Below are 505,436 nucleotides of genomic sequence, written 5' to 3' on the forward strand. Positions count from 1 at the left end.
AATGTAGATTCAACTAGCCCTGACTGTAAGATTAAATGGTGTAGAGTCTCATGATCTCAGCCCAAGCTGTGGAATCATAGATTCTTGCAATGAAGACCAGTCAGCCTACATTGAAAAGGGTGGCAAATTTATTGTCTTAACCAGCTTTTTCCATATAACTTTTAAAATTTCCTTTGGGCTCTTATTCCACCATTTTGTAGTCGATGCCAAAGCCTTTATTTTGGGTGAATGAAGGAAAAATTTTCTTTCCTTCCTTTCTTTTTGGTTCTTAAGAAAGAATCTGCTGGATTGATAATTCATGCAAAAACTGAAGCATCTATTTTCCTCCACTGTCGATGTATTATGCCTGCAAGGTGATAGCTATAGTTTGGACGGCACTTTGTAACTCCTCTGGCAGCACTTCCTAAATCCACAACCAAGATTCTCGGGAAGGACAAGAACCGAAAGGGATTTGGAACATTATTACCTACAATTATCTTTACTAATTCTCAAAGTGCCCTGATGCAGGATTTCAATCCAAAACATTAACAATTCCTCCCCCATCCACAAATCATGCTAGACCTGCTGAGTCCCTCCAGCAAACTTGTTGATGTTATGGATTCCAGCATCCACAGTCTCCCATATCTCCCATTACGAAATAATGATTCTAACCTGGCTTTTTCCTGGATCTCTGATCCTACTTCTTCATTTTACTCCTTTCACCGGAAGCTAATGATGGGTCGTTCTATTGAATTGCAGTAGCTCACTGGCTCTGATTCATGGTGTTCTACAGCACGGTAACGTCTATCATTCCATTGGCCAGCATGTGGTGCCTAGCCTTCTATACCTTTCTAATACATATGCCTGTCCAAGTGTCTTTTAAAATTGGTAGTGAACCTGCCCCAACCAATTCCTCTGGCAGCTCATTCCACATACATAACCACCTGTTGCGTAAAAAAAAAATAACTTGCCACTCATGTTTCCATTAAATCTGCCCTCTCGCCTTAAACCTAAGCACTCTAGTTCTTTATTCCCTAACCCTTGGGAAAAAGCAGTGTTCATTCACTGTATCATTGTTCTCTCTATAATATCACTACTGGTTCTCCTGCAGTCAAAAGAATAAAGCCCTGGCCTATCAATTCTCTCCTTATAACACAGTCCCAAATCCTGACAACATCCATGTAAATATTTTCTGCACTCTTTCTAGTTTAGTAACATGCTTCTGTAGCAGCGTAATCAAAACTGAATGCTCCATGTGTGGCCTCACCAATATTCTGTACAATCATACCATGATCTCCCACCTTTTATAATTAGTGCCCTAACTTATGAAGGGCAGTATACCAAGTCTTCTTCCCCAGCCTTCCTAACTGTGACTATACTTTCATTGAGCCATGTGTATGTATTTCAAGGTCCTTCTGTTGTGTTACACTCCCCGGGGCATTGCTTTTCACTGTGAAAGTCTAGTTGGATTGTAACACCTTGCACTTATCCAAATTAAACTGCTGGCTTCTCCATCATCAAGAGATGACCAGTTAACCTTTCCAAAGGAAAGATATAATTTTTGGAGCTGCAAGGTCTTTAAAGCTCGGATTCTGAAGCAGACGTTGCATGTGCAAGCAATAAAGTCTCTCTGCTTGTGCTGTGTTGTATGATTGGTTGAGGAATTCAGGAAAAAAACAACAGGCAGAGAATGAAATGTTGAACATCCTGGTGTTTAAAGGTAGCTTCATTTGTAGCTTCCAATGATGATTGTTCCTGTGGTTGCTCTTCAATAGCACTATGTTAGCTCCAATGGCACCACCTTTTATTAAAAGCACTCAGCCTGGTGTCTTACATCATTAGCCAACTGAAGTCAAATCCTGCAATAATCGGTTGCAAAGTTATATATTGACATTGGACTTCAGACATCAACATCACTGTTTTATCCCCCCTTGTTCAATCCCTTCCCACCTGTGTTCGTGGCACTTCTCACACTCTGAATTTTTTCGATGATTTTAAGTTCCCTGGCCCCCACTGCCTTATTTTCATCATGGGTGTCCAGTCCCTATATTCTGTACCACCACCCCCCACCAGGGAGGTCTCAAAGCTCTCCACTTCTTCTTGAATTCCAGACCTAACCAGTTCCCCCCTACCACCACTCTGCTCCGTCTAGCGGAATTAGTCCTTACTCTTAATAATTTCTCCTTTGGCTCCTCCCACTTCCTGCAAACTAAAGGTGTAGCCATGGGCACCCGTATGGGTCCCAGCTATGCCTGCCTTTTTGTTGGCTTTGTGGAACAGTCCATGTTCCAAGCCTACTGGTATCCGTCCCCCACTTTTCCTTCGCGACATCGATGACTGCATTGGCGCTGCTTCCTGCACACATGCTAAGCTCGTTGACTTCATTAACTTTGCCTCCAACTTTCACCCTGCCCTCAAATTTACCTGGTCCATTGCCGACACCTCCCTCCCTTTTCTTGATCTTCCTGTCTCTATCTCTGAAGACAGCTTATCTACTGATGTCTACGGTAAGCCTACGGACTCTCACAGTTACCTGGACTATTCCTCTTCCCACCCTGTCTCTCGCAAAAATGCTATCCCCTTCTCGCAATTCCTCCGTCTCCGCCGCATCTGCTCTCAGGATGAGGCTTTTCACTCCAGGACGAAGGAGATGTCTTCTTTTTTTAAAGAAAGGAGCTTCCCTTCCTCCACCATCAACTCTGCTCTCAAATGCATCTCCCCCATTTCACACACATCTGCTCTCACTCCATCCTCCCGCCACCCCACTAGGAATAGGTTTCCCCTGGTCCTCACCTGCCACCCCACCAGCCTCCAGGTCCAATATGTAATTCTCCGTAACTTCTGCCACATCCAACGGGATCCCACCACTAAGCACATCTTTCCCTCCCCTCTTTCTGCTTTCCGCACGGATCGCTCCCTACGCGACTCCCTTGTCCATTCGTCCCCCCCATCCCTCCCCACTGATCTCCCTCCCGGCACTTATCCCTGTAAGCGGAACAAGTGCTACACATGCCCTTACACTTCCTCCCTCACCACCATTCAGGGCCCCAGACAGTCCTTCCAGGTGAGGCGACACTCCCGATGTGGCCTTTTATATATTGGCGAGACCTGACGCAGACTGGGAGACGCTTTCACTGAACACCTACGCTCTGTCCACCAGAGAAAGCAGGATCTCCCAGTGGCCACACATTTTAATTCCACATCCCATTCCCATTCTGACATGTCTATCCACGGCCTCCTCTACTGTCAAGACGAAACTACACTCAGGTTGGAGGAACAACATCTTATATTCCGTCTGGGTAGCCTCCAACATGATGGCATGAACACTGATGTCTCTAACTGCCGTTATTCCCCTTCTTACCCTATCCCTTATTTATTTACTTATTATTCTCTCCCCTCCCCCCCCCCTTTTCTCTCTCTGTCCCTCTCACAATCACTCCTTGCTTGCTCTCCATCTTCCTCTGGGCTCCCCTCCCCCTTTCCTTCTCCCTAGGCCTCCCGTCCCATGATCCTCCCCCTTCTCCAACTCTGTATCCCTTTTACCAATCAACTTTCCAGCTCTTAGTTTCATCCCTCCCCCTTCTGTCTTCTCCTAACATTTTGGATCTTCCCCTCCCCCTCCCACTTTCAAATCTCTTACTATCTCTTCTTTCAGTTAGTCCTGACGAAGGGTCTCAGCCTGAAACGTCGACTGTACCTCTTCCTAGAGATGCTGCCTGGCCTCTTACGTTCACCAGCAACTTTGTGTGTATCACCAAGTCCAGTTTCTTCCCGGTCTTCAAGAGTTTTGTTAATTTTGTTCCAGCCAATGCCCTCAAAATATTAGACTACACACAAATGGCAGGGTAAGGAGGTTTTGAAGGGCAGGGTGATAGGGGTGTCTCCAGCTGAAGAAAGAAGATAGCGCCCAAGGTGTTCTTGTGAGAGTAACAGCAGTATTCATTCGGGGGAACATAACTGATTTTAGAGTCTTCCAGTTAGCCTTTGCTATGGAATGGAGACAATGTGAGCATCATGTAGCCTACTATTTAAATCATTCTCACATTCCTCCTGTTACGACACACACCCAACCGCGCCCGCCTCTGGGGTTTGGATGTGCTAACTCCCCAGAGTATGGATAGCTGCACGGCTCCTTTAAAGATTCAGACCCGTCCGTGGTCTCCTCTACTGCCATGATGAGGCCAAACTCAGGTTGGAGGATCAACACCTCATATACAGTCTGGGTAGTCTCCAGCCCCTTGGTATGAACATAGAATTCTCCAACTTCCAGTAATTCCCTCCCCCTCCCTTCCCCCATCCCAGTTTCACTCTGCCCCCTCCTCCAGCTGCCTATCACCTCCCTCATGGTTCCACCTCCTTCTACTACCCATTGTACTTTCCCCTATTCCTTCTTCACCTTTCCTGCCTCTCTCCTCCCCCACCCCTTGATCTTTCCCCTTACTGGTTTTTCACCTGGAACCTACCTGCCTTCTCCTTCCCACCCTCCCCCTACCTTCTTTATAGGGCCCCTGCCCCCTCCCTCTTCAGTCCTGACGAAGGGTCTCGGCCCGAAATGTTGACTGTTCGTTTCCATGGATGCTGCCCAACCTGCTGAGTTCCTCCAGCGTTTTGTGCAAGTCGTATTGTATTTCGATTTTAGTCTTGCATACTCCTGCACTAACCATTCTCAGCTGGGTCTCTCGTTATACCTCCAATAGGGACAAGAATCTTGTCTGAAGCCAAAATAATTGGACCCAAATATCCACTGAATTTCCAATTAGTGAATATTCCACATGATTTATATACTGTATGTACCATCATTGGTGAGAGTCAAGCAAAACTCACCCATAAAAGAATGCCTAAAAATGGACAGCATATTTGTATTACAAAATGAAGTGCTGAGTTCTGAAAAGCACAAGTTAGAATCCCAGGGAAATAGAAAAATAGAATTGACTTCATTGTATATATTATTAGTTCTGATTTAGCAATAATATATACAGAAAAAAGCAATTCACTTTCTGTTGGTAGCAACATCATGGGTTATCTTTGAATCGTTTTAATGTTCTGTTTTTTATTGGTACTTGCACTAAGATTTTTACATTGAGAACATTTATTATCGAACAAAATATGTCTGCCAGTCACGTCAGGGATCAAGGTATTAAGGGTAACTGGTTTAAAAAAAAACGGTTTTCACAGAGGTAGAGGTAGTGAGAAGGAATTCTAATGTTTAGGTCCTTGACAGCTAAAATGTTCAGTTGTTAATTTCTAGTACACTTAGGAGGCTGAAAATGGAGAATTACGGTATCAATATTTCAGGGCTGAGAATAGAGAAATCAGTGAGATATTTGATGATAGGATCAGAATTTTAAGGTTGAGATGATAATTAACCTGAAACTAACTGATGCCTTCAAGCACAATAGGTGAGCATTTTCGTCAGTAATGGCTCCGTCTGTCTAAGTAGACAATGGATGCGCTGGGTTTAGTTCCGGGGCGCAACCTGGGCAATGAATATGTAGATCCTGGGCTGCCCAGACATCAAGATTCCCCTCTCGGCCTCACGGTTATGGTCCAAAGGAATGCAAAGCAGTACATTTGGCATCAGTTTGGCTGCAGGGGCTGCCGGGAGGTGACGTGATACGTCATCCAACTGCCTTAGGGGCTCCACTCCAGATTTGTGTAGGGTTTACTCTTTAGCCTTCTCTTCTCTCGAGGATACCCACAAGGCAGTGGGATCGATAACCCTGGATAGGAGCCCATACCGGGTACTGTCAGCCGGAGCCAGCTGAGCCCGGGACTTGTGTAGGGCAGGGTCGTCACGCCCTATAGTAGTGACATATGGAGCCACTACCCACAGCCCACATTCATATCAATATAGTCAGTATATTGATATGAATGACACCAAAATAGCACACCCACCACTTACTAACCCTAAGCCATACATCTTTAGAATTTTGGAGGAAACCCATGGAGTGATGGGGAGAACATACAAACTCCTTACAGGAATTTATGCTCTGACTGTATAACAAAAAAATGGGTGCCATCCATTTAAGTGTGGAGTCTTGCCGTTAGTGTGGTGGGTGCACGAGGAGTGTAGCATGAGAGAAACAACATCAAATACTGCGGAGCAAGAGAATAGATTCTTGAAAGAAACCAGGAGTGATACCAGTGAGCCTCCCCGTTCTAGGACTCCTACTCTGTGATTTTTATAAATGACGTGGAGCTGAAAGAGATGGGGTAGATCTTAAATGATTTTTTTGCATCTGTATTTACACAGGAGATGGACACACAGTCTATAGAACTGAGACAAAACAGTAGTGAAGTCATGGACTGTATCCAGGTTACAGAAGAGGAGGTTTTTGCTGTCTGGAAGAAAATTAAGTTGGATAGGTCCCCAGGGCCTGATAAAATGTCCCCTCGGACCTTGCGGGAGGCTATTGCGGAAACTGCAGTTGATCTAGCAGAGGTACTTAACATGTCCTTATCCACAGATGGAGGACTGGAGGATAGCTTTAGTCACATAGCATTCAGAATGAAGTAGTAAACTGGATTTAACATTGGCTTAGTGGGAGAAGCCAGAGAGTGATAGTAGATGGTTGCCCCTCTAACTGGATTCCTATGACTAGTGGTGTGCCACAGGGACTGGTAATGGGTCTGTTGTTATTTATCATCTGTATAATTGATTTGGATGATAATATGGTAAACTGGATCAGCAAATATGTGGATGACCCCAAGACTGAGGGCATAGTGGACAACAAGAAAAGTCATCAAAACTTACAGGAGGAACCGCACCAGCTGGAAAAATGAGCTGAAAAATTCAGGTAGAATTTAATGCAGACAAGTGTGAGGCATTGCATTGGGGAGGACAAGGCAGGGCAGTACTTACACAGTGAAAGGTTATGCACTGAGGAGTGTGGTGGAACAGAGAGATCTGGGAATGCAGGTCCATAATTCCTTGAAAGTAGTGCCACAGAAAGATAGAATCGTAAAGAGAACTCTTGGAACTTAGGCCTTCATTAATCAGTGTATTAAGTACAGGACACAGGATGTTATAGTTGAACAAGACATTGGAGAGGCCTAATTTGGAGTATTGTGTGCAGTTTTGGTCACCTACCTACGGGAAAGATATCAATTGGATTGAAGGAGTGCAGTGTGAGTTATAGGGATAGGTTTAATAACCTAGGACTTTATTCCCTGAAATGTGGGAGAATGAGAGGAGATGTGATAGAGATATACAAAACTCTGAGAGGCATAGATAGGGTAAATGCAAGCAGGCTTTTTCCTGTTTGCATTGCTTGGGTAAGACTAGAACATAGGTTGAAGGTGAAAGGTGAAATATTTATGGAGAACTTGAGGGGAACTTTTTCACTCAGTGGGTGGTATGGAACCAGCTGCCAGCAGAAGTGGTGGATGTGGGTTGGGTTCAAAAGGCCGGTTTCTCTGCTATGGTGCTCTATGACTTCATGACCAAAGGACATCCATTTAAGGTAATAGAATAGAAGAGTACAGCACAGGAACAGGCCTCTCGTGACAGCAAATACCTTCCGAACCAAACAGCATCCTGGTAAATCTCCTCTGCACCGTCTCCAAAGCCTCAACATCCTTCCTGTAGTGGGGTGACCAGAACTGTATCCAATACTCCAGATATGGCCTAACCAGAGTTTTATAAAATAGCAACATAACCTGTAGGCTTTTGAGCTCAATCCCTCAATCAATAAACACAAGCATTTCATAAGCCTTCTTGATCACCTATTGACTTTCAAGAAGCTATGAACTTGGATCCCAAAATCTCTCTGCTCAGCAACACTGTTAAGGATGTTGCACTGCCTTTGTGTCCTGTCACCAGTACACTGTCTCCTTGCATTTGTCCCACTGAGGAGCAACATCTCACATTTATGTGGGTTAAGCTCCATCTGCCATATCTGCAAATGATCTACATTGTGCTGTATTCTTTGCCAGTTTTCTACATTATCTACAACTCCACCAATCTTGATGTTATCCACATATTTTCATTCAGGTCATTGATATATATTATGAACAGCAGAGATCCCTGCAGAACTCCACTAATTACACTCCTCCAGCTTTAATAAGTCACTTCAACCATTAACCATTACCATCTGTCTTCCACGCGCAATCCAGTTCTGAACAAACAGCCAATTTGCTACGGATCCCATGCATCTTAATCTTCTGGACTGGCCTCCCAAAAGGGATTTTGTCAAATGCCTTACTAAAACCCACGTAGACAACATCCACTGCTCTACCTTCGTCAGTCTCTTTGGTAAGTGGATAAAAGTTTAGTGGTGATGTCAAATGGAGCTATTTTTATAGTGAGGGGGTTATGGGTTGTGCTTAAGGGAAGGTTTAGAGTAACGTAAGTAGGTTTATCTAGGTTTTCACAAAGCTGTGAACCAGAGGACCCATATGTTCTAATAATGCAGAACTGAGAAGAAACACTATTGCTGATGATTCTCTGACCATGAACAGAGGGATAAAAATGGATCCTAGTGTAAAAGAATCCCATCCAACTGAGCGACAGAGAGGAGAGGAAAGTAATGTCAGACAAATTAAAGCCACAGACAAATTGGGAAGGACAAGGAATATTTATTACTCTCTTAGGTTTTCCATAAGAAATGTTTTGATACGTAAACAAAAGAATGGCAGAGGCTGAAAACCTGATTTTTTTTTAATTAAATGCTGGAAACACTCAGAAAAATCTAGAAAGTGAAACCGAGTTAATGTTCAAATTTGAAGATACTTCATCATTAAAAGAAAGTGAGATATATTTTGCTGTTGTTTGTTGTTTGAGATATATTTCCTTAGCTATGGCTTCCTGTCTACCATAGCTAACAGAGACCTCGACCTCATCTCATCTATCTACCAAATTTAACAGAGCCATGACAGAGATCTGCTGACTCAGTTCGCAAATTCTTTTTCTGTCTGCAGTGGCAACGCTAACCTTACTGTCACTTTAGTTCTCCATCCCATTTGCAATTTGACCAGTCTCTGTGGTTTCCTGCAACATGACCGGACATAAATTGGAGGAGCATTTCATCTTCCACCTAGGCATGTTGCAGCTTTCTGGACTCAATATAAAAATTCAACACGTGGGTAATTTGCCTTTCTTTGAATCACAACAGGTCAGTTCTGTTGTGGGTTATCATCTTGTAATGTTAAATCAGATATTCTCCCTTCATTGATGCTCTCTGATCTACTGGCTATACCTCACATTTCCGACCTGCTTTTCAAACCTTCTATATATCTATTCAGTTTTTGTTTTCAGTCTAGTTGTCCTTATTAATCTGCCAAAAAAAAATGGCTTCCTCAAGATGGCTTTATCAACGTTAAAACTTAACTTCACCCTATCAGAGAGATTCCCTTTGTAACCATCCCTCCCCACCCTCTCTGCAATTTAAAACTAATCTGTTTTCTTTCTTTCCCAGTTCTGATGAGACATCTTCAACTGAACTGTCAGCACTTCAGATTCTTCCTGATCTACGGAGCATTCCCAGAACCAATTTTTAAATTGTATAGGATAATAGACTGAGCAGATTGCCATTCCAAGGTCTTGCTTTAACGAAACATTTTTGGATAAGACACCAATCTAACAGAAGACATGGGTTTAGCATCCATTCAGAAATCTGATGGTGGGGGAAGAAACTGTTCTGAAGTTATTGAATATGTCCTTAGGCTCCTGTAGCTCTTCCCTGATGGTAGCAATGAGAAGAGGGCATGCCCTAGATGGTGAGGATCTTTAACAATGTTTGCCACCTTCTTGAGGTATCTCCTATTGAAGATGTCCTTGATGGTGGCTAGAGCCCATGATGGAGCTGGCTGAGTTTAAAACCCTCAGCAGCTTTTTCTGATCCTGTGCAATGGCGCTTCCGTACCAGACGGTGATAAAACCAGTCAGAATACTCTTTTCGTCTAACCTTTCCCTAATAGTACATGCCCTCTAATCTAGGCACCTTCCTGGTAAGCCCCTCTAAAGCCTCAACATCCTTCCTACGATGGGGAAACCAGAACTGAATGCAATGCTCCAGATGTGGCCTAACTAGAGTTTTATAAAGCCGCAACAAGCAGTTACTTCCCGACTCTTGACAAGCTTCCTGTATACCTCTTCTCCACCCAATCAACCTGTGAGTTGCTTTCAGGGAGCTATGGATTTGGACATCAAAATTCCTCTGCACGTCAATACTGTGAGGGTCTTGCCATTAATTGTGTACTGCCTTTTTTACATTTGATTTCCTGAATTACAACCCTTCACAATTGGCCGGGTTAAACGCCATCTGCTATTTCTCCACCCACATCTGCAGATGATCTCTATCTTGCTGTATCTCATTCCTACATGTCAGTCCAGAGACTCCTCTACAGCTGCGTAGAGGCCACACTCAGGTTGAAGGAGCAACACATTACATTCCACACGAGTAGCCTCCAACCTGATGGCATGAACATAAACTTCTTGAATTTCTGGTAATTGCCCCCCTCCTTCACCATTCCCACATTCCCATTTCCCTCTTTCACCTTAGCTCCTTACCTGCTCATTGCCTCCCTCTTACGCTTCTCCTCCTTCCCTTTCTTCCATGGTTTTCTACCCTCTCCTATCAGATTCCCCCTTCTCCAGCCCTTTATCTCTTTCACCAATGAACTTCCCAGCTCTTTACTTCACCCCAATCACTCTCCCAGTTTCATCTATGACCTACCACCTTGTACTTCTAGTTCTGACTTCTCATGTTTTTTTTTCAGTCCTGATGAAAGATCTCAGCCTGAAACATCAGCTGTTTGCTCTTTTCCATGGATGCTCCTTGGCCTGCTGAGTTCCTCCAGCTTTTCTGTGTGCTGCTATATCCTGCTGTATCCTTTGCCAGTGACAGAAATTATCATATAGTTGTAAGAGTTGTTTCTGTAAGAGAGATTGGCCCAGATGCTATACATTCCTGTTCCCTTCTTGCCACATTATGGGGCCCCAATGTATGATCTTGCTCAATTGCAACCAAGTTTCAAATGTAAGTTCCCAATGTATCATAGCCCGAAAACCGCAAGCCCAATCAAACACAAGGATTAGGTATTACCCTGCGGCATTGGAGTAAATGTTCACTTCAAGTTGAAACACATTATTGGACCAGAATATTGGAAGATTTATTTCATGGGTAAACCTGAATTAGAAGTGCTTTACTCATACTGTCAAAAATAGAAAAGCTTGCCGTTCCCTGTAACCAACATCCTGTACCTTCAGCATAATGAAGGCTTTCTCCCCACAGTGTTACACAAGTAAAAATAGCATTTTTGTACCCAGGAAGAAACCCTAACAGTACATTACTAACAGATGTAATGGCAAAAATAACACATCCAGCAAGCAACAGCACAATCAAGGGCATAAGGGGTTGAAATTTGCCTTGAAGCTGGTATGACACCTCGAAGAGAACCACGGCCTTGTCATGGTTTAGAGGCTTGCATGCCTAAATGGCCTGGAGAACAATGTTGGCTGGAGTCAGGGATTTATGCTTTGGCTGTTGGTAGGGTCACCTATGCCAAACAGGTCAAAGGGTAGAGTTCAGACTCAGAGTGGTCTGCTGGTCCTCCAGGTTCAACTCAGGGCTAACAACTCTGACTGGTAAAACAAAATTGGTATGGAAGCAGCAATGAAGAATCCTTCTACATCTGAGTGCGAAGCTATTCCGGAATCTCCACCCGGGATTTGCATGACTGACAGTAGTGAAAACCAAAAGGAAGCTACTGACACGATGATGGAAGTGCTGAATACCAGCAGAGATGGAGGACCTTCATTGCTGCCCTAAACACCAGCAATGTAACAGGCAGTAAGTGATACTACCCCAATGGCAGCATGTAATTGAAAGGCTAGTTCCAACAATGTAAAAGTTGCAAAAACACAAGACTGGAAGTTGAATGCTGTGATACCATACTTTCTTTCACACTTGAACCAAATGAATACCTGCCTCTATGAACAGAATTTCCATTGTTGGGAAGACCACAATTGATGGTGTTTATCGCACGGCGATTGTACACGTTAGCGATCAACAGGCACAAGCAGTGCCTTAAAAAGTGAAAGGTAACCATCCATGGGTGGGTTTCTGCCGTAGTTTCAATAATACTTAACTAGGCAATTTATCATTTAAAGTTTTGTCTCCAAGAATAACATGCTTGCTGATATTATCTGTGTCTCTGAACAAAGCCAAATAAATGTGAGTGTGCCCCATTTAATTTACTCTCAACTTTTGCCAAGCCTCGTAAATAAAACTGCCAGGTCAAGGCATCTGGAAGCTAAGTTTCATTTTTTTTTCAAATAACTTTTGAATAGAGATGTGGACTTACAGTTCAAAGAAACTTATAAGATGATTATTGAATGATGGCAGTGACATATTTTAGCTGTATATATGAGGCTTTCACATCTGGAAGCTGTTACAAGGATGATAGCAGTACTGTTCAAGGCATGATCTTACATTTTCTAGGAGAATCAGTATTGAACTTGTTGTAATAAATAGTCTTTTGATGTAATTCAACTACCATAAGTCACTTTACAGCAACCACATCAAAATGCAGTTGTAAATCACTGTTAACATTAGAGAAAACCTAAAGTGTTTTCACATTATAATGACATTCATTTGGAGCCAATTGAAGTTGAAATCACTAAGGAACTAATTACTAGAATGGCACAAAGCCTATACAAATAGAAAGTTGCCTTCTAACTGATTTGACAAACTGCCTGTGTCTATTTTAATTAAGATAACATATTTATTGGAGTTTTTAGACCAATATAATAGGATTAGTATGTTTTGATAATATACTACTTTTTCTTTATATCATACAGTACATTTTCCTGAATTGGAAAGCAAAGGCTTGAGGAATATTTCTCTTTAAATGGTTCCGTCTGCCTAATGTGCTTGGCTGAAAAGGATCCAATTGCCTCAGGGCTGTCTCCCTTGTGCTATCTGATCATGTAGACTGCAACTAAAATCATTTACAAAATGCTAACTATCAGCTGTCCTTCAGCTTTCAGTTTATACCTTCTTTTCTCTTTTTGTAGTTTTCTTTTTTTTTGTAGTTTAATTCTAATTCCACTGATCCAAAAATTTACTTGCATTCTTTAAGAATTAATGAAAATAACTAAATACAGAAAAAAAATGCTGGACTCCCAACTACTTTATTCTCCAGTTAAAGCTAAATGGGGAAAATATTCAGAACATTTATTTGTTTTCATATATTTCCCAATATTTTCTAGGAATTGAACTTGAGTGAATTGTATTGCAATTTTGCAAATGTTTTGGACCAATAGAAAACCATGAAAATTGCAAATGATTGATGATATTCAACCTATTTAAACCTAATTCTTTAGTGTGTCGGATAAAATTATGCAAATGCTTTCATTGCCTATACTGAAATGGTTGCATGCTTTTGGGCATGAGGATTTGAGTAAATGATCCATCATATGTGAACTCCACATTGCATGACGACCTGCTTGGACAAGGACTGTGTGGAGAGGAATCCAAAAGACCAGCAATTATTTAGTAAATAATTGCAGTCTTATCCTGAAAAAAAAGGAAGAAACTTTGAGTTACCAGACGCCTAAATATTCATCAGTTCATACGCAGACATGCACACATTCAGATTCATTTGCACTACATGGAAAGTAGTCCAGATGAAGAGAGGAAAAGAATGCTGCTCTTTCAACCAAAGTGCACTTCAAAAGAAGCTAATAGTTGAACAAACCAAACTGCAGGTTACTGGGAGGATAAGTGTTCCCTCCCTCTCACCTTCTTTAACCTATCACCTTTCAGTTTGTGCTGCTTCCATTCCCCCACATCCTTATCCTGGCTCCTTCCCCCTTCCTTTCTAATCCTAATAAAGCATCTCAGCCTGAAATATTGACTGTTTACTACCCTCCATAGATGCTACCTGAGCTGCTGAGTTCCTCCAGCATTTTGTGTGCTTTGCTCTGGAATTCCAGCATCTGCAGAATCTTTTGTGTTCATGAATGTTGCCACCGACTGGACACACAACACTTGTTGTGGATTCAGATAAAAAACAGCTTAAGACGTCAACAAAGTTTGGACATTAGCCATCCTAATAGTGTTTACGCAAGTATGTGCTTGTAACCTGTTAATTCTCTGATTTCCTGATTCTGGTTCCTGATTTTATGAACAAGGAAACATTTAGTTTCAGGACAAGAAGCTTCATCAAAGATCTAAATGTTGCAGTGAAAAGCTGTTACAATTCCTGTTAAGTATCTTCCTTACCCTCATCTTTTTCCTTTTGTCCCTACATAATATGTAGAGGTAAGGGTCATTCCCTCTGACAGTAGCATACCACCAGTAACCCTGATACTTGCAGCCATAAAGGTGTCACTTGAGGACTGTAATAGTCAACTCTAAGTCATGACAGATTGTTTCCTGTGGTGTAAGAGCTTTCTGTGTCTGCGTGATGATTCTATAAGCCACTTTCTCACTGCACAACCCATGTTACCTAGTAGTTAGATGTTATCAAATGTCATTCCAAACAAAGTCAAGGTAAATTTATTATCAAAATACTTATACATATTTGAATTAAATTGAATTGATCTTATAACTTACATATACATGAGGAGTAAAATGTTTGTGTTATGCGTCCATCTAAATGTGCAATGTGCAATTTGTAGTAATTTATAATAAATAGTATGTACAACAGGACAGGAAAAAGAAGGTTAAATATGGACAGTCAATATAACATAGAAATTCAGTTGTGTCAGCATGAATTAATCAGTCTGATGACCTGGTGGAAGAAGCTGTCCTGGAGCCTGTTAGTCCTGGCTTTTATGCTGTGTTACTGTTTCCTGGATGGTAGGAGGTGGAACAGTTTGTGGTTGGGGTGACTCAGGTCCCCAATGATCCTTCAGGCCCTTTCTACACACCTGTCTTTGTAAATGTCCTGAGTACTGGGCAGTTCACATCTACAGATGCGCTGGGCTGTCCGCACCACTCTCTGAAGAATTCTGCGATTGAAGGAAGTACAGTTCCCATACCAGGCAGTGATGCAGCCAGTCAGGATGCTCTCAATTGTGCCCCTGTAGAAAGTTCTTAGGATTTTGGGGCCCATACCAAACTTCTTCAACCTACCTTGATTAACTTGAGATTTATTTTCTTGCAGGCATTTACAGGAAAATAAAGAAATATAATAGAAAATTTTAAAAACTACATAATAAAGACTAATGTGCTAAAGAAGACAAATTGATTCAGATCTGACAGAGCTACATAGAAGATTATATTAGAGGGAAATCATTGATGGAAGTTGTTTGCATAACCAGTCATAGGTATTGGACTTACAATACTGAATACTTGGTTATTCTTACCAGGATTGTTTCCATAGTCTTGGTTCACTTGGCTCACCGTCTTTTGGATGAACATCTTGGTTACACAAATATTTCTGCTGTAACATCTTTGTAACCAGGCACCTGTTCTGTCTGGTTTTAATTATGTCTTGGTTCGTGGCTCCTCAACATTCTCCTCAAATTGAAAAGCTTTCATCAGATTATTATTTCAGCTAGCAGAGTAGAAATTTAAAATACCTAGAAGCTGGCCTGGATTTCATAGTTGAAACATTGATGAAATTATGAGCATTCATATTACTTAAGACTATGGAACTGGCAATGTATGTGGCATTTCCATTTGCAAGTAGTTTGAAATGGGAATCCCCAAGTCAATAATAATTGTGCCCCACTCCAAATGTTGTAGCCTTGGAGACGTCAAGTGAAGTTTCATATCAGCAACTTTGGAGCTCCTCACCATTGCAGTATCAAGTATTGAAACAATCTGATCCATTCCTTATGATATAACATAATGCCACGAGTGCTGGATAGAGCAAAGGTTAAAAGGCAAGTCAAAAACAGGGAAGTGTTAAACCTAAGAGATTCTACAAATGCTGGAAATCCAGAGCAACATACCCAAAATGCTGGAGGAACTCAGCAAGCCAGGCAGCTGACCAACTTGAGGGAATGAACGGGTCTGTTGCTGAATGTTAAATTCATTATATTTTTAAATAGTGTCAATTCCTTCAATGTCTGCTACTATCATGCAGATAATGAGTTCAGTTCTAAGTATTTCCAGTTTTTGCCAAGTACAGGAGAAACAGGCCAAAACATAATTCTTTAGTTTTAGAACAAATTTATACTAACTGAGAGTAGTTTTGTTAAACACAAGGGATTCTGCAGATGCTGGAAATCCAGAGCAGCACACACAGAATGCTGGAGGAACTCAGCGGGTCAGGCAGCATCTATGGAGGAGAATAAACAGTCAAAATTTTGGACTGATGCCCTTCCTCGGGACTGGAAAGGTAGGAGGAAAAAGCCAGAATGGAAAATGCTGTTAGGATTGTACAGGCAACACTTGAACTGTTGTGTACAGTCTTGGTCCCTTAATTTAAGAAAGGACTTACTAGCATTAGTTGCAATCCAAAAGAAATTAACAAGGAATAAGTGTGTCATCCAACTTGATCTCCATCTGGGAGTGTTGCAAACTGAATATTGGATTCTACAATTTCAGAGAACTTGCTTTCTCTGCCTTTATCAGAACTGGCCATCAGAGATATTAGCTTACTTTCTCTCTTTAGCATAGTTTAACCTGCTGGGCATTTCCTAAGCTCTGTATTTTTGTAAATTTTATGTTCCCTTGTTTGTGCCCTAACTTTCCCATTAACCTCATAGCTTTTATGCTCCTTGGTAACGGGGAGATGGCAAGAGAATTGAGTTGAGAAGGATATTAGATCAGCCACAATGGTGCAGCAGACGATGTGCCTAAATGGCACAAATCTCCTCATTTGTCTTATGGTCTTTATAGCCTGACTCTATTAGATCTGTGATGGGGATGATCTATAAATGAGATCATAATAGTGAGAGACCTTAGGAAGGTTACAGTGCAGAGTTCTCTTGGTCCATTGTACACAGTGAGTTTTCCATTTAATTGTATTCATCTGCATTGTTATACTTACAAATATAGAATCCTTCTATTTCCAAAGAAGAATTCTAATAGAAGTACTTTCTATTTCCAAAGTTATATCATTTGGATAGTTTTGAAGACAAACTAATTGCACTAAAACTGTGCATAGCCTTGATAGCTTTCCTAAAGGCATATAAAATTGGATGTAAAATTCTGACTGAAGCTTGGTGGATCATTTGTGTCAGTTTACCTTTACTGCTTTGCTTTTTTTTCTTTAACCACAAAGATCTTGTAAGCTTAACCCACTTACTTCCTCAGTGTTCACTTTGAATGTTTGCAGTATAGTTCAGGTAGCTTCCTTTGCAAAATGTGCTATTTTGCATTTCCCTGACTTCACCCTATGTCTTTCTGAACGCTGCTGACAATCCAAGTCAAACTCTAATTTTTCAGGATAATAGATTTTGATATTGTAATCTCTGACGAGTTGTGAATGAGAACTTCATCAATGACACCTTGGACATTAGGCAATCCTAACAGGCACAATATAAATCCCAGGGCACTCTCCCATTTATTATTGCCTATAGGAAAAGTAGTAGCTCTGTTTGCTGTGGTTAAATCAATTTTATTTGTCATGTTTACGTCAAAACATATAGTGAAATATTACATTTTGCATCAACAACCAACACAGTCCAAGGATGTGCTGGGGGCAGCCTGCAAGTGTCACATGCTTCTAGCGCCAATACAACATACCCACAACTTACAAACCCTAAATCAAACATCTTTGGAACATGGGAGGAAACCACACCACATTGAGAAACCGACACGGTCACAGGGAGAATGTATAAGCTCCTTACAGACAGTGGGGGGAATTAAATCCTGATCTCTGGTGCTGTAAAGCATTATGCTAAATGCTACACTACCATACCAGCCTTTTTTTATGGGTTAAAAAAAATACAAAAATAGCCTTTTTAATAAGTGATGCAAGGTGGACACTTTTTTGTTACCAACACTCTTGGTGCATTAAACTTGAGATTTTTAGGCCTTTGACTGCAAATGCCAATTGACACTGTCTCCAACATCAGGTATATGAGGCAGCTGGAGACCCAAGTGCAGATCCACACATACTTCTGGTGATGCAGAATGTTTTGGACTACTAAAAACTTGCTAATTTTCATAATTTCTATTTTCAAGGACAGCTTTTACCCCACTGTTACATGACTACTAAATGGTCCCCTAGCACTACAAGATGGATTCTTCAACGCATAATCTGTCTCATTACAATCTTGCATTGTTTACTTGCACTGCGCTTCGCTTTATCTGTAGCTGTTACATTTTATTCTGCATTGTTATTGTTTTACCTTGTCCTACCTCGATGCACTGTGTAAAAGTCTGATCTGTATAACAAGCTTTTCGCTGTTACTCATATATTTGACTATCATCATCATTAGTGATCACTCATAGTCGAGTATGATTCTTCTCCTGATGGTTGATCTGGTCACTTGTGGGTCTTGAGATGACTGAAGAGGCCAATTCATGATCCACAAGTCTTATTGCAGTGCTGGCAAGTGTAGGTCATGGAGGTGGTGGTGGATGTAACTGTTGGGCCTTTCCCAGTGTTATGTACCCCGAAACTGGGTTGCCAAACCAGCAGAAATGGACCACTTAGTTGGAGTCTGGATTACTGGAACTAAGAAAGTTTTATTAAAGAAATAAGCAACACAATACTCTAATAGTAAGGATATAAATGCAACAGGTTAGCAATGAATAAACACACATGTACACAGAACTATGATAACAGGATCAATCAAGCTCTATCGCAGTCTAGGGGTAAATGATCAGTTTCAAGTGACGCAAAGTTCAGTTCGCAGTAATCGCTGTTGTGCCGTTGGGGCGGGGAGGAGAGAGAGGGAGAAAACGAATGAATATGCAAATCGGCTTCCAAACAGACCTTCGATATTCCTCGCAGTTAGCTTTCGGGCGAGCCCTTTGTAATGTCTTCTAAGGTCACCGACTGTGACCCCTCCGTTCCAGATACGATCATTCTTCTGCGGTGAACCCGGCACCCAAGCAAGGGCGGACACACACACCAGGTTCCCGCCCGACCGTATCTTTCTACCCTGTGCGTCTATGGCTGGTCCCGCGACCAGACCTCAAAAACTCCCACCAACTTGTGGGGGTACACCGCTTCCAGTGTCTCGTTACCTCGTGGAGTCCTGTGTCTCTTGCCTTAGCGAACCTGTCCCTTTTTATCCCCCTGCTGGGGTATCGCCTGTCCATCACACTTCAAACAGTTCAGGGTTCAAAGCCACCGGTCTCTGACAATACTCGGAACCGTGTCCCCTTTCGGTAATCTCTCTCGTCTCTCTCTTATTAGCACCTTGCATGTTCCCCCATTGTCCTCTTATCGGCATCAATCTTCTGATAACTGGTTCTTTTGTCGCACCAGTCTCTCCTTACATTGAAGCTGCTAAGTCTCAGTGGCATGGTGGAGGTATTCTTCGATCTGTGCAGTGCCTTCATAGACAGTCCGTCTTCAGCTTTCCCTATCTTTTGCCAATTTCTCCCATCCATTCAAGTTGATATCGCACTTCCTCAGGTGTGTCTTAATATTGTTCCTCAACTGCTTTTTCTGACCTCCAGGAGTGTGCTTTGCATCCTTGGGTTGGCCAAACAGGAGTTGCTTAGGAAGGCGGGAGTCAGGCATATGGATGATGTGGCCGACCCATCGCAATTGGTGTTGAGTCACGATTGTGGCAATGGAGCTAACGTTAGCTTCCTCCAGGATGCTGGAGCTAATACGATTGTTTTTCTAGCTAACTCTCACAGTCTTTCGGCGGCGTCTTTGATGGTAAGTTTCTAGGGACTTTATGTGCCTGCTGTATGTTGTCCATGTCTCTGCTCCGTATAGCAAAGAGGGAAAAATTATAGCTTTATAAACCAGAAGTTTGGTGTTGGTCTTGATATCCTGATCTTCAAAAATTCTTTTTCTCGGCTTGGCAGAAGTTCCACTCGTACAGCATATTCTGCAATTTATTTCAAGGTGAATGTTGACCCTTGAAGAAAGGAGGCTGCCGAGATATGGGAAATGATCAGTGTTCTCCATGGGGTGTTGTCAACCTGGATGGTTGGAGGTTTAGGAGCTTGATCTGGAGCAGGTGGGTGCAGGACTTGGGTTTTCTTGATGTTTAGATCTAGTCCCAGGAGCCTGTATGCTCCAGCAAAAGCACCCATGATGCACTGTAGATCCTCCTCAGAGTGAGCTACAAAGACATTGTCATCTGCGTGATGGAGCTTCCATGATGGAAATACTGTAGTTGACGCCTTTCTCTTAGCCTTGAACCTATTAAGGTTAAAGAACCCTTTATCTGTCCGATAGAGAATCTGGACTCCTTGTGGAAGGTTTTAGCCTGTGAGGTGAAGAATAGTTGCAATGAAAACAACAGAGTTGGGGCAATGATGCACCCTTGTTTGACCCCAGTCTCAACCTTAAATAATAGACTAATCTCAATACTCATTTAAAATCTGGAGAATTCCAAAGCTTGCTCACAAACCCAGTGCTGCAGAAATATCACTAAGGTAAAGGCCACCAGCTCACTTATCTTGGATTACAATTGCACATCCTCCCCAGTACATAGCCTAGATCCATCCTCTTCCTCTTTAGGCTTACCAGTTCTGCTCTCAAAGCTGTAAAAAATATCTTTATTGATGGTAGATTAGCAGGGAGCCATCCCAATGAGAAATATTGCATGCCACAGACATCTCAAACTTCAGACAACTTCCATCTGCACTTCCCTCTTCCCTCCCTCTATTTCATGCTCCACCTTCCTATAGACTTCATCAACTTAATCCCTTTGTCACTTCCACCTATCACGATGACCCTGAGGCCAAGCATCCTTCAGGAGGGTGAACCTATGGAAAACATTTGGCCCAATCATGGGGTAAGTACTAAAGACCTGTGCTAAGCACCCCCATTTCAGCGGTGTGTGGTACCCAGTTGTTTCAAGTAGGCTTCATTTATACAGGTGCCAAGAAGAATAGGGTGACTTGCCTCAATGACTATCGCCCAGTAACACTTACATCCACAGTAGTGAAGTTTTTTGAGAGGTTGCTGACTAAACATATCAGCTCTTGCCTGAGAAGTATCTTAGATCTGCTCCAATCTCCCAACTGAAGTAACAGGTCCACAGCAGATGACATTTCATTGGCTCTTCATTCAACCCTGGAACATCAGGACAGCAAAGATGCATATCAGCTCAGCTCAGCATTTAATGCCATCGTTCTCTCAAAACAAATCAATAAGCTCCCAAGACCTTGGTCTCAATTCTTCCTTGTGCAATTGAATGCTCAATTTCCCCACTTGCAGACCCCAGTCAATTCAGATAGGAAACATCATCTCCTCCATAATCTCCATCATCACAGGTGCACCACAAGGCTGTGTGCTTAGCCCCCTGCTGTACTCACTTTATACTTATGTACTTACGCACAGCCCCAATGCCATATTTAATTTTGATGATGACACCTCTGCCGGTGGCTGATTCAAAGGCGGTGACAAATCAGCATCTAGGAAGGAGATTACAAATCTGACTGAGTGGTGCCACAACAACAATCTCTCACTCAATATCAGCAAGACCAAGGAGCTGATTATTGACTTCAGGAGGAGAAAACTGGAGGTCCATGAGCCAGTCCTGATCAGGGGCGTCAGAGGTGGAAAAGATCAGCAACTTAAAATTCCTCAGTGTTATAATTTCTGAGGATCTTCCTGGGTAAGTGCATTATGAAGAAAACAGGGCAATGCCTCTACTTTCTTGGAAGTTTGCAAAGACTTGGCATGCCATCTAAAACCTTGACAAACTTCGATAGATGTGTGGTGGAGAGAATATTGACTGATTGTTTCATGGCCTGGTATGGAAACACCAATGCCCTTAAACGGAAGAGCTGACAAAAAGTAGTGAATATGGCCCAGTCCACCACAGGTAAAGCCCTCCCCACTACTGAGCACATCTACAAGCGCACTGTTGCAGGATAGAGGCATCCATCATCAAAGACCCACATCCAGACCATACTCTTTTCTCACTGCTGCCATCATGAAGAAGGTACAGGAGCCTCATGACCCACATAATCAGCTTCAGGAACAGTTATTACCCCTTAACCATTAGGATCTTGAACCAGAGGGGATAACTTCCAGCATGTGCAGATGTTCTCATGTTTGTGTAACTTCACTCAACTTCTCTTGCCCGATCACTGAACTGTTCCCAGAAACTATGGATTCACTTTCAAGGACTCTTCATCTCATGTTCCCGATTTTTATTGCTTATTTATTTATTATTATTGTTGCTTCCATTTTTTCTTTTTGTATGAAATCCCTTTTTATTGGGCTTCTATGGAAATGCAGCTTGTTAGCCCCTCACTAACAGCCACTGGACTCCACTGCGGGAAACCCACCTTTCTCAGGCTTCGTACATCTAGGCTCCACCAAATCCGTGAGGTCCACCCAGACCCCGGTTTGTCTGCCTGTTGTGTGATTTACTGACCTGACAATTGCCCATTGGCTAGAAATAACAGATCGCACACTGCATACAGTTATAAAGAAGTACATTTAAGAATATTAACTTAAGCAAACAGTTAAAGGAAAGAAAGAAAAAAATGAAAAGGGCCTTTTATTCTTAAACATCCAAATGTGCACTTAAGTTGGAGCCCATCTTTGAATTTGTCTGTCACTCACGTGCTGGACCCTCGGTCTGCGAGAAAGCACACACCACCTTCCGAATGTCCCTCGAAATCCATCTCGAACAAATGGATCTCCCATGGGAGTATAGGTCCTCCTTGAAGCCATTCATCTGCACAATGCACCTTGTGCAACAGGGACGGCATCCTCAGCCATCTTCCCTCGTGTCTTCTCCCAACTACCGCGCCCCGCCCCCCAAAAAAGACCTCAACTCAGCATTCTCCAGAATCTTCTCCCAATTCCACCATTCTGATTGGGTGGCAGCACATCCCTAAGTTGAACAACAAAGCCTCTTATCTCAGCTCAAACCCCAACATGCTGAAAGCAGGACAGACTGCTCTTACAGAACTGCTAAAGTGAAATACCTACAGCACAGCAATAAGTATCTTAACCAGGGCATGACATGTATTTGCACAGTTTGTTGTCTTCTGCACTTTGGTTGTATGTCTGTCCTGTTGGGTGTGGTCTTTCATTGATTCTAATATGTTTCTTGCATTTACTGTGAATTTCCGCAAGAAAATGAATCTCAGGTTGTATATGGTGACATATAAATAGTATGTACTTTAATAATAAACTTACTTTGATCTTTCAACATTGCAGCTTCTACTGCTACTCCCAGTCTCGCCTCCACAAGCTCAGCTGGATCTACCTATAACCTCCCATTCTTGCTCTAACCCTTCTCTTCACCTTTTCATTCAGTCAAGGCATTAATTGTGTGGATAGTCAGAGGCTTTTTCCCAGGGCTGAAATAGCTAACATGAGAGGGCACAGTTTTAGGGTGCTTGGAAGTAGGTACAGATGAGATGTCAGGGGTAAGTTTTTTATGTAGAGAGTGGTGAGTGCGTGGAATAGGCTACGAGCAACGGTGGTGAAGGCAGATACAATAGGATCTTTTAAAAGACTCTTGGATAGCTTAGAAAAATAGAGGGCTATGGGTAACCCTAGGTAATTTCAGAAGTAAGTACATGTTCGGCACAGCATTGTGGGCCGAAGGGCCTGTATTGTGCAGTAGGTTTTCTATGTTTCTATGAATTATTACAGGGAAGGAACAGTCAGAGCAGAATATTTGAATTCCCATGTGCTACGTTCAGTGTACCGAGTCTGTCATCTCAAAGCAAACCCACCATACTAGTCGCTACCCAAACCATCAATCAGCTTCGGAACTGTTTAGTGTTTGAGAAATCCATATTATAACCAACATTAATAATCTATTTTCTTGCTGTTACCACTGCTTTTTCTCCTGATGTGCTGGTGCTGTGTCAAATCATTCTCCAGCCTAAAACTCATCAGACGAGGTTTCCACATGCCAATCCAAAATAAGGAGAGTTATTACTGTACAATGACTTCCACAGTCGGTTACAATGTTCACTTAATGAATCCCAGCCATGGTGTTTACAAATAACCTTTATGGTCGTAATATTGTATTGCTTTCATCTGGCAAAATGCAAAAACCTAATGTTCGTGGTATTAGTGAAAGGGTTAGCAGACATAAACTGAATAAACACTGGAATCAGTTCTTTTTTATTGAACACTCAAGCCATTCCCAAAGCCCATACTTCACAGCTGCACATTCCACTGCAGCCATGTGCTTGAGTAAAATTACATGCCTTTAACACATCATAAAAAATAAATATCAATGGTGAGGATCAGTACCAAATTAAGTCTATAGTTACAGTTGACAGACACTAAGTTGTACCCTACAATGTGAAATCCAATGCTGAGTTTAGTGATATGCTATATATAGTCTTATTTTTAAACCCCCCCCCCACTGTTTGAATGAGCAGATGTTATATTGGTATTTTTGTATTATTTTTAAGAAGGCTCTCTCAGAATAACACCTGCAGACAGTTCACAAAACTACTTCTTTTACTTCTTCTGTTTTCAAGTATGGTTCTACTACTAAGCTGTGTGTGATTGGAACCTGGGATTTACATTCTGATGGTGTGCTTTTAGGCTGATGAGCGATCTGGCTCTTTGCTGTCTCCGAGGGAGTTTGGTGAGGTTGGGAGTGCAGAGTGCGGCCTGAAGGCCTGGACGCAAGGCACGAGGCCATTGCTCCCTCCCGACTGAGGTGTAGAGCAAGGTTGAAGTCGATGAAGATGAGAGCGGAGGATGGGTGGGTGTTCGGCGCCATCTTCCTGCATTTGACTAGTCCTACGCCCCCTCTCACTAGCTGCTGTCGGGGGAAAGGGCAGGAGTCTTGGGATCCACTTTGCAAGGATTGATCAGCAAGGCTGTTGGCTGGAGAATATTTTTGGGGGACTTTGAGGTTCATGTTGCATATGTTACTGGATTCTGGTTATTCTTTTGATCGGCTTCATTCTATGTTCCAGTTTCACTAGCTCTATTCATTTATTTGTTTGTTTGTTTATTTACACACAGTTTACCTTATTTTGCCCATTGGCTGTTTGTTGTTCTTAGTTTTGTGTGTAGTTTTTCATTGATTTGTTCTACTGTGAATGCCTGCAAGAAAATGAATCTCAAGATAGTATATGGTGACACACACTTCGATAATAAATTTACTTTGAACTTCTGCTGCAGTAATGTTGTGAGCACCTTGAAATAGAAAGTACTTTGATGTTCCAGTCTGAAGCGCACCTCTCAAAAGACTGGTTATCATCATGGCTTGGGAAAGTAGGAAAGTACCTGCAAGAGCAGTCCTGAAGAGGGGTCTAGGCCCAAAATGTCGACTGTCTGTTTATTTCCATGGATGCTGCTTAATCTGCTGAGTTCATCCAGCATTTTGTGTGTGTTGCTTGGATTTCCAGCATCCTCAGAACTTCTTGAGTTCATGATTTGCAACTTATTCAGTTATCACTGTGTGCTAGATACAGATGTTGCGTCAACTCTTGGAACTTAGCAAGTTCCATGTAAGTGTTTTACAGTGGCAGCTGTAAAATTGATCTGGGTTCAATTCCTCACGCTGTCTGTAATGAGCTTGTGCATTCTTCCAAGCCTGACCACATGTTTCCTCCAGGTGCTCTGCAGGAATATCTGGGGAAAATATTTTATCCCCTAAGAATATTTGCACTTTCCCCCAGCTTTTATTTAGTGTAAGTTCAATTGAAATTCTGAGAAATTGAACTTTTACAAATGTCATTGGGAAATCAGGATGCTGTTACTCATATATCCTGTTGATATTGAACGAATGGATGCCCCAATTGTTCCTTTCATTGGTTGAGTACTAGCAAATTTGACTTTGATAGGTTTTGATTTGCTGTAAAAGAGAAACTTTTCTTTTCCTAATTTCTACCTCTGGGCATAAATTGATTACCAATTAAACCTTCTTAATATCACCACCCACTGATTTTATGTCTGTATACATTCTCTTAATTCCTTATTTTTGAATCACAGGATGTGGTTGCACTCCATTATAACTAATCAACCTTCTTCAAATCCTTGCTAATCTCTGTCTTAAATTCTAACTTCACATGTTTCATGGGGGGGGGGGGCATGCTTAAACAGCTATTATAGTTGTTAATACAGTTATTACTCTTCAACCATCAGGCTCCTGAACCAGGGTGGATAAATTAGCTCAACTAAACACTACATTGTGTTGGCGCGTGGCAAAGTGGTTAAGGCATCGGTGTAGTGATCTGAAGGTTCGAGCCGCAGCTGAGGCAGCGTGTTGTGTCCTTGAGCAAGGCACTTAAACCACACATTGCTCTGAAACGACACCAGTGCCAAGCTGTATCGGCCCTAGTGCCCTTCCCTTGGACAACATCAGTGGCGCGGAGAGGGGAGACTTGCAGCATGGGCAACTGCCGGTCTTCCATAGAACTTTGCCCAGGCCTGTGCCCTGGAAACCTTCCAAGGCGCAAATCCATGTTCTCACAAGACTAATGGATGCCTATATAAAAAAATAAACATTGCATAACCTATGGATTCCACAACCTATGGATTCACTTTCAAGGACTCTACAGCTCATGTTCACAGATCCATTTATCTACGTATTATTATTATTTTGATTTTGTTCTCAGCTCAAGCTGGTAAAACCTGAGGTACGGGTATAGCCAAGTACACTCATTTCTCAATTGCTAGGAACTATCATACTATTCTAGTGATGTTTAGTATTGTGGCTTTCTAGAAACTTACATAGATATTGCTGTGTAGGCCTAATTGTTTAATGCTATTGTGTAGTGACTTTGGGATGATACCGGTTGTAGATATTACTGTTGGAACCCTGTTCATGTTCCATAGTCTTTCAATTTCTTCTTTTAAATTGGCAGACTTCTAGTATTTTACACTTATTGTTTCTGTATGTTGGGTGTCTTTGGAATGGCTATATCCATGAAGTACGTTGTTTATCCTGCAATATTATGTAAGATGGTTATTATGGATTGTCCTATCTGTAATAATGTATCAGTCATAATACAATTTGTAGGACTTGATACTAAAACTGCATCAGGCTTGTATTTATACTAAGGCATGGTGTCTTCTTTGAGATGTATCTTAAAGAAGATTTTGATAAATGATGTTTACTATTTGATTGTGCCTGTGTCAGACTGAGTTAAACTGCTGCAGGATCCTGTAATGTGGTTAGATTGTTTCTGGTTTCTCTTGGCATTTTCTCCATTTGACATCTTGAATTTGTTAGTCCTTTATTACTTATTTTTGATATTTTTTATGTTAACCATTGGTCCTATATTGCCAGAAGGCAGCCCTCTGTTTCTGGGAAGAGGTCTCCAACTCTGAGCCAGGCACTTGATACTCATTTGTCATCATCTAGTTTGCGCAGATCATGGAGATGTCTTCTATGGAAGGACATGCTCTTCAATTGGTTAACTTTTTCCTTCTATGCAATAATTTTTTCATTTTTTTCTTGGTTGTGCTCTCATTTAAGTTTAGTGGTGTGTATTTCTTTTCAGAATTGTGGCTGCTCACATAGAGTGCTGAATCCTGTTTTCATTGATGACAGTATATTCTGAGAAGTTCAATCTGACTGTTGTATAAATTTTTTTTATGTCTGTTATTCCTCTTTCTCCTTCTGTCCTAGATAGTGTTAATCTAAGTGCGTTCAAGTGTACATAGTGTTTTCTAAAATATGTCATTTCAGTTCTTATTTTTCTATCTACATTTTCCAGATCAGTTTTGGACCAAGATATTATGGCAGAAGAAAACGTTAATATGGGTATAGCAAAACTGTTCATTGCCTTTGTTATGTTTTTACTATTGAATCTGTCTGGCAGATTTTCTTAAGCCTTGAAGCAAATTTTGTTGAACGTTTTCCCTTTTTGAACTATGATTTATTTTCTTTGTTTGTTGATATTCCAGATATTATATGTTTCCTATTCATCCTCAGTTATATTGTACCCCACTGCTCTGTTTTATATTCTACTAGTTCTATTGCACCTTTATTATTAGCAGTAGTAGTAGTAGTGGTGGTAAAAGTAGTATATTGTATTTGAACAGATAGTCTTCTTTTGCATATTAGTTGTTTTTTTTTGTTTTCTGTGAGTAGTTTTTCATTGATTCTATTGTCTTCCTTTGTTCTCCTGTGAATGCCGCAAGAAAATTAATCTCAGGGTAGTATATGGTGACATATATGTACTTTGTAATAAACCTATGTTATACTTTGTACTTATTTTGAAACTGTGAGTCATGGCTCTAGCCAAGGGAAACAGCACTGTGCTTACACTATCAAGCCTTGTGAATTTGTCTGTGCTTCAATAACATCGCCTCTGAGCAACCCCTCAAGTGTAGGCCAGTCTACTTAATATGGCACTTTGTCGTGATGGTGAGGTCTGTGACTTCATGAGAGCCAGAGAGCGATGCCATCTAGGTCTTAGCTCCAGGTAGGTTCACCCCATGGCAGTAAGGTTAAGGGAGAGACTCCAGACAAAGAATGACTCAACCAAGACCATGAGCGGTGGAGTTGGCAGAAGATTATGACACATCATGATGGCAGCGAAGGCGGAAGAAGGCTGCAGCAGTGAGGGGTCCCTTGCATTCCGTGCCAATGGACCCTGTCCCTGATCTGTCATGGATCATGTGGTGGCTGCCCATACATCCGCCTCCCCACTTTAAACAAGGTCATACCCAGATGTTCCCCATTAAGGGAAAACATTCTAACTTCTCAGATTAAGTCCGGTGGCGATCAGCGAGTGGCAAAGGGAGCAGGATTATGAGGTCTGGAAGCTCCTCAGAATATGTGGATCCTAGATTGCCCTCTGCAGCTACCTAAATTCCCACCAACAGACAACTCCTTAAGAGAACATCATACTCAACTCGAGCAATTGCCCTACTACCTCATATAACAAGCATCTCTTCCAGGAATCGTCTTGGTGATCCTTTGCTGCCTGCCCTTTGTTACAAATGTATTGTATATAATTGAATCATCATCTATTGTCTTTACTTAAACCCTCAGACTAATGGCCACATATTATTTCCCTTCCAAATTTCCTTTGTGAACAGGAAAACATTTAGTTTCAGCACAAGAGCTTCATTATAGATCTAAATGTTACAGAGAAAGGCTGGACCACTGATAGTTATTTTATCACATTGATTGTTACAATTCCAGTTAGGTATCTTTCTCACCCTCCTCTTTTCCCTCTTGTCCCAGCATAATATAGATCATAAGACTATAAGATTATAGGAACAGAATTAGGCCATTTGGCCTAACGCGTCTGTTCTGCTAGTTCATCATGGTTGATCCAATTTTCCTCTCAGGCCCAATCTTTTGCCTTTTCACCGTATCCCTTCATACCCTGACTAATCAAGAATCTATCAACCTCTGCCTTAAGTATACATAAAGACTTGACCTCCATACTCATTCCCACTCTTTGACTCCTGCCTATCAGCCACTGCTTTATCCATGCTAGAATCTTACCATGAGCTTGTAACTTGTTAAGCAGTCTTATGTGTGGCACCTTGTCAAAGGCCTTCTGAAAATCCAAGTACACAACATCAGCTGATTCTTCTTTGTCTATCCTGCTTGTTATTTCTTCAAAGATTCCAGAAGATTTGTCCGGCAAGATTTTCCCTTGAGGAAAACATGCTGACTAAAGCCTATTTATCATATGCCTCCAGTAACCCTGAAACTACATCCACTCTTTAAGAAAGGAGGAAGGCAGCAGAAAGGAAATTATAGACCAGTTAGCCTGACCTCAGTGGTTAGGAAGATGTTGGACTCAATTGTTAAGGATGAGGTTATGGAGTACTTGGTGACACAGGACAGGATAGGACAAAATCAGCATGGTTTCCTTAAGGGAAAATCTTGTCTGACAAACCTGTTGGAATTCTTTGAGGAGATCACGTGTACGATTCTGTCTGGGTAGCCACCAACCTGACGGCATGAACATTGACTTCTCAAACTTCCAGTAATGCACCATGCCTCACCATTCCCAATTTCCCTTTCCCTCTTTCACCTTATCTCCTTGCCCACCCATCACCTGCCTCTGATGCTCCCTCCCCCTTTTCTGTCTTCCATGGGCTTCTGTCCTCTCCTGTCAGACTCCACCATCTCCACCCTGTATCTATTTCGCCAATCAATTTCCCATCTCTTTACTTCATCCCTCCTCCTTCAGGTTTCACCTATCATCTTGAGTTTCTCCCTTCCCTCCCCCCACCTTTCAAACCTACTCCTCAGCTTTTTTTCTCCAGTCCTGCCGAAGGGTTGCAGCCCGAAACGTTGGCTGTACTCTTTCCCAAAGATGCTGCCTGGCCTGCTGAGTTCGTCCAGCATTTTGTGTGTGGAGGTCAGTGTTGTGAATGGTCAGAAGGCTGTCATAGGTTACAGCGGGATATTGATGAGATGCAGGCCAGGACAGGTCCCCATGGACTTGCTCTCTTCATCCAGAGCCATCTGGAAGCTTTCTCTGCCACCTCAGTGACGTTCCCGATGGCTCTCTGCCTCCTTGTACCAGCGATGCACAATGTGCTGAGACCTTTGTGGAGAGACAGTCCAGCGAAGCCCTGGCAGCCCACTTCAATGGACATGCACTTTGCCTTCCATCACTACCTCTGGCAGTCACTGACCAGTTCCTGGTCTTTAGCAAGTTTCCTCTCCAGAAGCTCCTCTCATGGCACTGTCAGCTCCAGCAAGATGATGTGTTTTGCACCCTCTGAGATCAGGAGGATGTCTGGCCTTGACGATGTGCTGTGGGAACCTTTGTTGTATCTCTGGGTCATTCATGACCTGGCAGTCATGGGCAGGTGCCAGTATTTTGTTCAGTTCTGGTCACCTCATTATAGGAAGTTTGTGAAAGCTTTAGAGAGGGTGAGAGGATATTTGCCAGGATGCTGTGGATTAGAAAACAAGTCAGATGAGGAAATATTGAGCTTGGACTTTTCTCTTTGGAGTGAAGGAGAATGAGAAGTGACTTGATAGAGGTGTATAAAATGATAAGAGACAGCCAGCATCTTTTCCCAAGGGGCAAAGTGTCTAATACAAGAGGGCATAATTTTAAGGCAGAAAGTATGGGGTTGGAGGGAATGTCAGAGGTAGACTTTTTTCTGCACAGAGAATAGTGGGTGCACAGAAAATGCAGCAGAGTGGTGTTAAAGGCAGATACAATAGGGACATTTAGGTAGATACATAAAAAATGAGGGCTATATGGCAGGGACGTGTTAGATTGATCTCGGTGTAGGTTAAAATGTTGCCACAACATTGTGAACCAAAGCACCTGTACTGTGCTGTACTATTCTATGTTCTTCTGAATTTCAAAGAGTATAGATCCAATTTACACAGTAATTCTTCACAAGACAACCCCTTTGTCCCAGGAATCAGCCTGGTGAAACTTCTCTGTGCTGCCTTCAGAGCAACTTGGACTTCTTTGTACACTTAGCAGCCACTATATTAGGTGCAGCTGTACACCTGCTCATTAATGCAAATATCTAGTCAGACTACAATGTGGCAGCAACTCGATACATAAAACCATGCAACCACAGTCAAGGGGTTTAGTAGTTGTTCAGCCCAAACACCAGAATAGGGAAGAAATGACTTTGATCGTGGAATAAATGTTGGTGCCAGATAGGGTTGTTCGAGTATCTCAGAAACTGCTGACCTCCTGGGAGTTCCATGCACAACAGTCTCTGGAGTTTACAGAGGATGATGTGATAAACAAAAAACATCAATGAGTAGCAGTTTAGTCAGTGAAAATGCCTTGTTAATAAGAGAGGTCAGAGGAGAATGGCCAGACTGGTTCAAGCTGATAGGAAGAAGACAATAATTCAAATAACCACGCATGACAACAGTGGTGCAATCAAGAATATCTCTGAATGCGCAACGTGTCAAATCTTGAATTGGACTGGCCACAAGAAGGCCACATACTGATACTCAGTGGCCATTTTATTAGGTACAGGAGGTACCTATAAAGTGGTCACTGTGTATTTAAGACCAAAATTGTATGCAGTACTCCAGATGTGCTCTCGCCTACTCCCTGGGACTTTGGTTAACCACTCTTGAATTACTGCTTCCAAGACTTCCCTACTTTTGCATTCAATTTAACTTCCAATAATTCAATATGCTTCATAAAAACATACTGTAGCCATACGCTAACTTTGTTTCTTGTACCAGGACACCCAGCTTGCTTTAAACACCAGCATTCAATATTCTCACACCATTAAATATGTTATGCTTTTCTATGCTTCCTACCAAAGTGGTTAACCTCACATTTCCCCCTCCATCTCCAGCAGTCTGCACTGATCTGTACAAGCTTTTAAGTTAACAAAAATACTCTTCAGCATCAGCCAGACCTCATCCAGCAAAGTTGACAAACTTTGGCCAAGTACAGGAAAGTTCCAAAAGTACATTAAGTTGCACCAACTGTAATAACAATTATTTTATGACCTCTTAAAGTAGTGCTGGTGAGTGGGGGAGACTTTAAGCTATTAATGTTAAACATCAAACACTGCAGATGTGAGGAATTGATGGTATTTGACATGCAATGTTGATTCCGTTTCTTTCTCCATGGCTACTGCTGTACCTGCTGAATATTTTCAGCTCTCTCTCCTTTTGTGCTCTTTAGCTTCTTAGGGGAGTAGAGTGAAAAGTGTAGATGGAATCTACTGATAGTTTCCGTGATGTGCTGAGCTCCATCCACAACTCTGCAGTGTCTTGCAGTCACATTCACAGAAGCTGTGGTGCTTCCAGATAGGATGTTTTCTGTGTTCATCACCATTACATTGCATGTTGTATGACCATAATTGCTCAGCGGCCATCACTGAGACCTGGCTAAAGGATGCATGTCTCTGGGAGCTGAACATCCAAGGATACACAATGTATCGGAAGGATAGGAAGGTAGGCAGAGGGGGAGGCATGGCTTTATTGGTAAGAAATGATATTAAATCATTAGAAAGAGGTGATATAGGATCGGAAGGTGCAGAATCTTTATGGGTTGAGCTAAGAAATAGCAGAGGTAAAAGGACCCTGATGGCAGTTATTTATAGGCCTCCAAACAGCTGCAGGGATGTGGACTACAAATTACAACTGGAAATAGAAAAGGCTTGTCAGAAGGGCAGTGTTATGATAATTGTGGGGGATTTTAACATGCGAGTAGATTGGGAAAATCAGGTCAGCACTGGATCTCAAGAGAGAGAATTTGTAGAATGTCTGCGAGATGGCTTTTTAGAACAGCTTGTCGTTGAGCCCACTAGGGGATCGGCTGTACTGGATTGGATATTGTGTAATGAACCGGAGGTGATTAGAGAGATTGAGGTGAAGGAACCCTTAGGAGGCAGTGATCATAACATGATTGAGTTCACTGTGAAATTAGAAAAAGAGAAGCCGAAATCTGATGCGTCGGTATTTCAGTGGAGTAAAGGAAATTACAGTGGCATGGGAGAGGAACTGGCCAAAGTTGACTGGAAAGGGACACTGGCGGGAAAGACAGCAGAGCAGCAGTGGCTGGAGTTTATGCGAGAAATGAGGAATGTGCAAGACAGGTATATTCCAAAAAAGAAGAAATTTTCGAGTGGAAAAAGGATGCAACCATAGTTGACAAGAGAAGTCAAAGCCAAAGTTAAAGCAAAGGAGAGGGCATACAAGGAAGCAAAAATTAGTGGGAAGACAGAGGATTGGGAAGTTTTTAAAACCTTACAAAAGGAAACCAAGAAGGTCATTAAGAGAGAAAAGATTAACTATGAAAGGAAGCTAGCAAATAATATCAAAGAGGATACTAAAAGCTTTTTCAAGTATATAAGAGTAAAAGACAGGTGAGAGTAGATATAGGACCGATAGAAAATGATGCTGGAGAAATTGTAATGGGAGATAAGGAGATGGCAGAGGAACTGAATGAGTATTTTGCATCAGTCTTCACTGAGGAAGACATCAGCAGTATACCGGACACTCAAGGGTGGCAGGGAAGAGAAGTCTGCGCAGTCACAATTACGACAGAGAAAGTACTCAGGAAGCTGTATAGGCTAAAGGTAGATAAATCTCCTGGACCAGATGGAATGCACCCTCGTGTTCTGAAGGAAGTAGCTGTGGAGATTGCGGAGGCATTAGCGATGGTCTTTCAAAAGTCGATAGATTCTGGCATGGTTCCAGAGGACTAGAAGATTGCAAATGTCATTCCGCTATTTATGAAGGGGGCAAGGAAGCAAAAAGGAAATTATAGACCTGTTAGCTTGACATTGGTGGTTGGGAAGTTGTTGGAGTCGATTGTCAAGGATGAGGTTACAAAGTACCTGGAGGCATATGACAAGATAGGCAGAACTCAGCATGGATTCCTTAAAGGAAAATCCTGCCTGACAAACCTATTACAATTTTTTCAGGAAATTACCAGTAGGCTAGACAAGGGAGATGCAGTGGATGTTGTATATTTGGATTTTCAGAAGGCCTTTGACAAGGTACCACACATGAGGCTACTTAACAAGATAAGAGCCCATGGAATTACGGGAAAGTTACATAGGTGGATAGAGCGTTGGCTGATTGGCAGGAAACAGAGAGTGGGAATAAAGGGATTCTATTCTGGTTGGCTGCCACAGGGATCAGTGTTGGGGCCGCTTCTTTTTACATTGTACATCAACGATTTGGATTATGGAATAGATGGCTTTGTGGCTAAGTTTGCTGATGATACGAAGATAGGTGGAGGGGCCGGTAGTGCTGAGGAAATGGAGAGTCTGCAGACAGACTTGGATAGATTGGAAGAATGGGCAGAGAAGTGGCAAATGAAGTACAATGTTGGAAAGTGTATGGTTATGCACTTTGGCAGAAAAAATAAACGGGCAGACTATTATTTAAATGGGGAAAATATTCAAAGTTCTGAGAAGCAACGGGACTTGGGAGTCCTTGTACAGGATACCCTTAAAGTTAACCTCCAGGTTGAGTCAGTAGTGAAGAAGGCGAATGCAATGTTGGCATTCATTTCTAGAGGAATAGAGTATAGGAGCAGGGATGTGATGTTGAGGCTCTATAAGGCGCTGGTGAGACCTCACTTGGCATACTGTGGGCAGTTTTGATCTCCTTATTTAAGAAAGGATGTGCTGACGTTGGAGAGGGTACAGAGAAGATTCACTAGAATGATTCCGGGAATGAGAGGGTTAACATATGAGGAACGTTTGTCTGCTCTTGGACTGTATTCCTTGGAGTTTAAAAGAATGAGGGGAGACCTCATAGAAACATTTCGAATGTTAAAAAGCATGGACAGAGTGGATGTGGCAAAGTTGTTTCCCATGATGGTGGAGTCTAGTACGAGAGGGCATGACTTAAGGATTGAAGGGCGTCCTTTCAGAACAGAAATGCGGAGAAATTTTTTTAGTCAGAGGGTGGTGAATCTATGGAATTTGTTGCCACGGGCAGTAGTGGAGGCCAACTCATTGGGTGTATTTAAGGCAGAGATTGATAGGTATCTGAGTAGCCAGGGTATCAAAGGTTATGGTGAGAAGGCGGGGGAGTGGGACTAAATAGGGGAATGGATCAGCTCTTGATAAAATGGCGGAGCAGACTCGATGGGCCAAATGGCCTACTTCTGCTCCTTTGTCTTATGGTCTTATGGTCTTATGGTCTCTTGGCAAATTTTTCTGTAGAAGAGGTTTGCTATTGTCTTCTTCTGGGCAGTGTCTTTACAAGACAAGTGACCCCAACCATTATCAATACTCTTCAGAGGTTGTCTGCCTGGCATCAGTGGTCGCATGAAGAAGAAAGCCCATAACTCCGAGTGGAGTCATCGGGACACTGTCGTGATGGCATTTTTGTTAGCAGGCTTTCTTATTTTTTATGAGGCCGAGTTGCTAGCTCGACGCTCAACCCAGCAAGGATGGAAAGCCTGCGAGGGAGGGGGCCGGCTGGGTTCGAACTCGGGAGCCTTCACTCCGAAGTCCGGCGCTGATGCCACTGCGCCACCAGCCAGCATCAGTGGTCACATAACACATAACCAGGATGATATGCACCGGCTGCTCGTATGACCGTTCATCACCGGCTCTCATGGTTTTTGGGGGGGGGGGGGGGGGGTGCGGTGTGGTTAAGCAGGTCCTACACCTTGCCCAAAGATGACTGCAGGCAAGCGGAGGGAAGGAGTGCTTTACGCCTCCTTTGGTAGAGACGTATCTCCAACACGCCACACAAACTTTCTATGGTAGATCGATTAAAAAATGGAAAAGTCAACAGGGCCATGCTGAAGGAAATGTGGAGTAGGATGTAGCTGTTTCTGACAGCTTGCCCAAGCATGACTGGTCTGTCTCTGTGCTGTGTGAATCAGCGAGCTGTCACACTAATGCAGCAGGAGTTGATTATCAGATATAAACAGAAACTATTGGAAATACTCAGCAGTTCAGAGAACTACTACTACTACTACGTCGACTCAGGCCTAGGGGGCCAGCGTCAGACACAATGACGGATTCTCCACTTCTCCCTCTCCTTCATCAGTGTGTTCAGTTCATCTACATTAGCCGTGCCGCTGTTTTCTAGGAGCGTGTTGACCATAGCCTTGGGAGGGCACCCAGGGTTCATCCTTCCGTGCTTGGGCTCCCATATGATGACTAGACTGGCAGGTAGCTCAGGGTGGGGTAGACAGTGCCCCGCTAGTTGCAGCCTTCTCGCCGCGATTTTGGTGGTGAGCATCGGTAGGTCGTTACAGAGCTCGACGTTCGTCATGTACTGTTGCCAACTCACGTCAAGAGCTATCCAGAGCATGAATACATAGAAGCCGAGATTGCATTTCAGGCCAATGATCTGCGTAGCGCCTACTGATTATTGAAAGGCTTGGAAAGAGTAGATGTGTAGAGATTGTTTCCAATGGTGGAAGAGTCTGCGGCCAAAGGATACAACCTCAGAAATTCACGTTCAAGTTCAAGTTTATTGTCATTCAACCTTTCACGTGTACAGAACTAAACAAAACGATATTCCTCTGGGACCAAGGTGCAAAACATAGCATCACATACAGAACATAAAATAATATCAACACAATAATATTAACATCCAATAAAACAACTTTGTAGATGTACAGGTTGATTTAAAGTGCATGTATGACATATAGTTAAATATACAACAGTATAATGCTGCAGGCATTGTAATAGATAATGTGTACTGGGTGATAACGGGGTGTTCAGAACCTGGGGGAAGAAGCTGTTACCCAGCCTAAAGGTCCTTGTGCTTTTACTGCAGTACCTTCTGGAGATCAAAGAGACCATGTGACAGAGCTACACAGGGTACAGAGTAGGCCTAGTTGTAGGCCTAGTACAGAGTAGGCCTATGTATTGATACTTGTTCCGTGTGTTGCCAATAATGGGTTAAACACGAGTGCAAACCACTTCATGTAGATTTACTACAGCTTAATTCTGAACAGCTTGAGATAACAGGACTTTATAACACTGTTTTTGACCATCAGGAAGTGGCTTGGAGCGTAAGACATGGTCCCCGTGAAGCCTAGTTTTGCTCCTGTTTACTGTCAGCAAAATTATAAGGCACTAATATAAGTGAAAGGAAATTTGTTTCAATAGTAGTATAACACCCTGGAAAAGGTTTCACTGCAAATGTAATGGTCTTTCTGTAGAAGCACTGCTAATGTAATGGTTTTTCTGTAGCAGCAGTGTTTGGGTTATGGTTAGAGATAACGTGGGCTTTGGAATGTGCACCGTCCAATGAAGAGAATGTTTTTTCTTGTTGTGTGCCTGAGAACGAGGTGATCTGAGTCTTTTGTTCAGCGGAAGATGCAGAGTGAAGATGTGAGAACGGAGAGGTCATAGACACCAGAAAGGAGTGGACTTGGAGTGGGGCCAGGAGTCGAAAAAGTCCGAGGAAATTCATGGAATTGAAGAATAATGTGAGTTGCCTTATTGACTATCGCCCGGTAGCACTCACATCTACAGTGATGAAATGCTTTGAGAGGTTGGTCATGACTAGACTGAACTCCTGTCTCAGCAAGGACCTGGACCCATTGCAATTTGCCTATCATCACAATAGGTCAATGGCAGAAGCAAAGTCAATTGCTCTTTACATGGCTTTAGATCACCTGGACAACACAAACACCCATGTCAGGATGTTGTTCATCAGCTATAGCTCAGCATTTAATACCATAATTCCCACAATCCTGATTGAGAAGTTGCAGAACCTGAGCCTCTGTACCTCCCTCTGCAACTGGATCTTCAACTTCCTAACCGGAAGACCACAACCTGCAAAGATTGGTGATAATGTGGGAGGAGAAGATGGCAGCATGCGCAGCTTTCCAGTGAAATGATATCGTATCTGTAAGTAGGACGCCGTGCACAATTCTGATTTGATGAAGACAGACGTGAGAAGCAGAGGAACATCTGGAGAAATTTCTGAAATGTCCAGTTCGCTGCCGCTGCTACTGTGCGATCGAGAATCTCCGAGGGAAGGCCCCAAAATCCCCGGCTTTGCCTGCTGCTGGCCACCAAGGATGAGGTCGAAGCATTCGGATAGAGATGGTGCTCGGTACTTGGTGTCGGAGGGCTAATCAGAGCTCGAAGTTTTCGGACGACTCAGAGTCGGACCGTGGTCGGGCATGGCAGGGAGAGTTTTCTTCCTTCTCCTGTCTGCGTGAGATGTGGGACTTTCGAGAGACTTTGAACTTTTTTACTGTGCCATGGCCTGTTCTTCATCAAGTTATGGTATTGCTGCACTGTTGTAACTATATGTTATAATTATGTGGTTTTTGTTAGTTTTTCAATCTTGGTCTGTCCTGTGTTTCTGTGATATCACACTGGAGGAACATTGTATCATTTCTTAATGCATACATTACTAAATGACAGTAAAAGAGGACTGCGTGTCCTCATAATCTAATCTAATCTAATGTCTCCTCCTTCCTGACGATCAACACTGGCGCACCTCAGGGGTGTTTGCTTTAGCCCACTGCTCTACTCCCTCTATACACATGACTGAGTGGCTAGGTATAGCTCAAATACCATCTATAAATTTGCTGACGATACAACCATTGTTGGTAGAATCTCAGATGGAAATGAAAGGTGCACAGGAGTGAGATATACCAGCTAGTTGAAAGGTGACGCAGCAACATCCTGACACTGAATGTCAGTAAGATGAAAGAGCTGATTGTGGACTTCAGGAAGGTAAGATGAAGGAACACATACCAATCCTCATAGAGGGATCAGAAGTGGAGAGAGTAAGCAGTTTCAAATCCCTGGATGTCAAGATCTCTGAGGATCTAACCTGGTCCCAACATATCAATGCCATTATAAAGACAGTGGCTATACTTCATTAGGAGTTTGATGAGATTTGGTATGTCAACAAATACACTCAAAAACTTCTATAGATGTACGGTGGAAAGCATTCTGACAGGCTGCGTCACTGTCTGGTATGTAGGGGCTACTGAACAGGACCGAAAGAAGTTGCAGAGGATTGTAAATATATTTGGCTCCATCTTGGGCACTAGCCTACAAAGTACCCAGTTTATCTTCAGGGAGCAGTGTCTCAGAAAGGCAGCATCCATTATTAAGGACCTCCAGCACCCAGGGCATGCCCTTTTCTCACTGTTACCATCAGGTAGGAGGTACAGAAGCCTGAAGGCACACACTCAGTGATTCAGGAACAGCTTCTTCCCCTCTGCCATCCGATTCCTAAATGGACATTGAAACTTTGGACACTACCTCACTTTTTTTAGTATACAGTATTTCTGTTTTGTGCACAATTTTTAATCTATTCAACATATGTATACTGTAATTGATTCAGTTATTTATTTATTATTATTATTTTATTTTGGGGTTTTTTTTCTTCTATACTATATATTGCATTGTACTGCTGCTGCTAAGTTAACAAATTTGACATCACAAGCTGGTGATAATAAACCTGTTTCTGATTCTGAGTACCAGTGGAACTGAAGCTGCGAGTTCCAACTTGTACACATTAGACTGCTGCATTAAAATGGGCCCTTTTCTTTTTGTTTTACTTTACTAACTCTTTAGTCAAATTAAGGATTACGAAGCTAAATCGTTTAATTGCATATGGTGTACTGCCTCTTACTTCATGGTACTGATTTGTAACATCATGCAGCGTCCACACAAACAGGAGGTTTTGCACCTCAGTCTCATAAGTTTGGTGGGGCCAGAGAGTGTCTTCCCTAGACTTATGCAGCCGACAGAACCTGAGGGTTACAGTAGTATAACCTAAAGCGGTCGGCCATAAGTTTAAGATCAGAGCTTCAGAGGAAGAACTTCTTCAGTCTGAGAGTGATTGGAACCTGAGCCACAACGTGTGACTGGTTGGTAGAAGTATTGAATATGGAACATAGAACATTGGAGCATAGTATGGGCCCCTCAGCCCACAATGTTGTGTCAACCCTTTAACCTACTCTAAGATCAATTTAAACCTTCCTGCCCACATAGTCTTCCACTTTTCTATAAATCCATGTGCTACTGAGAGCTACGTAGGCTACAGAAGAGGCCTAGTTGATTGGGACATTAGGACTTAAATGTACCTAATGTATGTACCCCTACCACCACCCCTGACAACACCTTCCATGCATCCACCACTGTCAGGGTTAAAAGCTTTCCTCCGACATCTCCCCATACTTTCCTCCAATCACCTTAAAATCATGCTCATTCATATTAGCCACTTCTGCCCTGGGAAAAAGTTGCTGGCTGCTCACTCAATCTATGCCTGAAATATCTGAACTTGTATCAATAAGGCTGCGGACAAGTGCTGGGAAACGGGTTTTAATACATTGGGATGCTTGGTGATTGTTCTGGTGTGGTGGGACAAAGCATCAAGTTCTGTGCTCTGAATATGTTTTTAATGATTATGAGAAATGAAAAGTTCCAGCTATTGGAACAGATGTGAATAGCTGGGGCCGTTTCCCCTAATTTGGTGGAGGGTGAGGGGAAATTTGATCAAAGGTTATAAAATTATGTGAGGCATAAATACAGTAGCCAGCCAGTATCTTTTTACCAGGATAGAAGTATCTAGTACTGTACATGAGTCCACACTGGACTAAGAACAGTACAAGGGTCCAATCCTCCCCCTCACCTGGTCTCACCTATCACCTTCCAGCTTCAACTTCTTCCCCTCCCCTCACCTTCTTACTCTGGCTTCTTCCTCTTTTCTTTCCAGTCTTAATGAAGGATCTTGGCCCGAAACATCTTCTGTTCGTTTCTCTCCATTGCTGTCTCCTGATCTTCTGAGTTCCTCTAGCAATTTGTGTGTGTTTCCAGCATCTGTAGAATCTCTTGCATTTAGTCTGGGTGTGTTTCAGGTGAGGAGGAAGGCATAAAGGTGATATGTAATTCCAGATTTTGTTTTTATACAGAGAGGAGGAGGGGTCTGGGGTGGTCGTGGTGGCAGATATTACTTTAGAAACTTCTCTGTACATGAATATGCAGAGAAGGGAGAGATTGAATTAATTAGGTGCCATTAGTTTACCTAGTTCAATACACACTGTTGTCTGGAGCGTGTGACCTGTGCCATACTGTGTTGTGTTCTATTAAGACTTTGCAGAATTTAATCTTTCTCCATGCACATGGTCAGCGGCATTGACTTCAAGACTCCACTGTGAATATTCATTTCTTTTTCCTTAGCCTCTAAGCAGTATTTAGAAACTATAAACTCAGCCAAATGAACTGAGAAGGGCACAAAAAGAATCCATTTTGAACCCTTCACCTCCTCTGCCTGCCATGAACGAATTCCTTCATCAGACTACTAAACCAGCAAACTATTTTGCCTATTAACATAACTGTTTTCATATACTGGATCCACGATCTGAACTCCAGACTACTGAGCAACCCTCACAAAATGCTGGAGGAACTCAGCAGGCCTGGCAGCATCTATGGAAAACAGTAACCAGTTGACAGTTTGGGCCGAGACCCTTCATCATTTGTGTGTGTTACTTGGATTTCTAGCATCTGCAGATTTTCTCTTGTTTGTGTTCAGACTACTGAGTATTGTTTCTTTGTACAAGCAAGTAACTTCAGGGAGTTAGAATTGTACTGGAGTTTTACAGTAATCTTATAGCTCATTCTTCACCCTTAAATATCTGTATCCAGGCATGATGTGGAAGATGATATTTTCTTACAGCTTAGAATCTCACAGTTTCAATTTTGTAGAAAAAGATTGCGTGAGAGCCACAGTGTCAGTAGCAGAAGGAGCAACTCATTTTGTGATACATTCACAGTTTAAGAACATGCTTTCCTGTGGAGTCTCTCACAGACTGGTGTCATTCAAAGAGACTACACAGCCAATGAGATGTACTGTAATCACTTAGGAGAGACAGCTTGAAAGAATGTATTTGAGATTCAGATTCAGATTTATTAATTTATCACATGTAAATTGAAACATACCATGAAATGTGTCGTCTTGCATTTCAACCAACATAGCCTGAGGATGTGCTGGGGGCAGCCAACAAGTGTTGCTACAAATTCTGCAGCCTACATAGCATGCCCGCAGTGTTCAGTAGCAACAACAGCCACAGTAAACAAGTCCCTTTCCCACACACATACGCAAGCAGGCCTCTAACCCCAGGGTAGGCCTCCATTCCACAGCTCCAGACTCACAGACATCGGACCTCTAACTTCCAGAGCCTGGCCCAGACTCATGAACTTGCAAGCATTAGGCTAGTTAGCTCCAGAAAAACTGTCTCCGGGGCTTCGATCTTTGTGCCTCGACCTCTGTACTCCCCAACTTCAACCTTCAGCCTTTGGCTTTGACCTCCAGACTCATGGACTTTGACCTCTGAGGTTCAACATCCAGTCTTGTATGGACTTCCAATGTATGGGATTCTGTATCTAATCAATTTCTGCACAAAGTTTTGTAAAATAAAACAGACAAAAGCAGACTGCTTCCACCTCAATACAGAACTAACCAAAGTCAACCAAGCACAACATTAGTAATGGGAGTATCTGATATATTTGTTGTCAAGTTGTTGGTGCTAAACTAAAACAGTATTCTTTTTGATAGCTTACGAATTATGTAAATCATACCATGTTAAGCAAGAGATTTACCCTCACTCGGCTAAAAGAATGGTTGGATTACACGTTTTCAGCATCTTTGGCAGGGGTTCCATTGGTGAATGTTAAATTCTTTATATTTTTAAAGTAGAGTCATTTCCTCCAGTGTCTCCTCTAATGCATGCTACTATCGTGCAGATGATGAAATGAGTTCTAAGTATTTCCAGTTTCTGCCAACTCCAGGAGGAACAGGCCAAAAGATAAGTCTTTAGGATTTATAACAAATCTAAACCCAACTGGAAGTAGTTTTATTAAACACAAGAGAGTCTGTAGATGCTGAAAATCTAGAGTAGCATACACAAAATGGGGGAGGGACTCAGTAGGTCAGTCAGTATCTAAAGAGAGGAATAAACGGTCAACGTTTCAGTCCGATACTCTTCATCAGGATGGGAAAGCAAGGGGGCAGAAGCCAGAATAAGATGCTGGGAAAAAGGGAAGGAGTACAAGCTGGAAGGTGATAGGTGAAACCAAGTGAGGGGGAAGGTAGGTGGGTGAAGAAGTGGGATGAAGTGAGAAGCTCTGGGGAGGAGTGATAGGTGGAAAAGGTTTTATTAAAGTTCTGTGAATTTACTTGAGAGTAGAGAATTTTAAAATAATTTACATTTCTTGTACAATTATTCAGCATGTTTCCTGTAACATAATAAGTTTTTTCCAAGCTTCATGCATCACTAATTGGAATTTCATGTTTGTCCAATTTTTCTTGCGAAATTTTGTGCCTCAGCAGAAACCAGCCTATCAGAGCACACTTAACAACAACTACGACCTTGACCTCTATGAGGTAGGCTGAAAGCTGCCTAACCTGCTGTGTTCAGAGGGCAATGGGCAAAGTGGATTTCTCAGAACCCTGAGACAATGGTCTGTTAGACTGAAAGGCATAATGGCCAGTTTTGAAGCTGGATCTTGATAGACCTATAAAAGTTAAAGCACAGCTGTCCAGAGATAAATCTACAGACAGGGTGTCTCTGGGCTCAAAGGTCCAAAGTGACTGGGAAAGTATACGTACAAAATATTATCGTTAAGTGAAGGGCTGTATCTCAACTAATGACCTATTTGAATAAAAGAGAATGGCAGACATTAAAAGTAAGAACATCGAGCATTTCAGCACAGCACAGACACTTTGGTCCACGATGTTGTGCTAACCGTTTAACCCACTCTAAGAATAATGGCAGAGCAGACTCAATGGGCCGAATGGCCTACTTCCGCTCCTAAATCCTTATAGTCTTATGGTCTAATAATCTAAACTCTTCCTTCCATTTTTCTATCATCCATGTGCCTAAGTAAGAGTATCTGCCTCTACCATCACGCCTGGCAGTCTGTTCCATGCACCCGCTATTCTTTGTGTAAAAAAAGCCGACCTCTGGCATACCTCCTATAAGACTATAAGATATAGGAGCAGAAGTAGGCCATTTGACCCATCAAATCTACTCCACCATTTAATCATGGGCTGATCTAATTCTTCCAGTCATCCCCACTCCCCTGCCTTTTCCCCATACCCTTTGATGCCCTGGCTAATCAAGAATCTATCTATCTCTGCCTTAAGTGCATCCAATGACTTGGCCTCCACAGCCGCTCGTGGCAACAAATTCCACATGTTTACCACCTTCTGACTGGAGTCATTTCTCCACATCTCTGTTCTAAATGGACGTCCTTCAATCCTGAAGTCGTGCCCTCTTGTCCTAGACTCCCCTACCATAGGAAATAACTTTGCCATATCTAATCTGTTCAGACCTTTTAACATTCAGAATGTTTCTATGAGATCCCCCCTCATTCTCCTGAACTCCAGGGAATACAGCCCAAGAGCTGCCAGACGTTCCTCATACAGTAACCCTTTCAGTCCTGGAATCATTCTCGTGAATCTTTTCTGAACCCTCTCCAATGTCAGTATATCCTTTCTAAAATAAGGAGCCCAAAACTGCATACAATACTCTAAGTGTGGTCTCACGATTGCCTTACAGAGCCTCAACATCACATCCCTGCTCTTATATTCTATACCTCTAGAAATGAATGCCAACATTGCATTTGCCTTCTTCACCACCGACTCAACCTGGAGGTTAACCTTTAGGGTATCCTGCACAAGATATCCCAGTTCCTTTGCATCTCTGCATTTTGAGTTCTCTCCCCATCTAGACAATAGTCTGCCCATTTATTTCTTCCACCAAAGTGCATGACCATACATTTCTCGACATTGTATTTCATTTGCCATTTATACTTCCCTCCAATCACCTTAAAAATCTGACCCCCCTTCATTTAGTAATTTCCGCCCGGGGAACAAGTTTCTAGCTATCCACTTGATCCATGCCTCTTACCATCTTTTACACCTCAGGAAAGACAAAATCTGAGATAAGAGTTTAATGGGGAAATGTAATTAAGCTGAATTGTTTCTAATAATATACATAATATTTCTCATCATGATAAACTAAGAAGCATAAAAATCAATGAACTTGAAGTGTGACACGCAGTGCCCTCTGAAGTGAAGTGAGAATGTCATAGTCATAGGGCACAGAGAGAGATCACTTTGCCCACCTAGATTATGCTGCTCTTATTAGAACAATCCAGAAAGTCCACCCCCTTTGCAGTTTTCCACCAAAATCCTGTAACTTATTTTCTCTCAAGTACCTATCCAATTTCCTTCAAGTCTGCCCTGCCATTCAATACAATAATAGTTGATTATCTCAATGCTCTATCAGTAATCCTACTCTTGGCCAAAGATATATCTCTACCCAAGGAGGTGTAAGGCACTCCTTCCCTCCACTAGCCTGCAGATCACCCTTGGGCAAGGTGTAGCACCTGCTTAGACTCTCCAATCAGGGTCACATGAATCCATGGGGGCAGGTAGTGGATGGTTGTATGAGCAGTGGGTGCATATCACAAGTCCTGGTTATGTGACCACCGACGCTAGGCAGACAATCTCTGAAGAGTATTATTAATGGCTGAGGTCACCCTTTCTTATAAAGACACTGCCCAGAAGAAGGCAATGGCAAACCACTTCTGCAGAAAATTCGCCAAAACAATTATGATCGTGGAGACCATAATTGCCCATGATGGCACATAATGATGATGATGATAAACACAAGAGATGCTGCAGTTGCTGGAAATCCCTAGCAACACATACAAAATGCTGGAGGAACTCAGCAGGCCATGCAGCATTGATGGAAATGAATAAGCAGTCAACATTTCAGGCCAAGACATTTCATCGGGACTGGAACAGAAAGGATACCTAGTTATTCTGGCTTCTTCCCCTTTCTTTTCCAGTCCTGGAGGGTCTCAGCCTGAATGTTGACTGCTTATTCCTCTCCATAGATGTTGCCTGACTTGCTGAGTTCCTTCAGCATTTTGTGCGTGTTACTCTTTGATACGTTTGCATTTAGAAATTTTATCTACCTTCTTCAGCATATTCAGCAATTTGACCTTGTTAGCCCTTCATGGTAGTAATTGTGACAGGGTTCACCAACCTTCTGAGTGAAGAACTTTCACCTCGATCCTAAATCCCTTGCCTTGAATGTGAGCCCTCATTGTTGAGGTTGCTCTCATATCCAGTCTTCCTGACCCTGTCAGAATTTTGTTCCTTTCAGTTAATTTTTTTTTTGTAATTGATTTTTTATTGAATTTCATCATCAAACATTTCCATAAGATGTATTTCAGATACTGTACATATATATCATATAATCATATTTGTCACAAATCTCCACATGATATTTATCTGAGGCATACACTTATAGAAAGGAAAGAAAGAACAATCGAAAGAAGAAAACTATGTACAGAGTAGGGAGTGATCTTTTTTTTACAACATATTCATTGACTTGTGAGAATAAAGTCAAGGCCTATGAGGTGTTATGTAGTTAAATCATTTTTTCCAATATGGATAAAATTGCTCCAACTTATGATTAACAGATGCTGTTATCTTCTCCATTTTGTAAATGTCCATTGTAATTTCCATCCATGCATTTAAAGTTGGGCTCTCCTGTGATAACCATTTCCTGGTAAGGGTCTTTTTACCAGCTACCAGCAGAACATTCATTAATTATTTATCTCTTTTCAACCATTCTTGGGGTATATACCCAAAACATATGGTCTTACTCTCCAAGGGTATTTCACATTTAAAGATGCCTTGTAGGGCATTATGTATCCCACTCCAATAGTCTTTGACAACGGGGCATTCCCAGAAAATATGATAATTGTTTGCATTTTGATTTCCACAATTTCTCCAGCAAACAGTGGGGTTACTATCATAATGGGATTTCTGAGAGGGTGTAATAAAATATCTTATCAAGTTTTTCCAGCCGAACTCCCTCCATTTCTGTGAACTGGTACACTTCCATTGATACCTCCATATTATTGTCCAGTCTTCCTCAGATATTATTATCCCTCCTTCCTTCTCCCACTTTGTTTTAATGTATGAAGTCGAATGTGTTTTAAGATTTGACAAACCCTTATATACGCTTGAAATTATTCTACTACTGTTGTCTGAATTATATGCTTTTCTAAATAGCTCCATCAGACATGTACTTGCCTTGGTTACATTTTTAACCGTCCTATTAACATACTGTCGCATCTGTAAATACCGGTAAAGGTCTTGTTTTTCTAATAAGTGTTTCTCTTTTAGCATTTCAAAACTGAACAGTGTTCCTTCTTCCATTATATTGCAAATAGCTGTTATTCCTTTAGCTGTCCAGTCCTTAAATCTAGCATCCAGTTTATTCAGCGTAAAATCCGAGTCATATGCACACCATTTAAGAATTGCAACGTGTCTCTCTAGTTTATATTCTTTTATAATAGTTTTCCATATTTTAAGAGTCCATTTCACCCACACGTTGTCAATATTATTTATGTAACTTTGTAGGTTGTTATCAGCCAAAATTGCCTGTATGGGGATGGAAAGTATCCTCTCCTCAATGTTTTTCCATTGAGCACCATATGATGGGTTGCACCAGCATATCACAGCTTTCAACTACGCTGCAAAATAATAACCTCTAAGAGAAGGTAGACCCCACCCCCCTTTTCCTTGGCTAATTACGGTTTTGAGATGAACCCTAGGCCTTTTACCTTGCCATATATATATCTTGATAGCATCTTGTTCCATTCATTGAATTGATTTTGGTTAATCTCTATTGGTAGGGTCTCAAAGAGATATAGTAATCTGGGCAGTATATTCATTTTAATAGATTCAATCCCTGAACTGAGACCAAGAAAAGGAATTAGGTTCCATCTTGTTATATTTTCCTTAATGTTTTTATATATAGGCTGATAATTGCATTCTGATAACTTTGCCAAATCTTTTGGCATAATGATGCCTAAATATTTGACAGACTCTGTTTGCCATGCCCAAGGATATCTACTTTCAATTTCTCTTGGTGGGCTATAGTTATATGAAAGTAGTTGGGTTTTATCTATGTTGATCTTGTATCCTGATACTTGGCCATATTGGTCAAAGGACTGCATCAATTTAGGTAAAGAGTATGTTGGTTGCCCTAGATAGATCAAAATGTCATCCACATAACAGGCTAATCCTTTAATAGTAATTCCCCTGATACCTTCATTTTGTCTGATGTATTGAGCTAATGGTTCCAGATATAATGCAAAGAGTAGTGGTGATCATACACAACCCTGTCTCGTGCACCTTTCTGGGGTACAACTATTAGATAAATATCCATTAATTTTAATCCTGGCAGTAGGATTGTCGTATAGTGCCTGTATTATTTTAATAATTGTGTCATGTAGACCAAATCTATGTAAAACTCTGTAAAGAAAATTCCAATTAACCGAATCAAATGCCTTTTCAGCATCCACGCTTATCACTATTGTTTCAATTTCAATTTTTTTTTATGATCCATAATGTGAAGTGTCCTTCGTATATTGCCTTGTGTTTGGCATTGTTGTATAAAACCTGTCTGATCATTATGTATCAGTGTGGATAGGAAATCTTCTAATCGTTTGGCCATGATGGAGGTAAATATTCTTTAATCCACATTAAGAAGATATTGGTCTAAATGACCCACATTCCATTTTATCCTTGCCTTCTTTCAGTATAGCTGAGATTATCGCCTCCTTCCAGCTGGATGGCATTTGCACCTTTCTTAGGGCCCAGTTCAGTGTGGGGAGCAAAACAGGAATTAACTCACCTCTAAACTCTTTATACCACTCTGCCGTATATCCATCTGATCCTGGTGACTTGCTTAATTTAAGCCTCCTAATTGCAGTTTTTAGTTCAGCTTCAGTTATGTCAGCAGTCATTGTTCTATTTTGTTCTTTGCTTAAAGTGGGTAACTCTAAAGAATACGGGAAGGTGTCAATTTGGGTTATGCTTCCCCCGGAACTTTGGAATATAGAGTTTTGTAGAACATTTCAAAAGCTTCTTGAATTACACTTAGCTTATTTTTTTATCACTTTTGTTCTTGGATCCCTAATTCTATGAATTGTATTTTCTGCTATCTTTTTTTTTCCAGTTTCCACACCAGTATTTTCATAGATTTAGATCCACTTTCATAGTGTCTCTGTTTCAGAAATATTAATTGTTTTCTAATTTCTTGTGTAGCCAAACTATTAATTTCATTCCTAATTTTTTAAAAAATTTCCTTAGTGTATCCTGTGCCAAACTCAATTTGTTTCTTTTTCTAGTTCCTTCAGCTTATTTTGTAATTCCTCTAATGTTTTATTCCTTATTTTTGCTTATATGAAGATATCGCTATAATTTTCCCTCTTGAGACAGCCTTCAGAGTATCCCATAGAATGGGAGGTGAAACCTCTCCACTATCATTGAATTCTAAGTAAAGACCAGTTTCTTTTTTAATTTGTTCCTTAAAATAGGGATCATTGAGTAGACTTGAATTTAGTTTCCAAATAGTATTCTTTGGTTTTAGGTCAAAATCAACAGAAAAATATACACGTGCATGGTCACTTACATCTATTGTCCCAATTTCACAAGTGATTGTTTTGTCTCTATCTTTTCCAAATGTTATGAAATAGCCTATTCTCGTATATACAGAATGGGGGGCAGAATAATGAGTGTAATCCCTTCTGTCGGGGAAAAGGTCCCTCCATATATCAATTAGACCAACATCCTCAGAAGGCGTGTTAACTATCTTATATTAAAGAGTATTATTATATTATATTATATAATTATATTATATTAAAGAGTGTAAGGACTTTGTTTCACAAGTTTTTTCTATTGGAAGAGTCTAACTGTGGTTGTAATTGTAAATTTAAGTCTCCCCCACATATCAAGAGACCTTCTGTTTCCATTACCATAATATTAATAATTTCCTGAAAGAAACTAATATCACTTTCTGGGGTGCATATACAGAATATTCAATAAAGTAACTGGATTTCCATCTATATTCCCCCTTGCCAGAATATATCTTCCCTCCTTATCTCTCATTTCGAATGCTTTTTCAAAATTTAGCTTGCTTGAGATGAGAATAGCAACTCCTCTTCTACGTCCCGATTTATATGAGAAGAAACACAAATTAGTGAAGCCAATTCTCTTTAATTTTCCATGCTCATTATCACTTAAGTGAGTTTCCTGTAAATATATACATGGGCTTGTTCTTTTTTCATTTTTGAAAGAATTTTACTGCGCTTGACTGGATTCAACAGCCCACTAACATTAAAAGAAATGAATTTTACTTTCTCCTTAGCCATGTGTATTCATCTGTTAGTCTATCATTGAAATTTGGAGAATATAACTTAATGGATCTACTCCCTGAACAAATAAGAGCCAAGAAACGCGAATAATAAAAAAAAAGGTAACGAAGGTGTGCTTCCAAGGCTGGGGTCTCTAGATGACCTTGGGTTGGGCTAGAAGAAACGCCCCTCCTACCTGTGGGTTGAGGGCCCCCGCTGCAGTATCTATAAAAGTAAGTAAAAACATCTATGTCCATTACACAGAAATGATTTCCCTGTGTATTCCTCCCATGTATATATTCTCATTTAGGTGGGGGAAAAGGAATGAATGAATGAATGAATGAATTTTAAAAACTTGAATAATATAAAATCCACATTATAATACGTATTTCTTGAGATAGGTATGTCACCGTCTATTTTTGCTTCCGTTTAGTTTATCAGCATTTTAAAAGTTAGCCAAACCTTATGGCTCTTCTGAAGGAGGTGAGGGCTGCCCTCGGAGAACTCACAGTCTCTTCCTACTATCCTTCTCTCGTCCTGTTCCCGTCCCCTGCTTTCTCGGTTCTCTTACTATTTCCCAAGCAGCTCGGGATAACTGCTCAGCCAGAGTTTCCCTTGGTTTGACCACGCTAATGGACAGTCCTCTGTTGTTCATGTCTGTAGTCGCCTCCTACACTGTCTGGTACAGTCGCATCCCTTCTTGGTAAAATACCCTCAGTTTAGCAGGGTACGGGGTTTGGAATTTAATCTTTTCTTGCTTTAATATTCGTTTCGCTTCGGAATATTCCTTCCATTTCTGCAGGACTGCCGGGGGGGTGGGGGGTAATCATGATCGAAGTATATTAACTTCCCGTTCCAAAAAACCCTCTTCTTAACCCCGGGCCCTTCGTAGAATCTCCACCTGGCTCTGGAATCGAAGGAATCTAAGTATTATGGAGCGTGGTTTATCTTCTCTGTCTCCGGGAGGCCGCTGGACGAGCGAACGATGCGCCCTCTCATTATCAATCTCCAGTCTGGAGAATCTCTAGCGCTTCCAACAGCAGAGCGTGTCTACAAAGTCTATCATCGACAATCCCTCCGCTCCTTCGGGAACATTATAAATCCTGATATTTTTCCGTCGCGATCTTCCCTCCTGGTCAAGCAATTTACTTTCCTTGTTGATTTAACATTTTTATCGTCTTACTTAGTATCTGTTCCAACGCGATCTTCCACCTTCTCAATTCGAGTCTCTGCCACCGCTATTTTCTGATTGATGTTGGCGAGCTCTGACTTCATATCATTGAGTTGCTGTTTTAGAACAGAGTTGAGGAAAAACTTTTTCACCCAGAGAGTGGTGGATATACGGAATGCTCTGCCCCAGAAAGCTGTGGAGGCCAAGTCTCTGGATGCTTTCAAGAAAGAGATAGATCGAGCTCTTAAAGATAGTGGAATCAAAGGTTATGGGGATAAGGCAGGAACTGAATACTGATTGTGGATGATCAGCCATGATCACAGTGAATGGTGGTGCTGGCTCGAAGGGCCGAATGGCCTACTCCTGCACCTATTGTCTATTGTCTATATCTTTTTGGACTTCCCCCATCTCTTCCAGAATCCTTATCAGATTTCCCGCCTCGCTTGCACGTGTTGGAGAGCAGCGCGCTGCACCTCTCTCTTCCACAGGCTCCGCAGTGATGCCTTTTTTAACCTCCATTCTTTCTTGCCATTCTTGCCCCCCTTATCAATTCAGATATTTTCGAAAGATCTTATATTTGATGGACTAACATGCGTTTTTCCGGAGGAGCCGTTGATTTAAGCTGCCATTCTGAACGATGACATCACCGGAACCCGTTCCTTTCAGTTAAATTCCCCCACTTTCTTCTAAACTCCGGTGAATAGAAACCAAGTCAACGTTAAGCTGCCCTTGTACAGTACTCCCATCATCCCGAGAGTTAGTCTGGCGAACCTTCAGTACCCTCCCTCTTCAGTACTTTTGCCCTAGCTGCACCCAGTGTCTTTAACCATTTCTAGTTGTAATGTGGAGTGAATCAAATTGATCAAAGGCTGGCTCCTCTGAATGATAGTGATCACTAGAGAAAACCAAGATGCATCACCTAGAACTTTGGAACACTAGTGGACTATTTACTCAAGCCTATTTTGCCACCAATCCAATCATCTGTTTATTTATTTATTGAGATACAACGCAAAGTAGGCCCTTCTGGCCCTTCGAGCCATGCTGCTCAGCACTCCCCAAGAAGATCAACTTACAATGGTCAATTAACCTACCAACTAGTACATCTTTGGACTGTGGGAGGAAACTGGAACACCCAGAGGAAACCCACACGGTCACGGGGAGAATGTACAAACTCCCTACAGCAGCGGAAAGAATTGAACCCAGGTGCACTGTAAAGCATTGTGCTAACCACAATTCTACTGTGATATGTTAACTCCATCTGCTTACAGTGGTTCCATATCCTTCGCGACATCCTGATACAATCTCATTATTAACACCACCACTTTTGCCTCAAACTTTGAAGAATTCCATACCCTTTTAAGAGAGTCAATCTATTCTGGAGGCAAATGTACTGAGAGAGCATTGTCCAGCGGTGGCACAGAGATCAATAAAGGATTCAACCTGTTCATCATGTCTATGTATTATGGCTGTAAATGTCTCTGCCATTCCTCTGGATTCATCAGCTGCATGCGGAGGGAAACCTGCTGCATAGGCAACCGCACCTTGCACATTGACCCTGACCAACAGAGAACCTCAGTCAGCAACATCACTGAGGGTTAAACCAGTCTTGACTAGGAAGCCCAGTGATAATATCCTGCCCGTTGCTGCAAGGCGGAATAGCCTACGGACACACACGCACACTCACGCTTAGTACTCACTTGGAGGTTTTCTAACACAAGTGGAACTAATTAAGGATATCTTACAAACAATTGTATCATCAAGAGTAGAAATTAGATGTGGCGGAAATGTTGGCGTTTGGGTGGGAGGGAAGGTTGTAAGAGGAATAACATTTGATTTTATAGATCTACATGAAAGCAAACTAGTCACAATCAGACAGCCTCATCTGCTGATGGGGAAAATAAGATGAAAGAGGAGCACTTATACTTAATATAACCTTTGCGATTTAATCCTTTGCAAACCACATCTAAATAACGATTGCTGGATCGGTTACAAATGCAGCAAATTAGCACAATAAGGATGCTATTTCTCCAGACATAGATTGAAGAATAAGATTTGCACACAATCTATTCCTTACTGGCGGATGTAAAGGACTGGAAAATCCCAGTGCCTTAGTCTACACCTGTTTGCAATTTTTAATTAAGGTGACCTGCTTTTTTAAGAACAAACTGATAGAAGTGTCAATAGGTTGCAAGAATTTGCAATTCAGCACAATAAACAGGACGTGTCCTTTATCCATATCTGGTGTTTCCACATGGAGTTGAATTCAGCATTTAATGCCTTCCATTAGCCTTCTGCAGACGCGGCATTAATTGAATTCCATCACCATGAATCCAGCAGGAGAGAGCAACGAGCACCAGGACACCTTCAAAAGCCGACATCCATCATTAAAGATCCCTTCCTATCACCCGGGACATGCCCTCTTCTCGTTGCTACCATCAAGGGGGAGGTACAGGATCCTGAAGACACACACTCGATGTTTCAGGAACAGCTTCTTTTCCTCTGCAGTCAGATTTCTGAATGGACAATGAACCCATGAACACGACCTCAGTATTTTTTGCTTTCTTTTTGTACTACTTTTATTGTAATTTAAAGCTTGTTTATTATTATGTATTACAGAACATAGAATAGTACATCACAGTACAGGCCCTTTGGCCCACAATGTTGTGCCGACCCTCAAACCCTGCCTCCCATATAAGCCCCCACCTTAAATTCCTCCATATACCTGTCTAGTAGTCTCTTAAATTTCACTAGTGTATCTGCCTCTACCACTGACTCAGGCAGTGCATTCCAAGCACCAACCACTCTCAGAGTAAAACAACCTTCCTCTAATATCCCCCTTGAACTTCCCACCCCTTACCTTAAAGCCATGTCCTCTTGTATTGAGCAGTAGTGCCCTGGGGAAGGGGTGCTAGCTATCCACTCTATCTATTCCTCTTATTATCTTGTACACCTCTATCATGTCTCCTCTCATCCTCCTCTCCAAAGAGTAAAGCCCTAGCTCCCTTAATCTCTGATCATAATGCATACTTCCTAAACCAGGCAGCATCGTGGTAAATCGACTCCGTACCCTTTCCAATGCTTCCACATCTTTCCTATAGTGAGGTGACCAGAACTGGACACAATACTCCAAGTGTGGCCTAACCAGAGTTTTATAGAGCTACATCATTACCCCACGACTCTTAAACTCTATCCCTCGACTTATGAAAGCTAACACCCCATAAGCTTTCTTAACTACCCTATCCACCTGTGAGGCAACTTTCAGAGATCTGTGGACATGTACCTCCAGATCCCTCTGCTCCTCCACACTACCAAGTATCCTGCCACTGTACTACTGCTGCAAAGCAATGAATTTCCCAACAGGAGAAACAATGATATTAAACCTGATTCTGGTTCTGTGTTAATTGTTATTAACAGCGGCATTGGACAGCCACTGTAACAACAGCAAAGGTTTGTCATTCTAGGTTCTGCCCCATTTCAGTTCTGCCAGCTATACATTTTCTCCCCAATCTTCACTGAAGATCTCAGCTTTATAACTTTCCTTGGATTCTTTCCATCAGTAATCAACAGAAACTTTAATCTTCTTGTTCCTTCTCTTGTCATCAACTAACATTTTTATTTCTTTTATAAATTACAAAAACTTATGGTGGCCGTTGATTAATATTGGTGAAGCCTTGTAAATAGAGCCAAACTCTTCAAAACTGACAGGAAAAAAAAGCTTTAGTTCATAAATCTCACAAGGTAAAATAGATCTGCCATTAAATATTAGTGATTACAACCTCTGGAACTCATCTATTATATCCAATGCTCCCGATGCAGCCTCCCCTGCATCTGTGAGACCTGACATAAATTGGCAATCTGTTTTGTTGAAAACCTGTGCTCCATCCGCCACTGGGAGCGGGGGATAGGGTTTTCCGGTGACCACTGATTTCAAATCAACTTCCCATTCCCATTCTGGCATGTTAGTCTATCGCCTCCTCTATTGTCATGATTAGGCTACACTCAGTTTGAAGGAGCAATATCTCGTATTTGGTCTGGTTAGCTTCCAACCTGATGGCATGAACATCAATTTCTATGACTTCTGAAAAATCCTCTTCCCTCCCCCCACTTCTCACACTTTCCATTCCTCATTATTATCCCCTCTCCTTACCTGCCTATCACCACCCCACCACCCCCGGCTCCCTCCTCCTTCCTTTTCTCCCATGGTCCACCCTCCTCTCCTAAGAGATTTCTTCTTCTTCTTCCACCTATCACCTCTCAGCTTCTTATCTTATTCCCCTCCCCCACCAACTCACCTGCCCCCACCAGGATCGAAAGTGGAGGAGACTCGATGGGACAAATAGCCTAATTCTGATCCTATGTCTTATTCGTTTTATGGACTAATATAAAAGCAAGGCTTTATAAAGTCCAGAGTTCATTTATTATCAAAGTATGTACACCATATAGAACCTTGAGATTCATCTTCATGCAGGCAGCCATAGAACAGAGAAACATGAGAGAACCGCTAAAAAAAAACGCACGTAGCAAAGACCATCAAACACCCAAGGTGTGAAAATAAGAACAAATCATGCAAACAATAAAAAGTAAACAAATAACATACAGAGCATGAACTGCAGAGTCCCTGAATGTGAGTCCACAGCCACTGAGCCAGTCCAGTGTCCTAGCTGGTCCAGGCCACAGCTGCAGAGACAGTTCAGTGCTGAGGTGAGTAAAGCCTCTCAGAGTAGTGAGCTGAACACTTCTACCCAAGCTGAAGTTTTGATCTGGCCCCAAGTCTGCTCCCACAATGGTTGCTGCAGCCGTTCCTGCATTCTCAAGAGTCCAGTTTGCCAAATCTTTCTGGGTACCACAAAAATGCCAGCTTGTACAGATGGTTCAAGAGTACAGCTCCCACAGGGAAATTACAGGCTGCAGGTTGCAGTGATTGTAGTCCAGGAAGAAGTATGATTAATAGAATAGATAGTAGTTTTGTTTACTGCCTGCAAAATGCAACCTTGCCTTGCCAGCATCACCCTTGTGGCAAAATGTGACAATGGTCAAACCACATTTGAAGTAAAGTGAGCAGATCTGGGTCCCCTTTCCAAGGAAGGATGTGCTGCTGTTCAGAGGGTCCTGATGAGTTTTATGAGAATAATCCTGGGGATGAAGAAGTTAACGTATAAGGAATATTTTATGGCCTCGGCCCTGTACTTACTGGAGTTTAACAGGATGAGGGAGGATCCATCAAATGTTGAAAGGCCTAGACAGAGTAAAAGTGGAGAGGATGTTTCCAATTGTGAGAGAGTCTAGGAACAGAGGGCACAGATTCAGGATAGCAGGAAGTCCTTTTAGAATAGAGATGAGGAAGAATTTCTTAGCCAAAGTGTGGTGAACCTGGAATTCATTGCACAGATGCCTGTGGAGGCCAAATTGTTGAGTATACCCAAGTCACTGGATATATTTAAAGCGGATTGACAGGGTCTTGATTGGTAATAGTGGGAGAACAGGGTTGAGAGGGAAAATTTGAATGGCCTAATTCTGCTCCTTAGTCTGATGATCTTACTGTGTGCAGCTCTGATTGCTGTTCTAGAGGAAAGATGTGATTAATCTTGAGAGGATGCAAGGAAGAGTCACACAAGGTTGCTTGCAGTAACTTGATAAGAGGGACATGAAATTATTTGAGAACTCCATCAGGTAGATAGACAGATTCTGTCTTCATGGTAAGGGAGGAGGGTATAGCTATAAGGTGGGAGGGAAGAGTTTAAAGGTGATCTAACAGGTAACCTTTGCCAGACAGTGTAGCTGGTGTTTGGAATGAGCTGCCAGAGGAGGTGATGGAGGCAGGAATATCTGAGTGCCAAATGCACAGGAGTCAGAATAATAATCACTGATGAAATGTGCTGTTTGAACATAGAACATGTACAGCACAGTACAGGCCCTTTGGCCCACAATGTTGTGCCGACCCTCAAACCCTGCCTCCCATATAACCCCCCACCTTAAATTCCTCCATATACCTGACTAGTAGTCTCCTAAACTTCACTAGTGTATCTGCTTCCACCACTGACTCAGGCAGTGCATTCCACGCACCAACCACTTTCTGAGTAAAAAAACCTTCCTCTAATATCCCCCTTGAACTTCCCACCCCTTACCTTTGGCAGCAGCAGTACTATAAATTACTATTTGGTATATAAAACAAAGTGAATCAATAGTAGGCAGAGGGGAAAAAGCTGTTCCTAAAACATTGTGAATGTGTCTTCAGCTCCCTGATGCTCATAATGAGAAGAGGACATGTCCCAAATGGTGATGGATGCTGCTTTCTTGCGGCACTGCCTTTTGAAGATGATCTCAAAGATGGGGAAGGTTGCGCCTGTGATGGAGCTCACAAGGAGAAGTGACACTGTGCAGATCGTATCCAGCAGCTTAGCTCTCGGAATGTGGCTGCCTGACTGGAACCAGCTTCAACGCCTCAACAGAGTTCTCAAGAGAGGAATGACGCCGTCTTTGACAATCACTTCCAACCACACTGCTCACAATACTTACTGTACACCCCATAACTTCTCGCCAACTCCCTACAATCACTTATCTCCTTCCCTTCATCCTGTTCCTCCTCTTTACTTCACCTCATCTCTACCTATCTCGCTGTTGACCCATTGTCAAGTTCAAAGTAAAATTTATTATTAGAGTACATACATGTCACCACTTTCAATGCTGAGGCTTTTTTTTTCCTAGTCATAGTCATACTTTATTGATCCTGGGGGAAATTGGTTTTCGTTACTGTTGCACCATAAATAATAAATAGTAATAAAACTATAAATAGTTAAATAGTAATATGTAAATTATGCCAGGAAATAAGTCTAGGACCAGCCTATCGGCTCAGGGTGTCTGACCCTCCAAGGGAGTAGTTGTAAAGTTTGATGGCCACAGGCAGGAATGTTGCATCTCGGTGGAATGAGTCTCTGGCTGAATGTACTCCTGTGCCCACCCAGTACATTATGTAGTGGATGGGAGACATTGTCCAGGACAGCATCCTCTTTTCAGACACCACCGTGAGAGAATCCAGTTCCATCCCCACAACATCACTGGCCTTATGAATGAGTTTGTTGATTCTGTTGTTGTCTGCTACCCTCAGCCTGCTGCCCCAGCACACAACAGCAAACATGATCGCACTGGCCACCACAGACTCGTAGAGCATCCTCAGCATCGTCCGGCAGATGTTAAAGTAATTTCCCAAACTGCTTCACCCACTTACAACACCAAAATAGGGGATATTCTGTTGATGAAATAATTGGTCCTTCTTTTCTCTGCTCCAGTCAGGGTGTCTTCCTTGCTAGAGTTAGGCTCTGGAGTTCTTGCTGCTCTACCTCTTAAACTCAACATTGTTATTCTTTTTCCTTATCTATACAATTATACTATTGGTTATGATTTATCATAGGAGGGGAAGATGGTGATGCGTCGCAGCGCGCACGGCCTCTCCGGTGATGAATATCTGTAATCTGTCAAGTAGGATGCCGTGCACAATTCTGATTTGATGGAGACAGATGTGAGAGCACGGAGGAACATCTGGTGAAACTTCTGAAATGCCTGCTTCACTGCTGCTGCTACTGTGTGATCCAGAATCTCCGGAGGGGAAGGCACCGAGTCCTCGGCTTTGCCTGTTGCTTGGCGGCTGAGGCCGGGGTCAAAGCGCTCGGCAGAGATGGTGCTCGGTGTCAGAGGGCTAGTCGGAGGCTCGAAGTTTTCGGACGGACTCAGAGCCGGACTGTGGTCGGGTGCTTCCAGGATGCTACATCGGCAAGTTTGTGGTGCTGGAAGCTCATAGCAGGGAGAGTTTCTCCCTTCTACCATCTGCGTGAGATGTTGGGGCTATCAGGACTTTAAGACTTTTTTATACCGTGCCCATGGTCTGCTCTTATCAAATTACGGTATTGCTTTGCACTGTTGTAACTGTATGTTATAATTACATGGTTTTTGTCAGATTTAGTCTTGGTCTGTCTTGTGTTTCTGTGATATCATACCGGAGGAACATTGTATCATTTCTTAATGCATGCATCTCTAAATAGCAATAAACGAGGACTGAGTGTCCTCATAATCTAATCATCAGGCTAGCCTGTATCCCTTTTTCATTGACTTTAGCCCAAAACTACAGGTAGAATTACCTCAACAGTCTTCTTCCAAATGAGGAAATGCCTCTGATGTCAGTTCTTTGGTATTTTTCCCCTGAATCAGACCATTTCAAACCAGTTACATCCAATTTAAGTCTGACTCCTGGTTCAGGCTATACTCCATTAGGAGTTTAAGGAGATTTGGTATGCCACCAAATACTAGCAAATTTCTACAGATGAACCAGGGAGCGCATTCTGGGCTGCATCACCATCTAGTATGGGGGCTCCCATGCACAGGATCGGAAGAAGCAGTAGAGGCTTGAAAACTCAGCCAGCTCCATCATTCAGGACATCTTCAATAGGTACAAGAGGGTAGCATCCATTATGAAGGACCTTCACCATCCAGGATATGCCCTCTTCTTAATTACTACCATCATGGAGGAGGTACAGGAGCCTGAAGACACACACTCAACATTTTAGGAGCAGCTTCTTCCCGACTGCCGTCAGATTTCTGAGTGGTCCATGAAACCTACTCTGCCTTGGTTTTTGCTAACCTTTTGCACTACTTCTTATTTTTATATTGCTTAATCAGTTATAGCAATTTTTACATATTGCTCGATTGCTGCCACAAAACCACATATATCACAACATATTTCAATGATAATAAATCTGACTGAGCTTAACTGTAAATGTTCTCTGATTTAGCAGACTATTGGTATGTCCTTTGATATGACTATTTTTGACCCATTCAATCCAGAAAGAGTTAATTCTGAAAACCACTTCACAAAATGGTGGTCACGAGAATAGTCTCAAAAAACGACAGCCTTCACTTCTTTCACCACGTGGCAAAAACAAAGACGTTTATTGTGTCTGCTTGTCCGCTGTCCTTGGCCCATTCCAGATAGTTGTTTGGCAGGTTTTTAATTCCTTCTGGCCAACATAACATGCTGCATACCAAATGGTCAAATGAGATAAAAACTCTCATGGAACGCACTCTCAGGTCAGTAAAACCCTGTCTTGTTTCTTGAAGAATCCATTTTCCCACCAATAGAGTCCTGGGTCTTACTCACCAAGAGAGATCCCACAGGGCAATGCCACAGTCATACCTGTTGGGGGTCGCTACATACTAGACATAGGATTGTTGAAATACCACAGGAGGTGGTCAAGCACATCAGAAGAACTTAGCATTGCAGATCCACTGGAAAAATCCAGAGTCATACTTGTTAGAGGCGGTTGAGGTCACCTACCCATGAGAGGAGGTCAGGGTCATGGCCAACATGGAAAAACACCTTACCAGCTCAAACAGTGGAGGAGCTATGGCCATGGTGAATGGCAATGCTGGAAAAAATATCACACAGGGTTCTTTCATACACCTTCTCTTTCCCTTAATACTTCCATCCCACATTACCAAGTGGCAGCTCTCCACAACGCTTTTGTCCGCACTCTATTGGGTAAAGTAAGCCTCCATTTGCACCATCTCTCCTAAGAAGAAGCACAGAGCCTGATACCATGCAAGCCTTGGGAGCAAAGATGAGGATAGGTGCTCAGATCATGGAGCTATGGTGAAAGAGGTGAGATAACACAATGGTTCTGCTGCAGAGAACATCTCCATGGTATTTGAAGACAATAAGTCCAATGGCTTCAAAGGCAAAGTAAATTTATTATCAAAGTATGTAAATGTCACCATATACTGTACAACCCTGGGATTCTTTCTCTTGCAGGCATTCACAGAACAAATAAATACAATATAATCAATGAAAAATTATACACTAACAAAAACTAACAATCCATGTGCAAAAGTTAAGCTGTGCCAATACAAAATATAAATGAATAATACTGAGATCATGAATCATTAAGTCCATGAAAGTGAGTCTGTAGATCCTGATATCATTTCAATGTTGGCTGAGTGAAGTTATCCATGCTTTTCAGAAGCCTCATGGTTGAAGGATAATAACTGTTCCTGAACCTAAGGACCTTTTACTTCCTCTCTAATGCCAGCAGGGAAAAGAGAGCATGGCCTGGATGGTGGGGTCCTTGATGATGGATGCTGCTTTCTTGTGGCAGCACTCCATGTAGATGTGCTCCGTTGTTGGGAGGGCTTTTCCTGAGATGGACTGGGCTATATCCATCACTTTTTGTAGGCTTTTCCATTCATAGGCATAGAGAGGAGACAGGAGAGATAGATAGATAGCAGTGGCCAAAGAGAGATAGAGAAAGAGATGGAGGGGGAAGAGAGGGAGACAGGAGAGAGATAGAGGGAGATAGAGGTAGTGAGAGAGATAGAGCAAGAGAGACAGATCTGGTGAGAGAGGGACAGAGGGAGCTAGGAGAGACAGAGGGAGAGAGTGAGAGAGAGGGACAGAGAGAGATGGAGAGGAAGAGAGATGCAGAGGGAGGGAGATAGATGGAGAGAGAGAGATAAGGAGATAGGAGGGAGGGATAGAGTGGGAGAGAGAGGGAGACAGAGAGAAATAGAGAGAGATAGAGAAATAGAGTTCAGCATGGACTAGAAGGGCCGAGATGACCTGTTTCCATGCTGTAATTGTTATATGGTTATATGGAGAGACAGAGGGAGAAAGATAGAGTGAGAGAGAGGGACAGAGAGAGATAAAGGGGGAGAGAGAGAGAGAGAGAGAGAGAGAGAGAGAGAGATGGAGAGGAAGAGAGATACAGAGGGAGATAGGAGAGAGTGAGATAGGAGAGAGAGAGAAAGGAGAGAGAGAGAGAAAGGAGAGAGAGAGAAAGGAGAGAGAGAGAAAGGAGAGAGAGAGAAAGGAGAGAGAGAGAAAGGAGAGAGAGAGAAAGGAGAGAGAGAGAAAGGAGAGAGAGAAAGATAGAGGGATGGGGGGAGAGAGAGAAATGTGAGCAGCATCAGCTGCTTTGAAAACCACAGTAAATCTTCAAAGGTAATATAGTAGCAAGAGGAACAGCGTCAATTTGCAATGTAATTAATGTTGCTGGTGCAGGATGTAAACATACAGGAGGTATAAAAGCTGCCTCTGCACCAGCGGGCTTCATAGGCAGCAGGAAGATGGGATTGGCATGTGAATTGATCGCACACAAAATACTGGGGGAGCTCAGCAGGTCAGGCAGCATCCGCAAAGGGAATAAACAGCCAATGTTTCAGGGCGAGACCCTTTATCAGGTCCTGTCATACCTGTAGCCTAAGTAAAGTCTTGTACAGCTGGAGGCTGTGCATTTCATCGGTCGGTAGATGTCCAAAGGACAAGGTTGTTATCTGGAAAGCCAAGCATCCATAAAAGTTACAGAATTCCCTTCATCTCTGGAGCTACTATTCCAGACACTGGTTGCACTAACTTCTTACGAAGAAGTATGAGAAATGGAATTGGGCTGTAATGTATGATAACTGTTGGAGAATACGAACACTTCCTGCACAGTCTAAAGTCCAACCAGAATTACATTAAGGCAGAGACCAATTGCAAGATGAAAGGAAGGAAGGATGATAGTTCTCTCCCGGATTGCTATCCTTTTCGCTGTAGATTACAGACCTGTATTTGACTGTATGAGGCAGAAGTCCAAAGGTCAGAGATATACAAAACTCAAATGCAAAAAAAAATTAGAAAAGTGACAACTGACGCAGAAGACAGAATGAAGATAATTCAACATTTATGAGAAACAGGTATGATGGTACATTTTAATGAAAAATGCAATTGAAATAAATTAAACTATGCATTTCAGAATCAGAATAAGAATCAGGTTAGATATCACTGACATATGCTCATTGAGCATTTTATGAGGTACTTCCTGTACCTAATGAAGTGGCCACTGAGTGTACGTTTGTGGTCTTCTGCTGCTGTAGCCCATCCACTTCAAGGTTCAAAATGTTGTGCATTCAGAGATGCTCTTCTGCACACCACAGTTGTAATGCATGGCTACTTGTGTTACTGTCACCTTCCTGTCAACTTCAACGAGTCTGGCCATTCTCCTCCAACCCCTTTCATTAACAAGGTGACTTTGCCCACAGAACTGCTGCTTACTGGATTTTTTTTTTTGTTTTTCACACCATTCTCTGCAAACTCTAGAGACTGTTGTGTGTGAAAATCTTAGGAGATCAGCAGTTTCTGAGATTCTCAAATCACTCCTTTTGGCACCAACATTCATCCCATGATCAAAGTCACTTAGATCACATTTCTTCCCCATTCTGATGTTTTGTCTGTACAACAACTGAACCCGTTGATCATGTCTGCATGCTTTTATGCAATGAGTTGCTATTACGGTATTGAGTTGCTATTAGGTACTTGCATTAATGAGCAGGCGTGTCTAATAAAGTGGCTTCAGAGTGTAGTACGGCACAGGCCCTTCGGCCCACAATGTTGTGCGAGCGTCATAACTTGAAGATGACAGATTGAAGACAATTCAGCATCTAACACAGAGAGATATGAATGGTATATTTCAGTATTTCTTAAGCTGTTTTAGTCTAGCGCACCCCCTAAAGCACTTTCATACTTGCCAATGCCCTCCTAAAGCACCTTCATATTTGCCAAAGCCCCTCTTATTCAACATATACTTTCTGGTGCCTCCATTGTAAAAACATGTCTACTTTAATTTTTATTTCTCTTTAAATCTTGCTTATACAGCACCCATGTGCTGTACAGCAACTTTGATATCAAAGTGATCCTTGAGCTTGATTATTTTTTTAGCAAGAGTTGAAATATCTAGTTCAAACTGTGACAGCAAAAGCTGTAAGTCCCCAGGTATAACAATGTCCAAGTGGTTTCTGTTTTCGTGAATATGTGATTCACTGCACTGAAGCCTGTTACAACAAGGTAGGGGGATGGAAATACAATAAAGAGCAGTTTGGCTCTCAAAAAGGCGGGGGGAGAGACAGCAGCACGCCGCGCATGTGCAGCCCTCCGGTGAAAAATGATATCGTATCCGTTAAATAGGGGCCGTGGACAATTCTGATTTGATGGAGGGGGATGTGAAAGCACAGAGGAACATCTGGAGAAATTTCTGAAACGCTCGTTCGCTGCTGTCGTTACTATGCGGTCGGGAATCTTTCGGAGGGAAGCCTCAAAATCCCCGGCTTTGCCTGCTGTTGGCGACCGAGAAGGAGGTCGAATCGTTCAGACAGAGATGGCGCTCAGTACTTGGTGTCGGAGAGCTGATCAGAGCTCGAAGTTTTCGGATGACTCAGAGTCGGACTGTGGTCGGGTATGGCAGGGAGAGTTTTTCTTCCTTCTCCCGTCTGCGTGAGATGTTGGACATTTGAGAGACTTTGAACTTTTACTGTGCTCATGAACTTCTTCATCAAGTTATGGTATTGTTGCACTGTTGTAACCATACGTTATAATTATGTGGTTCTGTTAGTTTTTTTCAATCTTGGTCCGTCCTGTGTTTTGTGATATCACACTGGAGGAAATATTGTATCATTCTTAATGCATACATTACTAAATGATAATAAAAGAGGACTGCATGCCTTCATAATCCAAATCTAAAAGGCCAGGAGAATTCGTATGACAGCGTAGCCATATACCACACAAAAACTGACTTTTTGAAAAGCATCTTAATTTCTTCATCATTCTGAATTTTGGTAATTTCTTCTTGCAAGCTCTCATCCTGTTATTTCACCATGCAAAGAAATGGGTTAATGATCCAGTCCCGATTTCCAGATCATTCAAATCCTTGAATCGATTCTGAAAATCCTTCTTCAATGACTGCAGGTGTAAACAGTACTCTTGCAGATCACCTTCTGTGAAAGAGAGTGCCATACTTTTAATGCAGGACAACTGTAAGAACATTCTGCTCCCAATGTTTTGCTTATGTAAGGGGGTCTCGTCTTTTATGTTACTGCGTAGGCTAATTAAAATCGCTTCTTTGTTATGTTATACTTGGGAATGCTTCTTTGTTATGTTAAACGCTGAGAAAGTTCTTGCGCTAGCAGCTTGCTTTGGGTTAGAATGTGATAAGAATATGTTACAAACCAATTGGGATAGTTATGTTTTTGGTGTATTTGAAGATATTGTATGCACGGGATTTTGAGAGAGAAGGCAGGAGAGAGAGAGACAGAGGATGGACCAGGTGCTGTGATATCCGCTAATGGGGTCGGACCCCAAGCAGGGCGTTCAGCGAGGAGAGGAGACGGAGACGGAGATGGACTCACGTGGAGTGTCTGGTCGACCGCCATTGTTGGTCCCAGGAGGCCGGTCGAGGTGGTCCGAGGGGTCGCAGGGTGAAGAAGGGTGCTGAGCTCCAACTGTTTGTGCATGAAGAGATTGAACTTTGATAAGTGTGGCGCCTTTTATTTTCCTTTTATATTTTATGCTCTATTAATTATATAGTTCCAGTAATATCTATAAACTGTAAATCACTTAATCGTATCTGGTGTATTGTCTGTTATTTGGGTGGGTTGGGGTACATCACACAGCATCCACACAAACTAATTACCCAGTATGGTGGGGCCGAGGGCTGTTTCCCTAGACGACAGTGAGCCGAGTGACCCTGAGGCTGGCCAGGGAGGCTATACTTATATATTTCCAAATTTCCGAGAAAAATTGACACTGCACCTTTTGCTTGGATTAAATTCTCACCACGCAGTTTCATATTGCAAATATTGATTTTGCAATACAGATCAGTTAGGAATGCCACATCTCAACATACAAGTTCAATCTTGTTCCCCAAGCTCTTGTTGACTTTGTGAAAAAATTTAAAGACATTGTCAAAAAGATAAAGAAACACATTAAAAACCACATCCTTTTGACAGCCAATGCACTTCAGTACCAAGAAGCGAGCATTCAAACTTTTCATCATTATCTTGGCATAATTGGCAAAATATTCTTCTATTTAATGGAGGAGCTTTAATTTTGTTGCTAACAGATATTACAAGAGTCCTGCTTGGAAAAAAAAAAAAAAAAAAAAAAAAAAAAAATCACTGACATGTTTTTGGCTGTGAGATGTTGACAATGAATCACACAATGGATTACAAACAGACTTGAAATTTCTTTTTTCATAAATGCCACCAAACCAGCATGGCGAACTATCATATATGGTGCTCCCGTCTATTACACAAGAAATCATGTTCCTAATCGGAATAGTTTTATCATTCCGAGCTCATCGTAGATTGATTCTCCATTGATATTTGTCTTTAACTCTTTATGAAACAAAATCTCTTTTCCGTTTTTGACAAACCATACATATTCCATTAGCAATGCCTCGTTGTCTCGCACAGTGGATTCAACCAGTTGTATCCCAAATTCTGTTTTTATAGCTCTGTACAAAAATTAATACTCTATGTCTTTACTAATTTCATCAAATTGATGAGCTACAGAGTTATTACACAGTGCTGAGCATTTCTGGTATAGCAGGCATCATTAATCTTTCATCAATTGTATGAGACTTTACACACTTTGCTATCATTTTGGAAATGTTAAAAGCAGCACTATCAAGGTCAATTTTTAGCTTTCTTGGCAAATTACTCAAGTTGGCAACACTTTTCAAATGCTTCTTTTATCCTTTGGAACCAAGAAGCCTTTTTAGGGTGTCTTTTACAGAAGTAGCCTGCAACCTTGATGGTTTCATAGCTCTAATAGACAATACAGTATTACAAATAATACACATAGGGCGTTGCTGATCTGATGGGAAAGGAATCAAACCATATTCCAGGTATTGACACACTTCCTGTAGTTTCTGTTTCTTAGCAGGATTAGAATTCAAGGCTTCACCACCTTCAGATTCATAATGATCATGCTGTATGTGTTTATTCATCATTAACGGGGCTAAATAAAAATTAAAAATTAACACAAACTGGGAATGCTTATCAGATATTGATGATAGCAGTGAGCTGACACACCAAGGGATGTGAAGTGAAAATGAAGACAATCAGTACAGCAAAAACTATGTTGACCAGGATTCAGATTGGAATCTGAATGTTAGTCGGGATAGAGCTGGTGTTCGGCAAGCTACTTTATACTATTCCAGTTAGCAAAATTGACCAATCACTTAAGGTTTCATTAGCCCCACAGATGGTTCTTGACAAGCCGAGGTTGATTTGAACACCTCAGGAGGAATTCTCAGGGTTGGCAGGTTCATTGATTGGCTCTATTTCTGTTTGGTTCTGGTCAGTGCTGTATTGTTGCATGACCTGTTTTCCGTAGATCTGGAGAGAAAGCTGAGAGGGTGTAATTGATTTACCAATTGTTCAATTGCATAAACTCGTTCTGTGCCATGAGTCAGGGGGAGCTGCTGTGCACCCTGGCTGCTGATTTATCCCCAATAATGTCTGTTGGGTTGGTAAGGATGGATGAGATTGCCGAGTTTCAGATGCGTTATGACAATGAGTGCTCACTGCTTGCAGAGCTGTGGTTCTTCCTGTGTTCCAGTGTCTCATCCTTTTTTTTGGAAGTGCCTACTTTACTAACGGTCAGTCAGTAAGCCTCAAATAAGTGCTTACTGCCCCCCCTCCAGGAATCTTGAACAATTCCCCCAACAACTTCTATTCTCCTAACTTCGGACAAGTAAACACCCCCACTGGGAATCACTGGTGTATTTGAATGAGAAAGAAATTAAAATAAAATATGCAATTCAAAAGGAGTTTCACTGTTCCCTCTGAGCTGCGTGAGATGCTCCTACACACATGGCTTTTCTTACTGCACGGCTGGATTTACTTTTATGTAATGTTATTATAATTTTGAAATATATGTTACTATAATTATGAAATACTCTGTAATTCTTTATGTGTTAATGGATATAATCCATAAATTTTCTAAATAATATTTCACAATCTTTACTTTCAAACATTTTAGAGCTTCAACGTATTCACATTGTCAGTGTTTCAAGTTAAAACACTGTTACAAATTGTAACAATAAACACAGAATGGAAGTTGGAAGTTCATTGTTAATAAACCACCAGCCTGCTGAACGCTGACACTGTCTAAGTTTAATAGTTAATGAAACATGAATTAATAAATAAACCCAGGTGTATGTGATTTTTCAATTTTCATTCGAAGTATTCATAGTATGCATATTATATAAAAATGTTTAAAGTGCCACATGGTTTTCAGGCCATGTAAAAATTTCCTACTCAGAACAATGATAGGTCGGTGCAGCTGTAAAAGAAAATTTGATGGAAGGTTGCCAGGGATGAGGAACTCTAATTATATAAACAACTGAAAATATTCTCTCCTCGAAGCAGAGGAGCTGAAGAATTTTTTTAAAAATCCTTATAAACACCTGTGAATATCTTTGCTGTATTAAATAAGTTGGACTGTTCCTAGTTATTTTTGAAAAAAGTCAGAAACCAGATGACATGAATTTCAGAGGAATGGCAGAATAAAGAAACATGAGCTTTATTTAATGGAACAACTTGTTATAATTTGGAGCAGTCTGCTTGGATGAGGGGTGGAGTGTAACTCCTCTAAAGAAAATTGGATAAATACTTAGTTAGAAGTACAGATCAATGGAGAAAGAGCAAAGGACAACTAATTGACAGATTTTTCAAAGACCAGTGTGGATAACTACACTCACCTCTCCACTGAGCTGATTCCACAGCCTCTGGACTCACTTTCAAGGATTCTACAACTCATGTTCTCAGTATTCACTATTTACCTATTTATCTAGCTATTTGTTTGTTTATTCATTCATTATTTATTTATTTATCTGTCTCTTTATCTATTGATTAATTTATTAAGTAGCTTTTTCATCTACATAGTTTGTTTCCTTTTGCACATTAGTTGTTTGTCAGCCTTCGTCAGTGCATGGATTTTCATTGCTTCTATTGTATTTCCTTGTTCTACTGTGAATGTCAGCAAGAAATTTAATCTCAGAGCAGTATATGGTGACATATGCGTACTTTGATAATAAATTTACTTTGAACTTTGAAGTCCGATGAAGGGTCTTAGTCCGAAACATCATCTGGTTGTTGCTCTCCATAGATTCTGCCTAACCTGCTGAGTTCTTCCAGCGTTTTGTGTGCGTTGCTCTGGATTTCCTGCATCTGCAGAATCTCTTATATTTCCACGTCTGTCTTATTCCATGATTCTCAGATCATTCTCATTAAAAGTCAAAAGGAACTATAGCATGATTGTTTAACCATTTCAGTAAGTCTCTCAGCCACTAAGTTTCTGCTAGTTATCATATAAATTGGCCCTGCCATATGGACTGGATACCCACTGAGCAACCTGATTCCAAATTGTAGATGATGGTCTTCCACTGCGACATAAGCACACAACTGCTGATACTGGATCGATTAGGTGGCCAACCAAAACATGCATAACATTTCCTGTAGTTTCCAGGATTCTGCATGGAGAAGGTATAATGCTGAGGCAGAGTGCACAATGCCACTGCAAAGTCTTTGCTTTTGTCTCAGAACAACCGTGTGGGCTACAGCAAACACCGTTCAGGCTTTTTCGGAATCTTTCATCGATAGCAAAATATTTTTATTCACCATTTTTATTGACTGTAAAAAAGCATCCTATCTGGATACATAATGGCTTAGTACGGCAACTGCTCTGCATGTCACTGCAAGAAACTGCAGAGAGTTGTGGAGAGAGCTCAGCACATACAGGAACCAGCTTCCCTCCATGCACTCTGCCTATCCTTCTCACTGCCTCAGTAAAGCAGTCAGGATAATCAAATACTCGCCCCCAACCCTAAATATTTTCTCTTCTCCCCTCTTCCATTCGGCAGAAAATACAAAAGCCTGAAAGCACATACCACCAGGCTCAAGGACAGCTTCTACCCCACTGATACAAGACAACCAAATAGTTCTCTAGCACAATAAGATGGACTCTTGACCTCAAACTACCCAATTCTGATCTTGCACTTTATTGTTTACCTGCACTGCACTTCCTGTGTAGTTGTAAAACTTTATTCTGCATTGTTGCTTTCCCTTGTTCTACCCCACTCTGTAATGATCTGATCTGTATGAATGGGATGTAAGACAATCTTTTCACTGTATCTCAACAATGTGCCAGTAATAGACCAATACCAATTCCAGTTCGAGAGGGGAAAGAATAATGCAAATCTAAAAGAAAAACTGAAAATGCTGAAAATGCTCAGCAGGTCAAGCAGCAGCTGTGGGAAGAGAAACAGTGTCAATGTTTCAATATTTCAACAGAACTGATAAGCAGTTAAAAAAGGGAAGCTTGATAAGCTGTAGGGAGGATAGAGAGGGGGGGGGGGGGTTGTTCCTGACAGAATAAAACCAGGGTGACTAATGGGACAAGCTGTAAACAAGGGTATCTTGTCAATGAGTGAAGAGAAATGGCATTAGTCTGTTGAATGGACGATTAGAAGTGTATAGTGTGTAAAGTACCATACGGAGCCACTGACGAGCCTGATTATTGCTTGGCAATAAAGGTGAGTAATGTAGCTGTTCATTATGTTCCTCTTAAGTGTTACACATGCTGTGGAGAAGTACACTGCATCCCTGTGGAAGTTTTATTTGGCCCGTCTGTTATATGTCATCACTGAATGCTCTTTTGTCTTTAACAGATTTTTTTATATATATAAAACTTGTTAATTTCAAAGTATAATATTTACCAGTTTACAAATAAACATGGTTTCAAACTTGTTCCCATTTATAAAAGTGAGTGTTTCATTGCCAATGTTGAACCCAGATTTCAATTGGTTGGGATCAGAATTTAATAGAACGGAAATGCTTTCCACCTCAGTGTAAACTGGGCTTGCTGGCTATTTCTCTGTGGGATAATGGGACATGTTGAGAGTAGAATTAAAGCAGTGCAATTTTGACCAGAGGGTGAAACAAACTGTCTTCAGGGCACACCAAAACAATATGGGGATCCCCCTCTCTTTCAGAGAAAATGATCCATTCTGCACCTATTTCCTCAATAACTTGTCATAACGTGGGCACAGTTCCTGATGAAGGATCTTAAACTGAAACTACGCCTGCTTATTCCTCGCTACAGATGCTGCCTGGCCTGCAGAGTTACTCCAGAATTTTGTCTGTGCGTTGCTCTGGATTTCCAGCATCTCCAGAATGTCCAAAAGACCATGAGATATAGGAGCAGAATTAAGCCATTCAGCCCATCATGTCTGCCCTGCCATTAGAGGTTAAAGTATGAATATAGATTAAAACATGCATAAATACTAGCATTAGTTATAATGTAAACAGCATTATAAAAAGTAGTTTAAACTGTTTACACGGAAGTGCAGTGACTGGGGTAATAGATAGAGGGGGTGGGGAGGGGCTGACTAGAATGGTAGATCAGATTAACTACCTGAAGGAAGAAACTCTTCAAATGGTGTGAAGTTTCTGTTTTAATAATTCTACAGTGCTTTTCTGAAGGGAGTTTTGGAAGACAGTTTACTGGGTGTGTATACTGGGAATGGTTGGGGGGTGGGAATCAAATTAAAGAGGCTAGGTGTGAGGAGGTTAGTTCACTACAGGGGGATGGGAACCAGTGCAGACAGGCAGAGGGGTGTAAAGTGAGGGTAGAAACAAAAAGTACTATGGAGAAAAGTAAAAGTGGCAGGCCGACAAATCCAGGGCAAGCATTAAAAAGGGCCACTTTTCAGCATAATTGTATAAGGGCTAAGAGAGTTGTAAAAGAGTGCCTGAAGGCTTTGTGTGTCAATGCAAGGAGCATTCGTAATAAAGTGGATGAATTGAAAGTGCAGATTGTTATTAATGATTATGATATAGTTGGGATCACAGAGACATGGCTCCAGGGTGACCAGGGATGGTTCAGGAATATTCAATATTCAGGAGGGATAGACATGAAGGAAGGGGAGATGGGGTGGCGTTGCTGGTTAAAGAAGAGATTAACGCAATAGAAAGGAAGGACATAAGCCGGGAAGATGTGGAATCGATATGGGTAGAGCTGCGTAACACTAAGGGGCAGAAAACGCTGGCGGGAGTTGTGTACAGGCCACCTAACAGTAGTAGTGAGGTCGGAGATGGTACTAAACAGGAAATTAGAAATGTGTGCAATAAAGGAACAGCAGTTATAATGGGTGACTTCAATCTGCATGTAGATTGGGTGAACCAAATTGGTAAAGGTGCTGAGGAAGAGGATTTCTTGGAATGTATGCGGGATGGTTTTTTGAACCAACATGTCGAGGAACCGACTAGAGAGCAGGCTATTCTAGACTGGGTATTGAGCAATGAGGAAGGGTTAATTAGCAATCTTGTCGTGAGAGGCCCCTTGGGTAAGAGTGACCATAATATGGTGGAATTCTTCATTAAGATGGAGAGTGACATAGTTAATTCAGAAACAAAGGTTCGGAACTTAAAGAGGGGTAACTTTGAAGGTATGAGACGTGAATTAGCTAAGATAGACTGGCAAATGACACTTAAAGGATTGACGGTGGATATGCAATGGCAAGCATTTAAAGGTTGCATGGATGAACTGCAACAAATGTTCATCCCAGTTTGGCAAAAGAATAAATCAAGGAAGGTAGTGCACCCGTGGCTGACAAGAGAAATTAGGGATAGTATCAATTCCAAAGAAGCAGCATACAAATTAGCCAGAGAAAGTGGCTCACCTGAGGACTGGGAGAAATTCAGAGTTCAGCAGAGGAGGACAAAGGGCTTAATTAGGAAGGGGAAAAAGGATTATGAGAGAAAACTGGCAGGCAACATAAAAACGGACTGTAAAAGCTTTTATAGATATGTAAAAAGGAAAAGACTGGTAAAGACAAATGTAGGTCCCCTGCAGACAGAAACAGGTGAGTTGATTATGGGGAGCAAGGACATGGCAGACCAATTGAATAATTACTTTGGTTCTGTCTTCACTAAGGAGGACATAAATAATCTTCCAGAAATAGTAGGGGACGGAGGGTCCAGTGAGATGGAGGAACTGAGAGAAATACATGTTAGTAGGGAAGTGGTGTTAAGTAAATTGAAGGGATTGAAGGCAGATAAATCCCCAGGGCCAGATGGTCTGCATCCTAGGGTGCTTAAGGAAGTAGCCCAAGAAATAGTGGATGCATTAGTGATAATTTTTCAAAACTCGTTAGATTCTGGACTAGTTCCTGAGGATTGGAGGGTGGCTAATGTAACTCCACTTTTTAAAAAAGTAGGGAGAGAGAAACCGGGGAATTATAGACCGGTTAGCCTAACGTCGGTGGTGGGGAAACTGCTAGAGTCAGTTATCAAGGATGTGATAACAGCACATTTGGAAAGCGGTGAAATGATCGGACAAAGTCAGCATGGATTTGTGAAAGGAAAATCATGTCTGACGAATCTCATAGAATTTTTTGAGGATGTAACTAGTAGAGTGGATAGGGGAGAACCAGTGGATGTGGTATATTTGGATTTTCAGAAGGCTTTTGACAAGGTCCCACACAGGAGATTAGTGTGCAAACTTAAAGCACACGGTATTGGGGGTAAGGTATTGGTGTGGGTGGAGAGTTGGTTAGCAGACAGGAAGCAAAGAGTGGGAATAAACGGGACCTTTTCAGAATGGCAGGTGGTGACTAGTGGGGTACCGCAAGGCTCAGTGCTGGGACCCCAGTTGTTTACAATATATATTAATGACTTGGATGAGGGAATTAAATGCAGCATCTCCAAGTTTGCGGATGACACGAAGCTGGGTGGCAGTGTTAGCTGTGAGGAGGATGCTAAGAGGATGCAGGGTGACTTGGATAGGTTGGGTGAGTGGGCAAATTCATGGCAGATGCAATTTAATGTGGATAAATGTGAAGTTATCCACTTTGGTGGCAAAAATAGGAAAACAGATTATTATCTGAATGGTGGCCGATTAGGAAAAGGGGAGGTGCAACGAGACCTGGGTGTCATTATACACCAGTCATTGAAAGTGGGCATGCAGGTACAGCAGGCAGTGAAAAAGGCGAATGGTATGCTGGCATTTATAGCGAGAGGATTTGAGTACAGGAGCAGGGAGGTACTACTGCAGTTGTACAAGGCCTTGGTGAGACCACACCTGGAGTATTGTGTGCAGTTTTGGTCCCCTAATCGGGGGAAAGACATCCTTGCCATAGAGGGAGTACAGAGAAGGTTCACCAGATTGATTCCTGGGATGGCAGGACTTTCATATGAAGAAAGAATGGATGAACTGGGCTTGTACTCGTTGGAATTTAGAAGATTGAGGGGGGATCTGATTGAAACATATAAGATCCTAAAGGGATTGGACAGGCTAGATGCAGGAAGATTGTTCCCGATGTTGGGAAAGTCCAGAACGAGGGGCACAGTTTGAGGATAGAGGGGAAGCCTTTTAGGACCGAGATTAGGAAAAACTTCTTCACACAGAGAGTGGTGAATCTGTGGAATTCTCTGCCACAGGAAACAGTTGAGGCCAGTTCATTGGCTATATTTAAGAGGGAGTTAGATATGGCCCTTGTGGCTACGGGGGTCAGGGGGTATGGAGGGAAGGCTGGGGCGGTGTTCTGAGTTGGATGATCAGCCATGATCATAATAAATGGCGGTGCAGGCTCGAAGGGCTGAATGGTCTACTCCTGCACCTATTTTCTATGTTTCTATGTTTCTATATAGAATAGTACAACACAGGAACAGACCCTTTGGCCCACAATGTATGCAGAACCAAACAAATTAGTAATCAAATGGCCAGCTAAACTAATCTCACAATAGGGATGTGTCTGCAATGATTTTTCCTGCTCACTTCTTTGTCGTGCAGTGCTGGTAGACTGCAGCCAGCAACTGCAGTCTCGTTTGTTCCCCACTTCGTGTGGTAGGTTTCTTCCTGTTAGAGATGGGGTACGCTGATATGAAATTCTTGTTTCCTATAGTGTACAATAAGTAGAACTTATCAAAACTAAAACATTATCTGAGGATTGCCATATTCCAATTCATGGAAAGTATAAAAAAAAGTTAGCCCTATACACTTAAGAACAGAATTTTTATTTACCTTTTAGAATAGCCTTTAACCTTTGCTTTTGTGAGTGCTACGCTTACCTTTACTTTAAGAACAATAGCTTTACCATTGCTCTTACCATATGGGCTCCGCAAATGCTGTGTCTTGTGAGGAAAAGCATCAAAGAATAGCAGGCAGTGGGCCTGAAGCTTTCAAACTTGTTCACTCTTCACAGGAGGCCTGTGGACTTCGACAGAGGAAAGAAAATGGCATCTCAAGCTCAGACGGGATTCAGAGTTAGCCTGGGGTGCACCAATTGTTCCTACACTGTCAGAAGAGAGTTATTCTTGAAGGCAGTGGAGAAGAATGCTGTCTGTCTGTATCTTGTTTTACGGCGGTTGGCATCCAGCTTAATGGTGCATTACCGCCACCCTCTGCTCCAGAATGTGCACTAGACATACATTCTAAATCCAAGAGAAGAATGCTGAAACTGTCCAGGCTTTGAATGTGCTGCAGGGAGGGAACAGGAGGAATCAATATTCGTTAAGATAATCAGTTCCTAAGTGAGCTATGCACTCACTCAATTAGCAGCTCTGCAGAAAGATGCCCTTCAATCCAAAACTATTTCAGATAACAGAGAACTGGATATTCAGCAATCAAAGTAAAAATGATTATATTATTGTGCTCAAAGACTTGTCAAGATATTGTAACTTTAGAGCCTTCCAAGATAGTACACTGATTGACAGGCATGAAATGAAAAGATCTGAGCAAAGTTGTTACACGCAAAAGTCATATATTTGATTTGACTTGTAGTATCACTTAAAGAGAGGGATTCAGCAAGTAGTAAATCTGAGATCAGAGACTGAGAGAATAAATCAGCCCAGGCAAGTGCGTACATGAAGCGATACAACCATTCGGTAGCCGCAGGTCTGAGTCATCAAGGAGTCAATAGTCAGCAATGGATTAATAGAACACTTCATAGAAACATAGAAACATAATAACATAATAATAAAGGCCCTTCGGCCCACAAAGCTGTGCCGAACATATCCTTACTATAGAAGTTACCTAGGGATACCCATAGTGCTCTATTTTTCTAAGCTCCATGTACCTATCCAGGAGTCTCTTCAAAGATCCTATCGTATCCATCTCCACCACCATTGTCAGCAGCCCATTCCACGCGCTCACCACTCTCTGCGTAAAAGACTTTCCCCTGGCATCTCCTCTGTACCTACTTCCAAGCACCTCAAAGCTGTGCCCTCTCATGTTAGCCATTTCAGCCCTGGGAAAAAAACCTCTGACTATCCACATGATCATTGCCTCTCATGCTCAAGGCACAAGAATATGAAGGTATTGTACAGGGTTGACAGTAGAATTCTGAGCAGTCTGGAGGGACAGAGGGATCTTGGTGTCCATTCATAAGGCCAGTGATGTTGTAGGGATGGAACTGGACTCTTTCATGGTGGTGTCTGAAAAGAGAATGCTGTCTAAGTTGCATGCCATTTTGGTCAATGTCTCCCATCCACTACATAATGTACTGGGTGGGCACAGGAGTACATTCAGCCAGAGACTCATTCCTCCGAGATGCAACACAGAGCATCATAGGAAGTCATTCCTGCCTGTGGCCATCAAATTTTACAACTCCTCCCTTGGAGGGTCAGACACCCTGAGCAAATAGGCTGGTCCTGGACTTATTTCATAATTTACTGGCATAAATTACCTATTACTATTTAACTATTTATGGTTCTATTACTATTTATTATTTATGGAGCAACTGTAATGAAAACCAATTTATCCCGGTATCAATAAAGTATGACTATGACTATGACTATGAACATATGCATAGGTCCATGAATGTTGGTGTGCAAATTGATAGGATGGTTAAGAATGGTGTGCTGGCCTTCATTCATCGGGGAACTGAGTTCAAGAGTGGCGGGATAATGTTGCAGAGCTATAAAGCCCTAGTTAGAGCACTCTTAGAGTAGTGCATTCAGTTCTGGTCACATCATTATAGGAAGGATGTGGAAGCTTTAGAGAGGATGCAGAGGAGATTTGCCAGGATTAGAGAGCACGTCTTAAGAGGGTAGATTGAGTGAGCCAGGGCTTTTCTCTTTGGAATAAATGGCGATGAGAGGTGACTTGCTAGAGGTGTGTGAGATGATAAGAGGCATTGATAGCATGGACAAGCCAGAGACTTCTTTTCCCAAGGCAGAAATGGCTAATACAAGGGGCATAATTTTAATGTGATTGGAGGGAAGTATAGGGGGAATGTCAGAGGTAAGTTTTTTTACACAGAGAGTGGTGGGTGCATGGAACGTGCTGTCAGGTATGGTGGTAGAGGCAGATACATTGGAGACATTTAAGAGAATCTTAGATAGGTTAATAGATAACAGAAAAATGGAGGTCTATGTGGGAGGGAAGGGTTGGAGTGATTATGGAGTAGGTTAAAAAGTCAGCACAGCATTGTGGGCTGAAGGGCCGGTACTGTGCTGTACTATTTTATGTTTTGTGCATGGCTTCTCTCCCCAGTACTCTGAGCTATGATACTCAGGAACTGCGTTGGCTGATACAACATTCCTAAGCTAATCGAATGACTCAATATCTTAACTGAAAACAAAATACTGCAGAAAAAAAAAACCAACCTCACAACTGTAATGATACAATAAAACATGCTCTTAACCAGGATAACAAGACTGGTGAAGCTACCCAATTCCACAGTCCAAGGAAGTACAGTGGATTCCATCGGTTAATTGGGACAGCTGCTTATTTGGGACAACTCTGAAAGAACAAAAACTAATCGAGAAATAGCGGGGGTTCTCTTCCTTTATTTGGCACAATATGCTGCTTAATTGGGACAGAAGAACGTTGCCGCATAGTTTCTAACTAGCGTCAGTCATGTGCACTTGTCTGGCCATTAGATAGTACACTATGCTTAGAGCAAACAGTTTTTAAATAGCATCAATTGCATGTGTTTGTGTTCAAAAAGCAATGATTTTTGTCACTGATAGTTGGTGAGAAATAAGCAGTAAGACATTTCAGAATTGTTTTACTCATTGCGGTTTCAAGCATTCAGGCTTGGAGATATTAGAAACAGTCAGGAGTGAAAATGAAATGATTTCACTACTTCCAACAAATTAGGAACTACAATGAAATCGAAGATTTGGAAAGCTTTGTATAAAGGCCATCCATTATCTGGACTAGGTGTCTGTGCTAATTTTGTTCACCCGAAGTCAATCAAAAGAACACAGCAGCATGTCGGTTGTCCATTATGTCTGACGATGACAATGAAACCTGCGCAGGAGAGTTTTTAAAGGGGAAAAGGTGTTGCACTGGAATAGTTCCACTCTCTCGATCTTGGAAGTCCAGGTCCAGTGGTACAAGTACTCTACACAAGCTAGGGTTTTCTTTGGTTGCAGTGGATGACCATGTTGTTTTGTGGCTGCCTGTAAGGAGACAAATCTCAAGGTTGTATGTAGTATACATACTTTAATAATAAATGTACTTTGAACTTTGACAGAACTTTGTTCTGGATTCTGGTGTTGGGCTTGTGAATGACATGGATAACAAGTGTAATTAGAACCTCAATGCTGAAAGTTTTGCCCTGGAATACATTGATCTGGATTCATTACAGTTCAGCATTCAACACCACAGTTCCATCCAGGCTCAACAGGAAGCTCAGAGACATCGGCCCTGACCTTGCTTTGTGCAGCTGGATCCTGGACTTCCTATCAGATCACTGGCAAGTGGCAAGAGTGGGCTCATTCACCTCCGCTCCTCTGACGCTCCACACAGGAGCTCCTCAGGGCTGTGTACTAAGTCCCCTCCTTTATGCCCTGTATACCCATGACTGTGTCGCCACCCACAGCCCTAATCTGCTAATTAAATTTGCTGACGACACTGCATTGATTGGCCTAATCTCAAACAATAGCGAGCTGGCCTACAGGGAAGAAGTTATCTCTCTGACGCAGTGGTGTCAAGAAAACAATCTCTCCCTCAATGTCGCAAAAACGAAGGAGCTGGGTGTGGATTACAGAAGGAATGGAGATGGGCTAACCCCTAATAGCATCAATGGGGTTGAGAGGGTAAACAGCCTTAAGTTCCTTGGCATCCACATCACCGAGGACCTCACGTGGTCTGTACATGCAAGCTGTGTGGTGAAAAAGGCACAACAGTGCCTCTTTCACCTCAGACAGTTGAGGAAGTTTGGTATGGGCCCCCAAATCCTAAGAACTTCTACAAGGCACAATTGAGAGCATCCTGACTGGCTGCATCACTGCCTGGTATGGGAACTGTATCTCCCTCAATCGCAGGACTCTGTAGAGAGTGGTGCAGACAGCCCAGTGCATCTGTAGATATGAACTTCCCATGATTCAGGACATTTACAAAAACAGGTGTGAAAAAGGACCTGAAGGATCATTGGGGACCCGAGTCACCCCAACCACAATCTGTTCCAGCTGCTACCATCTGGGAAGCAGTACCGCAGCATAAAAGTCAGGACCAACAGGCTCCGGGACAGCTTCTTCCACCAGGCCATCAGACTGATTAACTCATGCTGACTTGAGTGTATTTCTATGCTACATTAACTGTCCTATTTATTATAAATTACTATTATTGCACATTGCACATTTAGACGGAGAGATAACCTAAAGATTTTTATTCCTCATGTATGTGAAGGATGTAGGAAATAAAGTCAATTCAATTCAACTTATCCTTCCGAAGGTTTTCAACAGTTCTTGGGCTTTAACAATTTTTACTATATTTTTGTGACACTGTTCAAATCACTGTGCATTGGCTGATGATAAAGATGGGCACGATAGTTGTAGCAGGTGCTGTGGACAATGGGATGTGAGCCACGAGTTCAAGGCCTGGGGTTCAAAGTTGTGACCGGTGAGTTATGGGGTCAATACCAAAGATCAAAAGAGCTGGCTGGTGGTGTGTGGCATCCACACCGGGCCTCTTGGTGAGTGGTCCCAGGTTTGAGTCCGGCAAGCTCTTCGCATGCTGTACATCTGTGCTGGGTTGATCATCGAGCTAGCAACTCGGCCTCGTAAAAAAACAGACAAGTGCTAGAGAGACGGCAGGGTTGCCTCCCATGGCGTCACGTGGTGCAGAATGGAAGAACAAATAATGATCGAAGCCTGAAGGTCGAAGACCAAAGTTAGGGTGTCTGGAAGTCATGGCCCAATGGGCAAAGCCCCTACGCCAGTGTGCCCAGGAGTCAGAAGCCTGATATCTGCAAATCCACTGGAACCCAGAACCCCAAGGTTGGGGTTGGAGGCCAGTCTATTTGTGTTTGAGTGGGTGGGTGGGCGAGAGAGTGGAAAGAGGCTTGTTTTGCTGTTGTTGTACTGTTGTTGTGGCTTGTGTTGTTCTGCTGAACATCGTGGGCATGCTATGTTGGTGCCAGAATGTGTGATGACACATCTTTGCACCCCATCCCCTGCCTGCCACACACATTCTTAGGATGTGTTGGTTGTTAACATAATCAACACATTTCACGGTAAGTTTTGATGTACGTGTGATAATACAGTAAATGAATCTGAATCAATTGGTTAAGGGAATGGACAAAAAAAATGCGGAGTATAATGTCAAGAAGTGCGGAGTTATCAGCTTTGCAGTGAGAAAAAGAAAACTAGAATATTGGTTACAGTGTGAGAGATTATGGGATGGTGCTGCTTTGAGGGTCCATTTGTGCATGAAGCACAGGTTAGTATGCAGTTACAACAAGGAGACAGGAGGCAAATGTAATGTAGGCAAAGGGCTGGAGTATAAAAGTAGGAAAGACTTGCTGTAACTGTTGGCAAGACCATACCTGGAGCCCATACTACTGAGCAAGTCCTGCTGAAGGGTCTTGACCCAAAATATTGACTCTTTCTTCCTTTCCATAGATGCTGCCTGACCTGCTGAGTTCCTCCAGCATTGTGTGTGTGTTACTTCACAAGTGATACTTTGTATTGGAAGCAGTTCAGTTCAGATCCATTCGTTTGGTTCCTGGAGTGAAAGCACTGATTGGATTAGTACTAAACTCACTGGAACTTAGAAGATTGGAAGGTATTCTTAATGAAACACGCAAGACTTGGATGTGGTTGATGAGCTAGATAATGTTTCACCTCATAGGAAAATCCAGAACTAAAGGACATAATTTTAGATTAAGGTATTACCCGCTTAAGACAAAAATGAGGAATTTCTCCTCAAGGGTATTGAGGCTTTGGATTTCTCCCAGTACCTGTGACGGATGAGTTATTCAAGACTAAAATAGACAATTTTTTGGTCTATAATGGAGATAAGGGTCAAAGAGATGTACAGCACAGAAACAGGTCTTTTGGCCCAACTCATACGCGCCAACTGCGATATCTATCTACACTAATCCCATTTACCCTCATTAGGCTTATATCTAATCCTTTCCTGTCCAAGTAGCTGTTAAAAGCCTTTATTGTACCTACTTCTGCTACTTCTTTGGCAGATTGTTTCACATAGCCACCACCATGTGAAAAACTTGCTCTCAGATCTTTAAATGCTTCCTTCTTACCTCAGAATCAGAATCAGGTTTAATATTGCTGGCACACAGTATGTCATGAAAAAGGTCAATTTGCAACAGCAGTACATTGAAATAGGTAATAATTCAAACACTATTCATTACAATTAGGAGGTAGTGACCATAATATGATAAGTTTTTATCTGCAAGTTGAGAGGGATAAGGGCAGATCAGAAGTGTCAATATTGCAGTTGAACAAAGGAGACTATGGAGCCATGAGGGAGGAGCTGGCCAAAGTTGACTGGTCGGATATCCTAGCAGAAAAGACAGTGGAACAGCAATGGCAGGTATTCTTGGGAATAATGCACAAGGTGCAAAATCAGTTCATCCCCCGGAGAAGGAAGGATTCAAAGGGGGGAAAGTGGCCACAGTGGATGACAAAGGAAGTCAGAGATAGCATAGCATTAAAAAAGAAGAAGTATAACAGAGCTAAGGTGAGTGGGAAGACGGATGATTGGGAAATTTTTAAGGAGCAACAGAACTTAACTAAAAAGGCAATACAGGGAGAAAAAATGAGGTATGAACGCAAGCTAGCTAGGAATATAAAGGAGGATAGCAAAAGTTTTTTTAGGTATGTGAAGAGAAGGAAGATAGTTAAGAACAATGTTGGGCCCTTGAAGAATGAATTGGGAGAAATTTTTATGGGAAACAGAGAAATGGCAGATGAATTTAATAAGTACTTTGGCTCTGTCTTCACTAAGGAAGACACAAGCAATCTCCCAGATGTGTGGATGGGCCAAGGACATAGGGTAACAGAGGAACTGAAACAGATTGACATTAGGAAGGAAACGGTGATGGGTGGACTGATGGGACTGAAGGCTAACAAATCCCCAGGTCCAGATGGTCTGCATCCTAGGGTACTAAAGGAGGTGGCTCTGGAAATTGCGGATGCATTGGTGATCATTTTCCAATGCTTCTTAGATTCAGGATCAGTTCCTGAGGACTGGCAAATGGCTAATGTTATCCCACTTTTTAAGAAAGGAGGGGGGGAGAAAACAGAGAACTATCGCCCTGCTAGCTTAACATCAGTAGTGGGGAAGATGCTAGAGTCCATTATTAAAGATGAAATAGCAGCATATCTTGATAGCAGTGATAGGATTGGGCCGAGCCAGCATGGATTTACCAAGGGCAAGTCATGCTTGACTAATCTATTGGAGTTTTTCGAGGATGTAACCAGGAAGATAGATGCAGGAGATCCAGTGGATGTGGTGTATCTTGACTTTCAGAAGGCATTTGATAAGGTACCACATAGGAGATTGGTGGGTAAAATCAGAGCTCATGGCATTGGGGGGAGGATATGGACATGGATAGAAAACTGGTTGGCAGATAGAAAGCAAAGGGTAGCAGTGAATGGGTGTTTCTTGGAATGGCAGGTGGCAACTAGTGGGGTGCCACAGGGTTCGGTATTGGGACCTCAGCTGCTTACGATTTACATCAATGATTTAGAGGAAGACATTGTGAATAACATCAGCAAGTTTGCTGTTGATACTAAGCTGGATGGCAGTATGACATGTGATGAGGATGTTAGGAGAATTCAAGGTGACTTGGATAGGCTGGGTGAGTGGGCAGAAACTTGGCAGATGGCGTTTAATGTGAATAAGTGTGAGGTTATTCACTTTGGGAGCAAGAACAGGAAGGCAGATTATTATCTGAACAGTGTGGAGTTAGGTAATGGAGAAATACAAAGAGATCTAGGAGTACTTGTTCATCAGTCTCTGAAGGTGAATGAGCAAGTGCAGCAGGCAGTGAAGAAGGCTAATGGAATGTTGGCCTTTATTACAAAAGGAATTGAGTACAAGAGCAAGGAAATCCTTTTGCATTTGTACAGGGCCCTGGTGAGACCACACCTGGAGTATTGTGTGCAGTTTTGGTCTCCAGGGTTAAGGAAGGACATCCTGGCTGTGGAGGAGGTGCAGCGTAGGTTCACTAGGTTAATTCCTGGGATGTCCGGACTGTCTTACGCAGAGAAGTTAGAGAGACTGGGCTTGTACACGCTGGAATTAAGGAGACTGAGGGGGGATCTGATTGAGACATATAAGATTATTAAGGGATTGGACAAGATAGAGGCAGGAAATATGTTCCAGATGCTGGGAGAGTCCAGTACCAGAGGGCATGGTTTAAGAATAAGGGGTAGGTCATTTAGGACAGAGTTGAGGAGGAACTTCTTCTCCCAGAGAGTTGTGGAAGTGTGGAATGCGCTGCCTCAGAAGGCAGTGGAGGCCAATTCTCTGGATGCTTTCAAGAAGGAGCTAGATAGGTATCTTATGGATAGGGGAATCAAGGGTTATGGGGACAAGGCAGAAACCGGGTATTGATAGTAGATGATCAGCCATGATCTCAGAATGGCGGTGCAGGCTTGAAGGGCCGAATGGTCTACTTCTGCACCTATTGTCTATTGTCTATAATAAGTATATATATATATATATATATATAATTAAATTAAATCAGTAGTGCAAAAAGAGATGAAAATAAATAGTGAGCAGTGTTCATAGATTCATTGACTATTCTGAAACCTGAGGCAGACCCTGCAATTCAGAAACAGCTTCTTCTCCTCCATCATCCGATTCCTGAATGGACATTGAATCTTTGGACACTACCTCACTTTTTTAAAAATATTCAGTATTTCTGTTTTCGCACATTTTTAAAAAATCTATTCGATGTACGTAATTGATTTACTTGTTTATTTATTTTTTTTTATTTTGTTTTTTTTTCTCTGCTAGATTATGTATTGCATTGAACTGCTGCTGCTCAGTTAACAAATTTCACGTCACTTGCCGGTGATAATAAACTTGATTCTGATTCTGAAGAAGCTGTTCCTAAAATGTTCAATGTGCATCTTCAGGCTCTTGTGCTTCCTTCTTGATGGTAGCAGTGAGAAGAGGGTATAATTTGGGTGAATGATGGATGCTGCCTTTTTGAAGCACAGCTGTTTGAAGATGTTCTCGATGCTGGGGAGGCTAGTACCCACGATGGACCTGCCTGAGTTAAAATCTTCCTGCAGCTTTTCCCGATCCTGCCCCACCCCAATACCAGACGATGATGCAACCAGTTAGAATGTTCTCCATGGTTCATCTGTAGAAACTTGCGAGGGTCTTTGGTGACATACCAAGTCTCCTCATACTTCTGATGAAATATAGCTGCTGTCCTGTCGTGCCTTCTTCATAATTGCATCACTATGTTGGGCCCAGGATAGATCTTCAGTGATGTTGGCACCCAGGAACTTGAGACTGCTCACGTTTCCACTAATGATCTCTTGATGAGGGTTGGTGCGTGTTCCCTCGACTCCCCCTTCCTGAAGTCCACAATCAATCAATTCCTTGGTCTTAATGATGTGGAGTGCTAAGTTGTAATTAAACCTCTGCCCTCAATTCTAGATTCACCCTAGCAAAAAAACATGTGTCCACCTATCCTAATTATGCCCCACAATTTTGTTAAGCTTATCAGGGGTGATGGAGAAGCAGGGAAATGGAATTGAGGTTTAGCTCTAATTAGCCACTATAATATGACTGAGCTGATGCTGGAAGTCTGAAAGAAATTAGAAAGTCTAATTATCTGAACATTTGAAGCATTCTGACCAAATGAAAGGAATTCTTTAACAAGGCAACGGAGACATTTATTCAAAATTGAGATTACCTACATTTAGATGAGCACTTGAATCACCATGGTGTGAGAGGGTGCAACCGAATGCTTGAAAACCGAATGTGAGGACACACACAAAATGCTGGAGGAAATCTTCAAGTCAGGCAGCATCTATGGAAGGGAATAAACAGTTGACAATTTGGGCCAAGGTATTTAATCAGGACTGGAATGGAAGAGAGTAAACTCTCTTATGTTAATGAATATTCAGAGGTATTTGATGGGCACCATGGACATGATGGGCCGAAAGGCCTATTCCTGCACTGTGTTACTGTTCACTGATTGATCACTTTTCTCTACTTAGTATTGCAATGTGAGTATTGATTAGCAAGCTCAGTATTTATATCTCAGTAGTTACTCTACTTAGTCAATAATCTACTTCTCAACAAGGCAATGGAAGTGCCTTCATGTAGACCGCAGTGGCTCCGAAAGATGGCAGGTCACTGCCTTTCGGAAGGGTGGCCAATAAATCCTGGCTCATTAGCAACACATCCCATGGGAGAATTAAAAAGCAATACTGTCTTAATCACAATCGTATTGGACTTTATTTATTATTGTTATATGTACAATGAAAAGCTCGTCTTGCATTCTGTTTGTACCATTCAAATATGGAGTATAATGTCAGGGACTGTGGGGTTATCAGCTTTGGAGTAATGAAGGGAAAAGTAGAATATTGGTTAAAGGGAGAGAGATTATAAGATGCTGCTGCTTCAAGGTCCATGCAGTTATACTGGCAGGGGTTTCCAACTTGGGGTCCACGGACCCTCGGTTAATGGTAGGAATCCATGGCACGGAAAAGGTCAGGAACCCCCTTAGTTACAGCAAGGTAACGGGAAGTCAGATAGAATGTAGGCAAGGGGGGTGGAGTAGAAAAGAAGGAATGTCTTGCTGTAACTGCATTGGCTATCGGCAAGGCCGTAGCCAGAGCCCAGCCTGCAGGCTAGGTCTCCTTACGTAACAAGTCCTGGTGAAGGGTCTCAGCCCAAAATGTTGAACAGATCATTGCACTCCACATGGAGCTAAAATAACTTCCCATGCAGGGATACACAGTTTCCCTGCATGGGAAATATGGCACGCGCTTTCACAGACGGTGATTTGCTTACACCTGCAATCACTGAAGAAGGATTTTCAGAATCGATTCAAGGATTTGAACGATCTGGAAATTTTGGACTGAGTAATTAACCCTTTTTTTACAAGGGGGAAGAACAGGAAGAGAGCTTGCAAGAATAAATTATCGAAATTCAGAATGATGAAGAAGCTAAAATGCTTTCCAAAAATGTCGGCTTTTGTGGTATGTGGCAACACTGTCATATGAAGCTTCCTGGTCTGTGGAGAGCCAAGTTGCTCTACATTGCATTTTCATCCTCCCACCTTTTTGAAAGAGGTTTCAGTGCAGTGAACCACATACTCACAAAAATCTGAAACTTCTTGGACACTGTTACATGTGGGGACTTCTGCTGTCACAACTTGAAGCAGATACTTCAAGTCTTGCTAAAAACCATCAAGCTCAAGGATCACCTTGATATTGAAGCTGCTGTACAACACACAGGTACTGTGTAAGCGAGGTTTAAAGACAAATAAAAAATTAGAGTAGAATCATTTTCCTCATGTTAGCATATAGTAAACGTGTTTTTACACTATGGGGGCGCCAGAAAGCATATTGTGCCCAAGAGGGGATCGGCAAGTATGAAGATGCTTTAGGGGAGCATTGGCAGATATTAAAGTGCTTTAGGAGGATGTTGGGTTAAAAATGATTTGGAAGCACTAAGCTAGGATTTTTCTATTTGGAGCGAAGGAGAATGAGAGGTAACTTGATCTAGGTGACAAGGTGCTAAGGGGTATAGATTAAGTGGACTTTCTCCTTGGGCGGAAATGGCTAATACAAGTGAGCAGAATTTTAAGGTGATTGGAAGAAAGTATAGGGGAGATGTCCTAGGAAGGTTTGCTCTTACAGAGTGTGTGGGTGCGTGAAACGCTCTGCCGGGGATGGTGGTAGCAGCAGTGATATTAGGGGCATTTAAGAGACTCTTAGATAAGCACATAGATGATAGAAATATAGAGGGCTAAGGGAAAGGGAAGGACTGATGTGAGAGCAGGTTAAATGGTTGGCACAACATCATGGGCCAAAGGGCCAGTACAATGCTGTACTGTTCGATGTATTATGATCCGCATGGAGTGAATTTCATTGATGAAGACTGTCAGGAGGCCGATATCGACCACTGTGTGCTGTTTGCTGAATATAGCTGGAAACTCTTCTGTTGAAAGAAAGCCTGTCCTGTTCGTCACTGAGAACAGAGATTTCCCCCTCCTCGGAGCTACTTGTTCACTCCCTCCACAGTGAGATGTGTGAGAACTGCAGCAGATTATCTGATCCAGTGCTTGAGGAATTGCTTAACTCTGTCTGTATATAGTTTAGCATGTACAGTATGTAGCATCCTGTTATCCCATACTAGAACGACAGCTGCTTCCAATATGCCTTGCGATAGCCATCGTTGAAGCAGCTTAGTTCCCTAAGCTTGAGGTTCATTCTGCATTTGACAAAGTATCTCAAAAAAGTGCTGAAAGAGTTTGAAACCCACAGAATTAATAAAAGTGCAGTGGTACAGTTTCAGAATTGGCAGGATGCAAAGAGTTGTGATTGGCAGAGATTCTCCACCTGGGAGATGTTTTCAAGGATTAATTTTAGGCCCATTAATCTTAGTTCTTGATGAACAACTGATATTTTATCCACTGCCAATCCACAATTGCTACTGCATGTACCATTTACAAAATTCATTGCAGTTACTCTCCCAGACCACGCAGTCAGTATCTCCCAGCTCTACAACCTGAACCACCAAGGAGGTCAAGGTCTGCAGGTGTACAGGGATATCCTCACATGGAAGTCTATCCTTCGTCATTCATCACTTGGGCTTAATTATTAGAACACGCCTTCAACAGAATGACAGCAACAGTTCAAGACCGTGGCTCACCATTTTCTCCAGGACAAGGAGCTGGTGGTAGACCTGAGGAGAGCTAAGGTACCGGTGACCCCTGTTTCCATCCAGGGGGGTCAGTGTGGACATGGTGGAGGATTACAAATACCTAGGGATACGAGTTGACAATAAACTGGACTGGTCAAAGAACACTGAGGCTGTCTACAAGAAGGGTCAGAGCCGTCTCTATTTCCTGAGGAGACTGAGGTCCTTTAACATCTGCCGGACGATGCTGAGGATGTTCTACGAGTCTGTGGTGGCCAGTGCTATCATGTTTGCTGTTGTGTGCTGGGGCAGCAGGCTGAGGGTGGCAGACACCAACAGAATCAACAAACTCATTCGTAAGGCCAGTGATGTTGTGGGGATGGAACTGGACTCTCTGACGGTGGTGTCTGAAAAGAGGATGCTGTCCAAGTTGCATGCCATCTTGGACAATGTCTCCCATCCACTACATAATGTGCTGGTTGGGCACAGGAGTACATTCAGCCAGAGACTCATTCCACCGAGATGCAACACAGAGCGTCATAGGAAGTCATTCCTGTCTGTAGCCATCAAACTTTACAGCTCCTCCCTTGGAGGGTCAGACATCCTGAGCCAATAGGCTGGTCCTGGACTTATTTCCTGGCATAATTTACATATTACTATTTAACTATTTATGGTTTTATTACTATTTATTATTTATGGTGCGACTGTAACAAAAACCAATTTCCCCCGGGATCAATAAAGTTTGACTACACAAGGACAATGAATGAGTACATAGAACATTACAACACAGTCCAGGCTCCTCAGCCTATACTGTGGTACCAACTTCTTAACTTGCTCTAAGATCAATCTAACCCTTCCCTCCTACATAGCCCTCTATTCTTCCTTCATCTATGTGCCTTTCTGAAAGTTTCTTAAATGCCTCCAATGTATCTGCCTCTACCACCACCCCCAGCAGGGCTTCCCACACACCTGCCACTCTCTGTGTTAAAACAAAACTACCTCTGACCTCTTCCTTATACTGTCCTCCAAAACTTTAAAATTATGCCCTCTTGTATCACCTATTTCCACCCTGGATGTCCACTCTGTGCCTTGTTATTACTTTATGCACTTCTTTCTAGTCAATAGTTTTGCTAGTTCGATAATTCTCTTCAATATCAAAGAAATGTATTAAAAAAATCCTGAAATTCGAGTTCTCTGCAGACACCCACGAAAACGGAAGTGTCCCAAAGAAAGTGACAGTAAAAACGTTAAACCCCAAATACCCCTCTACTCCCCCCACTCCCACGCACAAGTAGCAGCAAAGCAACGACCTTTCCCCTCTCCCACTTACTTCAGCGAGAAAAGCATCAGCACCCATCACCCACCAAGCAAGCAATAGCAAAGCCCCCAAGAAAGACCAGGATCTGCAGTGCAACAAAAACTAATTGTTAACCCTGACAATTCGAAATGCCACAGACTATCTCTCTCCTCAATAAAGGGACAGAGAGATGTCGCCTTTTCACAGTGAGAGGGGAGACATAACAAAATAAGTTGGTGATTTTCAACGATGAAGTCTGCCACATCGCTTTTTTTCCAAGTTCTCCAACTCGAGAATCGGAAACAAACTCTCCTCTGCTAGTGAGAGAGAAAGTGATTTGCCGAGTGCAGAGACCCCAACTGATGTTCCGTTTTCTCCCGGGACACCTCAGTCGGCAGTCCCGGCATAGAGTCAGTTCTTCTACAGGGCCACAAAACCTCAGAGCCCCAAAGGCACATTCGTCTTCTAGACCGCGTCCTTATGATTTCCAAAAACAGCCTGTCGTTAGCCCCCAGAAGCATGTCCCACCACCACAAAGAACTGGTTTGAGTGTACTTCCAGGTCAGAGTCTCCGACAGAACCCCATCCACCCTGAAAAGGGAAAAAAGGGATATCAAAGGTAAAAATTAAGGTGTTTCTGCAGATGAGCTCGAAGGAGTCGTTGTTAAGCGCCATTGTAGCTCCTCCACTTTCCCCCTTTGTAGCCCCACCCCTTTCATCTTCTCATCCTACTTCACTCCAAAGCAAAAAGCCCTAGCTCACTTAACCTTTCCTCATAAAACATGCTCTCTAATGCTAGCAGCATCCTGGTAAATCTCCCTATACCCTTTCTAAAGCTTCCACATCTTTCCTTTAATAAGGTGTCCAGAAATGAACATAATGGTCCAACTTCAGTGAAACTATTTCAGATGCAGAATTAATTGCTCTCATACACACATCCACACACACAGGCTAAATATACAACCAAGTACAAATTTCTACCGCCAGATATCTGTCAGAACTCCCAGATGTGAGCTTGAACAGAGAATTGGCAGGCAAATGACTAGAGATTCTGCTGGAAATGTAGAGTAACACAGACAAAATGCAGGAGGAACTCAGCAGATTAGGCAACATCTTTGGAAAGGAATAAAGGGTCGACATTTCGAGCAGTTCAAGATCTTGGTTTACCATTTTCTCCAAGACAAATATGGACGGACAGTAAATGGGTACATAGGACATCATAGCACAATACTGGCCCTTCAGCCTATAATGTTCTGTCGACTTTTAACCTACTCTAAAATCAATCTAATCCTTTCCTCTCATATGGCCCTCCATTTTTCTTTCATCCATGTATCTATCTAAGGGTTTATTAAGTGCCCCTAATGTATCTGCCTCTACCACACCCTTGGCAGCGAGTTCCACACGCTCACCACTCTCTGTGTAAAAGAAAAACTATTGCTCACATCTCCCTATACTTTCCTCCAATCACCTTCGAATTATGCCCCTGGGAAGAAGTCTCTGGCTGTCCACTCAACTTATGCCATTTATCATCTTGTACACCTCTATCAAATCAAGTCTTATCCCCTTCTCTCCAAAGAGAAAAGCCCTATCTAGCCCAACCTATCCTCATTAGACATTCAAGAGGATAGTTTCAATCAATTGACCTCTAGGCTAAGGGCTTGACATCTTTCTGCTGTGTCATTCTGCAGACAAAATTGTCACAACAGACACGGTGGACCAAAGGGATTGCTTCTGTGATCTTTGACTATGATTCTAATTGTTTCCTGTACCAGTGACAAGAATCCAGATGAAAGAAGAATAAATATGAACTCAGATAGGTTTTATAACATGAGGCAACATAGAATACACTTCAGAATAACAGGTAGGATCAGTAAGTGGCAAAGTTGTAAAGTGAGGCACTTTTAATGCTCCTGCTTCAATCATCCAAGTGAGACAAATGATCTCCGTGCCAATGCACAGCAAGTTAAAATATGATTAAAACAAAATTTAGCTCTGTTGTGTTAACTAATAGAGCCGTTAAACAAAAGGAAAACTTGCTCTAGAACTTTGTCCAATTACAGGTTGGGCCTCAGTGGTTGTACTCTGCACAACACTGAACACTGTGCTCAAGCAAGGAAGCGAAGACGTATTGATCTTAGAGTGGGTTAAACCATTGGCACATACCGTGGGCCAAGGGTCTGTACTGTGGTGCAGTGTTCTATGTACTATGTTCTAAGGTCTAAAGGTACAGAGGAGATTACCAGGAGCAAGGGTCTTCAAGGAGAAATTGGAAGAAGTCATTTGCACATTGGATGTTTACTAGTCTTTGTGCGGACTTTTTTCATTGATTCTATCAATGAGAGTGGGAACTGATAATTTGGCTGAGTGATGTCATCACAATAACCTCTTACTCAACGTCTCATGTTCTCATTATTTATTACTATTTATTTATATTTGCATTTGCATAGATTGTTATCTTCTGCACTCTGGTTGATCTTTCATTGATCCTGTTATAGTTACTATTCTGTAGATTTGCTGAGTATGCCTGTCTGCAGGAAAATGGAGTTCAGGATTGTAAATGGTGACATATATATATATACTCTGATAATAAATTTACTTTGAACTTTTGAACTCTGTTATTGTACTTCTTTGTTCTACTATGAATTGATCTCAGGATAGTATATGGTGACGTACTGTAAGTCCGGTTCACTGGTTCATTGGAAAGACCAGCGGCGGGGGAGCAGTGTGGCCTCAGTTGTAGCGTGGAGCAGGCACTACTGCCGTGGGGTTGGCTGCTGCAGCTGAGAAGGGAAGGATGATGGAGTCGTTATGGGAGAAAGCAGATGCACTGCAGGCATACTGGAGTCCATGCTGGGCTGGGGGATTGCTCCTCCCATCGGTGCTGCCCTCTAGTGTTCGTCAGGTGGAAGACAAGCTGGATTGCATTCTTCTACTGCTACATTAGTACATGGTGATTGGATTGTGATGGGCTTGTTCTTGCTGACATCAATCTACAGGAGATGACACTCAGGGATATGGCATAGGTTATATTTTTTTGTGTGACCTTATGTTTACTGCTATCTTATATGTGCTCTCTGAGCCTTGAGCAATGGTCTGGGTCCAGGTCCATGGGAGTACACAGTTTAAATGGTTCAGCAAGGCCTAGATGGACTGAGGGCCTATTTCTGTGCTACATTTTTCTCTGTCTCTAAATAATTTAGAAAGTGAAGACAGAACATGGTCAAAATATTTGGGATTTAGCAGCAGTGGCCTGATGGAATGAATAGCTTCCTTCTGTCCTGTAAATGGCAATGAAGTGCCAAACACCAGATGAAATCACGAAAACATCTCTGTAGCAAATGAAGTCTTTATCAGCCCTCCAACTCCTCTTGGAAAACTGTTCCAAGAATACATTCAGCACATTTTCTTAATTAAAATTTGATATGGTCTGTTAAAAAAAAAGCAATGGGAATTGTAATTATGTACTTACCAGATGCCAGCTATTTGTTCATTTTCTTCCATTCTCCAATATATAAACCAAAAATTGTATGAGGCTCCTCTTTTAAGATACACAGGCTGTTTCCTGCATTGAGTGGTTTGTGTGTGTGTGTGTATCTGGGGGGTGGGGTGAAGATAGTGGTGGCAGGGAAAGAGGGGCAGGAGCTGCTTGTGGTCAAAGGTGTTTCCCAAAGGTCAAGATGGACATGCTGGTGATGACTGATTCCCAGTTTTGAAATTTGTCGCTGCATACTGCCAGATTTGGCGTCTGTTATTTGGTGGGAATTTGGCACCAGCTGGGCATTCCAATTATTGGGCAGGTCTAACCAGTTTCCTCACTGGGCAAGATGCCAAGCATATCTGCTTCTCCCGACCCCATACAGTTTAGGAAAAGCACTTAACTCTTAGCCCACTGCTCTACTCTCTATATACACATGACTGTGTGGCTAGGCATAGCTCAAGTACCAGCTACAAATTTGCTGACAATACAACCACTGTTGGTAGAATCTCAGGTGGTGACGAGAGGGCGGACAGGAGTGAGATATGCCAACTAGTGGAGTGGTGCCGTAGCAACAACCTGGCACTCAACGTCAGTAAGACGAAAGAGCTGATTGTGGACTTCAGGAAGAGTAAGACGAAGGAACACATACCAATCCTCATAGAGGGATCAGAAGTAGAGAGAGTGAGCAGCTTCAAGTTCCTTGGTGTCAGGATCTCTGAGGATCTAACCTGTCCCAACACATTGATGTAGTTATAAAAAAGGCAAGACAGTGGCTATACTTCATTAGGAGTTTGAAGAGATTTGGCATGTCAACAAATAAACTCAAAAACTTCTATAGTTGTACTGTGGAGAGCATTTTGACAGGCTGCATCACTGTGTGGTATGGAGGGGTTACTGCACAGAACCGGAAAAAGGCTGCAGAAGGTTGTAAATCTAGTCAGCTCCATCTTGGGCACTAGTCTACAAAGTACCCAGGACATCTGTAAGTTGTCATAAGCAGGTTACCATCTGTATGTCATTTTATTAAAATTAGTTCAACACTTGTCTTTTTATAGTTACTTCTCTGCTCTGTTTTACTCCTCTGTTCATTGCCCGCTGATACATAGTGAAATATCAAGCTAAAGGAGCATCTATAACCTGGTCTGGACAAAAATTTTAAGATATAATTTACTAATTCTGCAAACCATGTCATCCCATATAGAATATAAAGGAATCACACCTCTATTGTGAATGATGAATTCTCAATCTGAAAATTTAATACTGACAATAAATGTATACAAAAGTTTATTTTGTTGTTGGAGGTTAACACATGATAGAAGATGGAAAATAATTTATTTGCGGGAAAGATAAAGTAATTCTGAAATGAATTCAATATGAATGAATTATAGCTTAGCGTGGTCGACTGAAGATTCAGGGTTTGGATTATATATGTACAGTATTTATTTTGTATGATGGTACTTTACTAATAATCTATATATACTTGTATATGCAAGGACTGGGCCTCAAGCCACATTGACACCTGGCGGGTGTTGGGGCCGATGCGCTCCACTAGGGGCAGTGTGGCTTGGTGTCAGTGCTGCCCTCTTGGTGGGCAGTGGGCTCTATCATGGTTGACTGTGGATTGATGACGTGAGTTTGGAACTTTTTTATTGCATGATTGTGATACCATCTTGTGTGTGACTGTTGATTCCAGGGATGAGGGGTTTAACCTATGAGGAAGGATTGAGTCGCCTGGGACCATACTCTCTGGAGTTCAGAAGAATAAGAGGGGATCTTATAGAAACATACAAAATTTTGAAAGGGATAGATAAGATAGAAGTAGGAAAGTTGTTTTCATTGGTAGGTGAAACTAGAACTAGGGGACATTGCCTCAAGATTCAGGGGAGAAGATTTAGGACGGGAATGAGGAGAAACTGTTTTTCCCAGAGAGTGATGAATCTGTGGAATTCTCTTCCCAGGGAAGCAGTTGAGGCTTCTTCACTAAATATACAGTTAGATAGGTTTTTACATAGTAAGGGAATTAAGGTTTATGGAGAAAAAGCAGGTAGATGGAGCTGAGTTTATGGACACATCAGCCATGATCTTATTGAATGGTGGGGCAGGCTCGATGGGCCGGATGGCCTACTCCTGCTCCTATTTCTTATGTTCTTGTTCTTATCTTTAGCGACTGGTGTCTCAGAAAGGCAGCATCCATTATTAAGGACCTCCAGCACCCAGGGCATGCCCTTTTCTCACGGTTACTATCAGGCAGGAGATACAGAAGCCTGAAGGCACACACTCAGCGATTCAAGAACATCTTCTTTCCCTCTGCCATCCGATTCCTAAATGGACATTGAAGCTTTGGACACTACCTCATTTTTAAAAAAAATATACAGTATTTCTGTTTTTGCACATTTTTAAAAATCTGTTCAATATATGTAAAATATATTCAAAAATGATTATGTATTGCATTGAACTGCTGCTGCTAAGTTAACAAATTTCACATCACATGCCGGTGATAATAAACCTGATTCTGATTTCCTGGGAACAAGTTGGTCACCCACTGTTACTGCTGAATCCAGAAGTGAACAGGTTCAAATAGGATTGGGTTTGCATTTGAGATTAACTACTTTTGACTCACCAGCCTTTCAAGCCCACCGGCCTTTGAAGGTTAGAACTACACCATGTCTAACTTTGCCTTACCATTGCATTCATTTCCCAGTACATTGAATATATTATCATTGTCCCATGAATGATCCAGACCAGAACATCAAAGTCCAGAAATCTATAGATTTTGCTTCAAATTCTTGCTACATCTGTAGGGTGGCATGGCAGTATAGTGTTTAGCAAAACACCATTGCAGCACCAGTGACCCAGACTCACTACCACGGAGGGTTTACGTTCTCTCCAGAACTGCAGAGGTTTCCTCCGGGTGCTGTAGTTTCTTCCTACATGCTAAAGATGTGTGGATTAGTAGTTAATTGGTCACATGACTGTAATTGGACAGGGTGGGCTTATTGGGCCGGAAGGTATATCCCTAAATAAATAAACTTGTACACAGGTCAATGAGTTCAACTTTTATTGCAGAGGTTTCCGAAAATTTGTCAGAAATAAAAAAAATGTTTTTTTAATCCTTTTGTTTGATCATACCATACTGGACAACTTTACACTCATTGTTTCCCTTGCCTAAATCCCATGTGTTTTCCCAACTGTGCTGTGGGCTGAAGATTGTTAGTAACAGGAGAATGTCTTTGGCTTCATTGAAAATGTGCATAAAAATCAACAAATGCCTTTGAAAAACTCTAGCCAGATCTTTTTTTTTGTAATTTATTTTTATGGAGTTTCATCATCAAACAAATATTTCCATAAGATGTATTTCAGATACTGTACATATATAAATCATATAATCATATTTGCACAAATCTCCAGATAATATTTATCTGAGGTATACACTTACAGAAAGGAGAGGAAAGAAAGAACAATTGAAAGAAAGAAAACTATGTACAGAGTAGGGAGTGATTTTTTTACAACATATTCATTGATTGTGAGAATAAAATCAGGCCTGTGAGGTGTTATGTAGTTAAACCATTTTTTCCAGTATGAATAAAATTGTTCCAATTTATGATTAACAGATGTTATCTTCTCCATTTTGTGAAGGTCCACTGTAATTTCCATCCATACATTTAAAGTTGGGCTCTCCTGAGATAACTATTTCCTGGTAAGGGTCTTTTAACCAGCCACCAGCAGTACATTCATTAAATATTTATATTTATCTCTTTTCAACCATTCTTGAGGTATATACCCAAAATATATGGTCTTACTCTCTAAGTGTATTTATCTGTTAGAATATCATTGAAATTTGCAGATTATAATTTAATCGATCTGCTCCCTGAACAAATAGGAATCAAGAAAAGTGAATAATAATTTTTAAAAAAGGTAACGAAGGTGTGATTCCAAGGCTGGGGTCTCTAGATGACCCTGGATTGGGCTAGAAGAAAAGTCTAGCTGTGGGGGATAACCTGCGGTTTGAGGGCCCCCGCTGCAGTACCTATAAAAGTAAGTTTAAAAAAAACTATATCCATTACACAGAAATGATTTCCCTGTGTATTCCTCCCATGTATATATTCTCATTTAGGTGGGGGAAAAGGAATGAATAAATGAATTTTTAAAAAATTGAGTAATATAAAATCCACATTATAACAGGTATTTCTCAAGATAGGTATATCTATTTTTGCTTCCGTTCAGTTTATCAGCACTTTTAAAGTTAGCCAAACCTTATGGCTCTTCTGGAGGAGGTGAGGGCTGCCCTTGGAGAACTGACAATCTCTTCCTAAAATCCTTCTCTCGTCCTGTTCCCGTCCCCTGCTTTCTCGGTTCTCTTACTATTTCCCAAGCAGATCGGGACAACTGCTCAGCCAGAGTTTTCCTTCGTTTGACCACGCTAATGGACAGTCCTCTGTTGTTCATGTAGGTAGTCGCCTCCTACACTGTCTGGTACAGTCGCATCCCTTCTTGGTAAAATACCCTCAGTTTAGCAGTGTACGGGGTTTGGAATTTAATCTTTTCTTGCTTTAATATTCATTTCGCTTCGGAATATTCCTTCCGTTTCTGTAGGACCGCCGGGGGTAATCATGATCGAAATATATTAACTTCCCGTCCCAAAACACCCTCTTCTTACCTCAGGCCCTTCGCAGAATCTCCACCTGGCTCTGGAATCGAAGGAATCTAAGTATTATGGAGCGTGGTTTATCTTCTCTGTCTCCGGGAGGCCGCTGGACAAGCGAACGATGCGCCCTCTCATTATCAATCTCCAGTCTGGAGAATCTCCAGCGCTTCCCACAGCAGAGCGTGTCTACAAAGTCTACCATCGACAATCCCTCCGCTCCTTCGGGAACATTATAAATCCTGATATTTTTCCGTCGCGATCTTCCCTCCTGGTCAAGCAATTTACTTTCCTTGTTGATTTAACATTTTTATCGTCTTACTTAGTATCTGTTCCAACGCGATCTTCCACCTTCTCAATTCGAGTCTCTGCCACCGCTATTTTCTGATTGATGTTGGCGAGCTCTGACTTCATATCATTGAGTTGCTGTTTTAGAACAGAGTTGAGGAAAAACTTTTTCACCCAGAGAGTGGTGGATATACGGAATGCTCTGCCCCAGAAAGCTGTGGAGGCCAAGTCTCTGGATGCTTTCAAGAAAGAGCTAGATCGAGCTCTTAAAGTTAGTGGAATCAAAAGTTATGCGGATAATGCAGGAACTGGATACTGATTGTGGATGATCAGCCATGATCACAGTGAATGGTGGTGCTGGCTCGAAGGGCCGAATGGCCTACTCCTGCACCTATTGTCTATTGTCTATATCTTTTTGGACTTCCCCTATCTATTCCAGAATCCTTATCAGATTTCCCGCCTCGCTTGCACGTGTTGGAGAGCAGCGCGCTGCACCTCTCTCTTCCACAGGCTCCGCAGTGATGCCTTTTTTAACCTCCATTCTTTCTTGCCATTCTTGCCCCCCTTATCAATTCAGATATTTTCGAAAGATCTTATATTTGATGGATTAACGGGGCAAAATATGCGTTTTTCCGGAGGAGCCGTTGATTTAAGCTGCCATTCTGAACGATGACGTCACCAGAACCCCACTCTAGCCAGACCTTAAAGTGAATGTGTAAGAACAACTCCATAACAAAGTTCAGTAATAGGCCAGGTCTTCCTGATGCTAATAGACATGAATCACATTTTATCTTCCTATCATATGCTTTGTCTGCAGTCCAAATCCTAAACTAGAAAGTCGGCCTGGGAATTTTGCGTGCGTTACTCAGGTTTAACTGACACCTTGCCCTGTATTACAGGAGAAATTTGTTCGTTGTTTGGAAATGATTAGCCATCTGATTGTATGAGGGAAAGTCATTCTCATGCCCAAATGATAATTAATTCCCAAGACGTTGAGTTAGGGTTAGTATTTTGTGGGCATAGTATGTTGGCAGTGGAAGCATGACGACTTATTGCAGCCTGCCTCCAGCGCATCCCAACACAAATGAAGCATTTCACTGTATTTTTTGATGTATATATGACAAGCAAAGCTAATCTTTAATCTCTAAATGCTTTCCATTTACCTTTAGAAAGGTATTAATACTGCACAACAACGTTCCCTCTCATTTTGTTTTCTAGCTGTGCGGACGAACCATTACTCTGAGCAGGACATTTTTACACAGCCTGAAAACTGCATGACGCTTCAATAAAACAGTACATAAAAGAAAATTCTTGCTGCGCTAACAAAGTCTGTGCCCGGGAGCATTTCAATTACTGCGCGGCCAGCATCCATACAGTTTAGCGGGAACAGTGCTGCACAGATGCAAATAATCCGGACTGGGAGTGGAATAAGGAATAGATACAGAGCGTGGTGTGTCAGTGGAACGAGCTGTCAAAGGAAGTAGCAGAGGTGACAATTACAACATGTGAAAATATTTCAGCAGGTACATGGGGAGTTTACGGGAATAATTCCAGAATCTATAGACTCATTTTCATGGATTCTACAACTCATGTTCTCAGTATTATTTATTATTGTCACAGTTTGTCCTCTTTTACACAATGGAGGTTTGTCAGTCTTTGTTATCTATAGTTTTTTTCATAAACTTTATTGTATTTCCTTATTTTCCTGCAAATTCCTTGAAAAAAATGAATTTCAAGGTAACATATAGTGGCACATGCATTCTTTGATAAGTTTTTTGACCCGCACTACCAGGTTCACAGACAGTTATTAACCCTCATCCATCAGGCTCTTGAACCACAGGGAATAACTTCACTCAATTTCCCTTGTCTCAACACTGAACTGTTCCCACAACCTATAGACTCACTTTCAAGGACTCTTCATCTCATGTTCTCAATATTTATTGATGATGATGATTATTATTATTATTATTTTCCTTTGTATTTGCCCAGTTTATTATTTTTTGCACATCGGTTGTTTGTCCGTCCTGTTGGGAGTGGTCTTTCATTGATTCTATTGTGTTTCTTGGATTTACTGTGTATACCTGCAAGAAAACAAATCTCAGGGTTCTGTATGATGGATATGTGCACTTTGATAATAAATTTTACTTTGGTCTTTGAAATAAGACTAGCTCAGCAATAAGACCATAAGACGCAGGAGCATAATTAGGCCATTTGCCCATCGAGTCAGCTGATTTATTACCTTTCTCAATCCCCCCTTCTCCCTGTAACCTTTGATGCCCTGACTAATCAAGCACCCGTGTGCAATTTGGCTGCCCACAGATGAATTGGGCTGAAAAGGCCATTTCTGTGCTGTGTCACTGTGTGATTCTATCCACGGATGTACCTGAGGACCTGACACACTGCGGGCTGCAAACGTTCCTTTTATTTCTACTATAATCATTATCAACACCAATATATACTTAAGACAGTGTATCCGCATTTGAATGCACTGCTTACACTCCAGTCCGTGCAAGGAAAAGGTGCTGAAAAGAGATGAAGATACAGCAGACTTCAACATCAATCTCTCTGCTTAAGCTGTTACATTTCATATTCGCCCATCAATTCCGATCCAAATCCCAAACACTTCAATCATGAGGGAGGCAAAATAATTTGTGAGAAGAAAATGACATATAGAACCCAAGGTGATCAACAAGCTCTCTGCGCTCTGTGAGAGACAGTTTCCAGGCTATTTAAAGACCTGAGGGGCAGGCGTGTAGTTTGTTCTCAGTACAGAAATAATATGGGTATAAGATTAGAAATCCAAGAAGGTTTAAGGTGGGAAACTGAGGAAGATTTAAGGTCATCCTCCACTTGTTTATAAGAGACACTAGGATGCTGAGAAACATTATGAATATTGGATGCTTAAAGCCCTTAGTTAACCTCTCTTCCTATTGCTGCCGTCAACGAGGAGGTACAGGAGCCTAACGTCACATATACAATGTTTTAGGAACAGTTTTATTTTACTCAGTGATACAGCGCAGAATAGAGCCTTCCGGCCCTTCGAGCCACGCCACCCCACAACCCCTGACAACCCCGATTTAACCCGAACCTAATCACGAGACAATTTACAATAACCAATTAACGCAATTACAGCCCGGGGATTTGCGGCTCAGTTCCAGCAACATCTATACGTCCTCCCAGTGGAATGCGTAGATTTTCCTCGGGTCCTCCGGGCTGTGGGTGGAAACTGGAGGACCCAAGGAAAATATTTACATTCCATGGAGAGGAGGACGTATAGATGATGCCGGAACTGAGCTCCGACGTCCCGAGCTGTAATAATGTTGCGCTATCCACTATGTTTCTTCCCCTCCGCCATCAAATTTCTGAACTCAATGAACCAACCCACGAATACCACATCACTATTTTTGTTTCCTTTTTTTTGTCACTACTTATTTAATTAAATGTTTTATTATTTATTTTGTGTATAATAATCATTTACATAATATACTGTATATATACTGTATACACACACACTATATATATTGTAATTTATAGGGTTTTTATGTATTGCTCTGTACTGCTGCTGCAAAATAATAAATTTTACAACATCTGTCAGTGACATAACCATATAACAACTACAGCACGGAAACAGGCCATCTCGGCCCTTCTAGTCCATGCCAAACTCCTACCCTCACCTAGTCCCACCGACCTGCACTTGGTCCATAACCCTCCATTCCCTTACTGTCCAGATATTAAACCTGACTCTGATTCTAACCAGGGCAATTGAATGGAAGGTTGAAAGGAACGATCTGTAAACATCTTCCAACCCACTACACCTAACAATAGAAAAGAAATGCTCAATGCGGACCTCTGGATTCTGCCTCCTCTACATTGGTGAAACTCATCGTAAATTGGGGGGGCTGCTTCATCAAGCACCTGCGCTCCATCCACCAAAAGCGGAACTTCCCGGTGGCCAAATGTTTTAATTACAATTTCCCAATCCTGTTCCAACATGTTGGTCCATGGCCTCCTCTTGTGCCACGATGAGGCCACCCTCAGGGTGGAGGAGCAACACCTTATATTCCGTCTGGGTAGCCTCCAACCTAATGGCATGAATATCATTTTCTCTTTCTGATTAAAAAATATTCTTCTCCTTCCCCCTTCTTCTTTTCCCCTTGCTGGCCTCTTACCTCTTCTCACCTGCCTTTCACCTCCTCCTGGTGCCCAGCCTCCTTTTCTCCCATCTCCAATCTCCTCTCCTATCACATGCCTTCTTCTCCACTCCTTTGCCTTTCCCACCCACCTGGCTTCACCTATCACCCTCTAGCTCTCCTCCTTCCCCTCCCCTCACCTTTTTATTCAGGCATCTTCCCCCTTCCTTTCCAGTCCTGAAAAAGGGTCTCTGTCTGAAACACCACTTCTATGGATGCTGCCTGATCTGCTGAGCTCCTCCAGCATGTTGGATTTTCAGCACTTAAGTGCACGCAGCATTAGAAATAAAGTGGGTGACCTTGTTGTGCAGCTACAGGTTAAAAGACATGACATTGTGGCCATCACCGAGTCATGGCTAAATGATGGATGTGATTGGGAGCTGAATGTCCAAGGATACACAGCGTATAGGAAAGATAGGAAAGTAGGTAAAGGGGGTGGCGTGGCCCTGATGGTAAGTAACGATATCAAATCACTAGGAAGAAAGGGCATAGGATCAGAAGAGGTAGAATCCTTATGGGTTGAGTTAAGAAATGGCAAGGGTAAAAAGACACTAATAGCAGTTATATACAGGCCTCCAAACAGCAGCTGGGATGTGGACTACAAGTTACAGCTGGAAATAGAAAAAGAATGTCAGAAGGAAAATGTCAAGATTATTATGGGGGATTTTAATATGAAAGTGGATTGGGAAAGTCAGGAAGGTACTGGATCTCAGGAGAGGGAGTTTGTAGAATGCCTACGGGATGGCTTTTTGGAGCAGCTTGTCCATAAGCCCACCAGGGGATCAGCTGTTTTGGATTGGGTGCTGTGTAACGAACCTGAGGCGATTAGGGAGCTGGAGGTAATGGAACCCCTTGGAAGTAGTGATCATAATATGATTGAGTTCAGTTTCAAATTTAAAAAGGAGAAGCTGGTATCAGGTGTATCGATATTTCAGTGGAACAAAGGAAACTACAGTGGTTTGAGAGAGGAACTGGCCCAAGTCGATTGGAGAAGTAAGCTAGATGGAGGGACAGGAGAGCAGAATTGGATGAAATTCCTACAAGAAATAAGGAAAGTACAGGAAAAATATATTCCAAGAAAAAAGAAAATCATGAATGGAAAAATGGCACAAATGTGGCTAACGAGAGAGGTTAAGGCTAAAATAAAAGTAAAAGAGACGGTGTACAAGGAAGCAAAAATTAGTGGGGAAACTGAGGACTGGACGACTTTTAAAAACTTACAGAAAGAAACTAAGAAAGTCATTAGGAAATAAAAGATGAATTATGAAGGGAAGTTGGCAATTAATATAAAAAAGGATAATAAGTTTTTTAAAAAATATATGAAGAGTAAAAAAGTGACACGGGTAGATATAGGAAGGATTGAAAATGATGCTGGTGAAATTATAATGGGTAACAAAGAGCTGGCAGAGGAACTAAATGAATATTTTGCAACAGTCTTCACAGTGGAAAACATTAGCAACATACCTGATAGCCAGAGGTCTCAGGGAATAGAATTAGGTACAGTTAAGTTTACTAGAGAGAAAGTGCTTGGGAAGCTAAATGGACTAAGAATAGATAAGTCTCCCGGACTGGATGAGGTGCACCCACGGGTTCTGAAGGAGGTGGCTTTGGAGACTGTGGAGGCATTGGAAATGGTCTTCCAGGAATCAATAGACTCTGGCATAGTTCCAGAGGACTGGAAGGTCGCAAATGTAGTTCCGCTGTTTAAGAAAGGAGGGAGGCAGCAAAAAGAAAATTACAGACCTATTAGTCTGACATCGGAAGTTGGAAAGTTATTGGAGTCGATCCTCAAAGACGAGGTTATGAAATACCCCGAGGTGCATGACAGGATAGGCCCAAGCCAGCATGGTTTCATGAAGGGAAGATCCTGCTTCACCAACCTATTGGAATTTTCTGAGGTAATCTCAAATAAGATTGACAAGGGAGAGGCTGTGGATGTTGTGTATTTGGATTTTCAAAAGACCTTCAATAAAGTGCCGCATTAGAGGCTGCTTAATAAGATGAGAGCCCATGGAATTACAGGAAAGATATTGGAATGGGTGGAGCATTGGCTGATAGGCCGAAAGCAAAGGGTGGGAATAAAGGGATCCTATTCTGATTGGTTACCAGTTACTAGTGGTGTTCCGCAGGGGTCGCTGTTGGGGCCGCTTCATTTTACAATGTATATCGATGATTTAGATTATGGATTAAATGGTTTTGTGGCTAAATTTGTGGATGACACCAAGATACGTGGAGGAGCAGGAAGTGTTGAAGAAACAGAAAGGTTGCAGAGAGACTTGGTCAGTTTAGGAGAGTGGGCAAAGAAATGGCAGATGAGATACAATGTTGAGAAGTGTATGGTTGTACATTTTGGAAGAAAAAATAATTGGGCAGATTATTATTTAGATGGGGAGAAAATTCAAAAATTGGAAGTGCAAAGGGACTTGGGGGTCTTCGTGCTAGATACCCTGAAGGTTAACCACCAAGCTGGATCGGCAGTAAGGAAAGCGAATGCTATGTTGGCGTTCATTTCAAAAGGAATAGTGTATAAGAGGAAGGAGGTGTTGATGAGGCTCTATGGGGCACTGGTGAGACCTCATTTGGAATACTGTGTACAGTTTGGGCCCCCTATCTTAGAAGGGATGTACTGATGTTGGAGAGAGTTCAGAGAAGATTTACGAAGATGATTCCTGGAATGCAGGGGCTAACATATGAGGAGCGTTTGTCGGCTCTTGGACTGTATTCATTAGAGTATAGAAAAATGAGAGGGGATCTCATAGAAACATTTCGAATGTTGAAAGGGTTGGACAGAGTAGATGTGGGAAGGCTGTTTCCCTTGGTGGGTGAGCCCAGGACAAGAAGCCACAGTCTTAGAATTAGAGGGTAACCATTTAAAACAGAGATGAGGAGAAATTTTTTTAGCCAGAGGGTCGTGAACTTATGGAATTCGTTGCCACATACAGCTGTGGAGGCCCGATCATTGAGGGTGTTTAAGGAGGAGATTGATAGGTATATAATTACTCAGGGTATCAAGGGATATGGGGAAAAAGCAGGAAATTGGAACTAGATGGGAGAATAGTTTAGCTCATGGTGGAGTGGCGGAGCAGACTCGATGGACTGAATGGCCTACTTCTGTTCCTTTGTCTTCTGATCTGCAAAATTTCTTGTGTCCATGCATCTCTACCTACCCAAACCCTGCATAGATAACACAGAACAACTTTTCTAACTTTGCTTTATTAAAATTTATTAACTTCTTTCAAAATGCTGAAGCAAACAACTGAATTAAGTATGAATGTCAGACAAAGCAAGAGAAATAAATCAAAAAAGTACTGAATGATTCATTCCTGAAATAGAGGGTTCAAACGTTCAATGAGCGGTTTCAAATGAATACACACATTTTATAGATCAATTTCCTCTTTCCACTAATGCAGTTGTCTCTGTCACGTTGCTTTAAATAAATCAAATAGCTTGTATCTGCAAACTTGTGATTTCAACTACAACTGCTGTTCAGAGAGATGCTGGTTAAAGCATCAAGCTTTAAATGTTAACAGCAAAAAAAATACCGAGCTATATTGTTAAATCAGCAAAGAGAAATTATTAAGATGGCGAATCATCTGGTACCAATACACATTATAATGAACCAGCTCTAGTTAAATACACAAGGAAAGATTCAGAGTCTGACCTGACCCAATGACCTGATACATGGTGGTAAAGAAACTATGGATGATAAGTGAACTCTTTATCTTTACCCGTTCAATCGTATCTTAAATTCTTCCAGAAAGTCCCTTCTCAATGGCATGGGAAAAGCAAATCAGCCTGACCATCATAAGGTAAACTGTAATCCACAGTAAAGAATGAAATAAGTTATAGATAAATTGTAGGCAGGCAAAAGGATGTGTAATAGACACAGTGTGCTGGAGGAACTCAGCAGGATGTGTAATCAGTGCACTAAATAGACTTGGGGTACAGTAAATGATTAACTGTGGTAGAAAGATTGTATCTGGCTCTTTCAAAACAGCAGAATAATGAAGGCCAACCACATTTATTCTGTGAACATTTTGTCCAATATAATTCAATATTACATTACTGTATTTCAAAAACATTGTTGCCTAATATATTAGAAAATGGCTTAGTCAGGGAAGTAAGGAAACAATTGCCACATTTACCAATCATTCCTGCCTACAATGGGTATCACTTATGCATTGACCTACTCCCAGATATTTCAGTGGTGCAGTACAGTGGCGTAATAACCCAATCAAATGTAACCCTTTATAGTAATTTCTTTAAATGTTAATTTGCAAGGTGACTTAACATTTTGCATCAAGTTCCACATTCCTTATCTACCTGTGGTAAACAGAAGACCAGAGCCTAAAGTACACAAAGATCAAAAACTTGATGTGCAACATGAAAAGTCTACCCAGTCATGTACAAATTAAAATGATAGCCCTGCAGTTTAAAAACAGTTGTTCCTATACCACACCGAACATGTGGGGTGTGTCTCAATGTAATTATACTTGACGTACCATGCCAAGCAAAGGGGCTGTATTCAACGTGGGAACAATCATCTCTCAAGAGGCAGACTGATTCCTAACTAGATCTTTGCTTAATAATTACACAGAAGTCACTGCTTTAATATACCAAGGTCACCACCACTTACCAAACTCACAGCAGAACACAAGATCAATGAAACTTTTTCACATTCTGAAGCACACACGTCAGTTGTCACCTTCCTTTTCCAGCAGTGGAGAAAAGTTTGCATCAGAAATAGTGGCCAATATCGAGGGAAGCTTGAAGTAAATGTCCTCTTGGTTTGCCATCTTTTTACCTTCAGAATTGGAATGAATGTAAAATGCATCCACTGAAACAACACTTCAAAGTACGAAACCACACAGGTGATGACAGAATGAAAGAAAAACATCACCCAAGGGTTAGCAGATCACAAGTCATAGAGTCATAGAACACTATGGTACAGGAATAGGCCATTCAACCCATCTATTTGATGCTGAACTATTATTCTGCCTAGTCCTATTGGCCTGTACCCGAATCATAGCCCTTCATATCCTCTCATCCATGTACTTAACAAAACTTCTCTTAAATATTGAATCCGTTTCCACCTCTTTCACTGACAGCAGGTTCCTGAGTAAAGGTTCACTCTCACGTTCCCCTTAAGTATTCCACCTTTCACCTGTAAAGACCTGATTAAGATTTTACTGCTGGTGTTGTAGGGTATTTCATGTAATGGTTTTCTGTAGAAGCAGTGTTTTCTGCTGGCGGTGTTTGCTTTACTGTTAAAGATAAGGGGTTGTGGCATTCATGCTTAGGAATGCAGCGTCATCCAATCAGGATGGTAGAATTGGGAGAAAGTTCTAGAGAACGTTGGGTGGAGAGGTTTTTATGATGTACACTGGGGGGGTGGGGGTCAAGGTCTTTCGGCGGGAGATGGAAAGAGAGGGAGCTTGAGAGAACCGGCCGTACGATTCGATCCAGCAGGAATGTGCGATTCGATGGAGTCCAAGAGGTGAAATCCTACTGGTAATCGGTGAATAGGAGTTGGTGCTGTGAGTACATCAGACACATCAGCTTTTGGAAGATTTGAGCTCCAAACTTGGGCACATTTGACTGTTTTAATTATGATGGGCCCTGTTATTTTTTTCTTTCTTCTTTAATAATGGTTTGGTTAAGTTAACGTTCATAAATATACTTCCTTTATAATTGTATGCAGGGTGCAGTCTGTTATTTCTCACTGACAGGCGATTGCCTGGGGGCAATAGTTACGCAGCATTCACACAGATCGGGGTTCGGGTGGGCAAGACATCACAACTTCCCGGGTTTGGTGGGACGCAAGACCCAAGTCATATTGTGGGGGCTCAGTCAGGATTAGATTCACTGAATGCTGTGTAATTGCTCTAAGAACTGATTAAGTGGTTTGTGTGTTTAATCCTGTGTTAAACTAATGTCCAGGAAAGTGGTTATGGATGCCACAGGGATTAAGCATTGGTGTGGATTTAAAGGGATTACTAGTAACTAACGCTTGTGTTCTGAGCGGGGTGGATATCTGCAGCTCAGATAAAATGCTGATTAGAGTTTTAAATCTGGTTCCAGTATTCGACAAAGTTATGATCAAGGAAAGGCAGTTTGACAAAACAGTGGGCAAAGGTGTCGTTTTAGTTCAGACGAGCACTGACGTGACAGGAGTGGATCTGCCTGTAATGATTCGGGCACCTGGAAAGGTGGGGCCATACTTTCAGAGAAAAGGGGAGTGCAGGAGAGGGTGTCAAGTTGTAAGATGTGTCTCCCGTAGCTGGGGGCAGAGACTTTAAAGATAGGTTGCTCTCGTTTCTGCAGAGTGAGGGGACGGAGTTGTCTAATGAGTCTAATGATCTTTCAGCGAGGGGTCAAAATTCTGAGTTGACGTGGGTGAGGAGGAATATGAGACTTGGGCGGAGCAGACTTCTCAGATGCCGGATGAGAGGCAGTGCTGTGATAATGTGAAAATGTAGCAACTGGTAGAGAGTCTAAATGATCCGGCTGTTGAGGTGGTGAGGTCCTTAAAGGCAGGGAACACCTTTGCTACTTTTGCAGGCTACATGCAAGCGTTAGAAAGCGTTTTGGCACAACAGGCAGCCCAGTGGAGCTTATGACGGGGTTTAGGCGCATGATTCAGGAGAAAGGGGAGAAATTTTTCTGCCTACATTTTTCAGCTAGCTGCTTTGTTTGTAGCGTAGAGGGGCCGTTCCACAAGCTGATATGAATCAATTAAGGATGGACCAGGTGGTGAAGGGCGCACAGTCACATGAGGTGATCGCTTTAAGCCCATAGGTCGCCCCCCACCCGCCACCCCCACCGTTTGTACAGCTGATCAGAGAAGTAAGAGGAGGAAAATGCGATGGAGGAGCGGGAGGCCTCCATCAACAGGGCACAGTCCTCAGTAGTAGCCCCTATTGCTGAAGCGACCCCTGATGGCACACAGGTGGGATTTTTACAGAATTTCATGAAAGATTTTAGAGCTGAGGTACCTCAGTTGATATTGGCTGGTGCTGCCAACAAGCACGACGAGATCGATAGGGAGCCAAACCCAGTGGAGGGACATACTAAGCAGAAGGCCGATACTGAATGTGCCCCCGTGAAAAGGGGAGCGACCTGTACCATCTGTTATGCCTGTGGTGAGGAAGGACATTTTAAGCACGATTGTGAAGGACGGGAAAACCTTCAGAAAGTGAACCAACTTCTGTTTAAGTAACAGAAAGGGAAGTCAGGAAACCTCAGAGAGACCCAGTAAGGGCAGGGCCAGGCAGCTCGGTAGGGGGGGGGGGGGGGGGGGGGGCGGGGGAATACATTCCAAACCATGTATCAAGGGACACTCCACACAGCGAAACCGTTTTCCTGAAGGCTTAATGGGGCCAAGCTCCACTGTATCCCTATGGTCGAGGGTCATTGATCTTGTGTTCTGCTGTGAGAGCCATACTTGACACAGGGTCAAGTATGGCTAGAGCCATACCTGACACAGGGTCACAGTTTACTTGGCTGTACAGATCCTTCTACAACCGGTATTTAATGCATTTGCCTTTGACACCACTCAGCTTTGGGGCATTAGTATGCTGACTACCCACAATGTGATCACTTGTCATTGAAGCTGAAGTTTTCCAAGGCAGATGTTGGCGTAGCTGAGGCCCTTGATACGCTAGTGCTGGTCTGTCCAGACCCGGTTGAGAAGGGTGAAGCTTCAACTCTTATGGGAACAAATACTCCTATTGTGAAGAAGCTAGTGGGATCCTGCAAGGAGAGAACTGGAAAGAGTTTTCTGAAAACCTTGTGCACTTACCTGGTGTTCTAGCCTGTCCAATCCCTTTAGAAACGTATAAAATTCTAAAGGGATTGGACAGGCTAGATGTAGGAAGATTGTTCCGGATGTTGGGGAAGTCCAGAACGAGGGGTCAAAGTTTGAGGATAAAGGGGAAGCCTTTTAGGACCGAGATGAGGAAAAACTTCTTCACACAGCGAGTGGTGAATCTGTGGAATTCTCTGCCACAGGAAACAGTTGAGGCCAGTTCATTGGCTATATTTAAGAGGGAGTTAGATATGGCCCTTGTGGCTAAAGGGATCAGGGGGTATGGAGAGAAGGCAGGTGCAGGGCTCTGAGTTGGATGATCAGCCATGATCATACCGAATGGCGGTGCAAGCTCGAAGGGCTGAATGGCCTACTCCTGCACCTATTTTCTATGTTTCTATGTTTCTATGTTTAGAGCTGTTTTTGAGAAAGTGCAAGCCCATCCTAAACTGGATGATGAGCACTAGGAAGGAAATGTGTGGTACACCAGTCCAAATAAATCATGTTATGCCCTGGGGAAGTAGTTAGAGTGATGGGAAACCACAGATCTCCCGGAATGCCTGATGCCGAGGCCCTCCTGGTGGATGCACCAGAAGACCATGAAGAGGAGTCACGCTAACCTGCTGGAGTGCTGGTGAGGTTTGAACTGCAGAAACCGTCGGCTGTACATGTAAACAGGGTGACAGCCTAAACAGGACACCTCGGAGAGAGAGGTCGCCCTGAGGCGGGGGATGCCTATGGCACATCTTTTCCCAGTGATCATAATGTCTAGTTTTCCTGTGAGAAAACCAGGATGGAGACAATCTTCTGGATCAGGAAAATTGACAGCCAGGTCGTTCAACTTTGGTGACTCCCTGGTACCTGGAGGTTGGAAAAGGAGACTGATGGAGAAGATGTTTAAGCTCAATGGATGTTTTTTTTCTGCTGTTGAGTTTGGTGTGGGTTGTTCCAAGAGTACTTGCCACACCATCCGAGTGACAGAGGACACCCCTTTCTGAGAAAGGTCATGCCTGCAGAGGTGGAGAATGTTTGGCAGCATCTGCTGAAACTGAAGGAAGCTGGGATTATCACTGAGTCAGAGTCCCTCTGCGTCACCCATAGTGGTAGTGAGGAAGAAGAATGGGAAGGTACAAATATGTGTTGATTACCAGACACTGAACTGACATACAGTCCCCGACCATAGAACATAGAAAACCTACAGCACAATACAGGCCCTTCGGCCCACAATGTGCTGCCGAACATGCACTTACTTTAGAAATTACTAGGGTGACCCATAGCCCTCTGTTTTTTCTAAGCTCCATGTACCTATCCAGGAGTCTCTTAAAAGACCCTATTGTATCCGTCTCCACCACCATTGCCAGCAGCCCATTCCACGCACTCACCACTCTCTGCGTAAAAAAGTTACTCCTGACATCTCCCCTATACCTACTTCCAAGCTCCTTAAAACTGTGTCCTCTCATGCTAGCTATTTCAGCCCCAGAAAAAGCCCCTGACTATGCACACGATCAATGCCTCTCATCATCTTATACATCTCTATCAGGTCACCTCTCATCCTCCGTTGCTCCAAGGAGAAAAGGCCGAGTATACTGTTCCGTGGATTTGAGGATGTGCTAGCCTGCCTGAGTGGGGCGAAATGGTTCAGTGTGCTGAACCTAAGGAGTGGGTGTTATCAGATACCCATGACTGAAGCTGACAAAGACAAGACGGTATTCATATGTCTACTTGGATTCCCATCAGTTTGAAAGGATGCCCCAGGACACATCAGGAGCACTGGCTACTTTCCAACATGTCACGGAGAAGATTATTGGGGACATGAACTTGATTGAGGTACTGATGTACCTGGATGATCTCATGGTTTTCATGTCAACCCTGGAAGAGCACGAGATGAGGCTACTGAAGGTGTCAGACTGCCTGAAGGCTGAAGGGTTTAAACTGTCACTGGAGAAGTGTCAGTTCTGCAATACATCTGTCTACTATGTTGGGCACACAGTCTCACAGAATGGAGTAGCTATGGATCCGTCGAAGGTACAGGCAGTGATCACATGGCTGAGGCCCAAGAACGTGCGTGCCCTCTGCTCATTCCTTAGATTCTGTGGGTGAAGGACTATTCCAAAGTAAGTCACCCTTTGAATCAGATCCTGTGATGTAACCCTCCCTTGGAAAAGAAAGGGAGGACCAAAGGAGAAGATGGTAAAGTTTCTCTTAGACCTTTGGAGCCTTTTGGTGCAAGATGGAATGCAAGATGTGAAGAGGCCTTCCAGTTGTCGAAGGAGCTGCTGACTAAAGCTACTGTGTTACCCTTTGCAAACTCCCAATTGCTTTATGTATTGCATACAGACGCCAGCCGAGAGGATTTAGTTCTATATCAGGATCAGGGCACAGGATTGAAACCTGTTGTTTTTGTCAGCAGGAGTCTGTCACCCTCTGAGCGAAACTACCCCATGCACAAATTGGAGTTTCTAGCATTGAAATGGGCTGTGATGGGTAAGTTGAGTGATTATATGGTGCCAAGTTTGAGGTGAGGACTGACAACAAACCATTGACTTATATCCTGACCTCGGCGAAATTGGATGGCACAGGCCATCGTGGGTTGGCAGCATTGTCTGTCTATGATTTCAGCCTGAAGTACCGGTCGGGGAGCTGGAACATTGATGTGGATGCATTATCCCGACATGTGCATGAAGGGCTGGAAATAAAGGGTGTTCCTGGCCCTGGAGTTAAAGCAATGTGTCAGTTGTCCATCACAGGAAAATCAGAGGCAAGGCCAGGGCAGGATAGAGCTGTGGATCACTCGGGGGCTTCTGGTTGCAACGTTCCACAAGCTTACTGTAAATTGACCGCTCTGACTACAAAACAGTTGCCTGAATTGAGTCCTGGGGAACTGGCCGCTGCACAGCAAGATGACCATTGTATTGGGACCATTTGGCCAGCTGTTGTGGAAGGGGATATGGCCCAAGTTGAAAAGACAAAACACCCTGCCATACCTCTACTGCTGAAAGAATGGAACAAACTGGAGTTGAGGAACCAGGTTCGATACAGGGTCACGTCTCCTCCAGACAGGCCTCGGCGTTCCCTGTTGGAATGAGACCTGCAGATTGGTCCGAGATTGGCTCTACTGGCCCCAAATGAAGCCAGAGGTCGAAGGGTACAGTAAATCGTGTATTTTATGTATTCGGCAGAAAACACTGCCTTCAAAGGTCACTCCCTTATCCCATTTGCAGAGTGTGGGGCCACCTGTTCTGGTATGTATGGATTTCCTCTCCATGGAGTCTGATTCCAGCAACACTGTGAATGTCTTGGTTATTACTGATCACTACACCAGATATGCTCAAGCCTTCTCTACAACGGATCAGAGGCTGTCCACCATGGCCAAGGTGTTATGGGTAAAGTACTTAGTTCATTATGGCCTTCCCAGATGGATACATAATGATCAGGGAAGGGATTTTGAGAGTAGGCTCATGCATGAGTCGTTGGGCATGCTTGGAGTCGTGAAGACGAGGGCTACACCTATCACCTTCAGGGAGATCACCCAGCCTGAGAGGTCCAGCCAGACATTGCTAGATATGCTCAGAACCCTGGACATGAGCAAAAAGAACAAATAGAGTCAGCATATTGGGCATCTGGTCCTCTGCTACAACTGTACACAGAATGAAGCTACCGGATTCTCGCCATATTATTTGATGTTTGGACACGAAGCAAGATTGCCTGTAGACTTCTGTTTTGGTACTGGAGGGGAAGAACTTGCCACAGAAGTTCTATCTTAAGTATGTGTCTGACATGAGGAGGTAATTGCAAAAGGCTTATAAACGAGTAGAGGTCTCTGCTACCAAGCAGAATCAAAGAAATAAGAGGAGATATGATCAAGATTAGGTTCTCCCAACTGATGCCTGGAGGCAAGTTCTCATAAGGACTTTGGGGCTACCAGGGAAGCATAAGTTGGCTGACTGCTAGGTGGCTACACCTTAAGTAGTGGAGAGTCAGATGCCAAATGTGTCAGTTTTCTTGGTGAAGCCAAAAGTCTCCATTGGAACCAACTTTTACCTCCAGGACAGGAGGTACATGTTGACCTGACGTGGACCCTACACCTAGTAGGAGGACTCTACGGGTGAAGTGGGAGAACAGAAAGTCAATCAGTGGAGAGACCTGAAAGAGATCTAACTGCTTTATGCTGTTTGGACTCAGAGGATGAGGAAATTGGGATGTGGTATATGTTACCTTATGCAAACTCCCCAATAATTGGTGAAGATATTCCCGAATTTTGCCCCACGCTGACTCAGGGGTGGGGGGGGGGGGGACAAGCAATGGACAGGCAGACTTACAGCTGGACAATGGAGGGAAGCTGGGCTCCAAAGTGTTTGGGGATGAGGCTGAGCTTAGTCAAGTGGCAGGGGGACCTGAGATGCCAGAGGGAAAGATCCCAAGGAGTCTCTGAGACTGAAGAAGCAGAAGGTGGGATAAGGAGGTCTCAAAGAGTCAGGAAACCCCCAGGTAGGCTGGCCTATGATGCACAAGGGGAATAGGGTGTTGTGTCTATCCCCCTAGTGAGCTATGTCAGCACCATTTACAAATGGATTGGAGGTCATGATGTCACAAAATTCCTTGAAAACTGTTATTAATGATGAGTTGGTAAATTTCAAAGTCATGAGGACATGCCTACTTTTGGTGGGGGAAAGAGTGTAATTCTCTGGTTAAGGTTTTACTGCTAATGTTGTAGGGTATTTCATGTAATGGGTTTCTGTAGAAGCAGTGTGTTCTGCTGGTAGCTTTTGCTTTACCGTTAAAGATAAGCGGTTGGGATGTTCATACTTAGGGATGTAGCGTCCTCCAATTGGGATGGTGGAATTGTGAGAAAATTCTAGAGGATGCTGGGCGGAGAGGTTTTTGTGATGGACACGGGGCGGGGGGGAGAGTCGAGGTCTTTCAGTGGGAAATGGAGAGAGAAGGAGCTCGAGAGAACAGGCCGTAGGATTCGATCCAGTGGGAGTGTGCAATTCGATGGAGTCCAAGAGGGAAAGTTGTGCCGGTGATCAGTGAATTAGAGTTGGGACTGTGAATACTTCAAGCACATCAGCTTTTGGAAGATTTGCGCTCCAACCTCATGCACATTAGGCTTTTTTAATTTTGATGGGCCCTTTTAGAAAACATAGAAAACCTACAGCACAATACAGGCCCTTCGGCCCACAATGCTGTGCCGAACATGTACTTACTTTAGAAATTACCTAGGATTACCCATAGCCCTCTATTTTTCTAAGCTCCATCTACCTACCCAGGAGTCTCTTAAAAGACCCTATTGTATCCACCTCTATCATCGTTGCCAGCAGCCCATTCCACGCTCTCACCACTCTCTGCATAAAAAAACTTACCCCTGACAGCTCCTCTATACCTACTTCCAAGCACCGTAAAACTGTACTCTCTCGTGTTAGCTATTTCAGCCCTGGGGAAAAGCCTCTGACTATCCACACGATCAATGCCTCTCATCATCTTCTACACCTCTATCAGGTCAGCTTTCATCCTCCACCGCTCCAAGGAGAAAAGGCCAAGTTCACTCAACCTATTCTCATAAGGCATGCTCCCCAATCCAGGCAACATCCTTGTAAATCTCCTCTGCACCCTTTCTATAGTTTCCACATCTTTCCTGTAGTGAGGCAACCAGAATTGAGCATAGTACTCCAAGTGGGGTTTGACCAGAGTCCTATACAGCTGTAACATTACCTTTCAGCCCTTAAACTCAATCCCACGGTTGATAAAGGCCAATGAACCATATGCCTTCTTAACCACACAGTCAACCTGCACGGCAGCTTTGTGTGTCCTATGGACTCAGATCCCAAGATCCCTCTGATCCTCCACACTGCCAAGAGTCTTACCATAAATATGATATTTTGCCATCATATTTGACCTACCAAATTGAACCACCTCACACTTACGTGGGTTGAACTCCATCTGCCACTTTTCAGCCCAGTTTTGCATCCTGTCGATGTCCCACTGTAACCTCTGACAGTCCTCCACACTACCCACAACACTCCAACCTTTGTGTCATCAGCAAATTTACTAACCCATCCCTCCACTTCCTCATCCAGGTCATTTATAAAAATCACAAAGAGTAGGGGTCCCAGAACAGATCCCCGAGGCACACCACTGGTCACCGATCTCCATGCAGAGTGTGACCCATCTACAACCATTCTTTGCCTTCTGTGGGCAAGCCAATTCTGGATCCTCAAAGATCCACATGGATTCTTGGATCCCATGCCTCCTTACTTTTTCAATAAGCCTTGCATGGGGTACCTTATCAAATGCCTTGCTGAAATCCATATACACTACATCTACTGCTCTACCTTCATCAATGTGTTTAGTCACATCCTCAAAAAATTCGATCAGGTTTTGTTTTCAATTCAATTTAGTTTTTTTCTTTCTTCTTTAATAATGATTAAGTTAACATTCATAAGTATACTTGTATGCAATGTACGGTCTGTTGTTTCTTGCATGTGGGGGGCAGTGGTTACATGGTATACACGCAGATTACGGTTCATGTGGGGGAGACATTCCAACTCCCGGGTTTGGTGGGACCAAAGACCCAAGCCATATCAACCCTAGACATGTGGAGTCTGTGAAAGCTGGTTTTCCAACCATTGAGTCCGGTGGCCAGTAGTGAGGGACTAACGGTAAAAAAGGGGTTTCACACCCTTAACCTATGACCTCTACTTCAAGTCAATTTCATTAATTTAAGACATCAGAGCAGATTCTTTCCTTTGAAACTTCATTGCACCTTTGAACTAATAAAATACATTTATAATCAAAAATGTCCAGAAATTACTTAAGTTATCGGTGCTTACATATTTAACTGTTGATTTTGTTGTTTAAATATCCTTCCCTCTACCAAAACCAACTCAAAAGATTTAGGAAAAGAAATCAAGAAATACTGAAAATGTTCTGCATTTTATGACATAGATCTGGAGCATCAACTATTTCTGTCTTCTGAGCTGATAGGTATCTCCGGCATCTGTGCTCTGGTTTCAGGTCTCTAGACTCTGAAGGATTTATAGTTCTTTTACAGGGTTTAAGTGCCCTACCCCAGAGGCTGTCTTTTGTGAGCAGCCTGAAACAGCCTGAGAAATTAAGGAATGTTACAACCAAGGCCAGTCCTGTTCGCTGGTGGTCTGCTCAAACCAACCTTCCAGCAAACAGTCTAGAAACACAGAGACTTGTCCTTCTTTTGCTTACAGCCCAAACAAAAAATCTATACGACCTTCCAGATATCAGCTTATTCAGCAGAGATCTTCTGTAAGACACCACCAGACTAATCATCAGGGTTAGAGGTGGATAGTAATCGTAAGTGCTCATTATCACTTAGGCTCCAACAAGGTCACAAATGATGCAATTGAAGACTGAGCATCAGCTTCAATATACTTGCTGAAACAAATGCATTGACAGCTTCTTTCTCTAGCCAGGAGCTCACCACAGCAGAATTAGGCCATTTTGTCCATTGAGGCTCCTCCATTATTCCATTAAGGTTGATTTAGAACCATAGAACCATAGAAACTACAGCACAGAAACAGGCCCTTTGGCCCTTCTTGGCTGTGCCGAACCATTTTCTGCCTAGTCCCACTGACCTGCACACGGACCATATCCCTCCATACACCTCCCATCCATGTATCTGTCCAATTTATTCTTAAGTATTAAAAAAGAACCCACATTTACCACCTTGTCTGGCAGCTCATTCCATACTCCCACCACTTTCTGTGTGAAGAAGCCTCCCCCTAATGTTCCCTTTAAACTTTTCCCGCCCACCCTTAACCCATGTCCTCTGGTTTTTTTCTCCCCTTGCCTCAGTGGAAAAAGCCTGCTTGCATTCACTCTATCTATACCCATCATAATTTTATATACCTCTACCAAATCTCCCCTCATTCTTCTACGCTCCAGGGAATAAAGTCCTAACCTATTCAACCTTTCTCTGTAACTGAGTTTCTCAAGTCCCGGCAACATCCTTGTAAACCTTCTCTGCACTCTTTCAACCTTATTTATATCCTTCCTGTAATTTGGTGACCAAAACTGAACACAATACTCCAGATTCGGCCTCACCAATGCCTTATACAACCTCATCATAACATTCCAGCTCTTATACTCAATACTTCGATTAATAAAGGCCGAATAATCGAATAAATTTATTCGATTAATAAATTGGATAGGCACTTACGATTTATTGTCCCTTTCTACCCCATTCTACCTGCCTTCTCCCCATAACCTTTGACACTCTTACTAGTCAAAAACTTATCAACCTCCACGTTAAATACAACCAATGACTTGGCCTGCAGAGACATCTGTGGCAAAGAATTCCACAGATTCACCACCCCTGGCTAATTAAATTTTTCGTCTCTGTTCTAAAGGAACTCTTTTCTGTTCTCAGGTTGTGCCTTCTGGCCCTAGGCTCCCCCACTATAGGAAACATCTTCTCTGTGTCCACTCTATCCAAGCCTTTCAATATTTGATTGGTTTCAATAAGATTCCCTCTCCCCTTTCCACCACCCCCACCCCATTCTTCTAAACCAGGGGCCCCCAACCTTTTTTGCACTGCAAACCGGTTTATTATTGACAATATTCTTGTGGACCGGCCGACCGGGGGTGGGGGGTGTAGCGTTGCCAACGAACAAGAGTAGCAGTCAAATACGTTGTGTTTACCCCAAGAAAGACTACAATGACCATGAAGCCTTGCGCGGGCACCAGTGTGCATGCGTGTACGTGCCAATTTTTTTCTACAAATTGTTTTTGGCAATTCTGTTCGGGTGGAGGAGGGGTGTTAATCATGACCGGAATATAGGTGATAAGTGGCTAATACACTCAATTTCATTTCTGAAAGGGTTTATCTAACGAATTTAATATTAAACACAGCGCATATTTTCCTCGCATGAATATAGTGATAAGTCAATTATCAGGGGAGGACAGGGGAGCTTGAAGTAAGTATTGAATGAACTTCCAGTGGAAGTGGTAGAGGCAGGTTCGATATTATCATTTAAAGAAAAATTGGATAGGTATATGGGCAGAAAAGGAATGGAGGGTTATGGGCTGCGTGCAGGTTGGTGGGACTAGGTGACAGTAGCGTTCGGCACGGACTAGAAGGGCCGAGATGGCCTCTTTCCATGCTGTAATTGTTATATAATTATATAAGTCACTTATAAGTCAATAGCATCATAACATTTTAAGTAACGTTTGGATATTAAATACACAGCACATATTTTCCCTGTATGAACATATAAAATCATTGCAACACACCAATATCGCTGAATCAGTGGGAGCCCTGGGCTTGTTTTCCTGCAACAAGACGGTCCTATCGAAGGGTGATGCGAGACAGCGATACTCGAAGGGAGTTTCTTATGTCCAGTCTATTCCGCAATTTAGTTTTCATTGCATTCATTGCAGGGATATGTTGGAAATGGAAAGAACGTTTTCAGTAATTTCGTGGCTATCTCAGGATACTTAGCCCTGACTTTGATCCAGAATGCCGGCAGAGATGTTATGTCAAACACACTTTTCAGCCCGCCGTCATTTGCAAGCTCGAGGAGTTGATCTCCTTCCCGCGCTGATATGGACGACACACGGGTAATGACCTTGCGTGCGTTGAAGCTCAATAGTGGGCGTGACAGGGAATGAGAAAAGGTTTCCTCGTGGCCCAGTAGCACATGCTTTGCGGCCCGGTACCGGTCCGCAGCCTGGTGGTTGGGGACCGCTGTTCTAAACTCCATTGAATTCAAGCCCAGACCTGCTCCTCATATGTTAACCCTTTCATTCCCAGGATCATTCACATGAACCTCCTCTGGACCCTCTCCAATGCCAACACATACTTTCTTAGATAAGGGGCCCAAAATTGTTCACCCAGTGGACATCATTAGAGCTTCCAGCCCAACCCATCCCACCAACCACCTTCAAAGAGAAGTACCAAGGACTCAAGAAAATGAGTGGTTGTCCCACCCTATCAATGACGAAGCAGATGCATTTCCCTCAGGTCATCACTTTTTCTTCAGGGGAGGAGTTTTAATTATTAAAATTCTCTTTAGTGCCTTGGTTATGGGAATATTCCTGCAGCTAACAATGGCCCTGTCTCAAGACTGAGCACTTGTGTGTTGGTTAAGGCAAATTTACCACAAACATTTCTGAACTATTCTATTCACAAGTTTCCTCTGCTAAACAGAAAGGCCCCAAAACAAAAGGAGACTTTTTTTTTTGTGGTCCACCATTTCATCCCTCAAAGCAGATTTTTATCCCTTGATTAATTTTAAAATTGCTGGAACTAACACCAGTAAATTTGCATAAATCAATCAATGACAAGGGGACAAAGGAATTAGTGAGATCTATCTAATAACAGCAAGTCAACAAGTTTTGTTGTGCAAGGGGAGGGTGTTTGTGGGCTGATGTTTTGATATTCTGTTATTTTTTTAATGCAGAGGGGTTGTTTTTTCGTCAGAGGACAATGTTCCTGTTCTGTTTTATGTAGCGGGGAGGGAGATTTTGGGGGTTGATGACTGGCATGTTGTTCTTTTTTGTGCAGGGGGTGGGGGTGGGTTTGACATTTCTCTCTGAATGACTTTCATGTTCTTCCTTTGTTTCCCGGCTATCTGCAGAAAGCAAATTTCAGAATTGTGTATGGATAATAACTGAAGCTTTGAATCTCTGAAGTCAGGTGATGGAAACTGGTTGTCATACACTTAAGGAATAGGAGCCTTCTTCTAACTTGTCAACAATGTTCATTGCTTAAAAGGGCTTAATATTTTTTAAAATAACCTTCACAGCATGGCCTCTATCAATGAGGAATAAAAATATCTTTCATGACATCGACACAAAATAACTGATCTCCATAATGGCAGACTTCAAGAAAATTATACGTGGTGTTCATATTAAAGCCACACAACTCACTGTGTCTCAGCCTTACTGTCCTCTTCAGTGTAACTGGCAGTTTGTCTTTTTAGAGTTAGGCTCTGTTCATCCTCTGTATGTTTATCAGTTTTTTAATTAGGTATTACATTCCCTACTGCTGGGTTACCAAAAGATCAATATGATGACAACATTCTCAGGGAGTTGCAAGCTTCCCATGTCCTGAACAGGAAGGTCGGTAGCCAAGCAGAGACGCACGGGGAAAAAAAAATCTCAAGCCATTGAATTGTCTTAAAATAAATACTCATTTTCCCAACATGGCACTAAAAGGGCAATTTAAACAGCAATCAATGGAATGTTAAATTAGCAAAGAAGCAACACATACACAGTTCTTCAACCAGTTATGCCAGCTGCCCAATAATTTAATTGCAATTTAATTTACAAATTAACTAAGATTTACAAGACTGTTTTCTTACAGATATCTGTAATGTGCACAGCTGGAGCATTTTCTTTAAAAAAAAAAGCCATCAATCTCTGCATATGAAGGAAACTCTATAAAGAACAGCTGTTTTTAATTAGTTTTTGGCTTCATCCTTTCTTGGCGAAATTTTATTCTCAGTCGGCGTGTTAGCCAGAGTGTCAAAACTGGGGAATGAAGACTTTCCAACCTCTGTCTCTTATAACAGAATCAAAAACACTCAGGTTTAACACCTATCAGCAACTTTAAATTCCTCGGCGTTATCATTTCGGAAGACCTGTCCTGGGCCCAGCACAGAAGTGCAATTACAATAAAAACATGGCAGTGCCTCTACTTCTTTCGAAGTTTGCAAAGATTTGGCACGACATCTAAAACTTTGACAAACTTCTATAGCTGTGAGGTGGAGAGTATATTGACTGGTTGCATCTCAGACTGATATGGAAACACCAATGCCCTTGAATGGAAAATCCTACAAAAAGTAATGGATACAGTCCAGTCCATTTCGGGTAAAGGCCTCCCCACCATCAAGTGCATCTACATGAGGCAGCTGTTGCAGGAAAGCAGCAACCATCATCAGGGACCCTCGCCAGCCTGGTCATGCTGTCTTCTCACTGCTGCCATCAGGAAAAAGGTACAGCAGCCTCAAGACTCACATCATCAGGTTCAGGAACAGTTATTACCCCTCAACCACCAGGCTCCGAACCAGAAGGGATAACTTCACTTCACTTGCCCCATCCCTGACCTGTTCCCACAACCTATGGACTCATTTTCAAGGACTCTTCATTTCATGTTCTCGACATTTATTGCCTGTATTTTATTCCTATTTCTTTTCTTTCTCTTTTGTATTTGCACAGTTAGTTGTCTTTTGTGCAATGTTTGTTCCCTCTGTTGGGTGTGGTCTTTACTGAGTATGCCCGCAAGAAAACGAATCTCAGGGTTTTATATATACGCACTTTCATAATAAATTTACTTTATTGCTTATTAATTTATTACTATTTCTTTATTTTTGTATTTGCACAGTGTGTTGTCTTTTGCACACTGTCTGGTGTAGTCTTTCACAGATTCAATTATGGTTATTATTCTGTTATGGATTTATTGAGTATGTCTGCAGGAAAATGAATCTTAGGGTTGTATATGGTGACATATTTGTACTTTGATAATAAATTTACATTGAACTTTGTTAGAATCATTCCTTTTGATCTTCCCCAATCATATAAATCATCCCAATTGGTAAAGAATATATATTCAGTTTGATCAGTCCATCTATTTCCAGTAACTTTGCGTCTCCTTACTATTGCCAGATGCTGGCAGATGAGGAGTCGATTGTTATGCACATTTGGACTGAGGATTCCTCCTCCCTCTGTTTGGGAGCTTTGCATTGTCTAATGATTTATGGCACTCAGCTTCCTAACACAAAATCAAAGGCCGATAAGGAGAATGTCCAACTGCCAACTTATTTCAATGGAATGCAATCAATGTGTATTTTCTTAAAAATAAAATTACTTAAAAAATACTAATTAAACAAAGTAAATAATTAGATAAAAATTCATTATCCACCATAATGTGATGGATAGGATTATAGGACACATCCAGATATGTGCTGAGATGATGGCTTCTGTGCTGATTTGCTGGACATTGTTCATCTTCACTGGGTCCCAACTGGGGTCCAACCATTCTTTCGAGCACAGTCAGCCGGGCCAGGAGTAGGTTCCAAACCCAGGGTATCAAATGTCACAGTGTCCCAGCTCACATGATGGGCAATAAATCACAGTAAGCCTTTGATATCATAGGACAAGAATTACTGCCTGACGCACTCTGAATAAGAGCACGGCTTTCTTTAGAATAATTCCTCCCAATCTACCCTGCAGCATGTACAAATTACTTTCACTGATAACACTACCAAAGTAAGCTGTCCTTCACCAGTCATAAAAATCAGAATGTATGCATTTTTAAATACATGGTTGAAACACCTTTTCTTATATTTACTCTGTTTAGACTGATGGTCAAGCAAAATCTTCCCAAAACTAGACCCCACATTTTGCAGGGTTTTTATGTAAATACATTGCACATTTAATAAAGTTTGCATGAATTGCCAGTAGTACTTTAACACTTGATAAAATACACAGCTGATCTCACACAAACAGGAATTAATTATTCAAGAAGGCGACAGATCATACAATAAAATGTAGCATCAGAATGCATTGAAGAGAAAGATATTCAACATTTAGCTCAAGGACAATACCACTCAAAGCAGTCAATAACTACATTTCCTCGGATGTTGGCGGGATGGAACAATTCCTGGACACAATCCATTTGGATGATCTGGAGGATCTTTGGTGTTCCAGATGAAATCTTGATAAGCTCAAGGCAGTTCACAAAAATAATCGTTCCAGTTCTGATCCAGCAGCTTCCCTGAAACCAACCATGCTTTCCTTTCATGATGTCTGAAAAACAAATTATACAGTGGATTCTAGTTAATCGGGGCAGCCACTTACTTGGGTCATCTCTTAAAGAATGAAAATTAATTGAGAAAATAGCTGAGATCCCCTTTGTTTATTTGGGATATTATGCCATTTAACTGGAGCAGGCCACTACTACCAAACAATTTCTAATTAGCATCAAACATGTGCACTTGTGTGGCAGTTAGACACTACACTATAATTAGAGCAAACAGTTTTCAAATAGCATCAGTTGCGTATGCTTGTGTTCAAAAAGCAAGTCGTCACTTTTTATTGTCTTTTCAACCATAACTGCTGGTGCAGTACACAGTAAAAACGAGACAACGTTTTTCAGGACCTTGGTGCTACATGAAACAATACAAAAACTACACTGAACTACATAAAAACTACACTAGACTACAGACCTACCCAGCACTGCATAAAGTGCACAAAACAGTACAGGCTTTACAATAAGTACGATGAAGTATATCTATCTAACTATCTATAAATAATAAACAAGACAATAGGCACAGTAGAGGGCAGTAGATTGGTATCAGTCCAGGCTGTGGCTATTGAGGAGTCTGATGGCTTGGGGGAAGATACTGTTACATAGTCTGGTCGTGAAAGCCCGAATGCTTTGGTGCCTTTTGCCAGATGGCAGGAGGGAGAAGAGTTTGTATGAGGGGTGCGTGGGGTCCTTCATAATGCTGTTTGCTTTACGGATGCAGCGTGTGGTGTAAATGTCTGTAATGGCAGGAAGAAAGACCCCGATGATCTTCTCAGCTGACCTTGCTATCCGCTGCAGGGTCTTGCGATCCGAGAAGGTGCAACTTCCGAACCAGGTAGTGATGCAGCTGCTCAGGATGTTCTCAATACAACCTCTGTAGAATGTGGTGAGGATGGGGGTGGGAGATGGACTTTTCTCAGCCTTTGCAGAAATTAGACGCTTCTGGGCTTTCTTTGCTATGGAGCTGGTGTTGAGGGACCAGGTGAGATTCTCCGCCAGCTGTTGACCAATAAATTTGGTGCTCTTAACGATCCCTACGGAGGAGTCATCGATGATCAGCGGAGAGTGGTTGTTTCATGTCCTCCTGAAGTCAACAACCATCTCTTTTGTTTTGTTCACATTCAGAGACAGGTTGTTGGCTCTGCACCAGTCTGTTAGCCGCTGCACCTCCTCTCTGTATGCTGACTCATCGTTCTTGCTGATGAGACCCACCAGCAAGACTTTTGTCACTGATAGTTGGTGATGAATAAGCAGCAAGACAATTCAGAACTGCTTTGCTCACTGTGGTTTCAGGCACTCAGCCTTGGAGATGCCAGAAACAGCCGGGATTGAAAATGAAACAATTTCATACTTCAACAAGTTAGGAATTTCAAAGAACTTGAAAGTATCGACAATCACCTTGAATGTTACAATGAAAATGAAGTTTTGGAGAATGCAGTCATCGATAGCATTGTATGAAGGCAGTCCATCATCTACACTACGTGTCTGCACTGATTTTGTTCATTTCCCATCAATCAAAAGAACACGGTAGTGATTCTTCCATTGACAACTATTAATTATCTTTTTTATACCTTTTTAACTATTTCCATGAAACTTTGGCTAATTGGGGCAGTCACTTAATTGTGCCAAAATGTACTGGTTCCAATGTGTCTCAATTAACCAGAATCCAATATATTTGAAAGCTAAAACATTATACAGTCAAAAGAACATGACAATCATGTGACCTCACAATCTATGGCCTTGCACGTTACTGTTCACCAGCTCTTTCTCTATAACATTTTATTCTGCACCCTGGAATTGTGTTTCCCTTGCAGAGGAGTCACAGATCACTACAGCACAGAAGCAGGCTCTTTGACCCACATAGTCCATGCCAAACTATTACTCTGCCTAGTCCCATCAACCTGCATCTAGACCATAGATGTCCACACCCCTCTCATCCATGAACTTCCCTTAAATGTTTCAATCAAACCCGCATCCACCACTTTCACCAGCAGCTCGTTCCACACTCACACCACCCTACAAGTGAAGACGTTCCCCCCTCAAATTCCTTTTAAATATTTCACCTTAGACCCTCAACCTTTGACCTCTAGTTCTAGTCTCATTGGAAAGTGGAACTATCTCAATGCACTAATGTGATTGGCATGCAAGACGTTTTTTCACAGTACTTCAACACGTATGCAATAATAAACCGATTTAGAAAAATTGGAGCTGGTGAAGGTCATGTGTCTCTTGCACAATTCAATGAGATCATGGTTGATTCAATCTCATCCTTGGGCTACCTCTGCTTGTCTACATATCCCACAATTACCATACAGTCCAAAAATCTGCCTATGTTTGCCTTGAATACCTTCTAGGACAGCTCTTATGTGGTAAAGAATCCCAAATCTATGGACCTTAGGTAAGAAATTCCTCATCATGGTCTCCCTCTGTAATCTACAACACCCAGTTCTAGATTCCCACATAAGACTTAAACAAAAATGTTCAATGAACACAAAACAGCAGAGGAACTCAGCAACTCAGACAGCATCTATGAAGGGGAATAAACAGTCAACACTTCAGGCCAAGACCCCTCATCAGCTTTAATAGAATTGGATAGGTAAGAGCCCATCTTCCCATATTTCTTAATCTGATGACACCTCTTGGTGAAGTGCATGTTCGGATAGAGTAGAAGCAGATAAAAATAATGGGACTGATTGCTTTTATTCCTGAAACCCAGGAGCAGCACGTTCCTGTGAGGGTGAAGGTTAACAAACCAAATTCAGGGAACTCTGGCTAATGAGAGATGGAGTTTCTGGTGAGGAAAAAGAAGGAAATGTACATCACGCTTAGAAAGCTGAGTACGGACGAATCCCTAGAAAAACATTAAATGTTAATGACCAGGATGGTGAAAAGGGGGAATGAGATGGATTTGGCAGGCAGTGTTAAAGATGATTCCAAGTGGTTCTTCAGCTATATTAACAGTAAAAAAATGACTAGGTCCTCTTAAAGGAGCTGAATGAGATGGCTGTGATTTTGAATGTCTATATCTCCTCAGTGTTTACTAAGGAGGATACCATAAATGCCAAAGAAATTAGAGCAATAAGTAGAGAGGCCTTAGATCATTTACATATGACAATGAAAGATGTATTTGAGGACTTAAAGTGCATTAAGGTGGGCAAATCCCCAGAGCCTGACCAAGTGCACCTAAGTGATCCCTGGAAGAATTCACAGAGGCCCTCGAAGAGAGATTCATTTTGTTGCTAGTCACTGACAAAGTTCCAGAAGCCTGAGCTGTGTCTACCTAAGGACATAATAACTAGGAGCAGGAGTAGGCCATTTGGCTTGTTGAGCCTGCTCCACCATTCAATAAGATCGTGTCTGATCTGGCCATGGACTCATCTCCACCTACCTGCCTTTTCCCCATAACCCTTAATTCCCCTACTATGCACAAATCTATCCAACCTTGTCTTAAATATATTTACTGAGGTAGCCTCCACGGCTTCATTGGGCAGAGAATTCCACAGATTCACCACTCTCTGGGAAAAGCAGTTCCTCCTCATCTCCATCCTAAATCTACTCCCCTGAATCTTGAGGCTATGTTCCCTAGTTCTAGTCTCACCTACCAGTGGAAACAACTTTCCTGCTGTGTCAATCCTTTGTTCAATAAGGGTATCAAGGACCAGCCAGGGAACTACAGGCCAGTGAGCCTGACTTCAACTGTAGGGACATTACTGGAGGGAATTCTGAGGGACAGTATCTAATGTTACTTGGATAGTCAAGGCCTGATCAAGAAAAAGTTAGCATGGTTTGGTGCATAGGAGGCACGTCCGGTGGATCTTTTTAAGTTATTTGAAAGGTAACTAAGGGGATAGATGTAGGTAGAGCAATAGATATTGTCTATATGGACTTTTGTAAGGACCTTAACAAGGTCCCACATGGCAGGCTGATCTGAAAACTTAGGTCGCATGGGATTCAGGGTGAATTGGCTCGATGATAGGAGGCAGAAGGTTGAAGGTCAATACTCCGACTGGAGGCCGGTGACGAGTGGGATGCCCCAGGGGTCAGTGAGGGGATTCCTGTTATTCATTATTTATGCACATGATTTGGACATGAATGTACATGGTACAATTATCGATGAGTGAGTGAATGGATAGGCTGCCAATGAAGTGAGTGACTATGCCCTGTATGTTGTGTAGATCCTTGAGTGTTGTTGAAGCTGCACTTGCCCTGATTCTCACCAAAGCATTGTAAGGCATTTCAAACATCAAAAACATTCATTGATATTCAGTAATGCTGATAGCTGATTAAACCTCTCGAGAGTTAGAGCCTTTCAGTGAGCCCACTGGGCTATTCCAGTTGGCTGTACCACCCCCCACACCCCTCTGTCACCTGGCTTCCACAGAGAGAGTCAGAGAGATGCATGATGGGAACAGGCCTTGCAGCCCTCCAACCTGCTGCTAACCATTTACTGCAATCCTGCAGTCACCTCATTTCTGCCACACTAATAGGCCACAAGGCAAGAAACAGCATGTCTGGGAGGTGGCTTGCCAGGGACTATAGACCCAGGGTAATGCTGCACAGAAACAGCTCCCTCAGCCCAACTGATTGACGCTGACCACTGTATATTCCCATCTGCCCATATCTGACCCATAACCCTCCCTCCTGTACCCTCCTCAACCACTTCCGTTGACAGCTCAATCCTGGTGCTCAGCACCCTCCGCATAAAGAAGTTTCCCCTTAGGTCTCTGAATATCTCCCCTCTTACCTTAGATCTGCGATCTCTAACATTGGATGCCCCAGTGCTGGGATGAGACCGACGGTCCACCTTATCCGTGTGCCTCATGATTTTACAAATTTCTGAGGTCACCCCTCATTCTCCTGCGCTCAAGGGAATAAAGATCCAACATGGGCAACCTCTCCCTGAAACTCAGGTTGTCCAGTCCTGACATCATCCTCGTAAATCTCTTCCACACCATCTCCAGCCTGACAATGTATTTCCCAGGACAGGGTGACCTAAGCTGTACCCAATACTCCAAGTGAAGTCTGAGCATCGACTTTTATATAACTGCAACATAGTGTCCCTATTCCCAAACTTACAACGGCAGCATTTTTATAAACTATCTACAGCAGTGCTTCCTAGACTTTTTAGTCCAACGCTCCCCTAAAGATCTTTCATACCTGCCCCTCTTAGGCACAATATAATTTCTGGTAACCCTATAGTGTAGAAACATGTCGATATATGCTATCTTGAGAAAAATGATTCTGCTTTAAATTGTTATTTGTCTTTAAACCTAGCTTACACAATACCTGTGCATTGTACAGCAGCTTCAATTTCAATGTGACCCTTGAGCTTGATGGTTTTTAGCAAGAATTGAAATATCTGGTTCAAGTTGTGACGGCAAAAGCCCTAAAGTCCCCATGCATAACAACGTCCAAGCGGTTTCTGTTTTTTGTGGGTATGTGCTTCACTGCACTGAAATTCTTTCAACAAGGTTGGAGGATGGAAATGGAATGAAGAGCAGTTGACAGACGGAGCTAAATATTCAATCCACCACCGACACCGAGGTAAGCGTGGGGAGGGAGTCGTCAGGGCCAGAGATACTCCCACCACAGTTACACACAACAAGTGTTTAATATTTCTTTCCAAAATGGTCAAATGTGACAGAATCCTGGTCCTGGGTCGAGTATCCATATGGGCAATGAGTACCAGGCATGGCCGGGAGTCATGAGGGCAGGGGACCCACAATTCCCACCCCCCAGCCCCGCGCCCCGGCTGGTTTTGTTGCTGGTGCTGTTCTGTTGAACGCACTGGGGATGGATTCTACTACAGTTGTGCTGGAATGTGTGGTGACACTTGCCCTTTTGGTATGTTGGTTGTTAATGCAAATAATCCATTTCACTCTACGTTCCGATGTATATGTGACGATAAATCTGAGTCACGATCCAGCCAGCTCATGTTAATACAGGCAGAGCTGAAATCCTTGGGGCTATTGCCCCGACGGAGCAGGAGCCCTGCGTCAGCAGCACCCTCAGGGCCCAATGGAACACAGCAGGATGGAAGGGAAAAGGGAATTCCTTTAAATTGCATGGCAGTGGACCAAAGTAAAGAAACCCAGCTATATTTCTGCTGTGATTAAAGCAAGTCATAGCATAAGCTTTCTTTGCCTTGAAGCTACATTACAGCATGTGCAAAGCCAGGCTCCAATGTAATTTTAAGAGTTCAGTTAATCACAAGTGGGTAACAGTTCTACTTTTGTGTCTTACAGTGTCCAAGATATTTCACTAAATTAACTCTGCTCAGTTCAGTCTCTTTTGTTAATGGCATAATTTACAAACAAGAACTTGCTCAAAGTCTGAGTTTGCCATTAATGTCTGCAGACTCTCCTTCCCTGCACATCCTCGACAACATTTCCCTCTACAAATCAGAGAGCGATCACGTCAGAGCGGACGGGGAGAACTGGGAAACAAAATAACCAACTTCAGACAGGCCAACAGTCATTAAAGCCAGATGCAAATGCCGAACTTTCCATGCTGGCTCGAAATTGATATTAGTATGTGCTATTCTTGGCTCAGTGCGAGAACTTGCCTGAGTGAATGCGGCTCCATTCTGGCAATTTGAGTACCTAATCACAGGAGTACTGCAGTGTGGTGCTGAGGGTGCGTTGCACTGTTTAAGGTGCCATCTATCTAACATGCTGCTAGACCAAAGTTGGGCTCTATAGATAGAACAGTTACAGTGCAGTTTGGTTCCATAACCTATGGACTCACTTAATAAGGACTCTACAACTCATGTTCTCAACATTATTTATTTATTATTTGGGTTTGTTTTGCATTTGCACAGCTGGTCTTCTTTTGCATGTTGGTTGTTTGTCAGCTTTTATTTGTGCATAGTTTTTCATTGATTCTATTGTATTTTTTGTTCTACTGTGAATGCCTGCAAGAAAATGAATCTCAGCGCAGTATATGGTGACGAGGATAATAAATCTACTTTGAAACTTTGACAATCACCCAGCATCATTAAGAAAGATCCTGTGACTGCAAATTGCACCGTTTTCTGTGCACTCTCATTCTCTGCACATGCAAACCTGTTGAAGCTTTATTATGTTTCAGAAGGATTTTTTTTTGGTATTTTGTAGTGCCTGAGATTATAAACGTCCCTACAAAAATGGAAGTGTTTTGTTTTTCATTTTGGTTACAGTGGAGGAGTGGTGGGAGAAGGTATGAAGCCAGTATGTGCACATTCCACCCCCCGTCCCCACTCCAAAGTTCCGTCTTTCACCCTTCCCAAATACAGGAGTTTGTATGTTCCTTCCATGACTGTGTGGGTTTCCTTCGGGTGCTTTAGTTCCCTCCCACATTCCAAAGAAGTACGGGTTAGTAAGCTGGTGAATTCTGGGCAGGCTAGTGGGGCACCAGGTGCGTGCTGCCTCCAGCAGAATCCTGGGAATCACTGATGCAAAGTGAGGCATTTCACTGTATGCTTCTATGTCTCGATCTAAGTGCAACAAATAAAGCTAATCTTTCTTTCACGTATACATTGGGAATACTGTAACTGTTATCTCTGCCTCCAAGGTTTCTTGCTTCCTCGTGACTGGGTTAATAAGTCGTGTTCTGGACGTGCGGCATCACTTGCAATCGTCGCTGATTTGAACTGGCAAAAACAATGCATTTCACTGTATGTGATAAATAGGGCGAATCTTTATCTTTAAAACCTCAGCCCTGGCAACCTCTTGTGCTTCATTCAAGTGACCATTTTGAGAAGAAAACAGTTTCTGACTGTTCATGAAGACACAAGAGCGGCAGGTGCTGAATCTGAGGCAACATACAAGTTGCTCAAAGCACCGAACCACATCTGTGGAAGGAAAGCAATTGATGATAGTTCATAAAAATTATTAAATCAAACCTTATTCAATTCTGGCTCTGAATTTTAGCTTCAAAATGGAAGAGAAAGATTTTTTAAGTAGTTTTTGGCTACTTATAACCTTCAGAACACTAGAGTTAAGCATGAGGGTGCCTGAATTATTTTGACAGACGGCTGATCAATGGAAATTACTTTTTCTTTCCAAAATAATTAGAAGGAACTACGAACCTTCTGTTGATTAATTCAGTTTTTTTAAAAATTGGCAATACCAATGAGAAATTAACTAGGAAATAACATAACACTCAAAGCAAGCAACCTAAATTACTAAAGACAAGCAAGCATTGAATAATGCATTGTAATTCATAGTTCAAGATTAATTGTCATTCAACCATACATGAATACCCATGAATACAAATGAAACAGTGTCACTCTGCAGCCAAGGTGCAGAACACAGTGCCAACAGTCACACACACAGCACAAAGCACATATTAGATGTCAATAAAACACAGACACATGAAAAAATAGTCCAAGACCCTGAGTCCAACAATATTGCAGAAATCTACAAGTGGAACACAACACAGCTTGTCTTCTGCAGAGCAAACACTGGGGGGCAGTACCACCTCCACCTTGGATGCTGGGCCACATTGCCTGGGGCAAAGTGCACCAACACTGACTGCATCTTTCCATTTTTATGACTACTGCAGTAAATAACACAATCTTTGTCCTGGAGAGAAAAGAATTCCAGTTTTGTTGCTAACATCATAGGGCACCACAACAGTGTGTGACGCTACTACAACTCCGGGCGTCAGAGTTTGGAGTTCAACCCCGGCATCCTCCGCAAGGAGTCTGTACATCCTCCCCATGGGAGGCATGGATTTTCGAAATTCAAAGTAAATTACTTATCAAAGTCACCATATACAACCCTGAGATTCATTTTCCTGCAGGCATTCTCAATAAATCCATAATAGAATAATAACCATAATAGAATCAATGAAAGACCGCACCAACTGGGCGTTCAACCAGTGTCCAAAAGACAACAAACTGTGCAAAGACAGAAATAAGTAAATAATAATAATAAATAAGCAATAGACATTGAAAGCGTGAGATGAAGAGTCCTTGAAAGTGAGTCCTTTAATTGCGGGAACATTTCAGTGATGGGGAAAGTGAAGCTGAGTGAGGTTATTCCCTTTGGTTCTTCGGTTTCCTCTCACAGTCAAAAGACGTACCAGTTAGTAGGTTAATTGATCAATGTAAATTGTGCCAGCGTGACTCGAAGGGCAGGAAAGAGCTGTTCCGCGCTCTGTCTCAGTAAATAAATAAGAGCATTGCAGCTATGGTTCTATAAGGTCTGAGCACCCCAGCCAGCAATCTAATCGGCATTTTCTACTGAAAATTTTCTGCTTCCTGCATACAAAATGGTTTTCATTTCAGTCAGTCGATGTTCCATCAGTCCTTTGACCCATCCATGTTTATTAGCGTACACAAATTAGCTTAGTGCATAGAAAGGGCAGGGCTCCACTAATGATCCTTCCTACTGATCTTAAACCAGAGGTCATCCAACAAATTTATATAGCACCCTAAAATTACTCCTGAAATTTAAAAAAACTTAAAATTATTTTCCCTTAAAAGCAAAATCAAATAAAACTGTAGAATATATTGGTTCAATTTTTCTACATCAAAGAGGAGGAGCAACTTATATTTGCATAGCATGTTTCATGATGTTCCAATATCCAATTTTAGAGGTACTTAAGGATAATCCTATAATTTAAAGTCATAGAGCACTATAGCCCAGAAACAGGTCCTTCCGCTCATCTAGTCTGTGCTGAACTACTATTATGCCTAGTCCTATCTTCCTGCACCCAGACCATAGCTGCCCCCCCGTACCACTCCCATCTATGTACCTATCCAAATTTATCTTAAACTTTGAAATCAGATCCACATTGTTCCACTCATACCACCCTCTGAGTGAAGTTTTTCCAAACTTAGTGGAAAAGTCTTGCTTGCATTTGCCCTATCTATACCCCCCTCATCATTTTGCAAAACTCTATCAAGTCTCCCCTCACTCTCGTACACTATAGGGAGTAAAGTCCTAACCTATTCAACCATTCCCTATAACTCAGGTCTTCAAGTTTTACAACATCTTTATAAATTTAAGGAACTATAAAAGGTTAGTTACTAGGGATATTGCATTCATTTTCAACCTCTGAGCAGCGTGACGTGACGGATCATTTAGAGAGCCCTAAATTATCGAGCACATTGGATGGTCTGGGTCCATTACAATCAACAATGGCAGCTTTCTTGGAAATTAATAGACCAATCGGCAACATTCTGGCTGTTTCTTGATCACTATTACTGATACCATTTTTTATTCCAGATTTTATTATTTGCATTTAATTCTCCAGTTACTGCGGTGATTTTCAAATGAATCTCTTTGGTTTAGTGATCAATGCACAGGATGGTAAATCACCATCCAGATAATCCTTCCAATGGAGTGTAAATGCTGTCCAGGACAGTCACTAATGCTAGGGTCAACTTCTGTGTTGTCTGATTCCAACAGGAAACAGAGTGAAAGAAGAAACAAAAGAAATGGTTTGAACAAGATTGGTAGAGTTATGGATTGTATAGAAAGTTGCTGTAGGTCCAACGGGACATAGGATGCCGGGCTAAACTGAGAAGCGGCAGATGCTGTTCAATTTGGTAAAGCAGGAAGTGACCCACTTTGGAAGATTGAACGTGAATTCAGAGTACAAGGTCCACGGCAGAATTCTTATCAGTGTGGAGTCTTGGGGTAAGGTGAGTGGAGGAAAGTTTAGGGGGGGGAAGTCAGATGTAGATTTTTGTTTACACAGAGAGTGGCAAATGTATGGAATTCACTGCCAAGAGAGGTAGTAAAGGATGATATTTAAGAAACTCTTCAATCAGTATATGGATGAAAAACAAATGGAGAATTATAGGCTATGTAGGAGGGAAGGGTTAGAGTGATTGTGGAGTAGTTTAAAAGGTTGGCACAACATTGTGGGCCAAAGGGTCTGTTCTAGTAACCATACCCTCATTATAATGAAGAGAGCACAACATTAACGAGATGGTTAAACAGCTGACTCCTTTCCAGGTAGAACAGAGACACCATTACAGCGACGGGTGACAGAACAGCAGCCTGGGTGATCTCTGACACGCTGGGGTGAAGAGCATGTAGGTAATACTCCCACATCTGATCACTTGTCAACAGCAATCCATTGAATTAAATACAGCAATGCACACGAGCCTTTTACTCCCATTTGATCATAAAGTATATGTTTTACACCAAACAAGATATATTCAAGCAAAACAAATCAATGTGGGAAATTGTTCAATATTATACAGTCTTTCAAAGCTGCCACTTCCTCTATCTGCGTCCCTCACAAATATAGGGACTTTGTCCTCACTTTTTGTCATTTAGGAGAATGAAAACTCTGATTTCAAACACCTGTTGTCTTGCAGCTACACCCACTCACGGGGAAGGGTTTGGGAGTAAATCTCGAGGGAAAAATCCAGAGCTGGAGGTCTTATGTTGAGTTCAACACTGACTGGCAACTCCCGCAACGCTGCTGGTGCCAAACTGTATCTGTCACTGCCTTTCCTTTGGATTCATCAGCAGTGTGAGGAGTGGGAGCCTGTTACATGGGCAAAGCTCGCTCTCCATATCAATCTGCCCCAGATTACGTACCACATAGACAGCTAGGACACAACAAACATCGTCAACTCTGACCAATAAGATAGCCTTAAACCGTCTACCCAAGACTATCCCCAGTTTGGAAGAACAAATTATTTGAGGAAGAATCTATATGGCAATAATTATCTCCATATTCCAAAGTCATAGATGTTAGGGTTAGTAAGTTATGGGCATGCTACATTGGTGCTGGAAGCATAGGGACACTTGCTCACAGCACATTCTCACCCTGTGTTGGTCACTGACACATTGCACTGTATGTTTCAAAGTCCTTCTTTCCTTCCTTGCGCCCTAAACTCCTGGTGGAGTCGTCTGGGTGCCATCATGACAAGCTTTGCACCAGTCCGTTCCATCTGTCACGGTTGTGTGCCGGAGCCTGGGTCACCGCAAATGTCTTCCCTGTCCATTCTTTAATGTTGTCCATCCATCTTTTCCTCTGTCTACCTTTCCTTCATTTCCCCTCCACAGTTCCTTGTAGAACGGTCCTTTGCAAGGCCACTGGATCTTGTTACGTGGCCATACCATCTCAACTGTCTTTTCTTCACCGTTGTGAGAAGGTCTTCATGGGGGTCAATGTGGTGCTGAATGGTCTTGCGAACCTGCTCATTTGTGATGTGCTCCAAGTATGAGATGCCCAAGATGTTGCGATAGCATCTCATTTCCAATGCCTGTACCTTCCTCTGTAGCTCTGCTATGAGGGTCCATGTCTCACATGCGTACAGGAAGATGGAGAATACCAATGCACGCAGGAGTCTGATCTTGTACTTCATGGTGATGTTGCTGTCCCTCCATATTGTCTTGAGTTTGGATAGTGTAGTCATTGTCTGTGCGGTTCTTGCCAGGACTTCTGGTCCTGATCCTTTATCACTGATGATTGCCCCCAGGTATTTGAACTGCTGCACTGTCTCAAGTTTCTGACCATGGACTGAGATGACTGTTGTGATGGCACCGTTGGCATTTTCCATGAACTTGGCTTTCTCAGCACTTACTTCCATTCCAAACATTGTGGAGGCTCTGTCAAGATGGCTAACCAGGTTGGCGAGTTCGTCCTCTTTTCCTGCAAGTCCATCAATGTCGTCAGCAAATCTTAGGTTTCTGATGTTCCTCCCTCTGATGCTGACTGTGCCCATATTATCTTCAAGGGCAAAACTCATGATTCGTTCCAGGAAGACATTGAAGAGAGTGGGGGAGAGGAGGCAGCCCTGACGGACTCCTACAGAGGTACGGAACCACTCCTTGATGGAGCCCTGAGCGAGTACTGCACTGGTTGCCTTGGCGTAAAGCTGATGGATTGTATGAATCAGCTTCTGCCCCATGTTGAATTTCTTCATGGTGGTCCATAAGGCATCATGCCAGACTCTGTCAAACGCCTTCTTGAAGTTTATGAAGATGTGGTAGAACTCTCTCTGGTGCTGAAGGTGTTCCTCACAAAGGGTGCGGAGGTTGAAAATCTGCTCAGTGTTTCAAAGTACATGTGACAAATAAAGCTGGTCTTTACTCTTTACTTATCACTTGTGTCAACAGTGTGGTGGGTCATCATGCACTTACTTTCAAAGAAAGGACATAATATGTCTTGCAACGTTCCTTCTCATTTATTTTTACAGCTGTGCGGATCAATCATACTCTGAGCAGGAAATTCTTACACAGCCTGAACACTGCATGGCACTTTAAATGTCTTTTTTTGTTAAATACATACTATGAATATTTAGAATGAAAACTAAAAAGTAACACGTTTTTGATTTTATTTATTAATTGCAGGGTATAATGAAATTGAGCACAACAAAGAGAATCTTTCACATTTCGTAAACTTTCCCTAGCTGTGTCCAATTCCAGCTGCACGACAACAAAGGCTACGTGCACAGGAGCATTTGTGTTACTGCTCAGCCGCGTACCTGTGCAAACAGTAATACCTCATAAATGTTGAGCAGAGTACATTAACCACTTAAAATAGACATCATACTGGAAGTTCGTAAGATAAAATTAGCAAAGGAACCATCTGCTTCATGCTTGCATTCCCAAAAGAAAACAAATGCTGTCTGTGCAAGGAATATGGCATCTAAAATTTTATAAGGCACAAACCTTCAGGAGAGGTGCAATTTTCATTAGCAGTAGGAATATATAATTCAAAGCCTTAAAATTTGCTTCTAGCAAGATCCTTACGTCAATTTTGATCAAAGACTTGGAATCACTCTGATAGCAAGTCAGAAACTGAAATGTCTTCTTTACCTTATGGCATTATCAATATAATTATCATCTTCACTTACCTCATCTTTCGCAGTAATTTTGCGGGCCACAGGAGGAGTCAGCGGTGGAGAAGCATTTGCACTAGAAGGAGGAATGAAAACATGATCAGGTTTCTGTGAAATCACACACTTAATGTGGCTGAACAGTCACTTATTCACCTCTCTTTGTAGCACATTCCTGTGTGTAATCAAGTCTGAAGATTTATCCTGGGCCCAATATACTTGATGAAGACAGTAACTATTAGGAGTTTGAGGAGATTTGGTACATCGCTGAAGACTCTAGCAAATGTCCACGGATGCACCATGGAGTGCATTCTGACTGGTTGCATCACTGTCTGGCTTGGAGACACCAACGCACAGATCAGTAGAACGCTGCAGAAGGATGCAAACTGGGCCAGCTCCACCATGGCTAGCAGCCTCCCCAGCATCGAGGGCACCGTCAATAGGAGATGTCTCAGGAGGGCAGCATCCGTCGTTAGATGCCTTCACCATCCGGGGCATGCCTTCTTCTCATTACGTATCAGAGAGGAGGGAGGGAGCCTAAAGACGCACGCTCAGTATTTCAGGAACACGCTTCTTCCTCTCGCTTCTCCTTATCAGGTTCCTTTCTCCCGAGTTCTTTACCTTTCCCACCCACCAGGCCTCACCAATCACCTCCTAGCTATCCTCCTTTCCTCTCCCCCCAGTTTTTCTCTCTGGTTTCTTCCTCCCTTCCTTTCCAGTGCTGAAGAAGGGTCTCAGCCCAAAACGCTGACTGTTTGATTATCTCCATGAGTAGTCCTTCCCCTCTGCCATCAGATTTCTGAACGGACAATGAACTTCACCATTTTGCCCTCCTTTTGCACCACATTTATTATATACACATAGGCAGTATCAGAAACTTATAGTATATTTTATGTACTGCACCAAAACAACCAATTTCACAACATAGGTCAGTGACTCAGATTCTGCTACATTATGAGAAACTCTGAGTCGCACGGCAGGGAAACTGTTCCTTCATCACACCTTGCCAATGTTGCCCGAACTCCAACACTTTACTCCTAACATTAATCCCATTTACTCCCCTCATGTTTCCAATTAATTCCCTCCAGATCCTATCACTCATCAACATCCTAATTCACAGTGGCCCACTAACCTACCAACCTACTCGGAGGAGGAAACAGGACAATCTGGGGGAAACCCATGTAGTCACAGGGAGAATGGGCAAAACTCCACATGGTCAGGAACCGTCACTGGTGGCGGGAATTGTAAAGCAGCAGCTCTATTGACCACACTGCCTTTCATAATCAGATCTTCTTGCTGAATTTTAAGTAACACCATCTCTGTTTTTCCACAGACAGTCACTCCTGACTAATGAGGGGTGATCTCATTGAAACCTATCGTTCTTGAAAGACCTGGACAGAGAGAGTGGATATGGAGGGGATGTTTTCTATAATGGGGGAGTCTAGGTTCAGAGGGTACAGCCTCAGAATAGAGGCACATCTATCTAGAACAGAGATAAGGAGAAATTTCTCTAGCCAGAGGGTGGTGAATCTGTGGAATTCATTGCCACGGTCAGCTAAATGACTGAGTACATCCAAAGCAGAGTTTGATAGGTTCTTGATTAGTCAGCCCATCAAAGGTTACAGGGAGAAGGCAGGAGAATGGAGTTGAGAGGGATATAAATCTGTCATGATGGAATCGTACAGTAGACTCAAATGGCTGAATAGCCTAATCCTGCTCCTGTTCCGTAGTATAACTTGGTCTTATAGCTTGTGTAAGCGATTCTTACTTGAGTAAGCTCCGTGCATGGCAACATTATCACAAAATCAATATAATGATCAGGACATGGACTGATCTCCTCTTCTCACATGGCTATCACCTCCGTCTGGGTCTCCTCCTCCTTCCCTTTCTCCTACGGTCCTCTCTCCTATTAGATTCCTTCTTTTCCAGCCCTTCATCTTTCCCATCCACTTGGCTTCACCTATCCCCTTCTTGCTATCCTCCTTCCCCTCCCCCCACTCGTCTTCCCTCTTCCTTTCCAGTCCCAAAGAAAGGTCTTGGCTTGAGACATCGACTGTTTATTCATTTCTACGGATGCTGCCTAATCTTCTGAGCTCCCCCAGCATTTTGTGTATGTTGCTATAGGAACACAAAATGTCCCCTCTTCATTGCTCAGGGTTGAAACTAACTGAGGTGCACTCTCTGCAGTTAGCCCGTCAACTGGACCAACGTAGCACAAAAAACACATATCCACTTGAAAATTGATAATAGATTATCTATTAGAAAATAGATTATGTATATCCACTTGAAAATACATATCTACTTGAAAATAGATAATTGTATGAAATTACATCTTCAAACCAAAGTGACTGTTCAGTAATACTTAATGGAGGGCACCCCTTTAAAAGCACAATGAGACAAAATTGCTTCACCCAAAGTGTGGTGAATCTGTGGAATTTGCTGCCACGGGTGGCTGTGGAGGCCAAGTCACTGGCAGAGGTGTATAGGTTTTTGACTGGTTAAGTGTGTTAAAAGTGACAGGGCAAAAACAGAAGAATGGGGTAAAGAGGAAAAAAAAGCCATGGTTTGAACAGCAGAGGGGTCTTGATTGACCAAACGGCCTAGTCCTGCTCCTACATCTTTACATTTTGTTCATTTTTTCTGTTCTTATAATAAATTCTACTGATTTTATATCTTCAGTTAACATCGCTTCATCCTGTTTGACTTTCCACCAAAACAAGGAGGTTAAAAAAAAACTCAAGAAAGGTGGAATAACTCCCTAAACCAGAGATTCTGAACCATTTTTATGCAATGGAGTAATACCACTAAGCAGGGGGTTCTGTGTAGCCCTGGTTAGGAACCCCTGCTCTAGAATAAAGACAGAGAGGACCTGAAGGAAGTCTGGGTAGAGAAAAAGCAATATTCCATTTATGACCGGACAAATATTAATTGCTAACAAGGTCAAAAGGGAATTCAGGAGAAACTCAGTGTGGCTGGAGCTGGAACCTCACTACCACACAATGTCCATGATATTAAGAGGAAGCCAGCAAGAGGATCAGCCATTTGGCCTCTTGAAGTATGCTGTCGTTGAACAAAAATACCTGATTTGTGACCCAATACCATATAGACCTGGCTTTTAGCCCAATTCTACTAATATCAGTGTTAGTGCAAGATTAGCGTTATCCAGCATCAATTAAAGTTCAATGTTCAAAGTAAATTTGTTTTCAAAGTACATATGTGTCACCATATACTAGCTTAAGATTCATTTTCTTGCAGGTATTCACTGAAAAACAAAGAAATACAATAGAATCAATGAAAAACTTATTATAGGCATCCGCTAGTCTCGTGAGACCATGGATTTGTGCCTTGGAAGGTTTCCAGGGCGCAGGCCTGGGCAAGGTTGTATGGAAGACCAGTAGTTGCCCTTGCTGCAAGTCTCCCCTCTCCACGCCACTGATGCTGTCCAAGGGAAGGGCATTAGGACCCATACAGCTTGGCACCGGTGTCGTCACAGAGCAATGTGTGGTTAAGTGCCTTGCTCAAGGACACACGCGCTGCCTCAGCCAAGGCTCAAGCTAGCGACCTTCAGATCACTAGGTGAATGCCTTAACCACTTGGCCACACGCCAGTGAAAAACTACACACAGAGATTAAGAAACAACCAATGTTCTTCATCAAATTATGGTATTGCTTTGCACTGTTGTAACTGTATGTTATAATTATGTGGTTTTGTCAGCGTTAGTCTTTGGTTTGTCCTGTTTTCTGTGATATCACTCTGGAGAAACATTGTATCATTTCTTAATGCATGTATGCATTTCTAAATGACAATAAAAAGAGGACTGAGTGTTCTCATAATCTAATGTGCAAGAGAAGACAATCTCTAGAAATACAAAAATAATAAATAAATAAAGAGACAGGCAGGCAGATAAATCAATCAATCAATCAATCAATCAATCGATCAATCTCTCTCAGGGCATGAGTTGTAGAGTCCTTGAAAGTGAACCTGTATGTTGTGGAAACAATTCAGTGTTTAGGTGAGTAAAGTTACCTATGCTGTTAATAACTGGTCCTGAACCTGGTGGTGTTGAAACTGTGGCTCCTCTCTCTCCTGATAGGAGCAGCTGAAGGGAGCATGGCCGGGATGATGGGGGTCTCTGATGATGAATGCTGCTTTCTTGAGGCAGTGCTCCTTGGGAATATGCTCAGTGGTGGGGTTGGGTGTTCAAGTGTACATTACCATTTGCAAATAAGTTCTCCACCCTTTGGGTAGGTCACAATCCCTTATTTCACTCTTAGACATAAAAATTAGGACCCACAAAACCAGGTCCAGGAACAATGACTACCTCTCAGCCATCGGGCTCTTGAACCAGAGGGGGGGAACTTCCAGATGTTCTCACAAGCTCTGCACTCACTTTCAAGGACTCTATGTCTCATTTTCTTGATATTTATTGCTTATTTAGTTATTATTATCATTATTTTTCTTTCTTTTTGTAGTTTCACAGTGCGTTGTCTGCCCTGTTGGGCATGATCTTTCATTGGTTCTGTTGTGTTTCTTGTATTTATTTTGAATGCTAGCAAAAAGAAACGTCACAAATATGATGACATATATGTACTTTGGTAATAAATTCACTTTGAACTTGAACCTTGAACCCTGTGCTCCCTGATCAGTAGAGATATTTTCTCTGAATTTACTTTGTCAGTTCCCCTTAATATCTTGAAAACTTAGTGCAAATCACCGCATAACCTCTTAAATTCGGTTACTAATTTCACATTTCAGCCATTTACTATATAATCAAAGCCCGAGTCACATTGCCCTAGATGTATGGAGGACAGCATTCTGAGTGGTTGCATCACCATCTCGTGTGGAGGGCCCAAGGCTGCAGAGACTCAACCAGTTCCATCATGGGCGCATATCTCTCCACCAACAAGACACCTTCAGATGGAGGTGAACACACAAGGAAGGGGGAAGATGCCAGAATGAAAATGTGTCTGTGCATGGGGGCGGGGGGGGTGTCAAGAAGGATAACTTGAAGGTGATAGAAGAAGCCAGGTGGGTGGGAAAGGTAAAGGGCCCCAACAGGAAGGAATCTAATAGGAGGAGAGGGGACCATAGAAGAAAGGGAAGGAGAGACACCGGGGGGAGGTGATAGGCAGGTGAGAAGAGTTTGGAGTGGAGAATAGAAGAGGAGGTGACAGGGAGGGAAAAAAATTACTGGAAGGAGAAATTGATATCCATGCCATCAGGTTGGAGGCTACCCGGACAGAATATAAGGTGTTGTTCCTCCACCCTGAGGGTGACCTCATCATGGAACAAGAGGAGGCCACACCAACAGGAATGGGAATCAAAATTAAAACGTCAGCCCATAACTTATAGTAATGTTTATGTCTCGCTCCGCAGTGCTGACGCAAAGCAACAAATTTCACAGTATACGTCAGTGATAATAAACCTGATCTAATTCTAAGTTCCAGAAAATACAAATTAGCTTATATAGTTTCCCCCTCATCATTTAACGCTTAAGAACAGACAAACGTACAATTTGTACACTTCAATATGAAGGCGAAATACACAAGTCCTGTTGTGGTATAAAAGGGCTTTGTACAGATGTAGTGTTTCTGGTCCCTCTTGTACTTTCCTCCAACATTTCTACAAGTATGAGCTTCTCCGATTATTTTATGTGTTCTTCTGGATGACCTGTGGGCTCCCAAGTCTCTGAGGACTTGCAGTGCTACTAGATTTTCATTCTTTGAGACAAACTGTATTCACCTAAAGTGGGTGAACTCACATTTGTCGATAACTTCCTAATCAGGGCAACAAGTAGAATGAGTTCCAATCTTTGCCTACGAGAGCAGATTCCTGAAAGTCCACAATAATACCAGCCAAAAGGCATCCTCTAAACCCACAACCTTAGTCACCCCTTCCATTTTGTGAGGATTTATCTACCATTTGCAAAATCATAAAAGTTCTTTCACATTAACTGTAAGTTACAGTACGTCCAAACTTCATAAAGACATCATAGTTCATCAGGTCAGTTCTTCCCCTTCTGCTTCAGAGCCACGGAGCCGTCCAGTAATGCAAGCTGGAAACAAGCCCCTCAGCCCAGCGCATCCATGCTAACCACAGGACCCACCAAGCTAGTCTCACTGGTCTTCATTCTAAACCCTTCCTAATCATGTACATCACCCAAATGTCTTTCGAGCCTTGTCATTGTATCTACCTCAACCACTTTCTCTGGGAGCTCATTTCTACATCTGCACCACCATGTGTGAAGTTGCCCCTCAAGTCCCTTTAAAGTTTTTCTTCTGTCACCTTAAACCTGAGCCCTCCAGCTTTTAAGTTTCCCTTCCACGTTGACAAAATAAAAAAGTGTGCTCACCCTATTACTTTTTCAATGTACAGTCCTACTGAAAAGTCTTAAGCACATATGTATAGCCAGACAACCCAACCTGCAAAAACTCATTTCGGGGAGGTAGCACCCCTGCCCCCCGCAACCCCATATCCCCTCTCCCCCACCGGTCGACTCCAAGGGTGTATGTAATACTTTGTTTAGTGGTTTTGTCTAATCTGTAAACCAAGTTGGGTATATGCAGAAAATGTGACATTAAAATATGTACTTATATTATATTATCATGTTTATTCTATTACAACTTTAAGCAAGTCTACAGGGAGTTTGGCCTCATCACGTAGGACATCAATAGAGTAGCTCCTCAGCAGCTAGCCAGCTAGTTTAAATAACGTTAGCTATGCTAATGAACGAATGACACCTGTTAAACTCACCTCAACAGGTCTTTTACATTTTAACCCGCCATGGGCAATAGAAAAGTCACTGTTGCAAACAGTGCAGCGAGCAACACTGTCATTATTTTTGAGGTCAACGCCCACAGAGAAAACTGATAGGTCTACTTAGCACAAAGAGAGACCAATCAGGATGCTCGTTCTTGCTCTCCCCCTGTCCCTCTCAAAAAAATCGATTTCCGGGATATTGTATATACTTCTGGGCATCAGGGAGCCGCTATCAAATATGTGGGAGACTCCCAGAACTTCCGGGAGAGGTGGGGTGTCTGGTATAGCTAGGGTGCCTAAGACATTTGTGCAGTTCTGCAGTGATTTTATGTATTGCACTGTACCGCTGTTGTAGCAAAAGAAAAAAAAACCATGACATATTTGAGTGATGATAAACCTGATTCTGATATGGGTCTCCATTGTGGCCTGAGAGTTGGAAGGAGGTAGGAAGAGGGGAATCGTGGTTGGGAAAAGGGGAGGGTAGAGGAGAGGGAGTGGGAAGCACCAGAGACATTTTGCAATGATCAATAAAACAATTGTTTGGAATCAAATGACCTTGCCTGGTGCGTCTGCACCTGTGCCTCCCCCAACCTCTGGCACTCCTTCTCCACCACCTGTCCCACATCTCTCCAGCGACATTCCACCCTCAGCATTCCCAACACCCCTTGTCCCCGCCAGATTTACAAACTTGCAGCTTGCTCCATGTTGACAAAAACAGTACTGTGCAAAAGTCTTAGGCACCCTAGCTACGTATATGCCTAAGAGGTTTGAACAATACTGTACATACGACAAATAAAAGAATCTAAATATCATGATTCCAACAGGCCATATGACCCAGAAAGATTAAAAAGGCAAGGTGTCGGTCGGGACGAGAGTTAATTCCGCTTGTTCTCTGTGATGGTCATGTCCATGGCGCTGAGGCTATGAAGACTGCTCCAGCTGCTGTGCTCCATGCCCACTTTTATAACGACAGACATCCCACCCTGCAAAAACTCATTTCAGGGAGGTAGCACCCCACCCCTCCCCCGCAACCCCATTCCCGCGCGTTCCCCCCCCCCCCCACCCCGGTCGACCTCCAAAGGGTGTATGTAATACTTCGTTTAGTGATTTTGTCTAATCTGTAAAGCAAGTTGGGTATATGCAGAAAATGTGACATTAAAATATGTACTTATATTATATTGTCATGTTTATTCTATGACAACCTTAAGCAAGTCTACAGGGAGTTTGGCCTCATCACATAGGACATCAATAGAGTAGCTCCTTAACAGCTAGCCAGCTAGTTTAAATAATGTTAGCTATGCTAATGAACGAATGACACCTGTTAAACTCACCTCAACATGTCTTTTACATTTTAACCCAGCATGGGCAATAGTAAAGTCACTGTTGCAAACACTGCCATTATTTTTGAGGTCAACTATAAAGCCCGCCCACAGAGAAAACTACTTAGCACAAAGAGAGACCAGTCAGGATGCTGCCTCTCGCTCTCCCTCTCAAAAAAATCAATTTCCGGGATATTGTATAGAATTTCTGGGCGTCATGGAGCTGCTATCGATATGCAGGAGACTCCTGGAACTCCCGGGAGAGGTGTGATGTCTGTAATGAACTGATAAGTGAGGCTTTGGGCCTACTCCGGGCTGTGGATCTCAGGACTCAATTTTGGCTCAGAATGCTGTTGTTCGCTTCAATTGTTGGCATGATTTGTATTTTTTTCTTTCGCTTGTGCAGTGAGTGTTGGTCGTTTTCTTTATTTTTATTCTTTATTTTACTTAAATTGGGTTATTTTGGGTCTCTTGCTTTGTGGTTACCTGTGAGCAAGCAAAACCCAAGGATGTATAATTTACACATTCTTTGATAATAAATCTACTTAATTCTTGAATCTCTACATGCTCCTGTTCAGGGTAGCCTCAGGTTTTTTCCTGATATTCTTCTGGCATGATTTTGATTATCCACAAATCTGTAATATTCGCAACATAGCCATAAAAAGCTGTGATACTGTACCCAGTGTCTTTTGAAATGCTAATAGGTAGGACGCTGTAAAATCAAAAAATCGCTGGATCATAGGTAGAGCACTCCAGCTAACCAAAAACAGACAGCTGCTGTACTGGAAGCCTGTTGTGTCTGAAGTACTTGCTTCTTTACCCATGTCATTTCAGCTCAGTATGCAGTTAGCTTGTTTCAATTGAAACTGCCTTTCCACTGACACCCCAACTACCAAGATTACACTTGACCACCCAGAACACTACTCCAATTTTGTGACTTTGTCATGTGATGGGAAATGAAGGCAGGGGCAGTCGCAATATCTCTGCAGTATCCAGAAGAGCAAATGAACCACCAGGCATGGAAGTGATGAAAACGGTACCAGTACTGATGTGCACTTGAGAGCAGGCAGAGATGTGACGGACTGAATGGCCTGTTTCGTGCTATACCAAAGAAGTGATTGTGGACTTCAGGATGGAGAAGTCAAGGACACACACACACACACACACACCAGTCCTCATCAAAGGATCAGGGAAAGGATGAGCAATTTCAAGTTCCTGCGTGTCAACATCTCTGAAAATCTGTCTTGGGCCCAGCATATCGATGCAGCTACAAAGAGGGCACAGCAGCGGCTATATTCCATTAGGAGTTTGAGGAGATTTGGTATGTCACCAAAGACACTTGCAAATTTCAACAGATATACTGTGGAGAGCATTCTAACTGGCTGCAAACCATTTGGCATGGGGTTGGAGGGGGAGGAGGTTACAGCACAGGATCGAAATAAGCTGCAGGAAGTTGTGAACTTAGTCAGCTCCATCGGGAGCACTAGCCTCTCCAGCATCTAGGACATCTTTAAGGAGCGATGCCTCAAAAAGGCGGCATCCATCATTAAGGACCCCTATCACCCAGGACATGCCCTCTTCTCGTTGCTACCATGAGGGAGGAAGTGCAGAAGCCCGAAGGCACACACTCAACGATCCAGGAACAGCTTCTTCCCCACTGCCATCAGATTTCTGAATAGTCCATGAACCCATGCACACTCTTTGTTGCAATATTTATTTTTTATATATTTCTTATTGTACTTTACAATAATTTGTTTATTGCACTGAACAGCTACGGCAAAACAACAAATTTAAGAACATACGTTACTGATAATAAATGGAACAGTGCCTTTGCAGATTAGTTGCCTGAATCCAGTTTGCTGGTAGTGTGTATTACCTCTGCTGCCTTGCCGCTGTACCCACTCATAAACCTCGAGGAAAAGTCCAGACAAGGAGGCCCTAGGACAGTCCTATGTTGAGTTCAATGTTGACAGGCAACTCCTACGACTCACTGCTGCCAAACTGTATTGGTCTCTGCCATTCCTTTCGATTCATTAGCTGCGTGGAGAGTGGGAGCCCACTACATGGGCAATAACTTACTCTCCATATCGTACTGCCATGGCACGTGTACCACATAGACAGCTGGGACGCAATATTTATGCTCGACCCCAACCAACAGAAGGCCTCGGGTACTGTGCACAGGAGATGGAGATACTCTTAAGGAAACTCAACAGAGCCCTCCATTGTGTACCCTTCCACGGCAGTACACGAGGGGAGCTGCTGTGCACACAAGCTGCAGTGGCAGAAGCACAAGATATACTGGATCTTCCTCAACAAGCTTGAGAGTCTTATTTTTCCCAGTAAGTGATGAGGATTCACACTCCTCACTACAGCCTTGAGGAGACTCTTTCGGTGATCAGAAGGCAAGGCTCAACAGGTATAGAGCCTAAAATATCCTCTTGCGTTAACTGTTCGTGCAGCTGACTGGGCGGTGGTGAACTCCAGGATGCTGAGTGTGGGTTGAAGATTAATGGCATGCAGTTTTTAATTCTTGGAGATATAACTCAAAAGATCAGCACATTTACTTTGCTCTATGTATCTATTTGTTTCTCTATAATTTGAATACAAACAATATTCAGATATATTGAATGGAAGTGATGGAACCTATGTTTGGCAGCACGGTAGTGTAGCGGTTAGCCGAACGCCTTACAGCGACAGCAATCACCGATCAGGATTCAATTCCCACTGCTGTCTGTAAGGAATTTGTACATTCTCCTGTGACTGTGTGCGTTTCCTCCGGGTGCTCCAATCTCCTCCCACATTCCAAAGAGCTAAGGTCAGTAAGCTGTGGGCATGATATGTTGGTACCGGAAGCTCTTCCGGCACAATCCTCAGACTGTGTTGACGCAAATAATGCATTTCACTGTATATTTCCACGTACATCTGACAAATAAGAGTTAAATCTTTCCTTAATCTAACTTCAGTTCAGGCTAAGAATGTTTAACAGGGGCACCCTCCTTGTTGCTCCCCTTGCCCAGCAACCACTTAAGGCCTGGTTTTATCCATCTCACAGTTCCCTCCAAGGGACCCAGAGGAGTACAGATTTGTCCACTGAAGGAGTTAGCAAGAGCTGGTATTAAGGACATGCTTTCTTCTGATTACTACTGTCAAGAACGAGGTACAGGAGCTTGAAGACATACACTCAGGAATAGCTACTTTCCCTCCACTATCAGATTTCTAAATGGACAATGTACCCACCAATCAACACTACCTTAGTATTTTTTCTTTTTTTTGCTCTCCCTTTGCACTTCTTATTTAATTTTATATACCGTATTTATTACAGCTTATAGATTTTAATGTATTGCATACTGTAACCACAAAACAAACAAATTTCACAACGTACTGTGATAATAAGCTTGACTCTGATTCTAAGTAGGATGTTTTCTTCATTTAATAAATGAATCCTTGTGATTTGGAGTAAATGTGACTACCATCACTGAAGAATGAAGCCACCTTCAGTCGATACATCCTGGAGGCATTCTGCAAAGTTAGGAGTCAGAATCCAGATCCCACGGTACCACAAAGCATAAAAATTAAAGAGTAGGCAGTACAATCCACCAAACATCCTCCACTACTCAACAAAGTCATGTGGATTTGATTATTGGCTCCATTTTTCTTTCCAGCATCATCTGCAGAACCATTAATTCTTTGTAGTCCAGAGACCTTTGAGTCTTTAGTAAATGTGGTGACTACATAAACTGCTCTCCGAATATTAATAGCCTTCAGAGGAGATTCCTTCTCATCAGACTCTGCACTGAGAGGCCCTTGTGCAGAGACCTTGCCCTCTAATTCCCGCTTTAGGAGGAAACAGCCCCTCAGCATTCAGATAAAACAGATTTCTTTCTCTGAGAGACACTGGTGAGCTAGATAGCTTTTTACAAAAAATCTGTTTCATTGCTACCACTACTGAGCCTAATGTTAATTCCAGACTTATTTAATTACTTCAGTTTAAATTCTTCGCATGCTTTGGTGAGATCGGAACACGCATTTCTGGATCAACGGTCCAGAAGCCTGATGCTGTTCCAGTAGCTTAATCATGAAGCCACCACAAGCCTTCGCTGCACTACTTTGAAGGCGAGTATACCTCTCCTTAATGAAGGACCTCACCATATGTACCACGTCAGTGTAGTCTCACCAAAGTCTTGAGTAAATGCTGCATGAATTCCTTTATTTCTTCCTCAATGCAAATATTTAGACTACCTGTTTGTAAACTTCCTTGTTAACTCATCAGCCTTCTCTGTCCATCAAATACGGCCTTGCACCAGTAATAGTGTCATGGAGTCACAGAACAGTGCAGCACAGAAACAGGCCTTTTGGCCCATTTAGTGCACACTGACCTGTAATTCTGCCTAGTCCCACCTGGACCATAGCGCTCCTCTACTCCCCATAAAGGTTGCAATCGAACCCGCATCTACAACTTCTGCTGACAGCTTGTTCCACACTTGTACCGCCCCCGAGAGAAGAAGCTCCCCCTCAGTTTTCCCCTAAATATTTCACCTTTCACCCTTAACCTGTGACCTCTAGTTCTGGTCTCACACAATATCAGTTTTAAAAAAAAGCCTCCTTGCATTTACCCTATCTATAACAGTTATAATTTTGTATACCTCTATCAAATCTCCCCTCATTCTCCTACGCTCCAGGGAATCAAGTCCTAACCAATTCAGCCTTTCCCAGTTACTCGGTCCTCAAGTTCTGGCAACATCCTTTTAAATTTCCTCCGCACTCTGTCAACCTTATTGATATCTTTCCTGGAGGTAGGTGATGAGAACCATACACCATACTACAAAATTTGGTGTCACCATGGTCTTATATAAATACTTTTCTATAAAAGTAGAAATACTGTTATAGTATTTGCTATAAATACTACTCAAGTAGATAACGTCTGTTCCCCAAATCATATTCCATCTGTCAGTTTTTTGCCTTCACACTTAACCTGTTTAAATCATTTGGTTATATCCCTTTAGAGAGTTCCAGTTTCACAAGCTAATTTCCCACCTATCTCTATATCACCAAATGAAAGGACTGTGTGTAGTCTATCCAAGTCATTAATATAGACCATAAATAACTGAGGCTCTAACGCTGAAGCAACCAATGAAGTTTCAACTTGCCAACTTAAAATGACCCTTCTCCTCCTCCTCTTTGTTGTGTCTCTAACTAACTCACTACCCACGCTTGCTCTTAACCCCATGGCCCCTTATCCTGTGAAAAACTTCTAATGTGGCAAATTTTCAAACATCTTTTTGGACATTTGAATATATCAGACCCCTTTATTCACTCAGTTAGTTTTATCTGCAGACTTTAATCTATTTTTGAGATGTTATTTCCCTTTATGAAACCATGCAGAATCTGCCAAATCATGCTGTGCTTCACTAAGTACTCCACTTACTCTTGGTATGGATTCCAGCAGTTTCCTAATGACAGCCATGAACTCTTCAACGTTACTTCACAATTTTGCTCTTTTTTTTGCACCAATTATCTTTTTTTTTTCATATTTTTGCCAAGACACTTCCACAAGAAAGCAACATCCATAATCAAAGACTCTGACCAGTCAAGGTCACATTCACTTCTCACTGCTGCCATTGGGAAGAAGGTACAGGAGGCCTAGATCCCACACCACCAGGCTCAGGAACAGCTATTATCCTCCGATCGTCAGGCTCCTGAACCTGCGTGGATAACTTCACTCACCTCAACTCTGAACTGATTCCACAACCTTACAACTCTATAACTACGTTCTTAGTATCATTTGTTAAAGTATTAATTAATTGTCATTATTTATCTTTATTTTGTATTTGCTCAGTTTGATTGATTCTATTGTAGTTCTTTGTTCTACTTTGAATGCCTGCAAGGAAATGAATCACAGGGTAGTATATGGTGACATATACGTGCTTTGATAATAAATTTAGTTTCAACTTTGAACTTTTCTTTTTGTAATTGTTTGTGCATTGCACTATACTGTTGCCTCAAAGCAACCAATTTCATGACACATATTAGTGACAATACACTTGATTCTCATAAGTTAGACTGGATGGTCTGCAGCTTTCCCTCTGTACTGTCCCCTCCTTTTACTGAACATTTCCATTACTCTGTGATTAATGGCGCAGAAGACAAGATGATGCTTGTGGCAGATCAGATATAATCTTTTCAAGCCAATTTCTACAGATGTATTGTGGATGCACAGATGTGTTTCTAGCGGTGATGAGACAGCCTGCAGAGGAGGGGTTAACACCCTGACACAGTGGTGCCAGGATAACAATCTCTCCCCCCCATGTCTAAAAAACGAAACAGCCGATTGTGGATTACAGGAGGAACGGAGACAGGCTCACCCTGAGCAACATCAGTGGGTCTGCAGTTGAGGGGGTGAGCAGTTCTCTGTATACGATTCACGGATGACATCACCTGGGCTGCACACACTGGCTGTGACAAAAAAAAAAGCACAACAGCATCTCTTCCACCTCAAGCGACTGAAGGAGTTTGGCATGAGCCCCCAAATCCTCAAGACCTTCTACAGGGGCACCATTGAGAGCATCATGACTGGCTGTCTCACTGTCTGGTACAGGAACCACACCAACCTCAATCGCTGGGCAATACAGAGAGTGGTATGGACAGCCCAGTGCATCTGTGGAGGTGAACTTCCCTCCATTAAGGGCATTTATAGCAGCAGGTGCAGAAGGTAGGCCTGGAAGATCATCAGGAACACCAATCACCCCAACCATAAACTGTTTCAGCTGCTTCCTGGCAAACGCTACCACAGCATAAAATCCAGGACCAACAGGCTAGGGAGCAGCTTCTTTCTACTAGAAATTAGACTTATAAATTCACATGTCTGTACATTGCAATGGAGTCATAACACCAAGATTTTTACTCCCTCACGTGGTGGGATGGATGTAAGATTTAAATAAATAAATAGATAGAGAGCTTTCTGACAGGCTGCACCACCGTCTGGTGTGAAGAGGCTAGTGCACAGGATTGGAAAAACCTACAGAAGTTTGTAGTGTCAGCCAGCTCTATTATTGGCAGCAGCCGCCCCACCATTAAGGGCATCTTCAAAAGGTGATGCCTTAAAAAGGTGGCATCCAACATTAAGGACCCCCATCACCCAGGATACGCCTTTTTCTTGTTACTACCGTCAGGGAGGAGGTACCAGGAACCTGAAGATGTACACTCGCCATTGTAGGAACAGCTTCTTCCCGTCCACCTTAGATTTATGAATAGACCGTGAAACCCAAGAAAACACACACACACTATATATTGTATACACATACATACATACACAGCATGCATATTGCTGAGGGTAATTTATATCATTTTTCTGTATTACACTGTGCTGCTGCTGCAAAACAACAAATTCCATGACATATGTCGGTGATAATAAACCTGAAGCTGACTGAACAGCAGAAGCGGCTTGAGGGCTATAGTGGTCTACTCCCACTCCCCTTATGTTCATAAGTACTGCTTCCTAATCCGCTGGGATTGTTCCAGAATCTAGGAAATTTTGGAAGACGGCAACCAACAAACCCACCATCTCTAAAGCCATTTCTTTTCACAACTTGACAAGGCAAATTTTGTTTTAGTCAGCTGTGCTCCAAAGTGGTTTAATTCCTTCCGGGGAGTGATCAGTGTTCCACATTCTCATTGATCCTTGGTCACCTGCTATAATTGTAGCCTCTTACACAGTGAACATGGATGTTGTAAAAGAAATAATAAGTAGATCTGCAACCTGATGGCATGAACATCAATTTCTTGAATTTCTGGTAACTGCCCCCCCACTTCACCATTCCCATTCCTGTTTCCCCCTCTCACTTGCCCACCACCCCCCAGTACTCCTCCCCCTTCCCTTTCTTCCATTATCTTCTACCCTCTCCTATCAGATTCCCTCTTCTCTAGCCTTTTATCTCTTTCACCAATCGACTTCCAAAGCTTTTAACTTCACCCCTCATCTTCTCCCAGTTTCACCTGTCACCTACCACCTTGTATTTCTTCCTCCCCTCCTCCCATCTTCTTACTCTGACTTCTCATCATTTTCCCCCCAGCCCTGATGAAGGGTGACGGTCCAAAACATTAATTGTACATTCCTGAGTTCTTCTGGCATTTTGTGTGCGTTGCCTAGGATTTCCAGCATCTACAGTTTTCCTCATGTTTGCAGACCTGCAGCGTTCAGCTTGCACAGGTTGCCATGCTAAGGTTCCATCTTCAAAGGGCTGCATCATCATCAAAGATATGCAGCATCCAGGCCATGCCATCTTCTTGCTGCCACCGTTGGGCAGGAGGTACAGAAGTCTGAAGTACCACACCACCTGTGTTCTGCACTTTGGGCAATTAGTTTATGTTTGTTACTATGTGATTAAGCACATTCAACTTTTATTCTGCAATGAGCAGTTTCAGATCTGTATTAGGTCACTTCCTGTGCAGTCAGGAAGTAGTAAGTAGGAAAGTACATTGGCTGGCAAAAGGCCAGAGGTTTATGTTAGGAGCGAAGTAAGTTTCTATCTAAATCCATCCTGTTGTTTCCCCAGCAGAAGCATCGCTTATGAGTCGATGCTATATTGTTTAGAAGTTAATCTAAAGGTGGCAATAAATTTCGCAGAAATGGAATGTTATTTTTCAGTTTATTAGACACTAACTTAGATGGTAATGGTTTACTATTTACCTGGAGTATTTATGTGTCGGAATATTTACTTACAAGAAGTTTAACTAAGTTCCTACTTATCTGTGTATTATTTGCTTGTGTGAATAGAACAACGTGGTAATCACACCTGTATTGTGTTGTTTTTCAGATTCACTGTGTCATGCTATTGAGTCTGTAATAAAAACAAGGAACTAGGAAGCTATACTCTGACTCCCATGTCATTTTTGAATGGGGTTTGGCTGACTGTCTAGTTGATGTCATAACACTCAGTGAGGGCAGTACAACCTGTTACCCTTCAACCATTCAGTTCTTGAACAAATTGGAATGACCCTAATCACCACTTCAGTATAGCAACACTGTCACCACACTAACCACTTTGCACTAAAATAGATTTTTTATTGTTCCAATAGTATTCTTCCTGTAAACAATTTATGTTTAATTTGTTTTTCTAGTGAATGATGCTTATCTAATGTTGATGCAATAGTGCTACTGGTGAGTTCGTCATTGCCTCACAGATATATAGCCAGAGTGCCTTAGACGTTTGCACAGTACTGTATTTGTCAACGTGGAACAGAGAGTGAGTTTGTAAATCTGGCAGGAGTTTGTAAGTATGGCGAGGGTGGGACAGGTGGCAGACAAGGAGTGTCAGGAGCGGTGGGTGGTGCGAGTGCTGACACACCCAGCCCTGAGACACCAGGCAAGGTGATTTGAATCCAAACAATTGGTTTATTATTCATTATAGAATGTCTCTCTGGTGCTTCCCACTCCCTTCCCTCTCCCTTCCTCCTTTCCCAACCATGATTCCTCTCTCTCTGCCCCCTTCCCACTCTCAGTCCACAATAGGGACCCATATCAGAATCAGGTTTATCATCACTCACATATGTAATGAAACTTGTTTTTCGTCGGGCAGCAGTTCAGTGCAATACATAAAATCACTACAGTACTGTATGAAAGTCTTAGGCACCCTAGCTGTATATACAGTATGTGCCTAGGGCCTTTGCACAGTACAGTACATGTATATTGTGATCAGCAGTTTACTTGTCACCTGAACCTGCACCACAACATTTCTTCCATTGTGGCCACAACTGCAATGTTCCTGGAAAATCCATTTCTAATTATTAGTATGCACCCAGGCACCACCCCCCAAGAGGACCACAACCTTGTTGTGGTTTGGAGGCTTGCGCACCTCAATGACCTGGCAAGAGTCAGGGCTTTGTGGTTTGCCTCTTTGAAGGGTCAAGCATGCCAACCAGGTCAAAGGGTAGAAACCAGACTATCAGTGGTCCAGTGGTCCTCCAGGTTCGGGGGTTCAGCTCAGGGCTAACAACCGAGTGGTAAAACAAAATTGTTACAGGAACAGCAATGAAGAATCCTTCTACATCTCAGCGTAATTGAACTCCTCAGTGTCCACCCGGAACTTGCATGACTGACAGTAGTGAAAACCAAGCTACTGACACGATGAAGGAGTCCCTGGACACCAGCAGAGATGGAGGAGCTTCGTTGCTGCCCTAAATGCCAGCGGCATACCGGGCAGTAGAGAAATCCAGGCACCGTCCAAAAACTTGAAACGCATACCACCAGGACAACTTCTATCCCCTTGTTATCAGACTCTTAAATGGACTTCCAGTACGACCAGAAGAGCTCTTGACCTCACAGTCTACCTCATTACGATCTTGCACTTTGTTTTTCACTGCATTGTGTGTTCTCTGTAGCTTTTATCCCGTATTCTGCATTGCTACTGTTTTACGCTGTTCTTTCTCTGCACTGTGCAATGATTTGATCTGTATAAACAATCTGTAAGACAATCTTTTCACTGTACATGAGACTACAGTAAAACCAATCTCTACCCGATTTACTTCCTGACAGGTCTACTCTCAGCAGTAAGTGAGGAAGCAGCCACAGAACATCTTAACTCTTTTTCAAAGCACCTATGTCTTATGAACATACAAAAATGCATGAAAATTAATAAATAATAAAAAATATAAAATTAAACTGATTAGCATATTAAAATTTTAAAAAATAGACAATTGCATTTTTCCACTACAACCTTTGCCTGTGACAGCTGCTTCTTCCCCCTAGTTTCAAAAGGCCACACACACCTATCCCAGGTCTATACTGGCACAGGCTCAGCTGGCATCTTCCCAATCAGGGAGCTGGTCAGTAATGTCTTAAACTCCAAGAGGAATCCTCAAAATGGAAGGTCCCCTCTATCAGCCTTAGCCACTCCAGAGCTGTGGGAAAGGCTTTACAAGGGGGATAATGTTGGTTTATTCCATTAGAAGTACTGGTATATGTGCAGAATATTAGCCTCCATATACACTCAGAGGCCACCTTATTAAGTACACCTGCTCGTTAATGCAAATATCTAATCAGAAATCATGTGACAGCAGCTCAATGCATAAAAGCATGCAGACGTGGTCGTGAGGTTCAGTCGTTGTTCTGACCAAACATCAGAAGGGGGAAGAAATACGATCTAAGCGATTTTGAAATGATTGTTGGTGCCAGATGGGGTGGTTTGAGTATCTCAGAAACTGCTGATCTCCTGGGATTTTCATGCACAACAGTCTCAGGAGTTTACAGAGGATGCAAAAAAATTTTTAAAAAACATCCAGTAAGTAGCAGTTGTATTGGTGAAAATGCCTTGTTAATGAGAGAGTTCAGAGGAGAATGGCCAACTTGGTTCAAGCTGAAAGGAAGGCGACAGTAATTCAAATAATCACACGTTAGAACAGGGTTGTGTGGTGTGCAGAAGAGCATCTCTGAATGCAAAATACGTCCAACATTGAAGTGAACGGGCTGCAGCAGCAGAACACCTCAAACATACACTCAGTAGCAACTTTATTAAGTACAGTAGTGAGCACTGAGTGTAGTTGCATTTCAGTTTGAGACTAGCTTCAGATTTCAATTTGTCATACTTAAATAGAATGTAATAATAAAATTATAAACGTTTTAACTCCAGAAGGTCTGTCAATGAGATCATTAATTAATTGTACATGTCACATTAAGATAGTCAGTTCCTTGTAAGGTCCACAGTATATTCTACTATAATTGATCTCAAATACATTTCTCAGACTCGTCTCCCACTGTAACTTTTTCCCCCATTTGACTTGCATTTTCTCTAAAATGAAGAACCCATGATAATTGTATTGACTGTATCACATGCTCCAGTAATTTCTCAATTGATAGTCTACCCAACAATGTAGCTACCAACTGTGACCTGGTCTTCCACAGCTCCCCAAACTAACTCCCGAGCTACAGTCTCTCTCATGACTGTCATGAGCGGCAGTTCTGTGGGGAAAAGGCCTTGTCAATGAGAGAGGTCAGAGGAGAATGGCCAGACTGGTTCAAGCTGACAGGAAGGTGACAATAACTCAAATAACCATGTGTTACAACAGGTGGTACATAATAAAGTGGCCACTTAGTGTACAATACACAGAGAGGTCTATTGTGTGCATGCCAGCCAGAAAAGACCTACTTTTCAGTTTCTGAGTCTGTATCTTTGAAAATCATGGCAAAGTTTGTGCCCATCAAGGAGTTTTTTTTTTAAATGGGATGGCTTTAATCACTTCTACCCTCTGGGCTCCAACCCTGATGAAATTTCTCAAATTGTGCTGCATGCCTTTGATTATTAAGAATGAGCATTCAAGACTACCTGCTCAGCATTGCAGCCACACATGAACATGCTTCACTTAAAGGTTGACCAAAGTGGAAGGATGTTTCTAAGTAGGGGTCCTGCAGCTCTGGGAATAGAACAGGTAGATTAGAGGAGAAGAGCAGATGAGAAGTTACTATGATCAATGTTAATTAAAGTCATGAAGCAAAGAATACTACAGCACAGAAACAGGCCCTTTGGCCCATCTAGTCCATACTGAACTATTGTACTGCCTACTCCCATTGTCCTGCACTCAGACCATAGCCTTCCAATTCATGTCCACATCCAAATATCCCATAAATATTGAAGTGAGGAAGTGTCCCTTCATGTTCTCCTTAAGCATTTCACCCTTTACCCTTAATCCATGACCTCTAATTCAGAACTCATCCAACCTCAGTGATAAAAGCCTGCTTACATTTACTCCAACAACACACATAAAAGTTGCTGGTGAACGCAGCAGGCCAGGCAGCATCTCTAGGAAGAGGTGCAGTCGACGTTTCAGGCCGAGACCCTTCGTCAGGACTAACTGAAGGAAGAGTGAGTAAGGGATATGAAAGTTGGAGGGGTAAGGGAAGATCCAAAATGATAGGAGAAGACAGGAGGGGGAGGGATGGAGCCAAGAGCTGGACAGGTGATTGGCAAAAGGGATATGAGAGGATTATGGGACAGGAGGTCCGGGAAGAAAGACGGGGGGGGCAGAGGATGGGCAAGGGGTATATTCAGAGGGACAGAAGGAGAAAAAGGAGAGTGAGAGAAAGAATGTATGTATAAAAATAAGTAACAGATGGGGTACGAGTGGGAGGTGGGGCATTAGCGGAAGTTAGAGAAGTTGATGTTCATGCCATCAGGTTGGAGGCTACCCAGACGGAATATAAGGTGTTGTTCCTCCAACCTGAGTGTGGCTTCATCTTTACAGTAGAAGAGGCCGTGGATAGACATGCCAGAATGGGAATGGGATGTGGAATTAAAATGTGTGGCCACTGGGAGTTCCTGCTTTCCCTGGCGGACAGAGAGTAGATGTTCAGCAAAGCGGTCTCCCAGTCTGCGTCAGGTCTCGCCAATATATAAAAGGCCACATCGGGAGCACCGGATGCAGTATATCGCCCCAGCCGACTCACAGGTGAAGTGTTGCCTCAATTCAGCAAAGCGGTCTCCCAGTCTGCGTCGGGTCTCGCCAATATATAAAATATATTACATTTACTCCATCTATATCCCTTATTATTTTGTATACCTCTAGCAAATCTCCCCTTAGCCTCCTGCTCTGCTTGCTTTACACTATGGTTGTGAAGCTGAGCACAGCTCCAATGCCATATTTTAAGTCTGCTGACGACATCACTGTTGTAGGCCAAATCAAAGGTGATGACAAATCAGCAGAAAAGGTAGGTGATTGAAAATCTGGCGGAGTGGTGTCACAACAATGTCAGCAAGACCAAGGAGCTGATTATTGACTTCAGGAGGAGGAACCTGGAGGTCCCTGAGCCAGTTCTCAACGGGGGATCAGAGATGGAGAGCATCAGCAACTTTAAATTCATAAGTGTTATCATTTCAAAGGATTTGCCCCGGGCTCACCACATTCCTGCAATCATGAAGAATGACAGCGCATCTACTTCCTCAGAAACTTGCAAACATTCAATACAACATTTAACATTTTCACAAACTTCTACAGATGTGTGGTGGAGAGTATGTGGACTAGCTGCATCACAGCCTGGTATGGAAACACCAATGTCCTTAAACAGAAAATCCTACAAAAAGTAGTGGATATGGCCCAGCCCATCAAGGATAAAGCCCTCCCACCACTGAGCATATCTACATGAGGTGGCTGTCACAGGAAAGCAGCATCCATCATCAGGGACTCCCACCAACTAGACCATGCCCTCTTCTCATTGTTGCCATCAGTTAGAAGGTACAGGAGCCTCAGGACCCACAACAGCAGGTTTAGCAACAGTTATCACCCCTCAAACATCAGGCTCTTGAACCAGGGGGATAACTTCACTCGCCCCATCAATGAAATGTTCACACAACCTGTGGGCTCACTTTCAAGGACTCTTCATTTCATGTTCTCGCTTATTTATTTGTTATTATTATTTCTCTTATTTTCTTCTTTTGTATTTACACAATTTGTTGTCTTTTGCACATTGGTTGTTTGCCTGTCCCGTTGGGTGCGGTCTTTCATTGATTCTATTGTGTTTCTTGGATTTACTGAGTATGCCTGCAAGAAAATGATCTCAGGGTTGTATATGGTGACATATATGTACTTCAGTAATATATTAACTTTGAACTCGTTCTCCTACGCTCTAAGGAATAAAGTCCTAGACTTCAACGTTCTCTGTAACTTGGGGTCTCAAGTCCTGGCAACATCCTTGTAAATTTTCTCTGCATTCTTTCAATCTTATTGATATCAGCTTCAACTTTCCAACAATCTCACTCCCCAACATGCACAGGTAAAACCACGGCAAATTTAGCTTCCTCAGAATCCTTGTCCTATCCCTACGACTAATGTTTCCAACCTACGTTACCCTTTACTGTTTACTGTACATGGAGCATTTGAAAGGAGAGAAACCGAGGTCAGCAGCTCATCCAAAAGTACTTCTAACAGCTCCATTATATCGATTGCCAAAGGTTAATCACAAGGGTTCTCCTAACTATTCGTCACTTTTCCTGTGGAAGATTGGAGGGATAATCCTGTATTGCATTTTCCATCCATTTTCTGCCAAAGCTACAGTGAGCAATCAGAACAACTTCCGAAGTTTCGCGGCAGTTTCCCACCCCCACCAACAGGTAGCACCCACTCTCAGTGCATCCCAAAGTGATGCAGCCAAGACGTAACAGCAAAGTGAGAACAAAGCCTTCAGTTCCCTCTCCGCTGCCCGCCAAAAAATGCCGCAACACTTGGCTCAAATGATGAAGCAATTTCCCGAACCTTCTGTAATTCTATGCAGTTACTCATAAATGAAGTGCGCAGAACACTGGCAAACTTGTTCAGCATCAGGAATTATACAGTGGAACACTCGATTTCAGCACAAGTCATGGCAAGAAATCATCTTCACTTCAAAAATCCAACGGATTAAGCCTTCCTCACAGAATTTACCCTCCCATAAGCACTCATAGTGTATAAAACAAATTCCTGGGTACTGCAGAGGATGTTTTAGAAACAAAATAATGGAGAATCAATAGTAATCATTCTCTCTTACCTGCCTGATACTCTAGCAGCCTTTTCAAAAAACTTGGCTCTGGAAGCAACCCTGTAAATTAAAACAGTACAGTCTAAGTATTCCCTTGGAAGAGGTTAATCATTATAAAACCAAAAGGAAAGATTATGGCTTTATATTCCAGTGGATGAATACCTAGAACGGCTGCAGAATTCTTCTCAATCAGGAGTACACGTGCAAACCAAACATCTGTGGATTGGATGCTCGCACATGGCAGTCTCAGGACTGACCACATGCCAAAATGGAGCGACTCCTCTTTGTCCCAATTCTCTATGACACAGAGCTGCAGGGCAGAGCCTCCCGATGAACCTGGCTTGCCTGCTGACCCTGGGGCCAGGGTACTGTCATTCAAAAAGTACTTTTGAAGAGAGAATGTGGGCCAAAGGGAAAAATAAAGAACAGCTTGCAATTTCCTTCAAAGGAGTGTTCTTAATTTTGTTGACCCATTTGGACTGAAATTCAAAACCCAAAACAAATAGAGAGGGAGAAAAAAAATCACAAGGATCTATGTGATATACTCAGAGATAAGTTGGGCCTGGAAAGTCCCCGAAAAAGCAATTCAATGCGATTCTCACCACACCCCTAACTCCTACTCAAAAAGGGACAAAAAACTGTTCAGGGAGCTCTTCAATTTAACGCAGAGGCCAAACACTAGAAAGTACGTGAGCCAGAAGTGGGAGATGAGGGTGGGGCAGAGGGGACGGAGAGTGGAAGGACATGCAGTGCCATGAGGGGCAATGGAACAGAGGCTTCAGAAAGAGCGCATGAAATCAAAAACAAAAATCGCAGAATACGGTGAGGGCAAGACAAAATCCAGCCATGGTTTCTTCTGTCCATCTTCTCATGTGCGGAGAGCAGCTCTGGAAGGATCTTAGTGCCACTTGTCATAGCTGCGTCTCCATCTTACAGTTTCAGCTATAAGACTGCAGGGCAGTCACTGCCTTCAGAAGATTGAAAGTGAGCAGGGAGCAAGATAGAGGAAAGATGGAGAAAGAGGAAAACAGAACCAGAAGTATCTGACTCAGCTGTCATGGTGGGGGTTTCAATGGCATCTGGTCATTCATCTGGTAAAGACCTCTTTCAGGCTGCGAGGGTTCTGTACAAAACAAGCTGGTCCAATTTCAAGCTCCTTCCTATATTTATGAACTTAACACAAAGGCACATTGTGGAAACAGAAGAAGGAACTACAAGTCACAGGGGGTAGAGAGGAAAGGACAAACGAATGGTTAAAACAGCCTTGTAAAAGCTGTGGAACCACCTTTGTAATCTATGATGGGCTTCCTCCAAGTTCAAGGAAGCTGCAATAAACAAGTTCCGGATCTTGGTCATTAACTTCTAGCAATGTTAATCACTGGATCAGGGGATCACTTGGATCTGGAAGGTTAAGAGTAAATTAATTGTCACCTTCCAAGAGCCATTTGACTCATTAAAATGGAAGATCAAAATGAAAAATGGAGTGGGAAGTTCCTCACGTTGAGTAGTACCGGTGAGAACTTCATAAATCTGGGGTGATGGGGTAACCTGGCATTAAATGGTGGTTTTTATAAAGGAAATTAGTAGACTAAACTTCCCTCTGGACAAGAGTAAATTTGAAGAAATACAGAGGTATTTTCATTGGAATCTGACTGCAAATGCCCTAAAATAATGTCAATAAACTATCAACATCTTACATTTTGAGCAGCTTCAAAACTTCAAGCAAAGTTCATGCAGGCGCACAACTTAAGGTATGGCTCAATGTATGGCCAGTCGCACAAAATAATAGGGCTAACTACTGGGGGTTCAAACCTGCAACTGGTACAGATCAGCACACACAAAATGCTGGAGGAACTCAGCAGGTCAGGCAGCATCAATGGAAATGAATAAACGGTCTACGTTTTGGGCCGTGACCCTTCATCAGGACCGGCACAGATTCCAAATACTGGATCTGTTTACAAAAGTAGGATGCTTATTCAGCAGGTTGGGTAAATTGTCAACTGAGTGTAAACTCCAGCATTGAACAGATGTTGTTGCATGCAAACAATCGAAATTTAAAACAAAAATCATATTTGAACAGAAGATAATAAAACTGCTCTGAAGCAAAGCAACCTATGTTCAGACAACACATACTTCAGTTCTTCAGATGCTAAATTCTCACTGTGAGTGTTGGTTCAATTCATCTAAACTGTGCTGAAGTAGGATTTAACTTCATACAGTAAAGGATGGAAATGGCCATTGGCAAACAAACCTGTACTCGAAAGGAATGAGACTATAAATGGGTTTACAACCTTGGTTCCTTTTCTGTAGAAGTCTCCGCTATTCATAGTCTTGCAGCGCTATATAACATTTTCTGACCTCTAAGGGCACAGGTTCAAACTGCTTCAGGTTCCTGGGATGGAGGCAACGCAGGATAATTTAAACTCCCATGATAGTCTTCCTCCTCCAAAAATGAAGGTAGTGAACTGTCCCGCAATAGGAAGCAAGAAATCCATTGGAAGTGCCAAATCAGAAGAGTCTTGTAGATCACACTCCCATCAACAGCTCCAGCTCACAACTCAGTCCAACTTTGCAGCCAAAAGGATTGTTTTTCTCTCTCATCTTGCACTGTTTCTAAGTGAACTGATTACACAAAGAACCCATGCATGTTTGTTAAACATTATCAGCTAAATGAGACCAAAGCAATAACTGACACAGTGGGCTGAGACTTTATGTTTTGTCAGTAATTAAAACACTTCTGAAACAAGTCCACAGATGCTATGTTGCTTGAGGGCTCAAAGAAAATTCAACTCTTAAAAAAACTTATTCTGTGATCAACTATTGTATCCTATCTGGTTTTCTAGGTGTCACAAAACTTATTTACCTCGAGTTTACATTCACTCAGGTAGCCATTTGCTTTATCTTCCTTCACAAGTCCAATGCCCACCCCTCTCACCTTTCTCTTCCCTATTTTCCCACTAAACCCCCTCCCACCCCATCTTGTTAAGTGATTTCCCCATTTCTCTCCCCAAGTTGTCTTTAGGAACATAGAGCACCACAGTACAGTACAGGCCCTTCGGCCCATAATGTTGTGCTGACCTCTTAACCTATTCCAAGATCACTCTGGCCCATCCCTCCTACGCGGCCTGCCATTTTTCCATCATCTATGTGCCAATTAATTGCCCCTAATTTTTAAAATTTTATTTAACGATACAGTTCAGAACGGGTTCTTCCAGCCCACCAAGCGCATTGCCTAGCAACCCACTGACTTAACCCTAGCCTAATCACAGGACTTTTACACAGTACTGTATACATTGCCCATAAAGTCAGCCATAATGCTCAGAGAGGGGTTTGGATCAATTAGACAAGATGTGAGTTATTCACCAGAAACCTGAGCTTACACTGAAGGCGGAGCGTCCTCCATGCTACTGGGTGGCTCTGCTTTCACAGGCGGAGGGATCTTGTCCCGACAGGGAGGGTCTGGTGGTCTCATGGGAGGGCGCTGCAGGACTGAAGGGCTTTTCTCCTGGTGGGCTCGAGATATAACATTACTATAGTCACCTGAAAAGGAGAGGGGGAGAAAAAGGTTTACTCCCTCAAGTAGGGTACTGTCACTGAGAAATGACCATCCCCACCATCAGACACATGTGAATTTCAAACAGAAAGACTTCAACTGCTTGTTGACCCCTGGGGTAAAATCATAAGTTGGATAGGTCACTGCACAAATCTTAATGAATTCAAGGTTTATATTTTATTGTATCCAGACAAATTATCTCAACCCCTTGTCAGAAGTTCTGAATGCTACTACACTGCAGTAACAATACTCACCTGAACTACCTCTGCAACTTATTGTTACTGACTGATCTGAAATAGAGGATGCCCTGTTGACCCAGTAGTTGATCCTGCTCCCTTCACCAGGTGGTGACAAGGGGGGATCTTCCATGCAGCACTGATGCCCCTCAATATTCCCTCTCGCTGTTTTACATTAATCAGGCAAAATGCTTTGTCAGTGACAAAGACATCAACCATGTTGTTAAGAAGCGAATCATCTGCATACTGATCAGAATTTCAAAGCTAAGGACTGCATCCTGGAATATTCAGAATTCCATCCACATTCGGAGAAAATTTGTGTACTTCATTGAGATGTGAAGATCTAACCCTCTACATTAGATGCGAATGCCTAGATCTGGTGGATAATACTTTATACTTTATGTTATTGTCACCAAACAATTGATACTAGAGCGTACAATCATCACAGTGATATTTGATTCTGCTTTTCATGCTCGCTGGAGTACAAATTGATAGTAAATATTAAAAATTTAAATTATAAATCATAAATAGAAAATAGAAAATGGAAAGTAAGGTAGTGCAAAAAAAACGAGAGGCAGGTCCAGATATTTGGAGGGTACGGCTGAGATCCGGATCAGGATCCGTTCAGCAGTCTTATCACAGTTGGAAAGAAGCTGTTCCCAAAACTGGCCGTACGAGTCTTCAAGCTCCTGAGCTTTCTCCCGGAGGGACGAGGGACGAAAAGTGTGTTGGCTGGGTGGGTCGTGTCCTTGATTATCCTGGCAGCACTGCTCCGACAGCGTGTGGTGTAAAGTGAGTCCAAGGACGGAAGATTGGTTTGTGTGATGTGCTGGGCTGTGTTCACGATTAGTATGCCATTGTCAGATAGCTGGTGAGAATGTGCCCACCAGGTAATAAATGAAATGGATCTCTGCAGCAGAAGCCCATGATCCTTGCACCTGAGAGACACTGCAGTCTGGTGTAAAAACACCCTCAAATGGAAAATTAAACCAGCTCTCCATTAATGTTTCATTACTGAAATTAAAGCATTTACTTCCTGCCGTGCCGTGTTGAGGGGTTACCAGAAAACATCTCGGGTCGTGATCTGAGAGCACGAGCTTCTGCACTTAATTTATTTCGCATGTCCAGCCCTTGGAGATGAAATAGGAACCGGAGGTTTTAAACCACCAGCAAACTTTATTAAATTTGTTTGAATCCAATATCTGTCCATAGGTGCTGTAAGCACCAGGAAGGATTTATTAGGGTCACTGTTCAGCTAGTATCAAAGCAAGGTGCTTGCAAGCCTTAATGGGGTCAGTTTTCAAGGAATATTGAAAAATCAAAAGCAATAAATCAGTAATAAGGACACTGAACTGCACTGTTTCGGCTTACTGCTCTCCCTTGCCTCAGTTGTATGCAATCAGCCAAGTCCTATCCCTGAGAAAAGTTTTTAGCTACAAATAAGAGAAATTCTGCATTTGCTGGAAATCAAAGCACTACACACAAAATGCTGGGGAACTCAGCAGGCCAGGCAGCATCAATGGGAAAGGTGCTGAGTTCCTCCAGCATTTTGTGCATAATGCAAAAGTTTTTAACTGCCTTGGATCGATATCAGGCAGTACAGCGGCGAAAGAACTAGTGCGATGCTTTACAGCGCAAGATCGGAGTTTGATACCCACAGGGGTTTGTAAGGAGTTTTTATATTCTCCCTGTGACCTCATGGGTGCTCCGGTTTCCTTGCACATTCCAAAGTTACACATTTAGGGTTAGTGAGCTGTGGGCTTGCAACATTGGTGCCAGAAGTGTGGAGACACCTGTGCGCTGCCCAGCACAATCTTCACTGATTTGATTTAATGCAACAACATATTTCACTGTATGTTTCAATGTACATTTGACAAATAATGCTAATCTTTTAAAAAATATATATTGTCCGATACAAGACATAAACCAGCCTCTGATGCGAATGTGACAACACTGTTTTACCCAATTTTAGCCTAACTGACCCTTCCCACCCCCCTCAACATGACCCATGTACAGTGCCTACAAAAAGTAGTCACCCCTCTTGGAAATTTTCATGTTTTATTGTTTTACAACATTGAATCCCAATGGATTTAATTTTGATACTGATAAATGGAAGAAGACTCTTTTGTGTCAAAGTGAAAACAGATCTCTACAAAGTGATCTAAATTATTATTATTGGTATCTGTTAGTCTCATGACACCATGGATTTACGCGTTGGAAGGTTTCCGGGGCGCAGGCCTGGGCAAGGTTGTATGGAAGACTGGCAGTTGCCCATGTTGCAAGTCTCTCCTCTCCACACCACCGATGTTGTCCAAGGGAAGGGCATTCGGACCCATACAGCTTGGCACTGGTGTCGTCGCAGAGCAATGTGTGATTAAGTGCCTTGCTCAAGGACACACATGTTGCCTCAGCCAAGGCTCGAACTCACGATCTTCAAACCGCTAGATGAACGCCTTAACCACCTGGCCACGCACCAACACGATCTAAATTAATTCCAAGTATAAAACGCATAATTGATTGCATAAGTGTTGATCCCTCTTTAATATGACACACCAAATCATCACTAGTGCAACCAATTGGTTTTAAAAGTCACATAATTAGTTAAATGGAGATCTGTTTTTGCAGACCTGTGCACAGTGAAGGTGTTTCAATTGACTGTAGTAAAAATACACCTGTATCTGGAAGGTCCAACTGCTGGTGAGTCAGTATCCTGGCAAAAACTACTCCATGAAGACAAAATAACACTCCAAGCAAAACCATGTAAAGGCTATTGAAAACAGATGGATACAAGAAAATTTAAAAGTCACTGAATATCCCTTGGTATACAGTTAAGTCAATCATTAAGGAATGGGAAGAATATGGCAAAGCTGTAAATCTGGCTAGAGCAGGCCAGATTTGCTGAGTGACTGTGCAAGTAGGGGACGAGTGAGGGAGGCCACCAAGAGACCTATGACACCTCTGGAGGAGTTACAAGCTTCAGTGGCTGAGATGGGAGAGACTGCACATACAACAACTTTTGCCCGGGTGCTTCACTAGTCGCAGCTTTACTGAAGAGTGGCAAAGAAAAAAAACACTGTTGAAATAAACTCATATGAAATCTCAGCTAGAGTTTGCCAGAAGGCATGTGGGAGACTCTGAAGTCAGCTGGAAGAAGGTTCCATGCTCTGATGAAACCAAAATTGAGCTTTTTGGCCATCAGACTAAATGCCATGTTTGGCATAAGCCAAACACCACACATCATCAAAAACACACAATCCCTACTGTGAAGCATGGGGTGGCTGCATCATGCTGTGGGGATGCTTCACTGCAGCAGGCCCTGGAAGGCTTGTGAGGGTAGAGGGTAAAATGAATGCAGCAAAATACAGGGAAATCCTGGAGGAAAACCTGACACAGTCTGCAAGAGAACTGCGACTTGAGAAATGATTTGTTTTCCAGCAAGACAATGATCCCAAACATAAAGCCAAAGCTACACTGGAATGACTTAAAAACAGCAAAGTTAATGTCCTGGAGTTCCCAAGTCAGAGACCTGACCTCAATCTTGCAAAGAAGAATGGGGGGAAATTACAGTGTCCAGGTGTGCAAAGTTGATAGAGACCTATCCACACAAAATCAAGGCTGTAATTGCTGCCAAAGGTGCATCTACTAAATACTGACTTAAAGGGGTAAATACTTATGCAATCAATTATTTTGTATTTTATATTTGTAATTAACTTAGATCACTTTGTAGAGATCGGTTTTCACTTTGGCACTAAAGAGGCTTTTTCGGTTGATCAGTGTCAAAAAAGCCAAATTAAATCCACTGTGATTCAATGTAGGAAAACAATAAAATATGAAATCCTCCGGGGGTGGGGGGTGAATACTTTTATAGGCATTGTGTATATTTCTAGACCTTGGCGTCAACCAGCCTAATTTCACCCAATTGCCCCTTTGTCTATTATTAACTAATCCATTCTGCACATTGCACACCACGTACCCTCAGCTCAGCTCGCGAGATGTACTCATCAGTGACTGAGCTGCCCTCTCCCGATGTCAAGCACTTATTCCAAAAGGTCAACTAGTCACCATGACAAATCCTCTCTCGTACATTCCTGGTGGCTTCCAAGGTACCAACCTGATAAGCCAATGTCACGCTTCCTGTTGGTGGGAGGCACAGTCGCGTAATGGCTATTGTAACACTGTTCCTGCCACTGTTTGTAAGGAATTTGTACGTTCCCCTGACTGTGTGGGTTTCCTCCCACGTTTCAGAGACATACGGATTAGTTAGGGTTTGTGAGTTGTGGGCATGCTCTGTCGGTGCTGGAAGTCTGCTGACACATATGGGCTGCCCCCAGCGCGTATTCGGACGGTGCCAGTCGTTGATGCAAATGACATATTTCACTCTGTTTCAATGTATTTGTGACAAATAAAGCTAATCATAATTTCGTAATTTTATAATCTTATCTAAAGCATACGTAAACTTTAAACACTCGGGTTATCCTAAATGTTTAAAGTTTGTGTGTGCTGTAACAACAAACACTCCAAGAGGTCAGAGTAGCCTGGCATGCACTGTGTACATAAATCTGGAGTTGAGCAAACCTCTCACTTCATTGATTCAGTTGGCTTCAACTGGATTCCCAATTTTCCAGGTAAGGTGGGGAAGAGGTCACTGTGATGACATCATAGCTGAGGATCATGACTCTAACTTGTCATTCACCTCCTTGTTCATATAAAGCGTCGAATGATCCCTGTATGCTGTTCTATTTACTGGAATGAGGGTGAAAGTAAGTCAATGAAATAAGTCACCCTATCAGTCACACTTCCTCCAAGGCGACCACAGCCTTGTTGTAGGATTTGGAGGCTTGCATGCCTCAATGACCCAGAGTGTTGGCTGGAGTCAGGGCCTTATGCTTTGGCTCTTGGTAGGGTCACCCATGCCAAACAGGTCAAAGGGTAGACACCAGACTAAGAGTGGTCCACATTCAGGGGTTTAGCTCAGGGCTATCAACTCTGACTGGGCAAACAAAAATTGGTAAATGAAGCAGCAATGAATAGTCCTTCTATTTGGCCAAGGACAGGCAGAGTTGCCCTAAACGTGTAAAAGGCATCTAATTAATTAATCAGTCACTCTTGACTTTAAGGTTTAATTCAGTTTAAAATGGCAAAATGAATCTGGTAGGAGTTGAAGGCATAGAATACTACAGCATAGAAAGTCCCTTTGGCCCATCTAGTCCATGCTGAACTATTACTCTGCCTAGACCCATCGACCTGCACCTGGACCATATCCCTCCATACCTTTCCCTTCTATGTGCTTACCCAAATGTCTCTTAAATATTCAAATCAAATCTGCAAACACATTCTGCTGGCAGCCCATTCCACACACCTACCCCCCTCATGTTCTGCTTAAACATTTCACCTTTTACCTTTAACCCATGACTTCTGGCTCTAGTCTCACCCAACCTCAGTGGAAAAGTCCTGCTTGCTTTTACCCTATCTACTCCCATCATTATCCTGTACAGTGTGGAATAAGAGAGTGGCTTCTTTCCATAGAAATTGCAAGGTTAATATCCCATGCCCATCCAACATTAAAGTATATCAAATGCATTTACCATCCTCAGTGTAAAACATTTTGGAAGGAAGTAGCTTTGATTGAAAGGATGGCTTTCGAGAGACATTGCCAGAGCCCTGGTCTGGCAAAAGTACCCCATTTACAGTCTTTGTTGCTGGCCTCGGGTTTCCATCTTTCAATTTTGGTGCAAGTTTCCCCATGTCCGAATCCGGGTTTTGGTTGCCCGCAGCTTGCCGAGTAGGAGGCTCCATTTCTGCCACTCGCAGAGCGCCCAGGTTTGACTTTGTTGTCCGCTGCAGTGGGATGGGGCTTGGGGGGGTGCCCAAACCGCCCAGTAGCATCTCATTGCCGCCGTTAGCATTTTGGTTTGTGTTCCCTGCACCATCTGTAAAACAACAGAAAATCAGTATTACGCGTGCAAGAGGGTAAAACGTGGTAACAGTCCCAGCAAGTGCCACTTCTGAAACAGATAAATGATCTGACAATTGCTCATGTTTATTTGTCACCAGTTGTTAAGAATATTAAATATAATCATCCCCAAAACTTCAGTTGCAAAGGAGGTAATTGAAAGAAAATGTCTTATCTGGCCTGTGGTAAAAAAAAGCGCGAAACTATTTAAACACTGAAGTGTACCAGAGTGAAATAGATTGGCTGGTTGAGTGGTGTCACAAAAACAACATTGCACTCAACGTCAATAAGACCAAGGAACTGATTGTGAACTTCAGGAAGGGGAAGTGAAGAAAACACACCAATCCACATTGCTGGGTCAGCAGTGATTGGTTTCAGGTTCTGGGGAAATCAATATAAAACAATTACAGCACGGAAACAGGCCATCTCGGCCCTTCTAGTCCGTGCGGAAATCTCAGAGGATCTGTCCTGAACCCTGCTTATTGATGCAATCAAGATGAAGGCATGCTAGTGGCTATAGTTCATTAGGAGTTTGAGGAGATTGGTGTGTCATCAAAGACTCCAGTAAGTTTCTACAGACGTACCGTAGAAAGCATTCTACACGGTTGCATCAACACCTGGTATGGAAGCTTCACAGCACAGAGTCAGAAGGGGCCACAGAGTCGTAGCCTCAGCCAGCACGGTTATGGGCACAACCCTCCCCACTATCGAGGGCATCTTCAAAAGGCGGTGCTGCCTCAGGAAGGCAGCATCCATCACTAAAGACCTTCACTAGCCAGGACATGCGCTCTTCTCCTTACTACCATCAGATAGGAGGCACAAGAGCCTGCCTAAAGATCACACTCAACATTTTTCATTGTAGCATAGGGGAATGAGGGGTGACCTTACAGAGAATCAGAATCAGGTTTACTATCACCAGCATATATTGTGAATGAGAAGAAGCTGTTCCTGAATCATTGAGTGTACATTCAGGCTTCTGTACCTCCTCCTTGATGGTGGCAATGAGGAGAGGGCATGATGTGGGTGTTGAGGCTCCTTAATGATGGATGACTCCTTTTTGAGGCGTTGCTCCTTGAAGATGTCCTGGATACTACGGAGGCTGCTGCCCAAGATGGAGCTGACTGAGTTTACAAATTTCTGCAGCGTAGTTTAATCCTGTGTGGTACCCCACCCTCCCATACCAGACGGTGATGCAGCCACTTAGAAAGCAGTACATCTGCAGAAAATTGTGAGTGTTTTTGGTGACATGCCAAATCTCCTCAAACTCCTCATGAAATGTAGCCGCTGTCATGCCTTCTTTGTAACTGAATCAATATGTTGGGGCCCAGGATAGATCCCCAGAGATGCTGACACCCAGGAACTTGAAATCGTTCACCCTTTCCACTTCTGATCCCTCGATGAGCACTGGTGTGTTTTCCCTTGTTTTACCCTTTCTGAGGGTGTATAAAGTTATGAGGGGAATAGACAGGGTGATGTGCACCATCTGTTTCCCAGGTTTGGGGAAATCAAGATCTAGAAGGCATAAGTTTAAGATGAGTGGGGGGGGGGGGAACTACAGGAGCTTTTGGGGCAACTTGTCCACCTGAAGGGTGGCCAGTGTATGCCAAGAGCTCTCAGGGGAAGTGGTCGAGGCAGGTACGAGGTACTTGGACAGATACATGGAGAGGAGAGATTCTGAGCAGCACAAGTCAAATATGGGCAAATGGGACTGGCTTAGATGGGAATTTTGGTTAGCATGCATCAGATGGGTCAAAAGGCCCGTATCCATGCTGTGTTGCACTTCGCAGGAAAGCCTGGGGGGGGGGGTGTTCAGTGATCAGTCACTCAAGGCCAATATGACACAAAGGTGGGCATGACGGAATCTAGTCTTGTTCAGGAGGAACCTACTGAGGGAGGCAGACATGTCAGGAGCCTTTTTGCAAAGTCTTGATAGAGGTGATACAAGGGGATAGATCAGGGGTTCCCAACCAGGGGTCCATGAACCCCTTGCTTAATGGTAATGGTCCATGTTATAAAGAAGATTAGGAACCCCCGGCATAGATAAAGAGGAATACAGAGGCTTCGCCCCGCCCCCCCAGGGTGGAAATAGCTAATACGAGAGGACCTAATTTTAAGGTGATAGGAGCAAAGTAAGGGGGGGGGTGCGAATGTCAGAGGTAGCTGTTTTTGTTTTTTCACACACTCAGAGTTGTGGGAGCATGAATCCTGCAGCAGAGGCAGTGGTAAAGGCAAATACATTAGAAGCATTTAAGAGAATCTTACACAGACACATGGATGAAAGTAAAATGGAGGCTACATGGGAGGGAAGCATTAGATTGATCTTGGAGTTAGGTTAAAAGGTCAGCACAACATCGTACAGGGCTTGTACTGCATTGTACTTGTCTTCGCTCTACAAAAACCTCAGCATACAATTTGGTCCCTTCAAGGGCAACAACAGAAAGATTGCTGGAACATTGGACTGGTCCAATATTTTTTAAAACCATAAACACTTGGAGATATCAGGGCATTTCTCTGCCAATGTGAGTCAACTCTGTCCCACGAGGCATCCCATATTTCCAAATAGAGTGCGGACATTTTACTGGCCAACTACCAGTCCCACAATGCTGCTGATGTTCTGTCTTTTTGTTTAGCCTCAGCATGTGTCGATTCACCTCCCTTCAAAACGTACTCCAAGGTGAAAACAAGGGATGCTCCCACAGTGATGGACAACAGCAAGGATCTCTACAAACCCGTTAATCAGGATACTTGCAGAACAGACAATGAAAGCAAATTAAATGATGCAGAGTAAACTTGCTCCTAACTTGGCCAATGCAGCAGCTTTCATTTGCACAAGAATCACAGAATAATAACTGACCTTAAAGCTATTGGGCTGATTTTATCTTTCATACCCAATTACTTCTGGCATATTTGAAATGAAACCACTTGTGAAAGCAGTGCAATTCACCCACTCTCCTTGCCACAAATAACTCAATTAATCCCTAACGGAAGGTTAAATAGGTTGGATCCTTAAAAGTCAGGAAATCAATTCATGGGATCCTCACAAAGTAAGATTAATATCAAAGTGCTTGTATTGTTTTAAGGCAAGTTTGGATAATGCCTTGGGTTATAGATGTTCTCCGATGGAAATAAAAGTTCAAGTATACCACAAAGGGAATTAAGGGTCTGGAATGACTTCCAGGTTAGCTGGATTGATGTCGTGCTAAGGGTCATTCTAAAGGGTCATGCTTAGCCAAGGAATCTGAGTTCTGGATCACAATGACTCTGAGATTTTACATTCACATTACAATTTGAGGCCAGGAGAAAGTAGCAAGGTTACACTGGATGTCCACCGCTCACCCTCACCTCACCCTCCACGTCAGGAATCGAAGAGGCTCGCAATGAAGCAGGGCCCTGTGTTGCTGAAGGAACGCCATTATCCACATTCACCTCAAATGGGGAAAGTGAAGGGAGTCTTGAAACATTACCGCAGGCCTGCTGAATAAAAATCCTTTTACCCTAGTCCTATAATTAGGATTCCAATGCAAAGTCTAGTTAAACTGCAGCACCATATAAAATTTTTTTTTTAAATGTTAAACAAGGATCTTGATCGTTTATCCAGCTAACAGCTGCAAGTAATTGATCAAACCAGACACCGCTGGTCTCACGAAAGAGACTGGCATTGGCGCCTAGCAGCTGGAGCTTCAGACACGTATAAGATCAGCGCTATAAAAATCGCCGTCCGTTCACTGCTGGCTGAATGAAGCAAAAACCCATGTGTACATATTAAAAGCAAAGGCACAACCCTGCTTAAACACAGCCAAGTACATGAATCAGGCGCCAGTATCTGATTAACCATCTTGGGTCAGATTCATCATCGGTAGGAGGCCGAAGACAGGGGAGGTAAATCATATACCTGTTCAAAGATGGAATCTCATCACCACAAATGTCTGGCCCCTTGATCCCTGCCCAAAACTACCCAACACATCAGTGGAACCAGCCACCCACCATCACGGACATATATACAAAACGGTGCCAGATAAAGGCCAACAATATCATGAAGGATCCCACTCACCCTGCTCATGGACTGTTTGTCCAACTCCCACTAGGGAGGAGGCTACGTAGCAACCACACCAAGACCACCAGACTCAAAAACAGTTACATTTCCAAAACAGTAAGATTTATCAACACCTTCACCCACTACCCACCCCTCCACAGCCCCTACCAACACAACTTTATCGTTTCCTGTCAGGGTCACCTTGTGTACTGACACTCCTGTGCAGAGCGTCACTTTAGAGACATACGGTGCAATCTGTGTGTATATAAATTATCTTATGTATTTATATTTATTATGTTTTTCAGAAAATTATTCTGTTCACGAGACAAACGCAAGAAAGTCTGCAGATGCTGGAAATCCAAAGCAATGAACACACACAATGCTGGAGGAACTCAGCAGGTCAGGCAGCATCTATGGAAAAGTGTGAACTGTCAACGTTTTGGGCCGAGACCCTTCTTCACGACTGTGGAAGGGTCTTGCCCCAAAATGTCTTTTCCATAGATGCTGCCTGATCTGCTGAGTTTCTCCAGCATTGTGTGTGTGTATGTGTATATATACGCGTGCGTTGCTTATTCCGTTCTTTATCGTACGGGGTTTTCTTGAGGCTGCATTGGATTCAGAGTAACAATTATTTCGTACTCCTTTACAATACATAATATTAGACAATCTTTCCCACTATTGCCCTTTACAAATGAGGTATCACTTCCCTTTGGTGATACCTTCATCCTTCAGGTGAAGTACACTTGGATTAAAACTAGATAGATGCAGGTAGTCATTCAAAATGAATTATTGGCAAGCCAGCCATTGAATCACACGCAGTACCCATCAGTTTTCCTCTCTTTTTTCACTTATTTAATATTATATGTGTGTGTGCGTGTGTATATACACACACACACACAATTTATTTATATATTTATAATAAGTAAATTTATATATATATTTATACATATAAACTATATATAAATTTACTTATTGTAATTTATAGTTTTTTTTGCATTGCACTATAGTGTTGCCTGCCTCAAACAAATATTAAACTGGATTCTGACACAGGTTTTTATTTTATTTAGAGATACAGCACAGTAACAGGCTCTTCCAGCCCAGTCTGCCCTTGTCAACCAATTACACCCAAAAAACCAACTAATCTGCTCACACGTACGTCTTTAGAATGTGGGAAGAAACCAGAGCACCGGGAGAAATCCCAGAGTTCACAGGGTGAACTTCAGTGTTACGATAGCCACTATGCTACCATACCATCGCTAATGTTAGATTTGCTGGCACACTCTTTTAAATAATACATTTTCTGCTTAAAGTAGCTATAACACTATCCTGCAAGGTTCACTCGATAAATATATTTTCACCCTTTGGGGTTGCCTTGTTGTGGCATGGGACTGTGCAAAGGATTGAGATCTATGATCAGAGATGGCAAATTTAGGAACACCATAGTTTGAGAATTAGTCTTACCAACTAAGCTGGGATATCCAATTGCCTGCTCAAACATATCCACTCTCAAAATACTCTGCAGATTAAAGCATTTGCCTTACGGAAAAAGAAATCATTCTTTTGCCAGCAAACCGCCAATGTTAATAATTCTACAAAAAACTCTGGTCAAATAGCCAAAGAATAAATCATTCTTTATTGAATTAAACAAAGGAACTGTGCATCATCCGCAGCTAAAAACAGCCTTAAATTAGAACATACTAATAATTAATGGTGTGCCTCAAGGCTTGATGCTGGGCCCACGGTTTGTCATCCGTACCAGCAATTGGGATAAGAATGTACAAGACATGTTGGTAAGTTTGCACATGACAGTAAAATAAGTGCTAGAGTGGTTACAAGGGCAACTTGATCAGCTGAGTAAGTGGACCGAGGGATGGCAAATGGAGTTGCATTTGGATAAGTGCGAGGTATTGCATTTTGGAAAGTCAAATCCAGGTACAACTTTCACAGTGGACAACAGGACCCCGGGAGTGTTGTCCAACAGAGGGCCCTTGGAGTACAAGTTCATGGTTTTCTGAGAGTGGAATGGCAGGTAGACAAGCAGGGCAAGAAGGATTTTGGCAAATTGTGTTTCTTAAGTTAGGACATTGAGAATATGAATTGGGGAGTGCGGTTTATGGTGCAGTTTTATGGGACACAGGTGAGCCCACACTTGGAGCCCTCCACCTTTTTGTTCTGGCACCTTTCCCCTTCCTTTCTAGTCCTGAAGAAGGGCTTTGGCCTGAAATGCCAAAGGTTTGTTCACTTCCATGGATGCTGCCTGACCTCCGGCATTGTCTGCGCTCTGCTTTGGGGCACTGTGTTTAGTTTTGGTCACCTTGCAACGGAGACATGCTCTTAAACTGGAAAGTGTGCAGAAAAGGATGTTGCCAGGACTTGAACGACTGAGGTTGGACAGGCTGCGGCTTTATTCCTTAGAGCATAGGAGACCAACAGCTGGTCCTAGAGAGGTGTATAAAATCATCAGGGCTATAGACAGGGTAAAAGCACTCAGTCTTTTTTCACAAGTGGGGTATCATAAATGAGAGGGTATAGGTTGACGGGGAAAAGTAAAAGATTTGAGGACTAGAGAGGCAGCTTTTTTTTTAATACGCACAGAGGGCGGTATCTATGTGAATGAACTACCAGGGAAAATGCTTGAGGCAGTACAAGACAACTTTTAAAAGACATTTAAACAGGTACATGGATTTCAAAGGTTTGCAAGATTATAGGCCAAACACTGGTAAATGGAACTAGGCTGGGTGTGGCATCTCGGTCAGCATGGACCAGTTGGGCTGGAAAGCCTGTTTCATGCTGTATGACTCCAAGACTAGATCTATGAAATATTCTACACATAATAGAACAGAAGTCAACAAGTCTGCACTTATTGAATCTTAATCAGTGACTAAACATGCAGAGTATTTGTTTGTTTATTTATTGAGATAGAGCGCAGAATAGGCCCTTCGAGCTGTACTACCCAACAATTCCCCGATCTAATCATAGATTAATCATGGTACAATTTATAATGATCAGTTAATCCATTAGCCGGTATGTTTTTGGACTGTGGGAGGAAACTGGAGCACCTGGAGGAAACCGGAGCACCTGGAGGAAACCCACGTCGTCACACGGAGAACATACAAACTCCTTACAGTCAGCAGCAGGAATTGAACCCGGGTCACCTGTACTGTAAAGCGTTGTGCTAACTACTAAGCTACTGTACTGCCCTAGTCTCGACAATGCCTACTCTTTTGATTTCCAACCAAGTGTGTGCTATAAAGCTGTCAGCACCAGCTCAGCTGAAATGAACATCAGGATAGGTGATGCAGTTCATATGAGACCTTAATTTAACTGAAGAAGAATGCTAAAATTGTCGAGTTCCATTCCAATTGCATAAGGAATATGTCATTCTACTTTGAGGGACTCAGCAGATCAATCTGCATCAATGGAAAGGAATAATGGTTGGTAAGTTGATGGAGAAGATCTTGAGAGGCAGAATTTATGAACATTTGGAGAGGCATTAGGAATGTTGATTAGGAATAGTCAACATGGCTTTGTCAAACGCAGGTTGTGCCTTAAAAGCCTGATTGAATTTTTTGAGGATGTGACTAAACACATTGATGAAGGTAGAGCAGTAGATGTAGTGTATATGGATTTCAGCAAGGCATTTGATAAGGTACCCCATGCAAGGCTTATTGAGAAAGTAAAGAGGCATGGGATCCAAGGGGACCTTGCTTTGTGGATCCAGAATTGGCTTGCCCACAGAAGGCAAAGGGTGGTTGTAGGTGGGTCATATTCTGCACGGAGGTTGGCGACCAGTGGTGTGCCTCAGGGATCTGTTCTGGGACCCCTTCTCTTCACGATTTTTATAAATGACCTGATGAGGAAGTGGAGAGATGGATTCGTGAATTGCTGATGCCACAAAGGTTGGGGGTATTGTGGATAGTGTGGAGGGCCGTCGGAAGTTACAGCGGGACATCAATAGAATGCAAAACTGGGCTAAGAAGTGGCAGATGGAGTTCAACCCAGATAAGTGTGAGGTGGTTCATTTTGGTAGGTCAAATATGATGACAGGATAGAGTATTAATTGTAAGACCCTTGGCAGTGTGGAGGATCAAAGGGATCTTGGGGTCCAAGTCTATAGGACACTCAAAGCTGCTGTGCAGGTTGACTGTATGGTTAAGGCGGCATACGGTGTAATGGCCTTCATCAATCGTGAGATTGAGTTTAGGAGTTGAGAGGTAACGTGGCAGCTATATCGGACCCTGGTCAGACCCCACTTGGAGTACTGTGCTCAGTTCTGGTCACCTCACAACAGGAAGGATGTAGAAACTATAGAAAGGGTGCAGAGGAGATTTACAAGGATGTTGCCTGGATTGGGGAACATGTCTTATGAGAATAGATTGAGCGTAGTTGGTCTTTTCTCCTTGGAGCAAAGGAGGATGAGATGTGACCTGATAGAGGTGTATAATGAGAGGCATTGATCGTGTGGATAGTCAGAGGCTTTTTCCCAGGGCTGAAATGGCTAACATGAGAGGGCATAGTTTTAAGGTTCTTGGAAGTAAGTACAGAGGAGATGTCAGGGTTAAGTTTTTTATGCAGAAAGTGGTGAGTGTATGGAATGGGCTGCCGTCGGCAGGGGTGGAGGCGGAAACAATAGGGTCTTTTAAGAGACTTCTGGATAGGTACATGGAGGTAAGAAAAATAGAGGGCTACGGGTAACCCTAGGTAAGTTCTTAAGTAAGTACATGTTCTGCGCAGCATTGTGGGCCAAAGAATCTGTATTGGGCTGTAGGTTTTCTATGTTTCTGTGTCTATGTTTCTAATAAACAGTTTGGGCTGAGATCCTTCACTGGAAATAAATGCCGGCTCTTTATTCCTCTCCACAGGTGCTGCCTGACCTGCTGAGTTCCTCTTGCATTTTGTGTGTATTACTCTGGATTTCCAGCAGCTGCAGAATCTCGTGTTTTTCATTTAACTTTAACCATTTTGGGAGTAACCCAAGACTCTGTAACATGGGCTTAATCAGTAATCAAAAGAGTACGTACTATAGAGAATGGAGGGAGGGGCAAGGAATGAGCATCTTGCTTATTAATTCTAGCACAACTTACAAAATCTATTACAGACATATACTTGCTGGGTCAAAGTTTTTCTGCACATTATTAACTTTTTCTTTGTTTGATATTCATGCACCACATTTAAATGAGGATACTCCAGCAAAGGAGGAACTGCAGAGCACATTTTACTGGAACGGTATCTGGATTTCAAGAATTTTTTTGCTCTCCTTAACACTACTGATTTAATTACTATATATATTTCTTATTTTAACTCAATGATGGGGTGGCGTGACAGCATGATTTACAGCACCAGCGATCATTGATTGGGGTTCAATTTCCAGTGCTGCCTGTAAGGAGCTTGTACGTTTCCCCATGCCTGCATGCTTCCTCCAGGAGCTCTGTTTTCCACCCACATTCCAAAATGCAAAGTAAATTTATTATCAAAGTACATATATGTCACCATATACAGCCTTGAATTTCAAAGATGTACAGTTAGAATAGTGAGTTGTGGGCATGCTATTCTGGTGTCTTGTGTCGGCGCTTGGCCAAGTGGTTAAGGCGTTGGTCTAGTGACCTGGGGGTCGCTAGTTCGAGCCTCAGCTGAGGCAGCGTGTAGTGTCCTTGAGCAAGATACTTAACCACACACTGCTCTGCGATGACACCGGTGCCAAGCCGTATCGGCCCTAGTGCCCTTCCCTTGGACAACATCGGTGGCGTGGAGAGGGGAGACTTTGCAGCATGGACAACTGCCGGTCTTCCATACAACCTTGCCCAGGCCTGCGCCCTGGAAACCTTCCAAGGCACAAATACATGGTCTCACGAGACTAACGGATGCCTAAAAAAAATTTTTGGTGTCTGAAGTGTGACAATACTTGCAGGCTGCTCCAGATACAATCCTCGCTGATTTGAATTTGATGCAAACAATGCATTTCATTGTATGTTTCAATGTACATGTGACAAATAGAGCAGATCTTTATTAATCTTTAATGGTTGTACAGTCTCAGATTTGGGGACATTGTCAAAAAGTAACAAAATAATTAAATCATTTAGGTAACACTTCTACACTCAAAAAATTTGCAGTTCTCCTCCGTTTGAATGGATTAATACTCAGAAATTAGTTAATTATAGGTTAGAGATTGATAGATTCTGTAACCCAAAAGGGATTAAAAGATTGGGAACTGAAATGGATGTTTAGAGCAACTGTGCCGATTTAGCAGAGAAAGAGACAAGAAGAATATGAGAGAATGAGTGCAGATGACAAACTGATGGACTAGCAGTGAGCTGACGATAGTGGGAGGATACATTAAGAATGAATCACCAGATTATGATGGCAACAGGCAAGGACACAGCATCTAGAAACATGACCTTCAGAAATATCAATTACAATATATGATGAATTAATGGATTTTCAAGCAATTAAGAACAATGGAGCACTATAGCAGAGAGATAGGCTCGTCAATCCATCTGTTATTTGGCCTAGTCCCACCAATCTACACCTGGACTATAGCCCTCCATACCCTCTTATCCACGTATCTGTTCAAAATTCTCTAAATGCTGCTTTAGATCCTGCATCTACCACTTCTGCTAGCAGCTCGTTCCACACTCAGAGTGAAGAAGTTCCCCCTCAAGTTCCCCTTAAACATTTCACCTTTCACCCTTAACCCATGACCTCTAGTTCTAGTCTCACCCAACATCAGCGGAAAAGCCTGCTTGTATTTACCCTATCTATACCCTTCATCATTTGCTGTACCTCTATCAAGTTTGCCCTCATTCGCTTATGCTCCACAGAATAAACTTCTAACCTGTTCAACTTCCCCTATAATTTCAGGTCCCCATCATCCTTGTAAAACTTCCTCTGTACTCTTTCAAGCTTATTGTTATCTTTCCTGTAGGTAGGTGACCGAATTTTCCATTTTCCTGTTCTTTGAAATGGGTTTGGACTTTGCTTCAGTTTTGAATTAGGCAGCTCTGTGTCACTGCTGGCAGAGATGCTGCCTGACAACTCCAGCAACCCGAAAGGTAGGTTAATTAGCTGCTGTAAATGAACCCTAGTATGTGTGTAGAAACTGGAGGGAAGCCAATAGGAGTACGTGGATCATACATTCAGTAGCCACTTTATTAGATACCCCCTGTACCTAATAATGGGGTCACTGAGTATACGTTCTTGGGGTTCTACTGCTGTAGCCCATTCACTCCAAGGTTCAATGTGATCTGGGTTCAGAAATGCTCTTCTGCACACCACCGTTGTAACACGTTTGAGCTAAAGCCGCCTTTCCGTCAACTTCAAACCGGTCTGGCCATTCTCCTCTCACCTCTCTCATTAAGAAGGTGTTTTCACCCACAGAATTGCCACTCACTGGATGACTCTTGTTTTTCACACCATTCTCTGTAAACTCTAGAGATTGTTGTGCATGAAAATCCTAGGAGATCAGCAGTTTCTGAGATAGTCAAAACACCCCATCTGGCACCAAAAATTATTCCACGGTCAAAGTCACTTAGATCACATTTCATCCCCATTCTGATGTTTGGGCTGAACAACAACTGAGCCTCTTGACCATGTCTGCATGCTTTTATGCATTGAGTTGCTGCCACCTGATTGTTTGAAAGAATTTTGCATTAACAAGCAGGTGTACAGGTGTACCTAATAAAGTGGCCACTGAGTGTATGTTTCAAGGTAATTAGTGGAGCATGTGATTGTCTTAAAAATTGGATGGCCCCTTTCTGTACGATACCAAACTGGGAAAATGCACTGCTCCTGTGAAGGCCTTAAGCTCACCAATCAGTTTCAAGTCAGCTGCTTGTGATAGGAGGAAGCAGAACTCCAGCAAACAACCATATGACTGATTAGAGGCCACTGCTCTGAACCATTAAAAGTTCCTCCCTCCGCAAATGCCGCCCAAGCTGTCTTTTCCAATTTTTTTTTCTTTCATACAACACCTATGCAACGGGTTAATCTTAAACGGAGAGATGGTTAGACACTTGGATACGGTACCAAAGGGCTTCCAGTCTTCACTAAGGATCAAGGATTAACTTTATTCACTATTAACGTTTACATGGATTAGGAAATTGCTGTGGTGTGTTAGCACAACACTCCAGAACAACAAAAAAAAGACAACATTCAACAATTATGAAGAATAAATAGTTATATAAAAATAAAGTTAGAGGCTGAAGGACGGATATGGAATAAAATGTGCATAAATACCAGCTTGTATTTACAATGTAAACAGTATTATAAAATGCAGTTTAAAGTGTTTACAGTGCAGTGACTGAGGTAGTAAATAGAGGGGCTGCGGGCAGCTAACTAGAATGGTTGATCAGAGGAATATGCACAAAATGCTGGAGGAACTCAGCAGATCATCCATGGAGAATAGAAAACAGTCGATGTTTTGGGCCAAGGCCTTTCTTTGGGGCTGGAAAGGAAGAATAAGAAGTTGGGGGGAGGGGAGGGAGTGCTAACTAGAAGGTGATCGGTGAACCTAGGTGAGGGGGAGAGAGGGGCTGAAATAAGAAGCAGGAAGGTGATAGGTGGAAAAATTAAAGGGCTGAAGAAGAAGGAATCTGACAGGAGAAGAGAGTGGACCATGGGAGAAAGGGAAGGAGGGGGGGCACCAGAGGGAGGTGATAGGCAGGTGAGGAGAAGATAAGAGGTGAGAGGGGAGCCAGAATGGAGAATGGAAAAACAAAGAAAGGGAACAGGGAAACATTCACGGAAGTTAGAGAAATCAAAGTTGATGCCAAAAGGTTGGAGGCTACCCAGATGGAATACAAGGTGTTGCTCCTCCAACCTGAGAGGGGCCTCATTGTGGCAGTACAGGAGGCCATGGACTGACATGTTGGAATTGGAATGAGGAGTAGAATTAAAATGGTTGGCCACCAAGAAATCCTCTCTGCCACAGACAGATGAAGGTGCTCAATAAAGCAGTTCCCCAGTCTAGGCTGGGTCTCACCAAGATGGAGGTTAATCAGATTAGCAGCCTGGGGACCAGCATTGGAGGTCATGAACTTGTATCACATGGGCTAATGCGAACAAAAGGGAAAAAGAATCAGCGCTAATTATTCTGGTGCAAGATATGGACTTGTCTACCAATTACTGCTCTCTTTGCTCCCTCATACAAACACTGAACCTTCCCTGTGTTACACAGGAAACGGCCAGTTACAACACAAGTAACAGGTGGGTGCCTCGGCATTGTTGCTTAACACCGACGGCCAGTGAGACTGATGCTGACCTTCCATATCCACTGAAGCGGACACGCTGAAACTGGGCCGGTGGCGGGCGGGCCGCTTGGAGATGGTGATTGGCTGACGTTTCCGTGGAGCAGCTCGAGGTGGGGGTATTGGAGGGGCAGCGTTGTCCTCTGGTGGGGACTGGAATATCTGGAAAAATGGGAAAAATATTATCTAGCATTCTTTTAAAAAAGGTTAACATCTGTTTTCAATTTTGCAAAAGCATCATAAAAATGGCAGGATACAATTTCTGTGACTTTGCCTAAATTAATGACAAAATTTTGGCTGAGTATCCAAAGCAATTTTTCAATGAGAGTCTGTCCAAGAAGTCTGGAGAATTTCTAGTTCGGGTGTCCGATCTGACCAAGTGGAGATCCCAGGTGTAAAAGCAGGAAAGGCAGAGTTAACACCCTCAGCAGAACACAAGCCTCAGGACTGGGTACTGACTGTAAGCTCAGTCACAACTCCACATTCCCATTGTGAGGGAAAGCCACCAACTGTGAACAGCACTGGGTTGTGTTAATCTAGCTCCCTCATGTGGCCATGCACACTATCACAGCCAGTCCCCTTCAAACAACAGAAATAGGATCCCTTTGAAAGGGGCTTAAACACAGGTGAACTTGAAGGGGTCTGAGTAGATGGGAGACAGAGGCAGGATTCATTGTAATGAGGGCTGGCACAATAACCTCCATCGAGACCTTCCACTGGTTCCTGAAGGTTGTTATAGCCGGAGATGGTATTTGGGGACAAGCTCCCACTACCTATTAAATACCCCCAATGGTATGAGTCTCAAACAGCCTCTGACAACCAGGCCCAGCTCCTGGCCTTCAGGTGTGGCTTTGTTACTAAGCCTGGCAGAACCATTTCAACTGACAGGAGAAGGGGTGAAGGAAGGCATGTTATTGGCACCTTAGAACAAATTACTTTGGGTAGATGGCCGTGGTTGGCAGCTCATCCAAAAGAAATAAAATTCTGATCTCAGACCTTCGCTGCCTTGAGGCTATACCCACTCATGGGCAAGGCTTTGGGAGTAAACCCCAAGGGAAAAATATAGAGCTGGGGTCCCTAAGGCGGTCCTACGTTGAGTTCAATGCTAACTGGCTACTCCCGCAACGCTGCTGGTACCAAACTCTGCCGCTCCTTTGAGTCCATCAAATGTGTGGAGACAGGGAGCTTGCTACGTGGGCAGCAGCTTGCTCTCCATATTGTACTGCCCAGGTTTGCCTATCAAGACAGCTAGGATTGCAACATACACGGTTGACCCAGACCAACAGAGGCCTCGGTGAGGCCCTCCACTGGTCAGGAGTGACCATAGATGTTGCATCCCAGCTGTCTACGTGTTACACAAGGAAGGGCAGTACGATATGGAGACCAAGCTGTTGCCCGTGCAGCAGACTCCCCGTCTCCATGCAGCTGATGGATCCAAAGATACGGCAGGGACCAATACAGTTTAAACTCTTACCATACTACACTATCATAATATGATATGCAGGCTGGCACTTGCTGGAGTTGCTTTGGGTACGGGGCCTGCCAAGTTCCAAACTTGTCTTTTATTCCAGGAATACAACAAACAGCTACAGGTTTGAAAAGCTGCTGGTCACACGGTCGTGGCCATTCATGACCTCCTGGCTGTAGTTCAACTGTAGCAAACTAGCCTCCCCTTCATTGACTCTCCCTCTGAAAAGCAGCCAGCAGAATCAAGGTCACTCACTCTTGCCCCCCACGCCATCCTTCCAAATTAGGCAGAAGATACAAAAGTCTGAGAACACAAACCAGCAGACTTGGGGACAGCTTCTATCACACCGTTACACCACCTTCGTATAAATCTCATTGAATAAAAGTTGAACTCTTATTTTTCCTGTCTAGATGAGAGGCTAGCACAAGAGGGCATAGTTTTAAGGTGCTTGGAAGTAGGTACAGAGAAGAGGTCAGGGGTAAGTTTTTTTACGCAGAGAGTGGTGAGTGCGTGGAATGGGCTGCCGGCAGCAGTGGTGGAGGTGGAAACAATAGGGTCTTTTAAGAGACACCTGTCTAGGTACATGGACCTTAGAAAAATAGAGGGCTATGGGTAACCCTAGGTAATTTCTAAGGTAAGGACATGTTGGCACAGCTTTGTGGGCTGAAGGGCCTGTATTGTGCTGTAGGTTTTCTATGTTTCTAACATCTCATGGTCTTTGCACTCGGTTCACCTGCACTGCACTTTCTCTGTAATTCCGATACTTCAGTTTACATTCTGCTTTCTGTTACAATACCCCAATGAACCTGCGGTTGGAATGATCCGTCCAGATGGCACGCGAGCAAAAGCTTTTCACTGTATTTGGTGACAATATTCAGAGGACAGGTTGGGTGGGTACATGGATGGTAGGGATATGCAGGGCTATGGTCCCGGTGCAGGTCGGTGGGTGTATGCAGCTTAAGTGGCTCAGCATGGACTTGATGGGCCAAAGGGCCCGTTTCTGTGCTGTACTTTTCTACGACTCTAATAATAAATCAAAGCCAATAGCTGGGTTGATATCTCCTTCGTTCCAACCCCATTACCGAGATAAGAACACAAAATGCATGCTGGCAACCCAGTGTGGTACCGTGTGAAATAGCCCACGGCACTGTTTGATAATCAGAACAGTGGCAAGGCAAGTTCAGCCCAGTACCACATTCACCAACATCTGGTATGGAAGAGCCAGTGAGCAGAACCAGAAAAAGCAGCAGAGAGTTGCAAACGCAGCCAGCTCCATCATGGGCACTGGCCTCCCCCACCATCGAGGACACCCTCAAGGAGCAGTGCCTCAAAAAGGCGGCAGCCGTCGTTAAGGACCCCCATCAACCAGGACACGCCCTCTTCTCATCTCTACCATCAGGGAGGAGGTACAGGAACTTGAAGACATACACTCAACGTTTTAGGAACAGCTTCTGTGCCTCTGCCATCAGGTTTGTGAACGGCCCATGAACAGCACCTCACTATTTATGCTTTCTTTTTTCACTCATCATCATTTTGTTCCGTCTCAGATAACGTAGGCAGTCATGTTCTCAAGACCGTAATTGTTCTTGGCAAGTTTTTTTTTACAGAAGTGGTTTACTATTGTCTTCTTCTCGGCTGTGTCTCTGGGGAGGCTCAGCAAGTGCTACACATTGCCCAAAGATGGCCTGCAGGCTGGGGAGGGAAGCAGAACGTTACACCTCCTTTGGTAGAGATGTATCTACCTCCACCCTGCCACACATCTTTTCGCACTACTCAGTTATTTATATATATATATATATAAAATTTGGAGTGCATTTTATGTCTTGCACTGTACTGCTATCACAAAGCAACACATTTCACAACATATGTCACTGGTAATAAACTTGATTCTGACTCAGTAAAAGCTGGATCTAGTTACTCTTATATCACAATCTTATACACGGCATCAAAGGTTATGGAGAGAAGGCTGGGGAATGGGGCTGACAAGGGTAAAAAAAGGATCAGCCATGATTGGATAGCAGAGCAGACTCGATGGGCCAGATAACCTAACTCTACCCCTACGTCTTAAGGTCTCTGTGGGAAAGTTGGTTTGATCAAACGCGAAACATTTTGAGATGGTAATGAAAGTCACTGCATAAACTAGATTGGGATCTGGTTGCACCACTAAGAGAGATGCAAGTCCCAGTCTCTTTATGGCTTCTCTGTAACTCATCAGCCACCAGCGCTAACATCTTTTCTCAGTGCATTTAAAGGTGAGCCATTCTGTGTGAAGAATGCTTCATAATTGGCTGTGGGGGAAGAATAAGCTGTTAACAGTTCTAAAGCAGGGTGGGTGATTACACATATCACTGCTCCTCACTCCTCTGCAGACCACAGAGCAGTAAAAGTTGTTTTCATTTCCCCTGCGGACATCGGAAACCATTAGTCGCCAAGTGCTGGACTAGCCAAATCTCAGAGACCTGAGGTGAAAAAATAGCACTAATTGTTATTAATAGTTTTCTAGCCTGGGGTCTATGGACCCCTTGCTTAATGGCATAGGTCCATGGCAAAAAGAAGAGTTGGGAACCCCTGCTGGTTTCACTCTTGTGGTATCACTACTCTGGATTACCAATGAATATCAAAAATATGTTCTTGCCTGTTGTCAGCATCCTGTACATTTCTTGCCTGGATTAGAGAGCTTGTCTTATGAAGATAGGTTCAGTGAGGTAGGACTTTCTTCTTTGGAGTGAAGATCGAGGATGAGAGCAGACTTGATATGAGGTGTACAAGATGTTAAGAGGTATTAATAGAGTGGATAGCCCGAGACATTTTCCCAGGGTGGATATGGCTGATACAAGGGGGCATAATTTTAAGGTGATTGGAAGAAAGTGGGGGGGGGATGTCTGAGGTAAGTTCTTTACACAGAGAGTGGTGGGTGTGTGGAACATATTGCGGGGGGGGTAGAGATAGATACATTAGGGGCATTTAAGAAACTCTTAGATAGGCACATGGATGAAAGAAAAATGGAGGGCTATGTGAGAGGGAAGGGTTACATTGATCTAAGAGTTGATTTAAATGTTAGCACAACATTGTGGACTGAAGAACCTATACTGTGCTGTAATGTTCCATTTCTCTAAATGTAGCTTGGAGTCAGCTCTCCAGAAGGCCCAGCCTGCATTACTTTAGCACCAGGGCAGCCATCAATTACCATACTAGCCTTCCCTTCAGCAGTGACAATGGAAAGCTGGCTTTTGCTCAGAGTCACCAGAGTGCAGTTTACCTTTTCATAATGCTCGATCAGGATTTCCACAACGATGTTCTGAAACTTGATGTTCATCATGGCGGCGACCGTATCTTCCTGAGGTCTCATTAAGGTTGGCCCAAATATCACACCCAAGTTGGAGGCAGTCATCAGGTTCTCCTTACTGTGACTACAGACACTGCACAAGAACAGAGCGGTGCCATCAGTCAACAAACCGGAACAGGGGTTAAACCAACGTGCCCCTCCTTTCAGCCTTCTGTGATTCAGGAGCGTTGTAGGGCAAAGAATAGTCAGGGCTAATAACTAGTAAATAGGAACGTGGAATCTGCTAATGTGGAAACAGGGAACTGCAGAGAAAGACAGAGACGTGGAGTGAAGCTGCAACAACATCCAAGTTTCAGGAACTTCATTAATGATGTTATAGTGTGCACCCAATATAGAAATAGAAAACTGAATTTACCATTAGAACTGTGGATAATCATTTTACTCTGTAAGTCTGTTAAGTCTTCCTCTGGTCACCATTCTGCTATCAAAATTCAGTTTTGCGGGTAATCTCATCAATTGAAAATGTAAAAGCTGTACCAAATTCATACTCGGGTGCATTGGCTTTGACTGGTCTAGTGCACACTGGTTTTTAATAAATTGCCTGTTATTTTGAACACCAGCCCTGTGTGATCTTTCAGGCTGCTGCTCCTACAGGGAGCATGTTCCAGTGGATCACCAGGAGTGTGGTCAAACTTGCTGTTGATATTGTGGTAGTCATACCCCTGGTAATCCTTTTCCTAGTAATCCAGGAAAACAATTTCAAAACTCACCACAGCCACAGACGTTATTTTTAAAGGAATTTGGGAGCACACTCATTGGCCACTTTATCTGCTTGTAAAAGCAATATCTAATCAGCCAATCATGTGACAGCAAACAAGAAAAAAACCTGCAGATGCTGGAAATCCAAGCAACACACACACAAAATGCTGGAGGAACTCAGCAGGCCAGGCAGCATCTATGGAAAAAAGTACAGTCAACGTTTCGGGTTGAGACCCTTCATGTGGCAGCAACTCAATGCATAAAAGCAGGCAGACATGGTCACGAGGTTCAGTCGTTGTTCAGACCAAACATCAGAATGGAGAAGGAATGTGATCTAAGTGACTTTGACTGTGGAATGATTGCTGGTGCCAGATGGAGAGATTGGAGTATCCCAGAAACAGCTGATCTCCCAGGATTTTCATGCAGAGCAGCCTCTAGAGTTTACAGAGAATGGTGAGAAAAACAAAACAAAATCCTGTGCGTGACAGCTGGGTGGGTGGAAACGCCTTGTTACTGAGGGAGGTCAGAGGAGAATGACCAGACTAGTTCAAGCTGACAGGAGGACGACAGCAACTCAAAGAACCACACGTTACAACAGAAGAACATTTCTGAATGTACAACATGTGGAACCTTGAAGTGAATGGACCGCAGCAGCAGGAGGCCACAAACATACATCCTATGTCTAACAAAGTGGGCACTGAACGTAATAAAAACTGTGCATTACCACATACCTGTCAGCCTGCCACACGCTAAGACTGAGAGAAGGGAAAAGCACTTAGCACTTTCAATTAGAATAATCTACCACCCAAAACAAGTTAAATGCTTTCTAACTGTGCTTTCTAATCTTGGACACCCCCATTTTTTTTTCCAATCACAGCATGAACCTCAGGTGCAAAAGTCATTCCCTCTTCCACCTACTTCCCCTGAAGGGATAAATGCGTTCATCTAAAACTTTGACAAACTTCTCTAGATGCACAGTGGAAAGTATCCTAACGGGCTGCACCATGGCCTGGTATGGAAACAGCAATGCCCAGGAATGATAAGTCTACAAAAGGTAGTGGGCACAACCCAGTCCATCACAGTCAAAGCTCTCCCCACCACTGAGCATACCTACAAGGAGCACTGCCAGAAGAATCCATCCTTAAAGACCCCCACCACCCAGGCCTTGCTCTCAGGTCTCGCTGTAGCACCAGGACGGAGGTATAGAAGCCTAAAACCCACACCATCATGTTCAGGAATAGTTATTACCCTTCAACCATCAGGGTCCTGATACAACATGGATAATGTCACCCACCTTAACTATGAACTGATCCCAAAACCTACCGGCTCACTGTCAGGACTCTACAACTCATGTTCTCAGTATTATTTATTACTCATTCTTTAAATTTTTATTTGCATAGTTTCTCTTCTTGGTTATTTGTCAGTCTTTGTGTGTCGTTTTTCATTGATTCTATTGTAATTCTTAGTTCTATTGTGAATGCCTGCAAGAAAATGAATCTCAAGGTAGTATATGGTGACCTATACATATTCTGATAATAAATTTACTTTGGACTGAGGTGGCATCAAATGACACGAGATCGGGAGAGACCTGTCAGCAGCTGGCCTCTGTCTGGAAGGGTGTACAGTGGACATGGAAGCTGGTGATAATGGCCCTGGTCTTATATTCGATCGGTCTACTATTAACAAAGCTCATTAGTCAACCCAGTTATCAAAGGGCTGGTAACATATTTGGAATAGTCCTGGAAGGATGAGTAACTGTTTTTTGTAAGAAAATAAAATACCACAGAGAAATAGAACAAGGCATTCGGACAACACAGAGAGAAGGGAAAACAGACACAGGACAGATGATGATCTGGAAGACATTGAATGTTGGGTGTCAAAAACAGACCCAAGAGGAATTTATAAAAGTGAAGTGGACATAGTTCAGGTTACCTTGGAAAAGGTGTTACCCTAACAGTTATCTGGCACTGCATCACAGGAATAAGAAAGGTAAATACAGTAAGGGTTTATTAAGTTTTGCTTGTGTTGCCAATATTAAAATTCATCAACTTCTCAACATTTCAGACATAAAGTTTGCAATGAGAACATCTGTTCTTGATGTAATTAGGAAGGAATCTGAAGCTTCAAAGAACTAAGAAACCTTTGTTCTGTGTTGCACATTCAAAACGAGCATTTTCAACAACAATTTGCATTTTCCTCATAAAATATCCCAGAGGGCTATTAACAAAGCTTGACAGAGGGAAGGACACAAATAGTCAAAGATGATCATTTTAAGCAGCATTTTAAAGAAAAGAAAACCAAAAGGCTGCACCCACCTTTGGTACAACTCAAGTCCCAGTGATACTTACTTCACTAGATGTCTAATTATGAGTTCAAGTATTTCTCGATTTTTCTCAGGTAGCTTGTACACCAAGGAGTGAATAGCTCCCAGCCGATAATCCAGGTTGTCTGACTCTGGAACACAATAACCATTGTCAAAAAGGGGCAAGCATGCAGGGAGAGACGACAATTCATCTCCAATTTCAGCATCATCCCATAACCTGATCTTGGCCTAATCCCTTCAAGGCCTGGGAAAAAATATGATCGGGTAAAGTTTCCTGACAGCTTAAATGGATAGGATTTTGGTTAACAAGGATGTGAAAGATGATGTGGAAAGGCAGGAGAATGGGGTTGAGAGGATAGTACACCAGGCAAGATGGAACGGTGGAGTGTCCCAATTCCGCTCCTCTGTCATGTGATCTTATGAATAGTTCCTGGATGATTTGCACCCAATCCAATATGCACTGAAATCTTAAATCAACTCAGTTTGAGTACTTGCTCGGTGTCCAATATACAAGTAATTAGGTAATGAAGAGTGTGGGAAGGTGGGGCTAATTGGTGAGGGGGGAGGGTTATTTCTTCAGAGTCAGCTGGAGAGTGCAAGCCGCACAAGCTGTATAATTCCACTCCCTGTTTTAGAGATTATTTGGTAAATTGCTTGAAATACTCACTGGATGGTCTATATTCCTGCAGGTTCACATCGCCGTTGCAGGATTCTCCTTCCAAGGACACAGTTAACTGGGGCAAGCGCACAAGTACTGTGATAACAAGATCTGAGCATTGGCTATTTTGCAGAGAATGTCTCAGTTCGTGATCCATGGTTCACTGATACATGTTTGCATGCTGACCACTGGTTTACGTATCTGTTAAAACTGAGGATTAGAAAACCGATCGCGTCTCTTGGACAAAGTGGACAAGTAATGAAGTCTATCACTGGCAAGTGCCCAAATACCATGAATGAGCAAAACAAAAATGATGATGGAGACATCTCGGATGCATTGGTTCAAAGTTCAAGTGCAAAAATCCTGAACATGAGCTTATGAATCATTGGTATGTTGAAGTTGTTCCATCTGAACCTGCGGCATTAAAAGGGAACACAATACTTCCAAGAGCCATCCAGCTTATTCTGACCTGCAAGAGGCAATAAATATGTAGCCAGGGACGATTTGGCAGAGCCAGTTAGTGCGTTTCACTTGGCTCCTTAGAGTCATACCACCACAGTGTGCACAATAGCACTATGGATTAAATTTCCACGCTATTGACATGGAGACAAGCTCCAATCCCAACAAAATTAGTTACAGAACTTAAGTTCAGTGAGAAAGAAATAATCTCAAAATAAGATACCAATGAAAACCTTGAAACTAACAGGCTGTCATTAAAAAAAATATTAAATTATATTGTAGGGAAAAGGATGGTGAGGACTAATAACTCGTAACTAGGACTGTGGATTGTGCTAATGAGTCATCAAAAGTAGAGACAATGAGCATTTTTCAGGAACTTCACTGATTATGTGAATTTTCTAAAGTATTGTTGCAATAGAACAAACACAAGAAAATCTGCAGACATTGGAAATCTAAAGCAACACTCATAAAGCGCTGGAAGAACTCAGCAGGTCAGGCAGCATCTATGAAAAAGAGTAAACAGTCGACGTTTCAGGCTGAGACCCTCCATCAGGACTAACAGAAAATTGGATTTGCTGTTAGACCTGTAATTAATCATTTTATTCGGTAAATAGGACCTAGTCTGTTCCTTATTTAAGCCTTCCTATTGGCACCATTCAGTTATGAAAATGTAGTTTTACTGATTATCTCTTCATCTGAGAATGTAAAAGCTGTATGACATCTCCGTTCAGGTAGGTCAGCTTTGATTGGTCTCCTGGTGCGCACCAGTTTAAAAAAAATAATTTGCCCATTATGATGACACCAGCTACATCTGGCCTTTCCATTTGCTCCTACAATTGGCGAAAGGGTATCTAACAGTCTTACCCTAACCACAAAGTGAATGACCCTAAATGCCCCGTGAAATTATTGGCAGGTCACTCTGTTCTCAAGCTGGCAACCACCAGCAGTTACTCCACGACAAGTGGGGATTCGAACTAAAAAACACTGACCTTGTCAGTTACACCTACATCCCAACAATACGGTGAAAATGTAAATCCCACTGAAAGCATAAAATGGGCATTGTAGGAGTATATTGCACAGAAACCTGGTGACCATTCTACCATTCAATATGATCATAACAAGAGATTCTACCTCGTCCACTGAAATCTCCTGGTATTTTTCTAGATCAAAAATCTATTCATGTGAAGCTCAAATCCTGAGGTGCAGAACCTCACAGAGTTTCAATCACAGGATCGCTCTGAATTGAGTGATTTTATGGGGATTCACAGCTGGATATCAGTTTAGAACTTCCTGTTACAACTGTCTTCATTTAGCATTTTTCAAAAGAGGTTACTACAGCTTCTCTTCCTCAGCATCAACCCTCCTCCTCCCCAGCAGTACACATGCCTGGTTAGGGTACATCTGACATTCTGTAGGCAGTAGTGGCACCAGTTACTGGACTTGGAGGAAGAACAGCTTGGATTTATCAGAATGGCACCTGAAAGTTAAGTAATGATTTGATTGGCTTTCAGATATTATCAGATAAATCAAAAAGATAAAGTGAATCACTGACTGTGGAAATCTAAAACACGAGGTAAAGCCTTAGATTAAAGAATAGATTCCGTAGATTTATGAAACACTTCTACATACAAAAAGTGGCAGAAATCTGGAAAATCTGCAAAGAGAAAATTGTCCACTCTTAACTATAGAATAGATTGGCAGATTTTATTAACCTATTGGATCTAAGAGAGGGGGAAGGAACGGGTGGGGTAGGGAGGCAAATATGTGGACTTCAGTCACAGATTAGGCACATCTCAGTAGATGGTAAAAACAAACTCAAGGTGATAAATAAGCTACACATTCTCCTAACGTAGTAACACTGTTAGAAGACCACCCATTTATGCACTGGTTCTCATCCTCATTCAATTCATCAGACCACATCACTGGAAGAAACTCTTGCACATACCACCAGGCTAAGGCAGCTGAGAGTGTTTGTGAGGTATCGTTAGGGTCAGAAACCATAGAGAACTAGATGTATCATACAGACCTAACTAGGCAATAAGCGCACCAGCTGACATATGCAGTCCAACAACGCCCAGGTAAAGAACAACAGTATCTGAAACTTACTGGATGCAGTGAGGAGTTCTTTATGCAGCTTGTAAGTCATCACTGGCTCTTCAAGATTCCTACGTTGGACCAAAAGTAGGTTTCATTCTTTATTCAACAGAAAACATCATAATTTGTACAAACCAGAAGGATTAACATGTACATAGATTCCATGGCCTAAAACCTGTTCAGCAGTGTGCAGACATCAATTAAGTGCACAGAATTAGGAATAAAGACTGGATCACAAAGGGAAAATGCTGATAAGGGGAGACGCGGTAGCATAACGCTATTACAACACCAGTAACCTGGGTTCAAGTCCGCCACTGTTTAGAAGGAGTTTGCAGGTTCTCCCTGTGACTGTGTGGGTTTCCTCCCCATACTCTACTTTCTTCCCACACTCCAAAGTCATACGGGGTTAGTAGGTTAATTGGTCATGTTAATGTAAGCGGGCGGCGCGGGCTTGTTAGGCCAGAAGGTCCTGTTACTGTGCTGTATCTCTAAATGAAAAAAACCCAAAACAGCACTGACGGTATTAAGCAAATAGGCTGTACTTTGCGCTTGCGTTTTCATACACGTACTCGCGCACGACACTGGCCACAGGGACTTCAAATACTGGAAGGCTGGAACACAAGTTGCTCGAAACGCAGGCAAATGTCTCAACCAATGCTACCAAGGAAGATTCAGCTCTCTGACATTGATACAGTTTAAAGTGGATAAATGTGAGGTTATCCACTTTGGTGGCAAGAACAGGAAGGCAGATTACTATCTGAATGGTGTCAAGTTAGGAAAAGGGGAAGTACAACGAGATCTAGGTGTCCTTGTTCATCAGTCACTGAAAGTAAGCATGCAGGTACAGCAGGCAGTGAAGAAAGCTAATGGCATGTTGGCCTTCATAACAAGGGGAGTTGAATATAGGAGCAAAGAGGTCCTCCCGCAGTTGTACAGGGCCCTGGTGAGACCACACCTGGAGTATTGTGTACAGTTTTGGTCTCCAAAGTTGAGGAAGGACATTCTAGCTATTGAAGGAGTGCAGTGTAGGTTCACGAGGTTAATTCCCGGGATGGCGGGACTGTCATATGTTGAAAGATTGGAGCGACTGGGGTTGTATACCCTGGAATTTAGAAGGATGAGAGGGGATCTGACTGAAACATATAAGATTATTAACGGATTGGACACGCTAGAGGCAGGAAACATGTTCCCGATGTTGGGGGAGTCCAGAACCAGAGGCCACAGTTTATGAATAAGGGGTAGGCCATTTAGAATGGAGTTGAGGAAAAACTTTTTCACACAGAGGGTTGTGGTTCTGTGGAATGCTCTGCCTCAGAAGGCAGTGGAGGCCAATTCTCTGGATTCTTTTCAGAAAGAGTTAGATAGAGCTCTTAAAGATAGTGGAGTGAAGGGATATGGGGAGAAGGTAGGAAAAGGGTACTGATTGTGGATGATCAGCCATGATCACAGTGAATGGTGGTGCTGGCTCAAAGGGCTGAATGGCCTACTCCTGCACCTATTGTCTATTGATACCAAAGGGAAATTTGTGGAGGTTATACAAAAAGTGAAAGGAGTGTTTTTGATGGACGTCACTGTGAAAGGCTGTTACTGATGATGGAGGCTAAAGGATTCCCACACTCAAGCAACAAGGACCAAAAGGGCAGGATAAAGGAACACAAGGCACAGAGCAATCTAGCACTCCTAACCTTCTGTCCCACCCCAGCATTTCCTTCACAGCTGAACACCTGCCATTCCACAGGTCCGCTCCAACACTTCCCGAACAGGCCTAGCTTCAGGCTGCAACAGTCCTTCCTACTCGATGTACCAGCTCCAAGCCACACAATACCAGCAAGCACAGTGCCCAATTTTGCCATCGGCTCTGGTACACAATCCTAACAGCCTGGAAAGTGGTGGAAGCAGATTCAACAGTAGTTTCCAAAAGGAATTCAAATAAATATTTCTAGGATGCAGAACTGCAGGGCCATGAAGAGAGACAATGCAAAAATGACTTTGGTTAGCTTGCTAGGAGCTAGCATAAGCATGATGGGCCAAATCAACCCCTACCCCCAGTCATCCAGCTTTACAAAGGTTATACAGCACAGAAACCTGTCCACATCAACATTAACACTCCAGATGAGCCTCTGCTAGTCAACATTCCCTCTAATTCTCTTTCCCCACAGCTGTGAGGACCAACCATTGTTCTGAGCAGGAAAACTGGCCGGAAAACTGCACAGCATTTTAAATTCTTTTGTAATATGCACTCTATGTATACTCAGAATGAAAACTGAAAAATCATGAAAGAAAATCTTACATGTTTCATAAATTTTCTCACCCGTCTTTACTCCAACTGCGCAGCAACAAAGGCTATGTGTGCAGGGGCATCTCAGCTGCTGCACAGTTGTGCACTCTTGCAGCTTAAAGGGAATGGTGCTGCTAGTATTTCCTCATCAAATTCTCAATGCTATCCTCTGTTGGATTAGACTGTATAATTGTCATTTTCTTCACAGTTTAACAACCTATGCCTGCTTGCATTTTAAATAATTACCTATATGTTTCCTAGTGGTCAGTATGTATATATAACTTTTCAGAGTGCCCCTAGTGGTTACAGTTGTTCTGTCTCTTATTCTCGAAGATTACCGAGTATCACATCACTTGAATTGGGGCTATCTGATTGGTTAACTCTTATCTACAAATTTGAATGGAATGGTCCTGATGAAGGGTCTCTGCCCAAAATGTCAATTGTTTACTCTTTTCTATTGATGCTGCCTGACCTGCTGAGTTCTTCCAGCATTTTGCTGTTTGAAATATCTGTTTATCTGGGGTATAAGAAGGGCACATTTTGCTTGCTATCAGCCCTTGATATGCCTGTCCAACCTCCCCATAAATACGCCCATACTGTTTACTTTACCACTTCGTATGGCATCTGTTGTACATGGGGCAACGGAGACAGGCCAGCCCCTATTGACATCAATGGGACTGTAGTTAAGAGGGTGAATAGTTTCAAGTTCCTCATCGAAGATCTCACATACCAAAAAACTTGATCAGTTTGATTACACAACGGGTAATTGGCTCATGTAGTCTAGGCAATTGGAACAGTACTTTGAAGCAAATGAAAGAGCCAGTGAGAAATGAATGCCAATTTTGCTAAGTCCATTGCGTTTAAAGGCAATCAGCTTGCTTCAAAGTTTGACTGCTTCAACTAAACCTGCAGAAATGAACTTTCCAGTTATTGTCGAAGTAATGCAGGAACACTTTGTACTGAAGCCATTGCTGATTTCGGAACACCTTAGGTTTCATAAATGGAATCTAAAAGAAGGTAAGTCCATTTCAACGTATGTGGCTGAATTGAAGAGATTATCTGAGCATTGTCAATTCGGTGATGGACTTAATGATACACTAAGAGATCGTTTAGTTTGTGGAATCTTAAAAGAAAGCATTCAAAAACAGTTCCTAACTGAAGCACAGCTTATATTCAAATGAGCAGTGGAAATCGCTGTTTCAATAGAAACTGCTGACAGAGATGCAATCGCGTTGCAGTCAGAAATGAAAGTGAGCTTGAACAAAATGTGTTATCTAAACAGAAATGAGCCTGGCTAAACAAATGGTTTAACTGTTGTAGCAGGGGTCTCAATCACCAAACAAATGCAGCTCTAAAGGTGAAACTTGCACAAAATGCAACAAAGTAAGACAAATACAAAGAGCATGTCGGTCAGACAAAAATAAATGGACTGTTCAGTTTTTACTCTGGAAAGAAAGGAGACCAAGATCACTTCATCGTTCCCTGATAAACACCACCACACATTTCTAACAGAATCTTTATACATCTTCTCTGCACCCTCTTCAGTGTCCATGCCCATCAGTGGCAAAATGTTCACCACAGGTCCATTTGTCTAGGGCTTTACTCTTTGGAGAGAAGGAGGATGAGAGGAGACATGATAGAGGTGTACAGGATAATAAGAGGAATAGATAGAGTGGAGAGCCAGCGCCTCTTCCCCAGGGCACTACTGCTCAATACAAGAGGACATGGCTTTAAGGTAAGGGGTGGGATGTTCAAAGGGGATATTAGAGGAAGGTTTTTTACTCAGAGAGTGGTTGGTGCGTGGAATGCACTGCCTGAGTCAGTGGTGGAGGCAGATACACTAGTGAAGTTTACAAGACTACTAGACAGGTATATGGAGGAATTTAAGGTGGGGACTTATATGGGAGGCAGGGTTTGAGGGTCAGCACAACATTGTGGGCCAAAGGGCCTGTACTGTGCTGTACTATTCTATGTACTCCAAAATCCCCTAGTCCTTCTGCCCTGAGACCAGTGGTGTTGATTAATCATGATTTTATACACCTCTATAAGTCACTTTCAATCTTACCCTTGAATTTTGCCTTCTTTGCCTGCTGAAATCACTAACAGTGCGGCAGACACCACACTTAAGGTTAAATAACTAGATTACTGCATTGATATATAACATCTTGAATTGGACTGCTGACATCAATGGTTGACTGCATTTATTCGGGGCTAGTTTTTGGCAGAAAAGAAAATTGTCTTTTGCAGTGGCCTAAAGACACCATCTACGAAATTTGATCTCATTTTCATGGTTGACAATGGCAGAAAGCTCAGTGTTCAAACCAGCTCACCACTTCAGTAAAGCTATTTAGATTGGAATAAAGTTGTAAAAATACAGAAGTTGGAGTGGCAGGTGGGAGAGGGGATGTGTGAGGGAGCAGCAATAGAAAAGTAGAATTATGAAAAGCAGCTGAAGACATTTCAAAGGAATGCAATCAGACAGCAGTTGACAGAGACCCAAAAGAGGCGCTGTTGGGGAAATAGATACAAAAAGAGGCCAGCCTTCGAAGGAAGAGAAGATAAGTAGGAAAAGACTATTAAGAAAGGAAATGCAACAATCATCAGACATAGCATGGGATCTTCAGTTGTCAACAATGGAGCAAAGGTGTGGCTGAGATTGGGAAGGAAATTCAGAGATTTTCCACAGACAGGTATGGAATTTTCTACATTGTGGGCTGAGGTGGTGGGCAGAGAGATACGGATGCACCCGTCAAACATGTTCAAGCAGGGCAAGGAGGATTTTACATCTGAGACGGTAAAAGAACCGAGTGCAGGTCAGTCAGTGAGCAAAGGAGTGGTAGCTGACTGGGTATTGGCTGCGATGGATTATAAGCAACTATACTTCACATGAGCCAGAAGTTATGTGCAGTGGCCGAGCGAGTTGTAGAACAGTATATTACAGTACAGGCCTTTCAGCCCATTATGTTGCACCGACCCATTAACCTATTCAAAATTAATCTAATGCTTCCCCATCCTCAAGGCACAACCCTCCATTTTTCTTTAATCCATGTCTTTTAAACACCTCTAATGTATCTGCCTCTAACACCAACCCTGTCAGGGCATTTTACACACCCACCACTCTCTGTATAAACATATTGTCTCTGCCATCCCTCCTATCTTTTCTTGCAATCACTTTAAAAATTATACCTCCCTCGTATATGGGGGGAAAGCACTGCCTGTCATTGGAAAACAACACATTTGAGAACTTTAGAAGGAAAAATAGGTTGAAGATGGGAAATGAACTCATTTCTGCATACCTCGACACGGTTTTATCACCCCTTGTTCAACCCCTTCCGACCTATGTTCGTGACACTTCTCACGCTCTTAAACTTTTCGATGATTTTAAGTTCCCTGGCCCTCACCGCTTTATTTTCACCATGGATGTCCAGTCCTTATATACTTCCATCCCCCATCAGGAAGGTCTCAAAGCTCTACGCTTCTTTTTGGATTCCAGACCTAATCAGTTCCCCTCTACCACCACTCTGCTCCGTCTAGCGGAATTAGTCCTTACTCTTAATAATTTCTCCTTTGGCTCCTCCCACTTCCTCCAAACTAAAGGTGTAGCTATGGGCACCCGTATGGGTCCTAGCTATGCCTGCCTTTTTGTTGGCTTTGTGGAACAATCTATGTTCCGTGCCTATTCTGGTATCTGTCCCCCACTTTTCCTTCGCTACATCGACGACTGCATTGGCGCTGCTTCCTGCACGCATGTAGAACTCGTTGACTTTATTAACTTTGCCTCCAACTTTCACCCTGCCCTCAAGTTTGCCTGGTCCATTTCCGACACCTCCCTCCCCTTTCTAGATCTTTCTGTCTCTGTCTCTGGAGACAGCTTATCCACTGATGTCTACTATAAGCCTACTGACTCTCACAGCTATCTAGACTATTCCTCTTCTCACCCTGTCTCTTGCAAAAACGCCATCCCCTTCTCGCAATTCCTCCGTCTCCGCCGCATCTGCTCTCAGGATGAGGCTTTTCATTCTAGGACGAGGGAGATGTCTTCATTTTTTAAAGAAAGGGGCTTCCCTTCCTCCACTATCAACTCTGCTCTTAAACGCATCTCCCCCATTTCACGTACATCTGCTCTCACTCCATCCTCCCGCCACCCCACTAGGAATAGGATTCCCCTGGTCCTCACCTACCACTCCACCAGCCTCCGGGTCCAACATATTATTCTCCATAACTTCCGCCACCTCCAACGGGATCCCACCACTAAGCACATCTTTCCCTCCCCCCCCCCTCTCTCTGCATTCCGCAGGGATCGCTCCCTACACAACTCCCTTGTCCATTCGTCCCCCCCATCCCTCCCCACTGATCTCCCTCCTGGCACTTATCCTTGTAAGTGGAACAAGCGCTACACATGCCCTTACATTTCCTCCCTTACCACCATTCAGGGCCCCAAACAGCCCTTCCAGGTGAGGCAACACTTCACCTGTGAGTCGACTGGGGTGATATACTGCATCCGGTGCTCCCGATGTGGCCTTTTATATATTGGCGAGACCCGACGCAGACTGGGAGACCGCTTTGCTGAACACCTACGCTCTGTCCGCCAGAGAAAGCAGGATCTCCCAGTGGCCACACATTTTAATTCCACATCCCATTCCCATTCTGACATGTCTATCCATGGCCTCCTCTACTGTAAAGATGAAGCCACACTCAGGTTAGAGGAACAACACCTTATATTCCGCCTGGGTAGCCTCCAACATTGATGGCATGAACATTGACTTCTCTAACTTCCGCTAATGCCCCACCTCCTCCTCGTACCCCATCTGTTACTTATTTTTATACACGCATTCTTTCTCTCACTCTCCTTTTTCTCCCCCTGTCCCTCTAAATTTACCCCTTGCCCATCCTCTGGTTCCACCCCCCCCCTTGTCTTTCTTCCCGGACCTCATGTCCCATGATTCTCTCGTATCCCTTTTGCCAATCACCTGTCCAGCTCTTGGCTCTATCCCTCCCCCTCCTGTCTTCTCCTATCATTTTGGATCTCCCCCTCCCCCTCCAACTTTCAAATCCCTTACTCACTCTTCCTTCAGTTAGTCCTGACGAAGGGTCTCGGCCTGAAACGTCGACTGCACCTCTTCCTAGAGATGCTGCCTGGCCTGCTGCGTTCACCAGTAACTTTGATGTGTGTTGCTTGAAGATGGGCTAGTGGTTTGTTTTGAGGGGGTGGTGAGGCATCACTTGAAGCAAGGGGAGGTTCACAAGGACCTGTAGCTTGGAGTCTTGGGAGAGATTGAACAGCCAGTGAACTAATAAGAATGCTGCCTCCGCAAATTCCTCCAAATCCACTGGAAGAAAAGGTGAGCCAAAACCTGTTCCTTGCACATCTTCAGGTCAAAGCCCAGAGGTCGGTGATTCAAGAGGCTGGGGACTGAGGCTTAAAGCCTCTCGGTCGGGAACCAGGGCTTTTGGAGGCACATCGTTTGTGAACTTTGGGTCACGGTCTGGAGGTTGGAGGACCGGAGGTGGTCTGTCCTGGGGTTGGAGGCACATCTACGTATGTGGGTGGGGGTGGAAGAGGGTGGGAAAGGGGTTTGTGTTGTTTGTTGTATGTTGTTCTATGAACATTGTGGGCATGCTGTATTGATGCCAGAATGTGTACTGCTACTTGCTGACTGCGCCCAGCACATCCTCAGTTGTCTTGGTTTTTAATGCAAACAGCATGTTTATCCGTAATGTTCTGATGTTCCCATGATTAATAAATAAACCTAAATCAAATCTAAATCTGCTGGGTCAACATACCTTAGTTAGGGCCTTAGGTCCCAGAGTGAGATCAGGTTGAGGAACTGAGTCACAGAAAAAGATTGAATAGGTTAGAACTTCATTCCCTGGAGTGCAGGAGAATACGGGGAGTCATATACATGATTATGAGGGGTAGGCTTTTTCCGCTGAGATTGGGCAAGACTAGAGCTAAAAGTCATAGGTTAGTTTAAGTTGAAATGTTTAAGGGGAACATGAGAGGGAATTTCTTCACTCAGAAGGTGGAGAGAGTGTGGAACCAGCTGCCAGTGCAAGTGGTGGATGCAGGTTCAACTGTAGCTTTTAAGAGAAGTTTGAATAGGTACATGGATGGGAGGGGTATGAGGGGCTATGGTCCAGGTGTGGGTCGATGGGACCAGGCAAGATAACGGTTTGGCACAGGTTAGATGGGCAGAAGGGCGTGTTCTTGTGCTGAAGTGCTCTAAGAGTCAAGGTGCTACAACTGGCCACAGTGGGCTGGATGTGCTCTTTAAATACGCAACACCAAACCTCTGAAATAAATACACTATAATGGGAAGAGATTATTAGATGACAGGGAGAAAGACTGGAGATGTGCTCAAAGTTTCCTTGAAATACAAGATCCCCACCAACTCCTGAAAACCTCCAGCTCACGAGTGCTCAAAGCCCCTGGATTGTATTGTGAACCTCGAAGGCCTTCATAAGCAGAGGAAGGAGCGAGTGCGACCACCTCAGCAATTACCTGTCTACCCTCTCTCACGTTATTAGATATACCTGCTCATTAATGCAAATATCTAAACAGCCAATCATGTGGCAGAAACTCAAGGCATAAAAGCATACAGACATGGTCAACAGCTTCAGTTAAAAGATGAGAACATCTACAGATTCTGGACATCCAAGCAACACACAGAACATGCTGGAGAAGGGTCTCAGCTCGAAATGTCAGCTGTTTAGTTTTCTCCAGAGATGCTGCCTGGCCTGCTGAGTTCTTCCAGAATTTTGTGTGTGTGTTGCAAGAGGTTCAGTTGTTGGTCAGACCAAATATCAGAGTGGAGAATATATGTGATCTAAGTGACTTTGACTGTGAAATGATTGTTGGTGCCAGACAGGGTGGTTTGAGTATCTCGGAAACAGCTGATCTCCTGGGGTTTCAAGATCCACGATTGTTAAATGTTACTTCCTATACATAAATGTAATTGTTACTCAGTATCTGATGCAGCACAAAAAAAGACATTAAAAAAAAGAAAACGTATTATAATAAAAACAGAGTAAGTATAAATACACAAGTTAGTTTAGATACATAGATTGACAGTATGTCCATAAAGTGATGCTAGGTTATATATAAGGTGACTGACAGAAATAAGAAAGTAGCGGTGGAGTTAGTGGGTGGCGGTGTTGGGGAGAGGAACTGTTTTTGAGTCTGGTGGTCCTGGCGTGGATGCTACGTAGCCTCCTCCTTGATGGGAGTGGGACAAACAGTCCGTGAGCAGGGTGCGTGGAACTCTTCATGATGTTACTGGCCCTTTTCTGGCACCTTCTTTGATTTTCACACACATCAGACACTAGAATTTATAGAGAATGATGCAATAAACAAAAAAAAATCCAGAGAACGACAGATCTGTAGGCGGAAACGCCTTGTTAACGAGAGGTCAGATGAGAATGGCCAGACTGGTTCAATCTGACAAGAAGGCGACAGTAACTCAAATAACCGCGTTATAACAGTGGTGTGCAGAAGAGCATCTCTGAACGCAGAACACATTGAACCTCAAATGGATGGGCTACAGCAGCAGAAGACCACGAACATACACTCAGTGGCCACTTTATTAGGTACATGAGGTACCTAATAACGTGGCCGCTGAGCGCAGTTCAAATTGCTGCAAATAGCTCATTAGTCATCTTCAATTACATGTGTTTCTTTAACTGCTGTAACACTAGCACTGGTCTGTTCTCAGTATCAGATGTGCCATCCAACTTTCCCCAAGCTAAGATTAAAACTTAAATGAAAACAATCGCTCTGGAGAGCTGCCATCTGCTACAGAGGAATCAGCTCAAACGTACTGGGAGAACAGAAAGCACAATCTTCTGGAACAAAAACCAACAAGTTTATAACAAGTTTCATCTTAAAAAGCGAATGATGTCTGTCCATTCAGCGGAACCTGCCAGAAATGGGTTGATTTCTGCCCAGTTCAAAGGCCCCCATTACTTCCAACTTTGTGCCAGAGTCTTCTCTTGGACTTAAACATAAAGAGCAGGTTCTCAGCCCAAATCAGTCACTCTTGATGATCCAAACAATCTGTTGCCTGAGGAACTTGCAGTCCCAGGGAGATAGCTATTGTATAAAAATGCCAGGGCTCCTCTATGCAGCGATACAATTGCAGAAAAATGGTAAATTGAGGAGATTCCTGATGGCAACAGAGGCAGCCAGTATCATTGCTAGCTCTAGAACAGGGGTTCCTAACCCGGGGTCCACAGACCCCCTCAGTTAATTGTAAGGGTCCATGAACAAAGAAGGTTGGGAACCCCTGCTCTAGGAGGTCAGCCATTGCAAGTGCAGACCTAGACATTGGAACAGAGGACAAGAATGAAAAACATTTTGCGAACAGAGGGAAACCGAACACGCTGAATGGCCCCAGGCCATCTCTGTAGCCATCGGTTGTTCAAGACACAATGTGCTCAGCTAAGGCAATGTGACAGTGGAGAAGACTGCAGCAAGAGGTAGCCCGCCCAACACAGTCTGGGCCTGTTCAAGAACAGTTTACCCACAGTCTGGGGTCTTGCAGACATCATTTCCTGAGCTTTGCATTGTACTTGCCAGTGGTGGACTGATATGTCGTCATTAAATACCATCACCTCTTCATATTATTTTAATTTTATTCAGAGATACAGCACAGTAACAGGCTCTTCCAGCCCAATAAGCTCACACTGCCAATTACACCCGGGGGATCAATTAACCCGTATGCCTTTGGAACGTGGGAGGGAACTGGACCACCCACACGGTCACGGGGAGAATGTACAAACTCCTTACAGGCAGCAGTGGCAATTGAACCTGGGTTTCTGGTGCTGCACAGCATTACGCTAACCTCTAGGCTTCTATGCCACCCCCTTATTACCATCAGGGAGGTGGGTACAGGAGCCTAAACATCCACACTCAATATTTTCTTCCTCTCTGCCGTCAGAGTTCTGAACTGTCCATGAATCCGTGGACACTACCTCATTATTCATTCTTTGTACTATTTAGTTATGCAATAGTCTAGTCCTTCCAGTTGGTGTTTAGAATTACTAAACATATCTGATGCATCTCTGATTTAGAGTCTCTAGTTGTCCATTTGACTCCATTGTGTCTCGGTTGGTGCCTTGAAATTCATATCTCTTCAAATATTCACTTCAGAGTTCAATAATTCTGGTTCCAATAACTTTCCACACAATGCATTTTTACATCATGACAACACATGGCATTTTAAAAAATATTTCTCCTTAGTTTTTTGAATATTATGTTAAATATGTGCCCCGTGGTTAGTGACCTTCCTGTATTGGCAAGTTTCTCCCATCTATTCTATCCGAGCACTCATCCACCATAGTCATCTCCTCTCCAAGGGGGAACAAGAGTAGCTTCTCCAATCACTCCACTTAACTCCCCAAACCTGATACCATTCCAGGAACTAACTACTTACTCTTGAGGGGTTGAGTATCCAGTCTTCTCAACTTAGAATGTAACCTGACCAGCTGAAGATTTGATTCCTAACCTCAGATACATTTGATGTTATCATTCAAATCCATCTACAAAGTTTGAGGTGCATCCAGGTCCATTACATCTCAATAAAAATTTCTGCCAATTGGTCACCTGCTAAAACTTGCTTACCACTCTTTTTCACCTGTTGGAAATGAGAGAAACTTACATCAACAACTTGTAAGAAAATGATACCAGTAGTTCCCTACCTGAGATAGTGCTTCAGCGCACTGGTGATTGTCTTCATGTCCCATTCATCGCTCTGCAGGTCAACATCACCGGGATGATTTGGATCTGAGAAACCAGGAACTACAGTCACTGCAAAGCTTCATCTGGAAAGATCAGTGAACCGAACCCTGAGGAATTTGCTTTTCTATGAGGACATTGCATAGGCCAGTTTTCAGAATAGAGGAAGGACAAGAGGGAATGGAAAATTTTAGTGTACCATATTCACGCAAAGGATGTCTGATATGGTTAACCTGCTTCCCAACTCCGGCCGTAGCCTCTGATCCATTTGTCCTGCTCAGGTTAAATTTCCACCATTACATGTCAAAGTTTGGTATTTGTGGTGAAGCTCATTCTCCCTTCACCAATTTTCTGCTCTCCAGTTCTGAAGCTGACAAGCACCTACTGAACTCGACAGATATTCTTCAGCACAGCCCAATAAGCAATGTCAGGAACAGATCATGGAAATGGAGTGACTTAGAATCACAATCGTTGAAAACTATTTCTTCGACCCTCCACATCCATGCCAACCAAGTAATCTTGCAGGGTGCCCCCAGGACATCCTTAGGCGTGTTGGCTGTTAATGCAAACAACGTACTTCACTGTCTGTTTCAATGTACAGTACCGTGCAAAACACTTCACCACACATATATATACTGTAGCTAGGAGGCCGAAGACTTTTGCACAGTTCTGTATTTGTCAACATGTAGCAGACAGCAAGTTTGTCAATCTGATGGGAGCAAAGGATGTTGGGAATGGTGAGGGTGAAGTGTCGCAGGAGGGCTGTGGGACAGGTGGCAGAGAAGGAGTGCCAGGGGCGGAGGCTGGTGCGGGTACAGGCACAACCAGTCTTGAGACACCAGGGAAGATCATTTGATTCCAAACAATTGATTTATTGATCATTACAGAATGTCTCTCTGCTGCTTCCTTCCCCTTTTCCCAACCATGATTCCCCTCTCCCTGCCCCCTTCCCACTTTCAGTCCACAATAGAGACCCATATCAGAATCAGATTTATCATCACTCACACTTGTCACGAAATATATTTTTTCTTGCGGCAGCAGTACAGTGCAATACATAAAATCACTACAGTACTGTGCTAAAGTCTGAGGCACTCTGGTTAAATACATGTGCGTAAGACTTTTGCACAGTACTGTATGTACATGTGATAAATAAATCTGAATCACCAAACTTACCTTACTCTTCCTAGAGTCGAAGAGTCATTCATCACAGTAGCAGAAAAGCTGGTCTGCTCTATGCCAGCCTGGGCTTCTGTTTACTCTGATCTACCTGCCCCTGAACTATATCCCTCCATACCCATCTCATCTATGTACCAATCCCAACTTCTCTTGAAAGTTACAATTGAACCCACATTCACCACTTCCACTGACAGCTCGTTCCAGACTCACACTCCCCTCTGAGTGAAGTAGTTCGTCCTCAGATTTCCCTGAAATATTCTTTGTTGCATTTCCATCCGTATGAATTCCTCCTCAGATTTCCCTGAAATTTTCCTTGTTGCATCTCCATCCGCATCTGAGTTTCTCCTCAAATTTCCCTGAAATATTCTCCCTCAACTCCTCCCTTTTTCCCCCACCCCACTGATTCTTGCACTACTCATCTACACCGGGTGTAAACTACAGAGGCCCATAAATGACCCAGCCAGAATGTGCAAGGAAACCAGAGCAATTGAGCAAAATACAGTCACAGAGAGATCATGTGAACTTCATATAACCAGCAGTGGTCAGGATTGAACCCATATCTCTGAACCTGTGAGACAGCAGCATCAACCACTGCTCCACCCTTTGTCTTTGCCAGTTGTCCGTCACGTCCAATGATGACAGGAAACCTGTGCAGAAAAGTTTTTAAAGTAGAAAAGCCATTCCACTCGGACAGTCCCACTCTCTCAACCTCGGAAATCCAGGTACAAGTAGTCTCCGTAAATGGGATCATCCTTGGTTGACCGGGGCTTCTGTGCCTCACTATGCCTCTCCATGAAGCATTGCAGAACTTCCTTCCTGTGTTCCTGGCCGCTGGATCTCACTGTTGACCTCATCCAGCCAGTCCACCAGATGCGACTTTGCATGCTGCGACAGGCACATCCCTATCTCACCGGGGAGCGAGTACCGCTAACTACCCTCACTTGATTTAGCCTGCCAGTCGAATCAGGGTGTGGCCACTGCCACATACAAACAGCTACCTGAAGCAGTAGGTGGGAGCCGAGTGTCCAGTGGGAACAAAAAAAAGTGAGTGAACCGACAAGCCCCTTCACTAGAGGAGCTACCCCTCCCTGGACTCCCCATACAACTTGTCCTTATCTCTTATTATAACCCATCTTTTGTTATCAGGATTTACCCTGTTCCCCTTTACCCCACTACACGATATTTCCTATACTGAGTGAGTCTAGACTAGAGGGCACAGCCTCAGAATAGAAGGACGTCCTAGTAGAACAGGGTTAAGTAGGGATTTCTTTAGCCAGAGGGTGGTGAATCTGTGGAATTCAGTGCCACAGATCGCTGTGGAGGCCAAGTCACTGGGTGTATTTAAAACGGAGGTTGATTGGTTCTTGATTAATAGGGGTGCCATAGGTTACGGGAGAAGGCAAGAGAATGGGGTGAGAAAAATCATAAATCAGCCATGATGGAATGGCAGAGCAAACTCAATGGGCCGGATGGCCTAATTCTGATCCTATGTTTTATGGCCTTAGGTCTTGTGGTCTAATAATTTCAAATATTCAACTATGCCCAACATAGAAGGAAGAAACTAACCTACCATGCCCTTGACTATCCCGACAACCTGGATCAGCACATTATTCTAAGCTGTACACTACATTAGGAAGTGGAGAAAAAGATGTATTTCCATGGGATAATGGATGCAATAGCACTCGGAAGATGCATAATTCGTGGGGTGGTACGGTAAGTGCAACACTTTACAGCTCGACTGAGCAGGGTTCAATTCCCACTGTTGCCTGTAAGGATTCTGTATGTTGTCCCCATGAGTGCATGTGTTTTCTCCGGGTCCTCCTGTTTCCTCCCACACTCCAAGGGTGTACGGTTTAGGGTTACTAAGTTATGGACAGGCTATCCTGGCACCAGAAGAATGCTGACACTTGTGGGCTGCCCCCAGCACATCCCTGGTCTGTGTTGCTCATTGACACAAACAATACATTTTACTGTATGCTTCAATGTGGCAAATAAAGCTAACTGTTATCATTGCAATCTTTATCTTAAGCCATACCAATGAAACAATTACAACTGTTCTGAGATTCAATAAAGGCCAGGACATTTCATCACAAATTAATTTAAGTACGTGGAGCTTAGAAAAATAGAGGGCTATGCGGTAGGGAAATTGTGGGCAGTTTCTAGAGTAGATCACATGGTTGGCACAACATCGTGGGCTGAGGGGCCTGTGATGTGCTGTAGATTTCTATGTTCTATGAATTAATGGCTATATTGCATTTTACGATGAGTCTTTGCCATTCAATTACCACACAACCTATGCTCAACTAGTAGCATTCTTGAAGTTAGCAATAAAATAGGTAGTTTATAAGCCTGAGTGTAAATGTCGTGTCGCAGCAATCAATCAGGAACTGTGATAATGCTAACTCAATGAAGCTGTCATCCTGCATTATAACCATATATACTAATGGTTGCCAGCGAAGGTGACAATTCAGAACAAGGAAGCAGTTTAGCAATCAAAATACCATATATTCAGAAATATACAACTTCCTCTGATTTGTCCCTGCAGCTGAGCTAAAGAATCCACACAACTTTTGATTGACTCATGGTGCTCTACAGCTGAATAACTTTATTACCTAATCCATTTCTCTCCAGAGACACCACTTGATGTGCTGGCCACTTCCAGCATTCTCCCATTTGCTTTCAGCCTGTGATAACCAGGTTCCTGCATTTGTTTGGCTTCAGTCTCATTAATCAGACAGCTCTATAAACACTGGAATCACCTTAACAACTGAAGCCTCACCCGATCAGCGATATTCTCTTTGTCCTAGCCATCCCAGCTCCAAATGCCCTAAGACTTAAACTTATTTCCTCTCATCCAGTTAAAATGAAAAGTCTCTGACCCAATGCTGTAACTTTTTCCCCCTCTTCTCAGATGCTGCCTGACCTGCTGAATACTTCTTCCTCTATTCTCCACCCTGACCTTTTACCTCTTCTCACCTGTTTACTACTTCTCCCCAGGTCCCCTCCTCCTTCCCTTTCTCCCATGGTCCACTCTCCTCTCCTACCAGATTCTTCTTCTCCAGCCCTTTATGTTTCCCACCCACCTAACTTTGCTTATCACCTTCCAGCTAACCTCCTTCCCCTCACCTCTCTCCACCTTTTTATTCTGGCATCTTCCCCCTTCTTTCTCAGTCCTGAAGAAGTGTCTCAGCCCAAAATATTGACTATCTGTTCATTTCCAGAGTCATTACCTGACCTGCTGTGTCCCTCCAGCTCTTTATGTGTTTTGGTTTGTGGTTTCCTGTTCTTCTTTCAGATTTCTGTCAACCACAATTTTGTTTTCAGTTTGAATTACTATGCAGTTCATAAACCACTGGAAAAAATTAGCCTTACAATGTTGATTGTGGAACTAACAGGGCATCCAGCACAAAACACAGCAACTTATCTGCCTTGGACTAAGACATCTGGAGTTCCCTCTGCACATCTCTCCTACCTCCTACATTCAAAATTGTCCAAAACTTTGCGGCCCAAAATTCACTTGGCCTGTCTAAATTGGCTGATTCACAAGTCCCAGCTATGCAACTCAAGTGACCTTAAAAGTGACATGATGCACATTCAAATCCCTCCCGCATCCAATCCCAGCCATTCTCCAATCTCCACTAATCCAACAAATACCATATAACTGTGTCATTCCAATTCTGAGTCCTGGAAGGCTTCCCATTTTAAAAAACGTCACCACTGGTGATTACACTTGCAACTGCTGTGTCCTAAGCTCCACAAGCCTTATCCATTAACTTGGACCATAAGTACACCCAGACTCTTCAAAGTTTCTCCATCCCAACAGCTTTTTCTATCCTAATCTGGTCAACGAGTCACACACACAGCATGGGTTTGTTCCAACCCCTCCTTGTGAACTCAAGTGTCCATCTGAGCTTGCCCCATTCAAAGTTCAAAGTACATATGTCACCATATTAAAATCTTGACATTCGTTTCCTCGCAGGCATACTCGGTAAATCTCATAATCGTAATAGAATCAGTGAAACGTTGCACCCAACAGAACAGACAGCCAGTGTGCAAAAGGGAACAGACTGTGCAAATACAAACAAATAAATAAATAAGCAATAAATATCAAGGACATGAGATGAAGAGTCCTTGAAAGTGAGGCCATAGGCTGTGGGAACATTTCAATGACAGGACAAGTGAAGTTGAGTGAAGTTATCCCCTCTGTCTCAAGAGTCTGATGGTTGAGGACTAATAATTGTTCCTGAACCTGGTGGTGTGAGTCCTGAGGCTCCTGTACCTTCTTCCTGATGGCAGCAGTGAGAAGAGAGCATGACCCAGGTGGTTGGGGTCCCTGATGACGGATGCTGCTTTCCTGTGACAACGTTCTGTGTAGATGTTCTCACTGGTAGGGAGGGCTTTACTCATTTGCTCAGGTTTAGCCGAATTCCTCTAAACCTTTCCCTCCTCTGAACCTGTCCAAATGCCTTTAAATTCCATTACTGTACCTGCTCCATGCACCATATATCCACCACCCACTGCATAAAGCTGCTCCTAAGATCCTTTGTAAATCTTTTCCCTCTTGTCCTGATCTTATGCCCTCATGTTTTTGAGTGCTTTTCCCTAGAGAAAGACTTGCGCGTATTCATCTTACCTATGTCCTATCATGATTTTATAAACCTCTATAAAGACCAAAGCTCCAAGAAATAAAGTCATAGCCCACCCAACTTCTCCCTATAACTCAGGTCCTCAAGCCCTGGCAACATTACCATACATTTTGGCGTTTACTGAATCTTGATAGCCGATGGTGATATTCATATCTTGGTCTATCTCTTTCTGTTGATCAGTGTAAATTTTTACTTTACAACAATGCCTTACACAGTTAAAGGTGCTACCTCAATGCACATTGTTAGTACCTTCAGTAGACCACATCATAGTGCAATACCGCCTCTCAAGCTAATGTCTCCAACTTACTTTGCAATTTTGGTGGATTGATCAAATACATAAAACAAAAAGAAAACAATGGCACTAAAATAAATTTAAACTAGATTTTTTAATATCAATCCTAAATGCAAGAGATTTAGCAGTTGCTGGAAATCTTGATCAACACACACAAAATGCTGGAGGAAGTCAGGAGGTCAGGCAGCAACTGTGGAAAGGAATAAATGATGAAGTTTTGGGCAGAGATCCTTCATCAGGACTGGAAAGGAAGGGGGAAGAAGCCAGAATAAAAAGGTGGAGGGAGAGGGATAGAGTAAAAGCTGCAAGTGATAGGTGAGACCTAGGTGAGGGGGATGGTGGGTGGATTGGGGAGAGGGAACAAAATAAGAAACCTGGAGGTATTTTATCAATTCAATCCTTGCCATGGGCCAATCTACAAACACTGATGGAGCTGAAAGAGCAAAAGGGCTTTCACAGACAGCTCTAATGTGGGAAATCTGAAATCCTCGGAATTCTTTAGAAATTGACAATGACAAGTATCAGGACATGGTACCCCTTTAGAAGCACAGACCCTGGCTCCCACTATAAACTAAATGGCAAAGGAGTTGGAGAAATGGTTGAGGTGGTCAGAGCTGGGACTTCGCAGAAATAAAACTCCTTCCATTCATACACTGCTTCCCATGTCTCCTTCAATCTAAGTCAAAAAATTCATATCCAATCATATGCTTTTGAATTGCAAAGTGTCAACATGGTAGCTAACAACATAGCAAAATCCCATCAGCACCAATACGACCCAGAGTAGATCTGCAGAGCTTTTCAACAGGAGCCTTCCTCTACTTACCACTGAATTGAGCCAGAGTACAGAAAGCACACACCACCAAGCTCAAGAACAGCTTCTACACTGCTCTTACAAGACTATTTAAACGTTCCTGGACTCCCGACCTCACAGTCTACCTCGTATTGACCTTGCACCTTACTCTTTACCAGCACTGCACTTTCTCTGTAGCTGTTACATTTCATTCTTCATTGTTATTGTGTCACCTTGTTCTATGTCAATGTACTGTGAAATGATCTGGTCAGTATGAAAAATGCATACTAAATGTTTTTCCACTGTATCTTGGTACATGTGACAATAATAAACCAATTCCAATTCTACATCTTTTCTACATTGGCTGTTTGTCAGTCTTTGTTATGTATAGTTATTCATAAATTCTATTGTATTTATTTTTCAGTGAATTGCTGCAAGAAAACAGACCTCAAGGTAGTATATGGGGACATACAGTTCTGTGCAAAAGTCTTAGGCACATCTCTATAGCTAGAGTGCCCAAGACTTTAGCACAATACTGTAGTAATTTTATGTATTGCACTGTACTGCTGCTGCAGCAAAAAAAGAACAAATTTCATGACACATGTGAGTGTTGATAAACCTGATTCTGATATGGGTCTCTATCGTGGATTGACAGTGGGAAGGGGATGAGGAGAGGGAAATCATGGTTGGGAAAAGGGGAAGGGAGAGGGGAGGGAGCAGGAAGCACCAAAGAGACATTCTGCAATGATCAATAAAGCAATTGTTTGGAATCAAATGACCTTGCCTGGTGTCTCAGGGCTGGGTATATCTGCACCCACACCACCACCCCCGCCCCACCCGGCACTCCTTCTCCACCACCTGTCCCGCTGCCCTCCCGTGGAGCTCCGTCCTCACCATTCCCAACATCCTCTGCTCGTGCGAAATTTACAAACTTGCTCTCTGCCCCATGTTGACAAATACAGTACTGTGCAAAAGTCTTAGCACCCTAGCGATATTTGTGTGACTAAGACTTTTGCACAGTGCTATACATGTACTCTGATATATAAAAAAATTACTTTAACATCCTGAAAAGCATAAATGATTCACATTTTTAATAAGCTTATTTTCTCAGTAATCATATACATTCCAAATGTATTTACTAATACAGTTTACAAAATGAAATGGTGGGATTTGAACTCGAATCTGTGTATTACTAATCCAGTGACATAACCACTGTGCTGCACTATCTCAAATGGTCTACACAGACTTAATCCAACACAGACACCCTTCCACAGCAGTACAAAAGCAAGTGTCAGCGCAGAGGTACCAGTAACATTCTCACGAGCAGTGTTCTCACCGAAATACTGAGTTAGTAGTTTCTGTACTTGGAAGCTGCCGCCAACTGTTCTGTATACACCCTCTGTGGTGATCCCTGCAACGATAAAAAAAAAAATCCAAAATCACAATTTGATTAAAAACACGACTTAACACTGCCTTAACTTCTCAGAAAAGTCTTAATTGACATTAATGAAAAGGAAGTTTGTAGCATTAACCAGCCATGCTCCACATCTTTACCCTGGGGTTTCTGCAGAGTAGGGGATGGAGGGGAATGGGGAAGATGAGTAAAGGCCACAAGGGATTACAGGATCCCAGTCTATCACCGAAAAGCCTCTCCCCACCATTGAGCACATCTACAGGGAGCACTGGCACAAGAAAGCATCCATCACCAAGGACTCCATTATCCAGGCCATGCGCTCTTCTCCCTTCTGCCATCAGGAAGGAGGTACAGGAGACTGGGTCCCACACCACCGGGTGCAGGAACAGTTGTTACCCTGCAACCATCAGGCTCCTCAGTGACACGGGAAGAAATTGTCCCACCTTTGGACTCCACAGCATTAATGCATCTCCTCACAAACTTCAAGCCAAGCTCACTCAATTGCACTGAAAGACAAACATAAAGCCAGTGAAACTCGGTCAGTCAATAACAGGTAACTTCAAAATTCTCAAAGTAAGTAAGTGAGGAGTAAACACATACTTTCTTCTGGTTTTGCATTTGGAGTGATATAGATCTGGAATTCAAAGCAGAAAAATGACCATCAGTTAACTCCAGGCAGTGTAATACCAACTCTCAATTCAATATATTTCTCCCAGTTAACTTACTCTCTTCTCTCAGAAGATGAAGAATACATCTAGAACTGAAATTTGCATTAAACACTCATGAACCGTTCTACTAACTTCATATATGGACCATAGACAGTACTGCCCTTCAGTCCACAATGTTGTGCAGGTAGTTTAGCCTAGTCCAAGATCAATCTAACCCGTCCCTCCTGTGTATCCCTCCATTTTTCTTTCATCCATATGCCTGAGAGGTTTTTAAATGTCCCTAATGTATCTGCCTCTACCAGCACCCCTGTCAGTGAGTTTCTTGCACTCACCACTCTCTATGTAGAATCCCACCCATCACATCCTCCTAAACTTCCCTCGAAACACCTTAAAGTTATGACCCTTCATATTAGCCCTTCCCACCCTGAGAAAAAGGTGCTGAATGTCCACTCTAACTATATCTCTTATGATCTGATACACCTCTATTGAGTCACTAGGTTCAGGAACAATTATTACCCCTCAACCACTGGCTCCTGAACCAGAGGGATAACTTCACTTGCCCCATCACTGAACTGTTCCCACAACCCATACACTCACTTTTAAGAACTCTTCATCTCATTTTCTCAATATTTACTGTGTATTTATTTATTATTTTTATTATTAATTGTTTTTTTTTGTATTTGCACAGCCTTTTGCACACTGGTTTTCTGGCCTGTTGGTGTGGTCTTTCATTGAATCTATTATAGTTTTTGGATTGAGTATCCCCGCAAGAAAATGAATCTTAGGGTTTTATATGGTGACACATGTGCACTTCGATAATAAATTTACTTTGAATTGTGAATCTCTCATCTTACTTCACTCCGAAGAATAAAGCACTAGCTCACTAACCTTTCCTTTTAAGATGTTCCCTAATGCAGGTAGCATCCTGGTAAATCTAGTCTACACCCTCTCTAAAGCATCCAGATCCTTCCTGTAATGAGGTGACCAGAACTGAACACCGTACTCCAGCTTCAGTCAAACCGTAGTTCAGATTCAGAATGAACTGGGGTGCCACAGTAGCGTAGAGGTGAGCACGGCGTTTTACGGTACCAGCAATCCAGGTTCAATACCCGCTCGCTTCTGTAAGGAGATTGTACGTTCTCCTCATGACCGCGTGGGTTTCCTTTGGATACTCCGGTTTCCTCCCGCATTCCAAAGACGTCCCGGTTGGTAGGTTAATTGGTCATTGTACATTGTCCAGTGATTAGATCGAGGGATTGCCAGGCGGCACAGCTCGAATGGCCAGAACGGCTTATACTGTGCTGTATCTCAATAAATATCGCAAGAGATTCAGCAGACACTGTAAATCCAAAGTAACACACACAAAATGCTGGAGGAATTCGCCCGGTCAGGCAGCATCTATGATGAGGAATAAACAGTCAACATTTTTGGCCGAGGTGCTTCATCAGGATCTATTGAGTTCGTCCAGCATTTCTTGTGTGTAATTGCTACTAAATTTGCATTTACTCCCACACACAGAAAATGCACAACCAAGGACAAACCTCTACCACCAGATATCCATCAGAACTCCCAAATGTCAGCTTGGTCAGAGATTTGGCAACCATATGACACTGCTGCTCAAATGCACACCCTCCTTCAAGGCCGACCCACTGCCAAGTCAAGAATCAGATATTTATAGGCCCTGACACTGTCCAAGCTGCTGGAAACTCTCTGCATCTCTGGCCTGCATTTCACATGTCCACTTGTTTTATTTCACATACCCCCCTCCACACCCCCACTCCATCTGTTCAGAAATATTCACAAGTTATGGAATTGTGTGAATATAGCAGATATTAATTCAAATGAGAATCAGTCTTCAGTTCTTAATGTAAACTGTAGACAAGAATCGGTTTGAAGTTAAAAGAACATCTTTGCAAACAAAGCACATAGGCGAAAGGCTGCCAAGAGAAATGGTTTGCAAAATGGCAACCTTATGTCCTCATGTGTGTCAGTCAAACATTAGTCATAAAACCAGTCAACTACAGCTTAAGTAACCAAGTTCAAGGTTAGCTTGCAGACCTGTCTGCCAACGTCACTAAGCACAACAAACACAGTCACTGGCATAGTCGGTCTATCAATAGTTGGGATATCTGTGTACTCGGAGAGTCAGTCCTCACAACACTAATCTTGGGCATTTGGGTTCTTTGCCCTCAGAAGTACTTCGACCGTCTGTATGAATTCACTTGTCCCAGCAATCTGTTTGAACCTTCAGCGGTGTCTTATCATTTACAATGTGCTTCCGTTGTAAATATGTACTTCAAAGGGATCTTCTGTCAAACAGAAAATATTGGGGTAAACAATACCGCAAACTACAGAAATTGTATTGAAACAATTACTTGTACCTTTGCTCCTGAGGGTATAAGATTGCGATGTGCTTTAAGTTTTAGGATACTCGACTAAAAGAATGTCCGACTGTCATGATGAACAAAGACTTTCATATCCACCAGCTTCTCCAGCGACACATTCACAGTCACGGGACCAACCTCCCTCATTAACATCAACCAGGTGGCTGGCTAAATAGATCACCATGGCAGCACAGGCCTTGGTAGTACTACAGCAGGTGGAGGGTGGCGGGGTGGAGATACATCTTTACCAAAGGAGGTGTAAGATGCCTGATTCCTCCACTGGCCTACAGGACACCCTCTTGGGCGAGGTGTCGCTCCCGCTTAGACAGTCAATGTTGTGTGAAGCCATGGGAGCAGGTAGAGGATGGTCATATGAGCAGATGGTGCATACTGCAAGTCCTGGTTATGAGACCAAATTGGTTTTTTTTTGTTTATGAGAGACTGCTTGAAGCTGAACACAAATGTAATTTCAGACAATGACCTGGTGAAACCTTCCACCATGTCACTGACAATGCAAAGATTTGCAAGGAAGAAGTCTAAATGGGAATGCAGAAAATGGATCTTTAGTGACATGCTGCACTTTGTGGTTTTGTATACTTAAAGCAAGTTGTCAACTGGCTGCACATAGTTTGGTGTTTTGTAGCTGCCAAGAAAATTTTTCAAAAACATCCTTGAATGCCTTCCATGCGATTTTCTCCAGTCCCATTAGAAGTTCTTCGAATTGCCTCTCATTGATGACCTGTTTGATTGGTGAACCAACAAAATGCCTCTCTTAGTCTTGGCATCAGTTATTCTGACTTGAGTTATGAACTGAAATAACAAATATAGGCTATTTAAAAATAATGGTGATCGATATGGAAATTTCACGGTGATTTTCATGATCAGCAGCCCAAAATCCATAAGGTACACCCAAGAGCATTCAGGAAGCAAAATCTTTGTTGTCCAGTATTATTGGAAAGCTATTAGTGCTTCAGTTAGACTCCAGAAACACTCTGGTGAAAATCAGTGGTCAATTGTGAAAATTTAAAGAAACCTACACGTGAAACAGACCTCACAAGTGAGTTAAATTCTCATCCGATCGCTCTTTACTGATAATGAACTGAAATTGACGCTGCAACCATTGTCATTGCAGACTTCATTTGGTGAAACCACTATGGGGATCAGAGTTGAACGAGAACATGCCATTGATTTTGGTTAACCGGGGACGAGGCAGCTCACTGAGGATGTTCAGTGGTGTGCTTTAGAAAAGGGGAGAGAGGAGCAAAGTTTAGACAAACGCTCGCAATAAAACAGTCTGTAAGCAGAACAGCATCGTTTTCCAGCCTCATTAAAACTCCCCAAAGAAATGCATAAAGCTGTTCGTGGAGCGTTACCAACTCTTCCATTAGCATCTGCGTCCCGGAGCCACAAAGCTTCACAGGCACACCATCTGCAGAAGAGCTCCTTCTGTGTAGCCCACTGTGATTACACAAAGTAGAATTTTTGAAACGGGGGTAAAAAAAATGTACCAAGTTCCTGTCGCCAACATTCCACATTAGAGGGACATTCTGGAAATGAATCGTGATGCTGTAATCGACACACTTGCATGCTCTCTCCTAGGTATTTATTTGAGTTAAATCCAGATGTGGTCCTGCCAGGATGGTGTTCTAATACTTACTTTAGGATTTTTGATGAGGTGCTAATATTGGATCAGAAACAGGCATTTTTGTTAAATGGGCTTGGCTCACCCTGGTATAGAACATAGGACATTTAATAGTACAGCACATTACAGGCCCTTCGGCCCACAATGTTGTGCCGACCTATCAACTTACTCCAAGATCAATCTAATGCTTCCCTCCCGCAAAGCCCTCCATTTTCCTATTATTCCCACCCCTCATACTAGCTACTTTCGCCATGGGGGAAAGGTTCTGGCTATCTACAGAGAATATACAGTACAGTTAGACAGGTAAGATGCAGGGACCACACCGAAGAAGATCTAGAGTTGATCACACAAGAGGTCCTCTGAGTGTACAAATGTGCAATTGCCTTCGCTGTAAACCAGACAGATAACTCTATTATTGCCATTGCTGGAAGCTCAGAAGTGAGAGACTGAGGTCAGAAGAGGATGGAAGAGGTCCAGCAACTGGGATCATGAGATACCGGGAAGATTTATGGAGGGAAGTTATCGCCAGATTTAAATGGAAGACAAGATGGTTCAGTGATTTATGGTTTAATGCTGAGATTTGGGAGACAGTGTGCAAGAAAGTGGAATTTGACACCAACAGGGGAGATCAGACCGCATCAGTGATGCGACTGATGGATTACCCATGGCATAACTGGAATGTTAAAGGCAAGAGAGTGGACTGCATCCAGTATTCATATCACCTTCTTTCCTACTTCCCCAATGTCTACTACACTACCTTGGTGTTGGTGTTAGTGTGGTGCTCTTACAGGGCATCGGAGTTCAAATTTCAACTCCAGTGTCCTCTGTAACTACGTTCTCTCCCCAGAGTTTCCTCCAAGTGCTCCGGTTTCCTCCCACAGCCTAAAAACTGACCGCACAGCAGGTTAATTGGTCACTGCAGACTGTCCTGCGATTAGGCTGGGGTTAAATCAGTGGGTTGCTGGGCAGCGCAGCTCAAAGGGCCGGAAAGCCAGTTCCATGCTGTAGCTCTAAAATAAGAAAGAAAAGAAAGTTCCCAGAGCTACACAGAGCACAAGGGCACGTTGCGGTACTGTAATGAATCCAACAGGTTGGGCGGCGTGGGCTCACTGAGCTGGTATTAATATAGTTCAGTAATGCATTTGTGTGTGGAATGATGTGTTTGGAAGGGCTGCAAAACAAGGCATTCCACGGCATCTCAGTGCACGTGGCAATAACAGACCAGTAACTAATTGTCACTAATGACTTCACATCAAAAAAAGAATGGCACAGAACCAGGCAATTTGGCTCAACTATTCCCTGTTGTCATGGATCGAGGTGAATCACGCTCGAAAGCATCTGTACCTTCTGCCCGATGGAAAGGGGGAGAAGAGAGGATGAACCTCAGGATGGGGGGGGGGGGGGGTCTTTGATTATGTTGGCTGCTTTCCCAAAACAGCAATGGAGGGGAGGTTGCTGTTCTTGATAGGCCGAGCTGCTTTTACAACTCTTTACAAAAGAGTATATTTAAGCAGGAGATTGATTTCCAGACACATAAGGCATCAAGAGTATGGAATATGAAAGCGGATGAGTCATTGGCCCTGTACTGCGCTTGCCTTGTAATCGTCCATTACAGAGTGGACAGCCAGAGGGGAAATGGCTGATACGAAGGGACTTAATTTTAAGGTGATTGAAGGTAAGTACAGGGGGAGATGCCAGAGGTAGTAATGGGCTTGTACTCTATGTTACCCTATTCTTTGCCTCACATAGGAGGTAAAACTTCAGTTCATTGGCTTTGAGGAAGCACAAAGTGCAAAGGCAAGAGAAAGTTCCAGAGCCCTTGACTGGGAAATACTGTGGTCCATGACGAGTTGGACCTCGTAGGCCAAGTCAATCTAAAAACAAACAGTAAGGCACTCACCGGCTCTTTGCCATCCATTGCTTCAATCCATAACCTCCTGTTGGCTTCCGATAGTGCCTGCAGTGTGACAGGGCCTTGCCTGTGAAAGGGAGATTTATATGAACTTTACTGTGCGGTGGGGTGGAATAAAAGAACCATTGATACGGTATATTTCAGAAACTCATCAATGTCTCTGCTTTGCAGCTCATGAAGCATGAAGTGCAGACGTTGTGATGCAGGCAATGAGATTGCTAGCCTCAGTACAGCAAGTCGTGAGAGGCCCTTTGGGTAAGACTGACCATAATATGGTGGAATTCTTCATTAAGATGGAGAGTGACATAGTTAATTCAGAAACAAAGGTTCTGAACTTAAAGAGGGGTAACTTTGAAGGTATGAGACGTGAATTAGCTAAGATAGACTGGCAAATGACACTTAAAGGATTGATGGTGGATATGCAATGGCAAGCATTTAAAGGTTGCATGGATGAACTACAACAATTGTACATCCCAGTTTGGCAAAAGAATAAATCAAGGAATGTAGTGCACCCATGGCTGACAAGAGAAATTAGGGATAGTATCAATTCCAAAGAAGCAGCATACAAATTAGCCAGAGAAAGTGGCTCACCTGAGGACTGGGAGAAATTCAGAGTTCAGCAGAGGAGGACAAAGGGCTTAATTAGGAAGGGGAAAAAAGATTATCAGAGAAAACTGGCAGGGAACATAAAAACTGACTGTAAAAGCTTTTATAGGTATGTAAAAAGGAAAAGACTGGTAAAGACAAATGTAGGTCCCCTACAGACAGGGACAGGTGAATTGATTATGGGGAGCAAGGACATGGCAGACCAATTGAATAATTACTTTGGTTCTGTCTTCACTAAGGAGGACATAAATAATCTTCCAGAAATAGTAGGGGACAGAGGGTCCAGTGAGATGGAGGAACTGAGCGAAATACATGTTAGTAGGGAAGTGGTGTTAGGTAAATCGAAGGGATTGAAGGCAGATAAATCCCCAGGGCCAGATGGTCTGCATCCTAGAGTGCTTACGGAAGTAGCCCAAGAAATAGTGGATGCATTAGTGATAATTTTTCAAAACTCGTTAGATTCTGGACTAGTTCCTGAGGATTGGAGGGTGGTTAATGTAACCCCACTTTTTAAAAAAGGAGGGAGAGAGAAACCAGGGAATTATAGACCGGTTAGCCTAACGTCGGTGGTGGGGAAACTGCTGGAGTCAGTTATCAAAGATGTGATAACAGCACATTTGGAAAGCGGTGAAATCATCGGACAAAGTCAGCATGGATTTGTGAAGGGAAAATCATGTCTGACGAATCTCATTGAATTTTTTGAGGATGTAACTAGTAGAGTGGATAGGGGAGAACCAGTGGATGTGGTATATTTGGATTTTCAGAAGGCTTTTGACAAGGTCCCACACAGGAGATTAGTGTGCAAACTTAAAGCACATGGTATTGGGGGTAAGGTATTGATGTGGATGGAGAATTGGTTAGCAGACAGGAAGCAAAGAGTGGGAATAAACAGGACCTTTTCAGAATGGCAGGCGGTGACTAGTGGGGTACCGCAAGGCTCAGTGCTGGGACCCCAGTTGTTTACAATATATATTAATGACTTGGATGAGGGAATTAAATGCAGCATCTCCAAGTTTGCGGATGACACGAAGCTGGGTGGCAGTGTTAGCTGTGAGGAGGATGCTAAGAGGATGCAGAGTGACTTGGATAGGTTGGGTGAGTGGGCAAATTCATGGCAGATGCAATTTAATGTGGATAAATGTGAAGTTATCCACTTTGGTAGCAAAAATAGGAAAACAGATTATTATCTGAATGGTGGCCGATTAGGAAAAGGGGAGGTGCAACGAGACCTGGGTGTCATTATACACCAGTCATTGAAAGTGGGCATGCAGGTACAGCAGGCAGTGAAAAAGGCGAATGGTATGCTGCCATTTATAGAGAGGATTTGAGTACAGGAGCAGGAAGGTACTACTGCAGTTGTACAAGGCTTTGGTGAGACCACACCTGGAGTATTGTGTGCAGTTTTGGTCCCCTAATCTGAGGAAAGACATCCTTGCCATAGAGGGAGTACAAAGAAGGTTCACCAGATTGATTCCTGGGATGGCAGGACTTTCATATGAAGAAAGACTGGATGAACTGGGCTTGTACTCGTTGGAATTTAGAAGATTGAGGGGGGATCTGATTGAAACGTATAAAATCCTGAAGGGATTGGACAGGCTAGATGCAGGAAGATTGTTCCCGATGTTGGGGAAGTCCAGAACAAGGGGTCACAGTTTGAGGATAAAGGGGAAGCCTTTTAGGACCGAGATTGGGAAAAACTCCTTCACTCAGAGAGTGGTGAATCTGTGGAATTCTCTGCCACAGGAAGCAGTTGAGGCCAGTACATTGGCTATATTTAAGAGGGAGTTAGATATGGCCCTTGTGGCTACGGGGATCAGCGGGGTATGGAGGGAAGGCTGGGGCGGGGTTCTGAGTTGGATGATCAGCCATGATCACATGATCATAATAAATGGCGGTGCAGGCTCGAAGGGCCGAATGGCCTACTCCTGCACCTATTTTCTATGTTTCTATGTAAGCTCTCACCAAGAGAAAAATGGCAAATGGCTTTCCAACAGGTGTTGCTTAAAGCCCTCTTGCCTGAAAAATAGATTCACGGGATCTTTTACCTCCATTTGGTGGGGGTGGAGGGGGGCGGGGGAGATCAAATTAGGTCCCAGTTTATCTCATCTGGTAGCCAGTACTTGTGACAGGGCAGCTCTGGATTAATTCCACAGACTTGCCACTCTCTGGCTAAAGAAATTCCTCCTCATCTCCGTTCTAAATATACATTCCTCTATTTAAGGCTGCATCTTATGGTCTTAGACTTCCCCAGCCTAGATCTTTTCACTCAAATCTCTGCAAGCTGAACCGCCAAGCCTTTGCCTCAGGGGAGAGCAAGACCCATTATGCTTTAGAAGGAAGATCCCTCTGTTGAAAACACACTCACTTATTACAGGAGCTGCAGCGGGACCTCCATTCCTCTTGACTGGGAGTTTGACCATATGGGAGAAAGTAGTGATAGGGGAAAACAGACTTAAAACAACTGCCCAGTTTTCCCTTTGCAGTTACGTATTTAGCCTTGGTACTTCAGGCCAAAGGAGCTAATCGCAAGAGAGATGGAATGGCTGACACCTTTCTCGCGTACAGTAACACTCACAGAGCGAGAGAGATCTTGGGGCAGGAAGGAATTAAAAGGCAGCCTGAACTCAGAGAGGAAGAGGTGTGATCAGAAGGCGGCACCAACTGGGCAATCTCCACGGTGACAGCTTTCAGCACAGCAATGGATTAATGACAGCAACACCATTATTGAAGGTTTAAAAAAAGATGACATTCAATCAAATTCCAAGTGTGATTTATCACACAGTGTTCTGGCAGCTCACATCCACGCATCTTCAGCTACTTCAGACAAAACTCTCTGGCTCCATTCGGGAACTTTGTGCTTACCTTTCAAGCAACTCGATGTCAAAGCAGAACCGCTTGTCAATGGATTCGGTTTTCCTCCGAATGCAGGACTTCAGCTTATATTCCTGGAGGAAAAACAAGCAAATCAGACGTACTCAGTGAGTATCTGGAGCAGGCCTGCTATCTTCTGAGGGGAGGTTGGACGGCCTGGGCTTGCTGAAGATTAACAGGCTGGGAGTGAATTCGACTGGAACACAAAAGGCTGAGGGGTCTTGAAAGGGTCAATGCGGAAAGGATGCTTTTTTGGGAGAATCGCAAACAAGGAGATCGCCACCTAAAAGCTGAGGTGAAATCTATTCTCAGAAGCCCAGGACCCTTTTTCTCAAAAGGTGGTGGAAGCAGAACATCCGAAGATTTTTAAGGGACTTAGTAAGCAAGGGTCTGACTTATCATTGCCAGATGGGAATGCAGAGGTGAGGTTACAAGCAGATGAACTATGACCTTATTAATATTAAATAGTGAAGCAGGCTCAAGGGGCCTACTCCTGCTCTCAGTTCATGCATTAGTATGTTCCACTGCTCAGAACAGTGTTTGAAAGATAACCATTTTGTACAATTCTCACCAAATACTTTGAATTCTTTGATGGGTTATGGACTGCTTGGCAGCCTTGGTTTTTTCATAAATTCTACTGTATCTCCACTTTCCTGTAAATGTCTGCAAGGAATTGAATTTCAAGATAGTATATGGTAACATATACAGACTCTTATAATAAATCTACTTTGATTATGAATATATGTTGCTCTTGATGGGTGGCAGAGCGGAGATACGTCTCTGCCAAAGGATGTGTAAGGTGCTCCTTCCCTCCGCTAATCTGCAGGTCACCCTTGGACAAGGTGTAGCACCTGCTTAGCCACCACCCCCGCCCAATCAGAGTCATGTGAACCCATGGGAGCAGGTAGTGGAGGGTCGTATGAGCAGCTGGTGCATATCACAAGTCCTGGTTATGCAACCACTGACGCCAGGCAGACAATCTCTGAAGAGTATTGATAATGGCTGGGGTCACCCATCACGTAAAGACACTGCCCAGGAGAAGGCAATGGCAAACCACTTCCGCAGAGAAATTTGCAAGAGCAATCATAGTCATGGAAAGAAAGTGATCATCTATGTCATACGATATGGAGCTTAATGAACATACCAACGATTGCTCTTGAACTGAGTGGTTTGGTGGCTATTTCTAAGGGCACCGATGCATCAACCAGCTTCACGTTTAAAACCACCCATTGAATAATAACTGCTGTTGGTGACCAACTGCTCGAAGGGTTGAATGATAGCTTGTGTGAAATTGTGGGGCAGCACCGTAGCGGCGTGCTACAGCGTCACTGCCTCGGCTTCAATTTGTAAGGAGTTTGCACATTCCCTGCACGACCACACAGATTTCTTCCTCCCCCACATTCCAAAGGCGTACAGGTTAAGGTCAGTAAGTTGTGGGCATGTCATACAGCCGACAGAAGCATCAGGACACTCGCGCGCTGCCCCCAGCACGTCCTTAGACTGTGTTGGTTGTTGAGGCAAACAATGCATCTCACCGTGTATGCTGCGAGTGTACGTCCAGTGTGGGGAACCAAATGTCTTTCTATCTGTCTCCATCACTGCAGTAGTTTTGTGATCACCATGACGTGGATTCCAAACACACACACACACACACACACACACACACATATATATATATATATATATATATATATATATATACATATATATACATGTATATATATTTTGTGTATATATGTGTGTGTGTATATATATGTATGTGTGTGTGTGTGTATGTATATGTGTGTATATATATATCGTGTTTTTGTGTATATATATATATGTGTGTGTATATATATATATATATATATATATATATATACACACACACACACATATATACACAAAAACACGATATATATATACACACATATACATACACACACACACGATATATATATATATATATATATATATATATATATACATACACACACACACATATACATACACACACACACATACATATACACACACAGAGATATAAATGTACTTACTATAATTTATGGATTTTATCATGTATTGCAATGCATTGCAGCTACACAATAATAAATTTCACGACATATGTTGTTGAAATTAAACCCCACTCTGATTCTGCAGGCTAAAAGAGATTTAAAAAGGACTTGATTCAAAGGCTTCCCACACACTGCTATTCTGAAACTCTATATAAATACCATTATGATCACAATTCCCACAGACACATACCTCTCATTAGTTACACAACTGAAATTGCCTGCCACAGTGCAGTCTGAGTTTGTACACCCCAATTGTAAAGCAAAATCTCCCATTTGTCCACCTACAAATTGGACTTGACAAGCTGGAATTTTAACTTTACTATGAATGCAACTCCAGAACGAAAGCTGTGGTTTGCACAGCACTCATCACTTCCCCTAAAATTAACCATTTAAATAACCAGCTCTCCATACTGTGAGAGAGTTCGGTCTGAATAACCCCCATTCACCTTCCCACTGTCTCTAACGCCACCCGAAACAATTTTTCAGGGGTGAGCATGTCCATTCACTGAATTTTATTTATTTAAAGATACAGTATGGTCACAGGCCCCTCTGGCCCCAACAAACTCACACTGCCCAATTACACCCACGTAACCAATTAACCTGCTAACCCACAAGTGTTTAAAAAGTAGGAGGAAACCCACACGGTCACGGGGAGAACCTAAAAACACCTTACAGACAGCAATGGGACCTCAACCAAATCCTTTAGTCTCAGTTTTTCCTCAAATGTTGGCAAATAGAGTTCCTTGCCTATCTCTGAACGTTACCTTGATGGTGGGAGTTAAGTGAAAACCCTTCGGGTATTTCCCAGTCTCTGAACCTCCACCCTGCAATAGGGCAACCAGAGATTCAACATATCCCATGGTCTGGGTTCCAGTCTACCAAGAGCAATGCTTGATTTTCCTGCACCCCACTGGAAATGGTTCAAGGTCTGGAGATACAATGTGGAGAATTTGTCTTAATTACATAGAACAGTAATGCTCTGGAACTCAATGTCTGCAAGGGTGGTGGAGACAATCAATGAGTTTATTTCTTTGATGCAAATTCCCTTTAAAGAGAGTACAGCATGGTAACTGGCCCTTCAGCCCATCAAGGCTACACTGACCATCAACCACCCAGTTTTACACTAATGTTACATTTGTTAGGGCGTATTCTGGATTTAGGGTGCATAGCAAATATTAATTTCAACAACAGCCAATCTTCAGAGGGGGGAAGAGAGAGGGGGGAGAGAGGGAAGAGGGGAGAGGGGGGGGAGGGGGAGAGGGGGGAGGGGAGAGGGGGGAGGGGAGAGGGGGAGAGAGGGGGGAGGGGAGAGGGGGGGAGGGGAGAGAGGGGGGGAGGGGAGAGAGGGGGGAGGGGAGAGGGGGGGGAGGGGAGAGGGGGGGGAGGGGGAGAGGGGGGGAGGGGAGAGGGGGGGAGGGGAGAGGGGGGGAGGGGAGAGGGGGGGGAGGAGAGGGGGGGAGAGAGGGGGGGGGAGAGAGGGGGGAGAGAGGGGGGAGAGAGGGGGGGAGAGAGGGGGGGGGAGAGAGGGGGAGGGGGGAGAGAGGGGAGGGAGAGAGGGGAGGGAGAGAGAGGTAGGGGAAAGGTGCGGGAGATGGGAAGGGGAGGGGGAGGGGGTGGGAGCAGAGAGGGGGGCCGAGAGAAGTGGAGAGGGGGTAGAGAGAGGGGGCAGAGAGGAGAGGGAGCACGTGGGTTTCCTCTAGACTATCCAGTTTCTTCCCGCATTTCAAAGACAAACTGTACAGGCTGGGGTTAGTGAGCTGTGGGCATGCAATATTGGTGCCAGAAGCATGGCAGCACTTCCAGGCTGACCCAACACAACCATCGGACTGTGTTGGTCATCGATGCTCACGATACACTTCTGTGAGCATGTGACAAGTAAAACTAATCTTTAAAATCTAATCTGTGCTTTGTAGCATTCCGCAAATTGTGCACATCTTCCAGTTCCAATCTTTACCATTATTCTCTAAGTTTGCCATTTGCCTGCCCGAATTCTCCATCAGATAGAGACAGCATTGGAGAGTAATAAGGAACAGAAGGCAGTCAACAACATCATATATCAAGGCAACACTCTATCAAGACAAGAGAGAGCAGAGAGTGGAAGCCCACGCGGCTTGGACAAACTAGCAAAGTAGCACAAGGAAAGGCAACAACCATCTGTTCCACCACCTGTTCCTTCAACTGCAGACAGTCTCAGGAAAACTGGATCAAAAAAGGTTCCAAATTTTAAAAATAAATCAAAGCTCAATGTGTAAATACAAAACTCAGTCAAAATTAACAATGGTTACAATAATATTGGTGTTTGCTCGCTGCTGTCCTCTGGTGGTGACTTGGTGGAAGAACAAGCTGGGCCTGGAGAACTTACTGCATTTTTTTTCTCTTTTTGACTGTATTTTTTCTGAAATCATAACCATTCATTCTGCTTGTTCTATGTGCAATGTGCAGTATAATGTTTGTAATGTGCTCTGCATCTTGGCCCCAGAGGAACGCTGTTTCATTTGCCTGTATTCATGTCTGGTTGAATGATAATTAAACTTCAACTTGAAATCCATAACATCCTATTGGACCACTGAGAAGCTCAGGTGTTTGACAAAGCGAGCCACCAACACTAGCGCTCCTTGCCATAAAAGGGAGGAAAATTCCCAATGCTGGAACTACACAGGGCACACCAACAGCCTTCTCAAAAGCAAGCCAGCCTTCTGAACAAGGGACACATAAAATGGTTTTGACAAGAACTTCCAACACTCATTCCATACCTACTGGCTAGACTCAAATTGTTTCACCATAATCAAAGCTGTGAAGTGTATTTCATTTCTCACACACTCAACCACACGCCCACTGGAGACCAATGCCACTAATCCCGGCCTCCGTGTGTACAGGATACTTACTTGCTTAACCCCAGGCCTTGGATCACAGGATATCATGGTTAGAGTTTTGGTATCTTTCACGTACTTGCAATAGTATTTCACCCAGGAAAATCCAAGAGCCCCTGCAGAGTCAAAAAAGCTCATTTGTTGAACAGGATTTTCATTTGTCTTCCCTCTATGAGGCCCAGCTGAAAGGCCTTACAGGTTTCAATCGATTCTGTCCTGACATAGAGTCATAACAGTACAGCACAGGAACAAGCCCTTCGGCCCACAATATTGAGCAGTACCAATTAAATTAGTAATCAAATGAGCAAACAAACTAATCCCCTCTGTCTCCCCAATGTCCAGTTCCTTGATTTTTCTCACATTCATGTGCCTAACTAAATATCTCTTAAAAGTTCCAAATGTATCTGCATCTAGCACAACTCTAAGTAATGCATCCCAGGAACCCACCACTCCCTGTGTAAAAAAAACTAGCTCCTCACATCTCCTTTGAAATTTACCCTCACCTTAAATGCAAGTCCTCTGGTATTAGACATTTCAACCCTGGGAAAAAGATTCTGTCTGTCTACTCTATCCATGACTCTCATAATCTTATAAAAATTTTTTTTGAATGAATGAAATTTATTTCAGTCAGTACAAACATAACAAAAAGCATCATTTTCAACGATGATTTCATAAGACAAAATTACAACAAAAAAAATTCTATTAGATCTCACCTCAGCCTCCGTCATTCCAGAGAAAACAACCCAAGTTTATCCAAACTTTCGTTATAGACATGTCCTTTAATCTAGGCAGCATCCTGGTAAACCTCTCCAAAGCTTCAAGTCATAAAGTCAGACAGCATTACAGTATAAAAATAGGTCCTTCTGCTCACCTAATCAATGCCAGATTGACCTGCACTTGGACCATAGTCCTCCATACCCCTCCCATCCCTGTACTTATCCAGACTTCTCATAAACGTTGAAATTGAATTCATACTCACCACCTGCACCAGCAGCTCGTTCCACACTCTCACCACACTGTGATCAGGTACATCACAGTAAGTTGTTGGTCAAGTACATGGAGCTTAGAAAAATAGAGGGCTATGCGGTAGGGAAATTCTAGGCAGCTTCTAGAGTAGGTTACATGATCAGCCCAACATTGTGGGCCAAAGGGCCTGTAATGTGCTGTAGATTTTCTCTGCTCTAAGTTCCCTCTGAGGTTCTCACAACATCATCTGATAGGCCTGTACTGTGCTGTACAGATCTGTATTCTATGTAAAACCCCAAACGCAGGGAAATTCCCCGTGAACACTGGGCAAAATATCTCTGCACTGCAGTGAGGTAAGGTTCTCAGGTATTAACTATAGCCATCAGCGTAGACAACAAATAAAACCACAAGGCATAAAAGTACAATGAGGACATTCAGACCATCAAATCCACTCCGTGTTCAATCATGGCTGATTTACCGTCCCTCTCAACTCCAGTCTCCTGCCGTCTCACTGTAACCTTTGCCATCCTTACTAATCAAGAACCTATCGACCTCCGCTTTAAATATGACTTGGCCAGGTCATTGAAAGGGTTAACTGGATCCAGAATAACTATGGGGGTTGTGCTGGAATCTGGGTGATAATGCCCAGTGGGTAGGTAAAATGTGTACAAGGTCAGGGAAAAACTGAGCAAACTGCTGGAGAAAGAGAACGCGTGCAGTTACAGCTGGAACTCACATGGAACAAAGTTAAGCAGAGCAATACTGAATTGTAGTTCTGTTGTTAAGCCACAAGGTGTCACTAACTGATGCAGGAATAAACACATACCTTCCACTTGTACATGCTGTTGACACATACTTTACATTTATACGTGCTGTTGACACGTACCTTGTCAGTTCTCAATCTATTTGCCATAATGGGGGCACAATTGCACTTCCTGCTGTCCTGATTAACTCTTCGCAACTCCACTGTGCCCATTTAATGCTCCTCTTGCTCGACCGTAATGCAGTAGAAATCCGGACACACTCCCCGCATCAACGTGGTCACACATTTCGCATGCACATCTTAAAAGCAGCAGGGTAACTGAGAAACAACTCTCACAAAATGCTGGAGGAACTCAGCAGGCCAGGCAGCGTCTATGGGAAAAAGATGCTGGAATCCAATTTTGGAATCCATCTATGGAATCCAACTTCCACCCTGCCCTCAAATCCATCTGGTCCATTTCCGGCACTTCTCTTGCCTTTCTCAATCTCACCGTCTCTAGCTCCAGAGACAGCTTATCCACCGATGTCTATTATAAACCAACAGCTACCTGGACTATAACTCGTCCCACCCTGCTACTTGTAAAAACACCATCCCCTTCTCTCAATACCTCCACTGCATCTGCTCTCAGGATGAGGCTTTTCATTCTTGAACAAAGGAGATGTCCTCCCTTTTCAAAGAAAGGTCTTCCCTTTCTCCACCATCAACGCTGCCCTCAACTGCATCTCTTCCACTTCACGCACATCTGCTCTTGCCCCATCCTCCCGCCACGTTACCAGGGATAGGGTTCATCTTGTCCTCACCTACCACCACACCAGCACATAATTCTCCGAAACTTTCGCCACCTCCGACTGGATCCCACTACCAAGCACATCTTTTCCTTCTCCACTTTCTGCAGGGATCACTCCCTATGAGATACCCTTATCTATTCGTCCCTCCCTACTGATCTCCCTCCTGGCAGTTGTCCTTGCAAGTGGTACACAAGTGCTACACCTGCCCCTACACCTCCTCCCTCACTACCATTCAGGGCCCCAAACAGTCCTTCCTGGTGAGGCGACGCTTCACCTGTGAGTCTGTTGGGGTCATATACTGTGTCCGGTGCTCCCGGTGTGGCCTCTTGTGTATCGGTGAGACTCCACGTAGATTGGGAGACCGCTTCGCCAAGCATCTACGCTCCGTCTGCCAGAACAAGTGGGATCTCCCAGTGGCCACCCATTTTAATTCCACGTCCCATTCCCATTCCGATATGTCAATCCATGGCCTCCTTCACTGTTGTGATGAGGCCAAACTTGGGTTGGAGGAGCAACACCTTATATTCTGTCTGAGTAGCCTCCAACCTGATGGCATGAACCTCGATTTCTCAAACTTTCAGTAATGCCTCCACCCCTCCCCCCTCACCATTTCCCATCCCTTTGTCCCTCTCTCATGTTGTCTCCTTGTCTGCCCATCACCTCCCTCTGGTGCTCCTTCCCTACCCCCCTTTTTCTTTCGTGCATGACTGTCTGTCTCTCTCACCAATCAACTTCCCAGCTCTTTGCTTCATCCCTCCCCCTTTAGGTTTCACCTATCGCCTGGCATTTCTCTCTCCCCACCCTCCACCTTTCAACTCTACCCCTCAGTTTTTTTTCCTCCAGTCCTGCCGAAGGGTCTCGGACCAAAACGCCGACTGCACGTTTTTCAACAGATGCTGCCTGGCCTGCTAAGCTCCTCCAGCGTTTTGTGTGCGTTGTTTGGACTTCCAGCATCTGCAGACTTTCTCCTGTTTGTGAAAGTAACAGAAGATACGCTCAGTGGCGGCTTTGTTAGGAACAGGAGTGAAACTCCGTGTGTTTTTCTGCTGCTGCAGCCTGTCCACTTCGAGGTTCGATGTGTTGTGCATTCAGAGATGCTCTTCAGCAAACCACTGTTGTGACATTTGGTTATTTTATTTATAGTCGTCCTCCTGCCAGACTGAACCAGTCTGGCCATTTTCCTCTCACCTCTCTCATTAACAAGGTGTTTGTGCCCACAGAACTGCCACTCAATGGATTTTTTTTGTCGCTGTTTATCGCACCATTCTCCAGCAGAGATTCCCAACCTGCATTCCACGGACCCCTTGGTTGGGGTCCATGGCATTAAAAAAAGATTAGGAATCCCACTCTAGAGACTGTTGTGTGTGAAAATCCCAGGATTCTTATATACTCAAACCACTCCATCTGGCACCAACAATCATTCCACGGGCAAAGTCACTCAGACCACATTTCTTCCCCCACTCTGATGTTTGGTCTGAACAACAACTGAACCTCGTGACCATGTCTGCATGCTCTTATGCATTGAGTTACTGCTACATGATTGGCTGGTTGGATAGTTGCATTAACAAGCAGATGCACCTAACAAAGTGACCCCTGAGTGTACACGTAGGACAAATGGAGGATTACGGGCAGTGTCGGAGGGAAGAGTTAGGTGGATCCCAGAGTAGCTTGATGTAAGTCAGCACAGTATCATGGGCTGAAGAGTCCATTCTGTGCTGTACTCTTCCATGTTTTGTGTTCTATACCAACTGATCTAATTAACAGGATGTCACTGCAATGCTGCCCTCTCCAGCAGACTCAATGGGCTGAATGGCCTACTTCTGCTCCTAAATCTTATGGTCTTATATCAATTAAATAAAAATGACTCGACAATCTGTTCAAATGGATTCCTATTGTCTCTTCCTCTCAGTTACAGGTGGCTGAATATTAATCCAAGGAGTACCAAAATGACTAAGATGACGATTAATACAGGGAGAGAGAACTGATGCTTACGTTTCTCCTGAAAGAACAGGTAGCCTTCAATGGTAGGTTGTCCTGGTAACTTGCAGGTCTGTGGAGCCTCTTTCATTCTTTTCATAAGGTCCTCCATCTCTTCTCGAGTGCCCATGAAGTGATTCCTCGTCTGGGAAAACAACCAATGCCAGTTCAGAAATACAAGATTCTGCAGATGCTGGAAAGTTGAGCAATACACACACACACACAATGCTGGAGGAACTCTGCAGGTCAGGTAGCATCTATGGAGAGGAACAAACAGTCAATGTCTCAGCATTTCAAGAATTCACCCTCTCCTATATAAATTTATTGATCATGGCCACTCATTGGAATTCTTCTGAATAGGTCAAGTTGCTGAAATAATCAAAAATTACCAACTCCTGAGTTCATATTTTGGGGTCCAAGCATTGCTGGCAAGTAGAGCATTCATTACCCATCCATTACTCTCCTTGAGAAGGTGGTGAGAAGGTCTTTCACTGACCCTCCTGGGCCTTCTACCCGCACTTGAACTTTTACTGCTCTTACTGCCGCAGGTTCCTACCACTCATCTTATTCCTCCACTACCCCCTATCCTCACCACGACTCCCAACCTTCCTTCTACCCCTCATCCCCCCTCCATTCCTCTGATCCCTCATCCTCTCCTAACCCCTGAATATCCCAACCCCCCTCTCCCTCCTGACACCTCCCATTCTTTACCCTCCTCTGACCCCAGCCCCAACCCTTGTTGCGTCTTCACCATCCCCTCTGACCTTCCCCTCTCTGAAGCAGAACGTTCTGTCCTTAGCAAGGGCCTCACTTTTGTCCCCCTCTGTCCACACCTCAGTGAGTTCCGTGCCCGCCATGATGCTGAACTCTTCTTCCGTCGCCTATGTCTCTGAGCCTACTTCTTTGGCAAGGATTCCCCTTCCCCTATTGAGGACCTCTTCTCCTGTCTTCAACCGTCCTCCTCCTCCTGGACACTCCACCCGGGCCTTCTACCTGCACTCGATCTCTTCATCTCCAACTGTCGCCGAGATATCAACCGTCTCAACTTCACCACTCCTCTCTCCTGTTCCAACCTCACTCCCTCTGAACGCACTGCCCTCCACTCTCTCCGCACTAATCCCAACCTCACCATCAAACCCGCTGACAAAGGTGGTGCCGTAGTAGTCTGGCGGACAGACCTCTACCTCACTGAGGCCAAACAACAGCTCCCTGACATCTCCTCTTACTTACCCCTGGAACAGGACCCCACCAAAAAACATCAAACCATTGTCTCCCGCACCATCACTGCGTTTATCAACTCCAGAGACCTCCCATCCTCAGCCACTAAACTCATCATTCCCACACCCCGCACCACTCGGTTTTACCTCCTCCCCAAGATCCACAAACCTGACTGTCCCGGTAGACCCATAGTTTCTGTCTGCTCTTGCCCCACCAAACTTGTATCTGCCTACCTGGACTCCATTTTGTCACCCATAGTTCAGTCCCTCCCCACCTACATCCGGGATACATCTCATGCCCTCCACCTCTTCAATAACTTCCAGTTCCCCGGTCCCGACTGCTTCATTTTCACTATGGATGTCCAATCCTTATACAGCTCCATTCCCCATCAAGACGGCCTCAAAGCCCTCCACTACTTTCTGGACAATAGACCTCACCAGTTTCCCACCACCCCTACCCTCATCCGGTTGGCGGAACTGGTTCTCACACTCAGTAACTTCTCTTTTGGCTCTTCCCACTTTCTTCAGACCAAGGGTGTAGCTATGAGCACTCACATGGGCCCCAGCTATGCCTGCCTCTTCGTTGGTTATGTGGAACAGTCTATGCTCCAAACCTATACTGGTACTGCTCCCCAACTTTTCCTTCGGTACCCTGACGACTACATTGGTGCTGCTTCCTGCACCCATGCTGAGTTCGTCAATTTCATCGACTTTGCTTCTAACTTCCACCCAGCCCTCAAATTCACTTGGTCTATCTCAGACACTTCTCTCCCCTTTCTCGATCTCTCGGTCTCCATCTCTGGAGACAGGCTGTCCATTGACATCTTCTATAAGCCCATTGACACTCATAACTAACTCGACTATACCTCTTCCCACCCTGCCACATGCAAAAATGCTATTCCCTATTCCCAGTTCCTCCGTCTCTGCCGCATCTGCTCCCAGGATGAGGCTTTCCGTTCCAGGGTATCTCAAATGTCCTCTTTCTTTAAGGATCGTGGTTTTCCTTCTGCCATCATCAATGATGCCCTCACCTGCATCTCCTCCATTTCCCGCACTTCGGCCCTCACCTCATCCTCCCGTCACCACAACAGGGACAGAGTTCCCCATGTCCTCACCTACCACCCCACCGGCCTCCGGATCCAGCACATTATCCTCCGCAACTTCCACCACCTTCAACAGGACCCCACCACTAAGCACATCTTTCCCTCTCTACTCCTGCTTTCCGCAGGGATCGTTCCCTCCGCGACTCCCTGGTCCACACGTCCCTCCCCACGGATCTCCCATCAGGCACTTATCCCCGTTAGCGCAAGTGCTACACCTGTCCCTACACGCCCTGTCTTGCCACCATTCAGAGCCCCAAACGATCCTTCCAGATGAGGTAACACTTCACTTGTGAGTCTGTTGGAGTCATCTGTTGCATCCGGTGCTCCCGGTGCTGCCTCCTCTACATCGGTGAAACCCGACGCAGATTGGGGGACCGCTTCGTCGAGCACCTCCGCTCCATCCGCCAAAACAGACAGGATCACCCGGTAGCCACCCACTTCAACTCTGCTTCACAATCTCATTTGGATATGTCCATACATGGCCTCATCTACTGCCATGATGAGGCCAAACTCAGGCTGGAGGAGCAACACCTCATATACCGTCTGGGTGGTCTCCAGCCCCTTGGTACGAACACTGAATTCTCCAACTTCCAGTAATTCCCTCTCCCTCCCTTCCCCCATCCCAGTTTCACTCTGCCCCCTCCTCCAGCTGCCTACTACCTCCCTCTTGGTTCTGCCTCCTTCTACTACCCATTGTGCTTTCCCCTATTCCTTCTTCACCTTTCCTGCCTATCACCTCCCTGCTTCCCCTCCTCCCCCTTGATCTTTTCCCTTACTGGTTTTTCACCTAAAACCTACCAGCCTTCTCCTTCCCACCCTCCCCCCACCTTCTTTATAGGGCCTCTGCCCCTTCCCTCTTCAGTCCTGACGAAGGATCCCAGCCTGAAACGTTGACTGTCTATTTCCACGGATGCTGCCCGACCTTCCGAGTTCCTCCAGTGTGTTGTGCATCTTGCAGCCCATCTGGTGAAGGTACTACAATAGAGATTCTGATACCCCACCGTTACTGGGTTACTGTCCGAATGACCCACCATTACAAAAATTAATCAGGCACACTCCAGTGGTGAAACATCTGTTCAAGATTGGCAGTGACTAATTCAATTTACACAGAAATCAATATTCAATTTAGTTAGAAATGACTGACACTCAGTGTCTTTATACATGAGTGAAACAAAGAATCAAGGGGATTTATTTCAGTGGGTACCTGTGTTCAACGAGAATTAGCTCATTTTCAAAAACTCTGCAATGAATGTCCTCAGACTGACTGATTGATGTGTGCATGCACACATAATTTGTCTTCGTTTGTACATTGGCTGTTTGTCAGCCTTTGTTTACGTACAGCTTTTCATAAATTCTATTGGATTTCTTTATTTTCCTGTAAGTGCTTACAAGAAAATTATTCTCATGGTAGTATGTAGTGAGATATACATTGATAATAAATTTACTTAACTTTGACTTTGAAACCTCCAAGTTCAAACCCCACTGCAACAGCAGCCTCACAATAATATAGACTAAATCCAACCTGAAGACAGAAAATTACGCTGGCATTTGACTTCAAAGAAGATGCTTATTGTTCCTGTCCAAGCCATTGTTTACCTATCCTGTCATCTTCACAATGCTCCTTGTGGGAGTTTGCTATCATCTTAGCTGCCATCTTCTCTTACAGCAACTCTATTGGAAAATAATCCCTCATCGGGGGTGCTAAGCAGGTGCTACAGCTTACCCACGGGTGACCTGCAGGCTAGCAGAGGGAAGGAGTGCCTTACACCTTTGGTAGAGACGTATCTCCACCCCGCCACCCAGTGAATAAAAATATATAAAATATGATTGAAGATTGTGAGTTGCCGTTGCCAACGACAGTGGGAAAATGGCGTAATGGTGATGAGAGACTTAAAGGATTAGAATGCTTAGTATTCCAATGGTTGAGGCATTCAGTCAAAGGAATGGATCAGACTAGACAGAAATAGAAATGTTAACAAATATCAGGAGACACTAAAAATAACAGGAAGAACAGCACTCCGTCTGGATCAGGATAATGAAAGATTAAGATACTGCTCTGACAACTAACTCCTTTGTAAACTAATGCTGTGCAGATGTGAAAGCTGGACTTCACAGAAGGGCAAAAGGGAGAGAATCGGCTCATTACAAAGGTGCTCTTTTCTCATTGCTGCTGTTGGGCAGGAGGTACTAGAGCCTTAGGTCCCACACCACTAGGTTCAGGAACACCTGTAACTGTACTCTCAGCAGGCTCCTGAACTGGCATGGGTAACTTCCACCACCACTGCTCTGAGCTGATTCTACAACCTACACACTCACTATTTTCTCATTACCTTTATCTTTCAACATCTCAGCTAGTGCTCGGCATCACTGTCCCTCCTGCATGAGCCACCTGCTGACACGCGCCGGGGAGGGGCAGGGTGCTGTACGATAGCGGAGACCAAACACGCACAATGAAGTGTGAGGGACCAGAACAGGAGAAAGGAAGCGAGAAAACTGTAGGAGCAGGATCGATACCATGAGTTGATCTTTCCTGTATCTTGGGGATGTAGCTAGTAATGGGCAAAGTACAAAGTAAATTTTCAAAGTACAAAATAAATGTTATTATCAGAGTACATAATGTCACTCTATACAACCCTGAGATTCATTGTCCTGTGGGCATACTCAGCAAACCTATAGAACAGTAACTATCACAGGATCAATGGCAGATCAACTAGAATGCAGAAGAAAACAAACTGTGCAAATGCAAACATAAATAAATAACAAGAACATGAAATAACAAGATAAAGAGTTCTTAAAGTGAGATCATTTGTGAGCGCAGTTAATCCTTTTGTTCAAGAGCCTGATTGTTGAGGGGTAGTAACTGTACTTGAACCTGGTGGTGCGAGTCCTGAGGCTCTTGAATCTTCTGCCTGCAGGTAGCAGTGAGAAAAGAACATGGCATCTTGGAAACCAGCAATGCCTCAGCTCACCTGGGATTAATACTCTACTGACTCAATTCAACCCAACAACGGGAAGCTGCAGATGCAATTTTTAAATAAGAGCCAAAAGTGGGTCAAATCTATGAAGGTGATATGACAGGTTAACTAAACTTTTAATGAAGATTCTAGGATCCCTAGTCTTGAAAACCAGACAGTGCACAATATCAGGAAGCTCTACCAAACTTAAAAAACACCAGTCTGCTCTCTGTTGTAGTGTTATCGCCACCTCTGTTTGGTTGACCCCAAGACTTCAGAGCAGGCTAACGAATGGATTCAGGGAGAGAGAGAAGTGCTTCAACATAGCAACTTACAGTAGGGAAGAGGCATTGTAAATTACTTAGGGTTTCGGTACTAAATGAAGAGACGTTTCCTAAAGATCTATAACCAGATGGAACTGACAAAGGAACCAGAAAGAATATTGGGAAAAAACTTTATTTCTGAGACACAAGTGATTACGATTTGAAAGCACTGGCTAATTGAATGGTGCATACAGAAGTAAAATAAAAACACACTAGAATATAGAAGATGTTTTAAGGTACGGGGATGAGTGGGACTGATTTTCCAAAGGGTTGTCTCAAGCAATGGGCTTGAGATATGTAGATGTGTAGTGGAGAGTATACTGACTAGTTGTGTTTTGTCCTGGTATGGAAACATCAACGGAGAATCCTACAAAAAGTAGTGGATACAGCCCAGGCCATCACGGGTAAAGCCCTCCCCACCATTGAGCACATCTACATGAAGCACTATTGCAGGAAAGCATCATCCATCATCAGGGATCCCACACCACCCAGGTGATGCTCTCTCCTCACTGCCGCCATCAGGAAGAAGATACAGGAGCCTCAGGGTTCACGTCACCAGGTTCAGGAACAGATATTACCTCTCAACCATCAGGTTCTTGAACCAAAGGGGGAAAACTTCACTCAGCCCCATCACTGAAATGTTCCCACAACCTATGGACTCACTTTCAAGGACTCTTTATCACATGTTCTCGATACCTATGGCTTATTTATTTATTTGTTTTTGTATTTGCACAGCTTGTTTCCTTCAGCCTCTGATTGAACACCCAAGTTGGTGCGGTCTTTCACTGATTTTGTTATGGTTATTACTCTATGGACATTGAGTATGCCGGCAAGAAAATGAATTTCAGGATTGTATATGGTGACATACACTGTATGCACTTTGATAATAAATTTACTTTGAAGTTTGAACATTCTCCTTTGAGATATCCTGTTCTATGATCATGTACATACAACAAACCATTTCTTCTGGTGAAATTCCTCTACTAAATTGGAAGTGCAGAGAAGAATTGACTTCACAAAATTCACAAATGCCATGGAACCATGGACAGAAGAACCAACAGCTCAGTGGATGCCAGTGTTGCTTAGACAGAAGCTCAAGAAGTCTGTTCCTTTTTGATTACGTATAGATGTAGCACAGCAGAAGTGAGAAAAGTGAGGAATGTTGAAAACATCATCAGGGTTTCTCTTCACCCTCCCCCAAACCCTACCCCCCGATTCAGGACATATATCAGAAGCACTGCATACACAGTCCCCCCAGCATTGTCAAAGACCCGTCCCATCCATCCTACAATCATTTGACCTCCTGCCGTCAGGCAGAAGGTATCACAGCATAAGGACGAGCACTGTCAGACTGGGTAACAGCTTCTTCCCCTGGGCTGTTAGACCTCATAACACCCTGCTGTCACCCAGCTCACACATGCACCCTGTCTGAATGCCCCGTCACCCCCTCCCCCATTCCCCAGCTCACAGTCACAATCTCATCCTGCACCGGTCACTTTTCATCTTTTATTGCTGCTGTTTCACTTTTTTTTTTACAACTGCTTGTTTTATTATAGTAGTGTCAGTGATATTATACTGTCTTACATAAACATGTGTACGGGGTCTTTCTTTTGTTACATTTAAAATGGCGATTTTTGTTATGTTAATCTGTGGAATGCGGCTTTGTTGTGTTTTAACGCTGCAGAGAGTTTGCGCTAGCAGTTTATTGTGGTTTAGAGGGTGATAAGAGGGTGCTATTAGCCAATGGGTGGTTATGTATCGTTTTGTTTTCGGATGCCATGCTGTATGATATGACTGTGGACTGAGTTTTGGCGGAGAGTCGGGAGGAGAGACGAGGAGGACGGCGGACGTGCGGAGAGGCTCCGGTCGATCACTTCGGGTGGTCCCGAGCCGTGGGTCGACGGAATTCGGGTGGTCGTCTGACGTCGAACTTGAGCTCCAACGGTAGCGCGCGAAGAACTTGGACTTTGAATAAGTGTTGGCGCCTTTTTTTTTCATTACTTTCCTCTCTGTATCACATGTATATTAATGCCCTAGAATTAGTAATATCTATAAAGTGTATGTGTTAAAATTTACTGGGTGTGCTGGCTGATGATTGATGTTTGTGATTGATTCGGGCGACGATTGACCCTGAGGGGACTGCTGAAGCAGGTGCTGGGCGGGATTTCCCCTAGACATACACGAGCCAAAATAACGGAACGTTACACATGCATTTCATAACAGTTGAGGCCAGTTCATTGGCTATATTTAAGCGGGAGTTAGATATGGCCCTTGTGGCTAAAGGGATCGGGGGTATGGAGAGAAGGTAGGTACAGGGTTCTGAGCTGGATGATCAGCCATGATCGTACTGAATGGCGGTGCAGGCTCGAAGGGCCAAATGGCCTACTCCTGCACCTATTTTCTATGTTTCTATAACGAATAAACTCTTCTCGGGCCTCCAGATGGGTACAAACATCGATTTTAACCGACATTTCGATGACAAACTCTGCCACCTTCATCAGGGATGATGCCTGGGCATGTCTAGTCCAGTGGTATTTATACCCCCATCTTCTATCCCCCCACCCCCGATTGGTTAGTCCTCATCCAGTCAAATTTCCACTGTTCTGCCTTGTTTACATTCGAATTCAGTTCCGACTCAGAGCAAGACCTGCATTTTTGTTAAAATTGTTTTCCTCTAGTTTTATTTCAATGGTTTCCTTCACCAGGCGGTCCCAAAAGCTATTGCCACGGCACAGCAGTTTTGTGCCGTTGAAGTCAGCCTTATGGCCATTGCGAATACAATATTCTGCTAGCACCGATTTCTCCGGGTAGCCCAAACAGATACACTTCCTGTGCTCCTCGATCCAGGTTTCCACCGTGTGTCCGTCAGGCTGATATTCACTGCTCCACATTCACAGGGAGTCCTGTAAATGCCAGCTGTCCTGAGACCCAGGTCATCTTTGACCCACATGAGCTGTAATTTGAGCTCCTTTAGGGGTTAGTGGATGGTATTAATCCTGCATTACATCATGCGGAGAGACATTGGAACATTGAGTTACAACTGGAAAGCTGGAAGGAAAAAGCAGAGGCAGGCAGAGAATGAAAATGATAGATGGAATAACATCATAGCTAGAAACAGGGGAGGCAACAACTACAATTAGGAGGGTCAGGGACCGTGATGGATGCAGAGAGACATGATAGCCCATGCCGAACGGCAAGGCACCTGAATGATGATTACCTCAGGACTCTGGTGACCCTTCCAGAAACCATGAAAATACAGAGATGACAGGCAGTAGCGATGGGATCCTCCTCGTTGTTAGGTTTCCTGATTTTCCTGTCAACCTTCTTACGGGCTCGATTGATTTCCTCCACCTTGTAGCCATTCTGTAGGAATGTCGTGTGTAATCGTTTTATTTCCTCAGGGAGACTCTTCAGGTCTGAAATAGTTTTCACTTGGTTAATCAAAGTAGAAAGAACCGCACTATGTTGAGAGGCGTGATGGTAGCTGTTATTCTTGAGGTACAAGTCCATGTGAGTGGGTTTCCGATAGACGGCTTGTCTGAGGCTACTGTTGTATTAGAATGAGCAGGAATGGGAGGCAACCATTCTTCTCCATTTACATTGTAAATTGAATATTTGGGTGCAAACTGTTCAGATGGTCCTGGAACTATTGGAGTACCTGGAGTCCATGAGGCCACACTACGAAGGTGTCAACAATGTAACTGAAGAAGTATTTGGGGCGCAAGGATGATGAACTCAGAGCCCTCTCCTCAAAGTCCTCCATGTAGAAATTAGCAATAACCATTGGCGATCCCACGGCCACTCTGTTTGTTTGATCATAGTAGTTCCCCTTGTAGAGGAAGTACATCAATGTAAGGGTGTGTTCAAAATGGTCAGTGGAACCCTTATCAAACTTTGACCACAGGAGACCAAGCTGTTCTTACTGGGAACTTTTATGAACAAGGATACCACATCAAAACTGATCGTTATGTCCTCTGGGGTCTGCAGGATGCTGGCTATCATTTTTATTAAGTCAGTCTCATCCGTAATGTGATGCTCACACTCCTCAACAAAAGCAGACACCGCAGACGTTAAATGCTTTGCGAGATAGTGAGTCAGAGAATCTATCCCACTGATGATAGGCCTCAGTGGGTAATGAAGGTCTCGCTCCTGGTAAGAACTGGAATTTGATTGTAAACAAGGTGGGACAGGGGAAACCTGATTGGATGAGGACTAACCAATCAGGAGGAACGGACAACGGGGTATAAATACCACTGGACTAGACTCGCCCAAGCATCATCCCTGATGAAGATGGCAGAGTTTGTCATCAAAACGTCAGTTAAAATCAATACTTATACCTGACTGGAAACCTGAGAAGAATTTATTTATCTCATACACCGGAAGAGCACTATATCCTTTTTCATGCACATCATACTTTATGTCAACCTGTTAACCTTCAGTCCATGCCACTCAGTAGCTTCTGTTAATATTATTTTGTGACTGTATACGCTATCATAACGATACATGCTGTGTGTGATTATATGTACTGTGTATTGCACCTTGGCCCCCAGAGGAACGTTTTGTTTAACTGTATATACGCGTATGCTTGAATGGCAATAAATTTAAACTCACATGTTGCAGGCTTAGCTGAAGCTGTTGTTTATAGGGCAAGAAATCCTGAGTCAGTTCAAAGGTCAAATGTTGGAAAGTGAGCAGACTATGTAGAAATGCCAGTACCTGTGAGGAGAGAAAAGCAAGCAGTATTCAATTCAGTTGATCGGCGGAGGAAAATGAATCTCAAGTTAGTACATGGTGACATTTACCAACTTTGATAATAAATTTACTTTGAGTGAACACATGGGCCAGATGTTCTTCCATGACATGTTTAATTACTAATGACCAGAGTCAAGCTTTTAGATCCTGGGTATTACTTACTGGCTCCACCACCTCGAACTTCTTTCTCTCATGAACCTCTTGAATTTTGTAAACGTACTCTAAAGATGCTTCATAGAAGTTCTGCCTCTCCTTATCAACCTGATTATCAGCCTGGATTTAAAAACAGAACATCTGTCAGATCAAAGACGGTAAGAAAAATGCACAGAATTGTCAATAGCACCTGCACATGCAGCAAGCACAAAGTCTCAGGGACATGTCTATAGCTAGGGTGCACTGTGCTGTATTTGTCAACATGGAGTGGACAGCAAGCTTGTAAACCTGGCAGGAGCAAAGAATGCGTTATTAAAAGATCGTTCTACATTTTAATATCATACTGTCATTTTCTTTCTCACATACTCACCACAGTAAATTTCTTTACATCCTTCTCCCCACTCAAAACCCTATTTAATTTTGTACATTAAGCAAACCTGGAAACATCCTGTTGAACTACGAATAGCTGGGGCCCCAAGCACAGATCACCACGGAACCCCATTAGTCACAGGCTGTGAAAAGTCCATCTATTCCCACTCCACTTTCTGTACAATGATCAATTCTCAATACACGTCTGTATGTTTCCCCAACTTTATGTGCTTTAGCTTTGAAAACGCCTCCTGTGGGGAGCATAGCACGATAAGATACAGGAGTAGAATTAAGCCAGTTGGCCCACGGAGCCTCCCCTGCCATCGATCATAACTGATTTCTTTTATCTTGCCTTCTCCCCATAGGAATAAAAAGTTTTGAGAGAATCCAATCACACCGTATCTATAGGTTCACCCAAACCCTCTCTACTCATCATGTGATACAAAGGAGAGGGCAGGAAGTTTTAATTCTTCCTCTTCTGATTTTGAATTCACTGTTGCAGGAAACAGAATTAATCAGGGCCATTCCTGAGTAAGCTTGAAAAGCTCCTGGGAGAGAATACTTGGCAATATTAGGGGCAAGGAATTGGTCATAAAGAGTCTGATAAGATAGAGGGGCCAATAGAGGCCCAACCGCCAACAGGCTTCTTTCTGTGCCTTAATGATTCTACAATTCTATACTTCCTTCCCAAAATGTGATCCAAGCAACACAAAAACAAAACTGTATTTCCAATAATCTGACATGCATTTTCCTCTTACTGCGCGAAGCTCTTCTTTTGCCATAGATGGCTGTGGTGGCCATGTCATTGGGTATATTTAAAACAAATTTATTAATCAGGGAGTCAAAGGTTACAGGGAGAAGGCAGGAGAATGAGGTTGAGAAGGAAAATAAATCACTCCTGATGGAATGGCAGAGCAGACTTGAAGGACTGAGTGGCCTAATTCTGCTCCTATGTCTCATTAATATTTCACTTTCTCAGACAGACAAAAGAAAATGAGAAGTGGCTTGCGATAGCTGAGTGGAGAAAGTCACAAGAACATTTACCTCTTGGAGATGGGATTCCTTCTTCTTTGAGGAGAGGCTAAGATGTCGGTCAAGCACAGAGTAGAACTTCTCACTTTCTTTTTCAAACTTTTTCTTTTTGTCCTGTTAAAAAAAAAGAGAAAAGATGTCATTGGTTCCTGGATTTTCACCTGAGACCCAATGGGTTGACACAGTGGCTGCTCATTTTCTCTCTCCTCCTTCTTTATACCCAATAGCATGACCCAGCTGATATTTCACCTTCAACTAAAATCATCACACTGCTAATTTTGGGAACTTATTGTGTCTGAGGCTTCTGCGCACGATATCAGAAACTTTATTTCAGAAGTATCATCTAAAGCCTATGAGGTCATGAATAAATGTAATTTCCCACCCTTTCACCCCTAACCTTTGCATGATCCATCCATCTGCACGAAGGCAGTCAAAGACCAGGCTTGTAGAAGGAATAGCTGTATAGAAATGAAACCCATCTGTTGGCACCCAGTAGCAAGGAGGCTGAAATCTGGGATCACTGCAATATGTTCTACCTCCCAAACCCACATCCCAGCACTCACACCGGACACCAGACAGACAAGAACCAAGTGGGGTGACAGAAACCTCACAGTTTATAAGCTACTTGTATTCTTTTGTTCCCCAGAAAATGGAAGACAGATTCAGGATGAATAAACAACCTAACAAAGATCAAAAGATGCTGGAGTGGAGAGAAAGAGGGAATTTGAAGTCAAGGTGGGAATAATTTAAGCTTTGGAATTAGCTGCCAGCACAAACTCAGATACTTACTGATCAAGTTTAAAAGTGGGAATTGAGAGAGATCAAAGGCATCCATTAGTCTTGTGAGACCATGGACCTGCACCTGGAAAGTCTTCACTCTCCAGGGCGCAGGCCTGGGCAAGGTTGTATGGAAGACCAGCAGTTGCCCATGCTGCAAGTCTCCCCTCTCCACGACACCAATGTTGTCCAAGGGAAGGGCATTAGGACCCATACAGCTTGGCACCAGTGTCGTCGCAGAGCAATGTGTGATTAAGTGCCTCGCTCAAGGATACAACATGTTCCCTCGGCGGGGGCTCGAACTCACAACCTTCAGGTCGCTAGTCCAATGCCTTAACCACTTGGCCACGTGCCCACACATTGCGAGAGATAAAGAATTTAAAAATAAAACAGTCCGAACATGTCATTGTTGGACTGAGTCATCCTTTGAATGCCAATTCCTTACAGAATTGGGATATAGGATTACATTAATTAGCTCTATCAACGGAGCATTTATTGTTCTAATTTCACAACAGGAACTTAAGGAACAAGTTATACACTACAAGTTATATCGTGTGGCTGTTGAATGCCTTTGTGTCAAAATTTGGAGTTTTCAGCTCCATTTCTCACTCCCCATAATGCAATGCTCCACACCACACCTGACGAAGGACCCACAAAAGGCCATAGCTTCCATACCTGCTATTAGCAGGTATTCAATACCTCTGATACCTACAAATATCATACAAAGATACACAAAACAAAATCAATCCATCATAAAAGAATAATTCAATTCCAAACAGTACCTACCCTATTATTTTTTGAAACCTTTGCAAATTTGTCCCCATTTATCCCATTCTCATTTGGAGATGAGGCATATTTAAAAATTTAAAAAATGGAGCCTGTTTCAGGTTACAAACACAAGAAACTCTGCAGATGACGGAAAGGTTGGACAACACACAGAGAATGCTGGAGGAACTCAGCAGGTCAGGGAACATCTATGAAGAAGAATAAGCTGTTGACGTTTTGGGCCAAGACCTTTTATAGGCAGCAAATTGCAAGGTATTAATAGGAAAAAGGTTCCTGACATCAGATTCAGGGCTAAACTCAGCTTGGGTTTACACAATATGATCATAAGACAAAGGAGCAGAATTAAGCCATTCAGCTCACTGAGTCTGCTCCGCCATTAAATCAAGACTGATCTATTATCCCTCTCAACCCCATTCTCCTGCCTTCTGCCTGTAACCTTTCACACCCCTATTAATCAAGAACTTATTTACTAATCATGAGGATTGTCCAATATGGGTCTTTTTGGAAGCCAACTCTGTTACGAAATTTTCTATTATTTCTCTTCTCGGATCCTCTCTTCATTTATCTTTAAATAAATTAACTGACAGTTTGGTGGTTAAACACACTTTGAGGATCTGGTTACAGTTTAGAAAACATTTTGGTTTATTGAGATTTTCTCTTTCTAGTCCTATTTTTTCTAATTTTTTTTAAACCATCTACGACCGATCTGTTTTTTAGAGAATGGGATAGATTAGGCATTAAACAATTTCAGGATCTGTTTGTTAGAGGGATCCTTTCTTCTTTTGAGCAGCTCTCAGTGAAATATAACTTATCAAATACCCACTTTTTCGATATCTACAGATTAGATATTTTTTAAGATCTAAATTACATATATTTCCTACCAGCCTGGATAAGAACATAATAGATGTAATTTTTAATTTGAAACCTTTTGATAATGGCTCAATATCTTATATTTATGGTCTGTTTGTGGACTGAGAATGGCTCCTTCAGACAAAATTTTAAAAGATTGGGAAAAGGTTTTACAAACCTCATTATCTGATGAGACCTGGAGGGATATTTTCAAAATGGTCAATTCTTCATCATTATGTGCTTGTCATTCCTTCCTACAATTTAAAGTGGTACATAGGGCTCATATGTCTAAAGACAAGCTCTCTCTTTTTTTGCAGATATATCTCCTTATTGTAACAGATGTAATAATGAAGTGGCTTCATTAATTCACATGTTTTGGTCATGTTCGAGCCTCGAAAAATATTGTAAAGATGTATTCCAAACTTTTTCTGTACTTTTTAAAGACAATTTTGAGCCCAATTCTTTGACTGCCTTATTTGGTATTGTTGAGGAAAGAGCTATAATTTTGGAGCCTTCTCATTTGCGGGTACATTACTGGCTTTTATTTCTCTTAGAGATAGGAGGGTGATCTTGCTTAAATGGAAGGAGGTTGACCCCCCCCACACACACACTTAATGTTTATGCAATGTTATGACATGTTTAAATTTAGAGAAGATTCATTGTTCGATTTCTGATTCTAATCAAGATTTTCAAACGTTATGGGGATCCTTTCTGAACTATTTTGAAAATCTTTGAATTGTTATTGTTATTAAACTATAGATCTGGGCTATTATTATAAAACACGACATGGTAAAGTACTCTTGTTTTTTCCTTTGTTTTTTTTTAAACCAACCAGCTTTGTCTTGGTAGTGGGTGTAGATTTTTTTAATAATATAATTAACCATATTATTGTATTTCATAATTCAATTTATTTTATTTGATTGATCATGAATATGGGATATCATGATTATATCAGTGTGATTTATATATAGAGTATTTTGTGCTACCTTATTTTGATTTATAATAAGTATCCTTATGAATTCTGTATTTGTGTATAAAAATATTGGAAAAAGAAAGAACTTACCAACTTTCAGTTTAAATTTACCCAATGACTTGGCTTCCTCAGCTATCTGGGGCACTGAATTCCATCAACTCACCACCCACTGGCTAAAGAAACCCCTCCTTATTTCTGTTCTAAAGGGATATCCTATTCTGAAGTTGTGCCCTCTGGTCCTAGATTCCCCCACCATAGGAAACATCCTCTTCATGTCCACTCTATCCAGGCCTTTCACCATTCCATAGCTTTCAATGAGATCTCCCCTTATTCTCCTGAACTCCAGCAAGTACAGGCCCAGAGCCATCAGACACCCCTCAATGAATTACGGCCACATGAATGCAGGCCCTAGGCAAACCCTACACAGAAAACCTTCCCAGTAGGCAGCAGCACACCCTGCAGGAGGGCAAGAGAGGAGAAAATAAACATGGAAGAAAAAACATGAGAAAACGTGATTTCCCTGCCAGATATTACGAGCAGGATTTAGACAAATGTAGTTCCCACTGCTCAGCAACACGAGGCTGTTCTGTTCTTGTATTCGACTGTAAAAGGCAGCTGCTGCCGTGGAATTAATTAGTTGCATGTTAGCTGTGCCATACAAAGGGCAGCAGATAGAACAAAGGAAGACAGATTTGCCTGAATTAATTATGTGGCATTCACTGCACAGGGAGACACACAACGGCAAACAGTGGGTTAGCTTCATTGAAATCAGCTGCCAGTTTTTGACATCTTCCTGCAGAAGGTCCAAACAATGCAAATAATCTCATCTGGGCTTCATCCGCCCTACAGCCAGGTATTTATGAGCTCTGCAAAACTCATGCACCAGCACCATTTGACCTCAAAGTCTAAGTCAAAGTAAATTTATTATCAGACTACCATATACTATCTTGACATTCATTTTCTTGAAGATATTTGCAGGAAAATAAAGAAATATAATAGAATTTTTGAAAAACTATACATAAATAAAGTCCTGTAAAGAGAATCGCCTCCTTATACACAAAACACTCAACTATGGATTTCAGATAATTCGAGAGCAAGGATAAAGGAAGAAACTTCAAACCACAGCAAGCAGTTTCACTTTGTTTAGAACACCGCCAGAGAGGCACACATCTTCAAAGTGGCACACTACTTCACACCGTCTTAAAAGTTTCCTTCCCAGGTACTTAATCTGATCAACCATTCTAGTTTGTCTCACCCCAATCTCCTCAATTTCCTCAGTCATTGCACTGAATTGTAAATGTTTTAAACCACGTCTTATAATGCTGTTGACATATACTGGCATTGATGTATTTATGCACATTTTATTCCATATCTACACTTTCACCTTTAACTGTATTTTTATATAATTCTCTGTAACTGTTGAATGTTGTTTCTCCTTGTGCATCACACCTTGACCAAAACACCATACTGAATTCCAAATGATGCTAATGTATGACAAATTTTTGATCATAACTTCAATGTTTTATTCTTATTGATCTTTGGGAAAGTCAGAACCTGGTCTCAACCTGAACGTCCAGTTGCAGAAGGACCCACAGAAGTTTTGCGAGGACTGCACAGAACTTCATTGTGTCCCTCAACGTGTACTCCTCCTATACATTGGAATGTACCAACCAGCAGCATCCTGTGCTAGAAGATCAACAGACTTCAGAGAGTCTAAAGTGCGCTTTTTACCAAGATGATCATCTTCCAATGGCAGTCAATATTTGCCTCAGCACGTGCCCCAAAGTATAGCCCACGGAGCCTTGTCTGATTGCATTGAATCTTGACAAACACTTTTCTAGACCTTCTTAGCAAACACACTGCACAAGGAGGTGGATGACTGTCTCATTGGAACTGCACCAATCTCAAGGTGGGACTGAGGATCCAAAAGCACATAAAGTGCTCTTCTCACCTCTAGTCAGGCAAGATCGCACTGACCACCTAGGAGATCTAGTGATAAAGAATTCTGTCAAGTGGTGGTCTGCCCAGTAACACCTGACAGGATCCCTTTCTTTCTCCAAGTAGCCTCCTGAACATTTCATGTGGACTTTTGTAGAACTGAATTGTTTTCAGAAGTTATTTCAAGAAAGGATAGGTGATACAATATGGTCCAGCTGAATGGAATCTTCCGGCAACAGAGAATGGCCGAATTTCATGGACGGGACAAACAGAACTTCAACAAGTGGTGACACTTCACGTGAATACAGCCAAACTCTAGACACAGTCCAATGAAGCTACACTAAAGGTGGCCATCAAGATGAGGGCCTCACTGCATATGTGTTTAGCCCCTTTTTCCGGAGGTTTCTACACTATGTCACCTCAGTCACAATCCTTTTTGGCTCTCCTGATATTCTTCAACTGCAAACGTATTCGTAGGACCAGTGAGAGTTATTAGGAAATACACAGGTTGACTCTAGGAAAACCTCAAACTTGGCCTCACTGATCCAGAATCCAGTCTGTGGAGCAGGACAAAAAAAAGAGTTCACGGTATCTATTCCAAAAGATTCTTAGAAGGAATTCTGCAATCAGCAAACTTCAGTAAGAGGCTGTATCAGTAATATCTTCACAGCCAAACATACTAAGACTTCATAGATCCTTTCAGCTGTACAGCTGGGCATGGAAGACAGCCAACAACATAGAACTTCCTCTGCTCTCTCTCTCAGAGCCATTAGACAACAGCCAAGTGGGAGAATCTCGACCAGCTATCATCCTTGGAGAAGCTGACAAGTTCTATCCATTCCTTTGAAACAAACATAATTCTCAGAAACAACAGTTTACCCAGCCAAGTTGTACTTGGCCCAGATCCACTGGAATGAACAACATGATGCTTCTAACTGGCAGCAAGTCAGGACCTGCGAAGAAGGATATTACCACTGTCATCCACAAGTAGAAGAAGCTGGGGGAGCGAGAACATCAGGAACTGGTGACGCACGTCACTACTGGATGTAGATTACAGGTGACTCCCACATTACAGGAGGATGGTATTCCCAGTAAATGGCCCATATCATCATTTTCTATTAATGCAAGACTTGTATCATTGGCAAATAATCAAGTTGGAAAATATTCTTTTTAATTTACTTTTTTTCTAAGTAAGTATAAAGAAAGGACATGTTATTAAATTTTGGGTGGTATTTTGTGAATTCTGTAAGGGTGAATCTCTGTAACTGAGCAGTCACAACCTGGTATGGAAGTTGTCCTGTCCGAGACCGGAAGAAGCTGCTGAAGATCGTGAACATGGCGCAGCCCATCACACAAACCAATCTTCCGTCCGTGGACTCACTTTACACCGCACGCTGTCGGAGCAGTGCTGCCAGGATAATCAAGGACACGACCCACCCAGCCAACACACTTTCGTCCCTCTTCCCTCCGGGAGAAGGCTCAGGAGCTTGAAGATTCGTACGGCCAGATTTGGGAACAGCTTCTTTCCAACTGTGATAAGACTGCTGAACGGATCCTGACCCGGATCTGGGCCGTACCCTCCAAATATCTGGACCTGCCTCTCGGTTTTTTTGCACTACCTTACTTCCCATTTTTCTATTTTCTATTTATGATTTATAACTTAAATTTTTAATATTTACTAATTTTAACTATTTTTAATATTTAATATTTGTAATCCAGGGAGTGTGAAGCACAGAATCAAATATCGCTGTGATGATTGTACGTTCTAGTACCAATTGTTTGGTGACAATAAAGTATAAAGTATAAAATGGGGTTCACCAATACAAGATTCTGTCTGAGGACATAAACAATGACTGCTGATACTGGAATCTGGAACAACACACAAAACGCTGGGCGATCCCATTAGCTCAGGCAGAATCCCCGGACAGAAATGGAACAGTCGACGTTTCGGGTCGAGAGACTTCATCTGAATTGAAAAATAAGGAGAAGATGGCCAATATGAAAAGAAGTGGAAGGAGGGATGACAGGTGATATGTGGATCAAGGTGTAGGGGAGAGAGGGTGATAATCTCTTCCGCAGCTCCTGATATGCCCAGGCTCAGCTGAACACTGAGCTGAACATTACTGAAAAATGCCTTTTGATTTTGTGTTTGATATTCTGTTTTTCACACTCGGTTTATTATTGCCATTTGTGCAATTTATCTTTGCCCACAGGAGTGGTGGGGGGGGGGGGTGTTTGCGTTTGATGTTTTCTTTGAACAGGCTGGATCCAGGGTTCTTCTTTGTTTTGTGGCTGTCTGTGAGGAAGACGAATTTCAGGACTGTATACTGCACACATACTTTAATAATAAATGCATTTTGAATCTTTGAACCCAGTGACTGACTCTTCTCTTGCTCCACCCATCCCATCTGCCCATGACCCATCTCCTCCCACAGTTATCTATCACTCTTCCCTTCCTCTCTCCCTTTACTCCATGCTCCATCTTCCTCTCCTACCAAATTCCACCATCTTTAGCTCTTGGTCACTTCCACCTATCACTTCCCAGCTTCAGTCACTATTCCCACACTCCTCCCACATCTGACTGATGCCTCCACCCCTTCGCTTACACTGGCCTCATCTTTCCTCTGGCCCTCTTAGCTTATACACACAGTATAAGATCTTATCTTATCAGGCCCTCTGTCTTTCAATCCAGACGAAGAGTCTTGGCCCAAAATGTCAAGTGTGCATTTCCCTCCGTAGACGCTGCCTGACCCACCTGAACAGTATAAGCTCAATTGCGAGATTGTAGCAAGTGTGTATGTAGCCATTTGGGCCTCCCAGACACAGAAGGCGCACTCTATTTCCACAGGCTTGTTAGCGTGCACGTTTTTCGTTTTGGCAGGCCCAGTTTGGTGCTCCCACGCTGCAAGTTGCCCAGTGTGTATCAGGGCTAACATGGCACAGTAAGAAAGTTTGATCCAACTACTCCGTTGCCATTTTTTACTCCGCACATACGCAACACCAGTGAATTCGTCCCAGCTTTCTGTGTGTTGTGACTTAGAAAATTCAGTCAAGTCTGCTCTGGGATAAGAGATTCACTTGGAAGAACTGACAACCTTTTACTGCTCGGGGTTAGAATGAGCAGCATAGCTCAGGTGGATGGGCAAACACCTGGTCAACTTGCATTGAGGTTTTGGGCAAATCCATCTGGAAGGACGTAAGAGGGGTGACAATCCTAGCTCGTAAGGAACTTGCGTGAATATATGTCGACATCATTGCTGTCTCCTGGTCAGACCAAGTGAGCTTTAGAAAAGCAATTGATGACTCGTGACTTACAGGGTGAAGGAGCAAAAGCTTAGAACTACTTGTATGACAAATTGGACTCGACCTCACAATATCTCATTTTGATTTTGCACTTTATTAACTGCACTGCACTTTAACTGTTGCTGTTACACTTTATTCTGCATTCTGCTATTGTTTTAGTCCATCTCTCCTCCAATCCAAGCCAACAAAATTCATACCCATTGATATGCTTTTGAATTGTAAGTAACATAGCAAAATCCCATCAGCACCGATGTGACTCGAGTAGAACTGCAGAGCTTTTCGCCAGAAGGCTCCCTTACGCATCAATGAATTGAACCAGGGGACATTTTCAGAGTACTGATAGCACTACCACCAGGCTCAACGACAGCTTCTACCCTGCTGTCATAAAACTCTTTAAAAATTCCATGGCACAACAGGTTGGGCTCTATCTCACAACCAGCCGCATTATGATCTTGCACCATATTGTCTACCTGCTGTACACTTTCTCTGTAGCTGTTACAGTTTAGTCTACATTGTTAGATTCACCAGGGCGATTTCAGAGGTGAGGGGGTTAGACTATGAGGAGAGATTGAGTTGTCTGGGACTGTACTCACTGGAATTCAGAAGGATGAGAGGAGATCTTATAGAAACATATAAAATTATGAAAGGGATAGATAAGATAGAGGCAGGATAATTGTTTCCACCGGTAGGTGAGACTATAACTAGGGGACTTAGCCTCAAGATTCGGGGGAGTAGGCTTAGGACAGAGATGAGAAGGAACTGCTTTTCCCAGAGGGTGGTGAATCTGTGGAATTCTCTACCCAATGAAGCCGTGGAGGCTACCTCAGTAAATAATTTAAGACAAGGTTGGATAGATTTTTGCACAGTAGGGGAATTAAGGGTTATGGGGAAAAGGCAGGTAGGTGAAGATAAGTCATGGCCAGATCAGCCATGATCTTATTGAATGGTGGAGCCGGCTCTAAGGGCCAGATGGCCTGCTCCTGCTCCTATTTCTTATGTTATTGTTTAACCTTGCTCTTCCTCAATGCACTGTGTACTAATTTGATCTGTATGAACAGCAAGATAAGCTTTGCGCTGTATCTTGGTACATGTGACATTAACAAACCAATACCAGAACCAAGGGCCTTGCGTCCTAAACAGATCTCAAATTTTAGTCACCATGTGTGGAGGGACTTTATAGTTTAACATTTACTGTTGGTTGAAGGGCTAGCAACCTGGAAAGCAGATTTAATCTTGCTGGAAAAAGAACCAGGGAGATCCTTGCCATGAGTTACAATGCTCTGGAATGCACTGCCTGACAAGATGGTGGAAGTCCTTGCAGCAGGTCCTCTCCAGTTTACGACTGGCTGATTTATGTATGGCTTGTACATACAAATGCTTGGGAGATTAGAACACAGAAACAGGAACCCTGCTACAACCTGAATTGTATAGTTGAATTTGTAGGGATTTTGGAAAAGAGATTAAATCTAATTAGGTGACTGGATTTCCTAGTCGTTGTATCTGAGAGGAGGATATTGCAGAAGCTACATACCCTCCTCCTTACGTATATAGTGTAAGCATATGGTTTCATTGCCCATCTCTATTTTGCACTACTACTTTTTAATGCATATTTTGTATTTTTTCATACCTCAATACTTACAAATGTTTGTATATTTTGTATTTTAAAGTATATATTTCTGACTGAACAACATTACAACAATAATTTCCTTTGGGATAAACAAACTTTCATCTTATATGATCTTATCTTTCAAGGGGCTGAATAGCTTTTTTTGAAAGCCAAATGGCACCAAATTTGAGGGGAAGATGAGTGAGAGACAGAGAGAGAGGGAGGGAGAGAGGGACACAATTTCTCTCAGAGTGGCAGGAAAAATAAAGTAAGAGGCTGAAGAGGCTTTACAGAGGTTCATAAGATTATGAGGACATATATAGAATAGAAATAAGAATCTGGATCTCAGGGCAGGAGAGTTTAGCACAAGAGGGCACAGTTTAAGGTGACAGGAGAGAAATTTAAAGATATGAAGAGTAAGTTTTTCCACACAGGGGGTGGTGAGTGTCTGGATGAACTGCCAGTGGAGATGGTAGAGGTCAACACCTTAATGTTTAAAAAGGCTTTTGGGCATGTACCTGGATACGAAAGGCTGGGGGAGATACAAGAAATGGAATTAAGAGATATACCTAATTCTCTCTTAATACTCTCTTAATTCTACTTCCCCTTGAATAAATAGCAAACTGGCATTTTGCCCATATAAAGGACCAGTTATCTTGCCTGACTAAAGAACATGGAATGACATGGAATGGTCCCAAACCACCCTCTGAATCTGCAGCAATTAGTCCAATATTGCAAAATAACTTTCTTTGGAGAAAGCCAACACTCATAGTAACTGGTTTGGTTCCATTAATTGAACAAAATAGGATCGTTAAGGTGGCAAATGACAAAAGGGTAACAAATGTCCAAAATTATTGCCACAACAGGTCCATGGTTAAACTCTTGACACAAACCAACAGAGGACAGAAACCTCTACAACAGCCAAACCCATTCAACCTCCAGAATCGGATTCAGAGCGGCATCATTTCAGGTTAACAATCTGCCCTTTGACCATGCTGACTTCATCAATGGGGCCGTTTTGAACTTGTTTGAACAAATGCACAGAACCATGCACTTACCCAGAACTTCAGGTGTGTAGATGCAACTGTAACGTCAGAAATCTAATGCACCAAATACTTACTACAGGCCACCCCAGGGTTACAAACAGGTTCTGTCTTTGCAGACAAAAGTCAATTTTGTCCCCAAGTCAGAAAATAAACTCACTAGATACAGTAACAATACTTCCACTATCTTGTAATGAATCTTGATGAGGGAATTAACAAGAATATTTATTTATTAGTTTCCCTTGCCTTATACAGCCAGAGTCACAGAACACTACAATACAGAAACAGGCCCTTTGGCCCATCTAGTCTGTGCCAAACTATTAATCTGCCAAGTCCCATCTAACTACACGCCACCCATATCCCTCCCATTCATGTACCTATCCAAATTTCTCTTAAGTGATGAAATCGACTCTGCATCCACCACTTGTGCTGGCAAATCATTCCACACTCTCACCACCCTCTCAGTGAGGAAGGTCCCCTTCATGTTCCCCTTAAACATTTCAACTTTCACACTTAACTGGAAGGCGGGAGGAGAAGATGGCGGTGCAACGCAGCACGCGCAGCTCTCCAGTGAAATTATATTTGTAAGTAGGATACCATGCATAATTCTGATTTGATGGAGACAGCTGTGAGAAGCACAGAGGAACATCTGTTGAAACTTCTGAAATGCCCGGTTCGCTGTCGCTGCTACTGTGCGATTGAGAATCTCCGGAGGGAAGGCCCCAAAATCCCCGGCTTTGCCTGCTGCTAGCGACTGAGGTTGGGGTCGAAGCATTCGGCAGAGATGGTGCTCAGTACTCGGTGTCGGAGGGCTGATCGGAGGCTCGAAGTTTTCGGATGACTCAGAGTCGGACTGTGGTTGGGGACAGCAGGGAGAGTTTTCTTCCTTCTCCCGTCTGCGTGAGATGTGGGACTTTCGAGAGACTTTGAACTTTTTTACTGTGCCCATGGCCTGTTCTTCATCAAGTTATGGTATTGTTGCACTGTTGTAACTATATGTTATAATTATGTGTTTTTTTTGTCAGTTTTTCAGTCTTGGTCTGTCTTGTGTTTCTGTGATATCACACTGGAGGAACATTGTATCATTTCTTAATGCATGCATTACTAAATGACAATAAAAGAGGACTGCGTGTCCTCATAATCTAATCTAATCTAACCCATGACCTCTAGCTCCAGTCTCCTCCAAACTCAGTGGAAAAAGCCTGTTTGTATTTACCCTATCTATACTCCTCATCATTTTGCATATCTCCATCAAATCTCCCCTCACTCTCCTACACTCCAGGGAACAAAGTGCTAACCTATTCAACCTTTCCCAGTAACTCAGGTCCTCAAGTGTCGACAACATCCAGTAAATTTTCTCTGCACTCTTTCAATCTTACCAACATCTTTGCTGTAGGTAAGTGACCAAAAGTGGACATAATACTCCAAATCAGGCCTCACCAATGTCTTATACATTTTCAGCATAACATCTCAGCTTCTGCACTCAATACACTGATTCTTATGAAGGCTAATGTTCCAAAGGTTTTCTTTACGACCCTATCTACTTGTGACACCACATCTACCGACACTGCATCCCTCTCCCAAGTAAATATCAATGCAAAAAAATTCCATTTCAGATCTCCCCGGTCTCCTTTGGCTCCATTCACAGATCACCACTCTGATCTTCCAGAGTGGAAATATTGTCCCATGCGATCCTTTTGCTCTTAATATATCTGTAGAAGCCCTTAAGGTTCTCCTTTACCTTGTCTGCTGGAGCAAACTCATGCCTTCTTTGAGCCCTCCTATTTCCCTGTTAAGTATCCTCTTGCGTTTCTTATATTCCATAAGTACCTTATTTGGCCCTGTCTGCCAATATCTGCTACACACCTCCTTCTTTTTCTTAACCAGGGCTTCAATATCTCTCGAAAACCAAGGTCCCCTGAACCTGTTATCCTTGCCTTTTATCTTGACAGGAATATACAAACTCTGTACTCTCAAATTTCACTTTTGAAGGCCTCCCACTTACCAAGTACACCTTTTCCAGGAAACAACCTGCTCCAATCCACAATTGCCAGGTCCTTTCCGATACCATCAACATCGGCTTTTCACCAATTTGGAATCTCAACCCAAGGACCAGGCCCACCCTTTTCCATAATTACGTTGAAACTAATGACATTATAATCACTAGTTACAGTGGTGCAGAATTGGAATGTCCCCAACTCAACGACAGGCTTCAATGGGTTTGTAGTAGCAGTGGATGCTGCATTATTTAGTAGGGTATTGATGTGTAAGGATCAATAGAAGTGATTGCTTGTCAATTTCCAAAGCAACTCTCTTAAGCTGCCTTCCACAGTGAAAAAGCAGCCTGCATTCTAAAGAGACAGTAGTGTCTTGCTGCTACAGGCTAGATTCAGGATTTACAGTACTGTGAAAAATTCTCAAGCACATATATATAGCTAGGGTGCCTAAGCCTTTTGCACACTACTGTAGTAACTTTATGTATTGCACTGTACTGCTGCCACAAAAAAACCATGACTATGTCAGTAATGATAAACCCGATTCTGTTATGGGTTCCTGTTGTGGACTGAGAGCAGGAAGGGGGCAGGAAGAAGGGAATCATGGTTGGGAAAAGGAGAAGGGAGAGGGAAGAGCGTGGGAAGCACCAGAGAGAGAGATATTCTGTAATGATCAATAAACTAACTGTTCAGAATCAAATGACCTTACCTGGTATCTCAGGGCCAGGTGTGCCTGCACCCATGCCACCCCCTACCCCTGGTACTCCTTCTCTGCAACCTGTCCCACACCCCTCCCGCGGCACTCCATCCTTACTACTCCAAACATCCCTTGCTCCCGCCAGATTTACAAACTCGCTCTCCGCTCCACATTGATAAATACAGTACTGTGCAAAAGTCTTAAGTGCCCGGGCTATATTTAGATGCCTAAGACTTTGGCACAGGACTGTTTGCTTGCAGAATTCCTTTCCCAAGACTAGTTCTTCTTTGAATCTACTAAGAGTTATGAGAGATCCTTCATATGCATGGATCTTCCTAGGTTGAATGTTTGTAACCCAAAGAGGGATCACAGAGAGAAGGTGTCAACACATTCAATGTCAGTACTAGGTGCAACAGAATACATCCTAGCAAAACACTGAGACAAAACAGAAAGAGTGGGGAAACCAGTCAAAGTACATGGTTGAACAAACATCACTTTTAATAAGGAAACAGCTTACCTTTGCAACTCCAATATGGTCCCTTTTAAAGATCTCCAATGGTTTAATTAGGAAGTTGCTGGAATTCTGAATCTAAAAACAAAAGCCAAGTGGTAAATGAAGGCAGAGGTCACGGTTCCAGATCTCCTAATGACTGAGATAAATGACTTGAGAGAGGAGGATCCAGGCTCCTGAACAAAATGAATAACTTCATTCAACTTCACTTGTCCCACCATAGAAACGTTCCCATAACCAATGTACTCACTTTCAAGGTCTCTTCATGTCATGTTCTCGATATTTATTGCTTTTTTATTTATACTATTGAATCTTCTTTTTCCATTTGCAGAGTTTGTTGTCTTCTGCACGCTGGTTGACTGGCTTAGTTGGGTGGCTATTCAATGAATCTATGATAGTTACTATTCTATAGACTTCTTGAGTATGCCCACAAGAAAATGGACCTCAGGGTTGTATATGTTTACATATATGTACTTTGATAAGAAAATTTAATTTACTTTACTTTCACAATCCAAACCCTGCTTTGAAAGTGATTAATTAAACCAATCCATCCGGACTGTTAAGTAATTTAAAAGTCTTCGGAGGGTTGAACAGGAAATTACACCAAAAGAAAAAAGTCAAGATTTGGAGTAACAGCCAAAGGATTGCAGTGAGACTGAATTATTCCACAGTTAAATTCTTGACAAGCACCAAATGCTTCACCTTTCTATCCCTTGCAAACTGATTCTATCCACTGTTTTTGCCACATTACAAACCTCTGGAACAAGCTGTCAGTGTATGTGGTGGATGCAATTTTGATTTCAATGTTTAAGAGAACTTTGGATAATTACATGGATAGGAGGTGTATGGAGGCCTATGGTCTGGGTGCAGGTAGATGGGATTAGGCAGTTTAAATGATTTGGCATGGACTAGATGGGCCAAAGGGCCTGTTTCTGTGCCGTAGTTTTCTATGACACTATGACTCTGCTACAGTGGTGGGGAGGGAGGAGGAGGAAGAAAGAGGGGAACCACTAGGAGGAATATGTTGGTGATGGGCAGATAGACTGGGTGGACAGCAGAAAGAAACAGGGATCTGGGGGTGTAAGATGAACTTGCTACATGAGAAGAACAAAGAAAAGAGAGGGGGGAAGCAGGTTACCCAAACTTGGAGTATTCAATATTCACGTCATTGGGTTAAAGACCATTCAGGAGGAATACGAGGTGCTCTTCCACTGGTTTGCAGATCGCCTCACCTTGGTAATGGAGGAGGCTGTAAGCAGACAGGTTGACATTTGAATGGGAAGGGGAATTCCCATTCCCATTCCAAAATGACTAGCAGTTGGAAGCTCCAAGTAGCTGTGACGGATGGAGTGAAGATATTCCACAAAGCAGTTGTCTAATTGGAGCCCATTTTCTCCGACATAGAGGAGATCACAGTGGGAGCACTGGATACAGTAAAGAAGATCAGAACATCCTGCTTCACCCTGTTTCGAGTCCTGGATGGAAGTGAGGGATGGTGTAAGGACACCTGCTATACTTCCTATGGTTATGGGGAGGGAGACAGATGAGCGTCGAGGGCCAAGCTGGCCAGGGAGTCATGGGGAGGACGATCTTTGCGGAAAGCAAGAACATGTAAGGAGGAGAATATGTGGCTGCTGGCGGGACTATGTTGCAGCTGTTGGTGGGACCACGTTGTAACTGGAAGAAGCTGTGAAGAATGATGTGCCAGAAATGTAGGCTGGTGGAATGGCAGGTGATGACCAGGAGAACTCTATTCCTGTTCTGCCTAGGGATGAGGGCATTGGAAAATGGGGGAAGATCAAAAGTGTGGGATATAGAGGAGATGTGGGTCCCAACAGTAACACTGAGGCAGAAAACCCATTTTCTGAAAAAAAAAGGACATCTCAGATGAAATGAATTAGAATCAGAATCAGGTTTAATATCACTGGCATAAAGTATATCTTGAAATATGTTGTTTTGTGGCAGCAGTGCATTGCAATGAATGATAGACTACATACAAATTACAATAAGAAATACATATACACTACATGTACAAAAAATATATAAATAAGTGTATATGTGTGTGTATGTATATATTTAAATTAAGTTAAATAAATAGTGCAAAAACAGAGTAAAACCAAGGTGGAAAAATGGTGAGGTCGTGTGCATGGCTCCATTGTCCTTTCAGAAATCTGATGGCAATGGGGAAGAAGCTGTTTCTAAAACGTTGAGCGTCTCATCTCAAGAACAGTTGCGGTAGAGACAGAAGAACTGAAAACAGAATTGCATTCTTACAGGGTGGGAGGAAGTGTAGTTGAGGTAGCTGTGGAAGTCAGTGGGTTAGTCGTAAATATTAGTGGTTAAGATGCCTCCCCAGACGAGACAAAGATATGAAGAAAGAGGAGACAGGTGTCAAAAATAGACAAAATAAAAACATACTGGCTAGGACAGGAGAGTACAAGTGCAAACAAGGATGGTGCCTGATCTGAGAAGCCAAGATACAGGAATCCGTCATCTCATGCTTGCTAAAATTTCAAACCATTTGTCAATGGAATGAAAGGACTGCAGTTGACATTTCCATTCTACAAGCTAAAATAGTGAACTGGATATTGAATCTGTTCACAGAACAGAATTACTTACTGCTTTATTGGGGGATGTACACTCAGTGACCACTTTATTAGGCACCACTTGTACATCTTCTCATTATCGCAAATATCTAATCAGCCAATCACATGACAGCAACTCGATGCATAAAAGCATGCAGACATGGTCAAGAGGTTCAGTTGTTGTTCAGACCAAATATCAGCATGAGGAAGAAATGAGATCTAATTGTCTTTGACTGTGGAATGGTTGTTGGTGCCAGACAGGATGGTTTGAGTATTACAGAAACTGGTGATCTTCTGGGATTTTCATGCACAACCGTCTCTGGAGTTTACAGAGAATTGTGCAACATATGAAAACCACTCAGTGAACAGCAGTTCTGTGGGTGAAAATGCCTTGTTAATGTGAAAGGTCAAAAGAGAATGGCCAGATTGGTTCAAGCTGACAGGAAGGCGACAGTAGCCACGCGTTACAACAGTGGTGTACAGGAGAGCATCTCTGAACGCACAACACATTGAACTTTGAAGTGGATAGGTCACAGCAGCAGAAGACAACAAACATGGATGCAATGCCCACGTTAGTAAGTGCAGGGCGTATCTAATAAAGGGGCCGCTGAGTGCACAGTAAAAAATACTTATCTGTTGTCTTGCCAGATTTGAAATGGAGTACCTAGACACATTGACTAAACTCCTCATGCATCGTGGAAGAGATGCTGAAAAAATAAAGAGCCACTCATTTGAAACACTGAGACAAAAAAATTCTTCTGACTGTGGTAAGTCTTCGAAACTCTTTTCAAAAGGTCTGTGGAAGCAGAGTGTTTTAATATTTTTAAGGCAGATTCTTGTGAGAGAGGGGTTAATTTGATTAATTTGAATGTGGAGTTGAGATATCAGTCAGATCTGCTACAATCTCTCTGAATAGTGGGAAAGCCTGGTGGGGTTAAAGGGCTAGTCCTGTGTGTATTTCTGGACAAAACTTGCTTAAGAGAGAAAAACATGAATTCATCTTAAACCTCTATGTCCTCTCCCAAAGAGGAACTGCTGGAAGAACGTGACTCATTCCAGTTGTGACTCCAATTAATCGTCTTCCCAAGTGCAGTTTCAATAGATCACTGAGTGACAGAACAACCATAAAGCAACAAACCCAGAAATTTTCCTTAATGGTTAAGTGTAAACAAGTTGAAACATTTAAAAACAAGAGAAATCTACAGATGCTGGAAATCTGAGCAACACACACAAAATGCTGGAGGAACCCAGCAGGCCAGGCAGCATCTATGGAAAAAAGTACAGTCGATGTTTCGGGCCGAAACCCTTTGGCAGGAATGGAGAAAAAAGCTGAGGAGTAGATTTAAAAGGTGGGGGCAGGGGAGAGAGAAACATAAGGTGAGAGGTGAAACCTGGAGGGGGGAAGGATGAAGTAAAGAGCTGGGAAGTTGATCGGTGAAAGAGACAGAAGGCAATGGAAGAAAGAAAACGGGGGAGGGAGCACCAGAGAGAGGCGATAGGTGGGCAGGGAGATAAAGTGAGAGACGTTAAAGGGGATGGGAAATGGTGAAAGGGAGGAGTGGGGGGCATTACCAGAAGTTTGAGAAATCAATGTTCATGCCATCAAGTTGGAGACTACCCAGACGGAATAGAAGGTGTTGTTCCTTCACCCTAAGTGTGGCCTCATCACGATGGTGGAGGAGGCCATGGATGGACATATCGGAATGGGAATGGGAAGTGGAATTAATGTGGGTGGCCACTGGGAGATCTCGCTTGTTCTGGCAGACAGAGCATAGGTGTTCGGCGAAGCGGTCTCCCAATCTACGTCAGGTCTCACCGATACACAAGTGGCCATACAGGGAGCACCAAACAGTATATGACCCCAATAGACTCACAGGTGAAGTGCCACCTCACCTGGCAGGACCGTTTAGGGCCCTGAATGGGTGTGAGGGAGGAGGTGTAAGGGCAGGTGTAGCACTTGCACAGATAAGTGCCAGGAGGGAGATTAGTGGGGAGGGGCGAATGGAGAAGGGAGTCACGTAAGGAGCAATCCCTGCAGAAAGCAGAAAGTGGGGGGGGGGAGGAAAGACGTGCTTGATGGTGGGGTCCCATTGGAGGTGGCGGAAATTTCGGAGAATTATGTGCTGGACGCAGAGGCTAGCAGCGTAGTAGGTGAGGACAAGAGGAACCCTATTCCTGGTAGGGTGGCAGGAAGATGGATTAAGAGCAAATGTGCATGAAATGGATTTCAAAACTGTGCAGCTGTTCTACTTTAAGTAATGTAGAAAACCGATAGAACAGCACCTGAGAAGATTATTTGAACCACTTCTTTTGTTGCAATTTTATTCATCAGCGAAAAGGAACTTAAAATAGAATTAGATTGCTTGGTTTCCTGCGTTGCAGCAGGGCCTTTTTAAATTATCCCTCAAGTTGCTCATGGATAAACATAGAACTGTACAGGCCCTTCAGCCCACAATGTTATGCTGACCATTTAACCTGCTCTGAAATCAATCTAACCCTTTCCTCCCACATAGCCTTCCATTTCTTCATATACAACTTGTCATCGAGATTATTTGCATCAATCACAGTTTCCTCCCCGAATGACTCTGGCTACATGCCAAACAATTAATAGGCCTTCCTGTCTAAATAATACAAACAGTATGCATTTGTTATTTATGATAAATGGAGCACTTAAGGCAATAATTAACCTGAGTATTAAAACAAAACTTAGAGCAGGTTTGAATTTTATACTTGAGCTGATCACTGCAGAGAACAAGGTCTTTCCAGTTCAAGTACAACCCTTAAACAATGTGATGTGTGATGACTGCAACTTTGGGTATTAACTGTTACATGTGAGGCTGCTCAGTCCTCTGGGGTTTTCACCTTTTAACAACCCCCATCCCGGACATGTCAAAAAAATCAAATTTCAGGACTCTCTTAATCCAGCCTCACCTTCCATAAGACAAAGGAGCAGAATTAGGCCATTCAGCCCATTGAGTCTGCTCCGTCATTCCATTATGGCTGATTTACTATCCTCTCAACCTCATTCTTCTGCCTTCTCCCCATCACCTTTGACGCCCTGGCTAATCAAGAACCTATTAACCAACCTCAGCCTTAAATATGCCCATTGACTCGGCCTCTACAGCTGTCTGTGACAAAGAATTCCATAGATTCACCACCCGCTGGCTAAAAGAGCTCCTCCTCATCTCTGTTCTAAAGAGATGTCCTTCCACTCTGAGGCTGTGCTCTCTGGTCCTAGACTCTCCCAACATTGGAAATATCTTCACCACATCCTCTCTCTCTTGACATTTCAATCTTCATTGCCAGAACAATTGAAACGATGCAACTGGAACCCAAACGTATAAAAGAGACGGCAGCCTCACCTCAACCAAGACTGAAAGATGGTGCACAAGGTTTCAGAAGCCGTGCCCTCTGGTCCCAGGCTCCCCCACTCCAGGAAACATCCCCTCCACATCTCTGTTCAATTCTCTCTGAATAGGATTTAACAGTCAATTCAACTACTTTGGGCTTCTCTCTCTTTATAACTACCCAAACTGATTAATGTTCCTGATGGATCTCTGTTAACTCGAGACACTGGATATCAACCTCTGTCACACGTGCGAGAAGTATAAAAGCACACTCAGACTGTGCTCCATTGCAGAATTCAGAATGGCAGTACATTGCCCTAGTGTCGCAATAGCTGGTCGATGAATGGATGCACTTGACAATCAATTTTTTCCACAATTCTCTCACTATGCTACTTTCAACACCTGTGTGGGCAAACCTGTGGGGGTGGGGGAGAGGGGCAGGCGCAGGTCTAGCTAAAGCCATACACTCAAGAGTCATAGAACACGGCAGGGCAGAAACAGGCCCTTCAGCTCATCTAGTCTGTGCTGAACTACATTTCTGCCCAATCCCACCGACCTGCACTCGCACCACAGCCCTCCATACCCCTCCCATCCATATTCTTATTCAAACTCCTCAAACACAAAATTGTTCCCACCACTTCCACTAGCAGCTCATTCCACACTCTCACTCCAAATGAAGACGTCCCCCCTCATAGTTCCCCTTAAACATTTCACCTTTCACCCTTAACCCATAGCCTCCAGACCCACCCAAACTCAGTGGAAAAAGCCAGCTTATACTTACCCTATCTATACCCCTCATAATTGTGTATGCCTCTGTCAAATCTCCTCTCATTCTCCCTTGCTCCAGGGAATAGAAACCAAACCAATTCAACCTTTCCCTGTAACTTATATCCTCACATCCTGGCAATATCATTGTAAATGTTCTCTGCACTCTTTTAATCTTATTGATATCTTTCCTGTAGGTAGTTGACCAAAACTTCACACCATACACCATTTTCGGCCTCACCAAAGTCTTAGACAACTTGAACATAACATTCCAGCTCCTGTACTCAATTCTCTGATTTTACTCAAAACTTAAAAGTTTTTTTCAGCTAAATAAACTGTAAAAGAGAGGCGAGAGTAGATATTGGATTGCTGAAAAATAATGCTGGAGAGATAGTAATCGGGGACAAGGAAATTGCAGACAAACTGAATAAGTCTCTTGCATCATTCTTCACTGTGGAAGACACTAGTTGCATAACGGAAGTTTGAGAGGGCCAAGGGGCAGAATTGAGTGCAGTAGCCATTACTAGGAAGATGGTGCTTGGGAAACTGAAAGGTCTGAAAGTAGACAAGTCAGCTAGACCAGATGGTCAACACCCCAGTGGTCTAAAAGAGATTGTGAAGGCATTAGTAATGATCTTTCAAGAAGTAATAGAGCCTAGCTTTAACTAGGTTAATAGAATCTAGTTTTCACATAGCGAGTGGGCACGTAGAATGCACTGCCGGCGGCGGCGGTGGAAGCAGATACAATAGGGTCTTTTAGGAGCCTCTTAGAGAGGCACATGGAGCTGAGAAAAATAGAGGGCTATGCGCTAGGGAAATTCTAGACAGTTTCTAGAGTAGGTTACAAAGTCGGTACAACTTTGTGGGCCAAAGGGCCTGTAATGTGCTGCTGATTTCTATGTTCAAACATGGTTCTGGAGGACTGGAAAATTGCAAACGTCACTCCACTCTTCAAGAAGGGAGAGAGGCAGAATAAAGGAAATTACAGGCCTGTTAGCCTGACCTCAGTGGTTTGGAAGGTGTTGGGAGTTAATTGTTGAGAATGTGGTTTCAGGTTACTTGGCAGCACATGACAAAATAGGCCAAAGTCAGCAGGGTTTCCTTAAGGGAAAATCTTGCATGAGAAATCTGTTGGAATTCTTTGAAGACATAACAAGCAGGATTGGCAAAGGAGAATCTGTGGATGTTGAGTTCCTGGATTATCAGAAGGCCTTTGATAAGGTACTGCAGATGAGGCTATTAAACAAGCTAAGAGTCCATGGTATTACAGGAAAGGTTCTAACATGGATATAGCATTGGCTGAATGGCAGGAGGTAAAGAGTGACTGGCTACTGGTGACTGGTAGTGTTCCACAGGTTGGGACTGCATCTTTTTACGATGATTGGGATGATGATGACTTTACGGCCAAGTTTGCAGACTGGATGAACTGGGCTTGTACTCGTTGGAATTTAGAAGATTGAGGGGGGATCTGATTGAAACGTATAAAATCCTAAAGAGATTGGACAGGCTAGATGCAGGAAGATTGTTCCCGATGTTGGAGAAGTCCAGAACGAGGGGTCACAGTTTGAGGATAAAGGGGAAGCCTTTTAGGACCGAGATTAGGAAAAACTTCTTCACACAGAGAGTGGTGAATCTGTGGAATTCTCTGCCACAGGAAACAGTTGAGGCCAGTTCATTGGCTATATTTAAGAGGGAGTTAGATATGGCCCTTGTGGCTACGGGGGTCAGGGGGTATGGAGGGAAGGCTGGGGCGGGGTTCTGAGTTGGATGATCAGCCATGATCATAATAAATGGCAGTGCAGGCTCGAAGGGCCGAATGCCCTACTCTGTACCTATTTTCTATGTTTCTATGTCTCTATATGAAGGTAAGTGGAGGGGCAAGTAGTGTTGAGGAAGCAGGGAGGCTGCAGAAGAGCTCAGGTAGATTAGGAGAATGGGCAAAGAGGTGGCAGATGGAACACAGTGCCGATAAGTGTAAGGTCAAGCACTTTGGTAAAATGAATAAAAACACAGACTATTTTCTAAACAGGGAGAAGATTCAAAAGTCCAGGGTGCAAAGGGATTTGGGAGTCCTCTTGCAGGATTCTCTAAAGGTTAATTTGTAGGTTGAATCAGTGCTGAGGAAAACAAATGTAATGTTAGCGTACATTTCAAGAGGACTAGAACATAAAAGCAAGGTTTAATAGTGAGGCTGCATAAGACACTGCTGAGGAGTGATACTTGGAGTACTGTGAGCAGGTTTGGGCCCCCTATTTAAGAAAGGATGTGCTGACATCGGCGAGGGTTCGGAAGAGGTTCACAAGAATGATTCCGGGAGTGAAAAGGTAAGCAGCGATTGAAGGCTCTGAGCCAGTACTTGCTGGAATTTAGAAGAATGAGGCGGCAGATCTTACTGAAACCTATTAAATGCTGTAAGAGTTGGTGTGAAGAGTATGTTTCCTTTACTGGGGGAGTCTAGGACCAGAGAGCACAGACTCAAAATAGAAAGATGTCCAAAATAAGTCAAAGTAGACATGGTTTCTGCAAAGGGAAATCTTGCCTGACCAATCTGTTAGAGTTGTTCAAGGAAGTAACAAGCAGGGTGGACAAATGACAGGCAGGATTTTCAAAAGGCATTTGATAAGACGCCACACATGAGGCTGCTTAGCAAGATAAAATCCTATAGTGGTACAGGAAGTATACTGCCATGGATAGAGGAATGGCTGACAGGCAGGAAACAGTGAGTGGGAATAAAGGAGGCCTTTTCTGATTGGCTACCAGTGACTAGTCGTGTTCCTCAGGGGTCAGTATTGGGACCACTACTTTGCACACTGTTTGTCAATGATTTCGATCAGTGGTCCCCAACCACCGGGCCGCAGACCAGTACCGGGCCACAAAGCATGTGCAACCGATCCGTGAGGAAACGATATGAGTCAGCTGCACCTTTCCTCATTCCCTGTCACGCACTGTTGAACTTGAACATCAGGTTGCCAACTGTCCCGTATTTGCCAGGACATCCTGTACATGGGGCTAAATTGGTTTGTTCCATACGGGACCGCCCTTGTCCCGTATTTCCCCCGCTAAGGTAGAGCGGTCCTATGAAACCTTTCGTGCTGAAATGGCTGAAGCAAAGAAGCAATTACCATTAATTTATATGGGAAAAACTTTTGAGCATTCCCAGACCCAAAAAATAACCTACCAAATCATACCAAATAACACATAAAACCGAAAATAAATAACATTAACATATAGTAAAAGCAGGAATGATATGATAAATACACAGCCTATATAAAGTAGAAATAATGTATGTACAGTATAGTCGGGAAGATGAAGGCAAAACCGATTTGTGGGGAAAAAATCGGCACGTACGCGCATGTGCATATCACATGCGCACACAGGAGCCCATGCAAGGCTTCATGGTCATGGTAGTCTTTCCTGGGGTAAAGTGTCCCGGGATTTGACTGCTACTTTTGCCCCTTATTTGGGAGTGAGAAAGTTGGCAACCCTAACTGTAAAAGACATGTTGAGGTGAGTTTAACCCTACTTGAACATCACCCCCCACCCCCCCCCCCACCCGGTCAGCAAGAATATTGTCAATATTAAACCGGTCCGTGGTGCAAAAAAGGTTGGGGACCCCTGATTTAGATCATGGAATTGATGGCTTTGTGGCAAAGTTTGCAGATGATATGAAGCTAGATCAAGGGGTAGGAGGTGCTGAGGAAGCAATGTGATTGCAGCAAGACCTAGACAAATTGGAAGAATGGACAAAAAAGTGACAGATGGAATACAGTGTTGGGAAATGTATGACAATGCATTTTGGTAAAAGGAACAATAATGCAAACTACTGTATTATCTAAATGGAGCGAAGGTTCAAACATCAGAGGTGCAGAGGGACTTAGGAGTCCTCGTGCACCTCCTCCCAGATGGTTAACTCGCAGGTTGAGTCTGCGGTAAAGAAGGCAAATGCAATGTTGGCATTTATTTTAAGGGCAGTAGAATATAAAAGCATCGAGATAATGCTGAGACTTTATAAGACACTAGTCAGGCCACACTTGGGTATTGTCAACAGTTCTGTGCCCTATATCTCAGGAGGGATGTGTTGTCATTGGAGAGAGTCCAAAGGAGGTTCACGAGGATGATTCCAGGAATGAATGGGTTAACATATGAGGAGTGTTTGGCAGCTTGGGGCCTGTACTCACTGGAATTTAGAAGAATGTGAGGGGTTTTCATTGAAACCTACTGAATGTTGAATGGTGAACGCAGCAGGCTAGGCAGCATCTCTAGGAAGAGGTGCAGTCGACGCTTCAGGCCGAGACCCTTCGTCAGGACTTTTAGTTAGTCCTGACCAAGGGTCTCGGCCTGAAACGTCGACTGCACCTCTTCCTAGAGATGCTGCCTGGCCTGCTGCGTTCACCAGCAACTTTTATGTGTGTTGCTTGAATTTCCAGCATCTGCAGAATTCCTGTTGAATGTTGAATGGATTGGATAAGGTGCATGTGGAGAGAATGTTTCCTATGGTTGGCGTATCCAGAAACAGAGTTCACAGCCTCAAAACTGAGGGGTGACCTTTTAGAATAGAGGTAAGGAAGAATTTCTTTAGCCAGAGTCTGTGGAATTCATTGTCACAGGTGGCTTTGGAGGCCAAGTCACTGAGTGCATTTAAGACGAATGTTGACAGGTTTTTGATTAGTCAGGGCATGAAAGGCTCCAGGGAGAAGGCAGGAGAATGGGGTTAAGAGGGAAATGGATGGCCATGATGAAATGGTGAAGCAGACTCAATAGGCCCAATGGCCTAATTCTGTTCCTATGTCTTACAGTCTTAAGGTTCTTATTTATGAAAGCCAATGCACCAGAAACTAACAAATGCAATTTTGCAGTAAAACTTGGCCCATCACTTCTCTGTGATGTACAAACAAATTAAAAAATAATTTCCTGAGGGCAAATCTAAAAATTACAAGTATTACAAGGTCTACAAAAGCAAGCATAGTGCAATTAAGCTCATATCACGGCCAACTACATTAACAGATCTCCGTAATGTGCTATTTCTGACTCTGCATTTTATTTGTGCACGAATTATGTTGTGGTTGATGTTACTGACATTGATAAAGGAAGCAATGTGCGCCCAAAGGAAACAGACACATTGCATTCCTCCTATAGCATATAAAGTGAATAACTTACCATCATTACTCTTTCCTCTTCGACCTCTTGCAACAGCCCTGCAAACTCCTTGAAGGATTCAGCTGAAAGAGACAGGAAATTTCACTGAGGACATCAAAGTCTTACCCGTTTGATGGAGGACTTCAACACAACAGTATCAGCAGGTGCAGAGACATACACATCTCTGAAAAGTGCAGGAGAAAGTTTTACTGCTCCTGACCGCCTTCTTCCTCACACCACAAAAGTCAACTATTCAGTAAAGATGCTGGATATGTTGGGGAGTATCCTAGAGTTACGCGAATATAGCAGATACTACTTCAAACAAGAACCAGTCTTCAGCTCTCAACGTAAATTGCAAGCAAAAATCGGAAGAAAGTTAAAAGGACAGCTTTGCAAATAACCAGCACTGCCTACGGAGCACAGGCTGCTGCCCCCCAGCAGGGGACTGGGTGCTCAAGAGATGTGCTTTACAAGGTGAAGCGACCAGAAGATATTCTCATCTGCATCAGCCAAACATTACACAATGGGGTTATGTTAATTGGCCTGTATCAAACCAGGCAAATTGGGCTGTTATGTTCACCATTGTGACTGAGTTCAGTCTTGTAAACCTGACTGATTTTGTCACTTAGCACATCAAACATGGCCACAGGTACAGTTAATCAATCAATACGGATAATTTGTGTACTCAGAGAATCAGCCCTGACAACATTAATTTTGGGTGCATGGGAACTATGTCTCAGAAGCTTTCAGACCATCTGTGTGAATTACTTTGTCCCAGCAAAGGTGTTTGGACTCCCAGATGTGTCTGCCACTATGGATGTTCAGTTCAAAAGAATATTGAAGTAAATGATGTCATTGTAACTACTGACATTGTATTGTATCACCTACTGTTACCTTTGATCTTAAGGGTAGAAAAAATGTAATATACTTATGAGTTTGGGAGACTCTACCATCAGAATACCTGCTTGCTTGTTGCGATAATTAAAGACCTTTATAACACCAGCCTCAGTGTTTTTCTGGTGACAGATTACAGTCACAGATGAACAGGGATCACAACGGGTGGAAGGGGATCAAGGTGTAGCTTATAGATAGAACTGTAATCATAGATTTGTGTATTTTAGCACTAGGAGGTCTAATTGATTTTACAAAACCCTGAATTGTCAAACATGCAGACATGATTCCTTCCAGCTCAAGTACAAAGTTCTTTAAGAAGCGTACGAGGAAGAGATTTTAACATTCCTAGCTGTTTAGCAGGGTCAGAGAAAGTCCTGAGATCCAGGTAGTGGAAGTGTGGAACTCATTCAAAACAAGGAAAAAAAACAGATCTTCATAGACCTGATTCAAAGCTATTACTCTCCTCTCGTCCACCCCTCCCAATCAGGAAAAAAAGTACGACTTGCTGAGATTGAAACTTGGTTGTACAACCATCTTTGCAGAGCATCTCGTGAGATGCTATGACTACAGGTAGAGATTTACTAAATGATCGCCAACACTGCACCACTAATCCACCTGTGGACGAGGGACAGAGCTAGTGGAGCAAGGGAGAAGGTGAAATAGAAGCTCTCTGATAGAAGGGTCACACCCACCAACCAATTCCTCATCAGATGACCACATTCATTAATAGTGTCATGGCCACGTGTCCAGTCACCCAAATTTTAACAACCAAATGCAACATGACTTCCATTCTCAATTCCCTGAATCTCATCAATTTCACATTGTTTGCACACATTCTTTTTTTTCCTGTATACTGTACTGTGCAAAAGTCTTAGGCACATATACGGTGCCTATAAAAAGGATTCACCCCTCTCCCCCACCCCTTGGAAGTTCTCATGTTTTTTTTGTTTTATGACATTGAATAATAGTGGATTTAATTTGGTTTTTTTGACATTAATCAACAGAAAAAGACTCTTTTCTGTCAATGTGAAAACAGATCTCTACAAAGTGTTCTAAATTAATGACAAACATAAAACACAATAATTGATTGCAGAAGTATTCATCCCCTTCAAGTCAGTATTTAGTAGATGCAACTTTGGCAGCAATTACAGCCTCGAGTCTGTGTGGATAGGCCTCTATCAGCTTTGTATACATGAACTGCAATTTTTCCCATTCTTCTTTACAAAACTGCTCAAGCTCTGTCAGATTGCGTGGGGATCGTGAGCGAACAGCCCGTTCCAAGTCCAGCCACAAACAATTGGATTGAGGTCTGGACTCTGATTTGGCCACTCCAGGACATTAAGTTTGTTGTTTTTAAGCCATTCCTGTAGAATTTTGGCTTTATGTTTGGAATCATTGTCTTGCTGAAAAACAGATTTTCTCCCAAGTCGCAGTTCCCCTGCAGACTGCATCTGGTTTTCCTCCAGGATTTTCCTGTATTTTGCTACATTCATTTTACCCTCTATCTTCACAAGCCTTCTAGGGCCTGCTGCAGTGAAGCAACCCCACAGCATGATGCGGCCCCCACCCTGCTTCACAGTAGGGATGGTGCATTTTTGATGAAGTGCAGTGTTTGGCTTATGCTTGTGTTTAGTCTGATGACCAAAAAGCTCAATTTTGGTTTCATCAGACCATGGAACCTTCTTCCAAATGACCTCAGGGTCTCCCACATGCTTTCTGGACATCTCCAGCCAAGATTTCATGTGAATTTTTTCAACAGTGTCACTCTGCCTTAAAGCTGCAACTGGTGAAGCACCCAGGCAACAGTTGTTGTATGCGCAGTCTCTCCCATCTCAGCCACTGAAGCTTGTAACTCTTCCAAGTGCTGTCAGAGGTCTCTTGGTGGCCTTCCTCACTAGTCCCCTATTTACACAGTCACTCAGTTTTTGAGGACAGCCTTCTCTAGCCAGACTTACAGCTGTGCCATATTCTTGCCATTTATTGATTATTGACTTAGCTGTACTCCAAGGGATATTCGGTGACTTGGAAATGTGTTTGTATCCGTCTCTTGACTTGTGCTTTTCAGTAACCTTTTTGTGGAGATGCTTGGAGTGTTCTTTTGTCATCATGGTGTAGTTTTTGACTGACTCACCAGCAGTTGGACCTTCCAGATACAGGTGTATTTTTACTACAATGAATTGAAGCACCTTGACTGCACACAGGTGATCTCCATTTAAATAATTGTGATTTCTAAAGCCAGTTAGCTGCCCCAGTGATGATGTGGGTGTGTCATATTAAAGGGGGAGGGCGTGAATACTTCTGCAATCAGTTATTTTGTGTTTTAAATTTGTAATTAATTTACGTCACTTTGTAGATATCTGTTTTCACTTTGACATGAAAGGATCTTTTTCTGTTGATCTGTGTCAAAAACGCTAAATTAAATCCACCGTGATTCAATGTCATAAAACAATAAAACATGAAACCTTCCGTGGGGGGGGGGGGGCTGAATACTTTATATAGACACTATATAGCTAGGATGCCTAAGACAGTACTGTATTTATCAACGTGGAGTGGAGAGCAAGTTAGTAATCTGGCAGGAGTCAAAGTAGGTTGGGAGTGTGGAGTGCTGTGGGAGGGGTGTAGGACAGATGGCAGAGAAGGAGCACCAGGGGTGGGGGTGGCACGCCCTGCCTTGAGACACTAGGCAAGGTCATTTGAGTCCAAACAATTGGTTTATTGATCATTACAGAATGCCTCTCTGGTGCTTCCCACTCCCTCCCCTCTCCCTTCCCCTTTTCCCAACCATGATTTACCACCCCCTGCCCTCCTCCCACTCTCAGTACACAATACAGACCCACATCAAAATTACGTTTATCATCACTCACATATATCATGATTTTTTTTTGTGACAGCAGCACAGTGCAATGCACAAAATTACTACAGTACTGTGCAAAAGTCTTGGGCACACTAGCAATACATATGTGCCTAAGACTTTTGCAAAGTTCTGTGTACGTGCCTAAGATTTTTGCACAGTTTCATTTATGTGCCTCAGACTTTTGCACAGTTCTGTATATGTGCTCGAGAGTTTTGTACAGTTCTGTATGCGCGTCTAAGACTTTTGCACGGGACTGTGAATCCCTTGGGTTCTATTAAAGGGACCCGAGAATAGTTTGAGTGATGGAATCCCTACACTTGTGTTTTCAGTGTCCGACAAAGCCGGTCTTTACTAAAGCTTATGGGAAACTATGAGACTGAATCCACTAACTGAACACCTCAAATCCACCTGAATATATCAAGGCAATCAGTATTCAGGATCTAGAACCTAAAGAGCAAAAAAGCAATTCTGAGTGGCTATCTTAAGAATCATGCAGGATCAAGAACCCATTTTGATGATACTGTTCGGCATATCCAACGTAAATCTGGACATCAGATCCAGCAGTTCATCCATCCAGCAGGGACACTTAATTAATATCATGGAAAACAGTGGATCATTTCAACTATAACTAGTACATGCCAATAATTGGATCAGCCTTGGCTCCTTTTTTCATCAAAGTTAGGAAACTGAGTTCAAATCTTATTCTAGGATCAAAAGTTAACTCTATTCACTAAGACATCACTGCACGGAAAAGATGTTCCTGGCTAAATATCTGCCCCTAGTCATTAAGGAACATGCGTGATAGCAGTTATACACTCGAAAATCCGGTCAGCAGTTAGCTGGTCACAACCAGGCTATTTTTGTCTACGTCGAAACATCCATTGTGAAGATCACTGTTTCAATATGGTGGTGCTTCATTCATTGTGAAGAATTTTACAAAGGGCTGTTATATATTTAAACAACTGCACAATATGTAAATCTCTCCTTTTCTGTAGAGTACAGAGTATTGATAGCTTAAAACAACAGGAATGGAAGCCTGTCAAATCAAGAAATGGTAACTGGGTGACTTAAATCCAGATATTTAAGAAACTATCAAAGAAAGAATTGCAAGGATATCTAGTTGAGCCATTTTGGAAGTCCTAGCCAGCAACATTATTTAGTTTTAGCCTCAGAACTATATCTTCTGGCCGTAATGCCAATTATCATAGCCTGTTGATATTTCTACCATTTATGCCAGAGTGCTGCTAAATGCTCACTCAGTATTCTGCACCTACACTGCATGTTGCGATCTGACCTGCAATTTGTAGCGTGCAGAGACTAGTAGACAAGTCTGATCATGGTGAAAAACAGAATAGCTTTAATGTGAAATAGAATCTAGCCAGTGACTTGTACAACCGATGTTGGGCTGGCTGGATCCTTGTTGTTATTGAAAATGGTTCAAAAAATAGATAAAAATCAGAAGTTGATTCCAAGGATGCCATTTCCTTGTTTAGGATTTTACACTGGAGCCAATCAAAACACAACAGGTTCCTTTAAATCAAACTGCTTGCTGGTATCAGATTACAGAGTGAGGAAAATGCAAAATCCTTTCCAGATCTTCAAATTCAGTGCAATAACGTCTCTCTGAAGGAGCTAGAACAATGAGTGATAGTGATCTATAGACAAGGCAGGCAAATCTTTTTCAGGTCACTGGTTTTAAAAAAGGGTCGTGTATGTGTCCAGAACAAAGAAGACAGGAAAGACAGAAACAGGCCCCTTCAGCCCATAATATCTGTGCTGACTCTGATGAAAAATTCTATTTGCCTCCACATGTTCCATGTTCCTGCATATTCATGTACAGTACCTGCCCTTAATCTTCTTAAACTCCGCTGTTGTGTCGCACCCTCTACCATACTAACATTCCAGGCACCTAGCACTAAGAAAGAAATTGTCCTACATATCTACTTTAAACTTTCTCCCTCTCAACTTAAAATTGTGCCCTCTATTATTTGACATTTTCATCCTGGGTAAAAGACACTGACCACCTGCTCTCGCTATGCCCCCCAGGCTGCTGCTCAGCCTTCAGCACTCTCGAGGAAAGACCATTGCGGACATTATCCACTGAGCAAACTGCCTTTTCTGAAAGATCCCTTCAGGCTATTAAAACAAAAAACTTCATGACATCTTAAAATGACTCCAGGCAATGCATCTGATCAACCATTCTAGTTAGTCCCTTCCCACCCCTCTCTATCACTGCACTGTAAAGACTTTAAACCACTTTTTATAATGCAGTTTACATTGTAAATATATGCTGGGATTTATATATTTATGCACATTTTGTTCCATATCTGTACTTTTAATTTTATATAATTATTTATTCTGTATAATTATTGAATGTTGTCATTTTTTGTTGCCTGTCGTGCCAAAGCACCACAGCAATTTCTTAATGTAAATCTATATGGTAAATCGAGTTGACCCTTGGTCCGCCAATTAAAGTTACTGGTTAATAGTTTTAACACATCCCAAAGTAGCATGAGTTTATATCTCCAAACAGGCATTCAGTCATTTTATGAGGAGGCTGCAGTCAAAAATGTTGCAAATGCAGGACAGCAAAGGGCAAAGGAATGTGCTTTCTACCTGTCCCCTGAGACTGGGTGGGTGAATGCATTAACAGTCGGGCTTCTCTTTATCCTGGAAGGGTAATACGGACCGGTTTAGCGAGATGTTTTTTGCATGGGGATCATCCGGAGAGGGGAAGCATGAGCAGTAGAAAGGGAAAAAGTAAGACAGGGAGGGAGGGGAAGAGAGGTGGGAGAGATGGAGGGGAAGAGAGAGGGGGAGAGATGGAGGGAAAGAGAGAGGATAAGGGAGGGGAAGAGGGGAGGCAGGGAGAGAGAGGAGGGGGGAGAGAGGGGGAGAGGGGGAGAGGGGGAGGGAGGGGGAGGGAGGGGGAGGGAAGGGGAGGGAAGGGGAGGGGGGAGAGGGGGGAAGAGGGGGGAGAGGGGGGAGAGGGGGGAGAGGAGGAGAGAGGGGGGGAGAGGGGGGGAGAGAGGGGGAGAGAGAGGGGGAGAGAGAGGGGGAGAGAGAGGGGGAGAGAGAGGGGGAGAGAGAGGGGGAGAGAGAGGGGGAGAGAGGGGGGGAGAGAGGGGGGGAGAGAGGGGGGGAGAGAGAGAGGGGGAGAGAGAGGGGTCTTGGGTGAGAAGGGCTGTGGGCAAGGGAATGTCTGCATGTGGAGAGAGGTAGACATTTCTGACATGCCTCCATGTTAAGTCTAACATACTGGCTCCTCATGCCATTTCCTCCATTACTGTTCCCTTCACCCCACTTCCAGCCTCCTCCTTCCACCACATATTTGGCACCACAGAATTGCAACGCAAGAAAAATTTCATCTTCCTTTCTCCCTATCAACAACCACACCTGCAGCTCTCCTCTTGCTCCCCTGCTAGTGCCCTGAACTCTCCATTCCCTTCACTGAATCTCAGTTCTGGGCACCATTCCAGAATCACTGCCAATAGTTCACCTCGAATGCACACATGAAGTACCATGGGCTTCTCCTGCCCTGAGTTCACAGTGCAATTGAAAGCCCCCACTCTTGTTCAGTGGCTCGTTGTTGAGAATGATACATTGGAGCACCAACACCAACTTTTTTCCTCACTGTTGCTGCCTGACACACTGAAAATTGACATTTTTATTTCAATACCTACAACTCTCTAAAGCAGCTGTGCATCTTTGCTGATAACTTCCATGAGCCATACATAAATGACAACAGCTGTACTTATGAAATCACTCAGGAATCACTTAGCTTCCAGTTCCACGTCACACACCAACTTCCAGCAATGAGGAGAATGTAAACTTGTTCTCCAACCTCACACGGATTACCACATAAAATGCAGGAACGCCACCCCAGTTGAAAGAATTGTCATCTGACGTGTGAGAGATGCAGGCTGAACCTTTAAAAAATATTTATTCAGCCTTTAACTATCCACGGATGTTGTTGAAAAGTAAACAATTTCAGAGTGTACCAAAACTACTTTCTCTGACCACTGTCACACCTTGTTTTAATCATCTTTACTGTCTCGTGATGAGGATGCCAGAACACTGTAAAATCCAGCTGCTATTAATAATGCTTAAAAAACTCAAGTGAACTTTGGATATCCTGGGTCTCCGCTGCTTCCAACAAGCAGAACAGAGCTGGGGGCCCCCCTGTTCGTACATAGTACGGATGTTCAGAAAGCCTTAAAGTTTGATTACTTCACTCGCTGAGGGAATTTACAAATCAGTGCACGTGGGGTATACCTAGCCTCTCACCTCAGTATCTTGCATCAGGGTGCTATTTTGCCAAGCCTATAACAAAACAGATTTCCGTCCGTCCCAACGATATTAACTACTTTTCTATCTGCAACTTCGTTTTTAAAGTGAATCCAAGCAAAATGGGTGCAAAGCCACAAAGAAATAAAGGAGATGGAAAGTTTTTTCTGAGTGCTCCAGTACTTTGTGAATGTTTCTTAATCTAGTTCTGTGTTTAGACAGATACCCAATGCTAGTACCCCTTTTAATTCAGCAAATTAGTATTGGCAGGGAAGTGGGGTGGGCGTCTTAAATGGAAAGGAAAGCCTAGATGGCCAGGGACTTGTTTAGATTATCTATGTCGAATGTTCTTTGGAAATAGAACTATAAGAATTATGAAAGAACCATCTATAACTTTTAAAACAGCAAGGAGTGAAAGGTGCAAATTTAGGCTGGAAAAGTCCTGAAATAATTAGATCACTCCTGAAAGTTAGCAAATCATTGATGGCCAAATGCTCATTTGGGGAAGGATCCATTGTTCTATGGAAATCATCACATTTTTTGTTCCTTTGAACTTCATATGTACAGGTTGATAACCAAGCAAAAATGCAAGATGCTGGGGTGTCTTGATAGGGTGGCTGCGGAGTGGACATTTTCTCTTGTGCGGGAATCACTATTTGCAAAATAAAGCCAGGCAGGAGGTGGCGTCTTGAAGACAGGTGAGGTGAGTTGTTTTCCCCCTTAGATTCGTGGGTCTTTGAAACTTTCCTCCTCAAAGTGTAGTGGAAACAGAAAATTCTTGGATTTTTCTTTTTTGTTAAGGCAGAGATTGACTGAGATATGACCGTAAAAAGTATTCTGTCTGGATTCCTCATGGCTTTGTGTGGCAACTGCTCTACCCGTGACCACAAGAAACTGCAGAGATGTGGACACAGCTCAGCACATCACTGAAATCAACCTTCCCTCTACGGACTCTGTCTGTACCTCTCACTGCTCAGTAAAGTAGCCACCCACCCCAGACATTCTCTCTTCTCCCCTCTCCTATCATGTAGAAGATACAAAAGCCTGAAAGCACATACCACCAGGCTCAAGGACAGTTTCTATCCCACTGTTATCAAGCTCTTCAAAGGATCACTTGTACGATAAGATGGACTTTTGCCCTCTCAATCTACTTCATTATAATCTTGCATTTAATCGTTTACCTGTGCTGCACCTTTTTGGTAGTTCTTACACTTTATTCTGCATTGTTATTGTTCTACCTCAATGCACTGTGTAAAGATCTGACCTGTATAAACAGCGAACAAGACAAGCTTTTCACTGCATCTTGGTACATGTGACACTATTAAACTAATACAATACCAAACCAAAACCAATTTGTTGTGGGAATACACAGTTAGACTAATTAACCACAATAATTTTAGAAAACCAATGGCAGATGTACAAAATTTACCGAAGTAGTACAGAGGAGGAGAACATTTTTAATGTGGCAATGTTTGTCAGTCACAGAGGGTTTAAAAAGGAATAAAAGACTATTACATGTGGTCTGGAGTGAGATAAGGGTAAAGATTAGCTTTATTTGTCACAGGTACATCAAACACACAGTGAAATGCATTGTTTTTGTTGACGACCAACACATTCTGAAGATGTAATGGGACAGCCTGCAATTGTTGCTATGCTTTTGGCACCGACACAGTATGGCCACATCTTACTAACCATAACCCATACGCCTTTGGAATGTGGGGGGGAACAGAGAACCAGGAGAAAACACAAATTCCTTACAGATAGCAGCAGGAACTGAACCCTAATTACTGGCGCTGTAAGGCGTTATGCTACGGCACTATCCTGCCATGACACCCTAATGAGTCATGGTTACAGAGAGGTCTGCCAGGATCTCATTAATATTGTAGAGCAGGTATGTGGGACTGGACTGTGTACCCACGCCCTGCTCATAATTCATATATTCGGACGTAAGTGCTCAAAGGGGAATTTTTGCATATATTATGGATGATTAATGCCATGGTTATTTCTTAGGTTATTTCTCATGGTTATTTCCCTTCTGTTCTGCTGAGTTCCAAGCACTTGAAAGCATCCCTGTCCAACATCCCTGACAGTGCCTGGAGGAGAGGAAAAAGGGTAACAACAGAGCTGTGCATTTTTCAAAGATGCGTCGCAAAAAGGTTAATTTAATGGAAACTGCAGTATTCAGGAAGTAATGGATTGTGTAGCAAAAACTTGAAACATTTCAATGGCACTTGGAACAAACCATAAGACCTAGGTGCAGAATCACGCCATTCAGCCCATCGAGTCTGCTCCGCCATTCCATCATGGCCAATTTATTATCCCTCTCAACCCCATTCTCCTGCCTTTCCCCCGTAACCTTTAATGCCCTGATTAATCAAGACCCTATCAACATCCTCCTTAAATATATCCAATGATTTGGCCTACACAACTGTCTGTGGCAATGGATTCCACAGTTCACTAGCCTCTGGCTAAAGAAATTCCTCCTCATCTCTGTTCTAGATGGACGTGCCTCTATTCTGAGACTGTACCCTCTGGTTCTAGACTCCCTCACCATAGGAAACATCCTCTCCACATCCACTCTCTCTAGACCCTTCAATAGCCGACAGAGTTCAATGGTCTTCCTTCGTTCATCTAAACTCTAGCGACTACAGGTCCAGAATTATCAAATGTTTTTCGTGTTAACCCTTTCATTCCTGGGATTATTCTCATGAACCTTCTTTGGACTCTAGCCAATACCAATGCCACCATGTTCTTTGTTAGGTGACAACAAATTTCATGTCATATAAGTCAGTGATAAAAAATCTGAATGTTAAACACACACACAATATATATAGATAGATAGATAGATAGATAGAGAGAGAGAGAGAGAGAGAGAGGGAGAAGGAGAGAGAATATCAGTATATTATCCACACTAAGTGTCTGCGCTGATTTTATTTTCTTTACAGTCAATCAAAACTACACGCCTGCATACACTGGATGAATTCATTCGTTGATAACTTCAGGAACTAAAACAGTTTTAAGTACATTAATTATTACAAAGTTAAACAGTAGTTTGCCTTTTTTATACCTTTTGACTATTTCCATGAAACTTTGGCTATCTGGGGCAGCAGCTTAATTGGGCCAAAATGTCCTGACAAGGAATTGTCCCAGTGAGTCCCAATTTACCACAATCCACCGTGTATATATATTGGCTACAAAATAATTGACGTTCATCTTTTTTTTTTGCTGGAGGAACTTCAGGTCGAGCAAACTGTGTAGGAGGAAAAGGACTGTTGACACTTTGGGTTGAAGTCTTGCATCAAAATTCAGTGTGGACAATTCCTTTCCTCCCAGTGAAGTGGCTCAGCCACTGAGCTCTTCCTGCAGATTGTCTGTCGCTGGACTAAATGAGAGTATGATTGCTAGAAGCACATCCCACCACAAAAAAGCAGCAGCCATCATCAAGGACCTCCACCAAAGGCCCATGCTCTCGTCTCACTGCCATCAGAAAGGGGGTACAGGAACCTTAGGTCCAGCATCACCAGGTTCAGGAACACTCATTACCCTTCAACCATCAGAATCCCGAACCAGCGTGGATGACCTCATCCACCACAACGCTGAACTAATTCCGCAATCTACAGATTCATTTAGATGAGAGTGCCAAAGACATTTTGTACAGAACTGTATTTGTCAACACGGAGCAGACAGCAAGTTTGTAAATCTAGAGGGTGCAAAAGATGTTGGGGATGGCGAGGATGGAGTGCTGTGGGGCAGCTGACTGAGAAGGAGTGCCAGAGGTGGGCGGGGGAGAGGTAGTATGGGTGCAGACACACCCAACCCTGAAACACCAGGCCAGGTCATTTGATTCCAAACAGTTGGCTTATTGATTATTACAGAATGTCTCTCTGGTCCTTCCTGCTCCCTCCTCTCTCCCTTCCCTTCCACTTTTCCCAACCATGATTCCCCTCTCCCTGCCCCCTTCCCACTCTCAGCACACAATAGAGACCCATATCAGAATCAGGTTTATCATCTCTCACATGTGTATTGCAGTACAGGGCAATACATAAAACTACTTCAGTACTGAGCAAGCATCTTAAGCACACTAACTAAATATATAAGCCTTTTTGCACAGTACAGTGTTGGTTTATATTTTATTAGCACAACTTATCTACTTTTCCACATTGATTGTTTGTCAATCTTTGTGTGTAGCTTTTCATTTATTCTGTTGTATTTTGTTGTTCTGCTGCGAATGCCTGCAAGATAATGAGTCTCGGGATACATTTGGTGATACATACGTACTTTGATAATAAATTTACTTTAAACTTTGAACATTAAATTACATTTTAATATTTATCATTCACTTCAGTGTTCATTCTTATTTGCTGATGCCATCACTTTGCTGTGGGAATATACTGTTAAAGTAACTAATCAAAATGATGACACGAGGAAATCTGAAGATGCTGGAAATTCAAGCAACACACACAGAAAATGCTGGTGGAACGCAGCAGGCCAAGCAGCATCTATAGGAAGAGGTACAGTCGACGTTTCAGGCCGGGACCCGAAACCTCGACTGTACCTCTTCCTATAGATGCTGCCTGGCCTGCTGCGTTCCACCAGCGTCTTTTGTGTGTGTTGCTTTAATCAAAATGATCCCAGCATTCCAGAAATCAATAGCAGATGTGCAGGATTTATCTTTTTTAAAAAATATTTGGGCAAGTGGAATGTTCACAATTAATATGATGATACTCCTCTGTGGAATATCCAATGTTCCATCTATCAGCTGAAACCTGAATTAGAGAAGCTCTCTCCATCAAAGTAAACATCTGCAATCGATCGAGGTAGCATGTAAACTAAACTATTTTTAAAGACCCCCATCTGCTCCAGACATTCTTCCTTCTTCCCTCTCCCACTGGGCAGAAAATATAAAAGCCTGAAAACACTTGCTACCAGGGTCAAGCACGGCCTCTGTCCTGCTGTTAGCAGACTCTTAAACAGACCTTTTGTACTATAAGATGGACTCTTGGCCTCACAATCTACCTCGTTATGATCTTGCACTTCATTACCCACACTGCCCTTCTTCCAGTAGCTTTTAAATGCATTATTATTATTTTACCTTAGCAGCAGAATCAGATTTAAAATCTCTGGCATTTGTTGTGAAATACATTGTTTTACTCTAGTTCAATGCACTGTGTAATGATCTGATCTGTATGAACAGTATGTAAGACAAGCTTTTCACTGAATCTTCGTCCCTGTGACGCTAATAAACCAGTACAGCTTCTGTTCCATTGCTCTAAGCACTGAAATTCCTGACTGAACAGCAACACTGAGAACCCTTTCACCCTCTACCAGGGGTCCCCAAACTTTTTTATGCCGCGGAGCTTTACCGTTAACCAAGGGTTCCATAGACCCCGGGTTGGGAACCCCTGCCACTGTTGGGATTCAAGGTGGCAGTTCACTAATCACCCTTTCCACATTTAATAATAATAATAAGAAGAAAAACATTATTTATATAGACCTTTCATACATGAAGATGCAGGCCCAAGGTGCTTTACCTAGATTGTAAAAATAATCAATATAGTCATAAAAATGAGGCAAAATTAAAAATCTTAAGTAAAGACAAACATTATATGGAATAAAATGTAATTGAGTATACCAAATTTTATAAATGTAATCAACATCAACAGGAATGAACTAATCCTATAAATAGGCCAAATTAAAAAAGCAGATTTTTAGAAGCATTCCACAGTACGAGCCTGACACATCTCAGTCAGTAGGGTATTCCAGATTTTTGGTGCATAAGAGCAAAAGGCCACATCATCAGTCCTTATATGCTTGGACCTAGGAACACTAAGCAAACCAGTATTCGCAGATCGAAGATTATGATTAGGGATGTAAGGGAATAGACTCTCCAAAATATACGGAGGAACTACGTCATTCGAGCCTTATTTATAAGAACATAAGAAATAGGAGCAGGAGTAGGCCATCTGGCCCGTCGAGTCTGCTCCGCCATTCAATAAGATCATGGCTGATCTGACCATGGACTCATCTCCACCTACCTCCCTTTTCCTCATAACCCTTAATTCCCTTACTATGCAAAAATATATCCAACCTTTTCTTAAATATGTTTTCTGAGGTAACTTCCACTGCTTCAAAGGGCCGAGAATTCCACAGATTCACCACACTCTGGGAAAAGCACTTCTTCTTCGTCTCAGTCCTAAGTTTACTCCCCTGAATTTTGAGGCTATGTCCCCTAGTTCTAGTCTCACCTACCAGTAGAAACAACTTTCCTGCCTCCATCTTATCTACCCCTTTCATAATTTTATATGTTTCTATAAGATCTCCTCTTATTCTTCTGAATTCCAACGAGTACAGTCCCAGGCAACTCAGTTTCTCCTCAGTCTAACCTCCACCTCTGGAATCAACCTGGTGAACCTCCTCTGCACTGCCTCCAAAGCCAGTATAGTAAGGAGACCAGAACTGCACGCAGTCCAGATGAGGCCTCACCAGTACCCTTCACAATTGTACCATAACCATCCTGCTCATACATTCAATTCCTCTAGCAATGAAGGCCAACATTCCATTTGCCTTCTTGATAGCCTGCTGCACCTGCAAACCAACCTTTCACGATTCATGCACAAGCACTCACGTCCTTCTCCACAGCAACATGCTGCAATCTTTTACTATTTAAATAATAATCTGATCTTTCACTTTTCCTTCCAAAGTGGATGACCTCGCATTTACCAACATTGTATTCCACCTGCCAAATCCTTGCCCACTCACTTAACCTATCTATATCTCTTTGCAGACTCTCCATACCCTCCGCACAATTTGATTTTCCACTCAACTTAGTGTCATCAGCAAACTTAGATACACTACTCTCAGTTTCCTCTTCCAGATCGTTAATGTATATCATGAACAGTTGCAGGCCCAGCACTGACCCCTGTGGCACACCGCTCACCACTGATTGCCAAAAAGAGAAACACCCATGTATCCCAACTCTCCGCATTCTATTGATTAACCAATTCTCCATCCATGCTAGTACATCACCCCCAACTCTGAGCATCATTATCTTATGGATAAGTGGCCCTCATCGAACGCCTTCTGGAAATCCAAGTAAATAACATCCATCTGTTCCACTGTGCTTATTATATCCTCAAAGAACTCCAGTAAGTTTGTCAAAACAGGACCTGCCTTAATTAAGAGTATTTTAAAATTGATCCTAAAGTACACAGGCAGCCAGTGTAATGATGTCAAAACTGGTGAAATGTGCTCAGATTTTCTTTTCTCGGTTAAGATTCTTGTTGCTGCGTCTTGAACAAGCTGCAGCCTATTTATCCCTTTCTTAGGCAGTCCTGAAAACAGCGCATTATGGTAGGCTAAACAGCTAAAAACAGAAGTGTGTATCAATTTTTCTGCATCATGAGATGCTATTAAGAAATTGAACTCTTGCAATATTCCTCAAATGACAGAGCACAGTCTTAACAATATGATAAATATGTGATTTGAAATTTAGCTCAGAGTCAGTAATAACAACTAAATTCTTTACTTCTGGCTTAACTTGTAAGACCAGATGATCAAGTTTATTACTAAGGTTCACACTTTTTTTATAATTACTACCGACACCACCATTTTTGAATTTTCCTATTTAGTTTAAGAAAATTCGAACTCTGTTCTGTAATGCTAGTTAAACACTAGACCAGAGGATTTAGAGCCTCAGGGTCCTCGTAATACACTAATACAGCTGTGTGTTGTCTGCATAACTGTGGTTCACCTTGTGCTTTGAAATAGTCTGACTTAATGGGAGCATGCAGAGTGAAGATAACAACGGGCCAAGAATTGTTCCTTGCGGCACACCAAACACAGTATCATGGATTTTGGACGCACAGTCACCATAGCCAACAAATAATTTTCTTCCTGTTATATCAGATTGAAACCAGAAAGACCTACCCATTGACAAAAGTGGTTAATGAGAATGCTGTGATCTACAGTATCAAATGCTGCACTCAAATCTAAGAGATTAAGAACTGATATGTTACCTGCATTGGCAGTAAACCATAAATTATTTACTACTTTCAACAGCACAGTTTCTGTACTGGATTAGATCTAAAACATGATTGATACTTCAAGAATAGAGTTTTTATTCAAGTAACCATTTATATGTAAAAATTACTTTTTCCAGAATTTTACTTTGAAAAGGCAGGTTGGAAACAGGTCCCAAATTGTCCAAAACAGAGCAGTCTACATTACTTTTCTTAAGCAGGGGTTTAATTACTGCAGTTTTTAAGGAATCCGGGAAAATGCCGGAAACTAGTGAGCAATTAACTATGCGGAGTACACTGTTGATCAGCTTTTCAGAAACGTCGTTTAAAAAGCCTGTGCGAATAGGATCAAGGACACAAGCGGTCAGTTTTAGCTGAGTGATAATTTCTGAAAGTTTTGGTAAACTTATTTCAGTAAAGGAGTTTAGTTCAAAGTCTTGAGCTTGTTGAGGTTCAACAAGATTTATTCTTGAGGTCTGTATTATATTACATCTTATATTATTTTTTAATTTTTTCTGTAACAAATGTAGCAAGACTCTCATTTTTAGCCTCACATGCTTTCAGCAACCATTCCATCAATGGAACTGGGTTTAATAGTCGATTAGTAGTTGAAAACAATTAATAATTTTAGAAAAGTACAACTGTCTCTCAAGATGAACTGCTTTGTTGTATTTAGTTATATGAGCCTTCAAGATTTCATAGTGAACTGTCAGTTAAGTCTTCCTCCATTCACGCTCAGCCTTACGACGTTGTCGTTTAAGTTTACAGCCTGCTTGAGTTCTCCATGGTATTATAACAGTGGATGAGTTTGTAACAAAATTTTCAGGGGCTGCTATGTCGACCACTGCCCTCACTTTGGCATTAAAATTTTCTACCTTTTTATTAACAAGGCAGGCTGTACAGCAGTAAATGCTAAATTCAGACTGACTGTTAAGAATATTAGAAAATCTAGAAGCAGCTGTGATGTCAAAGCGTCTCTTCACAAAGTGCTCCTCTTCAGGGAGAGGAGTGTGTTAGGGAGGGGCTCTGGAAGTGAGCAAGAACTTAGTTCATTCCAGACTGGAGTAAATGCCCATGCACTCTCCTGAAATCTAACCTAAAAGAGAAGCGAGCTATCACTTTCAGTGAAGGTTCCAGGAAGCCAAGACTTTTCATTAACTCAATGGTAACAAATCATATTCAGCAGTTTGAGAAATAATATTCAGAGCAGATCCTGGAAACTTATCCTTTTCCCAGAAGTACTCTATCATTGTTATTATAACAAATGCACAGATCTCAGTTCTCAAGAACAGCCATTTATGCAAAGAACAACTATTTCTACTTATACAAAAAAATCAATAAAGTGTGAGCCTAATAACCATATACAGTGAATTCCATTTAACTGGGCCATTGGGTAATCGGGACAGCCATACATTTGGGACAACTCTTAAAGAACAAAAACTAATCCAGCAAATAGCCACAATTTCCTTTGTTTATTTGAGACACTATGCTGCTTAATTGGGACAGGAAACTGCTACCGCACAGTTTCTAGCTATTGTTAGTTCTGTGCACATCATGTGGCTTTTAGACATTACACCACGGTTAGAGCAAATAGTTTTTAAATAGCATCACTTATGTGTGTTTGTATTCAAAAAGCAGTGAAGTTTGTCACTGTTAGTTGGTGAGAGGTAGGCAGTAAGACAATCCGGACTGCTTTGCTCACCACAGTTTCAAGCAATCAGGCTTGGAGATGACGGAAACAGCTGGGAGTGAAAATGAATCAATTTCACCATTTCAACGAGTTAGTAACTATAAAGAATTTGACGGTATCGACAATCATCACAAAAGTTACAATGAAAGTAAAGATTTGGAAGACACAATCGATGAAGGCATTGTATGAAGGCAGTCCGTTATCTGCACTAGGTGCCTGCACTAATTTGTTCATTTACAGTTAATGAAAAGAGGAGGGCAGAGTACACTGGATTAATTCCTCCGTCAATAGCTTTACAAACTAATACAGTTTTATAGTACTGTAATAGTTTTGATACTGTTCTAATTTGTTCTGTATTTCATTTAAAATGTAATTTGTTACTCGGTTAAACAGTAAATTGTCTTTTTTTATATACCTTTTTAACAATTTCCATGAAACTTCAGCTAATTAGGGCAACCGTTTAATTGGGCTAAAATATACTGGTCCCAGTATGTCCCAATTAACGGGAATCCACTGTATTTGACATGACCAGACAATATATCATTCTGGGAATTGTCCACTTTCTGGTTGGTCTCAAACTCTTCCAAATTGGATTCCCGGCATTTTGCCAAAAGGAAATCACTCAACCAAATTTTTAATTCTGGGTACAGCCATTAATATTGAGAATTGGTGTTCAGATCAGCACTGTATGGGATTAGCAACACTTCAGTTCCTCACCACTTGGAGTGTTATGTTTAGTTCTTGGCGTCGTATTACAGGAAGGATGTGGGAGCTTTGGAGAAGGTGCAGAGGAGATTTACCAGGATACTGCCTGGATTATGGAACATGTCTTATGAGGAGAGGTTGCCGAAGCTCAACCTTGGATCAGAGGCAAATTGATAGAGGTGAATAATATATAACATAATACGAGCTGCAGCTACAGTAGACAGTCAGAGCCTTTATCCCAGGGCAAAAATGGCTACCACAAGAGAGAGTAATTTTAAGGTGACTGGACAACTACATAAGTTGGAATGTCAGAGGTAGTTTATTTTTTTTTTTTTTTTACACACAGTAGTGCCAGGGGTGATGGTTGAGAGAGCTACATTAGGGAGATTTAACAGGCCCAATGGATGACAGTAAAATGGAGTGCTATGTGGGAGGGAAGGGTTAGATTTATGCTGAGTAGATTAAAAGGTTGGCATAATATTGTGGGCCTGTACTGTGCTCTACTGCGCTATGTTCTTACCAATGTTAATCTCATACACAAATACAGCAACACTTCAGTTCCTTACCGATGTTCATCTCATCGTCTGTTAAAGTATCGCCAATGAACTCAAACTGAAATGCATGTAGGCTCTGGGAAAACTTTGTCACAGCCGAGGAGTAATCTGCAACAACACAAAAGATGGAACATTTAAACACCAGTACATTTTTAAATGATGTGATTCAGATTTTTCCCCGTTTATCTTCTGACCAAGCAGTGGGACCTCAAATCACAGCACCCCACCGTTCCAAACGACTGTCTCTCCCAACAGACTGCACTGCGGCAGAGCAGTCCACATCCATAAAATTGAGCTTTCTTTCCCCCTTTACCCTAACACGAAGCAACAGGATTATAGAGGTACACCCACCCCTGGATATGCCCACATATCCTAATCCTTTCCCAGGCTCCTCAGCCCAGCTCAATGCTACCAAAATTGTATTTTCACTCCACAAGCAGGAAACGAAAAGGGGTTGGGGTGGGAAAAGACAGAACTTTATTGTTTACAGAGTATACGTTTACAGAGCAAACTGATAAATCTTATGAGATAACTTTATTCCTTAATTTCCCAAATTTCAAATAATCTATTAGATCTCAATAAACTCATTGATGAGCCCCCACATTCCTCTCAGACTGAGAATTCCATACATTGACTACTCTTACAGTAGACAACAAAGATTTTGCTTCCTGAATACTTTTGGGTGTATCATATGGATTTTGGGCTGCTGATCAAGAAAATCATCATTAAGTTCCCCCCCCCATGCACCATTTTTTGAAATCACCTATATTTGTTACTTAGCTTGTACTCAGACACAGAGTACAAACGAAAATCATCAACAAGACATCTTTAGCTTAGTTGAACTATTATGAAGCATTAGCCCCGTTATGCAACTAAGTGCATTATATTCAATTAAAGTTAATTTCTTGTTTCTCCAAATTCCTGCGTGATGCAAGTAGTCTGAAATTATATTTGTGTTCAGCTTCAAGCGGCCTATCATAAACAAAAAAAGAATTCTGAGGAAGCAATAGTTTCGAAAAGCTTTTTTCCTCATCTACTCAGATCATATCTCTGCTTCTTAACCATTCACCTTCAGCGTGTGCCTCGTGGTTGCACACCCTTGTGGTATCCAGAACATTTCTCTGTTTGTTCATAGTGTCATCGCAAAGATCTCTGTCAAATACTCTCTCAACATTCTGTGCTCCAATGATAGCAATGTCATTTCCTGAGTCCCTCCACCCAGCCTACGCTTATTCCCAGAATTGTTCACTCGATTTTGTTCACTTACTATACATACTTTACAGCCACCCAAAACGCTATGTCAATTACAGAATTATCTCTCGAAACTTAAAGTGCTTCCTCACACCCCCCCCCCACCCACACACACATGGAATGAAGATAGCGTAGCGGTTAGTGCAACACTATTACAGCTTGAGGAATTCTGGAGTTCAAGTCCAGTGTCGTTCTGTAAGGAGTGTCTGTATGTCCTCCCCAAGGAATGAATGGGTTATCCCCAGGTGCTCTGGATTCCCCCACAATCCAGACATACTGATTATGTTAATTGGTGATTATAAATTGTCCTATGATTAGGTTAGGGTGAATTGGGTTTGTCAGGGCCTGCTGGGGTAGCATGACTTGAAGGGACAGAAGGGACTACTCCACATTCTATCACTAAACACCACAAGGCTTTTGATAACTTTGTTAACTTAAGCACTCTGCATGGGAAAATCCTTGCATAGTCTAGTGGTTCATAAGGCATAGGAGCAGAATTATACCATTGAGTCTGCTCCACCATTTGATCATGGCTGATTTATTTTCCTTCTCACCCCATTCTCATGCCTTCACCCCGTAATCTTCAACACTCTTACTAATTAAGAACCTATCAACCTCTACTTTAAACATGCCCAATGACTTGGCCTCCACAGCCGTCTGTGGTAATGAATTCCACAGATTCACCAGCCTCTGGCAAAGGAAGTTCCTCATCATTTCTGTTCTAAAGGGATATCCTTCTATTCCAAGGCTGTGCGCTCTAGTCCTAAACTCTCCCACTACTGGAAATGTTCTCTCCTTGTCCACTCTTTCTTAGCCTTTCAAGACCTCATGCCATGATTCTCAGTTTACACTGCTGGTTTTAATGAAAATAAAACAATTTCCCTACTTCAGCAAATTAAGAACTAGGAAGAATTTGAAGGTATCGAAAATTATCTCGAACGTTACAATGAAAATGAAGATTTGGAGGATGTAATCATCAAAAGTATTGCAGGAAGGCAGTCCATCATCTACACTAGGTGTCTGCGCTGATTTTACAGTCAATCAAAAGAACACAGTAGTGTGCACTGGAATAATTCCTCAGTTGATAATTATGGGAGCTAATACACAGTTTTATAATACTTCAGTAGTTTTGGTAGTCTTCGATTTTGTTTTGTATTTCATTTAAATACACAATTCGTTATTCAGTTAAATGGTAGTTTGTCTTTTTTATACCTTCTTAAACTATTTCCATGAAACCTCGACTAACTGGGGCAGCCGCTTAATTAGGCCAAAATGTACTGATGCTGATGTGTCCCAATTAACTGTAATTCATCTCGCAACAGACAATATGACATTCTGGAAATTGTACAAATTCTACATTCTGGAAATTGGTCTCAAACTCTTTTGTTAAAAGAAAAACATTCAACTAAATTCCTAATTATGGATCATTGTGTGCCATGTCGTATGATGTAGGCACTCATGGTCCTTCAATGATCATGTTCTTGGCAAATTTTTCCACAGAAGTGGCTTGTCATTGCCTCCTTCTGGGCAGTGTTTTACAAGACGGGTGACCCCAGCCATTATCAGTACTCTTCAGAGATTGTCTGCCTGGTGTCAGTGGTCACATAACCAGGACGTGTGATATCCACCACCTGCTCCCATGGCTTCACGTGACCCTGATCGAGGTGGGAGGGGGCTAAGCAGGTGCTATATCCAAGGGTGACCTACAAGATAGCAGTGGGAAGGAGCACCCTATATCTACCTCCTTTAGTAGAGACGCATCTCTAACCCGCCACCCATAATTGTGATTACTCCCATTAATATTGAAAACTGTTGTTTTGATGAGTAGTCCTATGATTTACATAGGATTAGTAACACTTCAGTTCTTTAGTACTTGGAGTGTTGTGTTTAGCTCAGCTCTGGACAAATTGTAAGAATGATATGGAAGCTTTGGAGAAGATGCAGATGAGATTTACCAGGATGCTGCCCTGTCTTATTAGCAGAGGTTGAGTGAGCTAGGGATTTTCACTTTGGATGAAAGGTGAATTGATACAGATATATAATATATAATATAATAGCTGCAGCTGGAGTAGATAGTCAGAGCCTTTATCCCAGAGCAGAAATAGCTGATACAAGAGAGAGATAAATTTTAAGGTCACTGGAGAAATACATAGGTTAAGTTAGCCTTCAGTGGCAATGAATTCCACAGATTCACCAACCTCTGGCTAAGCAGTTCCTCTTCATCCCTGTTCTAAAGGGACACCCTTCTGTGCTGAAGCTGTGCCCTCTGTCCTAGACTCCCCCATGATAGGAAACATCCTCTCAACATCCACTCTCTCTCAGCCTCCTTTCGAGACCCCGTGTTGTGGAGCTCAGTTTACACTATCGGTTTTAATGATGCAAATTTTGGGGAAATGGATTTGCAGCATAGAAGTAAGATCAGTGGTTGACCACCTCAGCTACAGGATGCTGAAACGCAGATGTTACTGCATTCACAGAAACCTCAGGCCCAGCTTAAGCCACTGGTGTTAATGAGGCCATCCCCACCAAGGCAGGTTTGCCAGCCCCAGTTCCCATTCCACTTCCTTTCACTTGCTCATCCATCCTGCCGTTGGCTTCTGTAACCCTTTCACCTCCTGACTCCAGGTCTTTAATGTCATTCATAAAATACAATTGCTTCAACTTCTCAACCTACAACTACGGCTGTGAATTCCACATGAAAAATAATGTTAACTGCAGCAGCTTTCTGTATAATCATATGTTTCACATCTTAATTGCTTTAACATTGGGCAGTCAAAGAGAACACAGGTACTTTATTGAATGCCTGCCCAAAAAAATGAGGAAGTCGTCAAAGAGGAAGTTTAAAATTGATTCCATATAGAAAGGGTGTAGACTGCGAAGTGGAATGTAACTTCAGATGACTACATGGGTGGGCCACTCTTCCCATCAGGACTTTGCTGGCTCTCAGAGCGGTCCCACCAGTCCCCTTCTGGAACCCATTTTCTCGCATGTCCATCAACTCCTCCCAGACATCTGCCAGCAGTCTCCACCAAGGATCACTTACAGTAACCAATTAACCTGCTAACAAGTGGGAGAAAACAAATTAGCAGGGAGAAACCAACTCTGTCACAATCAGAATGGGAAACTCTACACAAAGCCGAGGTTAGAGTGGAGGCACCAATGCTATGGACTTTGTTGCCCTTGAGAATGAAGAAAGGAAGAATGATGGACACACTTACTGAGTCAACAGAAAATTGGATAAAACTGCTTAAAAGGAGCAGTAAAAGCAAACCTAAAGCCTATGAATGTACACAAAATAATCACAAGTATTTCAAACACTTACACAACATCAAATTTACACAGAAAACCTGGCCAGTTAGCAAGATAAAATTACCATAAATACCACAGCTCTGGTTAACCAGGAGAACAATTTAAGGCTATTAATTAACCTATATTGTGTTTGACGTTAGAGGAACTCAGCAGGCCAACTAGCGTCAATGTAAAAGAGTACAGTCGAAGTTTCGGCGTCCTGCTTAACGGTCACAGTTGAAATGCCAACTGTGCTCTTTCCATAGATGCTGCCTGGCCTGCTGAGTTCCTCCAGCATTTTGCATGTATTGCTTGGATTTTCAGTATCCGCAGATTTTCCCTTGTTTGGGGTTGTATCTGACATTGATTTGGAATAAGGATTCCTACCTTTCCAAATTCAAAGTAAATTTATTTATCAAAGTTGTTATATGTCACTATATACAACCAAGATTCATTTTCCAGCAGGCATTCACAGTAGACACAAAGAAACACGATAGAATCAATGGAAAACTACACGCAAAGACAAACAACCAAATGTGCCAAAGAACACAATATACACATGAGTGTAGGGTCCTTGAAAGTGAGTCCATAGGTTGTGGAGTCAGTTCAGCTTTGCGGTGGGTGAAGTTACCCATGATAAGGAGCCTGATGGATGTCGGGTAATAACTGTTCCTGAACCTGGTGTGGTGGGAGCTAAGGCTCCTGCACCTTCTTCCTGATAGCAGCAGTGAGAAGACAGCATAGCGGAGGTCCTTGATGATGGATGCTGCTTTCTTATGGTAGTGCCATCACTTTTTCTTGGCTTTTTCTGTTCATGGGCTTTGATGTTATCATATCAGGCCATGATGCAGCAAGTCAAGTTATTTTTAATACAAATTCAAAAATTAAAAGGCCCAGTTTCTTTCTTTCCTGCCCTGGAGAAAATTTAACCTGAGACATATGTACAATAATTCAGAAAGGCTGGCTGTATTGACTTCTACTCCGGCGTTGTTCCTGACAAAGGAGTTTGAACCAGTTCGTGGATGGTTGGTGATTTGGTTTGATGTTCATATATAGGATATCGCTGCATGCCTGCATTTATTCAGTGAACAAGATGAGATTCACTTTTAGGCTAGATGATAATTTCTTTCCTCAGCGAACACGAGATATTAAAACTGAGGGAAAAAAAATTAGTTTCATGATCAAGTCAGAGCGCTACAGCAGAGAAACAGGCCCTACAGCCATTCTAGTCCGTGCTGAACTATTCTGCTAGGTCCCATTGAGACTCACCAGGACCACAGCCCTCCACACCCTCCCATTCACGGACTTATCCAAATTTCCCTTGAATGCTGAAATCCACCACTTCCGCTGGCAGCTCGTTCCACACTCTCACCACCCTCCGAGGGAAGAAGCTCCCCCCCCCCCGTATTCCCCTTAAACATTTCACTTTTCACCCTTAACCCATGACCTCTAGTTCTAACCTCACCCTCCAAAGTGGAAAAAGCCTGCTTGCCTGTACCCTATCTACACCCCTGATAATTTTGTATATATACATCTATCGAATCTCCATCCGTCGCCATCGCTCTAGGGAGTAGAGTCCTAACCTGTTTAACCTTTCCCTCTGACTCAAGTCCTCACATCCCGGCAACATCCTTGTACATTTTCTCTGTCCTCTTTCAATCTCATTGATATCCTTCCTGTAGCTAAGTGACAAGAACTGCACACAATACTCCAATCACTGATCAACTTGACCGATACTGGCCTTTTAAGAACTTGGTGAGTTTCAATTCTCTTGCTCCTGTGGTAGGATTTAGACTCGCAGCTTCAGATCTGGATGGGAGTCTAATAATTTAATCACTAACCAATTGTACAAGTGTCAGAAAAGAAACATCGCAACAAGGTGAGTGTAAAATATAATTTGCCTCATGCGGCTTCTCCACTGAGCTAAAACCCAGCGTGCTCTCTTCTTGCTGGTGTCATCAGGAAGGTGGTACAGGAGCCTCAGGACTCACACCATCAGGCTCAGAAAGTTATTACCCCTCAACCATCAGGATCTTGAGGCAGTGGAAATAACTTCACTCAACTTCACTTGCCCCATCATTGAAGTGGTCCCACAACCTATGAACTCAATTTCAATAGCTCTTTAATCTCATGTTCTTGATATTTATTGCTTATTTATTTATTATTATTTCTTTCTTTTTGTATTAGTAGTTTGTAGCCTTCTGCACACAAGTTGAATACCCAAGTTGGTGCACTCTTCCACCAATTCTGTAATGGTTATTATTCCATTATGGATTTATTGAGTATACCCACTAGAAAATAAGTCTCAAGGTTTTATATGGTGAAGTATATATACTTTGATAATAAATTAACTTTGAACTTTAAAGGATATATGAAATTCTTGCTCAGATAGATCAGCTTTGACTAGCCTCCTGGTGTGCACCAGATTTTTTAATAAATCACCCATTATTTCAAACACCAGCTTCGTGTGACCTTTCAGTTTGCTCCTTCACATGTTGGGGTTGAGAGGGATAATAAATCAGGCACGGCCGAATGGCACAGCAGACTCAATGGGCCAAATGGCCTAATCCTGCTCCAGTATCTTATGCCAAAATGCATAACCACTGTGCCCTACTTTATGCTATTCAAGCTGTTTGGATTCCCTTTCCAAAAAATGGCCAGCAATCAACTGAGATGATTATCATCATGATTGTAATAATTCTAGTTATTGTAATCACGACGAGCGATCTTGCTTCCTTGAGTATTAAAACAAATGATGCTGACTGGCCTGCTGCATTCACTAGCAATTTTTATGGGTGTTGCTTGAAATTCCAGCATCTGCGATTTCCTGTTGTTTGCGTGCTCAAACTCTTTACCGTAATCGGAGAGTAAACGCTTATTCACTATCCATATAAGTTTACGTTAAACAGATGAAAACAGCACTTTATCCAGTACAGGGAATGCAGGACTGTGCCTCTCCAGAAAACAAGGTTAAAAGTAGATCTATCAAAGTATGCATACCATCTACAATCTTGAGATTCATCTTCTTGCAAGCACTCACAAAGAAACACAAAATCCACAAAAAGTCACAACTGCATCTGAACCGTGTGACATGGGACCCAGGACTCCTGGTAGTCCATGAAGTCCATGCCAGCAATGGCCGCCTCAGTGATGGCCATACCTCATTCTCAAGAGTCAAATTCGTTGAATCCCTCAGGAGACTGCAAAATTGCGAGGTTCTTTAGATATTGAAAACCAGCAAGAAGTTAAAATAGCGAACACATTATCAGAGTAGAGAATGATTGACAGGGAAAAGCTAAAAGCAAAATTGCATACATTATGAAAATAACAAACATGAGAAATTCTGCAGATGTTGGAAATCATCTGTTGAAGTCGTGAAGAAGGGTCTCAGCTCAAAACATCAACTGTTCATTTCCATGGATGCTGTCTGTCCTGCTGACTTCGTCCAGCATTTTAGGTGTGTTACTTCATAAAAATCAACAATTAAAAGCAAAAGTGAAACTCTACCCTTGTAAAATTACTTTTAAACGCAAGTAGATCATTTAGCAGTAAATAATTTTGCATCTATATCAGTAGATGATTTTCACAACCATCTAAAGCATTTGAAGTGGAAGCCACTCAGTGTAATCCTGTTCTAGTGTAGCTTACAATGAATCAAAACCACACAATTTAGACAGTGACTTCTTGCTTTTTGCATTTTGTTGCTTGTTTGCAAGTGAATGAAGTTGCTGCTGTGATTATGGGTAATTACCAGCCCAATTGGCCTTACACTAGAAGTTCTGGCCCATTACTTTTGCTTATCTATTGCATCTTTTGAGTCATTGTGAATATGTCTATACATCCAAAAATCAAAGTAGCAGCTCATTAATCAGATTAGTTTTTCTTGCCTCAAAGAGAAAATCCATCTACAGCGATGTCTTGCACTTCAGTCTGGGTAGGCCTCGGCAGTTTCTATCAATTCAGTGGCACTACTGTGCCCAGTTCTTCATACTAATTCTTGTTAGCTTCATCTACTCAGAAAGTCAAAGTATTTTACTGAAAGCAGCCTCTGACAGCAGAATAAAACAAACTGCACATGTTGTGAGTTCACAGAAATGCTGACTGCCAGAAGATACAAGGTCATTTTAAGAACTGTCTAAGAAACTACAGCAGAAACTAAAAGCTATTCAGCTCAAACTCCAATCATTTCAAGGGATTGCATCCAAGTTAGTGTACAACATAGTGTTACTCCCATCATTTTTGATCACAGTTCAGAACTTTATAAAGAGAGTATGAAACATCGCTCTGAACAGTAATGGAATTAAGTAAACTCCACTACATTAATCTAACACAATTCAACACTGATCTTTGATTCCACAAGGCACCCATTGTCAGAATGAGCTCCTTGCACTGATTCTATTGACCTCAATACATCTCCAATTATTCCTAGAAACACTGGCTCAGCTTGTTGAGAATGTGCACCACGCATCCTCGTCTCTGAGCCAAGCGGATTCATTCTGCCACATCACAGGCCAGCTCAGTTCACCCACCACCCCAGCTACAAACCAGTCCCAGCATTTTCTATATTCTACAAATGGCCATCCTCCTACAAAGTGTGATGACTGCCTTCACTTTTGCAGGTTCTAGTAAAGTCAACAGGAGCCAGCACTTTGGAACACAGCTCAGGGGCAGCGAACCTGTGGCACACGCGAAAATTTATCCCCTTGATTCCTTTAACCTCGCCCATTATAAAAAGACACTTTAATGGTGGCCTTTTCTCCTAAATGGAACAGTGAATGATTTTTTGCAACCTGAGACCAGTGAGATGCTTTCACAGGAAATGTCTCAAACCAGGTTGATGCCGGTTAGAAGGGTGCAAGAACACATTCAAAGACACATTTATAAATCCTCTCAGACCTGGTGTACACATCCGTATTTGGACAGTAAACAGTTACAATTACAGTACTATTTAGAAATGATGTTACTTTTCAATTTCCTTTTTTAAAGATGTATTATTTCTTCTATACAGGTTTTCTAAAATGATTCATTTATTTCAATCCATCTCTGTAATTTTTTTATTAATAGTAAAACAATGAAGACATGCAATCAAGCAAAAGAACTCATCCTTTTTCTTTTAAAAAGTCCATAATTATTATAAATTCATTAATTAATGATCATCCCTGCTCAAAATTACCAGGACACGAGAGAATTTGTAGACCACTAACTCGGGTACATGCTCTCAAAAAGATTCGCCATCCTTGAAGAAAAATCTTGACCTGAAATTTCAGCTGTCCAGCTCCCTACATATGTTGCCTAACCCACTGAGTTCCTCCAGCAGTTTGTTTCTGCCACACTTACAACTTATCTGCATTCCATGACGCAGTTGAATTTGTATCCAAACTGTATTAATTCTGCCTCTGATTGCCAGAGCCTTGATGATTTTATTTTAACTCTATTTGGCTTCAAAGAAATAAAATCCTTTTTGTTTCCTTTGTCTCTAATCTTTATCCCTTAACACTGAGAGCAGTGAAGATGGTGAAGACTAGATGCAATCACAGTGAAGTTATTGATCTCATCATTAACCCACAAAGTTTCATCCATCAGTACCAACAATTCCTTGTATTTCAGAAGTGACAATCATAACTTGAGAGCATTGTGTTGACAGTGACCACCAGTCAGAAGCCATGGTAGATCCAGAACCGAAGGTCCAGATCTCAGAGTCCAATGATCCCCAAGGATGGAGGCTGGGTCCGCAGGCACTGAAGACGAAGACCAGCTATTTCCATGATCAAGGACTGAGGTCGGCAGGCCCCGAGGATGAGGGTCAGTGACTCCAGAGGTTGGCAAGTCTCAGCATCAGAGGTCCTTAAGGAGCAAGTCCAGATGCTCAGGGTTAGTCGTGAGGTCCACATTTTGGACTCAGTGATCCCGAGGACAGAGGTTGAGTGGGGAGGTCCCGAGGACAAGAGCAGGTGATCGCCGACGGTGGGCGGACAGGGTAGGGGTAGGAAGGGGTTTGTTTTACTGTTGTTGTGTCTGTCTTATTGCATGTTCCTAGAACAGATGTGATTGGCTTTGTGGCTATGGACTCACTTTAGATTTGTTTTTTTTAAAATCTGCACATTGGGTGTTAGACAGTCTTCACTTTTAATGAGTTCTATTGGGTTTCTTTGTTTCAAGGCTGCCTGTTGGAGACAAATATCAAGCTTGTGTATAGTATATGTACTTCGATAATGTACTTTGAACTTTGTTGGCTGTATGCTACTCTGCTGAACGTTGGTAAACGGGGCAGAACAGTAGCGTGGCAGTCAGCACAGTGCTCCACAGTGCCAATGACCCAGGTTCAATTCCTGCCACTGTCCTGTAAGGAGCTTACACATTCTTCACCTGACTATAGGGATTTCCTCCGGGTGCTCTGGTTTCCTCCCACATTCCTAAGATGTACCAGTTGGTAGGTTAATCAGGCACATGGGCATAACTGGGTGGTATGAGTTGGTTGGGTCAGAAGGACCGGTTACTGTGCTGTATCTCTAAATAAATAACATGCTGGGCATACTACGTGGCGGCGTGGCAGAACTCGCAGGCTACCCCCAGCACATCCTCTGAAGCAAATGACGCTTTTCACTGTACATTTCAATGTACATGTGACTAATACATCTAATTTCTAATTTGTAGTGATTTTTCTCCCCACAACAGTAACTGCTAAAGCATTGCACTGCAGCAGAATATGATGTAACCTCGCATCGCGCATTTCAGGTAGTACCCAATTGGCAGGAGGTGTCAGGCTTCAGATGACACCGAACCATAGCAGGTTTTGCTGGTTCGGTGGGCATTACAAGGCCCGCAATGCAAACAGGTTAGGGAGTTACCTGGGATGTCAGCCAACATTCCTCACAAAAACATAACCTCTAAGTGCAGATTAACTGGTCATTCATCTTACTCACTGCTGCTAATATGGCTGCAATGTCTGCCTAAATAACTGAGAGCACCACAAAATAAAATCATTCCAACAGAATTATTACAGGGGACACTGAACAACCAAAGTTTTTTTTTAAATTGACAACTATTCCTCCTCCAACCAATAGGTGAGGTGGTAGGGGGAGAGGGGAATTGCAATATTTTGATTTCCCCTCCAGTTTAAAAATTGAGGAAGAATTCAGATCATTCTGCAAGATTAAGACTTCTTTCAAAGATAAATCCCTTCTCTGAAACATCTCCAACACCAGGTTCAAGCAGCTAATTTGTAGTGATTCAAGGTTCAAGATATATAACCTTCTATTAATACACAGGGAGCTGCTTCTATCCTTTTCCAACTCAATTCAGTCTTTACCATTTCACATGGCAATCCTTTCACCAAGTCAGCTAAGCTCACCTCCTCAGGTCATCTATTCTCAAGTACATTTTCTGTGTTCTGATGACAACATTAAGGTTTCCATTTACACAGGACCCATTCCCTTTCCAATCTATCTGAAATCCCTCCAGAAACATCCTTGGGAAAGAAAGCATCTCCCTACATTTTCTTGCTACTGTAGCTTACAAAGTCATCTTCCTCCGCCATCTCTTCAGTGCTGGTCCCCTCCAGTGTGACCTATGACTGCATCACCATAGCAACCAGCATTTCTTCCTTCATAAAGGTCTCCTAGTTTGATTGGAATTTTCTCAGCATTTATTTATTTATTTATTTTCTTGAATTAGGTTCCTTTGGGTTTCTTGCTTTGTGGCTACCTGTGAGGAAACAAATCTCTAGGTTGTGTAATTTATACATTCTTCGATAAAAATGTACTTCAAACTTTATTTGCAAACTCTTGTATATCAGCATGAAATGCAGCCTTTAACAGACAAGTAGATATTTCACAAAGGACCCTGAAGAAAAATCCACGACTAAATAAAGGTCACAATAGGTTTGCAGGGGAGGATGCAAACTTCCCTGCAAAAAAAAAATTACTCATCAGCTTTCGTTCAATTCATCCTGTCTCTGTCGTGCTATCTAATCTGACTTCATATCCAGCCCAAGGCTTCCCTGATTTAAATTCTTAGAGTAGAAACTAAATTGCTAATGGTTTAAAATTTCCAAGCACAAAACAACAATACTTTGGACAGGGTTCATCCTGTCAATTTAGTTTTTAATTGCCGACAGCAGTTGGCAATACAATTCTCTGTTTCATCAGATATGGGGAGGAACACAATCCAGATAACAAAATCAAAGTGCCAGAAGCAGGGTGCATTTTACATCTGAAAAAGGTTTCAGAATTAAAAAGCGTTTAACATTTAAGAGAAGTTTGGATAGGTAAATGGGTGGTAAGGGTGAATTTTAAACATGGGGCTCTGCAGATGCTGGGAATCCAGCGTAACATACACACAAAGTGCTGGAGGAACTCAGCAGGTCAGGTAGAATCCTTAGAGAGGAATAAGCAAGTGGACTTTTTGGGCCAAGACCCCTCATCAGTACAAAGTTTCAGAATTTTGTCCTGTGTGCATAGACTTTTTTAACCTAGTTTCAAGACAAGCAGCTCAAAAGAATGGAAACATGTCAAAGTTGCAGGTCGATGGGAGTAGGCAGTTTAAATGGTTTCGACATGGACTAGATGGGCCAAAGGGCCTGTTTCGGTGCTGCACTTCCCTACAACCCTAAGAAAGCAGCATCCATCATCAAAGACCCCCACCATCCAGGCCATGCTCTTTTCTTGTTGCTGCCATTAGGAAAGAGGGACAAGAGCCTTGGTTCCACTCCACCAGGTTCAGGAACAGTTGTTACCCTTCAACCATCAGGCTCCTGAACCAGTGTGGATAACTTCACTCACCTCAACACTGAACTGACTCCACAACCTACACACTCACTTTCAAGAACTCTACAACTTATGTTCTCAATATTATTATTTATTATTATTACTACTTTTTGTATCTGCACAGTTTGTCTTCTTTTGTACATTGGTTGGTTGTCAGTCTTTACATAGAACATAGAATAGTACAGCACAGTACAGGCCCTTCGGCCCACAGTGTTGTGCCGACCATCAAACCCTGCCTCCCATATAAGCCCCCACCTTAAATTCCTCCATATACCTGTCTAGTAGTCTCTTAAACTTCACTAGTGTATCTGCCTCCACCACTGACTCAGGCAGTGCATTCCACGCACCAACTACTCTCTGAATAAAAAACCTTCCTCTAATATCCCCCTTGAACTTCCCACCCCTTACCTTAAAGCCATGTCCTCTTGTATTGAGCAGTGGTGCCCTGGGGAAAAAGAGCTGGCTGTCCACTCTATCTATTTGTGTAGTTTTGATTGATTCTATTCTATGTCTTTGATCTACTATGAATGCCCACAATAAATTGTATCCGTTAAATAGGGGCCGTGGACAATTCTGATTTGATGGAGGGGGACGTGAAAGCACAGAGGAATATCTGGAGAAATTTCTGAAACGCTCGTTCGCTGCTGTCATTACTGCGTGGTCAGGAATCTTCCAGAGGGAAGGCCTCAAAATCCCCAGCCTTGCCTGCTGTTGCTGAACGAGATTGAGGTCAAATCGTTCGGACAGAGATGGCGCTCAGCACTCGGTGTCGGAGAGCTGATTCGGAGGCTCGAAGTTTTTGGATGACTCAGGGTCGGACTGTGGTCGGGCATGGCAGGGAGAGTTTCTCTTCCTTCTCCCGTCTGCGTGAAATGTGGGACATTTGAGAGACTTTGAACTTTTACTGTGATCATGGACTTCTTCATCAAGTTATGGTACTGTTGCACTGTTGTAACTATATGTATAATTATGTGGTTTTGTCAGTTTTTTCAGTCTTGATCTGTCCTGTGTTTCTGTGATATCACACCGGAGGAAATATTGTATCATTTCTTAATGCGTGCATTACTAAATGACAATAAAAGAGGACTGCGTGTCTTCATATCTAAAAAAAAGAGAATCTCGGTAGTACATGGTGATACAAACGTACTTTGAACATTGAACTTTGGGATGCCTCTATTCCTTTGAGCTACACATTTTAGAACAAGATTGTTAAAAATCTGCATATCTGCTGCACACAGGACAAAATTCAACTTTTGAATTTTGAAACTTCGAGCTGAGAACCTTCATCAGCCCTGACGAGGGTTCTTGGCCCAAAATATTGACGGTTTATTCCTTTCCTTAGATTCTGCCTGACTTGCTGAGTTCCTCCAGCATTTTGTGTGTATGTTACTCTGGATTCCCAGCACCTGCAGAAGCTCATGTTTAAAATTCCATTTTTCTTGCTTCAGTCAAGTCCCAATCTACATCTACGTCATGATCATGCACATTAATTTCAAGAGGTGAATTAGTGGACTGCACTAGAATCTTGCTTGGCAGTGAACAGAAAACAATCCTCCAGTAACAACAGATTCACAAGGTATTTTCAAGGTCAAGTTTAATTATCATTCAACCATACCTGGATATTAACAGTAAGACTCTTGGCAGTGTGGAGGATCAGAGAGATCTTGGAGTCCATGTCCATAGGACACTCAAAGCAGCTGTGCAGGTTGACAGCATTGTTAAGAAGGCGTATGGTGTGTAGGCCTTCATCAACCATGGGATTGGATTCAAGAGCCATGAGGTAATATCACAGCTATAGAAGATCTGAGTTAGAGCCCACTTGGAGTACTGTGTTCAACTCTGGTCTCTTCATTACAGGAAGAATATGGAAACTATAGAGAGAGTGCAGAGGAGATTTACAAGGATGTTGCCTGGATTGGAGAGCATGCCTTATAAGAATTGGTTGAGTGTACTTGGCCTTTTCTCCTTGGAGTGACGGAGGATGAGAGGTGATCTGATAGAGGTGTATAAAACAATGAGAGGCATTGATCGTGTGGCTAGCCAGAGGCTTTTCCCTAGGGCTGAAGTGGCTAATATGAGGGGGCACAGTTTTAAGGTGCTTGGAAGTAGGTACAAGGGGCATGTCAGATTTTCACACATGGAATGCACTGCTGGCGACGGTGGTAGAGGCAGATACAATAGGGTCTTTTAAGACACTGTTAGATAGGTACATGGAGCTTAGAAAAATAGAGGGTTACGTGGTAGGGAAATTCTAGGCAGTTTCTAGAGTAGATTACATGGTCAGCACAACGTTATGGTCCGAAGGGCCTGTAATGTGCTGTAGATTTCTATGTTCTATGTTTCTATGTTCATACATGAATACAGACAAATGAAACAGGGTTATCCAAGGCCAAGCTGGGAAAAACAGTACCAACAATCACACACAGCCCAAAACATGTAACACATAAAACAGGAGTAAAACAGTCAACACTGAAAAAAAAATTATGGTCCAAGTCTCTCACTGACATGTCCTGTAAACTGATGGAGCACGGGTGTTATCAGTAAGAACAAACGGTCCACAGACAAACATACGCACACATGCCATCCAGTTGTCATTCCACTGATCGAGCACTGGAGAGCAGCATCAACAGACAGGCCCAGCCACCAACCTTGCATGGATTCCACGCTGCACCACTTCCGCTGTCTCCTCTCCTGGACTGCTGCAACAGGCAAGCCCTTGGCTTGAGGCCTCATCCTCACAGAGAGCGAGGCCATGCAGCTCCCCTGCTGTCTATTTTACCAATAAACAAGGGAAACAGGCTTGCAGCATTCTACATTACCAACGTCCAACAGGGTCTTGTGATCGCAAGAGAGACATCCAAGTCAATCACCTGCTCTTAGTCTACACACTGCCTTGGCGCACTGACTCTGATGCTTTGCTTAGCAGGCAGTAACACAATCCACACCAAATCCAGCTCCTTCAGTTTCTCTGTCAACCAGCAACTCGCTGATGGGGTAGGCCTGCAGTACCTGGAGTTCTTAATCTCCAGCATAGTCCTGCGATTCTATAAAAGACATTTAAAAAAAGACAAAAAACACCTTTGGTTGACCCCCCCCCCCCGAGAAGCCGCTGCGTCTGAGCACACTGCCATCTTACCAGACGATCACCAGCCAATCACCAGCCTAGTGTATACAAATAGCTACACGTTTGTATACGGGCAAGGAGTGGTGAGGATGGGAGAAATTCATTTTTACTTCTGGGTCACAGCTCAGACACCATCCAGTTACCATTGACCAGAAAACCCAGACGGCTATACCCAACCATTGGCATCACATCGCAGGCCCTGAACGAGGGGTAATGAGATTTATCAAAACTCACACCAGGGCTGAACCTGTTTCTCAATGTGGCTGGACAAGTGAGGACTGTTCCCGAGAGAAAGAACACCAATTTTATTGCAGCAGCTTGCGAGATTCAATCCACAAGATCATCCATGTCCATCCCAGTCAACAGCAGAGAAACAAGGCGCCTTTGAAAGTTACAGCACCTCAAAGTGATACTGCTGCAGTCAGCAATGAGGTATGAATGGAGAACTGTTGCTATTTAAGACAACCAGTTCCTTTGTAGTATTATCTCCAATCTCACCTTATTTAGTAAGCCTTCTGAGCTTTTAAGCACTTCAGACTGCTGCTCAAATGAGATAGAGAAAAAAACTACAGAAGAGACCCGGGAAGTCGTTCACTTACTTCACCCACTGACAACATTGATCAAGGGCAATATACTATTCACATAAATGCAATGTTTTTCTGCTTCGGGACAGCACAGTGGGTGCAGTGCAGGCATCAAACCACATCAGCAATAGGTGTTGCACTTAAAGCAGAACTCTGGGGAGAGAGCACAGAATCGGAGGAGGCGGCTGAAGGAAGAGAAGTGGGCCAAATTGATGGGAATGAGAATTAGAATGTGTCACAGGACACATGTGGGGGAATGGGACTGATGCAAAAGCTGGTATAGACACGATGGGCTGAGTAGCCCCCTGCAGTGCAAGGTGAGAAATGCATTAATAAGGCTGTTTATTGCAGGGCAATGAAAAATATGTAGAGCATCCTTTGAGATCTTCCCGCAACTCACTTTAAGGACTCTCGTATTGTTATTTCCTGTTCTCATTATTTATTACTATTTATTTATATTTACATTTGCACAGTTGGTTGTCTTTTGCACTCTGGTTTCATTGATCGTGTTATAGTTTTTATTTTACAGATTTGCTGAGTACGCCCACAGGAAAATTAATCTCAGGGTTGTATGTGGTGACATACGTGTACCTATAATAAAATTTGGAAAAATGATGTACTTTGAGGTGTTAATTACATGCCAAATAAAGCAGTCCTTTTAAGTAGATTACTGACCTTGCAAAGAGTACTGTGACTGCCAACTAAGCTAGAACATGGAAAATTGAAGTACAGACCTTTCAGCCCACACCCATTCAACCTGCTTCTAAGATCAAACTAACCCTTCCCTCCCACATAGCCCTCTTTATGTCTGTCACCCATATGCCTATCTGAAAGTTTCTTAAATGCTCCTACTTCTGGTAGAGTGTTCCACAACGCCATGACTTTAACATCCCCCAAACTTCCCACCAATCACTTTAAAATTATGCCTCCTTGTATCAGCCATGACTAGTAGGGTGATATTGAGAGAGAGACCAAAACTCAGGAAAAAATTACTGGCCCTTTTTCCAAAAAAAGTGTCATCGAACTTTTTTTTCTGCACCTTTTCAACAGACAGACCTTGGCTTAGCATCTCACCTGAAAGGTGGCATCTCAAACAACACAGCACAGCCCCTGTACTGCACGGAAGAGACTCTGATGTAGGCGTTAAATCTCTGCAACAGTGCTTCAGTCCAAATATTATGATGCCCGAGGAAGTAAACTGTAGCTGACATTGCATTCAGAAACCAATCATTGGAGCAAATCAGGTCTTTCTTGGTCAAGGAATATGGTGGAGAACCTCAAATATCATCCCAACTGCTCAGTGAAGATTCCGTGCACATGAGCCCTCCACAACATCAGTCATCCTAGACTTTTGCATTATACACAGATTTAGCTCTTCAGTTTCCAAAATTGGCATTGCTATATACAATAATGCATAATAAGTGAGGGTCAAAAAGTCCCATCTCTCAACAAGACCAGCGCAAGAAACCTCAGATTCAATCTCCCCCCACACCTCTACTCTCCATCAACGGTATTTTCCTTCCTGTCAGGCTTCCTGTTAAGTAGTGATAATTAGTCTCGGCTGCTGATATCCAAAGTAAGATTAAAAGTTAAAGATTAGCTTTATTTGTCTTCTGTACATCGAAACATAAAGTGAAACCCACCATTTGGATCAATGCAAATCAGTGATGATTGTGCCAAGGCAGCCCACAAGAGTCACCATTTTTCCAGTGTTACCCCCTGTACCTAATTAAGTGGCCACTGAGTGTATGTTGTTGGTCTTCTGTAGCCCACCCATTTCATGCTTTGATCTGTTGAGTGTTCAGAGATGATCTTCTGCACACCGCTGTCACTACACATGGTTATTTGAGTTATCGTTGCCTTCCTATCATCTTGAAGCAGTCCAGCCATTCAACTACTGCACAGAGTCTTGTCATCTTCAGAAGTTTTCTGATGACTCTGCCATAGTTGGATGCATCAGCAAGGGAGATGAGGCTGAGTACAGGGCTACGGTAGGGAACTTTGTCACATGGTGTGAGCAGAATTATCTGCAGCTTAATGTGAAAAAGACAAAGGAGCTGGTAGTAGACCTGAGGAGAACTAAGGTACCGGTAACCCCTGTTTCCATCCAGGGGGTCAGTGTGGACATGGTGGAGGATTACAAATACCTGGGGATACGAATTGACAATAAACTGGACTGGTCAAAGAACACTGAGGCTGTCTACAAGAAGGGTCAGAGCCGTCTCTATTTCCTGAGGAGACTGAGGTCCTTTAACATCTGCCGGACGATGCTGAGGATGTTCTACGAGTCTGTGGTGGCCAGTGCAATCATGTTTGCTGTTGTGTGCTGGGGCAGCAGGCTGAGGGTAGCAGACACCAACAGAATCAACAAACTCATTCATAAGGCCAGTGATGTTGTGGGGATGGAACTGAACTCTCTCACGGTGGTGTCTGAAAAGAGGATGCTGTCCAAGTTGCATGCCATCTCGGACAATGTCTCCCATCCACTACATAATGTACTGGTTGGGAACAGGAGTACATTCAGCCAGAGACTCATTCCACCGAGATGCAACATTCCTGCCTGTGGCGATCAAACTTTACAACTCCTCCCTCAGAGGGTCAGACATCCTGAGCCGATAGGCTGGTCCTGGACTTATTTCCTGGCATAATTTACATATTACTATTTAACTATTTATGGTTTTATTACTATTTATTATTTATGGTGCAACTGTAACAAAAACCAATTTCCCCCGGGATCAATAAAGTATGACTATGACTATTCTCCTCTGACCTCTCTCTTTAACAAGGTGTTTTCACCCACAGAACTGCCACGCACTGGACTTTTTTTTGTTGCTTTTCACACCATTCTCTATACACTCTCTACAGAATGTTCTGATTTTAAATCCCAGGAGATCAGCAGTTTCTGTGATAGTCAAACCATTCCATCTGGCACCAATCATTCTGTGGTCAAAATCACTTAGATCACATTTCTTCCCCATTCTGATGTTTGGTCTGAACCACCACTGAAACTCTCGACCACGTCTGCATGCTTTTATGCATTGAGTTGCTGCCACGTGATTGGTTGCTCAGATGTTTGCATTAACAAACAAGTTTACTTAATAAAGTGGCCACTAAGTGTATACTTCCTGCATATTGTGCGTTAAAATATCTGTACCCAGAATGAATTCAACCTCATCTTGAAAAAATGCTGAAGCTTTTAGAAAAAGGCTTCAGAAATGTTTGACTAATTAGATATTTCAGTTAACAAGGTGTACAGGTGTACCTAACAAAGTGGACAATGAGTTTAGCATGCCCACGACTAGCTGATTTACTAAAGCTATCTAATAACCCTTGTTGGATGTACATTTTGAGCATTGAGCAGCTGAAATGCATTCAGTGCATTACCCTGATATGGTTGAGCCAATAGATAACAAAGAATAATATGTTTCACACTTTTGATTATCAAACTAAGTGACTATCCCCATCAGGAGCACTAGGCCAAACAGGCTATCAACACCAAAAAAAATATCCAAGACATTTTCTCTTGGTGGGAGATCTGGGATGTAGAAATTAGTTTTAGGTGATCTGCAAACAAGAGATCAGCATGGAGAATGTGTAATTTAACACAAATGCAGGGGTTCCCTATCTGGGGTCCACAGACCAATGTTCCTCTAATTTGTAATGAGGAGTGAGGGCAAAAATCTTGTGCTGTGCAATATTTTGCCCAGTGACAACAATATGTGCACACTGAATTTTACATAGAGAGGTATTTATTTTAACAGCTAGCAAAACACTGTCAGTAAGAACGTTGATCTCCTCTGGGTTTGATCATTTTCACTCTCGCTCATCAACACTCTTCACAAAACATACGCAGCAGGCCTGGAGCGGGCAATGAAGGATTTTCTCACTGGAGTTTTTGCACACCATCCATATGTGATTTGCTTGCTAAATGCCACTTTGAAAAGTCAAGTTTCCAAACACCACGCCACTTTTTCCCACTTGCAAATTCTCCAGCGACTTTTGCATCGCGGCAATACACGCAGTTTCTGTACGGTACATAAATATTTCTCGTAGCTGCACGTTTCTGATCTCATGAGATTTCAGTGTAGCAGTTTCTACTGTTTCATTAACCCATTTGCTTTAACTGAATGGGCAGTTCTTTTACACTTCACGTCCTTTACTTCTTTGGAATTCAACACAGTGAATCAGTAATTTCTTCAATAAAAACAGTATAAATAAGGTAGTCCTAAAATCTGCAGATAAATCATCGCAAACTTCACGTTATCAACACTGTCTGCATCAGAAACTGGAAAAAGCAATATGATTATGTATGATCGTGAAATATACCCAACATGCCAATGTGATAGAGGGTGACAACCTTTTGTGTGCAATTTAAATTCCTTGGTGCACTAGTAGTAAAAGATGTCTGCATGTGCACACCTTAGGGGGAACATTGCCACAGACCCCTTGCTTAAAGGCAGTGGTCTATAGCATTAAAAAAAAGGTTGGGGACGCCTAAATGAGAGGTATGAAACAAAACCATTACAATTTAGCAGTTAAGAATATTTTAGTAATTGTTTTTAAGTTTCAAATTCTTATGAGTGGAACTTCAGTTTGAAGTGCAGGAGCTTCAAATGTTATATGGAAAACGTGGCGCTGAAAATTCTACACTTACACACACACTCCTGCTTCCTTATGTAGTGACTGACAATGTGGACAACCAGAGGAGCAATGGCAGGTTTGAGTAGGAAGCCTGAAACAGAGCAGTTCTGTGCAGCAAGTCCACCAGAAATAATCACACAAAAAAATCAATTACTTCCACACTAAACAAATCACGTCCCTGGAAGATAAATAACGCATAGGTGGACTGATCCATTTGATGGACATAGAATATTTTCACTTTTTGTCAGTGTTCTGTTTGAACATGCAGAAAGAACAGTCCTGGTGCATTTACCACACAGATTGCGGCAAACTGCAAATCACACGCCAGGCCTGGGAAGCCAGAGACTCCGTCTGTACATTTTAAAGTGCACTGCGACCGAAAGTGTGTCAGGTCTTTAATTACCACCGCTGCCTCCAAAATGAACATGCAAATTAATTTTGGAGGGGGTGGGGGGGGAATACAGATAAAAAGATCAGTGAAAGTATTGGAATCACTTGGGGGGTGGGGAGGCAGAGCACTCGGCTCTTCTGCCAAGTACACTCCAGTTGTGTTAAGAGCATTTCCTCTTGCTGCCTCCATCTGGTTATCATTTGCTGAGTGTATAGAGGGCTCTGTGGAAACAGTGCCAAGAGGCTTACTTGTACTTAGGAACGTGCACCCAGACTACCAATAGGTCAGCCTCCTAACACACATGCTTTGAATATATTATACAAGGATCTACAGTCTGCATAGCATTTGTGGGGAAAGGTTTCAATGGGTATACAAGAGAAATTAAAGCATTTTCTTTCTACAAATAAGGTTTCGTCCACATTTTGGAAAGTACCAGCATCCCTATAAAGTTTGGGTGGGTTTTTTTTTTGAGTAAAATCACACTGCACAGAAATAGTTTGTTTTTTCTCTTAAAAATAACCAGTGCAATTAAACACTAGACTTACTGTTGGTGTCCACATCCAGGAAATCAGCTCGCCCTTTTAAAAAAAAACTTTCTAAACTTGACTGCATGTCCTGTTACAAGTCTTGTTCAAAAAAAAGGGGCAAGTATTATCCTGTTCTAAGACACTTTAAAAATCACAGGACCAAAGAGTACCAAGAGACCAGAGCCTCAGAATACGAGGATGTCCCTTTAGAACAGCGATGAGAAAGAATTTCTTTTGCCATTAGGTGGTGAATCTGCGGAATTTGTTGTGGAGACCAAGATAGCGGGTATATCTAAAGCGGAGATTCATAGGTTCTTGATTAATAAGGGATTCAAAGGTTACAGGGAGGAGGTAGGAGAATGGGGTTGAGAGAGAGATAATAAATCAGCCATGATGGAATGGTGGAGCAGACCCAATGGGCTGAATGGCCTAAACCTGCTTCTATTGTCTCTGGTTGCCTCCATCTTGCAAGGGAAACCCACATAATGGCACAACCAGGTTTATGGATCTTCAGCAATAAGGGAGCCAATAACAAGACTGTGGTGTTCTCGTGCAGTGTGTTGAAACTCTGACTAAACACCAAGTTAAACCGGAGCCAATGAAGACAGTGTCGTAGTAAGGTTAACCATTTACTGTGCACTCTTCCACATTAACATTGTATGGTGAAAACTGTTGATAAAAAAATACAAACATATACAGCGTCTGTTTCATTCTGGAGACCACACGTGCTCTCTTCTTTTAGCCAGTGTCACCAGCTGCCCCGAGTAGCGGGCGAGAAGGGTCCCATCAAACCGCCACTGGGTTCGATCCAACCCCGCGTTTGAAATTGAAAAGCCGACACGCACGCCGCCCCGACCGCCACTTCCTTAACAGAAACCGTGTTAATACTTTTACTTCAAATACTTTCCTATGAACTTACGGCGTTGCTTCTATAATGTTTCTTTGTGGGTAGACACAGAGCTCTTCACCATCATGATGCACGCACGGCACCCACCTTTACACCTTCTCCGAACCGGAGGTTACACACAAGACGCGGCGAAACCGGAGGTGATGTCATCACATGCAGCGATATACAATAGACAATGAATTTGCCTTTGTTAAACTTCAACTTAATTATCAACCTTTAACTTTAACTAGAAAATAATTACAAACAAATCATTTAAAACGTAGACCCTACAAAGTCAAATAAATGCCTTAATGGCAACACAAAGACCATAAGACAGGAGCAGAGTGGAGGGTATCTGGAATGCACTACCAGGGGTGGAGGTGAAGGCAGTGGCAGATATAATAAAGGCATTTAGGAGGGTCACAGACAGACACATGAATATGCCGAGAATGGAGGGACATGGACCATATGCATGCAGATAGGATTTAAGGCAATTAGATCTCATTGGCTTAATTAGCTTAGCACAACATTGTGGGCCAAATGGCCTGTTTCGATGCTGTACTGCTCGAGGTTCTATATAGCATGCACAGGTAAGATAAATAACGTGTACAGAACTTAGATTTATGCTAATGCTCACCTCAATCCTTATTAACAATACGATGGTCATGAAGTTTGAATTTTTACTTCCCCTGCTGTTTAAGGGGATGTGGGTGGTTTTCCAATTCATTTCAATTTAGTTCAGAGCTGGTAAAGTAAGATTCATCTGCAGAGTACAGGAACAGATTTTCCTTTTTGAGAAAACTTGCCCCAGGACTGCACACAGTGACTTCATTAGAGTGAAGTTCACTACATGTTACAGCCTCTCTTACAGACCTTGGTGGAACTGTACCCAGTACCTCAGGCTCCAAGTTTCCAGCCTTTTCCTCAATTACATCAGACCCTTGGGGACCAACACACAGCTGCAGGCTGGATTACAGCCCATCAGTGCAACATCTTACAACATTTAACCCTCCAGCAGCAACTCTCAGCTCGTAGGGGAAAAGCGACAAAAGCAGCTAATCCCTGATACACAACAATTCCGTAACACCAACAATGGCACCACACCCGTAATTCATCTGCAAGTTTAGAAAACGCCAGTGAACCAGGTTCAATTCTCGCCAGTGTCTGTGAGGAGTTTGCACACTCTCCCCATGACCATGTGGGTTTCCTGCAGGTGCTCCAGGTTCCTCGCACATTTCAAAGACATACAGCTTAGCAGGTTAATTGGTCACAAGGGGTTAAAAAGGCAGCGTGGACTCACTGGGCCGGAATGGCTCTCTTTAAATAAAATAAACTTAAGTAGACTAACATACACAAAATTTTGGAGGTAAGGAATAAAGAGTTAACATTTCAGGCCAAGATTTCCAACATCTGCAGAACCTCTCACGTTCTGGTTTAAGATGTTACTTGTGAAGCACAGTGACAACTTGCTGGAAGCAAACAAAACAACTAAATACTTTATTAATCACACTTTCTCTCAAAAACGATCACTGCAATCGATTGCCTGCAACTTCCCTTTTAGAATCAAGCTTTTGAATCGCCTGTATGAGCCAGCATTTCCGCGGTGTGAACTGAGGTCTCAAAGCTACGGTCCGGTTGCGGTGTGGTTGTGTATAGGCCCAGTGGAGGCGGCAGGGCCCGAGCCCCGAGAGAGAGAGAAAAGCCGAGGTTTGACCAATTTAAGCGCCAGGCTGAACTGGAAAGGTCGAGTATGGGTTGAATCGAGGCAGGTGGTCCCAGGCCCAACAGCGAGGAGCAATCCACTGTTTGGCTGACTTAAGCAATGAGCCAGATTGAAAAGGTCAGGAGGGCAAGGCTGGAAGTGAGGGACGGGACAGTATTCAGCTCGCTGCTTACGATATCTATTGATCTCTGCGTTGAACTGAGGTTGTGGCCGACAGCTAATGGGCTCCTGGATCGGCTCAAAGTTGCTGGTGAACGCAGCAGGCCAGGCAGCATCTCTAGGAAGAGGTACAGTCGATGTTTCAGGCCAAGACCCTTCGTCAGGACTACTCGAAGTCCAGACGAAGGGTCTTGGCCTGAAACTGTCGACTGTACTTCTTCCTAGAGATGCTGCCTGGCCTGCTGCGTTCACCAGCAAATTTGATGTGTGTTGCTTGAATTTCCAGCATCTGCAGAACTCCTGTTGTTTCCTGGATTGGCTGCCAGGATGACCCACTTCATGGCTGCAGACCCACTTTTGTGAACTTCAGTTCTGAATGCTATCTGCTTACTTTTTATTGTTTACACGATTTGTTTTCTCAATGCACACTGGGTGCCTGACGGACTTGTTTTTAAAATGGGTTCTGTTGGATTTCTGTGTTTTGTGGCGGCCTGTAAGGAGACAAATCTCAGGGTTCTATATAGCATACATACCTTTATAATAAGTGTACACTGAACTTTGTTAAAATAAGTCGACAATCTGGTTCAGTTATAATCCCACCATCATCAAAAAGCTGAATCAGTTTCACTGTCATTGACTTGGATGATGTGTAATTTGACGTTTTGCTGCATGACTACAGTGAAAGTACATTAAAATTGCTATTTCAAAAGTAAATAAAAGAAATAGAAATAAAGAGGTTGTGCCCAGCAGGTGACGGAGCAGAGGTCTGGTGGAGGAGGAGGCCATTGCTGAATTGTTGAGCGTGAGCAGTGGGAGTAAGCAGAGGGCATATCCCAGGAGAGGGTCGTTAATGATGGATGCTTCCTTCCCGAGACACCGCCTCTTAACGATGGTGCAGAGGTGAGAGAGTACACGAGGGAGAGCGGGCGCGAGGGGGGCGGGGCAAGCCGGACATTTTTCATCCTCTCCTTGGCAAACAAGTGGGAAGCCTACTTAAGATTCAGATTCATTTATTGATCACATGTACATCAAAACATAGAGTGAAACCTTAAGGTGACCGGCAGGAAGTATAGAGGGGATGCCAGGGGTAAGTTTTTGTTGACACAGAGAGTGGCTGCATTGAACATGGTACGGTAATAGAGGCAGATACAGAAGACGAGTGGGTGGGTCAGCGCCGTCTCCCAGCCTCCCACTCACCGCTGCCAGAGGAAGGCGTCTGCACGTAATGGTCTCTTTCTCCCCCCCGATACTGTCGGAGGATGGTGCCGAAGTTTTGGGTCTTGGGCAAGGCTGAATCAGTGCGGTTTGTGGATCGGACTCTGTAGTTCCTCTTATGATGTGTTTCTGCTTTCCAGTCCCTCTTTTTTTTGTTGCAATTTTGGGCGATTGTGAGTCAGGGCGGCCTGCAAATAACGAACACCGAACTGAATATGCCCGAACTTTTCATTTTTGTGTATCATATTCTGTGTTTTCACTTGTTATTTTTGCTACCGTTTATGTAATTTGTTGTTTTTTGTTCCCGAAGGTGGGGTTGATGTTTTTCTTTGAATGGGTTCATGGTTTGCTTTGTTTCGTGACTGTCTGTGAGGAATATGAATCTCAGGATTGTATACTGCATACATACTTCCATAATAAATGTACTTTGATTCTTTGAGAAGTCTTAGCCACAAAAACCCTGTATATAAGAAGGGTGCCGAAGACGTTTGAGCAGTACTACACTTGTCAATGTGGAGCAGAGAGCGAGTTTGTAAATCTGGCACGAGTAAAGGATGTTGGGAACGGCCAGGGTGAAGCACCGTGTGGTGGGGGGGGGCGGTGGGACAGTCTGCAGTGGAGCACCAGGGGCAGGAGGGGGTGCAGATACAGACACACCCAGCCTGGAGAGCAGGCAAGGACATTCGATTCCAAATAATTCATTTATTCATCATTACAGAATGTCTCTCTGGTGCTTCCCTCTCCCTCTCCCTCCCCTCTCCCTTCCCCTTTTCCCAAACATGATTCCACATGCAAGATTTTTGCAGTACTGTAAAACTGAACTCAGCTTATTTGTTTGAGATCAGAAGTGAAACTTGGCGATTGTACAAACTACGAACACTAGCACAGCCCAGTGCAGCTACAGCCAGTCCTTTCTTTGAAACCCAAAGGAGAGGGCTACTGAAACCAAAGGTTCATTGTATTGTCAAAGTATGCATGTACAATACAACTCTGATATTTGTCTTCTCCAGGTAGCCATGAAATACAGAAAAAGCGTGGGAGTTGTTGAAAAGAAGAGCCATCACTTGCTCCCCCCAACACAAAAAAAGAAACAAAACTGGCAAACCCCAAAACCCCCACCCCCTCGCAAAAAACAGAGACGATATCAAATCCCAACCCCCCCTCCCCTGCAGAAAAGAACAGCAACCATAGCTTCAAAACCCCTTAATCCTCTCTCACGCACGCAAAAACTAAGATTCACCCACACAGAAAAACACCAACAGAACATCAAGCATCAGACTCCAAGTCCCCAACTTCCTCCTCACATAAAGTAACTTACCACCCACTCCCCAGTAAGAAAGAAAAACAACAAAAACTGAAGGAGACAAATAGAAAGTACAGTCCAATAATGGCTTAAATCTCAGAATATCAATATTATTCTTCTGTCAGCTTGATTTGGGAACCAAATTGGGTTATTTCCCTACCTCCCTGTAATAGTCCCACTGCCAATTAATAATCATGGTGCAGTGAGTAATTTGATAGGCATCCAAACCCATGAGGATTAACTACTTAAACACCGCAAATAATCAGCAAATAAGTTGCAAGCTCAGATTGGGGAAGTTATTTATTTTGTATTCAGAGCCATAATCGCAGTAACAGGCCCTTCTGGCCAAATGAATTTCACCCATGTGACCAATTAACAACAAAAAGTGCTGGAGGACCTCAGTAAGTCTGCATCTACAGAGCGGGTTAACCTTGCCCATATACACAAAAGATTCCGCATGTGCTGGAAATCCAGAGCAATAGACAAAACGCGGGAGAAACTCAGCAGGCCAGCAGCATCCATGAATGAGAATAAACAGTCGATGATTCAGGCTGAGGCACCTTTGAAACGTTGACTGTTTATTCCCCTCCTTCGATGTTGCCAAACCTGCTGAGTTCATCCTGCATTTTATTTGTTGCTCAATCTTTCCAATGTTTCGGCGAGACTAAAACATACACTCAATGGCCACTTTATTGGGTACACCCATGCACCTGCTCGATAATGTTGATAAAACTGATCAGCCAGTCATGTGGCAGCAACTCGACGCATAAAAGCATGCAGACATGGTCAAGAGGTTCAGTTGTCGTTCAGACCAAATAAAAGAATGGGGAAGAAATGTGATCTAAGAATTTAAATAAGATCTAAATCTTATTTGACCATGAATGATTGTTGGTGCCAGATTGGGTATTTTGAGTATCTCAGAAACTACTGATCTCCTGGGATTTTCACACACAACAGTCTCTAGAGTTTACAGAGAACAGTGAGAACAACAAAAGAAAAAGAAAATCAGTGAGTGGCAGTTTTGTGCACAAAAACACCTTGTTAATGAGGGAAATGAGGGGAAACTAGCCAGACTGGCTCAAACTGACCGGAAGGCAGCAGCAACTCAAATAACATATTACAACAGTGGTATGCAGAGGAGCACACAAACCTTGAAGTGAATTGATTACAGCAACGGAAGACCATGAACATAATGGTCACTTTATTAGGTACAGGAGGTACCTAAATGTGGCCACATTTAGAGAACTGAGTACAAATGGGTTAAAGCCTGCATCAGTATACCTATTGTGATTTTACTATGATGACTACAAGCCTCCTGTTACTTTGGCATCTCCTTTCTCCTCCAAATGGCCTGTGTTTTAATTGATCAAGTCCAGGGTAAGCTGGACTGCAGCATCAAGGTAAAGTCAGTGAAGAGGCCAAACACTCATGAAAAGCTATCAGGAAAGGTACTCCTACATTTGCTGATGAAAATTGGCCCTTTATGTAACAAAGGATGTGTTGCAAACACAAAATAATCTGCAGATGCTGGGGTCCTGACGAAGGGTTCCAGCCCGAAACGTCGACCGATCTTTTCCATGGATGCTGCCTGACCTGCTGAGTTCCTCCAGCGTGTTGTGAAAGGATGTGTTGCCATTGGAGGTGGTTAGGGTTAGGAGGCAAACCAGGAAAGAAAGGGTGAATGTAGCTGGAACACTTGATGGTTCTGGGGATGTTTCCTATAGTGGGGGAATATAGAACCAGAGGGTACAGCCTCAGCATACAAGGAAGTCCCGTTAGAATACATACGAGGAGGAATTTCTTTAACGAGAGGATGGTGAACCTGAAATTCACTGCCACAGACGGCTATGGAGGTCAATTCATTTGTATAAGAGGTGGATATGTTCTTGATTAGTCAGGGTGTCAAAGGTTACAGGGAGATGGTTGGAGAATGGGGTTGAGAGGGATAATGAATCAGCTATGATGGAATGGCAGAGCAGACTTGATGGGCCAAATGGCCTAATTCTGCTCTCAAGTCTTATGTCTTGAAATGATGTGGCAGGACACATGCGACTATTCACAGCTCCTGAGCAGCTACATACCTGTCCTCATGACACCTCAACAGATAGGCAAGTGCAGCTTCTACGAAGGACCTATCTGCAGGACACAAGATGGTCACAGATTCAACATTATGTCCAACTGAGAGGACACTGCCCTAACAGCTTCTCTCTCTCCTCTTCGACATGCCCTTGTACATTTCTGTAACAAAACAGAACTTTAAGAGATGCTGGCTGTGGAGCTACAGTTCTGGATTAGCATCAACAATAGTGCTCATATTGAACTGCAACACTGGTGGCTGTGGTCGACAGCACATTTGACAGCAACTTAGGCACAGCACCAATGTACTATACAGCAGAACCTGGAACAGCCTCCTTGAAATAAAACAATCTTTCCCAGTGATTTGGCTCTGATGCCTCCCCATATTCAAACAACTTACTCATGAGGAAACAACAGGAATTCTGCAGATGCTGGAAATTCAAGCAACACACATCAAAGTTGCTGGTGAACGCAGCAGGCCAAGCAGCATCTGTAGGAAGAGGTGCAGTCGACGTTTCAGGCCAAGACCCTTCGTCAGGACTAACTGAAGGAAGAGTGAGTAAGGGATTTGAAAGTTGGAGGGGGAGGGGGAGATCCAAAATGACAGGAGAAGACAGGAGGGGGAGGGATAGAGCCAAGAGCTGGACAGGTGATAGGCAAAAGGGATACGAGAGGATCATGGGACAGGAGGTCCGGGAAGAAAGGCGAGGCGGGGGGGGGGACCCAGAGGATGGGCAAGAGGTATATTCAGAGGGACAGAGGGAGAAAAAGGAGAGTGAGGGAAAGAATGTGTGCATAAAAATAAGTAACAGATGGGGTACGAGGGGGAGGTGGGGCCTAGCGGAAGTTAGAGAAGTCGATGTTCATGTCATCAGGTTGGAGGCTACCCAGATGGAATATAAGGTGTTGTTCCTCCAACCTGAGTGTGGCTTCATCTTTACAGTAGAGGAGGCCATGGATAGACATGTCAGAATGGGAATGGGATGTGGAATTAAAATGTGTGGCCACTGGGAGATCCTGCTTTCTCTGGCGGACAGAGCGTAGATGTCCAGTCTGCGTCGGGTCTCACCAATATAGAAAAGGCCACATCGGGAGCACCGGACGCAGTATATCACCCCAGTCGACTCACAGGTGAAGTGTTGCCTCACCTGGAAGGACTGTTTGGGGCCCTGAATGGTTGTAAGGGAGGAAGTGTAAGGGCATGTGTAGCACTTGTTCCGCTTACACGGATAAGTGCCAGGAGGGAGATCAGTGGGGAGGGATGGGGGGGACGAATGGACAAGGGAGTTGTGTAGGGAGCGATCCCTGCGGAATGCAGGGGGGGGGGGGAGGGAAAGATGTGCTTAGTGGTGGGATCCCGTTGGAGGTGGCGGAAGTTACAGAGAATAATATGTTGGACCCGGAGGCTGGTGGGGTGGTAGGTGAGGACCGGGGGAACCCTATTCCTAGTGGGGTGGCGGGAGGATGGAGTAAGAGCAGATGTACGTAAAATGGGGGAGATGCGTTTAAGAGCAGAGTTATGAGGAATGCGTGAGTGGAGAGAGTTAGACAGAGCAGAGCTAAGCGGGGAGGAGGGGAAGAGCAGCCCAAGAGGAATCTTTACCCTTACCGACGGGACGTAATGGCTAGAGGGTGGTGAAATTCAGTCTGTTTGGTGGCCCTGCAGCTAAAACAGAACCAGACTGCAGCAAACTGCTGTGACAGGAGTGATTATAGCCAAAGATCTTGGTGGGATCTGTCATCTATAAAGTACTCCCCACATCAGAGTCATCTCAGAGAACTGTAACGTTATGTTTACCTGCAAAAGGACAAAGAAAACAAGCTCTTTTTGAACACTGAGTGAAAGTGTTGGCTCGAACAAAGCAAGGACTTAATTCAGAAGCTGATATCCCCTTGCTTTCAGAGAACAGCCATTCCCAGGCACCACAGGTTGAAGGGAAAGGCTGGGTAGGGTCTGCACAGCCAGCTCACTGCCTCAACGACCATGTTAGACCTGGGGTTTCACTGGGGAACACTGCAACTAATCAAAGCAAGTGGATTTGTAGATGGAAGATGCCAAACATCCTCGTGAAGACAACCGTTTATAGATTCCAGAATTCTGAGAAAGCAGTACAATCTGAAGAGATCAAAGAGCCCTTTTATTAAATTTGACTCAGTCCATCTACAGTCTTGAACAGCAGCCAAAAGACCTTTCAGTTCAGAAACACAGCAGCTAGATGCTTAATATCTACAACTAGGCTGTACTTTTCACTCCTTTATAATTACCCCTGCCAGAGAATGGGGTTAAACCTGCTACGTCCTTGGGGGTGGAGGGAGCACATCGATGAGGCCAAATTGAAAAACAATCCTTTCATCCTCATAAGGCAGCTTGGAACCAAGACTTAGTGCTTCTGAATATCCTCAGCTCAGCCCAGGACATCATCAAAGAGCGATGACTCAAAAGAGGCAGCATCCATCATTAAGGAGTCTCCCCACTTACGACATGCCCTCTTCTCATTGCTATCACCTGAGAGGAAGTATTGGAGCCTGAAGAGACACACTCCATTTTTTAAGAACAGCTTCATCTCCTCTGCCATCAGATTTCTGAATGGAAAATGTACCTGTGAACACCACACACTACTTTTGCTCTCTTCTTGCACTTAAGTAGAAGTTGTATAGGACCTGGTTCCTCAACTCCAGTTTGTCCCATTCTCTCAGCAGTAGAGGTATGGCAAGGCATTCCGTCTTTTCAACTTGGGCCATATCCCCTTCTGCAACAGCTTGCCAAACAGAATCTACACGAGGGTCATCTCACTGAGCTGCTGCCACTTCCCTCGGTCACAAGGCAGGCAACTGCTTTGTTTTCAGAGCAGTCAAGTTACAGTAAGCTTGTGGAATGGAGCAACCAGAAGCCCTCAAACAATCCACAGCTCTAGACTGCCCTGGCCTTGCCTGATTTCCTTGTGGCAGACAACTGGCACACTGCTTTAACCCCAGAGATGGGAACGCTCTCCCACTCTCCATCCATTTCCAGCCCTTCATGCAAGTGTCAGGACAAAGCATCTGTATCAATGTTCTGGCTGAAATCGTAGACAGACAACACCACCAACTAATGATGGCCTGTGCCATCCAATTTCGCCGAGGTCAGGATACAAGTCAATGGATTGTTGTCAGTCCTCACCTCGAACTTGGCACCATATAGATAATCACTCAACTTCTCCATCACAGCCCATTTCAATGCCAGAAACTCCCAATTTGTGTGTGGGGTAGTTTCACCCAGAGGGTGACCGATTCCTGCTGACAAAAACAACAGGTTTCAACCCTGTGCCCTGATCCTGATATAGAATGCACCCCAAGCCCTCTTGGCTAGCGTCTGTATGCAATACATATGGCATTTGAGGGTTTGCAAAAGGTAATATGGGCACTTTCATCAGCAGCTTCTTCAGCAACTGAAAGGCTTCTTCATATTTTGCATCCCTTCTTGCTCCAAAAGTCTCCGAAGGGCTCAGACAAACTTAATCATCTTCTCCTTTTGTCCTCCTTCCTTTCATCCCCAAGGGAGGGTAACCACACAGAAGGGCGGCTTACTTTGGAATAGTCCTTCACAAGTCTCCGGTAGTACCCACAGAATCCAAGGAATGAGCATAGGGCACTCACATTCTTGGGCCTTGGCCATGTGGTCACCACCTCTATCTTGGACGAATTTGTAGCTACTCCTCCATGAGACTACGTGCACAACATAATTGACAGCAACAGTTTTACCACTTCAGCTTGAAGGCAGTCTTAACACCTTCAGTAGCCTCGTCTCGTGCTCTTCCTCACCACCACCATGGGTGATGCATAGGGGATCTGTGATTCAGTGATAATCCCAACATCCTTCAGATTCAGCAGATGTTCCTCTACCTCTGCTGTGCTAATCATTGAGACTTTTCTCTGAAAGGGGTGTCCTCTGTCATTCAGATAGTGTGGTGCGTACCCTTGGAGCTACCCACATCAAACTCGTCAGTAAAAGGACATCTTGGAACATCTTCTCCACAAGTCTCTTTTTCCAACCCTTGGGTGCTAAGGAATCACGAGAGTTGAATGATTTGGCTGTCAACTTTCCTGATCCGGGAGATTGGTTCTCTCCTGGTTTTCTCACAGGAAAGCTAAACATTACGGTCGCTGGGAAAAGACGTGCCATCGGCATTCCCCCACCTGAGGGTGACCCTTCTCTCCGGGGTGTTCCTGACAATCACTGTCAGCCTGTTTACATGTACAGCCGACAGTTTCTGCAGTTCAGGCCTCACCAGTACCCCAGCAGGGAAGTGAGACTCCTCTTTGTGATCTTACAGAGCATCCACCAGGAAGGTCTTGGCATCAGGCATTCCAGGAAATTTGTAGTTTCCCATCACTCTAAATTCTTCCCCAGGCTGTAACACGAAGGGTTTGGACTGGTGTACCACACAGTTCCTCACTAGTGCTCATCATCCGACTTAGGATGGGCTGACACTTTCTCAAAAACAGCTCTGAACACCAAGTAAATGCACAAGCCTTTCAGAAAACTCTCTCCAATTCTCTCCTTGCCGGCTCACACTAGCCTCCTCACAATAGGAGTATTTGTTCCCACAAGAATGGAAACTTCACCCTTCTCAACTTGGTCCGGACAGACCAACTAAAGTGTCAAGACTCCAGCTACTCCCAACCCAGCTTCAATGACAAGTACCCATCATATGGGTAGTCATCAGTACTAATGCCCCAAAGCTCTAGGGCACTGAGTGACCTCAATGGTAAATACCGGTTGTAAAAGGGTCTGTACAGCAGATTAACCAGAGAACCTGTGTCAAGTACAGCTCGAGCATAAATACCCTCGATCCATAGGGATACAGTGGAGTTTGGCCCCATGAAGCCTTCAAGAAAAGGGTTTCGCACTGTGGAGTGTCCTTTGATTGGAACATGCTCCCCCGAGACCCTTCCCTTACTGGGTCTCTCTGAGGTTTCTCGACTTCCTATTCTGTTTAAGTAATCATTGGTTCACTTTCTGAAGGTTTACCCGTCCTTCACACTCTCACTCCCCTTTTCATGGGACCCAGTTCAGTAGCAGCCCTCTGCTTACGTCCCATCAGTGGGTCCGATCTTGTCATGCCTGGTGGCAGCAGCAGTCTATATCAACTGAGATACCTCAGCTTTCAATTCTTTCACGAAATCCTGCAAAACTCCCGCTTCAGCAACAGAGGCTACTACTGAGGACTGTGCCCTGCTGATGGAGGCCTCCCGCTCCTCCATCGCATTTTCCTCCTCTTACTTCTCTGATTAGCTCAACAAACGAGGGCAGGGGTAGTGGGGGGGACATTCTAGACATTCAGAGGCTTAAAGCAATCACGTCACGTGACTGTGCACCCTTCACCACCTGGTCCATCCTCAATTGATTCATATCAGCCTGTGGAATGGCCTCTTTACAGCGCAAACAAAGCAGTTGTCTCTCTAGCTGAGAAACGTAGGCAGAAGGTTTCTCCCCTTTCTCCCGAAACATGCGCCTGAGCCTAATTATAAGCTCCACCAGGCTTCCCGTCACGCCAAAAATGTTTTCTAACGCTTGCATGTAGCCTACAGACGTGGCAAATAGGTTCCCTGCCTTTAAGGACCTCACCACCTGAATACCAGGACCTTTTAGACTCCCCACCAGTCGCTGTCGTTTCACTTTATCAGGGCACTGCCACTCACCCAGCATCTGAGATGTCTGTTCCACCCAAGTCTCATATCCCTCCTCCCCACCCCCACCCCCAATCGGGGGTGGGCTTCACTCCTGGCTGTCCGCCAGTGCATCTTGCCATTTATCCACCAGGGAGGTAATTGCCAAAACCAACTCAGAATTTTCACCCCTCACTGAAGGCCTCATTAGATCCTCCACGTCAGGCAACCCCATCGCCTCACTCTGCAGAAACAAGAGCAACTTGTCTTTAAAGTCTCCGTCCTCAGCTACAGAAGACTCATCCTACAATTCGGCACGCTCGCCTACACTCCCCTCTTCTCTGAAAGTATGGACGGCCCATGGCCCTACCTTTCCAGGTACCCCAAGCATAACGGGCAGATCCACTCCTGTCACTGGTCTGAACTAAAACCACATCTTTGCCCACCATTTGGTCAAACTGCCACACCATGATCATAACTTTCCCAAATATTGGAACTGAACTTAAAACTCTAATCAGCAATTTTATCTGAGCTGCAGATATCCACCCCACTCAGAACACAAGCTTTAGTTAAGTCATCTCTTTGAATCACACCAACGCTTAATCCCTGCGGTGTCCATAATTATGTACCTTAATCACTTTCCTGGACACTAGTTTACCTCAAGCTTAAACACACAAAAGAGCAATTACACAGCATTCAGATCCCGGGCGAGCCCCCACAGTGAAACCCCCATTTACCAACTGTCTCTAGAAACACGGTTGGTTGGCCCCTTGCTAACAAGTCAATGGACTCAGCGGTGAGAAAAACCACCTTTTTCAAACTCCGTACATCTAGGGTAGATATGATCTGGGTCCCACCAGACCAGGAGTGCTGGGATGTTTTGACCACCTGCACCCCAATCTGTGTAAATATTGTACAAATGCTGCCAATTACCCACCAGCAAGAAATAACAGATCAGACACTGCATGCAATAAGAAAAGTGCATTTATGAATGTCAACCTAATCAAATAGTTGTTAAAGAAAGAAAAAAAAACAGAAAAATAAATAGAAAGGGCCCATCATAATTAAAGCAGTCAAATCTGCACAAAGTTGGAGCTCAAATCTTCTAAAAGCTGGAGTTGTCCTTGTTTGCACGGCACCAACTCCTATTCTCTGATCATCAGCTGAATTTTCCATCTTGGACTCCAGCGAATCACACATTGATTAGATCAAATCCTACCACCAGTTCTCTCCGTCTCCCACCGAGAAAGGCCCTCGACCCATTTAGTGTCCATCACAAAACCTCTCCGCCCAGCTTTCTCTAGAACCTTCTCCCAATTCCACCAACCTGATTGGCTGATCTGACATTCTCAAGCTGAACATCACAACCCCTCCTCTTTAATGGTAACCCAAACACTACCAGCAGAACTAACTGCTTCCACAGAAAACTGTCAAATGAAATACCCCACAGCATTAGCAGTAAAAGCTTAACCAGAGTGTTATACATTATATCTGATGGCTCTGGGCCTGTACTCAATGAAGAATGAGAGAGGGATTTCAGTGAAAGGCCTAGATAGAATATGGACGTGGAGAGGTTACTTGCAGTGGGATACTCTAGGACCAGAGAGCAGAGGCCTAATTCTGCTCCTATGTCTTATGATCTCAGCTTGGTGCTCTTATCTGCATCATTATTTGAAGCTATTAAAACACAAGGAAAAGCAAAAAAAAAAATAGAAAACAGAATATGTTATAGTTATAGAGAAAGTATAGTGCAGAGACAGGAAGGTGCAAGGGTACTGACAAGGGAGATTGTGAAGTCAGAAGTTCTTCTTTAATGTAAAAGGGATCCATTCAATTTCTTGAGAAAACAGTACCACAGTTCATGTGGCTTCCATGCTATTCTCTGCACTGAGGAAAGAACAAATTCAGCAGTCAATAATATGCTTACGTCAGCAAGGTCAGTACAATTATCCTGGTTAATATTTCAAATTTGTCCTGTTTTATTTCCCAGATGAGGTTGGGTGAGACTGGGATTAGAAGTCACGGGTTAAGGATGCAAGGTGAAATGTTCAAGAGGAACATGGGGGGGGCGGGAAGAAGCTTCTTCGTTCAGACAGTGATGAGAGTGTGGAGCGAGCTGCCATATTTAAGAGAAATTTGGATCGGTACTTGGATGGGAGAATTGTGGAGGGCTACGGTCCAGGTGCAGGTCGATGGGACTTGACAGATTAATAGTTTGATACAGACTAGTTAGGCTGAAGGGCCTGTTTCTGTGTGGCGTGCTCTATGACTATTTCAGATTTACAGGAAATACACTCTATTTCTATGAACTCTGGCCATGGTTTCACAAACGCTGGTGAGTCAGAAGGCTTTTGGTTCAAACCCACAAGTACTGAGATCAAATCTCCAGGTCAGTACTGCAGTGGAGCGTAGTCTTATTTGAGGTATTAAATCAAAGTATAATCCGTCCCACGCCAGCACTCCCCTTCTCATCCAAGGCTCACCTCGGCTGAGGAAAAGCAGATTTGTGCGTCAATTAACATTTTAAAAATAAAAGTGATTATTTTCATACTGAATTTTGTGGGATCTTGCTCTGCACAAATTGGCTACCATATTGCAGTATTCAAATGCAACCACACTTTTGGTGTTTTTTTTGAATAAGTTGGGGGGGGGGTCAGTCATTTTGAAACAAATTAGGATTGTTTCTATCTCAAAATTGTTTAAGTATCATGAAAATGAAACCCCTTTCTAAAATCATAATTTATACCCAGTGGCCACTCTATTAGGTGCACTTGTACACCTGCTCGTTAATACGTATCAGCCAATCATGTGGCAGTAACTCATACAGACAAGGTCAATTGGTTCAGACTAAGTATCAATATGGAGATGGAATGTGATCCGAGTGACTTTGACTGTAGAATGATTGTTGGTGCCAGATAGGGTGGTTTGAGAATCTCAGAAACAGCCGATCTCCTGGGATTTTCACACACAGCAGTCTCTAGAGTATCCAGAGAATGGTGCAAAAAAAATCTAGTAAGGGGCAGTTTTGTGGGTGAAACGCCTTGTTAATGAGAGAGTCGGAGGAGAATAGCTGCATCTGACAGGAAGACGACAGTGACTCAAGTAAGTTACAATGTTAGTGTGCAGAAGAGCATCACTGAATACACAAAACATCAAACCTTGAAGTGGATGGGCTACAGCAGCAGAAGACCACAAAATACACTCGGTGGCCACTTTATTAGGTACAGAAGGTACCGAATAAAGTGACCACTGAGTATGTCTTAATTTATTCTCAAACACTTTTAAAGATTAGCTTTATTTATCACATGTACATCAACACACACACACACACACACACATAGTGAAAGTGCTCTCAATTCCAACAAATCAAAGTAGCAAGGATTGTGGTGGGGCAGCCCAACCTAGCATGCTCATAACTAACTCCAACCACATGCCTGTGGGAGGAAACCCACCCAGCCACGGGGAGAACGTACAAACTCCTCACAGACAATGGCAGGAACCGAACCCCGGTCTTGCAGCTGGCCAGCCGGGTGTTAAAAAAAAAAATCTCTTCTCCTTCTATCAGGATAACAATCCTTGAACAACCTCCCTGTGGATTATTACATGATCCGCCACGCACCCCTAGCGAAATACAAATACTCAGACATTCCCAAGTGAAAAGCAGGACGAATTCACACAGAGGGTGCTGCACATAAGGAACAAGCTGCTAGAAGTGGTAAAAGTAGGTACCTCTGTAAATTTTAAAAAGGTATTTGGACAGATAAATGGATAGGAAAGGTTTGGGATGCGGGTCAAATACAGGCATGGCATAAGCTCGGGTAGGCAACCTAAATGAGTTGAGCTGAATGGCCAATCCTGATGGTATAACTATGATGAAGGGCAGTGCAGGTGTGCACTTGTAATTTTATCAGTATGCATCTTCAGGAAAGTGGGGCCTTCCGTTGGTCAGGAACGACCAAGAAAATTACATCATCGCTGTCCACGTGATATGCAAGCCAGAGCAGTACGATATGGAGACCAAGCTGTTGCCCATGCGGCAGACTCCCCCTCTCCATGCAGCTGATGAATCCAAAGGAAAAGCAGAGACTGAAACAGTCAGCGTTGAACTCAACTTAAGAGACTCCAGCTCTGGATTTTCCCCTTAGGATTTACTCCCGAAGCCTTCCCCATGAATGCATATGGCTGCAAGGCAGCAGAGTTTTCCTTCTCCTCGATGAGCTGCCAACCACAGCTGTCGAGCCCCATCTTCCCTAGTTTTAAAGTCGCCAGTAACCCACCTTGGCTCCTTCTCCTGTCATCTTAATAGCTGAACTTAGCTGTCAGAGGCTATTTGAGATGCACAGCATTGGGAGCTTTTAATAGGTAGTGGTAGCTTGCCCCCTTTACTTCCCCGGCTATAAAAACCTTAAGGAACTTGAATGAAAGTACAAGTATTGAAACCACAAGCTTTACCCCCTTAGACTGGGGACAACAACCAGGGTGAAGTCCGGCTTTCTCTGTAAGAACTGCTTCCTGCAGTGCTTTTCTCAGTTCCCCATTTCCTCCCTCTAGGGGCTGATGAGAATTACCTAACACATTGTACAGCACAGCTGTGGATTGGAGTTCAAAACCAAAAAATAGAGTAGACTTCGTTGGGTCCATTTGTAATTTCCCTGTGTAGGCAGAGCCCCCAAATCCCTGTTGGACCTTATCAAGTTTATTTTCGAGTGCGTATCAAGCGGACAGAACTGTGCAAAAGTCTTAGGTAAGACTTTTTTTTTAATTTCTCTCACCCTCTTGTGGGTGGTGTGAATGTGTATTTTCCCCTCAATTTTGGGTCCTTTACCAGAGGCCTGGGAGCTTGAGGGTTTGGCACGGTATCCCTGCTGTTCCTGGTAGTACACTCTTCTGGACCAAGATCCTAGATATCGTTCCTGGGATTTGTTGGCTACACTCTCCCAGACCAGGTGTCACAGCTCCAAGTCATCCTACCACCACCGGGATTACTCTGGCTTTAATCTTCCACATCCTTTCTATCTGCTCTTTCAAGCCCTGGTATTTCCCCAGCTTCTCATGTTCTTTCTTCTTGATTTTACCGTCATTCGGGGTTGCACATCTACCACTATAGCTTTCTTCTGTTCCTTGCCCAGTATTACTATGTCTGGTTGGTTGGCCAGTACTTGTTTATCAGTCTGTATTTGGAAGTCCCACAGGATCTCAGCTCTATCACTCTCCATTACCATCTCAGGTGTTTCCCATTTAGACTATGGAGCGTCCAGTCCACACTCAGAGCAGATGTTCCTGTACACAATTCCTGGAACTTGGATGTGCCATTCAGTGTATGCTGTCCCTGCCTGCATCTTGCACCCGGTTACTATGTGCTGGATGGTTTCTGTGGATTCCTTGCACAGTCTGCATCTTGGGTCTGGTCTGTGATAGATCCCTGCTTCTATTGCTCTTGTGCTCAGCAACCGTTCTTGTGCAGCCATGAGCAATGCCTCTGTGCTGTCCCTCAGCCTGTCATACATACATACACACGTGTATGTGTCTAGAGTCACTCAGACTTTTGCACAGTACTCTAATAATTTGATGTATTGCACTGTACTGCTGCCACAACAAAAAAAAATGACAGTTGTGAGTGATAAACCTGATTCTGATATGGGTCTCTATTGTGGACTGAGACTGGGAGTGGGGAAATAATGGTTGGGAAAAGGGGAAGGGAGAGAAAAGGAAACGGGAAGCACCAGAGAAATATTCCATAATGATCAATAAACCAATTGTTTGGCATCAAATGACCTTGCCTGATATCTTGGGGCTGGGTGTGTCTGCGCCTTGCCATCGCCACAACCCCCTCATTGCACTCTTCCTCCACCACCTGTCCCACAGCCCTCCTACGGCATTCCATCCTCACCATTCCTAACATTCTTTGATCCTGCTAGATTTACAAACTCTCTCTCTGCTCCACGTTGGCAACATGGTATTGTTTAAAAGTCTCAGGCACCCTGGCTATCTACATGTGCCCAAGACCTTTGCACAGTGCCTTATATCAAAGTGCATAACCTTTTGCACATTGGTTGCTAGTCTTTCTGTGTAGCTCTTCAATATATATATATATATATATATATACACATACATACACACACACACACACACACACACACAATAAATTTGCTTTGAATTTTTATTACTTGTGGTTAAGTAACCATCTTCAAATATTTCAAATTTAATCAATGATATTTGGTGAACAACACTTTGAAATTGCCCAAGTTTTAAACATAAAGAAAAGGTGTTGCACGGGGGATGTGTCGGGTGAGGGAGGCAGTGGATTCATGCCTATTGTGTTCCATATTCTCTGATTACCTGCCCCACTGGGAGCATTAGGGTGGAAAGCAAATAATGTGGAAAACTCATACTCCTTATCCCCTCAAGAATTCTCTTAAATTAAATTCTTCGCACGATGAGGCCTCTGACTTCACAGGATTGGGCCATATGGCAGAAAGTGATACCTTTATTATGACTGTCCTCTGCTGTAATATAGAAAGAAACCACACTATTTAACGAGAAGGTGGGCTGTTACAAGCACATCAGCTGAGACACCATTGACAAGGGAATGACTTCCATGCCAAAAGAGATATGTGATCTGCAAAAAGGCCTAGATTAGTACTGCTTAAAAATGGCTTGGTTAAATTGCTCACAGGTCACCAGTACTTACTCTTCTACCTCCTTTTGGTAGACGTCTCAATACATTACAACAGCCACTGACAAACAGCCTTTGGCCTAAGGCCTACTTGAACATGGCTTCACAGTTAAACCATGATTGAACTGTGATTTCAATATAGTTTTTCAAAAGAAAACTAAAAACATTCCATGTGACAAATGACATGACAGAGATGCAATACGCATCCAGGTAATGAAACTCATTAATTATGGGCCCAATATTCAATAAGTAACAGCTGCAAACCAGTGTGCAATTCTGAAATCAAGCCCTGTCAACTTCACTGCCACACCACCCAAGAATGCAACGCCTTTTTGGTACTGTAGCATAAATGCACAAGGAACCAAAGACCCCTTTCCAATTGCCATTAAGTTTTCATCATAGAAGCTGCATATTATTTGAAGCAATATATCAAAGAAGCAAAACAACAGAAGGGCTTTAGGTGCAAAATGTTTTCCATCAATTTGAAACGAGTTGCAATTTGCCTATTTGGAACCAAGAAACTCCATGCAGTAACAAGCTGATGCATGCAATACGAAGATCGTAAAAATTTGAAAGAGAAAGATTTAAAGATTAACTTTAATTGTCACACTTCCATCAAAACACTGAGTAAAATGCATCATTTGCATGAAATCAAATCACCGAAAATTGTGCTGTGCAGCCTATAAGTGTCACCACGATTCTGGCACCAACACAACTCTGTATGGAATGTGGGAAGTAACTGGAGCACCCAGAGGAAGCCTCCTATGTAAATTATACAGATTATGTTTGGTAGAAAATTCAAATCCCATGTAAGCAGTCTGAAAATGATACAGGAGTTTTACCGGACAGCAATAAACACACCCCAGTTCCACTTCCAAGGTCCAGCCAAGTTCTAATGATTCAACAGGTTTCATCTGCCGCATTCTTCCCTTTAGATTACAATTTATGTCAGCTGATCGTACCACAAACATTCAAACCAAATACGAATACTTGCACAGTACCCACATGATTAGGTACACTTGCTCATTAATCAACCAGACACTCAATGCACAATAGCAGGCAGATATGGGCACGAGGTTCAGTTGTTGTTCAAACCAAACACAGAATGGCGAAGAAATATGATCTATGTGACTTTGACCGTTGGTGCCAGATGGGGCATCTCAGAAACTGCCAGTCTCCTGGGATTATCAGTTCACAGAGCACGGTGCAAACAACAAATTCAGTAAGCAGCAATTCTGTGGGTGAAGGTGCCTTGTTAATGAGAGAGGTCAGAGGAGAATGGGCAGACTTGTTCAAACTGACAGGAAGGGACAGTAACTCAAATAGCCACGCATTATCACAGTGGTGTGCGGAGGAGCATTTCTGAACGTACAACCTTGAAGTGGATGAGCTACAGCATCAGACCATAAAGCAGGCCACTTTACTTGGAACAGGAAGTAACAAAAGTGGCCACTAAGTGCATTTTAAACACCATTTCAACAAACCTAACCTTATATGGAGTACCAATGCATAGAGATTTTGCATTTAATCATATCTAAGATTAATGTTGTTCACAGGAAATGTTGAGTAACTAAAGGCCAATTTATACTTCTGCGTCAAATCGACACCGTAGCCACATACCCTACACCATTCCCTATGTCATAGCCTGACGCGCACCTCCCCAAAAATGTAACGACGCGTCCCAGCGACGCAGACTGCAACAACTGTGATTGGTCCGCTCGGTAGCATTGCATTTCCTCCTACGCTGCAATAGCTTCCCACTGGGCGACTGAAGGACAGGGAAGGAACTCTGGCTGCAATGCTTTCCAGAAAGCTTTACAGACCTCCGAAATTCTGGAGGACCCTGTGCTTGACGCCAGTTTGTAGCTAGCTGCTACAGCCTGTTGACTTCCACCTGAAGCTAAAACTTGAATGGTGATTGCCAGTCTCTGTGTGCACACTGATGCGAAATAAATGGTTGGAGATGATGAACCAAATCGTCAAAGCTACCTGCCGATATCCGAAAATACTTGAAATGCGTTTCCTCGTCCATGTCTCTCAGTGGCCGGACAAGCACAGAAAATTCACCCTCCTTCAGTTTCAGTCGCCATTGTTTGAAGTTTGAGTTTCTTCGTGTTGAGTTTCAACATGAAGAAACTCAACACAGTGGCATAGAAACCCCACCGCCAACTAGCGTTTTAGCGGCGAATTGCAGAGCAACACAGACACACCAAAGCACAAGTATAAATGCTCACAACGGCATAGCCCACTTGCATAGGCTACGGCATAAGCTACTACGCAGAAGTATAAATCAGTCTTTAATCCCTTAGTAGAATTTACGCTAGTAGTTTCCATCAAGTGAACAACCTCACGCCCATAAGGACTCCAATGAATTTTAATTGTTATTCTGTTAACCTGATCTGTTCTAATTAGGTTTTACACTGACAGCAAAAAATTTAGCATTAAAATGTAAAATTTGAACACAAGTATCATTTGTCTATATTGCTTATGATAGAGTATAAAAATAAATCTCTAACAGGTTAAGGCTTTAACAACAATAGTCTCGGGGAATCCATCTTGTGGTCCTTCAGACCATGACATTGTGCCCATCTTTTAACCTACGCCAAAATTAATCTAACCCTTCCCTCTTACATAATCCTCTTATTTGTCTGTTGTCCATATACTCATCTAAGAATTCCTTAATTGTCCTAGTTGTGTCTGCCTCTATCACCATCTCTGGCTAGGCATTCCTGGAAGGCAGATAAAAATGAGATGGTGGCAGGTCATGGATTCACTTTGTGCTCAGATCTGAAGGAAATCCAAGTTTCAAACCTCCACTTTCCAAGCTAGTAATTTCTACATTCACCACGGCCACAATCTTACGAATTTAAAGCCCTCAGATATGCCAGTAATTGAGTGTGGGCCACAGCTAATCTGCACTGAAAATGCAGCTATAATCATGTTCTCCCTGTCCAATCAGAATCAGGCTCATTATCACTGACATACGGCGTGAAATTTGTTGCAGCAGTACAATGCAAGACAAAAGAAATTACTAAAAACTGCAATGAAAATAAATAAATTGTACAAAAGGGAAATAGCGAGATAGTGGCTACTTCCTTTTGACAAAGGCATCATGCATGTGCAGCCAATACTTTAACACATTATATACCAAGATGAAAAAATAAAAAGAATACCTTGGGCACCTCAGGGTATTTATTGAAAACATACTCAGGAAAACAATTCAAAGACGAAGGAAGTCGGGACACAATCAGGGCAGGTGACATGATGATAAGAGGCATAGATCGAGCGGACAGCCAATGTCCCTTTCACATGGAGCTTAGAAAAACAGAGGGCTATGTGGTGGGGAAATTCTAGGCAGTTTCTAGAGTAGGTTACATGGTCGGCACAACATAGTGGGCCGAAGGGCCTGTAGTGTACTGTAGATTTCTATATTCTATGTTCAATGGGTGATACCAGGCATATCTTCAAGGTGACTGAGGGGGGGAAATGTTAAAGGTAGGTATTTTACACAGCGAGTGGCAAGTATATGAAATACATTGCTGGGGAGGTGGCAGAGTCAGCAACATTGTGTACATTTAAGAAACTCTAACTGGCAAATGGATGAAAGAAAAATGGAGGCCCATGTGGGAAGGAAGCGTTAGATTGATCTTGGAGTTGGTTAAAAGGTCAGCACAAAATCACGGGCTGGAGGGCCTGTACAGGACTCTGCAGAAGTCTGAGGCACAAACGTGTAGCTAGGATGCCCAAGACATCAGCACAGTACTGTATTAATTTAATGTATCGCTCTGTACTGATGCCACAAAGAAAAACTTTCACGACGTATGTGAGTGATGATAAACCCGATTCTGATACGGGTCTCTACTGTGGACTGAGAGTGGGAAGGGGGCAGGGAGAGGGGAATCATGATTGGGAAGAGAAGAGGGAGTGGGAAACACCAGATAGATATTCTGTAATGATCAATAAGCCAATTGTTTGGAATCAAATGACCTTGCCTGGTGTCTCAATGCTGGGTGCGACTGCACCCGTGCCACTCCCCACCCCTGACATCCCCCCAATTCCCAACATTCCCAACATCTTTTGCTCCCACCAGATTTGCAACTCACTCTCTACTCCACATTGACAAATACAGTACTGTGTAAAAGATTTAGGCAAAGATATGTGCCAACGACTATTGCACAGGACTGTACTGTGTTGTAGCATTCTATGCTCTAGGCCGATATTGGAACTACACCACAGTTCTAATCAGATTCAACCTGGGTTATCATGAGAAGCTGACAAAATGGAAGAAAGATATCAGCTGAAAATTAAAACATGACGATCACTGACAGTTTACACTTGGTACTCCCGTCTCTGGCTTTCCCTCAAGGATTACTTCTGTTTCTTGTTAGGAGCTTGAAATCTTAAACTGAATCTTTTCCAGATGGATCAAGGATGCTAGAGCAGAGAATCACAAAACACTAAATGTAGCAATGAAAATTAACGAGGTCATGGAAAAAAAATCGCAAGCAAAGCACTGAGACTGAGTTCTACAAAGGACGACATTGATGGCAACAGCAGGAAGCTGAAAGAGATACAGGATAAATGGTGGGTAGGAGCAAAACCAGGAGGAAACTTGGCTTGAAAGGCAAGGACAGGAAATACTTAATCTTAGTGACATTTCACACTTGAATGGCTGCAGATGCAGTGGCTGATGATTTAATATCTGATTTTCTGCTATTTTTAAAACTATATTTTCGAGCATATGACCCTTAGGACAGAGGAGCACAATAGGACATTCAGCCCATCAAGTCTGCTCTTCCATCCCATCATGACTGATTTATTATCCCTCTCAACCCCAATCTCCTGCCTTCTTTTACTCTTATCCATAAAATTGCTCGTTGTGCTGACTAAGAAAGCACACCTTGCCACCATACACCAGTCCACCGAAAGAGATTTGGGCAGAACAACACAGGGAGAAGGCGAGAGAAGGATTGAGACGCATAATAAATCAGCCACAATGGAATGGCAGAGCAGATTCAATGGGCCAGACAGTCTAATTCTGCTCCTGTCTTACGGTCTTCCACTCAAATTATCTCCCTATTGAATAACCTTAACTTTATTATCATAACCGAATCTGTCAGGAATCCTTATATTTTCAACAACTTCCCTATTTTGGCATGTCACTGAAACCTTACTACAGGAGCAGTTTGTATCTTGCATAAATAACTAAACCACTGTTAAAACATATCCTGCCACTAGGCCTCTGGCCTAACATTGAACACAACAGAGCATTCCTTCTTACATGAGTAAGTTAGTCAAACAAGAAAATGGACATGAGATGATTTGCATTTTTAAATGTATTTATTCATAGAATTTAGATGACTCTGGCAAGGTATGTTTTAAGGTCCACACCTAATCACCCTGATCTGAGGAGGCGGAAGAGATCCATCCAACCACATTGGTAGGTCTGTAGTCACGTGTGGACCAGATCCAATCTTCCTGAAGGACAACTTTGTCATCTAAAAGGAGGCTCAGTCTAAAACTCACCATCAAGGGTAGCTTGAAATTCAAATTTCAAACATACTGTACTTAGTACTTAACTGCTTCATTTTAACAGTTGCCAGTCAACATGGTGGGATTTGAATTTGTTCCTGGATTAATAACCTAGGCTTCTGGGTTTGAAGCTTAACCACTATACAACAGCGTCCCCCACCCCCAAACACCCTTGCAGGTACCTCTGCCATCAATTACCTTTATCACATTGAAAATACTGGCTTTGCCCAGATTAAGAACACTCAATTTATGGACATCCCCAATTTGTGAAAGGAATAAAAGGATTAATGAATGAGGAATTTTTGATGGCTCTGGGCCTGTACTCACTGGAGGTTAGAAGAATGAGGGGACGGGTTAATAACCTCACTGAAACCTATTGAACATTGAAAGGCATAAATAGGGTGGATGTGGAGAGGATGTTTCCTATCTTGGGGGAGTCCAAGACGAGCAGGCACACCCTCAGAACTGAAGGGCGTCCTTTTAGAACAGAGTGAGGAGGAGTTTATTTAGCCAGAGTGGTGAATCGGTGGAATTCATTGCCACAGACGGCTGTGGAGGCCAAGTCACTGGGTATATTTAAAGCAGAGGTTCATGGGGTGTTGACTGGTAAAGGTGTCAAGGGTTACAGGGAGAAGTCAAGAGAATGGGGTTTGAGAGGGAACAAGTCTGCCATGACCAAATGGCAAAGCAGACTTGATGGACCAAATGGTCTAATTTATTTATTACTGAGACGCAGCACAGAACGGGCTCTTGCAGCCCTACCAGCCAGAAACTCCCGACTTAACCCTAGCCAAATCATGGAACAAATTACAATCACCAATAAAACCTACCAACCAGTAGGTCTTTGGGCTGTGAGATGAAACTGGAACACCCGGAAGAAACCCACGCAGTCACAGGGAGAACGTACAAGCCCCTTGCAGACAGCGGTAGGAACTAAGTCTGTCTCACTGGTTAAGTAAAACATTGTGCTAACCACTATGCTACCGTGCCACCTCAACTCCTGCTCCCATGTCTTGTGGTCTTACATGAACAAGCCAGCATTATTAAATTTGGAAGTCTAATGTGTATACAATGTTTGTTTTCTTCCTACAAATAGATTTGATTCCGTTCTCTCTCGTCCATTTTAGTAATTGTTCTCCATCAATTTCGTCTGCTTTTGATGTCACTCATCTGGTGGCGTGGTGGCATCAGTGCCGGACTTTGGAACGAAAGGTCCCGAGTTCGAATCCAGCCGGCTCCCCTGCACGCTTTCCATCCGTGCTGGGTTACGAGCTGGTGATCTCTTTGGAAACTCACCCGGCAGAAGGCGATGGCAAACCACTGCTGTAACTTGCCTCGTACACGGTTCCCCACTACGTCAGAGAGGCATGGAGGGAGACCACTAACCGGAGAAACTCCAGATGCGACGTTCCTTTCCTTTTCATCACACCACGTGGAGGTACAGACATCATTTTGAATGATTTGTGTGTATTTCTTAAATAGGATTGTGTGTTCTTTTTTCTTCAGACACCTATCTTTTAACCAGCCTTGGCCTGTAAATCCCATGCACTTATTTTTAAATTAAGGTTGAATGCCTATTTGCTTTGTCCATGCTGATTATCCTAAGATAGTCATCCAGTCCCCTCTGCCATCAGATTTGTTAACAGACAATGAACCCAACATTACCTCAGTAATTTTGCTCGTTTTGCATAACTTATTGAATTTTCATATGCATTTCTTAATTCATGGTATATTTTATGCTATAGTGTAGTCATTTTGCATCCCTTGCTCTGTACTGCTGCCGCAAGACAACAAATTTCATGACACATGTCAGTGATATTAAACCTGATTCTGGTTCGGTTCTTGTTGAGTATTCAAGCCCAAAACTTCCTTGCACCACATTTCCAGGTTTTATTTCCTGCTCCATAGTGATGAACAACCACCCTGCTAGCTTTGGCATATCCTGCATCAAATTGCATCATTCAGGCGACAACTCAGCCGTGTAATAGTGAAGCAACCATAATCTCGTGACTCTAACGAGCAAGTGCGCTCTCTCGTCACTGACGATCTGCATCACTGAGGACAGCTTTATTTCCATCAGGTTAAAGTCAGGAGATGAAGGCTCTGCCAAAGCTCAAAGGTCAGCTCCCAGCTTCTCTCGCTCAGTCACTTCCTGCACATCCGTCCCCAACAGATTGCAAACTGTCAAGATTAGCATAAGGAGTGCAAGAACTCATGCAGTGCTCAGAACAAATGCACACACAATCCATTATTTAGATGGAAAAGAGAAACAAAAAGAATTTGAAGGGGAATTTTAATTGTGTGAAAAGATGGGGAACTCCGCTCTGCACAGGGGTGAAGTAAAGAGCTGGGAAGTTGAGATACAGGGCTGGAGGAGGAAGAATCTGATAGGAGAGGACAAAAGGCCCTGGAAGAAAGAAAAGGGGGGAGGCGCACCAGAGATGGGCAGGCAAGGAGATAAGGTGAGAGAGGGAAAAGGGGATGGGGAATGGTAAAAGGGGGGGGCCATTACCAGAACTAGGGTGGTACAATTCATCTACCACCCCACCAGCCTCCACTTCCAGCACACAATTCTCTGCACCTTCCACCATCTCCAATGGGATTCCACCACCAAGCGCATCCTTCCCTTCCCACCACTACCACCCCCAAACTTTCTGCTTTCCACAGGGATCGCTCCCTACTCAACTCCCTTGTCCATTCATCCCTCCCCACTGATCTCCCTCCTGGTACTTATCCTTGCAAGCAGAACAAGTGCCACATCTGCCCCTACACCACCTCCCTCACTACCAAACAGGGCCCCAAACTGTCCTTCCTGGTGAGGCGACACTTCACCTGTGAGTCTGTTGGGGTCATATACTGTGTCCGGTGCTCCCAGCGGGGCCTCCTGTATATCGGTGAGACCCGACGTAGATTGGGAAACTGCTTCACCGAGCACCTATGCTCGGTCCACCAGAAAAAAAAGCGGGATCTCCCAGTGGCCGCCCATTTTATTTCCACTTCCCATTCCGATATGTCAATCCATGTGTGGCCTCTACTGTCGCAATGAGGCCACACTCAGGTTGGAGGAACAATACCTTGTATTCCATCTGGGTAGCCTCCAACCTGATGGCATGAACATCGATTTCTTGAACTTCAATGACCCTCCCTTCACCATCCCCTTTTCCATCTCTCTCACCTCATCTCCTTGTCTTCCCACTTCTGATGCTCCTCTCCACTTTTCTTTCTTCCAGGGCCTCCTGCCCTCTCCTATTAGACTCCCCATATTCTCCAGCCTCTGTCTCTTTCACCAATCAACTTCCCAGCTCTTTACCTCCCCTCTCCCAGTTTCACTTATCTTCAGTTTCTCCCTTCGCTCCCCGCCCCCCCCCCCCCACCTTTTCATTTCTCATTTTTTTTCCTCCTCCAGTCCTGCCGAAGGGTCTCGGCTCGCAACATTGACTGTACTCGTTTCCATAGATGTTGCCTGGTCTGCCGAGTTCCTCCAGCATCTTGTGTGTGTCGCTATGTGTTACAGTTGCAGTCTTTTTTTGTTAAGGATTGGTTAATTACTAAAGCAGGTTCCTGCCAAACCTGTCTATGGAGCTCCACCCTTGAACTCATTACTACGGATCAGGGAGAAATGTCAGTGGACAAAGCAGTGTGAGGTGGCTTTCCAAAAGGTAAAGGAAATGGCGACATCAGACACTGTACTCACACATTATGATCCACGTCATCTAGTAAAGCTTACCATGCACTGTTTGGATGTCAATTCAAAACTCTGCAAAAGTCTTGGGCACATATACGTAAGATTTCTGGACAGTACTGTATTTGCCAACGTGGAACAGAGAGCGAGTTTTTAAATCTAGCACAAGCAGAAGATGTAGAGAATGGCAAAGGTGGAGTGCCATGGGAGGGGTATGAGAGACACCCAGCCCCAAGACACCAGGCAATGTTTGGAATCAAATGACAATTGGTTTATTGATCATTACTCTCTGGTGCTTCCTGTTCCCTTCCCCTTTCCCCAACCATGATTCCCCTCTCCCTGTCCCCTTCCCACTCTCAGTCCACAATAGAGACCCATATCAGAATCAGGTTTATCATCACTCACAAATTTGTTTTTTGCTGTAGCAGTACAGTGCAATACATAAAATTACTGCAGTACTATGCAAGAGTCTTAGGGCACCCCGGTTATATACATGTGCCCAAGACTTTTGCACAGTACTGTACGGCCAGAACAAAGGCATTAAAAGCTGTAAGAACCACTTCCTGCAGTCCCACAGTCAACTCCCACAACCACCGGAGAAGGCCCCAGAACCCAAGATTGTTTCACAGCCACAAATCTAGCTGCCAAGCAGAATGACACCCCTTATGGTGTTATCCTACAAGAGTAAAAATTCCTCCACAGATTAAATCTTTACGCCTGAATGGGACAATTTAAATTTTACTATGCTATGTCTGTATATAATAATTATATTGTATACCGTGTCTACCGTTGAGATGCATTCTATATTGAGTTGGAGTTTATAGCTAAGCAGGGAGGAGTGTTGTGTCTACAATATTTCAGTAATATTTTAGTAATATTGTAAATATGTTGTCTGAGAAAGCATTCTTTATTTGTTTAAATAATTCATTATGGCCTATATGTAAAAATACATGAATTGCATACATCATGACGCTACCACGTGATATGCGCATGCCTCGCTGAGAGTAAAACTTAACATACACGAGTTATTCCTGGCCATGTGTTTTCATTTCAATTAGTTTAATGTTTCCGAGCTTCAAAACATAACAAGTTGGGCACAGGGCTAGCAAATCCAAACCATAAAAACCCAGAGCCATAGCAAAATGCCAACAGAAGCTCCACAGACCTTATCTCTGGGGGAGGAAAAAAATTAGCTGTCTGCATAAGGGCAAGGACGAGTACATAAAGGTGTATTTCTTAATCTCAAACGTTGGCAGCCATTTATAGTTTTGTTAGAGTACATGATTTTCTTTTTCTTCGCCTGATAATCTGACCGACAACATAAAATCATATTAAAATATTACTGAAATATTGTATGCACAACACTCCTCCCTGCTTAGCTATAAACTCCAACTCAATATAGAATGCATCTCAACGGTAGACACAGTATACAATGTAACTATTATATACAGACAAAGCATAGCAAAATTTAAGCGCCACAGTTATTGATATTCCCAGCCTTTTCTTTGCGCCCAGTGATCTCATTTAGACCCTGCCATAGTCTACTGGCATCCCTCTGGTTAGCCTGGGCTTCCAATTTCGTAATTTCACTCTTACATAGGATTACATCAAACAGACAAATGAGAAGCCTGCTTCAAACCACAATGTAACCTTTGCAGGAGCTGAAATAGGACCTTGGCTTGCTGCGGTACCACACCGTACATCTGCAAGTGGCAGATAATTGTGCACAACAAAGAAATACAGCCAGATCCTATCCACACACAGACATCATATTAAAACCACTGGATCATCATCAAGCAATTATTGCTAATGGCACATGTGATTTAAATGGGAACCATTCAGGGCAAGAATCTTGCATCTTCAAAGAGAAGTCAGAGGCTTGCTGACTCCACTTAGTCAATTAAGTTGTAAAACCGTAATCTTCCATTTGTCTGGGAAGGATCTTGCCAATCAGCTAAGCTTCACTTAATTAAATTGAATTGAATTGACTTTATTCCTTACATCCTTCACATACGTGAGGAATAAAAATCTTTACATTACATCTCTATCTAAATGTGCAATCATAGTAATTTATAATAATTTATAATAAATAGAACAGTCAATGTAATATAAAGTACACTCAAATCACCGTGAGTTCATCAGTCTGATAGCCTGGTGGAAGAAGCTGTCCCGGAGCCTGTTGGTTCTGGCTTTTATGCTGCGGTACCATTTCCCAGATGATAGCAGCTGGAATAGATTGTGGTTCGGGTGACTTGGGTCCCCAGTGATCCTATCAGCCCTTTTTACACACCTGTCCTTGTAAAAGTCCTGAATCATGGGAAATTCACAACTACAGATGCGCTGGGCTGTCCGCACCACTCTCACAGAGTCCTGCATTTAAGGGAGATACAGTTCCCACACCAGGCAGTGATGCAGCCGGTCAGGATGCTCTCAATTGTGCTCCTGTAGAAAGTTCTCAGGATTTGGGGGCCCATACCAAACTTCTTCAACTGTCTGAGGTGAAAGAGGTGCTGTTGTGCCTTTTTCACCACACAGCTGGTGTGTACAGACCACGTGAGGTCCTCGGTGATGTGGATGAAGCTGTTTACCCTCTCAACCCCAGATCCATTGATGTCAATAGGGGTCAGCCCGTCTCCATTCCTCCTGTAGTCTACAACCAGCTCTGTTGCTTTTGTGACATCAAGGGAGAGGTTGTTATCTTGACATCACTGTGTCAGAGAGATGACTTCTTCCCTGTAGGCCACCTCATTATTGTTTGAGATCAGGCCAATCAAGGTAGTAATGTTGGCAAATTTAATTAGCAGATTGGCAATACAGGGTGCAATACAGTCATGGGTATACAGGGAGTAAAGGAGGGGCCTCAGTACACAGCCCTGAGGGGCTCCTGTATTGAGAGTCAGAAGGTTGGAGGTGAGGGAGCTCACTCTTACAACCTGCTGGCCAACTGACAGGAAGTCCAGGAGCCACCTGAATAAGGCAAGGTCAAGGTCTCTGAGCTTCTTGTCGAGCCAGCTATGGTATTGCCCAAGAACAGCATTCTCACATAAGCATCCCTCTTCTCCAGATGTGTGAGGACGGTATGTAGAGCAGTGGCTATTGTGTCATCTGTCGATCAGTTGTGTCGGTAGGCAAATTGTAGGGGGTCCAGTGTGGGTGGTAGCAAGCTGCAGATGTAGTCCTCGACCAGCCTCTCAAAGCATTTGCTTATCATTGAGGTGAGTGCGACAGGACACCAGTCATTCAGGCATGTTACCTTGGTCTTTTTTGGTACAGGGACAATGGTGGATGATTTGAAGCAGGCGGGAACTCTACTCTGAGAGAGAGATTAAAAACGTCCGTTAACACACCTGCCAGTTGTGCTGCACACATCTTGAGTACTCGCCCTGGGATGCCGCCTGGTTCCGCAGCCTTGCGACTGTCCACTCATTGGAAACATCTGCGTACCTCAGCCTCAGAGATGACCAGGTTGCAGGTTGTAGAGGTGGCTTTCCTCAGAGGCTCAGAGTTAGCAACATCAAACCAAGCATAAAAGCGATTGAGCTCATCTGGGAGACAGGCCCACGATGTTGGCAGCATCACAACATTTGGCTTTGAAGTCTGCAATGGTATGCAGCCCTCGCTACAAACGTGCGCTAATGTATATTAAAGCAAATTAACAATAAATACTCAAAAATCTGAGGTAAAATCAAATACCAGTCATTATTGATAAGTTTATTTCTTTCCCGACAGGCAAGTTTCAGACTGTAAATATTTTGATGAGTTTGGAATATTGGCTTGAGAGTTGAGATCTAGATTTGCCTATCCTCTGCATGAAAGAAGATATTGTCTGGAAATTTGTTTACCACTGTGCTAAGTGGCTGGATCAGCAAAATTAACAGGATGTTTGACTTAAAGTAACTAATATTTTTCTAAAAGTACAATGAATGTTGTTAACTTACTCCATGAACTCCCACGCAAATTGCAGGACAATACAAAGAGCTGACATCCTTTCCAATTCCCTGGAAGGATTCCGTCTCCTCAATTCTGGCTGTGGCATCTTTCTCATTTTCTCAGTTTTCAGACTATTTACTGTAAATACTAGCCCATGTAAATCTAAACACTAAATACTAGCCCTCTGTAAATCTAAGCCTGAGAGGGAACTTCTTCACTCAGGAGCGTGGTGTGCGTGTGGAGTGAGCTGCCAGTAGAGGCAACACTGAAGAGAAGTTGGGACAGGCTCATGAATGGGAAGGATATTGAGAGCTGTAGTCTGGGTGGGTGCAGGTTGACAGGACGAGGAAGAATAATAAATTGGCATTGACTAGATGGGCTGAAGGATCTGGTTCTGTATTGCAGCACCTTATGACTAGGTGAAAGCTACAATACTCTGCACAAATCCATTGGCACCGAGAACACTGCCCATTGGGAATACAAGCAAATGTCAAATCATATCAAGCTGATAATCCAATTTAACTGGAGCCAGAAGCAGCAAGAGAGGACACCCCAGCACCTAAAAGGAGAAATGAGAAAAGTTGCTGTTTCTGACCCACAGGGCTTTGATAACTTAAGCTCAGCCACCAGTGATTGAGTGGGGCAGCATGGTAACGCTAACCAATAATGCTGATCAATAAGCTCCTTGGGCATCTCAATCCTTGATTTCCTCACTTGCAGACCTGAGTCAATTCTGATCGGTAACAACATCTCCTGCAGCATCACCATAAGCACAGTTACACCACAAGGCTGTGTGCCTAGCCCCCTGCTCTGCATTTACTGCCACATTCAAGTTTGCTGACAAAATCAGCATGTAGGAGGGAAATTGAAAATCTGGTTGAGTGGTGCCTCAGCGGCATTCTCTCACTCAAGGTTTGTTGTTCCTCTCTGCAAGGTTGCCACCCGATGTGCAGTGTCTTTAGCATCTGTCTGGTTTTTTTTACAACAAGGTTCAACGTGCTTGACATTCAACCCAGCCAGCACGGATGGAAAGCATGCAAGGAGCTGGACCACTCGCTCCGAAGTCTGGTGCAGATGCCACCACGTCACCAACCAGCTTTGTTCAACGTAGCAAACCCAAAGACCTGATTATTGATTATAGGTGGAGGAAATTGGAGATTGCTGAGCTGGTTCTCAACAGGAGATCAGAGGTAGAGAAGGTCAGTAACCTTACATTCCTTGGCATTAACATTTCAGTGAATCTGTCCTGGGACTAGCATGCAAGTGCCATTACAAAGAAGGTACGGCAGCATCTCTACTTTCTGAGAAGTTCGCACAGTTTTGGCATGTCACCTAAAACTTCGACAAACTTGAATTGAATTTATTTATTCCATCCTTCATGTACATGAGCCGTAAAAATCTTTATGCTATGTCTTCATCTAAGTGTGCAAAGTGCAATCACAGTAACTTATAATAAATAGAAGAGTCAATGTAACATAGAAATGCACTCAAATCAGCGTGAGTTAATCAGTCTGATGGCCTGGTGGAAGAAGCTGTCCCGGAGCCTGTTGGTTCTGGCTTACTGTATATGCTGTGGTACTATTTCCCGGATAGTAGCAGTTGAAATAGATTGTGGTTGGGGTGACTCGGGTCCCCAATGATTCTTCAGGCCCTTTTCTCACACCTGTCTTTGTAATGTACTGAATCATGGGAAGTTCACAACTATAGATGCCCTGGGCTGTCTGCACCACTCTCTGCAGAGCCCTGCAGTTAAATGCGCGGTGGAGAGTATACCGACTGGTTAGAGTCTGGTATGGAAACACCAATGCCCCTGAGCAGAAAAGCCTACTTAAAGTAGTTGATAGGCCCCAGAAAAGCCCTCCCCATCATTGAAGACATCGACAAGGAACACTGCCACAAGAAAGCAGCATCCATCATCAGGGACCCCCACCATCCAGGCCGTGCTCTCTTCTTGCTGCTGCCATCAGGAAGGCGGCACAGAAACCTTGCATCTCACACTGCCAGGTTCAGGAAGTTGTGTGGAAGACCGGCAGTTGTCCATGCTGCGTCTCCCCTCTCCACAACACTGATGTTGTCCAAGGGAAGGGCACTAGGGCCGATACAGCTTGGCACCGGTGTTGTCACAGAGCAATGTGTGATTAAGTGCCTTGGAGACATCGACAAGGAACACTGCCACACGAAAGCAGCATCCATCATCAAGGACCCCCAAGGACACAACACACTGCCTCAGCTGAGGCTCGAACTAGCGACCTTCAGATCACTAGACTGACACCTTAACCACTTGGCCACCCGCCAACACATTCACCACTACTTTGACCTGATTCTATGAGCTACAGATCCACTTTCGAGGACTCTTTACATTTCATGTTCCTAGAGTTATTTGTATTTGCAAAATGTTTTGTTTTGCATATTGGTGTTTGCCAGTCTTTTTATCGGTTTTCCTAAAATTCTATTGTTTTCTTTCTCCCCCGGTACATGCCTACAAGAAGATGAATCTCAAGGTAGTAAATGGTAAGATATACTGTACATACTCGGATGATAGATTTACTTTGAACTTTTGAATGAGGGATTTTCAGACAGAAGTGAGAACATAAGGCAGCACATTAACAAGTAGTGCAGCCACAGTAGACAGAGCACAGACTGACAAATTGGATGAAACGCAAGATACAGAGACTTTAGCCTGGGACAAGATGACCAGCATCAGAATGTGATACAGAAAGAGCGAGTAGTTAACTCAGAAATAGATCACCGTTCACCTCGATCGGCAGAAGGATGTTAAAAGGAACCTCCAAGAGGACCACAACCTTGTCGTAGGATTTGGAGGCTTGCGTGCCTCAATGACCTGGAGAGCTACGTTGGCTGGAGTCAGGGCTTTATGCTTTGGCTCTTGGTAGGGTCACACATGGCAAACAGGTCAAATGGTGGAGGACAGGCTAAGAGCAGTCCACTGATCCTCCAGGCTCAGGAATACTGCTCAGAGCTAACAAAACTGTTACAGAAACTGCAACGAGGAATCCTTATCCATCCAAGTATGATGGAATTCCTGAATCTCCACCTGAAACTTGCACGACTGACAGTAGTGAAAACTGAGCTACTGACACGAAGGAACCCTAAACACCAGTAGAGATGGAGGACCTTCATTGTTGCCATAAACACCAAAGGCAGAATGGGCAGTAGAGAGAGATGGTAAAGGAAAACAATTCAGGAACAAGGGCAGTTAAGTTACTTGCTCACTTAAAGAGTTAAGCAACCTATTTCTGTACTGCAACTTCCACATCCATCATTAATCTATTCGTACCGTTAACTTGCTGACCCAGCATGGAAACTTGGACTGAACTGAGCTTTATTCAAATATTAATGAAGTTACATAATTAAAGTGCACTTTTTAAGTGAGAGGATAGATTCTCTGAAGAGTCACAGCCTCTGGCAGTTCTTCTTGTTCAACCCCAGAACTTAATAAAAGGTCCCAGCAAAGTTCCTCTTTACAAACCTGAGACAACTCAATGTTCTGTTGGGAAGAAAACTTGCCTCCACACTAAATCAGTTTATACTTCAGTTCATGTGACTGCTGATATAATGGACTGTCTGATACAGTAGTTGCCATGGGCTTCTGAAACAAGCACTAAGAATGTGGAAGTCTGTGTGCCTTTATCTTAGCCCACTCCCATCTCATCTCGGTTCATTGTGCTTCTAATCACTGGTACAGAACATCTTTGTGGAGCACTTATGTGGGAGGTTTCAGGCATGCTCCCAGGTCACCAGCCTGTCAATGTCTATTAAAGGGGCTTTGTCTTTGTGGAAAAGTATTTAGTCAAATACTTTATATGAAGAGAAAGAAGGGCCAGAGGATTAGATGGCATTCTGTTTACGTGACAAGTATCCACTGGCTGTGACACCAACTACATTCTGTGTTCAGTTTCTTTACCCTGCTTTCAGAATGTAACAATGGACCAGAGCCAGGGGTGGGAGCCATGACTTACCGGCTTCACTTTCTAACCCCAGACATGCTAATGTCAACAGCAACATCCTGTAACTTGTATAGCTGATGCCTGCGATTATTGGAAAGATATTGTACTGACCAAATAGCTCAACTGGATCAATGACACACATCTTACAGCAAAGGCCTCACCCTGGGCATCTCAAGCCTTCAATATCTGCGAGACACGCTTCAGGAATGGCTTGGAACATTCTCCACTTGCTTGAGTGCAGATCCAACGACCCTTGAAGCTTTTCCTCAGAATCAGTTCCATACATACGTCACGAAATTTGTTGTATTACACTGTAGTACTGCTACAAAGCATTAAAAAAGTACTGTAGAACTAAAAACTAGAGTGTACAGGATTAAGGTGAGATATGAATGATTTAAAAGAGCCTTGAAAAGTAACATTCTGCCACTTCTGCATCTGTGATCATTGGCTACCTCGGTAAATAAATATATTTAAGATAAGGTTGGATAGATTTTTGCATAGTAGGGGAATTAAGGGTTATGGGGAAAAGGCAGGTAGGTGGAGATGAGTCCATGGCCAGATCAGCCATGATATTACTGAATGATGGAGCAGACTCCATGGGCCAGATGGCCTACTCCTGTTCCTATTTCTTATGTTCTTACGTTATTGTACTGACCAGGTAACTCAACAGATCGACCAGAATGTCACACTGTCCTTGTCCCACAGAAAATTCTTCCTACATTAATTCAATTCTCTCTCCCTTGTATCCATTTCTTCCCCACTTACCCTACATCTATTACACCTCCAACACCCTCACCATCTTGTTTTCTGATTCAAAACTGGCTTATTTTCACTATGGAGATCCAATCCCTACACCTCCAGCCACACCAGGATGGCCTGAAGGCACTCCTTCCTTGAACAGGGGAAGAGGGGCCCAGCAAGCCTCCCTCCCTCCCTCACCCACTGCACCTTCCCATTTCACTCCTGCATTGAACAAACATTCACCCTCCATCACCTTGTCATTCAATCTCTCCAGCCAATCACATTCCTCTGTGCTGTCCATCCTTGCAACTTTTCTTCAACCTCAAGATATGTTCAACTACATCATACTGGGGACACGTTAGAAAGATCATTAACCTGAAACCCTCTCAACTTCTCTCCTTCTGCCAAAACTGACTGACCTACTGATAATTCTCTGTACTTACCTTTGTAGATAATGTAATTAGTGATTAAGATAATCCTATAACATTGATTACATACTTATTGAGTTATTCCCTCAGTAAAACACCAACAGGGATGTACCAAAAGAACAAAAAAAGATTATTTTCTGAATTTTTTAAAAATTAGAATCAGGTTTATTATCACTGACGTGTTAAAATTTGCTGTTTTGCAGCACAGTACAAAACATAAAATTACAAGTTACAGTAAAAAATAAAATAATGCAAAAGAGGAATTGTGAAGCAGTGTTCACGGGCCATTCTGAAATCTGATGACAGCAGGGAATAAGCTGTTCCAAAAATACACTGTGGGTCTTCACTCCTGCACCTCCTCGATGATGGTAGTAATGAAAGATGGCACGTTCAAGGTGGTGACGGACCTTAATGATGCATGCTATCTTCTTGAAGATGTCCTCAATGATGGAGAAGCTTGTGCGCACGATGAAGCTGACTGAATCGACAATGCTCTGCAGCCTTGTTCCATCCTGTGCACTGGAGCCTCCAAACCAAGCAGCGTTGCAGCCACTCAGAATACTCTTCACCGCACATCTGAGAAATTTGCTGGAGTCCTTGGTGGCACACTCAAACTCCCAAGAAATATAACCACTGGCATGCTTTCTTTGTGACTGCATCAATATATTGAACCCAGGATAGATCCTTTGAGATGTTTGTTTCCCAGCACAGCACAAAATTGGCTCAAGGAAGTAGCTGACTTCCACTTTAAACTTGTATCCACTTTCTGTCTGATGCAAGGGAACTTCCCTTGTTGTTGGGTAGGAAATTGCCTTTTTGAGACTCAGTGAAAACAAGTGCAAGGCAACTTATTTCTGGTCAAGATAGCGTACAACTTCTAGGTCTTGTCAAGTTGACATTCTCATACACCCACGTCTCTTCTGCCTCCTTGAAAAGAGATGAGTTTAGCAATTTTACTGTGTAACGTTACTGAATCTTGTAAATGGAACACAAACTGCGACCACGGCACACCAATAACAGAGGAAGTGAAAAATCAGGTTGTTAGCAAGCAGGCTTTAACCAGAATGAGAACATTTCTGCAGATGCTCCGTGGAGAACCTTCTGACTGGTTGCATCACTGTCTGGAATGGAGGCTTCAACACACGAGATCAGAGGCTGCAGAGGGTTGTTGACTGTCGACACCATCACGGACACTAGCCTCACCGCCATTGAGGACAACTTCAAAAGGCAATGCCTGAAGAAGGTGGCATTTGTCATTAATGACCCTCACCATCCAGGGCATGCCCCCTTCCCATTATTACCATCAGGAGGCAATAAGGAGGCTAAAGACCCAAACTCAACGCTTTAGGAACAGCTTCTGCCATCCAATTTCTGAAGGGTTCATTAACTCCTAACACAACCTCACTATTCTTCTTTTGGACTATTTATTTATTTTAATTTTTCATAGAATAATACAGCATCGTATAGCATCCACACCAAGCTGAAGCTATACCAGAGTTGTGTAGTGTCTACACTCTTGTACAGGTCAGAATACTGGCATATTGATGGCAGCAACCTTGCCAGGCTGTTGTCACTCCACATCATGAGCCTCCAGAAGATCCTGTGCATTTTCTGGTCAAGAAAGATCTCCAACCGCGCCCTACTCCTTCAGTGTCATCAAGAGGGTATGGCTATAGTCATCATGAGGAAACGCTGGAGGTAGATTGGGCATGTGATGAAAAGAGAGGCCAACTCCATCAAGGCAGCAGTGTATTGGTCCCCTGAAGGGCAGAGGAAACTCTGGAGACCAAAGACAACTTGGTGCCGTAACATAGAGGCAGAAATGAGGACCCGGAGGGGAGATGGACTAAGAAAGACAGGTGGAGGACCCTCATTGCTGCCCTAAACACTAGCAGCGTAATGGGCAGATAGATAGAGAATACAGCATAAGAACAGGCTCTTCAAGCCAGCTTGTCCATGCCAACCCATGAAACTGGTCTCAGTCTAGCCACATTTGCCCATGTTTGGCCCAAATCCCTTCATGTCCACATACTTGCCCAAACATCTTCCAAATGTTTTTATTGGACCTGCCTCAACTACCTTCTCTGTCAGCTCACGCATCACTCTCTGCATGAGGAAGTCACCCCCCTCGGGTCCCTTTTAAATCATTCACATCTCACCTTAAATCGATGCCCTCTAGTTTTTAGTTCTACAATTTTTTTTTAAATGTATTGCTCTGTACTGCTGCCCAGAACCACAAATTTCACGACATATTTCAGTGATAATAAACCTCATTCTGACAGAAAGCTTCAACGGTCATTCGATCTGCATTCAAGCAGACAAGTGGAGAATGCTCCATGCCATTCCTGAAGAGTGTCTCGTAATTGGCTGGAGGGTGGAGATGTCCAGATGGGAGCCGCTTGCTGTAGGATATCTGTATGGTTGATCCAGTTGAGTTATTTGGTCAGAAAAAGCTGCAGAGGATTGTAAACTCAGCCAGCTCCATCACTGGTATTATCCTCCCTACTATCGAGCACACCTTCAAAGGGCAATGTCTCAAGGACACAGCATCCATCATCTAGGACCTTCGCCACCCAGGACATGCACTCTTCAAAGGACATTTATTATCAGAGTCCATGTACAGTGAGTCACCATACACTACACTGAGATTCATTTTCTTCACAGTAAATACAAATAACCACAATTGAATCAATGAGAAACTGCAAAGACAAAGACAAGAAATTGTGCAAATACAAAAAGTAAAAACAAAATTATTATAATAATAATAATAAGTATTGAGAACGCAAGTTGTGGAGTCCTTGAAAATGAGTCCACAGTTTGTAGAATCAGTTCAGTGCTGGGGTGAGTGAAGTTATCCAGTCTGGCTCAGGAGGGATAATAATTGTTCCTGAACCTGGTGAAGTGGGACCCAAGGCTCCTGTATCTCCTGCCTGATGGCAGCAACAAGGAGAAAGCATGGCCTGAAAGGAGAGGGCTCTTGACGATAGATATTGCTTTTCTGTGACAGTGCTTGTTGCTACCTTCCAGGGGGAGGAGGTACAGTAAGTTGAAGATGCACAATCAATATTTAAGAAACAGCTTCTTCCCTCCACCATCAAAACTCCGAGTACCTCATTATTTTGATCTCTTTTTGCACTATTTATTTTTATATTTTACTTCTTAGTGATTTTTAATGTATTGCACAGTACTGCTGCCACATAACACATCTCATGACATGTGTTAGTGATAATAAACCTGATTCAATGGCATCTCCAAGGGTATTAATGAGCAAAAAAAAGGAAGAATTGTGATGGAAACACAATGATATTGGTGGCATTGAAAAGATAAGCAGCTAGACACTCTTCATTTGGAGGTGGTCATTCCCTGGCACTCATGTTAATAGACATTTATCAGTTGTTAAGCATTTCATTTTCTGAGCAGTTGTAAGCAGAACTTAACAATCATCAATCACCTCCACTTTTGACTCTTATAATGCAAGCAAGGCCACTAGAAGCAGTAATTAAAGATAGCCATTCCTACACTCGTGCCCCTAGAAACGCTTGCGTTATGGCTTTGGGGCTTGAGACAAATTACTTCCAACAATCACAACCATCTTCGTTTTTGCAAGATATAATGCCAGCCAGTGGAGAGGTTTCCCTTCAATTCCTGCTGGCACCAATTTCACCAAGGATCCTTGATGCCAAACATTGTCAACTATTGCCCCAATGTCAAATACATTCATTGTTAATTACACAACTATAGTGAGTCCTAGACCAAGTAGCTCCCAGCACTGCCAAGTAGCCAGAGCTTAATTTGAACAAGTATATAATTGGTGAATAAGCGCTGCTTAACGGCACTGCCAGAGCCATTTTCCAATATTTTGAATACTTCAGAACAGTTATTAACTGCTTTGGATTTGTCCTTTTGGCAGATAATGTCCCACATTGTTAAGATTATTGGTACTGGTTCTCTACTTCTGAAGCCAATTCAGTTTGACAGCTGGTAATGGAAAGGTAGACAGATTGATCACAATCATAGTCAATGATCAAACAAATTCAATAGCTCATTTAACCAATTCCTATTCCTTCTTTATCAAAATTAAAACATGACCAATGTAAAAAAAACTATTTCCATTTATTCTCATAGGTCAGCTGATTGCAACCCCAACTTTTGAATCACCAACTTCCAATTGAGACTTGAGCACTAAGATTTATCCCAACACACTGGCAGAGTATTGAGGGGCTGCTGCTCTGCAAAGTTGCCAACTTTCAGATGAGACACCTCAGATCTACTCTTGGATGAATACAAAGACCCCATAGAAATTTTTTTTTGAAAAAAAGGAAGACCCACCAACCCCACCCAGCTTTCTAATATTTAACCCTTTGTCAGCATTACTAAAAACTGATTTTCCGATTATTTCCACACCATCATCTGTACGAACTGGTTGCAATGTTTCCTGCAAGACAACATCAACCCCATTTTGTAGCACTGCCACAAGAAAGCAGTATTCATCATCAAGGATCTCCACTATCTTGGACATGGTCTCTTCTCACTGCTGCCATCAAGGAGGTGGTATAGGAGCCTTAGGTCCCACATCACTAGGTTCAGGAACAATTATTACCCTTTGACATCAAGATCCTGAACCAGCGTGGATAACTTCACTCACCTCAAGGACCTTACAACCCATGTTCTCAGTATTTATTTATTTGCAAAATTTGTCTTCTTTTGCATTTTGTTTGTCTGTCAATCTTTGTGCGTACATTTTCACAGATTCTACTGCATTTCTTTGTTCTACACTGAATGCCTGCAAGGAAGTGTGTGTGTGTCTGTGTGTGAGAGATATTTTTTTCTTGCCCCTTATGGGAGGTTGGGGACAGGTCACGATGCAAATGCAAGCCCTTCATTCTCAGCTTAAGTCCTCATTCTGTTCACACACATCATTTGCAACATCTGATATTCTTCCTCCTCGGGAGAGAAGCAGTTACAATAAAATGTCTAACTTGAAGAACTTTTGCCTTGCTGCATTGGAGACCAACAGTTCTGAAGCCATAAAGGATCATCTGCAAGTAAGGAAGCAACTGATTATCGTCTACAATGTCAGCTTAAAGACTGCGATAATCTTACAAGAGTCCTGTGAGTGTTGAAACAATTCAATCATTTCAAAGTACTTCTGAATGAGTAAATAAATTACTCTGATTTAATGTGGGAAACCTCAATCTTTTTCAGCAGGATAAAAGCCATTACAACTCAATGAGAAATAACTGGTCCAGAAATGATCAAAGCAGATCCACTGGCTAAAGCAGAATGAAAGGTAACATCTAGAATTCTGAAATAACAAGGGGAAAGATTTTCTTTAAAACTTCCCTTTCCTACATTCACATGTTGAGAATAAGTTTAGCAGATGCTGGAGCACAAACCCAAACCAGCAAAAAGGTCACACGACAAAGAACGTTTAAATAGACTCAGGCAGCTTCATCATGGGCACTTAGCCTCCCGAGCATCAAGGACATCTTCAAAAGGCAATGCCTCAAGAAAGAAACATCATTTAATACCCCTGTTACCCAGGGCGTGCCCTCTTCTCATTACCACCATCAGGAAATAGGTAAAGGATTCTGAAAACAGACAAAGTTTTAGCAACTTTATTGCTTGGATAATCTGTGTTTTTTTTTCCTTTTGCTGTTGATTGGGTGTTGGTCTTTCCTTTTCTTTAAATACAGTTCTTTCAGGTTTCTTGCTTTGTGAATGCCGTAAGCAAAATCTCAAGATTGTATAATTTACACATGCTTTGATAATAAATGTATTTGAATCTTTCCCTCTGCCTTCAGATTTCTGAATGGTTCGTGAACCTATTACAACTATCTCACTATTTTTGCTCTTAATACACCACTTATATACTTCTAAAATATATTTTACGCCTTGCGCTGTAATGCTGCCATAAAACTACACCAATGCTGCCATATTATCATGACATAGTGACTGATAATAAACCTAATTCTGATATTTCCAGAGAAGTAGAGATTAAGGGAGGCTCTTTGCACTCACTGAGCGCAGGCAGTGAAAGTTCACTTATCACAAAAGATCTGTCATTTGTGAATGGATGAAATAAGAGACAGACAGAACAAGTAATACTGGGTTTTAAGATACTAGCTGGAGATACCAGAAATCTGAAGGAAAAAGTAAATACTGAGCAGATCAAGTTGTATTTGTAAACAGAGACACAGTTAATGTTATAGATTGTGAACCTTTCAAAAGAACAGCCCCATTTTGAAATAGACCAGCTGAGAATGTCACTGAGCTCAATGAAATCTTGCAGGTTAGAAATACCAATCTGAAAGAACAAGGTGCAAGGCAAACTTTTCACTGTATTGTCCATGACAATAATAATGAACCAAACCCAGCATGATTTGTCAAGAAATATGACGCTGTTCATTGTGCTTACCTCCAGTTTCGGCAGAACACCCTACAAGGCAAAGGCAAGAGTTGTTTGGAGAATTAAAGTGAGAGGCAGGTGGACACTACCTTAGTCAGACTGCAAAGCATTTGGCTTCTTCACTATGGAGCAGATTAAACACTAAATTCTCATCATTTGCTACATCAAATGGACGGATGTCAGAAAGATCAACCATTTCTTTCTTTGCACCTACCGTCTTACAATCAGGTTTAATATCACTGACATGTCGTGAAATTTGTTGTTTTGCAGCAGTAGTTCATTGCAATACATAAAAACTATAAATTACACTAATATACACATATACAAATTAAATGAGTAGTGCAAAAAGAGTGCAAAAATGGTGAGATAGTGTTCATTATTCATTCAGAAATCTGATGGCAGAGAGGAAAAAGCTGTTCTTAAAACATTGAGTGTGTGTCTTCAGGCTCCTATACCTCCTCCCTGATGGTAGCAATGAAAAGAGAGCATGACATAGTGATGGAGGTCCTTCACGATGGATGCCACCTTTGCCATTTGATTTTACTCAAGAACCAGCAATATAATGAATAGGATTGCACAGCAAAAAGGATTAAAAATTTCCATCATCTATAACTGCAGCAACAAATGAACTTCGACCGGCACTGACAGGCTGCACAAACTCCTTTCGAGCAGCGGGCAACATGATGCAACTTATCAAAAGCTGCAAGCTAATTTTCACATCCTGTGGATGAGGAGCAACTTGTGGTAACCCCACCAATAAGCAGCAAAAATAAAACCCCAAGGTAATAATAGATTCAAGATGTAAACAAAAAAAAACAGAGATTCAAGCAGGAAATCAATAACAAAATCAGAATTGTGCAGAGTACCTTCCAGATGAGAATCATAGAACACTACAGCAATGTACAGGTCATTCGGCCCACACTGTTGTACTGACCTTTTAACCTACTCCAAGAATCATCTACAACTTGCATATTTTCGCTTAAACAAAATACTGCAGGAAAAAAGGAAATTTATCTCCCAGAGGGCTATGGATTCTAAGTCATGAAAAATAATTTATTTTTGTTTTTTAAAAAAGGATGCGCAAATTAGGCAGAAAAAGAAATAACTGCAGTTACCACAAATCAGAAAAAGAGACATTCGCAACATCCAATAGGTGTCATATGGGAGCGACACTGGGACCGGTCCCAAATGCAAGACAGAGACACTGAAGTACTAGGAACAGGACTTGACTAGAGAGCTGGGACAAGAACGCAGACTTGGGCTAGGACATTAGCTAGGTAAGTGGGACCAGGACAAGGAACTAGGAACTAGGAGCCTGGGCTTGGACTCCGAGCCAGAGACTGGACAAGGACCCAGAACCTAGGTCTTGACTCAGGCTCTGACCCCGGAACTAGGCGAGGACATGACGTGGCTACAGGACTGGCCATGGCTTGGGTTCCTTGAGGCGAGGACGTGACGAGGTTTGGGTCTTGACTCAGGCTCAGACTCCGGAACTAGGCGAAGACATGACGTGGTCTTGGGAGACAGGACTAGGCGAGGCTACAGGACAGAACTAGAAACTCCTGGGCAAGTCAAGGGATCTCCAGTACAGGATGAGGCACAAGGACAGGCCGAGAACACAAAGCCTCCACTTGGTACTCAGGAACAGCCGAGCCTTGGACTTAAGATGGCAGGAACCTCAGAACCTTGGACTTGGGATGACAGGAACGCAGATCACAGAGCCTTGGTCTTAGGGAGGACAGGAACACACAGCCTTGGTCTAGAGCATGGGAACACGGAGCCTTGGGCTTGAGAGACGGAAACACAGGGGCATGGAACACAGAGCCGGGGCCCCTCGGGAAGAGGACTTTGGGCTGGGACTTGTACACGGAACACAGAGCCAGGACACCTCCTTGGGAACAGGACTTGGGGCCGGGGCTCTACACAGAATACTGAACATGACGAGACGGTTCCCAACACTAGGTAGCGGCAAACGGCCAGACCTACCTAGCGAAGGCGTGGACACAGAGACAGTTCCAACTCAAAGACAGACAGTTCCTTATCTTGACACAGCAAGGCTCTGGTCTCGCTCCAGTGGTAGAACTTGACAAGGCTGCAGGGCAAGGCTCCACACACAGGTTGCGGGGCAAAGCTCCAGAAGGAAGGGGAAGGAAAGGGAACAGTCCAGCCTCAGGGTAATGGCAAAGACGGCCTGACTTACCCCACAGAGGCAAGGACGGGATACTGATGAGACGAACCAGCAACCACACTCAAACCCAGGCCACTTATATTCCCAGCCCCAAGACCAGTATCAGGTGCCTATGAATAAGCCCAACTGAAACAAGGGACAGCCGGAAGACCCAGAGTCCGGAGTCCATGGACCGGACCGTGAACGAGAACGCGGACTTCACGGACCGGACCATGACAGTACCCACCCCCCACCTCTATGGGAGCCTCTGGGCGACTGAACAGGCTCTCCAGGACTAAGGATGACTCGGGCGGGCGGGGGGGGGGTATACAATCAGGAGGGAACCCAGGATGACGAGAGTTAGACGACAGTGTCTGTGTTGCCGGGCCCATGAATGGCTGGGTCATTCTGTCATATGGTGGGGCACTAGGAGGCGGACTCAAATGCAAGACACAGACACCGAAGTACTAGGAACACGACTTGACTAGAGAACTGGGACAAGAATACAGACTTGGACTAGGACATTGGCTAGGTAAGCGGGACCAGGACAAGGAACTGGGAACTTGGAGCCTGGGCTTGGACTCCGAGCCAGAGACTGGACAAGGACCCAGAACCTGGGTCTTGACTCGGGCTTGGACTCTGGAACTAGGCAAAGACATGACGTGGTCTTGGGAGACGGGACTAGGTGAGGCTACAGGACAGAACAAGAGACTCCTGAGCAAGACGAGGGAACTCCAGCACAGGACGAGGCACAAGGACAGGCCGAGAACACGATGCCTTGACCTGGTACTCAGGAACAGCCGAGCCTTGGACTTGGGACGACAGGAACGCAGAACACAGAGCCTTGGTCTTGGGGAGGACAGGAACACACAGCCTTGGTCTACAGCACGGGAACACAGAGCCTTGGGCTTGAGAGGCAGGAACACAGGGACATGGAACACAGAGCCAGGACCTCTCCTTGGAAACAGGACTTGGGGCCGTGGCTCTACACAGAATGCTGAACATGACGAGATGGTTCCCAACACTAGGTAGCGGCAAACGGCCAGACCTACCTAGCGAAGGCATGGACACAGAGACAGTTCCAACTCAACAATAGACAGTTCCTTATCTTGACACAGCAAGGCTCTGGTCTCACTCCAGTATTAGAACTTGACAAGGCTGCAGGGCAAGGCTCCAGAAGGAAGGGGAAGGAAAGGGAACAGTCCAGCCTCAGGGTAATGGCAAAGACAGCCTGACTTACCCCACAGAAGCAAAGACAGGATACTGACGAGACAAATCAGCAACCACACTCGAACCCAGGGCCACTTATATTCCCAGCCCCAACACAAGCATCAGGTGCCTATGATTAAGCCCAACTGAAACAAGGGACAGCCAGAAGACCTGGAGTCCACGGACCAGACTGTGAACCAGAACGTGAACTTCACGGACCGGACCATGACAATAGGTCTGACAGCAAAATGTGAAATGCAGGGTGACAAATATTCACAAGTCAAAAATGTGCCTCCATTATTGATGTTTGAAACACATCTATAACAAGGAATGCTTTATATTAAAGCATGTGTCAATATTTCTAGTAAAGCTGGATGTGTGGTTTATGATTTCAGGAAGAATATTTGCAAATGAATACCGTGTATAGGGTACCCAGTATAATTCATCCTCCCACCTCCTGATACCTTTTTTTTTGTTTGAAAGTCTATGATTCCTAACTGGGATATCAAAATACAATTGAAAATCCTGTTTCCTTAATTAACCCAGATTCTACAGATACTGGGAGCTTTCCTAACTGGGGAAGTTTACCATATGGTAAAAAAGCTGTTCCACAAACGCGCCGTTATTGACAAAAAGCAAAAGGTTACCGAATAGGTGTAAAACTGGTCGCAAAATGTCACCTAACAAACAAATTACACGCCCATTCACTCAGCGATGTGACAAGAATTTGGTGAACAATTCCCACGACACCATAAGGGTTGCTCCCGCTCCATCCCAGTTGCTGCTGGCAGCTATGAGCGGCTGGCAGCGCCAGAGACACTATCGGGCACAGACAACCTTCACAGGATTGATGTCACTTGGACAAGATGCCCTGTAGGACAATCCTGCCCACTCAGACACAAAACGAGAGTTAAATAAGCTCAGAGCGGCAGATACATCTGCAGCATTGAATCCGGCCGAATAGATTTCAGCCTATTTATTAGCCTCGCTATGTATTTTTTAGCTTTCTTTTTGCACTACTCATTTAATTTTTAACATACATTTCTTATTGTAATTTATAGTACTATTATTATTATGCATTGTAAAGTACTGCTGCCGCAAAACAACAAATTTCACGGCGTAAGTCAATGATATTAAACCTGATTCTGATTCTATAACCTTCTTAACATAATTGCAAGAAAGAAATCCAATTTCACACTGTCGCTGCTTGATTCAGAAAGGTTTGCCCCCTCCCACCTAGTCACGGAAAATAAAATTAGTTCCAAGGCTGCCCACCCTGCCTTAAAGGCGGTCTGTCGTAAAGTACTCACTCCGGATGGCATTGATTAGTGAGTTCCCGTCTTTGATCACTTCCTTAATGAACTTATTCGTCCTCTCCAGCTCCTGCTCGTAAGACTTGAGGCGCTCCCTGAAATCCGGGCTGTCCAGGGAGCAGTCGCTGAATTCCAGCGGCGGGTGCCCCATGATGAATCGGCGGTGCAAACGCACTGTTTCTCCCCACGCCTCCGGCTCTTCGGTGTTTGCAGCCGCTTCCCTCCGTCCTGCCCACACGGCTCCGGCGCTGTGTCTTGGCCGCGCTCAGCTCAGGTCGCTCTGCTTCTGTCACCGGGGAACCCAGGAGTCGGGACTGTGTGAACAATGGTCTTGTTACAAAATGTTACCAGATGTATCTCTGCTCTCCTTGCTCTGGACACCGGCGGTACAGATGCAGCCGCGCGTCGCTGCCTTCCTCTGATCGCCCCCTCTCCAGCAGTTCGTTATCTCCAGTGCCGGGAGTTGATCCGTGGACGTTACAACCACAGTACTGCCCTCCCGTCCCCGCTCCGCCTGCACAGCCCTGCTGTCTGCGGTCGTTGGGCACCGTCACAGCGAGAGGGAGGGGCGGAGAGAGGAAAGGGAGGGCACTGGCGCAGGCTGTTCAACGCCATCAGATGCTCCTTTTCTCATCTGTGCCGTCTGACAGATTGTCTGAATTTGTAGAACAGTTTCAATACAACTTCCAACAAACCTGGGGAAAATGCAGTCTATCCTTCTCAATTCCCGAACATGGAGTCAAAAGATTTGGTATGACTTCCTTAACTAGCGTTGCAGATCCAATGAACAAACCGAGCGCCCTGTCGGAATGAATTGAGTCAAACAGTATTTTAAAGGGACAGGCCTCCTTCAGTGAGTATTCTTGCAGGTTCAGATCAAAGGATTTCGATCTGTGTCATTCCACTTTTCTCAACTCAAAGATATCAGTGTTGTCAGAATGCCTCTTTGAGGAATAATGGACACTCACCAATATGCTTACCAACAGAACCGCTCCAGGACAGATGCCACAGCATCTGTCATGCTCCTGGCCCTGACACGCCTAGAAAACAAGGGCACTTATGTCAGAATGCTGTTCCTGGATTTCAGTGCTGGCATTCAACACTATAGCCCCATAGACCTTGTGCAGAAACGCCTTCTCCTGGGTCTAAGTACACCATTGTGCAACTGGGGGTTGGACTTCCTGACCAACAGAGCTCGGACAGTCAGGATGGACAACTGATCCTCCCTCCCCACCATCCTCAACATGGGTGCTGATCCCACTGCTGTGCACTCTGCTCACACGCCACCACACGGCCCAATGTTTGAGTCGCCACGTTGTCAAGTTCACCGATGTCATGGCATCGCCAACACCGATCAGATGGTCTGCAGAGAGGAGGTGGGAGAGATCGAAAATAACCTCTTCCTCAGCGTCAACAAGACAAAGGAGATGGTTATCAACTTCAAGAGAACTCACAACACTCCTACTCACATCGACAGCACAGCAGTGGAAACCGTAAGCAGTTTCAAATCTGGGCAGGCACGTCTCTCGCTAACACTCACGGTCCCAGAACTCAATCAGGAAAGCTCACCAATGTCTGTACTTTCTGAGGAGGCTGAAGAGAGCAGGACTATGCATATCTGTGCTCACACCATTCAACAGATGTGCAGTGGAGAGCATCCTAACATGCTGCACCACTGCATGGTACGGAAACTGCATTGCAGCGGACAGGAAGGCTCTGTAGCAGATCCCCAAAACTGCCCAACGTGTCACTGATACCAGATTGCCATATAAAGGACATATATAGAGAAAGGTGCCAGAAAAGGGCCGGTAACGTCACCAAGGATCCCACCCACCCTGCTCATGGATGGTTGTCCCACTCCCATCAGGGAGGAGACTTCCTGTCAGATTGCCAGCAGGTGGTAAGAGTGGGCTCCCTCACCTCCACCCCTCTGACTCTCAATACAGGAGCCCCTCGGGGCTGCGTACTAAGTCCCCTCCTTTACTCCCTGTATACCCATGACTGTGTCGCCACCCACAGCTCCAATCTACTAATTAAATTTGCCCGACAACACTACATTGATTGGCCTAATCTCAAACAATAACGAGGCAGCCTACAGGGAAGAAGTCATCTCTCTGACACAGTGGTGTCAAGAAAACAACCTCTCCCTCAATGTCGCAAAAACAAAGGAGCTGGTTGTAGATTACAGGAGGAATGGAGACGGGCTAACCCCAATTGACATCAATGGATCTGGTGTTGAGAGAGTAAACAGCTTCAAGTTCCTCGGCACCCATATCACCGAGGACCTCACGTGGTCTGTACACACCAGCTGTGTGGTGAAAAAGGCACGACAGCACCTCTGTCACCTCAGACGGTTGAGGAAGTTTGGTATGGGCCCCCAAATCCCAAGGACTTTCTACAGGGCACAATTGAGAGCATCCTGACTGGCTGCATCACTGCCTGGTATGGGAACTGTACCCTCCCTAATCGCAGGACTCTGCAGAGAGTGGTGCAGACAGCCCAGCACATCTGTAGTTGTGAACTTCCCATGATTCAGGACAGGTGTGCAAAAGTGGCCCATAGGATCATTGGGGACCCAAGCCATCCTAACCACAATCTATTCCATCTGCTGCCATCCGCGAAGTGGTACCACAGCATAAAAGCCAGGACCAACAGGCTCTGGGACAACTTCTTCCATCAGGCCATCAGACTGATGAACTCACGCTGATTTTGAGTGTACCCTATATTACACTGACTGTTCTATTTGTTATAAATTATTATAAATTACATTGATTGCACATTGCACATTTAGATGTAGACGTAATGTAAAGATTTTTACTCCTCACGTATGTGAAGAAATAAAGTCAATTCAATTCAATACATAGCATCCACTCCAGGACCACCAGACTCAAAAGCAGTTACTCTCCCCAAGCAGTAAGACTGACCTACACTTCCACCTACTAACCTATCCCTCCACCACTACTTTATCATTTCCTGTCAGGGCCACACAATGTACAGACACTCCTGTGACAATTGTCACTTTATTGACATACAATCAATCTATGTACATAAGTTATCTTAAGTATTTATATTTATTATGTTTTTTATTATTGTGTTCTTTTTGTGCCTCATCGGGACGGGAGTAACAATTATTTCATTCTGCTTTACACTTGTATACTGTTATTGTTGCAAACTTAAAAATCATACAATCATCAAGGACATCTTCAAAAGGCGATGCCTCAAAAAGTGTCATCTATCAGTAAGGATCACCATCCCCCAGGACATGCTCTCTTACTGCCATCAGAGAAGAGCACTGAAGCTTGATGACAGATACGCAGTGTTTCAGGAACAGTTTCTTCCCCTCTGCGATTAGAATTCAGTGAGATCAGCGCCAGGCTCCGGAGCGAAGGTTCCCGAGTTCGAATCCAGGTCGGGCCACCCCCGAGCACGCTTTCCATCTGTGCCGGGTTGAGTGTCGAGCTAGCCACTCGGCCTCGTAACAAATACAAGGGCTGAGTCATGAACATTCATAACATGATCCGGTTAATCCTGACACCACATGCCAGACAAGAATGGCTGAATGTCTGGTACCATACGCTTAAAAAAAATTAGAATTCTAAATGGACCATGAACACTACCTCACTATTTTTGCTCTTTTTTTGCACTACTAATTTAATTTGTGGATACTGCTAAATGAACAAAGTCAGTGCAGACACCCAGTACAATGCTTTCAACAATTGCATCATCCAAATCTTCATTTTCATTGTAGCATTCAAGATGATTGTTGATACCATCACATTTTTCGTAGATCTTAACAGAGTCATAGAGAAATACTGCACAGAACCCGGCCCTTTGGCCCAGCTAGACAATGCCAAAACCATTTAAACTGCACCAGGACCATAGCCTTCCATACCCTTACTACCCATGTACCTATCCAAACCTCCATTAAACATTAAAATCGAGCTTACATGTACCACTTGTGCCAGCAGCTCATTCCACACTTTCACAATCCTCTGAATGAAGAAGTTTCCCCTCATGTTCCCCTTAAACTTCTCACCTTTCACCCTTAACCCATGACTTCTGGTTGCAGACACACTCAACCTCAGTGGAAAAAGCCTGCTTGCATTTACCCGATTAGTATCCCTGTTGTCGGCCCCCAACCAACACATATTCCACTCTCCCCTCCTACCCCTCCTCAGTCCCCCACCCTGCTCTCATGACTATACCCCTTCCCCACACAAAACCACCACGGTGGGCTTCACAGCTCTATAGGTGAGAAGACAGCTGAAACGACTCAACCCAAGCAAGGCTGCAGGACCGGATGGTGTCAGTACCAGGATGCTCAAAGCCTGTGTCCCTCAGCTATGTGGAGTACTTCACCATGTCTTCAACCTGAGCCTGAGGCTCCGGACGGTTCCTGTGCTGTGGAAGACATCCTGCCTCGTCCCTGTGCTGAAGACGCCGCGCCCCAGTGGCCTCAATGACTAGACCGGTAGCATTGACCTCCCACATCATGAAGACCCTGGAGAGACTTGTTCTGGAGCTGCTCCGGCCTATGGTCAGGCCACACTTAGATCCCCTCCAGTTCACCTACCAGCCCCGACTAAGAGTTGAGGATGCCATCGTCTTCCTGCTGAACCGTGTCTACGCCCACCTGGACAAGCCAGCGAGCACTGTGAGGGTCATGTTTTTTGACTTCTGCAGTGCATTCAACACAATCCGCCCTGCTCTGCTAGGGGAGAAACTGACAGCGATGCAGGTGGATGCTTCCTTGGTATCATGGATTCTTGATTACCTGACTGGCAGACCACAGTACGTGTGCTTACAACACTGTGTGTCTGACAGAATGATCAGCAGCACTGGGGCTCCATAGGAGACTGTCTTGTCTCCCTTTCTCTTCACCATTTACACCTCGGACTTCAACTACTACTTCAAGTCTTGTCATCTTCAGAAGTTTTTGGATGACGCTGCCATAGTTGGATGCATCAGCAAGGGAGATGAGGCTGAGTACAGGGCTACGGTAGGAAACTTTGTCACATGGTGTGAGCAGAGTTATCTGCAGCTTAATGTGAAAAAGACTAAGGGGCTGGTGGTAGACCTGAGGAGAGCTAAGGTACCGGTAACCCCTGTTTCCATCCAGGGGGTCAGTGTGGACATGGTGGAGGATTACAAATAACTGGGGATACAAATTGACAATAAACGGGACTGGTCAAAGAACACTGAGGCTGTCTACAAGAAGGGCCAGAGCCGTCTCTATTTCCTGAGGAGACTGAGGTCCTTTAGCATCTGCCGGACGATGCTGAGGATATTCTATGAGTCTGTGGTGGCCAGTGCTATCATGTTTGCTGTTGTGTGCTGGGGCAGCAGGCTGAGGGTGGCAGACACCAACAGAATCAACAAACTCATTCGTAAGGCCAGTGATGTTGTGGGGATGGAACTGAACTCTCTCACGGTGGTGTCTGAAAAGAGGATGCTGTCTAAGTTGCATGCCATCTTGGACAATGTCTCCCATCCACTACATAATGTACTGGGTGGGCACAGGAGTACATTCAGCCAGAGATTCATTCCACCGAGATGCAGCACTGAGCGTCATAGGAAGTCATTCCTGCCTGTGGCCATCAAACTTTACAACTCCTCCATTGGAGGGTCAGACATCCTGAACCAATAGGCTGGTCTTGGACTTATTTCATAATTTACTGGCATAATTTACATATTACCATTTAACTATTTATGGTTCTATTACTATTTATTATTTATGGAGCAACTGTAACGAAAACCAATTTCTCCCGGGATTAATAAAGTATGACTATGACTATGACTATGACTATAATTTTGTAGGCCTCTATCAAATCTCCTGTCAATCTTCTACGTTCTAAAGAATACAGTCCCAACCTATTCAATCTTTCCTTATAACTCAGGTCAAAATCCTTGTGATTTTTTTCTGTACTCTTTCAACCTTGTTTACATCTTTCCTGTAGGTAGGTAACTAATACTGCACACAATATTCCAATGTAGGCTTCACCAATGTCTTATACAACTTCAAGAAAACATCCCATTTCCTGTACTTAATAAATTGTTGTATGAAGGCCAATGTGCCAAAAGTTTTCTTTACAACCCTATCTACCAGTGGCACCACTTTAAACAAATTATGGGTTTATATTCCCAGATCCCTTTGTTCTACCACACTCCTCGGTGCCCTACCGTTCACTGTGTAAGACCTACCCTGGTTGGTCCTACCAAAGTGCAAAACCTCACACTTGCCTGCATTAAAATCCATCTGCCATTTTTCAGCCCATTTTTCCAGCCGATGCAATTCAATCTGCAAGCCATGACAGCTGTCCTCACTGTCTACGATACCCGCAGTCTTGGTGTCATCCACAGATTTGCTGATCTAGTTAACCACATTGCCATCCGGATAGTTGAAATAGATGAGAAACAACAAAGTTCCCTGCAACACACCACTAGCCACAGGCCTCCAGTAAGAGAGGCAACGCTCTATTACCACTGTCTGGCTTCTCCCTTACAGTCAAAGCCTAATCCAGTTTACTTCCTTATCCTGAATGCTGAACGACTGAATCTTCTTGACCAGCCTCCCATGCAGGACCATGTCAAATGCCTTACCAAGTTCCATGTAGACAATATCCATGGCCTTGCCCTCATCCACTTTCCTGGTAACTTGCTTGAAAACTCAATAAGACTGGTTAAACATGACCTACCACGCAGGAAGCCATGCTGTATATTCTTAATCAGTTCCCCACACTTATTATCTTTATCTTTTATTCTGACAGGCACATACAAGACTTCTACGTACTGATGAAGGGAACTTTCCTGAACACACTTGACAAACTCTATCCCATCTAGTCCTTTTACAGTATGGAATTCCCAGTCAATATGTGGAAGTTACTATAACAACTTCACGTTTCTTGCAACAGTCTGCGTTCTCATTACAAATTTGTTTCTCTAAATCTCTAGAACTGTTGGATGGTCTGTAATATAGCCCATTAATGTGGTCATATCTTTCTTATTTCTCAGTTCCACCCATAACACCTCACAATTCGAGGTCTCCGGTCTGTCCTGACGGAGCACTGCATGACTTTTTTCTGACTAGTAGTGCCACTCCCTCCTCCTTTATCCCTCCTGCTCTATCATGTCTTAAACAATGGAACCCCAGAATATTGAACTTGTTGAAAGTGAAATCGTTTCATTTTCAATTCTGGCTGATTCTGGCGTCTCCAAGCCTGAATACTTGAAACTGCAGTGAGCCAAACAGTTCCGAATTGTCTTACTGTTTATTTCTCACCAACTACCAGTAACAAAAATCATTGCTTTTTGAACATAAACACACGCAACTGACTATTTAAAAACTCTAGTGTTTAGCGGCCACACAAGTGCACACAACTGACAGTAGTTAGAAACTTCAGCAACTTATCTTCTGTCTCAATTAAGCATCATAGTGTCCCAAATAAATGAAGAGAAACCCATCTATTTTCTCAACTAATTTTTGTTCTTTAAGAGTCGTCCCAAATAAACAACTGCCCCAATTAACCGATGGCCCAATTAACCAGAATCCACTGTACTGTATTTCCTAATATAATTTATAGTATTTTTTAGATAATGCACTGTACTATTGCCACAAATCAATACATTTCACACGTGTCAGTGATATTAAATCTGATTCTGATTTTGATTCTGACATTCTGTAAGTATCCATAATACAAGTGTGCATGGATCACACACAAACTTTACAATGGAAATGTAATACTTCCAATCCATTGTTCAGAGCAGCTTCCTGCTAAACAGGGAAAACATGACTAATTGCGGAAGATGGAAAAAAACATCAAAAAAGGGAATTCTTTTAACATCCTACACCCCTTCAATAGCCCATACCATTTGTGAATTTACTTCTGACTATTTCTGTAAGGATATAAGAACATAAGACAAAGGAGCAGATTTAGGCCATTTGTCCCATCAAATGGTTTGCTATTCTATCATAACTGACCTATCAAACCCGTTCTCCTGCCTTCTCCCCATAACCTTTGATGCCCTCACTAATCAAGAACCTATCAAGCTTTGCTTCAAATATACCCAATGACTTGACCGCCACAGTCATTTGTGGCAATGAATTCCACAGATTCAACCCCTCTGCCTAAAGAAATTCCTCCTTATCTCTGTTCAAGAGGGATGTCCCTCTGTTCTAAGGCTGTGCCCTCTGGTCCTATACTCCCTCACAATAGGAAACATCCTCTCCACGTCCAATCGATTGGGGCCTTTCCACATTCCATAAGTTTCAATGAGGTCCCCTTTCATTCTTCTAAACTCCAAGTGAGTACATGCTTACAGCCATCAAATGATCCTCACATGTTAACCCTTTCATTCCCAGGATCGTTCTTGACAGTGCCTTTGTTTCTAAATTTATTGATTTCAGAACATTTATGTCCGGAAGCTCACTAACATAAATGAAAAACTGTTCCATTTAATTTGCACTTAAAATCTCTTCAATGACAAGTGCTCGACCATTGAAATACATTGGGATATTTTCCATGGTAAAGCAGCTATATAAATCTTCGGTCCGATTGCATGTTGGATCATTGTCCATAACTTCATTCTCCCACCTCATGTTATGTTAAGTGTGAGATATACCCCCACCTCAGATATGTTAAGAGCAAAAGGATTGCAAGGGATAAAACTGGTCCTCAGGGAGATCAGAATGGTCATCCATGCATAGAGCTAAAACAAATGGGGGAGATCTTAACTGCATTCTTTTCATCTGTATTTACTCAGAAGACAAATACAGAGTCTATAGAAATGAGGCAAAGTGGCATCATCAACTTCATGGACCCTGTACAGATTACAGAGGAGAAAACATTTGCTACCCTGAGGCACATCATAGTGGATTAATCCCCAAGGCCTGACAAAGTACTCCCTCAGACCCTACGGGAGGCAAGTTCAGAAATAGCTAGACCCTAGCAGGGGGTTAGAAACATAGAAACATAGAAAACCTACAGCACAATACAGGCCCTTTGGCCCACAAAGTTTTGCCGAACATGTCCCTACCTTAGAAATTACTAGGCTTACCCATAGCCCTCTATTTTACTAAGCTCCATGTACATTTCCAGAAGTCTCTTAAAAGACCCTATCGTATCCGCCTCCACCACCATTGCCAGCAGCCCATTCCACGTACTCACCACTCTCTGAGTAAAAAACTTACCCCTGACATCTCCTCTGTACCTACTCCCCAGCACCTTAAACCTCTGTCCTCTTGTGGCAACCATTTCAGCCCTGGGAAAAAGTCTTTGACTATCCACATGATCAATGCCTCTCATCATCTTATACACCTCTATCAGGTCACCTCTCATCCTCCGTCACTCCAAGGAGAAAAGGCCGAGTTCACTCAACCTGTTTTCATAGGCATGCTCCCCAAACGAGGCAACATCCCTGTAAATCTCCTCTGCACCCTTTCTATGGCTTGCACATCCTTCCTGTAGTGAGGCAACCAGAACTGAGCACAGTGCTCCAAGTGGGGTCTGACCAGGGTCCTATATAGCTGCAACATTACCTCTTGGCTCCTAAATTCAATTCCTCAATTAATGAAGGACAATACACCATATGCCATCTTAACCACAGAGTCAACCTGCGCAACTGCTTTGAGCGTGTTATGGACTCAGACCTCAAGATCTCTCTGATCCTGCACACTGCCAAGAGTCTTACCATTACTACTATATTCAGCCATCGTATTTGACCTACCAAAATGAACCACTTCACACTTACCTGGGTAGAACTCCATCTGCCACCTCTCAGCCCAGTTTTGCACCCTATCAATGTCCTGCTGTAACCTCTGACAGCCCTCCACACTATCCACAACGCCTCCAACCTTTGTGTCATCAATAAACTTACTAACCCATCCCTCCACTTCCTCATCCAGGTCATTTATAAAAATCACGAAGAGTAAGGGTCCCAGAACAGATCCCTGAGGCACACCACTGGTCACCGACCTCCATGGAGAATATGACCCATCTACAACTACTCTTTGCCTTCTGTGGGCAAGCCAGTTCTGGATTCACAAAGCAATGTCCCCTTGGATCCCATGCCTCCTTACTTTCTCAATAAGCCTTGCGTGGGGTACCTTATCAAATGCCTTGCTGAAATCCATATACACTACATCTACTGCTCTTCCTTCATCAATGTGTATAGTCACATCCTCAAAAAATTCAATCAGGCTTGTAAGGCATGACCTGCCCATGACAAAGCCATGCTGACTATTCCTAATCATATTATACCTCTCCAAATGTTCATAAATCCTGCCTCTCAGGATCTTCTCCATCAACTTACAAAGCACTGAAATAAGACTCATTGGTCTATAATTTCCTGAGCTAACTCTACTCCCTTACTTGAATAAAGGGACAACATCCGTAACCCACCAATCCTCCAGAACCTCTCCCGTCCCCATTGATGATGCAAAGATCATCGCCAGAGGCTCAGCAATCTCCTCCCTTGCCTCCCACAGTAGCCTGGGGTACATCTCATCTGGTCCCGGCGACTTATCCAACTTGATGCTTTCCAAAAGCTCCAGCACGTCCTCTTTCTTAATATCTACATGCTCAAGCTTTTTGGTCTGCTGCAAGTCATCATTACAATCACCAAGATCCTTTTCCGTAGTGAATACTGAAGTAAAGTATTCATTAAGTACCTCTGCTATTTCCTCTGGTTCCATACACACTTTCCCACTGTCACACTTGATAGGTCCTATTTTTTCATGTCTTATCCTCTTGCTCTTCACATACTAGTAGAGTGCCTTGGGGTTTTCCTTAATCCCCCTGCCCGTCAAGGCCTCCTCATGGCCCCTTCTGGCTCTCTTACTTTCCTTCTTAAGCTCCAATGCATGTGGATGGGTTCCAGTGCAAGTCGATGGGAGTAGGAGGTTTAAATGGTTTTGACATGACTAGATGGGCTAAATGGCTTGTTTCTGTGCTGTACTTTTCTATGACTCTCTATGACCCCTTACTTTCTGCTCTGATCCTACCACTGCATTGCCGCCCAGTCAATCTTCATGCCACGTCTGAGCACAAGCTGAGGCTTTAGTTCCATATCTTCAGCATCACCAATTCCACACCGTATTATCTTTCATCCACATCCTTTCTCTGTCCTTCTTCAATTGAAACTCCATTTTTTCTTCATGGCCCCCTCCAAATCTGACTATTCCCATGTTCTCCTGTCTCGGTGCTACTCACCCAACATGGAACATCGCGCAACTAAGTGCGTTCCATTTTATCTGCTGAAGGAGTTTCCCACCATCACCTTGGAAGTGGTGTACATTCCACGTCAGGGCAAGCACTGGGAGGAGCTGAGTCACGAAACAGCCCACCCTGATGACTTCCCCATCATTGCGGGGGATTTCAACCTGGCCAGCTTGGAGAAGTCTCCGAACAACTATCACCAATATATCACCTGTGGAACCAGAGGGGCCAACACATTTGGCCACTTTATACCATGATATTCCATGACTGCACTTTGGAAAGTCCAAACACAAAGCTGTACTTCTATTCCCAGCAAATATCGCAGGACCAGAGGTGAGGACCTAGAAGGTATGGTCAGTGGAAGCGGAGGTGCGCTTACAGGACTGCTTTGAGTCTGTAGACTGGAGGATATTCAGGGATTCATCTTGGATCTGAATGAATATATCACTGTTGTCACTGACTTCATGAAGAGCTGTGTAGATGAGTATGTGCCTTCAAGAACACCCCAGACATACGGTATCCAAACCATAAGCCATGAATGAACAAGGAGATTCAGCATTCAAAGTAAATTCATTGTCAAAATACATATATGTCACCACATGCAGTAAATCCTGTAAACTTAATGGAATCAATGGAAGATTGCATCCAACAGGGTGGACAACCAGTGTGCAAAAGAAATAGAAATAATAATAATAACAATAATAAAATAAATATTGAGAAAATAGACTGAAGAGTTCTTGAAAGTGAGTCCATTGGTTGCGGGAACATTTCAGTGATGGAGCAAGTGAAGTTGAATTAAGTTTTCCCTTCTGGTTCAAGAACCTGATGGTTGGGGGGTAATAACTGTTGCTGAACCTGGTGGTGTGAGTCCTGAGGCTCCTGTACTTTTTTACCTGATGGCAGCAGCGAGAAGAGAACATGTCCTGGGTAGTGGGGGTCCCAGGTGATGAATGCTGCTTTCCTGTGACAACGCTTCTTCTAGATATGTTCAATGGTGGGAGGGCTTCACTCAAGATAAACTGGGCTGTATCCATTACTTGTTGTAGGACTTCCTTTTCAAGGGCATTGGTGCTTCCAGCTAGACTCTGATGCAGCCGGTCAATATATTCTCCACTACAAATCTATAGATGCTTCACTCCCAAAGAACCCAATGCCTTTTATGCACACTTTGAAAGGCAGGATAAAATTAAACTGATGTCAGAACATCTTTCACAGGGGTGAACTCTCACAGGGTGTCAGGCCCTAATGGGGTACTTGGTAGGGCACAGAAAATCTCGCTGACACTGCTGGGAGTGTTCAAGGATATCTTCATCAATCATTGTTGCAGTTGGAGGTTCTGTTACAGCAATTTTTGGGTTTAGCACATGTAGCAAATAACTTCTGCCACCAATCTTCAAATCTAAATGTAGATTGTAGATTAAATTTGACACGTAGCTCTGAACAATAGGTTCCTAAAAGCCTTGAATCACAGACTAGGCAAAGTTCATTTAGATGTTTGCGGTGTGGGTGCAAATCGGGAGATGTGAAATTTGTGTGCAATTTCAAAGAAAGCATTGTGGATGCAACATAAGCATGGAACTGTCCTTTGACGTTTAGCACATAAAATGTTGGGTAGCATTGGGCCAGCCAGATCTTTTTCCATCTGAAAGAGTTCCATGTAATGTCTGGTGTATCTTGTTTTGTCAAATAAGAAGCCACTTCATATCTACCAGTACTTTTCTCTGCTTACTTCATTCAAGCAAGAACAGTTCCCACCTGCTTCAAAAGGATGAAAAATGCCCAAGAAAAGTAGGGTGAGCAGGTGAGCTGCCTTAACAATTATCATGAAGTTGCACTCATGTCTACTGTGATGAAGTACTTTGAGAGGTTGGTCATGGCTGGTATCAATTCTACCTAAACAAGAACCTGGACTCACTGCAATTTGCCTATTCCACAATTGGTCTACAGTGGCCCTCCACTCGGCTTTGGATCACCAGGACAAAAGCAATACTTGCATCGAGCTACTGTTTATTAACTACAGCTCAGCATTCAACACAATCATAACCTCAGTACTAATCAACAAACTCCAAACCTGGGCTTCTGAACCTTCCTCTGTAACTGGATCCTTGTCTTCCTCATTGGGAGACCACTGTCGGTGCGTATTGGGAAAAAAAAATCTCCTCCTCACTGACAATCAACACTGGCACACCTCAAGAATGCATGCTTAGCCCTCTGCTCTACTCTCTCCACACCCATGACCATGTGGTTACACACAGCTCCTGGGAGTCAGCAACTCTGAAGATCTATCCTGGGTCCAACATATTGATGCAATTACAAAGGCACAACAGCAGATCAACTTCATTAGGAATTTGAGGTGACTTGGTATGTCACCAAAGGCTCTCGCAAATTACTCCAGATGTGCTGCAGAGAACATTCTAACAGGTTGCATCTCTGTCTGATATGAAGGGGCCACAGAGCACGATCAGAGAAAGCTGCAGAAAGTTAATTGGTCACACGGCTGCAATTGGACAGTGCAGCTGAGATATAGATATATTTCTAAATAAAATTAAATATGGAGAGGAGAGAGGTGGTTGTCTAGAGAGAGATGGTCGCGGGATAAATAGAGGTGCTGAAAGGGAAAAATTGAACTTGAGGAAGAGAGACATAGCTGGTTATCTTTAGACCCTGATGCCATTCTTTGGAAAGGGACACAGAGGTGCAGCAATCTAATACTCAATAGTTTCTTAGGTTCTCCCAAGGAGGCTCCAATGCACAGTTCCAGCAAAAGGCCTTATGTCAGATTTGAGATATTAGCCAGCTTTCCTAGGTTTAGTCTAAAAGCAAAAGGAAAATGAGCCCTGTAGGTCTGAAAGGTGAAATAGAAAGGCTATACAGCATTTTGTGTGATTGGAGGCACTTCCAGCAATTATTTAGGTGACCTAATATTTCCTGGAGTTCCTTTATGCAGGTCTCAGTTGTCCAATCTCATGGGTTTAGTTTTCTACATTCTTTCTCCTTATGTTACTTAATTATTTTCACACATTAGTAATTAATTTAATGTGACTCCAGTCTCTTTCACCATTTAGTAATTTAAAATGTTGTCTCCTACCAGGTAACCTGAGAAAGGGTTAATGTATGAGCAGCGTTTGATGGCTCTGGGCCTATACTTGCTGAAGTTTAGAAAAGTAAGGGGAGATCTCATTGCAACCTCTCGAAAGACCTAGATAGAGTGGACATGGAGAGGATGTTTCCAGTAGTGAGAGAATCTGTTATTAGAGCGCACAACCTCAGAACAGAAGGATGCCCCTTCATAACAGAGATGATGAAACGTTTCTTTAGCCACTACTACTACTACTACTACTACATCGACTCAGGCCTAGGGGGCCGGCGTCGGGCACGATGACAGACTCTCCACTTCTCCCTCTCCCTCATCAGTGTGTTCAGTTCATCTAATTAGCTGCGCCGCTGTCTTCTAGGAGCGTGTTGATCATAGTCTCGGGAGGGCACCCAGGGTTCATCCTCCCGTGCTTGGGCTCCCATATGATGACTAGGCTGGCAGATAGCTCGGGGTGGCATAGACAGTGCCCCGCTAGTTGCAGTCATCTCGCCTCAATTTTAGTGGTGAGCATCGGTAGGTCGTTATAGAGCCCGACGTTTATCACGTGTTGTTGCCAACTCACGTCAAGAGCCATCCGGAGCATTCGTGTATAGCAACCATCTAGAGACTTTCAAATTGCCTTGGTGAGTGTCCACGCCTCGCATCCATACGTGAGAATGGACTCTATGACTGCTATGAAAATCCTCTTTTTAAGCCCTCTGGTCAGGTTCGACCTCCAGATTTCCTTCATGTCGTTCATAGCCCTCCACGCCAGCGCCTTCCGTATATTTATGTCAGATGGAGGTGAAACTGTGGAATTCATTGCCACAGACAGCAGTGGAGAGCAAGTCATTGGGTAGATTTAAAGTAGAGGTTGATAGAGTCTTAACTAGTAAGGGTGTCAAAGGTTATGGAGAGAAATCAGGAGTATGGGGTTGAGGGGGATAATAAATCAGCCATTGAATGGTGGAAGAGACTCAATGGGCCGAATGGCCTAATTCTGCTCCTATATCTTAAGGTCTTCAACTACTCTGATTATTTATCTGAATACTGCTGCTCTATAGTTTATTTAACACCTCTTCTCCCTTGCACCACATACCTATACTTAGTAAATTGGTTCTTAACACTTAGGTAGCTTCCATAAAACTCCCTTTGTGTCTTCAACAGCTTCTGCCTCCATAACTCATTAATCAAACAGCCTTGAGATTTCAGAGAAGTAACTTCTGTCAGATAACTAGGAATGCAGAAATTGTTCCATTTCAGAGCTGACTGGCATAAACTGAATAAAATGATTGTCCTTCAAAATAGGCCCACAATTGATATTTCCAAAGTTAATATATTCAGCTAGCTTTGTTTTACGTCACCATGATAGAAGAAAAAAGGACACACATTCCTATAAAGCCTTGACAGCTTCAAGCAGTCTCAAATGATTTTTCAGACAATAAAGTACTTTTGCTGGTGTAGTTACTGTTGCCATATTTGAACCATGGCAAACACTGTGTGCACAGTAAGTTCCAACAGAGATAATGATGTGTAACTGTGATATTGAGGGCTAAATATTGACCAAGAGGCTATGAAGAATATTTCTGAAACTGTACCATGGACCCTTGCATCCATCTGATATCAAAGAGAGTGTTTCAGTTTAACTTCTTATCTAAAACACAGTTCCATGATAGTGCGGCATTTCCTCATGTTGCCTACTCACTGAAGGAGGTTTTATTTATTTTATTTTATTCAGTTTTACAGCACAAAACAGGCCCTTCCAGCCAAAAGAGCCACCCAGCAACCCACCTATTTAACACTTGCCTAATCACAAGACAATTTACAGAGACCAATTAACCCACTGACTGGTACATCTTTGGACTGTTGGAAGAACCGGGAGCAGCTGCAGAGAACCCATGCGGTCACAGGGAGGACATACAAACTCCTTAGACGGTCCCAAACTCTGGCACCTTGAGCCATCATAGTTTTGTGCAAACTGCTATGATACCATGCTGCCCTAAACTCATGTGGTCATGGGGAGAATGTACAAACTTCATACAGGCAATCGTAAGTCAAGGAGAAGTGTTGAAGATTCAACATATCATCCAGGATGATACTCAGGGTTATTATTGATGGTGTGTTGCATTGTTGGGGTGTATGGGGTGTCCAGGGAGGGGTAGCACCTCTGGTGAAGGGGCTTGCTGTGACCATTCTGGGGCAGCTTACTCATTTTTGGTCCCCACTGGACACTCAGCTCTCACCTGTGGCTCCAAGTAGCTGTTAGCACGCGAGAGCAGCCACATCCCTGTACACCGCTTCAACACGTGGGCTAAGCCAGGCAAGGGCAGCCAACGGGTCTCACCCAGTGAGATAGGGGCATGCCTGTCTTAATGTTGTGTATGTGGCCGGATTACACAACAAAGCTATAAATAAAAATGTTGGAGACGGGAGGGTAAGCTAACAGGGTTCTTTACTGACTGAAACCGAACTGAACACACAAGTACAGATCAATACGTGTATAATAGCACATGCTCAATATGTGCCCAATAACGCATGCAATGACGTGTTACTACAACATAAAGTAGTCCCATAATATACAGTAGGCTATATGGTACCCTCCTCCCCTTTTACAAACGTTTGTATTATAATAGTGTATCAACTGTTTTTTTCTGGGGCACTACACTAAACAAATATATGTACCCTTAACATGGAAACGCCTACCAATTGTTTACTTAACCACTTAATAATATCAAATTATAACAAAGTAACATAATAATAATTATTATTATAATTAATTATAACTCGTCTCTTGTGGGGGGGGGGGGGGGCGTCTTCTCTGCCTCTCCAGGTAACGTCTGCCCTGAAACGTTTGCTTTGGGGAATGAGTCTCCACAGGTACATCAGGTGGGTCATCAGCACTGATGTCAGGATTATCTGTGGATGAGGCTGGTGTGGTCACATCAGGAGTGTTTGTTTCTATGTCCAGGGAGTCAGGGCAAGGTGTTGTTGTGTTTTTCACCTGAGCATTCAGGATTTGGTCCACATGACGTCTCCATACATTCTCTCCCATCTGTACTCTATACATCAGTGGCCCGCCTATGGCAGAAATTGTACCCGGCTGCCACTTTTCAGTCCGGTAATCACTTGCAAGAACTGACTGTCCCACACTGAAGCTCCATGTTGATGTAACATTCAAGCGTTTGAACTGTCTGTTCTCCACATCATGCCGTACATCTGATGTGAGAAGATCCATGCGGGACCTCATCGCTGGAGTCTGATTAGTGGTTGCATGTACTGCATTACAATAGGCAAGGAGGAAGTTGTCTACCTTGTGTTGCAGTGGTCGATTTTCGCTGTCCATTGCTTTGATGGCTTTCTTGAATGTCTGCACAAATCTTTCTGCCAAGCCACTTGTAGATGGGTGGTAAGGGGCAGATGTCAAGTGCTTGATTCCATTGTTCTTCACAAAACTTTGGAATTCTTCAGAGACAAATTGTCGTCCATTGTCTGTGCAGATTTGTTCTGGTATGCCACTCCTGGCGAATATGGTCCTCAGAACCATAATGGCCTTTTCCAATGTGATTGTCTTCATTTTGATGACCTCTGGCCATTTGGAATGTGCATCAACGGCGATTAAAAAGATTGTCCATGAATGGTCCAGCAAAGTCAATGTGCACTCGTTGCCATGGTGATGAGGGCCACTCCCATGGATGGAGAGGGGCTTGTGGTGGTGTGTTCTGAATCTTCCGACATCCAGAGCAATTCTTGGTCAAGTCCTCAATCTGTTTATCGATTCCTGGCTACCACACATAGGCACGGGCAAGACTTTTCATCTTCACAGTACCCAGGTGCCCCTCGTGCAGTTCCTCCAGCACTCTGGTGTGTAGCTTGGGAGGAATCACAACTCGTGAACCTCACATTAGTGTTCCCTGACACACTGACAACTGCTCCTTCCTCGCTGAGAAGGCTGGAAACAGTGTGTTACCCTGCGTTGGCCATCCCTTTACCGTGATGTCATACACTTTTGACAACGTAGGGTCATTGCGTGTTTCCCTTTCAATGAGGTTGTTTGTCACTGGTAATTGTTCAACTATAGTTGTGCGAAAGACCTCTCCTGAATCCATTTGTGTAGTTATCTTGGAAGTGGGCAGTGGTAAATGTGACAAACCATCTGCGTTGCCATGTTGCTTGGTCCCCTTGTGTTCAATATCATACATGTGACCTCCTAAGAAAAGAGACCATCACTGCAGCCTTTGTGCTGTCATCACTGGAACGCCTTTTCTTAGATTGAAGAATGACACGAGAGGCTGATGATCAGTCAACAGAGTAAACTTGTGACTATACAGGTAGTGACTGAATTTCTTGACTCCCCACACGAGGCTTAGGGCCTCTCTGTCAATCTGTGCGTAGTTGCGTTCAGCTGAAGTTGGCGTTCTTGAGGCAAACACTATTGGTCTTTCTGAGCCATCTAGAAACTTGTGCGATAACACAGCTCCTATCCCATGGGGCAAGGCATCACCAGTTAGTCGGATAGGTAAGGAGGGGTCAAAGTGCGCGAGCACCCCTTCTGAAGTTATGAGTCTTTTAGTTTCTTGAAATGCTTTCTCACAGCTCTCAGTCCATTTCCATTGTGTCCCTGTCTGTAATAATGCATTCAGTGGGTGTAGGACTGGATAGGTTAGGCAAGGACTTGTGATAGTAGTTCACTAGACCAAGGTATGCTCTCAGCTTAGACACATTTTCAGGTGGTTGTGGCTTAAGCACCACTTCTATCTTGTCTTGAGACATGTGTAAGCCATCCTTGTTGATCACATGCCCACAGTATGAGAGTTCCTCTTTGAAAAACTCACATTTCTGTCGACTAGCTCTGAGCCCATATTCTCATAACCTGGTGAGCACTTGTTTTAGGTTAGAAAGAAATGATGTCATCCAGGTAACACTGAGTCCCTGGAATCCCCTGCAGGACCTGGTCCATTGCCCTTTGCCAGATTGCAGGCACTGATGCTATCCCAAACACCAACCTGTGGTACTGGTAAAGTCCTTTGTGTGTATTTATTGTCAGGTATTTCTTGGATGCTTCATCGATTTCCATTTGGAGGTAAGCCTGGGTCAAATCGATTTTTTGTGAAATGTTCCCCTCCTGACAGGGAAGCAAAAATGTACTCAATTCAGGGTAGGGGATACTGTACTGTGCGGAGAACTGGGTTAACAGTCTCCACATATGCGCACTTTGCTTGGTTTTCCTGGTTTTGTGCTGGAGGTTTTCTTCATCACTGGAACAGGCATGGCCTATTCATTCCAATCCACCTGTGACAGGACCCGAGTCTGCTCCAGATTTTTCAGCTCTGCCTCTACTGTAGGACAGATTGCATATGGCACTGGTATGGCTTTGTAAAATTTTGGACATGCATTTTCCTCAATCTCAATCTTTGCCTTCATGCCCTGAAGTGTTCCTATTCCTTTCATGAACACTTCCTCAGAGTCGGCAAGTATTTGTGACAGTCTCTCAGATGTAGCCTTACTGCCCACCTTTGCTGACACATCTAGTGCCTTGGTGGTGTGTCAATCCAATTGGATTTTCCTGAGCCATTCACGTCCCAGCAATGGTGGTCCTCCATTTTTCAGTACATAGAGGTTCAGCTGCTGTGTTTTGTCTCTGTAGGTCACTGTCACTTTAATTTTGCCTTTGGGACGCACTTTCTGTCCTGTGTAAGTCTTTAGCAGTAGTTTAGTTCGTTTCAGAGGTATGTGCAAAAACAGTCGTTTGTAGTTGCATACAGAGATCACTGTTAAAGTTGAGCCTGTGTCCAACTCCATTTTCAGTCTCACGCCTGCCACTTGTGGAGTGATCCTTATTACTCTTCCATCATCTGTCTCTTTCACGCTGTGAAGTTGCAGACAAGACAATTCACTTTTCTCTGCAAACACGAGGAAATCTGCAGATGCTGGAATTTCAAGCAACACACATAAAAGTTGCTCTTCTTTCAGTTAGTCCTGACGAAGGGTCTCGGCCCGAAGCGACGACTGTACCTCTTCCTAGAGATGCTGCCTGGCCTGCTGCGTTCACCAGCAACTTTTATGTGTGTCACTTTTCTCTGAGTCGTTTTCTTCAGAATTTTGTGTACATTGTTGTGTTTTCCTTTCTGGGGTTTCCTGTTTCTCCGTATTTTGCCTTTTTCTGCTGTTTACTAGCTTTGCATACTCTGCCAGTGTGGCCTTGTTTGCGACAGTTTCTGCATTCTTTATCTCTAAACCAACAGTCATCAGGGTCATGTGACCTGTTCCCACAATGGTAACATTTCTTTCCTTCATTTCTGTTCAGTGACATTTTATTTGTGGCATATTCCAGAGGTTTTTGTTGTGTCTCGGAAGCACCCCTTGTTGCTATTTCCATTGATATTGATATGTTTAGCGCTTTCTCCAATGTAAGGTCTTTTTCACACAGGAGCTTCTTCTGTGTAGTTTCACAGTACATACCACACACTAACCTGTCCCTCAATGCGTCTGATAGACCAGCTCCAAATTGACAATATTCTGATAATTTGTGCAATTCAGCACAATATTCAGAAATGCTTTAATTTTTGCTCTGATTCCGCTTATGGAATTCAAATCTTTCAGCAATGACCAGTGGTTTGGGGTTTAAGTGCTGTTGGAAGGTGTCTACTATTTGCATGAACGTTTTGTCAGCTGGCTTTTCAGGGGTTAACAAGCTCTATAGCAGCCCATATGTTTTTGCTCCCATAATACTGAGTAAGACACTGGCTTTTTCATCCTTAACAACGTTCGCATCACAATATAACTCCACTGTTCCAATGTAAGTTGTCTTCAATGCCACTATCAAATGCTGTAATGGGTCCAGTCATCGCCGTCTTTGTTATGTTAATTAAGTCCCGTTCTCCCCTATTTTTTTTGGCTCACGTGACCTTTTTGCTAGTGTCACCAGCGCACTCCATCTAGATGTGTGTGTGTCGCTCCTCTTTATCTCCCTTCTGGGGCAGGCAGAACGTCAGCCCCGTGGGTCAGCACTGGCTGTGGTCTCGGCTGGACGTGCTGCGGCTCCGACTGTGTCTCTTGGTCTCACGACATTCCCGACCTGCGGCTGTGCTTCCGTTTCCTTTTGGACGCATGGCCTCGCTCTGCCTTGGTTTGTACCTTGCACTCTTCTTCCGAGTGTCGTTATCAATTAAAACACGGCCTTCCGATACGATGTAGGTTCATTAACCTTGTCGCCAATTTGTTGTGTATGTGGCCGGGTTACACAACAAAGCTATAAATAAAAATGCTGGAGACGGGAGCTAAGATAACAGGGTTCTTTACTGACTGAAGCTGAACTGAACACACAGATACAGATCAATACACGCCTAATAGTGCATGCAAGGACATGTTACTACAACATAAAGTAGTCCCATAATATACAGTAGGCTATATGGTACACTTAACATGCAAAATCAGCTCTGGCAGACTGGGCTGATGAGATCAAGAGTGAGATCCAATGGTCAGGAAGTCCATTCTGCGATGCTTTGTGGAGAGCAAAGAACATGAAGAGACACAGAAGTCACATGGTCAGTCACTGCAACCAAGGAAGGCCCCAGTTTGTACCACTGGATCCAGATTTCCGAGATCGAGAGAGTGGAACTGCCCCAATGTAACGGGTTTTCTACTTTAAAAACTCTCCCACACAGGTTTACCGTCATCGTCGGATATCATACACAGCCACCATACTATTGTATTGTCCAGGGCAAAATTTAAAATATGAAGTTTAACCTTATCTGGTGTCTCAGAACAGTGTAAAATACCCAGGGTACAATTGTAAATATACATAGATATAATGTGTTCCAAAGAAATCCTCATCTTTGTCGCACAGAAGTGAAGAAAGGGCAGACTGCAGCATGGAACCATCAGCAATGTCCAGTCAGGCATTGCTTGTGGGAGTTTACTGTGTACTCATTGGTTATCAAATTTCCACCAATAAAACAATGAACTCAGGGAACAAGAAAATATTCTCTTGACTGTTAAATCTCTTGGAGTTGTACAAGGTGTAACAGGATGCAAAAGACAGGATCTCCCATTGACTGCCCGTTTTTATTCAACTTCACATTCCCTTTCTGATGTGTCTGTTCATCGCCTCTTCTACAGCCATGATGAGACCAAACTCTGACTGCAGGAGGAACATCTCATGTTCCATCTGGGTAGCCTCCAGCCTGATGACATGAATATCAATTTCTATAACTTGTAGGAGCTTCCTCCCCCTCCCCCACCTCTGCCTTCTCTTTTTTTTCCATTCCGCATTTTTGCTACCTCTTCTCTTTTCACGTGCTTCCTCTGGTAGCCCTCTCCTTCCCTTTCTCCCATGGTCCACTATCCTCTCACATTGGATTTCTTCTTTTCAGGCCCCTTCACCTCTTCTGACTGTCCCTTCCCAGCCTCTTACTTCAAACCCCCCATTTCCCACCCACCCATCTTGCCCCTTACCTGGTGTCACCTATCACCTACCAACTTGTACTCCTTCCCCTCCCCCCTTCTTACTTTGTCTTCTGTACCCTTCCTTTCCAGCCCTGATGAAAACTCCTGATTAGAAACATCGACTGTTTATTCCCTACCATAGATGCTGCCTGACTTGTTGAATTCCACCAGAATTTTGTGGGTGTTGTGTAATATAAAGTTCCTTCTTTTACCTGTGTACAAGTTCCCAAAAGCCTAGACCAGCTACTTTCACTTCTTCACTGCAAATACTGTATGATTCAACTTTCTACTATTGTGATGAATAAAAGTCCTTTTGAAAGCATTCATAGACAATTACATAATTACTCTATTGCTTGATATTCTTGAAAGCTACTTATGAAGCTCATAATGGCATATATTTCATATCATTTTGCGCATCAACTCCCGTGCTAGCTCTGAAGTTGTGTTGAAAGAAATAATTACTCTCTTAGACTGCACCTTGAAATGAATTCATGTGTAATTAGATTGTTACATCATGTATAGTCATAATCCCAAGTGGTTTCTCTCTTTCGCAATTTATTAATAGGAGATTTGTGCAGCTTATTAACAAATTCTTAGAGCAATATACAATCAGGAGGTATCTAATAAAGTGGCCACTAAGTGTATGTTCATGGTCTTTTGCTGCTGTAGCCCATTCACCTCAAGGTTCGACATGTTGTGCATTCAGAGAGGCTCTTCTGCTCACCGCTGTTATACCGAGTGGTTATTTGAGTTACTGTCACATTCCAGCCAGCTTGAAGAAACCTAGCCATTCTCCTCAGACCTCTCTCATTCACAAGGTGGGGGAGGGGTAGTGTTGAAGCCAGGAAGGGACAGTCGGAAGAGGCAAAGGGCCTGAAAAGAAGAAATTCAATAAGAGAGGGCAGTGGATCATGGAATAAAGGGAAGGCGAGGACTAGCAGAGGGAGGTGATGGGCAGGTAAGAAGAGAAAGGGGTAACAAAAATGGGAAAAGGAAGAAGAGAGAAGGCAGAAGGGGAAAAGAAGTTAGTAGGTTATAGAAATTGATGTTCATGCCATCAGCGTGGGGGCTACCCAAACAGAATATGAGGTGTTGCTCCTCCAGCCTGAGTTTGTCCTCACCGTGTCATTAACAAATTGTTTTCACCCAGAGAACCGCCACTCACTGGACTTTTTTCTTTTTTTGCACCATTCTCTGTAAACTCTGGAGACTGTTGTGCATGGAAATATCCAGAGATAAGCAGCTTTTGTGATACTCAAACCACCCCACCTGGCACCAACAATCATTCCACAACCAAAGTCACTTAGATCACATTCCTTGATCGTGAACCTCGTGACCATGTCTGCATGCTTTTCTGCATTGAGTTGTTGCCAGGTGATTGGCTGGTTAGATATTTGCATTAATGATCAGGTGTGCCTAATAAAGTGGCCACTGGGTGTATATCCTTCAATGAAACAAGTGATCGTGGCTGGTACTATCTTTTTGTTTAAACTATAGCTAGTTGTTTCTTAGTGGCAAAAATGATATATTTATTAACTAGGGTATCCAATGAGACAAATTTGTATTCATTTACAATGCCTCATGGTGGATCAAGTTCAGATCTGTTTCTTTGATAAATGGGGGGGGGGGCTGCCTGTTGTAATTGTCCCCCCATTTTACATACTCTTATAATCCATTCCTGGAAATCCAATCCATTTTAAATCATGGAATTATTCAATTACTTGAGTGAAGCAATGCAAAGTTTGAAGTGGGAAGTGGGTAATAGCAATTGCCAAGTCAAGTCAAGTCACTTTTTATTGTCATTTCAACCATAACTGCTGGTACAGTACACAGTAAAAACGAGACAGTGTTTTTCAGGACCATGGTGCTACATGAACATTATTGGAATTGATTGGAACGTTGAGGATTTCATTGGTTTTATTTGCCACATGTACGTCAAAACATCAAAACACACAGTGAAACGCATCGTTTGCGTCAATGACCAACAGAGTCTGAGGATGTGGTGGTGGCAGCCCTCAAGTGTCGCCGTGCTTCCAATGCCAATGTAGAATAGCCATAATTCACTAACCCTTTGGAATGTGGGAGGAAACTGGAGCACCCAGAGGAAATGTGTACACAGGGAGCACGTACAATTTTCTTACAGAGAGCAGCAGAATTAAACCCAGGTTGCTCATATTGTAAAGCGTTACACTAACCAATACACAAGGGTGAGCTGGAGTAATTTGCGATGAAGAGGTGTTGAATAGCAATATACCAGGTAGTAACCTGATGGTGTGAACATCGATTTCTCAAACTTTTGGTAATGCCCCCCCAGACCTCATTCAACAGTCCCCATTCCTGTTTCTCTTTCGCTCCTATCTCCTTGCCTGCCCATCACCTCCCTCTGGTGCTCTTCCTCCTTCCTTTCCTTACATGGCCTTCTACCCTCTCCTATCAGAGTCCCTCTCCTCCAGCCCTTTGTCTCTTTCACCAATCCACTTCCCAGCTCTTTACTTCACCCCACCTCCTCTTCCGGCTTCACCTATCACCTACCACCTTGTACTTCTTCCTCCCCTCCCTCCAACTTCTTGCTCTGACTTCTCATCTTTTTTTCCGGTCCTGAAGAAGGGCCTCGGCCCAAAATGTTGACTGTTTATTCATCTCCATAGATGGCTGCCTGACCTGCTGAGTCCCTCCAGCATTTTGTACGTTTTGCCGTGGTCAAAATGATATCATCTACCACTTTAGTGATTATTTATTTATTGAGACACAGCACGGTGTAGACCCTTCTGACCCTTCAAGCCAAGCCACCCGGCAATCCCCTGATTCAACCCTGGCCTAATCTCGATACAATTTACAATGACCAATTGACCCACCAACCGGTACGTCTATGGACTGCGGGAGGAAACCAGAGCACCCGGAGGAAACCCACGTTAAATTCCAGAACTGGCCTTGGGGCTTTTTTTTACCTCTCACGAACCACTTACGTGTCTAATCACATTTCTTTAGGATTTGCAGATCTGTGTAATAGGCTTCAGGAATTCAGTAATACAGCAGCTAATGCAATGTTGTTGTAGCACCGGCAGCCCAGGTTCAATTATCTAAGAGGAGTTTATACTGCAGACATCCCACCCTGCACCCTGCAAAAACTTATTTCAGGGAGGTAGCACCACCACCCCCGCCCCCTGCAACCCCATATTCCCCCCCCCCACCCCCCGGTCGACCTCCCAGGGTGTATGTATGCAGGACATTTGATTATGAAAGAACACAACAATTTATTTGATCACATATTGAAACTATTTACACACACACACACATATATATATTCCTTTGAGTATTCTTCATAGAGTAACTCCTTAGCAGCTAGCCAGCTAGTTTAAATAACGTTAGCTATGCTAATGAACGAATGACACCTGTTAAACTCACCTCAACATGTCTTTTACAGTCATTTAACCCACCATGGGCAATAGAAAAGTCACTGTTGCAAACAGTGCAGTGAGCAACACTGTCATTATTTTTGACCCCTAATGGGCAGGGGTAAACTTTAGTGTAGTCTGGGGTGACGTACATTTTATATCTTCTTTTTTTGGAACACTGTGCCGCGGCACCGCAGGACACTATACTGAACTGATGGACAATGAAAGAGAGGGAGAGGTCAACTGTGAAGCCCGACCACAGAGAAAACTGATAGATCTACTTAGCACAAAGAGAGACCAATCAGGATTTCTCTCTCTCTCTCTCTCTCACACACACACACACACACACACACACACACACACATACCAGGGAGCCACTATCAATATGCGGGAGACTCCCGGAACTTCCAGGAGAGGTGGGATGTCTGATACTATATGTTCTCTCCATGACCGCACGGTCTCGTTGACCTAGAAGGACCTGTGAACGTTCTGTACCTTGAAATAAAATAACTAAACTCACACTCTTTACTACTTATCATCTTTGTGAACCTGCCTCTTCCCTGTAAGATGACTTTACTGTATGTAATTACTTCTCATGTTTCTAGTTGTCCCTCCACAATGTATCTGGAAATAATTCAGCAGAGGCTGTGCATGAGGAAATTTTTTTATTGTTTAATTTGCAATTGTGAAACCATCGTTCTCAATTTGATTCAATCTGAATTGAAAATTGGCTCCAACATTGACCTGGAATTCCCCACACTTCCCTACACCACCACCAGCTTCCAACATAGGGACAGAGGCAGAAAAAAGAAAATAATAGGCCGATGGGAAGATGTTGGAGTCGATTTTTAAGAATGAGGTCTCAGGATACTTGAGGCAAACGATAAAATAGGCCGGAGTTGGTGTGGTTTCCTTCAGGGAGGGTCTTGTGTGCCAAATCGATTGGAATTCTTTGAAGAAATAACAAGCAGGATAGACAAAGGAAAATTGGTGGATGTTGTACACTTAAATTTTCAGAAGAGATTGGCAAGGTGCCTGACATGAGGCTGCTTAATAAGATAAGAGCCATGGTATCACAGGAGAGATACTAGCATGGATAAAGCTGTGGCTGATTAGCAGGAGGCAAAGAACGGGAATAAAGGCAGCCTCTTCAGGTTGGCTGCTGGTGACCAGTGGTGTAGGGACTGCTTCTTTTCACGTTATATGTCAGTGATTTGGATGATGGAATTGATGACTTTGTGGCCAAGTTTGCAGACTTGAGATTAGTGGAGGGGCAGGTAGTCCTGAGGAAGCATTGAGACTACAAAAGGACTTAGACAGATTAGGAGAATGGGCAAAGAAGTGGCAGATAGTATGTAGTGTTAGGAAGTGTATGGTAATGCACTTTGGCAGAAGAAATAAAAGTGTAGACTATTCAAAATTCAAAAAACTGAGATGCAAAGGGACTTGGGAGTCCTCACGAAATTTGAACTTGCTAATCACTCACCATTATGACCTACCCCTATAATTCTTTCCAAGCTCCTGAAATCCTGTCCAAAAGGCTTCAACCTTATTCCAACCAAAGTTATTGGATCCAACAAGTGCCATGACAGATGGTTTTTCATCTTTCTACCAAAATGGATGCTATCACCATTCATTGATGCACCTGGTAGAACATATGAAAGTCAGGTTGGTACTAATGCCTTTCTACTTCCGGTGACTATCAAATTCCCAGGTAATTCTTTCTTGCCCACCGGCATACCTTGCAACGAAGCCCTCATCTTGATGTTAGCCAAGCAGATTTATTTTGCACCAAAAAGTTCTATTCAAAAGGTTCAAAGGAACATCTAAACAAGACTTGGAAACAAGTCCTGTGGACTGATGAAGTTAAAATAGAACTTTTTGGCCGCAATGAGCAAAGGTATGTTTGGAGAAAAAAGGGTGCAGAATTTCATGGAAAGAACACCTCTCCAACTGTTAAGCACAGGGGTGGATGGATCATGCTTTGGGCTTGTGTTGCACCCAGTGGCATAGGGAACACTTACTGGTAGAGGGAAGAATGAATTCAATTAAATACCAGCAAACTCTGGAAGCAAACATCACACCTTCTGTAAAAAAGCCGAAGATGAAAAGAGGATGGCTTCTACAACAGGATAATGAACCTAAAGACACCTCAAAATCCGCAATGGACTACATCAAGAGGCACAAGCTGAAGGTTTTACCATGGGCCTCACAATCCCCTGACCTAAACATCATCGAGAATCTGTAGATAGACTTCAAAAGAGCAGTGCATGCAAGACGGCCCAAGAATCTTACAGAACTAGAAGCCTTTTGCAAGGAAGAATGGGCAAAAATCCCCCAAACAGGAATTGAAAGAATCTTAGCTGGCTACAAAAAGTGTTTACAAGCTGTGATACTTGCCAAAGGAGCTGTTACTAAGTACTGCCAAGCAGGGTGCCCAAACTTTCACTTCAGGCTATTTCCCTTTTTTGTTATTTTGAAACTGTAAAAGATGGAAATAAAAAAGTTTTCTTGCTTAAAATATTAAAGAAATGTGTCATCTTTAACTTCATGCCTTTTGGAAATCAGTTCATCTTTTACTCGCTTGGCTATTCATAGTAACAGGAATTTTGACCGGGGTGCCCAAACTTTTGCATGTCACTGTATACATCCCAAAGAGGAAGAAGGAAAGATGACACAACCGTGGTTAATAAGAGAAATCAAAGCCACCATAAAAGCCAAAGAGAGGGTATATAATAGAGCAAAAATCAGTGGGAAGTTAGAGGTTTGGGAAGCTTTTAAAAACCAACAGAAAGCAAAGAACCAAGGCATTAAGAAGGTAAAGATGGAATATGAAAGTAAGCTAACTAATTATGTTAAAGAGGATATCAAAATTTTTTTTTCAGATACATGAAGTGTAAAAGAGAGGTGAAAGTAGATTTCGCACCACTGGAAAATGATGCTGGAGAGGTAGTAATGGGAACAATGAAATGGTGGACAAACTAAGTGTTTTGCATCAGTCATCACTGTGGAAGACACAACGAGTGTGATGGAAGAGGGCGTGAAGTGAGTGAAGTTACTGTAACTAGAGAGAAGGTTTTTGGGAAGCTGAAAGGTCTGAAGGTGGATAAGTCACCTGAACCAGATGGACCAGGTGGTGTACACCCCGGGGTTCTGAAAGTGGTGGCTGTAGAAATTGTGGAGGTGTTGGTAATGATCTTTCCAGAATCACTAGCTTCTGGAATGGTTCCAGAAGACTGGAAAATTGCAAAGGTCACTCCACTTTTCAAGAAGGGAGAGAAGCAGAAGAAAGGAAACTATAGTCTGACCTCAGTGGTTGGGAAGATGTTAGAGTCAATTATTAACATAAGAACATAAGAAATAGGAGCAGGAGTAGGCCATCTGGCCCATCAAGCCTGCCCCACCATTCAATAAGATCATGGCTGATCTGTCCGTAAACTCAGCTCCACCTACCTGCCTTTTCCCCATAACCCTTAATTCCCCTACTATGTAAAAATCTATCTTACTGTATCTTAAATATATTTAGTGAAGAAGCCTCAACTGCTTCCCTGGGCAGAGAATTCCACAGATTCACCACTCTCTGGGAAAAACAGTTTCTTCTCATCTCTGTCCTAAATCTTTTCCCCTGAATCTTGAGGCAATGTCCCCTAGTTCTCGTCTCACCTACCAATGAAAACAACTTTCCTACTTCTAACTTATCTATCCCTTTCAAAATTTTGTATGTTTCTATAAGATCCCCTCTCATTCTTCTGAATTCCAGAGAGTATAGTCCCAGACGACCCAATCCTTCCTCATAGGTTAACCCCTTCATCTCTGGAATCAACCTGGTGAACCTCCTCTGCACTGCCTCCAAAGCCAGTATATCCTTCCTCAAGTGTGGAGACTAGAACTGCACACAGTACTCCAGGTGCGGCCTCACCAGTACCCTGTATATTTGCAGCATGACCTCCCTGCTCTTAAGGATGAGGTCTCAGGGTACTTGGAGGCATATGGTAAAATAGGCCATAGTCAGCATGGTTTCCTCAAGGGAAGATCTTGCTGATAAATCTGTTGGAATTCTTTGAAGAAATAATAAGCAGGATAGACAAAGGAGAATCAACTGATGTTGTGTACTTGGATTTTCAGGAGGCCTTTGACAAGATGACCCACATCAGGCTGCTTAACAAGCAGTGGTAAGACCATTGAGCCAATGGTATTACAGGAAAGATTCTAGTGGGATAAAGCAGTGGCTGATTGGCAAGAGGTAAAGAGTGGGAATAAAGGGAGCCTTTTTCTGGCTGGCTACCGGTAACTAGTGGTGTTCCACAGGGGTCTGTATTGGGACCAATTCTTTTTACATTATAAGTCAATGATTTGGATGATGGAATCGATGGCTTTGTTGCAAAGTTTGCAGGGCGATATGAAGATAGGTGGAGGGGCAGGTAGTTTAGAGGAAGTAGAGAGGCTAAGGAAGGACCTAGACAGATTAGAAGAATGGGAAAAGAAATGGCAGATGGAATACTGTGTCAGGAAGTGTATGGTCATGCACTTTGGTAGAAGAAATGAAAGGGTTGACTATTTTCTAAATGGAAAGAAAGTATAAAAATCTGAGATGCAAAGGGACTTGGGAGGCCTTGTGCAGGATTCCCTAAAAGTTAATTTGCAGGTTGGGTCTGTGGTGAGGAAGGCAAATGCAATGTTAGCATCAATTTCAAGAGAACTAGAATAGAATATAAGAGCAAAGATGTAACGTTGAAACTTTATAAAGCACTGGTGAGGACTCACTTGGAATATTGTGAGCAGTTTTGGGCCCCTTATCTTAGAAAGGATGTGCTGAAACTGGAGAGAGTTCAAAGGAGGTTTATGAAAATGATTCCAGGATTGAATGGCTTGTCATTTGAAGAGCGTTGCATGGCTCTGGGCCTGTATTCACTAGAATTCAGAAGAATGAGAGGTGACCTCATTGAAATCTGCCGAATGGTGAAAGGCCTTGATAGAGTGAATGTGGAGAGTATGTTTCCTATGGTGGGAGAGTCTAAGACCAGAGGATACAGCCTTGGAATAGAGTGGGTGTTCTTTTAGAACTGAGATGAGGAGGCATTTCTTTAGCCAGAGAGTGGTGAATTTGTGGAATTCTTTGTGCCAGGTGGCCGTGGAGGCCAAGTCATTACATATATTTAAGGCAGAGGTTGATAGGTTCTTGATTGGTCAGGGCATGAAGGGATATGGGGAGAAGGCAGGAGATTGGGGCTGAAAAGAAAATTAGATCAACCATGATGAAATGGTGAAGCAGACTTGATGGGCCAAATGGCCTAATTCTGCTCCTATACTTATGGTCTTATGGTCTTAAAACAAAACAATAAGAAAAAGAACACCATTATAACAAAGGAACACATTAAATATATATACATAAGATAGTTTATATACGTAGACTGATTGTATGTCTATAAAGTAACACTATGGTAAAGTAGTGGTGATTGGGGTGTGGTGGGTTGGTGGATGGTGGTGTTGATCAGCCTTATTGCTTAAGGAAAGTAACTGTTTTTGAGTTTGGTGGTCCTGCGTGGTTGCTACGGACCCTCCTTCCTGATGGGAGCAGGACAAACAGCCCAAGAACAGGGTGGGTGGGATCATTCATGATATTGCCTGTAGCTGTATATTATTTAGCTCATCCTTCTCCCATGGTCGTCAACCGGCCACTGAAACTTTGATCATCAAGCTTCCCTTTCAGGCGCCCAACACTGCCTTTGCCAAGTTCTGTTAGTATTGGCAATGAAACATCTAAATAATAACCTGCTGTTTGACAACTTGGAATGTGGAATTTCCTCCTATTCAGATTAACCTTTGTTTTTGTTTTGTTTTCTTTTTTGGCATGTGCCTGCATGCGTGCGAGTCTGTGCATCTGCGTCTGCACGTGCGTGCGTGCACGTCTGTGCGTGTGTGTGTGTGCGTCCGTGATGATGTCTTTTTCATGGCTCTTTACAAGGCGCGGAGCGAGAGAGAGAGACAGTGTGGCGTGCCACCCCTCACACAGACATTTCGCAGTATTTTTCCCTTTATTTTACGAGGTCAAGTTGCGATCTCGACACTCAACCCAGCACGGATGGAAAGCGTACTCGGGAGCGGACCCGACTAGTTTCGAACCCAGGAACCTCCGCTCCTGGGTCCAGCGCCGATGTCGTTGCGCCACCAGCCGGCCCAGAATTAACCTTTGTTATACTAAACTAAGTACTCACTTTCAAATAGGCGCAGAACATAGAACGTACACACAGCAGCCACTTTATTAAGTACCTTCATGGTCTTCTGCTGCTGTAGCCCATTCACTTCAAGGTTCAACATGTTGTGCATTCAGAGATGCTCTTCTGCACACCACTACTGGGTTATTTGAGTTTCTGCCACCTTCCGGTCAGCTTGAACCGGTCTGGCCATTCTCCTCTGGTCGCTCTCATTAACAAGGCGTTTTTGCACACAGCACTGCCACTCACTAGATGTCTTTTTGTTTCTGCAACCATTCTCTGTAAACACCAGAGACAGCTGTGCGTGAAAATCCCAGGAGATCAGCAGTTTCCAAGAAACTCAAACCACCCCGCCTGGCACCAACAATCATTTCACGGTGAAAGTGACATTTATTCCCAACTCTGATGTTTGGCCTGAACTTCTTGATGCTATTCATTGAGTAGCTATCACATGATTGGCCGTTTAGATATTTGCATTAACAAGCAAGTCTGCAGGTATACCTATTAAAGTGATCACTGAGTGTCGAATGTAGAGCATTACAGTGCAGTACAGGCCCTGCAGCCCACAACGCTGTGGTGACCTTTTAACCTACCCCAAGATCATTCTCATCCTTCCCCCCAGCACAGCCCTCCATTTTTCGATCATCCATGCACCTATCTAAGAGTTCCCTCGGTGTCCCTAATGTGTCTTCCTCTACCACCACCCAGCCAGAGTGTTTCATGTACCCACCATTCTCTGTGTAAAATAATTACCTTTGACATTCCCTGTATACTTTCATTCAATCACCTTAAAATTATGCCCCTCGTACTGGCAATTTCACCCTGGGAAAATGTCCATCGGACAATGACATACTGTAGGAGCACAATTAGGCCATTTGGCCCATCGAGTCTGCTCCGATATTCCACCATGGCTGATTTATTATCCCTCTTAATCCCACTCTCCAGCCTTCTCCTTATAAACTTTGACACCCTGACTAATCAAGACCATATCAACCTCAGTGACTTGGCCTCCACAGCAATTGGCGGCAAAGAATTCTCCCCAGGTTCACCACCTTCTGGCTAAAGAAATTCCTCTTTAACTCCATTCCAAATGGACGTCCCACTATTCAGATTCTGTGCCTTCTGGTCCTAGACTCACCCATCATAGGATACATGTTTTGCACCCCTACTCTATCTCAGCCTTTCAGAGAATTCCCCCCTCATTCTTCTGAACTCCAGTGAATACAGGTCTAGAGCTAGAAAGAGTGCCTCGTGTGTTAACCCTTTCATTACCAGGATCATTCCCATGAACCTCCTCTAGACCCTCTCCAATGGCAGCACATCTTTTCTTAGATAAGGGTCCAAAACGGTTCAAAATACTCCAAGTGCTCTGTCCAATGCCTTATAAAGCCTCAGCATTACATCCTTGCTCTTATATTCTGATCTTCCTGAAATGAATGCTCACATTGCATTTGACTTCTTCACCATCAACTTAACTTTAGGGAGTCTGGCACAAGGACTCCCAAGTCTCCTTGCACCTCAGATTTTTTAATCTTTTCGCTGTTTAAAAAACAGTCTACACATTTATTCTTTCCACCAAAGTGCAGGACCATACACTTCCCTACACTGTATTCCCTCTGCCACATCTTTGCCCATTCTCCCAATCTGTCCAAGTCCTTCTGCAGACTACCCGTATCCTCAACACTGCCCACCCCTCCACCTATCTTCGTATTGTCTGCAAACCTGGCCAAAAAGGCATCAATTCCGTTATCCAAATCATTGACATATAACGTAAAAAGAATCAGTCCCAGTACTGGCCCCCGTAGAACAGCACTAATCAGCAGCAGCCAATCAGAAAGGGCTGCCTTTATTCCCACTCTTTGCCTCCCAGCGCCGCCACTACAGCGTAATGATTAGCACAACACTTTACAGTACAGGCGATCCAGGGGTCAATTCCCGCTGTTGCTTGTAAGGAGTTTGTATGTTCTCCCCATGACTGTGTGGGTTTCCTCCGGGTGCTCCAGTTTACTCCCACATTCCAAAGACCTACTGATTGGTAGATTAATTGGTCATTATAAATTATCCCACCATTAAGCTCTGGAGTGTCAAAGTCAAAGTTAGGTTCATTGTCCCGTGCACAAACACATGCATGCACAGGTTCGGTGAAAAGCTTATTTGCAACAGTATCACAGGCACATAAAATCATATAAGCACTTTTCACAAGAAAAACATAAATTATACACAACTTTTACAAGAAAGAATTAAAAACAAAATACCTCTTTTTTAGACATCTGTAAGAATATGAGAGCATTGGAATGGTAGACGGCCAGAATTTTTGCCCCTTGGAAGAAGCATCAAATACCGGAAGGCATAGCTTTCAGGTGAGAGAGGAAAAACTTGAGAGGGTGTGTGGATCATTTTTTAATGCGGAGTGGTAGGACACTGGAACGAGTTGCCAGGGGTGGGAGCAAAAGCAGATACATTGGTCTGCCTGAAACTTGCTGGTGTGCAGACCAATGAGATTGAGATATCTGTAGGGGAATGCTGCTGACTGGCCCATTCCATAAGACCATAAGACCATAAGACAAAGGAGCAGAAGTCGGTCATTCGGCCCATCAAGTCTGCTCCGCCATTTTATCATGAACTGCAAGCAACACACATAAAAGTTGCTGGTGAATGCAGCAGGCCAGGCAGCATCTCTAGGAAGAGGTGCTGCCTGGCCTGCTGCGTTCACCAGCAACTTTTATGTGTGTTGCTTGAATTTCCAGCATCTGCAGAATTCCTGTTGTTATCATGAACTGATCCATTCTCCCATTTAGTCCCACTCCCCCGCCTTTTCACCATAACCTTTGATGCCCTGGCTACTCAGATACCTATCAATCTCTGCCTTAAATACACCCAATGACTTGGCCTCCACTGTTGCCCGTGGCAACAAATTCCATAGAATGGGCGCCCTTCAATCATGCCCTCTCGTACTAGACTCCTCCATCATGGGAAACGACTTTGCCACATCCACTCTGTCCATACCTTTCAACATTCGAAATGTTTCTATAAGGTCTCCCCTCATTCTTCGAAACTCCAAGGAATACAGTCCAAAAGCAGACTAATGTTCCTCATATGTTAACCCTCTTATTCCCAGAATCATTCTAATGAATCTTCTCTGTACCCTCTCCAACGTCAGCACATCCTTTCTTAAATAAGGAGACCAAAACTGCCTACAGTACTCTAAGTGAGGTCTCACCAGCGCCTTATAGAGCCTTAGCATCACATCCCTGCTCCTATACTCTATTCCTCTAGAAATGAATGCCAACATTGCATTCGCCTTCTTCACTACTGACTCAACCTGGAGGTTAACCTTAAGGGTATCCTGTACAAGGACTCCCAAGTCCTGTTGCATCTCAGAACTTTGAATTCTTTCCCCATTTTAATCCAGGTGGGTTACGTCTTACGGAATGCACTGAAGCTTGGTACAGGCACGGAAAGGGCTCAGTGGGAAAGGACTACAGTGTAGGGTTGTTCTGCTACTGGAGAGTAAGTCCCTCAATTATTGTACCACCTCCGGGAGCTACATGAGTGGCAACAGTACTATTGGTTTTAAGGAATATAATAGAACATAGCTTAACGCATTTACTATGAATGTAAGAATGAAAAAGCATTGCACTGTTTACTTCTGCAAATAATTTTTATTATGAATAAAGTTTATTTTGACATAAAAAGCAGATTTGATGGTCGCATTTAAGAGACTTTTAGAAAGGAAAATGAACAGGCTGTTACGGTATGCACCTGACCACGCCAGCCTTGGGGTTTGGATGCTCCTATTCTCTGGAGTACGGATAACTGGTGCGGTTCCTTTAACAATTCAGACCTGCTCTGCAAATAGGTAGCGATGTTTTGGTGCCAAGATTTGGATATGTAAAGAGCACCTGAACCTAAGTTTGGTGCTCAAGACCTTCCACTTAGCCAATCAGAAGCTAAGAGGTTGGTGGGGCTAAGAATTAGGGGAATATGGCAAGTTTTGAGGGATAATGGGCCTGAGGGGAGACACCTTTACAGATTACACAAATCTGTTGGATTGATGAGAGAAGGGGGTAAGACAAGAAGGGAAGGAATTATATTGACTCAACTTAGAATTGGGCATACACTGCTTAATTATTCCTTATGTCTTGTTGGAAAACATCTCCCTGGGGTGTGTAGGTTTTGTCATCATTATGAAACAGATGAACACATTCTTTTACAATGTGAAGCATATAAGATTGAAGAAAGTAAATGCAAGTGGCACTTCTAGCTTTGGGGGGTTGATAGTTTTCATTTAAAAGCTTTACTAAATTATGGAAGTGATTTTAATTTAATTCACAATATTGTCTTTCATTATTTACAATCTATAGGGCTCCTTGGGGTAATTTAGTTTTCATTTGATAAAGAACTAGTAGGAGTTTTATTTCCCAACTCTACACCTCACTCCAGTCCAGTTGGTGGCAGTAATGCTTGGCTGCCAACCTCCATTTAAAGTCAGAAGAAGAAGATGAAGTTTGGTGCTCAGTCATCAGCTCAACTTTGGCTCAGTCTGTGATTGTGTTTAAGATTTCTGTCTCGTTTGGATTCTCGTCTAGTCTCACCAGGTTCTTGTCTAGCCGCTCGTTTCAGTCTCATTTCCAGATTAGGATACTCCAGCATGTGGGTCCTTTCCATCCTCGCGTCACACACTGATCATGTACAGGCCAAAGGGATTAGTTTAATTTGGCATCATGCTCGGCACAGATGTTGTGGGCCAAATGAAGGCAAGTGTGCCAAGTCAATAAACATGAAAAGTTCTGCAGATGCTGGAAATCCAGAGCAACACACACAAAATGCTGGAGGAACTCAGCAAACCAGGCAGCATTTATGGAAGTGAACAGTCTACGTTTTGGGCCAAGACCCTTCTTCAAGCAAGCCAAGTACCTTCTTTACCACTCTGTGTTTCATTGCCACTTTCAAGGAGGAATGGCCTCTGTATATCAATGCCATTATGAATCCTGACATTAGCTGTATGCTTTCCCATTACACTTGACCTGCTAAAGTACAACACCTCACACTTTCTCAGACTGAACTTCATCATTTCTCTGCCCATAACTTTAATATGTGATCCATTATCCTGCTGCATTCTTTGATGACCTTCATCACTCTCTGCAACCCCATCAATTTCCTCCATGACATTGTTCCACACTAACCATATAATTGAATCCAGTTCCATATCACTATTCTGAGATTGCTGTGCCATTATTCTGACATCAACACACACAAAACGCTGCAGGGACTAAGCAGGTCAGGCTGCGTTTATGAAGGGAATGAACAGCAGAGGTTTTGGCAGAGACCCCTCATCTGGACTTAGTCACCTTCCTCAGGGTCTCAGCCCAAAACCTCGACTGTTTATTTCCTTCCATAAATACCGCCCGACCTGCTGAGTTTCTCCAGATTTCACGTGCGTTGATCCAGATTCCGGCAGTCTCCCTGGTGTCTACATTATTCTGTGAGCCACAACCACCCTCTGTCCCATTTGTGGTGCAAGGACTTTCAGTCAATACACAGTGCCTGATGGCTGAGGTGCCGATTCTTATACCTGTAAACGTCAGCGAAACAAAACCTTAAGGGATTATATTGCCATCTTGTGGCTCAAATTAAAAACATTTCGTGACGCTTAATTAAATTAACATGCACCGACCGAGTGGAGGGATGCAGATTTCTCGTTTCACATGACTAATATGCAACCTGCGTCTCCGTGGTAACAGTGTCCTTGTTTATAGGAAACAGTGCAGTTACGGCTTCCAATGATTGGCTGGCTGTAACATCCAATAGGGACGGTATTTATCACTTGCGCTGTGTTGCCAGAGGGGGAGAAAACATGAAACTATGTGGAAATAAGAGTGAGATTTGTTGCTGGAAGTCATACTGACGTCTCATGCGTACTCATTGGCTTTAAAAATATTCATGTAAAACTTTTGCCACCTCAGCAGCGGATCTGTGTAAACAAATATTACAGTTAGGATTATAAAGTTATACAGCACAGAAACGGGTCCTTCAACCCAACTCATCCATGCTGAGAAAGATGCCTAACTGAGCTAACTGTGATAATCCCGGTTGCTTGTGTCTGAGCTTTGAACCTCCAAGGTTTTTCTAAGTTCAAGGAATCTGGGGCAGGTTTCTTGACTATGCTGAAAATGGAAATTACTTTCTCCTTGTATAATAAATACTGAAGTAAGAGTCACAGAGTCATAGAACAATACATCTCAGAAACCTGCCCTTCAGCCCATCTAGTCCATGCCAAAACCTGGTCCCATCTAGACCCTCCATAGGCATCCCATCCGTCTACCTCTCCAAACCTCTCTTACATGTTGAAATTGACCTTGCATCTACAACTTCGTCTGGCAGCTCATTCCACCCTCAGATTCCCCTTAAATATTTCACCTTTCACCCTTAACGTATGACCTCTAGGTTCTAGTTTCACCCAACCTCAGTTGAAAGAGCCTGCATTAATCCTCTCTCTACCCTTCATAAGTTTGTTGACATCTATCAAATCTCCCTTCATTCTCCTACGAAGTCCCAATCTATTCAACCTTTTCCTAATACCCTCATACTAAAGTACTGGCAATATCCTTGTAAATTTCCTCTGTACTCTTTCAGTCTTATTGATATCTTTCCTGTAGGCAGGTGACCAGAATTGCACACAATGTGCCATATTAGACCTCACCAATATGTTATACAATTTCAACATAACATTGCAACTCCTGTACTCAATAAATTGATTTATGAAAACCAATGTGCCAAAAGCTATCTTTATGACCCCATCTATCTGTGCACCATGTTCAAAGAATTATGGACCTGTATTCCCAGATCCCTCTGTTCTACTTCACTGTTTGCTGTGTAAATCCGACCCTAATTTGTCATCCCGAAGTTCAACACCTCACACTTGTCTGTATTAAGTTCCATCTGCCATCTTTCAGCCGATTTTTCTAGTGTCAGGCCCTTCAGCCCATCTCACCCATGCTGAGAAAGTTGCCTAACTGAGCCAGTCCCATTTGCTTCCATTTGGCCACGGGATCTGGAAAAGTTGCAAACTCAGCCAGCTCCATCGTGGGGATTAGCCTCCCCAGGATCAAGGACATCACCAAAAGATGATGCCTCAAAAAACCAACATACATCCATCATTAAGGACCCCATCACCCAGGACATGCTCTCTTCATATTGCTACCATCAAGTAGGAGGTACAGGAGCCTGAAGACACACACTCAATAGTTCAGGAACAGCTTCTTCTCCTTGTCATAAGGCCGTGGCTGGGAACGGACACTGAAGTACTAGGGACAGGACTAGGGTACAGGGTGAGGGCAAGGACATGGACACGAAAACCAGGAACCCGGAACAGGACTGGACAAGAGAGCTAGGAGCCTGGGCTTGGACTCTAAGCCAGAGACTGGACAAGGACCCAGTACCTAGGTCTTGCCTCTGGCTCAGACCCCAGAACTAGGCAAGGACGAGGCTTGGCAGGCAGGCAGGACAAGGCTGGAGTCTTCAGGCTAGAGGCTAGAGGCGAAGTTTGGCAGGAGGCAGGAGGCTGGAGTCTTCAGGCTAGAGGCTAGAGGCAAGGCTTGGCAGGAGGCAGGAGGCTAGAGGCTAGAGGCAAGGCTTGGCAGGAGGCAGGAGGCTAGAGGCTAGAGGCAAGGCTTGGCAGGAGGCAGGAGGCTAGAGGCTAGAGGCTAGAGGCAGGGCTTGGCAGGAGGCTAGAGGCTAGAGGCAAGGCTTGGCAGGAGGCAGGAGGCTAGAGGCTAGAGGCAAGGCTTGGCAGGAGGCTAGAGGCTAGAGGCAAGGTTTGGCAGGAGGCTAGAGGCTAGAGGCAAGGCTTGGCAGGAGGCTAGAGGCTAGAGGCAAGGCTTCGCAGGAGGCTAGAGGCTAGAGGCAGGGCTTGGCAGGAGGCAGGAGGCTAGAGGCTAGAGGCAGGGCTTGGCAGGAGGCAGGAGGCTAGAGGCTAGAGGCAGGGCTTGGCAGGAGGCAGGAGGCAGGAGGCTAGAGGCTAGAGGCTAGAGGCTAGAGGCAGGGCTTGGCAGGAGGCAGGAGGCTAGAGGCTAGAGGCTAGAGGCAGGGCTTGGCAGGAGGCAGGAGGCTAGAGGCAGGGCTTGGCAGGAGGCAGGAGGCAGGGCTTGGCAGGAGGCAGGGCTTGGCAGGAGGCAGGAGGCTAGAGGCTAGAGGCAGGGCTTGGCAGGAGGCAGGAGGCTAGAGGCTAGAGGCAGGGCTTGGCAGGAGGCAGGAGGCTAGAGGCTAGAGGCTAGAGGCTAGAGGTTAGAGGCAAGGCTTGGCAGGAGGCTAGAGGATAGAGGCAAGGCTTGGCAGGAGGCTAGAGGCTAGAGGCTAGAGGCTAGGGCTAGAGGCAGGGCTTGGCAGGAGGCAGGAGGCTAGAGGCTAGAGGCAGGGCTTGGCCGGAGGCAGGAGGGTAGAGGCTAGCGGCAGGGCTTGGCAGGAGGCAGGAGGCAGGGCTTGGCAGGGGGCAGGAAGCTAGAGGCTAGAGGCAGGGCTTGGCAGGAGGCAGGAGGCTAGAGGCTAGAGGCTAGAGGCTAGAGGCTAGAGGCAGGGCTTGGCAGGAGGCCGGAGTCCTCGGACTTGGGGCCAGGCAGGAGGCCGGAGTCCTCGGGCTTGAGGCTTGGCAGGCTCCTCCTGGGCAGGGCACAGTTCACCTGGGCAGGGCGCGGAACTCCTGGGCAGGGTGCGGATCACCATCCGACAGAGGCATGGGACAGGAAGGGACAGAACCAACCGGAGGTAAGGGCAAGATGGCCTGGCTTACCCAACGAAGGCAAGGGACAGGAAGGGACAGAACCGACCGCATCTAACGGCAAGATGGCCTGGTTTACCCGATGGAGGCAAGGGACAGGAAGGGACAGAACCAACCGCAGGTAACAGCAAGATGGCCTGGCTTACCTGGGCGGAGGCAAGGGACAGGAAGGGAGCTAGGTACAGTGTGGCTCCAGGCCAAGACTGCAGGTGACACAAGGCGAGAGTTACCAGCAAGACAAGGCAAGGCTTCAGACATTGCAAGGCGAGATGAGAACTTCAGGTGAGGCGAGAGTTACCAGCAAGACAAGGCAGGGCTTCAGTCAAGGAAACAGAAAGCAGGGGAAGGCATACAAGGAGTAAGGACAAGAACAATCCAACAGCCATACCCTGGTCTCTGAAGGTATTTATGCAGCCAGCCCCTATGAGCATCAACTGCCTCAATTAGAGCTCAACAGGAACAGAAACAAGGTAGACAGGAAAACCTGGAGCAAGGTTCGATGGACCGGACCATGAACCAGAATATGGACTTCACGGACCGGGCCATGACACTCCTCTACCATCAGATTTCTGAATGGACAATCAGCCCATGAGCACTACCTCTATATATTTTTTTTCTCTTTTGCTCTCTTTTGCACTACTTATTTCATTTAATTTTAATATATTTCTTAGAATTGAAGTAGGGAACGTGAAGGGGTATCCCAAGGGTTTCTACCAATATATTAAGAACAAAGGACAGCAAGGTACAAAATTTCCCCTCAGAAAATCAGAGTGGTTGTCTATGAAAGGAGCCGAAAGAAATTGGGGAAAACAGTCTCTTCCTCTCCACCATCAGATATCTGAATGGACAATGAACCTATGAACATGACCTCACTGTTTTTCCCTTTTTTGTTACTACTTATTTAATTTAATTTTTATGTATATTTGTTGTAATTCGTAGGCATGTGGCCAAGTGGTTTATGCATTCGACTAGTGACCTGAAGGTCGTGAGTTCGAGCCCCAGCCGAGGCAACGTGCTGTGTCCTTGAGCAAGGCGCTTAATCACACAGTGCTCTGCGACGACACTGGTGCCAATCTGCATCGGCCCTAGTGCCCTTCCCTTGGACAACATCAGTGTTGTGGAGAGTGGAGACTTGCAGCATGGGCAACTGCTGGTCTTCCATACAACCTTGCCCAGGCCTGCGCCCTGGAGAGTGAAGACTTTTCAGGTGTAGATCCATGGTCTCGCAAGACTAACGGATGCATTTACTTATTGTAATTCACAGTAGAATTTTTTTGTTATGTTTTGCAATGTACTGCAGCCACAAAACAACTAATTTCACAATGTATGCCAATGATATTAAACCTGATCCTGGTTCTGATATCCCCCAAACCTTTCCTAAATTCAAGGGATCTGGGGCAGATGCATCACTACACCAAATTACTTTCTATTTTTTGAATAAATATTGAAGTTTTTCAACTGAGTTACGAAACCATCTGGCACTGTTTAAGAAACAGTCTCAAACATTCCACATCTTCGAGCTGTGAAAAAGGAACTTCAATTCCCAAAAGCTTCTTGTTGCTCAGAGACCCATGACAGAGTCAGAGCTGAGTCAGCAACTGTCCTCATCCTGGGCAATCACAGTTCAGTCAGGGAGGTGCTGCTTCCAAGTCAACCCAAGCTGAGTTTATCATCATGTGCACAGCTACAGTGAGGTACACTGAGAAATTTGCACACAGAAGTATCACAGACGTGTAGGTTCAGACGACACACAGAGCATAAATTATACAATACAGTGAAGAGAAAAAGACTGTGCAAGACAGAGCATTGGGAATATAGGATACTGCAAGTCCAATCACTGTTCCATTGGCAAGACAGACAGCGGAGAACTGCATGGGGAGGTGACATAGACTAGGCTCTCATTCCATGGGCTTGCCTACTGTAGCTGCCCAAGGGAGGAGATGCTGGAGACGTAGTCACGCAGTGGGCATCCATGCTAAATAGGGTGCTGCTCTCCAGGGTTTGCTTGGTGTAAAGCAAGTTGGATTATATTCATCTGCGCCTGCACGTGTGCGATGATCAGACTGCTGTGGACTTGTTCCTGCTGACAACGTCCGATACATCATCAATCTACAGGACATGACGCTCAAGGACTTGGGCTATTTATTTATGTATGTGTGACTGAATGCTTACTGCTATTGTAATTATATGTGCCTTGTGCTGTGTATGACTGTTGGTATGGTGTTTTGTACCTTGGCCCAGGAGAAAAGCTGTTTCATTTGGCTGTATTCATGGGTATTCATGTATGTCTGAATGACAATTAAACTTCAACTTGATTGTTGCATAAAAAAATCTTCTTTAAATATTAGCTTTATTTGTCACATGTACAGTGTTGTGCAAAGGTTGTCGACATGGAGCAAAGAGTAAGTTTGTAAATCTGGTCGCAGCAAAGGATTTTGGGAATGGCAAGGGTGGAGCACCACTGGAGGCATGGGGGGGTGGGGGGGTGGTGTGGGTGCAGGCACACCCAGCCATGAGACACCAGGCATTTGATTCCAAACAATTAGTTTATTGAACACTACAGAATGTCTCTCTGGTGCTTCCAGCTCCCGCCCCTCTCCCCTCTCTCTTCTCCTTTTCCCAATGATGATTCCCCTCTCCCTGCCCCCTTCCTACTCTCAGTCCACAATAGAGACCCCTATCAGAACCAGAACTATCGTCACTCACATATGTCATGAGATTTGTGGGTTTTTTTTGCGGGAGCAGTACAGTGCAGTACAAAAAATTACAACAGTACTGTGCATTGTAACATCGAAACATGCAGTAAAATGCATTGTTTGCATCAACACAGTCTGAGGACGTGCTGAAGGCAGCCTTCAAGTGTCACCACGTTTCCATCGCCAACATAGCTGGCGTACGACTTGCGAACCCTAACCTATCGTGGGTATTCCGTTGCTGAGGTAGGATTGTAGTTGCACGGGTTGGTTCAGGAACCTGATGGTTGAGGAAAGTTGTTGTTACTGAACCTGGTGCCGTTGGACTTCGGCATGCACTACCTTCTGCCTAATGCTTTAAGTGAAAAGAGAGCATGGGTCGGAGGTTGCAGAGTAAAGATGAGGGATGCTACCTTCTCGAGGCAGTGGCCCTCTGTAGAAGTTGTCAATGGTGACTGAAGGAGGAAGAACTTGAAATGAGTGCTGACTAAGAAAGCAACAACTGCAGAATGTTTGCTATCTGATATCCAAGGTAGGGTGGCCACCAATTGTCTACATTTAATTTAATTTCCTGGAAATTTGAGAAGTTTTTTTTTCTCTTGTTCACATTGATAATTGGGTCTGTAACTTATTCAATAATTTGTAATCAAGTCAGTATCACATATTAGCTGACAGGGACTGACAGCCCTGATCACACACTGAATGGCCTAAGTCTGCTTCCATGTCTTTGGTCTAATGAGAAAATGCATTGTAATCACCCTGGATTCAGGTCCACAGCAACATATTTGACATTTAATTGCTCTCAGCAATAAAATAATAATCCATTCGGTTCTCAAGAGCCATTAGACCTTGGCAGTGATAGGTTAGCAGTCCAATGGTACCCACACCTTGTAAAGGGAGTACCAAAATATCCAGCGGTTACATGCTCAGAAATTGTTGAATCTGCATAAGACCATAAGGCCATCAGCAATAGGAGAAGAATTAGGCTATCTGGCCCATCAAGTCTGTTCTGCCATTCCATCATGGCTGATTTATTATCCCTCTCAACCCCATTCTCCTGCCTTTCTCTATAACCTTATACTCTGGATTATTAACTGAATAATCCAATGACTCGGTTGTATTTAAGTTCCAAGTCAAAGTAAATTCATTATGAAAGTACACATAGGTCAACATATACTACCTTGAGATTCATTTTCTTGCGGGCATTTACAGGAAAATTTAAAAAGTACAATAGAATTTATGAAAAAGTAAACATAAACACTGACAAACAACTGATGTGCAAAAGAAGACAAATTGTGCAAGTAAAAAGTAAATAAATAATACTGAGAACATGACTTGTAGACTCCTTGACAGTGAGTCTGTAGGTTGTGGAATCAGTACAAAAATGGGGTGAGTGAAGTTATCCACACTAGTTCTGAGCTTGATCTTCGGAGTAATAACTGTTCCTGAACCTGGTGGTGTGGGGCCTAAGGTTTCTGCACCTCCTGCTTGATGACAGTAGCAAGAAGAGGGCTTGGCCTCAATGCTGGGGGTGTCTGTGATGGTGAATGCAGCTTTCTCTTGGCAGCACTTCTTGTAGATGTGCTCAATGGTGAGAAGGCCTTTGCCTGTGATGGACTGGGCTGTATCCACCACTTTCCGTATACTTTTCAGTTCCTGGGCGTTGGTGTTTCCATACCAGGCCATGATGCAGGTCTCTGGGTAGTTTGGACAGGCCTTCAGATTACTTGACTGATTAATTAGTCACTGAACTCGTGTTCTAGGTTACAAGTAAATCCAAGCACAAGTAATCCTGCCACACACTCAGTTTAAAAACTATAAATGTCCATGAATCAAAGGAACAAGTCAGTTAATCCTATTACAGCCACACTTTACCAGCATTTTTTTCCTTTTTGGATAAAGATCTGCTTGCCATCTGAAGTTACAAGTAAAACTGCTTCCAACACCTTTTCAGAATGCAAGCTCCACATAACACTTACCGCCTAAAAATAACATCGCTATTTACTCTCCTGCTTGCTGCTGGTATTCAAATATTGATTTAATCTTGATGTGTAAAGTGTTATCAGCACAAATGGTTCCCTTCTAACTTAAAGTAGTTGAAGTTCAGCAATTAGCAGGAAACCTGTTCAAAACGACTTCCTGTTGAAGGTAGCTCTCATAATCTATTACAAATATAATTTGAAATTACCTATGACAAGATGCTTTGATGAGGCCAGAATTGGATCATTCTATGAGAAGTCACATAAAAGAGAAGAGATGAATTCCTGATGGAGATTATTTATTATGATAATGAATTGTGAGTCAAAAATCAATGGGGGAGATAATGTTCGGTAGAAATGATTCTTGGAAGCAAAGTTCTCAATAAACCTTCATTTAAGGTGACGAAACCATCTTGGAGAACTAAATGAACCCAGAAATAATGAAAGCACAAATGAGACATTCAGATGCAGGTAGACAGGTTGGCATTATTTGTCACACATACATTGATACATACAGTGAAATGTGTAATTTACATCATTTCAAGTTCCTGGGTGTCAAGATCTCTGAGGATCTAATCTGGTCCCAACATATCGATGCAGTTATAAAGGAGGCAAGACAGGGGCTATCTCTCTTCAGAAGTTTGAGCAGATTTGGTTTGTCATCTAAGACACTCGAATAATTCTACAGATGTACCGTGGAGGGCATTCTGACAGTCTGCATCGCTGTCTGGTATGGGGGGGCTGCTGGTGGAAGTGAATGGGCCTACTGCATAGGATCAAAAGAAGCTACAGAAAGTTGTAAAATTACTTAGCTCCATTTTGGGTACCAGCTAAAATATCTTCAAGGAGCAGTGCCTCAGTAAGGTGGCATCCATCATTAAGACCATAAAACATAAGAGCAGAATTAGGCCATCTGGCCCATCAATTGAGAAGAGAATTTGGCGGCGTGAAACAGCGCGCAGTGGCCACTCCGGTGATGAATATCTGTTATTTGTCAAGTAGGATGCCATGCACAATCCTGATTTGATGGAGACAGATGTGAGAAGCATGGAGGAACATCCGGTGAAACTTCTGAAATGCCTGTTTCGCTGCCGCTGCTACTGTGCGATCCAGAATCTCTGGAGGGGAAGGCCCTGGGTCCTTGGCTTTGCCTGTTGCTTGGCGGCCGGGGCTGGGGTCGAAGCGCTCAGCAGAGATGGTGCTCGGTGTCGGAGGGGTGGTCGGAGGCTCGAAGTTTTCGGACAGACTCAGAGTCGGACTGTGGTCGGGTGCTTCCAGGGTGCTGCATCAGCAAGTTTGCGGTGCTGGAGGTTCATGGCAGGGAGAGTTTTTCTTCCTTCTACCGTCTGCGTGAGATGATGGGGCTATCCGGACTTTGAGACTTTTTTTTACCATGCTCATGGTCTGCTCTTTATCAAATTACAGTATTGCTTTGCACTGTTGTAACTATATTTTATAATTATGTGGATTTTGTCAGTTTTAGTCTTGGTCTGTCTTGTGTTTCTGTGATATCATACTGGAGGAACATTGTACCATTTCTTAATGCATGCAATACTAAATGACAATAAACGAGGGCTGAGTGTCCTCATAATCTAATCTAATCTAAGAAAGTCTACTCCACCATTCAATCATGGCTGATCCTTTTTTTTCTATCCCCTCCTCAACTCCAGTTCCGCCCTTCTCCCCGTAACCTTTGATGCCAAGTCCAATCAAGAACCTCTCAATCTCTGCCTTAAATACACTCAATTACCTGGCCTCCACAGCTGCATGTGGCAACAAATTCCACAAATCCACCAGGCTTTGGCTAAAGAAATTTCTCCACATCTGTTTTGAAAGGGCGCCCCTCTATCCTGAGGCTGTACCCTTATGTCCTAGACTCTCCCACCATGGGAAACATCCTTTCCACATCTACTCAGTCTAGGCCTTTCAACATTTGAAAGGTTTCAATGAGATTCCCCCTCATCCTTCTGAATTCCAGTGAGTACACACCCAGAGCTATCAAACGTTCCTTATATGAACCTGGAATCATTCTTGTGAACCTGCTCTGGACCCTCTCCAATGCCAGCACATGAGGGCCTAAAACTGTTCACAATGCTCAAGGTGAGACCTCACTAGTGTCTTATAAAACCTCAGCATCAAATCTTGCTCTTGTATTCTAGACTTCTTGAAATGAATGCTAACATTGCATTTGCCTTCCTCACCAAAGACTCAACTGCAAGTGAACCTTCAGGGTGTTCTGCACAAAGGCTCCCAAGTATCTTGGCATCTCAGATTCCTGGATTTTCTCCCCGTTTAGAGAACAGCCTGCACATTTATTTCTGCTACCAAAATGCATGACCATGCATTTTCTAACATTGCATTTCATTTGCCACTTTCTTGCCCATTCTCCTTATCTGTCTAAGTCCTTCTGCATCCTACCTGTTTCCTCAACACTACCTGCTCCTCCACCAATCTTTGTATCATCTGCACACTTGGCAACAAAGCCACCTATTCCATCATCTAAATCACTGATGTACAGCATAGAAAGAAGTGGTCCCAACACCAACCCCTGCAGAACACCACTAGTCTGTCACAAGGTGGGTGCTGGGAACAAGGACCCAAATGCAAGACACAGACACTGAAGCACTAGGAATAGGACTTGACTAGAGTAGGGACGTGACAGGATACAGACAAGGAGCAGGAACAAAAATGTAGACTTGGGCTAGGACATAGACTAGACAGGGAACCCGGACAAGAAACCATGAACTAGGAGCCTGGGCTTGGGAAAGCAGGACCAGGACTAGGAACCATGAACTAGGAACCTGTGCTTGGAGTCCAAGCCAGACACTGGACAAGAACCCAGAACCTGGGTCTTGCCTCAGGCTCAGATCCCAGAACCAGGCAAGGACATGACATGGCTACAGGACAGGACGTGGCCAGGGTCTCAGGGTCTCAGGGTCTCGAGGCCCAAGGCCGGGGTCTCGAGGCCCAAGGCTTGAGTTCCTGGAGGCTGGGGCTCAGAGACAGACTGGGAACTGTACATCAACATAGAGCCGGGACTTATCCTTAGACAAGCCAGGACTCAACTTTATCTCCACACCAAGCTGGGACAGGTCCATCTGTTGGGTAATGGCAGAACAGCCTGACTTACCCCACAGAGGCAAGGACAAGAGGGGACAGATCCAACCGTAGGGTAACAGCAGAACAGCCTGACTTACCCCACAGAGGCAAGGGCAAGAAGAGACAAACACCAAAGAACAACAGACAGTTCCATCTCTACATAGGGGTTGCTCCGAGTCGCAGTTACAGCCAGCAACCTCAGCTGGCTATGAAAACAGCCAGATCCCTACCTAGCTCAGAGTGGCTGACAGCCACTCTGCTGGTCCAGGAAACAGCCAAATCCATACCGCAAAGACAGCACCAACTACCAACAGCAAGGCTCCATGAAGCAATGGATCTCCAACACAGCCTAAAGATGGCAAGTGGCCACTCTAGCCTTCCACCAACAGGTTGCTCCTAAGGGATCTTGACAAGACAAACCAGCAGCCCACACTCAACCCCAAGGCTACTTATATTCCAAGCCCCAAGATGGGAATCAGGTGCCTATGATTAACCCAACCGAAACAAGGGACGCTGGAAGACTTGGAGTCCTGAGTCCACGGACTGGACCGTGAACCGGAATGCGAACTTCACGGACCAGACCGTGACAGTCACTGGCAGCCAACCAGAAAAGGATCCTTTTATTCCTACTTGCTGCCTCCTACCAATCAGCCAATGCTCTAACCATGTTAGTAAATTTCCTGTAATACCATGGGCTCTTAACTTGGTAAGCAAAGGCCTTCTGAAAGTCCAAATATATAACATCTGCTGAATCCCCTTTATCTATCCTACTTGTACTCACCTCAAAGGATTCCAACAGGTTCGTCAGACAAGATTTTCCCTGGAGGAAACCATGCTGACTTTGTACTATCTTGTTCTGTGTCACCAAGTACTCCATCACTTCATCCTTAACAATTGACTGTAACATCTTCCCAACCACTGAGGTCAGGCTAACTGATCCATAATTTCCTTTCTGCTGCTTTCCTCCTTTCTTAAAGAGTGGAGTAACATTTGCAATTTTCCAGTCCTCTGGCACCATGATTTTTGAAATATCATTTCTAATGCCACCACAATCCCTAATGCTACCTCTTTCAGAGCCCTAAGGTGCAGTTCCTCTGGTCCGGGTGATTTATGTACCTTTAGGTCTTTCAACTTTTTGAGCACCTTCTCTCTTGTAACAGTAACTACACCCACTTCTCTTTCCTTCACACACACTACAACATAAAGCATACTGCTAGTGTCTTCCACAGTGAAGGCTGACAGAAAATATTCATTTAGTTCATCAGCCATCTCCTTATCCCCCATTATTATTTCTCCTGCCTCATTTTCTAGTGGTCCTATATACCCTCTCATTTCTCTTTTATTTTTAACATACTTGAAAACTTTTACTATCCACTTTGATACTATTTGCTAGCTTGAAGGACTTCCATCACCCAGGACATGCCCTCTTCTCATTGTTACCGTCAGGAAGGAGGTACAGAATCTCTGATCAAGGCCAGGCGCACTTCAAGAATATGCGCTTAGCCCATTGATCTACTCTTTCTACACCCAGTGACGGCATGGCTAGGCACAGCCTGAATGCCATCTGTAAATTCACTGATGGGCCAACTGTTGTTGGCAGAATCTCAGCTGATGATGAGGAAGCATGCAGGAGTGAGCTAGATCGGCTGGCTGAGTGGTGTGACAACAACAGCCTTGCACTCAACATCAGTAAGACTAAGGAATTGATTGTGACATCAGAAAAGGGAATTAGGGAGATCTCACACCCACCTTCATCAAGGGACCAGCAGAGGAAAGGATGAGCTGCTTCAAGTTCCTGGGTGCCAACATCACTGATGATCCGTCCTGGGCCCAACATAGTGCTGCAATTACGAAGAAAGCACGCCAGCAGTTAGATTTTATTAGGTGTTTAAGGAGATCTGGTATATCACCAAAGACTCTAGCAAATTTCTACAGATGTACCATGGAGAGCATCCTGCCTGATTGTATCACCATCCGGTATAGAGGCATCAATGCACAGGATTGGAAAAAGCTGCAGAGGGTTGTAAACTCAGACAGCTCCATCATGGACACGAGCCTCCCCACCATCAAGCACATATTCAGACGACAATGCCTCAGTAAGATGATATCCATTATTAAAGACCGTCACCATTCAGGGCACGGCCTCTTCTTATTACTACCATCGGGGAAGAGGCACAGGAGCCTGACAACACACATTCAATGTTTTAGGAACAGCTTCTTCCCCTCTGCTATCAGATTGCTAAATTTCCCATGAACCCATGAACATTACCTCACCATTTTACTGAATTTTTCACTACCTTTTTATTTTTTATATTTCTTAATGTAACTTATAGTAACTTTTTGGGTATTGCACTGTACTGCTGCCACAAAACAGCAATTTCATGGCATACGATAATATATATAGGCATCTGTTAGTCTCGTGAGATCATGGATTTGCGCCTTGGAAGGTTTCCAGGGTGCAGGCCTGGATAAGGTTGTATGGAAGACCAGCAGTTGCCCATGCTGCAAGTCTCCCCTCACCACGACACCGATGTTGTCCAAGGGAAGGGCATTAGGACCCATACAGCTTGGCACCGGTGTCGTCGCAGAGCAATGTGTGGTTAAGTGCCTTGCTCAAGGACACAACACGCTGCCTCAGCCAAGGCTCGAACTAGCGACCTTCATATCACTAGACGAACGCCTTAACCACTTGGCCACGTGCCAACACCATATGATAATAAATCTGATTCTTATTGGTTGGATGCTAAGATTGCGTAGGATTGCTTCAGTCTCACACCCTGGCTATAGACATCTTTGGAATTAATGGGAAGATGGAAGTAAAACCAGGGAAACAATGGTTACAGTTATACTGCTCTTTAACTGGAGACAGTAGCAAACAGTGGTTAGGTTAGCTGCCAGTGCATCAGTCCAAAGATACAGGGTAAATTCTGTCTTCTCACCTCAGAAATGATGGAGTGTTGTAAAAACTCATCTGATTTGTTCATGTCCTTCGTGGAATGAAAATCTACCATCCTTACCCCACTGGGCCTACTTGTGACTCCAGAACCATTAATGTGTCTGATTCTTAAGTGTTTCCTCAGTCAGGGCTAGTTGGGGACAGACAATAACTAATTGTTCTATCAACAAATGTTCATATCCTGTGGACAAATTTTTAAAAAAAACATCCTTATACTACAGGAGTGAGGATCCACTGATGTGATAGGGAGACTACAGTGGAACTAGAGTGAGAGAGAGGTAGAGACAGAGAGAGATAGAAAGAGATAGATAAAGATTGAGATAGAGATAGTTAGAGAAAGAGTTAGAAATATAAAGAGATAGGGATAGAGATAGAGATAAAGATAGAGATGGATAGAGAGATAGAGAGAGAGAGAACGAGAGAAAAGAAAGAATGGTAGAGTAGTAGCTAACATAACGTTTTACAGCACCAGGGGTCAGGGTTCAATTCCCACCAATCTCTGTAAAGAGATTCTACATCCTCACCATGTCCACAAGGGTTTTCTCTGGATGCTGCATTTTCCTAAAGATTTACAGGTCAGAGTTAGTACATTGTGGACATGCTGTGCTGGCACTGAATGCATGGCAACACTCGAGGGCAGTCCCCGGCACAATCCTCAGACTGTGTTGGTTATAGACATAAAAGACACATTTCACTGAATGTTTCCATGTATATTTGACAAACAAAGCTAATCTTTAATCTCTTTAAGACCACATAGAAAGGAAAAAATAAAACCAGGGAAGTACAGAGCTGCGGGAAAAGTTTCGGAGGTCAGGACATGCCAGTAGAAGAAGAAAAGTGAGCCACTGTTATAAACGGATACCTTACTGCAGAAGTAGCCAGATCTTCTTCTGGTTGGTAGATATAGATTAGTAGTCTGATTAGGAAGGGCATGAAGGGATATGGGGAGAAGGCAGCAGACTGAGTTTGAGAGGGAAAATGGGTCAGCTATGACAAAATTGCAGAGCAGACTCGATAGGCTAATTGGCCTAATTTTGCTCCTATATCTTATGGTCTTATCTTATACAGACAGAAAATGTGAATTACCGGAACAGGATGTGTTGAAACTGGTTCAAAGGAGATTCATGAAAATGATTCCAAGTTTGAATGACTTGTCATATGAAGAGTGTTTGGTGGCTCAGGGCCTGTATTCACTGGAATTCAGAAGAATGAGGGGTAACCTCATTGAAACCTATTGAATGGTGAAAGGCCTTGACTGAGTGGATGTGGAGAGGTATTTCCAATGGTGGGAGAGTCACAGCCTCAGAATTGAGGGGCATTCTTTTAGAACGGAGGAGAGGGGGAATTTCTTGAGCCAGAGAGTGGCGAATATGTGGAATTCTTTGCCACATGCAGCTGTGAAGGCCAAGTCCTGCGGCAGAGGTTGATTGATTCTTGATTGGTCAGGGCACAAAGGGATACAGGGAGAAGCAGGAGATAGGGGCTGAGAGGAAAAATGGATCAGCCATGATGAAATGGCGGAGTAGATTCCATTGGCCAAATGACCTAATTCTGCTCCTATGTCTTATGAAGTGATTGAATCCAGTATTAAGTCCAGAATGCTGCGACAAGCCAAAGAAGATAAGCCGCTTTTCTTCAGAGTTTATGTTGAGCCTTGCTATTACTACAATCAGAGTGGGAGTGGGATGGGAAATTAAAGTTTGAGGCAGCAAGATGCTCTAGATGCTCAGGTCACTCCTGTGGACAGTATGCAAGTGATTCAATACAGTAGATTGGCAGAATTGGAAATTAATGTCTTCTTCTCCCGGAAGGGCTGTTTGGGACATGGATAGTGGAACAGGAAGAAATGAAAGGACCAGTAGCGTAAATCCTATGGTTGCTCAGAAATGTTCTGTGAGAAGAGGAGCTGATCAAGATGGAAGAGTAGAGATGGAAATTGTGAAGGGAACAGAGGAAAGAGGAGGGAAGGAAAGATGGGATTGGCAATGACAGTATTGAAGGATGATCTATTGAATGTGTAGGGTGGTGGAGTGACTTCAACTTTCTCCATCCAGGAGGAGTGTGGGTGAGAACAGAAGTAAAGGAGATAGATAAGAATGAGGATGAAAAGGGTTGGTCAAATATAATAGAGGGGAGGTAGAAAAGGAAGAAGGAAGAAGGAAAATATCACAGACATGTCAGAGAATGGGGAACTGAGAGAATAGATGGGACTCCTCACATTTGGAGTCTGTGAACTTATAGAGATGTATATCACCAACCTCTCCCCTGTCACAGAGGCACAGAAATCCAAAAAAAAGCAAAAGAAAGATGGTCAAGTAAAAATGAGGATAGGTTGAATTTTGCAACAAAATTAATGAAATTTCTGAGTACTTGGAAAAAATAGTTTTTCTTCCCCAATGATTATCTATTTTTGGGTGCCACAGTAGCACTTGGGTTCAGTTCAATTCCGTCGCCATCTGTAAGGAATCTGTATATCCTTCCCATGTAATACGTGGATTTTCTCTGAGTATTCCGGTAACCTCCCAGTCCAAAGACACACTGGTTTGGAGGGCAATTGGTCATTATAAATTGTCCCGTTAGGTTAGGGGTAAATTGCGGATTGCAGGGCGATCTGGCTCGTTCGACCGGAAAGGCCTATTCGATGCTGTATCTCTAGTAAACTAACTTTTATTTCTTAAAAATGTTTCAAAATTGTAGTAAATAGATAGATAGATAAAACACATTAAATGCTTTAAGTTTGCCACAGAATATGCTATGGTCAAATATGGACATCATATTTGAGACAGTGGGCACTCTGACAGGCTTCATCACTGATATGAAGGGGGGGGGGGGGACCTACTGCACAGGACCGAAAAAGCTGCCTCAAACTTTAATTTCCCATCTCACTCCCACTCTGACTGTGGTAATAGCAAGGCTCAACATAAACTCTGAAGAAAAGCAGGCCATCTTCTTTGGCTTGTTGCAGCATTCTGGACTTAATACTGAATTCAATCATTTCATAAGACAATAAGACACAGGACCAAAATTAGGCCATTTGACCCATCGAATCTACTCTGCCATTTCATCATGGCTGATCCATTTTTCCTCTCAGTCCTAATCTCTTGCCTTCTCCCCATATCCCTTCGTGCCCTGACCAATCAAGAATCAATCAACCTCTGCCTTAAATATGGATACAGACTTGGCCTCCACAGCTGCCTGTGGCAAAGAATTCCACAGATTCACCACTCTGTCAGCACTCAACGCCATTAAGACGAAAGAGCTGATTGTGGACTTCAGGAAGGGTAAGATGAAGCAACACATACCAATCCTCATAGAGGGATCAGAAGAGGAGAGGGTGAGCAGCTTCAAGTTCCTGGGTGTCAAGATCTCTGAGGATCTAACCTGGTCCCGACATATCGATGCAGTTATAAAGAAGGTAAGACAGTGGCTATGCTTTATAAGAAGTTTGAAGAGATTTGGCACATCAACAAATACACTCAAAAACTTCTATAGTTGTACCGTGGAGAGCATTCTGACAGGCTGCATCACTGACTGGTATGGAAGGGCTACTGCACAGGACCGAAAGAAGTTGCAGAAGGTTATAAATCTAGTCAGCTCCATCTTGGGTACTGGCCTACAAAGTACCCAGGACACCTTTAGGGAGCGGTGTCTCAGAAAGGCAGCATCCAATATTAAGGACCTCCAGCACCCAGGGCATGCCCTTTTCTCACTGTTACCATCAAGTAGGAGGTACAGAAGCCTGAAGGCACACACTCAGCGATTCAGGAACAGCTTCTTCCCCTCTGCCATCTGATTCTTAAATTGACATTGAACCACACTTTTTTAATACACAGTATTTCTGTATTTACACAATTTTGATCTATTCAATGTATATATTCTGTAATTGTTTTATTTATTATTTTATTATTTATTATTTTTATTTTTTTCTTTCATATTATGAAAGCAGCATTGAACTGCTGCTGCTAAGTTAACAAATTTCACGACACATGCCAGTGATAATAAACCTGATTCTGATTCTGATTTATTACAGAATTTGAACAATTTAAAAAGCCACTGCAATTAGATACCATGGCGACGATGCTTGTCGGGAGGCCCGCCCTGTACTGCGAATACATCATGTGCACCCGCTTGTAATAGACGATCGTCGTTCGATCATGCTTGTTGAGGGCCTCACATCAATTACTTGATTGGACAATGAGTGATGTCTACCAACCAATGACAAGAGTATGCGGAGTTTATAAACTGAAATACTGCCACTTGTATGCAGAAACAGCTTTAATAAATGGTGAGTTAGTTTATACACGGGAAGGAGGTTGTAAATGTCAGTTTGCAGTTTGTTTATTTAGCGTGCATCATTTACGCTGAATTTTCCCAGCAGTTTCTGTTTTAATTTAAGTCAGTAAATGCAGTTTGAAATTGCTAGGTGGCTCTCGCTGGGAATAATTTCTTTGTCACGATAAGGGAGCGGGGTGAATTACTGTGACTGGGGTAATTCGGTGGGAGTGGGAGTCGGAGTCATTCAATCAGCTGGTTCTAAAGCAAATCTACAGCAGACCAGACATTAGGAAGTACACGCAATTTGTCTTCCCATTGGATTTAAGCATAACCAATCACAGAGCACAATTCGCGCTCGGAGCGTTGATTTGACGGATAATACAAGCGTGGTGTAAATTGACCAATGGGGAGTGCTTGTGTATTATTTGAATGTTCGGTTCTTAAATTCCTCATGTAAGAGGTAATCCTTTGTTTTTAATTCATTTTACCGTGCAAGTCAGTTTTATCATTTTGCCTCGAGCCGATGTTCTTCCACCACCACCACCACCACGATGAAGATCAGTTGACGTGCGTCGAAATGCACTTTATTGTAAATTTGCACTTTAAAAGTTTCCAGCTTTGACTTGTGGAGTAGTAGCACGGAGTGCAGGAACAAGCACGTGTATTAAAACGCAGAAGTTGTTATTCGGCTCATTTGCTTCTTAAGTGAGTTTAAGCCTATACTTATTGGAAATCGATGTTGTGTTTATGACTCTGTCTTTGTCGGCAAAATTACACTATTGTTACTGGTAATCTTCCGTTCTAATTCTGTTTGAGGAAGGGTGGTGATAAATCTTGGTGGTAGAGTTGGTGTGGTGGTTGATAACTAATGGGTCCCTGTCCGTAACGGTTAAAGAACAACTGTTTTTTTATATAGGCAAGAGCTCTATGGATTTTAAGGAATAGAGTCTACAGCTGATGCGGTTTATATAAAAAATATTTTTTTCCAATTGCCTGGAGGATTTTGTTTGTTTATTCAGTTCCTGTTAAAGCTTGGGTTTCTTTCTGGCAAGTTACATTACTACAAAAATGAACTAAACATCTGGCTAGACGGGGAGGGGCTGGGGGGTTTGTGTAGCAGGATTGTTATAATAATTTAACCACCATGATTGCATTCTTCAAGAATAATTTAAAATGACAATCTGAAGTTGATTCCTTAATTTGGGTTTTAAAGGGGTAGTTTCTTTGCAAAGCCCCAAAATCCTAGTGATGCAGCACCACAGTTTTGCCACTTGTACACCGCAGGCTTTTGTGGGTGATGAGGACTGATAAATGGAGGAAATAGTAGTAAAGTTAGCGCAAAGAAATTTTGTTAGAAGCCTGGATGATGCAGAGAGGCCTCTTAGTTGATCTGCTTAATATTTAATGGGAGGTAGGGTTTAAGGGTCAGCACAACATTGTGGGCTGAAGGGCCTGTACTATGCTGTACTATTCTATGTTAATATTTTAAATGAGTCTTGATCAGTTCATGGCTTTTAGAAAGATTGCAGTAAATTGTTAATTTGATTATATAGTGATAATTTAATTAGAAACATGAGATACAGGAAATCCAGACAGAATGCTGGAAGAATTCAGCAGGTCAGGCAGCATCTATGGAGAGGAACAAACAGTCAACGTTTGGGGCTGAGGCATCCTGATGAAGGGTCTTGGTCTGAAACATCAACAGTTTATATTTTAGCTAGTGCGTGCATCACTTCGAATTTGAATCTCCAGTCTGAAGCATCATTGAGCAAGGCTTTCAAATACGATAGGCAGGGCAGACTTCTTGCTTAAATGTAATGGCCTTGCACACAGTAAGAAGCTTTGTTGCTTTTTTCAGCTTTGGCACCCCTTCACTGCCAGCTGCCTCAATCCACTGAAAGTCATGGAGTTCCTCGTTGTCGTTTCTTTCTCCCCCCCCCCCCTTAGCACCTTCAAATTTTGGCCATTTCCCATTAACTGTAATGGGGTGGGGGGAGGCAGAAAGGTTATACAAGTTCTTGTGTTTTGTTTCCACATTATTTTTACTATATTCCTAATTAGATCTTTTCCATTTTAAACTGAAGACATCTCCTAAGCTTTTGCCTTTAATAAATGAATTCCTCTCCCTCTCCTCCCTTGCCCAAATCTGGTAACGTTTTAGACTTGTTTGAATTTTGTATTGTCATTGGTTTAAGTCTGTTAAATGTTTGATACAACTGCATTGTCAGAGGTCAGTTGGTTTTTCATAGTCATCATCCTACAGGATGGTAACAAGCCCTTGAGTGTAACTTCTTTGTACTGTTTTGCCTGGTAAGCTGCCCATTGCTCTCTTGGCCCATCTTATCCATCTGTTTATCTATATGGCTTTTATTTTTTTATTTAGAAATCCAATGCGGTAACCAGCACATCCGGCCCACCAAGCTTGCATCATCCCATTACGCCTGTGTGACCAGTGAATCTACTGATCCGTATGCCTTCAGAAGTTGGAAGCCCACATGGTCACAAAGAATATACAAACTCCTTACAGACAGTGGTGGGAATTGAAGCCCTGCCACCAATACTGTCATGGCATTATGCCCTTATGTGACCATGATACCCCCTCAAATCTATTTCTCATTCTGCTTCACCTCTGGCGGTGTTACACTCACTGTGGTCGGGCTTGAACCCCTGATCTTCTGCACAGAGGTAGATGAGCAATTAACATGTCAAGCCCAACCACTGTTTCCAACAGTTCATTCCAGATGTGCACTATCATTTCCATACAATATAGAATATTTAACCCTTCAGCATGGTATAGGCCTTTGGCCGAAAATGTTATGCCTACCCTTTAACCCAGTCTAGCCCTTCCCTCTTACATAGAATCAGAATCCAAATCGGGTTTACTATTACCAGTATGTGTCGTGAAATTTGTTAACAGCAGCAGTAGTTCAATGCAATACATAATATAGAAGATAATAAATATATAAGCAAATCAATTGCAGTATACATATTGAATAGATTAAAAATCATGCAAAGATCAGAAATAATATTAAAAAAAGTGAGGTAGGGTTCAATATCCATTTAGGAATCGGATGGCAGAGGGGAAGAAGCTGTTCCTGCATCGCTGAGTGTGTGCCTTCAGGCCTCTGTACCTCCTACCTGATGGTAACAGTGAGGAAAGGGCATGCCCTGGGTGCTTAACAGTGAGGAAAGGGCATGCCCTGGGTCCTTAATAATGGATGCTGCCTTTCTGAGACACCGCCCCCTGAAGATGCCCTGGGTACTTTGTAGGCTAGTACCCAAGATGGAGCAGACTAAATTTACAGCTCTCTGCAGCTTCTTTCAGTCCTTTGCAGTAGCCCCCTGCCCCCCCCATACCAGACAGTGTACCTTTCAGAATGCTCTTGACAGTGCATCTATAGAAGTTTATAGCATCTATAGTCTTCCATTTTTTCTATGATCTATGTGTCTATGTAAAAGTTTCTTAAATGTCCCTAATATATTTTATGAAGAAGTTGACCTGATGTCCCTTTAAATCTTTTTTCCCTTCTGATTCACAACTAGGCTTTTGTTTTGTTTTTGCTTTTTTTAAAAAGCACCCACTCTGAGTTCTCCCCTCTCTCCCCCCCGCCACTGACTTTGTCCCTCATGACCTTGTATACCTCTGAAGGTTATTCCCTCAGTCTCCAACATTCTAGGGAATAAAGTCCTTGTCTACGCAACCTCTGAGTAATTCAGGTCCCCCAAACCCCAACAATATCTACCGGTTTTAAGTGATGATGGTTTGCCGTGCCTTATAAAAGTATTCCGACCCCAACCCTTTGCTCACATAAATGAGTACTTCCAATCAGGGATTTTGATCAATTTAACTGAGAATTTTTATTTGTGAATCACATACTGTACTCCTTCTCCCCACCCCCTCCCCACTTCCCCAACAGTAGAGCCCAAAAAGCTGTAAAGTGTGGAAAAACTAAAAATTTGAACAAATGTTAGCAGTTCAAAAATATTCATCTGCCTTTGCTCAGTACCTAGTTGAACCACTTCTTGCAGCTATTACAACCAGTAGTCTTTTTGGACAAGTCTCTATTAGCTTTGCACAATGTGATGGAGCAAGATTTGCCTATTCCTCTTCCTCAAGCTGTGCCAGCTTAGTTAGGGAATGGCAGTAGACAGCAATCTTGCGGTCTTGCCAGAGCGAGTTCAATCCGGTTAAGGTCAGGACTCTGACTGGGCCACTCGAGGACATCAATTATCTTCATCTGAAGCCACTCCACATTTGCTCTGGTAGTGTGCTGTGGATTATTGTCCTGCTGAAAAATAAACTTTCTCCTCAGTTTATGCTTTCTGGCAGAAGCTTCCAATTTAAAAAAAAAAAAAAAATTAAGATCTGTCTGTATTTAGCAGTGTTCATTTTCTCCTGGATCCTGACCAGATTTCCAGTCCCTGCTGCTGAAAGCATTCCCATAGCATGATGCTACCTCCACCATACTTTACAGTGGGGATGGTGTTACCTGGCTGATATGCAGTATTAGATTTACGCCTTGTATCTTTTAGAGTTGGGGACAAAACGTTCCACTTTAGTCTCATCTGACCAAAAGGTTGTTTTCTACAACCATTTCTCCTCCATTTCATGCATGTCTGCTCTCAGCCCATCTTCCTGCCACCCTACCAGGAATAAAGTTCCTCTTGTCCTCACCAATCACCCCACTAGCCTCTACGTCCAGCACATAATTCTCCGCAACTTCCGCCATCTCCAATGGGATCCCACTACTGAGCACAAAGCCCATCTTTCCCTCCCCCAGTTTTAATTCCACTTCCCATTCCAATATGTCTATCCATGGCCTCCTCCACTGTCGTGATGAGGCCACACTTAGGTTGGAGGAACTACACCATATTCTGTCTGGATAGCCTCCAACCTGATGGCATGAACATTGATTTCTCGAACTCCTGGTAATGACCACCCCCCTTCACCATTTCCCATCCCCTCTTTCCTCTCACCTTGTCTCCTCCTTGCCTGCCCATCGCCTCCCTTTTGTGCTCCCCCTTTTCTTTCTTCCATGGCCTTCTGTCCTCTTCAATCGGACCTCTCCTTTCTCCAGCCTTGTATGTCTTTCACCAATCAACTTTCCAGCTCTTTATTTCATCCCTCCCCCTTCAAGTTTCACCTATCACCTTGTTTCTTTCTCCCCTCCCACCACCTTTTAAATCTACTCCCCAGCTTTTTTCCTCCAGTCTTGCTGAAGGGTTTTGGCCCGAAACATCGACTGTACTTTTTTTTTCATAGATACTGCCTAACCTGCTGAGTTCCTCCAGCATTTTGTGTGTTGCCTTCTACATCTTTACCAGATCTTCCAAGTGATGCTTTGCAATGTGTTCATAGAAACATATACAATATACATCGTGAAATGCTTTTTCTTTGCAACCATCCACGGAAACAGGAGTGCCCCCAAAGAATGGATGACAGTTAAATGTTAGAACTCCAAAGTCCCCTCCCTCCTGCATATAAGTGGCAGCAAGCAACAATTCCCCCCCCACCGGCAAAGAAAAAGCATCAGCACCTACAACGAGCACTCAAGTAAAAGCAAAGCAACAGGGAAGACACAGAGCAAGCAAATGTTTTTGTTTAACCAGGGCTTCTTCCGTGCCACTCTAACATAAATAGCCTTTTCTGCAGTACCTTGAGATTGTGGAGTCATGAACTTCATTTCCAGTTGCTGCCATTGACTTCTGCAGCTCACTCATTTTCTGTTAGCGTCACAATAGCCCCTCTGACAAGTGCTATTCTTCTCCAGTGACTAAGTTTAGAGGGGAGGGCTGACCTAGGCAGTGTGGCTGTGGTCTTGTGTTTTTCTACTTTATCATGATGAACTGCACTGAGCTCCAAGGCATGTTCAGTGCCTTTGAGATGGTTTTGTACTGTTCCCTGGATTTGTTCTTCCCTATTATCATTTTCCTGACTTGTCTTGAATGCTCTTTTGTCTTCAGTTTGGTCTGGTCTGTTGAAAATCTGCCATTCTCTTTGGGAAGTCAAACAGTGAGTATTTATTCAGGTGATCCTCCAATTTTCTACATCAATGAAAAGGGTGAGGTAGTGAGGTAATATACAGTATTGCACCTGAGGAAAGTTGGCATAGTAATTACAAAGGGGATGAATACTTTTTCAGCTTCACAATTTTGGTTTATAATTTTCTGGTAAACTGACAGGCCTTGGAATTTTTCTTCTGATTTTAATATGTTGCACAGTGTTTTATAGATTCACTCAAAAATCTTACTTCAATATATAAACTTTGGAAAATGAGACAGTAACATGTAAAAAATTGGATGAAGTTTTTCAAGGTAATGCTGTTCCTATCAGTTAATGTTCTGTTTTCCTTTTTAATCCCAAACTCCACAAATGATCATCCTTACCAGATTGACCTCAATGAAGTCCTCACTACCTGCACCAAGACGCAGTGCTTCAGCTGGTGATGTTTCCAGGACTCTGACTGCTGCTAAAGAGAACTTCAAGAAGGGTGCACAAGCTAGGCCCCCACTGCAGAGCAGAAAAAATGTACTTCACAACTGGCCAGAGAGACCTCTGAATAGACTGCGTAAAAGCACAATTGATACCAATGACTTGAAGCCTTTAGAGAATCAATTGCCAAGGTCAAGTGTTTCAACAGTTAAAAACAGAAGGTTCACCACTGGCTCCTTCAATCCGAATTCAATCCGGAAGTTAGATAGGAAGATGGAACCCAAGTTCAAAAAGGCCGCGCAAACAGAAGGAAGCCCACTCAATTCAACATTTTGTCTCCCGTATTCTGATGGCAAACTGGCAAGGGCCAAGAGTTCAGATGTGGCTGTGGTGCAGAATTGCTTGCCCGGTACTGATGCCACTTGCAGTGTACCTGAATCCAAGCTGGTGCCCTTGGCCAACTTGCCGCTTACTCCAGTAGAACCTGGTGACTTTCCAGGTTTATTAACCACCCCTATCATGCAGGAGTGTTTGGAGATAGCTGCTCAGTTAAATGATGAAGGCAAAACTTGCCCTGTTAATGCTCTAAGTCAATGTCCCATGAGCAATGTTTCTGTAATAACTGAAGAGCCCATACCACTGGACTGCTCATCTTCCTTCTACTCAGACATCTCCCTAGCAAAATCCCCACATGTTGGCTGTACTCTGGAGTTGCCCGGAGACAGTTTAATGGACACCAGTTGTCAACAAATCTACACAGAAGTAAAATGCATTGAGCCGCCCTCAAGTGACACGTTAGAAAATGAACACTCTGACTGTGACTCTGAGACTGTGTCATTTTCAGGAAACTTGATTCAGCTTGATACTGAGGTGCAGAGTGACCCCAAGGATCTTGTGGGCATTGTTCCTTGTGTGCCAGAGGCAGAAGGTCATTCCAAGAATGTGAACCAGTCACCCGCCATAAACAACTGCCGTCCTTCTGTGGGTGTAAAAGATTTAATGACATTAGATGTCACCATGGTACAAAATGATACTCCAGGTACACCATCAAAGAATGAATTCCCTGATAAAAGTGCCATACAAACAAAGCCCTCATCAACCTCAAAGTTGCCTCTGTCTATGGCAGACTTGCTGTTGTGTGAAGGGTCCATGTTAAGTGATGAAATTCTGGTCGTTCCTCAACAGGATGTGTGCCTTGGGAATGAGTTGGAGAAGCCAGCTAAACTGACTAATTTTGCGCAAAGTCTCACTCCAGGAAACTTGATCCAATTGAACGAAACAATGACATTGAAAGGTAATAGAACATTTGATACGTCAAAGCCTGAATGCAGTTTTGGGAATGACTCCAACAGGCTTCCATCGACAGGAAATAAAGTGCAATTAAATGATACCATGACCATGGACCATAAAAATACAACCTTTGAAGCATTGAAGTATGAATGCAATTTGGGAAGTGACCCCAAGGTCACTGACATGTTACTTCCAATTATAGGTGATAAAGTGCAATTAAATGATACCATGACAATGGACCACAAAAATGCAACCTTTGAAGCATTGAAGTATGAATGCAATTTGGAAAGTAACTCCAATGAGGCTGCTGGCATCTTACCTCCAACTATAGATGATCAAATGCAATTAATTAATACCATGAATGTAGACCAAAGAAATGCAACCTTTGAAGCATTGAAGTATGGAGACTGCTTTGGGGGTGATGTTAGCAAAGTGACTACCTCGTCACTCTGCAAGTTCACAAGTGAGGCAGTGCAGCAAAATGGAACTGTGTCTGACCTCAAAGATGCAAGGTTTGAGCCAACAGAAGTTGGTAACAGCTTGGAAATGGTAGAAGATGGCAGAACTAAAGAGCTGCCCGGTTGTGAGCCACATATGTCTTCAGGAGGCTTAAATGATCTTGAACAACGCAATTCCAAAAGCCTTAAACTTGTGGGAAAACATGAAGGCAGTTCATTAATGTCTGTCTCAGGACAGCAGGGAATAAAGCAAAATGGTGAGAGTAGTCACTCAAAGGATTCAAATGCCACTCTAAATTTTGGAAAAGATAATTCCAAATGTTCTGCCAGAAGTGGGCTACATCAAGACAATGATGGCAACATCAGTTCTGCAGAACTTGAGAAAGGTCCTCCTGACTTGATAAAAAGTATACATTTAAGAGATTCTATGCAAAACGAAGAACTTAATGTTTGTGAAAATGCTGATTTAGTTCACGACGCAGTGAGTTCAGAATGGGCTCCGCACTTCATGTCTACTCCAAATGTTGCTATGAGAGTGAGTTTTCTGGAGTATCTGCCATTTGATCATTCCTTCCAGAGCTCTTCCTCCACTCTTCAGGATGATGCTCACAGTGCACTAGCTGATTATCCCGAAAAACAAGTTCCCAAAGCTGACTTGAGCTCTGGATCTATCAAAAGTGACACCAAGTGCACCAGTGGAAGGGTCGCAAATGCACCAAGAATTGAGCAGAAAGCCAAAGTGTTAATGACGAGCTCCTCAAAACCCGCTTCCTCTCTTCCTGCAACCAGAAGGAAAGCTCTCAATCTGGCAGCTGTGTCTCAGGAAGATAAATGCAGTGCTGAAAAGAAGTCTATACCTTTGCCTAGAAGAACCACTAGGCTGAGTTCTTCCTCAATGGGAAGAGGAGGAAAGCCTCCAATGCAACCATCTACTCTTTCCAAGATGTGCCTTCCAAAGCCTCGCCAAATCCTAGGGAGACCAAGCAGTGTAGGAACTGGGCAAAGTGAAGCCAGTAATCAACTTCCATCTGTCCGGACTGGTGTTGATACCAAAGTAAGTGGATTTTTCACTGTTTGCACACTATCCTGTATTTCTAGAGCATTAAAAAAAAAACAAACTGCTGGGGCAACTTTGGAGATTGGGCAGACAGAAGTCCAGATGAGTCTCAACCTGAAACAACTGTCTATTTCCTCTCTCCTGAGTTCCTCCAACAGTTTTTCTTTTGTGCTACAGGTTCCAGCGTCTACAGTCTCCTGTATCTCCGACAATTTCTAAGTTGGTCACCTCGTGCAGCAGCACAGTATGGAGGCAGTAGCTATAATGCCCAATTAAAATTTGTTTATTAATCTGAGCAAGGGTTTTGTTTTAAAAACTTTAATTGGAAAAGAGGTTTGGAAGGCTGAATAGATGGGGAAAGAAGTTCTTCAACTAAACTTGACCAGAGTTGGATGCATTTGTTTAAAACAATGTTTAAAATTGGCCATTAAATGAGAAATATGTTTATGAATATTAAACAGACTAAGTAGCATCTGAAAAGTTTTATATTTAGCTTAACAGATGAACAACTCCACGCATGCTGCCTGATGTTTTCCAATTTTTCTTTGGGTTTGCAGTATTACCTTGTGCAGGGTATCTACATGGTGGAGGTGGTTAGCACAATGCTTAACAGTACCAGCGACCCCAGTTCAATTCCCCTGCTGCCTGTAAGGAGTCTGTATGCTCTTCCCGTTACTGAGTGGGTTTCTTCCTTCCGCAGTCCAAAGACCTACCAGTTGGTAGGTTGATTGGTCATTGTGAATTGCCCTGTGATTGGTGATAGCTGGTTCTTCAATTGTGAAGATCAAGGAGGAAGTCCTCGAGCGATGGTGTGATCATTGGTGACTTCTGAGCCACCAACGTGCGAAGTTGAGACTGCGACTTTCAGTGTCACCTAACACTTATCATTTCACCCCTTCTCCATTACTATAGGGCTTTTCTTCCAGGCTGCGCTGCACGGATTTATAGCGGACCGACTCCACTCTTTAGGCTAGGGGATGTTCCACAATGGCACAGTGAGCTGCAGTGACATCAGGGCTGTAGGTTGAGTACTGGAGTTTTCCTTCTCCGAGACAGACTGCTTGGCAAGGCTAGCGAGTCACATCTACCTGGGTTTGGAATCGGAGTTTTCCTTCTAGGCTGGCTGCAAGCCAAGGCTGATAAGCCTAGCCCGCCCGCCTAATTATACTGCTGGGCACTCAGTCATGCAGTGGCAGGGCAAGCTCGATAGACAGTGGAGGTGTTGCTATGGGCACAGTGGTGCAGGAGAGGCCATATGCGAGTGACCACCTGCAAGGCAAGCCAAACAGTTGTCCTGCAGTGATCACTACACCTGGAAAGGAGAGGCTATGGGAGACGCTTCACCTTCCTTAAGTGAGCAGGACGTCCAGCCCAGGACTCAGCTGTTTTCTCCTCTCCACCCCGCCTTGTGATTAGGCTATGATTAAATTGGGGTTTTGCTGGGCCGTGCGGCTCAGAGGGCCAGAAGGTCCAGTTCTGTGCTGTATCTCAGTAATAAGTAAGTGTCTGCTCTTCTGCTCTAATTCAAGCATGTTTAAAATGGCAGAATCAAACTTAAGGCCACATATCCAAGAATAATATACTAGCGTGGCATTTGAGTAGTACACAGTTTCACTGCAATGTTTATAACGGAGAAATCTTTGTGGTTGAAAATGCCATTCTCTTTCAGATGCTTGCTAAAGCAGAATCTCAAGTTACCTCAAGGATACCTGGGATAAAAAGATCTCCACGGGCAGCCTCAAAGGATCCTGCCCAGGACAAACCAGTTCAGCTCTTCACTATGGGTAAGTACTGGATGCTTTAAATAGGCATTTGTGCACAAAAGAATTAACAATCTATAAAAATGAGCCTTGGAAATTTTAATAAACATTATTGTAGAGTTAAGTACTGATCTGAGAATGTTCTTTGTTTTGGGATGTTTCCCAGTGATATTAATTTAGATAGCATGGAGTAGAATGTAGTTCTGGGCAAGAACAACGTGCTTTAATTTAGAATTGAATTTCATTTTTTTTTTTGTTTAAATTATATTGAAATCTTGTTCAACCAAATGGGCAAAGTAATATACCTTGATCAAGCAAGGTAATTTTCAAAGTCAAGTAAATTTATTGTCAAAATTTATATATCATATTCATCACTGAGATTCATTTTCTTGCAAATTGTGTAGAAGTGTGTGTATATTATATACACTATATACATTGGTGTGGGATCTCAGGCTTGTAATTGGCAAGGTGCCAATGTTTCATTATTGGTATTAATCATTATGAAAATAATTGACTAGTTGGGCACATCCAAAAAGATTGTGTTCATGCCAAATGTTTCAATGAAAATTCTCTCCTATTTAATTGATCATCTCCAAGTTCACAGCCGAAGTATTTGAATAGGGTTGTGAACTTGTAGCTTAAATCCAGTTTAACTTTAACTTAATCTTGCATCTTTTTATGTAGTGGCCATTAAATGTCCCTTTGGGATTTGGCTTCACTTTCCATCAAGCCTAATTTAGTGTTGCTAAGGGGGGGGGTGTGGGTGAGGTAAAACTTGCCTCAGTCTGTTTCTGAAGTGGTTTCAGTGTTTGAATGTGCTCTTTGTTTCTTTAACAAGAGTGAAAAATGTGGTTTGGCAGATTTCTCTTCTGGCTTGTATTCTATTGTAATTTTTGAAGCTGGTTGCCATGCAATGATAACTACCTTCTAAGATTAAGTTTAGCAGGAAACTAGCATTGTCTTGCTAATCTGGCCAGTTTAGAATTTGAAATGTAATAAATAAAACAATTGTTAGAATATTTTTGTATATGTATCCTTGAGCTCTTCTGTGGAGAATGATTTACAAGCATTTTAATAGCAAATTATAGAACAACATGGGCCCTTCAACCCATGATGTTGTACCAATCTGTCTAAATCTACTCTGATCAGTCTAACTCCCTTCCTCCTACATAGCCCATAACATTCCTTTTTCCTTTTATCCATCCTCTGAATATCTTAAAAGTTCCTAATGCCTCTACCACCAGCCCTGGTAGTGCACTCCAAGCCCTTGCCATTCTGTGTATCAAATAAAACAATCTCCCCTAAACTTCCCTCCACACACTTCAAGGATATCATCTGGAATTAAATGTTGATGTCCTATTGAATAAACTATTTCTGCTCTGGGGAAGAAGTCTGTCTTGTACACCTCTATAAAGTTGCCTCTCATCTTCCTGTGTTCCAAAGAGAAATGCCCTAGTCCACTTATCCTTTCCACATAAAACATATGCTTTCTAATCCCTCCAGCATCCTGGTAAATCTCCTCTGCACTCCCTCTGTTCCAATATCCCAAGTGTCTAACCAGGGTTTTACAGAGCTGCAACATTACCTCACAGTTCATGAACTCAGTCCTCTGATTAATGAAGGCCAATACACCCTATCAACCTGTGCAGCAATGTCGAGGGATTGATGAATTTGAATCCCACGATCCCTCTGTTCCTCCACACTGTAACTTCTAGCTTGACCTTTTGAAGTGTATCACTTCTCACTTTTCTGGATTGAACTCCATTTTGTATTCCGTCTTGTGGTCATTTGGTTACAGAGAAACTGGGCAAGGTTTTGCTGCTGAAGACACCATCTGTCAACTTTACTGAGTACGTTGGTAGTTGCGCACAGCTCTTCCTAGTCTGACATGGTTATTGTACAGATGAGTTGTACAGACAGATTGAATTTAAGTGGTGCCACATTCACAATTTACTTTGACATTGAGATAGTGGACAAGCCTGTGGGAAGCTGAGATGTGAGTTACTGTCTGCAAGATTCCCAGCTTTTCCTACTCCTGTAGCCACAGTACTTGTGCCAGTGGTCCAGTTTGGCTGTGGGCAATAGTGAACACTATCAAGATGTTGACTGTGTCTCACACCCTTTTTAAAGGCATTATCAGTTTACTTTGTAACGCTCAGGGCTATTGGCTCGTGTTTATCTAAAGGAAACCCCGCCTGCCAGCCGAACAGTGTCTCACGGTTGCGTCGTTGCTGTGTAATGCCACCTGGTACAAACTCGCACATCAAATATCAGACAGCACACAATGTACGATTTACAGATTACACTTTATAAATCTTACTGGAACTATGTAATTAATAGAGATACAATATAAAAGGGAAAGTAAAAGGTGCCAAACTTATCAGAGTTCAATCACTTCGTGCACAACTGTTGGAGCTCAATTAACGGGGTCCTCTTTCCACCATGCGATCTCCTCCGACCCCCTCGACTCGCCGCTTGGGACCAACCACAGTGGTCGATCAGAGTGCGTCCAGCACGTCCTTCCTCTTCGGTTCTCCTCCCGAAAAGCCCGCCAAACCACACGGTTATCACCCACAAAGAGAATAATATGGATGCTCATTGGTTCATTCCCTCCCTTATCAATAATATAACCCAAACAAGCAGGGAGAGAGAGAACTCCTTACATGGCAGTTATTATTACAGGAAAGTCATTTTATATAACATGCAAAGAAGCCATTTTAGACACCTCAGCAGCCAGCGTAACCAAGACCCAGTTACAACTTTGTTGTTAGGGAGGCATTGCCTGGCTTAGTGAGGCAGGAAAGCTGCTTGATACTTCCTAATCTCTTTTGTGCTGTCCATCTTGGTGTGTGCAAGCATGGATTGTTTCATTTGCTGAGGAGTTGTAAATGGAATTGGATGTTGTGTGGTCATCAAGCATCTGTACTTCTGACCTTGGAAAGAGGGTGCTTGAAGAGGTTGGTCTCTTGTGTACTTGTGTATTTATTTTTGATTTTTCTTCGGGATCTACTGGGAAAGTCTCAAAGATCGACTGGTCAATCGCGATCAACGTGTTGGCGATCCCCTACTCTAAATGCTTGTAAATGCAGTGATAATTTCTGCTTTAAAGGAGGAACTGGATTAAGGACTGTCATCCAAGTTATTAGTCAGCACCTCCTCACTGCTTTCTGCAGGGATTGCTCCCTCTTCCCTTTTCCATTCGTTCTTCCTCACTGATCTCTATCCCAGCACTTACCCCTGCAAGAGGCCAAAATGCTGCACCTGCACATTCACCTCCACTCTTGCCTCCATTCAGGGCTCCAAACGGTCCTGCCAGGTGAGGCCACACCACCTGCGAACCTGCTGGGCTTGACGATAATGTCCGGCACTCCTGATGCCGCCGCCTCGACGTTGGTGAGACCCATCATAAATTGGATGACTGCTTCATCAAGCAGCTCCACTCCGTCCGCCAAAAACGGAACTTCTAGGTAGCCAAACATTTTACTTCCATTTCCTATTCTGACATGTTGGTCCATGGCCTCTTTTGCCACAATGAAGCCACCTTCGGGATGGAGGAGCAACACCTTGTTCTGTCTGGGAGCCTCCAACCTAGTGGCATGAATATCAGTTTCTTCTTCTGGTTTTTAAAAAAAAAAAAAAAAAAAAAAAAAAAAAGATAACCTCCCCCCTCCCCTTCCCTCTTCTGTTCCCTACTCTGGTCTGTCATCACTTCTCACCTGCCTATCGCCTCCCCTGGGTCTTCTCTTTCCCTTTCTATGGTCTGCTCTCCTCTCCTATCAGATTTCTTCCCCTCTTGCCATTTACCTTTCCTACTCACCTGGCTTCACCTCTTCACCTATCGCCTTCTAGCAATCTTTCCCCCTTCTGTCCTTCTCCCACCACCCACCCCTGGCGATCCACCTTTTTATTCTGGCATCATGCCCCTTCCTTTCCAGTCCTAAAGAAGTGTATTGGTCTGAAACTTCAACTGTTCATTTATTTCCACAAATGCTTCCTGCCTGACCTGCTGAGTTCCTCGGGCATTTTGTGTGTGTGTGTGTGTGTGTGTGTGTGTGTGTGTGTGTGTGTGTGTGTGTGTGTGTGTTGCTCTGGATTTGCAGCATCTGCAGAATTTCTCCCGGTTATTATTAGTCAACGCCTTCCTGTCTCATTTTAAATACTCCCTTGATCGACTGTGCTGCCTTACTTAAATGTCTTGATGTTCATCCTGTGCTTCAAATCCATTTTGTTAATCTGGCTCCAGGAACATTAGGACAATTCTTTTCCTCACAGAAATTCTTCACAAGTGATGAATTTGATTTTTTTTTTTCCTCTGTTCTTGCTCTGCTGATTTAACTATAATACACCAGATTATAAGACATCAAAAAGCAGAATTCAGCCCATTGAATCTGCTCCACCATTCCATCATGGCTGATTTATTATTCCTCTTAACCCCATTTTCCTGCCTTCTCCCCATAACCTTTGGGGGGGGGGGAGGCATCCATTAGTCTTGCGCAACCATGGATCTGCGCCTGGAAAGTCTTCACTCTCCAGGGCGCAGGCCTGGGCAAGGTTGTATGGAAGACCAGCAGTTGCCCATGCTGCAAGTCTCCCCTCTCCACGACGCTGATGTTGTCCAAGGGAAGGGCATCAGGACCCACACAGCTTGACACCAGTGTCGTCGCAGAGCACTGTGTGATTAAGTGCCTTGTTCAAGGACACAACACGCTGCATCAGCTGGGGCTCGAACTCACGACCTTCAGATCGCTAGTCGAATGCCTTAACCACTTGCCACGTGCCCACTCCATAACCTTTGACACCTTTGCTAATCAAGAATCTATCAATCTGTGTAAGTATGCCTAATGTCTTGGCCTCCGCAGCCATCTATGGCTTTGAATTCCACAGATTCACCGTTCTCTGGTTAAAGAAATTCCTCCTCCTCTGTTCTGAGGGTATTGGCTGTGCCCTCTGGTCCAAGATTTGCCCACTATTAGAAACATCCTCTCCACATCCATTCTATCTCGGCTAAGAACCAGGGAGGACAGCCTCGCAATACAAGGAGAGGGATAATAAATCAGTCAACATCGAATGGTGGAGCAGACTAGACGGGCTGAAGTTATTTAATTCTGCTCCTATGTAATGGCCTTGTACAATAAGCAGAGCGAGAGCAGAACAGATCAAATCAAATATTTGTGAAGTATTTCTGAGTAAAGGATAGTACTGTTGTAGTATTCTTGGAACCTATTTGTTCTCAGTGAGGTTTGCACGTTTCACTGTATGCTTACTCTTGGGCAGGTGACATGCACCATCTGGTGTTGGGTTTTGAGATTACATCTAGATTAAAGTCCAAATGACCTGGAGATTTGCTTCGGTGCTTCACTTATTCCATTTAATGGTTGCAGAAGTATTAGAAAGTCCACTCAAACAGCCCTTATGTGAAAATGTGCCATGTAATAATGCAAAATGTACACAATTAGTATTCAACGGGGCAAACATGAATCAGATCCAGATGTTCAGCCTACATTTCACATGCTTGATGGTTCTGGAGCAGAACGTCTGGGAATACTGGTGTTCTTTGAACAACTTTAAGGATTTATTTAACTTGACATGGGTAGCGGTCAACTTTACAAGGCAAATTCGATCAAGAGATAATGATCATATCTGAAGATTGCATTGATATCTCGGTCAGCATGGTTGAGTTGGGTCAACAAGCCTGTGTCTGTGCTGTTTGGGCTGTGACTGAAAATATTCAGCCTTCTCAAAAAGGTCATTGGTGTGCAACCATTGACGGTCACCTGTTCTCAAAAAAATTAGTTCTATACTTCCAAGTTGATTTGTATTCAATTTTCCAACCTTTCACAATTTTCTTTTTCATCTGTTACTGATTTTTGTAGCTTGCTGGAAAGATGGAACTATTTTTAATTCCATTGAAGGCTAAGAACTAACTTCCTACTCAGAAAGATGACCAGGTAGATCAGTCATGGGCAGTGGTCAGAGCTACTGCATCTCAGTCCCAGGGATCATCAGTCCTGACCTTGGAACTGTCAACATCAGGGATTCTCAAACGTTTTTGTGACATGTACCAATACCATTAAGCAAGTGGTACCTGGACCACAAGTTGGGAACTTCTGATCTACGTGTTTTTGTGATCGTGTGGGTTTCCCCTAGAATGCTTTGGTGTTTATCCACACTGAAGGGCATGCTTGACCTGTTAACTGGCTCCTGTAAATATTCCCCTTGTGTGAATGGTAAGAGAATGGGTTATAGGAAGTCGAGTGGGATTATTTGGAGCTACCATGGATTCAAAGGGCCGAGTAGTCTCAAGTTAGAAATAGTGATCTTAATAAATTACAGCAGGCTTAAGCGGCCTTATAATCTCTTCCATCCTAAGACTGTTTCGATGTTTTTATTGCTTATTTTACACAGGTGTATCTGATCCTCCAAGGAGCAACAGAAGTGCCCACAAACCACCTGTTCTGGCATCCAAAAATATTGTAACAGGCGTGAAGCGTCCGGGCAGTGCTGTGGGGCAGAAAAGGCAGTGCCCATCCCCAAAGAGACCCAAGGCCGTTGGTATGTTATAAGTAACTTTTTAATGTTGTGGTTTACCAGCATCTTTTCTGGGTTTGCAGCAAAAAGAATATCTGATGAGGGCATTCATAATGAGAAGGCTAGAATGTAAGGGCAAGGATGTAATGCTGAGGCATTGGTCAGACCATGTGGAATATTGTGAGCAGTTGGGCCCCTTGTCTAAGAAAAGATGTGCTGGCGTTAGACAGTCCAGAGGAGGTTCATGAAATTGATTCTGGGATTGAAAGGGTTCATGTGTGGGGAACATTTAATGGCTCTGAGCCGGTACTTGCTAGAGTTTAGAAGAATGAGGGGGATCTCATTGAAACCTATTGAATATTGAAAGGCCGAGTGGACGTGGAAAGGATGTTTCCAGTAGTGGGGTAGTCTAGGACCAGAGGGCACAGTCTCCAAATAGAATGATGTCCCTTTCAAACAGATTTATTGAGCCACAGGGTATTGAATCTGTGGAATTCATTGCAACATGCCCACAATTCTGGAGGAATTCAGCAGGTTAGACCGTGTTCATGAAGAATGACAAACAGTTGGCGTTTTGGGCCGAGAGCATCTCATTACCGCAGATGGCTGGAGGCAAAGTCATTAGGTATACCCAAAGCGGAGGTTGAATGGGTCCAGCTGAAGAGTCTCGGCCCGAAACGTCGGCTATACTTTTTCCATAGATGCTGCCTGGCCTGCTGAGTTCCTCCAACATTTTGGGTGTGTGTTGCTTGGAGTTTGATAGGTTCTTGATTCATCGAGGCTTTAAAAGTTACAGGGAGGTGGAGTTGGGAGGGATAATAAATCAACGATGGGATAGTGGATCAGATTTGATGGGACAAATAGCCTAATTCTACTCCAATGTCTTATGATCTGAGATTTTTTTCCCCATCCACAACACAAGTAGATGCAGTCTTTGTATCTGTGGGTCCAATAAATAGTTCTATAGCTGTTAGTGTTGTAAAGCTCAATTAGTTAATTTTTTGTGAGAAAATGTCTTTAATAATCTGACTTGAGTCTGACACTTCAAGGGTATTTGGAGTTTAGTTAATACATTTAGCTATTCCAGCTTATCTTAAGCCGTACTCCTTTCTGAGGACTCGGACAAGCAGTCCATCAAAAGGATGACCTCAAAATTGCTAGGGTCCCATTTTAAAAACCTCAATTTGCCAACTTTTCAGTTTGTTATAGGATTGCAGTGATTAGTTTGTGCAGGTTTAAATTGAATCCTGATGAAAGTTCTTGCCCAAAACATTGACTGTTTATTCCCCTGCGTAGATGTTGCATGACTTCCTGAGCATTTTGTGTGTTGCTGCAGTTTTGGACACTGTGTGAATTTGCAGTGCTCTTGGGGGCTCAAGTTTAGTGTCAGCAATCGGAGTAGCAACTGGGTTTGAGTTCATCCCTTTTTGTCGTTGAGGATTTTCCTGATGTTCTGTCATTGACCCACTAGTTTGAGTGTGGATGTGAAGTTTGAGGCTGGATCAGTGGTTTGAACTGCATGTGGCGGAATTGATGCTCAAATATACACTTGATGATTTTAGTTTCATATTGGTCCTTCGCAGAATGGGGTTAGATCTTTCCCTCCAAAAGTGTACACTTTTCACAGCTGTTTTAAATCCATCTTGTTCCTTATTTTCATGGTATTATCCCAAAGGCTGAAGTACAGAGTTTAATATTTCCCATTCTGGTTCATTTACCACACGTTCATTGAAACGCCGAGTAAAATGTGTTGTTTGTGTTATCAACTGGCACAACCTGAGGACATGCTGCAGGCAGCCGGCAAGTGTTGCCGCACATTCTGGGTGGCAACGTAGCCTGCCAGCAACGCTTGGCAGAACAATAAATATAAAACAAAACGCACCAAGCAGCGAAACAAGACCGTTCCTCCCCCTCAGACCCCCGCACGTACACACCCCTCCGACCCCAGGACAGGCCGTGTTCAGCTTCTGGTGAGCTCATAGCTAATTCAGTGACTTCCTCAGCACGCTCAGACTTCAGCATCTGAAGTATTCTACTTGTTGTTTAACTCCATGTGCAATTTGTAAAGATCGTCTATTTTATTTTCCTCAAGGAGAGGTGACTGCCAAGGTGTCTAAGAAAGGTGCAACAAAGTTATTACTGCCGACGGAATCAAAACAGAAGGAAATAAAGGGAGTGGAGAAACCAGCCTTTGAATCAAAAGTCAATATGGTATGAAATTTCACTCTTCACCAGAAAACCCCTTGAATGCACAAAATTTTAGCTGGTAGTTCTATTCAGAACAGTTTCTTTCCAAGTTGTATTTTTACTCATTGTAACACAAGACTGGAATGAGTTTGAGATCAGATGGCAATGCATCACTGTGGTTCTACTGTACTTGAATGTCTTCTGAGGGGGGCCTGAAACTTATTATCTGGCTCCTCGATCTTACAATGTCTGCAATTGGCATACATGACCTGACTTCCTCTGAGTGAAATAAGCAGGTAAAGATAGCCATACCCACATTAAAAGGCTAAATAATTTGCTTTTATTTAACCTAATTTTAATTTAGAAATCTTTAAGTAATTTTGGAATTTTCCAAATTATCCAAGGCACTGTTCAAGACCTTGCACAGCAGCAAGCCCAAAAGGCTATTGGCAAGACACCAGGCACCAGGTGCAACTCAGCTTTGCAAACAGTGGTTCCCTTGGGTTTGGAAAAATGTGGCCACAGGATAAAGCATAGTTGGCACATAATGCTGGCTGGGTCAGGGGTGATGCTGGCCCGTGGTAGCCAGTGTCTTGAGATTGGCACTGCTGCTTCTGGTTCTAACACTGATCTACCCAAAAAAATGCCCTCATCACATTTGATCCTGCTGAGTCTAGTCAATTATACTCAAAACCAGTTGCTGAAACTAGTCAATGTATTGACTCCAATCTCTTGCACAGCACCCAGTTAACATGCCACTTTAATGATACACTTTGGTGCAGGTTAACAAAAACAATCACATTTGTATATTTCTATTCACCGGTTTAGTTTATAATACTTTCTAAACTATTTAAATTTCATTGAGTGTTGCAGTGAATTTGTATGTGGCATGTTGTAAAGTTATTAAATGGAGAGACAAATCTAATTTTACTTTTTAGATAAAAGCCCTTAAAGTTGTATTTAAAATCATTTAATTTATCGCTCTCAATTTTTGTTTTCCCTGGGCAGATAAATCTAATGTCAGCCAGATCTGGGCTCAGCATGGCACTTCAAATACTAAACCTAATTGGGGCATCTTTTCCACATCCCATTTCCAAGAGTCATCTGCCAATATTTTCTGTTCTTGTATCTTGTAACACTTGTGACATGGTATATTTTATTTATTGAGATACAGCAGAGCATAGGCCCTTCAAGACCAGCACCCGGATGAAACCCACACAGTCACGGGGAGAACGCACAAACTCCCTACAGGCAGTGGCAGGAATTGAACCTGGGTTGCTGATACTATAAGTGTTGTGCTAACCACTACACTGCTGTGCTGCCCCAGTGATGCCCTTTTGATGTATTTAAAATCTGAAATGTTGTTGATCAGAATATTCTATTTTTGTAGAATAAAAGTTCCATCATGGAATCTGAATCCAGCCAGCCACAAGATATGGGTAAGATGTTTTTTAAATTACTTTTCCCAAATGTTTTTATCAAGCAAAAAACAACCCAAGCTGCAATATTTCTTGAAGTGGTACATTAAAACTCTGACAAAACCATATTGGTCAATGTGAGTAGAGGTTTCAGTACAGGTTTTCACTTTGTCATGATTGATATCAATTTGTGACTGGCTGAAAAAGTTTTCAATCAGTTTAACAACTGTTTTAGGTAAATCTTTTTTTGCTATTTGACCTCGAATTAAAAATGTACTACAGAAATGGTTCTTATTAGCTACCCCTTTAAAAATTACAGGGCTACGTTATTCATCTCTTATGTGAATTAAACTGTTAAAATTTTATTACAGAAGCCTCAAAGGGCCTATAGACAAATAAGTGCTTTGTCGAAAAGTATATCATATGGCTGTTGAAAAACAGTACCCAGTTTTGACCATGTGCATCTGTTGTCGCTGAAAAACTGGAGTCACTCTCACTAATTCCTCAATCGAACTTTATTTTGTGCACAAGGAGAACAGCGTAGGCTCTGTCACCACATTGTTATAGTCATAGAAAAGTACAACACACAAACAGGCCTTTTGGTCCATCTGTGCCAAACCATTAATTTGCCTAGTCCCACTGACCCGTATCTGGCCAGTAGCCCTCCGTACCCCTGCCATCTATGTACCTATCCAAACTTCACTTAAACATTGAAATCGAGCTCATATGCACCACTTGCACTGGTAGCTTATTCCACACTCACGGCCCTCTGAAGTAGGTTCCCGTTAAAGTTTTCATCTTTAACCCATGACCTCCAGTTGTAGTCCCACCCAGCCTCAGTGGAAGTGCCTTTACCCTATCTATAGCCCTTATAATTTTGTAGAGCTCTATCAAATCTCCCTCAATCTTCTACATTCAAAGGAATAAACAAGGTCTAAACATAAACCAGAAAAGCAGACCAGTGAGTCTGATATCAGTTGTGGAAAAGTCTATAGGAAGATATTCTAAGGGACCAGCGAGAGATAGAGATATAGACTTGGACTGACCAAGGATAGTCATATGGCTTTGTGTGTGGTAGGTCATGTCTAACAAATCTTAGCTTTTTGAGGAAGTTACCAGGAAAGTAGATGAAGGCAAGGCAGTAGATGTTATCTACATGGAGCTTAGCATGGCATTTGACAAGATCCCACATGGGAGGTTGGTCAAAAAGGGTCAGTTGCTCGGCATTCAGGATATGGTAGTAAATTGGTTTAGACATTGACAATTTGGAAGAAGCTAGATTGTGGTGATAGAGGGTTGGTTCTCTGACAGGAGGCCTGTGACTAGTGGAGTGCTGCAGGGATCGGTGCTGGGCCCTTCATTGTTTGTCATCCATATCAATGATCTGGATGATAATGTGCTCAACTGGGTCAGCAAACTTGCAGATGACACCAAGATTGTGGGTGTGGTGGACTGTGAGGAAGACTATTGTGGCTTGCAGAGGAATCTGCATCAGCTGGAAAAATGGGCTGAAAAATGGCAGATGGAATTTAATGCAGACTAATGCAAGTTTTTGCACTTCAGTAGGACCAACCTGGGTAGGTCTTGCATACTGAATGGTTAGGGCATTGAGGAGCGTAGTAGAACAAAAGTCCATAATTTGTTGAAAGTGGCTTCACGGGTAGATAGGGTCATAAAGAAAGCTTTTGGTACATTGGCCTTCATAGATTGAGTACAAGAGCTGGGATGTTATGTTGAACTTGATAAGATATTGATGAGGCCTAATTTGGAGGATTGTGTGCCAAAAAAAAAAAAAAAAATTGAAAGAGTTCAGAAGATTTACAAGGAAGTTGCTGGGTCCCAAATTAGTGTCTATCTATCGAAATGCTCATATATCCAGTCCCTTAGAATATTTTCCAATACCTTGTCCTCTACTGATGTCAGGTTCACTGGCCTAAAATTTCCTGGATTAGTTTTAGAGCCTTAAACAGTGGAAAACAATAGCTGTCCTCCAGTACCTCACCAGTCACTAAGAATGATTTAAATATCTCTGCTTGCGCCCTAGCAATTTCTGCATTTGCCTCCCACAACATCTGAGGGAGCATCTTGGTAGGCCCTAGGGATTTATCCACCCTAATTTGCCTCAAGACAAAAAACACAACCACCTCCATAATTTATTTTGGATCCAGGACCTTGTTGCCAATTTGACTCTCATCTGTAGACGCTGTCCATGTCCTGAGTAAGTACAGATGCAAAAAGTACATTAAGATCTCCCCCATCTCTTGGTTCCACACATGGATTACCATTCTGGTCTTCCAAAGGACCAATTTTGTCCCTTGCAATCATCTTACTCTTTTACTCTCCACATATCTGTAGAATCCCTTGGGATTCTCCTTCACCTTGTCTGCGAGGGCAACCTCAGCCTTCCTTTAGACCTCCTGATTTCTTAAGTGTTCTCTTGCATTTGTTGTACTCCAAAAGTACATCCTTTTTCTTAACCAGGGTCTCAATATCTTGAAAACCAAGGTTCCCTAAACCTGTACCTTTTTATTTGGGCAGGTACAAGGTTCAAAGGTATATTTAATGTAAATCTATACTTGTTACATTCACCTGTTAGAGTGCATTCTCCAGTTACCTTATAAGGTAACCGTAACCTTCAGCCAGGAGCAGATGTCATCAGGTGGATCCCAACCTTCACTAAGTGTTTCGACCCTTAACCATGACACTCTCCAGTTGGTGGGCCAATAGTGGTGGCCAAATCACTGCCCATCTGCTCCTGGCTTCCAGCTTCCCTCCTCTTGCCTACTCCAAATCCAACAAGACTCGTTCTGCCTCTTTCCTCCATCCTACTAGCTGCTTTTTTTTTTTTTGTTTGTTTTTTTTCTTTGCTCCTTTCGTCCAGGCCCAGAGCTGACGACGACCGCCATGCTGATTTGGCTGGGCAACCTCTGCAGCTGATCTCCATAGGGAACAACCATGCCTGCCATCCCTTGTTTTTACACTACTGCACTAAGGGCTGGTACTTCAAGGCCTTTCTCTCGTGGGCCTCTGCCCATCCCTCCTCCCACAGCACAGTCAGCTCAACCAGAATTATTTTCCGGTCTTCAGTTGACCACAGTACAATGTCCGGGCGTAGGGTTGTGTGCACCACATCCGGGAACTGCAGCCTCCTTCCCACATCGATCCTCATCTCCCAGGACCTGGCCGTTAGCAGCAGGTTGGGCTTTGGTTGTTTGGTCACGAAAGGCCTGGCTCCCTCTTTGATGAAGGTGATGGCCTTCCCCAAATCTGTGCCAGCCGTCGTCGACTTGCATCTCTCTCGCTCTAGTGTGTCAGCAAGAGCCAGAAGCACCTTATCATGGCATCATCTATACAGTCCTTGGGTTAGAGCTGTTTTACACCCAGATAGTATATGAGCCAGTGTCCCCTTTTGACCACAGAGCTTACAGTTCGGGTCCTCTCTCATCCCCCGTGCGTACAGATGTAATGGCGAAGGAAGGGTGTCATACACGGATCTCAAGAGAAAGAAAATACAGCTGGAATTCTCCTTTGTCTCACTGGACACTAAGTTCGTGCGCTGCCCTTGGGTCACCATTGATCCACATCTAGACCTGCTCTGGTGTATCTTGAGCCCTCTTATGTTTTTGCAGACTTTCCCGCATCCTGAAATGCTTTTTCTTCACAACCATCCACAAAAACAGGAGTGCCTCCAAAGAATGAACAACAGTTAAATGTTGGAACCCCCAAGTCGGGTCCCATTCCCACAAAAAACCATAGTCAACATGTAACTCTGGGTCAGGGTCTTCAAAAGGACCCTGGAGATGTATAGAGATAATAGAGATATTAAAGATGGAAATCACAGTTAAATTTGTACTCAATTTCACTTTTGAAGGCCTCCCACTCAAGTACAGTTTTGCCAGAAAACATCCTATCCCCAATCCAGACTTGCCAGGTCCTTTCTGATGCCAGCAAAATAGGCCTTTCTCCAGTTTAGAATCTCATCCCATGGACCAGACTGTGATGTGTATAACCTTCCTAGTTCTGAGCTCGCTAGCAAGTGGCATGGGTAGCGACCTGGAGGTCCTGTTCTTTACCATAACCTAACATCCTGAGCTCACTTTGCAGAACCTCATCAGTCGTCCTACCCATGTCGTTGGTACATATATCGACCACTGCCTCTGGCTGTTCACTCTCCCACTTAAGAATGCTGAGGACTCTATCAAAGATGTCCTGGATCCTGGCACCGGGGGTGGGAGGGCGGTGGCAGCAACATACCATCTAGAAATCTCATTCTCACCTGCCAAAACTCCTGTCCATTCCCCTAACAACTCCCCTATTGCCACAGTATGCCTCCTCTTCCCCCCCCCTCCCCATCTGCGTCAGAGGCACACTCAGTGCCAGAGACTCGACCACCGACTTTCCTCTGCTCATCCCCCTCAACAACAGGTGTATCATTTTAAATTCTGTCGGGATGGGAAATAACACAGGTGTACTTTGCACTGGCTCCTTAACCCTTTCCCCTTCCTGACTGTCACCCAGTTTCCTATGTCCTGCATCTTGATTGTAACCACCTCTGTCTTTTCTGTCAACTCCTCAGCTTCCCGAATGATCAGCAGTTCATCCACTTCCAGCTCCAACTCCTTAACGTGGATTGTTACACTGTAGCTGGAAGCACTTGCAGTTGTAATTGTCGGGGACACTGGAGGTCTCCCTTCTTCCCACATCCAGCAAGAGCATTCCACGCCTGTCTGGCATCTCTACTGTTCTAACTGCAAATATAAAGAAGGAAAACAATAAATAAACGGGGGGGGGTAAATTCTTGCTGGGTCAATCCCTTATTTGCGTGATCAATCACCATTCACAATACAGGTGCTAGAATAAATGGAAACTGCAAACTAATGATACTGTCAAATTAGTAAAGTAATTGTCCCTTTTGTGTGCTTTGCACCCCTCCACTATATCCTTGTCTCTGTATACTAACTGGCTCAGTCACATGCTGTGCAAAGGGAAGCTATACTCTTCAACCTCTGTTTCCCCCCAAAGGCCTCACTTGTCTGACTTGACCATACCTTGCCTGGGTGTTCTCTTTAACCCTTGCCTTGCTGCAGCTTCCACACTTATGTGTCGGCTCTGTTGAATTGCATGGTGTACTATGCATTTTGTGCTCCACTCAAAATTGTATCTTTTTGTGAGGGGTCACTTCTGACACCCGCAGTGCCCCATGGATGGGTGACAAACTTGTCTGTCGAGCTGATGAATACAAGATGGGAAGCAAATCGTCCTGCCCGTCAAAGCTGCCGGGGTTTGGGAGGGAAGTCTGCTCTGCTTTGTGACCGTAGTCAATAGGGATGTGGAAACCAAACTATGCAACTTGTTCTAAATATTCAGTTCTCATTCCAGCAAAACTGCAGAGTAAAATCAAGGAGCTAGAGGAGAAGATTATTGCACTGGAATTGGAAAATGCTGCACTTCGTCAGAAGAAGGGTCTCAGCAAAGACCTTGAAGAACATTGTAATGTTTAGTTTCACAATGCTGCTTCTATACCCACAACTCCTTTCCCATATTTATGTACCATTACATGACATGTAGGAGTATTTACTTGATGTTTGAACTGTTGCCAGTGTGAGCCAGTTTGTAGTGTTGCTTAATGACTGCAGGTATTTTTGAGAGTGCAAATCTGTTCAGTCACAAATTCTGAATCTCACTTAAAGACTGAAATTTTGATTACAGTTGAAACCCTTTTCCCAAAGAATCATGAAGCAAGACACTAAATTTTAATATAATGCTTGATTAAGTGATATAGATGAGGGCTTTTAAAACCTGATATAAGGAAAAACAAGACATTAATCAATGTCTTAATTTAGCTTTAACTGTAATGTGCCCTGTGGTTGTCAGAATTATTGACCAGCTGCAGCTTGTCAGTGAACTTTCACCCCAAGTGACTGGTTCTCCAATCTTGCACTGTTGGCTAGTATTAAAAGCAAATGGATTGCCTTAATATGATGTCTGTCTTTGTCTGTGGTAATTATGTATGTGATTGTTCATCTGTGAGCTGTTGAAGTCAGATTATTACAATTTACAAGTGCTTTTATTTAACCTCGAAGTTTAAGTCTGACTTTTAAGTGTACATGTACATGCCTGATAGTTTTATAAAAGCGCTAAACAAATAAAAGTATATGAAGGAGACTTGCCTCATTTGGTACGTTTTGTTAGCCCGTTACCCTAGAGTAGCTGGTGAAATGAGTTAAACTTCAGCATTCTTTTCTCATGTCATTTTGAAATGGTTACACTACTGATTACTAATCTGCTACAACAGATTTACAACTATCATAACAATTATTTTGTTTAATCTTCTATGACAACTGACTAATCTGCAAGGAACTTGGTAATTCAGTTCCCAGCGTAATCCCATGTTCTCTTTCGGTATTTCAACCCACTTGAGGAATTTGGGTCAGCTTGGACCAAATTTCTACCAAATCTAGATTCAAAGGCATTGTTTTAAGATTTGACCTCTTTCTGGTGTGTGGTTGGAGATGGAAATAAGCAAGTAGATTTTTAAAATCATGTGTATGAATGTGTAATTGAATCCAATGTTGGTTCTGGTATTAGTTTCTGGGTGAAGAGTCCTGGACGTTGGTCTAGATTTCTAGTGAACCTTTTGATTTTTGTGTTGGCTATCTGCTACATCCAGCAGTAACAGGAGACCTGTGTGGGAGAGTTTTTAAAATGGAATAGCCATTGCACTGAGATAGTTCCACTCTCTCAACCTCAGTCTTGGTCCAGTGGCACGAGTAGTCATCACAAACTGGAGTCCTCCTTGGTTGTAAAAGATGACCATGACTACTACTGTGCCTTGTCCTGCCCTTTGCTGCTCTTGAAGTGTTGCAGAACAGCCGTTCTGGTCTTTGGTTCTCCACCAGAGCTGCCTTAACATGCTAGGGCAGGGTATTCCTATCTTACTGTGGTTTGAGGCCCAACTGTCAAAGCGGTGAATTGAATTAAATTGACTTTATTTCTTACATCCTTTACATACATGAGTAAAAATCTTTTGTCTAAATGTGCAGTTTATAGTAATTTATAATGAATAATATGTACAACAGGACAGTCAATATAATATAGAAATAGTTGTCAGCATGAATTAATCAGTCTGATGGCTTGGTGGAAGAAGCTGTCCTGGAGCCTGTTGGTCCTGTCTTTTATGCTGCTGTACAGGTTCCTGGATGACAGCAGCCGGAACAGTTTGTGGTTGGGGTGACTCGGGTCCCCAATGATCCTTTGGACCCTTTTTAAACACCTGTCTTTGTAAATGTCCTGAATAGTGGGAAATTCACAACTACAGATGCGCTGGGCTGTCCGCACCACTCTCTGCAGAGTCCTGCGATTGAGGGAGATACAGTTCCCATACCAGGCAGTGATGCAGCCAGTCAGGATGCTCTCATTTGTGCTCCTGTAGAAAGTTCTTAGGATTTGGGGCCCCATACCAAACTACTTTAACGGTCTGAGGTGAAGGTGGCGCTGTTGTGCCTTTTTCACCACACAGCTGGTATGTACAGACCACGTGAGATCCTCAGTGATGTGTATACCAAGGAACTTGGAGCTGTTTACCCCTTCAACCCCAGATCCATTGATGTCAATAGGGGTTAGCCTGTCTCCATTCCTCCTGTAGTCTACAACCAGCTCCTTTGTTTTTGCAACATTGAGGGAGAGGTTGTTTTCTTGACACCACTGTGTCAGGGTGATGACTTCTTCTGTTACTGGGTACCTGCAAAAGATATGGAGGCCACCTTGAGGCCAATTGAGGACTACTACTTTCTCATTGGAGATTAGGCCAATCGGTGTTGTCTTCAGCAAATTTAGCAGATTGGAGCTGTGGGTGGTGACAGTGATGGGTATACAGAGGGTAAAGGAGGGGGCTTAGGACACAGCCCTAAAGGGACTTATGTTGAGGGGCAGAGGTGAGGGAGTCCACTCTCACCACCTGTCGGCGATCTGACAGGAAGTTCAGGATCCAGCTACACAAGACAGGGTAAAGGCTGAGGTCTCTGAGCTTCTTGTCGCGCCTGGATGAAATTATAGTGTTGAGTGGTGAACTGTAGTCAAAAAACAGCATTCTCACATAAGCATCCTTCTCCAGATGTGTTGGAACGGTGTGTAGAGCTATGGCTATTACACCATCTGTTGTTTGGGTGTGGTGGTAGGTGAATTGCGGGGGATCCAGTGTGGGTGTTAGCATGTTGCAGATGTAGCCCTTGACCAGCCCCTCAAAGCGTCTGCTTATTGTTGAGCTGAGTGCGACAGGACGCCAGTTGTTCAGACATGTTACCTTGGTCTTCTAGGTACAGGAACAATGGTGGATGTTTTGAAGCAGGAGGGCACTCTACATTGGGAGAGGGAGAGATTTAAAAAGGTGTGGCCACGTCATGTGCAGACAGCTGCTTAGAGCCACAGGTGAGAGCTGAGTGTCCGATAGGGACCAAAGGTGAATGAACTAACCTGAAATGGACATGAGCCCCTTCACCGGAGGCGCTACCCATCCCTGGGCACCCTTTTTTTAGATGATGCCAACCAATCTATTTGGGTTAGCTATTCAATGAGAATTCCAGCCTGCAATGCCCATTCAGATTAGGTCCATAGAGAAAGCTATTGTTTTAAGTTATCGACTTGTGGTTGTAAATACTACTTAATGGAGGAATTTAAGGTGGGGGCTTATATGGGAGGCAGGGTTTGAGGGTTGGCACAACATTGTGGGCCAAAGGGCCTGTGCTATACTGCTCTATGTTAATATAGCACATTAACTGCTGGTGGCAATCAATTCCTGTGGGGCAGAATACAGCTCCTGTGAGACTCTAGGAATATGAAAACAAGTTTGAAGAAATAAGAGGGCCTTTGTTCTACATGTTGGTCATCTTCATCTGTCCATCACCATGCAGAATTTCCTGCCATTTGTGGTATATTTTTAAAGGACCCTACTCTAGTCTAGAGGAACTGGGGTGACAATAGTTAAAAAGGATGGAATGTGTCACAAAAGTTCTGCATATCAAACACCTGCAAAAGATATGGAGGCCAGTTGAGGATCAGCAGTGCTGGCTTATCAGCAGCATCCACACACCATGTTTGTTTTGTGGGAACTGATTACTTCCAAGAGGATAACTTCACTCACCCTATCACTGAACTGTTCCCACAACCTATGGACTCGCTTTCAAGGGCACATCTCGTGTTCTCTATTTATTGCTTATTTATTCTCCTGTTTTTGTATTTGCAGTTTGTGATTACACATTGTCTGTCTTGTGTGTGTGATCTTTCATTGATTCTATTGTTTGAGTCTACTGTGAATACACGTGATTATGCACCATCATCTCTTGACAAAGACCTGCTTAGCCCTCGTGACCATTCTATATCCAGTATCAGATTCCACATCTGCTGATGAACAGAAGAGCACAGTAAAAATACTGTAAGTTGGTTCTTTATCAACTTTCCTGACTGGGATGTGGAATTAAATGAATATTATGAAGACCTTTGTGCAAATCAGCTGCCACAGGGTTAGAGCGTTGGGTGGCTTTCTCACTTCTGTAGGACATTGGACTATGTGGTTACCCGATGAAAATTTTAGATTATGAGAACACTCAGTCCTCTTTTATTGTCATTTAGAAATGCATACGTGCATTAAGAAATGATACAATGTTTCTCTGGAGTGATATCACAGAAAACAGGACAGACCAAAGATTAACACTGACAGAACCACATAATTATAACATATAGTCACAGCAGTGCAAAGCAATACCATAATTTGATGAAGAACAGACCATGGACACAGTAAAAAAAAAAACTCTCAAGTCCCAATTGACTCCCGAGTCCCCGACAGCAGGCAGCAAAAGGGAGAAACTCCCTGCCATAAACCTCCAGGCACCGTCAACTTGCCGATGCCTTGGAAGCAGCTGACACTGAGTCCATCTGTCCAAAAACTTCAAGCTTCTGAGCAGCCTCCCGAGCGCCTTCAACCTCTCCCTGACCGCTGAAACACGCAAAGCTGAGGATTTCGGGGCCTTCAGCTCAGGCGATTCCGGTTACCACACAGTAGCAGCGGCAGCGAAGTGGGCATTTCAGAAGTTTTCCAGATGTTCCTCTGTGCTCTCACGTCTGTCTCCATCAAATCAGAATTGTGCATAGTCCCCTGCTTGACAGATAACTTCACTGAACCTCGCGCCGCCATCTTCTCCCCCTGTTGGATTAGCAAATACTGCTAATCCAACAGTGGTGTACATGATAAGAGGTATAGGTCACGTGACTAGCCATTGACTTTTTCCCGGGGTGGAAATGGCTAATAGGCTAATAAGAGGGTCATAATCTTAAGGTGATTTGAGGAAAGTATAGGGGGATGTCAGAAGTAATTTCTCCCCCTCCCCCACCACCCCCGAGAGGAGGGTGTGTTGCATGCTCGGCCGGCATTGTGGTAGAGATAGATTTTAAAAACTCTTAAAAGGTAGATGGATGATGGGAAAAGGGAAGGATTAAATTGATCTTGGAGAAGGTTAAAAGTCAGCACAATATCATGGGCTGAAGGGCCTGTAGTGTTCATGTTCTCTTAAGTGAGCAAGTGATGGAAATACTCAGGTTGGGATTCATCCAAAGGCAGTGAAGGGGTTAATCTTGTCATGACCTTGCATCAGAATTATCCAGGGATGCCTGATTGACACCATGGGTTGTATTCAATAGTAATATCTTCTGAACAGAATTGGTTGTTGTGCACTGACCAGGAATCGTACAGATGAGATGTAGAATGCTTGGCCACCAACGTCCAGCAGGATGAAAGAATTATTGTCATCATTTAGTTAATTAGTAACAGATGTTAAATATGAAGTTGGTTCTGTTGATGGGTACAAGCCTGACCTTAGATTCTGTGGCTGATGTACTTGACTAACCCTCATCTTCGGACTATTGCTGTGCCAGAACGGCTAACAGTAAAGAAATTTATGTGAGCCATTCTATGTGATTTAAGGGTGTGGTTTAGAACAGTGCGTTTTTACATCTGTGACCTGGGTTTGTAATAAGTCTAAGCTAATGAAACAAATCCAAGTTATTGTTCCATACTGTCATGCTCAGCCAAATTGCTACTGGACCTGAGTATAAAGCTGTGCTCGCTTTAACGGCATGGTGTTTGACAAGTACTGCATTCTTCAATTGGCTTCAGCTGCCTGATGCACAATAGGTTTCACCAGCCCACTATCCACTGGTACCAAAAAAAAATCCAGAGGTCAACACACAAAATGCTGGAGGAACTCAGCAGGTCAGACAGCTTCTATGGAAATGAATAAGTGGTTAACGTTTTGGGCCAAGCCTCATCAGTGCAGACCCTGCTCTAAGATCAATCTAACCCTCCCCTCCTGCATAGCCCTTCATTTTTCTATCATCCACGTGCCCATCCAAGTTTCTTAAATGTCCCTAATGTATCTGCATCTACTATCGCCTCTGGCAGTGCAGTCCGTGCACTCCCAACTCCCACTTTATAAAAAAAAACTTGCCTCTAACATCCTCCCCTATACTTTCTTCCAATTGCCTTAAAATGATGCTCCCTGTATTAGTCATTTCCAACCCTTTCCTCTTCTCAAAGCTACTTGCATTCTCCCTTATCTTTGCCTCATTAAGGTGGATGGGGAGAAAAATTCATCATTGGTTATCAGGGCTAAATGACAGTGACAGTGGGTTCGTTGTCTGAATCAAGTGTGTAACCAGTGGTCAATATTGTGACATGTAATTGATGTCAGTAAACGAAGATGAATTGGTCTTGCTTTGTTCACTGCTTACATCTTTAACTATTTACAGACAGTCTGCCTCTCCAGCAGCCAGTCCCAGTTTGTGAAATAGGCAACATTTCAAGCACCTTTTCAGGAAATCAAGATGTTTCAAAGCATTTTACAGCCAAAACTACATTGTAACACGAGGAATTTTCATTTACCAATTTCTCAAGCCCAGGAATGTGCTAACAACTAAATCAGGGTGTGAAAATGGTTGGGAACCCCTGGACTAGATGAAGAATTTTAACACAGCAATTTCCTAAAACCAGGAATAGATTAATAGCTAGATGATCAGTGTTGAAACAGCCTGGTGTGAACACACTGATTACCTTATACTTTGCATTTATTTCAATCAATCGGCAATGTTTTACAGTTTACATTATGATCTTGCACTTTATCATTTAACTGCACAGCACTTTTTTGGTAGCCTTTACATTTTCCTCTGCAGTGTTACTGTTTTATTTGTATTGTCTTGCAACTATATTGACCAAATGTGTGCCACTTCTAACCCCACATAACAGTACTGGGGCCGTAGGCTTATGTATATGCTGTGAAATTTCAGGTGCTTGTCAAGATCCTTAAATACTTTCTCCACCAGTTTGTCTTACATATTGCGTATACAGAATAAATCATGACACAATTCATTGAACTAGAATAAGGTAAAGCAATAACAATGCAAACTAAATGTAAATGGAAAAAAAATACAGTGCAAGTAAATAAAGTGAAGGATCATAAACATAAGACATAGGAATAGAATTAGGCCATTTGGCACATAGAGTCTATTCAGCTATTTCATTATGGCTGATCCACTTTTCCTCTCAGCCCCAATCTCCTGCCTTCCTCCCGTATCCCTTCATGCCCTGACCAATCAGGATTCTATCAACCTCAGCCTTAAATGTACATAAAGACATGGCCTCCACAGGAGCCTCTGGCAATGAATTCCACAGATTCACCACTCTCTGACTAAAGAAATTCCTCTCCTCATCTCTTCTAAAATGATGCCCCTCTATTCTGAGGTTGTGCCCAAAACTGCTCACAATTCCCCAAGTGAGGCCTCACCCATGCTTTATAAAGTCTCAACATTATCCATCTATCTTCATATCATCTGCAAACTTTGCAACAAAGCCATCAATTCCATCATCCAAATCATTCACATATAACATAAAAAAAAAATCGGTCTCAACATAGACCCCTGTGAAATACCACTAGTCATTGGCAGTCAACCAGAAAAGGCTCCCTTTATTCCCATTCTTTGGCTCCTGCCAATCAGCCATTGCTTTATCCACACTAGAATCTTCCCTGTAATACCATAGGCTCGTAGCTTGTTAAGCAGCCTCATGTGGCACCTTGTCAAAAGCCTACTGAAAATCCAATAACATAACATCAACTGATTCTCCTTTCTCTACCTTGCTTGTTATTTCTTCAAAGAATTGCAACAGATTTGTCAGGCAAGATTTTCTCTTGAGGAAACCATGCTGACTATGGCCTATTTGATTACATGCCTCCAAATACCCCGAAACCTCGTCCTTAACAATCGACTCCAACACCTTCCCAAACACTGAAGTCGGACTAATGACGTATAATTTCCTTCCTTCTGCCCCTCTCTCTTCTTGAAAAGTGGAGTGATATTTGCAATTTTCCAATCCTCTGGAACCTTTCCAGAATCTAGTGAGGCTTGAAAGATCATTACTAACGCCTCCACAATCTTTTCAGCCACCTCTTTCAGAACCCTGGGGTGTATTCCATCTGGTGTGGGTGACTTATCTACCTTCAGACTTTCAGTTTCCCAAGAAACTTCTCTCTGTTTATGCTACACACCTCATGACCCCTGACACCTTGAACTTCTACCATACTTTTAGTGTCTTCCACAGTGAAGACTGATACAAAATACTTATTCAATTTGTCTACAATATTGTTGTCCCCTATTACTACCTCTGCAGCATTGTTTTCCTGTGGTCCACTATCCACTCTCACCACTCTTTTACACAAGAAACTCTTGGCATCCTCTTTAACGTTATTGGTTATCTTATTTTCATATTCCATTTTTACCTTCAGAATGACTTTTTAGTTGCCTTCTGTTGGTATTTGAAAGCTTCCCAATCTTCTAACTTCCCACTAATTTCCAACATACCATCCGGGTGTCCCTATCGCACCCGTAGTAACTCGTCCCTATTCCTCTGACTAAAGAATCTCCTATCAACACTGCAATCCCCTTCACCTCTCTGCTCTTCTGAGTCACAGCACCGGAGACCAAGTTGCTGTGGCTCCCCCTGGTGGTCATCCTCATCAATAGTAGCTAAAGTTGTATACTTATTGAGAGGAATGGCCACAGGTTAACTCTGCACTGGCTGTGCTTTTCCCCTCCTTCTCCTGACAGTCACCCAGTTACCTGTCTCCTGCAACCTAAGAGTGACTACCTTCTTGTAACTCTTGTCTATCACTTCCTCATTCTCCCATATGAGTTGAAGGTCATCGAGCCACAGCTCCAGTTCCTTAATATGTTCTCTCAGCAGTTGCAACTCGGTGCACCTGGTGCAGATGTGTTTATCTGGAGACTGACATCTCCCAGACTTCCCACATCCCACAATAGTACAAAACACTGACTCTAGAGCCACTCTATGCCCTAACAGATGAGGAATGACCAAATGAGAGGGAGGGAGGGGGAGGGAGAGAGGGGGGAGGGGAGGGGACCCCCTACAAGGCAATGTACCTCACCCGAACCTGATTAAAAGTAGCTCTTTCTATGCAGTCCTGATGTGGATTGGCCAACTTGGAGAAAACTGGCTCAAAGCTCTGCTTTTAAATCTTGAATGCGGAAGACCGGTTGCTGTGATGGTATCACCATTCATTATATAAACCACTAATTTAATGCTAAAGTGGGACTGGTACGTGGATAAGAAAGGTTTTAAAGAGTTGTTTGTCTATAAAAGATTAGATTAGCTGTATTTGTCACATGTACATCGAAACATACAATGAATTGTGTCATTGTGTTAGTGTGAGAATGTGCTGGGGCAGCCCGCAGGTGTCTCCATGCTTCCACCATCACAGCATGCCCACAACTCACTAACCATGACCCATGTCTTCGGAGTGTGGGGGGAAACCCACACAGTCACAGGGAGAGTGTACAAACTCCTAAAGACAGAGGGGGCGGAGAAGGTTATGGGTCAAAAATGGTGAAATGGGATTGGATTTGGATGGGGATCTTAATTGGCACAGGGCATGTGGGCTGAAGGGCCATTTTCTGTTCTGTATGATTCTATGATAGTATTTTAATCAAATAAATTGCATTTCATACGATTCCTTATAAAAATGAGAGCAACACACACAAAATGCTGGAGGAACTCCACAGGTCAGGTTGTCTTTATGGAGAGAATTAAAGATGAGACTTCATCAGGACCCAAACCATCAACTCTATTCCTCTCCATAGACACTGCCTGACCTGCTGAGATCCTCTAGCATTTTGTATATGTTAATCTGGATTTCCAGCATCTACAAAATACCTTATATTTGTTGTTATAGAAATGTTTTTTTTGCTTAAAGTAAATGTAGACATGCATGGCAGAACAAATACCTTGCTGAACTTCAGTGTTACACAGCTCCAATTAGGAGACCATATGTGAGATAAATTAGCACAATAATTAAACTTTCCACATGAGCAATTCTTAAAAAATATTCATGCTGGTGATGCAAAGCTAACATGAAGCAGGTGTTGAGTGTTTAATTTGGCTTAACTACTTTATGCTGTCTGTACTCTAGGGTCACAGTGACACTTAACTAAATAAAAGGAACACTGCCACAGTAAAGCAGCATCTGTCATCAAGAACTGCCACCATCCAGACCATGTTCTCTTTTCACTGCTGCCATCAGGATCTAATCAATGTCCCTGTGCAACCTACAACAACCCTCCACTTTATCCACAACTCCACCAACTTTCATGTCATCTGAAATCTTACTAACTCACCCTTCCACCTCTTCACCCAAGTCATTGATAAAAATCACCAAGCGTAGGGGTCAGAGAGCAGATCCCTGTGGAACACCACTGGACACTGACTCTGGGCTGAATACGCTCATTCTAATACCACCCTCTGCCTTCTATCAGCAAGGGAATTCTGAGTCCATACAGCCACATTTCTCTGCATCCACTGCCTCCTGACTGCAGGAAACACAATTAGATGCCTTCCATGTACACCATGTCCATTGCACTAACTTCATCAATTTGTTTTGTCACTTCCTCTAAGAATTCAGTCAGACTCGAGGCATGGTCTGCAAGGTCAGTCAGACTCGAGGCAAGGCTATGCTAACTATCTCTAACCAAACTATGCTTCTCCAAATACTCATAAATCCTGTTTCTAAAAATCTCCTCCAACAATTTGCCCACCACTGAAGTAGGACTCACTTGAGAAAATACGTAAACCTAACTGAATTTGTTACATGGATGTCAGAGAAGGATAAATATGGTGTTGGTTGTGAATTCATCTTCCAGACTGAGATTTGAGAAAGTGTTAGATAGACAAGGTTTCAGTTTACATTGAAGATGAGGTAATGGGAAGATATAAAAATCCAGTCCAAATCACAAGAAGGATCTATTCATTGAATTGATTCAGGTTCAAGAACAATTACAGTATTACCCCACAACCATCAGGCTCCTGAACCAGCAAGGGTAACTTCACTCTCCTCAATACTGAATTGATTCCACAACCTATGGACTCACTTTCAAAGGCTCTACAACCCATAAGACCATAAGACATAGGAGCAGAATTAGTCCATTTGACTCATTGGGTCTGCTCCACCATTTCAACATGGCTGATCCGTTTTTCCTCTCAGCCCCAGTCTCCTGCCTTCCCCCTTCATGCCCTGACCAATCAAGAATCCATCAAACTCTGCCTTAAATATACATAAGGACTTGGCCTCTTGGCCTCCACAGCTGCCTGTGGCAACGAATTCCACAGATTCACCAATCCCTGACTAAAGAAATTCCTCCTCATCTCCATTCTAAACAGATGCCACTCTATTCTGAGGCTGTGTCCTTTGGTCTTCAACTCTTCCACCATAGGAAACATCCTCTCCACATTCACTCTATCAAGGCCTTTCACCATATGATAAGTTTTAATGTCACCCCTCATTCTTCTGAATTTCAGTGAATACAGGCCCAGAGACATCAAACCGTCTTCATATGACAAGCTGTTCAAACCTGGAATCATTTTCATGAACCTGCTTTGAACTCTCTCCAGTTTCAGCACATCCTTTCTAAGATAAGGTGCCCAAATCTGCTCAATATATTCCAAATGAGGCCTCATCAATGCTTTATAAAGTTTCAATGTTACATCCTTGCTTTTATATTCCAGTCCTCTCGAAATGAATGCTACCACCGCACTTGCCTTCCTCACCACCAGCTCAACCTGCAAATTAACCTTCTGGCAACCCTGCACAAGCACTCCCAAGTCCCTTTGAGCATCAGTTTTTTTTTTCCAAGTCAAGTCAAGTCGCTTTATATTGTCATTTCGACGATAACTGCTGGTGCAGTACACAGTAAAAACCAGACAATGTTTTTCAGGACCATGGTGCTACATGAACAATAGAAAAACGACACTGAACTATGTAAAACAACACAAAAACTAGACTAGGCTACAGACCTACCCAGGACTGCATAAAGTACACAGAACAGTGCAGGCATTACAATAAATAATAAACAAGACAATAGGCACAGTAGAGAGCAGTAGGTTGGTAATCCGATGGCTTGGGGGAAAACTGTTCCATAAATAAACAGCTGAATGGTGGCGTCCAGGATTCCGTCCGTTTCTGTACTCCCACCGAGTATTTCATTGGAGTCGGATGTAGTCCAGTTTAATGTCCATTGGAGAGCAGAATGGACAGGAGAGCCGGCTGGCCAGGGCTTGCTTTTTTCCTGGCACAGACTCCTGCCCGCTTGCCTCGCTTCCGCTTCCTCGCACATTGCTTACGATGTCTCCAACTCTGGCCACTGGCAACAGGCGACTCTGAGAACTGTAGTTTCTCTTTGTAGTTTTTGTATTTTCTCTCCATTTAGAAAATAGTCAACCCTTTAATTTCTTCTATCAAAGTGCATGATCATACACTTCCTGATACTATGTTCCATCTGTCACTTCTTTGCCCATTATCCTAATCTGTCTAAGTTCTTCTGTAGCATCTCTACTTCCTCAAAACTACCTATTCCTCCACCTATCTTCATATCACTTGCAAACTTTGCATCAAAGCCATCAGTTCCACCATCCAAATCATTAACATATAACGTAAAAAGAATCGGTTTCAGCACAGACCCTTGTGAACACCACTATTCACCAGTAGCCAAACAGAAAAGGCTCCCTTTATTCCCATTCATTGCCTCCTGCCAGTCAGTCACTGTTTTATCCATACTAGAATCATGTGTGGCACCATGTCAAAGGCCTTCTGAAAATCCTAATATACAAAATCAACTGGCTATCATTTGTCTATCCTGCTTGTTATTTCTTCAAAGAATTCCAACAGATTCGTCAGGCAAGATTTTGCCTTGGTGACTATGGCCTATATGATCATGTGCCTCTAAGAACTCTGAAACTACATCCTTCACAGTCAATTCCAACATCTTCCCAATCACTGTGATCAGACTAACTGGCCTATAATTTCCTTTCTATTGCCTATCTCCCTTCTTGAAGAGTGGAGTGACATTTACGATGTTCCAGTCTTCAGGAACCATTCCAGAATCTAGTACTTCTTGAGAGATCATTACTAATGCCTCCACAATCTCTTTGGCTACCTCTTTCAGAACTCTGGGGCATACACCATCTGGTGCAGGTGACTTATCTACCTTCAGACCTTTCAGTTACCCAAGAACCTTCTCCCTAGTTATGGTAATTTCACACACTTCATGCCACCTGACACCTAGAACTTCCACCATACTGTTAGTGTCTTCCACAGTGAAGACTGATGCAAAATACTTATTCCATTCATCCGCCATTTCTTTGCCCCCCCTCCATTTTTACCACTCCATCATCATCTTCTAGCAGTCTAATATCCACTCTCACCTCTCTTTTTATAGTTTATGTATCTGAAGAAAATTTGGTATCTCTTTAATATTATTAGCTAGCTTACTTTTCTATTCCTTCTTTAACTTCTCAATAACTTTATAGTTACCTTCTGTTGATATTTAAAAGCTTCCCAATCCTCTAACTTCCCACTCACTTTTGCTCTATTATATGCCCTCTCTTTGGCTTTTATGCTGGCTTTGACTTCTCTTGTTAGCCACAGTTGAGTCATCCTCCTCTTTGGGATGTATATATACTGTGCCTTCCAAATTGCTTCTAGAAATTCCAGCCATTGCTGCTCTGCCAACAACCCTGCCAGTGTTCTTTTCCAATTAACTCTGGTCAACTCAGTTCTCATGCCTCTGTAATTCCCTTCACTCTACTGTAATACGGTTACACCTGCCTTCAGCTTCTCCTTCTCCAAATTCAAAGTGAATTTGACCAAATTCTGATCACTTGCCCCTAAGGGTTCTTTTACCTTAAACTTTCTAATCAATTCCAGTTCATTGCACAACATCCAATCCAGAATAGCTAATCCCTTAGTGGGCTCAACCATGAGCTGCTCTATAAAGCCATCTCATAGTCATTCTAGAAATTCCCCCTCTTGGGCTCTAGTACCAACCTGATTTTCCCAATTTACCTGCATATTAAAATCCCCATATGACTATTGTAACATTGTCCTTTTGGCGTGCATTTTCTTTCTCCCTTTCTAACTTGTAGACTACAACCTTATTACTGTTTGCAGCTCTGTATACAACTTCCATCAGGGTCTTTTTACCCTTGCAGTTCCTTAGCTCTGTGCACAATGATCCAGTACCTTCCAACACCATGTCACCACTTTCTATTGATTTCCCACAGCCTTGCGACCGACCATCCACTTGTTGGAAACACGTGCATTTCTCAACCTCAGAGATGACCAGGCTGCAGGTCGTATCAGCGACTCTCCTCAGGGGTTCGTCAGTGTTGGCAACATCCAATCGAGCGTAAAAAAGATTTATGCTCATTGCACTTTTTGATAACTTATACACTTTATTCTGCAGTTTTTGTGCTACTTTATTCTAGTTCAATGCACTGTGTAATGATTTGATCTGTATGAACAGTATGCAAAATAACTTCACTGTACATGTGACAATAGCATTATCAATACCAATAACAATAATAATGTCGATGGCTACGGTACAGTTTTTTTAAAGCAGGAAGTATTCTGTGTTAACAGTTCTGCACTCATTATGCAATGCAGTGATCAGATTAAAACATGGCAACCAATCTTAAAACAATACTGTGATATGTTGTATTTGTCAAAGCATTAATTCTCCATTGAAATTAATGAAGGTTATTGAGAACTAATTTATCTCAGTACATTGCAGTGAGTAAGCCAACAGATCCTGACCAGGTAACCATCAAAGCAATTACACTTGGCGTGTTACAGACTTATCTCCATTGTCCTAATAACAGACTTCCAAAGCAAAATCTGTATCATTAAACCAAATTAAAAAGAGGTTAATTTAATGGAATAAATTATGTTCCCAGTGCCAAGAATCAATTAATCTTTCTTCAAGATTAATTAGAGAAAGATCAAAGTTTATAGATTAATTAATAGAGCTGAAAATTATGCAGGATGTATTTTTATTCCGACCTCTTCTTATCCTGATGATGTGTTTTATCTGCATCTTTCTCCCCTTGTTCAACATTCTCCCCACAGCTATCCATAGTTCAGAACATAGCTTCTGGGATGCAAGACTTCAAATTTCAAAAGTTCAAAGTAAATTTCTATATCAAAGTACATATATGACACCATATACAACCATGAGATTTGGTTTCTTGTGGGCATACACAGTAAATCCAAGAAACACAATAGAATTAATGAAAGACCGCATCCAACATGGTAAACAATCAATGTGCAAAGGACAGCAAACTGCAAATATGAAAGATTAATAATAAATTATCAAAATACACAATAAAAGACCAACAAATTCAAGATGATTAATGTAGAAAATGCCAAGAACCAGAAACAATGCAACACATTACAGGATCCTCTAGCAGTTTAACTCAATCTGATTATTTACACAGGCACAATCAAGTGGCAAACATCATTCACCAAAATCTTGCTTTAAAGTAGAAATTCATAAAATAAATCATGACTTACTATAAATACAAGCCTGATCTAGTTTTCCACAGTCAGAATTCCACAAATTATATTATGACCGATCCATTATTACTGATTGGACAATCCATAATAACCATCTAGATATGATAATGCATGATAAACAAGCAAAACCAACTTAATTAATAGATATAGCCATTCCAAACACACATAACATACAGAAATCAATGTGAAAAACACCAAAAATATGCTGAATTAAAAGAGGAAATTGAAAGACTTTGGAACATGAACAGGGTGTACATTGTTCTGATAGTAATATCAACAACTGGTATCATCCCGAAGTCACTACACAATGGCATAAACAAGGAGGACTAACAGTAATATCAATGTCAATCTCCAGAAAGCCACAATACTGAATACCGCTAGAATAGTCCAAAAGTTCCTAGTAATTGAGAAATGAGCGGGCTTGGCTATGCCCATACCTCAGATTTTACCAGCTTGAGTGGGGAGAAAAAAAATAATAATAAATAAACAATAAGTATTCAGAACATGAGATGAAGAGTCCGTGAAAGTGAGCCCATAGGTTGTGGGAACAGTTCAGTGATGGGGTGAGTAAAGTTGAGTGAAGTTATCCCCACTGGTTCAAGAGGCTGATGGTTGAAGGATTTAACTGTTCCTGATCCAGGTAGTGAGAGTCCTGAGGCTTCCTGATGGCAGCAGTGAGAAGAGAGCGTTGTCTGGATGATGTGTGCCCTTGATGATGGATACTGCTTTCTTGCAACAGCGCTCCATGTAGATGTGCTCAGTAGGGGGAAGGGCTTTAACCATGGCGGACTGGGCCGCATCCACTACTTTTTGTAGGATCTTCCATCCAAGGGCATTGGTGTTTACATACCAGGCTGTGACGCAACCAGTCAATATACTTTCCACCACACACCTATAGAAGTTTGTCACAGCTAGATGTCATGCTGAATCATCACAAACTTCTAAGAAGGTAGAGGCACTGCTGTACCTTCATAATTGCACTGAGGAATTTAAAGTTGCTGACTCCCTCCACCTCTGATCCCCTGATGAGGACTGGCTCATGAACCTGCAGTTTCCTCCTCCTGAAGTCAATAATCAGCTCCTTGTTCTTACTAACATTGAGTAAGAGTTCGATGTTGTGGCACCCACTCAGCCAGATTTTCAATCTCCCTCCAATATACTGATCAGTCAACTCGTCTGGTTCAGTAACGATAGTCAGCAAACTTAAATATGGCATTGGAGCTGTGCTTATACTTAGTGGAGTTGGGTTTATCCAGGTATTTTGCAAAGTGATGTGGTTATTTGTCTCCATCCTTGTCAGGCAGTGAATTTCCAATCCCTTCCCAACATGAGTGAGAATGTTTCATTTCAAACGTCCTGCAAACCAGGGGTTTGTGGACTCCTGATTGGGAACTCCAGCTCTAATCCTTCCATCAGTTACCTTATTCATATCTTTTCTACTAAGACTAGATCACCATAAGACAGAGGAGCAGAATTAGGCTATTCATCTCATCAAGGCTACTCCACCATTCCATCATAGCTGATTTATTATTCCTTTCAACTCCTGACTTCTCCTTGTAACTTTTTATGTCCTTATTAATTAGGAACCTATCAACTTTCACTTCAAATATACCCAATGACTTGGCCTCCAAAGCTGAATGTGGCAATGTATAAATGTTCCCTATCCCTCCTTTAAACCACCCATCTCCTCTGTTGTCTGTCTCTTAGAAACATAGAAAACCTACAGCACACTACAGGCCCTTCAGCCCACAAAACTGTGCCGAACATGTCTCTCCTTAGAAATCACTTAGGGTTACCCATAGCCCTCTATTTTTCTGAGCTCCATGTACCTATCCAGGAGTCTCTTAAAAGACCCTATCGTATCCACCTCTACCACCATTGCCGGTAGCCCATTCCACGCACTTACCGCTCTCTGTGTAAAAAACTTACCTGACAGCACCTCTGTACCTACTTCCAAGCACCTTAAAACTGTTCTCTCCCGTGCTAGTCATTTCAGCCCTGAGAAAAAGCCTCTGACTATCCACACGATCAATGCCTCTCATCATCTTCTATCAGGTCACCTCTGATCCTCTGTCGCTCCAAGGAAAAAAGACCAAGTTCACTCAACCTATTCTCATAAGGCATGTCCCCAATCCAGGCAACATCCTTGTAAATCTCCTCTGCACCCTTTCTATGGTTTCCACATCCTTCCTATAGCGAGGTGACCAGAACTGAGCACAGTACTCCAAGTGGGGTCTGACCAGGGTCCTATATAGCTGCAACATTACCTCTTGGCTCCTAAACTCAATCCCATGATTGATGAAGGCCAATGCACCATATACTTTCATAACCACAGAGTCAATCTGCGCAGCAGGTTTGTGTGTCCTATGGACTCGGACCCCAAGATCCCTCTGATCCTCCACACTGCCAAGAGTTTTACCATTAGTACTATATTCTGCCATCATATTTGACCTACCAAAATGAACCACCTCAGACTTATCTGGGTTGAACTCCATCTGCCACTACCCAGCCCAGTTTTGCATCCTATCAATATCCCACTGTAACCTCTGACAGCCCTCCACACTATCCACACCACCCCCAACCTTTGTGTCATCAGCAAATTTACTAACCCATCCCTCCACTTCTTCATCCAGGTCATTTATAAAACTCACAAAGAGTAGGGGGTCCCAGAACAGATCCCTGAGGCACACCACTTTTCACCGGCCTCCATGCAGAATATGACCCAACTACAACCACTCTTTGCCTTCTGTGGGCAAGCTAGTTCTGGATCCACAAAGCAATGTACCCTTGGATCCCATGTTTCCTTACTTTCTCAATAAGCCTTGCATAGGGTACCTTGTGAAATCCCTTGCTGAAATCCATATACACTACATCTACGGCTCTACCTTCATCAACGTGTTTAGTCACATCCTCAAAAAATTCAGTCAGGCTCATAAGGCACGACCTGCCTTTCACAAAGCCACGCTGACTATTCCTAATCATATTATGCCTCTCCAAATGTTCATAAATCCTGCCTCTCACAATCTTCTCCATAAACTTACCAACCACTGAAGTAAGACTCACTGGTCTATAATTTCCTGGGCCATCTCTACTCCCTTCCTTGAATAATGGAACAACATCTGCAAGCCTCCAGTCCTCCGGAACCTCTCCCATCCCCATTGCTGATGCAAAGATCATCGCCAGAGGCTCAGCAATCTTCCATTCATGATCTTTTTGTCATCACCAAGAGCTCATTAAGAGATCTGGGACCAAAGCTATTTGAACAGAAACAACAGAGGTCACCATGACTTCAGGGGAGAGAGGAGCAGCCACTGTAAGGGGAACACTCAATTTGTGAGTAAAAGAAAACAAAGGCGAGTCAGTCAGGGTTGAGAACTCCCTTGAGGTGGGTCTGAGTGAAGTCTCTTGCTGAAGCTTTTGTTGTGCTGCAGTTATTGTGATCATCAAAGGAAGGAAATGGGAAAAAATAGTATCTGAACTTACCTTCACACCACAGGAGAACCTTTCGAAAACATTTAATGCTTGTTTGATCCCACTAATACGATCATCGCCCTGAGAACATCAAATAATTAAATTCTGTTTAATGTCCTGTGAAATTTTTACACAAAGGTATAAAACAGGGATTTTAATTGTTATGATGTGTGCTAAAGATGGTTAATGGTCTAATTTTCAAAATGCAGGGCGTCCAGATTTTTAATTTATTTATAAATTGATAGATGTGGTAGACTGGAAATTCAGGCTACAGCTAACTCGCTTGCAAGAAATCCTAGGAATATACTTTATACTTGTCGCCAAACAATTGATACTAGAACGTACAATCATCACAGCAATATTTGATTCTGCGCTTCCCACTTCCTGGATTACAAATATTAAATATTAAAAATAGTAAAAGTCAGTAAATATTAAAAATTTAAATTATAAATCATAAATAGAAAATAGAAAAATGGAAAGTAAGGTAGTGCAAAAAAAAAAAACCGAGAAGCAGGTGTGGATATTTGGAGGGTACGGCCCAGATCCGGGTCAGGATCCGTTTAGCAGTCTTATCACAGTTGGAAAGAAGCTGTTCCCAAATCCAGCCATACGAGTCTTCAAGCTCCTGAGCCTTCTCCCAGAGGGAAGAGGGACGAAAAGTGTGTTGGCTGGGTGGGTCGTGTCCTTGATTATCCTTGCAGCACTGCTCCGACAGCGTGCAGTGTAAAGTGAGTCCAAGGATGGAAGATTGGTTTGTGTGATGTGCTGTGTCGTGAACACGATCTTCGGCAGCTTCTTTCGGTCTTGGACAGGACAACTTCCATACCAGGTTGTGATGCACCCTAGAAGAATGCTTTCTACGGGGCATCTATAAAAATTAGTGAGGGTCTTAGGGGACAGGCCAAATTTCTTTAGTTTTCTCAGGAAGTAAAGATGCTGGGTGGGCCTTCTTGGCAGTGAACTCTGCTTGGTTGGACCAAGTCAGGTCACTTGTGATATTGACCCCGAGGAACTTAAAACTTTTGACCTGTTCCACTTGCGCACCACCGATGTAAATTGGGTCCTGCGGTCCGCTACTCCTTCTGAAGTCAACAACCAATTCCTTCGAATATTTAGTTTACTCAGGGATTTCAGAGTTAAAATATCTGTACCCAAATCTTTCTCTTTTTTTTGGAATAAATTCAACCTCGTCTTAAGAAAATGCTGAAGCCTTTAGAGAACTGAAGAGAGAAAGTAGGGTCAAGGTTCAAACATTCATTTTATTATCAAAGTATGTACGCAGAATACGACTCTGAGATTCGTCTTCTCCAGATAACCATGATAGAGAAAAACCATGAAAGTCGTTGAAATAAAAGATATCAATCTCCCCCCGCATGAAAAAGAAACAAAACTCGCAAACCCCAAACCCCCCAACCCCTCCCTCGCACAAAAAGAGTTTGCACACACGAACATGGCAGTTAAAACCTCAAACCTCTAACTCCTAAGCCCCAGCCACGCAAAAATAAACAGTGACAATAACATCAAACCCCCAGGCTCTGTCACACACAGAAATCTAACAGATCAGGGTGAGTGGGAGAGTAAGTGAGAGTGAATGCTCCCTTAAAGGGAAGGGGTGTGACTTCAGGATCCAATCTAGACTCAGCGGCCATTTTATGAGTTACTTCCTGTACCTAGTGAAGTGGCCATTGAGTGCATGTTTGTGGTTTTCTGCAGCCGGAATGCATCAACTTCAAGGTTCGACATGTTGTGTGATTAGAGATTCTTTTCTGCACACCACTGTTGTAACGCATGGTTATTTAAGTTACTGTCACCTGCCTGTCAGCTTAAACCAGTCTATCCATTCTCCTCTAATCTCCCTCATTAACAAGGCTTTTTCGCCCACGGAACTGCTGCTCACTAGATTTTTTTTGCTTCATGCACCATTCTCTGTACGCCCTAGCTCATTCAACCTATCTTCATAAGAAAAGCCCTCTAGTCCAGGCAGCACCCAATAACATAGAAATCAGAAACCCCACCCCCAAACCAATTCTCAGCCACGCATTCATCAACCAAACCATGCTATTCTTACCCTCACAGAGATTACTCCTCTTCAACTTCCTACCTAGCTTCCTAAACAAGGTTATATTATAAGTTAGGTTATTTTCTCACTTATTTCTAGAGTTGTTAATGAAAAGCATTAGTTGGTTTTTATTTCACATGGATTTCTCTACAAACATCAATTATGACAACAAAAAATCCAGTTTAGAGTCGTAGAGAACTATTTGAGTGACTAACTGTAAAATACCTTTAACATTCTACTTGAGAATAAAATAGTACTTCCTTTAAACACATGAACCAAACACGATCCCATCAGCTTTCAGGTGTGAACTTCATCAAGGCTTGGCAGATTGTTAGGACACAAGCATCACATACAACTCTAGTGATTACATGTGCCCTCTACAGGGTGACATGTACTCACTAGGGTTGTGTGAGATACTTGTGTTCTAATAGTCCCTCCTCCTCCAGCCAGAGATTTAAAGCTCTTCACAAATCTGATTAGAAAGCAGACATAACCACTTCTTTTCATGTCTGGCTGTGTAACTCTCACTCTCAAAACACCTTAAGAAAACAGGAATGTTCTAAAGCGAAGGGATGTGAGAAAACAGTGAAAAAAATGAAAATATCAAATATAAATGTCTTCTTATACAAGTGTATTCCTAAATAATAGACCTTACAGTAGAAATGTACAAGTTTGTGCAACATAATCCCTTTCTCATACACAAACAAACTTTACATTCTCCTCATCTATTTATAGTCTCTATATTTAACGTGGAAGAAAGTACATTTGATGCTGCTCAGTTGTACTCCATGTCTTGTGTCAGGAGGCCACTTTCTTGAATCCACTGTTCACTTGAACTGATTGTCAATCAAGGTTCCTTTCATCTTGGCTTTCTTAGCCTCTAATTCCGCCTGTGAAAAGAAAATAAATTTATTACACAGGAAACCTGAACCTGGCCTACACTGAAAACACCAATAGATTAATTTGGAAGTACCAAGTTCATTTTTTAAAATTTATTAGCTGTACAGATTTACAATGTTTTTTTTTGTTGATTTGTATCAAAGTAACTGTGCATTAACTTCAAGACAACTGACACAAAAACATTGAGCAAGCTCAGGACTGTGGTTTACCCTTTCACAGTACCAGTCTGATGCAACGTCTCATGTCCAGGGAATGGTGACCGCATCAACCTGGCTGCAAACCTAATCATATTAATTAATTATTTCTGTTGCAAAATGTACAACATTTTACAAAAAACAGAACATGTTTGCACAAACATTTGGGACAGAAGCTGCAAATAAAATATTTAAAGAGTTTGGAATTTCTAAAATGCTATTTATTCTGAGTATATGATAGTTCACATTTAAATTAAGTATGAAATTCACTCAACAGCATCTTAGTGGCATCCAATTAAAACTCAATTACACCTCATTCTACAAGGCATAATATTTTCAATGGCTTATGAAGTATTATACAGCATTGAAATATTGCATAATACCTCAAATCTCGAAGTTAATTGTATTCTTATTCATACACTCTGTGGAGAAGTGTGCTATCAATGAGGGCAGCTGGTTTAGCTGAGTAAAGGTGTTGAACTTGGACAGATTCTTCATTACAACTGCACATTGAAAACTACAGTATTAATTTTTCAGCCATAAAAAAAACACAAGTTGTAGGGGCTGGCTTAGTTTATTTAATATGCTGAATTTAATTTGTTATTGGGAATGAGAAATTAATAATTTACAATGTTCTTCTGAATGAGATCCAGGAATAAAATCCTATACTGGCGTCTTGTGACCACATTCAGCTCAACTCCAAACACCTGAACTTTCCTCATTTCACTCAGGGCCAGAATGAACAAGTTTTTTTTTTAAATGCACTTGCAACCACATCTGAGCCACAAGTCAGATTAAGAAATTAATGTTGCCGGGGCAAAAAACTGCCTATGCTCTGTCAAATTCCAGCTGGATTATACTTTCCTTTACAAATTAATTCTGTGTTCCATATTATCTGCAAGTTCTAATTGCAGAGACACCATGTCCTGAAATCTGGAGTACAGATCTTTCACACAATGATAATGATTAAAATAATGCTTCACACACCAGCTCCTGCAGTCTCTTCTTGCTCATGCCTTTCCGTTCCAGTTGCTTCTCAATGACTTTGGCATTTTGGGCGTAGGAATCAGCAATCTCCCTCTGTCCAATGCACAAAACACAAACAGGCAAAAATCAGGGATTATCTCTCGTCATGTCATTCAAAGTGATGACTCACTGCCAGCTCACTTGCCCAAATCCACAACAAATTTACAATATATGGAATGAAACAAAAAAAAATACTTAAAGTTCACCCTGTTACTGGATAAGTTTTATGTTAATGAATTCTCTGGATTATTGGAGGCAAGAACAATTCTCATGCATTGTTCTCATCTCGTGCCTTGCACATTGTATATCACCCTTGACTGGATGCAGCAATATCACATTAGTATTGATGAATGGTACAGGGGAACTCAAGGACACAAGTTAAGCAAAATATAGATGTATTCTTGTAAATATGTATACATATTTATCAAGAAACTCTTGGGCAATAAAGACACCCCAAAGGCGGTTAAAAACTGAGTTACCCAACTTTGTAGCTTTGTACACTCATTGGGTGTTTGTTCAACTTAAATGGATTATCATTTCAAGTAGTGAACTCCAGACTGCTCCTACTCATAAAATAAATTTCTCTTAGGGGTAATTAGACTTTGGAATTCCTTGACCCAGAAAGCTGAGGAGACCAATCGTTGCACATATTTAAAGATGAGGTAGATTTTTAAATTAGCAAGCGATTAGCAGACAGGAAAGAGGAAGAAACAAACACTCAGTGGCCACTTTACTAGATGCCTCTTGTCACTAATAATGTGGCCAATGAGTATGTTTGTGCTCTTTTGCTGCTGCACCCATCCACCTCAAGGCTCGACATGCTGTGCCTTCAGAGATGCACTTCTGCATATGACTATTGTAATGTAGTTATTTGAGTTATTCTCAACTTCCTGTCAGCTTGAACTAATCTGGCCATTCTCCTCTGACCTCCCCCTAAGCTGCTTGCTGGATCTTTTTTTTTGTTTGTTTTACGCATCATTCTCTGCAAACTCCAGACACCGTTATGAGTGAAAATCCCAGGAGATCATCAGTTTCTGCAATAGGCAAACCATCCCACTTCCTGGCACCAACGATCATTCCACGAGGTCAAGGTCACTTAGATCACATTTCTTCCCCATATTGATGTTTGGTTTGAACAATAACTGGACCTCCTGACCACATTTGCATGCTTTTATATGTTGAGTTGCAGCCACATGATAGGCTGATTAGATATTTGCATCAACAAGCTGGTGTACCTAAGAGTGACCACTGAGTGTATAGCAGCCAGGACCTTATTGAATTGTGGCATAGACTTGAGAAGATAAATGGCCACATCAGCTCTTTTTTTTGTGAAGGACTTGACCAAACCTCTCATGAATAGACAGACAATTCTCCTGTCGTCCTCCACTCTACCAAAGAAAACTCCAGCATAGTCAAATATTCCACATGTTTAAAATTCTCCGCCCTGGCAGTAAATCCTCTGCATCCTCTCGATAATGCCAAGGACAGAAAAGTAAAGGGTCTGCCTCTTGGTAGGAGACTGGAGCAATTTTCAAGGCAACTCTGTTACAAACTTCTCCGGCCAGAGACGTGGCAAGGGTAAACAGAGGAATTTGGGATTCATAATATGATTATGTTACCTAGCCAAAAAATTGTTTATAATTAGTGAAAGCTTTAAGCTTCACAGAATGTTCTTCTATTAGACTGAAATGTTTAAGTATTAGGTCTGTAATTTCCTGGGTTATATTTGCATTTTACCAAATCAGAAAGGTCATTTCTGATGTTATTTACAGATGGTGCACAAGGACTCTCTCAATAAAATTGGAAACAAACTGAATGGAGATACTTTAATATGATACAAGTTAACATCATACTTTCATATTGCAATCCAGGAAGCATTTTAATGAACATGTCAATATAGTTTAATATATTTATCCCCTCATGGGATGTGGCTATCACTTACAATGTCAACATTGGCATTCATCCCTGACCACCCTTAGCAACTAAATACTACTTTCATGATGTTCAACTATGCAGTACTAAAATAAACATCCCTAGATCTTACCGCTTCAATCTCCTCCTCCTCCTCATCAATGGTTGAGACAGTGACAGAGCTAAATTTGCCCATATCTTTGGTCCTCTTCGTCATCATCACCTACAGAAGCAAAAACACGCAGATATGTAGTAAAGGCATATTTCTGCTTGACAATTTGAAGGAAATAAACAAAGGAAAATTCTATTTCATGAAAACATGTTACCATTTCTCAAGTCTATATACTGATCATATTTACCTGAGATTTATTTTCTAACAAAACTATACTTTTTTCTTCCTATACTGTGCAATCTGCCCCAAAGCTAGCATCAAAGCTGTTTTTCCACAAATAATCATCAGTATGCAAGAACAGAACTAAGGCAAGAAGACTGCCCTCAGATTTAAATTTATTTGTGTTCAGAAAATTCCTCAGTCTTCCCCAATGGCAGAATTGTATTCTGTAAGCACAGATCCATGTTCTATCACTCCATCATATTGACAGAGCACAAAAAAAGTGAGTGATTCATTCTGTAACTGAAATACACTGTCACACATGAAGCAGCAGGGAAACAGGCTATTTAATCCTAGTCCGAGTTGATCAGTGAGCATCCTTCTGTGTTAATCACACCTCCCAGCACTTTGCCAATGCCTTTCTGTGCCTGAACAACTTGAGTATTTATCTACAGTTACTTCTTAAATGATGTCAACAACTCTCCCTGGCAGTACATTCCAGGTACTTACAACTCCCTGGGTGAAGAAGGTCCTCCTCATATCCTACCTGAATCTCTCTCCCCCTTATCCAAATCTATATCTTCCAGCCCTGATATGGAGAAATGTTTCCTGCAGTTGACCCAGCCTATACACCCACCTAACTTTACACACCTTGGCCATAGTCATAGAACGTTTCAGCAAATAGGCCCTTCACCTATCTAGTCAGTAATGAACTATTAACCTGCACACAGACCACAGCCCTCCATACCCACGCCCCCATTCATGCACCTATTCAAAGTTCTCTTAAATGTTGAAATTGAACCTGCATCCACCACTTCCACTGGCAGCTCAATCCATGGTCTCATCACCTTGAGTGAAGAAATTCCCTCTCATGTTTCCCTTAAACATTAGAACTTTCACCCTTCTCCCATTCCCTTTAATTCTAGTCTCACGCAAACTCAGTAGAAAAAGCGTATCTGCATTTACCCCATTTATACCCTTTATAATTTGGTATACCTCTATTAAATCTCCCCTCATTCTTCCACGCTGTACGAAATAAAGTCTTAACATATTCAACCTTTCCCAATAACTCAAGTCCACAAGTCCTGGCAACATTCTTGTAAATTGTCTCTGCATTCTTTCAATCCTATTGACATCTTTCCTGTAGGTAGGTGACCAAAACTGTACACAATACTCCAAATTAGGCTTCACCAACATCCTTGTACAACTTCAGCATTACAATCTAACTCCTATACCCACTTTGATTTATGAAGGCCAATGTGCCAAAAGCTTTCTTTACAACCCTATCTACCTGACACCATTTTCAAGGAATTATGAATCTGTATTCCCAGATCCTTCTGTTCTACTGCACTCCTCAGTCCTGACTGTTCACTGTGCAAGTCCTATCCTGTTTCGTTTTCCCAAAATGCAACACCTCACATTTGTCTGCGTTAAATTCAATCTGCCATTTTTCCAGCTGGTTCAGATTCAACTGCAAGTTTTGATATTCTTCCTTACTGTCCACTACACACCCAATCTTGGTGTCACCTGCAAATTTGCCGATCCAGTTTACCACGTTATCATCCATATCACTGATACAAATGACAAATGGGCCCAGCACCAATCCCTGAAGCACACCACTGGTCACAGGCCTCCAGTCAGAGAAGCAACCATTGTCTACTACTCTCTGGGAAAGCAAATGTCTAATCCAATTTACTACCACATCTTGAATGCAAAGCAACTGAACCTTCTTCACCAATCACCCATGCAGGCTTCTGTCAACAGCCTTGCCAAAATTCATGTAAACAAAATCCACTGCCTAGTCTTCAACTTTCCCGGTAACTTCCTTGAAAAACTCGAAGTTTGGTCAGATATGCATAAAGGCATGTTGACCATCCCTAATCAGTTACTGCCTCTCCAAATATTTACATATTCAGTCCCTTAGAATACGTTCCAATAACTTACCCACTACTGATGTCAGGTTCACTGGCCTATAATTTCCTGGGTTATTCTTACAGCTTTTCTTAAACAGCGAAACAATATTAGCTATCCTCCAATCTTTTGGCACCTCACGCATGGCCAAGGACGTTTTAAGTATATCTGCTAGGGCCCCTGCAATTTCTGCACTGGCCTCCCACATGGTCAAGGGTACACCTTGTTAAGTACTGGGATTTATCTACCCTAATTTGTCGCAAGACAGCAAACACCTTCTCCTCTGTAATCTGCTTATGGGCCATGACCTCACGGCTGCTTTGCCTCACTTCCATTGTCCATTTCCTGAGTAAATACAGATGCAAAAAATCCATTTAATCAGAATCAGATTTAGTATCACTGGCATATGTCATGAAATTTGTTGTTTTGCAGCACAATAAAAAACTACCCTGTGAACTATAATAAGTATATATAAAAATACATTAATTTAGTTGTGCAAAAAGGGAGGAAATTCTGAGGTAGTGTTCAAGGGTTCATTGTCCATTCAAAAATCTGATAATGGAGGGAAAGAAACTATATCCCCCCATCACTGTCAGCTCCTTTCATAAATGACCATTCAGATCTTCCAGGAGAAATTTTGTGCCTTACTATCTTTTCGTTCTAAACATATCAGTAGAAACACTTGGGACTCTCCTTCACGTGTCTGCTAGAGCAACTTCATTCTTTCTTTTAGTTCATCTGGTTTCCTTCTAATATAATTGTTCTTTTGTATTTCTTGTACACCTCAAATACTTCATTTGCTCCTTCCTACTTATACTGCTATGCACCTCCTTTTTATTCACCAGGGCCTCAATATCTTTACAAAACCAAGGTTCCATAAACCCAGTGTCCTTGGCTTTCATTCTGACAAACTCTACTCCCAATATTTGAAGGCCTCCCACTTACCAAATACACTTTTGCCAGAAAACAACCTGCCTCAATTCATACTTGCCAGATCCTTTCTGATACCATCAAAATTGGCCTTTGTCCAATTCAGAATCTCAAACCAAGGACCAGACCTATCCTTTTCCATAATCTTCGCCTACCTTGTCTCATTCCTTAATAAGAGATCTTGTATCGCACTCTCTCTAGTTGGGACCTCTATGTACTGATTAAGGAAACCTTCCTAAACACATTTGACAAACTCTATCCCATCCAGCCCTTTTACAGTATAGAGTTTCAGTCAATATGTGGAAAGTTAAAATCACCTATCACAAACTATGTTTCTTGCAACATGTCCTATTGTATCCTACTCCACTCCAGCCAAGACTCTGCTCCTTCAATCGCTCTTCATCTGCTCCATCCCAGTGAATCTTCTTTGAACTCTCCCTAGCACTATCACATTCTTCCTATACCTTAGACCAGAACTGCTTGCAGTATTCCAACTGAGCTCTGACCAAGGATTTAAGAAGATGGGGCATAATCTCCTTACTTCTGTATTTAATGCCCCAACTAATGAAGACCAGTGTCCAGTATGCCTTATAGTCCATCTCCTTTGCACCTTCAAGGACTTCAAGATGCAAAAGAGATAGACCAGAAATCGCTGTTTCTCAATACTCCCCAAGATCCTACCATTCATCGTGAAAATCTTAGCCTCATTAATACTTTGAAAATGCATAATCTCACATCTGTCTGGATTAAACTCTACCTGCCATTTTTCAGGTCACTCAAACACACCAATACCTCTCCAAAGCCTAAGACTAACTTCCAACCAACCAACAACTCCACTAACCTCCAACACAAGAAATTCTGCAGATGCTGGAAACCCAAAGCAAAATACACAAAATGCCAGAGGAACTCAGCAAGATAGGCAGCATCAATGGAAATTAACAGCCAACATTTCAGGCTAAGACCCTTCTCCATATTATCTGTGAACTTACTGATCTTGCCCCATACATCCAAGGTATTCAAGTACATAAGCAGCACCAATTCTGTGTCACAGAAATACAGTCATAAAAATACCCTCTACCATCACTCTCTGCCTCCTATCGTCAAGCCTATTTGGATGCGGTTTGACAACTTGCTCTGGATACCATGGGCCCTACTTTTTAAACCAGTCTCCCATAAACTACTACTACTAAAGTCCATAAAGGACTTTATCAAAAGCTTTACTGAAGTCCATCTCAACACACACACACAAAATGCTGGAAGAACTCAGGAAACCAGGCAGCATCCATTGGAAAAGAGTAAGCAGTCAATGTTTCAGGCTAGATTTTTGTGTGTGCATTACCCATGAGTTAGCTCATTTTACTGTTTTAACTCTCATCTTGCAAAGAATATATTGTTTCCTAACTTTTCCAATAAAAGTGTAAATCAAAGATGCAAAACTATTTGTTGAATGGTGCAAACAGTTATAGTCACATTAGCAAGCCAGAGTTGGAACAAAAATGAGACAAAGTGGCTGAAAGGAATTGTACATTGTGGCCTGTCTGTGTGCAAGTAATCATCCATAAAGCACCGAGATACATAGTACATTGATACACATCTGGAAGAGAACAGACATTTAATGCTTTAGAAAGACTTGTCATCAGATAACTTGAATGTCAAGATTACTTAATTGATGCCATGCAAACTTAACATTTTTTGAGTATGTACTGTATATAATGCATGATCTACTTAGATACACCACTTGGCCCGATCATTTTGTTCCTTTGTGTCAGTGCTGCTGAACCTTGACAAGATCAATGTAGTTGAGATATCTTTTAAGGCTAATGTTCAGCATGATTTCAGAATTAGTTTTTGAACAGTTGTAAGAAAATTGTTTTCAGCAAATACTCAAGAGATCTTAAAGAATGAATTTACTTCAATTGCACATGAATGGGAAAACAGAAAGCCAATCAGCAAACTATGAGCTGCTTCCACCCTAACTAAATCCCCCACTATTTCACTGGCCCCCAAGAACTTACGATTACTTCATTTGAAACTGTATTACAGCAGAAAACAGCGGTAACAATTTCTTTGAACACTGATTGAAGGAAAAGGAAGATGGGAGACATAGGAGGCAAATAATAATCTGCTCTGTTTCCCATTTACTCCTTCAGCGTATTCTACTACCAACAGAGAAGAATATCAGGTATAAATTAAACATCATCCAGAATCTCTGCAACAGATAAAGACATCTTGGAAGACAAGTTCAACTTGTCCTGGGACCAAATCCCCCAGGTGGGGTAGGTCAGCCAAAATGCTTTTAATTATTTTTCCATAAAGCATTTTGACTGGTGTCACCAGAAAGTCTTCAAACTTAAGCCTTAGAAATCCCATATCTCCTAACATCTGAATATTCTCAAGAATGATTGAATACACTGCAGGTGGACACAAACTGCAGCCGAGAAGCACCAGCTCTCCCAAAACTCTGCAGCATTTACACAATTAAATAAATATTGCTGGAGGGTGTGTGGGTAAAGGAGGGCACTGGGGGTTAGAAGGAGACAAGGGTATGATGGAGAATTAGTAAAGGGACATGGATGAGGCAACAATAAATATTCTCCAGACTATTCACAAGTGTGGCTGAAACTCTCAAGGGTTGTAAAAGTCTTTCCATCACGTTTGTTCCTCATTTGATCTGCTGATGGAAAGTTTGGAAAATGCCAGTGATAAGCCTGACATACACTCTAATCATTTAGATCACCTCCTCACTCAATCTTTAGGATTGTTACTGTGCAAGATAACATTTTAATCAAAAACTGCTTTTACATACAAATGTCACCCTGTTCTTTATGGAAATAAAAATCTGACAGATGTAATTGCTAGTTTAAATAAATCACAAAAGCTACACTCTCATAACTGCATTGTACTGCTCTTTTCTAGAACTGAGCCTTCCATTATCACTGCAGAACATGGAGAACATTTTGTAAAGTTATGATTGTCAAAAAAAATTTACCCTTTGAAGTAAAAATAATTGAGATAACGATGCAGATTAAATACAAAAGTAAGTTTAAAAATGTAAAAGGGAAAACAAAATCCTCCTAGATCGCAACAGTCCACAGATGTTACATCAACTCCACCAATACGGAATCAAATAATGAACTTCAGCAATCAACTTTACACTCCCTCAAAAATAAATGAGAACAAAAGTCTTAAACTCAACAACCACTTTTTTGGATCTACAAATACCGCAAATTATGTTAAGGTATAACAAGAAAGAAAGATAGAAGGACACGAGACCAAGGCATCAACAGTGCCAGAGTTAAAAAAGGAATTAAGACAGGGTCATGGAGGGAAGGGAGTAGGAAAGGAAAGAGAAGTGAATAAGGATGAATAAGAAAGTGAAAATACAGACCAGACAAAACACAGCATTTGGCAGAAATTGGAGTTATTATTTTTCCATTCTTTCTAATCACTGAAGTAGTATTTTTAATAATGTTTGAATTACAGTGTAAAACATCCCAAGTTAACATTTTTTCTTATATAAAAACACTTCTGAAATATTTGACCCAGCTTAGACTCTGCCTCAAAAGGAATAATTTCAAAATACAGATAAGAATTACATCCTATGAACTGACTTGGAGGTCGATTGTGAGAAACGTTTATCTTTAAGAAAGCAATAACTAAATGACTGAATAACATATATTATATGCAATAATATAGGGAAATATAGGGTCCATGAAAACGACAAGACCTCAAAACTTTTGAAAGTTCAAGGTTTATTCTTGGACGGGGAACTTGATAGTGAACTTTCTTATTGTGCTTTCCCCTTTGTTCCACAATAATTTCTAGATAACTACTAGTTCTCAAATTTCACAGAAATATTCCAAAATGTACACCCTGACACTCTCACCATCAAACTGCTTCCAAACTAAATTTATCCTCTATATGGTTCCAAACTAGACTTGCTGATCTTTGATATTCCATCCTATATACATCATCACAAGAGCTCCAAGTTTAACTCTGGTCACTTTGCTATTTTGTATTCATCCCTAAGATATATCATATCCCAATGAATGTAGCAAGGCCCACAGTGTATGCACACAACCACTGCACCAGACCTGATCCATTGATGCTTTTTCACCTCTACACCCTTCACTTCTTCCTTTACATTATTCATAGTCCCCTCCTCCCATCATTAACCTCACTTTATTTCTCTACACTTGGTTCTGTTGCTCTCTGCACCAACTCTTCATTAGTCCTCAACAATAATATTCCCACACCTGCACAACACCCTCTCACAAGCCTCCTTTTTCAGTCTCTCAAAACATCATTGTGGCCATCTTCACTCTGTATTCTTACCTTTCACTGATCTCTCTGTCAGCTCATCTGCTGTGTCAAATCATGAGACTGGCCCCTCTAACCCACTGCTTTTCTGGCGCTTGGTTAGCCACCACTGCCCATAGCTACACCTTCCTCCAGAATGCACGTCTATTCCAGGTGAAAGATCGAGGAAATAGTCTGTTCCGAAACTCAGCACTAATCACCACCCATTCCCTTCAAATGTAGGGGAAATATCTGTAATAGCCAAACTATAAACAGTGCCTTTACAGGATGTTGGGGGAAAACATCCCATTGGACTCATGAATTAGATGCAACCAGCTCCATCACAGGCACAACCCTCCTCATCATTGAGATCTTCAGGAAGTGGTGTATCAACAAGATGGCATTCATCACTAAGGACCTTACCATCTGTGGCATGCCCTCGTCTCATTATCAGTATCATGGAGGAAGTACAGGCGCCTGAAGACCCATGCTCAGGGGAGGGAACGTCGACTCAGACCATGAGAGGCCTGCGTCGGGTATTTTCATGCCTTACAAGGCGCAGATTGGAAGTCTGTGTGGGGCACCACTCCTCGCACAGACTAGAGCAATGTGTGATCAAGTGCCTTGCTCAAGGGCACAAAGACACTGCCGCAGCTGAGGCTCGAACTAGCAACCTTGAGGTAACTAGACGAACTCCTTAACCACTTGGCCACGTGCTTAACACAAACTTAGAACTGCTCAACAACTTAGAAATAGCCTCTTCTCCTCTGCCATCCTATTTATGAAAGGTCCCCATGAACATGATCTTGTTAATCCTTTTTATTTGCTCTAAGTATATTGTAATCTGTAGTAATCTTATGTTTTGCACTGTACTGCTGTTGCAAAACAACAAATTTCATCTCATGTGTCAGTGATTCTGAAACCAGAGGAGCTGGGAGAAACTCAAGAGTCACAATATGTAGACTCTGGTGCTCAGCACCTGAGGTCAGGTTCGAGCCAGGGCTGCCAGACTTGTGAAGCAGCAACACTATCTGCTATCACTGGCTTGGGTGAACTACACCAGCTAGAATTAAGCAACATATTAATTCTAAAATGCCCATGTCATTTTCAAATCCATGCATGGCAATACCCCCCTCTCTCTATGGCCTCTTCCCGTAGGGTATCTGCTCACTTTGACTATTCTGGCAACCTAGGCATTCCAAATTCAATTACTCCAACACCAGCATTAACCCATTCAACTCCAAAGCTTTCAGCTCTGAGGTTTCTGACTGCTATGCTCTATTATCTCTTTCCTCCTTGAAGTTAGTCCTCAAAATCCATTGGCATTAAATCCACCTCTTTCCCCTTTGACACTCGTGGATAAATATCCATGTACCACAGACGACATCCTATCGGGGTACATCATGTCTTGGTGTGACAGTTACCCTGCTCATAACTGAAAGAAACTGCAGACAGTGGTGTACATCACAGAAACCAATTTCCACTCTACAGACTCTTGCCTACACTTCACTGCCTCAGAAAAGCACCCAGCATAATCAAAGACTTCACCTGCCCCAGACATTCTCTCTTCTCCTTCCTACCATCAGGCAGAAGGACAGTTTCTATCCTAGAGACTACTGAATGGGTCCCTAGGACAATAAGATATACTCAACCTAACAATCTGCAGCTGCACAGGGCCCTGGTGAGACCATACCAGGAATATTGTGTACAGTTTTGGTCTCCAAATTTGAGGAAGGACATTCTAGCTAATGAGGGAGTGCAGCGTAGGTTCACAAGGTTAATTCCCAGGATGGAGGGACTGTCAGATGTTGAAAGATTGGAGCGACTGGGGTTGTATACACTGGAATTTAGAAAGACGAGAGGGGATCTGATTGAAACATATAACATTATTAAGGGATTGGACACGCTAGAGAAAGGAAACATGCTCCCGGTGTTGGGGAGTCCAGAACCAGAGGCCACAGTTTAAGAATAAGGGGTAGACCATTTAGAGCGGAGTTGAGGAAAAACTTGTTCACACAGAGGATTGTGGTTCTGTGGAATGCTCTGCCTAAGAAGGCAGTGGAGGCCAATTCTCTGGATTTTTTCAAGAAAGAGTTAGATAAAGCTCTTAAAGATAGCGGAGTCAAGGGATATGGGGAGAAGGCAGGAAATGGGTACTGATTGTGGATGATAAGCCATGATCACAGTGAATGGTGGTGCTGGCTCGAAGGGCTGAATGGCCTACTCCACCTATTGTCTATTCTGTTCTGACCTTGCACCTTACTGTCCACCTATAATGCACTTTCTCTGGAACTGTAACACTATCTACACACTTATTGTTTTACCTTGAACTGCCGCAAGGCATTGCTGTAATTAATTGATCTACATGACCAGTATGCAAGACACGTTTCTCACCGTCCTCTGGTAGATATGACAATGATAAACCAATTTACCAAAATCTTGATCATCTCCACTTATATCTTTTATTTAATAAAATATAAAATAGTGCTTTAAAATGCTATTGTGAACCACCATGCAAAGAATTGCTACATCACAGTTGCTTTAAAAAAAATCTTGGCTTTGCAGCTATCAGAAATCTAGAAATGCATCCAAAGAACTTAATTAAGTATCTTGGGATTGTTTTACAGAATAAACAAAGACTTCCAAACCCTTCATATTTCTGAGCTAGACATTAGTTTTTCTTTCTATTTAAAACACAAAGCCAAATTAGATAACAAATGAAGACAACACTCTTCATTTGTCATATCTCAACAGAAACTAATTGCTCCCTTGTGGTAGTGTCTGCCTTTGGAACACAGATTCTCACAACAGGACAAGAGGTTTTGCCTTAGTAACTAACTTGAGATATACTCTGGACGATACAACATACATTGAATGGTAATATACCTTGGCATTTGTTGTTCCTTTTCAGTTACTAGACTTAATTCTACTATATTCTAACTGCTTTCAGATGTTCCTAACTGGTCCAACTATTCAACTATTAAAACTCCCCTGCAGCCAACATCAATTAATGATCATCTTCTCAAAATACAGCTTTGCCCAAGATTTTAACTTATCCTTGTTTCTACAGCTAGTTTGTGACTACATCTTGCAAATGCCTTGCATAATTTTTTGTCATGACTAATTAAATACTAAAACCACTCTGAGGTGGAGAGACCTGTAAGTAACAATGAGAGTGTAATTAACAAATCTCAGTCAAATCCCCAGAACATCCTGATCGTATTTTGACAGCTCTTAATCGGTTTTAATGATCAGAGACTTTTGTAATCAGTTCAAAAAATGATTAAAATAAAAATTGGAACGAATAAATTTATTTAAAAACACACTTACGTGATAGAAAATTTATTAAATCCAAATCAGGTTTCATATTACTGGCATACGTCATGACATGTGTTGTTTTGCAGCAGTAGCACATTACAATACATCATAAAAACTATAAATTATAAGCGTAATAATAAGTAATAATAAAGGCATCCGTTAGTCTTGCGAGACCATGGATCTGCGCCTGGAAATTCTTCACTCTCCAGGGCGCAGGCCTGAACAAGGTTGTATGGAAGACCAGCAGTTGCCCATGCTGCAAGTCTCCCCTCTCCACCACACCGATGTTGTCCAAGGGAAGGGAATTAGGACCCATACAGCTTGGCACCAGTGTCGCCGCAGAGCACTGTGTGATTAAGTGCCTTGCTCAAGGACACAACACGTTGCCTCGGCTGGGGTTCGAACTCACGACCTTCAGATCACTAGTCGAATGCCTTAACCACTTGGCCACGTGCCCACACTGCATATACAACAAGCATATGTAAAAAGAAAATTAAATTAGTATAAAAAGTGAGAAGATATACTGAGATGGTGTTCATGGGGTCATTGTCCATTCAGAAATTTGATGGCAGAGGAGAATATGCTGTTCCTGAAACACTGAGTGTTCCTATACCACCTCCTTGATGGTAGCAATGGGAAGAGGACACATTCTGGGTGACGGTGTCCTTAAAGATGGATGCCGTGTTTTTCAGGCATCATCTTCTGAACGTTTCCTGGATGCTGGGGAGGCCAGTGCCCATGATAGAGCTGGCAAAGTTTGCAACTTTCTGCAGCTTTTTCCAATCATGTGCAGTGGCCCCTCCATATCAGATGGTGATGCAACCAGTTAGAATGCTCTCCACTGTACATCTGTAGAAATCTGTGGGTGTCTTTAGTGACGTACCAACTCCTAATGAAATATAGCAGTTGGTGTGCCTTCTTTGTAATTGCATCAACAAGTTGGGCCCAGGATAGATCTTCAGAGATGTTAACATCTAGGAACTTGAAACTGCTCACTCTTTCCACTTCTGATTGCTCGATGAGGACTGGCATGTGTTCCTTCAACTTCCTCTTCTTGAAGTCCACAATCAATCCCCTGGTCTTACTGACGTTGAGTGTAAGGTTGTCGCTGCGACATTACTCAACCAACTGATTTATCTCACTCCTTCTTATTGATTTTGAGTATCAATTGATTTTTTAAATGTCTTAAAATAATGATGCTTAACTACAACTGTGACTTATTATCACCATCACAAATTCTGCCAACAGTAGACTTTCTAAAGCATCTTTTGTGGTGGTATAATAATAGGCAAGTGTGTTGGCCGCTCTGGTTCCACAAGTGATATGTTAGCGGTAGTTGTTCAGAAACTTCTTCAAGCTGGCCTGGTTGAAATCTCCCACGATGATAGGAAAGACTTCCGGGTGTGTATTTTTGTCCTTGCTGATTATTGCGCTTAGTTCCTCCAGTGCCTACCTGACATTGGCTGAGAGAAAAATCCCTCGGCAGATAAAATGGACAAAGTTTGACTGCCAGATGTTCCAAGTCAGGTGAGCAGGACTGAGACAGAACTGCCAGGTTTGTGCACCATAATGAGTGAATCATAAAGCATATTCCCTCGTCTGCCTTTAAAAGACTCAGTTGTCATAGCTTTGCAGAGAATCATGAAGCTATCGATCTACAGCGCTGGTTCGAAATGGCTGGATAGCCATTTTGCCATAAAGTACACAACAGTCACTGATTTCCTTCCGGTACAGCAATCTTGCTCTGAGGTCTTCAATTACATTTTTCAGAGATGGTACATTCGCCAGCAGGATAGTTGGGAAAGGGAATCTAAAGCCATTGCATTTCAATCATACTTCCAGACTGGCACACCATCCCCGCTTCTGTTACCTTAAAGCAGGACTGCACTTGTGACCCAATTCTGCCTTCCAAGGCTCATCGATTTTGAGTATCAATTGATTTTTTAAATGTCTTAAAATAATGATGCTTAACTATGACTGCGACTGTGGAGCACACAAACAGTCGCCCCCTTAATGGCGCCATTCGAACTCTGAAAAGTCATTTTAAAATCTTAAAGATTTAAAAATTATTAAGATTACCAAAATAAATAAAACCTACTTTGCTGATTTCATTTATCAATCAAGCTCACTAAACATATTTAAAAGAAGTGCATCCAGCTGCTCAACTCCAGTACATTGTACTCTACCCTGGCCTCACTACAGAGTTCAACAACGTAGCCACAGGACAGTCATCCAATCCACAGTTTGCTCCTGATTTTCACATTGTGGCATTGGTATAGAAGTCACGAAAAAGCTAATCCAGTCACCACTGCAGCTAGCCACCAATAAGCTGGGGGAAAAAATTGGCAAGATCTGGTCTTGTGACCTGAGATAGAAACATAGAAAATAGGTGGAGTAGGCCATTCGGCCCTTCAAGCCTGCACCGCCATTCAGTATGATCATGGCTGATCATCCAACTCAGAACACTGTACCTGCCTTCTCTCCATACCCCCTGATCCCTTTAGCCACAAGGGCCTTATCTAACTCCCTCTTAAATATAGCCAATGAACTGGCCTCAACTGTTTCCTGTGGCAGAGAATTCCACAGATTCACCACTCTCTGAGTGAAGAAGTTTTTCCTAATCTCGGTCCTAAAAGGCTTCCCCTTTATCCTCAAACTGTGACCCCTCGTTCTGGACTTCCCCAACATCAGGAACAATCTTCCTGCATCTAGCCTGTCCAATCCCTTTAGAATTTTATACGTTTCAATCAGATCCCCCCTCAATCTTCTAAATTCCAGAGAGTATAAGCCTAGTCGATCCAGACTTTCATCATATGAAAGTCCTGCCATCCCAGGAATCAATCTGGTGAACCTTCTTTGTACCCCCTCTATGGCAAGAATATCTTTCCTCAGATTAGGGGACCAAAACTGCACACAATACTCTAGGTGTGGTCTCACCAAGGCCTTGTACAACTGCAGTAGTACCTCCCTGCTCCTGTACTCAAATCCTCTTGCTATGAATGCCAGCATTCCATTTGCCTTATTCACTGCCTGCTGTACCTGCATGCCCACTTTCAATGACTGGTGTACAATGACACCCAGGTCTCGTTGCACCTCCCCTTTTCCTAATTGGCTACCATTCAGATAATAATCTGTTTTCCTGTTCTTGCCACTGAAGTGGATAACCTCACATTTATCCACATTAAATTGCATCTGCCATGAATCTGCCCACTCACCTAACCTATCCAAGTCACCCTGAATCCTCTTAGCATCCTCCTCACAGCTAACACTGCCACCCAGCTTCGTGTCATCCGCAAACTTGGAGATGCTGCACTTAATCCTTCGTCTAAGTCGTTAATATATATTCTAAACAACTGGGGTCCCAGCACTGAGCCTTGCGGTACCCTACTAGTCACTGCCTGCCATTCTGAAAAGGTCCCGTTTATTCCCACTCTTTGCTTCCTGTCTGTCAACCAATTCTCTATCCACATCAATACTATAGCCCCAATAGCGTGTGCTTTAAGTTTGCACACTAATCTCCTGTGTGGGACCTTGTCAAAAGCCTTTTGAAAATCCAAATATACCACATTCACTGGTTCTCCCCTATCCACTCTACTAGTTACATCCTCAAAAAATTCTATGAGATTCGTCAGACATGATTTTCCTTTCACAAATCCATGCTGAATTTGTCCGATGATTTCACCACTTTCCAAATGTGCTGTTATCACATCTTTGATAACTCTAGCATTTTCCCCACCACCGATATCAGGCAATTTTAACTGTTTCATTCTTCAGATCCTATTCATTTTGCATAGTAAAACAAAAGAGACATTTTTATCTTAACCAAGTATGCTGGAAAAATCCTGCTCAAATCCATAAAGAGCTATATTTTCAGTAAACCATATGTGCAGTAGGGAAAATAGTTAATTTAATTATTTCCTACGCCCATCCTTTCAAAAACATCCCCAGCCTGAGTAGATTACAGAAAAAACTATGAACAGGTTAGTGGCATGTTATATTTGATAAACATACTTTAGCAAGGTCAGTCACTTAGGACATACTACAGTAAACTAAATAAACAACTATCCTTGATTATTTTCTGTATGTTTCAGTTTTTCATACCAGTTTCACCTCAAGAAGAACGTTCACTGCTTAATCTAATTGCCCTGTTCACACAAACAATGATCCTTTATGTGGCCTTCATTTAGTTGTCATGTAGTGCTCAAAATATTATGAGGTGGCCTTGAACTGCTTGATAAATAAATCTGAGCGAGCTGCATGATGTACATAAATATTCAATCTCACCTTCTTTGGAGGTTCCTGTTTCTGACTATATATACTTGTGGTACCAAACCCTTGGCCAAACTTCACCAAAGCACCATCCACGATGAAAGTAACTGGAGTGTTCTTCTGTTGGTGCTGATAAAAGAGGAGCAAGCCACATCTACAAAAGGTACAAAGTCAATAGACATCTTTTCCTACAAAATGTACATACATTTGGATATTTTGATAAGGACAATGGATTGGATTTGTTAAACCACACCTTACTCCCATGTAAATTGGATGAATGAACACCAAAACTCAAATATTTGAAAAATTACATTCGAATTCTACCAGTAGCCCCAGACTATGAATGTAATAAACATAGTTTAAAGAAATGAGGTTTGCAGCACCCAAAGAAATACAAATGGGACTAAAGAATTGAAGGCAAAGTACTGATAAAACAAATTCAAATACCAAAATATTTTTGAAAGGTTTACTACAAATCTAATTCACTTTTATCATTTTAGTTAAATGAAAATAAAAGTAAAATTCTGAAGTGTTACATTTTGTCAATTATACAACTAGTTCTAAAAATCAAATGAAACAAAAGACTTCACAGATTTAGTATCCATGCCCAAGTCACTTTTGATACAAGGGATAAATCCCTTCTGCATCTCCTCCAAGTTAAATAATTGGATTGCATGGCAATTCTTTTGAATGATACCGGGCATTACCTTGAACAACATATTACTTGTAGTGACATACCAATGCAACGGGCAACATGGTTTTGGGCGATTGCTGAAATTATAAGCGGTCAGAATGTATCAAAATGCACTCTGGAGAGGAGATGCTGGAGATGGTGTAACGCAGGGTTCATGCTCAGCTGAGAGCCGACATCTCCCATCGGTGTTGCCTTCTGGTGTTTGACAGGTGGACTGACAAGTTGGATTGCATGCGTGCATTCAGCTGTGGACTGCCAAGAACCGCATCATAAATTTGCGGGATATGTCACTCAGAGATTTGGAAAATATGTTATTTATTTGTATGGCTGTATTTTTGCTACCTGGAAGATGCTGTGTATATTTCACACCTTCGACCCAGAGGAACATTTTTGTTTGACTATATTCATGTATGGTTGAATGATATCTAAATTTGAACTCATGTAACTTCTATAATTTACATTTTACACCATTTTACATTTTGTATAGTGAATGTTTAATTATAAAAAGTGATTCCAACACCCAATTTTAACCATTATCCAATACAGTGCTGCAATCTCTCAGACAACACTGACTACTCCAAAATGCCATTCTCCTCCAAAGCATCTTCAGTGAATTGATAGACAACATTTAAATGGTCATGTTGCTGAAACATAGCTTGAACAACATGTTTCATTCACTGTTTATTAAATCCCTTCTGAATCCATTGGTCATGCTACTAATCACTAGCCTTCTCATGTGAGGTTCAATTGTGTTCTTGTAAAATTTATGCTCAAGATAAAAATCATTTGTTTCTCTTGTGAATACCACTTATATGATGCTCTCCATGTGCTCGTGCTGCTGCAACTTTCTCAGTGTAGCTATGCAGACATGTACTTGAACATGACAATAAATTCAAGTTTGACTGGGAATTACAGTTTAAAAATAAAAAGACAGAGGATACAATATTGGTATAGCATTAGAGCAGAGGTTCCCAACATTTTTTATGCCATGGACCCCTACTAGCAAATGAGGGACAATGGACCCCAGGTTGGGAAACCCTGCATTAGAGTAAACCAACAGCATTCAAAAATGAATAAAAATTACATAAGCTCAAAATAAAATGTTATTCACTGACTCCACTGTTTTTTTCAGCCTGCATTGTTCAACCTCTCGTGGTCCCTTTTGTCTTTCTGCTCACCCACCCTTTCTCTTCAACCTAAAACTTGTTTGATTTCTAACTTTTCCTGGCTTTTATGGAAGATCAATCTGAAAAATGAACTACATTCCCCTAGATGAATGGTTGAACTGCATGAACAGTTGAGTATTTTGATAAGTTCCTAACTCTATCTACCATGCAACTGCAGCAACAACATCACAAACGAAGCAGTAGTTAATGACAAAGGATCACATCCATTACTCTTCTGCACTTTCAGCTCAGCTTAATCTATGATCCCATTTAGTCTTGACTGTCTATATGTAAAATTCCAGGAGATAAATTAATGCAGTAATGTTATAAATGCAAGTACTTACTTTCCACATTTTTTTCTAAATTGCTTCTCTATCCCTTGTGGCCTATAAATGGGGGGGGGAAAAAAGAACGACGATCATTTTAAATAATTATCATTGAAATGAATTTCACGTGTGAATTTTTAAATTGAATCCCACTCTGCTCGATGAACATAATTGATGAGGTGAGCATTACTCCTGCAGCTGAATTACACATTGCTGTTCTTTCTTTTTTTATTAATCTTCCAAAATTATAAACAGAATAACAATATTGATACAAAGAGATTGGAATTAACTTATTGTTGATAAACATGTACAAAAAAGACTTCAAATAATACAGGTGTAATAGATTTCCAAACTCTTTATGTAGTTAATCACAAAGAAAAAATAAAAAGAAAAAAATAATGCAAAGAAAACCCCCCAAAAAATAAAACTAAATACTAAACCCAAAAAGAAAGCAAACGGAACAAAACAAGGGTGGACCAATATCTTAAATCGAATATATTCAATAACGTCGGCAACTCCGCTCCTCTATTTGTATATTTTAAGTTAATAAGAAGGAATTGGAAAAGGTCAAGTTACATCATATGGAAATGTTGAATAAACGCATTGCTATTCTTCATGGTTTTTTCTTCCTCACTCATTCTGTAACCCAAGAACTTTTTCTTACCATCTCTTGCCCACAATCATGCATTTTTCATCATTAAAACCTCTAATACAGAGGTTTCCAACCTTTCATGCCATGGACCAATACTATTAAGCAAAGGGTCTGTGGACCCCAGATTGGGAACCCCTGCCCTAATATAGTAGTTCAACTTCAAAATTGAGAAGAGAAACCATAACTGTATCTTAACCGTATTTCTGTACTTTACCAGTTAGTGAATAGATTGACTAAAAGCTGAGACAAACTCCAATACCATTTGAATGCTTCTATCTTACCTTCGCAGGTAAATGCTCTCATCTTCCTCAACATTACAGAATTTATGAGCATGTTTGGATGCATCGATAACACGGGCTCTATCCTGTGGTCTCATGGGCAGTTTCTCCAAGTGGCAATCTGAACAAGCAAATGAAAGAAAATTACACAGCACAGTCAGCATGTCCTGGACTGCTCATTGAATTGTGCCAGATTAACCTACGTAGAAAAGGAATTTCCACAGGTTGATCTAACTGAAAATGCATTAGATCCAATTTACCTTCGTGCCAAGTAGGTGTAGAAACTAAATTGAGTTCCTATTTTGTCCACAACCAGAAAGCCTCCCAACAGTTATTAAGATTTGTATCTAAAACGTAACTCAATGGTGGTACACCGGAAACATGAGAAAATCTGCAGATGCTGGAAATCCAGGCAACACAGACAAAATGCTTTAAAAACAAATAGGAATAATCGTAAAATTCTCACAGGTGTGTTCAAACTTCAGTCAGTGCAATCAAAAACAAAATGTGGCCACTGAAAATCATTTCAACTCTTCTCAATGGTTCATCCCAATTTCTTTGGGTAGTGAAAAGTGACAAATAACACTTACTGCAATAAAGAGTAGCATAGTGGAGAGCACATGATTTATAGTGCCAGCGACCCTGGGTCAGTTCCCACCGCTGTCTGTAAGGAGTTTGTACGTTCTCCCCGTGACGTCCCTCCCACAGTCCAAAGACGTACTGTTTGGTAGGTTAATTGGTCATCGTAAATTGTCTCATGATTAGGCTAGGGTTGCTAGGCAGCATGCTCGAAGGGCCAGAAGGGATTATTCCACACTGTATCTCAATAAATAAATATTACCCCAGATGAATTGTGATACATTAAGTTAAAAACAGTAAATACATTAGGCAGAGGTACTAACTGAGATGCAAAATAAATCAAAATATAAAAACAAAATTAGCTTCTTAGCAACACAAACCATATTAGTGGTGGAGGGAGAAAAATCTAAAGTAACAATAGCAACAACTTCAGTAAAATTGGAGAAGCTGCATTTTCATTCCCACCCACACTGCCAAACTTACAATCTAGGCTCCCCCACCAAATAAAACACCCACTCAAAATCTTATGTTTCAATAAAATAACTCTTACTCTTCCAGATTTTCCAGTAAGATGGCCTTCAAACAGTTTCTCTATTTAATCCTTTTCTCATATACTGGCATGTATATTTGTGGAATCATATACATTCTGCATGCCAGTCCTCAGATTTTCTTTCTCCTCATCTAACCATCAATAGAATACTTTGTCATAAGTGAATGCAATTACCTTCAAACTCATCAGATCGCAATTTGTTTTAAGTTAATGAAACAGATTGCATCCCCAGCAAAAAACAAACTGTAGGTCAGACAGCATCTGCAGAGGCAAATGTTTCGAATTAGGGCTGTTCATTGGGACTGACCACTATTTTGCAATATTGTCCTTTGTCCTCTAGCTGTTACATTTTATTCTGCCTTGTCCTACCTCAATGTGGTAATTTGATCTGTATGAACCATATGTAAGGCAAGTTTTTCACTCTACCTCGGTACATGTGACAATAATAAACCATTTGCAAATCCCACAACACCCCCCAGACACAGACAGACACACACACACACACACACAGCCAAAGATGCTGTCTGACCCTCTGAGTCCCTCCAGCAAATTGTTCGCTGCCCCAGATTCCAGCATCTACAGTCTCTTGTATCCTCACTTACACGACATTTAGCGTATCATATTAACAGCAAAAGCCGCAATCTTATGAACGGTATATTCTCACCGCCCGCCATGCTCAGCCGTCCCAACGCAATACTCAAGGCCGAGGCTTCGGGGCCTACACGGACTCCAGCACGTACTTACCAAGGACCAGCACCATCTGTCCACACAGACAGTAATAAACATGCAACGGCTTCTCGCCATCGTCGTACTCCTCGCGGTCCCGGGTGTCGGAGCACACCACGCTGCGTGACACCACCTTCGGCATCCTTCCCCTTTCGCCGCCGGCCCGTTATCCGAATAGGACCTATTCTCCAGCCGCCATGTTGGACCACGAGCCGCAGAGCATTGTGGGATCACACCCTGCTGCTTTGGGTTGTGAACTGTGCGCGCTGCTCAAAACTGAAGCGGCCTCTTACAACATCACCGCTGGTATCACAGCTATGTTTCCAATACAGTATCGTGTCCGCAAACCTTATCTAAAGAGCGAAATTTATTTAGCATCTTTCACAACACTCAAAAAGACTTCACGCGCATAGAATCACTTTAGAAGACACTACAATGCTGAAACCCTGCGTATTTTTTAAAAATTGCTGGAGAACTCAGCAGATCGAGCAGCATCTGTGACAGTGGAGGGATGGTCAAAGTTTCGGGTCAGAAGCCTGTATCAATACTGCAGTTACAGTACTTCATGAAATACTGTCGGGGCAGTGCTGCCAGGATAATCAAGGACACGACCCACCCAGCCAACACACTTTCCGTCCCTCGGGAAGAAGGCTCAGGAGCTTGAAGACTCGTACGGCCAGATTTGGAAACAGCTTCTTTCCAACTGTGATAAGACTGCTGAACGGATCCTGACCCGGATCTGGGCCGTACCCTCCAAATACCCGGACCTGCCTCTCGGTTTTTTTTTGCACTACCTTACTTTCCCTTTTCTATTTTCTATTTGTGATTTATAATTTACAAACGTAAATTTTTAATATTTACTATCGATTTGTAATCCAGGGAGCGCGAAGCGCAGTATCAAATATTGCTGTGATGATTGTACGCTCTAATATCAATTGTTTGGCGACAATAAAGTAAATACTTCAACGTACGAAAACATACCAGCTATCTGTATACTGCTATGCTCCGTTTTTAACAAGAACTATTTGAAATTAAACATAGTTCAAAGTCCAAAGTAAGTTTATTATCAAAGTACGGATGTGTCACCATATACTACCTTGAGATTAATTGTATTACAGGCAATCACGGTAGAACAGGTAAATACAATAGAATTAGAGAAAATCTACACACAAGGACTGACAACCGATGTGCAAAGGACAAAGTGTGCAAACATAATAAATTAATTAATCAATCAATCAACAAATAGAACCAAAAACATGAGCTGGAGTTCTTGAAACGCTATAGTCAATAGATTGTGGGGGTGAGTGAAGTTATCCATGCTCTGACCTGACTCAGAAGGGTTAAAAGATATGGGACTATTTCCCTGGAGCTTGTATCTAAAACAGGAAACTAAAGGTGTGGACTCGAGTTTCAGTAGACAACACTGATGTGATGCTAAGTGGGGGCTGCATTTTAATTGCTAATTGCAGATACAGTCTTTTGGACAGAGTGTTATTGGTATAATTGATTTGTATGTAAAAGATCCTTTGGCATTTTGAGGTAAATATGTGGAATGGCAACATGCAAACATTCTTCTTTTAATTGTCCACCAAAACAAATTAAATCAAAATAAAATTTTAAAAGAAGCTCTTTATCACTTTGTGGACCTAGTTGTGTACAAGTTAGCTTTGGTATTTGGTTTCATCATATCAAGTTAAAGTTCAAGTTTATTATCATTCAACCATACATGTGTACACCCCCAATGAAATAATGGTCCTTCAAACCAAGGTGCACAACATATAACTCACACACAACACATAAAGTAAATTAACAAATAATAAAATATTTTCCATTTGATTGACATTTAACCTAAAGTGCATTTAAGAAACAAGTCAAAAGTAAGCAGTATAGCTACTGGTGTTTCGTAAGTGATGAGACCTGGAGGCAGGTAGTTCAGTGGTCTCATGTCTGGGGAAAGAAGCTCTTTCTCACCCCCTTGTCCTAATGCTATGGTTCTTCCTGCCTGATGGTAGGGGGTCAAAGATATTGGTGGACTCACGGGAGGGATGCTTGACAATGCTAAGGGCCCTGTGTACGCAGTGCTCCTGATAATATCTGGGATGAGTGGAAGAGAACCCCGCTGCTCCTCTCAGCAGTCTCACAATCCTTTCAACGCACACAAAATGCTGGAGGAACTCAGCAGGCCGGGCAGCATCTATGGAAAAGAGTACAGTCGACATTTCAGGCCGAGGCCCTTCAGCAGGACAGGAGAAAAACTTTAGGGAGTAGATTTTAAATGTTGGAGGGAGGGAAGAGAGAAACACAAGGTGATAGGTGAAACCTGGAGGGGAAGGATGAAGTAAAGAGCTGGGAGGTTGATTCATGAAAGAGACAGAAGGCCATGGAAGAAAGAAAAGGGGGGAAGGAGCACCAGAGGGAGGTGATGGATGGGCCAGAAGATAAGGTGAGGAAAGGAAAAGGGGATGAGAAATGGTGAAGGGGGGGAGTGTTTACCAGAAATTTGAGAAATTGATGTCCATGCCAAATGGAGGCATGGAGGCTATCCAAATGGAATATAAGATGTTGTTCCTCCAACTTGAGTGTGGCCTCATCACGCCAGTAGAGGAGGCCATGGATTGATATATTGGAGTGGGAATGGGAAGTGGAATTCAAATGGATGGCCACTGGGAGATCCCGCTTTTGCTGATGGACAGAGTGTAGGTGCTCAGTGAAGCGGTCTCCCAATCTACATTGAGTTGCACCGATATACAGGAGGCCACACTGGGAGCACCAAAAACAGTACATGACCCCAACAGACTCACAAGTGAAGTATCACCTCACCTGGAAGGACTGTTTAGAGCCCTGAATGGTAGAGAGGGAGAAGGTGTAGGGGCAGGTGTAGCACTTGCTCCACTTGCAAGGATAAGTGTCTGGAGAGTGATCAGTGGGAAGGAACGAATGGACAAGGGAGCTGCGTAGGGAGCGTTCCTGCAGAAAGCAGAAAGCGGGGGAGGGGCTGGGGGTGAAGATGTGCTTGTTGGTGGGATCCCATTGGAGGTGGCAGAAGTTTCGAAGAATTATGGGCTGTGCCTCCCTACCCCCTTTTCTTTCTTCCATGGCCTTCTGTCTCTTTCACCAATCAACTTCCCTGCTTTTTACTTCATCCTTCCCCTCCAAGTTTCACCTATCACCTTGTGTTTCTCTCTCCCCTCCGCCACATTTTAAATCTACTTCCTAGCTTTTTTCTCCAGCCCTGCTGAAGGGATTCAGCCCGAAACGTCAATTGTACTTTTACCATAGATGCTGCCTGACCTGCTGAGCTCCTCCAGCATTTTGTATCTGTTGCTTGGATTTCAAAGGTTCAAAGGTCAAACTTAATGTCAGAGAAATGTTTCCAGCATCTGCAGATTTTCCTTTGTTTGTGATTGGTTCACAATCCTTTGTAAGGTCTTGTGGTCAGAAGCCTTGCAAATCCCGTACAGGATGAACAGTATAAATTGTTTAATTCATATTAGTACTAAATTGCCTGGATCTTGGGGAATCTCTGACCAGAGGACACAGCCTCAGATTAGAGGGATATCCATTTAGAACAGAAATGACTAGGAATTTCTCTAGCCAGAGAGTGGTGTGTCTGTGGAATTCGGCTGTGGAAGTCGTCTTTGGGTATATTTAAGGCAGAGGTTGATAGATTCTTGATTAGTCAGGGTATGAAAGGTTATGGAGAGAAGGCAAGAGATTGGACTGAGAGAGAAATGGATCAGCCATGATGAAATGGCAGAACAGACTTGTTGGGCCAAATGGCCTACTCCTGCTCCTATATCTTATGGTCCAATTCAGCAAGCCAGGCAGTTTCTATGGGAGGAATAAATAGTCGACAGTTTAAGCTGAGGCCCTTTCTCAGGACTGGAAAGGGAAGGGGAAGAAGCCAGAATAAGAAGATGTGGAGGTGGGGCGGTTGTGGAGGGGTAAGATTACAAACTGGCAGGTGGTAGGTGAAACCAGATGAGGGGCAGGTGGGTGGTGGGGGAAGGGGAATAAAGTGAGAAGCTGGGAGGTGATAGGTGAAAAGGGTGAAGGGGTGAAGAAGCAGGAATCTGACAGGAGAGGGAAATGAATCATTGGAGAAAGGGAAGGAGGCAGGGCAGCAGACAGAGGTGATGGGCAGATGAGGAGAAAGAGGAGGGGGCAGAAATTACCAGGAGTCTGAGAAATCAATATTCATACCATCAGGTTGTTGGCGGCCCAGACAGAACATGAAGTGTTGCTGCTCTAATCTGAGAGTGGCTTCATCATGGCAGTAGTGGAGGCCCTGGCCCAACATGTTGGAATGGGAATGGGAAGTGGAATTAAAAAGAGTGCCAGGAAAATCACACCTGGAGTGGAGGACAGCTCCATAATGTTCAACCTATATATATATTACCATATACAGTACTATCTTGGGATTCATTTTCTTGCAGGCATATAGAGGAAAACATACACAGAATTTTACATAAACAGGCTGCAACTAAAATGCAAATGAAGACAAACTGTGAAATAAAAATACTGAGAATATGAGTTGTAAGAGCCCTTCAAGGTGAGTCTCTGGGTTATAAGATACCCGTATCAGTGATAGAGGCACTTCACTCTGCTAGCCTGCAGATCATCCCTGGCCAAGGTATCACGCCTGCTTAATCCCCGACCAGGGTCACGTGACACCATGGGAGCAGGCGGTGGATGATCTTATGAACAGCAGGTGCATATCACAAGTCCTAGTTACTGACGCAAGGCGGACAATCTCTGAAGAGTATTATTAATGACTGGGGTGACCCGATTTGTAAAGACACTGCCCTGAAGAAGGCAATGGCAAGCCACTTCTGTAGAAAAAATTGCCAACCACAATCATGGTGAAGACCATGGTGGCCCATGTCATCCAACACGGCACACAATGATGATGATGATGATAGATAGGGTAAGTACACGCAAGCTCGTTCCACTGAGGTTTGGTGACAGCAGAACTAAAGGTCATGGGTTAAGGGCGAAAGGTGAAATGTTTAAAGGGAATATGAGCAGGAACGTCTTCACTCAAAGGGTGGTGAGAGTGTGGACTGAACTGCCAATGGAAATGGTGGATGCAGGTTGGATTTCAACATTTAAGAGAAATTTGGATAGGTACATGGATGGCAGGGGTATGGAGGTCTACGATTCTGTGAGATCCCCCAACTTAGGACCCTAATCTGTGGATCTGTTTAAAAAGACTGGGACAGCTGCCAAAACAAATCACATATTGGTAAATGAATGATATAAATGCAATACTACAGGAGAAGCACCTTCCGATATGATAACAGTAGTAGCTTTGATTTCACAAACGCAAGAGAATCTGCAGGTGCTGGAAATCCAAAGCAACGCACACACAATTTTGATTTCCTCATTTCTAATATATGCTTCTGTGAGGAGTTCCATGGGATCCCCGGTGTCATGCAACAGTGAAGTCGGCAAGCTCACTGAGCAACCGGTCACATTGAATAACTCACAGACAACAAATGAGGAAGTAAAAAGCACATTGTTGTTTAACCAATTGAAGAGCACCGAGTTTGGAAAGTTCTTCTTAAGATATCAACTAGGCTATATCAATTGTCCATTTTAAATATTTGATTGATTGTATTTCTGTTAATCAAAAACAGGTTCTAGCTCAACGTAAATTAGTAATCTACCGCAGGGACCTTCTTAGTTTTATGGAGACCAGCGATTTTTGGAGCAATCCAAGGATTCCCTTCATTGAACCCTTTCATCTTTAGGGCTGGATTTTGACACAAGTCGACTAAGGGATGGAAATCTCCTATCCCTGATGATTGTTTGGTCTCAACAGGAAACTAATTTCTGCAATTTCAACATAGATTTCCTTTGGGAATAGACAATAGACAATAGACAATAGGTGCAGAAGTAGACCATTCGGCCCTTCGAGCCTGCACCGCCATACTGAGATCATGGCTGATCATCTACTATCAATACCCGGTTCCTGCCTTGTCCCCATAACCCTTGATTCCCCTATCCATACGATACCTATCTAGCTCCTTCTTGAAAGCATCCAGAGAATTGGCCTCCACTGCCTTCTGAGGCAGAGCATTCCACACCTCCACAACTCTCTGGGAGAAGAAGTTCCTCCTCAACTCTGTCCTAAATGACCTACCCCTTATTCTTAAACCATGCCCTCTGGTACTGGACTCTCCCAGCATCTGGAACATATTTCCTGCCTCTATCTTGTCCAATCCTTTAATAGTGGCCCGACCATTTAGAGGTAGAACAGTATAACACACACAAAATGCTAGGGGGTATGCAGCAGGTCAAGCAGCATCTATGTTGAATCATTATTCCTCTCCATGGATGCTGCCTGACCTGCCAAGTTCCTCCAGCATTGTGTGTGTGTGTGTGTGTGTTACTCTGGATTTCCAGCATCTGCAGAATCCCCTGTGTTTACATTAGAGGTAAAACAGGGGATGAGTTGTGTGCGGGGAAAACCAAATTAATATTTTGAGAGTGCACACTGGAGTTTGGATGAAGGTTTAGTCATGAAATAAGAGCTATACTGGTGAAAGACAACGCAAATCAGAACACTAAATAGACGCTAAATTATAGAAATAATAGAGAATGCATTCTGGTACATTAGCAGCCGTCTTTCCCTCCATCCCCCCAAAGAAATCCCCGAGTCTTGAAATGGAAATGATTTTAAATCATATCAGCAACACCATTTGATATGTGAAGAAAAATAATTCAGCTCCTTGAATAAATATGGAAATGTCACAGTGATCTGGCAAAGTTTCATTTTGATAGAGAAAATAATAATAATCAACCATAAATTAACTGTACTTGCATTTAAGTCAGCTTGTGACATTTGAATTGCTCGGTACATATTAATTTGGATTTTCTGGTTTGTGGTGAAATAATGACTTGAAGAAAGCTGCCTACGAAGATCCATTGATTATAATGTCCCCATTTCCAACGTCTGCTGTTTTGAAGAGTTCAGGAAAATCCCTGGTGTCCAGAAATATTGAAGATGTCTGTTATGTATTCATACATATCTTGACCCTTACAGGTTGCTGTCGAGCATCCCTGTGTGTTATGTACTGAACATAATGTGAGAGGACATTCTGGGTAGATGACTTACAAGTAAAATAAACAGCAGAACATTTGTTCCTCACCCCTCTGTCTCTTGTGTGTGTTACTCATGGCCATCCATCTTCCAATAGCCACAAACTTACTGAACAACCAATCGTGTTGAGGCATTCTCACAGACAACAAATAAGGAAGTAAAAAGTACAATGTCTAACAAGTTCTTTAAAAGTTAGGACTTAGCACAAAATAAAGCATGGCACAAACTCGTCATTTTAGAGGTTGAAATTTCACAGAGAGCAATAAATAATTATTGTAAAATCTGTTATATTTTGAAATTATATCTGAGGAAATTACAATCCACATGTATAAAATTACTTTTTTAGGGCCAGAATTGCCAAGCAGAAGTGATGGCTTACTATATTAAAAATTTGCATAGCCTCAATGCAAAAGAGTGTCATATTTTCAAGCAATTTTCCCATAAGAATGTATCAAAATGAACAACTTTCTGGATTTCTTCATTTAACTGCACACTGTATGTATGCTCTTCACAGCTGCTGTCAATTACAGGTTTTAAGATAGAGTCATAAAACACTACAGCAGAAACGGGGCCTTTGGCCCATCCAGTCTGTCCCAAACTATTAATCTGCCAAGCCTTATTGACCTGCACCCAGTCTTCCATAACCCTCCCATCTATGTGGCTATCCAAATTTCTCTTAAATGTTAAAATCAAACCAAGATTCACCTCTTGCACTCATTACACACTCTCACCATCCTCTGAGTGAAGAACTTCCCCCTCAGGTTTCCCTTAAACTTTTCAACTTTCACCCTTAACCCATGACCTCTAGTTCTAGTCTCACCCAACCTCAGTGGAAAAAGCTTGCTTGCATTTATCCTATCTCCACCTCTCATAATTTGCACACATCTATCAAATTGCACCCCCCCCCACTCTAGAGAATAAAGTCCTCACCTATTCAACCTTTCCCTATAACTCAGTTCCTCAAGTCCTGGGAACATCCTTGTAAATTGTCTTTGCAGTCTTTCAATCTTCCTTATATCTTTCCAGTAGGTAGGTGACAAGAACTGCAAACAATACTCCAAATTAAGCCTCACCAACATCTTATATGGGCTGGCTGGTGGTGTAGTGGCATCAGCACTGGACTTCAAGGCAGACAGTCCTGAGTCCAAATCCAGCCAGGTCCCAACCTGGGCAGCAGCAGTATCTGTGCGGAATAAAGGCCTGGTAATCTACTTCCGTATCTTGACATGAAAACCCTATGGACCCTATACAACAACGTCTTATACAACTTCAACATAACATTCCTGCTCCCGTACTCAATACTTTGATTTGTGAAGGCCAATGTGCCAAAATCTCTCTTTATGACCCTATCTACTTGTGATGCCACTTTCATGGAATTATGGATCTGTATTCCCAGATTCCTCTGTTTGAACATGCTCCTTGGTGCCCTACCACTCACTGCGTAAATCCTACCTTGGTTTGTCGTCCCAAAGTGCAACAAAGTGGTCGCCACGGTACCATAGCAGTTAGCATGATGCTATTACAGCTCAGGGCATCCCGGAGTTCAGAGTGCGGAGTTCAGTTCTGGCGCTGTTCTCTAAGGGATCTGTACAACCTCCCTGTATAATGCGTTGGTGTTCCTTGGGTTCTCCGGTTTCCTCTCACAGTCCAAAGACGTACTGGATAGGTTAAATTGTCACTGTAAATTGAACCATGATTAAGTAGGGGTTAATCAAATTTGTCTAGGGTTGCTGGGGAGGCTGGGCTCAAAGGGCAAGAAGGGCCGAGACTGCGCTGTATCACTAAATAGATCACTTTTAGAAGGGTTCACTTTTATTGCAACCAAGTTCATTTAAATGTTATTTTACAAGAAATACTCAGCCCCGTCTGCCCACCGCGTGGTAGCGTAGCACTTTGCAGTGTCAGTGACCCTGGTTCTGTTCCCACTGCTGTCTGTAAGGGGTTTGTATGTCCTCCTCATGACTGCATGGGCTTTCTTCGGATGCTCCCGTTTCCTCCCACATTCCAAAGATGTACAAGTTAGCATGAGTAAACACAGGCGTGCTATGTTGGTGTCACAAGCAAGGCGACACTAGCACGATGCCCCCCTCCCGACATATCTTCGGACCGTGTTGGCCATTGACACTAATGACACATTCCACTGTATGTTTTGATGCATGTGCAACAAATAGAGCTAATCTTTATCATCTTTATTTTGTTAGCTCCACTTTCAAGCTTTCCTCTCCTCTGCCAAGCTTTCCACATTATTTATTTGTCTGTCTATCTATCGATCGATTGAGATACAGCCCTTTGAGCCCCGCCACCCAGCAACCCCAAATTTAACACTAATCATGGGTCAATTTATGATGACCAATTAATCAGAGAGCTGGACTGTGGGAGGAAACCCACAAAGTCACGGGAGAATGTTGTAATTTACCTCTCATTCAAAATCATGTTGCCTGTATCCTCACTCTTACGAAATGCTTGATCAAAGAATCTTCTTTCCCCAGTACAAGTTGGCAATATTTTGTCCCTCTAATGCTCTCAACTCAAGCTCACACTCCCTTTACTCAGTTATGAGGGGTATAGATAGGTTAAGTGTAAACAGGCATTTTCCACTGAGGTAGGGTGAGACTAGAACTAAGTTAAGGGTAAAAGGTGAAATGTTTAAGTGGAACATGAGGGGGATCTTCTTCACTCAGAGGGTGGTGAGTGTGGAACGAGCTGCCAGCAGAATTGATGAACAAAGAGTCAATTTCAACATTAAAGAGAAATTTGGATAGGTACATGGATGGGAGAGGTATGGAGGACTATGGGTAAATAGATGGGACTAGGCATAATAGTTTAGCATGGACTAGATGGGCTGAAGGGCCTGTTTCTGTGTTGTAATGCTCTATAACTTTACAACTAATCCCCCAACCCTTCTTTATTCCCTTTCTCTCAACCAATAATATCTCTCTCCTTTTTACCCATTTGCCTAAATTCCCAGTTCTTAATACGGATGCCACGGTAGTGTAGCAGTTAGCGCGATGCTATTATAGCTCAAGGTGTTCTGAAGTCCAGATTCATTTCTGGCGCCATTCTGCAAGGAATCTCTGTATGTCCTCCCCGTGGGGTTTTTCACTGGTGCTCTTGTTTCCTCCCACAGTCCAAAGATGAACCAGGCAGGTTAACTGGTCATTGTAAATTATCCTGTGATTAGGTTAGGATTAACTGGGGTTGTGGGGTTTCTGGGGCAGCTTGGCTCAAAGGGCCTTCTCCACGTTGCATCATTAATAGATAAAATTAAATTAATAAATATTTCCTCCATCTAGCTACACTCTCTCACCTTCTTGCAAAGTTCCAACAAGATCCCCTCCCCCAGGCTCAGGTTCTTTTACAACGTCCTAATGCAGGGTTTCGACCCAAAATGTCACAATTCCTTTCCCCCCATCGATACTGCTGAGTTCTTCCAGCGGATTATTTGTTGCTCAAGTTTTTCAAACTTCTTTCCTCTCCTCATGATTACTTCCACCCTTCTGCTGCTATAGGAGGAGATTCTGAGCTGGTACACATTACAAACATGAGAGAGTCTACTCATCATATCTTTAGCTTCTTGAGATTTTTTGGTTTTCTTCCTTTGCAGGATTCACAGATTTTCCTTCCTACCACTGGCTGTCTATGCTGCTCCCTCCCATGATTTCCCCAATTCCTTCATCTGCTCTGGTTCATTCACAATTTTCATAACCAGTAGCTTATCCTCCCTTATTAAGCCTCCTACATACTGGGCTATAAAGTAGTCTTTCAAGGAATTCCATCCCTTATCTCCTTACCCTACTTCAGACCAGTTAATTCCTGGCTGTTTGAAATCTTCCATGATTATTCAGTTTTTTTTCACTCATTTGCTTAACTCTTTTGCATATTTCTTCCTTTATCTTCTTCATACCATTAATTCGTTTATGTACTAGTCCTACCACTGTTATTGATCCTTTATTAACCTCTGCCCAACAAATCCTATTTCTTTCACACCAATGACAATATCATCCTTTTCTATGACAAATGAATTTCTACTTGGGGAAAAAAAAATTCCGGGGTGTGGGGTAGTGCAGCTAGTAGGATTAATTGTATTGTTCTTCACAGGCTGAAAGACCTCCTTTTTAGTGAAAGTTTTTTTGTAATCAAAGGTCAAGAAGTTCAAAGTAAAATTATTAACAAGGTATGTCACTATATACAACCCTGAGATTCATTTTCTTGCAGGTATTCACAGTAAAACAATGAAATACAGTACAAGCTACACACTGATATTGACAAACAACAGATGTGCAAAAGGCAAAGCTGTGCAAATGTGCAAATATAATAACAATGATTAATTAATCAATCAATAAATAGATAAATACTGGGGAACATGAATTGTAGAGTCGTTGAAAATGAGTCCACAGGTTATGGAATCGGTTCGGTGTTGAAGTGAGTGAAGTTATCCACACTAGTTCAGGAACCTGATGGTTGAAGGGTAATAACTGTTCTGGATGATGGGGGCCCTTGACGATAGATTAAATTATCTTGTGGCAGAGCTCTTTGTAGATGTGCTTAGTGGTGAAGAGGACTTTCCCTGTCTTGGACTGGGCTATATCCAATACTTTTTGTAGGCTTTTCTGTTATTGGGCATTGTTGCTTCCATACCAGGCTATGATGCAACCAGTCAGGCTACGCTCCACTGTGCATCTATAGAAATTGTCAAAGTTTTAGATGACATGTTGAATTAGAAGAAAGTAGAGGTGCTGCCGTGCCTTCTTTGTAATGACACTTACATGCTGGTGGCAGGACAGATCCTCTAAAATAATGTAGAAATGTGAGGAAAAGGTAAAATGGACACTGCACATGAAAGCACCCAGGAGACAGAAGGACATATAATGTAATGACTGCACTGCCCATACAGCTTGGAAACTGTACAATCATGCTTACTCCCATAAAAATAGAAAATGCTAGAACTACTGAGCAAGCCAGGCAGCATCTGTGCAGAAAGAAACTGTTTACAATTTTGCCATTTTTTGTTATTTTCTGTTTCATTTCTACTTCCAGCAACTGCAGTTTCTCATTTTTTGACTCACTTTCTCTTTGCCATCATTTACCAGTATAAGTAGGCTAATTGTTACCAGTTGAGTTCCAGCTTGCCAATGTTAATGCAACTATTTTGCTTTTGATCTGCTTCTAACCAAAGTAATTCTGAACTGGTGCATATTACAGGTGTGGATTCACAATCTCATCAGAATTCTTATCCACAGTAGGCAGCATGTTGAATTGGGACGTATAATTGTTATTTTTTTTGTAGCTTAACTTTTCTATGTGTATCTACATGTAATTATTCAATGAATTAAAGTATAGTTGCTTCTGCATTCTTCTAGAAGTTTCTCAGTAGCAGATTTTCAGAATCTGGCTATTTCATAGGCTGATTGTTATCAGTGGAATTTCTGTTATCTCTCGTCTGAGGTGACGACGACTGCTTTTTCTGTTGTCTTTGTTCTCTCAGCTCCTCTTCCTTTGTTCATTCTTTGTTATTGTAACACTCAATAAAATTTCTTCAGAACAAATTATATACCTTATTCTTGGCTTTGGATCGCAAAAGCATCAGATTCAACAAGATGCAAGAGTCACTTCCGATCGCAAATAACCTAAATAATTGTGGGCCACCAATCCACACCAGTCCTTATGAATAAAAGCAATTTCTAAAAAACAAGCATTTGATATGCTTTCTGTAGTACTTGAATTATTTTATATAATTGAGAGACTTTATAAAAGGTGTAGTCTAGCAGAGCGGTCATTGTGGGAGCAGTCATTATCAGAGTAGCCTGAGTCAGAGTAGAAAGGTTTTGGTTTTGGCTCAACAAGGCTTCAGCAAGAACAAACAGAGGCAAGGTAAGTAGGTAAGTTCATTCCTTATTTCTTATTTAACTCCTTAGAGACTTAGTTAGGGAACTGGAGCCGCAGCTCGATGACCTTCGGCTTGTTAGGGAAAGTGAGGTAGTGATAGACAGGAGCTACAGGGAGGTAGTCACCCCAAGGCTACAGGAGGCAGATAAATGGGTGACTGTCAGGAGAGGGAAGGGAGAACATCAGATAGTGAAGAACACCCATATTCCGTCCTCCTCAACAGTAAGTACTCAAGTTTTGAGTACTGTTGGGGTGGTACCTGGCTGGGGGAAGCAACAGTGGCCGTGCCTCTGGCACTGAGTCTGGCCCTGTGGCTCAGAAGGGTAGGGAATGGAAAAGGAT

The 505,436-nt window shown here is 43.0% G+C and overlaps 3 protein-coding genes across 6 annotated transcripts; 1 reads left to right on the top strand and 2 right to left on the bottom strand.

Annotated features, from left to right (window-relative positions):
- Positions 1 to 121,641: 121,641 nt before the first annotated feature.
- On the bottom strand, positions 121,642 to 364,850 carry ophn1 (oligophrenin 1). Of its 2 annotated transcripts, none has more exons than XM_072270950.1 (24): positions 319,200 to 319,328; positions 292,676 to 292,771; positions 273,683 to 273,744; positions 261,835 to 261,906; positions 247,364 to 247,465; positions 245,960 to 246,070; positions 245,657 to 245,761; positions 235,464 to 235,593; positions 230,970 to 231,070; positions 226,022 to 226,104; positions 222,542 to 222,620; positions 216,548 to 216,581; positions 216,391 to 216,453; positions 215,870 to 215,944; positions 207,593 to 207,677; positions 195,631 to 195,689; positions 192,433 to 192,538; positions 189,299 to 189,458; positions 184,586 to 184,733; positions 170,929 to 171,273; positions 164,935 to 165,094; positions 161,564 to 161,614; positions 137,996 to 138,056; positions 121,642 to 124,184 (listed from the first exon to the last, which is right to left on the bottom strand). In XM_072270950.1, exons 2-24 carry the CDS (start codon positions 292,683 to 292,685, stop codon positions 124,176 to 124,178), a joined length of 2,211 nt encoding a protein of 736 aa, XP_072127051.1. In that variant the 5' UTR covers positions 292,686 to 292,771; positions 319,200 to 319,328; the 3' UTR covers positions 121,642 to 124,175. The 2 variants fall into 2 exon arrangements, with proteins under 2 accessions (XP_072127051.1, XP_072127050.1); XM_072270949.1 differs by lacking the exon at positions 319,200 to 319,328 and adding an exon at positions 364,298 to 364,850 and having other exon boundaries at positions 121,643 to 124,184.
- A 56,045-nt stretch (positions 364,851 to 420,895) lies between these two features.
- LOC140204324 (uncharacterized) lies at positions 420,896 to 447,711 on the top strand. 2 transcript variants are annotated; one of them, XM_072270951.1, is made up of 7 exons: positions 420,896 to 421,127; positions 426,813 to 429,657; positions 431,330 to 431,444; positions 437,826 to 437,972; positions 440,041 to 440,159; positions 441,526 to 441,574; positions 446,933 to 447,711. In XM_072270951.1, exons 2-7 carry the CDS (start codon positions 426,823 to 426,825, stop codon positions 447,052 to 447,054), a joined length of 3,387 nt encoding a protein of 1,128 aa, XP_072127052.1. In that variant the 5' UTR covers positions 420,896 to 421,127; positions 426,813 to 426,822; the 3' UTR covers positions 447,055 to 447,711. The 2 variants fall into 2 exon arrangements, with proteins under 2 accessions (XP_072127052.1, XP_072127053.1); XM_072270952.1 differs by lacking the exon at positions 420,896 to 421,127 and adding an exon at positions 423,039 to 423,107.
- Positions 447,712 to 467,248: 19,537 nt separating this feature from the next.
- On the bottom strand, positions 467,249 to 492,332 carry steep1 (STING1 ER exit protein 1). 2 transcript variants are annotated; one of them, XM_072270953.1, is made up of 7 exons: positions 492,122 to 492,332; positions 490,252 to 490,369; positions 489,337 to 489,378; positions 487,148 to 487,286; positions 472,208 to 472,297; positions 470,125 to 470,217; positions 467,249 to 468,933 (listed from the first exon to the last, which is right to left on the bottom strand). In XM_072270953.1, the coding sequence occupies exons 1-7, from the start codon at positions 492,243 to 492,245 to the stop codon at positions 468,871 to 468,873; spliced, it is 669 nt and encodes a 222-aa protein (XP_072127054.1). In that variant the 5' UTR covers positions 492,246 to 492,332; the 3' UTR covers positions 467,249 to 468,870. The 2 variants fall into 2 exon arrangements, with proteins under 2 accessions (XP_072127054.1, XP_072127056.1); XM_072270955.1 differs by lacking the exon at positions 489,337 to 489,378.
- Between the last annotated feature and the right edge of the window lie 13,104 nt (positions 492,333 to 505,436).

The sequence above is a fragment of the Mobula birostris genome, chromosome 10 (assembly GCF_030028105.1).
Source record: "Mobula birostris isolate sMobBir1 chromosome 10, sMobBir1.hap1, whole genome shotgun sequence".
Lineage (NCBI taxonomy): Eukaryota > Metazoa > Chordata > Chondrichthyes > Myliobatiformes > Myliobatidae > Mobula > Mobula birostris.

Excerpts from the sequence above, each read along its gene's own strand:
- ophn1 (XM_072270949.1), bottom strand. The coding sequence starts at position 364,451 with ATGGGGCACCCGCCGCTGGAATTCAGCGACTGCTCCCTGGACAGCCCG. Across the intron at positions 189,459-192,432 it reads ATAATTAGACATCTAGTGAA|TGTCTGTAGTCACAGTAAGG; the intron begins GTAAGTATCACT and ends GTTCTTGTGCAG. Across the intron at positions 165,095-170,928 it reads AATGTTTTACACTGAGGATG|GTGACTATAGTAATGTTATA; the intron begins GTAAATGCATTT and ends TCTCCTTTTCAG.
- LOC140204324 (XM_072270951.1), top strand. The coding sequence starts at position 426,823 with ATGAAGTCCTCACTACCTGCACCAAGACGCAGTGCTTCAGCTGGTGAT. Across the intron at positions 437,973-440,040 it reads AAAGAGACCCAAGGCCGTTG|GAGAGGTGACTGCCAAGGTG; the intron begins GTATGTTATAAG and ends ATTTTCCTCAAG. Across the intron at positions 440,160-441,525 it reads TTGAATCAAAAGTCAATATG|AATAAAAGTTCCATCATGGA; the intron begins GTATGAAATTTC and ends CTATTTTTGTAG.
- steep1 (XM_072270953.1), bottom strand. The coding sequence starts at position 492,245 with ATGCCGAAGGTGGTGTCACGCAGCGTGGTGTGCTCCGACACCCGGGAC. Across the intron at positions 490,370-492,121 it reads ACAGATGGTGCTGGTCCTTG|ATTGCCACTTGGAGAAACTG; the intron begins GTAAGTACGTGC and ends TTGCTTGTTCAG. Across the intron at positions 472,298-487,147 it reads AACAGGAACCTCCAAAGAAG|GTGATGATGACGAAGAGGAC; the intron begins GTGAGATTGAAT and ends TTGCTTCTGTAG.